The sequence below is a fragment of the Vicugna pacos genome, chromosome 11, assembly GCF_048564905.1.
Source record: "Vicugna pacos chromosome 11, VicPac4, whole genome shotgun sequence".
Taxonomy (NCBI): domain Eukaryota; kingdom Metazoa; phylum Chordata; class Mammalia; order Artiodactyla; family Camelidae; genus Vicugna; species Vicugna pacos.
The window spans coordinates 66,935,779-67,404,418 of NC_132997.1; the positions used below are offsets into that span (position 1 = coordinate 66,935,779).

General features: G+C 39.1%; 4 protein-coding genes, 7 long non-coding RNA genes and 3 pseudogenes across 17 annotated transcripts; 7 read left to right on the top strand and 7 right to left on the bottom strand.

Annotated features, from left to right (window-relative positions):
- Positions 1-1,189: 1,189 nt before the first annotated feature.
- PAPSS2 (3'-phosphoadenosine 5'-phosphosulfate synthase 2) lies at positions 1,190-75,922 on the top strand. Its single transcript, XM_072971547.1, has 12 exons — positions 1,190-1,340; positions 45,468-45,585; positions 48,621-48,856; positions 49,823-49,961; positions 50,523-50,641; positions 50,767-50,880; positions 52,489-52,600; positions 59,213-59,418; positions 70,709-70,844; positions 71,839-72,107; positions 73,165-73,394; positions 73,987-75,922. Exons 1-12 carry the CDS (start codon positions 1,314-1,316, stop codon positions 74,126-74,128), a joined length of 1,848 nt encoding a protein of 615 aa, XP_072827648.1. The 5' UTR covers positions 1,190-1,313; the 3' UTR covers positions 74,129-75,922.
- On the bottom strand, positions 39,418-40,095 carry LOC140699811 (uncharacterized). The gene is made up of 2 exons (XR_012078056.1): positions 39,985-40,095; positions 39,418-39,881 (listed from the first exon to the last, which is right to left on the bottom strand). It is a non-coding gene; the product is annotated as an uncharacterized lncRNA (long non-coding RNA).
- LOC116282464 (U6atac minor spliceosomal RNA) lies at positions 68,648-68,761 on the bottom strand (annotated as a pseudogene).
- A 7,149-nt stretch (positions 75,923-83,071) lies between the features above and the next one.
- Positions 83,072-141,155, bottom strand: ATAD1 (ATPase family AAA domain containing 1). Of its 6 annotated transcripts, none has more exons than XM_072971549.1 (11): positions 126,953-127,015; positions 123,845-123,925; positions 123,219-123,393; positions 111,519-111,617; positions 109,510-109,630; positions 108,010-108,210; positions 101,785-101,891; positions 96,857-96,946; positions 94,256-94,306; positions 86,681-86,814; positions 83,072-84,693 (listed from the first exon to the last, which is right to left on the bottom strand). In XM_072971549.1, the coding sequence occupies exons 3-11, from the start codon at positions 123,378-123,380 to the stop codon at positions 84,573-84,575; spliced, it is 1,086 nt and encodes a 361-aa protein (XP_072827650.1). In that variant the 5' UTR covers positions 123,381-123,393; positions 123,845-123,925; positions 126,953-127,015; the 3' UTR covers positions 83,072-84,572. The 6 variants fall into 6 exon arrangements, with proteins under 6 accessions (XP_072827650.1, XP_072827651.1, XP_072827652.1 ...); XM_072971550.1 differs by lacking the exon at positions 126,953-127,015 and adding an exon at positions 126,453-126,576; XM_072971551.1 differs by lacking the exons at positions 123,845-123,925; positions 126,953-127,015 and adding an exon at positions 141,021-141,155.
- On the top strand, positions 126,670-150,074 carry LOC140699353 (uncharacterized). The gene is made up of 8 exons (XR_012077476.1): positions 126,670-126,764; positions 126,875-127,201; positions 127,727-127,858; positions 131,997-132,102; positions 135,491-135,643; positions 135,745-135,887; positions 145,375-145,455; positions 148,742-150,074. It is a non-coding gene; the product is annotated as an uncharacterized lncRNA (long non-coding RNA).
- Positions 150,075-154,798: 4,724 nt separating this feature from the next.
- KLLN (killin, p53 regulated DNA replication inhibitor) lies at positions 154,799-155,556 on the bottom strand. Its single transcript, XM_072972401.1, has 2 exons — positions 155,545-155,556; positions 154,799-155,500 (listed from the first exon to the last, which is right to left on the bottom strand). Exons 1-2 carry the CDS (start codon positions 155,554-155,556, stop codon positions 154,799-154,801), a joined length of 714 nt encoding a protein of 237 aa, XP_072828502.1.
- A 959-nt stretch (positions 155,557-156,515) lies between these two features.
- PTEN (phosphatase and tensin homolog) lies at positions 156,516-245,168 on the top strand. The gene is made up of 9 exons (XM_031682458.2): positions 156,516-157,604; positions 181,355-181,439; positions 209,494-209,538; positions 215,486-215,529; positions 217,295-217,533; positions 231,023-231,164; positions 236,286-236,452; positions 238,924-239,148; positions 241,692-245,168. The coding sequence occupies exons 1-9, from the start codon at positions 157,526-157,528 to the stop codon at positions 241,875-241,877; spliced, it is 1,212 nt and encodes a 403-aa protein (XP_031538318.1). The 5' UTR covers positions 156,516-157,525; the 3' UTR covers positions 241,878-245,168.
- LOC140699354 (PTEN upstream open reading frame MP31-like) lies at positions 156,621-156,717 on the top strand (annotated as a pseudogene).
- A 9,223-nt stretch (positions 245,169-254,391) lies between the features above and the next one.
- Positions 254,392-254,488, top strand: LOC116282458 (U6 spliceosomal RNA; annotated as a pseudogene).
- Positions 254,489-275,824: 21,336 nt separating this feature from the next.
- On the top strand, positions 275,825-405,145 carry LOC116282422 (uncharacterized). The gene is made up of 5 exons (XR_012078057.1): positions 275,825-275,903; positions 290,321-290,411; positions 304,934-305,000; positions 399,804-399,924; positions 404,835-405,145. It is a non-coding gene; the product is annotated as an uncharacterized lncRNA (long non-coding RNA).
- Positions 405,146-409,118: 3,973 nt separating this feature from the next.
- LOC140699812 (uncharacterized) lies at positions 409,119-410,560 on the bottom strand. The gene is made up of 3 exons (XR_012078058.1): positions 410,428-410,560; positions 409,893-410,069; positions 409,119-409,586 (listed from the first exon to the last, which is right to left on the bottom strand). It is a non-coding gene; the product is annotated as an uncharacterized lncRNA (long non-coding RNA).
- Positions 410,561-450,436: 39,876 nt separating this feature from the next.
- LOC140699813 (uncharacterized) lies at positions 450,437-453,106 on the bottom strand. The gene is made up of 3 exons (XR_012078059.1): positions 452,867-453,106; positions 450,712-450,801; positions 450,437-450,625 (listed from the first exon to the last, which is right to left on the bottom strand). It is a non-coding gene; the product is annotated as an uncharacterized lncRNA (long non-coding RNA).
- A 723-nt stretch (positions 453,107-453,829) lies between these two features.
- LOC140699814 (uncharacterized) lies at positions 453,830-457,152 on the bottom strand. Its single transcript, XR_012078060.1, has 3 exons — positions 456,894-457,152; positions 454,399-456,151; positions 453,830-454,280 (listed from the first exon to the last, which is right to left on the bottom strand). It is a non-coding gene; the product is annotated as an uncharacterized lncRNA (long non-coding RNA).
- Positions 457,153-457,246: 94 nt separating this feature from the next.
- On the top strand, positions 457,247-458,284 carry LOC140699815 (uncharacterized). 2 transcript variants are annotated; one of them, XR_012078061.1, is made up of 3 exons: positions 457,247-457,324; positions 457,827-457,897; positions 458,090-458,284. It is a non-coding gene; the product is annotated as an uncharacterized lncRNA (long non-coding RNA). The 2 variants fall into 2 exon arrangements; XR_012078062.1 differs by having other exon boundaries at positions 457,252-457,318.
- The last annotated feature ends 10,356 nt before the right edge of the window (positions 458,285-468,640 follow it).

Here is a 468,640-nt window from a genome sequence, read left to right on the forward strand (position 1 = left end):
AGACCAAAGTTGGAATGAACAGTGTGGCCCTTGGGCGTCTTCATGGTTCTCTGGCCAGAACTGTCCTATTGATCTGTTTGTGACATTGTGCAAGGAGTTAAGGTACAAAGGGGTGTGAGGCCTTGTGACTGCCCTCAAGGTGCTTGTCCCTAACAGTAGCTTCTCTCCTTACTTTTGCTTGTCCCAGACACTGGGGCTTAGAGAGTTGCCCTCTGGAGCCGTAAAGTACAGGCCATAAGCCTTGTTACCTTGGGCCTCCTCTTACTTTTTCAACTCAGGGCCCATCCTAGTTGCTGAGCACCCAGAAGTACTATAGGAATGCTCGGGGATGGACTGAAACAAGTCTCTGGGCTATCATTGGCCATCTTCTGGGGCTGGCCTTGTTTACTTGACTTTGTGAGGAGGAGCAGTGCGTCAGTGGGTCCATCTGTAACACAGGAATATATCATGAGCTGCCAAGGGGGTGAATGCATGTTAACTCCTCAGTCCCAAGTCTGGCGCATAAAGTGCGGGCAAGTGATGAGCCTGGTGATTCCATAATCATCGTAGATGATGACGCTGGTGTAGGAAGTCTGGACTGTGGAGGGTGACAGCCTGGGTTTGAATTCCCTCACTCATAATATAACATTGAGAATGTCCGAAAGCCTCGACTGTTTCAAGAGAGAAAGCAGGACTCGATGCCTGAGCAGGGGGTGCACCAGGCTTAAGGCAGAGTGCAGAGTGAGGACCAAAGAAAGTTAACCTTCGCAGTTGTTACTGTAACTGAAGACGAGCTGGGTGTCTGCGGCCACTGGGGACCATGCTGGCACTCCAGACGGTTTCAAGGAGGTCCCAGAAGTAGGAAGCCTTCCTTGGAGAGGTGCAGGGGCCCGTGGGAGGTGGGGGACTCTCCCGCAGCCGCCGGGTGTGCGAAAGGGGAGGGTGAACTTGACCTCCGGCGACGCGCGGGGCGTGTCCGTCCACTCCTTGGGCTGCAAGGTCCTGCCTCCGACCCGGGCTGGCAGAGCCGCTCCCGCGAGTTGGGGGCCGGGCCGGGGACCCCGCCCAGGCGGCTGCCGGGTCCCCTGGGTTGGGCGCTGCTGGCGGAGCCGACGGGGCGGAGAGGAGGGCGGCGGGGGGAGGAGTAGGAGGAGGGGGCTGGTCAAGGGAAGTGCGACGTGTCTGTGGAGCCTTTTTATACCTCCTTTCCCGCAGTCCGGCAGCAGTCGCTGCCGTCGCTGCCGCCGCCACCGCCCTCGTGCGTCCTAGCGTCTCCGCTCGCAGGAGTCGGGCTCCGAGTTCCAGGGTGCCGAGCACCGTAGCAGCCCTCCAGCATGGCCGAAGTCAAGAAACAGAAGACGGTAGGCTTCGAGTCGCCTGCCTTCCTCCTCCTCCCCTCCATGCGCGCGGCGTCGACGCCCCTACCCCGGGACACTCGGATCCCATCCTCCTCGGGAGGAGGCGAGAAGCCCGGGCGCAGAGGCTCGGGCGCCGGGAGGAGAATGAGGAGGAGGAAGAAGAGTGGGAGGAGGAAGAGGAGGGCGTGGAGGAGGGAAAGCGGGAGGGCGAGGCACGGCTGGGATTCTCGGGGCAGTCCTTCTCCGCCCTGCGCTTCTGGGAACCTACACCCTTTGGGGGCGTCACGCCGGGACAGACCTCCTAGAGCAGGCAAAGTGAGCCCTAATTAAAAGAAAGGACCAGAGAGAGGAAATTTCCTTTCTTCCCCAAGAGCTTTTCCGGACCCTCGTTTCCTTCAGTATGATCTCCGCACAGGTCCAGCGGAGGGTGGGTTGAGCCGACTCCGGTCCTGCCAGGTCCGGTCGCTGCGCACATTTCAGCGACAGTCATTGAGATTTGCCCGTAGAACCTCCTTGGAGTGGACTTTAATGACAGACTTTCATAGAGGAAACTGCAACTATGTAGACGTACGGGAGGAAATTGTATTTCTACACTGGCAGGATTCTAGCTTGATTCAGTTCCTGTTGGCATCGGGTGGCACCTCAAGTTAAGTCATGGGGGGCTCCTCGGCTTGGTGGAGTGAGATGAAGGCGCTGTTTTGATAAGACTCAATTTTATCCAGAATTAATCCCAGCCATCCCCTGTATGGGAAATAGAAGGTTTCCTTTTCCGCTTAGCGACAGGGTCAGCTGTAAGTTTTACATCCTTAAAAATGACAGCAGTGATCATAGGCCCTTAGAGTTTCAAGGAGCCTTGCAGACAGCCTTTGGCCACACCAGGGGTGGTCTGCCAGCGTTGCTTAGATCCCAACTAGCAAGCAGTCTGACTGCTTAGCTCTCTTTACCACACTGCAAGCCTCCGATGATTATGGTGGTTACTGAATGGGTCGACCTCTCTCAGACTTGTGCTTGGCACATAGTAGGTGGTCAATAACTGTTTATTACTATTATTATATATTATTTATTACTGAAATATCTTTGAGATGTATTCGTGGAAGGCTGTGGAAAAGATGAAAAAGAAAAACACGAATTCGGGAAGGAGAGGGGAGGGGCCAACCAGGGGCTAGAAGTGGGGCCTTGAGCAGCAAGGGAAAGGGGATGGGGGCTTGTGGTTTCAAGGGGCCACACTGGACCTTCAGGAAGGTCCAGGAGGAAGGCAGCATCAGTTTGAGCAAGTGGTCCAGGTCCATTTGCTTTTTATGGGACTGATTGTAAAGTAGGGAGACTCTCAGTATTATACTTCAACACACTGTTAAATGAAATCACTTGTGTTTTACTCCTATTTAATTTGATTACTTTCTGTAAAATTCTAAATGATGTCTTTTAAATGGCAAGCTGCTGTGATACTTAATAGCTTTTTATGTCAGTGGGGTTTTCATTCTTACCTCCCTGCTCTCATCAAGAACTCCTTCCCAGTTCTGTCGGTGTTGCTTTGTCAGGCATTAGGAATGAAGGGGCAGGTGGTCCTTCCCCGTCATAACTCCATCAAACATGAGCCTGTGAAGTGAAGGGTCTGAGAACAGGGGCTTTACAAACTAATCGTGGCAACTGCACAGGGGGCTGGAGAAATCTGAGGGCCAGAGGTTTCGTTTTTGTGTTTACACATTTGGAACCTTTTATTTTTTTTTGGTTTGGGGTGTGTACATGCTCTGCATGGGGTTAAATTAACACCTGAACTGGCTATCAGGACTTGTGAAATTATTGTGGGTTTATTTAGCCAACACAATTATAATGCAGGGCACCAGCACAAGTTCCCCAAAGGGCCAGATAGATACAATTGGGTAAAGCAAGCCAGTTGTAAATGCGTATGAAGTCTCTTAAGCTTTAAATGTTAACTCAAAACGTGTTTTGAAACCTTGCAGGCCAAAACAAAATCTGTCCACATGTGTGACCTCTGAACTAATCAATTATTTGAGAAGTAAATCTGGCTGATGTAGGAAGCTGTCCTGGGAGGGAGGCTGGGCTGATCTTTTCAGGGACTTGAAGAAATCCTTACAATGTTCTCTGTTGTCGGTAGAGGATCATCAATTTATGCTGCAGTCTCCGCAGTAACTCCAAATATTTGTTGAGCCCCTACTGTGTGCCAGGTGGTATACTGGGGTAAATACATCTTTCTTAGGTTTTTTTTTTTTTTTTGCCACACTGACTGAATGAATATAGCCTTTCAGTTCAGACCACTCTAAGAAGAGTAAGTAGTTTGGGTTATATGTGAGAATGTAGGATGATTTTCTCACAAGTCTGGGGGAAAGAAAAAAAGAAAAGAAAAGTTCTTTTATAAGGGAAGATAGCACACTCCTCCTGTGTTAGGCATCCTTACCATGGAAACCAAAGACAGCTATGTGTCAGAGCCCCCCCCCCCGCCTTGATTTACCTCCAACCCTGGCCACCTCCCATCCCCTCTATTGACACACACATAGATCCCAGGAGAAGGAAGGAGGCTGGCTGCAGCCAGAGGACTGGAAAGAAAGGCAAAGGCCTGGTCTTTTCTTCTTGTGTCATTTCCTGGATTAGCATTTTTCAAGCCCACGGACAAATATGTCCTGGAGACAACCAATCTAAAAAAGTCAACTGAGATATTGAAGTATTTGCCAAAGGATCGAACAAGCCAATGGTTGGGAGGGAGTGAAGGCATGGGAAAGTTAAAGGTCTTCATCCATGTAAGAGATTACCTACCTTTTTATTATTTTAAAAATTGCATACAGTACTACATTATTTTCCTGAAAGTAGTTACTTTTAAACTATTTGAAGATGCTGCAAGACATGAGTTTCCAGATGAGTAACCGCTGGAAGGAAGGAGAAGCAGGCACTCCCCAGAGGCCAGGCCCTTAGCTAGGCTGCGTGTCATTTCATCTCCACAGCAGCCTCAACTCCAGAAAACTGAGCAGCATCTCTAGGGAGGAGAAACGCCACGAGCTGGCCAAGATTTGAACTCAGTTTTGTCCAACTTTGAAGCTCATGCTTTTGCTCCCTCTGTATCTCTGTTTCAGGATATAACCTCTCTGGCTCATACATTTCCTCATCTGTGAAATGGGGGTAATAATGACTTACTCCTTATAGTTGTTGTGAGGAGAAAATAACTCTTAAAAACCATCTTGCTGAGTTCTAAGCCCAGAGTAAGGACCCCATATGCAGTTGCTATTGCTAATAATTTTATTATACCATGCTGTTGTGGTTTGGTCAGCAAAGAGAAGAAAGCATGGTGCAGACCATTCCCAAGGCTCAGTAAATGACAACCACCAGAATATTTAATAAGAGCAAACAAATACAGAAGGTAGAGGTGACAATTTGAATCCTAATTGTGAAAAGCTGAAGAGAAGACAAAGGTCGATAATCAGTACAGACGTACCAGGATAACACAGATAGTCAGCAAGATTTTAACCAACCACCTTGGTCAAGAAAGGCAATCTATATATAAGTAAATATTGGACTACACTCCACCCTGCCTGTGCCTCCAACTGTTTCCAGATCTACCTTAAAATTAATGTTACCCGATTCATGCTATTATTCCGTGATCATCTCTTTGGACTTTTACCGTTAAAGATAAATGTAGTTAACTCTAAATTTCATATCTCTGAGATAGTTATCTTAGTCTTTCAGCACTTTTCTGTTAATGCACAGGACTCTGTGCTTTGCTTAGGGGATAAATAGACTTAACTCAAACATGGAACCTTTAGGGAATGAGTCTGGGAAAGGAATCAATGATGTCAGTCTCAGTCCTGGGAGATTACTGTTTACTTCCAAATCTATCACTAAATAGTAATGGGCACTCATGAGTCTTGGTGTTTGGAAGTCTTAGGAAAACACAGAAACTAAAAGTAAATAAGCAGAAATGTAATGGCATTTGAACGAACCTTTCATTCCCTGGGTGATTTGTTCACGTGACAGCTGAACCGGCCCAAATGTCCAACAACCTCGCATAGAGCCTGGCACAGAGTAGGTTCTCAATAAATATTCCTTGCATAAATGGCCACAGAATTCATTAAAGGATGAATTTGTTTTTAGGATCTCTATTTTTCTTAGATTTCCCCCACTCCGGTCTGTCTGTTCTTGTTGTATTCTTGCTTCTTTTTGCCTGGGTATTCATCATTCCCACTGAAAAATTACCTGCAGGTTTTCTTTGAGGCTTAGGATGAATGGCCTTTTTTGCCGAGGATTTGCTTTTGTTTCTGCCAGGTGCCTGGCGGCACTTCTAGTCTGGGACCACTTTAACCTAAATTTACCTCTGAAAGGTTTTTAGACCACCCAGGTGATGTGAATTTGAGTTGCAGTTTTGCACACAAGGACTGGCTTGTGAATACAAGTTCTCAGGGACCACCTCCCTCCCCGCCTAGTGTACATTTTCAGTGTCGAGGCAAGTGTCCTGGCAGACTCTCAGGATGGGAGGTGGATTAATTCTGGTTCACTCTTATTTCTGGGGGGACTTTCAGGTGACCTTAGCTGTGATGAAGGCCTTTTTATTTTCCCCACTTAGGTATGTTCTGGGCTTTGATTTCTGTTTCACCTCTCCCATGAGGCTGTCAAAATCAGTGCAGATCTGCCCATATCAGGAAAAAAAGTACCTCCCTGCTTGCTTACCTGTTTCGTTCCTACTTTCCCACAGATTGTGGCCTGGTAGTTCCGTAGGAACTTGTCAGCTATTTGATGTTTCTAATTAGATTATGTTACAACCTGCATTTTAAAATTTGTTTTTATGGAAGGATCGGACTGTATAATCTAGACCATTATTGCTACAAACAAAAAAATCTCTGCCTTTCCTTGACTCCTGTGTATCATTAATATTTCATATCATTCTTTTACCTTACTATACCTGTAACATTCTTAGAAAGGGAGTACTTTAAGAACAAGTAAACTTAAGTCAGATCGCTAGTCAGAAATATTTCATCTTTTTTTCCCTACAGAGTGCTAAGATCTGGGCTGGGGGTTGGGAGAGCAATGCTCACCTGGTGGCCTCTGCCTATATGGGCATCCTTAGAGATGTGCCCTGTCCTGTCTCATCCTTAGTGTTGGTCCAGTTCAAGTGTATTCCTGGCTGAAAGCCCCTTCAGTTTCAATACCTCTCCTTGCTTCTTCCGTGCTCTAGTGAGTACCCCAAGGTCACCATGCTGCTCCAGCACAGCTCTAGGGGAAACTCGGTAAGGCTGTCTAAGATCCTTGACACTTCCCCACTACTCCCAGGATGGTGGAAACAGGGCTTCTGCTCTGGGGTGACCATGCTGGGACTTTGTGGAGCTCTAGAGACTGCTGGGGTCTATTTGTGCCTCCTCCCCTGGGTTCTGTTGAGGATCAGAAACAAACACACCCAGTGCTCCCTGCTTTCAGAATCCTCAAAGGTATTTGGCTCTCTCACGCCAAGTCCAGCACCAGGCACAGAAAAACCACTCCCTTTCTCAGACTGCACACTGGCATCTAAGCTCCCTTTGCTTCTAATAAATATTAAATAAAGCTTTTCAGGAAAGTTAATTAACATTAACATTGGATTTGTTACAAATGTGGTCCTCTTGCCTACCTTTTTGATCACCAAATTTTTTTTCAATTTAGAATAAACTGGTAGACAAGATATATTTTTTTCCCTCTGAGAAAGAACCGCTGCATTAATACTTGAAATATAACTTGCCTCTGACAACACATGTTGTGTAAAGTGACTTTCATCAGTTAGCTGGTGTGACTTCCTTTAAAATCTTATCAGCAACTCTTTCTGCATTTCAAATTTACTCCTGAAGTTGATTTTATTGTAATACTGGTATTGTGAAAACATGAATGCGACACAAACATGACAAGCTCAATCTGTGTCACACCAAATATTAACTTTTGTGCAAAAAAAAGTGATCTGTTATAAAACTTTCCGAAAACAGTTACATGAATACATCAAACGCTACATCATTAAAGGTGATTGTTTCTATACTAGGTTGATATTTGCTTTAAATAGCTGGTTAACATCTTTATATGTTTTGTTATGAAAAATGTGGATTTTAATCCACCAAGCATCTCTGTTTGGTTTAACATTACAATTCCTTTTTTTTTCACTTTTTAATATGTGTTGGGTGTGGGCTTGAAAAATCATTTGCAGACTTCACCTGGAGACGTAAACCATCTATAGTAAAGTCTGAGAATGTATCCGCATTACCTCATTCATCTGTACCTTCCCCAGTCATTCTTTATTTTTGAATAATTCCCAATTTCTAGCAAAAGCTACAACTCAGGATGTTGGTGGTGATGATTTTTATTTTTACATGTTTCTTACTGTTAAAAAGCTGGACTACCTTTTTGGTCCTCTGCTGGTGACCCCATTATGTATGGTTTTGTTTTCCTTTAAGGGCTCTTAAAAGCTTTTCCTTTTTAGTTCCTGTCAAATCCTCACTTACATATTCATTCGCTTCGTTCAACAAATATTTATTGAATGACCCAACCAGGGCCTGTACTTGCCATAATTTACTGAAGCTACCAAAGCCTTATATTCTTTAATTATAGTTTTTCAGTCCATTCAAACACTGTCTTTAAGACTATTCTAAACATAGACATTTGCTTTTTCTAATTGCAGCACCCCACCCACAATCTTCGTATTCTTTCAACATTATGCCCAGTCAGTATTACAGTGGCCTTGGGCCAAAAGCAATAAAATTCCCAACTGATTTTTCGTACATCTTTAGATCCTTTTTTTCCCTCCTAAATGAACATTTTAAATTATTTACTTTTTACTCAGGGCATTACTACTTTTAAAATGTATTTTTAAAATAGCCCTAGCGTTTTACTTCTGGAAGGAAAATTAAGAGCTCATCTTCCAGCCGTTCAAGTTGATACACAGTGTTCAAGAGCTTTGCTAAGGTCCATGGTCGTCTTCCTGGCCAGCTAGTTGGTGATACCACTACTAAATTGAAACTCTGATCGTCTAACTACAGGTCTAGAACTTTTCTCTTTATTATGTCCCTTTGAAGTGGCCCAACCCATTTTCTATAGCTTTGTTTTCTTCCTTTTACTTGCTGGGAAATATTTTCCATAAATTAAAAAAATGTATACTCTCAAGTTGGTTATCAGTAAGTCACAGTTATACTTTGGTTTAGCTTTAGCATCTTGTTTGATATTCTGGAGATAGAAAATATGGACCAAAAAGCAGTGTTTGAAAAGGTAACTTCACCATGTTGAAATATTTTCTATGGGACAGACTGTTTCTCTTTAGAAAATTCAACCCCCTACCCTCCTCAACTTTACTTACTCTTCTTTAAGCCTTTTCAAACAGTTTAATCATTTAATCAAAAAAAGAAAGAAAAGATAACAATGATTGAATAGTGTGCAGTATAGATAAAACTATATTAAGCAGAAGTTGGGTTAGGTTTAGTTACACATAAAAGCGTCAATTCTTGTAGTTCTCAGAATTTTCAGTTTTACCTCGAAATCCATTCATTTCCATTGTTTCCTAAGCTCATGAAGGACCGTGAAATCGACTACAGTAATTGTGTGGTCCTGATAACTAAATCTGCCTAAATTGCTGAGTCCCAATAGAGAGTCTTTTCCTAAATTATGTGAGTAATTACAACTCTTGGGCCATTGGGTCACTAATATAACATTTTGAGTGGTTACTTGAAAATGAAAGAAAAACGTTTGCATTCGTCTATGTGTTTAAATTAGCCATAGGACTAAGAAGAACTCGAGTAAAACCTAGACATTAAAATTCCGACTGTAGGATTTGCATATTTATCAGGAGTTTCGATTTTTAGAGCATGTTTTGTTAGAAAATTCTTACTCTGTTGTGACTTGTTTCTCATCTGTGTGGAGCACATGATGTGGCAGGCACTGTTCCAGAGGTTGCCAGTGCATTAAGTCATTTAGTCCCTGTCATATCCTGAAGCAAGCTGGTGAACATATAGGAGGGAACTCATTTAACTGAAAAGTCCTTAGAGAGTTACCCACAGGAGAAGCTAAAATCTCATTAGTTCCTCTGTAGTTAGTAAGTTGTTCATTTCATAGGGGGAACGAGACAACGCCAAGTAGCAAACACAGCTGGATTAGTCAACTAGTAATATATTACTGCTTCATTTGTGAAATATTTTGGCAGCTACCAACTGCTAATATCTCAAGATAACAATAATGAATTCTATTTAGAGACATTCCCCAGCTTTTTTTTAAAAAGAGTAAATGGCCTATGGTAGCAAAGTCACGTTCCCCTGTCCATCACACACATTTCTTTCCTTATGATGACATAAAGTGAATAACTGGAAAATAAATTTTCTTTGCGCTCAGACTCAACAAGTAGGGGTAATAGTTTTGATTGCGGAGTTCTACCACTAGGTCAGTATTCAACAAATGTGAACAGAATGATTTGTTTCCATTCAAACTGCTAATACTTGAGCCAAGTTGGAACTGTGATTTGTCGATGATAAAAGGAAACCAGGCCACCCATGTGTTCTGCACAAAATAAAAATTTGATTTAACTGGAAGTCCCAGCTTAGGGATGCTGGCAACCAGATAGTGCTTCCACTTCACTGGGGACCAAGAAGGACCGCCTAGAAGTTAGGAGATCGTAAACGGCACTTTCCACGATGTTTGGAAGAAACATTTAAAAATTGTTTAGTAAATGTTTAATGTAAATGTTTAAAAGGAGAGTTGTCTCCTTCTGTCGTCCTAGGTCAGGAAAGTTTTCAGCAATTGTGGGCCATTGCCTCAGGGATGGCCGCTGGGAGGGCCTGGGTTCTGACTCGGAGGAGAGCACGTGTGAGAGACCAGCGCAGGGAGAGCCGCACTGGCTGCACGGGATTTAGGGGCTGAGTGAAGTCCTTTATTAAAGAGAGATTACATTATTTGAATGAAGAAAGTCATAATGACAGTATAGAAATTAAATCTCAGAATCCATGCTTTCACAGAATGTGACACCTTGGATACAAAATTCTGGCCAAAGTGTGTGTTGTTTCTGCTTAATTAGCCACTTCAGTGAGTGGAAAAATCTGGGTCATCATTAACACTGGGTTTCTTCCGTTATCTTCTCAGCGTTGAGGTTCTGGTTTAATATACCCTTTATCATTTTTTTAATTGAAGTATAGACAATTTACAATGTGTTAATTTCTGGTGTACAGCATAGTGATTCAGTTATACAAATATAATATATATATATTCCTTTTCATTATAAGCTATTACAAGATATTAAATATATTTCCCTGTGCTTAGGACCTTGTTGTTTATCTGTTTTATATATAGTAGTTAGTATCTGCAAATCCTAAACTCCCATTTTATCCCTCCCCACTCCCTTTCCTCCTGGTAACCATAAGTTTGTTTTCTATATCTGTGATAAGTCTTTGAAACATCACACTATGATATTTATCCGTGATTACATTTTAAGTCTCCCTTGAGATTGAGGAAGGTAACTTGCTGATTCAACCAGGTTCTCTAAATAGGGGAAGAGAACAAGCATTTATTCAGGGACTTTCCTTACAGTATCTCATCTCATCCTCACAATAACCGAGGAAGAAGTTGATGTTCTTATCCCCATTTTATAGCTGAGAACTGCCAGGTTCATTGAGGTTAAATAACTGGCCTTAGGATGTACAATCATAGGTGGCAGAACTGGAACTGACTGCCTTCTAAGTACAAATGCCACGTTTTCACTCATTCTTTTTTTCCTTCCATTAATGTAACAAATGTAATAGATACTACAGCTGTCAAAATGTAGATTCTTTTGATTATTTAAACCTACATTAAAATTTTGTCTTTGTGGATGCAGATGAATAGAGTGAATGAACTGAAAAGATGTGATCACTTTGCAAATGGTTTTCCTCAGGGTCTTTTTGCAATGTTGTGTATAATCTGTAGAAATGTGGATTTTAGCAAATGCCGTTAAAAGGCAATAAATGTTAGTTTGGATGAGGCTCTGTGACCAGTTTTAGGAACAGTAGTGTTTTGAATCCAACCCAACACTTCACCTTAATAATACAAAGTGGCAGTGTTCTAGCGGGTGAATGCATACACTCAAGAATAAGTGTCCTTAGAAATAATTGCAGCGACTTACATGTAACTCTAGACCTTGCCTTGTTCATTATGCGAGTGCTGCACAGTCGAGCATTCATGAGTTACAAGTTCCCAAAGCCCCACAAGCTGCAGGCCTGTTCTCTGGATGTACTAGAGGTTTCACGGGCATTTCCACAGCTCAGCACAGAATTTTAATCTTTCATGGTTCATGGAGCCTGTGTCATATACACAGCCTCATTACCAGAACCATGTGCAAAAGAATATGAAGAAAATGCACAGAGGTAACAACAAGCCTGTAGTGAGACACTTATAGGGCAGCTGAGACCTGTGCCGAACACTGTAATTCTGTGGTTCAGAACATCTTCTGAATGCAGTTACACATTTCTCAGAGACCCGATTTGATGTGTGTCGTGTTTCCATGGGGGTGATTGCCACCTCCCTGAATTACAGTGGGGTTCTTCTGGGTATGCATAATACCTTTCTTTCATCATGCTCATCAAGGCTTATTCATAAGTTCTTATAAATTATCCTAGCAGCTCTCCAGGATGAGTATAGCTATGAGTGTTACGAATCATAGATAAAGATACTAAAATAAAGAGATGGGGCAAATTCTCCAGGGCCTTCTACTGAGCCCATGTAATAATAGAGACAGCCCACGTTTGCCAAGTTCAGTGGCCTAGTGCTTCATTTTGTCTCCAAACAGACAGAAGCTCAGGGCTTCTGAATTGAGATTTGGAATAAAGGCTTTCTCTTTGGGATTGTACCAAGTTAATTGTGTGCTGCAAAACACAATATGGCCTCATTTTCACTGAGAGATGTAGTGCTGTAAACACTAGAATACATGAATTTAGTGATTCGGCTAATTACACATATTTTTGGTATGCTTCTAAAAAACTAACGCATGATCCTTGAAATAGAGAAGGTTGCACATTCAAATTTTTCTACTTTTTTTTTGGTGGTGTTTATGTATGTTTATGTTAATGAGGAGGCTGGAAGCTAAACCATTTCTTTGCTGCTAACTCATCTTAGATTACCTTCTTATTTCCATGGGACATAAAAATTCTGGAGCCATGACTGTCTGCATGATATCATCTTGGTTGGATCAGTGTATCGTTGCATACGAAGAGTTATTAGCTGAAAAAAAAAAGTGAAATAGACAGAGGCTTGAAGAAACAGAAGGATTCTAGAGTCCAGGAGGTATCTGGGGAAAACTTGATCCTGTAGGCCAGGAGTTAGGAGACTATGTTCTGTGGCTAAATCTAGCCCCACTCCTGTTTTGGTAGACCCTGTAAACTGAGAATGATTTTTAAATGGTTGGGGGGAAAAAAATCAAAGGAAGAATTCTGTTTTACAACATGTGACAAATATATCCAAAATCTGAAAATATTCATATTTCAGTGTCTGTAAATAAAGCTTATTGGAACCCAGTGAGTGATGCCTGCATATTTACACATTATGACTACCTTCAGTCTATTTACAGTAGAGTATGGCCTGTAAAGCTGAAAGTATTTATATTATCTGACCCTTTAAGAAGAGTGTGCTACATCCTGCTGTTGACAGTGGGGGGCCGGTGTTCAGTTCTGACTTATTGGGGTCAGGAGGCTGTCAGCACATCACTCACATCTGACTTCAGAGAGCCGAGGACCCAGCTTTACTACATGAGCCCCCATTGAATCGTGTTTGGTGTATTGCCCTTGTTTTGTTTTTTTAAAAAGCATTATTTTTTTAAAAAGTTCTGTAGAACTCATTGTTAGGTCTCCTTTAATGATATTGTTGAATATGTTGTTCATTAATGACAACAAATGCTATCCTCTTTATAAAGCTCCAGGGGAGAAACTTCTATTCAGTCTTAGTGCCAGAAAGGTTGTATTTTTTTTGAGAGTTGTTTTGTGTGTGTGTGTGTGTGTGTGTGTGTGTGTAATTCTGTGACTGCCCAGGTCTGCCCCTTCAAGATGCCCGACAGAAAGCTCAGAAGTGAATTTATGGCTCTTTCAGTTTTTACACCAGCTTCGTGTTTGGTATCATTCCACTGTATGCCCCTATGTTATTTTCTCCTTTCATTTTCTCGCCCACTCAGAAGTGAGCTTTTGCTATGCTTTAAGGATCTTGTAAGTCACTGTCCATTTTTTAGGAATAATGCAGAACATTAAAAGATAAATTAAAAATAAGATGCATTTGAATTTTAGCCCCAGAAACTCACAGACCTCTCCCTATGGTCCCACCTCAGAGAGCCCTTCACCGTTTCCCTCTTGTTTTGTGACTTCCCAGGGCTCTGTGCCTGCAGGGCCTTATGGAAACCAGCCTTTGAAAGGCTCATTGAGTGCTTTGTGGTCTAATGTTCTAGCCTTGCTGGAAGCTTATCAACAACCCCTCAAGATGGATAAAGACGTAGATCAGAGGTTCATCTAGAGTCCAGAGGACTTAGGAGGGTCGTGGACTTGGATGGGGACATATTTTTTTTTTATAACCTGTACTAGAGATTTATCGCTTCCTTCCAGGATGAACAGGACAACAAATCACAGCAGCAGTATTAGCCGACCTGTGATATCAGCAGTGGAAGTCACAGATATTTTCCTGTCACATTATGGTGTTGCTGATGCCACGAAAAATCTGTGTTCTTTATTGCTCCGAAATTAAGATAGTTGTTATAGCCATCTATCTAAACAACTAGATCTTGTTATGTAATATGCTGATAAACAAGCATATTTATTACTGTGCTGTAATTTTTAAAAACCATGTTGATAACTGTAATTCATTTCTTTTCTTCTCAGTCCTTTGAGTTTTATCTTACACATTTAAAAACATTTTTCTGAAGAGGGGTCCATAAGCTACCAAAGGAGTTCTTGACTCAGAAATGGATAAGAAAGCTCTGTGCATGGGTGCACCCACCCAGACCCCCCCACACACACAGTTCCAGAGGGTTCACAGATTCTCATACAGGGCCCATGTCTAATATGCAGTTCAAGGTCTCAGGCCCTGTTGGCTAAAAGCCAAGATAGAAGGTCACATGAGAGAGGGGTTTTATTTTGTTTTATTTTTTGAGGCCCCACTTAAATGAATCATGTCTAAGAATCGACTACATTGGTTAGTCATGCTCTTAGTCACAGTATTGGCTCTGGCTGTCATCAGTTACCATTATCTTTCTCGTCCATAGAGCAAGGAAGGTACACGCCCTCACAAAATTAATTCTCTTGGCTTTCGCCATCTCAACTCTTGATGTTTTTCAGTGAGAAATTAAAAGCCTACCGCTTCACACTCTGATTTTTAATGTTTTTGGGGGGGTGGTAATTAGGTTTATTTATGTATTTGTTTTTTAATGGAGGTACTGGGGATTGGACCAGGACCCCTTGCATGCTAAGCACGTGCTCTACCACCGAGCTCTACCTCCGCCCAGTCAAGCGTATTTTTTGTTCATGAAGCCAAGGTTCATTTGAGAATAGCATTCTCTGCTAATATTTCTGTGCTTTACATCCCTGGCTAGGATTTGATTTATGCCTGAATGGCTTTTATGCGTTCTCGTGTTCCATGATTATGCTGGTATTCTGAATTCTTTCCATAATTTATTGCTATCTGGGTGGGACCTTAGAGATGATCTAGTCTGGTGTTTCTCAATCCCGCTAAGCTTTACAAATTAAGCTTGATTTTTGGACACCACTCCCCGAGGATCTGATTGAATTGGGCTGTGTGGGGTTCTTTAAAAGCTGGGTAAGAGGTTCCTCGATTTGGCCTGGCTTGAGAACCACAGCCTAGGCTAATTCTTCCACAGTACAAATGTGGAGCATTGCAACATGCTTGAGGACCTCCAGCTAGCTAGGAACAGTTGGGTTTTCTCTACTTCAGAATGCTATTTGCTCTCTTCAGATTTTTTTTTTCCAAAAACATTAGGCCCTTTACCAGCTAATGCAGAATTCTGTTACTGTTGCAATCTTCATGGAATATTTGAAGTTAAATATTACAGCTGGAATGTTGAAAAGCTTGCCATCTTTGTCCAATTTTACATTACCTAATGAGCAGATAGCTTTCTGGAAAGACCAGGAGACCATTCTTTCTTGGTTGTTCTTGACTCGGGTGACAATTTACCCCTGGAAATTTGCCCCATTTCCAAGTCACAATTAAGAGAGTGGCCTGTTTTGTAAATAGCTTGTGATTCTTGATAATGTCAGTCTCTAGACCTTACTGTTGAACCTGGCATGTTCAAGTGGAGACAAATCTAAAAAGATTCCCTTGTCACCCTTGATGGATTTGAGTATTAAAGACTCAAACTGGGAGAATTCTGCAAAAATGAGCCTCCCTTTCCCTTGTGAGTTGTCAGTGTAACTGTGACGTTTCTGGGAAAAGATATATAAGTACCTCATGGGCAGAAATGCTGTCCATTTATGCACTTCATACCTATCATCTGAATTTACTTAGAATTAATCAAATCAATTTATAACCATTGTACCTTTTCCACCCAAGCTAATAAACATCTTGCCTTGTTTTATCTGAATATGGATTTTGATCAACTTTATTTATCTCATTGGGTTTAAAAATTAATATGTTATCTTACGTAGCACTTATCTTCTTAGAGATTATTCATTCTTCATGCAGTAAATGAAAGAAAAACAGATTTAATATATTTAAATTTAAAAAGATTAGATGACTCAAGCTAATGTCCTCTTAAATTAATGGCAGATTTTCTGAGTTACAGTTGGTTTCTTTAGGACAGCAGCTTTCTTTTGCTTTCCCCCCCTTTCTGTCTCATTTTGAAGTGCATTTAGTTACTATTTTGAGAACTATCTGTTTTGTTTTGTTTTTTTCATTTTCCTTTTCCTATAGTTCTCCTGTACAGCTATCAGAACAGAAAATAAATTTAACCTACAGCAGGTCAGGATACCTTGAAGTTGAAAATGACAACAGAACGAATGTCTTGGCATCTAGTAGCCAGGACAGAGAAGAAGAGGAAATTTGACACTAAGCCCTCTCGCTGGCCCTGTATGGAATCAGCCCGCAGAACTGTAGAGCAAATTGCCTCCCCAAGGAAGCTCTGTGTGTCTCTTCTAGATCATCTTCATTTTTTGTAGGCAATGTAATTTTGAAATTTTGTAGAGTAGAATCCCTTTATCAAGTTACTACTGGAGAGCTATCCACTATCTATAGGATAAAAACATAATCTATATAATACATAAGATTTCTATTATATGCATACACGTGCATTATACTTTGAACCACTTCATATCTAAGGCCAATTCTAGGTCTGTACCTGGCAAAGGATGGACATTAACAAAATGTGATCACAGAGTTGAGAAAACTCTCTCTTTTTTTTTTAGCTATGCTTAGCTGTATGAACAAAGATAAGCATTTTAATGTATATTTTAAGAATTAATTTGGAAAAGAAAAGATTTGATAGAGCAAAGATTTAAGCATAAAAAAACCCCCATAAAACTACAAGAAGAAAATATGGATCTTTTATGATCTTACAGTTGGGAAGACCTTTCTAAGTGTAACACATATTCAGATACCACACACACACAAATACAAGTGAATATGAAACATTTTTTTAAGTTACATGCCAAAATTTTTGAAAAATTAAAACCAAATCAAAAGACAAACAACAATTTGGGGGAGAATTTATAACTCGTAGAAAACTTAGGTCTACTTTCCGAAATATACAGCACTCCTACAAATCAATATTTTAAAAAATTTGCAATCTAATAGGAAAAAAAATGCAAAAAGAATATGAGGTTCACAGAAAAGAAACTACAAATAGCTCTTAAACATATGAAAGTATACTGACTTTCATTCATTATAAGAAATAGAAATTAAAAGTATGAGATTTGATTTTTCACCCATCATATTGGCACAGGTAAAAACTTAAGCTGACAAAGGTGTGAGGGAAGAAACATTGTCATACATTGCTAGTCGAGATATATATTGGTACAGTCTCCATAGAGATGTTTGGAAATATTTATAAAAATTAAAATTGAATGGGAGTTTGAGATTTACAGATACTAACTGCCAGATATAAAATAGATAAACAAGTTTATACTGTACAGCACAGGGAACTATATTCAATATCTTGTAGTAACCTATAATGAAAAGGAATATATGTATATATGTGAATGACTGAAACATTATGCTGTACACCAGAGATTGACACAACATTGTAAACTGACTATACATCAGCTTAGAAAAAGAGAGAGAGATGAATCAGACCCTCTGGGAACAACTTAAAAAAAATTGAGTATATTCTTTGAGCTAGCCATTCAAATTCTAGAACTTTTTTCTGTAGAGACCTTGCAAATGGGTAAGATGATGCATGTGCAAGGGTATTCTTGGCAGCCTTTGATGACAAAGGGTTGGAAATGCCCTAAGTATCAATCAATAGGAGGATTGTTTAAGTACATACTCTGTACTGTTTTGTTATCATAATATATCCATAGTATGGACTGAAAAAGAATGAGGTATCCCCTGAATATTCCAATATTGAAAGATCTCCAAACATTCTGTTAAGTGAAAAAGGCCCAGTACAAAACAATGTCTATAGGCTGGTGACATTTGGGAAGAAAAAGAAGAGATGCATATAGTTACAAAGGCATATTGTATGTCTCTGGAAGGATCCATAATAAACTAGTGGTATAATTGCCTTCAGCAAAGAGAACTGAGTGGCTGAGCAGACTTACGTTCTGAAAACAGAAAACTCTGTCTAGATAATATATATAGTCAGGAACTGTGCAGGGTCTGTGATTTTATCCTACTTGCAAATTTAATAAGTTAGCCTGCCGTAGTTTCATGGATGCTGGTAGAAAACAAAACTCCTGAATCAGAGGCAAAGGACTTTATTATTCATTGCCTAGCAAGCAGTATGAACATCAGCATGTGTATTGGTTTCTCTTGCCACCATCCCCTGTGAGGGTGACATGGGTGCATCGAGATGGGTATCCACACAAACAGTGAGTTGTATGATAGGAGAGGAACCGTGAGCATAGGCAACCTTAATCTTTTATGATGTGCAACAGGGAGGCTGGCCCTTTACTCTAGAGCAGACATTATCTCTCTTGTCCAGGGCTGTTCATTACACAAAACAAACATCCTTGAAAAGATAGTCTGAAATAAAAGGCAGTTAACACTCCCACTCAAAAGATGTGCAGAGACACAAGAGACCCATGGAGAATTGTCTGTCTCTTATTATTTATTTATTTGTAAATACATGCATTCATATACATACAGGAGGCTGGAAGGCTAATGGTAACTCCTGATCATTTGAGCCTTTTGGATAAATTGTGTGGAGTGTGAACTTGTTGGTCATTGGTCAGATTTTTAGGCCCGGGTCCGGTGTCACTCACTGCCTAGATCAGAGAATGCCATGGCCACAGACTCCACTCTTGCACCTGCTGCACTCTCTGGAACAGCATGTTTTGGGTCGGGGAGGCGGGGCCCAACTGAGAGCGAGAACATAAATGAATCAGCACATTTTTGCCTTCTGGGCCAAACAATGGGAGTTGCCACCTTGGGCATCTGTAGTACTCTCAGATTTGAGAACCTGTCTTGAATTTTCTTTAGCCCTGGGGTGAGTACTAAAGAAAGTGCTTCCTTTATTTGGCTTCATTTAGCTCAATTTCACACTGAAATTAGTTTTAGGCCTGTGCTTTGCAAGTATGAATTGAAAATGGGTGGTGGAGTGGGGAGGGACTTTCTGGGTTTTGGCACCTGGATAACAAAGTACCCCAGGAACAAGCTTTCATTCATCAATGAAACACACTGGATTTCTGTCTGAGAGTTCAGGGTGGGCCAGAAGGAGTCATGGTGGGTCTGCAGAGGGATGAATTAGCATCCTGTTAGAAAGGTACTGAGCCCTTCCTGAGTCACCTTGAATGCCCTCTTTTTGCAGCAGCAGCAGCAGCAGCAGCAGCAGCAGCAGCAGCAGCAGCAATGGCACATATTTTAAAACTTTTAATTTAAGTATAACATAATATACATACATGAAATACATAAATTGTAAGTGTGCAGCCGAATGAATTTTCACAAAGTGAACACACTTGTGTAACCAGTACCCAGATTAAGAAACAGGATACTCTCTGAATTCCAGAAGCACCTCCCAGTCACTCACTCTCCAAAGATAATCATCTGATGATTTTTGCTGCATCTGAAACTGTAGAGAACAAATGGGATTCTATATTATACACTGTGTGTATGGCTTCTTTTGCTCCCAGTTATATTTGGGAGTGTTGTCCATGTTGTCTGTGTTGTTTGTGCACGGTTGGAATTTGTTCATTGCTGCATTGTAGTAATTCTCAACCCAGGGTGATTTTGTTCCTCGGGGGACATTTGGCAATGTTTGGAGACATTTGCTGGTTGTCATAATTCAGGACTCGGGGGAAGTTGTTGCTAACCACCTGCAGTGAACAACATCCCTCTACAACAAAGACCCAAAATGTCAATAGTGCCGAGGTTGAGAAACCCTGCTGTACAATAATATTCCATCATGTGATATACCACAGCTTATTTACCCACATATTCCTTAGAGATGCAGCTTCAGCATTTGTAAGCTCAGGCCTGGCTTTGAAATTCTTGAAACCATGCTTGCCGCAGGCTCACGAAAATAAGGAAACTACCAGATAGGGCACGCTTTTTACATTTAGGATAAATGTTAGCATCAAAATGAATTATTAGGTATACTCTTGGTCATAGACAAAAATTGTGTATTTTGGAATCACTGTAAGAATTTGAAGAGATTCTGAATGAGAGAATGAAATGAGCTCAATCAAGCTTTTCATCAAAGAATAAAGACGTGAAGGACTGTCCTTAAAAAACAGCTTTATTGAAGTATAATTTACATATCATAAAATTCACCCAATTTAAGTGTACAATGCAAAGATTCCTAGTAGAGTTACAGAATTGTGCAGCCATCACTACAGTCTAATTTTAGAGCATTTTCGTCACACCAAAAAGATTCCTATGCACTTTGTTATCATTCCTATTCCTACACTGAGTCCCAAGAAACCAAAAGTTTACTTTCTGTCCCCCAGATTTACTTTTCTGGATGTTTCATACAAATAGAATCATAAAATGTGTGGTCTTTTGTGTCTGGCTTCCTTCATTTTGCATCATGTTTTCAAGGTTCATCCATGTGTTAGCAGGGTTCATTACTTCATTCTTTTTATGGCTGAATAGTATTCCATTGTATGGCTATATCACATTTTGTTTATCCATTCACAATGGATATTTGAGTTGTTTCCAATTGGGGCTATTATGAATAATGGACATGAAGGATTTTGAAGGATAGCTAGATAAATGGCAAACATAAATAGGCTTTTGAAGAAAGGGCATGATTCTGTGCTAGATAACCTTTATCATTTTCAAGGATAATTTGACCAATTAAAAAAAAAATAGGAAGAGGAAAAGACCGGAGAATGTCACATGGAGTATTAGACTTGCAGGAAAAAGAGACCTCTGACATTTATCCATATAAACCCTAGCACTTTTGAAAGCATTTTATAACCAAGTAGGCTAAACTACAGGGCAGCAAAACTCTGCCTTAAAGGAAAGGATAATAGATAATTGTTTGGTTCCACTAAGAGAAGTCATTAAACATGTCTCATTTAGTATCTTACGATAAAATAAATCATAACTCAAAAGGAGAGACCATTACCAGAATGGATACATATGGGACCAGCACATCCATTAATAGAAAATGATGTAAAGAAAGAGGTACTCAGGTGAAGTCAGGGCTTATACGTCAGAGGATTGTGAAGATCACAGATAAAAGCAGCACGAAAGTAGTCTTTAAATTATCAGGCATTCTCCACCGACATAAGGGCTAAGACCCCTGTCGGCAATTGGACGTTGAGAGCCAAAGGAGTTACCTAGAGGCAGAACTGCCTCCGCTGGAGGTGAATTGTGTCGAACACCAGTGAAATGTACTGAAACTCCTGACCCAAGCCCCTTCACCTTCACTGAGGGTGTTCAAACAGTGGGAACCAGTTTCTTAGCCACATGGGATCATGTGGCTTCAGGGCATGAAAGTTGTTCATTTTTATTAGGCTTGAATAATTATGCAGTAGGGTTGGGTGTGAGGGTTGGGGCGGAGAATTAAAAGGATCAGAACACTTGATACTAACAGGTACTTTCTCCTTTCCTCCCCTTCTCCTCACTCCCTCCTTCTGAGGGATAACTTGTTATATAAATAAACAAAATACTTAGCATGGTAACTAAATCTCTTTTTTGCAATAGAATAAACAAGATAAGGGACTTTTCACATTACACAAAGATACCCTGTGGATTTGTTTATACAGCATTACATACAAAGCGTTATATACTCAATAGGGCAAAAATGAAGCTAGACTGTTTAAAAAAATTAAGATAAGGTGGGCAGGGTATAGCTCAGTAGTAGAGCACATGCTTGGCATGCACGAAGTCCTGGGTTCAATCCTCAGTACACCACTAAAAAATAAATAAATAAAACCAATTACCTCCCCCCACCAAAAAAAATTAAGATAAAGCAAATCTCCTATTATAGTAAAACTTTCCCCTCATTTTACTGGAAAGGAAGCTAAACTATACCAGAAGTTCAAGCTCACATCGTTGGCAGCTCTATTAGTGTTTTCCAAACTTATTTGGCAAATACCCACTTTTTTGTTTTTGGGGTTTTTTTCCCACAGAAAAAACCATATTACCTCAAGGGACAATCTGAAGAAAATAGTTTGGGAAATGTTGATATAGCTGGATTTCATCATTTATAGTTAGCTCTTTATTTACATTATAGATTGAACTCTCAAATGAATCAAATTGGTTATTTTTGATGAGAAATTGAGTGGCATTTTCTTCCCATTCAACAAACTACCAGATTTTTCTAGTGCCTCTGATGAAGTGGGTTGTCTTTACTGACCATAAATAATATGACATCTGACACAGCTCATCAGCCAACCACATTGCTGCAGCCGAATGAATTGTCTGAAATGAAGTCTTTTCCTCAACATTCTAATTACCCAAACTAAATTGAATAAATATATGTTGTTTTTAGTGTGTGTATATTCAGACCAAATCTGGTACTTTGGCTGCTGGAAAACATGAAATCTATATAAATGAGAGAGACAACAAAATTAAAGTGTAATGTATATAAACGACATCATGCTTTTTATTTTTTTAACCAGTAAAATAGTTTTAATTTTAAAATAGTTATCAATGTGAAAATTTCCCAAAGCTGAGAGTAACAGTCTAAAGCCCATCCATGGTTTTTAAATCGTATTTTTATTACGTCAATTTGAAGAAATTCAAGCGGACTTTTCTATCCAGGTTCAACAAATAACCCTAGACAAGAAAGAAAGAGGAGAGAGTGAAGAAGGAAGGAAGGGCAGGCAGGCACAGGCAGAAGGAAGGGGAGTAGAGGGGGGAGGAGGGAAAGGAAACACAAACACTGTTAACTTTTGCTCACCTGATCCAGGTTTCCATTTTGATAGTTATGTCCATAAAAGATCTGTGCTTGCTTAAGGGTTGCTGAGTTGGTTTGTTGCTGTGGGTCTTAGAGCAGAGCAAAGCGTAGCAGCCAGCACCCCTCCCCCAGTCTCGCTGGCACAAATCAGCAAAGGGACAGCTTGTGAGGCAGGTACACAGAATCCAGTTGGCACAGCCTGGAGGCAGATTTTTCTGGCTGAACCAAGAAAACTCTTGTTTTTGAGGCAGATTTAATGACACTCAAACTAGGCATCTTCATAATGTACACTCTTGAGAGGATGTCCTAGGGCTGTAAAACCTGCCTTACGTCCATGGTAGTTTTTCTCCATTCTTGAGCTGGAGCTTTAAGAGTAAGTCCTCAAGACAGAACACGCATATATGATAATCACACAGAATATTTGTAATCGAGAAAAGTTAGGAAGCGCAGCATCTATATATACATTGGAAAAAGAAAGAAAATATTTACAAAAACAAGTATGACACGGTAAAGAAGAGACCCACCATCAGTGTCAACCCATTTGCATCAAATGAAGGTATGGCTGACAGTGTGGTATTAGAAGATACTCAGAGCACAGAGAGCGGGGGTGGCTGCAGTGCCCTTTCCAGCCCCTTCTAGCCCCCTCTGCATAGGTGAACGGAGGGGACTGAGTGAGACAGGAGGAGGAACGCAGAAGAAAACACGGTCAGATTGCGAGCTTGAGAAGTAAAACCAAGCCAGCTGACAGTTGCCCAGAGTGAAGGTGAAGCATTGGGAAGCCTGTCTGTTTCATCCAGGGAACAGGATGGAGGGCAAGGAAGATTTTCAGCCCTGAGATGCAGTTTGCACTTTCCCCATAGATTCTGAAGGCGGTGCCGATTATTCCAAATCGTGTAACTTCTCACATGCAAGCTAAGCCCAGAAACACAATAGTTCAACAGTGGGCCTTGTGTACGTCTGAGGGAACATGCCTCACATCCCCTGTTTCCAGCGCCTGACAAGAACCAAACAGAGCTCTACGTTGTAGATTTGCATCAGTGTGCAAAGTTGCTGCAAAACCAACCCTGCAAAATTGTGGTTGGAAATATTTTGTCTTCGTGTGGATTCATGAAGGTTTAAACACACCGTCAGGAACTCAGGCTCATTAATAGCTATTTTTAGCTTCTTCCACTTAAATTCAGATGAAATATCTCACTTATACTACTTAGTAACAAAAAAGTAAGACTTGATATGCAGCGTGCACAGCTGTTTTGAATCCATTTATAGTCACATTTGTATCAATACATGTCTACCAAATGCAGCAAAATAAAGAGTTGTGAGTGATCATAATGCATGATCAAGGAAGATTGAAGTCAGTCCATCAGGTGAAGATGTCTTTTTTGAAGAAATCCTAGTCTTTCTCCTCGGAACCTAGATTTTTGCCTCTACTAGCTGGATCATTCTTGCAGGAGTCTCCTTCCATCTGCCCTGTGTGGGAATAGACATGGAGTATGTGATTAAATGGAGACCCTATTGTCATCCAAGTTGTAGTTGCAAAGGTAAGCCATGTTTCTTGGGGTCTCCTTCATGCCTAACTAATGCTCTGTATGGGTCCTCAAAGAGCCGCACATGCATGCTCATGACAGCTCTAGTTCATAGTGTGACGTGTCAAAGGCACAATCAGCTATCTCCGGAGGTCCACCTTGTCTCTGAACACTATAGATTATTTGCTTTGCTTGTTACTGAGTTTGAGATAAATGGAAATAGACAGAATGTACTCCTTTCGTGTCTGGCTTTTTTCAGCATTGTGTTTGCAGAAACGATCCTTGTTGTGAGTCATTGTACTTTGTTCATTCTCATTGTTGTGTAGTTTCCATTGTGTGAAACACCATGATTTATTTACCAGACTATGGTTGAGTGGCAGTTAGACATCTTTCAGTATTTATAACGACCCTATAAGGTAGATACTGTTATTCTGTCCATTTTGCAGATGGGGAAACTAAGGCTCTGAACTGCTTTAGAATTAGTTCATTTACCTCAAGTCACACAGGCCACTGTTGATGCAGGAAAACAGATGTGGGGCATGAGGAGGGCCACGTCCCAGGCTTCGGTTGAGCCCCTGGGACGTGCTCTGCCAGGTGTGGGTCCTTGGCTTCACGCAGGAAAGAATTCAAGAGCGAGCTACAGTTGAGTAAAGGTAGATTTGTTCAGACAGATACATTAAAAGGCAAGAGAAAGGCCATAAGTTGTGGGGGTTGGGTGCTCAGATTAAAAGTAGGTACAAACTCCATAGACAGAGTGCGGGCCATCTCCGAACGGAGGGAGAGTGGGAGAGAGAGACAGACAGACAGACAGACAGACAGATAGATATGGCGGCCGTGAGGAACCGTGTTGCCAGTTTTTATGGGCTCAGTGGCTTCATGTGCTAATAAGTGGAAGGACCAGTCTAACTAGCCTGGGGAAGGGGCTGGGAATTCCCAGGAAGTTGGCCATTTCCCATTCTTTGACCTTTTGCGGCTAGCCCTGGGACTGCCATGGCACCTGTAGGCATGTTATTCACCACGCTAATATATTACAATGGGTGTATAATGAAGCTCAAGATCTGATAGAAGTCAAATCTCCCACCATCTTGATTCTCAAGGCCTACTAGAGGTTGAATCTTTCACCATTTTGATGTTAACTGCTGTAGCATTCCTTGAATGGCTGTGCACTGCCTCCTACCTGTCTCACTGTGGTGTAGCTGGGCCTTGCGCCCAGGTCACCTGACCTGAGGTCCCGTGATCTCCAGCCTCACTCTATTTTTTCAGTGAAGCAGTTCTTTGATCTGCTTTTGTCTTTCTTCTGTCCTCTTAAAGGATTCAACTGTGAGGCTGTGGGAGCTAGACCAGGAGACAAATCTCTGCCATCAGGCTATGCATGGATTCATCCCTCCACCGTGACTAGAGCTTTATTCCTCGGTCAGGTCTACCGTGCTTAGAGTAAGGGCTCTCCCAGGCAGTCCTCACACTTCCCCTGATGTGTCCGAATCCCTGGAAAATCCTGAATGTGGGCTCAAGCTGTCCCCCCGCCCCATTTCAAACGTATATTTAAAAGCTGCAAAGAGACTCTTGAGAGGAGAAGTTCAGTGTCAGTTATCTTTGGCTTTAACTGCTTTGGTTCCGTGGTAGGGGACTGTTTGGGATTTTTGGTTTGTTTGCTTTTTATATTGAGGAATTTTATCCCCCTGTATTGAGCCTTCTCTAGCCGTTGGCAGGAAAGGAATGTCAGTTCACACTTTGTTTTTTAAAACACTTTCATGAGTGCATTTTTCTTCCCATTGTTTCCTAAGAGACAGTCAAGTGGAGGCTACAGATTAACTTTAAAAAGAAAGATCAGTTTTCTGTCCTTGGGTCAGAAACCCAGTACCAGGAAGCTTATAGGCGGCCGGTTCATGGCTTCTCCATGGATGGAAATGGCAGGGCATAAATAGGGCCACCCACTCCCAAATTCTGTTGGCAGTGGGAAATGAGGTGTTCTGCTCCTGCATCTCTTCTTGACCATCTTAGAACAGTGCAGAAGGTTGCTGAATCTTTGGTGTGATGACAGGAGGGAGTACAGAGGAGGCCTGCACCTCCTTCTCTCAGAGGACAGACAGTCCCTCCCCGGGAAGGCAGCTCATCCACTTCGTTTCCTGCTCTGGAAAATAATAAGTAATTTTGACATCTTTTGAATTTAGATGAAAGATTTATTTTTTAAATGACAAAGTTGGTTGTGTCTATATGTGCGGATAGGTTTAAAAAAATTTTACGGCATTTAATACAAGTTAAATGTGCAGTCTGCCCTCTGTAGAGTTTCATCCGTTTCTTCCAGACACTCCTTTCCACTGTGGAATTTGTGAGCTGTGCTAGCCAAGAGAGTAGCAGTTTTCCAAAAAAAAGAGAGGTAATTTTACTCATTAGTGGACAGAGTGGGGAGGGTGCAGCTCTTTAGGAATGTCTGAATTCAGTCTTTCTCAATTTCTGAAATTGCCTTCTTTGCTCCCCAGTGTCTCCACATGGTCCTCCTCATGCCCCGCTACACACACCCTTGCCCCACCGGGGTTCTGTGTTCCATCACAGCCGCCCCCAGAGCCAATGAACCTGTTCCCCACTAATTTCAAGGTTGTGTGTGAAGCTTCATTTCTCAATACAGGGTGTTAGGTCTTGCTGGAAGAATTATCTAAACCTTGAACAATTATTATGTCTGACATTTCAGCACTGAATGTAAAACTCTAGTCTCTTGAGACAACACAAACTGTTCTCCTATAATGCAATTGTTTTTAGCAGCTAACAGTCTGGAACCAAGACTTTTACACCAATCTTTCCCTCTGATTGACACCAGAGAAGAAGGCCATTCCTTTGAAAAAAATTTCTAAAGAGAGAATTTTATAAATGGAGTATAAAAAAGAATGAGGCACAGAGATAAACATCTTCAGTGTTCAAATGCCTTATGTATGGGCTAAATGCAAGGCTAGGCCTTATTTTCTGAGAAGTAAACCACTAGTAGGGTGGCAGATAAAATACAAGATGTCCAGTTAAATCTGAATTTTAGATAAACACCCAGTAATTTTTTAGTATAAGTATGTCCCAAAATATAGCATGGGACATACTTTATTTTTATTTGGTAAATCTAGAGACTCTAACAAGGTTTTCAATATGGTTTCAGCACACTTTCAATCAATTAATGTTTTCTGAGCACTTTCAGCACAATGGCTAGGCTCAGACGTGGCCTTAGGAGCCTCAGAGAAGGCCTTCACCTTTGTATTACAGCTCCTATCACAGTCTTTGGTATAAAGTTAAATATTTTTTGAAAAATTAATCAAAAGAAGAAAAGAATTATAGAATATGATGAATTTATGATACTTGTCACCTACGTGGGAATACAGGCTCACACATACAACAAGATAATGTGACTAATACTATCTTATTTTGGATTTTAGCTAGTTAACTGACTTACTAGACTAGCTCATTTAGGTAAAGGATCCAGCTTTTAAATATGTAAAGTTTACTCCCACTTCAAAAAGAAGTAATAGCTGAGGAGGAAATTGAACAATAGTCTTTTCTGAATTTGCTGCAATCTTTGTAATTATCTGATTTAAAACTGCCCTGCTGGACATAATGTCACCTATCTCCTCTCATGTACACTTTTGTTGTAATGTTCTAATCAGATAAGTCGTGTGTCTTTAATACACCTGTTTCTGAAAGGGTTGAATTTGATCCAGGGGATGGTAGATGTGTACTACTAGTCAGGTATGACATTGAGTCTTACTGTAAAGTAAAAATTATCATAGGGGTGACCTATGGTTCTTCTAAGGAATTTATTGCTCACTGTAATACTTTCCTTGATAAAGGCACTAAATAAAAATGCTGATTAACATATAATATTTTTCCACTGTAAAAATTAAGCATATGGAACTTCTCGTTGTTCATTATTTATTTCACTATTTTTCAAAATACAATAATAAAACATTCAAGTAAATTTAATGTAATCAGAAATTCATAAAATCTCAGGATTATAAGGACCTTAAATATATTATTTATAATTAAGGATATACTCTCTCTCCTTCAGAAGAAAAACCTGAAGAACTATAGGAATTTCCAAGGAACAAAAACGCAACAACTTTTATTTATTCAGATTTCCTTGTAAGACTGACCAAAACAACCTTCTGTTTTTCTGACTTGCTTGAAATTGTACTCACCCATTCAGTCCTGCCAATTGTATCCAAGCTGTGGTAGAACTGGAAAAACTGGAGTTCTAATTGAAGGAAAAGATTGTTAAATTTAACTACATTAAAAAAAAAAAGTATGGCAAGCAACACCATAAACAAAGTTATAAATAACATCATTCACAAAGTCAAAGGACAAAGAATCAATGGAAAGATTATCTAATATATAAAGAACTCCTATAAATCAATGGGAAAAAGATCAACAATGCAATAGAAAAACTGGGAAAAGGTAGGAATGAGAATTCAAAAAATAAATGAGTAAAAGAAATACAAACAGTCCTAAACGTAATAAAAGGTGTACAACATCATTCATAATAACAGAAATTCAAATTAAAATCATATTGAAACACCATTTTTCATTTATCAAACCTGAAAAAAATTCAAGTTTTGATAATGCACCCTGTGGCAATGCTTTCGGGAACCTGAAACTCCCAGGTATTGCTGGTGAAAGCATAGATTGATGTAATCTTCTGTGGAGGGCAATTTGACTATATAGATCAATATCACAAATGCCCACACTGATTGATGATTGACCTAGTAATCTCACTTATAAGAATTAATCTCATAGACATCTATTCACATGTGAGAAATCAAGGAAATTCATTGTTGCACTGTTTGCAATAGTAAAAGATTGCAAGCCATTGAACTATCTATCAAAAGGGAACTAGTTAGATATATTATGGTATATCCATACAGTGGACCACTATGCAGGGGTAAAATGAATAAGAAAACTCTCTGTATTGATGTGGAAAGATTCACCAGGACAGATCTGAAAAAGCAAGATGTGTAATGGTGTGTGAAAAGCAGGGTTAAGTAAATAGTGTAAACATACTTTAAAATGTATTTCTATTTGCATAATGAAACTGACAGAATATACAAGAAACTAATAGAAGTGGTTACCTATTTTCAGAGACGAGGAGGGAGGAGATGGGACAGGTAGGGGATGGGGGTGAAAGCAAGACTCTTCTGTATACCTTTTTGTATAAATATATTTAAAGTTTGTGGGTCGTGTGGATAGGACTTATTCAACAACTAAATAATAAATAAGAGAATGGCATGTGCATAGGCCCAGAAGCAAAAAAACAGCTTAAACTCTGGGGGGAACTTCAGAGATTCAGACTGACAGGTGTTTAGAATATGAAAGTGGAGTGTGAGGGATGAGAGGAAAAGATGCAGGAGATGCCACGGAGGAGGGCTGATTACTGAGCGGTCAGAGCTGGCAGGTGAGGAAGGGTCACACCAGGTGAGCATAGGTGATTTCTAAGAAGTGTTAGAATCAGCAGACTGCCTGCAGAGGAGGGAGTCCAGGAATGAATCTGGGGAAAAGGCCAGGTGATTTCTAGGAGCCAGATTTTAAGTAGATAGGAGTGGAGGTCAGAGATCAATGTCATGAGATAAAAAAGACATACATTTTCTAGAGCCCAGACTATATCCTCTGCTGGGGAGGGGGTGAGGGGAAAGGGGATGGGGGCGGGAAATCTTCTTTTAGACAGCATTTATGCCTTCTCGTGGTTTATCAGCCAGCCCCAAACATATCTTTTCAAGAAAGCTGTAGTAACTTATTTGCCCTCTATGGTCTTATTTCTAAACCAAACTTTTAAGATCCCCAAAGATTGCTCAATTTGGAATAAGAAGACTTGTATTTGAGACCCTGAGTGAACAGCTCTATGACCTTGGGCAAAAACATTTAACATCTTTGAACCTCAATTTTGCCATCTGTGAAATGGACATAATGAAAGAAGCCATACTCTGCTGTGTTTTGTGAGGCTTGGATGTGGCTTTAGAAACTCTAAAGTTTCTGTGACAGGTAAGGGACGACCACTGGCACTAATTTTGTTTATGCTTTAGTCAGTAGACACCTAGGTGAGAGGGACCAGGCTCTGTGCTGAGTTAGAAATAGCAGGGCCTGCGGAGTTTTCATAGCTGGAAAATAAAGGAGAATGCCCTGGAGTTTTGAGAGAAAACAGATTTCTTTCCACACTTCCCTAAACATATTTAGGGAAGACCAAACAGAGGAAACACTAGGGCTGTCTTTATAATTTTAACTCTCATCATTCACTTAACTATTGTTAATAACAATTATTTTACTAGTATGTTAACTATTTTTTTCATTGTCATTAATAACAACTATTTATCTCATTTTAGCTAACATTTAGTTAGGGCTTAACTACCGGCCAGGCCTTATGCTGTTTTGTATACATTTTCTTATTTAATCCTCATACAAGGTCACTAAACTAGCCAACTGTTCTGAAAACCATTCAACAAAGGAATGGAGAAGTTAGTAATTGGCTAGAGGGTAGGGAGCTGGCAGCTGGAAGAACCAGGATGCACAACCAGTCACTCTGGTGCCTGTGCCCTTAGCCTTTATACCATTCTGCTTCTGCTTCTTTCTGGGGGGTGGGGGTTGATTAGGTTTGTTTACGTGTTCATTTTTAGTGGAGGGACTGGGGACTGAATCCAGGACCTTGAGTATGTTAAGCATATGCTCTACCACTGAGCTATACCCTCCCCCTTACCATTCTGCTTCTCTAAGGGACTATCCAGTTGAAGGAGGTGGGGTGGGGGCGAGAACATCTGGCTTTCTGCAGGATGAGTTTTAATTAATATTGTTGAATTCATCAGACAGTACTAGCAGGTTTGGCTGCATCCAAATCTGTAGCTCAGGCAAGATTTTGAAAAAAATGGTTGACATTCTTATCACCCAAACCTACCACCTGGGCAACCATGTTCTTTCAAGACTCTCAGCTCCTGGCCCTCTACCTTTGCTCATGATAGACATTAGAATAACTATTTAGATTTTATGACCTATCATGTGAATGAAAAATTCGTTTGAGTAAAAATACTTAACATTCATTCAATAAATTCTAAACTGCTATAATATTCCAAGCATGTGGATTCCAAGACAAACACGGGTAGAGCAAGCCACCGAACTCCTAGTCTGGTGAAGCAGACAGACATGTCAGCAAACACAGCCATCCCCCCTTTATCCACTGTTTCGCTTTCCGCTGTTTCAGCTAACCCACAGTCAACCATGCTGCAAAAATATGAAATGGAAATTCCAGGAGTAAACGAGTCATAAGTTTAAAGTGGACACCGTTCTGAGTAGCATGGTGAAATCTCACACCATCGAGCTCCGGCCCATCCACGATGTGAATCACCCTTTGTCCAGCATATCCACACTGAGTATGCTACCCGCCCGTTAATGTAGGAAAAAACATAGTGTATCTCAGGTTCAGTACTGTCTCCTGTTTCAGGCATCCACTGGGGGTCTTGCAATGTATTTCCTGTGGAGAAGGGGGCACCACAGTAACCAAAGTTAACGTAAGTTCTCTAATATCATTAGTGTTTCCTAGATTTGCCTTAGCATTAAAATCACCTGAGACACTTTAAAAACAAACCACAGGGGGAGGTATAGCTCAGTGGTAGAGTGTGTGCTCAGCATGCATGAGGTCCTGGGTTCAATCCCCAGTACCTCCATTAAAAAAAAAAAAAAAGAATAAATCTAATTACGTCCCCCCAAAACAACAAACAAACATTAAAAAAAAAAAGAACTACAATTTTTGGGCCCTACCCCAGATTAGCTGAATCAGAATCCCTTGCGGGAGAATCCTGGGAATCTGTATTTTTAACAAATACCTTATTAGAGTCTTACATCAGTCTTAAGTATGGCTGGGACATGAGCTGTCAGCAGAAACGGGATACTGTGGGGTCAGAGGAAGATGAGTCTGTCTGTGGGTGGCGAGATTAGCCAAAGCCTCACAGCAATATTTAAGCCACAGCTTCATGAGTGAAGAAGCAAACAGGCAGAGTAGGACACTCCAAGCAAGGAGAATGTGGGGGAAAGTGCAGAAGCGCGCACTCACACACACACACGTTTGTTCAAACTGGTGCTTGGGGTTTGTGCAACTGGTTCATGGAGTTCAAGGCCTGAAGGGAGGTAGGTGAAGCTGAAAAAGGAGGTCATGCCCCAAAGTGAGGTCTGTGGACTTCACTATAGAAGCCAAAGGATTTTAAGCAAGAGAATTTTTTTCTGGTGGCAAAGGGGAGAATAGCTTGATGGGGAGAGAGATGGGGAGTCCAGTCCAAAGGCTGTCAGGAGCAACTAGCTAACTAACAGCAGTGGGGAAATGTGAGAGGCATTTCTTACCTAAAATCGACAGGACTTGGTGTTAGATTGATTTTTTTGTGATGAGGGAGGAGGCGGTAGGATGTCTCCCAGCTTAAATCATGGAGAGGAGTGCAGGCCATTACAAGTGCCAAGGAACATAGGAAAAGGAGCGGGGTGGGGGGGGGGGTGACAAGAAAATGAATTCTGTGTCATCCTGAGTGTCAGCGGCTCTGGGGGACCACACCTACTAGGCATTAAATATCTGAAGAACAAGATTCGGCAGCCCAGAGCGTACTGATGGTAGACAAAGCCTTGGGAACAGGTGAGAGTCACTAAGGAGTGTCCAGGGCAGAAGGGTGCTGGAGCAGAACTACGAGAAGCCTGCCATCTAAAGGGAGTGGAGGAGGAGTGTGTGAAGGAGCCTATGGAGGTGGGGTGAGAAGTGGAAAAGCACTGGGAGAGAATGATATCTTGGAAGCTAAGGAAAGAGAAAGCTCCAGGACAGAGTGGTCAGTGGGATAAAATGGAAGGGAGACATCATTGTAGGGATTATTGGATACTCAGTTTCTGCTCCTAATGTCTTGACTTGCCAACTCTGGTACAGGTTCTTCATGAATCTCCAGTCTAAGGGTTGAGCATATAACTGACTCAGTGTCGGTTTTGTTCAGCTTAAATGCTTAAGAGAATCTGATCGACCCACCCTGTGCATTGGTTTCACTTGGGTCAATCCTGTGCAATCAGCGATGACCGGTGAGAGTAGTTGGGGAGGGGACGCCGGGTCTGCAGCGGTGGCAGGGCAGACTCACTAAGGAGAGTGTGCAGGGAAGAGAGATCAAATAAGAGAAACACTGAAGATCTTGTCAGTGATGATCATTATGGTGAATTTTGATTAGGCGGTTTTAAATACTTTACATGCAGTAATTTGTCTGAACCTACTGGTGGGCACAGAAGTCATCTTGCAATGGATTAGAGTCCTTTACTCCTAATAATGACAGTGAGTCTTGAGAAAGGCATTAACCTGTTTTTTCCACAAGTGCCCTTTGCTTGGCCCTTTCTTACAGAGGCAGAAACCTTCTCTGGGCTCACTCTCTCTTTTTTTTTTCCCTATTTCTTTTTTTTTAATTGAAGTATAGTTGATTTACAATGTTGCATTAATTTCTGGTGTACAGCATAGTGATTCAATTATACATATATGCATTCCTTTTCATATTCTTTTCCATTATAGGCCATTACAAGGTATTGAATGTAGTTCCCTGTGGTGTACAGTGGGACCTTGTTGTTTATTTTATTATAGTGGTTAGTGTCTGCAAATCTCTGCGTCCATTTTTGATGATCAAATGAGAGACTGCATTCTAATCTTGATTCCTTTCCCTGAGTTCTCTTAATTGATAAATCATCACAATATTACACACAAAAGGAAATCTTTGAACTGGGCAGGAGTAACCACACCAACGTCCTGATGAGCGTGACAAGTTTAGTGACCTTTCTTAGTCTTAGGAAACCGCCTCACTGTGAACCAAATATAGGCAGTGGAGCAGATGAATTTTTAATTTAATTTTTCTTAAGCAGAGAATAGACAACATTTGCATGTGACAGCTTTTTGATGTAAACTTTTCAGAATGAATTTCAGCCCATTTCAAGCTGATAGACTCTGAGTTCCTAATAATAAACATTTTAGTTGGTTGTCTTTGGATTGTTTATATTATATTCGTGAAGGAAGAACCAGCGGTAAAAATGAAGATGTGCTCAGAGAGTATGTGGCTTGTTTAACTTATTCAAATAATGCATTAAGTATCCAGTTCAATATGTTGCTGGATTTGGGTAATGATTTGGATTTCAGCACTGACTGAAATGTGTTGGGTCACATCAGCTTAACTGATTCTCAAAAAATATGGGAAATTCACCAGAACTATAATCACAAATTAGTATATGTGATTCCTTAATGCGTATTTCAGAGAATACTTAGCAAATGCATTTGTAAGTGGGAGTTCTATTTATTATGAGGTTTAGACTGTTTTGGCTGTCTTCCGTAGTGGGCACTGCTAGGTTTCATCAGTTTCCTCTCAAACCAAAATCTCACTCGCAGTATTTTAAAATGTTGCCATAACTGTGTGGATATGTTGCAACTTGCTATCAATGTACTTAAATCTTATCATTCTTTTATTTTTCTGTCCTTCCTCTACTTCATAGTGTGCTTAGAAAAGACTTCTCAAATAGCTCCAAGTAATTTTAATTCTTAAATTATAACTAAAATAGTGGAGTCAGTGATTTTAAGAAATATGATCAGGCTACTATATATAAAATAGCAAGTTTCTACTGTATATTGCACAGGGAACTATTCAATACCTTGTAGTAACCTGTAATGAAAAAGAATATGAAAAGGAATATATGTATGTATATGTATGACTAAAGCATTATGCTGTGCACCAGAAATTGACACAACATTGTAAATTGACCACTTCCATTAAAAAAAAAAAAAGAAATATGATCAGGAAGGATAAAAAAAATCCCCCAGTGCAGAAGCTAAAGTGATTATGCAATGCTTAGGTTTTCATGATTTTGTTTATTGCCATATCTTAGTAAAATGCACTGTTTAAGAAATAGACTTTGTTTTTTAGGACAGTTTTAGATTTACAGAAAAATTCATAAGCAGTACAGAATTTCCATAGACCCTGCATTTAAGTTATTCTATTATTAACTTTTACATTAGTGGGGTACCTTTGTTACTATTAATAAACTGAAGATACATTATTAACTGAAGTCCATACTTTTTCAGATTTCCTTACTTTTTACCAAATATCATTTTTTCTGTCCCAGAATCCCATCCTACATTACACTTAGTTGTTAAGTCTCCTTAAGCTCATCTTGACAGTGACAGCTTCTCAGATTGCCCTTGTTTTTGATGACTGTCGCACTTTTCAGGAGTACTGATAGGTCTTTGGCAGCATGTCCCTCTACTGGAGTTTGTGAATGGTGAATGGGAAGTGATGGAACGTGGCTGTTATGTCAGATATGAACGTCAGGCAGAGAATGGATCCTGCCCGGTCCACCCAGTGTGCTCCATTCTGGCGACTCCTAACAATTGTCCCTCCCACCCCGGGTGGCGCGGGCCTCCCTCGATCCCCGCAGCGTCGAAGGGGCCTGGGGGGCGAGGAGCGGGGAAGAGGGGGCGGGCGGCGCTGGCACCCAGACTCCTGGGTTCGCTCAGTCATGAGTCCCATCGCACTGGGCGCGCGGCCAGCCCCCAGGGCCGCCTCCTGGGCTCCCGACCCGGCCCCTCTCCCGCTCCGGGGGCGATGAAGTCCCAACCCAGCCGGACGCGGACCCCCGACCCGGAGGGCGCCGGGGAGCGGCGCGCGCCTGCCCTTGGCCAGCTTCTCCGGAGAGGCCGGGTCTGGGTGTGACGCGGCGGGTCGTGTGGAGACGCGAGCCAGAGGAAGAGCCTGGCGGTCCTGCAAGCGAGTTCACCGAGAAGCTGCAGTCAAAGGGAAATCGGCAGACTTCAAGGCTTATGAGCAGAAGCAAGACCGAAAGCCCAAAACCTATTATGCTCTTAACAGCCACTGATGTATTAGAAGAGAGGGAAAATTCTGTGAAAATGCAAAGAGAGGACGGTTCAAAGCATGCCATCAAAGTTCTCCAGTGTCATAAACCTGTGCCTGCAGAGTATCTGAAAAAGCCAAAGCTGAGCTGTTCCCCAACCACGGGAAGCTCCCTAGTTCCTTCCCTTCCCTTCCCTTCCCGATGACGATGACGCCACGTTTTAACTGCAGCAAAGACTCTGGGTTGCCATCTAGCTGTAAGATGCACGGAATCTAGAGGACCTCTAACGCCATGTACAGTCCCATGAGGAGAGGGGCTTCTCATTTTTCCTTGGCACACATACGAATGATGCTTGCAAACTGTCTAAATTTGCCATCCAGAGTTTTCCAACAATTTGCTTGTTTCTCAGATGCTCTGGGGGAAAAAAGCGTAGAATATTTTAATAAGCAAAGCCATGTGGAATTTTTTTTTAAAGATGCTTTTAAGATGCCCCAGTCCTTGACTTTTTGGTTGTCATTTTTTTCCCACAGCATTCAAATTCTTGTCCATTTGACATCAGTCTGTGGTTTATTTCATAAAGATGTCTTCTCAAAGTCAAATCAACTTAGTTATGGATACATTTTCCCCTTAAATTGTTTTCTAAATCACAGCATTCACTTATTCAATAAATCTTTCTGTAGTAGGAATTCGTGAAAAACGATCACTTTGGGTCTTAAAGAAATTTTATATAAATTCTAAAACTTCCTTCATGGGAATGACTCTTTTAATTTATAAATTCCAGATTTGGACCATTTCTATATTGTCCAATGACTGTTTTGACAAAGGATTTTACTTGCTTTTTTCAGGAATTTGTTGACTCATTTGTCTCCATTTTCACAACTGGTATTTTTGTCACTAGCTACCTGATACGGTTATTTACCTTATAACTCAAGAGTAGTTTAACATGAAGTATAACCCTATGAAGTTAGTGGTTTTTAGGAAGGTATTACTAGCATGATACAAAGTAGATACATCTTATCATGAAAACCGTAGTGGTAGAATTGGATTTAGCATGCTCAGATATTGAATCTAACCATCCATAAACCTCTCTTTACACAGTACACTTTAGAACCATATTTTCTTCAATGTAAACTCCTTTTAAAAACATATTATCAGTTTTGACTTCAGTGACACTTTTTCAGTTAAAACTTCCTTATCTACCAATAACCACAAGGTTGGAGTTGAACTTTAAATGTCCAGTGGGTAGTGATTGCATCAAAGTTGAGTAAGATGGCCTTCTTGCTGTTCAGCTGTTCACAGACTTTGTGCTAAGATTGTTAGGGCGCCTTTCTCTGGGAGGGTCCCATGAAGTGACTCCAGTTGACTCAGCCTCTGCCTTAGTAAACAGAATGTATGGAAGAGCAAACAGAGCTTCCCATTTGTGATATCAGCATCCAAGAGCTGCGATATCTTCTTTATGGGCATTTTTTTCTCTGCATGAAATAACGAAATGTGAAAAGTAACAACCACTGCTGATCAAGTGAAATGGACTGTAACCTTAAAGGTTATCTGTTGGAGTGTCCTGACCTCCATTATGTGTTTTGGAGAGACTCGTCTAAGAGATTCAGTTTATTCATCTGTTAGCTTTGTCCGGTTATTGTTGGTTGGTTTTAATGTACCTTGCTACTCACCTGTGTACACACATCTGTTACTCTTTGACCATCACACCATTTGGCTTCACCATTTTCTGGTTGAGAAATTCTTTGTATTTAAAAAATATATTTATTTCCAAATTTAATATAGAAAAAACAGAATGTAGAGACAAGAAGAAAAATAATTACTTAGAATTACCTGACCCTCATGATGATTCCTATTAGCATTTCCAGATGTTTTTTTCTTCGTAGCCCTACACATATAAATATATACATTTAAAAATGGGACTAACATTCCTTGCTCTGTGACTTGTTTTCTCATTTGGGCATATCTCATGATATAGTTTTAGGTCAGTAAATACAGAGGTGCCCATTCATTGTATGGATTTCCATAACCTATTTAATTGATAGAAATTTTGATTGTTTCTATTTTAAATAACCTGACTAGGAACATCTGTCAGTAAGGACTTATTTTTCTGTATTGTGATATTGAAGTTCTTTGAGAATTAGTGAGACTAACAGGGAAAATCATAGCGAGGCATTACATGTCCTCAACCAAACTAGAATAATTTTATTTCCATGGAAGAATGGATTTTAAAATAAAATATAATTGGAAAAATATTTTTAAAGAAAGAGCTTTTTATCTGCAGAATTTTCAAACATATTACAAAGCAACAACTATCAGTACCATAGGTGTCTACACTAACATGAAGGAATACAGAAATCATGTAAGAAATACGTAAGAGTACGTAAATTATACATACATAGGAATTACAAATATATAAGAATTCTAGAAATAGATTCAAACTATTAAAATATTTTCAAAGTAATAGGGAAACGAATTACAACATATTTTGAGATCACTAGATACAATGATGGGAAAGAAATAAAATGGATCCATGTAAGCACATTATTAAAATGTCAGATGTATCCAAAAAAATTAATGTAATTTAATCATATCAAAATAGAAGTCTGAAGAGCATATTTGGCTCAGCTGTAAGGAATGATCAAATGGAAGACATCAAAGACAACAGGAATATTTTAATATATTCTTAGAATACCTTTTAATATGATATAACATATTTTACATAAAATATATTTATGTGATATATAATAAAGTATATATCAAAAGGAAAGCAAGTGAACAAAAAATCTATATCATAACTAGTAAAATTTTTACTATTCAAAATACAGAAAAAAGAACCAAAATGTATTTTTTAAAAGTGGATGAAGTCATTGCCCAGATCATTAATATTGAAAGGGACAAACACACAAATATCATAAATAAATTGCAACATGAAAAAATTCATAGTCTTACTAGTAACTACATAAGTACAAAGTGATCTCGGGGGGAAAAAACAGTAAAATTGCAAACATAACAAATTAGTTGGACTATTCAGAAACAGGTGTATTGTGGTAGCCTAGAAACTTGGTTTTATCTTTCTGGGAAATGAACTGGCACTACTAATGAGATACGTGAAGTAGTTCACCTTGTAATACTCAAACCAGTTCACTTTGGGTTATATACCCCAAGGAAATACTCTGAAAGGAGAGAAGTATACATAAATATTTATAATTGTAAAACATTTGAAGCTACTCAGTTTAAGTAATGAAAATGAAGTAAGAATGATTTCTTTAATTGTTTACATTTTTATGTAGTATCAAAACCCTTAATATACATGATCTCATTTAGTCCTCGATAAGGAAGCCATGACCCAAAGGTCACACAGCTGGGACTGGAAACCAAGAATTCTGTCTGGGCAAGAGTAAGACCTGCACTTTGAGTCAGGAAGCCTGGCTCCATGTCTCGTATCCTCCAGGTGTGGGACGTCAGCCAGGAGTTCTAGGATCTGTAAATGGGTCACAACACACGGTCTCCGCAGCTCCCGGCTCCTGAAGCTGCTGCTTTCTGCAGACGAATCTTTAAGTGCATCTTCAAACTGCGCACCAAGGTCAGGGAGGTTTGGAACACTTTTAATCAACGAGAGAGCAATGGAACCATAGCCCAAGAGTGGGAAGGGCCAAGTTCAAAGGGGGAAAGTCGAGTTGTAATTGAAGAAGTAAAGTGGATTTCTTCGCTCTGTTTGGGAAGTAAGAGGGAATTCAAGTCCACTTACGTGTTCTTTAGTGAAGACATTACACACACGTCAAAAAAAACCTTTGAGCATTGAGAAACTCCTAACCTGGCCTGTGGTTTCCAACTTCCTCATTCCTCCAGCGTCCTCTTTCATAATTCTACTCATGGTGACACATGCTTGGATTTGGCTCTGGGGATGCCCCGCCTCGCCATAAAATCTGAAGTCCTTTCCCCATGTGGCTTCTTTTCTTCTAGTCACGCAAAACCAAGGCTGAGATGATCTGTCATGACCTAGCCTACCCCACCCCATGTTCTAGAATCTCCTTCATACTCCCCTTTCAGCATCACCAATGGGAGTGAGGGGTGGACCTGGCAGAGACACGCACTGCAACTCTAGGCTGTGTGATAAAATCCCGCCTCTAATAGCTCATGAGGCTGACCTGGGGCAAAGGCCATCCTTGTGCTGGTCACTAAGAGTGTGTGACTGAGACAGCCAGCAGTAGAGCAGTAGGTTTGGGGTGGAATGAGGCGGCTTCAAACTTGTCCAGCTCAGAATGGTGTATTACTGGCTGGGCTTTATAATTGGAAAAACAGCATCCTCTTGAATGTGTGTGTGTGAGACTCAGCCGCTACCAAATGCTGTCCTATTCATGGTCTGATTTGAACACGGGCCCCACCTCCCCAGATTCACCTTAGAGAACACTTCTAAATCTGGGTGACTCAGATCTCAAACTACTGTGATGTCTCTAGAGTAGACTGATGCCACCTGGACCACATCGGATCCAATATCTTACCATGTGTCCTGTATATTTTTTTTTACTTTATATATAAAATTATTTTACTTAATCCTTTCCACAACCCTATGAGGAAACTATTCTTAGTCCCATTTTACAGAGGAGGAAATGGAGGATCAATGATGTTAATCACCTGCCCAGGGTCACAGAGCAAGTAGGTTGTGAAGTGGGTTTCAAACCCAGGTCTGCATGACCCCAAAACCCGTACTCATGCTCCATCTGTGAGTGCTGGAGGGGGTCTTTCTGGGCCAGAGACCTGGAAGAAGATAGGGATTTTTGCCAATTTTTTTTTCTTGGGGACCCAGAATAGAAGTATGCCACCAACTTTGTGGTTTCTGGGCCACTTCCTGCTAAGTGACAGTGTTAGAGAGGTGTACTGTGTTTCTACAGACAGGGAGGCAAGCATTTTTCTTTAGCATGTGTTTTATTTTCCAAAGAATCCTTTTTCTGACAGTCACTTTCTTTCCAAAGCCTAGAACACCGTATGCACTACAGACGGGAGTAAAGTTTTCAGCAAGGAAAAGGAAAGCGTTCAGCTGCTCCACCCCTTTGCAGTTCAAATAGCCTTCAGAACATCTGCTTCTATTTTATTTGTTTGCCTTTTGGAGAAAAATCAAGGGTAAATTTGAGATAAATAGGAAGCAAAATATCTTCCTGAAACAAAAAAAAACTTCCCAGTACCTGGCCATCTGAAAAGATTTTGTTTGTTTGTTTAAAATGTTTCTGGAGTGATAGAAAATCTGAACACTCATGATTAAGATGCAGTTAATAAAAACCAAAAGTTCAGAGATTAACTATTATATACTGTTTTAGGGTAGTTCCTTCCGGTGGGTCCTGATGTTTTTGGAAACCAAGCACTTGTTGGGGAGGCAATTAACAAGATGATAAGAAAGTTTCTGCGGAAGACTAACAAAGCCTGGAGTTTATTCTGGATCTCAGCCTGTAGGGAGAAGAGCAGCCAGAAGAGAGGGGAAAAACCATCTCTGTGGACAAATTAAGTCCTGGTGGGCATTCATGTGCACGGGTGGGCAGCAGCCGCTGAAGTCAAATCTGCTGTGATGGGATCAGAGCCCTTTTCCACAAATGCAGCAGGGCTGAACAATTTCATTCCACCATCTGAATCTTATTAGGTAGTTTCTTGTTTGCCTACTTTTTAAAAAAAAATGGCTCTATTTTTGCATGGGTAAAGTTTACATATGATGAAATCCCCATCTTAAGTGTATATTCTATAAGTTCCAAATGCGAACACCTGTGTACTTCAAACCCTTACTAAGATGCATAGCATTGCCATCACCCGGAGGCAACTGCTGTTCTGACTTGGTAAATTAGTTTTCCCTGTTGGGGGACTTCATATGGAATCATATGTAGCTTTTCTGTGTACGACTTCTCTGACTCAGCAAAATGTTTGCATTTATTATCATCTGTGTTGCATATATCAGTTGTCCATTCCTTTTTATTACTGATTAATGTTCCATTACATAAGTATTCTACAATTTGGGGGGTTTGTTTTGTCTCTGTTGTTTTTATTGTCTACTTTCTTATTGATAGACCTTGGTTATTTCCAGTTTTTGCCCAAAAAAGTTGCTAATAATCTTGTACAAATCTTTTTGTGGATCTGAGTATTCATTTCTCCATGAATGCAATTGCTGAGTCATAAGAGAGGTAAATATTTAGTTTTGTAAGAAACTGCTAGGTTTTTTTTGTTTTCTGGGATGGTTGGATCACTTTACACCTCCACTGTCGACACATGAGAGCACATCCTTGCTGACGTTAGCTGTTATCAGTAGCATCTCGTTTTTTGGTTTTAAATTGCATTTCTCTCATGACTAATGACATTGAGCACTTCTTCATGTGCTTATGGGCCATTTGTGTGTCTTCCTTTGTGAAGCGACTGTTCAAATCTTCTGCCCCTTTAAAAAAAAATTGGGTTGTTTCTTTATTGTGGAATTGCAGCCGTTCTTTATGTATTTTCACATTGGAGGATGGAGGGAATGCAAAGTGCCCACTGAGCTGGGGTAGCATCTTGAGACTGAAAAGACCAGGCAGGTAGCTCCATATGACGATGGATCAGTATATGATAGGATAACTTACAGGGTGGGATCGGAATCGGGCCAACAACGATCCAGAAGCAAACGCAGCTGCACTCCATACCACTGAGGGACTCTTGGGACAATTTTACAGTTAGCCTAGTGTAAAGGAGTAGGTGCTTGGAAACAGGACATGCATTTCTAACTTGAAATTTATCGATGCGTAACTGGTTTCGTGGGCGTCAGGAGTATGTCAGCAAAGGTTTTCATCATTGTTTAAGGACTAACAGTGCATAGAGGTCACCTTGTCCTAATGATTATTAAACAACATCTATTAACTACAAAGCTCTTGATGACACAGAAGTGAGCCACTGCACAGTACAGTCCTGGGTAGGGTAGCGGAAGGACAGGAGAGGCTGTGAGGGTCCAAGATGCTGTCAGTTATGCTAACAGCCATGCACTTTGGTACTGAGCTATGTGTATGAGACCCACTCTCTCTTCTGGGAGTGGGGCCCAGTTACTTGACCTTTTTGTCTGTATATACCCCCAAAATGATGCCAGAGATTCTGCCTCGTTTAGTGCTATGTTCCCAGTGCCCAGGATGGCCCTTGGCACTTAGTACGAGCTCATTTACATGAAAATTTACTGAAAGAGTCGTGAATGAACAGATGAACTGACTTTTGGGCCTGCTATTCAGATACAGGGTTCTCAAATTTAATGGCTGCGATTAACAAGGAAATAGAGAGAAATGAAATTTTAATGTTATCCTTGAGCTATAAAGTATACTTAGCACAGAAGACTCCAGACACCTTCAGGGGATTTGTTCACCCAGGGAAATACTGCTAGACTAGCTCATGGACTAGCGTCATTTGTCCCCATGTATGGACCTTTTCGTGCAAGCTGCCGCTGGCTGTATAGTTTGCTGCATTCTGTGACTACGTCCTGACCCCCTTTCAAGTCTTGGGTTCCGACCAAGTTTACCTGATGGATAATCAGAGCCTCTAGCCTTGGAGAGTTTTATGTAACTTCACCCATCTGATCCCAGCTTTCAAAACCTTCCTCTTGGCTGCCTCTGACACTGATAATGCCGGTCCCTGCCAACTGGCTCCTTTGCTGGGCTCTGTGTCTTAGTCTCAGGCTCACCCCCAATGCCTTTCTGAACCCCCAAGGGCCAGCAGGGGGCTCCTTCCTCCTTGATCTGGAAGCCAGTTTCCTTGGTCCTAATCCAGCTGGCTCCCTCCTCTCCCACTGGAGCCACACACTGAATAATCGTCGTCAGCGTCCACATTCGTAGAGAACTCGGCCATCTACAGCGCCTGTTCACATCCATTATCTCATATGAGCCTGCAAACAGTCCTATTTATATTCCCCTTTCATTTTTCCCCCCAAAGGAAAGGCATCAAGAGGTGATTTAATTTGTTCCAGAATCTAAAAGTTGTCCTCCTGTGACCCAGAGTTTTCTAAGACTCTCTGGGTCTTGCTCAAAGCATATTAGTGCTTTCTCAGCTCTGGTGTGTGTATTTTTGTGATGTTTAAAAGACTTCATGACCTCCCCCCACCACAAAAAAAAGAGAATTTAAAAGACTTCGTAGATTTTCACAGCAACTTGGATTACATCTGTCATTAGAAATTTGATTACCAAGCCAAAGACATGGGTAGTTCCCAACCTTTTAATTTAACCAGCAGTATAGGTTTCCCCTGCCCCACGCCAACTTGGATCACATGTTACTTTAAAAAAATGTCCCCCACAAACTATTTATTGACTCATTTTACCTTTTTTATTCGTCAGATAATGTACCTTCCAATCAGAGTTTAGGCTCAGGATCAGATAATCCATGCCCTCACAGGGCTGATTTTATTACAGCCAAAATAAAGACATTCGAGATCTGAATCAGCTTCCAAGACTAAGTGGATGCATTTCCATTCCTGCAGGGCTTTCTGAAAGATTATAAAGTTCATACACTGACCCTAGGGAAAGCGGACACAGAGTTTAGTGCTTGTGAAAAGGGACTAAACTCTTAAGTCCCCGGGGTCTGATGTCTTGCGGGAGCAGGAGGGAAATGACCAACGTTCACCCTTCATTCTGGGATTTGAGCTTCTCCCGGGATCTTTAGAGAGTGGGGCCCAGCCAGCCTCACCGTAGTGATCCCTCAGTGGCGCAGGTTTTGGGGTTGTTTTCACTTCATGCCTGTAGGACTTGGGGAGGACATGCATTTATAGAAACAAAGACATTGCCTCATTGTGACCTAAAGGTGCACATTTAAAATGTCACCAAACCAGACCTTTTACATCATATCAGTAATTGTCTCATTCAAATGATACTTTCCAACCGGCACGATGGGTATTCTAAAGGCAGTGTGTAAGTTAGTGGAATTAATTAATGGTTAGTCTGTATGCCAATTATAAAAGAGGAGTTTCAATTAGGGAAGACTATTAATGTAATCTGTTCTTTTATTATATTTTTACATAGTAGATTTATTATTATTTTTGAGGATATTTATAATTTATTTTTTTCTAATATATTTTTATTGAAGTATAGTCAGTTTACAATGTTCTGTCAATTTCTGGTGTACAGCACAATGCTTCAGTCATATAGGAACATACATACATTCGTTTTCATATTTTTCACTGTGAGTTACAAGATACTAAATATAGTTCCCTGTGCTATACACTATGAACTTGCTGTTTATCTATTTTATATATAGTAGCTAGTATCTTCAGATTTATTATTTTATTGCTCACACATTGTGCTTGCTCTGGTTTTGTAGGGGAACCAGCAGAAATCCACCAATGTTGTCTATCAGGCCCACCACGTGAGCAGGAACAAGCGAGGGCAGGTGGTAGGAACCAGGGGCGGATTCCGAGGGTGCACCGTGTGGCTCACAGGTATGTTTTGTCGACATATTTTTTTTTAATTGAAAATTGATGGTGACACACAATTTTAAGGAGATTACTGTAACAGATGACACATACTGAGTGCTTAACATTAGCAGGGGAAGAGCTGTGGTAGAAAGCTTGGGTGTTTCCCAAGTCCTACCTCTACCCATCAGTGAGAGGTAGGACTTACATCAAGTCACAGAATGTCTCCAGTTCTCCGTTTTCACTTCTTTGGCAGGAAAGGTTGGGCCAAGTTGATTAGGACATTCCCTTCTGGCTCTAAGGGGCACCATCACTGTCAATTTCATGCCTAAACACACTCACTGGCAGGTATGAATGGGGCTCTCCGAATTTGACATCAAGCATTTGGCTGTCCGTGAGAGATATTCTTTATTGTTTTCTGAGATTTTAACACTCTAGGGGGGGCTATTTCACTTATTTATACAAAAATTAAAATCTATGCAAGACGAAAAAAACTAGTGATTTCTGTGTAGCTGAGGACTATCCCTTGTATAGAAAAATAACTCACTCCCACTGAGATGACCAAATGAATGTCCCTTTTTGTTGCGTTTTATAGCCCCAGAATGTCAAAGTTAAGGGTTAGTGACAGAACTGGAATTAGACATAACCTGGACTCAACAGGAAAAAAACAAGTTCATTTTGTAGACATAGTATTTCAAGTGGGGATGAGCCCAGATGCCAAGATATGTTTATCCAGGTTATGAAATCAACTTCTGTGTTCCTGTCTGCTCCCAAATGCTGATTTATTCTAACCTGGAGATAACTGTAAAGAGCACGACAAGCAGGGACCTGCTTGCATCTTTTCTTTCTGTTCTGGGCCTTTCCTGTTCCTGTCTGCAGGAGCCTCTTCTCATTCAAGCCATTTCCTAGTGCCTGTGGCACTTGCCTTTGTTCTCCTGATTTTATTCATCTCTGGAACAGCAACCCTTCCCAGCTTCCAGGGTGAGGCTGGACAGGGGGCAAGGAGCCTGCTGTATCCCAAAAGGCAGGATTCTTGGGTCACACTTCCTGAACCGTCTCCCCCAGCGCCCTCGGAGAGACACACTGTGCAGCAGTGAATAAAACAGCTGCGCTCCAGACGTCTCCCTCTTGCTATGTGTTTGCCTTCATGGGATGTTTTGCCTTCATGTGTTTGTCCAAATTTTGAATTGGGACATACAGAATCCCTTTTGCCAAATGTGAAACACCCCTGAAAAGAAGAAGAAGAAGAAAAAAAGAACTGGTAGAAGAGGAAAAAAAAGTCTCAAGGGTATACTTCCCCTGTCTTGCCCTCGAAAATCATCTTGTCCTACTTTATTTTTCATTCTCATATTAGAGAGGTTGGATATTGACCAGGGAGACTGGAAGAAACCGCACACTTCAAACCCGGAGACTTGAATTTGAGTCCCAGCTCCACCTGCATTAGCTGTGTGACTTTGGACAAGCCAAGCAACCTCTCTAAGTCTCAGTTTCCTTATCTGTAAAATGAGAATAAGGACAGTCCCTGCCTCATAGAGGTGTAGGTAGAACTAAATGAAATGAAGCACTTAGCACAGGGCCTGGCCCCTAGTAAAACTCTCAGTGGATGTAATTGGTGTTACCCCAATGTATTAAAATAAATATGTCAATGGCCTGGTTTAATATAGTTACTGTGATTTAGCGTTTAGTTTCATGAGAACTGAAGCAAAATAGAAGGAAGTTTCTATTATTTCTCTTGTTTTCTGACATAAGAGACCGTACCAGAGATTCAGGAGTTCCATTTCTCCTGCCTCACAGCTGGACGTACATTTTAAGAGGCATTTGTCACACTAGTCTTTATTCAAATGAAATTGAGTTACATAATAATGTAATAGACAGAGTCTTCAAGATTTACAAAGATTGCCAACACGGTCTTTGTGGAACCACTTTTTCTAATGATACTCTGCCAAAGCCAAGGGCATGACTTTAAAACACAACTGAAAATATGGAAATGACTTGTTTACCTATCAGAGATCACCTTTCTTTTCAAGTCTCGTCTCAGTCCTGCAGCCCTGCTTTCTCTTACTTCTTTTGTCTGTTTCCTCTTTACTCCTGCTGTTTTCTCTGTATTGACAACTTTCTGACTTCCTTTTCTGCCTGCTGCTCAATCCAACTTTTCCTCTTCCACCCTGGGTGCCGTCTGACTGTGGCTTGGCACCATGGAATATGCTTCAGGTTCAGAGATCTTTCGGACAACTGAATTTTAACGGTGCTGCTTTTCCAGGGCAGTTCAGGTTTTACTGTCTTAAGTAATTTTGGCATGTAGCATTTCTTTCCCTTCCTCCTTACGTTCTTCCTCATATAGAAATTATAAAGTGTGTTCCCAATCATTGTGCTTTGAAACTATGGTAAAAGGCATGTGGTAACTCTGCTCTCATATAAAGACTCCAAACATCTAAGAGCATATGGCAGCTCTAACTACGTCTGCAGCCCAGCTGAGGAGGGTCCCCTGTCTTCATGTTTTGAGAGTCATTTTGGAAAAACCTTGAAGGCAAAAGGACAGTATGTGGGCTTTGTTGCCAGATGGTTGTTTGGCAGCATCTGCAAGGAAGGTGGACTCCAAGGGCTGGCTGTCCCCTCCACTCTGGCTGATGGCTGTCACAAGGGGGTATGAGAACATTGTCACAGGTCTTCTGATTTTTTTCAAGAGAAGCCAAAATCTGGATTTGTTTGCACAACTTTCTAATCTTTAAAGCACTCTGCAGATAAAACTGGACACACCAAGGACCATGCGTATCCCTTCCAAGGTCTCTCTATTGGATGGACCCCTTTTGCTTTGAAAGTCTATAATCCTAATAAGGGACAAATAGTTTTTTCAAGGTTTGAAAGAAGTAGAAGTAATTGACTTGTAAGTAAACTATGCTTTTTCTAGATACAAATGATTTGGATTTGGAGTCAATCAAATGATTGTAATGACACTTGAATTAGGTAAAAATTAGGATCAGTTCACAATTAGGATCAGGGCACACTTTATCACCTTCAACAATCAGAGACAATGCCAGTCTTGTCTTGCCTGTTCTGAACAGGTCTCTCTGGTGCTGGAAAAACAACGATCAGTTTTGCTCTGGAAGAGTATCTCGTCTCCCACGCCATCCCTTGCTACTCCCTCGATGGGGACAACATCCGTCACGGCCTCAACAAAAACCTTGGATTCTCTCCCTGGGACAGAGAGGAAAACATCCGCCGGATTGCCGAGGTGGCCAAGCTGTTCGCCGACGCTGGTCTGGTCTGCATCACCAGCTTCATTTCTCCTTTCACAAAGGTGAAGTGATTTGGCAACACACAGCGCTGGGGCTCCCACTGCGGGATAAGGAGCCGGTGGGGGGTTTGCAGGGGAAGAAGGATGTCATACGTTCTGTTTGCACCACAGTCTCCCCAATTTCTCACTCTCTCATTCATTTCCTCTTTAATATTGAATTATATAAAGAGTGTCCCTTCATTTCCAGATGCCAGGGCACCTGACTTAAACCCTTCCACTCTCACAGTTGTAAGGTACACTTGGCCAGAGTTGAAAGGAAAGAAAAGTTAAACAGGGAAAACTCTAAAGCTCGGTTAATTTTATTTCTCCAAAAAGTCTGAGGGCTTTAGCTTGCGAAAGAAAACAGCAGTTCCCTGCCAGTGCACCAGGCAATGAGTGTTTAATATTGAAATCACCGAGGTGGCATGTCACTCTTGTTTTAAAACAGTAAAATTTTCTGAGCCACAAATAAGACACTGTGTGCTTTGAACATATCCTGAGGACGAAATGTTCTTGTTTCGTCAGCTGTCTGCCCTGACTTTCAGTTGAGATTCTTTTCCGTGGGTTTTGTTTGTTTGTTTGTTTAAAGACCCTGGGAGAGCTGTTTACTAGAGTGAAATTTCTGGACTTTCTCTAAAGGGCTAGTTTCCTGCCACCTCTGCAGAGCACAAAGCCCGTGTTATCTTAAGGCTGTGGAAGGCCAGCGCACACAATGATTTGTCTGCTTGTTTGTTTGTTTGTTTTATTTTTAAACTGAAGTATAATCAGTTACAATGTGTCAGTTTCTGGTGCACAGCATAATGTCCCTGTCATGCATATATATGTATATGCCTTTTCATATTCTTTTTCATTAAAGGTTATTGCAAGATATTGAATATAGTTCCCTGTGCTGTACAGAAGAATTTTTTTTTATCTATTTTTATATTTATTGTGATGAAGAATTTCATTATGGAGCCTCTTCTTACATGCTGAAACATCCTTTTTTTCCAGGACCGTGAGAATGCCCGCAAAATCCATGAATCGGCAGGACTGCCATTCTTTGAGATATTTGTAGATGCGCCTCTAAACATCTGTGAGAGCAGAGATGTAAAAGGCCTCTACAAACGGGCCCGAGCTGGGGAGATCAAAGGTGGGAGAGCGAGCTCAGTGGCACCTTTGCCAGTTACTTTTGCTACCAATTCGTGTTACTAGTCTGTCCCCAGAAATCTATCTGAAGTTTTGAAAGCAGTTTTCCAAAATTGCACATAACACAGATAACTTTTTATCAAACCATAATATCTTCCATATGTCCTTGGGCTTTTTAAAATGCAAGCTTATATTTTTTAAGTAATGATCACCCCAGCCACAAGCAGTCAAGTTCAGAGGACTACAATGGATAATATGTGAGCGTGTGCCTGGGAGGAACGTTTCAGGGTTTACCTCCTTCTTGTCTTCCTTTTCGATTCTGATCAGCTGCAGGGGGCTTGGACCCAGCTAGCCATATTTTGTTGATAATTTGGGGCTTTCTATATTGGAAACACAGCTGTATATTTTCTTACCTATGGCCTGAGGTCAAGGATGGCTGTTTGGCCTTTTCTGTTATAATCTGAATATAACGGTTTAAAACATTATCCCAACGTGTGTTACGTCTTGTTGATTAAAAAGATTGTGCTGTTGGTGCAGATGTGAACTTCACCCTTCTGCGTTGCAGGCTTTACGGGTATTGATTCTGATTATGAGAAACCTGAAACTCCCGAGCTTGTGCTTAAAACCAACTTGTCCTCAGTGAGCGACTGTGTGCAGCAGGTGGTGGAGCTTCTGCAAGAGCAGGTGGGTGGACTGAATGTCTTTTTTTTTTTTTAGTAATTTTTTAAAGTCATGAAAATTGTCTGTTAACAGAAGTGTTCTTTTTATAGTTTTCATTCCAAATTGTGACCAAGTCTGCTTCATTTCAGAACATTGTACCCCATACTATAATCAAAGGCATCCACGAACTCTTTGTGCCAGAAAACAAACTCGACCAAGTCCGAGCTGAGGCTGAAGCTCTTCCTTCACTATCGATTACCAAGGTAAGAGGGTGCGAACTGGCAAAGGAGAATTAGGCTTAGGATCAGCCATTATGATCCATTTACAGTTACTCTTAATAATAAGGTAGGTACACACAAGGAAAACACAACGTCCTAAAAGAAAAACACTTCATTTTGCCAATTTTTTTTTTTTTACCTCTTGTCTGAGACAGTCACCAGGAGTTGCCTCAAGGCAGCTGATCAATGCCATGCACAGGGGCAGACGGGGAAGGCAGCTTCTGTATCTGCATGGGACCGTTTTATATAGTTGTCATTATACCTTCAGTTATGCCAACATGCACGCACTGGGCGGTAACTGTTTGTTGGCCGTTGCTGAGAAAATAGTTTGTCCAGAATACAAGTGTTTCTTGGACCACTGAAAAGGAATTTGAAGAAAACAAGAAGCAACCCTGATCTAAAGTGATGTGAATGCCTTCATCTTTTTTCTGCTCCGCAAATCCCACTCTTCTCTCGTCAGGGAGAGTCCAGTCTGAGGAGACAGGGAGACAGCTTTGGTTGCACTGATTTTTCTACCTGGGAGATGTAAGATGTAGTTCCAGCCAACAGCCTTGCAGACGCCTTGGCCTTTCCGTGGGTCAGTGTTGGTTGATCTATACGAGGTGATTGAGTCTTCACTGGCAACTTTTTGGTATCTCTTAAAACCTTGGACATTTTTATAAGAGGCAGAGTAAATTGGGAACGTGCCTCAGCTCATGAAGATCCCAGACTTTCGTAAGTCACAACAAATTTATAAACAGAACTCCTAACTCTACACAATAAATTCTGAGCACTCCAATGCTCTAGGCAGATGAGAAGCACAGAATTATAACTACAGTGTGGAATAATAGTTCCAGTAACAAAATGGTCTTCAAGGTACAGAAGAACTTCAAAGAATCTAACGATTAATTCTTTCCATCCTAGAGGTGACAGGGAAGGTTTCGGAGCAGTGGCCCAGGAATCTAACGATTAATTCTTTCCATCCTAGAGGTGACAGGGAAGGTTTCGGAGCAGTGGCCCAGGAGCTGGGTTTTAAATGACAAATAGAATTTTCAGATAGAGGGGAGGATGGACTTGAAACCTCATGTGTGTTTAGACTACACGTTGTCCCATACTGTTGGTGACTAGGCCCCCAAATGGGGACTGGCTGGAGACAGACATCCCTATGTGAGCCCCTGGGGCCAGAGCTTGAAGGCCTTTCAGTATTGTGCTAAAAATTTTGTACGTTTTTCTTAGAGTCAATGATTTGCCCAATTCAGTCAAATAACTAGCACATTTGGTGAAAAAAAATATAGCCAAACCAGAATTTTTGTGGAAAAAGATGAACAGTGAATTTTCAACACAGTTGCCTATCATAAGGGTAAATACAGCCTAGGGTGTTTGGATAAATCATCCCAATTTGAAATCTTTTCACCACTCTCCCATAGGAAAGTTCTAGACTCAAACTGCTCCAGCCCCTAGATCATGGGTCAGTTTTATATATATTGGAACACTTAAAACCTGAAAAGTCTGCCCTCATTCTCTTGTCAACTGAATAAGAAAGGACGGTCCTGGGGCCGTATGGTTGGAAAACAGAGCTTATGGAAATGCTCATTTGCTTTTTGTGTTTTGCAGCTGGATCTTCAGTGGGTCCAAGTTTTGAGTGAAGGCTGGGCCACTCCCCTCAAAGGTTTTATGCGGGAGAAGGAGTACTTGCAGGTTATACACTTCGGCACCCTGCTAGACGGTATGAGTTTTTCTGTTTGTTTCTTATTCTTTATTATTAAAGAAAAAAATCCATCTTAAAAAATAATGATAATTTTAAATAAAAAAATAAAAAAATTCTCAGAAGTCTTCAAAAGTACAAGAAATGCTAAGCCTTCATTTGTAAAACTTGTTGTGACAATATTTAGATTATTTAAGGTGTGTTCAATTATATGCAAGCTTCCATTTTTAGGATTTTTTTGGATTAACCTCCAAGGATTAGTGATTATTTAAAGCTAAGGAACTAAAAATGAAGCTCGTACACAAAACCAACAGAAGGTTAAGTGTGTTTCACCTCCACCTGCCCTTTGCTGGCCCTGATGCTCAGAAGGCAGTGGACAGTCAGAAGCACCATCGCCAGCTGCTTGGACCATCTTGGATGAACTCAGCACTCATTGCTGGCTTGAAGGGGGCCGCCCATCCTCCAGGTTGCTCTATCAAGCATTAACTGAAGCAGCTGCTTTCTTCTGTGGATGATAAAGTGTCGATATTCATGCCCATACATGAAATGTATTAGGGTGGCTTCATCCACTAAATTCTAACAGGGGGTGTGGAGGCAGCTTTCTGGACACAAAGTGAATGGCTTTGAGAGAGCTGATCTTGTCAAGGTCGGAAGGCTGTGTCATTCAGAACACTTCCCCTCTATGATCATTTCCTTTCTCGAACTGCCCGACCTTATCAAATGGAATGTATGCATTTTAAGATCTTGGGGAATGGCTGCTAAGTGGAGAAGGGATGGTGATAGAGTCATACTGAATTTATCATACTGAGCAGAGTTCCAAACCTTTTAGGAAGAAAAGTCAAATCAGATGTTCTTTCTTGAGGAAGATGTTTATGTTTTAGACTTGTGCCTCTGCTTGGGGAATGGGGCATAAACAACCCCAGTTGTAATTAGAATTCAAAACTTCCCATGCCCCCAAGAAGCCTCCTTAATTCCTGTGTAAATCAATTAATAAAAAGGAATACCAGGAATATAATATGCTGCCCACCTCTACCTAAGTAGAGGCGGAATATAGTGGATAAGAGTGAGCTGTGGCATCGAACTTTCTGAGTTCATATGCCAGTGATTAGCTATGAACCTGGGGCTAATTATTTAAACTCTCTGTGCCTCAGTTTCCTCATCTGTAAAATAAGGATCTCAATAACAGTCCCTACCTCACTGAAAGTTTAAAAGAATACCTGGTCCAATAGTACATGTTCCATATATTAACATCCACCCCCTCCCATACTGAATACAGTTAAAAGGATTTGAAGTTTTGAAGAGACCAAGTGGCTTATCTATATAGCCACATCAGTGTGGAAGCAGCACAGATAAGATGTTCCTTAGCCAGCCGATATTGAATATTTATTGAATGTTACTGTATGCCGGGGTTTGTCCTAGCTGCTGGAAATAGATCATGAAGACAAATAGGAGCTTGCTGGGACAAGCAGTACACAGCTCCTCTGCTGAACCCCAGTCCAGAGGGGTTTTCCCACGACATCAGTGGTTGTCAAACTTTTTTTTTTCAAGCCAGATAACTATTTCAGTGAAATTTGAGGCAATATATATAACAGATGAAAATGAAACTCCGCCTGTAGAAGGGGTGGGCTCAGCCTTTCTCCCACCTGGACAGCAGCCCTGAAGGCATCTCGGAGAAGCTGGTTGAAACACTCTGCCCTCTGTCACACCATAACAGTTCATGGTAAAACCTGGTTTGATGGCTTCTGGACTGTAGACATAGTTAAATTCCAAAAGATGATACAACTATATATCAGAAGGTTAGGCAAGATATCATTCATATGGATAGCATTTAATTTTAACTAATTTATGGAAATTTGAGTCACCACCATTGAAAATGTGAGATAATTTCTGTAGCCACAGACATGAGGTCATTTTCAACTATCATTAAACAATTGCCCATTTCTTGACCACCTACAATGTTTAGGTAAAATTGTTTCTATTCTGACCCTGTCTCCCAAAAATATTTTGTTGGTTTTCATTTTCTCAAAGGTTCACAATTTCCCCCTACGTTTAAAAAAAAAATTAACGCAGTCTACTCAGTCCAAAAGCAAAACAAAATATCTTTTTTTTAGTGTTTTTGGTGACTATATAGTATGAGTTACTCTGTATATTACTCAAGAATCTATTGTCATGTCAATGTATTATATCACTTTATTTCTCACTGGATATGTAGTCTGGGGCTTGTCACAGATCCTCTAATCATACATGTCATATCTAAATTTAAAAATGGAACCTCAAACTTATGTTCTTGACTGATGGTATCCAAGTAGGGTTAAGACATGGCAGCTTGGTGAGACTTTATCATTAAGGGCAAGTCCTCCCCAGCTCTGACTTTCCAAGGCAGGGCTCGAGGCCTCTCATACATAACTGCCAGCATTTATTCAGCACATAATGTGTTTCGATCCTGGTGTTTTGACAGAGAGCATCACATTTAACCCCGGTAACATCACTGTGAAAGTATTTTCTTTATGCGAGGAAATAAGTTTTGGAAAGGTTAAATAACTCACTCGAAGCCTGGATTCAAATCCAGGTTATCCTGCTTCAAGTATTTGTACTTGTCCACACTAGGCATACTTTCATGTCCTCTAACATCTGGGATTCCTGGACGTCCGGGGCAGTTTGTCTCTATACCTTCCAAAGCCTCATTTGGAATCATCTGACAGTAGCTCTAACATTATATATTTGTAAGAGACAACTTCTTGCTGAAGTTAGAGGGGCTATTGGCATATGGTTTAATTATTGAAAAACAGGTAATAATTTAAATAAACCTTTTTGGATTGTACTAAACAGTATTCAATATCAATTCTGTTCTCACCAGTTTTTGCTGTCATATATTCTCTATTTTTAGAAATAGCATTAGCAAGGAGTTCAGTATATTTTATGTTGTATGTATGAAGTTTCATAATAGAAATTTGTTCCTTGACGTTGTTGCTTTACTATATATTATGTTGGTGGAGAGATGAAAACATGTTTCTTGTGTTTGTATTTCTCTAGGCATGTTCCTTCCTGGTATGTATTTCAACTTCGCAAATAGTTAAATTATTATAATTAGATATGTTATATCAATTAGAAATGGTAAGACCATAACTAAAAAAAATCTAAATGAACCAGTTGTAATTGCTAACAATTCATGATCCAACCAGTTATAATAAAATAAAGCTACATTCTTCTGTTGACAGGAGTGCAAGTAACAGGAAATTCTGGATCAGATGCAGCTGTTGTTAATAATTTTGTATTTGGCTGACAAAAGTAAACTTGTTTCTAAATTTTTGTTGCACATTTTGTTCCTGAGCTTTAAAAGATGTATGATCCTCTCTGCTCATTACTCCTGCTGAGTGTTGGTCCTCATTTAGTTTCATAAATCTGGAAACTTTTTCTGTTGCATTTATCAAAGCATTTTTAATTGACGAAGAATAGGTCAGTTCTACGTGCAATTTAAAGTGGATGCACCTGGTTGGATTGTGGATCGTTGTACTTCATTTGTTGGTGATGTGTGATTATGCATGAGTTTAATTTCAAGCTATGATGATTGATAATTATAAAACTGGGAATAAACACATGCTGGCTGCGACTGTAAACTTGTGCACTGTACCAGAACGAAAAGGTAAAATTCTGAAGTTGTCATTTATCTTTAGTATTATTTTCATCATTGTTGTTTTTCTTTGAAAAAGACTGCTGTGCAAAAAAAAAGCATTTTAGTTTTTGTCTAGAAACTGTCCCAAGTAAATGATAAGTGGATCTACAAGGTTAAAACAGCAGACTTGAAAATTATTTAAAGCAAAAACAAAATTATTTCACTAAACATGAAGTTAAGTGTTGGACTAACCGTGGCTAAAAAAACAAAACAAAACAAACCTATGATTCTCTTTTCCAAAGTGAGATACACTGCAGTAAAAGAATCCGGGTGGTTTCCACCAGAGCTGAAGAACATGATGGAAAAAGGCTGAAAGCCCGAGCCAATGTTTATAAAGCTTTGGAGGATATTTCATCCCAAGGTTAAACTGTAGGATAAGTTCATGTACTAGAAAGGTTGATTAAGATGGAAGGGAAACCGCGGCATATCTGCTTATACCTGAGTGGAGCTGGAGCTACAGGTGTGTGCGATCAGTTGCTGTTGTTACTCTGCAACACCCCCCAGATTAGCTGTCTTGACAGCCTTCAGGGAATGCTGTTTCTTTAGTTCAGATTTTTTACTCAAGGCCAAGGTGAAGGCAGGTCCCTGGGCTGGAACCTGGTGGACCAAGGAAGGTGCCGGCAACAGGGAGGTGGAGCAGTCTCTGGATTCCACCCCAGAATGACCTATGGACGGCAGCACTGCAGGCAGAGCTGGGCTCCCTCCAGCATCCCGCCCACCTTCTGCTTTGCATTTTGTTTTACTTTATTTCTGTCAAGGCACTCTTTATAAGCAGTGTGGTCAGTAGTCCACAATCCACAGAAAGCATGGTTTCTCATTAGATCATCAGCATCCTTGCAGGTGTTATTCTTTGTTAGCCTCCCTCCCTTTTTATCAACTAGACTATGCGGTGGGTTTAATCATCTTTCATTATAAACCTCTTTTGGTATAGTACTTTACAGTATGCCTCCTCCCAGCGCCCCAGGGATATACATATTATTTATGATCCCATTTTCCAAGTGGAGAAACTGAGCGCAGAGAAGGTGAGTGACACAGGAGATCGCTTGGCTTTGAGTTTAGTGCTCTCTGCACAGGGCTTACTTGGACCACTCTTACTGCCTATGAACTTTGAAACAAAGGAGTTATTTGAGTGACAAAATTCATTGCTCTCTGTGCATGGCATCTTCCTTGTGGTTTATAAGGCTCCCAGAGCAAGTGGCAGGATTTTCTGATATACAGGATTTCTTTGTTGTGGGAAGTTGCTGTCTATCCCTGTGACGTTCTTTACGTCCGGGTAACTGCTGGAGAGTATTTAAAATGTGCAAAGTGATGTACCTGTAGATTTTGCTTTCATAGCTATCAGGGGGAGTGTTGTGCCCCAAAGGAACAGAATTTGGATCTCAGATCTTTAACTCTATCCAGTGTTGGATTTTGAAAGTTTGGCTTAAAAGACTTCATTAATCTATGGTACATTTCCTCTAATCCATAAATAACAGCAGTTGTTTCCTGTTTTGAATTCCTGAGTTTGTAATAGGGAAGGACACATCTGACACCATATTGGATCTGTTTATTTTACTTTAACCTTTGTATTCTATGCTTTTGCTACAAGTTAACCACTAAAGGGATGTTGCCTATCAGCTTAAATAATACATAATGGCCCAGCTCTGGGAACCCTGCCTCCCATGTAAAGAGCTTAAGCTAAAATACCTTTGTTTAGCTCACAGGAAGCATCCGGACCAGGACAAGTTAATCACTAAAGGGTCATTGCCTGTAAACTTAAATTATACATAATGGCCCATCTCTGGGAACTGTGCCTCCCAGGTAATGGGCGTTAAGCTAAAATACCTTTGTTGAGCTCACAGGAAACATTCTGACCAGGCCCACCTGTGAGTGACTGCTGGACGAAAGAAATTAACACATCCCTTCCGGAGTCTGACCGGAACCAGGAAATGTTTGACATTACTCCCTCCCCTTTTAGTATAAAAGAAGCCTGAATTCTAACCCAGGGAAGATGGCTCTTAGGGATCCTAGTCCCCTATCTTCTCAGTCGGCTGGCTTTCTGAATAAAGTTGCTAAGCCTTGGTCCAACAACTCACCTCTCGATTTATTGGCCTGCCCTAGAGTGAGCAGTACCAGCGTAGACTTGGTAACAGGTTGAATGTTTCCTTTACTCACCTTCCTTTCATTTCTTTCTGAGTCTTGAACTTGGGAACTCCTCCCACATCTCCCTAGTATTTTTTAGTGTTATGTACTTAACTCTGTGCCCCCATATTCTCCCTGTAAGTACAACTGAAAGCCTGACATGTTGTTAGAATGTTAGGGCACTATTACAAAAGGGGGGAAACAGCTGTGCAATTTCTTTTACATTATCTGGCTTCACTAAGAAATCACGGTCATCCCTCCATATCTGCAGGGAGTGAGGGGGCGAGAGGGGAGGGGGCTGGTTCTGGACCCAGTGAAGATACCAAAATCTGTGGATGCTCCAGTCCCACCGTCGGCCCTCCGTATCCATGGGTTCTGCACCTGCAGGTTCAACCAAAGGTAGATCATATATTAAGTTTGTGATCCTTAGGGTGGTTGAATCTGTGGGTGCGGAACCACAGATACAGAGGGCTTTGCCAAACTTTATTTTGTCTAACTGGATTTTTAAAGACGAAGCTCCCTAGTGTGTTACAGTCAGAACCAAACTTTAAAAAGAGAACTCAGACTGGAGACGTCCCTTCGTGATCCTCCAAATCATTTCCTGAAGCCACCAACACAATTTGAAACTCAGCCTGCTTTTCACAGATGCTCCATCTCTGGCTTTGAGAAGCTTCTCAGGGACTTAGACTCCAGAGAAACTGGTGCAGCCAGCACAACCATGTTACAGTTAGGTCTTTTGCAAGGAGTGTTTGGAAGGGACACCGTGCACATTTGAGTCCTCCTTAAAGGGCAGCACAGCTTGTATGTTCTGTTCATGCATTACCTGGCTCTCTCCACAGACGGAGTGATCAACATGAGCATTCCCATTGTTCTGCCTGTCTCTGTGGACGACAAGACACGACTGGAAGGGTGCGGCGAGTTTGTCCTGACATATGAAGGACGGAGGGTGGCTATCTTACAAGACCCTGAATTCTACGAACATAGAAAAGAGGAGCGTTGTTCCTATGTGTGGGGCACAATGTGTGCAAAACACCCCTATATCAAAGTAAGTGGCAAAACCTTTGAAAGGGCTTTCTTTCAACTTGGGATAAAAACAATTCTTTCCAAGTCCTTTGTAAAGGAATTAAAAAAACGGGTTAGATGGAAGAATGCATTTCTAAGGGAGGTTTTGCAAGCTTTTCCTGGGAAGATCTTTTTAGATAAGGCAAAGAAATGACTTTCTGTTTGAGTGCTGGCCTGAATGGTTTCTTGAGTCCTCAGATCCTGTGATGGCTGGCTCCCTCAGCTAAATGGGGAAAAAACTAGACCAGGGAGGTATTATTTAGTCTAGCATCATGAGTAGAGGACCAGAATCATAGCTGTGCTATGCACAAAACCACAGCCAGGGCTTGCAGCCTAGTCCATCCTGAAATTCACAAGGGATGTCAGTTTCTTCATATGGAAAGGATCCAACTAACCCCTGGAAAGAGACTCAGAGTTCATGCTCTGTGGCCTTTGGAAGTGGGGGGTGGTGAGTCAGTGACATTCTTTCAGTAAACAAAAATCAGCACAGATAGTGGCAGTTTGCAGAGGGAAAATACCACATTTTCATCAGTGGATATTTTTAATATTGAAAAATGCATTCATCTAATTAAGGCAAAATAGAATAAAACTCAGATTCCTTCACAACTTCTAATTGTTGCTGGTGATGGGGTGGGACTGGAGGGAGGGGAATTGCTGCGTGTGGTTAATTTCCCATAAAGAAAAATACGTGTAATTAAATGCAAAAACCATCCCTCATCCAAGATAAGAGCATTAGGGTTCAAATAATAATAGTAATAATAAAAAAGACATTTACTAATGATTTGACTTGTCAAATTCCTCAGCTGGAGTAACTTTCAGAAAGTTCACAGGACTAGAGAGCAACCTGAGACCCAGGCAATTCTAAAAAGCCTTGTGATCAGACAAGGCACACCCTCTCTCTGGGCTTCAGTTTCTTCATTAATAAAAGGAGGGGGCCGGACTCAGTAACTCCGAGATCTCTTCTATCCCTGTGACCATACGAAATGGATGTTTGAATAAGTCTGTCCAAATCTGCCAGGCAAACTTAATTTTGTTTTTTTCTTTTTTTTTTATCCCAGTTGTGAAATGTTGCAAGGTAGGGAGGGCTTTTTCAAGACCCCTGGTGGAACATGAGAGGTCAGTGGGTGAGCCAAGCAGCTTTGCATTTATTGGACACAACTGTCCACCCTGTAGATAAGCTCAGAGCCATCTGAACATTTTCTCTCCAAGTGGTTGGCAGACAGTCCTTGAAATTGCTAGACAGTAGCTATTTGAGGAATTGTATTCTGGGCCTTAATTATGTCCTTGTTTCATTCCTTTTCTGATCATGACCCTATACATTTGGGATCTTAATCTGCACTCAGTGACTTAAAAAAGAGTGGCCCTTCATCATGCCAGCTCAGATATTTCCACTCTTTGGGACTAATGTCCACACACACGTGATTAGCACCAAAAGAAAAAAAAATCTAAGGAAGCTCTTAAGCAATTATTTCCTTTTTATCTTGTCTTGCGACATGTGTTGGCAGTTGGAGCTCAGAATTTCTTAGGTGGCAGGGAGAGTGGTAGTGTGACTTGTGGCCTTGACAGTATAGTCAGTGATTAGGTAATTAGGTCATTAGAGGGACTCTAAACATCGCCAGTGAGCTAAAGGTGAGAAATGGGCCATGCATTTCCAGAGACAGAACACCACTCACTCTGTACACACTACACTTGGGAGTGTTGACGCTGTGTTTATGGGAAAGGAACTCATGATACATTTTTATAAGCACCTGGAAATTCACAGTAATACTTAAACATGGTATTTTTTATTTGTTTGTTTGTTTTTAAGACCCCAAACCTTCCAACAGAATTCCTTCCAAAAGTAATCATGAGCCTTCTTGTATTTTCATGTGGCACTGGAAGTGATACTTGCGTGGAAAATGGTCAGAGCCACCCAGGGAACGGCCCCTCACTGCAGTTCCCCAGCCTTCCATTCAAATCCTCCCAACCCTCTCTGTCTTCTTTCTTCTCCCTGTCATCACTAGTACAGAACCACTGTGACTTGTCACAGATGAAACCATGAGAAGGAGCAGGTGAAACTTGTAAAAATCATACTTAAAGGAGCCCTGTTGCATTTCATCCATGGCTCCCAAAGCTTTTCCAAGCAGTAATTATTTCTCACAACACTCTTGTAAAGCACCTAAGAATCATTATTCCCATTTTACAAATGTAGAAATCAAGAGAACAGTATGACTTCCCAGTGAAGGCTAGGAGAGTTTTTATATCCTTTAGCTCTGCAAAGAAAATCGTCAGATCAACAGAGTCACCTGGGGAGCTGTAAAAAAAATTACCTATGACTGGACCCCTCCCTTACAGATTTTTATGTCATTGGCTTGGGCTCAGTCCTGGGTCTTGTGAGTTTTAAGGCTCTATGATTCTAATGTGCAGTGAAGGTTGAAAACCATGGCATTAGATCCTGATCTGGAGCTGCTGCTTCCGTGGCTCCGCCTGGATATATCCTGCAAGTACCCGGCACTCGGCATGTGCAACTTCACCCCACCCGCTCCCCGTCCTGTGTGCCCTAGCTCCATGAACAGCTAAGCTCCACCATCCAAATGGTGGCCCACGTCCAAAGTCAGACTGTCATTTTGGCTTCTTTCTTCTCCCTTGTTCATTCAATCGCCAGTTCCTAACAATTCCACCTCCTTGGTATTGCTTGAATTTGTTCACGTTTCTGTTTCAACTCAGGCCAGGACACTCAAATTTCTTCCCTGTATCTTTCTTTCCCTGCTTCCCTCAAATTCTTTCTCCATTTGTCGGCTAGGGCGAACTGTTCAAGCTTCATTTGGGAACTCGTATGTAAAGATATGACTTCATCTTACCACCTGTTACCACGGCCACCTATGATATTTTCTCCTCCATTCATTCTCAGCTGCTCATTCTATCATTCTCTCTCTTACTTTTTCACAGGCTAGTCCCTCCAACTAGTACACTGTTCCTTCTACTCCTGCCTCCTCACCTTATTTGTTACTCCTTTTCTCTGCAAGAAGTTGGCCCCACTTCCGTGACCCATAAGCCTGACTGGGTGCGTCTTTGTCCTCTCAGAGCACTTTGCTCTTGTCCTGTCCACACCTGTGCCACAATGTTACCCTTTTCCTCTTCTGTCGATCCACTCAGACTGCCAACCTGTGAGATCGAGGACCACATCTCCATCTGTCTTTTTCAGTCATATCCCCAGCAGCAAACCCAGGGCCATGCACACAAGTGCTGACTGGATGGAGGGTGAATGGACGATCCCCCTGAAGACAATGCTGAGCTGTCAGCGTGCAGGCCACTGACGAGAGGCAGTGGGTGCAGATGGGAAGGTGAGCCTGTTTGGAGGACTCCTGGATTTGGGTCCTGGCTTCGTTAAAGCAGCTATTTGCACTTGAGCCCTGCCACTTCCCCTCTGTGAAACTGTCTTCTTATCTGGAATTGAGGGCATTAAATGCATGTGATCTACAGACTCCATGACCATGCAGATACCACAGGCATGAGTACACATTCTCCAATCGTATCACATGCTGTTTTTTATTCTTGATTCTGTTCTCTGAACATTTTCATCATGACTTATTTTCCTGGACCCACCATTTCACAACGTCCTTCTGGTTTCTTTCCCTTCTCTCCTCTTCCCTTCGCATTCTGACCTTGGCACCTTCCCACCCTCAGCGGCGCCTCTCCTGATGTGCACACCCCGCTCCCTCTCCGGGCTGTTCCTGTTCACTCTTCCTCTCCATGCTCTCCTTCATCCTATCCACGCTCACATTCTTAGTGCTCATCCCCGTGTGTGAGCTCATCCTCTTCTCCTTTTTGCACTCCTGTTGCCTGTGATTCTGAGCCCAAGTCCTCTTTCACTATTTCACTAGACTCCCTTAAAGCCTGTCTCCCAGTCCTCTCTGTGTGTCCGGTTCTGCAGACTCTCTATCTGTGGTCCCACACCCGCCTTTGGCAGCAGGCTTGGAAGGCAGTGGAGACTTCAGGGCCACAAAGCCCTGGGAAATTAGGCAGAGCCACTGGACTTCCCTTCCTGATAGCTGAACCACTGTTCTGGGGACAGTTGGACCACCTTGGAGAGAGATGCCCTTTGTCCCTCCTGATCCCAGAAATTCCAAAAGCATAATTTCAGCATTGTTCTTCAGACACATTTATTTACTTACTATTGAAGTATAGTTGATTTGTAATGTTGTATTAGTTTCTGACATACAGTTTAGTGATTCAGTTGTACGTATATATATTTATACAAAGTGGAAAATTCATATTTTCCATTATATGTTTTTACAAGATATTGAATATAGTTCCCTCTGCTATACAGTAGGTTCTTGTTGTTTATCTGTTTTGTATATAGCAGTTTGCATCTGCTAGTCCAAAACTCCTAATTTATCCCTCCACCCCCTTTCCCATTTGGTAACCATAAGTTTGTTTCCTATGTATGAATCTATTTGTTCTGTAAATAAGTTCATTTGTATCATTTTTCAATTCCCCATATAAGTGATATTATATATTTTTCTCTGTCTGCCTTACTTCACTTATCATGATAATCTCTATATCCATATTGCTGCAAATGGCATTATTTCATTCTTTTTTATGGCTGAGTAGTATTCCATTGTATATATACATCTTCTTTATCCAGTCATCTGTTGATGGACATTTGGGTTGTTTCCATGTTTTAGCTATTATAAATAGTGCTGCTGTGAACATTGGGGTGCATGTGTCTTTTTGAATTATAGAGTTTTCTCCAGATATAATGCCCAGGAGTGGGATTGCTAGATCATATGATAACTCAAGTTTTAGCTTTTTAAGGAATCTCCATACTGTTCTCCATAGTGGCTGCACCAAATTACATTCCTACCAACAGTGTAGGAAGGCTCCCTTTTCTCTACACCCTCTCTAGCATTTTATTGTTTGTGGACTTTTTATTGATGGCCATTCTGACCCATGTGAGGTGATAACCTCATTTAGTTTTGATTTGCAATTCTCTGATAATTAGCAATACTGAGCATCTTTTCATGTGTCTGTTGGCCATCTGTATGTCTTCTTTGGAGAAATATCTATTTAGATCTTTTGCCCATTTTTTGATTGGGTTTTTTTTGTTGTTGTTGAGTTGTATGAGCTGTTGGTATATTCTGGAAATGAATCCCTTGTCAGTTGCAGTTGCAAATATTTTCTCTCAGTCCGTAGGTTGTCTTTTCATTTTATTGATGGTTTCCTTTGCTGTGCAAAAGCTTATGAGTTTGATTAGGTCTCATTTATTTATTTGTGCCTTTATTTCTGTTGCCTTGGGAGACTGACCTAGGATAACATTGCAGCAATTTATGTCAGAGAATATTTTGCCTATGTTCTCCTCTAGGAGATTTATGGTGTCCTGTCTTATGTTTAAATCTTCAAGCTATTTTGTTTATTTTTGTGTATGGTATGAGGGGGTGTCCTAACTTCACTGATTTACATACAGTTGTCCAGTTTTCCAACACGGCTTCCTGAAGAGACTGTCTTTTCTCCATGTTATATTCTCGCCTCCTTTGTCGAAGACTGACTGACTGTAGGTGTGTGGGTTTATTTCTGGGCTCTCTATTCTGTTCCATTGATCCTTATGTCTCTTTTTGTGCAATACCACACTATTTTCATTACTGTAGCTTTCATTACTATAGTCTGAAGTCTGGGAGGGTTATGCCAAGGAGGTTAAGTTTATTCCTAAGTATTTAATTTTTTTTGATATGACTTTAAAAGGGATGGTTTAAATAAAAATAAAAGGGTTTTTTTTTACTTTCTTTTTCTGATATTTTATTGTTAGTTTAAAGAAATGCAACTGACTTCTGTAAGTTAATCTTGTATCCTGCTACCTTGCTGAATTCATTTCAGTTCTAGTAGTTTTTGTGTATGCAGTCTTTAGGGTTTTCCATACATAACATTATGTCATCTGCATATAGTGACAGTTTTCCTTCTTCCCTTTCAATTTGGATCCCTTTTATTTCTTTTTCTTGACTGACTGCTGTGGCTAGGACTTCCAGGACTATGTTGAATAGAAGTGGTGAGAGGGAGCATTTTCGTCTTGTTCCAGATTTTAGTAGGAAGGCTTTCAGCTCCTCACCTTTGAGTATTATGTTGGCTGTGAGTTTGTCATAAGTAGCTTTTATTATGTTGAGATATGTTCCCTCTATACCTACTTTGGTAAGAGTTTTTATCATTTATGGATACTGAATTTTATCAAATGCTTCTTCTGCATCTATTGAGACGATCTTGTGGTTTGTTGATGTGGTGTATCACACTGATTGATTTGCATATGTTAAACCATCCTTGTGACATCTGGGATGAATCCAGCTTGATTAGCGTGTATGATCTTTTTTATGTATAGTTGAATTCGGTTTGCTAATATTTTGTTGAAAAAAATTTTTTTTCTGGCTACAGATTTCTTCAACACAAAACAATCTCTTCCAACTTTACTGAGAATTTTTGTATGTATATTCATCAAAGATTTGGCCTATAATTTTCTTTCTTGGTAGTATCTTAGACTGGTTTGGTATTAGGGTGATGGTGGCTTCATAGAATCAGTTTGGGAGTGTTGCCTCCTCTTCAGTCTTTGGGAAGAGTTTGAGAAGGATCAGCATAAGTTCTTTTTATGTTTGGTAGAATTCCCCAGTGAAGCCATCTGGCCCTTGACTTTTGTTTGTAGGGAGTTTTTAAATTAGACTCTATTTTGCTTCTGGTTATTGATCTGTTAAATTATCTATTTCTTCTTGATTCAGTTTTGGTGAACTGTATGTTTCTAAAAACTTGTCCATTTCTTCCAGGTTTTCCAGTTTGTTGGCATATAGTTGTTCATAGTATTCTCTTACTGTTTTTTGTTTATCTGTGGTGTCAGATGTTATTTCTCCTCTCTTATTTCTTATTTTATTTATGTCATTTCTCTTTTCTTAGCATGGCCAGAGATTTGTCTATTTTGTCTACCTTTTCAAAAAAACCAGCTCTTGGTTTTATTGATTTTTTTTCTAATTTTTTAATCTCTATTTTATTTCCTCACTGATCTTTGTTATTTCTTTCCTTCTGCTGACTTTAGGTTTGTTTGTTCTTCTTTTTCTTATTCTTTTAGGTGGTAGGATAGGTTGTTTGAGATTCTTCTTGTTTTTTGAGAAAGTCCTGTATTGCTATGAACTTCCTTCCCTCTTAGGAGTGCTTTTGCTTGCATCCCATAGATTTTGTGTGGTTGTGGTTTAATTGTCATTTGTCTCAAAGTATTTTTAAATTTCCTCTTTGATTTCATTGTTGACCCATTGAGTTTTTAGTAGCATGTTGTTTAGTCTCCATGCAATCTTTTTTTTTCTTTTTCTCATTTCTCTTTCTGTGGTTGATTTCTAGTTTCATGCCATTGTAGTCAGAAAGATGCTTGAAATAATTTCTACCCTCTTAAATTTGTTGAGGCTTGTTTTGCATCCTAGTATGTAGTTTGTCCTAGAGAATGTTCCATGTGCACTTGAAAAGGATGTATATTCCGGTTTTCTTTGGATGTAATATCCAAAAAATGTCAATTAAATTTGTTATATTGTGTCATTTAGGATCTTTGTTGCCTAATTGATTTTCTTTCTGGAAGATCTGTCCGTTGATGTTAGTGGCGTGTTAAAGTCTTCTACTATTATTGTATTCTCATCAGTTTTTCCCTTTATGTCTATTAATATTTGTTCTATGTATTTAGGTGCTCCTATATTGGGTGCATATATGTTAAAGAGAGTAATATCCTCTAATTGTATTGATCCTTTTATCATTATGTAATAATGATAATTCTTTATCTTTCTTTATGGCCTTTGTTTTAAAGTTTAGTTTGTCTGATATGGGTATTGCTACCCCTGCTTTCTTGTTGTTTCCATTTGCATGAATTATGTTTTTCCATCCTCTTGCTTTCAATCTATGTGTGTCTTTCACCCTAAAGTGGGTCTCTTACAGGCAGCATATTGTATACTCTTGTTTTATTATCCAGTCTGCCACCTGTCTTTTGTTTGGAGCTTATTGATACATATCTATTGCCATTTTAAACCTTGTTTTCCAGTTGATTTTGTATTTCTTCTTTGTTTTTCTTCTTGTGGTTTTATGATTTTCTTTTGTATTATGCTTGAGTTCTTTTTGTTTTTTGTGACTCTACAGTATATTTTAATCTGTGGTTAGACTGATAGTCATTCAGGCTCAAACATGTTCTTAAAAAAACCACATTTTCTTACCCCCCTCCCCCACATTTTATGATTTGATGTGCAGACACATTTTTAGGCTGGGTGATGAACAAAACAGATTCAAGTTTGCCTTCACCAGTAGAACAATATAGGGTGGACCCCTGGCGTCCAGAATGAGTTACTGCATGCCCAGGGATTTGGGGTCTTAATTCTTAAAAAATTTTATCTGTTGTCTAACTCTAAGCAATGAGGAGAAAGTTAATGTATAGGTATGAGTATTTGATCATATTTCTGGTTAAGTGACTTTCCTAAGCACCAGGTTTAGAAGGGGGGCCATGAAAACACAACCAAATCTCTTGCAAAGTACCCTTTTTCTACTGAGGGTTTCTCAACCACAGTGCTATTGAATTTGGGCTGCACAGTTACATGTTGTGGGGGCTATCCTGTGCAATATAGGGTATTTAGTAGGTCCCTGGCCTCTGTACACTAGTCCAATAGCATATCCTTTCCCACTCTAGTTGTGACAATGAAAATTGTCTTCAGATATTGTCAGATGTTACCAGGAGAGGCAAAGTCACCATCTATCGAGAACCATGGCTCTATCCCAATCCCCCATCTTCTGAAAACCTATGGAATGCAAGTCATTGTAAACCCCAACATGTGGCCACGACAGGGAATGTCAACCGGGGGTACACCATCACCACCATGGTATCTTCTGAGTGGGTGCTGGAAATCAGTCAGCTTTTTCTCCCCTTCTCTTGCCTCCCTCTTTTCTGCTAACGTTACAGATGGCCACATTGTACTGAGACAGTGTGAAAGGCAGGTGTAAAATTTGATCAGGGGAAGGGATGCACAACTATAAACTGAGGGATAAGACTTTCTGCAATGTTTGGCTTAGTGACTGAGGAAACACCTGCTCTCGGTTATAATTGATTGCACTGCAACGTCATATGGAACATACTTACGTTTATAGAAAAAACAAAGGTGGTCATGTGTTTCTTTTTTCAGGTTAATTGAGATATAATTAACATATAACAATGCGTAAGTTTAAGGTCTATGATGTAAAAACCATGGTTAGATGCTGCAAAGTCGGCGACTTAACCGTATGTGTGTTGCCAGGTCCAGGGCCTCTCCCCTCCTTGTCCAGGAAAGTGCTGGCCCTTTCTCATCAAACACTGTTGTGTTTTTAGTTTTCATTACTTTGACCATTCTTCACACGAGGTTCACACCAAATATTTGTGGGGGTCAGGATAAGAATACAAGCTGAAGCCCCCAGATAGCATATTTAAAAGTTACATATCTAACTAATACATTTAAATAAAATGTTATATCTTTCTACTTTGACGAACTATGTCTTGATCACAATCTGGAAGGCCAGGTTCAAATTTAGACTTCTTGGTTCTGCACCCCAGCTCAGGGCAGACTGGGCAGGGAATTCCAGAGTCCCAGGTACACAGATCATGGTCTGGAGAGTAAACACAGACTCCGGGTGGGCCTGCCCACCAAGGGTTTCTTTTACCTGACAGAAGGGGGCCAGAGTTGGGCCATCTAAAGTGTGGGACAACATACAGGTGGTTCTTTCTAAAAGTCTCCATGGTCTGTTCCTCACCTATCCTTTCCTGATGTCACTTTTTCATCTGAGACTAGGAATTGAAAAGTGAGAGTATTGTTCATAATTTCAGTGAAATCCTCAGTGACTGAAAGTGAGTCTTGTTAATCTATCCTCTGTTTACTTATTTAGGTAAAAAACATGTAACATAAAACTTGGCATCTTAACCATGTTTAAGTGTATTGCTCAGTAGTGTTAAGTATATTCACGTTGTGAAACAGATCTCCAGAGCTTTCTTATCTTGAAAATCCAAAACTCCATGCCTGTTAAACAACTTCTCCCTTACCCCTCCAGCCCCTGGTACCAACCATTCTATCTTCTATGAGTTTGACTACTGTAGATACTTCATGTAAGTGAAAAAATAACAGTATTTATTTATTTTTGGGTGACTTTTTCACTTAGCATAATGTCTTCAAGGTTCATCCATGATGTAGATTCTGACAGGATTTCTTTTGTTGTTAAAACTGAGTAGCATTCCGTTGTATGCATATATGACATTCACTGTTTATCTTTTAATCTGTTGATAGATATTTGAGTTGCTTCTACCTCTTAGCTACTGCGAATAGTGCTGCAGTGAATACGGGTGTGGAAATCTCTTTGAGACATTACTTTTAATTCTTTTGGATATATACCCAGAAGTGGGATTACTGGATCATATGGTAGTTCCATTTTTAGTTTTTTTGAAGAAACTCCATACTGTTGCACCATTTTACAATCCTACCAACAATACACAAGGATTCTAGTTTCTCTACATCCTTGCTGACACTTGTTTTTTTCTGTTTTTGATAGTAGCCATCGTAATGAGTGTGAGGTCACAATTCTCCAATGATTAGTGATGTTGAACATCTTTTCATATCCCTGTTGGCCATCTGTACATCATCTATGAAAAAATGTCTATTCAAGTCTTTCGCTGATTTTAAAAATTGGGTTATTTAATCTTTTGTATCAAAAAAGAATATCTGCAATGATAGAAAAAGGCTATTGAAATATTTCTTTTTTCCAACCACCTACCTGTAATTGGATTTTATATATTTCAGCCAAAACAATATATGGCCACAGAATAAATGCAGAAGTTGATATGAGAATCCAGCTGCCTTCTATTAAGTCAGACATTAAAGACCATGCAAACATGTAAAACAATGTCAATTTTCTCTTTTTTGGGGGGGAAATATTACTTATTTTTCACTTCCCATAAAAATAAAATGTTATTTATGTTAATATGTAATAGGTTTATTATTGCTGGTTTTAAATCAATTAATACATATTTTAAAGGTTCTGTTTTAATTTCTAATATGAAAGTAATTACAGATATAACCCATATAAATAAACAAAAGCTCTTTGCAGGCCTTTAAGAGTATAAAGAGGTTAAGAGACCAAAAAGTTAGATAAATTAACTGCTAGAAGTGCTGAGAACTGAAGGCAGTTCAAGTAACCCAAGACTGGTCCAGAAGGAGGAGAAAATGTTTTTTGATAAAATAAAAAACAGTATTAATCATTAACAATGGTCTTTCTAGATGGTGATGGAAAGTGGGGATTGGCTGGTTGGTGGTGACCTTCAGGTACTGGAGAGAATAAGGTGGAATGATGGGTTGGACCAATACCGCCTGACACCTTCGGAGCTCAAACAGAAATGTAAAGAAATGAATGCAGGTATGTAGCTTGGTCCTACTGCATTTTGTTAACACTCCTTACCAAGAATCAGCATGTTTATAGTTTTGAAAAGTTGGAAACATCCTCTGTCCATTGACATGGAAACAGTTTATAAAGTTGAAATACTCGAATTTTAGGCAGCAGTTAAAAATATGTGCTACACAGAAAGATACTCAAAGTATATTAAGTGAAAAGGAAAATCACAGACTATATGTAGCATAATTTTAGAAAACAAAACACAGTGTAATAAGTGTTTTTGAAACCTGAACCTGCTTATGCATGTAAAAGCAGAAGTCTCTGGCAGCATGAGCACCAAACTGCAGATGTCAGCGGCTACCTCTTAGGGATGGAGTTGGACTAAGGGGAAGGAGAGATCTTCACTTTACATGTTTTGAAAAAGAGAAAAAGTATTGATAGGATGATGATTTTTTTATCCTATTTTGGGCTTTTCTGTATTTCCTAAGTTTTCTGTAATGGATATGTATTTATTTAATAACCAGAAGGAAAAATTAGTGCTCCCAGGAGTCTATCACTAAGTGGAGTTGTTTTGAAGATCTCCTTAAAGTGAAGGTGAAATATTTTTTACAACTTTAAATTGTTAAAACTCTGCACAGTTCCCAGAAAATGTTCCTTGTCAATATTCACACCCTGGGGGAATTAAGGATAGAGCAGGGTGCAAGAGGACTGATTAATGCAGGCCTTGCCTGAGCTTTGGTTTGCAGGAAAGGTCGTGGCAACAAATGTTTTCATTTCTGAGTCAGACTCTCCCTTAGGGCCCTCTGCCTCTTCGTCCTGTCCCTGTCTAAGCAGTTTGGCACTGGTTGGTACCTTTGGAGTAACACCCCTAAAGATCCAGGTGGATTCTCCGGCCAGTTATTAAAAGCAAGTGGACATAACAGGTGCCCTGAACAATAAACATAGCCTCATCTTTTCCCTTTTGTTCTTGCAGACCTTTCATGTCTTTGACCTTGGCATTTCTGCTTTCCTTTCCCAGATGCAGTGTTCGCATTTCAGTTGCGCAATCCTGTCCACAATGGCCATGCTCTGTTGATGCAGGACACCCACCGCCGGCTCCTGGAGAGGGGCTACAAGCACCCAGTCCTCCTGCTCCACCCTCTGGGTGGCTGGACCAAGGATGACGATGTGCCCCTGGAGTGGCGGATGAAGCAGCATGCAGCAGTGCTTGAGGAAGGGGTTTTGGATCCCAAGTCAACCATTGTTGCCATCTTCCCATCTCCCATGTTATATGCTGGCCCCACAGAGGTGAGCAATTCCCTGAGCTGGGCTGTCGACTCAGAAGTGCAAAGTCAAACTTAACTTAGAAGAGCAAGTGAGTCTGTGAGATTCTTCCTGATGAGCAAATTCTGAAGTCTTCTGGTGTCTCTTACTTATCCAACTTAATTATGTTTCCATCTAGTATTTGTAAAAATGCTAGAAACACCAAATCAACTTGTGCACTGGCTTTGAGAATATGGAAGTTGGCATGTGAATGAGGTAGATAATACAGTCTAACTGGGTTACAGGGCAAGACCTAGCTAGCCTAATACTGTTTCAGAAGTTCCTGTTACTCTGAAGTGATTCACCATTCTCTGTGAGTTACATTACAAGGGAGAGGATGTCTTTCAAAGGTTAATGTCTCCCTTTCATCACAAGACACTGAGACTATCACACAGAGACTTTCTTTGTCCCACTGCACCAGTGTAGTGGATCTGAACAAGCTTGTGGTAAGTATGATGAATTGAAAGGGTCTCAACCCTTTGAAATGCCCCAAACTGAGTTTAATGAATGAATTCTCTTCAACCAGATCACAGTTCCAGGCTCTTAGCTTTCATCCCCATCCTCTAAATTTCTGTCTGAGCTTTAAAGAGGGTAAGTCATCTTGAAATCTGAATGCTGTGCTGAAAGGCCATCAGTGTCTGCAAAGGAAAGTTAATTAGCTCATTACAGGCAGTCTGATAAGAGATAGTGGAGTTTGTAATTACCCTTCAACTGTGATTTATTTTGAGTAGGGAGGAACTGGAAAGTAAAATTCACAGTTCTGTGGAACAGGAAGGTCTGAGTGTTCCTGGTTCCTTCGTCTGGAGAGATGAGGAATGTAACCTCAGGCTCTCGGAGGGGTGACTCTTCTCTCTCAAGCTCTTCCCCCACGCAGTGTGACCAAGCAGGTGAAGAAATAAGTCCTGGGCACCTTACTACTGACTTGCTTACAATGATTAGTTGACCTAATCACTTCTCAGCAGAATAAAGGGGTGTCTCCAAAAACAGGATCCCCAGGACTGGCCAGTGATGACCAGCATGTCCTTCATGTGATGTTTCCCAGGTTCAGTGGCACTGCAGGTCCCGGATGATTGCAGGGGCCAGTTTCTACATTGTGGGCCGGGACCCTGCAGGAATGCCCCACCCTGAGACCAAGAAAGACCTGTATGAACCCACTCACGGGGGCAAGGTTTTGACCATGGCCCCTGGTCTCACCTCTGTGGAAATCATCCCATTCCGAGTGGCTGCCTACAACAAAGCCAAAAAAGCCATGGACTTCTATGATCCAGAAAGGTAAGTTTTCAGAGGAAAATTCTTTAATCAACATCTGTAGAACGGGAATGATAATGCAAAATTTTGGAAACCTCTCCAGTGTATCTCCCCACACTCCTAACTGGAATAAGAGTCCCTTGAAACCCAAGACCTGGTCTTAACACATTTCTGTGTCCCCTAGAGTTACAGCACCGCCCCTTGTATATAGTAAATGGTCCGTAAATATTTTTTTTAACATACACCTTCCTTGAGCACGCCCTGGGCACCTGGCACATTACCTGAAAGGAAGTCAACACAGAAGATTTCAGTGAGTATCTAGAGAGCACTCACCTTGCTCAGAGCTCACAGAAGTGGGCAGAGCAACAGAAGACACTTCCCGTGAGCAGCGTAGGTACAGAGGGAGCACTGAATGGACAGCTGCCACTATCTCCCTTTGTTCTGTAAGTTCCTTTCCTGAACTGAAGATGTAGCAATTCGCTCATTTTAGAAGATGCAGCATTTTGCAGAAAGGAAAAATGTGGTCTAAGAACCTGTAAGTGCCTCCCAGAAACTGGACTCTTGGAGGTAGGTGTTACTTACCGATGTTAACTTCTTTGTTGCTTCCCTGTGACAGGCACAACGAGTTCGACTTCATCTCAGGAACTCGTATGAGGAAGCTGGCCCGGGAAGGAGAAAACCCCCCAGACGGCTTCATGGCCCCCAAAGCATGGAAGGTCCTGACAGACTATTACAGGTCCCTGGAGAAGAACGACTAAGTGGCCTTCAGCCCTAGAGCTGCTTTCCGAAGTGCTCTTTGATTTCCTTCTCTATTTTTGTGATTAGATGCTTTGTATCCAATTACTTCTCAATGACTGATTTTAAAGTTAGTGTTTTATAATGAGGTAGAAATGTCTATAATTTAAAGTCAACAATGTATATATACACACATATACACGTATGTATGTATGTGTGTGTGTGTATATATATATATAAAGTAAAACTGAAGACCAAACCTTAGCAGGTGGAAGCAATACTGTTAATATTTCAGAATGAAATTAGCTGTATTCTCTACTGCATCTGAGCAGTAGGTCCAAGGTTTCTTAAAGCTTTGACCATGTGTCCAGTTTAAGTGCCAAAAAGGCAAAGCGTATTTTCCAGCTTAAGTCTCGCCGGCCTGTGCTCTCCCAGTGTCATATACCAGTAGTAAAAGAAATCAGATGGGCATCCCTTTCTAGACAGCTGACAAAAAGTAGTAATAATATAATGATCTCATTGTAAATGAGGTGTGGCTCATGTCAAGATTCTTGCTAGTCTTTCGCCTCACGCCCATGTACAGCCTTACTGCCCGATCTCTTATGTGCTGAAGTATATAACCTGACTGGAGAAACCAAATATGTGGAAATGTACATTTAATCTCTGAGAGCTATGCAGCCGAGTTCTGCCACGAAAGTTGTACTGTCTGGTAAGAAGAGAAGTCTTAATGTTTTTCTGTGAATATTGTAACTCCAGTTAAATGGCAACTTTTAATTGGATAGCATAGAGAGCTCTGATGAAAAGATGTGCGCCCGGGGCTCAATCTGGCAATGTTGTGGAAAGGTAACTTTCTCTCCTCTTTGCTGTGGTCACTGTGTCCTGCAGAGAGGCTGTGCCTATTTACTGCAGCGGCAGCAGCTGTGACCATAAATGGTTCACACCATAAAACCAGCGAGCTGCTGGAACTGGACAAAAAGGCAGAAATTCCAACCCTTTCATCTTAGAGGTGACCAAACTAAGACGATGCACAAGCACAGGTTCAGGAGCTGCCGAGCACCGTAACAGAGCCGCCAGGTCGGCATCTTAGGGAGGACTGGTGGCACTGAACCAGCGCCCAGCCCACTTGACTCCCAGTCTGGTGCTCTGTCTACACTGTACAACACAGGAGCTGGAGCTGGTTCCCTCAACTGCTTAACAAAACTCTCTGAACAGAGGGCACTTACAAAGCAGCTTTCTTGGATGCTGGAAGTTCCAGAGTTTTTTAAACCCAGCTGATTTGACTGTAATTGGGAAAAACTTTTCCAAAGACTCTTGCTGTCCTGAGACATCCAACTTCTGATGGCTTCGCTTCCTGGGAGGCAATCTTTTGCACCTTATGCATAATTCCTTGTTACCGAGGAATATATGAAGAGACAGTACCTTTTGTACATAGGTCTCTCTGGAAGGGACTTCTTAGACTGGAAAGAGAAAACTGTGATTTTGTTTTTTTCATTTTCATTTAAAAAAAATGCTAACCCTAGCTAATGAAAGTTCTTTTGAGAATAAATTACTTACAGTGGCCACAGCAAAGTATAACTGTCTTTAATAGTGTAGTGCCTATATTCATTTAATCAGATGTCCTCACTACTGCCTTTTTTAAAAAGCAGCATATTTATTGAAAACAGGAGACAAGATGTAGTGCCTTAGCCATGTATTTTGTGATTTTTAAAAATATATTTAAAACTGCTCTTCTGCTCTAATACCACACTTAGTGCAAATGATTAATTCTATTATACAACTGATTCTTGTTCCTATTTTAATAAATTTCTCAAAATGAAGGCTGAATCTTTTCTAGCACAACGAATGTGGGTTGACCATATGACGGTTGAGGCCTTTGTGACTTTGTATAATTGGAGAGAAGCAGCGACTCTTTCAGACCGTAATTAAGAGGCTGACTGCCCTTGTTCATGTCTTTTTTTTTTTTTCTAAACTGAGCTCTAGATGGGAATGAGAGACACAAGCTCTCAGCCGAGCACGACAGTGATATTTTCAGAGGTGACTGTGAAATCAGAGGGACTTCAGATTGTCCTGCAGATTTTGGGTTTTTCCCCCTCCATGAGTCCCTGCCTCCCTTCTGACCTGAAGGCTTCATGCAAATTTCTGCTACTGGTCCTGACTCCAAATAAAACTGGTGTTAATAGCTGGCCCAAAGCTGCCTCTTGTCAACACTCCCTCTGTCTCCCCAGATCCTTACTTGCTGGCTCCTAGTGACAATCCATAGGACAAAGGAGAGCAGGGAATGTGTATGTACATGCAGACAGAGGTGGTGCTGTACATGCAGTATGCCAAACTTACTGAGAAAAAATCCTGGAAAGGCAACAGTAAATCATTCAGTCAGATAATGGTGGACTTATAAATCTATCAACTTTAATATCAGGACGTAAAATTCCTCTCCAACCCATCTCCCTGCAAGAGGAAACAAACCTTAGTGACTTGAGAACAGCAAGTTTGTTTCTTCCTCACCTTCCTCCCATTACCTTTTAGGTCTAGCATGAATCTTCAATATACTTTGCTGATAGGCAGGAAATCAGGAAATTCTGAGCACCAGATCAGTCAACTGTCCTTATGTCTAAAGGTTTGATGGAACCTAGTGCAGCTTTTGCCTTTGAGATTTTGAGTGCTATAGGTTCCTATTGTTTAAGCATATCCCTATGACCAATAATGTAAAAGAACTGATGATACGGACGTTGGAGTAGCCATTAGATTTTCTTCCCCCAGCATGCATTTAATTCTTTGGTCAGTATTAACTATTATTGGGCTACTCATTATATATATTCATCAAATGTTAAAAGTGATGTCTAAGCAAGTCACTAATACATACTCCAAAGGTGCCCCCCTCTTTTCTGCTTAAATTTTAATTTTGTTGAAATTATTACTAGAAATAGGTCACTGGCTAATTTGAACACTTTAGTTTGATATAGAAAAACCTAGACAAAATAAAAACAATACTTTAAAAGTTAAAAAATAATACTGTGGGGCTAGGAAAGAGTTGTGGTGATGCAAGGAACTGAGAAACAAGCCTTTCACAGTGAGCCTTGTAGTTTTTCAGTGGCTTATCTTTTGTAACCGAGGTATTCTCCCCCACCCCCAAGCCATCACCCTTTCCATAGACTTCCTCATTTGGATTCACTGCAGGGAAGACCAGTCTCAATTAGTAAGAAATCTAAATTATAGAATGTTTTAAAAAGTAGTACAATTTTATTACCTTCAAATACAAAAGTGACAAACTAATGGGCGTAGCTCCTTTAATGTCATAACACACATCTGTAATTGCTGGCATCAATAGCATACATTTTACTTGGGAAAGTTCTCAAATACAGTCAGTTTCTTTCAGAAACTCAAACATGCTCTGCACCTATTTTAGTCAAATAATGTCTGTGAAAGTTCTTACATATTATAATGTATTATACAAACATGGGTAGACAGAAATCTTGATTTATACTTACTACATAAGCCAGCTTTCCATAAATAGTTCAAAGGTACAGTTCAGCTGAGCACAGGCTGAAATAATAGCGGCCTACTTTCACGTAAACAACTCCCGTACTGACCTGGTCTTTAACATGCTGATCGCCATGTCCCTCAAATCTTGGTGACAGATGTGTTTCCTCAGAAGCACCCGATCCACAGTGGGCGATCAAGGTGTTAAACTAGTTAAAAGACCGGCCTCTATAAATGTATTTATGAAGAAGAACTTTCATTTATGGAAGACATTAATTCCCTCAACCCCTAAAGAGGTTGTATTCCCCCATCTTATCCTCAAATTATAAAAAGTTATGTAAAATATCAGATCTTTGGATATTCAAAGTAAACAACCAAGGAAAAAGCTTATAGCTTCACAAAAGCCAAAGAAATAAACACATTTAATAAACAGTAACACCAGGTACATGGAAGTGTCTATGACTTGTCTACCTAGGGCATGTTTCATAATTTATGCCTATCAAAAACAAGTTCATTTACCAAGGCTGACACCCATCGGTGGCTATGAAGGCCACCCAGTTTAGAAATCTTGATGAGCCGGTCAGTACTGCTAAGGCCCTGACATTATCAATATGGCCACAGCTGCATCAGCGTGCTGTTAGTGAAAACTGGGATGGGAACTTAAAGAACATCTATGTATGCATTTCCATTACTGTACAGATTAAGGAAATGGAGGCCCAGAATCGTGAGATGACTTCCCTAAGGACATGATAACCTACAGACATATTCAGTTCCTAGTTTCCAAAGTATTTTCATATTCTTAAAACAATCACAGAAGGTATACATTATGCTTTCTCTTACAGATAAGAGAACAGATGCCTACAGAAACAGATTTTGTCCAAGGCTACGTTAGGAAGTTCTCTTTCTCTCTCTGTATATAGAAAAGTTCCACAGCTGGGATTGAAACCTAAGATGCTGAAAACAAACTTTACATGACTTATAATGAATACCTGCACAATTTATTCTGCTAGAATGTAGAATGATGCAAAAGACTTTCACTCCCATAGTAACAAGAAAAATCCAGGCAAAATAAAGAGACTTTTTATGAGACTAGCAAAGAACAGTGGATGTAAGGAGTTCTTCATGGATGTCCAAGGGGAAATAAGCCCTTCAAAGGAGAGCAGAGAGCCTTGGTACTACTCTCAAGTCTGGATGTAGTGTGGGAAAGAGCAGGCCTGCCTTAAATGGAGAGACTTTGCAGGCATGAGAATTCAGCCAACACTCAGACAATAGTGACTGAAATCTGGAAACACATTTAGAAACAAACTGCCAGTCTAGACAATCCACCTTCCCTGGACTTTGAAGAGAAAATGGCAGAAGAGGGACTGAAAGTCTTATGCATTCTTAATGGTGACTGGGTGCCTGGGCCCTGACAGAACTGAATACAAAGCACCACAAACATCTTAACTTGCACCCAAACCCCTCCTAGCTCAAATACTGCCAAGATCAAACCAGAAGCACAGGAATTGGTCTAAGCTGGGTCAACACAATCTTATTAAAGCTACAGCCAAGACCTAGCCTGACTAGATTTTGGAGAAATGGGAAAGATCAGTCCTTCACCCTGACTGCCGATTATCGGAAGAAATGGCTTGCACTTCCTGGAAATAAAACAAAAACCAAGTGTTACACATGAGTCTCCACTGTCCTTTCTTATACCCACTATCTGAAACAAAATAAATTACATGTTAAAAAGTGATCACCTAGTTAAAGAGTTGGGCATGCCAAGAAGCACATCATCATCAGGTGGTAAAGCTTACGGGATCAGACCAACCAGTCCCTGAAGGCCATTACAAACTGTAATGTATGCTGTTCATACGTCCACCGTGCCCCCGGAGTCATAACACTGCCCCTCATTTAGCACACATGTATGGCCTCATTTGCCACTTTTTTATCCAGCTACGTACCTCACAATACTCAGTTTCCTTTGGATGAAATGCCACTATTCCGTTCCAGTTGACCAGTACATCCAGATACAGTTGGCCCCAGAACAACACAGGAAGCGGTTGGGGTGCCAACCCTCCTTACAGTTAAAAATCCCCGAATAACTTACAGTCAGCCCTCTGTATCCACAGTCCCTCTGCATCTTTGGTTCCACACCTACAGATTCACCAACTGCAGACCATGTAGTACTGCAGTGTTTACTACTGAAAACAGTCTCAGTGTAAGTGGGCCCGCACAGTTCAAGCCCATGTCATGGAAGAGTCAACTGTACTCACTTTCAAACCATTTAAGCCAAAGGAGTTCTTGGAGGGTCAGTCTCAAAGCTCCAAGGACTGCTAGGGGTGATTTCTGACCTGGCTTTGTACACTCCTAGGATTCTGAAACTTAAATGGGGCAATTTAAAGAAAAACATTTGGAGTTCATTTAATCCAGTGAAGGAATAGAAGCAAGATTCTTAAGCAATTCCTGCTAAAAAACCTTCTGGAGCTTTCAGTTTCTAACCTAAGTTCAGTTTTTTAGCTTCCCTTTGATCCTTCAAATAAATCAGTTATCACTTAGGTCAGCTAGAGTTGACTGCTTGCAATAGAACCCTAACTGGTCCTCTTTACAAGACTATGACTATGGCCTAGAAGACGAACCTCATCACCCTCAGATGTGTCTGCAAAGGGCTTTGTTTACTGAATAATGTATTACCACCCCGATTTGAGTATCTTGGTCATTCTTAGAATTTCTGGAAGCTGTGCATCTTCAGAACGGTGGGGCATACTCCACTGGGTTCTGTTCCAAATTTTCCATGTCAGTAGCTACTTCAACGTTTGGCTGTAGTTTTAAAACTGTCACAATTCACAAACCCATGTCCTTGATACATTCCATATCAGCACTAATCACTGTAACTGTATCAAAGCACACAAGCTTTTATCTAAAAGTGTTGTCAAGCAGATTTATAACTGTAAATATAAGACAATCACAAAAGTATACTCCCAGTTCAGTGTTTTAGTAGTGAGACCCTTAAGCAGTGTAACTATTAATAGTGTGAAGTTTAAACCGGTGTTACTAAGGATGTTTTGTTTTTACTCACATGCTAAATGGTTTCTTTTAGGTTTGATTTCATTGACATTTGGCATCTGTGCCAGGAAGGCACACACCTTGGAGATATTGTGGGTTTGGTTCCAGATCACTGCAATAAAGCAAATATCTCAATAAAGCAAGTCACACAAATGTTTTGGTTTCCCAATGCATATAAAAATTATGTTTACACTATATTGCAGTCTATTAAGTTTGTAATAGCATTATGTCTAAAAAACAATGTACATACCTTAAAAAATACTTTGTTGCTAAAAAATGCTAACCATCATCTGACAATGCAGGGTTGCTACAAACCTTCAATTTGTTAGAAAGAAAAAAAAGCACCATCTATGAAGCACAATAAAACAAGGGTATGTATGCCCTTACATCTTCTCAATACAATTTCATGAACATGATGACTTGGACAGAATTTTCACCTATACAAGGAAAGAGAGCTGTAACTTTTGACAACATGGATGGACCTAGAGATGATCATACTAAGTGAAGTAAGTCAGACAGAGAAAGAAAAATATCACATGGTATCACTTATATGTGGAATCTAAAAAAAGATGATACAAATGAATTTACAAAACAGAAACAGACTCACAGACATAGAAAACAAACTTACGATTACCAAAGAGGGAAGGGAAGGGATAAACTAGGAGTTTGAGATTAACATAAACATACTGCTAAATATAAAGTAGATAAACACCAAGGGCCTACGATATGTCACAGGGAACTATATTCAGTATCTTGTAATAACCTATAATGGGAAAGAATCTGAAAAAGATTTTTTCTGTATAAAGATAGATATAAAAATAACTGAGTAACTTTGCTTTACACCTGACTAACACAACATAGTAAATCAACTATACTTCAATTTAAAAAGAGCTGTTACTTTTGAGATGATTAGGGAGATCTATCTTTGATAACGAAATTTGGTAATGAAGGCTCTCTAAAAATTCTGTCAACTCTAAATGGAGTGATTCTATGGCTTTATTTGAGGCTTCCAGTTGGTGCTGGGGTTTCAGTCATGCAGGATATATGCTTAGCATATCCGAATCCTATTCAATATTCTGTTATTGACCTTAAAAGAAGCTAAAAAGAGAATTATAAAATATACATCATCCAACGTATTTCCTCTATCCAGAAGCTGTAACATTTGTGCACACACGCAAAAATCCCAGCTGAAAAAAAAAATTCCTACCGAAAAAGTCCCATTTTTACCCAGGCACAATCAAAGCTTGAGATATCTTCAACACCAAACAGTAAGTTATAGCTACTAAGTAATGTTAGATTATTGTAGTCATATAGAATATTGATAACATGGTGAGTTCTGGATCACCCTGCTGATGGGGGGTTGAATGAGAAAGAAAGGACATAAATTGGAAAGGAGATACTGAATTGATTCAAATATTGAGTTTCTAAACTCTATTTTAAAAAGTCCTGGGAATAGTCTGAGACACCAGACTTACCAGAAGTCTTCCAACAATGACACTTTTAGAGAAACATTATAGGTAATCATTTTATCTCAATCCCTAGAGTAGAGATCTAGGGATCATGGAAATGGTTTAGGAAAGAGAATGCTCTAAAATTGAGCCTGGTCAACAGATAAGTCAACAGATCAGTGTGTAAAAGTAATAAAATGCGACAGCTAATATTTGAACAGTAATACACCAGGCACTGTGCTGAGTGCCTTACATGCATCATCTCATCATACAACCTTATATGGTGGGTGCCACTGCCACTCTATTTTTGTAAACAAGGGACTGAGGCTCAAATAAATTAGGTAACTAGTTCAAGGACACACAGCTAACTAATGGGGAGTCTGGATTTAAAACTCAAGCAGTCTAACTCTAGACCCAGTACTCTTAACTGTTACTCAAAATGAAATACCTTAGAACCTAGAATCCAATCCTTGTCAAATGCTTATGTCAAATACATGTCTACAGCAGGACACATTATATAACATTAAACGTTCTTTAAAATTATATAATAAAGTTTCCTCAATTATTTTAAGGCATTAAGATGCCTAGATGAATCATGGTTGTTGGCTTTTGAGTATTTCTCTAACTTTATTTGATGATTAAAACCATAGCTTCAGTAACTACTACTGTTGGATATTCTGAATTTAAAAGATTAAAAGAAAAGGCATGGAGAGATGTATCACCCCTTATTTTTTTATCAATATGCCATCAGATTAAAATTAAACAACTACTGAAATTCATACTAAAACAAAATAATGGTTAGATATTAGAATGCATGCTATTAAAGAGTGAAAGCTACACAGCAAGATAAAAACAGTCCAAGAGCAAATTTTACAAACCAAAACCCCAGAAAATTTTACATAACTGAAAAACATGGAGTAACTAGAGAAAGCTTAATTAAGAGGGACCTCTTTATTACACATTTATAAAATAATAGTATAATATACTTACTAAAAATGGAGACAAAATTTTTTATTTTTGGTATCTTGTGTTTTGCATTCAATTTTCCAATCATCTTCACAATTTTTCAAAACTTGAACCTACCTCACCCACCATTCAAAGCACAATTGAAAAACAAACTAACCAATGGTTTCTAGTGAGAGACTTACTATCAAAGACATTAATTCAACAACTCATGAATAAAGATTGAGGTTTCAAAGAAATACAATAAAAACAAAAATATATGAAGCATAATTTAATCTTTCTGATGATTCAGAAGGCACCTTAAGATTGTATTGTGCCATTTTCCTCATGCTGTGTGTTTAAGTGCCTATAACAGAATTCTAGTTAGTGAAATTTTGGATAAAAAAAAGTGTCATTTTTTACGTTTGTAGCATCAAATAACTACAGATACAATATGGGGATTTTGATTATATATTTGTTCTAAGTAGGGCATAATTTACAATATGCTAAGAAAACAAAAAATTAAAATTACAGAGTGAGTATTTTCTAGCACATTTAGTAAGTTGTTTTAAACTATCACTTCATTTTTGATGACCAAATTATATTTGACCATAATTAAAAAACATGTAAGTTTAAAATAACATGAAAAAACCATGGTTACAACAGAACTGTTACATTAAACGAAGAAAGGAAAGTCACATACATGTATTGAACGGCACTGAGGTTTTTCAAACCCATTCTCTTGAAAGGCTTTCAATCCACCTCTATACGTATCAATTTAAAAATGTCTCTACTCAGTATGCTTGCAGAAAGAGGTGAAATCAGTGTTGATCACACAACCGCCTGCCAACCATTCAAAGCTGATCACCTATCAGTATTTTGATTTGATTATCCTGACAACCATAATTGAGCCACAACTAAGTATTCAGATGTGCCTGACTCCAACTATTCAACAGCAGAAAAGCAAAACAAAACAAAAAGGAAACAAGTGACAACTGGAAACAGCTGAATCATTGTACCTTTTAGACACAACCACTAATCTTAATTTTGCTATATGCTATTTGGTACTTTTTGATTCAGTAGTTGGGGTAAAAAAAAGTTTCTGTATTCAAATCTATCTATAGAATGTCAATACAAAATGTGTGAATATATACATTTAATACACACACACATACACACACGTACACCTACACACATATCTAGAAACCAGCACTTAACCACATCCCCAGTTTTCAATAATGACTCAGAGAATCATTTATTACTTTAAGACCAGCTTAGACGCTATAAGGCTGCAACATATGGCTAAAGAGGTCAAACACAAGCACCCACACTCAGGCTAATTAAATTGTTCCTTCTCATGATTTTTCACAAGTCGTAATACCATTTATATAACAACTATATCTCAATAACTTAGAATTCAGAGTATAAAACCAGTGTAATGAACATATAACTCCCTCACTGTTTAAAGAACACTCCTCCTTCCATTCTACTTCCACTAATCATAAGAGGGCACACCAAACTAGATCACGTTGAACTGTACAAACGATCTTTACTCTTAATCTAAACAAACATGTGTTAAAACATTCTGAAATGCCGCATCCTTTGATTTCTTCATCTTTTCAATTGCCCGATGGAGGTCCTGTTGTTGCACAGGTCGAATTTCATCTTCATCATGGCTAAAATGCAAAAAGAAATCCACCAAATATTCAAATAACTTTAGCATATACCTCCCTAAAATATTTTACCAAGAATAAAAAATGAAGTCTCTTTCCTATCCAAGATCCCAAAGACAACCACGACTAACAGCTTCATGTGAATTCTTCCAGGGAATTATCTATGCATATAAGTGTCTTCAGAGATTTATTTTTAAAAGCACTAACTGCTAAGAGAAGCTAAAATGGTAGGAAGCTAAAATGTTTGGGTATGAACATTATAGCTGTGGTAACTAAAATCAAATAGTTCACACTAAGAATACAAAGGTGTGTCAGTAGATATAAATGGGACTGTAATTCTAATAATTTTTATCTTGCTGTGTAATTCAAGGAATCAAGTTATTCCCATGAAAACTGAAACTAAAAAGTAGCAGCCTTAGGTATAGATTAATGTACATATTTAGCTTTTCTTGAAGTGTAGTTGGTTTTTTGGGGGGAGGGAGGTAATTAGGTTTATTTATTTATCTTTAATGGAGGAACTGGGGATTGAACACAGGACTTTGTGCATGCTAAGCATGCACTCTACCACTGAGCTATACCCTTCCCTTCATATTTAGCTTTTGATGAACCAAAAATGAAATTCTTTCCTATTAATAAAAACCAATTACTCGAAGTCCTCCCCACTTCAATAAGGAGGAAAATACAATCCAATACATATCTCCTTTGTAATTTACAAACACTTAGGAGAACATATGATAACCTAAGTTCACTACTCAGATTTTTCATATTGAAATAGAAAATTTTCAGGGCATTAAGGACAGCAGAAAAACAGAATTTTCATTAATGTAATTAATTTAAGCAAAATATATTCATGAGGTTTTTTTTTTTTTCCTCCTCCTAACTTGTATAGAAGAATAAAAACCTTTGGAAGGTAGGTTCTTGGCTACACAGAGGTCAAAGGTATTCCTAACTTCAGTGCCACGGCAGCTAGATTAATCTGGCAATAAATTAAATGGAGTTACTTCTTCACTACAGGGTCCAAGGGAACATGAAAGATAGGTCCAGAACTCGTGTATGCATAGCTACTGGTTAATAGGGTAGCTTTCTTACAAACCTTTTTATATCAAGAGAAAGCTTTTTGGCTAAGCTTGCTTTGGCAATGCAATGTAATAGAACACATGAGTAAGACAGGCAAATCCAGATCACTTGGAGTGAAAGTCTCAGGATGAAGAAGGGACACTGGGAAATAATGGGGCAAGAGGTAGAGAACTCATTCAGAGTATACTGGTTTTGCTAAGAGTCACAGAAATTCTTTGTTAGAAGGTTAGTATTTTGTACAAGGGTTTAGAAATACAGGGTCATATGGTTCAGGGCAAGTGGCCTTATGGGAAACAGGGGGCTTTGGCTCCTTAGGGCTGAGTTATTCCAGCTCAGTAATATGGCAGGTATAAAACCGGTTTCTCAAGCTCATAATACTTTGAAACTGGTTTCAAATAATTTGCTGCAGTAACAAATGATTTCTTTGTAAAATAAAAACACTGTTATCAACAAGTTGAAGTCTAGTTTGCAGCAACACCCCTGTGTCTCCATAAATATGAAATTTCTGGAAGACAAGGCACTCATTTCCATATGAAATGAAATTCAAAAATTTTAAAAAACAAAAGCAAGCTAGGGGTACCAGAGCAGCTGTTTTCCTGGCAGAGATGGGTAAGCCTAGGTTTCTGTCAGCTTTCTGTGAGTCCATGGATTTTCAGTAGAAATTCAGCTTTTACTTCTTTCTCTTCATTCCACACGCTCCCCACAACCACCCCCCCTGCAAGTTCATTTCCAGAATTTTCCTTCAGAAAAGGGGCAATACATAAAGTAAGGGTGATTTTAAATTCCAATTTACCTTTTACTCCACGAGCAGAGTTGGTATTGTAAAGTACTTCTTTTATTTTTAAAAGAAACTAATCTAAAAGCCCTAAAAGGGCTTGACAAATATTAACAGGCCAACTCTAAATACACATACCTTTCTTCTGAAGTAGAATTAACATATTCCCTGACACAGAGGAGGGCAGCGTCTCGACACATCTCTTTTAGGTCACTTCCTGAAAACCCATCAGTTTCCTGGGCAACTTCTAGCAGGTCCACATGTCTATCCACCTTAAACAAATATAAAATATGCTTAAAAACAAATATAAAATATACTGCAAAAGATATATCCACTTTTCTTAGAATTAAAGAAAGTTAAGCACACTGGAATAGCATAGGAGGAGAATCATTAGAAAGTTTCCAGAAGTTTTTCTAACCATAAAGCTTGAAATTCTGAAATCTAATTTTCAGTAAATGTCATTATGACCAAAACAGAAATAAATCTCACTAGACTTATCACAGAGTGATGGAGAGGAACAGACATTCAAACACTGCTTGCTGGCTTGACTTTAATAGTTTTTAGGAAATTCCATGTTGACAATATATTCCCCCTCCCCCTCCCTCTCCCTCTCCCTCTCTCTCTATATTTTCAACATACTTGGCAAATAGCCTTTATCGGTAAGTCCTAAGCCCACTACAAAAACCATATTCCAGTGAAATATTCTAACCTTCATTTGAACTGTAATGCTTGGTTTCTACTACCTCAACACTAATTCAGCACCTATGGTTTTGCTCCCCAACCGAAGCTTATATAGTTAAGCCAATTAAGTGATCTCCTGGAAACATAACAGACGTGGGAAACACAACCACATTAAACTTACATGTTTATATCTTTAGATTAAAAAGAGAAAATGAGGAAGAAAAAATTACTTATAGTAACTGTCATGTATTGTCATTCGCTGTACTAAGCACTTAACATGGATTATTCTCATTTAATCCTGTCAGGGAAGTATTCTCATTTTCATTTTCCGAAAATAGTAAAACCTGGAGAGGTTAAATAAATTGCCCAAGGTCACACCATTACCAGAGCCAAGATCTGAACACAATGTAGTAGAGCTCCAGCTATATTTTTTTCCCTATCTAGCTAACCATTTGTCTTAACATTTACTTCCCCCAAGTTGATTTGAAATGTCACCTTGTTACTAAATTCCCATTTGTCTTTGTGGAAGTCCCAATGCTAAGTAAGAACAGCAACTCTAAACGAGGACAAGAGACTAGGAGGTAAGACAACAAGGGGTCAACTCTGCAACTGTGACCTCACATGACAGTGTTCTTATTCCTAAATTGTGGAGATTAAATAAAGAGAAATCATATATTCTTTGATAAAAAGAAAACTGAACCCAGAAGGTAGATGCGGAGCAAGTAAGGAAAATGGTAAACTATATATACATATAGATATATACACACACATCTAAATAAGCTTTAATATATAAAGAGGAATAATAATCATTAAACTTGGGGTAGAGAAACCATGTAGAATTAAAATGGTAGACAATAAAAACTTGTAAGACAGGTAACATATATGTTAAGGTATTCTTAAGCCTTAAAATTATAGTATTGGAAAGAGAGCAGAAATATTATCTTAGACTTTATGTGTGCATGTCAAAAATTTTAAAGTAGCACTAAAAGAGAATGTGTAACTTCCAAATGAGCTGAGGAAAAGGGAAAAAGGAATAAAGAACACAAGAGCGTAACGAAGGACTGGGGTGGGAGGAGAACTAGAGGGAGAGAGAAGAAAGTGTGGGCAGGATGAAGGGGCAGTCCAGGGAGAAAACAAAGAAAAACATGATATACGAAAAGCACTAAAATAAGAAAGAATGAATCCAAATTTATCAGTAATCACAACAAACAAATCATTACATAATGATAAAAAATAATTTACCAGAAAAATACAACAAATGGACAAATACACAATAACATTTGGAGATTTGGAACTTACGTCTTCTATATTAACAAATCAGACAGTAAGTTCCTAGGGCTAGTTATAGTTACTATCTGTGATCTAATGTACAAACATAAAACTTGACAAACTGATTACAGGAATTCTATATAATTTGGATATTAGCTCTTTGTTGGTTACAGGGCTGCAAATGTTTTCCCAGTGGCCTGTTGTTTCACTTTGTTCATTTTATCTTGTCATACTTCTAGAAGCCATTAAGTCTGAGTACAGTCTGACTTTTCTATTCTCTTTGTAGTTTAAACTTTCTTTGTGCCTCAGGAACTCTTCTTACAGGTATACATAAGGAATCAGACATACATAAGGATCTAATTTCTCTACTCTTTGTAATAGTCAAAGAGTAAAAATAGCCTATACCTGTGCAAGTATTATGTATCTATCCACACATATTTATGGAACTGACACACACTGCCAACTTCAGGCAGGCCACCAATGGTGGTGTGTAAATGGGGTGTGGTGGGGGGGTGATATGAAACAAAATAGGTTAAGATTACCTTTCAAATCAGGGTGGTAGATTACAGCTACTGGTTTATATGTTTAAAATATTGTATAAATTAAAAAAATTAAAACTTAAACTCTGGGGGAGGGTATAGCTCAGTGGTAGAGTGGGTGCTTAGCATGCACAAAGTCCTGGGTTCAATACCCAGTACCTCCACTTAAAAAACAACAACAATAAAAAAAAATAAATAAACCTAATTACTGCCCCCCCAAAACAAACAAAAACTTAAAAAGACCTTCCAAATTTTTCTCCGAGACAGTAAAACTTAGCCCGCCTGCCTCAAACAATCAACACCTGTACCTCATCCTTTGCCTCACTCCTTTGTTGGGCCACACTGTGTTCTGACCACTCACAAATCTTGTGCATGACAGGGTGATAAAGTTCCAAAGATGAAAAAAACAAGTATAAGGAAAGAATAAAAAGAAGATTCTGATCATCAGAGGAGCAAGATCAGTAAACAGAGGCAGCATTCCGTAATAGTTAAGAGAAAGGCTCCATCACTACTTTGCTAAATAAACTTGGGCAACTAGCTTCTCTGGGCTTCAGTTTCCCCAAGTGTAAAACAGTACTAACAAATACTGCTTAGATGAATTGAGGATTAAATAAAACAATGTGTATCTCACCCCAATGCTTGGCACACAGCAAGCACTCTGAAAGTAGCCCTTTATATTTTAAGATAATGGCTATGGATAAATCATCAAGTAATGAGAGTTATTTTCATTAGGCAAGAATGGAGGCAATTCCCAAGTTAAACCAAGTTTGAGTACAGGGAGCAAAACTGGAATAAATTAACAAAGTTCTAAAATCGCTTGAAAGAATAACACTTATTTGTGTGCAGTTATTTACTGTACACCGCATGGTATTCAAAGTATTTTATATATATCATTTAAGTTCTTAAAATGATTCTATGAGATTATTCGCATTATCTCCAATTTCCAAGTGAGAAAATGAGGCAGAGAGATGCTAACAATATTTCCCAAGGTCACACAGCAGGAAACGGTCAAGCCAGAGTATGGGATCCTACGGTCTCTCTCCTAAAACCATGCTTGTTAACTATTCCTGCTGTTACAGAAAATATATAAATTCAGCTTAGTCTGTACAGGGGAAAAAACTAGCCTCACTACTAGTGTCAGACATGATACTTGTATTAGGTATAAATGTCATTAGTGCTAATCCTTTTCATACTTAAAACCTTAAGCCAGAACCAGTATACTATCTTTCTTAACTGAGTGAACTGTGCTAGGGATCTATCAATAAAGAATTGTTAAAGCCTAGAAAACAGTATCATCTCAAAAGCTTCATTCTTTTCTTCAGAGAAGAAAAAAACTCGAAATATAAAAGTTTAGTCATCTATTTGCATCAAAAACTAATTCTTCTCAGGAATGTATAACCATGATGGTGCTCATCTTATTAAATAAATGTGTGTGCTACTGACTTGAGGCATCTTTTAACAAAATTGCACTAATTTCGTTCAGATTCTACCGAAGTAACAAATGCCTCCAGCATATAAATACCAGCTAGTAGAAAATCAGACATTCCCAGGCCAGCAATTATCTAGAGCACTCGTATTTTGCATCATAAAACTAGAGACTAATCCTTCGTACTTCCATGAATAAGAAACAGAATGCTAAAAATTCCCTGTACCCGTGACAAATGTAATTCTAAAAGAATTTCCAGAGATACTGTTTAAAAAAAAAGCAGAATACTAAAATCAAAGTTTAAATTAGGCATAATGAGCAGTTTCTTAAGTTTAAACATTAACATTTAATAGCCTGTGTAAAGTAAATAACCAGGAAACTGTGCGTCAGGGAACAATAAGAGGTGCCTGGCTCTACCTGATATTAAAACTTAAAAACTTAGAAAGCCTATGTAAACTATGGCTATCTTATGAGACAAAGAGCTTATATCTCATCATTTACATTCTATATATATATATATATATATGTATGTATATATATATATATATATATATATACACACACCAATCATCAGCATCACCTATGTTTATACTGGACCACATACACAGGGTTCAAAACTGTTCATTTCCAGCCACACTTTATTAAAAATTTTTTTAATTGAATAATTACAATTGTTAACTTGAAGTCTGCAAAACTGTCCACAAAAAACTTCTAAAGCTTGTTAAATTTCTAGCCACATCACAGCCATTCTAATTCAAAAGAACTTGTGAAATCATTTGATCTTCTGTTTTCTTCTCTGTTCATCAATACCTATCCTTGTCAAAGGATGACCATGAAGCCTGTTTTATCTAAACAGTACTGGAACTATACAATGTCTTTTTGAAAGCAGTTATCAAACATTCAATTAAAAGACAAAACGTAATTTGTTGAGTTCTCACTCACCTAGGACAAAAGTTCCTTACCCAGAATGCATGAAAGATTTTAGGAAATTCCTTGAAATCATACAAAACATTTCATGTATATAAGTAGTTTTTAAAGGAAAGACTACATACATAGCTTTTATCTCTTTATTAAAGGGCTCTTTATGATCCTCCAAAAGGTTAGTAAGCAATGATCTAATCTCTGTAATTTGCTAGTCTTTAAACTTTAGCAAACAGCATATATGTTATTTTGATATATTTTAAAGAAATAAATGAACAGAATACCACTGAAAGACGTGAACAACCAGAAAGACATAAATGCTTCTGGGCAGAAAGATTCAATATAAAAAAGATCTTAGTTCTCTTAAATTATGATCCACTGAAAACACTGGCATTTGTTTTTTCTTGAATAAGACAAATTAATTCTAAAATTCATACAGATAAATGAGCAAAAATAACCAGGAAACTGTGGGTCAGGGGTCAACTTACAAAGCCTTAATGTAAAGGGTGGTGCCAGTGCATAAACGCAGAAAAGACCAATGAGCTGAATTCAAAGTCCAGAAACACAGCCAATACATATGAGAATTTAGCCTATGATAGAGATGGCATCACTAATGAGAAGAAGATGGACTATTTAAAAAATGGTGCTGGGATAACTGGGCATCTATCTGGAAAAACTAAAGCAAAGTTCAAAGCACATTAAATATTGGGATAAAAACCAAGCACAGCAAAGATTCAAACCTAAAACATAAAACCATAAAGGACACCCAGATATTATGCATCTCCTAAAGAAAGAATATAATTCTACCTAAGAAGCAGTCCTGTCTCCCCTCTCTGCCAACCTGAACCTGAATCTCATCCAGTCTCTTGATAACAACTACCAATTTGGAGGAATTACTGCTCCTTGTGTAATCAGCAAAATTCAGATTACGTAAAAATCTGGACAAAACCAACCTACTTTTTTCAACAAATTGAAAGGGGGAAGAGGGAAAGGAGGAAAGAGATAAAGGGAGAATCTATAATCTATAAATTAAAAGAGATTTAAAAACTATGGGATAATTGCAAATTATAAACTTTATATGTATCCTGAGTTAAACATATGGTTTAAAAAAAAGATGTTTAGAAAATTTGAACAAATATTCAACAACAGTAATGAACTGTTGTCATTTTTTGGCTAAGTATAATAATGGTAATGAAGTTATTAGATAAGAAAGGAATTCTTCCTTTTAGAGTTATAACTAAAATATCTGCAGATGAGATATGCTGGGAAAACATGAGAGGTGAGGAAGTAGACAGCGTATGAAAAGAGCAGAATTAGCCATGGGATGACGGTGATTCAAGGAGTGAGGAAAACCACTGAAATCTGAGTATCCCGCAGTATGGAAAGCTATTTGGTTTCTTAGTTTAGATAGCAAGTTCAAATAGTGAGTTAGGTATAAAGTTTACGATAGTGAGGAATATCACGTTATTAAAATGTACTTGGTTATAGACTTTTGGAAAAACAAGTAGCAAAAGCTGGAGAATAAGGAAAATTCCTTCACAAACATGCGAGTGAAAAAGATCAAAATCCAAAGGCCATAACGGGGGAAGGGACCCAGTAAAATCAAAAGACAAACTGGGAAAAAAGTATTCTCAAATCATATTAAAAAAGGGCAAATCTCTCTAATACATTGGAGTTCCTACAAATCTGTAAGAAAAAGAATATTGCAATAGAAAAATGGACAAAGATGATGAACAGCTATTTCATAGAAAAAATTCAAGAGTCTCTGAAACATGTAATGCTCATTTTACCCCTGAAGAATGTAAATTAAAACTACAATGAGACACCATCTTCTACCTTTCACATTGGCACAAAGTACCATAACTCTGCTGGCAAGGCTACAGGGAAAGAGAAACTCTACTATTGCTAATATAAGAGGAAACTGGCATGAACAATTTGGCAACTCCTACTAAAATTATAAATATCCTATCCTTTGATCTAGCATTTCCTCTTCCAGGGAATTCATCCTATTAATACTCCTGGCACACATGTGAAATGACATATGTACAAGTTTATTCAATGAAGCATTTTTATAAAAGTGAAAGACTGGAATCAACCCAAATGTCATTCAATGTGGCATTGATTAAATAAACTGTACTGTATCTGTACAATGGAATCCTGTGCAGTGAAAGAAAGAAAGAGAAAGAGAAAGAAAAAGAGAAAGAGAGAACAGAATAAGGAAACTGTATGCTAATACAGAATCTCAAAGATAAATGAAAAAAGCAATGCACAAAACACTGAATATGGTTTATTAATAAGGTTTATGTAGAAAAGGGGAGAGGAGTAACAGTTTATTCTAATTTGCTTGTACAGGCATAATGTCATCTGAAGGATAAAGAAGTATAGAGAAGAGTGAGACTTCTCCTTGTATAGCAAGAAAAATACATGTATATTTAATTTTTGAAACATTTGACTATATTACCTATTTTTAAAATCTTAAATATAAACTACTGAAGATTTTGATTGTCATACCTTCTTAGTTCCAACTTCAAAAAAATATTGCAATTAAATAAGAAACAAAAGCTCCCCATATTTCTCTGCAAAAACAAATGTATTTATATAACTAGAAACCAGTCTGAAAAATATCAATGAGGACTTAAATTTTAATCTGTAAATATGAAAACACGTGGCTTTTTAAAAACCAGATTACCTTTAGTTAGTTCTAATATACCATAGTAACTGAGGTACATGAGCAGTCAATAGTTTTACAGTAATCTGTAACAAGTGCAAAGCTACATTATTCCCAGGTTCCCTTTTCATTTCTGTCTAAAATGATTTTACAAACCTGTAATTTTTTAATATTTATAGGATGGAGAAAAACTGTAATTTTCTACTTACATTTTCATTTTTCAAGATGAGTTTCAGGATTGCCTCTCTTTGTTTTAGAGCCTAAAACCAGGAGAATTTCCAGTTAGCATTTTTGAAAAAACATGGATCAGTTAGTTTTCCCAATATTTTTCCCTTCCCTTGTAAATTACCCAGCAATACCTGTGTGAAATGACAGAAATTCTGACAGGTCATGGAAACTTCTGACTAAAACAAGGTTTAGATTCTAGACTCTATAGAGTGATCATCTGTAGATATCCCACTGAACTGTATCTTCTTATTCTGAATCCCCAGTGGCTAGCACAATATTTGGGAAATAACATCCCTTTATATATTTCTTGAGTGAGTAAATGAAAACCTATGATTACCAATGTCTTTCCTCTAAAGCTCTGCAAATCTCCTTTTCTTCATTTAGGAACCTTATGAAAACTCACTGCTGCCATAAAATTTTTACCATTAATTGGAAGAGAGAGCAACAATACCCGCTTGGTTCTTCCATTCAACATGTAACTTCCATGTTCACTAATTTACATTAGTGACTTTATTTAGTGTTGATAGTATATTTGTTTACATGCTTGTCTGCTTTTTTCCCCAGTGATGCTTCATATTATTATACTAGAGAATAGAAGCTTTTAGACAATACCTACATATATAGTAAATATGAATGCTTTCAAAAATTATTATGGCTGAACTCAGCCCTATTCCCACAACCACCGAAAAAAACCGAGCTTTTACAATGAGTATCAAATCAAATGACCCAAAAAACAAAACTAAAGTCTGCTGTTTCTATAATTCAAGTGTGTTAAGAATGAAGGTTAATTTGGTATATTTGATTACCAATAAGTATTTTTTATTAATAAACATTTAACTTGGAAAGGAGTTTTAAGATAATGTTAATAATATACTTTGATATCATAGTCATATAAGAAAAAAATTGCCCTATAAAGTATGTGTGTGTACATTCACTAAAAACAGAATGAAAAGAGGGTTACAAACTCCCAGTTTCCACATTAACAGGATACAAATTTGATGAATCTGTTACAGCCCATTCTGAACTCACATAATAAACACATTAAACTTAGAACTTCAGTAAAGGCTACTTCCATCTGCTGTACCCTATGTTCTACTCTACTGTACATCAAAACACTTTGCAGGCAGAGGTTCTATCAATGTAATCTTTACCTTCAGAACAACTGAGGCAACCTAATTTTCTCCAAAAATACTCTGAAGTTGTAGTAACAAAATAAACTACTACCCCCACAAGTCACCTTATTAAATGTGTGCTTCCACACCTCCTTGCCTTTGTTCATTTTGGTAGAAAAGCATTTCCTTGCTTCACTTGGCCACCAAATTCCTACCATGCTTCATCTTTCAAGGCCCAGCTGGATTCTGTAAGTTTCACTAACTCCTCAGACAGAATTATTAGTTTTCATCATCATCTCAGGTTCTCCCAATTCTTTAAACATAACTTTGTAAAGTACATTTTACATTATTTATGTGTCTGGCTCCCCTGAAACAGAGTTCTTTTAGGACAGGGGCCTTGTTCTATTCACCAGAGCCTAGAAAGAATCTGACACATATTAATGCTCAATAAATATTAGTCAGACTAAATAAATGTTATAACCTCCTATATCATGTTAAAAAAATCTCTTCATTGAATTACCAGGTAAATTTTTTAATGGACTGCTTAAATCTATGCATACCCTCAGAGGAACCAGAGTTTGTAGCTGTAGCAAACACTAGATCAGAGTAATTCTATAGAGGTCACAACCACCAGTTTTGGGAAATCATGTTTACTGCCACAAACTGTTAAATTGAAGAATATAAAATAGGACAAATATTTTAAAGTCAGAGATTTACTGTAAACTTTGAAAGGAATGACAGTGAAAGTTCCTCTGCACGTAACATGCTGATTGGATGGTGTATACATTCTATTACTACCACTGTTTGTTTTTTCTTCTCTAATCTAAAAGCAGACAAAATCCAAGATATGAGAATTGTGTGCAAAAATTAGAGTATCAATAAGTTGTAATCATTTACTTGAGGGTACATCTTCACCAACAAAAAGAATACTAGAAAAAAGATAGTTCAATCCTATCCTTATACTTGCATTCTTATGGTAAAGTACAGTATGTTAGCTACTAGTTAATCATTAATCCTGTCAGAGGAAAGCACCAATTACAACCGCCAATAATTGATCAAATAAATAACAGATGTTCTTCCTGTCAGGCCTTCTGAACAGAACAATTCTTAAACCTGAAACCCCCTAATTTCATCCTATGCTAAATCAAAACCACAATTTAGATTTTCTTATGTATCTTCTATAGATAACTTGCTACATTCTAAAGAAAACCCCTAAAGTGACTAGGCAAACTTGAGGGAGTTACATACTTTGAAAAGAAGCAAATAACATTAACCATAGGAAAGACAGAAAAAGCCAGGAAGGGAATGGAAAGGACAAAAGTAATTATGAAGATTCTTGCCCTATTCCTACCCTGTCTGTCATAAGTAAATCTTATTAAAAAAAAAAATCATTCCCTTCTTAAAATCATAGATAAATATCTGGAAAAAGTGAATAATTTAACCGCTCATAATACTAACAAATCCACCTACAGGCTGGTTGATATGAAACCTCGTAGGCATTCTTCTCATTATAGCAGAGTCAAGATCCTGAGGACGATTAGTAGCTCCCATCACTATGACCTAAATACATAAAGGAAAACAAAGGTATTAAATCTACCAATAATACTCCTTTTAGGTTGTTATCACTAGAGATTAGAAGATATAGGAAATAAAGTGGGGTTTAAACTAAATCTTCTATAAGAAATCTGACTGTAATCCAGTATTACTCAAATATTTATAGATACAAATCAAAGTTAATCCTAAATAGACCAAATGATAGCAAAGCTCAGAAGACTGATTCATTTCACCAGATTCTAGTAACTAAAATAATGCATTATTCAGTAACTGAAGAATTATAAAAATTGAGAAAAACTATTATATTTTGCAAAATTTGGTTACTCAATGGCTATACGTTGAATAACTGAAAGTTATTTATGTTACAGCTTGAGTATATATGAGGGGAATGTTTCAAGCCCTTTAATAATATTAAGGAGAGAATTTCCCCTACCAGAATCTGAGAATTCTGGTAATAGTAACAGGTACCATGTATTTTTTTCTCTAGATTTCACATTATCTTCTCATGGCACTGTCAGCACTGCAGGGGATGTCTTAGTGCTAATAAAACTTCAAGCAATCCAACTTTAAACAAGAACAACTGAATAAAAGCAAACATCAAAATGCTAGTTTGACTTAAAAAAAAAAAGAAAAGAAAAGAAAAAAAAATTACTGGTAGCCCTGCCAAACTCTGGTTCTAGAAGAGATGAAAAAAACCAACAAGAATAAAGACAAATATAAACAAAACAATTTAATTTCTGAAGGGCTTCAATACTACCACTATTGTTATTTCTGTATAACCCAGTAAGGATACATCTGTTATCCAAAAAGAAATTTACTGGTATTCTAATGAAAACTTTAAATTCAGCCTCGGAGGTCTCAGATTTCTGAAATAATCTGATATCCAACTTCAGAACATGTTGAAAAATCCACCAAATCATATATTCTATTTCTACTCTTCACATTTAATATTATTCAAAAGCCAAATTACTTTTAATTAACTGTGAGAGGTTGCCACCTAGAGGGAAAAAATATAAATGCAAATTTGAGAAAAGTTAGTTCCACAACATAATGCAACAATCGTGTTAATTTGGGTTAAGTGGTCCTAATGTCAAAATATTAATGCTCTTACCTGTTTTTCTTTACTGACTTTCTACAACTCTATAAAATTAATAAGAAAATTTCTACCAAATGTAAAACAAAAAAGTCTTTAAAAGTAATCAAATGAATTAATTGCATAAGATAAAGGATGAATATAAATGTACATTTTGAGATAGAGCATACACTAAATGTTAAAAGAGAGATTCAAAGTGATATGCAAGATTGTTGAAGACTGACCACATTAGGTTGTACAGAATCACAAAAAGCACCGTGGTTGAAGGTATACCTCAGAAAAACTGAAAAAATGGGCTGTATTTTGAGAAACATTCTAGGTAAGCAGCCAGCCTAAAGCAAAACAAAAAACCCAGTATGAAAGATGAAATGCTAAAGATTAGGATCAAGGAATCTAAATAAATCTAGCACAACATGGTCTAATGAATACATATGGGGTAATAACAGATATTCATGATGAAAAAAGCAAGACATTCTTGATGAAATTAAAGAAGCAAATTTTAAGGAGTGATTTTAAGGGGCAAAAAAGATAACCTTCACATATATATGTATTAACTCTAGTGCAAATAAGTGAAGATTAAAAATGGGAAGCAACAGTAAATTTTTAGTATTTATGCAGCAAAATTAATGCACCTTTTAGGCATTAAGACTTTTAAAAATCTTTAAAACAAAGTATTGAGATAAACTTTTTATCACTTAAAATAATGAGATCTAAATTTATGCCTCAAAAGTTTAACTATGTCAATGAATATCTCAAAAATAATGCTATCTTTTATATCTCATGTCTCTCAAAATGAAGAATTTATCAGTAACTAACGTGGATTTTCCAGTAGTGGTGACAGATCATTAGGCCATTCAACTAGATTTGTTTCCTTTGTGGCACAGAAATAAAGAAAGTTAGCTGGGGTACTGGGCTCCAACCATAGTCAAAGAATAGACAATTTTATAGAAAAGCTAACTGGTTCATATGAAAAAACATGTCTAAAACTATTACTCAAATTAACAATATCCATTTTAAACCCCTCAACACAAAACAGCTAAAAAAATTGTTACCCAAGTTTAATTAAAAAGCAGTATCTTTATTTGCTCCCTCGAAAATCTGTCATAGTAAAAACAGAAAATACTATTAGTATAATAAGGAATTATGTTCTGAAAATTCAGCTTTAATTTGTTCTATATCAGGACCATGCTGTGGGGCTCTGGATGAAGTTGCTCTGGAGTATATTTTATACAACTATCATTATTTCCATTGCTTTAAAACTATACTCTGATAGGATATAATATTAAACTATTTTCACTTACACAGGCTAACTATTCAGTTGTCTGCATGCTTTAAACACTGTTGCTTAGGAGGATAATTAGTTTTTGCAAATCTGTAAACTAATCCCTTTGAACAGATTTACCAGAACCAAATATTAATAAAAACTGCTTCTATTAATGTCACCTAAATTTATCTATGTTGTGCTCTCTTCACTAAACATTCCAAAAAAACACCAAAGGCAATTTTCCCTCATAATGAAATTATATTTTCATAAAGGTGATGTAAAAGAGAATATGGGGCTTAACTTTCTTCTTGAGAATTATGTCTCAGGACTTTGATTTACGGTAATGTGGTGGACACAGGAAATCCTTAATCCGTCTGGCTACAAAACATGTAAAAATAATAAAGTATTGAAAAAACTCAATCAACAAATCTGCAAAAAGGTAAAGGAATTAAGCTGAAGTCAACAATAAAGCCTATGCAGCAGGATGGTAAGCAAGGGTCAAAGTTGACCACATACCATATGGACATGTACATATCTGAGAGAGTGGGGTGTGCACTGGACACCTTACAGGCCAAATAGCCTGATGAGAGGCCACCCTACACAAAGCCAGGGCTTATGAAATACGACAGCCTGAGAAAAGTGGTGAAATACTAGAAAATCTATCCAGCAGAGTCAAGCCTGGATTCTTATTAAGACATATAAACACATAAACACATATACACACTAAATCTGTGAGATTTCATCGTTCATGGACAGCTAACATGGATCTTGGACCTGAATTTACCTACCTGTCTTTGGAAAAAAATCTGGCAGAGACAAATAGAAAATCCTCTTAGAGCAGCAAACCTTCAACATATGTTCCAAAAATTCACACAAAGTTCTATCAAATATGATTTCCCCCATGAAATCACAAAACATGCATGGAAATAACCACTCTAAATTCAAGTGACAGAACAAGATGTACAAAGATTTCTATGTTAAAATTACTGAATACAGACTATAAAATTAGTATTAACTTATTTAAAGGAATAAACAAAGACTCAAAAAAAATCACACAGCAAATACTTATGTAGTAAATATATACTATGTATTATTATCAGCACTTCACTCAGATTAAATCCTTAAAAACCTTCAACAGTTCTGAAGTGGAAAGTATTCTTCCCTTTTTAAAGATATTCAGATAACCTCCATGCAGAGTGATTACATAATTTGGTCAAGGTCACAAAGCTAACTGATTGCAGGACTCTGCTTTTCTAATCCAACTGGCAAGAGACCATCAAAACTAATCTGGCAGACCTGAAAAAAAAGATCTAAAAGAATTCTCAGAACTGAAAAACATCATAATTGAAATATTAAGAGCAATGAAAGCGTTACATAGCAGAATGGATCCAAATGAAGCTAGAATCATCACATTGGAAGAGGCAAAGGAATCACCCAGCATACAGAACAGAGAGAAAATTTTCAAAAGAAAAGTTAAAATACATGGAATATAAATAAAGTATGTCCAATTGGCATTCAATAATATCACAAGGAGAATGGAGAAGAAACAATATTTAAAGGATTAATGGTTACATTTTTAAGAAGTGATGAAAGATATGATTCTAGTTGTTTTTTAAAAAGGGCAAAAACAGATTACAAAATAAAAAATACCTATTAAAAAAGTTAAAACAACAAAGGAACATTATCAACTTTCTCAAAACTTTCCTATGAGAAAAGTTTTTATATATATATGAAATATAAAATAGGTGATTCATGGAAGGGGAAAACAAACAGAAAAATGGTTCTAGAACTTCCAACTCCAGCAATATGGGCAGAAAAACAAACATGCTGGATGAATTTTTTTCTTTAAATTTTCTTCTAAAATATATCATTGATCTGGCAAGGAAGTACAGAGGCAAAGAACTAAGTGAAAATAGGAGCTCAAAGAGATAAACTGAACAATATAGCTGGTTTTCTCTCTAAGGCATACCAAGGGACCTTAGTTTTGGTTTTCACAGCTTTATGGGTAAAGAGGCAAAGCCTAAGACAGAAGACTGTCAAGTATAAGCTAGGAAGGTACACGTGACAGAAGTGGGTAAGTATGTAAGTTTCAGCAACTAACTTAAAACAATAACATAAAAATAAGTGACATAAGAACTGAGAGTAAAGACTATAAGGATTTATGGTAAGAGTCGAAAGAAACGTACAGAATACCCATAGCCACTCGTCACTTCCTCTTCCTTGACATAAATGGTTCTAGTACCTCGGTTTTCTCTCTTCTGTTGTATTCGTTTGGGGCATTTAGGAAATCTTTAACACTTTGTTAATTATAGAGTCTTCAAAATGGATGAAAGCATATATAAACCATATTTTTTCAGATACCAATCATTTATTGATATGTGTAAGTTGTGAAAAAAATTTTATAAAATAGCCTAACAAGCAGACAATTTTTCTATTAACACCACCATCACCAATAACACAAGTTTAAGGCAGATTTCTTTCAAATACCTGGCAGCTATGATCAGTATCCAATCCATCCCAGAGACTCATAAACTGAGCTTTCATCATGGCTGTAGCTTCATGATCAGAACTGGAACGGTTTCGTAGAAAGGAGTCTAGAAGGAAAAAGTCCTTAACCTTAGAAGTTAATAATAAATTATTTATTCTTTATATAATTTCAAATCATTAATTAAAGCTGATATTTTATGAACGATTACAAAGGGTTCAACTAAGCCTTTTCACACATTATTCTAATATAACCATTTTGACAAATTATTGGACAAATTAAAACAATTCACAATCTTCATTTCTTTCCTAAAAATACATTCATATGAACAAATATAAAAGAAACAAATGATTTGGTACTGACAGGCTAAAAAAGGAACGAATAGTGTCTTGAAGAAAGTCCGTGTGCTTTGGCCCTAGCTTTCCAGGTTGTCTGCATCCTAGTGGTATTCTTAATTATGGGGTCACATCCTTTTTCCTCATACATTTTTACTGGTAATAAATAAAAATATTGGAAAATGTCAATACTATTAAGTGGGAAAATGAGAGAAAATGGTTTAAAACACACATGCTAGCACACATGTACATATATGTTACATGTGGTTAAAAAAAAAAGCCTTTAAGAAAATATACCAAAACACTAATCACTTTGGTTATCTCTCAGTGATACTTAAGGACAATTTAAATTTTCCCTTGAATTCTTTTTCTGTCTTCCACATTATCTACAATGAACACGAAATGCTTTTAAAATGGGGAAAACATTTTCCTTCTAGAACAAAAAGACTGAAAAGGTGGTACATACTAAGAATGAAAAAAGATTTTCTAGTACAACCCTATTTCAAATGTTTTTGTCTTACATCTCTTCAAATCACTAGTATTTCTGATTAACTTTCACATTTCCACATTAAAACTAAAATTTGAAGTCTGTGAATCATACACCCAAGCGACACAAAATGCTTTTTCATGTGCTAGGTCCAAGCTTTAAAAAAAACACTTAAAAAAAGTTATTACAGCAAAACCACATTATCATGATGTGGTAAGAGTCTTATGAAGACAAACATATATCTTGGATTTTCTTTTATGATTCTAATCTTGCTTAATAGGTCCCATTGTTGGACCATGTATAAAACTAAATTTATTCTGGATGTAGAAAATCTAGTCATTTAAAAATCGCTTATTTTTCAATGATAAATTGTGTAAGTTCAGCTGTCTACTTATTAACCACCATTATTCTCCTATTAATTATTCCTAAATTATCCTCATTGCTAAGAAGTGGTTCTGGTGATGGCTGCTTAAAACAAAATAAAAACTTAAAATGCTGGTTAAATATAAATAACCTAACTATATCAGTAATTAGACTCAATATAAATGATCTAAGGTCTCCAAGCATACGTTTTAATATATTAGACTAAATTTAAAAAAAAAAAGTGTGCTGCTAACCATAGACACGTCTTTAAATATAAGGAAGGGCCCAGGATACTGAAAAGAATGGAAAAAGACATGTATGTAAACACTAACAAAAAATTCGAGTAAAATATTTTTTTAAGTTAATGAATTATCTGACGAACAGTGCTGGAGCAATTAGACATTCATATGCAAAAAAAATGTATTTAGGCACAGACCTTATACCTTTTACAGAAATTAACTCAAAGTGGAACACAGATATAAATGTAAAACAAAAAACTATTAACACTTCTAGAAGGTAATAAAGGAGAAAATCTTTGGAACCCTGGTTTTGGAATGAGCATTTACATGCAACACCAAAAGCGCAATTCATCAAAGAAAAAAATGCATAAGCTGGACCTTATTAAAAATAAAATTCCTGCCCTGTGGAAGACACTGTTGAAAGAAAAAAGCCACAAACTGTAAAAAAAAAATATATAAAACACATAACTTATATAGGACTTGTACCAAAATATGCAAAGAACTCTCAAAATTCAACAATAAGAAAACAACTCAGTTAAAAAATGAGCAAAAGGTCTGAACACACTGTACCAAAGAAGATATACAGACGGTAAGCATAGGGGAAAAAAGCTCAACACATATGTCACTGGGGAAGTGTAAATTAAAATAATGACATAACACTACACACGTGTTAGAATAGCTAAAATCCAGAACACTGGTAATACCAAGTGCTGGAGAGGATGTAGAGCAAAAGACGTCTCATTTACTGCTGGGGGAACTGCAAAATGGTGGAACTGCTGCTGGAACTTTGAAGCGCAAATAGCCACTTTGGAATATAGTTTGGTCGCTTCTTAAAAGTTAAACACAGATTTATCATCTGATCCAGCAACTGTACTCTTAGGTATTTACCCAGTTGAGTTGAAAACTTAAGTCCACACAAAATCTTATATATCTGTTTTGTTAGCAGCTTTTTCATAATTGCACAAAACTGGAAGCAACCAAGATGTCCTTTATTAGATGAATGAATAAACAAACTGTGGTACAAACACACAATGGAATATTATTCAGCAATATAAAGAAATTAACTGCCAAGCCACAAAAAGATACAGAGGAACCTTAAATACATATTACTAAGTGAAAGAAGCCAGTCTGAAAAAGTTGTATGTTAAATGATTCCAACTATATGATATTCTGAATAAAGCAAAACTATAAGGACACTGTGGCCAGGAGTTTGGGAGGGAGGAGTTTGGGAGGAATGAATAGGTGGAGCATGGAGGACTTTCAGGGTGATGAAATTATTGTGATATTATAAGGGTAGACATATGATACTACACACTTGTCAAAGACCACAGAACTGTACAACACAAAGAATGAACCTTAATATAAACTCTGGACTTTAGTTAGTAACAACGTTATCAATACCGGTATATTAATCATTGTAAATGCATCACACTAATGCAAAGTACTGATAATAGGGGAAATCGTGTGTAGGGGGAGGGGGTATATGAGAATTCTCTATACTTTCTGCTCAGTTTTTCTATAAACTTAAAACCATTCTAAAAAATAAAGTCCAGTAATCTAAAAGAAGTTAATAAATATCTGAGATTGCAAGAAGGAAAGAAAAAGATCAGAAAAAAAGAGAACTGAAAACAAGAATGGTGAGAACTTGAGATGATTATGCCACTATTTGTGTGTGTGCTTGTGTACCCAACAGGTATGCATGGGTAGCAATAGAAGGTTCTGCCTTGGTGTTAACATCCATGTGGAAGCCAAGATACTCAAAACGATGTACACTCACAGAAAGTACAGACAAGAAAAAAATTTTGCTCATCACTACAGGGAGTTAAGGAAGCTTGTCTGTCTTGGCCTGGGCCCTGAGGGGAAATATATCCCCCCTGAAAAATTAAAAACCAGGACCACAGGGGCGCTCTCTCTCTCAGACTTGAAGTCTAAATTTGTACTGTCGTTCAGTCTAGGAACATCCAAACTGAGAAATTAGAGCCCAAAGGCTCTAAGTGGAAGACAGAAAAACTACTCTAGATTGTTTTAGGCAACACAGAATTCTCATATAAAAATAAGTCATAAGCAATCAAATGTTAGAAATGACACAAGGAAACAAGTTACTATGAAAGAGAGAGTTAATGATACAAAGGAGTAGAATTTCAGACAATAAAATGATCCAAAAAAACTAAATTAAAATAGTATGTTTTAAAATCTGAAGACAAAACGGGCTGGAATTCCAACAAAAAAACAAGCTACAATGATAATAGATAAATCTGAGAGAAACATAGAATTTCTGAAGTTTAAATATAATCAACAGACTACAAACCCAATGATTGTGAGATTAAACACAGCCAAGCAAAGAACTGCTTTTTATAACTCACTCAATGATTGATTTTTGACTTTCACAATTACTTTATGTATAAACAAAAAATTTTAAATGCTGCCAATTAAATTATAATACTAAAAGAAGAAAAAACTGCCAATTAAATTATAACATGCTACTCCAATTTCAGGGATGTTAAAATGCAAAAAAACCCCAAAACAAGACAGTATATTTTAGAACTGATGAAACAGAGAACCAGACACTAAAACTATGGAAATCACTCAAAATTAAGTAGAGTTGCATAAAAAATACATATATAGAAGCCTTGCAACATTCAATAGCAACTAGAGAAAAGATAGACTACTTACAAAGAAATATTAGGCTATGAGTAGAATTCTCAAAAGCAGCAAGAAAGATTAGAAGACAACGGACTTCAAGCTTCAAAATGTTGAAAGAATATTAATTCTGTACCACTTAAAAGTAGAGACAAAATTAACACATTTTCACACAAAAGACACACAAAATTCACTGAACTCACAATCTTTGCTGAAAGAAATTTAACAGATTTCAGTAAGAAGGAAATTAAATCCAGAAAAGGCAGGTGTAAGAAGCAATAGTAAGCCAAAAAACTGGCAGTGAATCTCTAAACAAGCACTGTCAGTATAAAAATAACTAATATGGAAAGTAAAAAATAAGATAAGCCATTAACAATATGTAAGAGATAAGAGGAATGATTAGTACTTAAAAGTTCTAAGGTCCCTGTATTATTTGGGAGGAGGGGAGAAACAATTAGCCTAGACTTTTAAGACAAGTAGCTATGCTAAATGTGTGCTAAAAGAGAATACAGCTGACCCTTCAACCAGGTGGGGGTGGGGCACTGATCCCTCCCACAATCCAAAGTCCACACACAATTTATAGCTGGCTCTCCACATGCATGGCTCCTCCATGTCTACAGTTTGTGCAGCACTATAGGATTCACTATCAGAAAAATCCACGTACAAATGGACCCATTCAGTTCAAACCTGTGTTGTTCAAGGGTCAATTATATATAACTTTTAAACCCGTAGCAGGGAAAAGGGAATAAAGAAAGCACCAAAGCCCACTAGACTGGTAAATAAAAAGCATACAATTGTCTATTAGAAATAAACCTAAATACATTAGCTATCAAAATGAAAGCAAACTGACTATACTTCCCAGTTAAAAAGTCTTAGATTAAAATTTTTAAAAATCCAGCTATATGCTCTTTTGTGCAAAATTCAAAGCAAAACCCCGAAATAACTGGAATAAACTGATGAGAAAGATACACAAGGCAAAATACTTTATATCTATAACTATCTTTCTCTATTATTATATAGCCTATCATATTACATATAATTAAAATAGTGTAATTCAAAACTATAGGTTTAATTACTATAGCTTTATTATAATATATAACATTATAACAAAAATATAGATAATTGATAAAATGTAGAAAAAGTCCACAAATATAAAGGTCATGACATTCAGGGAGAGAAGATCTGTTTTATAAGTTGGCTGTCCATATGGAAAAGTATGAAACTGGATTCCTACTTCATGTTATGTATTTTAAAAAAGAGAGTATGGAGGTAGTGAAGAGATTTGTAAACGAGACACAAGACTTGATAAATATAACTACATTTAAATTTAAATGTAAAAGAAACTATCATAAAGTGAAAAGACAAGCCAGTCTAAGAAATATTTGCAATCATAATAAAACATCAACAAAGAATTACTAAAAAAGATGCAAATAACCCCAAAGAAAAACTGGCAATTTACAAGCAGAGAAACCTAAATGGCCAATCAACATGTTAAAAGACACCCAAATTTACTAGTAAATAGGGAAACACAAAACAATAATAATTCTTGCTCTTTAAGTTGACAAAAATTAACAATAATGTCTGAAAAAATAAGTTCTGGGGCAGTACAAGCCAACCATACACAGGTCAGAGTGAAAATGGGTATGACCACTCTGACGATCTGGTCATCCCAGTGAGGCTGAAGGTAAACACATCACACAACCTTACGGTTCAACTTCATGTACCCTAGACAAACATATATGCATGAGGAAACATGTACATGAAAGTCCACTGCATACTGTTTATAAAAGAGAAAAGACCAAAAAAAGTATCAAGGGGGTGAAAAAACAGACTATGGTTTATTCTATAACACAGAAGTCAGACATTGCAAATTAGGATGTTGGTTATCTCTTTTATTAATTTGGCCTAAACAAATATTAAAAACTAAATCTGAGAGGGGAGTGTATAGCTCAAAGTGGTAGAATGCATGCTTAGTATGCACGAGACTCTGGGTTCAATCCCCAGTACCTCCTCTAAAAAAAAAAAACGTAAATAAGTAAATAAAACTAATTATTTCCCTCCCCCCACAAAAATAAATAAATAAAATTTAAAAAAAGAAACAAAACTAAATCTGGTCATCTAAACACCACCCTTTGAAATGCTTGCATAGAAAACAAAGCATACCTATTTCATCTATGAAGATGATGGAAGGCTGTAGCTTTATGGCAAGGGAGAAAACAGCAGCAGCCAGTTTCTGAGATTCTCCATACCACTTATCAGTCAGTGTTGAAGGCTGAAGGTTAATAAACCGACAACCTGCTTCTTTGGCTGTAGCCTTGGCAATCAATGTTTTACCACAGCCTGGAGGTCCATAGAGAAGAACACCTGGAAAGAGAACAAGGTATTTGCTTTAGTTTATGTGATAATCAACATGGTATTAATTCTGCCCACACTAAAATTTTTCCCAATATTCACTTTCATTTTATCTTTTCTTATAGTAGAAAGGAAGGTGCTATATTCTAAGTTCATGTCAGTGATGACAAGTATTAGGAATTTTAGCATCTCTGTGCTTCCTCCCTTCGTGAAAAGGTCTAGTTCAGGATATTAAAGACAATCATCTTAACATCCAAACTCACACCACTTGATCAATGGTTGACAAAATCATCTAATGCCCTCCCTCTTCACAAACTAAGACCACTATAGCACAAAAAATTAAATTATCTACTTCATAAAAATGTACACATATTGGCTTTAATTACCTTTGAAATACAAATTAATGCACTTTTTGATATAGCTGCAAAATTAGTAAGATTATAAACAACTTCAGCCTATACTATTTTGATATTTCTAAAGATCCCACTTTTTTGAGAAATGCATGTGTTTAATAATTTGATTTCAGTCTTGACTAGCAACCTGCCTAGTTCTGGCAATACAATGAAGAAAAATTTCTACTAGATGGGAAAAAATAAGCTACACAACAGCATTTGTATCTGAAAGCCATAGCAACACAACTCTAAAGATCTCACTATCAATCATCATGTACTCTCCATTTGAATTGCCTTTAATAAACCTAAAACATGATTAATACTTATATGAAGAAGAGCAAAAGTATTACCTTTAAGGACCTAGTTATAAATACTTTCGATTCTTGAGTTCCCAGGCTTTCAAAGTAATTACTAACTAGGAGTAAGAAAATGTTTCTCTTTTAAACATAAATAGTATTTAACTTCTAGTTCATCTGTAGTTCGCTATTTCCTATTCAAAAAAAAAATTGCAATCTAAAAATAAACAGAATTACCAAGAGGAAAAATAATCACTAGAATCATGAAATAACAAAAAGAAGTCTTACCTTGAAAACAAAAACCCATATTGTTACTTTGGATTTCTTTATCCTTGATTTCCCAAATTTTTGTTTTCTTGTAAATAATAAAAATGAATTTGAAATAAAGGATTATTTTGACATGTAACCACAGGGAAAATTTTATCTAAATTTGGAAAGCTAAGGAATGAACAATTATTTCTTTAAAAATTTTAAAACAATTATTTTATTATTCATAAAACAGTTCACTGTATCTTAGCATTCTCTTGAAAATCCAACTTCAAAAACACCAGTTCTATAATGGCAGAAAGTTCCAATGCTTCCCAGATTTTTAATGCTTTAGCAAAAATAAACTTTTACCATACCTTTTGGAGGCTGCAGAAGCCTGGAATTTTCAAACAAATGCTTCTTTTTGATAGGTAAGATGACTGTGTCTTTCAGATCTGTAATGACATCATCTAAACCTGCTATATCACTCCAAGTAACCTGGTAAAAGGTAAGGTCAACATAAATTTTTACAACTAATGTATTTTCACTGAAGTAGAAAAAACTCCTTCCAAAATGGCAAGCTTTATACATAAATAACAAAAGTTTAAAATGATATATTAACATACGCACTTTAAGGCAATACTCAAATTATTAAACTACTATGGACCGCAAAAAGGAGTAGTCAATTATCTACTATTAAAAAAAAAAAAAAGACTAGGTGCAGCACTCAAAACTCTGCAGGGACCTAAACAAGCTAAATTCACTCCACGTAAAAGGAAGAAATACTCTGCCAAGAAGGTTGAGAACCAGCTCAGACAGATAATTTGGCACTAACTGATGGGGGAGAGCTCATCAGAAGTGTGCCTAATTCATACAAGAAGCTGTCAAACATAATAGGAATGAATTTAGAAATAAGGCCTATACTCACCAAACTGGGCTTATGAATTTTATAAATCAAAAGTAAAACTGTGTCAAAACTTACGTCTTTTTAAATAGTAAACAGGGGATACATGCTTTCAAAATTCACACAGCTTATGTATTTTAAAAGCCTGCTGACTCAACCTAAAAAATCTAGGGGGAGGGGTACTGAAAAAGACCTAAAAAACAAAAACAACCCAGCTGTAATCTGGCAGAGTTAAAGGGGCTGGTCAGAAGCAGTATTTACAATAGATTTATTTATTTTTCACTTTAAGAAAAAAGTTAAAAAATTGCAACCAGATCTGAAAAAAAAATCACCTACTTACACTGTAGCTGTAACAAAAAATTGAGTTCATTAGTATAGTCTTACTCAGAAATCAATATAGGTAGGGCTTCAAGAAAGTGCCATTGTAAATTTATAAATCAAATTCAAATGGAGGATTAATTCTGGAAGGGCATGATGTATCTCTGTGCACGCAGATATTAATAGACATTGTAGATTTTTATTTTCTAGATTTGGGGCTAAGGATATATATTTCACTCTTTATTTATTTATATCTATTGTTATAAAATATTCATAGGATTTTAGAATACATAAATTACATTAATCTGATGTTCAAAATAATCCTTTAAAAGTAGGTAGAGCAGCTATTACAGTATCCATGGATTATTCACGAGGGAACTGAAACTCAAAGAGGAAACAATTTGCCAAGGACACAAATGGAAAAACTAGGATTCAGAATCTTGTGTTGTCTATCACACCTTAAATCTAGATAGAAATCTAGATTTAGACTCCAAATCAAATAACCACATGACTTAGAACAGTAATTTTATATACCACAAAAGTGAATATATAAAGGTACAGTTTTAACTAAACAGATGTGCACACAAAAAAAGTTAATATAGCAGGCCTAAGACTATTATCCTTAGAAAGGTCTGCTTAACAAGGCTGGCCCTTGGCTGGAATATGGGAACTTAGATTTCAGGAGAGTTCCCACCATTCCCTGATAAGAATAGCTAAACTGTGCAAACAATATGGTTCATGGTGGATACCTGTTTTCCTTATGGGAGTCCAGAATTTTGATACACATTAGAAGATGGAGTCTATGTGACCAGTTCCAATTAAAACCCTGGGCCCTAAGTCTCTAATGAGCTTCTTTGATGGGACAGCATTTGACACGTGTTCTTACAACCTACTGCTGGCAGAATTAAGTGCATCCCGTGTGACTTCACTGGGAGAAGACATGGAAGTTTGTGCCTGATTTCCACCAGACTTCTTTCCATGCCTCTCTTTCTTTGCTGATTTTGCCTTGTATCCTTTTGCCATAATAAATTATATCCATGACTATGACTACACTGAATCCTGTGATTCCTCTAGAGAATCATCAAACTTGGTTGTGGTCCTTGGGACCCTTGACACAAAATGCTAGACTAAAATAAATAAATAAATAAGATTAAAGATACATACATGCATGTTAAGAGGGTCTACTAGATGAGCAGCAATACTCATTTCATACTCTGAAAGCTTCACATTTTTCACACCAATTTGCTTCATTAATTTTTCTGCCTAGAAAGAAAAAACAAGCGACCTTTTTTAGTTTGGTATTTCGACACTGGCACTCCAAAACATGTATCTGTGAAGTCTAAAAGGCAAGGAACAGACATACAAGAATTTTCCAGGGATATTCTTATGCCCTTTGATTTCATCTTTCCCCAACATAAATCCTTAAGTAAAGAAAAGATTTGAAGGTCTACTCCACAGAAACCAGGGCAATTTAAACCAGCTCTTAGGAAATGAGGGAAAACAAAAAAATGGGGTGCATGATCAAAGAGATATATATAGGGTCTAGCATAGCTCCAATGAGACTCTAGGACCCATCTTGATTTCTCCTTCCTAGCAGGATTATCATGACAGGGCAGATGAAACGTCAAGATGAAAGATCAAGGAGTTAAGGATACCAAGAAATGGACAATTGGAGTTTCTCTTCTTAAATTAACAAGAGTATCTGAAAACAGGAGCCTAACTTTCTTCAAATTACCCATGTATCACATTTCTATATATAAAATAGATAAACAGCAAGGACCTACTATATAGCACAGGGAACTATATTCAATTTCTTATAAGCTATAATGGAAAAGAATCTGAAAATATATAGACATATGTATATGCATAACTGAATCGCTCTGTTGTATACCTGAAACTAACATTGTAAAGCAACTACACTTCAATAAAAAATAAAGTTAAAAAAATCACTCAAGTATCTACAATAGGTATTCATGCCTACCTAATTTCAAATTGTTCTGAGATTCTACCCTTTTTAGTTAAAGTCAATTCCTGGGGCTAGACAAACCAGAGATAACAAAAATAACTTTGAATCAGAAGTATACTTGCATATATTTCTAAAGCTGGGCAAAACTAGCCTTAAACCTATATGCTCTACCATGCAACAAGATTTTCAATTAAAATAAAAATAATGAGAGTAAACATTTACTGAGTGTGCCACATATTATGCCAAAACACTGCGGATGGATTAACTCACTGAATCCTCAGAGTGATCTTGGAGGTAGGGACAATTTTTCTCCAACACAGAAAAAGAAACTGAGCTCAGCTTGGACTAAGTAATTTGTCTTAGGTTAAAAGTTAGCAAACGGAAGAAGCAACATGTGAATCCAGGCAGTCCCAACTCTAGAGATAATACTCTAACCATCACACACATTATCTTGGTTTCCCCAAATACATGATAGGAATTAGTGACCACCAGAGACTCCCTAAAAATCTAGAGATAACATACTCAAATTTCAATTAAATGGGCATTTTCAGAAATGAAGGTTCTCTGATAAATCATACTTACCTAAATTTTTATTGCTATTATTTTATTTTATTTTATTCCTAGAATACTTCTGACTATATAAAATCTTGCTTTTTGTCAGGGGTACTGCTGCTCTTAAAAAAATTCACATCATACAGCATTACAGAGAGAGGATTAGGATATATATTGATCATATCCTAGTAATACAGCATTTTTTAAAAGTGCTATGAACCACATTTTTCCTATTTAGCCAGCCCTCTGTGAAATTATGGAATCAATGGATGAAGCATCCTTTTCCAGATTCTTTTATCTCTCTCTTACAAATAACTTCTCTTTCACTGAGTTTAAATCTTTTAAGTGTCAGCTACAAAAGACAACCTATTTTCCATACGTATAATAACATTAATTTACTCTTTTCATTGTGCTTCCATAAATGTGAAGTCATTCCACATGTATCCTTTTCAGGCCATGCTCTAAAACTGTGGTTCTTAACCAGGAGCAATTTGGCAATGTCTGGAAATATTTTTGGTTGTCACACTTGAGTAGAGGGGAGGACGCTACTGGCGAAGCAGAGCATCTAGACAGCAGAGACGCGAATGCTGCTGCACAATCAAGAAGGCACAGGATAGCTTACCCTCTGCCCGCATTACCTGGCTTGAAATGTCAATATTTCAGAAACTCTATTCTTTCCCCCCAATTAGCCACTTGCCCTTAAAATTTTACTCTAGGCCACAACTGCCTGTTGCTACCTTTATCTGTATCTGGGATTTCCCAAATAAAAATGATCAACTGTGTTATTTAGTTTACAGAGATGGAAAACGGTGATAGTCGAGTTTACCTAGAATCTTTTACCCACAACAGTAGTTCCTTTAACAATGTCTCCGGGTTGCATTAATAACACTGATAGAAAAGAGGAAAAAAAATTAACATTTATTGAGTCCCTACCACATGCCTAGCACTTTGCTGGGTACTTTAAAGGGAATCAACCCTTGAAAACATCCTGAGAAGTAGTTATTACTATTCTCATTATTCAGATGAAGAACTCAAGGGTCAGACAAATTGAAAGAACTGCCAAGATTACACAGCTCGGAATTAGCATTACCAGAGTTCAACTCATGATTTGTCTAATTTCAAAGCTCATTTTCTGTAGAAACACTAACATTCCTCATTTGGGAGAGCAGAACATGGTTAGTAAACAAATGAAAAGAAAGCACTCCAAAATATACCATATCAATACCAAACTGCTCCAGGAATAAGTTATCCAACTGTTTAGCTTTGACACTTCTAACTGAATCCCTATTTGTAAAATGTTCTACCAAGAAAAACAAAGTTAAGATTGGAGTACTTGAAAAATGGCTTATGCTCATGCATTCCTTTACAGCTAAATGACAATTATATTTTCTAGTCACCAATGTTTGCTTGGGTTTTAAAGGATGTTTCTCCCATTCTGTACATGTAGGGAAACTGGCAGCCTGCGGGTGAGAGGAGTCAGAGGTAGAAGGAAACTTACTTTTTACTGTATACCCATCTTTTTCATAGTATACTTTTTATCCCTTCAAGCTATTTCACTGTTTCTCCATGTGAAGTATTATTTTTAAAGTTAAGAAGTGGGGTAGGAAAGAGTGAACTAATATTTCTACTTAGAATAAGGAAGGAGGAAAAGGAGTAAAGGAGCAGCAGAAAACAAACACTCCGTCCATTCAGGTTCCAAAAGATTCATGAAATTGGCTCTTTAGGAAAAATAATTTTAGAAAGAGATGGCATACATAACAAGTTAAGAGCGAAAAAGCAAAGATGAACTAATTAAACTTATATCAGAAACCTTTTACTGAGGTCACAGCTGAAGTACTCCAATTTAACAATAACAGAAAATTAACAATACAAAGTTTTAAAAATACATTTAAATAGGAAATAGCAAAGAATTTGAATAATTATCTTTATATATTAAGTATAAACCTTTACCACAAACTTACATTAAACTTCTAACAAACATTCTTTTCCAGACACGTGGCTATAATTACCTTCTCTTTAAGAGTTAGTACACTTTACATCTTTCTTCTGACTTTACCGTGTATATCCCAAAACTTGCTGGATAAGATGGCTTTCTACTATGGCTCTTCTACTAGGCTTGTGTATAAAACACTACAATATACTGGGTTTTTTCTTAAGTTTCTCTCTTGTTGCTTTTCTTTCCTCATCACTTCGATCTATTTCCTTGGCCTCTGAGACAACACTAACTGCTTATTCCTCACTGATTTCCTATCTCAATTTCATTATTTACTTCAGCTTCTCAGTCTTCTAAGACTCAGCTCCAGCAACCATAGTTTTAGGGCCACAGGTCACAGTCTAGTGTCAACAAATATTAGCTCTTCCAAATGGTAATTGGCTTTCTGTGATGGCTGCTCTTAAAAATCCTTGGCAGTTAAGAGTTGCATGTTAAGATTTCCGTGTACCACCCCTTCACAAACTATTTAATTTACTATTTCCATCAAAATTACCGAAATAAAGTTTTGAAGCCTACAATATCAACGATAGGACTAAAAATAGGAAGACATTACGTTAAATGACGAAGGTCACAGTGTATGACCTTCATGTGCATGAATTCTAGGTTGTGAATCTTTCCAGGTCCTTGACAACTAAACTATAATCTCAGGAATATTAAATAGTATATAATTAATATGCTAAACAAAATACTGTATGTATAAATGCCCAGAAGAGGTCAATCAATAAGTTATTCATCCTGTCTTTGAAAGTTCCTTAATAGACAGTACACCCAGAGATTCCATTTTTCTACATCCCAATTTTCATCACAGACATAACTATCAAAACTCATCTGCTACATCCCAATATGATCCAACAGCAGCATATGCCCAGAATACTCCTGGTCCCTGTATAACCCTGTTGAAATTATCTCCTTATTATCAATTAAATATCCCACATTTCATAAGTCCTCAGGCTAGAAATTGTTTACAAATATCCTGTTTAATCCAAATGAAGACTACTTCTAGGTTACTGTTTCTGATTTGAACACATCTGTTATCCTTTACCTTTCATCTCAAAACTGCATGGCCTTTAAACTCAGATGAGGCCCACGGATTATCTGGTAATCTCAAAATGTTACCTAAATTTTTATATTCAGTGCTCTTCCTCTGTGACCACAGAAGTCATACCTTTCTCCCCTCCCACATTCACACCTCATCTTGGTCCTCAATGTGCACTCTAATTTCTTAATTCCTTTCTGTACTCCAACTAAATTATTCCTCATTTGGCAGTATTTGGTTTCCTAAATGGCCTGAACCACAGAATGTCTTCTGTAGAAACATAAAATTCCTTACATTTGTTACACCAGTTAGCCCTGTCTTCAAAGCAGGTTCAACACCACCATTCACTTTATCTGCTCCCAAGCTGCTGAGGAATCCTCAAGAAATTAATAAAAACAAAACAACTGAGTTCCCAATAACATGCTTTCTTCAATCATGCCGTAACATTTCATAATCTACCATGATTTATCTCGTTAAATACTGATCACATACTTAGCTCAGCAGGTCCCAAATCTCCTCCACTCCCACACACCTCTCCCCTTCATTGAGAATAAAATAATTAACTCTATTTAAAATATTCCCATAACTACTGATCCCAACCCCTCCCGGTTCTTCCAGAACCTACCTCCATCCTCTTTGTCAGCAACTCTCTACCTCCTCCACTAGTCCTTTTCCTTTCCTTCTTTACCTTTCACCCAGCAAACTCTGGAATGACTATGTGCTTTTACTTCAAATTATACTTGCTGTCCCCAATGAATGGAAACTGCTTTCTTCAAGTTTAATAATTTCAATAAATTTACTGATCACTTTCTTCGATCACATTCCTCATTACCTCCTTTTCTCCTAGATCATTTTATAACACATTTACAACCAACTACCTTTTGTAATTTTTTCCCCTTGGTTTTGGTGACTTTACACACACAAGTAATTTCACAGATAACAGGAGAGAATGTTAAGGGGCTTTTAAAAATCATATTTAACACCCCACCAATGTCCTCAAATTCTAATGTTTCACAACTGCCACAAAGGAACCACTATTACAGCCTGCAGTTTTTTGTATACTTCAAGGTATGCTGAGGTGGGAAAGACTGGTATGAATAACTTACATTATCCTGGCTTTATTCCTACTTCTCTGGTTATTTATTATATTTTTAAAGTGCTTTTATCAAAATTGGAGAGATAAAAAGGGTATCTTCAGAACACAGAGATGAGGTATAAAGAATCATGGAGTAGGTGCTCAATGAATATTTGTCTAATGAATAAATTTAAGTCTTTAATCCCTGGAAGTGATTACTATGTATGGAATCAAAGAGAAATAAAACTTTATTCCCTCTTATATGGATCTAACTGTCTAAATATCATTATTGAAAAATCCATCCTTTCTCCAATAGTATACAAAGTAAAGCCAGTTGTGTCACACATCGTTTCTATATTATGCATAGGACTGTTTCTGGACTCTCTTCTACTAAATTTGTCAATCCATCCCTGTGCCAATAGTACACTGTGTAAAGCTTTATCGTAAGTCTTACTATAAAACAAGGCAAATCCTTCCTCTCCCAATAAACACGTCTTGTTTTTCAGGGGTGTCTTGCCTATTCATAAACCTTTATTCCTCAATATAAATTTTACGGGAAAAAAATGCAACACACAAAAAAAGCCTCTTGGTATTTTTAAATTGACACTGAATTTAACTTAAGCCTTCAATAGTTTTACAATTTTCTCTATGTGTTGTACAATTTGTTTGACAATTATTGTATATTTTTTGATGCTATTGTAAATAGTTATCTTTTAAAAATTCCATTTCTCAACTGTGGAAGGTATCCAGAAATAGATGGCTTTTGAATATTGATTTAGTATCCAGCAGCTCTTAAACTCTTATTAATCCCGATAGTTTATCTATAGACTTTCTTTGGCTTTCTGTAGATGATATGACCTGTGAATAATGACTGTTTAGTTTCTTTTTTTCCAATACTTCTACCTTTTTTACCTTTTTTCTTGACTTATGCATTAGTTAGTAATGAGTAAAATGTTAAATGGAAGCAATGACAATAGGATTCTTTGACTTGCTCCTAATCATAAAGAAAATGTTTTCAATTTTTTACTGTGAAGTATGTTTCCTGTAGTAAATTCATTCTAGCATGCTAAAGGCATATCTTCTATTTCTATTTTATTAAGAGATTTTCTAAAAATCAAGAATGTTTAATTTTAACACAGGATTTTTTCTGCATTGATTGTTTGACTGACTGAGATGATCACAGTTTTGTCCTCTAATCTGTTAATACAGAGTATTATATATGTATTTTGTTTTCCTCAAATGAAGCCAGCCTTTAATTCCTGGGTTAAATCCAACTGGTCACAATTTATTATCTTTTTTACACACTGCTGAACTCAGCTTGCTAATATTCTGTTTAAGATTTTTACATTCATTCACAAATGAGATAAATTACAGCCCACTAGAAGTTTTGGAATTGTTGTTATGCTACCCTCATAAAAAGGTTTGGTGAGTGTCTTCTCTTTTTCTACACTCTGGAAGAGTTTCTATAAAATTGCTATTATTAATTTTTCTTTAAATATTGCTAGAATTTGCCAGCAGAATTCTATAAGCCTGGAGTCTTCTTTATGGATATATTTTTCCAATATTAATTTATTTCATAGTTATGGAACTAACAATTCATGTATTCTAATTCTTAAATCAGTTATGGTAATTCATGATTTTTTTAAACTTTTTTTTATTGATTTATAATCATTTTACAATGTTGTGTCAAATTCCAGCATAGAGCAAAATTTTTCAGTTATACATGAACATGTATATATTCGTTGTCACATTTTTTTCTCTGTGAGCTACCATAAGATCTTGTATATATTTCTCTGTGCTATACAGTATAATCTTGTTTATCTATTCTACAATTTTGAAATCCCAGTCTATCTCTTCCCACCCCTCGCCCCCTTGGCAACCACAAGTTTATATTCTATGTCTGTGAGTCTATTTCTGTTTTGTATTTATGTTATGTTTGTTTGTTTGTTTGTTTAGATTCCACATATGAGCGATCTCATATGGTATTTTTCTTTCTCTTTCTGGCTTACTTCACTTAGAATGATATTCTCCAGGAGCATCCATGTTGCTGCAATTCATGATTTTTGAAGTTTGTCCATATTATTTAAGTTTTCAAATTTGTTGGCATAGTTATTGTCCTTTTTAATGTCTGTAGCATCTGTAATTACATCCTTTATCATTTCTAGTAATACTTATTGGTGGCTTCATTTATTTCTTGGTTTTAAAGAAGTGTCAATTTTATCAGTCTTTTCAAATAAACAACTGTTTGCTTTTACTGACTTTCTCCATTATGTATTTATTTTCTACATTTCTATTCATTCTCTATTGTATATTCTATTTTCTATTAATTTATCTTATGTTTATTATTCCCATTCTTTCACTATGTTATTTATGGTTTCATTCTGTTAAAATATTTTCTCCAGCTTAAGTTGGATATTTACTTTATTTCCTACCTTCTTTCTAATATAAATACTTAAGACTATAAATTTCTCTCTAAATACTACTTAATATTTTAAGTTTAATTCAATTACAAATATTTTAAAATTTCTATTATGTTTTCTTTTACTTAGGAACTATTTAGAAATGTTTCCTACTTTCTAAACCTATTGGATATTTCTAATGATTTTACTGTACTGCACTGTAGCCAGGGAATGTAATAAATACGCTACTAGTACTATGAAACTTCAGATTTGCTTTATAATAGATTATATTTGGTTCAATTTCACAAATCTTACATGCATGCTTGAAATGTACTCTGCATTTGTTTTAAATGTAATGTACTATATGTGGACACTAGATAAAGCTTGTTATTTGTTTAAATCTTCTACACTCACTGATTTTCTCAAAATGTTTCATCAATTATTGAAAGAAATGTTTAAAATCTTCCACTATGATGATGGATATGTTATTTCTCCCTGTAGTTCTACTTGATGCATTTTGGTGCCACATTAATAGATGCACACACATACAGAAATGTTATTATTTCTTGGTGAACTGAATTTTTAGTTACATTTTTAGTTATATTTTTGCCTTAAAGTTTACTTTTGTTCAACCAGCCTTCTCTTTGTATTTGTGATCTGTGTTCATGTTCCAAATTCTTATTTTCAACCTTTCTGTATGTGCATTTTATGTGTCACCTCAACTAGTACATGGCTTAACTTTATCTTTCTAAACCATTTCTACATTTTCGTCTTTAATGAAATTAAAGGGTGCTGTCTTTTGGGATCAAAGATTTATGGGAATATCATCTCTGAGATGCTCCACACTTTAGATCAGTACTATGCTTTGTATCCTGAGTTCCTCTGGGTCATAAAAACAGAAACTCAATTTCAACAGGTTCAGCAAATTTCCCCAATGTGAAAGCTGGCCTCAAGCTCATCTTATCTTTCTGAATTTTTGCCTTAAATTTTTTATTTGAATATCTTACTTTCTTGTTAGTTCACAAATACCTTTAAGATTTAAAGTATCCTATCTGGATTGTCGTTTTCAGCAGGTACCTAGCTACCCATACTGACCTATTCATTCTCCACTGGCTTCACATCATCTTTCTCACTCCCTAAATGAAGTCCTGCTCTTCAGCCGACTGTTTCTATTTTATAACATCTCCTTTAAGACCTCACCACTCTCAGTACAGTTATGAGCATCTATCATAGTGACAACTACATAAGCACTCAACAAATATTTGAATGTATGTATCTTGATGGTGGCAGGAGGAAAGTGGAAGAGTAGTCTGGGGAAAAAACCCACAAATGATACGATACATATCTACCCAGGAATAGCCATAGGGCCTACTCCATCTCAGTGAGACTCACTGCTCTAATGAGTCTAACTACTATGAGCGCCTGAGAAGGAACCTCCAGAGACTGACGTTTTTCCTGAGATTTAGACCTACAATTTCACCTGTCAAATGAACATTTTCCCCTGGATCTGTAGCACCAACACATACTCAATATGCTCAAATCAAATGTCATCTTCCCATAAACTTGCCCTATCTAAAGATTCTAGAACTCTATAAAAGATCCTATGAGTCTTTGAGGACCCAGACAAATCTCGGATTCATCTGTAAGATGTCCTTATTCTTTTCCCTATCATCATAAAGTCCTTCCAGCATTCCATTCCTTCTGTTACCCGCTTATTCTAGGTCTTGACCAGGATTATTGCAGTCTATAACCAACAGAGACCTCACTTCTAGCCTCCCTGATTCCAATTCTTGTTACATGATACTGTAAGGTGAATTATCCTTAAAACACTGCTGTACGTTATCACCTACCTACTCAAAAATCTTTAATGGTTTACCACTGGTTATACAGGAGACTTCAACTGATCAAGAGCATATTTCAGTAAGTAGTTGGCCAGGGAGGTAAGGAAAGAAAAGAGAAAGGGTAACAGAGAAGCTGTAGCCCCAAGTCAAGCAAAAAGCATGCCTCCTAGTTAAATGATAATGGACTTCTCAAATTCTGTGGCATTTTTTATCAGCCTCTGTCCACCCATGAAAACATTAGGACTGAGTAAGGAAAAATCAGCACTCTGTTCCCTGAGTTTATACTTAAGGTCCTTTATCATTTAGCCCCTTACTTCTCCCTCTAAGTTCTACTAGTTAGTTGTGCAAACCCTCTACTCCAAACTGACTAGTCTATTTACTCTTCCTCTAACAGTACTTATTATCGTTAGCCCCATCACAACTCTGTTCGTGATTTTCTTTCTACTTAAAATTGTCTTTGCCTATTCTAAAGTCCAAGCCAACCTCTTTCATGAAGCCATCCTCAACTGTCCCAATCATTAGTGAATACTTTCTCTAAATGCTATAGCTTCTGTCTACTCATTAGGCAATTAGGATATGCTACTTACTGTCATAAGTTTATATTGTCATGGGCAAGTTTTTTCTCCTTACCCTGGGCACTAGAGAGCAGATGTAGTGTCTAACACTTCATATGCCTGACATTTAGAACAATACTATACACATACTTTTCAATGTGTATCATATTGAAACTGTCACAAAAAGATTAATGATAATAATCCATTTATGTATTGCTTAAGTATCTGTTAATATTTGGTTTTCTCCATGTCTTCTACATGTGTGTTCCAGGAGCTCTAAGAAGCCAAGAAAAATAAACAGCAAAATTCTGTTTGAAGTCACATCTCTGCTTTCAAAAACTGTGAAAATGATATGACTAATTAATATTTTGACCTCAGATTTAAGCTGTCTTTCATGAGTCAGATGGGGAGGGGGGACTGCACTTAGGTTGACACATGGATATACTCAAATTAAAAAAAAATTACACTGCTCAGACTTCCTAGAGAATTCTGGATTGACTGATATGATGATATAACCTAGACCTTAAGTCAACTATTTTATTAGCAAATTCAGGAGAAAAAACTGACAACTGTCCAAATTGTTTTTCAGATATATACAGTAAGCAGTACTTATGAAACCATGGTTTTCACTAATTTAAGAGCTATGCACAGCATTATACAGCAGTCAATTATTTACATCCCAGTTTCCCAAACTAGCCTTAAGCTTTTTGAAAGAATAAGATTTATTTATCTTTTATCCTTGGCATCAAGCATTTGCTAGCAGCTCAATGACTGTTCACCGAATGCATCAGAGTCAAAACTCACAAAAGAAAGCTAAAAATCCATGAATATGAACATTCTGCCCTCAAACAGCAAGAAAAATGTGAAAGATTCCTCTAAGGCTTTTATTTTTTGAGGAAGAATAGAAACCAAAAAAATTTATCATCCTAGTAAGAAAATAACCTTAAGAGGCAACAGCTGAAAAAAGAAATACTATAAACTTATATTAATAACAACATTTTTAGCAATCCCTTAATCAGAAATTCATATAGTTTGTAAGTCTGTAAGACTGACAGTTTGTCAGTATTACCCACATTTCAAATGTCACACAAAGTATAATATATACCATTACAGAAGATAAAATTTTTTGTTTAGTCTGTTGAAAAATTTTATCTAGATTCCTTCATTTACAAGCTGACAAAAATGATCTATTTAGGATATTAATAACAAAATTGTATAGTACTTTCATTCTTATTCATTTTTTCTTCTGATAAAATGCTTAAGTAGTCAAAAAGGATTTGAGAAGCAAACATATTTTTAGGGATGAAGTTAAATATTACATAAAAACACATTTTCTACATGGGTCATACATAATTTCTCATTAATTTATGATTCTACTATATCCTTAGTTTTATGGGAAAATATTTGCTAGCTCCAAGAAAAATGATTCTCAAATATTTTAATCATACCTGTTTCTGAGCTTCTACTTTTTGCTTTCTGGTTGGATCAATTGCATCTACCATCCATTTGATTGTAAAGTATGTTACTGCACCAAATATTGTCAAACGGAAAATTAAACCAACAACTTCATTCCGACTCAAGGGACGAGAAAAGGCTTCAGCATGTACCATCTTGATTGTTAACCTTAAAAAACAAACAGAATGTCACTAGGTAATAACTAGATTCATTAAAATTGGGAGACTGGTAGGTGGCATAAACTAGGCAAGAAAAACTAACTTCGAGTCAAATTTAACATTACATACCTTAAAAAGTGTTTTACTTAAAGATAAACGGATTTTTAAATGTGAAGAAAACAAACACATTTTAAGCTCCTCTTGGAAATTCAGGTTTATTTAATCAGAATTTTTAATAAACTTTTCTAAAAGCTCATATAATTTAAGTAGACAATAATTCTATTTGAAAAACACAGTAAACATTTTAAAGCATTTTCTCTTTTAAATAGCTTTTAAATAACTATTTCAGAGAATACAGAAAAATAATGACTATAACACTAATCCAACTGAAAAAAGCCAGCCCCAAAACGAAATACTTTACTAATGTGTTGGTAAGAATTTCTATGAAGTGTAATACATACCAGGTAATTTTTGAGTGAAATTCAAACTGTGAATGGACTCACTTTTCCATCATATTTTCTTTTAAAGGCTTCCAAGGTTCGCTGAAATTTATACGTCATTTTCTCAATTAATAAGTGACATTTAATTTTTTGAGCCATCTTATTATTTCCAACAATTTAGCTAAATATGAAGCAACAGAATCTTCAAAATGTTTGAGCCACAAGAATACAAGTTCTCACTCAAAATAAACAGAGAAAAAGAAGGCAACGTGCCTACTTTGACAGACATGCCTGAGCAGCTACACCAACTACAGCTTGGCTTACAGGAGGCATGCACACCTGTATCAACGACAATGCCCACCCTGTAGAAACAGCTTGTTAAGGATGATGCGACTGTCACATTATGGGAGATAGAATCTCAGCCTCAAATGATGTCATTATACTCTCATAGCACAGGACTATGCTGAATGCTATATGATATGGGGGTGGGGAAGAAGGAATGTATATTTTGCACTCATGAAAAGGAATAAATCAGAATTTACACAGATGGCTCAGAAACAGGTAAAAATCAGATGTTTCGCAGATTAACATCTATGGTCGTTCCAGCTCTAAAATTATTGTTTCTTTTCTCACTACTACTGTTCAGTTATTAAAGATTCTCTTCACTTTCCTGTCTCTGGAATAGCTCCAATAGTTTCTAATTCCTCTTAGATATCTCCTTCTCCCTAACAAAAAGATCCCAAAGCGTTCCCTTTATTTACAGGATTCCCAAGCATTCAAGACTATACCAATCTAGCCCCAAAGAGCAACTTTAAAGCCGCTTTTCAGTTCTCCACTACTTCTCAACAGCAACTCTCAATACTGGAGTCACTGGCATCTGAAAAGGTCACATGTATTTTCCTTCCAGCAAATCTGCACAGTACCCTGGATGGGTCATTTCTCTCCATCTAGAATTAGTCAAATTCTATCCAAACTTCAAAAATCAATTTCACATGCACTCTGAAGGCTTTCAGATCACATTAATCCTCTATAATATTCATTTGGTCCTCTTACTGAACTTATGTAATATTTATTATTCTCAACTAGAGTTTAAATCCTTATCAACAGAATTTATATCTTACCCGTTTTTATAACTGTCACATACAAAAGACTCTATTCAATAATCATCTGCTGAACAGTTAAACTGCAACAGCAGAAAAACCTCCCATTCAATCATTTTAACAAAATTGCTGCCAGACTTTTGAATGACTTCCAAAAGAAAAGACAAGGATTCCAAACTTCTGCATTACTAGGAGCCATTGACTTCACAGTAATACATTATTTAACTTAAACTTAACAACTAAATAACTGAAAGCCTTCATTTTGGATGAAGAAACTGGCCTAGGGATGTTAAATGATTCAATTCATACAATAAAGCACTTATTGAGCACGTATATATAATGCCTACTATATACTGGGTATACAATAATGGTTAAGATACAGTTATTTTACTCAAGAAATGCACAGTCCAGTTATTACTATATTTTTAAAAATAAAGCTAGAGAGAAGCCACCTAGTTAAAATTTCTCATGGAATAAATCAAAGTGTGCTTTCTTCCATCAGCATGGATTCCTCAAAATGTGTTAACAATACTTCTTACAGAAAGTGAAAATTTGTCTTCTCTAGCCTTTATTCCAACACAATAAATTTGAGAAAAAAAATCAGTTGGAATATGTGGTATCATGTGGGAGCATTATTCATAGATGAAAATAAACCAATAGGCAAAATAAAGGTTTACTAACTTAAACTAGTGATATTTGAATGAATAAAACGTTTTGATTTATTTAAAGTTTAAATTAGTAGTGATAAAACTGCCATCTACTGGATGTTCACTGAACTACATGAACAACTAGGGCTATCAGTACACATCCCGGTCATTAAGGTAACAATTTTTAAACCAATAGACGATATCAAGACAAAAAACCTCTGTTAAGCATATATTTTCCTATACTTAAATTATTAACTGCAATACAGTACTCTAGACCTATAGCCACTTCTACAATAGTCATCCCTCTTTTAAAATGACTTCAAAATCCTGAAATGAAACTGAAACTTCCACCTGCTTGTAGGTTGTAACTATATATACTTAATTACACACTCATCAATCATTCATATGACATTGATATGCCTGTAATGTAAGGCCATTACGGTGACTATATCAGTACAGCAGAATATATAACAAAAGCTGCATGTGCATACAACACTACGGACTGTATTTCAATTTTATATAAACATTAGGATCAACAAAATGAATACACAAAGATGCACATAAACATAGATGGTGCCATGCACAACTAAGAAATATGGCAAAACACTGTAATTCAGAGTTATCTGTTAGGCAAATATGACACGAGATAGTTTCATCTTAAAGAGTTCTCCATTTCAAGGTAGAAAACTTTATAAAGTCGTACCACCTGGCCAATGAGCAGTTTACTGACAGATTAAGGACAGAAAGTATAGTACTCATACCATATCATTTCTCCCCTAATTCATTGCAGTGTTTTACAAAGTTTTTCTCCACCCCAGAAGTCCTAGTTTTGCAGATATAATGCCCTATGAACATCGCCTATGACAAGGAAAGCCTGCCAACCTTCACATAAAGGACACATTGTTATTAACAGCACTATCCTCCGCGAAAGAGTGTCTAGGCCGGAAGAACCACCTTCACTTTTGCACTAGGTGGTAGCGGTGCCCGTGAGACAATCAGACTCGGCTCATTCCATTGGTCTTTGCCTAGGACCCCGATTCTGAGGTCGCCGGGACGACCCCATGCCCCCGCAGCGACCCAGCTGCCTACAGAGATGCCCTTGGAAACGGTCTAACTCTTGGGGTCAGTGCTAACGAAGAACTTAGGGCCCAGGCCGGGCCGGAAGCCAAGGCGAGGCCCGGGACGCCCTTGGAGGTTAATCCGCTGGATACCAAGGACTGGAGGAGGCTGGGGGAGGCTGGGGGGCGGCACTGAGGTGCGGCGTGGGAGGACAGCGAGGTGACCTTTCCTGCTCGGCTTCCCAGATCCTTCGCCGGTCCCTAAAGGAGGTCAGCGGGATCCTTCGCCGATCCCACGAAGCCCCGTGGGAACCTGCTACTCACCCCTAAGGCAGGAACAGCGGCCGCAGGAGCCCTCAGCCAGCCTCACACAGGAAGGAAACGCTGCCTGGGAAAGAACGCTTCCGGTGGGAGCAGCGACCCGCCCCCTCGCACTGAGCATGCGCGACCCGCGGCCGAAGGCCTGGAGCCGCCAGGTTTCCGGTTTTTGGAGGTGGTCGAGGGAGGGAGAGCGAGGTCGCGCACCGGACTCTTAACCTTCTCTCTGCCGGGCTCAGACTTTCTGCGAAGCGGGTGTGTCTACCTGCCACTTTCCCCAAGCCTCTGAGTTTAGCTACTGAGTCTTAGACATGGAAATGGGTCAGGCGCTTGTCACATGAAGTCCGCCCTGCTCGCGGGCTCCCGGTGCAATACTGAGAAAGCCGGGAACCTTGGGAGTGCAAAGAAATGCTCTCAGTTCCCTGCAAATTTCTTACCTGACTGCTGCTTGATCCTTAGTTCTGCCCCTCATCTTTTTCTTCGCCCCGCCTCATTGTGTAAACTCGCACGCTACTTGCTGTTCAGTCCTTTAGCCAAAGTACTGACGCGCATGGCCACCGCCTACCCCTCACCATCTGTCTTTCAGTTTTTAGGGTGGGCTCACCTTCCTCCCTCATATCTGCGCGGACAAACAGCTGGGGGTGGCGCCTACATATCTTTTTGCGAAACGGCTGTGCCGCCCACCCAGGTTGGCCTGATAGTCGGGACAAATAGGGCATCTGATAACAGGTTTTGCATTTCGGTGACTTCCCTTATTCTTTTACCCCTTCCCCTTTCCAGAATGAGAGACGTGGCACAAGAGGTCCCCAGAGAGAAAACCTGGAAGCCAGCGCCTCCTTAACACAGACTGCTAGGGGAAGAGACGACATTAGACGCTGTCCCCAGATAGAAGCATCACTTCCTATAGAGGCGGTGAGACTAAGAAGTAATGCGACAATTCCTCTTACTCCGCTCCTCGGGAAGGCAGTTTGTGCCTCTCTGCCTTAGGCATTATCCTTGATAGCTAAAATTCTGCAGCTTGATTGTTGACGTTAGCAAATGCTGCCCTTGTTTCAGGCTTGTGATTCTGTAGTGAAGATGATAGCTACAGTTTACTCAATGTCTACTAGGTGTCAGACAATATGTTTCTATGTGCTTCATATCCATAATCTAAATAAATCCCCCCAAACAATCCTCTAAAATAGCCATTATTTTCCTTTTATTTATCATTTATAGATGAGCAAATTTTAAAGCTTAGCAAGATAAACTTTTCTAAACTCATGCACCTAACAAGTGGCAAAATTTCATTGGAACCTAGATTTCATTCAAACCCTACACTTTACATTCTCTATTTGAAGTAGTAATTTAATACCAGTTTAAAATCTAGGTGAAAGAGGTACCTTTCATTTTGTCATGAAATAACAAAACTTAAGTCTTTAAGGGGTAAGGATGGGATGACAGGAAAGCATGAATGTTTAAAAACTATGGTTTCATTGACAAAAATCAGAGTGGAATTTAATACAGTAAATGGTTCATGTTTTACATCCATGCCTTTTCATCTATATGTGTGTGTCTACAATCATAAAATAAATTCTAAAAAAAATTGGCATGAAGCTAGGTTTGGGAGTGCTAGGCTGATTATTCAGAGATGAAGATAAACCTTGGAGAACAGAATGATTATGAGACCAGGACAATATTTACAAAAAAATCCCCACAAGCCATGTGTCAGCAGTCTTGGAAGTCTTGGAAGAGAATCTCCACAGGATCACTGGATCCCTGGGATTATCCTCTATCTAAGTCATTCTTGGGATGCTTATGGAAACATGCTTTGACGAAGCTAAAAGATAGAGGCTATTGAAGGAAAGAAATATTTTAGGTTTGTAGCCCACTAGGATAAACACATCCACTGGTAAGGAAAATAAGCTGAGAAATTCAACATGGTAATGTTGTTTTGGTGGGGTGGGAGGGTTGGGGGGTAATTAGGTTTCTTTATTTAAATAGAGGTGCTGGGGATTGAACCCAGGGGCTTGTACATGCTAGGCATACACTCTACCACTGAGCTATACACTCTACCATTGAGCTGTACCCTCCCCCTGTCAAGATGGTAATGGATTTCCATCATCCTCTGAGTGAAACTAGACCAGCTAAGAACTTCACTTGCCTTGATCTAAGGACCAGGGTAATCAGCCTACCCAGTTTGTCTGACATTAAGGAGGTTACTAGAACATAAGACTTTAAATGCTCAAACAGGGAAAGTCTCAGACAAGCCATGAAAATTTAGTCACTCTACCAGGGACAGCCTAAATGAATTCTAGAATCAGGTGGAGTTCTCAATATGGTTGCATCTAGTCTCAATTCAGCTGCTTAATACTTGGGATATGATTGTATAGGAAAAGTAATCGCTGGATAGAATAATCAAGACTGCCTGTAAAGTGTCTACATGACCCCAAATAAATGTTGCTACTCATTCCTTTTCCAGTGGTTTGGCTGTAAACCATATACCTACACCTATACTCTTTGGACCTAGTTTTCATTTAGCAAATCCTTCTATGTCTAGACCCTACAATATCAAATTAATTGCCTTCCCACATACCGTGTATATTCATTCCCAGCAATCACTGAATCAACTAGATTTTTCCAGAATAGAGCCGAGTGAACATATGCTTTTCATCCCAGGATAGCTTTATATAATCTCTGGCAGCACAAAACACCATATTTGGCCCACAGTAGGGGCTCAATAAATAATTCATTATGTGTAATATTAATCAGGAAATTACAGCAACAGACTTTTATAGACTTTCTGAACCTTCCCTCTGTGATTGTCAGAATGAAGATATTAAAAATAATTGTGATATTTGTTATAGAAAGGTTTTGTTTGTTTTTTAAAGACAGCTAGTGGCAGTTTCTCCCCATGGAACTGAATTTTCCTTTGTTTTTGTTAGTTAGATGGAGGTGTGGTTAATTTGCTCTGTAGCCAAGGTCAGTCAATGCTCTGGATCTTTGAAGGGGAAGGGATTCCATCGATTAGGGGTTCTAGAATTTCACTGAGTCTGTTCACTTGGACACCTAGGCAAAATTTAGATTCCTGGGTCCCAGGCTTAGAGATTCCGATTTATAGATTTTTGGCCCAGGTATTTGCATTTTTAAAACACATCTGAGGTACTTTGAATATAGGTAATTTCGGCCCACATTTTGACAAACTCTGCCCTCGTCAGTGATAATTTCAGAGGTATTTTTACAAAAATCTCTGCTGCCCCCGCCCCCAAAGCTTATCTGGTCAGCTGAACTATTAAGCCAGCTGGGATACATCAAGAAATCAAGGCAAAGAAGCCTCATGATGAGATTCAGAATAAAAGATCTTTGGAAGGAAAAACAAATCTGAACTCTTTGGACAAATAAACCCGGTAAAACCGACCCTAGTCGTTGCTCATTGGAGATAACTCACTTGATGGTGATTTAGAAAGAGCAGAACTTCAACAAATAGATGAATTTATATAGCGGCAATTACGCCAGTCACTTGGCAACGTTGGTTCTTTTAAAAATATTTCATTGGAAAAGAATAATCTTAATTATTATTTTGACAAGTTAAATTAAATAGAATGGGTGGACAAAGAAAAGTAAAGCAAGAATATGAAGCTGTAGCTGGAGCCATGAATGCACTGAGAAGGACTAAGATTGAGTGCTTGAAGCTCCAATAGAAAGAATAAGAATCAAGGCAAAAATAATTGAAAATTAAAATTTCAACAGATTGGAAGGAGTGAAAAGATGAATTGATAGCTTCATTTTATAAAAAGCACAAAGAGCTAAAAGATGGAACAGCAAAGTTCAGAGAACATATTGTAAATCTCCTTGTCATGCTTTTATGTTTTTAAACCTTACACATAATTTAAAATGAGTGTATATAGAAATGAGTATAGATGTAATTTTCTCATGTTATCAGGGTAGTGCTAATCCGCAGGCAATCTTCCATTGCTACATAATCCTTTTTCTCAAGCACTACTGCCAATTGTACATTTTTTTTCAGTTTGTGCTACCAAGAAACATTTTCTCAAACTTAGATATTTATTTTAAAATCTACATTTTTTGTTGTTTAGCTTTAATACAGTACTGAAAATACATTGTTCATGTGATACTCTCTGTGGAATGTGAGGACTGATCAAAACGGAATTGCTTGGGAACATGTTTAACCTTACTGTAGCCTCATTAGCAAGAGTTTTAAGGCATAAATGAAAGAGTAATCCCTCTAGGATTTATTTGGGACCTTCATAAATGCCTTTCCATATGATTTTTAAATGGGAGGGGAGATAGGAGGGATTGGATAAGGAGAACGCAGATATGAATTTACCAGGCAAAATAGAAGAAACAGTAGTTGAGACATTAATTCTCAGTTCCTGTAACAGCAGATTGATAGATGAAGCATAAAACAAGACCAGATGCTGCGGTTTCCAGGATGCACTTGGCTTCCCATCCTTTCTAACCTGGAGCATTTTTTTTTTTTTTTTTTTTTTTTTTTTGCTGTAAGTAGGTCACTTGCTTGCTCTCATTTACCTGATTCTAGGAAAATGCCCTTGAAAGTATTTAGAAAATAATACTTTTTGTTAAGCTAGTGCTTAACATTTTAAAAGTTAAGATTGCATAAAACCTCCCCCACCCCACTTCTCTATCAAAATAACTTGTAACCTTGAAGCATAAATAAAACTAAAATGGACAAGGAGAATTCAAAATCTTTTATTTTCTAAGCACAAGTACATTAAAATCTGTGTCCATAGCACTGGCATAGTGTTCAGCTCACAGAATTATAATTGGGGTTTAAGTTTCTGTATTCTCCTGTTAGCTGTGAACTTCTTGAGAAAAGAGAATACCTAGGACATAGGAGGGGCTTAACAAATGTTTTAATTAACTGTTTCCCCCCTTCTGACATATCTAAAGGGGCTTTTCAGGTACCATTCTAATAGATTTAAAGTGACAAGAGGGGGAAAAAGAGGAAGGAAAGTCTAATGGCCCAAAGACAGGGCATGTGCAATTAAACCATTCTACTGACCATAATTATATTATTGTTCTGTCATGACAGGTTGTTCCTGATGTGTCCACCAGAGGCCAGTCCCAGCAGGATGAGTCTTAGAATCCATAGGGTTTAAGAACATGAACATTGCAGCCCAACAGACTTGGTTTTGGATGTAAGATGTGTTATTTACTAGCTCTGTGACTTTGGGCAAGTTATTAAGCTCTCTAAGCCTCAAGTTCCTCATCTTTAATAGAAGGATAATAACAGTACATCCAACATGGAGTTGTGTTGAGAATTAAATGAGACAGTGCATGGAAAGTGCTGAGCTCTATGCCTGGCACTTAGCAAGTGCTCAAGAAACATATCATTGTAATACCACAGATGATATTTTCATTATATTGTTAAGTGATAGTCTCCCATTTCCAGAAACCTGTGAGGACAAAGATTCCTTCATATTGCCCTAGTGTTTGCATGAGGACTTAACCTCTCAAGTTTTCAACCATGGTGTCTTGTCTGGGAATGTTTATCTTCTCTGACTTGTGAGGAGTCCATGCCCCTGTCTCTTTGATCTCTTAGCTCTCTCCTGCTCAGCTTTTTCTTTCTTTCTTTCTTTCTTTCTTTCTTTCTTTCTTTCTTTCTTTCTTTCTTTCTTTCTTTCTTTCTTTTTTAACACTCTTTTTTTTTTTGGTGAGGAAGGAGATAATTAGGTTTGTTTGTTTGTTATTTGTTTGTTTAATGGAGCTACCAGGGATTGAATCCAAGACCTCATGCATGCTAAACATGTGCTGTACTACTGAGCTATACCCTCCCCTTTCTCCTGCTTAGTCTTAATACACCCCTCTGGCTGAGTCTTAACTGATTAGTATTCTATAAACCATTTGTGATAGTTTTATAAAACCTATCAGATTCCATCCTTAGGACCCCCAGATAATTAAGCTTCAAATATTGATCAATCCATGAAAATAACTATCTGGACATTTCTCAGTTCACTGAAGACCATCATTAATATTGGCTGTTGTTCCCATCTGTCTAAAACAGCCATTTATTGAGCTGACAGTTTTTGTTCTCATGGAGTTCTAAAGACTAAAACATTTTATGAAAATGCAAGTCCTCGTAGAATTACTGATTTTTTTTTTAGGCTAGAAGGTTATCCTTTATTTCATCCCCAGTCATTATTTGTTTAGGGAAAACTTCCTTACTTAGATTGCTGAGTGAGTTTTACACAAAAGAAAGAAATTAGTTCAATGGATGAAAATGAGATGCTGAACAGGGTTTGAGATTTTAGAGGTCAATACTTTGCATGTCTTATCATTTCTTTGCAAACTGCAACCTTTTATTACCCTTGAGGACTGTCATAACATCAGGGCTGCTATTCTTCACATAAAGTTTAATCCATTTGAGCATAACATGTTTTTTAAAAACTACTTACTCTCTGTAACTCATGGAAATACTCCTAAAATTGAGGAAGTTTTACTGAGCAAAAGAAATGATATATCCTGTTCAGAGACTGAGTGTATAGCTTCCAAAGGCAAAGGCAAAGGCAAGGACAAAACTTGATAATTTTAAAAATATTTAGGAATGAGTACCTACTTTACCTTCTTCTTTCATCTTTGAGAGGCCCAATAGTAGTGCACTAGCAAGCTAATGTTAAATTTGCTCTCCCCACCTGTTTATTGCCAGTGTTTCTGGAACCAGAAAAAAAAAGGGGGGTAAGAAAATAAAATAAAAAAGCAAAACCTGTAACTTAAGTTAGAGAAGTGCAGTAAATCAAATATACTAGGATGACCGTGCTCAAAGTCCCATTCAATTTCAAAATAGTATACCTGATAGAGTTTCACAAACCTTTCTCTTTTCTAGTCTGTCTGCTGCTTACTAGGTTTAAATACCAGAGTCATTCTGAGAGCTTTGAAGGTCCAAATAAGACCTAGAGTCAGAGGCATGCCCCACATTTATTTCTTTATGTCTTCTGAGTTCTCAGGTAAACGAGGGATCAGAAAAAAAAGGATAGTAAAGGAAAGGAGACAAAGAGTCGACTCCCCAACAGTGTTCTCTTCTCCTGTGGTATTTTGCAGAAAGCTGAAAAGATGCTAATGATTCTTAACCTGCTGAAAGCAGCATTGGAATTCTGTCTGGATGTTCTTGAACCTCTGACTAGACAGTGTCCCACCTTCCACACTCCAGTCCATCCATCATTCAACCCTACTTATGCTAGAGAAATCGGCTTTCCATAGTCTGTTATCATGTTTTCCTCTCAGACTAGTATTCAAGGAGCCTCCCCTGACCACTTCCTTGGGACCCTTGGAAGTAACCAGGAAAACAGTTTAAATGAATGGTGTCTAAAAAGCCATGAAATACAGTGGTTGTCTTGGGTTTTTTGGGGGGAGGTGAGCATAGAGGAGGGGAGAGTGAATAATATATCTTCAGTTGAGACAATCATAAGGATTTCTAGTCTATGAGCTCACATTCATAGGCCAAAACCAGAAGACAACTAAAAGTCTCTGCAGGGGGGACAATATTTTCTCTGCATTCCATGGGAAGGTGGGGTCTATGAAACTCCAATTTAAGGAACATCCCCAAATTCTGCTTCTGTGCCCAACACACAAAAGTGTTTCCAAGTACAGAGTTGTTAGGTAAGTGAAGAACAAACACAACCTCTCTTAAAATAGTTTAAAGCATGCAAGATGTAGATTATTGAGTATAGTATGTGAGAAATTCTGAATTATAACAGTACTAAATGACAGCTCTGTGATCTGTCCCATGTTAGGTAGCCTTTATGGGTGTTCTCCTCTGAAACTGAAATAGTTCTACCAACTTCATAATTCCGTGATTCTGTGATTCATTCGTTCTGACCTCAGTGGCGGAGAACTTTTAAATTTTCTCCTCCTTTGAGATCCAAAAAATGAATGCTAAATTTGAACTCTAGGTTTGGGAGTTTACTCTAAGCTATAAAGAAGTTGTGAAGATTCCTGAGAAGATTTGTGCAGTAATCCCTTGCCAACTGCTATTTTGCCAGTCATAGTTTTGTTACAATGTGGTTTTCTATTTGTTTGCCTATATTTTAAAATCTGTGATCTCCATGTATGTATATATGGTTAGGTTTAGTTCCTTGAAACCAAAAGAACTTAATTACAGTTATCCCTACCCTCATTTGCACTCCTACCTCAATCTTATGGTCAGATGGTGAAGAGAAAGGAGGTCTGCTATTCACCATCCTCTTCATAAATGATGAGTGGAACATGACAGTAGGAGGCCGGGCCTAGAAAAACCATGCCCTTCTTTTCTGGAAAGACCAGATGGCTACTAGGAATGTTGCCAAGGCTTGCAAAAGTGATACAAGTGAGAAAGCAAATACAAGAAAGCATTAAATATCAGTACAGTAAGGGCTGTGTCAAGAACTTTAAAAAAAGAAGTGTGGTTAATATAAACTCCATCTTGCACAGAAGATCATGGCTTTCAGAATATAAGCTTGTGAAGAACTAAGGGGAAAGATTCTTTTCTGCTTTATAACCAATTTTTTTTGTTTTATTCTCTTGTGAATTTCCTATCCTTGAACTTGCCAGTGAAGGTTTTATCTATCATGGCACTTTTCTGGAATGTAACCATCACCACCCCCCAGTTGTTGAGAGATTACTGTAACAAATACTGAAGACACTCACACAGATTCTCATGAATCATGATTAATTGAAAACTAGCCAAAGAGGAGGAGTAAGGAGGTGAGGACATAGATTCATTTCTACTTGTGTGTTGATATGTACCTTTATTACGAGAAAAAATATTTTACCTCTTTCTTTTTTTTTTAAATCTCATGATCTAGGAAGTACATTCAGGAGTAAGAAGCTCTGTGCCTTTTCTGCATAATCTATTTTACTGTTAATTTCATTGTCTGTTGACATACTGGTGGTATGTTAGCTTGGAGCACATCTCTCTCACAGAAGTAACAAACCAACATTAACACAGGTAAGACACATACATCTTTAACCTGCATAAAGACAGCTGCTCCAGTGTTATGGAAATAGTTCGGGAAGATCTAGGTGTATATCTAGAAAGATATAATTTCAAGGACTCACACTCTCTACACATCTCTACAATAGAATACTACTTAGCAATAAAAATTAATAAACTATTGGCATGTGCAACATCTCAGATGACTCTCAAAGGCATGCTGAGTAAAAAGAAGCCAGTCTCAAAAAGTTACATACTGTATGATTTAATTTATATGTGGCATTCTCATAAAGACAAAACTGTAGTGATGGAGATCAGATCCATGGTTGCCAGGGGTTGAGGCAGTAACTTCAAAGGGGTAACGCGAAGGAGTTTCTTAGGATGATGGAACTGTTCTATATTAGGACTGAAAAGATTATTAAAGCCATTGAATCTTTACCAAAGACAATGTGAAATTGTAGAAAGAATGTATGGTGTGGAATTAGAATGCCTGGATCAAATCACAGATTTGCCACTTAGTAGCTGTGTGTTTGGGGTAATTTATTTAACCTCTCTGAGCCTTAGTTTCCTCACATACAAAATGAGGATAGGGACTACATTATACAGTTGGTGAAAGGATTGAAGGTAATGTTTGTAAAGGACCTCGAACAGACATAAGAAGCATTTGGTAAGCGATTGTGGTTCTTGTGATCATAACTGTCCCAACTGGTCATAAAGCTTATTTGAACACTCTTGGTAACATGGAATTCACTGACTGTTTAGGTAGCCCGTCTCATGTTTGGAGTACTCTTCAGTGTTTGTTCTTCCTTTAACTGAGCCTAAATCTTTTCCCATAGAACTTCTCCTGCGGTTTTCATTTCTGCCAGTGTGGCTGCACAGATTAAGGGTATAAAATCAATTAAGCATGTAATCTAGAAAGGAATATATTCTTTAAGAGTGATATAACCAGTGTGGGTACTCTAGATTTATCAGCACAACTTTGGATCAAACTAGCTTCCTTTTCCTCGAACCCACTCTTTTGATACCTGTTGAATTTACCGTTAATTAAAGCCTGTTCATCTTCACTAGTGCTGTAGCCAGAGCTTGAGTTCTGCATGCCGTTCCTGTCACAGTTTTGAGGAAGAGACTCAAGTGCAGAACCTTACAACTAAATCTTTATCATATTAACTAATAAACTGGCAAAATTCCACTTGAGTCATACAATATAATTTGAGTATTTAATCAGATACAATGTGGCATACCTGTAAGGCCATGCAGCTGACAAATGGACAAGAACTTTGTGCCCTTTACTTAACAAATGCCGATATAGTATTTAGTATGTCCCAGGCACTGTTCTAAGTGCTTTACATATGTTAACTCATTGAATTCTCCCTCATAATAACCCTATGTGGCAAGTATTATTATTATCCTCAGATAAGGAAACTGAGGCACAGAAAGATTAAATAATTTGTCCAGGTCAAATAGCTAGTAAGTGGCAGAGCTAGAATTTGAACCAGGATGTCTAATTCCAGAGCCTGTGTGCATACTTATTATGCCCTGTTCCCAGATTTGTCAAAATTAAAAACAATTCTGTTACATAGATTATTAGGACTCATTAAAAGCAAGAAAACCATGGTAAATTAACACTGCTGGGTTTACAGTCTCTAAACTTCATGAAAGCTCTATTGGTACCTTTGGAGTGCTATGAGTTTGATTCATGAGAATACACAATGTTGACTGGAAGCAATAACTAGCTCCATTCTAAGTAGGAGTGGGTTTTAATGGTTCATTTTACATTTCAACTGTACAATTGAGAAAGAATGGATGAATGCCTCTGAATTTTGATCTCCTCATATGTATGTCTTCTGATAAAAATTAGTTTCAAATGTTGACCAACAATACATCATGTTATAGTTTTATTTTAAATCAACATACTGTAAAATTGTGTGTACGTATGTGCATGTGTGTACAGTTCTATGAACTTAATACAATAGATTTATATAACCACTGCTATAATCAAGATATATAACAGTTCCATCATCCTAAGAAACTCCTTCACGTTACCCCTTTGAAGTTACTGCCTCATCCCCTGGCAACCATGGATCTGATCTCCATCACTACAGTTTTGTCTTTATGAGAATGCCACATATAAATTAAATCATACAGTATGTAACTTTTTGAGACTGGCTTCTTTTACTCAGCATGCCTTTGAGAGTCATCTGAGATGTTGCACATGCCAATAGTTTATTAATTTTTATTGCTAAGTAGTATTCTATTGTAGAGATGTACCACAGTTTGTCCATTCATTTGTTAAAGGACATTTAAGTTATTTCCAGTTTTTGGTCATTATGAATAGAGCTACTATAAACATTTGTGTGTAAGGTTTTTGAATGAACAGAAGTTTTTATTTCCTTTGAGTAAATACTCAGGAGGAGAATTGCCAGATCATATGAGGAGTATTTTTTAACTTTCTGAGAAACTATCAGACTATTTTCCACAGTGACTGTACCATTTTGCGTTTCCATGAGAATGTATGAGCATTCCATTTGTTCTGCATCCTCACCAGACCTTGATATTATCAAGTTCTTTGCTAGCTAATTTCAGCATCTATGGCATCTCAGCATTGGCCTCTTAACTCTCTTATCCCATGTAAGTTTTGATTTCCCTAGTTATTTGTGCACTGAATAATTTTTAATTGTCTTCCAGACATTTAAAGTATAAGTCTCTGGGTTTTATTTAAATCCTATGGAGAATATTGATGATGGTGATGATGATTTTTAGCAAGCAATAGAGCTGGTTGTGTTCAGGTCACAAATTTCAACTAGCCCTCTGTAGATCGTGTTTTCAATGTCAATTTTGTTTTCAAAACATTTGCAGTACGATTTGGATCTATCTCTGTGGGCACCGCACTCAGTGATCAGTCTGGGACATGTGCAGTGGTATATCCTTCAGTCTCAAAGTCTTTGGTATGTTGTTTAGGGTCCGATGCCCCCTTGTGTAGCTTGAGGGTGAGGGTAGACGTTTATAATCAACATTGTTACTTTCCTGAGACCCTCTCTCTCCATGATCTCTGGTACCGTCTGGTTCCCTAGACTTCCTCTTTCAGTCCTACAGTCAGAATGCTAGTTCTTTAGTGATCCTGCTCTGTTGCATACTCTCTGGGACTATACCATGTCCAGGGTCAATTAGTATATGGACAGAGAAGAAAAAAAGCAACTGGCATTCTGCCCATTCTCCTGAGACCACAGCTTCTCCATAGAGAAAGTTTCCCCCCTCTCAGAGATTTTGGTGTCTGGGTCCCCACTGCCATTGCAGTTGCTGCTGGGCTGGTGGGATTGCCTGGGGCCTGGGGCACTAGAGAACAGAAAAAGAACAAGAAATGGCAGATTTCTCCTATATTTTCTGAGCATTAGGAAATGCTTTTGCTGTTCTTTGAGCTGGAACTGGGAGGCTTTCCCCAAAACTAGACTGGTAGCTTTACAGATCCAATTAATTTTTTATTGTTTATATAATAAAACACACCTCAAATATATATTGATAATTTTGACATGTTTATGCCTTGGATGAATACACTGCTTAATTGTTTGGTCCCTAGTCTCCTTGACTAAATTTTCTTAATGTTTTACTGTAAATAATCTCAAGGCTAAGTGACCTAGGTCCTATTTGGGCCAATTTTTATGTCTTTGAGACACTTACCTCAAGGACATATAGTTAGAAGCCCAAAGTCCATTTCTTTCACTTACAACACAGTCAAATATAAGAAAAGAGAGTAGTGCTGAGTAAATATATGTAATTGAGCAGTAGAAGATAAAGGAGTTTTCTTATTTTTTTCAGATGATAGTTTTAAATAAATTCATATAGAAAAATAAAGAAAACATTAATAATTCCTGACCATCAAATGTGAAGGACGAGCCCTCATAATTGGAGTGGAACTAGGCTAGAACCAGGCTATTGTCTCAAGTGGGCTGAAGACTCTAGAGCAGATCCGTGAGCTTTGGTACCTAAGGCAATTTCATGTTATGCTCTATTGCTCTCCAACAGATGGACTTCTTTCTTTTCTTTTTGTCCCCTACTAATCTTTTCTATCTCATCTGTCCCCTTTTCTTTTTCCCTTCTTCACAATTTTTTTTCATTTGTGATCTTGGTTAATCAGTGGAGCAGAATTTAAAGAGGCAGCTGATCCTTAAGGGGAGTGCCTTTTCTTTATCCATCTCCATTTCCCATCTTTTCCTGGTACTCTTGCTTTGTCCCCATTCCTATTCTGCCTTTCCATATTGTCCTTCTCCCCAGGGCCCTGCTTTAGCTCTGCCACTGTTGGCCAGAAGACAAGGCTTAACTCTGCTTGGTTCACTTGAAAATAAAAAGGTTATTACTTGTTCTGGAATAAGTATGTAGTATTCACTTCCCACACTCGAGTTTTGTTAAAGCATTACATTGTTCCATACTTAGTAAGAATGATTTGTGAAATCAAACCTTGGTTGTGATTTGGCCAATCCATCTGAGACATAATTAAAGAAGAAATATTAAAATGTAATAATTTCATAAGAACTTGTTTGAAAGAGAAAAGTTAGCCTCTTGAATAAAATTAGGAGCCTACATTCTGGGGAATTTTGGTTAGCTATGCTGCAACTGAGGGAAACGTGCATTACTGTTTTGCTTTATAATTAAAAAGGCCTCATAGACCTTTTATTCCACTCTTCAGGGCACAAAATACTAACTAAGCCTGACATTTGCTCTGTTGATGTTCCCTTTGGGAAAAAAGATAGAAATAGTGGTAAAGTCCTTTCCAGATTATATCTCACACCAAAGCATAGAAAGAAAGGTTTATATAACATGATATGTAATATATGGATATTATAATCTAAGGATTATGTTCTATCCAGTGATAAGTTATATTTGTATAATTAAGTATATACTTGAAACAGTGTGTATCCTTTTAGTCATTGAGTATATAAATACTTAACTGGGTGTCTATCTAATATGTAAAAAAAAAAAAACTGCTAGGCATTATAGGAAGTACAAAGGCTTGCACAAGATTTTTTTTTTAACCACCAAGAAACTTGGGAATTGGGATAGCCGCACTGAAGCAAAGAGTGAGATGTGCTTAGGAGTTGGCAGGGCTTAAACTAGAAAGTCAAGATGAGGGTTTGATTCTAAGTGGTACTGTACCTTGTGACAACTGTGAATGAGGCTGGTTCTTGGGAAGCTGGTGCTAGTTTGCTCTTTATATAGTTCAGCTGGAACTATCATCCTAGTTTGTAGGAGATATTGTCCAGGAAGCTATCAAGATGATGGAGGAAGTGACATCTGAACCTGGAGAGAATTTTGTATGGGTGGGAAAAGGAGATTGTGTGCATTCTTGCTCATGTCACAATGTTGCACATGTGACTTAAGAGAAGAATGTGGCAGGTCAATGTGATTGGACTGTTTCATTAACATACCTGACTCGTGGGTGACTCAAAGGCACATGCAGCTTACTTAAACTCTTAACTAAAACATTTATATGACATAAGATTATAACAATAAAAGACAAAAATTACTGTTTATTGGGGACATCCTGAAGGACCCGGGGAACCCTTATTTTCTTATCTCCCATCTTGCACTGTTGATAGCTATTCGTCATTCATTTGGCATTCACTGAAGGCTTACCATGTGTCAAATAATATGCAAGTTGTCAGACGTGGCAGCAAGGAGAATACAACTGAATTAGTATAGTATCAGCACTCAATAGTGGTACCAGCTAACAAGGAGCACTTATATGGTGTTTGATATGTGCCAGGCTTGTTCTAGGTGATGTATATATCCTCCCTCAATCCTCATAACAACCCTGTGAGGTAAGTACTATTATTATTCCCATTTTATAGACGAGGACACTGGGATACAAAGAGATTAAGTAACTTGCCAAAGATCTTACAACTGTTAAGTGGCAGAGCAATATCTGAAAGCAGACAGTCTGGCTCCAGAAATGGTGCTTTTAGCCTCCATACTAAATAGCCTTTCAAGGAATTTATGATCTCAGTGTACATAGTTACCTCCCCTCTCAGGGTACGGCAGTGGGGAATGGTGTATAGGGAAGCAGAAAGTGATTCAGATTGTTTCCTGTAAACTAACACCAAGGGTGTCTGACTCAAGAAATGCTTCAGTTTGTGCTCCAAAGAAAAGAACGGAGTAACAAGAAAGTTTTAAGTGTAGCAAAATGTTGAATGTATTTACCAATGGATAGCAATCCAGTTTAATTTTATATCCAGGGCTACAACCCTGCATCTTCCTTTCACATATACATTATGAGGATTAACAATTAAAATAAATCTGATAACATTTCTCTTCTCCTTTTCTTTCTCCTCTGGTGGAGTTACTTATATAAAGCCTTCTTGTCTACGGAGGTTTGGCATGTCTGGTGAACTGATGGGAGGGGTCTGCTGGGAGAGTGCTTACAGAATACTGGAAACCTTAGGGAGAAAGTTCCTGGGGGTGGAAAATTAGAGATGATAATAAAGCCTCAGCTATTTCAGAAGAGGGATGATTTCAGTACTTGTGATACAGAAGCAGTGTAGAGTCAAACTGTAAGAAAAACATCAGGTGTATTTCTGTTGATCATGTAGACCATTTTGTAGTAGTATGTAATCAATAAATATTCATTATTATTTATATCACAGTGCTCACCCCAGGCTGTCCTTGTAGAAACATATTTACAGAGACCTGGGAGAGAAAATGTAAACATGCCTTTTTTTTTTTTTTTTTTTGGCCAAGGGTCTTCTTAACACCTTACGTATGCCCTTTAATGACCCTATACATTTCTAAATATTATCAACAAACATTAGTAATAATAAAATATTGGTAGTTATTATCATTATTACTTTTATGTCCTCATTTTCTGTTACACTAATTTTATTTTGGGGTTAGTGAGAAAATAGGATTTAATTTTCAAAATATGCAAATATTCTGTAATGAAATAAAATATGAAAAATAATATGTATAACCAAATCACTATGCTGTACACCAGAAACTATTATAACATTCTTATAGTAGCCTATAATGAAAAAGAATATATATATGTATATATATGTATGACAAAATATTCGAACATTTTAGATTTCTCTAAACAGAAAGAGAGGGATGAAATTCATATATATAGACAAGGAATTTAATTGTCATTCCTGGGCTTTATGGATTTTGCTTTCCTCAGAAATGAATTGAACTATGATTTTATTATCACAGAATTAATTTCTTGCTCATTTGCTTATCTCACCTTTGGAGATTTATTTGCTCGGTCACTAATGTTTCCTCCATTCATCTTTCCTATATGAATAAATAAATACCTTACTTCCTCTTTCCAGGCAAATAGAAATTTCAAAAAGATGATGAAGAAATTATTTTCCTTCTGATTGGTTTTTTGGCTCTTTTAGTCTCCCCTCCACTCCCAGCAAGGGGTATTCATTAAAATGCCTGAGACAAGTGTGGAGCCTTCATGACCATAACTATGATACGATCATGTTACACACCCATTCAAAGTTCTCTGCTTCAAGGCCAAGGTTTGGGTGATGTCAAATAGCCTATGAACTTTCTGCCTCCTGGACGGTTTTCTTTGTCCGGAGGATAGGAAATGAGAGAAAGATTAGCCCACTGTAATTCTGAGGATCAGATTTAACTAGGGTCTGGTAAATCTTGAGATAATTCTGTGTTGATAAATTTATCTAATTTATTCCTTTTAACTTGGTGTATAATATTCTATCATCTGAAAATCTCACATTGTATTTATCCATATTAATGGATATTTAGGTTCTTCCTCATTTTTTGCTATTTCAAATAATATTGCCATGAAAATACCCATGTATGTTTTCTTAGGCACATGTATGAAAGTTTTTCTAGAGTAGGAGGTCTTTAAACTTTTTGTTTGCTTATTCCATGGACAATTTGGAAAAACTTTTCTTCCTTAAACATTTTAGAGCTGGAATTGAAATTTTCATCATGAGTGTAAGTAGTTGCAAATGGAGTCATTTCCTTGTAAGGTAAACTTTAACATTTAAAAGTAGAATTCTTAAATGTATCCAGTGGGATATACATTCCATAGTGATCTGACATATTCACCATTATCCACCAAAACATTAACAACATGAACAAGCTTTTCTCTTACAGTTGGAAATTTTATGTCACTTCCTTTTCTCTTTGCACTTGAATTTTCTTTCCACTCCTGCCCTAGATTTTTATCTGAATGTAATATATACTATGTGTGAATATCTTTAATGATCACTCTATCATATTTCTCTGTGACAAATTTTATACATAAATTTAAATTATATTATGTTAAATTCCATTGACTATAATACTCCTAAGTATTAAAAATTATTCTGAATTATCATTAATTATGTTTAGTTGATAATTGATCAATTAGATACTTTTAAATGTTATAATTACTAAATGTAAAAAAGAAATCAATGAGGCTTAAAAAATTAGTTTGCCTATCATAAATGAATTTTACTTATTTCCATCTCAGGTAGATCAGATTTAGGAGGGAGCATATGTAGGAGTTAAAGATCTGGAATTGATCCCCTTAAAAATATCTGAGCATCTCAGTTCTCTAGTTTAAAACCACTACTCTGAGGATTATACCTGGGAATAGAATTGCTATTGTTGGAGTCTCCTAAACTGTACGACTTTCACTGAACCCACATTGTCAAGAATGTTGCTTTGCCTCTCAGGGACTTGGGAGAAGTCGCTCCGAAGGCCCTACATGTGAGTCATAGCAGTTTTCTAATTTGGGGAAAATCCATGGTCACTTTATTTAAATAACTGGTGACCAATGAGTAGTAGCCCAGTAGGATTCTATGAGACACTTAATTTTTCTATAATTTGCTTTGTGACAACCTCCGAAAGAATTTTTATTCATGATTTTCTTTCTTTAAAGGGCATCCTTAGTCTACATTAACAAAGTGGGTACAAAGACAGCACTGTAGTTGGTTTGCATTCTGTGCCCTGAAGCAGAAATGCCTTTAAGGCTTCCTTTACCCTCTGTTAATTGCAAAATAAGCAGATGTCTAGCGGAGAAGGTTATTAGAAATATTTTGTGCAATTTGGGAGAATAAGAAGTTGGGATTGCTTGACCTAGCTTCTGATAGCAAACCCAGGTCAAGGAAACTACCAGCGTAAGTATACTACCAAGATAGGTTGGTCTTAGTCAACATTCTGGTTTGCAAATTTCTGGATATAGCTGAAAAGGATAGTACATTTCAAAAATAGAATAATGGCCATTCTCAGTCAGTGACCAGTTGAATTCTACTTTAAAGACTGAGAAAACTTAATGTGCCAAATTCAATTCATAAGGAAAAGTTGACCATTAATAGGACAAATGCCTCAATATTATAAAAAAAACAGAATATGAAATGTAGACAATCCTATTGTACAGTTACAGGTTATTTTGAAAATCATTTTAAAGACATAATATTTTACAGTTAGCAAGTCCACAATAGCACATTAACAATATGACACATCTTAACTAAGGATTCTTTTGTACTTGCTTCAACAGGTGATATAGGAGGAGAGTGGTCTCCTAAGCTCTGACAGCCAATGGCCTGAGGCTGTACTGTGGGAGGCAGCCAAGACAAAGGTATTATGTCCTGGGAAATTTTCAGATAAGATTTCTGGCTCAGAGCTAGTAAATGAGAGTTTTGATTTGTTTTTCTCAGAAAATAAACAGTTTCTATCTGTTAGCTTTCTCTCAGATCCTCAGTTTCATGAAATTTATGTTAAGAATTTGGAGTATTCCCAAATTAATGTTTAAGTACCATGAGCTTTGCTTATAGACCTCCCTTTCCTTTATATTTCCTGAAATATGAAACCTGTACATCTTTTAAGAAATGCAACACATTCAAGTACAATTAACTAGCAGAAATTCACAAAAGAGAACTGTTCATCTATTGTATTTAGAATAGATAAAATTTCCCTTCAAAGTTAGTCTGACATTAGATTTTTCTATGGTATTCTTTCCGAAGTTCCTAGGAGTTAGAAAAACCTAAATCATAATGAGAGTGCCTTTAGAACTCATTTTATTAATCCTAAGACATTGTAAATAAGAAACATATAACTGGGTAGGGTCTATAACTGCTTTATTTTATTATTCAGTGGGACCATGGGATTAAATAGTGGCCTATACCATTGGGCCACTAAGGTTCAGGTTTAAAAAAATTAAATATAACGAAAGATAATACATTCATGTGGTTGAAGAAATCAAAATGCATAAAACAACAGCATCACATGCAATGTGGATTGTGGTCCTTGGAGCTGTGTCACTTGGCAGTCCTGTAAATGTCACCTTCCCACCTGGTCTCTTAGCCATATCAGTTTCTTATACATTAATAAGGAGAATCTTGGCACACAGAGGTGAGGAGGAGGAAAATGGGATAGGAAGAAAGAGAATGGCGAGAAAGAGGGCAGGAGAAAGGAGATTGGAAGGGTGGGAGGAAGATGGCATCTTAGTCTGTTCAGGGTGCTCTGACAAAATACCACAAACTGGGTGGCTTATAAACACAGAAATTTATTTCTCAGTTTTCGAGGCTGAATGTCCAAGATCAGCACACCCACGTGATCAGGTTCTGTGTCTGGCAAGGGCCTCCTTCCCAATTCATAAACAGCTATCTTCTAGATGTAACCTCACCTGGCATGGCAGAGAGGGAAGGGAGCTCTGTGGGGGCCTCTTCGGTAAGGGCAATAAATCCCATTTGCGAGGGCTCTGCCCGTAGGACCTAATCACCTCTCAAAGTCCCCTCCTGATACCCTCACCTTGGAGTTAGGTTTCAGTGTAAAAATTTGGGGTGGGACACATTCAGACCTTAGCAGAGGGGAAATACTGAGGCTTTATACAAAGGATCAGCAACTTTCTCTCAGCTCTCTCTTGCAATTGTCCTTTGTGTGTGTATATTTGTATATGAATAGACAAGGAAGAAATGGGAAGAGTAAAAAGGAGGGGGAAAAAAGACATTCTGGGGAAGGGTAGTGGTGAGCCAATGGAAATTTTTCACCCGGTGCATGTGTTGCACGAATAGGATTCTTTGTATTGCTTTTTCCTTTCATATCACTTTCATCACGTGTCAACCAAGTATATTTTATTATTCTGAGATTTAGGTTTCAGGAAAAAATTCAGAGCTAATAGGCGTAAGTATTCATGGAAGAAAGGGAAGCAGGGATGTAGGCCTCTACCATCCTCACACTAGAGACAAACTGACTTTTCTCCACTGCACACTGGCCTGATGAAATACAGGATTAAACTTGCTGTCTGCACTGACCTGCTCAGACAGCAAATAGATTTGTTAACTGATTTTTGAGCCCTGAAGATGTTACCTCTACCCATGCCTGGCAGCATTTTCATTGACTCCAACTCTTCAGCAGGTGGCAGTGTTCCCCTCTATTCCCAGAAGCTTTTGGCGTTTCCTTCCTTTCAAAAGAGCACGGTCCCTTTTCTTTTTTCAATCCAGGTATAATAGTTGCCTCCTTTCCATCCTTTCTCGTTAGATAGTCTCCCAATGATCTTAGGAACTGAAGAGGAGAAGCAAATTTGTAACATGCATCAACTCATATTTTCATGTTTGATCTTTAAGGCCCTAGTCCTCATGGTCTGATTTCAGGACTGTTATGGTGAGCATCAGTAATACTGTTTACTCACCGTCTTTCCCTATTCCAAACCCTATTTACTATCTCTTCTTAGGTAGTCTTCCTGTTGCCTTCATTCTCCTTTGTCCAGGGCTTGAAAATACCAGCAAAAGCCTTCTCCAGTGAAATTTCTCTCTGAGTAACTCATTTAGGTCTCTGTAAAAGCGAGGTTTTCTTCCCATCTTTATTCACTGAAGGATATCAGGGAATTTTCCAAACCCCAGTCCAGGATTCTCAATGAGTAGCTACATAATCTGGGCATATAAACACCTTAGACTGCAGTTTCTTCACTTGTAAAGTGGGATTGGTGAACTAAGGGATCTTTGAGATTTCTTGGATCATAAGGTAGTCTGCTACTGCTCTGAATGGTGGTGTGATTATTTCTGGAGCATATTTTCTTTAAGCAGCAAAAGTCATTCAATAGTACAAAGAGTGAAGAGTATCTAGTAGAGATAGTTGATCTAGGAGAGAGGATGCTCAGGGTAAGATACAACCTGTCTACTACACAGCACCTCTGCTAGACAGCACTTGTGGCAGATATTCTCATGTATTTCTCTTGTGCCGCAGACACCAAACAGACCTTTAGGCTTAAATGCTGGAAATTCCTTATTGATCTCATTACTTTAAAAATGAAATTAGAGTTGAGCTCTCTCCCTGGTTTATTTGATACTTCAATAATAGGTATTTGTTTATTTTTAGTCTTAATTCTCTTCGATTTAAATAACTTTTTTGCTTTATGAAAATGATAAATGATCATTGTAAATAATCTTCAAACCACATAGAAAGCAATAAATGGAAGAAGTTCTCCGTCTGAGGCCCTCCCTCCCCATCCTAACCTCAGAGATAACCAGTGTTGTCTTCTCTCTGGTTTATTCTTCCAGATATTTTCCACGTATTTATGCAAACACACACATATATATATGTGTATTATCACTCTTATTTTATTTCACTGAATTTTAATGAACCATTTTGTGAAATATATTAATCCTAGAGTAGAATGATGCATATAAAATAGATAAGTGAGCAAATGAAAAGATTATAGGATTAAGGAACAAAATGGATAATCAACTGAAAACATTCAGTTGCTAATCAAATTGTCAGCTGATAGTGGTGCTTCTTAAGTGATAGAGTCTAGGCAGAACTGATCATGGAAAACTGGCTCTTTTGAAGAGTCATTTATAAGGAAGACAGCTAGAGTCCTTGTGGTTGATGACCACTAACAGTTCTTCCATCTCTCTACAAACTAGCTGCTGCCAAGAGGTGGAGTCTTTTCCCCCTCTTTTGAATCTTGGTGGGTCTGTTACTTGCTTTGGCCAATGGAATGAGGTGAGAATGATGCTACTCCAGTTCTGGGCCTGGATCCTGACAACTTCAGTTTTTGCTTTCTTGGAAAATAATCACCATGTGAAGAAGTCTGACTACTTTGCTGAAGAGAAAGGCCTCATAGAGTCAGTGTGCCTCTCCTTCAGAAGATAAAAGAGTAAGGAGGCAAATAGGTACAGCCAGCCCCTAGCGATTCCAGCCCCTCCAGCTAAGGCATTAGACATGTGACTGAAGCCATCTTGGATCCTCCAGCCCAAGTCAAGCTACCTCAACCAACATTACATGAAGGAGGGACAAGCTGTCACCACCATCCTGTCCACATTGCAGAATGGTGAGCAAGAAAATGGTTGTTGTTGTTTGAGCTGCTACATTTATTTTAAAATACTCGTTTATTTAGAAATGAAATTCGAGATAGTGTGTTATATACAATAGATAATAGAAGTTGATGTATGAAAGCTGAGTGCTGGCATAACAAAAATCTAAAATGTGTGGCATTGACTTTGGGACCTGGCATTGGGTGGAGTTTGGAAAGGTAATGAGATAACTCTAACTCTTAAAAATTTTTTTAGTTTAGTGTTTAAAAAAATATTTTAAAACAATTTAAGCTTACAGAAAAGTTGCAATATGGTACAGAGTTCATGTATATTCTTCACCCAGTTCCCCTAGTATAAACAAAAATAAATTACATAGCCATAGAATAATTATCAAAACCAAGATATTAACATAAGGTACAGATCTTATATGAACTTTACCACTTTTTCCAGTGATGTTCTTTTTCTGTTCCAGAATCCCACATTTACATTTAATTGATATGACTCTATAGTCTGGGCAGGGATTCTTTTTTTTTTTTTAATTGAGATGTAATCAACATATAACATTATATTAGTTTCAGATATACAACATAATGATTCAATATTTGTATGCACTGCAAAATGATAAGTACAATAAATCTAGTTAACATCTGTCACCGCAAATAGTTACAAATTTTTCTTTCTTTTTTTTTGTGATGAAGACTTTTAAGATCTACTGTCTTAGCAACTTTCAGATATACCATCCAGTATTATTAACGAGAGTCACCATGCTGTACATTACATGCCCAGATTTATTTACCTGAAATTTGTACTTTTTACTCCTTTCCCCCATTCACCACCCCACAACCACCAATCTGTTCTCTGTATCTATGAGATTGTTTGTTTCTTAAAAATTATGTTTGTTTTGTTTTTTTGAATTTCACATATAAAGTGAGATCATACAGTATTTGTATTTCTCTGTCTGACTTATTTCACTTAGCATAATGCCCTCAAAGTCCATTCCTGTTGCTGCAATAGCAAAATTTCATTCTTTTTTTTTAATGGCTGAGTTTTCCATTATGTGTGTGTGTGTGTGTGTGTGTGTGTGTGTATGTATACATATATGTATATTGCATCTTCTTTATCCATTCATCCATCTATGAACATTTAGGTTGTTTCCACATCTTGGTTTTGAAAAAGAACTACTCAGTGTTTAAACAGAATGTAGAAGAAATATACAGGATCTAGGGTCTTTATAGTCAGCAAAGGGGTCTGAAATTAAGAAACGGCCTCAAGGTCTTCCTGTAGAATGTGGCCTCAAGGAAACGATTTAATCAAAACTCTGCTAAGACCTCTGAAAAATTTAAGACATTGCTTCACAGACCCTCTCGTCTAGACAAAAAGTACTTCTAAGAATCTTGAGGGTGGTCCAACAGCAGCCACCTTGACAAGGCCCAAAGTAGATAGAGGTTTGTTTTGAAAGAATTATAGATGTTGCTTTGTGGTCAAGGAGTGAACTTCAATCGGAATCATAGAAAACCCACACAACTTTAAAGATAATTTTATTGATAAAAGCACCATGAGCTTGGACTAAGGAAGGACAGTTCAAAATGAAAAAAAGCCTCTGGGCCCCCAACTTTCTGTGGGCAGGAAGAAGCTGAGAGAACTATTCAACTATACAGGGCAAGCAGTTTCTGATGGCAAAGAAAGACTGGACCAGAGAGGTCAACTGGACCCCAGAGCAGGGAGCCAGAAACAATGGTCTAGGAAACTACTCCCAGGGAGAAGAACCAGACCCTAGCCGAGAACTGGATCACCAGAGTCAGGATGACACTGCTTGGCTGGTTTTCAGAATTGCTACAGACCAATGACTGTGTGCCTTCCATTTGCTCTCTTTTTGAGCAGAAGTATCTATCGCAGTTACCCTACCTCTGCTTCAGCATTATGTGTTCTGTGTGTTATTTGTCTCTCAAGTCCACAAACCTCCAGGTGAAGAGGAGCAGCATCTGAAATGCCCCATCCATATCTGGGCCTAGTATATATTACTAGATATTGGACCTTAGAGCCAATGCTGTACAGAATGATAATTTGAGGGGAGGAAGTGAGCATATTTTGCATGTCTGTGTGTGAGGGTGTACGTGTGAACTGTTGTGGCCAGAGGGTGGATTATGATAGAATGTTTCTAAATATGACTGTCAATAATTCCTCCCATGCCAGTCACCCCTTCCAGTAAGAAATAGAGGCTCTTTCCTCTTCCCTTGGGTCTGGCTGGCCTTGTGACTTGCTTTGGCCAAGAGAATACAATTAAAATGATATTCTAGGACTTCTGAACCTTGGCTTTAAGAGGCCTTGAAGCTTCTGTTTTCTTCTTCTTGGGATCCAGTCACCGTGCAGAGATGTCTGGGCCGGACCGCTGAATGATGAGCGATCACAAGAAGGAGGGAGGCCCCCAGACATTTCAGGTACTCTATCTAAGGTGCCAGACATGTGGGAAATGTCATCTTGGACATTCCAGTCCTATCTGAACTCATAGCTGAACGCAACCACATGTCTGACCCAGCTGACATCTTGGGGGAGCTGAAGAACTCTCCAGCTGTGACCTTCCCAAATCGCAGAATTGTAAGAAAAGAAATGGTGGTTGTTCTTTTAAGCCACAATGTTTATGGTGGTTTGTTATGCAGCGATAAATAATTGAAACAGTTATCAACTGCTAGGATATTTTCTACAACTTTAGCTTAACTCAGTGGGCCATGAAGAGGTTGCAACAGTGTCAGACAAAGAAGCCAAGTTTTCAAGGAGATTAAATTCCATAAAGGCTGGACCCTATATGCCATAGTCATTGCTCTGTCCACAGGGCTTAGCACTGTACTGGCATGTAATACACTCCCAAATATTTGTTGATTGAATCATTAAGTGACTATACCATCAACATAGACAAAAAAGATACCGTAAACAGTTTTTATCATGCATTTTATCTTTCCGAAAGGTTTTTTGTTGCTTTTTGTTGACAGAAAACGTGATACCTCAGAAAGCAGAAGGATGTTCTGAAGGGAAAGATTTGTAGGAGTGTGGCAATGGTTAACCTTGACTCCTTCTCAATGTCCCTCCTATATCTAGACAAATGAGGTCTACACTGTGAAGCACCTGGTAAATGCCCCATATCTGCTGGTAACATAAAAATTATTAGTTGTTTCTGTTATTGAAGAGCTAAAGGGCAAAAAAAAAATGTGTTCCATAGGGCTGGAGTTAATATTAAGGGGACCAATATTCAATAGCCAGTGTTAGATTGGAGACTAAGATAGTAAAGCTGTCTTCTCCTGTTAGGTCTTTTCCTTTCTAGCAGTCTCTAGTCCAAGTCACAATTCCTGAATGCCACTTGGGCATAGTGAGTGCCTGGCCTACTCTGTGGTTCTCCTGGAAGTACCGAGCCCAACCTTTATTTCTCTGAGAGTAGTAATTCCATATGGCACACCTCTCTACTGAGATGTGAAAGGAGACACTAGTGCCATCTGAAAGAGCTCCAGGAGAGATGTGGTGTATGAAGAGCTTAGAGACAATAATGGAAAATTCTCTTTTAGGATACGGTTGCTTGTGTGATGATAGTGGTGCCTTATAGAGAAATGAAAGAAAGAAAAGAAATTTTGTAAGCAAAATATCTTTATTTAAACAGCAATATTTGCAATTAGGGTAAATGCAATAAGGGAAAAGCATTCAGACCACTGGAAGAATAGGATGGTTTAAATTAAAACCTATAATTATTAGATATTTTTTATCCTGTATTATTTAGGAAACAGTGGTTAAAGAGATAAAAAGAGAGAAGATTGCTTAAAAATTAAAGCCATTGATTTAGACCTCTATTTGAAAGGTCAGTGTGTGGGAGATGAGAAAGGCATGATAGCAATCAGTGTTCAACAAAAGACATTTTAGCAGCAGGACCTACAAAGAGCGCATCAACTATTTATATCACCCACATCAAGTTGCTGATCAGTTCACTTATCAACGAAAATAAGAAAGGAATTTTCTTTGGATATTCTTTGGGTGCAGTAACAATACAGTTTTGGAATCAGCTGTTAGAAACTATAATTAAAGCCGGTTTATCATGTTCACTAATTATTCTATATGGTTAGTCTCCCTGAAGCTTTATATAATTCTCCCTTTGTTAGAAGCTTCTGTTTCTCCCCAGGGCATTCTGAATCCAGACAGGTAAAGAACTGCAGTGTTTAGAAACCAGTGTATTGTAATATCTGTACAGCCACGCAGATATGTGCAATTGAACTTGAAAAAAAAATCTTTTAACTTTCTGTACATTAGATAGGGTCAGTTATTTAGAGGTTTCAGCTCTACTACCTGGGTAAGGAGATCTCTTGGGTAAAAGTGAAGAAAAACAAAAATTGAAAAAGGTTACTAAAAGGTGTTTGTGGGCCAGTCTCATACTCTAGCAGTTTAGTGCTGGTGATGCACACCTTCTCTGCTCCAGAATTACTTTGTGCAACAGAAATTGAAAAGAATCCTCTCTCCTCATGCCTAACACCAATAGGACAGGAATGAATCCATTTTTTCCCCCAGGAAGTGGATTTCAGAACTTTTTAAATGCTGTGAGATTAATCTTCAGATAGGGTAGGCTCCAGGGGAGGGCTGAGTAGGGCAATGCTAATAACAGGACCTCTAGGGACAAGACCAGCAACCCGAGAAACAAACGTGGGACATTTTACCGCTCCCCAATCACTTGCCTTCATTTAACTTTATCTTCATTTTCCCTTTCCTCACCAAGCAGCTTTTGATACTCAAGGAGCATAGCTTTCAGGTTCTTGCCACGCAATCTAGGGGAACACTTAGAACAGGGACCTCTTATCCTTGGTTAATTGTAAAATAAAGAAATCTGTAGCTTACACTAAGCTGTGTGGACAGGATTTTCATCTTTGGAAACCAAATGGAGACCGTTCTCCTACTCTTTCTAGGTTGCTCTCCATTTCTTTTTCCACTAGTGGCCTCTCCTTCCTCCAGGCTGACCAGGACCATGCACAAAACCAGTCTCCAATAAATACTAACGCTGAAGATTCAGCAAGTGGCTAACTCCTGCAGAGTTATCTTAAAAGGATATTGTATATAAATTTGAAGGTTTATGGAGCCAGAGATCTCTAAGAACAGTGTAAATATTCCTGGTTGAATTAGAAGTCCTGGAGTTAGTAATGGTCTGCGGCTTCTCAGCTAGCTCTCTTGGGGTTTCTAGTCTTCAGGGGCTGCCTGCAACTATGATGTGGTCATATACCATCTACTTTCTCATCACTGAATAAATCCCCTATAGACCTTTGGAGGCATCTACTCACAGTTACTGCAGTACACATGCAAAGAGATCCCATTCTTTCTTCCAAAAAACCACCCAGTGCCTCAGCCTAGATCTCAACTTAAATAGTTCTGGACTAAAATTCTCCTTGAGTTCTACTTCCCAAGGGAAATAAGGAAGGAATTCCTAAGCTGATGTTGATGCCCACTCTCTCCAAACAGATGGTGGACAGCTAACTTTGCAGCTGATCCGCGTCGCGGTAAATATGCTCTAGTTCTCAGCATTTCTGAATCAGCTCTCTCACGGGATAAGTCAACCAATCCGAACGGTAAGCAGACTTGACAGGTTTGTTCTGGGCTGAAGGCCATTGACTAGGTTCTCTGACCAGATAAGTCACTTGGCTGAGTCTACAGTAGGTGGGGCGCGCTCACCAGCTCGGAGGTAGTGACTGAGTTTGTTGCAACATCGTTGCATTCAAGCAGCGGGCTGCTGCAGGAGATACCCTTTTGCCCCGCGAGTACAGCCCCAGAAGGATTCGCCCTAAGGGGAAGGGCACTAGCGGGGAAGATGCGCCAGAGCCCCAGGGCCCAGTCCCTTCTCCCACGGTTGGGAAGGCGCAGTGCTAGCCGATCCAGAGCTCGGATTTTCAGGTCTCGGCCCTTTAGCTTGCTCTGTGGGTAGCAGGCGAAGGGTGCGACCAGCTTGGGAACTCTCGCTCTGAGATCTGCAAGAATCAGCGGCGGCGGTAGCCAAGGTGAGGGGAGGAGGGGGCATGTGCCTGGATGTGAGTGCTTGTGTAACCAGCTCCTTAGAAGCCAGCCCCGACAGCGCTCCGGCCGGAGGCTCGTCTGAGCCTGTTTTTCTGCCGAGACCCGCGAGGCTCTGGGGTCTCGCTGTCCGTACAAGGCAGGAGCACCCCAGGCAAAGGAAGCGAAGCACTTGCCTCTTAAGCTCTCAAATGGGAGTGGGAATTTGGAAAGTTCCCCAACTAGGAACACACGTGACCTCCTCCTGAAAGTAGTTCCGACTGTGGCCCGCGTATCCCTCCACCTCTTTTTGAACCCTCCTAGGGCTGCTCGGCTCCGCCCACTCGCAGGGGCTGCAGCTTCCTACGGTCCCGTACCTCTCACACTCCGCGCCGGCAACCCCGGACTCTAGCGTGCATCGCCTGGATGGGGGAGCGCGGATTCTGGCCCCAGGGCGATCCACCCAGCCAGGTTTTCACAGCGATCCGAAAGGGGCGGGGCGAGGAGCTTCTAAGGATCGAGCTTGAGTTCGACGCGGTGAACCCAACTGGAACCCTAAGTGGAGAGATGCTCGACTCTCCAAGGAGCAATGCAGGGGCTTCAGGGTGCATCCCATTCTCAGGAGTCCGCTTTCAGTCCACCTAGACAGTTGTCGTTTGGGAGCTAGAAATCCAGGGGCGATGTGCTCACACTCACCGCGCTCTAAGCTTTCATTTTTAGGGCCAATGAACCGAGTTGCCGGGGAAGCGGGAGGTGGGGCGGTGAAAGGGAGCCGGATGAGGTGATACGCACTGGAGACACAATAGGGGGTAGTTCTTTGTACTGAGACTGACACCTTGAGGACACGGGTTAGAGGAGGGATTTCTCAGCAAAGGCTGCTGCAGTCAAATCCCTGCGAACGACTGTGATCAAACAGCGGTGCAAAAGGAGATGGAGGCTGCAGGCCGTGCCGGAGAAATCTGGGGGCGGAGGCAGGGGGAGGGGTGTCCTCGCTGCAGGTACCGTCCCTGCGTTTCCCTGTACACTGACCAGCGCAATCACCTGGTCTTTTCCACCTCTGCACAGGTAATCTCAGACTCAGTGTCCGTGACACTGTTTAATGAACCCGCCTCAGCCTTCACCTTCACTCCCCCTGCCCAGCTCGCAGCAGCCTACCCAGCTTCTGGGTGGGAATCTGGGCACAGGCCGTGGCTCAGCTTGTCCCCCTCATCATCCGTTGCTGCAGAAGCAGCCGCGGAAAGTGCAGCTACAGGCGGGCGCCTCGAAACAAGCCCGAGCGAGCCCTGGGCAGTCACACTGGGCATGCTCAGTGGCGCCTGCAGGTTGGGTCTCGGCTCTCGCACCCGGAGCCACCGCTTCTGCCCCCTCCCTGCCCTGCCCTCCCCCGGCGCGGTCCCATCCGCCTCCCGCCTCCCCTCGGGCTCCCCGGGCGCCCGGGCTCCCGGCGCGGCGGCGGAGGGGGCGGGCAGGCCGGCGGGCGGTGATGTGGCGGGACTCTTTGTGCACTGCGGCAGGATACGCGTTCGGACGCCGGGACGCGGCTGCGCTCAGTTCTCTCCTCTCGGAAGCTGCAGCCATGATGGAAGTTTGAGAGTTGAGCCGCTGTGAGGCGAGGCCGGGCTCAGGCGAGGGAGATGAGAGACGGCGGCGGCCGCGGCCCAGAGCCCCTCTCAGCGCCTGTGAGCAGCCGCGGGGGCAGTGCCCTCGGGGAGCCGGCCGGCCGGCGGCGGCGGCAGCGGCGGCGTTTCTCGCCTCCTCTTCGTCTTCTTTTCTAACCGTGCAGCCTCTTCCTCGGCTTCTCCTGAAAGGGAAGGTGGAAGCCGTGGGCTCGGGCGGGAGCCGGCTGAGGCGCGGCGGCGGCACCTCCCGCTCCTGGAGCGGGGGGGAGAAGCGGCGGCGGCGGCCGCGGCGGCTGCAGCTCCGGGGAGGGGGTCGGAGCCGCCTGTCACCATTTCCAGGGCTGGGAACGCCGGAGAGTTGGTCTCTCCCCTTCTACTGCCTCCAACACGGCGGCGGCGGCGGCGGCACATCCAGGGACCCGGGCCGGTTTTAAACCTCCCCTCCGCCGCCGCCGCACCCTCCCTGGCCCGGGCTCCGGAGGCCGCCGGAGGAGGCAGCCGTTCCGAGGATTATTCGTCTTCTCCCCATTCCGCTGCCGCCGCTGCCAGACCTCTGGCTGCTGAGGAGAAGCAGGCCCAGTCGCTGCAACCATCCAGCAGCCGCCGCAGCAGCCATTACCCGGCTGCGGTCCAGAGCCAAGCGGCAACAGAGCGAGGGGCATCAGCTACCGCCAAGTCCAGAGCCATTTCCATCCTGCAGAAGAAGCCCCGCCACCAGCAGCTTCTGCCATCTCTCTCCTCCTTTTTCTTCAGCCACAGGCTCCCAGACATGACAGCCATCATCAAAGAGATCGTTAGCAGAAACAAAAGGAGATATCAAGAGGATGGATTCGACTTAGACTTGACCTGTATCCATTTCTGTGGCTGCTGCTCCTCTTTGCCTTTCTGACACTCTCTTCTAACGTGGGAGTAGACGGTGGCGAAAAATTTCCATAGTTTGGGTGACTAAATGTTAATTTAATCCTGGTCGAATTTCTAGATCATGCATATTTGGTGCCTCTTTTGGGTGCATTGAACCTAGGGTGTGTTCGGCTAGACGAAACTCGTGCCTGATTCCAAGTGTCAAGGCGCCGATGGGTTTGGTTTCTTAGTCTATGGGGTCTCTTCCTAAGGGCTATTGTCCGTTAATGCAGAATACAGTACACTGTCAGTGGATTAGTGAGCTCGGTAATCCGGTCTACTAAATGAACAGAAAAGTAGATGCTTTGAGGTTGAGCATATTTCGATTAAATCTTGGCTTTAGGCCTTAGATCAAGGGTATAGATCAGATTAAAATGAAAATTAGTGTTGCACGTACGCATATTGCATCAGAATCTTGCAGTGATTGTTTTTAGTTTCCTGGGTTGCATTGATGGATTTTTTAAAAATGTGAGTTGCGAACTGATTTGCATAACTTTAGAGGCAGAATCATTTCAGCATATATGGTGCTCATTTGAAGGCAAAAGTAGGTTTATGTGTTTAAACTAAGTTAATTACAACTTTGAACTGCATTAAGAAGTTTTGTAGTTTGAAATCAGTAGTGCCATGATATAGCTTATAAAGTGCTCTTATTAGATCTTTGTTAAATTTGCCTTTTTTCTCGCTCGTGTTGAGGTGATGTGGGATAGGGCATGAAATTTACAGCTTAGTAGCGTTTTATATTCAGTGCTCTTGTCACACGTAACAGAATGGAGTTTGAGTAGGTTTTGATCCCAGATAATGTTTTGTAGGTTCAAGGGTATTGTGTGTAGCCAATGGTGATCTCAGAGATTAAACTTCAGTTTCACTTGAAATTTAAGTAGTATTATACTAGAATTGCTACTCACCTTATTTAGGTTTCAGGTCTTCTGGCACCTTTGGGTATCCGTTAATTTTACCCTGACTTATTTAAAATGCCAAGGATAATTTACCAGTTAATAACCAGAAATGCTGGCGAGAATGGATTACTCCAGCTTCAGATTGTAGGTGTATTTGCTTTTTTCATATGGTGTGTTAAATTTACTGAGTCAGCTTGTTGAATAAGACAGAAACCCAAGAATTTCAGCATTGTATAGTTTTGGTTGTATAAAAGTTAGGCCTTTGTACTTCAAAAGATAGTGGTTATCGAAAGGCATTAATCTTTGCAGTTTCAGATGTAATAAACTGGTTTTGATCAAGGATGGGAATAGAGCCCTCCTTGTTTTGCAGAATGGAAAGTATAGGAATTGAGCATTACTGGTAGGCCAGTGTATAAGGCATGAAAAGCAGGATTAAGTTACTGGTCTGAGGTGACTGAAGCATTTTATTGAGGCTTTTATTAAGACCAAAAATTCGATGATGTGAATTGTAGGGGTAGCCAATACTTAATTAAAACTATGTAATTGTATGAATACTAATAGAGTATTCTTAATAAAAATGGTTTCTTAGCAAGTGTCATTGAATATTTTGCCTAAAGATAGAGTGACACTAAAGTGTCTATATGTCCAGGTAAAAATTGTGGGAAAGATTTTTTTTTGAAGAAAATGTTTTATATCTTAAGAAGTTTTATTCCTTTGGATTATGTGGCTGCACATAAGTGCACAGCTAATTTTGCCCAAGTTTTTGTTTTGAAATGAAGATAAAAATTACTGATGAAGTAGCTTTACAACACACAAAGCATAACAGTTTTCTATTAAGTTAAAAAATAATATTTTAAAAGACTATTTGGAAATTTTGGAGTCTGCATTAATTGTAAAATCGTATTGAGGCTGAACTTGACTCGCTTGCCCAGAAGATAATTAATTACGGAAAAACTTCTGATTTGTAACTTATTTCAAAAGTAGTTTACTATTGGTGTGAATTGACTGTCATCTAGATATATAGGAACAAATTAATTAACTGTTTGTTTAACTTTTTAAAATAAGCCCCCATTCAAAAAAAATCTCTAGAATGCAGTTTGGTAGACATACTGCTTTTAATATTCAAAGTATGTTTATCCTATTTTTGCTTTACCCATTTGATTTAAAAATTTCAGAGTTGTAAGATTAACATTCTGTCAGATTCTTATATGTGAGCCATGAGCTGATTGGCCATTTCTCCTTTGATTTCAGAATATGTGTACCTCTGTGTATGAAATTTATGAGACTTAAAACTTTCTGTACAATTGTACTTTTAGCTATGGTATGCATAGAAAGCAGTATCTCATATTGCATCAAATGACTAATAACACTTAATTTCTAGAGTTGTGGTTTTATTGAGCCAAATGTTGATATGAAAAAAATCACTAAGGAAAGTCAGTAAAGAGCTTGTTTTTTTGATAGTTGCACTTCCAATAATTTTGATATACCAAAACACTTTGGTTTGCTTGGTTTCACTTTAGTGTTTTGTTTTTATTATGGGGGGAAAATTAAAATGGCTATTGAAGGATTTGTCTTCAGCAGGTTGCAATATCTGTTTCAGCAGCTAGCTTTTTTGAAGTTAAATTCCTTTATGAAAGTAGTGATTGGGAGTGTTTTTATCTGATAAAGATTAATAATGAAGTGATTTCTCAGAGGAAGATTGAGGACCATATTCAGCTTATTTTTTTGTAAAACTGAATTATTCCAACAAAAATTTGTTGGTTGGGTTTTATCCTTAATGTTAGTCTGAAAAGTAATGGTGAACATGGGACTAAAAAAATTCATTGTCTTTAGAATTCATGGAAACTTTAAGCTTCTGTTGTATTTTTCTTGTTTGATAAGTTTGCATCTTTTCAAATATTAACCTTCATAGGGAATGTTTTTAATTTGTAGAGAGTACAGTGACTTGTAGTTTGGTTGTATTTTTAAAGATTAGTGATTACTGAAATGACCATATTGTGAGTTTTTTTTAAATCAAAGATTCTAGTCACAATTTTTATTTTACACTGTATTATATCTGCTAAGTTGTATTTCTTTACTGAACGCTTCTGAGCCACCTAATTGCTATATGATAATTTACAAACTTCATTTTCATAAAGCTTATTCAAGAATAAAGTGCATCTGAGGGGAATTTACAGTTTATATGACGCTTAATATAAGGAAAAGGAAACTTTATTGCTGTTCATTATAAGTTTACACATTAGTACAGTTATCAATGTAGATTTACATTGTTTATAATATAATAAAGACTAGATGAATAAACAGTGAAATATGGGGAGATATAAACACCTTAAATTTAGTTTTAGAAAGAATGATAGTAGAGAAAGATGCATTTATGTATATTACCTTTTAGAATTTTATTTTAACAAGATGAGAAAGGTAGCTGGTGATATTTTAATTTTTGTGTGGAACAGTATAGTATCTGCTTTTCCTTATTAACCACAAAAAATACGCAAACCTCTTAATGTTAAAAAATTCCTTACATTTTGGAAGTCTTCAGTACTGATTTTCAAATGTTCTCATTTGAGATTTGGTCCATTTGCTGTTTGTTCGTTTGGCAATAGCTTAATACTTTTTAACAACTTTTAAGCCACTTAAGAAGTAATCACTTCAGTGACTTTTAATGTAAGAGTATTTATTATGGGAAAATCAGTTCACAAAGTTTTATCATTAATTCACCCTTAGTAAACATTCTATTTTAAAATTTTTACTTCAGTATTATTAGTGAGACAGCAGTATAGGAAATGTTTGTATATTAATATTGTATGTGAAATTGGAGTTTGTAAAGAGAAATTTAGAAGTTTGCATGCATATGACAGTTTTTCACTTACTTGAGTGAGATTAGAACTTGCCTGTACTCTAAGGATTTAGCTTCCAGAAAATATGTTATTAATGATAGCATAAGAAATTTCTTTGGTGTATTTTTCTTCTGTAGAGGCCATTAGTTCTTAAATTTTATTTCTATTTCATAAAACCCTCACTCTTACTATGCTCCTCTCTCTTTTTCTAGTAGATAAACTTGATTTTAAGTCAAGCCAGTATTGGAGAATTCTTTTGTGGCCCGATTTCATTAAGAAAAGGCGTTAGGATTTGTTCTAAGGATAATGACTTCAGGCATTTGTATCACCTTGTGAGATTGGGGTCAGAACTGATTTCAGTTAAATACTCAGTTTTACAATATTAAATATTCTGTTTTACAATTGCTTTCTATCTAGTTTTAAAATTAACACAGTTGCTATCAGAAATACCAGTAATGTTAGACTGAACAACTCTTAGTTGGTAAGGATTTGCTGAGCAAACTGATGTCCTTAATTGTTTTAAGTAGGCCATATTACTGCCACATGTGGTCTTTGCCAGGTGTTGGTCTGTGATTCTCTTTCTAAATACCAAATATGTATATGCACTTACTAATGTAAAATACTTTCGTTTGTCAGGAAAGGGAAATTAGTATATTGGATTTGACTTTTCACCTATCCTCTAATATTCTGAATTTTTTTTTACTGGTTATGGAAAAGGTATTAGCAACTTGGTTCTTTTAAAATAATTTGCACTGGAATGAAAAAAGGTTGTTAGAAAAATATTAATGTAAGAATAGACATAATTTAGGGGTGAGTTAATTTTGGATGGGAATTTTTAATTTAGTTCAGTATAGCTTAAGGGGGATTCTCTTTTTTTTGCAATAGTTTGTACTAAGAAATAGGGAGACATCTTCAGAGTATTAGATACACACTTACTGGTAGTGTTGAGAATATTGACAGATTTGAATACTGTGGCTACACCTTCCAACAAAAGAATATTCTTAACCTGTACATATTGTAGAGAAGAAGACTGGTTATGTATTATATTTTAAATGGTTATACATTCAATTATCAATAGTCATCACTTCGAGTATGGACAGTGACTAACTTATAAGTGTTTGAATACTCTATGGATATGTAAGTAAATAAATACAAAATTAGCAAACTATTGTAATAGTTCTAAAAAATGAACTTCCTGTTTTCTTTGAAGAAGAGATCACTTTGTGGCTGTCGTTTTATAATTTTCAAATACAGCTTAATCTGTTTAAATTACACTAAAATATTGGGTATTAGTTTTATCCACACATTGTGTGTACATTGTTTCATTTTAGATTTTAGGGTGGCAGTGTAGGCTCTGGAACCAGCTTCCCTGTGTTGGTATCCTGGCTCTGTCAGATAGTAGCTGGATGACTTTGAGTGGGTACTTAACTTTTCTCAGTCTATTTTATCAGTGAAATGAGGATAATGATACCCATCCACACATAAAGTTTATTTTGAAGAATAAATGAAATAATATAAATAATTCACTTAGTATAGCACCTGCCACATTGTAAATACTTAAATTGTAACTGCTGCTCTTAAAAATTATAATTTCAGATTACCCATGTATGAGAAATTATGTTTTCATTTGTGGGAGGAGCAGTTATTACACCTGAATTTCCTCAGTTTTGGATATGTTCGTTAGTTTAATTAATTCAAGCTATGAGTATTTTTTAAGATAGGGGTATTCCTTTAGGAGCCCTGAGTTTAACATGTCTGTGATTTTGCCGTTTCATCGCAAATAATTTAAAACTCTGCCCGCTCATACTATTGACCAAAGAAAAGTTAATCATGCTAATATTTGCTTTGTAATACTAAGGAAGGATGAAAGCTTTCTCTGTTCATGCATAATGAAGTAGAAGTTTTAAAATAAAAATTTATTGTAATATTAAATTTTCTTCAGTGTTAAATATATGTCAACTAAAACATTGTTTTTATTCACAAAGAGTAATTTCTATCTCAAATGAAAGAATGCTTGATATATGATACAACAGTTATTTAAACCATCTATCAATAAAAGTATCTTTGCATTTCCTTTTAAGGTCAGATTCTTGGAAGAGTCATACAATTTTGAATGCCAGATTACATTTATTACAATATAATTTACACTTAACATAATCTGGCTACAAATTAATACAGGAATTTCGATTTAGGTTAAACCTTTGTATTATTGTGTCCCATTTTCACATTTGATGAAGATTCTCAATATAATTTTAGGCCCTAGTAATGGGAAGAAAGAGCCAGAGGATTGCTTTCTTCATTTATTTCTTACCAACTATGGAGAAGGATGGAATAAGCTTGACACCTGCCTTGTAAAGGCCATTGCTTGTGCATAGGGATCAATCTTTTTTTTCTTGCCTATGCTGGTCTCCCAGCTGTGTCATAGTACACTCATTTGTGAAGCACTTGATCTCTAGTGAGTTTTTTTTGCTTATTTGTTTTACACTGCAGAATGAATCGTGCTGTAATTATATATGTGACTCTCTGATGATTTATTTTTATGTATTTTTATATGTTTTGTAGAAGCTAGCTGTGTTTTTGGTCCAAGTCTAAGTTGTAGAATTGAACTGTGCATTTTGATATCTTCTAGGAAAATTGAGTTGTCTGAAATTCTGTTACTTTCTCTTGCTCTTTCTCTCTAATGCTACATACACCTTTATTTTGCTTTATATCACTACCCAAAGCTTAGAGTTGATTTAGTGTTATTAAAGCAGTTCAGAATAATTTTCAGTTTTATTTCCCTTGATTTTTGTAGATTTTCAGGCTAAAATAAAATTAGATTCTCTCTTCTTTGGTAGTAATTGCAGGCATGCATTCTGCTAATTTTATCTGTTTAATATTTTTGATCTTTGAAAGAGGATATAATTATTTAAGGTATTATGAAATGTGTTGTAATTTGAATCAGGTATTCTTTAAGTCAGATGTATTCTTAAAGTGATTTATAAATATAGCATACATGTTCAGAGTTGCAAACAACTTCTTGCTTTAAAATGTATGCAATTTTTTTTCCATTTAAAATTCTTTTGCTCTCATGGATTTAGTGAGACTCTTCTTTTTGAGTGTTATAATTAGTCTAAACTTACTGGAGATTAATAGAATTGAAATCTTTTTTATACGTTTAAAATGAAGTTTGTGGAATGTTCCTAAGCTTAATTTTTAGGTTTTATTTTTTAAGTGTGTCTTTATGAATTACTTTACTCAGAGTCTGTTAGAGTTAGAATGGAATGCCTGGGCTCTTTTTTCTTTCGTAATGTGAAAACTACTTTGCCAGGCATAACTTAGCCATGTTGTAAAATTTATTTAACATTTTTACTTATTCATTTATGAAATAAAAAATATGAAAAAATGAGGACTGAAGTCAGGTTTTTTATTGTAATAGAATTAGCTGGTGTAGACCCTAACAGTGTTGAATATTTGTTTAGTATATATTTATACATTTTTTTAATATATATATATATGTTAACAAAGCCTTTTCTTAATCATTAGCTCATTATATTTTGCTGAGAAAACTAGAAGCAACCTGAGAGATGGATCGAGTGTTACTTTCCTCATTTTTTTGTAGTATAGGAATCGTAGCTCCAATAGAAGTAGTAACTTGTTAAAAGCTACCAGAAGATTGAGTCCAAAGAAAGATGCAGGGTTTTTAGGCACCTCTTGCAGTATTTTTCCCATTATGTTCTATCAGTGGCTCTCAAACTTTAGATGACATCCAAATAACCTGCAGGGCTTCTTAAATCAGATTACTGACCTCACCCCCCCCAGTTTCTGATTCATTAGATCTGGATTGGGGCCTGAGAATGTGTATTTCTAACAAGTTCCCAGGTGGTGCTGAGAATGGTAGTCTGGGGATCACACTTTGTAAACCACTGTTATCTCCTTTAATAGAATTTACACATGCATTATGTCATTTGACCTGTAAACCTTGAATAGCTCAGCATGGCAAATGTTACCCTGTTTTTCTGTGAACAAGGCGATGAGTTTAGAAAGGCAGCAGAGTGGAGGAGAAGGAGCATAGATTTGGGAGTCAGCTAGATTTAAAGTCTAGTTTAAATCCTTGCTCAGCTACTTACCAGTTATGTAATAAAAGATAAACTACTTAACCTTAGTGAACCCTAGTTTCCACATCTCTAACGCAGTGGTAAAAACCCTTGTAGGGTGATTTTTTAGGTTTGTTAGAAGTATGAGTTAGATATTTTCAGAATATTGGTTACCAACTAGGGGTGATCCCCTTCTGCCTTGTCTGGGTATTTGGCATTGTCTGGAGACATTTTTGGTGGTCAATCCTAGGGGGTCAAAAGGGGAAGGGTGCTGTGGACATGCAGTGGATAGAGGCCAGGGATGCTGCTAAACATCCTACAGTGCACAGGACAGCCTCACCCACCAAAATAATTGGCCTAAATTGCTGATACTACTGAGGTTGAGAAACTCTGGTTTAGAGGTATAAAGTGTCTGGGTACATAATAGGTATAATGTTTGATAAAAGTCAGTACTTGTACTCTTAGATTGTGGTATTTAAGAAGTAAAATTGCTAATAAATGATAGAGTTAGGCTATGAATATCTATGTTTTTTGACTACTGTTAGGCCAGTACTTTTCATAATAAGAACTTTGTCCACAAAAGATATCCCTAGTAACAAAAAAAGGTTTATTTGAAGAAGGCTCACGTGTTACTTGGCTGCTTGTGAATGTGTTGCTTTGAGCATCTGTCAGAAAAGGCTGATGATGTTTTCAAAAAACATGTGTAAGTGTAGTGCACTGTATGAGGCATTCAGAAGGGTGTTACATAGAACTTCTTTAACAGGATGGATGTGCTATATTAAAAGAAACTTGTTTTTTCATTTTTATATTGCCAGTAGTTTTTAAAGTAACCTTCAGCTTGCTGCCTTTAATTATGTAGTTAGCAGATACTTTGCTCACAAAGTATTTGTGCTGTTTAATGCGTTCTGTAATCTTCCTTTTTTATTCTAAAGGTGTTTTTGTTATAATCAGATGTGGTGAAGTTAAATCTGCTGATATAAAAGGGCAAATTTCTGACAAGTTATTATAAACTTCTCATATCTTTCCAGATGAAGAAAACACGGCCTATTCTAAGGTTGATGCATTCTTTTCTAGACCCTAAATTTGCTGTGTCAACCTGTTGAATTACAGTGCTTTATTTATCTACATTAAAACTTGCATTAATGTATGAAGCTTTTAGAACAACTTGGGATGGAGCTTTAGATTGGTCCAAAGATGAGAAGATGCCAGTGGAGTAGCTTAGTGAATTCTGAAATTTGTTTTGTTTTGGAGACAAACATAATTACGAAAGTGTTCTAGGAATAGATTGTTTTCTATTATTTTTTTCTGTTGGCTTGATTTTACAATTTGCCTCTCACTTTGCCCAGGCAGAATAAAATGTCAAGGCCTATTTTAAAAATTCTTATGAAATTTAAGTTTTGACTGTTAATGTTTCTTCGTGGAATTACAGGAGATAGTCAGAAATGTTGATAAATACTTTAAAACCAGGATTGCTAATCATATGGTAGCATCACATTAAGAAAAAGAAACAGCATTTATTGCTGTAATTTAACTGAATAAACAATGTTTATTTCAGGATATGAATAGAAACTCCATTTGCTTTACTGTACTTAAACAATTTCTTTTATAAAAACATGAGTAATTAAAGAAATTTTAAAAAGTTACTCATTGTCTTCTCTGAAATTTCACATTTCCATATTAGCTTCTAGTTTTTTGTTTCTATGCATCTATTTTAAAATATAATTCATCCTAGTGGGTTTGAAGGTGTGTTTTAACAGTTTCCAAAGCACCTCATAATTGCCTTAATTATTTTAAATGGTGAAGTCGTCAGAAATATTTAATTATTTCTCTGTAGTTATACATTAAACATGTTTCCAATATTTGGCTAATATTTTTTCCGCTATTTTCTGATTTTTTTTTTTTTTTAGAGTGGGTTTAAGATAATCTGAATATTAGGAAAGGTTTTGAAGGGAGGGTATAGCCCAAGTGGTAGAGCACTTTAGCATGCCTAGGATCCTGGGTTCAATCCCCAGTACTGCCTCTAAAAAAGTAAATATATAAATAAACCTCATTACCTCCCTTCCCCCCCAAAATAACCTACAAAAAAATAATAAATATTAGGAAAGGTTTTCATGATCTTGATTCCCAAAGTTATAATCTGTTACATTGAAGAATAGCTGAAGTATTAGAGTCTTAAAGCTTTTCCCCCTCCCTTATTTACTTACTGAACAGCTGTTGCATATTTAAAATTTTAAGCATATTTTAATTATTTAAAAGTAAGGCAAAATAAAATTCATCTAAACACATTCGATCTGTCAAAATTCCTTTTTCTGTTGTAGGAATATTAATTGTATTGTGTTGAAATTAAAGTAGATATAGAAATAATTTGGATAAACTCTCACATTTTATTCTGAGGTTGTTATAACCTTGTTGCTTTCCTGTCTTTAATCAGAAGGGATATGACTTGTCATGATGTTACTGTTCCCTGGAGCATATTTTGAATGATACAGCTTATATTTGCATAGTTGCCTTGGTGATAGTAATTGGTGATAGTAATGGATGAAAGTTTGCTCTGCATTTGCATTTATAATCAATATTAATTTTTGTGGTAAAAAATTGCATTTCTTGATGTCAGATTTTATTTTTAAGTATCAGTTACTCAAACATGGAAACAATTTTAACCTTATTAGCTAAATGATAATTCTCAATGAATTTATTAATTCATGTAGCTAGAACAGAAATATTGAGGAAGAAACAGACTCTCTTTTAAACAAAATTATTTGTTACAGTAACATTTTCCCAAATGAGATAAAATTGTTTAAATTCTTAAACACGGAAATTTTGATCTAGGTGTGGTATATACCTTCTTGGATGTCAATGAAAACATAGTGAAGGCCAAAATGTTTTGTTTGTAAGTGTGTGTATTTTTTTTAAACTCAAGAGGCAATCTAGTATCAATAGTTTTCATAGACTAGTTGTAGGAAGACTATATAAAATAAATAAACTTAGTACACTGGAAGTAAACAACTTTACATATCTAGGTTCTGTCCAGTGTGATCAAGGTTATATGTAATAGTGTAAAATATGCTAAGGTGCTGGTTATTAAGGCTGTTTAGATTATTTTTAATACTGAAAAGGTCACACAGATTGTAATTATTGTGTAGTGTCCAAGAAGTAAGGCTTGCCATCTGTTACACAAATATAGGAAAAAGTTAAGATGATCTGATGATATAAGTGGTTTTGACACTTCTGTTTTTGGAGTCATCTATTAATTGTAAGTTTTAAAGGCTAATATCAAATTTTAAGCTTTTGCAAGAATAAAATTTAATGATAATACCAGTGTTACTTTTCTGCTAAAATACTAAGATACTGGTTGAGAACTAAAGATTATGTAATGAAAGTCTGGCTTTTAGTCATTTACTTTTACAAGATTGTTTGGATATTTAAGTTGAAACATCATGTTTTAACTTGACATTTTAAGTTATACAAGATTTTGGTATTTTTAAACTGTAATTTTCCTAACAGTTGATATATAGGAATTCATTATTACAGAACTTAATCAGGGATCTGATTTAATAAATATTCCTTAAATATTTGCTTTAAATATTGTTCAAGTTCTCCATTTTCTCCTCCTATAACTCAATTCTTATCTGTATACTAGTAAATGAGTTTCCCTTAAAATTTTGCTGTTGTATTTTAAATCACCACAGAAGTTGTTTCTATAACTTAATTTCTCTTCACCCCCAAGAACTTGGTCTTGCCAAGTTCCATGGAAGTCTTAAAACTGCATATTGGACTTAATAGGATCTGATTAATTTTAATCTTTGTTTTATTTATTACACTGACCTTGTTTTTTATTGAGAAGTTTGTTACCATGCTAAGTGATTAATATGATCAGACATAATATATCAGTTTAGATGTGATTTTGCATTTATGTTCTCAAATGCAACTTTGTGTCTGGGGTTTCTATTTTTTATGTAAGAAACATCTTGCCAATTTCAAATTAATGTCTGATGAAAGTAGATTGTTTTACTAGCATCAGTTTATAGAATTTGTTCAGGCCTAAGTTGTAGGCCATGAAAAGAATCATGCCTTTTGGGACCTTTTTGGATAGACACACAGTGAAATGCGTATGTAGGTGAGATTTTTATCTAAGTACTAAAACTCTTTACCTGTTTCGTTTACTTAAGTATTTAAAGGGTGTGAGGTGTTAAGAGCTTCTTTCTCTTCTTTTCATTTCTGTCCTTCCCATCCAACTATTGGTATTTTTGTCTTTCTGTATGTTAAACTTTATGTTTTAAAAAGTTTATTTTCTGGTTGAAAAAGTTGACCTCTAAATTAGTTTTTTCATTCACATTTCAGTTTATTTTCCAAGATTTTTGGTATGTTCTTCTTTGAACATGATCAGTAATTGTGCTTTTTAACTCCCGGTTGCAGTAATTGGATTCATTCTAAGATGGTATCCCTTCAAGAACATGCTGTCAAAAATGAACAGTATTATCTGTTCAAACCAGGCAATGTAGACTTACTTTCATATCTTTTAGTATATTTTAAAGTTGCATATCATTAAATCTTAAGAATTTTGACTAGTATTTTAGTATATATAATTTCAGATCTTTTGGATACTACACTTATTCAACAATTATAAATTGATATAATTAAAATACCATCAATGGGAATATGAATCATACTTTACAATATTAGAACAAAGTAGTTGACATAAAATTAGTAATATGGTTTTTACCAATAGAGTAATGAATGCCAATATGTGTGCCTTCATATTTAAAATTACATGTATTTCTAGTTCATATTGGGTTTGTTTTTCCATGACAGAGACTAGTTCATTTTGTTCTAATCCAGATTAAAATACTGCACTTAGGCAAGATTATTTTTTGCCAATTGGAAAAAAAAGTAAGTAATTTACAAATAATTTTTTGGCTAAGATATGGGATAAAGAGACTTGATTTTATAATATTAAAGCCAAATATAAAATGAAGCAGTTAGCACACACTTGTTCTCACTTAAAATGGTTCAAATTGACAGGACTTTCTTTGAAAGGTGAATTTGATTGTTAGAAGTAAATTTAAAATTTTTTGCTATTTTGCTTGAATTAACAGGAAAAAAAAATCCTTCCTGGAGACCTATTTGTATTAGAAATTTGTTTCCTTAGTACCTTGTGTGTGTGGTAGTTTTTGAATGTTAGGAAATTTGTTCATGATTGCATCAAAAGGATCAATACAGTTAGAAATCTTGGAATCTTTTTTTCCCCCAGAATGCAGTTTGTTGATACTGAGTGAATTGCCACTAAATATTACTAGGCCTTTGTTGTCAAAATACTGACAAATCCCTTGGCATTTTCTGTACCTAACTCTTTGAATGTCTTCTTTCTGTAAATGTTAATAGTTTTATCTTTTTGCATAAATGTAGAGTCTCTGAAACTAGTGTTTTGGGTAGTCACTTCTAGTAAAATAAATGAAAAAAGCATGGCTTTTATAATAGAATGATATTACAGAAATAATTTACAGATCTAACATTGAATATAATGATTAGAACATAAAAGACATTCCCTTATGTGCTTTTTTTTTTTCTCCTACATACTTTAGAGTAATGATGGATCAATATAATTGTAACTTTTTTAATCCTTCATATGCTTTATTAAGATTTTGTGAGTAGAAAATTAAAGTTAGCATTTAACTTAGTTCAAGAATATAATGTTGACAAGTATGTCCAATGTATGTTGTTGAACTGATAATTTTTTTGAAAGTTGTTATGTAAGTTACAGCCATATTTTGTTTCATTTGTCATTGGGAGTCAGTTTTAACTGGGAGCCAAACTGTAGAGAGGGATGTGTTTGTGTATATATTTTAACAGCAGCAGAGTTCTGAAACAGGAAATCAGTCTTATCGTATTCATCCAGAGTCCTAGGAAGAAGGTAATTGTTTGGTATACTCGTTAAAACCAGTTAGTTGGGCAACTTAAATTTTTAGAGGTTCACAGATGTAGGCTTGAACTGTTGTGGATATATTATTTCATAATTTACAACTATTCTGGAGAAAAATTGATTTAGTTGGGGGTGCTAATCCTCAGCTAATACACTAAAAATTGTGCTTTGGATTTTAGAGTATTGCTAACATCCTCAGTGACTTGATAAGGTGTTTTCCTGTGATTCTCATTTGCTTAAATTTAAATATATAAAGCTCAGAGTGCCTTGATGATTATTTTAAAATTATTTTTTAACTGAATTTAATCTCAGTAGATCCGCCTTGAAATATTTTCAGGATGATTCTTAAATTTAAACAATTCAGTAGAAAAAAGTTACTTCTATTTCAAATATTTGTCACTGGAAATTATCTTTCCCTGTTTGTTAATGTACATATATATGCACATAATTAGATACTTGTAATCAGTGTTTTCATACTATTCTCAAATTGATTTTTATCTGTCAATAGTTACTCATTTAAAAAGCTTTGTAGGTAATATTTCATCATGGTTTGCTAAACAGTACTGTTGTAAATATCTTTGTGTAGTTTACTTCTTTCTGAGTTTTTTTTCCCCCCAGTGGCTTGTTATAGTATATTGTTAGAGTGGTATTGCTGGAATAAAAGCTACAACAGTTTCATAGCTCTGTATTACAGATTGCAGATTTCTTGCCAGATGAACCAATTTATAGTATTGCTTCTAAATAGAATTACTAGCAATTCTTGACATCACCTTTGAAGAATGTGATGTTTTCATTTAGAAAGTGAGATCTAAATTTGTATTTCAAAGTAAAAATATGTGTAAGCTTTTTAGTCAATTCAAGTTGGAATAATTTAAAACATAAAGTTGTGAGGTTCAGATTGGAGAAGTAGAGAACTTCAGTAGCGTTCTTAAGTTATTTTGCAGTAGTTTTCCTTTCAGGTTTGGTACTGCTAGCAGATAATCAAAAATTGTTAAAAAGGAATGTAAAATTTATGCTGAATTGATTTTAAGTTAATATATTAGAATTTTTTCTTTTATAATTTGTTTATGAAAACACTATTGAGTTGCCTTGTAATGACATTTAAACTGAAAGTAAGTAACAGGACATTTCTAATTCATGTTACAGATCCCTTTGCAGTTTTATAGATTTAAAGATATTTCCAGATACCCCATTTGATCTTTGAAACAACCAGTGAAGAAGTTACAGCAGGTGTTATCATTATTTTACAGAAAAACGGAACAAAAATATTTGAGACCCAGAGATTGAGTAACTTAACCTGAAGTCATAGGCTTTTAAGTTGCAAAGCTGAGAATGAAATTCTGGTCTTCTATCTTAAAAGACAGTAATACATTAAGTGCTTAGTGCAGGGTCTGGTACCTAGCGAACATTTAAATGTTCCAGTGTCCTGTGTTGTTCCTGGACGTTTCTTCTTTATTCTTAAAACTCTCATCTTTTTGAGGATTCTTCCTCTGAATATTTCTGTAGTTCATGCTTTTGTACCTGTGCACTCTTCACTTCAGGAAATAAAATTTTAAGCTACATTAACTTGATCTGTCCAGGGATGATTATATGACATATATTAGGGCAAATGTTCTTAAGTAATGAACAATTATCAATTGGAAAATTCAAGGAATTTGAATCTTACTCCCAATATGAATCTTCAGTTTAGAAATGAGATTCAAACATTTAACGCACTTAATAGAGAAAAATAAAATCTAGTAAGAAATAGGAAATCTTTATTAAATGGGAAAGTCAAAGAAGTCTGTTAGCATGGCTGGTATAAAGTATAATTTGATTAGAAAAGTTGATAATACGGATATAACTGTGACAAACTTGGAAAGTATTTGTTAAATCTAACCTTAAAATTCATTGAAAGGAATGTAGAGCTGTTGTAGCTTATAAATCGATGACTGAATTTCTTTTCTTACCTGAGCCTTAAGTGTCTGTTGGTTGAAAGCACTGACACAAAGCAGGGGAAAAGCTCCAGAAATTCCTGGAAAATAAAATTAAATGGTGAAGTCCTGCTTTTGCTAACCTGCTTTTGATTCTTGTCGTCTTCCTCTTGTTAGTCTGACTTTATTCCTTTACTCCTGCTGCTGGTTTAGCTAGGTGTTCCTCTTGTGAGTCAGGCAACTTCAGATTTGCTTTTGATACTTTTTGAGCACTACCTTTCTTAATTTGTGTTGCTTTTTATTTGACCTGTCATGTTCCATATGTTGTAGCTTCATATTGTTACCACAGCTTTCAGTTAAGTAGAATTCTAAAAATAGCTTATATGTGATCTGTGGAAATAATTTTCTTTAAAATAATTATAGCAGGAAAAGAAGTGGTTGTTGGTTTGTATACTAGCACTGTACTTTGTAAGTTGTTAAGGGATAAGCATATCTATATACTATACTAGGTACTACAAAGGAACTTTTCAGAACTTCTTTACTTTTAGTAATCATACTTGAAATAAGATTTGGTCTACATGTCAGGAACACATTGTTAAGAATAGGGCTTAGGGAGCAATTTTTGGTTATTACTGTCTATTTGAATATTCTAGGTAAATTTATGGTGCAAACCCCATTAATTTAGGCTCAGATAAAATTCTGAGATAAAACAGACTCATGAGATCTCAACTCAAAATGTGTTTTCTAAAAGATGTTTTGTTAATTAGAGGTAACGTGGAACATTTTTAGTGTTTTAAGTTATGATTGGGTTCTTAGAACAGCCAATAGAAATGTATTTAGCTCATATAGTAGCCATATTATTTTATAGTAGGTCAGTTATATTATGGATTGAATCAACTTCTATGGACAGACTTCTTTTTTTAAATTAAAAAATTTTAAATTGAAGTACAGTCACAATGTGTCCATTTCTGGTGTACAGCATAATGTCCTGGTCATGCATATATATATATATATATATATATATACACATATATTCATTTTCGTATTCTTTTTCATTAAAGGTTATTACGAGATACTGAATGTGGTTCCCTGTGCTATACTGAAGAAATTTGTTTTTTATCTGTTTTTATATATAGTGATTAACATTTGCAAATCTCGAACTTGCAGATTTGTCTCTTCCCACCCTCTTTCCCCCAGTAACCATAAGATTGTTTACTATGTCTGAGTCTGTTTCTGTTTTGTAGAGGAGGTCATTAGCATACTCTTTTTCTTTATTTCTTTTTTTTTTTAGGATTCCACATATGAGTGATAATCATATGATATTTTTCTTTTTCTGGCTTACTTGACTTAGAATGGTGATCTCCAGGCCCATCCATGTTGCTGCAGATGGCATTATTTTGTTCTTTTTAATGGCTGAGTAGTATTCCATTGTATAAATGTATCACGGCTTATTTATCCAGTCATCTGTTGATGGACATTTAGGCTGCTTCCATGTCTTGCTATTGTATATAGTGTTGCTGTGGACATTGGGGTGCTTGTATCTTTTTGAATTAGAGTTCCCTCTGGATATATGCCCAGGAGTGGGATTGCTGGATCATATGGTAAGTCTATTTTTAGTTTTTTGAGGAATGTCCATACTGTTTCCCATAATGTGTGCACCAAACTACATTCCTACCAATAGTGTAGGAGGGTTCCCTTTTCCTACACTCTCTCCAGCATTATCGTTTGTGGACTTTTGAATGATGGCCATTCTGACTGGAGTGAGATGATACCTCATTGTAGTTTTGAATTGCATTTCTCTGATAACTAGTGATATGGAACATTTTTTCATGTGCCTGTTAGCTGTTCATATGTCTTCATTGGAGAATTGGTTGTTTAGGTCTTCTGCCCATTTTTGGGTTGGGTTGTTTGTTTTTTTCGTTATTAAGTTGTATGAGCTATTTATATATTTTGTGTGGACAGACTTAGAACTTAATTATCATTTGTTAATTTTTTAACTTTGGGACAGTATCCTGTGGTGTGAGGAGGGATTGTTATAGCACTTCAATCAAAACTGTTCAGATGGGATATGCTGTATGTAATTATTAAAACTCATAAACCAGTGACTTAAGATTTATGTATTTAATTGTGTGTAGATTATACTTCAGTTAAAACAAAACAAATTGAGCATGTTTGCCTAAAGATCGGGGAATGAAGGAAAGCTGTCCAGTATATCTCAGCTCTTCTGTAACTATGGTAGCCATCCAACCTAGGCAAGATAGAAAGTACTATATATGCATTTCTTACCTCTCTTTTATTCATGTGCAGTAGCAACTGATACTGGGGAGAGAAGGCTTTATTTTTCCTTTTGGAGTTATATTTTACGTATGTTCTTAAGGTAAATCTGTAAAGGGCAAATTGATACAGTAAAGATTTTAAAGAGTTAAAATTTCTTTTGGGCTTTGGTGTTCTTTAGAAGGGTCAGGTTATTCAATAAGTCATTGTCATTGAAAAAGAACCAGATAGTTATGGTGGGCTCTTAGAATCTAGGGCTGTACTATTTGTTCAGTTGATAGACAAGCATCATTATATTGTAGGTGGTGTTCGTATATTAAATCATTTAATCCTTAAAACAACCCAGTATGATAGGTACTTTAATTAGGCCACTCTACTTCTTACTCAAAAGTAATATCCAGTAAGTGCAGGTTAAGTCTGTTTTCCCTCATTTATTCCTGTTTGGTTTAAATTGTCTAAAAAAAGTATGTCATAAACTTTTTAACATATTGGGAAGCAATAAAGTCATATATTAGAAAGATTTTGTTTATTGACATAATTCTTAACAAGGAAATATTTGCCTCAAAATTGAGCACTCATTAGTTGCTAACATCAGTTTTGGAAATGCCAGTAGATTTTGTATCGTCTTTTAGAAGTTTTTGGTTTTAACATTTGGTTAGTAAATTACTTTCATTTGAATCTGCTTCCTTTGAAAATTTTGTATTTTTATTGTTAATTTGTAAATACAGAAAATCTTAATCTCTTGTGAAGCAGAAAGGTATATAAAGCTTGGGTGTTGGAGTTATGTATATAGTAGGTTTGAATCATAACTAACTACTTATTGGCATTAGGGACCTTGGGCAAATTACCAAATATTTTTGACCGTCAGTCTTGTCATCTATGTAGTGGTAATATTACTTTGTAGAATTGTTAGGATTAAATGAGAAGAATCTATTTGGTATACTGTCTTGCACATGTTCTCTATTTTTCTGTCTTATGATGGATGCCAGTGTCTTGGGTAAAATCCCAAACTGTGTGAATAAGGAAGATGAGAGTCCGAGGAAAATGAAACCTTAAGAAGGCTGAATTCCTAAATTCTACTTAAAGGAAGAATTGGATTGTTGCTCTGTAAAAGATTGCAGGGCCATGGATTGTGCTGCAAGAAACTCCCATGTTGTTCCTGGCCTTTGACTCCTTATCTGTCTGATTGAGTTGAACTCCCTTGCCACAGCATCCTTAAAACTAGTCTTAAACTGTCAGTCCCGCCGCCTTCTCCATAAAGTTGTGTGTGCGACCTGTCCTGGACTGCTCACTTTTTCGAATATTTTGTGTTTTTCCATGTCTCTGCTCTACTTTCTGTTTGAAATGTGTATTTTGCTCTTGTTTCTTCTTCCATCTACTGATGTCTTACTGACTTCTTAAGAATTATCTAACATATTACCTACTTTGTGAAGCTGTATCTCTGCCCCTACAGAATTAATCCCTCTTTCTCTAGCTCTTAAACTATCTTGATTTTATGTATAATGGGGCCTTTGGCACAATGTAGGTCTTTTGTCTATCTTCCCTGATAAATGGGAACTCCTAGAGTGTGGTAGTCTTTGCTTACTTAGCCTTATATTCTCAAAGCCCCTTGCACAATGTTCAGTATGTGTTTGAATGTTCAATATGTGTTTGGATAATTAAGTGAATAAAGAAGGGGTTCCTCTGAGTTTACTTTAATGAGTATATAAGCTTCTCATTTATGTAGTTATTGACAAGTAATTTTCTTAAGTAAGTTAGCCAAGTCCTTTGCAATCTTTATTAGTTAGCATTCATGGTGCAAGGGTAAATTTGAGTTTAGTCCTTGTTAAAATGATTGCATTTCAAGGGGCTTTATACTTCTTTTCTGTAAGGCTAGAATCTTACTAGCATTCTCATTGGAATTAATGGTTAGGTTAGGTAAGTTTGTTAGTAATAATAAATATTTTTTACTAAAAATATTTCTCTGTTGCATTGCTTAGAAAAATTTGGCATTATTTCATTTTATATTTTTGACTAATGTGTATTCATAGTTTTTTAGGTAGGAATTCTGGATTGGTGGTAGCTTCTACTGCTTTGGGTTCCTTACTGCTGCCTCATTTTTTTCCTGACGGTTATTTCCCATTTTCTAATGTTTGTACTCCACAAGACAGAGTTAAAAAGTAAAGATTGTTCACTTTCAGGAACTATACTACTATAGGCTTGATTTGAGCGTCCATTCGCTTCTGCTTTTTTTTTTTTTTAATGAATGGATACAATACCCTAAAATATTTTGATGACTGAGTAAGAGCTATGGTTTTAGGTGGGGCTCCTTTCTTGTATGAGAATAATAGATAACAGCTAATATTTGTGATATTAAATCCTAATGGTTTTCTTTTGGAGTCTTTATAGTAGAAAGTTATATAGTAGAAGTAGAAAATTCACCTTTGAGGTTGAGGGTGAACGTATATTCTTAAAGTGACAAAAATTGTTCCTGGCTCCTAGTAAATGCTATTTAAGTCTTTGGTATTTTTATTATTATATTTTTTGGGGAGGGTAGAAATCCGGCATTTAAAAAAACTACATACAGAGCTGATTGTAAGTTATATAGAGCAAGACTATTTTCTCAAGACAGTAAATAGACTTGGAGATAATTATAAAAAAAAACATAATTTTTAAAGCCTGTTATAGAAACAGTACCAGGTGCATTGTACCAGAAAAAGAAACCACAAAACAAGCAAAAATGAGAAATATATATGTATATTTCTATCAACTAGATATTTTAGTACTTTAGTTTGTAGCCTTTTTGTCTACATATTTTGATTTACTTAAGTATAGAGATATACTGTGTGTATTTTCTTTTACCAAAATGGTATCACACTGTACCTTCTCTTTTGAAGCCTTTTTTAAAGTCAATAATGCCTACTTTTTCAGTAAATTTTCATTTCATACAATCTTCAGATCATACTAAGATTTCTCTAGTTGGCTCAGAAATGTCCTATATGGGTAGTTTGTCTGAAACAGTATCCAGAGCAGGAGTGTATCTATGAACTTGGCTGTTAGAACCCTTAATTCTTTTAAATCAAAGATAGCTACCCATCCCTCCCCCTCCTCACCTTTTAAAATGATATTTGACTTTTTAAAAAGATAATTTGAAAGAGACTGGATCATATCCTATAGACCTTTTGAATTTTTCCAGTTTATGCTCATAATGTCATTTAGCTTGTTCTATCATATAGTGTCTGTAAATTAAAATTTATAAATAAATACTTGGTGGATTCTCAGATTGTAGATAATTTGACTATCATAGATGATGCTGTGTCCTTTGTGTTGCATCATATCGAAAGTTATATGATCTCTTAATTTTCTTGATGATACTAAGATTGACCCCTGAAATTGGGTGATGGCAGTCTTTTCTGCCCATTATTCAATTATATTTGTCTCCTTACATTAGAAACTATATTGTGTGGTATTACTTTGGCTCTGTAAAAAAGTTCAGTTAGTTCCTTATTATCCACTCATCTATTAGTTTAGCACCATTTGTTGATCTTTGCCTGAATCAATGATTTTATTAGGGCTTGCAAAGTTTGTTTTTTTTCTAATGCTATCTCTTTATGTTTATTAACTGATGCTTTCTGTTGAGTTTACCATATAAAATTAGGCTATTTGGTTGCCCTGAAATACAGTTCCTGCAAGAAAAGTGGGATACTTAATCTCCCTCTTTACCAATCTTCAAAGTAAGGAACTATTCTAACAGCCACTTTTATTAAAGGTGATAAATGAGAAGGATTTTTTGTTTTCTTCTAACTTGTTTTTGTTCTCTTCTGAATATCTTTATAGACTTAGGGACTTTATAAACTTCATTTTATTATGGCTGCTTTAATTTACTACCATTTACATTTTTTTTCTTTGATGCTCAAGATAGTCACAACTTGTCATTGGGATGTCCTTCATACTAGCTCCTATGCCTTTTTGATATAGACCGCTAATCTCTGTATTCCTTCCTTATTCTCTGGCACAGAAGGATATCCCAGGCTTACTTTGTACCATCCCTACTGCAGACCTGACATCAACTGTTTTTCCAAAAAGTTGATACATTTTAGTGCATTATGATATTAGAGATGAAGTCAGGGTTCTTGGAGTGTTTACTACTGCTAAAGTGACCTGCTTTTAGGCCATTTCTTTGAAAAGACTTAGAAAATAGATACTTTTACAAACATGAGTTCATATTAATATTTTTAGTTATTACATGATTTCTTGATTTTATAATGCTGTGTCTTTTCTCTTACACTAATAATCATGAATCTTCAAATCATTAACATAACTTCATTGCTTTTTCCTGTAATGTAAAGAAAAAAAGTTAAACGATATCAATACTGGTATTACTAAAAACAATCAGAAGTTCAAAATTCTTCGAATACTCTCTGCCAAGGAATATAGTAAAATTACATTGTCCAAATAACTCTTGAAATAAATCCTTTCTTTGGTTACCAATTTGATATTTAATCAGGTTTATTTGTATCTCAGTTTTCAATGTATGCATCTCCCTTTCTCTTCCCCTTCTCTAGCAATGATTTTTATTTCTCAGTTGTCAGTTGTATATGTGTATGTGTGTTGGAGGGTTCAAATTCAAGCAAATATATGTGTAAATATTATTTCTTTTATAAAATACTATTTCTTTTATACAAAATGTAGTATACTGCAGTACATAGTGTTCTTAAAGATAGAAATATAGTACACATACAATATTTTCTTAAATTATGATATCAAAATGAAAGCTTTCAGTAATGTAATAATTATTTTTGAATTGAAAGTAATACTGAAATCAATTCAGTAATGTAAATGCAGCAGAAATAAAGAAAAAGATCTATAAAAGGGCACTGGATTTGGTGAATTTTGAATTGTATTTGGAAGATGAATGGGTCCAGAAGTAGGTGGGTAGGGAACATTAGAGATGGTCTTGAAGAGTGGCTTAAGGCAGATTAACTTGGCTGGTTTGAAAGGTCCATGTCAGAAAATCGTGAGATTAGAGAGGATTGATGGAGTTCAAGAAATAAGAGCTGGTATGATGGACAGAATGCATAGAAATGTAGATTATTGGTGCTTTTTAATAGTTTGATTCTTCTTGAGTGTAGAAGTTTGTTTTTATGCAGCTGTAGTGAATAAGTGAATAGAGTGGGCATGCTAAATATTGATAACCTTGTTTGGAAATGAGAATAAGTTTCTATATTACTTCAGTAGTATCAAATCAAAAATGCCAAGGGCAAGTGGTTTTCTCAATGTAACCATCATGAAGAATAGAAAATTGAAGTCCAAAAAGGTTAACTTGTCCAATTTATACAACTGGTTAGAGGCGTGGCCAGTTCCTAAATCTGATTTCCTAACTTTTAATTGTATCTACTTTTCTTTATACCATGGTACCTTTTACAGCCATGAAAAATGAGAAGTTGTGTAGCATGTTGTTTTGATTTTAATTTTTAGTTTTTGTCCTGATACTTTAGTATTGTAAATATGGAAGTTATCTTTTACCTTAGGTGCATTTTAAATGTACTGAGTGAAAGGATTTGAAAATTATTTTGTCATATAATTGTTTTGAGGATTTTTTTGGGGTTCATATATTTACTTGTATTTCTTAGTTAACACATGATGGTTTATAAATAAGTATATTTGACAATCTTTTGTTAGCATAGCTATAGTGGAGAAGGCTTTCTTTTTATAATCAGCTAATGTTTAAAATGTTTTAAAATGTGTGCATGTAATTGGCATTGTTGCACATTTCAGATATTTCCTTGACTAAAGTGCTCAGATATTTATCCAAATATTATTGCTATGGGGTTTCCTGCAGAAAGACTTGAAGGCGTATACAGGAACAATATTGATGATGTAGTAAGGTAAGAACTCTTGATTTTCTGTTTCAAATATTGATGTACTATATTCATGTTGTATTTTCATTTAGAAAAGATTTCTAAACTACAGAAAAAGATGTACTTTGTGATGTAAACTTTATTTTTATTATGTTAGTGATCCACAAAATTGCCTTTTTTTGCTTCATGTACCTACTGTACCTCAGTGGGATACAACTCATGTGATAAGAACTGACCTTTTATATGATCAGGTATATGTGATATGATTTCATGGACTCCATAAAATGCCCCTCACCAGGTTAATGTCTGAATTCCTTTACACTATAATTTTTGTCTTTTGTTTCACAATTGGGTATTGACCTTAAAATCCTTGAGTGAATTTATTCACTTAATGTATCCTAAAGTCTAGACAACTGATACCATGTAATTTTACATAGAGCAGTTTATAGTGGGGCATCATAAGTGTACCAAGTGCCTGAAGAAGTATTTGGTACAAGGGATCTAGAAAGGCATTGCTGGGCATACCAAAGCCTAACTGTCTGCTTTATAATTCTGCATGATTTTCTAAATGTAATTATCATTCAGTTCAGAGCACTAGCTCTCAAGGCCCATTTAAATACTTTTAAATACATTTATGACATGAGTATATGATATATTTTATGAGAGAAGGAGTTTGTGTCTGCTATGTAAATAGTCTTAGTATCTTTTCTGATTTCAAAGCAAACAATATATACATATAAATAAATGAACTGTAAAATACCGGTAGGAACTTTAACTTTTTGTTTGTTTTAGCTTTCATTTTTTTTTTTATTTTATTGAAGTGTAGTCAATATATAATGTGTCAATTTCTGGTGTACAGCACAGTATTTCATAATTGGCTTTTAAAAGTTAAAATTTTTGGTTATTCCCTGTACTCTGTTTTAGAAATACCTTTCTTGGAGACTTTCAACTTAAATATTTGGTGGCTATGAGAATTAAATATTATTATGGGCAGGAAAGCACTTTGTAAAATATTATGTAGATGTAGAATCCTTTTTAAATAATTGTCTAAGTATATGAGCATATCTGTACTGTTATATAAGCTAGTCATAGTTGTTTTTCTAAGTGGTTAATTTTTAGCAATTTGCTTTGAACCAAAGTATATTTACATTTTTAGAGTATTGAGTTGTGTCCAGTAGATTTTTAGAGTGTTTATACTGTGTTCAGAATTAAATTTCAGTATCTTCAAGAAAACCCAAAACTACTTTGTAGTTTCTATTATGATTATAGATGGTACATGAGGCTGTCAGAGGTACGATTTAAGAACTTGAAAATAGGAAATGAATTTGCTTTCTCATAGTTAGGCAGGACACAGTGGAAAGATGCTTAATATCACAGATTTGTGGGATCGACAGCTTAATATGGCTTAGTCAGTGATAATACACATCTATAGAAGATGCAATGGGTGATAGAAAAAAGAATGAGAGAAGTAAATTTTGAATCAGAAGAGATGGAGAATCTGGAAAATGAGCAGTGTAGTCATCAGATATGTTTTCTCTGTTACTGTGCAGGAGTGTTTATGAGGCCTCTTTATGGCCTAGATGAAACATCTCAGAAGTTGATATACTTCATATTATTGTAATTCTGTATTTAGTCAAGTCAGATTAATGCTCATACTGAAAAAAAGTGTGAGTACTCTGAGTAGAGGGGAAGTTTTCTGATCACTTTAAGGATATCCTTGTGGTAGATTAATCTGGCGTGCTAATTTTTACATTGTTCTCTTGTGAAGGTGAATTCATCTCTTCTGACTGAATTAGTCACTAAGGGTGATTGATCAACTTTTAGGTTACTGATAAAGTCCAGTTTCTAGATCTATACATATGATTATCAGATGTTAAATTATAATAACTTCACCAAGAAAAATTACTATGCTGGGAAATATATTGGTCTGTCATCTTCTGACTTCATAATCCCTCCCTTTATGCCTCTGAATTAAGATTCACACATGTAGTTTATAATCAGTAATAAAAGTTGATGTTTTTTTCTATTTCCTTTAATGTATCTAGTTTATTTTATCTAGCCTTTGACTTTTTCAAATCTGTTACTGTTGAAAAAAGGTTTATGTGAATGGATTGTTACTTAGCCAGTGGTTGCTTTAGCCAACTGATCTTGTCACCCCAGTGGTAATGGTAATAGCATATAAAAGTGAAGAATTATTAACTGAATGTAATAGCAATACTGTGCTTGTTTTGTCTTGTTTTTTGTTTCTTTGTTTTTTCCTTTTTTTAGATTGGAGGATGAATGGCCAGTAAGGCTTTGTTGGCTTGGGTTAGTCACCCAACCCCTCTTCTTTTATGAGAAAGGATGAACAGTGACCAGGGAGGAAGATGTAGTTTTTCCTATGAACAAAAATGAAAACAAGTAATTCCTAAGTAGTTTGCCTGTTAGGATTAACCTCTCCGTGGAAATGACTGTCTCCAGTACCTAAATAATTAATTTCCTTGAATGGCTTATGCTATATTGGAGACACTAGGAATAATCAGTAGTGACTCCTTTTTGGTACAAAAATGTTAACATTTTGGTGGAAAATGTATTCATTTTCTTACATCCTTTCTACTAACAAAAACTATTTTCGATTGGATTTTCCTTGACCTTCTGTATTGGGATGTCTGAAGAATATTTAAAATTACCTTGTATTTTCGAATTCTGTATTTTTCCTATGATTTTTACCCTGAAGCAGGAAATACTGTGCAGAGTTAAGTCTTTTGTTATACATCATTGCTTTGAGTAAAATAAACTAAAATTGCAAATACCTTCATGCTTAAATTGTCCAGTATTATTTAACTGTTTTGAGATATGGTTTGTTATAGCATTGTGAAATTTTACACTTGAGGTAATCAAAGTATTTCTGTGACATATTTCATTTCTCCTTTCGAGGTTACCTCCTGGAATCAAGAATTAATTGAAAAATAAAAACGGAGAGGAAGAAAAGTGAACCAAGTTAAAATTTTTTACTATCTTAACTGCCAGTGTTTTGTTTAATAAGCAATCAGAATTGACAAAGTAGGACAGGGTCATGTCATAGAAGGGAAGTTGAAGAGCCAGCTCTTGCCAGATTGTTTTTTCTTCTTTCCTGTTATTTCTACCTCCTCTCCCCCTTCTTTCTTGCCACTAAACTCTAGCTCTAACCAGTTGGTAATATGAAAGTGTTTTATTTAGATAATTGACTATTCTTTGATAGGTATGTTAATCTTATCCTTCAGGGAAATATTGAATTTATCTAATTTATATGTCACATGGTATAAATCTAAGCAGTCTTTAACAAATTGATGCTTCGTATGTTTAACAGACAGCTTGAGAACTGTTCTGTACCTAATAAATCAGTAAAGTATAGGTTTAATAGAGATGAGCGAACTTCCTTCTTGCAGAATCTTTAATGTGCTGTTATATATTATAAATCTCTCAAGAATGAAATTCTATGTTGCTTTCCTTTTCCCTTTTTTCTTTTCTTTCCCTTTCTCTTACTATCTCTCCCTTCTCTCTTTTCTTCTGTAGTTTATTAAGTAACATCTCTCTAAACAGTGTTCCTTAGAGCACAATTTGAAAATGGAAAAATATGCATATAACAATATTTTCCTCTAGTCTGTCAGTAGGAATTAATTTACTTCTTCCTCTTTTATTGGAAAGATTTTAGAGGTGGGAAGATTTCCATAATTATTATAAGGAAATGCTTAGTGCTCAGTCTTCTGATGTATAGTGATTTTTGAAAAAAGACTTTATTCATTGTCTTGTGTACTATCAGCTTTTTTACTCATATATAAGCAGCTTTATTACAGATTCGAGAGTCTGTCTTCTCCTTTCTTGTTTTATACATTTTCTTCTTGAAGAAACCTTTCAGATATTCTTCTCTTAATTATATGTTGATCTCTCAGTCAGCCTTAATCGTATGTTGATTGTTTTAAAAAATTTAATTGAAGTGCTGTTGATTTACAATGTTGTGTTAGTTTCTGGTGTACAGCATAGTGATTCAGTGAGATATATATATATATATATATATATATATATATATTCCTTTTTGTATTCTTTGTCATATAGGTTATTACAAGATATTGAATATAGTTCCCTGTGCTACTTGTTTATCTATTTTACATAGAGTAGTTAGTATCTGTAAATTCTGAACACCCAATTTATTCCTCCCTATCCCTTTTCCCCCCTGGTAATTATAAGTTTGTTTTCTATGTCTATGAGTCTGTTTCTGTTTTGTAAATAAGTTCATTTGTGTCTTTTTTTAGATTCCACGTGTAAGTGATATACCGTATTTGTCTTTCTCTTCCTGGCTTATTTCATTTAGTATGATAATATCTAGGTCCATCCATGTTGCTACAAATGGCATTATTTTATTATTTTTAAGATTGAGTAGTATTGTATAGATATCACATCATCTTTCTCCATGTCATCTTTCAATGGACATTTAGATTGCTTCCATGTCTTGGCTATTGTAAATAATACTGCTGTGAACATTGGGCTGCATGTATCTTTTCAAATTGGTTTTCTCCAGATACTAGTCCAGGAGTGAGATTTTTGGATCATATGGTAAGTCTATTTTTAGTTTTTTAAGGAATTTCCAAACTGTTTTCCATAGTGGCTGCACCAAACTACATTCCCACCAACAGTGTAGGAGGGTTCCCTTTTCACCACACCCTCTCCAGCATTTATCATTTTTTGGAATTTTTAGTAATGGCCATTCTGACTGGTGTGAGGTGGTACTTCATTGTAGTTTTGATTTGAATTTCTTTGATAATGAGCGATATTGAGCATTTTTTATGTGCCTATTGGCCATCTGTATGTCTTTGGAGAAATGTTTGTTTAGATCTTCTGCCCTTTATTTGATTGGGTTATTTGGTGTTTTGGTTGGTTTTGTTTTTTTTGGTTATTGAATTATATGAGCTGCCAATCAACCTTAATTGTATGCTGATTTTCAGTGAAAAAGGAAGTGTTTGTCATCTCAATATTACCATTATTGGTTATTCAGTTAAAAAGAGTTGAAAACAGATTATTTAGAAGAAAGCTTCAAAATAACTTAGAGGAAAGGATATCAATTCCCTTTTTTCCAGCAGCTTTTGACTTCTTCCCTCATATTGCCTCTCTGTTTCCTGCTTCCTTTTTTTCTTTATTGAGAAGTAAATCACATAAGATAAAATTAGCTACTTTAAAGTGTACAATTCAGTGATATTTAAGACCTTCACAGTGTTTTACAGCCGCAGCCTCTATCAAATTCCAAAACATTTTTATCACCCCAAAAGAAAACCCTGTCCCAGCTGGCTCCCACCCTCTTATTTTGTTAGTCTTGTTCTGTAGCAGAGCCCTGGATGGATTGGACAATGTTTATATTACCTGCACCAATCTAATTTTTGATATTTTAGTAATAGGTAACACTACTGTGCATTTATTTCTATACATGTGTTACTGCTGTATAAGCAGTTTACATGTGTCATTAAATCGCTATAGTAAACTTTATCCCCATTTCATAGATGGTTTAAAAGGAGCTAACTTCTCTAGTGCTACAGCTGGTAAGTACTGAAGCTGAGGATTGAGCCCAGGTCTGTTAGATACCAAAGCTGATTTCCTTAATAACCATAAAATCCTGTGTATCAGAGGACAAAAACTGGAAACTCTTGGGCTTATCTAGCCCATTGATGTCCTTTGTTTGGCCTCACAGTGTTGGTCCACATGTTGTGGGAAATCATCACGGAAGGTCTTTTCTGGTATTATTACTATACCAGAACATTTCTTTAGGATTTGAGTGTCCAGATTGAAAAGCTCTATATGGTACCAAGCACAATAAATGAAAACAGGCCAATACCGGGAAATTATGAAATTTCTTTAAGAATACCAGGAATAATGAGAACTTCTCAAAATTTTTAAGGATCATTTAGAAAAGATTAGGGATATCAATGGCATCTAAGTTCTTAGCAGTAGGATTAAAGATAGATGAGGAAGGAACAGCCTTTCAAAAGTTCTGTAGTCAGCCTAGAATTCTGTATCCAGCCAAACCACCTATCAAAAAGTAGAAAAAGACACTCAAGGCCTGAAAAAAAAGTGTCCATATAATATTTCTTAGGCGATTACTAGAAGATGTGCCCCAGCAAAACAAGAGAATAGATCATGAAAGAAAAGGGCTTCAATAAACAGAGGATTCAATTCAGAAGCAACAAAGGAAAGTCCCACGGTGACAGGCTGGCAGCAGTGCCACAAAGCTGAAGAGCAGCCAGTTCTGATTAGAGCAGTAGGACAAAGGGCTTCATGAGGGAAAAAAAATTGAACTGATAGGTGGATGTTGAATATTTGGGGAAAAATGTAGTAGATTCTTAGAAAATTTGGTGACTTAGAAACAGGAAGCAGTTTTAACAAGGGTTGATTGATTTAACCCAAAATCATTTTACTGCCATTTGAAAGGGACTAAGAGAAGTGAAATATATGTGTAGGGGCACTACTGGTTTTGTAAACCTCTACCATGGCAGAAAATATGGAGGTGATTGATAGATCTATAAGAAGTATTACGTACATTATATAGAACACTGAATTAAATACCAGGAAACAGAATCAGTACTTGAGGGTAGTTGCTTCTGAGGAAAAGGTGAAAGTTTGAGGATAAAGAGAAGATGGAGATGAGTAATTTCTTTTATTGTGGTAAAATATATAGAAGGTAAAATGTACCTTTTTGATAATTTTTAAGTGTACAGTTTAGTAGCATTAAGCATATTCACATTGTTGTACAACTGTCACCACTATCCATCTCTAAAATTTTATCATTCCATACTGAAATACTGTACCCATTAAACAGTAATTCCCCATTCCCTCTACTTCCAGCACTTGGAAACCACTGTTCTATTTTCTTTCTGTATGTATTTGACCATTCTAGGTACCTTATGTAAGTGGAATCATATAATATTTGTTTTTTTGTGACTGACTGATTTCATTTAGCATAATGTCTTCAGAGTTCACCCCTGTTGTGGCATGTGTCAGATTTTCTTTCCATTGTTTGTATATACCACATTTTCTTTATCGGTTCATCTGTTGATGGACACTTGGGTTGCTTCCACCTTTTGACTATTGTAAAAAATGCTGGTATGAACATTGGTGTATCAGTATCTGTTCAGGCTCCTGCTTTCAGTTCTTTTAGGTATACTTCTGGAAGCAGAATTGGTGGATCAGATGGTCATTCTATGCTTAATGTTTTGAAGAATTACCATGAAGAATTACCACGTTTTCTGTAGTGGCTGTATCATTTTACTTTCCCACCAGCAATGTGTAAGTGTTCAGATTTCTCCACATTTTCACCAACACTTGATTTTTCTTTTTTTTTTTTTGGGCTAAGAGCCATTCTAATGGGTGTGAAATGGTATCTTGTGATTTTGATTTGCATTTTGCTAATGGTAAGTGATGTTGAGCTCTTTTCATATGCTTATTGACCATCTGTATATCTTCTTTGGAGATATGTCTGTTCAAGTCCTGTGCCTGTTATGAATTGGGTGCTTTGTTTTTTGTTGTTGTTGAGTTCTAGGTGTTCTTTCTATATGCTGGATATTAATCCTTTATTAGATATGTGATTTGCAAATATTTTCTTCCATCCTATGGGTACCTTTTTACTGTGTTGATAGTGTCTTTTGATGCATAAAAGTTTTAAATTTTGATTCAATTTAATGTATCTGTTTTTTGTTGCCTGTGCCTTTGGTGTCATATCCAAGAAGTCATTGCTGAATCCAATGTCATGAGCTTTTCCCCTCTCATCCCTTTTAAGAGTTTTATAGTTTTAGGTCTTTGGTTTAGGTCTTTGATCCATTTTGAGTTAATTTTTGTATATAATGTAAAGTAAGAGTCCAACTTAATGATTTTGTGTGTGGATATCCACTTTTCCTAGCACCATCTGTTAAAAAGACTGTCCTTTCCCTATTGAATGGTCTTGGCACACTAATCAAAAATCATTTGACCATATATACAAGGGTTTATTTCTGGGTTATCTATTCTCTTCTATTGGTATATGTCTCTCTATGCCAGTACCACACATTGTAGCTTTGTACAGAGTACATTGGAAATCAGAATTTGTGAGTCCTACAACATGGTACTTCTGTTTCAAGGTTGTTTTTGACTGCTCAGGATCCTGTGAGAGTTCATATGAATTTTAGAGTGCAAAAAATTTTCTGCAAAAAAAAAGTTTTTGGGATTTTGATAGGGATTACATTAATTTGTAGATTGCATTCAATGATATTGAAATCTTAACAGTATCAAGTCTTCCAGTCCATGAACGTGGGATGTCTATTTATTTATGTCTTCTTTAATTTCTTTCAGCAGTGTTTTGTAGTTTTCTGTGTACAAATATTTCATCTCCTTGGTTGAATTAATACCAAAGTGTTTTATTCTTTTTGATGCTATTGTAAATTTCTTAATTTTTCTTTTTGGATTGGTCATTGTTAGTGTATAGAAGTGCAACTGATTTTTTGCATGTTAATTTTGTATGTTGTTACTTTGCTGAATTTGTTTATTCTAACAATTTTTTTTGGCTTTTCTTCAAAGTTTTTATATGTATATGATCATGTCATCTGTAAACAGATAATTTTACTTCTTTTTTTCCAATTTGGCTGCCTTTTATCCTTCTTACCTAATTACTCTGGCTTGAACATTCAACACTGTGTTTGAATAGAAGTGGTGAAAGCAGGCCTCCTGTCTTGTTATTTACCTTAGAGGAAAACCTTTGTCTTTTACCACTGCATATCATAGTAGCTACAGAGTGTTTTATTATTTTTTAGGGCCATATTACATCACAGCAATATTGAGCAGAAAGTACAGAGATTTCCCATATATCTTCTGCTCCCTTACATGCCTAGCTTCCTTATTATCAGTGTCCCCCACCTGAGTGGTATGTTTGCTAAAATTGATGAACCTATATTGACATATCCTTATCATGCAAATTCCATACATTTACATTAGGACTCACTCTTGGTGGTGTACATTATGTGGGTTTGGACACATTTATAATAACATATCTCCATCATTATGGTATCATACAGAGTAGTTTCACTACCCTACAACTGTTCCGTGTTCTACCTATTCATCCCTCTCTCTCCCCAGTCAACCACTGATGTTTTTACAGTCTTCATAGTTCTGACTTTTCCAGAATGTTGTATAGGTAGAATTATTCAGTATGTAGCATACAAAAACCCTGCTCCTGTACAACATGGCAGTATATGAAAAATCCACAACATTCAGTATGGTACAGCCACTTTGGGAAGACAGTTGGTGGTTTCTTACAAAACTGAACATACTCCATACAGTCAAGCAATGCACCCCTTTGGATATTTATCCAGAGAAGTTGAAGACTTAGCTTTACACAAACACCTGTACATGGATGTCATACTTCTTAAATGTCTGGCTCCCAAAAAGGAAAAGGGGGAAAAAATGAAGTGGGGGTGGGAAAGACTGGATCTTTAAATCCTCTGGAAGCCATTTCAGTTGGTGGGGATTGCAAGAATGGCAGCCTGCTTCTGTGTCTGCACATCTGTAATCAGAAGCAGCAGTCAAGGATCAGAACACAGATCTCTGACATTTGGTGGACAAAGTCCCACAAGCTGGATCAGGCTGCTCTAGAAATACATGCATGGCTGCCTGCTGAGAGGGGAAAAGGGGTGGACAGCTACACCACACTAAGAGTTGAAATTGAAATTAATTGTGATTTACTGTCCAGGCCTTCCCCTGGAAGCTGCAAGCTTTTGACTAGACTCCAGAGTTCCAAAATAGTTACATCAGAAAGATTATGCAAGTACAGTTTTTGTCTAGATAGGGAGATGGGTTCCCAGTGCTTCCTACTCTGCTGTCTTCCCTGAAGTAATTTTTTATTACAAACTTTTTGTATCTTTTGAAATACATATGTTTATATGCTATTTTGACAAAAATGCACTTTGGAAGCTTATTTGGAACTATTTCATAGGAATTCTTTGAGGAAAGTAGAGGCTTAAATGCAGTGTTATTCTTACAGCTGTCTTTAATGAATTCTGATTTTTATATATTGATATTTGAAGTAAGGTATAAAAATTAGATTTGTATTTTAGATTTTTTAAGTTTTGAGGATACTACCTCTCTGCTCTTGTCTATCTAAGTTTTTAGTCTCACCTTTCCAAGTATCCACAGTTAAATTTTCCCATTTCCCTTTGGAAAGTGCTGTTTTCTTGCTGTTTTCCGCTTTTCCATTGTATCAAACTACAAGGCAATGAGCCAATTGTAGGCATGAAATCCTTGGGAGGAGAGAGGAGGATGTGGGAGGGGCTGCCATGGTGAATATTTCCCTAAGTAATATTCAAGTTCTTTGAGAGAACTTACCCTCCCTCCTTTAAAAAAATGCTGTGATATTTTCTTTTAAATGGATTGTTTATTCTTCAGCCAGTTTTACTGTTGCCAGAGTGCTAGATAAGAAATTACAATAAAGTTCAAATATTAAAAAGCACACAAAAAAGGATAATTTTACCAACTCTCACTCAAAAAAAAATTTATAGGAAAATACTCTAAAAGAAGGAATTCAGGGTTCTTGGTTGCCCATGACAAAAAGTAACTCAACTTAATTAGAAGAGAATTTTTTGAAAGATATTTGATAGCTCATAGCTAGAGAACCTGGCTTGGAAGATTTGCAGAAGCTAAGAGAAGTAAAGAATGGTCAAGAAGTAATAGTAAGAGCATTCTCTGCTGAGGACATTGCTGCTTGGACATTGCTGTCCCGGGTGCTTCCATGACTGAGTTGGTCACTGCATTCATAAACTTTCAGTTCCTCTGGAGATTTCTCTGAATAATCTCTGACTCCTCTGTACCTTAACTTTCACCATCTAGGATTCAGTGTCCAGAGCACAAGGACCTAATTGGTCTTAGGCCTTGCACATGTGATTGAGAAAAAGATGGGGAAGGGAATATTTGCTTCTAATCTTTTGAAATTCTCTCCAAATTAGAATGTTTTTGGATGCTAAGCAGCTTAGAGATGGCAAATATCCCTTACAAATTCCTCTTATTTTATACCTCTTATCCTCAGACCCTCTTCTCACAGTTGTCTACAATTAAAAGTTTCATCTATTTAAAAAATTGTTTTCATCTGTTACATACTTTTTAAAAAATAAAATGGAAACATAGTGCATACTCTTGTATATCATGCTTTTTTTTCATTTAACATACTTAGGAATTTTCCATATTGGCGTGGAGATATAATTGATTCTTTTATTGGCTGTCTTTCATTCCATTTTATGATCATACCACAATAAACAGTGTTCTCTGAAACACATTTAGGATATTTCAAGTTATTGCTATTGTAAACAGTGCTGTAATAAAAATTTTTACACATTCACTTTAGTGTCCTTTTGAAAGTATGTATGTCCTTAGGATAAACTCTTAGCAGTGGAATGGCTGGGATCAGTAGGTCCATGATTTAAACTTTTACCCTCAAAAATGGTATCATTTTATATTCTCACCCCTCTCACTGTCTTGGCAAACTGAGTATTATCAAAGTTAAACTAGTTACAGTTTGTTATAATGTGATTTTTGATTGCTTTTCTTCAATTGCAAGGTGAAGCAACTTTGTGATCTTTATTGGTCTTACATATTTTTCCTTGGTTTGTGTATGTGTACTGACATTATTATTATTATTATTATTATTATTATTATTATTATTATTATTAGTGGTGGTGGTGGTGGTAGTAGTAGTAGTAGTAGTTTTTTTCTTAATGTTTTTTACGAACTCTGAAAAGTAAGAATGTTAGTGGTAGTCTTCAGACAATTTTTATTTTTTTATTTTTATTTTATTATTGAAGTGTAGTTGATATACAATGTTGTATTAGTTTCTGGTCAGACAGCTTTTATAATGCTGGGTTCCTCTTGTTTGAGTTATATAACTACAGGATTCAGATGAAGCAATGATAAAGAGCCTGGTGGATTATCTCAATTAGAATTATGATTGTTGACTGTCGGCTTTACTGCTATGTATAATGATGGAATATCAAAGATTTTTGTTGGTAGTTTGATAAGAAATAGTCTTTAAGAAATAACCTTGCTTAAAATGTCCAGAGAAGTGTGATGTGCCCACCACTCTTGAGTTATTGAATCAGCAATAGTGTCTTGGAGAGAGAAGACAAACGTGAAAAGGGAATTTAGGAATTCTTGCTTTTCTTCTGTCTCTAGTATTATACTACTGTCTAACTTGTGGAAATCTACCTTATTTATTGTTATTTTTGGTCTAAATATTTTCCCCCACTCCAAGCCTTTTCTTTTGTCTTTACCATTTTTGTGTTCCTTTATATATGCTACTATTTTGTATTTATCTTTGATTATTTCCCTTTTTTTCTGGATACACACACATACATTTTAAATCTGAACTTTGTGGGTAAATTCTTTGCAGCTATACTAAGTGGCCTTCTTAGATAATTTCTGTTTTTCCTTCTTTGTCTTTTTTTTTTTTTAACAAACTAGAGTAATTTGTGATTGTTTATACAGAACTTTAGTTTTTAAAGCCTCTCTATGGTCTTTTCTTTTAGATTTTGAGTTACGAATTCATAGCCTGTTATTTAAATGAAGCTTTTGAAATCCGTTTTACTGATCTCTATCATATCTAACTATGCCAGTATTTCCTTCCTTGTCTGACGTGAACTCTAAAATTATATGAACACTTTCTCCCTGTTTCCTGGCATTTCCACTCGGACTCGTTCCTCATTCTTGGTTAGAAATAGTCCAAAGTTGTAGTTCCCTTCTGTATTTTATTAGTATACTCATAAAAGAAAAATATCAAGAATTTGTTAGAAACTTGAACATACTTTTCAGTAGATACTTTGATAATTATAAAGTCCCCAGTTATTGCTGTATCTTTCCTGTTTTAATTTTATGCTCTATTCCAAGAATATACCCACTTGTATTGTGTGCCAGTGGATTTTTTCATAGGTACATATCTTTTAGACTTGTGGTATCCAATATGTTAGCCACTAGCCACATGTAGCTATTTATGTTTAAATTTACATTAATTAAAATAAATTTACTCATTGATTTTCATTTGCACTAGTCATATTTCAAGGGCTCAGTAGCTACATGTGGCTAATGACTACTGTGTTGGACAGTACGGATATAGAACATTTTTATCTTTGTGGAAAGTTCTGTTAAACAGTGCTACTCTAGACAGGGCTGTTTTATTTTTCATTCTTAAAGTTCTAATTCCTAAAGATGATGTATTCATTCTGATTGCTATCTCTGATATCAATCAAAATAAATTTGAGATTTTTTGAGGTGGCTTGCAAATTGGCTATCAATTTTACAGATTGATAGTTATATTACTCTTAAAAAATCAACTTTAAGGTATAAATTATATGCAACAACATGTACCTATTTTAAATGTATAGTTGAGTTTTGACATATATACCTTTGTGTAAACATGACCACAGTCAAGATTTAGAACATTTCTGTTACCATAAAAAGTTACCTAATCCCCTTTTGCAGTCCAGACAATCTCTAAATTTGCTTTCTCTCACTATAGATGTTTTCCCTGTAATAGAATTGTATATAAATGCAATCATATAGTATGTACTGTTTTCTATCTTACTTCCTTCTTTTAGCATATTTCTGAAATTCATCTCCTGTTATTGCTTATATCAGTAATTTGCATCTTTTTATTGCTGAGTAGCTTTCCACTTTATGGATATAATTTATTTATCCATTCACCTGTGTTGAGTTTTTGAGTTGTTTTCAGTTTGGGTCTGCTCTGAACAAAGCTGCTCTAAGCATTTGTGGACAAAATTATTTTGGACACATATTTTCATTTCTGTTGATTGAATACCTATGAGTAGACTTGCTAGGTCATATAATATATAAATCAATGAAACAGAGTGGAGACTCCAGAAAAACTCACAAACATTTTTTGACAAAGATACCAAGATAATTCACTGGAAAAAGGATACTCTTGTTAACAAATGATGATGGAACAACTGGATGTAAGTATGAAAAATAAAATGAACCTTGACTTATACTTCTCATAATACAGGCATACCTCATTTTATTGTGTTTCACTTTATTGCTCTTCACATATACTTTGTTTTTTTTATTGTTGTTGTTGTTGTTGTTTTACAAATTGAAGGTTTATAGCAACCCTGTGTGTCAGGTGATGTTTAGCATTTTTTAGTGATAAGGTATTTTTAAAATAAGTTATGTATATTGGTTTTTTAGACATAATGCTACTGCACACTTAATAGACTATGATATAGTGTACAACTTTTATATGCACTGGGAAACCAAAAATTTCATGTGACTTGCTTAGTTCTATAGTCGCTTTATTGCAGTGGTCTGGAACCAAACCCACAATATCTCTGAGGTATGCCTATACACAAAAATTAACTTAAAATGGATTAAAGATGGAAACATAAAAGTGAAATATAAAACTATAAAACTTATAAATCACTGAAGAAAATCTTTGTGACCTTTAGTTTAGCCAAAGAGTTCTTAGAGAGTTCATATGAAATTGACCATATAGGAAAAAACTGACAAAATGGACTTCATCAACATTAAAAACTTCTGTTCTTTGAAAGACACCATTAATAAAATAAGAAGGCAAACACAGTCTGGGAGAAATATTTGGAATGCATATATCTGACAATGGATGTGAATTCAACACCTTATAATGTTGCTGTTACAAATTCGTAAGAGGACAGCCCTACTAAGGACAAAAGATGTGAACAGAAACTTTACAAAACAAGACATAAATCATCAAAAAGCATACAGAAAGAAATTCAAAATCAATCATCAGGAAAATGAAAATTAAAACACAGTGAGATGCTGTTTCATATTTACTGGGATAGCTAAAACTTTAAGAGCTAATGGGTTGTCAAGGATGTAGATCAACTGGAATTCTCATCTATGTTGGTGAAAATGCAAAACGATGTAACTTCTTTGGAGCAATGTTTGGCAATTTCTTATTATTTTTAATAGCCTTTTGAATTTTTTTCAGCAAGTTATATAGGTCACTTCCTACACTGCTTACTTCTTTTTCCTCTAGTTAAATACCTCTTTAGACAGGATAGATTTTCTTTAGTTCTGGGGATTACTGTCTTTGAGTGAATTTAATATAAAGCTCTTAATTTTGCTTTTGTATTTAACTTGAAATATGTAGGAGAAAGCAGTACTATGCAGTTTCAACAAGGTACTTTTTTTTTCTTTAAAACATTTTTTTATTGAGTTATAGTCATTTTACAATGTTATGTCAAATTCCACTGTAGAGCACAATTTTTCAGTTATACATGAACATACATTTTTTTTTCTCTGTGAGCCACCACAATATCCTGTATATATTTCCCTGTGCTACACGGTACAATCTTGTTTATTTGTTCTACATTTTGAAATCCCAGTCTGTCCCTTCCCACCCTGTTTTCCTCCTGGCAACCACAAGTTTGTATTCTGTCTATGAGTGTTTTTCTGTTTTGCATTTATGTTTTTTTTATTCCACATATGAGCGATATCATATGATATTTTTCCTTCTCTTTCTGCCTTACTTCACTTAGAATGACATTCTCCAGGAACATCCATGTTGCTGCAAATGGTGTTATATTGTCGGTTTTTATGGCTGAATAGTATTCCATTGTATAAATATACCACACCTTCTTTATCCAGTCATCTGTTGATGGACATTTAGGCAGTTTCCATGTCTTGGCTATTGTAAATAGTGCTGCTATGAACATTGGGGTGCAGGTGTCATTTTGAAGTAGGGTTCTTTCTGAATATATGTCCAGGAGCGGGATTCCTGGGTCATATGGTAAGTCTATTCTTAGTCTTTTGAGGAATCTCTATACTGTTTTCCACAGTGGCTGCACCAAACTGCATTCCTATCAGCAGTGTAGGAGGGTTCCCTTTTCTCCACAGCCTCCCCAGCATTTGTCATTTGTGGCCTTTTGAATGATGGCCATTCTGACTGGTATGAGGTGATACTTCCTTGTAGTTTTGATTTGCATTTCTCTGATAATTAGTGACATTGAGCATTTTTTCATGTGCCTATTTATCATTTGTATTTCTTCTTGGAGAATTGCTTGTTTAAGTCTTCTGCCCATTTATAGATTGGGTTGTTTGTTTTTTTCTTATTAAGTCTTATGAGCTGCTTATATATTCTGGAGATCAAACCTTTGTCGGTTTCATTTGCAAACATTTTCTCTCATTCTGTAGGTTGTCTTTTTGTTTTACTTATGGTTTCCTTTGCTGGGCAGAAGCTTGTAAGTTTCATTAGGTCCCATTTATTTATTCTTGCTTTTATTTCTATTTCTTGGGTAGACTGCCCTAGGAGAGCATTTTTGAGATGTATGTCAGATAATGTTTTGCCTATATTTTCATCTAGGAGGTTTATTGTATCTTGTCTTATGTTTAAGTCTTTGATCCATTTTGAGTTTATTTTTGTGTATGGTGTAAGGGAGTGTTCTAGCTTCATTGATTTACATGCTGCTGTCCAGTTTTCCCAACACCATTTGCTGAAGAGACTGTCTTTGTTCCATTGTATATTCTTGCCTCCTTTGTTGAAGATTAGTTGACCAGAAGTTTGTGGGTTCATTTCTGGGCTCTCTATTCTGTTCCATTGGTCAATATGTCTGTTTTTGTACCAATACCATGCTGTTTTGATTACTGTAGCTCTGTAGTATTGTCTGAAGTCTGGGAGAGTTATTCCTCCAGCCCCTTTGTTTTTCTTCAGTAATGCTTTGGTAATTCTAGGTCTTTTGTGGTTCCATATAAATTTTATTATGATTTGTTCTAGTTCTGTGAAATATGTCCTGGGTAATTGGATAGGGATTGCATTATATCCGTAGATTGCCTTGGGCAGTATGGCCATTTTAACAATATTGATTCTTCCAATCCAGGAGCATGGGATATCTTTCCATTTTTTTAAGTGTTCTTTAATTTCCTTCATCAGTGTTTTATAGTTTTCAGTGTATAATCAGTGTATAATTCTTTCACCTCCTTGGTTAGATTTACTCCTAGGTATTTTATTACCTTTGGTGCTATTTTAAAGGGTTTTGTTTCTTTACTTTCTTTTTCTGTTGTTTCATCATTAGTGTAAAGAAATACAACTGATTTTTGAATGTTAATCTTGTAACCTGCTACCTTGCTGAATTCTTCGATTATTTCTAGTAGTTTTTGTGTGACCTTTTAGGGTTTTCTATATATAGTATCATGCCATCTGCATATAGTGACACTTTTGCCTCTTGTTTTCTAATTTGGATCCCTTTTATTTCTCTGTCTTGCCTGATTGCTGTGGCTAGGACTTCCAAGCCTATGTTGAGTAGGAGTGGTGATAGTGGGCAGCCTTGTCTTGTCCCAGATTTTAGTGGGAAGCTTTTGAGTTTTTCACTGTTGAGTACTATGCTGGCTGTAGGTTTGTCATATATAGCTTTTATGATGTTGAGATATGTTCCCTTTATACCCACTTTGGTGAGAGTTTTTATCATAAATGGGTGTTGAATTTTATCAAAAGTTTTCTGCATCTATTGAGATGATCATGTGGTTTTTGTCCTTTCTCTTGTTGATGTGATGTATTACATTGATTGATTTGCATATGTTGAACCATCCTTGTGTCCCTGGGATGAACCCCACTTGATCATGATGTATAATCTTTTTTATGTGCTGTTGGATTCTATTTGCTAGTATTTTGGTAAGGATTTTTGCATCTATGTTCATCAGTGATATTGATCTGTAATTCTCTTTTTTGGTGGTGTCTTTGCCTGGTTTTGATATCAGGGTGATGGTGGCTTCATAAAATGAGTTTGGGAGTATTCCCTCTTTTTCAGTCTTCTGGAAGAGTTTGAGAACGACTGGTATGAGTTCTTTGTATGTTTGGTAGAATTCCCCAGTGAAGCCGTCTGGTTCTGGACTTTTATTTGTAGGGAGGTTTTTTATTGCTAATTTGATTTCGTTTCTAGTGATTGGTTTGTTCAAGTGGTCAGTTTCTTCTTGATTCAGTCTTGGTGGACTATATGTTTCCAGAAACTTGTCCATCTCCTCTAGGTTATCCATTTTGGTTCCATATAGTTTTTCATAATATTCTCGTATGATATTTTGTATTTCTGTTTTATTTGTTGTAATTTCTCCATTTTCCTTTCTTATTTTGCATATTTGTGCTCTTTTTTCTTTATAAGTTTGGCCATAGGTTTGTTGATTTTACTTACTCTTTCAAAAAACCAGCTTTTTTGGTTTGATGGATTTTTTCTACTTTTTTTAATCTCTATTTTATTTATTTCCTCTCTGATCTTTATTATTTCCTTCCTTCTGCTGACTTTGGGTGTTTTTGCTCTTCTTTTTTCTAATTCTTTTAGCTGTTGGGTTAGATTGTTTATTTGAGATTGTTCTTTTTTGAGGAAGGCCTGTATTGCTATAAACTTCCCTTTTAGCATTGCCTTTACTGTGTCTCATGAATATTGTGTGGTTGTGTTTTCATTTTCATTTGTCTCAAGGTATTTTTTAATTTCAACTTTGATTTCATCATTGACCCATTGGTTTTTTTTTTTTAATAGCATGTTGTTTAATCTCCATGCTTTTCTTTTTTTCTCCTTTGTTTCTCTGAAGTTGATTTCTAGTCCCATGCATTGTGGTCAGTAAAGATGCTTGAGATAATTTATGTCTTCTTAAAATTGTTGAGGTTTCTTTTGTGCCCAAGTACATGATCAATCCTAGAAAATGTTTCGTGTGCACTTGAAAAGAATGTATATCCTGTTTTTGGGGGGTGTAATGCTCTGAAAATATTCACCAACTCTAATTTTTCTGTTGTATCATTTAATTTCTCTGTTCCTTATTTATTTTCTGTCTGGAAGATAAGATACTTTTCTTGTATTGGATAAATAACTGATTTTAATTCTGACAACCTGGAGATGACTAGAAGAAAATAGTTAAGGACTGGAATGTTTGGAGCTTACCTGTTTTAAGAGGATTAAGGTAGAGATGATTTATGTCTTAAAAAAAAAAAACCCAAACAACCCAGTTTCATGTTTTAGCAGTAAGTAGCAGTAACAACTGTAGATAGATATTAGAGTTTTAAGAGCAAATGTTGATTCAATGGAAATACAGCAGAGGAAATAAATAGTTACCAAATAGTGGCTTACCTACAGAAAAATGTAGCAAATAAGTAATTTTTTCTTTTCAGATGTTAATTCTTTTTCTTTTCTTTCTAATTTTTTAAACCTATTTTTGGATTAGTAGGAACTGTCCAGTGTTCTTAGGCTGTTTTCTGAATGGTATACCTTGAAAGGGTGTTTGCTACTGGATTTCTTTCAAGCCACTAGGAGCAATTGTTATTATGACTGTGGTTGTTAGTCCATAGAGTTTTTTTTTTAAACCATTGTATCAACGGTAGTGCTTGTCACATTGCAAGAGTTCAGTAAATATTTGTTAGATGAATTTTTATTAGTTTTCAAAGCATTTGAAACTGATTAAAATGCTCTAATAATATAGACTTAAGTATTGGCGCCAGGCAGAGATATATCAGTTCACTTTTAAGAAGCAGAATTACTCTTGGGCCTTGATTTAATTCAGTAGAATATATTTAGTTGGTTTATATAAAGCCTTTCAGTGAAAAGGATTGGTTAGCTATTGAAACATGAAGAAAACACTGCCAAGGGAAAGGAATCCTTAGCTGACGAACTTAAGATATTTTTGGCAAGACTGTTCCTTTTGTGGAGATAGAAACATTAGAATATCTTAGTCTATTAAAAATTGCTTCGTTTTACTAGCTCCTCTTGTTTGATTCCACCTTTACTGATTCTGATTTCACTTTTTAGGTCTGCTTATGATGAGATATGGTCATAAATAAATGAATTATTTAGTTCTTATGGCAGTTGGATTTTTCCAAGTAAATTAGTATATTGCCATTATTGTCATTATGTTACTTGTATATCAGTCATATGATACGGATTTGGATTTGTCCCTGAAAAAAAAAATCACCACTCAGTGTACTGACAGTATCAAGTCCAACCCTTACAGGCGGAAGGACCACCAGTAACTTCACCAAAGCAATAACTGAATTTATGATGCCTTCTGAGAGTCAATATAAAGCTTATCTTGCAACCTAGATTCTTTCTCCTCTGTTGGAAAGAGTTCAGTAGCATGATGTTAATGTATAAAGCATCTAGATTGAGTTTTGCATTTGATTTATGTAGTCTTGTCTTGCTTCTTTCAAGTTGGACATTGCATAGTATATTAATTTGCTGGTAGAGTGTGCCAGCCTGTATAGCAAATATAGGTAAAAATTTATTTATATGTACTATATTTCATAAAAAAATATTATGACGGTCAATTTTGAACTTGCTTTATAGTCACTGACTTATTGGGAGTGTTTAGTCTGTATTTAATATAATGATTAATATGTTTTATTTAAGTTCACCATTTAAGTCTACCATGTTTAGTTGTCTCATACTCATTCACTCCTATTTAAATTTCATTCTCTCTCATTCCTCTTTTCCTGTCCCTTTGGGGGTTAAAAGAATATTTGTAGGTGTACAGTTTTAATTCTTCTACTGACTTTTTAGCTGTATCTCTTCATATATATATGTGAATGTGTGTGTATATATATATGTGATTTTATACATACATGTATACCTGTATAAAGTTTGCTCTAGGGATTATAGAATGCATTCTTAGCTTACTTTATAATTCTCTTAAAGTTAATATTAACTTAAGCGTTAATATGTAAGAACCCTACAGCACTAAAATTCTATTTTCCTCTGTTTCTTTTGTATGATTTTTGTCATATATTTGATATCTATATATGTATAAACCCCAGAATATTTTTTATTTGCCTTAAACAGTCACTTGTCTTTCAGGGAAATCAAGAGAAGAAAAAGATGTCCTTTTTTATTTACTCCTATATTTACTATTTCTGATGCTTTTTGTTTCTTTCTGTATACTCAAAAGTTTTCATCTGGAGTGAGTTCTCTTCAGCCTGAGGGCAAGTCTGTTAGTGACAAATTCTCTCAGCTTTTGTTAATTGTTTTTGAAGGGCATTTTTGGTGGATATAGACTTGTGGGATGGCTTTTTTTTTTTTTTCCCTTTTCAGCTCTTTGAAGATGTCATTTCATTAGATCTGAGGTTAAGTCAGCCATTACGCCTGCTGGTATTCTCCTATTTTTAATGTCCTGTTTTCTTTGACTCCTTTTGTTTTTTCCCACTTTATTTTTGGTTTTTAGTGGTTTTGATTATGATATACAGATTGTGTTTCTTTTTGTATTTGTCTTCCTTCAAATTTATTGTGCTTCTAGTATCTCTAAATTGATATTTACACCATGGGTGGGACAATTGAAAGGGTTTTTTCAATTTCTTTCTTCTGTTTGTCAGGTTAGATAATTACTACTAATCTGTTGTCAAGTTCATTATCTTTATGTTTCAGTTAATGCTGAACAGTTATGCATAACAAACCACTCCTCAACATAAATAATGTGGAATATACATTCTACTTAATGTTGAGGCAGTCACAAAGATACGGCCAGGTTCAAGAGGGAGGGACCATACATAGACTCCACCACTTGCTGGGAGAAGTGTTAAGGTTATGTTGTATAAAGAACACGTGGGATGGGAGATGCAGTCATTCTTGGAAAATACAATCTGTCACATCTTTCTTTTGCAGTCTCCAGTCTTATGTTAAGATCATGCAAGTAGATTTTTACTTTCAGACATTGTACTTTTGAGACCTAGGATTTCTGTCTTTTATAGTTTCTATGTCTTTGCCCAGATTTTTTATCTTTTCACTTATTGTAATCATTTTGCTATACATTCTTGAATGTATTTATAATAGCTGCTTTAAAGTTGGTATCTGCTAATTCCAACATCTGATTTGTCTTATAGCTGGTTTCTATTGACTGCTTTTCTTTTCTTGGTCATAGGTCATGTTTTCCTGCTTTGCATGCTTAGTAAGTTTTAATTGAATGATGAATGTTGCAGGTGATATGTTGTAGGGTGTCTGGATTGTTACTTTCTGTAAATGTGCCTAGTTTCATTTTGGCAGGCATTTAAATTGATGGTTACTCTTCTGGTATTGTCAGGCGTGGTTTTCTTTATTAAGGCAAGCCTATTTCAGTTTTGTCTTTTGTCTCAGGACATGGTCCTTACTCCTAAAGCATGGCCTTTCTGAGTTCTCAGCTGAATAGTACCTGGGGTCCTCAATGAGGTTTCAACACTCTGGAACTTCTCCCAGTGCTATTGTCTCTCTGATGTCATCTCCATTGTGTTTTCAGATTCTGCACATGTGCCGCCCAACCCTTGGCCAATGACTTGAAGTGAATTTCCATAAAGACTTTGAAGTACCTCCTTCTGTTCATACCTTCCTTCTCTGCTACCCTATTCCACAAACTGTAGCTGCCTTACCACCCAGAACCAATCTCTGCGTGTTTGCTTCACTGAAACCTTTGTTCCATTTGCTCCATTTCCTTCTGCTGTGTCAGAAAAAAGCCTCCCAGCTGAAAGCAAGGCAACCATGGGGGATACCTCATGTTTCTTTTTCCTTAAGGATCTCCTGTACTGCCTTTTGTTCAATACCTACAAATGGTTGCCTCATACATTTTGCCCAGTTTTACAGTTGTTTACAAGAGGAAAACTCCAGTACCAGATACTTTATAATGGTCAAAAATACATAAATGTTACTGTCAGAAAACTTTTAAGAGATGACCCCTTTATATCAAATACCAATATAAAGAAAGATTTTTAGGACAAAGTTATTTAAGGCCTATTCATAGTAGAACTTTAATCTACTGGTTGCAATAACTTTGCTATTACATAATCATTTGTAATGTTCAAATTTTACTTATAATTGAATTTTACCCATAATGTACATTGATGTTCTCTAGAAATGGCAAATAGAATGAAGATTTTTATATTGATCTCTCCCTCACTAATGGCAGACATTGGTAATCAATTAAGATATTCTTTCCCCATCTCCAACCTGGACATTATTTTAATAGCCTTAATATTGCATCTCAACAAACCACCATCTATTTGACGTCTATCCCTAATGTATTTTCATTTTACTAGCTCAGTCAATATTATTTTGTGGGATAGTTACTTTAATGAAAGTTTACCCTAACAGATAATTTTCTTTTCTATAACTGAAGTCATTTTATTTTTTAATGTATATTATGAGGAGTCAATGAGACTGTTTATTTAACAAGTCTTTAGTACTACCTGAATGGAACATAGAAAGTGAAAGATTTGAAAGCAGAAATTCTTAGCAGTTGTGCCCTTTATAAATAATACTTGAAATTTAAAGAGAATAAAAATCAGCTTTGAACATATGTTACAGACACCTAGCTAAAGTTACGTAAGAGATGTCTTGATGGAATTAAAGCATGGGCTTTCCCTCACTAGAGTCTAGGAAGAATTTAAAGACATAACATGTTACTAACATTTTAATTAATTGTTTGTGTTTTGTTGGTCAGTTATCGTTTCTCACTGATGTCAGATTTTGGCACACAGTGTGTGTCATTAATTTTTTTTTTATATCCTCAACAGGCTCATTATGAATGAAGATATAATTAAAAACTTCAGGAGTTTTTATGAACAGAAATTGTGTGAATCTCATTAAAACTTAATTATTTCTCAAGGAGGATTATTGTCACATAAAAAATTTGATTTTTTTTTCTACTTCAAAAAGTACATGAAAATATTAATTTCATGTAAACTCTAAAGCATATTGTTCAAAAAAACATGGATTTTCATTAAGCCCACTTTTTGGAAATGAAGAATAATGTGATATAACTTCATCAACTGTTACTTTTTTGGGAAGATAGACTAGGACAGAACTTTTTTTTAAGTAGGATATGCTTATGTTTTAACAACAAAATTGTAGAAATGTTTAAAATAAATTATGAAAACCTCGATCTCTCCCTGAAAACCTAGGATAACCACTGTGACCATTTTGCTATGTATTCTATCACTCCTTTGGACTCCAGTTTAAGTGTATTCAGGGCTGCCACATGTGTAGAGTGTTCATTCATTGGAGATGGGCAGTGAGATGTGTATATTCCTATTAATTTAGTATTGGTTTATATATTTAGATTCAAAACAGAAAATTACTAGACTCAAAATAAACTAAAAATGCACTATTGATCCTTCAAAACACTTTTTTTTTTCCCCTGCTCACATTTATATTGCAGGCTTTCTGTGAGAAATTGTATTTTGCAGATTATTTTTTGCTTATTTATTTTCCCTCAAAAGAAAAAAAAACTATGGTAAAAGATATGGCAGGTAGCAACGAATTGTTTTCTAAATTTTATAATCACTGTCCTTCAAATCATTGGTCCATGTTTCAGTTATTCTTATTACCCTAAGCAGTTCTAAATTTCCAGCCAAATTAAAATAGAAATTGAGAAAAGTAGAAAAGTCTAAAAGTATGTATAAAGCTTCTAGAAGAAAGCATAGAGAATATCTTTATGAACTCCAAGGATAGGGAAAGATTTCTCAGAGGGTACAAAGTTCTAAAAAACAAAAAATTTTGATATATTGGATTTTATCAAAAATTGAAGTTGTTGATTATCTATCAAAGCACATTATTAAGGAAATGAAAAGGCAGGTCATACACAAGGAGCAAATATCTGACAAAGGACTTGTGCCCAGAATACCCAGAAAGATTCCTATAAATCAGTAAGAAAAAAGACAAGTAATCCAATTGGGGGTGGGGAATGAGTCAGTGACTTGAACAGAAGAAAGTATAAAAATGCCTAATAAACAAGTGAAAATATGCTGAACATCATTAGTCATCAAAGAAAAGAAAAAAACACAAGATATTTCACACCCATTAGAAGGACTAGAATTTTAAAAAACTGACAATACCAAATGTTGATGAGACTATGGAGCAACTGGAACTCTTTTAAAATGTTGATAAGACTATAAAATGGTACAATTGCTTTGGAAAGCTGTTCAGTAGTTTCTTATAAAGCTTAATATACACCCACCTATCTACTTATGACTGAGCACTTCTACTCCTATTATCTACTCAAGGAAATGAGGCATATGTCCCCAAAAAGACTTGCACAAGATGTTTATACACTTCATTCAAAATAACCCCAAACTATAAACATCCCAAATGCCCATCAAAGGAGAACGGATAAACAAATGGTATTATGGAAATATAATGGAATAATACTCAGAATAAAAAGAATGAACTATTGATATACGTTAACGGTGGATAAATCTGGAAACATGGATAAGTCTGGAAAACATTATATTAAGGGAAAGAAGCCAGTTAAAAAAGACTGTATATTATATTATTGCATTTATAGGAAATTAAAGAACAAGGCCAAACTAATATTATGGTAATCATAGTAGCTACCTGAGAGCTTGGTGGGGCTTGACTGCAAATGGGCATGAGGGAATTTTCTGAGGCGGTGGAAGTATTCTATATCTTGATTGAGGTGGTTGTTACAAAACTCAGAATTGTACCCCCAAATTCTGTGTATTTTACTTTATGTAAATTTTACCTCAATTTAAAGAAAAATCCAAAAGTACAAATTGAGAAAGATAAAGGAATGTAGAAGATAGAGGGCAAAATAGACTGGAGTGAAAGGGTGTGTAACATACCATGTTTTCCTATAGTATATTTATAGTTCAGTAGTTTTCTAAGCAGAATCAGTGCTTCCTGGGTTGGTTGAAGTAGTGGGTTAAAACAAGGAATCATAGAAAGAATCATACCTTAAATATTTACTTTAAGAACGTTGTAGACATAAAATATTAGAATCAAATAGTTCCATAGGGTTTATTAACAACATCTACCACAATAGCAATAAAATAGTTATTTTCCTTTATATCCCTTTGCCCTGTGGCAAGAATTCTTAATCTTATGCCTTGTACCTTTTTAACAGTCTAGTGAAGCTTATGAACCCTGTCTTAGAATGATTTTAAACCCACAAGATAGAATTCATAGGATTATAATATGCCTATTAGTTTTGGTTATAATTGTTATAAAATATTTTAAAATATCTATATAATAATAGTTATTAACACATTAAATCTATTGGCAGGTATAATGACTATGTTAATTTTGAAGTGTTGGGATTGTAAGTAGTACTTTGATATCTTCAACAACTGTAGTGTGACATTTCAGTTAGTGACAAAGTTACAAGTACTGCTTGTATCACTATGTCACATAATTTTTCACATTCAAGCTTATGGACTGTCCTTCTCCCCACCCCCTCAGCCACACACATATTTTCATTCTTCCCTTCTTCCAATAGTTAAATTATAGTTTTGATTATATCAATATTGGACTTTTGTGTCATGACTAGATAAATGCCATTCAGAGTTAAGTGATGTAGTGTATTATAACTGGTTTTTCCTGCACAATTTGTTTTCCGTGGACTTACAATTCTCCCTCCTTCCCGCCTCCCTTTCTCTCTCTCTCTCTCTCTCTCTCTCTCTCTCTCTAACTTGTTTAGTTTGTACATTCTTAATTAAGTCATCTCTAAACTTACCCCTAGTTGTATAAACCTCTGGGCACGTTTGAACACATTCAGTATTATATCAATTTCATCTTCCTCAGGAACCTTCTCCATCTGCCCTAATCTGGATTAGTTGTTCTCTAGGATTGCTGAGTGGCTGTCTACTTGAGATGTACCTTCACCATTCATTACAGGGATTCTCTTTTTCCTTCTTATGAGTTGGATTCATCAGTTTCTGGAACTTGTCATTGTCTTTCATGGTTTCCCACCCTTGTTTTGGTGGAACACATCTTCTAGTAACCTCCTGAGAGAGAGAATGTATGGAAAGCAAAATTATTTGAGACTTTCCTAATACTTAATAAGGCTTTTGTTACGTATTCACACTTGGTTTATAGTCTCTCTTGATATGGAATTCTAGGCTGGGAGTAATTTTTCTTCTAAGCCAGAAGGTTTTACCCAGTTGTTTTCTTACTCCTAGTGTTGCCATTGAAAAGGTTGATGTCATTCTGTTTCTAGATTCCTTTTTTGAAACCTGTTTTCTCTCAGGTAGCTTCTAGGGTCTTATGTTTATCTCTTTAACATTAAGAAATTTCACTAAGATATATATGCCTTTATTGAGGCCTATGTTAATAATTTTTGCAGAATACTCATTGTGTCCTTTCAGTTTAGAAATTCATAGCCTTCAATTTTGAGTATTTTTCTTGAATTATATCGTGAATTTCCTCTCCTGTTTTTCTGTTCTTTTCTGTGGAATGCCTATTGATATGTTAAATCTCCTGGACTTCAAATCTTTTAAAATCTTCTCTTCTGTTTTCTATTTATTCTTCTATTTCCTCAGCCTTATATTTTTCTAACCTCTCGGTTACCTACCTCACAGGATTAAACAAATTTATATGCATAGAGTATAAAATACTTTTAAAAAATGCCTGGCATATAGTAAGTGTTTGTGTTGGCTGTAATGTTGTGGTTGTTTAGTTTCTTAATTAATTGTTGAGGGAGAGGTCTTTGGCCTTGATTCTTTAACTTAGCTGTATGACCTTGGGCAAGTCCTGTAATTTCTTTGACACCTGCTTCCCTCATCTGTAAAATGTGAATAAGCTCTAACTACCAGATGTTTGTGAGGGTCAAATGGGAATATATATGTGAAAATTCTTAATAACCATTGTATACAGCTAATAGTTATTACTTGGCATCTTTCTAGTATCAAATTTTTAGTTTGAAAGAAAATGATGGCTGAATTTTCAAGATTATTTTTAAGACTTGCATGTGACTGTTTCTCACAAAACTGTATAAGCTAGGTGAACTTGAGCTAAATACTAATGCTGCTTTTTAAAGAAGTTATTAATATTCAAGCTCATTATGTTAGGCTGAAGAGAGATTATGAAAATATTCATTCTGTGAAAAACTATGGCTTTACTTCAGATTATATAAATCTATGTAATGTAATAATTGTTTGAGAAAGACATGATTACTAGTTCAAATCCATGGAGGGGATATTTAATAGAATTTAATTATTTTTCTTACATGGTGTTTGATATTAGGAAAAAGAGAATCTGTCTTTTGGTTTTCCTCAATGGTATTAATGTAATTTCAAATGTTAGCTCATTTTTGTTAATGGTGGCTTTTTGTTTGTTTGTTTTGTTTTAAGGTTTTTGGATTCAAAGCATAAAAACCATTACAAGATATACAATCTGTAAGTATGTTTTCTTGTTTGTTGCTTGCAAATATCTTATAACTATTAAGTGAAATTTATTTCCTTGTTAGAATGAGGTAAAAATATATTTTAACAGAACTGTATTCCTGAAACAATTAGTTCAAGAAGTTTGATTGAGAGCATTGTTAGGTCATTTAGAAAGTGTAGTGATGAGGTAAGACAGTGTTGGCACAGATTCATGTTACTTGATCTGCCTTAAATGACTTGGCATCTAGCCCATCTTTGAGCCCATATCCATGTGATAACTTGAAGTGTAATTTACAGCAGAGCTTCTGTTAATGCATTAATACCGTCTTCTGTGAAGGGATGCTTCCAGAATGGATATAACTTTGTTTATTCCATGTCTTTAGGTCAATTGATTGAAACATCTATTAGGGTATTCTCTAACTGTATATAACATAAATAAGTAAGTTACCTAAAGTTGTTGAATGGGGTGGTTTCTCTTGTCTGATGTAAAGATTGCCACTTGGTATAGGTAGCTGACCTTATCTTTAACCTTTCCTTTTTTCTTTTGACTTTGTGAGTAGAGATGTGAAAAAGAACAAAGAAGGAAAGAAAAATGTGAAGAAAATACTTTACCATATTTTGCTCTTGACTATTTTCCCTTCCCAAAGTACTGACTGTTTTCTAATTTTAAAAAATGGTATATAAAATGTGTTATATTTCTACCTGACTTTTATTTTTCTGATGTGATATGTATGAATTATGCAAGGGGAGATTTTTTAATCTGAAGTTATGTATACTAATTTACTGTTATAATTTCTGTAGAGTTTATTTATCAAATGTAAGAACAAGATTCTTTTCTGCCCTCAGTGGGCTTTCAAATCTTCACCAAAAAGGATGAAATAATATCTCTGCCTTATTGGCTTGTGGGCTGTTGCTTTTTTATCTTTAATGTAGTGGTCTTTCTGCTCTGATAAGACTTCAGAAGACATGAGAGTGAAGTAGACACTAATACTGTTTTTCCTAGTGAGTTTTCACTGATTGCCTAAGATTCACAAGAAAGCAAACATTTTGAGTGCTTGCTATATGTTAGACATTTTAAAACATTTTGTTAGTACGAACATGAATAAGATGTAGTTCCAGCCTTCAGGTAATTATCATCTAATGTGAAAGGTAGCGAAAGTATTATAGAAGAGGTAACTCTTTTATAGAAGAGGGCTATATGGAGAACAGTGGAAATAGTAATTGTACCTCACAGGGAAGATTACATAAAGAAAGGCACGTTTGAGTTGCGGTAAAAAGAATATAGAGGTTGATGTGCAGGCTTAGGGGGAGGGGAAATGGCATTGCAAGCAGAGAGAATGGCATGTAAGAAGATTGTTGGCATATTAGTGTTTAGAATATGGCAGATAATCCATCATAGTCAGATTATGGAGTGTGTGTATGTGGAGAGTGTAATGCTAATAATGTAACAAGATGAAAGAAGGTAAAAGGTGCTGATGCTGTAGAAACTTAAATTTAGGTGGGCCTCAGTTTACACATGATCTGTAGATGTATCTTCCTCTTTTCTGGATTAACATTTTCTACAACATTGCAGGTGCCAGACCGTTTCTGTGGAGGAAAATAAAATCCCCAAAGCTTTGTAGTTTTTGAACAGCTGGATTCAGAAGTTAAGTTAAAAAACAAAACAAAACAGGACTTGAACTATCAACAACTAGAGTCCATTAAATGAGTCACTTCAGGCTTAGACTCTCATGATTGGGCATTTAGAGGGTCCCAGAAGGAAGGTAGAAAGATGCTAAAGACAGATTCTGCCTTTTTCAAAACTTTATTCAGGTTTAACATTATAAGCAAAGAAAGGAAAGGAAATTCTTTTCATTCCTGTTTGCAGTGGCTTCCTGCTTCTAGAATTTAGGACTTAGGTTTATACTGTCAGTATTGTGGGTCACTTGTGTTATTATGGTTAAAGTTGGCATTGGGATCTAGCCTGGAAACTTGACTGCCTGTTTGTTTTTATATATCCAGACATTGGACTCCCAAGTTAATGAACAGTCTCATTATTAGTTGAGAGTAGCTTTTGGTACATATATTTTAACTCCCTTATTCTACCCCCACCCCATCAATTTAATGGAATCATAGACTTTCAGAACTGGAAAGTACCTGAAAGAGATCATTTAGTCCAACCTTCTCATTTTACAGATGGGGAGTCTGAGGCCTAGAGGAGTTAAGTGAGTTGAACAAGGTCACACAGGTACATACAGTAGCAGACCATCCACTGTTGATGTCAGTATTCCCTTCCTAGTTTTTGTTTATTTGTTTCTTTGTTTTAACCCCCCCAAATTTTACTTGCTTCAGGAATTTTTACAACTACCAAGTTGTAGCATGTTTTGTTCTGATGTCACTTTTCAGTTTTTTTTTTTTTTTCCCTTTCTACCCCTGTTTATATTTCTGGCTCTGGGTAAGTGAGTCTGACAAGTAAAAGATTTTTGTATTTTATTTCTTTTATTTTTAGAATATTAATTACATGTGTGTATGTCTTTAAAAACATGTAAATTGAAGGAAAGATCTTAAAATATTTGCACTAGACATACCTGTAATTAATAGGTTATTAAACTGTTTATGGCAATTATGACATGTGGATGAAGAAGAGTTCTTAATGTGGGCTTTCTAATAACTGGCTGTATCCGTTTTTACCTCTGTGTTATCAGGCATCCAGTAAGTTATTTTAAGAAAGGACAAAATTAGCCTCATATTATTAATCAAATTCGAGAATACTTGGTAAACTGCTTAGTACATAAATCTGTTTTGTGCAGATGTGTATATTTCATTTTTGTATGTTCCTCTGTATAATCTGTATACTGGTGGAGGTAAGGGGAGGAGGGGAAAATTAGGGGATAAAGACACATTATATAGTTCTTGCCTTTGAGAAATTTAAATGTTCAGTGGATACTGATTTAAAAGGTTTACCAAATTTCATTGTATATTCTGTTTGACATACAATTCTCTATCATTTTGTGATAAACCTTTAGCTGTTGTTAATTTTTATCTATTAAAGTTTCTCTTGTAAGATAGGGGTAGCTCCATTGAAGAGGAAAGAAGAGACGTACACACTTAGCTGATTCTATGGCAAGTCTTACTTTTCTGGAAGCTTTTCCTATTAATCTTATCCCTTTCTTCACCTTCTATCTACTGCTTCATTAAAAACTCTCAGTGCATCTTCACTTCTCTTGTCTCATATAAGCCAATATGAGGTGATGATAAAAAAAAGGTATCTTTGAGTTTTAGTTATAATGAAGTATAAATGGCTAGATCTCCCAAACACTTGCCTTAGTCTAATCCCATTTGTCATTCATGTATCTTTAGTTTCAATTTGTTGAGAGACTTGTGTTATCACTAACATACCACAAAAAAATTTGTAAGAAACTGTGTGTGTGTGCACATGGTTATCAGAGAGGGTTTTAATGAATAGAGTCTTCATTCTTACCCAAACAACCCCTCCCCAGATCACTTTCATCACTACTAGGCCCAGTGTATATTCTCACATACTCCCTATTCATACCTGGAGAGATTTTCACAACTTTTTCATGTTGTTATTATCAACATGTTGGTTCTGTCTTTTATGCCAAATGGTGCTCTTGTAGGAAGGCTGACTTTGCCTATAACTTGTTATCGTTTTGTTGGTTTTTTTTTTTAATTTATTTTATTCTCTTTCCCCTTAACAGAGGCATTGGGGATTGAACCCAGGACCTCATGCGTGCCAAGCACATGCTTTATCACTGAGCTATACCCTCCACCCTATTGTTTTGTTTTTAAAACCATTTTCTCTTTTTTATTACATGTGTATGTATGGAATAATAGTGGAAAAAGTTTGACTTTTGTGATCAGAGGTGTGGGGCTTGAGTCCTGGCTCTTCCTTTTATATATTGTGGTTAGGGGTGAGTTTTGTAATGCCTTTCTAAATCTTAAGTCTTCTTCTATATCTTTCTCATAGATGAAACAGAGATAATATTAACTATTATATGATTGTGAGGATGAATTTAAAAACATGGAAACTCCTTTGTGAGGTGTGTGCACATCTGGTAGACATTAAGGAGCTCATTATTTTCACTTTTCCCCCTAACAATAATATTTGAGAATCAGTGTATGAAGGTAGTTCTTAAGCAGTGTTTGTCAAGCCAAACCTTTTGAGCTGCTAAAAAAGTATGGGAATTTTAGAGAACTACAGCTGCATGAAACTCAAAATGTTTATTTTTTGTTGTACTGTCATGAGACCAGTTTCTTAGAATTGTTTCCTGTTCTACACTTCCCCCCTCACCTCCTAAGCCCCATCTTTACGTGATTCCTTATAAAATATTCTATTATGGATTCTTCACTGTTTACCAGGTCTGCTCTTTAATCTGTACCAAAGAAAGTATAAAATGTCACTATTTTCTTGATCAATCCTCTTTTTCCTACCTTTCATTTTTTTTCCAATATGAGTGAGTGTAAAATTATTTATCAAGGGTGCACATATGTCCATATGTCATTATTAAATAAATTTTCTTTCTAGCAAAACTCAGTATGCTAAGTTATAGTATACTAAAACAGAAAAGATTTGTTTTTAGTAATATGAAAGTTGATTTGTTTCAGATCTGACTAGTTAGAAATCAGTAGATTGCAATTTGTTTATAATTAGTTCAACCTTCATATGGGTTTGAGTTTAAAAACTATTTAAAATAGAGGAACTTTACAGGTGTTTTCAGGATTTCTGAATGTAAAATACAGGTCCACAATGGCTTATCTGAAACTCTTCGGACTAGTTGTGTTTCAATATTCAGAATTTTTCAGTTTTCAGAAAGGTAACATGAAAGCATGTATTTTGTTTTACATAACATCCCAGTGGGGTTTGGAACAATACCTAGAATAAAATATCTGACTCTTCACTCTTAAGTGTATTCCTGTTAATTAAGGATTACATTTGTGTTTATGAGAAAATATGCCACAATTGAGTTTGCCATAAATGTAAGAGAAAATTTTAGATGTTTCATGATTTGGGAATTTTGAAATTGTGGATTAAGAGGCTATGAACCTTTATTTGTTTTAATATGCTAAGTTTTTATTTTAAATACTTTAAAAAATTATCTGGTTTGAATAGTAGCTGGAGTTTCCAGGATGATGCTGACCAGAAACTAATGTATGGACTCCCTTTCTGAGCCTGTTAATGTTTATAAACATGGCCTATTAATCATGAGTCAACCAATGCATGATAACAAATGTGTCACTACTATTACAGAGATAAATTTTAGCATGCTATAAATAATGCTAAGTCATCATTTTACTATTCTGTATTGATTTTACTTATTACTTTTTCATTACTCTCAGACTTTAATTAAAACTTAAAACCTGAGGGAGTATTGAAAAAAGATGACCTATGGTTTATCTAAGGAGAGAAAGGTCTGGTTTAAAAAAATTTTGTAAGTGTTGTGTCTGAGTAGATAAGCATCAGTTTCTTTAGTCCTTATAATTTTACTATTTTTAATATATATCTTTAAAAAATAATAGTTTGAGAAAGCTATGGATGCTGACTTCTGAGGCAAAGATAAAATTGAAACTAGCTTACATATACTTGTGAAATCAAAAATAAATCCATTAACAGACACAATTTTCATAAAGGAAATTTGAAGGTATAGATGCAGCTGAATTTGCAATGTTGTATATTTGTGGTATCACAAGTTTTGTAAGCAAATGTATCAGCTCTAATTGTATACATTTAACATTTTAAGCTTCGATTTCCTTAACTGTGAAGTATGGATATACACTTTACAATTAAAGTACAATAACAGTACCTATTTCATAGGACTCTTAGTATTAAAAGAAATAGTTAATATAAAACATTCAACACTACGCCTGGTACATTATAAAGTTCAGGAAATGTTACTATTATACTTTTTTCTCAAGTGCAAAAGATAACTTTATATATATAACATTTAAACTTTTCTTTTAGATGTGCTGAAAGACATTATGATACCGCCAAATTTAACTGCAGAGGTAGGTATAAAAACACTGAATTATGTTAGATAACTTGAAACCAAAAGACTAAATTTTACTGTCATGACAATAATGGGTAATCTCAATTATCAAGTGAGATATTATCTTAAAGATGGTCTTAGAACATTTGAAAAATAAATTTAATTTTGCTGTTGTGCTTTTGGAAGCAAGTATCAAATAAACCTGTCAGTAGAACTAGGAAGACTAAATTGTAGAATAGACTAAGAATTAGGGGAAATTCCTAGACTAACAGTAGAATAAAGAGAGGGTTATATCTACTGTTAAGGTATTTAGTGTAACAATAAGAAATTAAGGGAGAAAGCAGTGCAACTTAACTCTGTTGAAATGAGTCCTCTCCAGGTGTAGTAAATTCTGTCTTGGAGCACACAAAAACTTTCACTTGTTTTTGTGGATCCCTTTGAACCATGAAAGACCTGGAGGGTTGAGAAGCTTGGCAAGATGCTGCCATGAAAGTCAAAAGGAGATGCTGCCATCCACTACAGATCGATATATTTTCCATTGCTCTCTCCTGAAAAATCTAGAATGGACTTTTCACACAGTTGGTTTGAGAATTCAGAAGTGCTAATGGCTGACAGCCAGAATAGGTTCACTAGGAATGTTTCATTTTTAGTGAATTTAGGCCACTGTTGACTAGGCAAAGAGAATTTTAATCAAGGTTTATCTGACTTTAAGTAGACGTTTCACAGGTTTCCTGGGTGTTTTGTATGCCCTTGGGGCAATGAAGATGGAATGATGGTACAGCTAGACAGCTGGCTAAGTGAAAGCTGTCCTGACGACTCCCTGTAATGGTAGTCATTGTCTGTTTGAAGAGCTGTCCTGTCACCCCAAGGGCTTAATTGATTGTATCTTGTACCACATTATGAAGTTGAAAATGTGCAAGACTTTTCACATATTTAGATGACACAGAAGATAATTAAGTACATTGAATGTCAGTCAGGAATTTTAAGGATCTTAGTAGAGTGAAACTGAGGCAGAGACCAGTAAGATAAAATTTAATAGTGATATATTTAAAGTCTTATTTCTAGAAAATTTTAAAAAACTGAACTCTTAACTGTAGGGAACCGAGAAGTTTTGGGTTCTTGTAATTCATATGAAAAGACCTTAAACTTCATTTGATAAACTTTACTATAACTGTGTATATTTTATAAGTAGTTGGTTTTTTTCAGTTTCTTTTGTAAATGACTTTGAAGTGTGTCTACAACATTAACATTTGCAAGACCATCTTTAAAATAACATGCTTGGCATTTTTATTATATGAAATGTAAAATGCAGTCTTTTCCACTTAATTTATTAGTAATCCGTAATTTCTTTGGAATATACGTTTTGTGGTACTGCAATATTTAAGTATTACACCCCCTTGTGTTAGAAAATGCATTGAGAGTCCTGACAAGAGGCTCATGTGACATTTCGTTTTGGATTTACCTCTACCTCTAATGTGTTATCACCTAGGATATGTTGTTGCTACTCCATTACAAAGTTTCCTCCTTCATAAAGTGGGGAAAATAATACTTGGTATCCCTGTCTAATGGATAAGTTCGACTTAATGAGACTGTTTTCTATTCAAAAATTAGAAAATTATCAGATAATAAATTATTTTTCTCTGGAGTTCAGATTTTCTTTTAAAACGTCTGTTAAGGTTATATGCAACATTTCCAAAGTTAACTTGCATTTAATAAGCAGTTCAGGGGAGATTTTTTTTCTTATTCTGAGGTTCTTTTTTTCTTTTCTTTTTTTTTAACCACAGTTGCACAGTATCCTTTTGAAGACCATAATCCACCACAGCTAGAACTTATCAAACCCTTTTGTGAAGATCTTGACCAATGGCTAAGTGAAGATGACAATCATGTTGCAGCAATTCACTGTAAAGCTGGAAAGGGACGAACTGGTGTAATGATTTGTGCATATTTGTTACATCGGGGCAAATTTTTAAAGGCACAAGAGGCCCTAGATTTCTATGGAGAAGTAAGGACCAGGGACAAAAAGGTAAGTTATATTTGATATTTTTTTCTTTCTTCTTCCTAAATCTGAGAACTTACTGGAAAACAGATTTTTAAAAAGATAGTTGGTAACCCTTCTTTCTTTCTTCTGAACATTTAAATCAGTGTACTACCTTAAGTTTCATATGAGCAAATGACTAATTCATTCAGTTTTTCTGTTCATGTAGCATTTTCATTTCATGCTAGCAAATCTTACCCAATATCTGTGTTGCATATTTGGTCTCATGAACTCTTTACAAAGCATTTAAAAAAGCAGCACATTAATCAACAGTAAGCTTGATATTCATGAAGCTTGCTTGAGAATAAAATGTCTTTGGATACTATCTTGGATGTCATTACCTAGTAAAGTGTGATCTTTACTTTTATAATACTTAAAGATTGTTCTTTGATATGAATATTCATAAACATAGTTATAACTAAGATTAGTTAATGATTTTTCTCTTATTTGGAAGACTAAAATAAAGACTGTTGAAAATCAATGACAAATTTAATTTGTGTAACACGTTTGAAAGCAAAAAGTGAACTCTTGGAGAATTGTTACAGTGATTTTCAAGAGATTTATTTCTTTGGATGGTAAGTATGGCAAAACATGTTTACATTTCTTACAAAGAGAATTTGTATATTTCTCTGTCTCTAAGAAGAAAAAATCCAAACTACTCCAGACAGATAGAAGAACTCAGCGAGCTCTATTGAGGGAGACATCATAACTTTTGTGAAAAATTTATCCTATTTTTAATAATTTTTACAATCAGGAAGGCTCTCTTCCAGTTTAGACTAATTTCATTTTAATTCAGTTTCAGAACAAATATAAGTGATCATAATCCATCACTTTGAGCAGGATAGTTGCATTGATTCCTGGTTTCTTTACTTCTCCCTCATTTCTTGTTTTATTTGTCTTTGTGACTTTTTTGAATTATATTCAAGGATGCCAAAGTACTATTTTTATTTGTGATAGTTTACAAAATTGAACCTTAATACTAATGCATGATTTTATTGAATGTTGATTATGATAGCTTGGTGTCACATTTCTGTATTCTGTGTGCACGCTAGGGTGGTAGCACTAGAATGAATTCCAGAGCAGAGAACCTGAGATGTTTACTTCGGTTCATCCTTTCTTTACTTAGAAACAATTGCTTTTACCTATTAAAAATATAGAAGGCAAATTTTTCTACACTTAAGTGAATAAATACAGGGCAGCACAGGGGTAAGAGGCTGAATGGGAAGAAAACCATAGAGAAATGGATCAAATTAGAATACCGTCGCAGAAGCAGTGGTAGAAATTTAAAACAGGGTAGATGAGTGGCAGACATTTCAATAGTGGGAAAGAAAACAGGTAAAAAGAGTTTAAAATTAAAATAGAAAAGTTGTGTAGCATGAAGCCAGAACTAGGTTTAAGTTAGGGGCTCTTAAACTGTTTATGTTATATACTTTAAAAGTATGCTGAAAGCTATAAATATCCTCCCACAGAAAAATGTGCATGTTGTACATGAATATAAAATTTTGCTTATAGTTTTTAATTGCACTGAAAATTATTTTTTAAACAAAGAATACAAGAGAAACCTTCATAAGAATTATGTTTCATTTTCTTTTTTATGCTGAAATCAGGGGCCACTACTTGAGATTGATGAATAAAAGTGGTACAAATTAACCAAAATTAAGCTTTAGTTCTGCTCAATAATAAATTTTAATGAAAGGGCTACTGTTATTTAGCTTTTAAATAACATGTTGAAAATATACCATTGTCTTTGACTTGGCAACTTTTATGTCATTTTTGATAACCAATCCATTTTAACTTTGTTTTTGATGAAAACAAGTGCTCAAAACCCTGTCTCGTGAACGAATGAAAGAGCAAATGGAACCGAGATTCTTTTATGAGATGAAAGTAGGCTTGTGTCAAGAAATAATTCTCTAAGGCTCTTCAGATAAATTCACGTTGCATCATTTTCTTTGCCTTCTAGTTGTTGAGATCATTTTTGGCAAGATTCTGGCATGATGCTGTGTTAGGAAGGAAAGGATTATGACTCCACATTTTAGTTTTAATGTTGATGGGTTAAACTGTTAACGAGTTTGTATTTTATGCAGTTAAAATTCTAGCTATAGAATTTGTCTTCTGCAAGCCAATGAACTTATGTGTAGCAGAGAATTTCATAGTTGCTCCCACTTCTTGACAAAACCTCTTGAGAAGTCCTTGATTGAAAGTCTTGGCTTTCATGAATTTGGCAACTTGCACAATAGCAGATTTTTCATGACAAATCCTCTTGCACAGTCTATGATTCAAGACTTGGCATTTGTGAAGCAGTAGAATACTTTTACAAGAGATAAGATTTCTCTCAGAATTGATGGTAGAATCTTAGACACCAGTGCATACTAATGAACAAAGTTGGAGTAACAGTGACAGGTAGAGCTTCTGTCTTCACCGAAACAGCAAAACCAGGTGTTTTGCTAGGCATTAAGGTATACTATCTTGTCTACAGAATACTGAGATTTCTTCAGGAGAAGTTTTTTTTTTGGGGCAAAGAAATATAACCATTTTGAAAGTGTTAATATCCCCCGAAGTGTCCAAAAAGGATGCCAAAATAGGAATTATTCTTTGTGCCACCATGCGTGTATTTGATGAAAACTAGTAGCTAGCCAAACTGAGAAGTCATTTGCTGAAGAGATGTGGTCTCTCCAAGTCATTCATGACCTGCTGCAAAGTTTTAGAAAAAAAGTGTTTTTTTGGAATGGATAAAATTGTTAGATAGAGGTACTACAACAGTCTTATATTTGTAGTTTGCAACAGAAAGGTGACCATTTATTTTCAAGGCATTTGCCCTCACTTTGTTCCCTGTGTGATTTCTTTGGCATTATAGCCAAAAGCCTTGTAGGGTACTTTAATCAAGGATTTTGAGTCAGGGGGCAAGTAAGATTTTTGTAATGATCTCGTCTTTCTGGAAACTACTGTGTCACAAGTTTTTATTATACTCCCTCCTTCCCTACCTCTTACCCTCTTATGCACATCCACCCTTACACATAAGAATACATACCCTGATGTAGGTGCTTCTTCAGGGTAGTTGGCTGAATGCTTCTGATAGTGAGAACTAGTCATATAAAAAGCACTTGGGATGTTTCATCCCGTCATATTCAGGGATTAAAGGAAAACCCAAGGTTACTTAAACTTTATTATATGTATTTTTTTCCTCTGCTTCCAGTTTAAGTTAGATCTAAGAGAAGTCTCCATAATCAAAAAGTGAGGACATATTTTAGTTTGTCAGTGGAAAGATATTCTAGTTATTGTAATCTGGTAATAGTGTCAGTTCTGTTTCTCTATAGAGGTAAGGAGAGGAGATTTGATGAAATGACAAGCCCAATGGGATATTGTTGTGATACAGGGGCCAGAGTGAAAAGATAGCATGAGAAGTATTTATGAAAATAAGATGTAAAGCCTTCAGTGTCATGTGGTAGAATATAATGGTAGCTACATCATCAGCAGAACTGCTCCAGGCACAGCATATTCTTCATCCTCTTATATGTTGGAATTCCACCCAAGTGAAAGGTGATGGGCTAGTAGAAAATGAGGTTCTGTACATGCTATTAAGGATGTACTCAGTAAAATTATGTTTAGTTGTTACATGATATCAAGGCTTGAAGTTAAGTAATTTGGCCAAAATTGATCACTTTAGCATCTTGAAGTCAAATCATTGAGATCTGCTAGGCTTATTTTATTAGCTCATGATTAATTAATATACGTAGACCACTATTTGTATGAATTATTCACAGGCTCTAAAGGAGTATGCTAAAGTGTTCCTACCTTTATCTCTGCATATTTTAAAAGGCAAAAAGACATTTATGAGCAGATGCTATTGACAAAGCTGTATTTTCAAAATGGTATCGTTTGCATTTTAGGTTGAAACAGCATTAGAAAGCTGGACATGGTACATTCAAGTCATAAGATTATGAGCTTTTTTTTTTTACAGGAATATTTCTTATTTTACACTGCTTTGAACAAGATTATTCAAACAATTAATGACAGCATTTAGAGTAAAATTTGAATTCTCTGACATACTGGTGAACTTCTTTCTATATTAGCAAGTCCATAAATCCTGGAATTGTAAAAGAAGTTTGAAAATGTTCAGTATTAATCTCTGTGCAGCGTCAGGCTCTCCTTAAAAGCCACAAAATTATGAAGTTGGCTTATTTTGACAAGGCTCCTTGGTTTATACCTTTTTTTTTTTTTTTAATAGATGCTGGAGCATTAAAGACCCCTGATTTAAGTAGAATAAGAACTGCCTGAAGTTGTTGTTCTTATAAATATAATACTGCAGGCTCCCTTTAAATCTTTTGAATTTGTCTTAAAACTTTCAAACATATCAGATGTTTACTGAACAGAATGCTAGTGAAATAATGTATTTTTAACCTTTAAAGGGTATAACTAATTTCATCATAAGAAAACTTAGCTGACCATGGTAAAGCTGCTGTTACCCAACTGTGGAATTCTTCCAGAGAAATAAGTATCTAATAATAAATGTAATTGATTATCCAAAGTAATTTTATTCTTGAAACCTCTGCTAAGAGATTTATCCTCTGGTCAGTTTTTTTTTTTTTTTTTTAGGTTGCATCTGTAGATTTGCATTTTTGTAACCACTATTTCAGGAGATACATATATTTTATCAGTTTTTCAATTTGTGTAGGATTAATTTTATTAAAATTGTCTTTAATGTTGTTTTGCTTGTATCCTTGTTTTTAATTATAGAGAAAAATTAAGAAGCTGAAGAAAATTGTGTTCTGATGACATTTATATAGGAGCAGAATGTTTCTTCTTTTTCTCCTCCTGCCTCTTCCCCTCCCCCTCCCTCCATTTCTTTCTCCCTCTCCCTCTGCGTCTCTTCCCCCTTTTCCCCCTTGGTTTGGAGAAAGAGGAGCCAGTTGTCATGTTTTTGGTGAAGAATTTATAGACTTTGCAGAGACTCTCTTCAAATTAATCTGGTGCAGCATCTTGACATTTTTCTCAGCAGACGTGGTGCAAATTAGATGGCAGAGTGGTGGTTGCCAGCTGACCATAAAATGTGCAGTTGTGTTAGTGATACCCAAATAGTACTTCAGGGTTTGAATGTTGCAGTGAACTCAGTACAACTGATACCTCCTATAAAGAGTTAGTTCTGAGAGTGGGATAACTGCTTGAGGGCAGGAAGACTCCTCTATCTTTTATTCAGTAATTTACAAGAAGGCAATTATGCTACACTTCCCTAGGGATCATTGCTTTGCATAGTTGATCCTTTTGCTTTATAAGCATGTGGCAAATTCTAAAGCAAGCTGTCGTGGTTCCCTCCCCTTACACCCCCAAAGGAAGCTCCTAGGGTTACTTCCATCTAGTCCTATGCCTCACACTATCTACATTTGTGCTTATATTTCAGAAGTATAATAGATAGTTCACAATATTTACTATAAACCATGAATAAAGAATTAAAACATCCTACCAATGCTGGTAAGTATATATTTCGGAAAGATTTACAAAATTTCTGAACTTAAAGAGACAAACTTCTATTATATGACAGGCTTACCTGGAATCTCTGCTCCTCCTCTCTCTTTCCCTTCCCTTCCCCCTTCTAGAATGGTGGCAAGTAAAGTAAGCATTAATAGTTACTTTGTTTGATTAAACTTCTAAGAAAAAACATTTGAGGTTTTGATTTTTTTTGTTTGATTTCGAAGTCGTTATTAAAGTTCCTGTATGTTATGATCTCTGTATATGAGTTCATTAGCTTATCTTTAATGAAGACTTAAATCTTCTAGAAATAATATTTTCACTCTAAGTGATCCAAAGAAGAGGAAATTTTCCAGTTTCTCTGAGGAGTGAATTTATGTCCCAATACAATCAGGTTGTTTTTTTCTAGTCTATTAACTGAATTTCCCCATGTAGTAATCTAATGAAATTTTCTCATTTTTCTCTTCATTTAAAACAAAATAAGCTGTAATTATCCTCTTTTGGCTTAAAAAAAAAACCTCCTAATATAACATTTAAATTTTTTTCTAACACATTAATTATCTTGGGCTAAACTGTGTTCTTCTAATACATGGCATTTAAGCCTATTATCCATTCTCTGTATATTCATAAAATTGTAAGATTTTTATACCTTGAAGGACCTTAGCAATTACTTAACTCAGACTCATTTTAATATAAATGATAAAACAGATCAGCAAAGATCAGTCTATCCTAGGTCATTTAATCTCTGTGTTATAACTCAAAACTGTCTCTCTTAACCTAAAATCCAGTATTCTTTTTACTGTACTGTGTTCTCTTGTCCAAATTAGTTTTCTTTATTATTTTGATCCTCGGAGTAGAAATAGAAACTTAAAAAAGAAGCGGCTGTATTATAATGGATTAGAACTCTTTCAGTTTTGAGTCACAGAAACCCAATTCAAAATAGCTTAAACATAAGGAGACGTTTATTGGCTTATATAACCCTAAAAGCTCTGGCCTGGATCTAGATGCTTAACAGATGTCAGAAATCCCTCTCTCTCAGTTCTCTTCTTTCGTCTGTATGTACTTTATTTTTAGGCAGACTTTTTGCAAGTAATGGCAAAATAGTAGCCCCAGGTTTACACACTGTCTACTTCAGCAGCTGCAATGGGAAGAGACCTACAATTTGAGCAAAAATTCCTAGATTAGGTTCTGACTTACCTGGATTAGGGCATGTACCCATCCCTGAACCAAACCTTCTGGCCAGAGACTTGGGTCATATATCTGAAGTTGAAGAATAGGGCCCAACCCCCCCTTTCCAACCCTCCCCCTGCCCCGCCCCAAACCGCAGGGGGAGAGATAGGCCCCCAAAGGGGAAAGGATACTGCACAGAGAGAAAAATATCAATTTTTGCTTCATATTACTCTCAAGGATTCTGTGGTTCATGTACCACTATTTAATATTTAGAATTAGTTTCATAGAACTGTAGCACTCTAAACTTTGGAGATTCTTCGTAGATGGGAAAAATAAGAGCTCAAAGAGATTGTGACTTCTTTGTTTTCAAAGAAGTTGTGACTTCTGTGTTTTCGTAACATAGTATGTGTGCTATTAGTAAAATCCAGGACACAGGAGTAAAACAAATTTTAAATCAGACTCATAGTTTTTAGGTTCAGATCTTGGTTTTGAACAAGATGATTAAGTGTGCTGGAACAGTTTTCTTACCCTTAAAATAGAGGAAATAGTATCTGTCTTATAAAGTGGTGTAGTGTTAGTGATATATGTAAAACAAATGGCATGTTGCTTAATATACAATAACTACTGTTATATGTTGTCATTGTAGTACTTACTCACCATTTCTAAGAGCCTTATTTTTTCGTCAAATTTACTTTCCTGTAATGATCTTATTGTGATCATTCTGAAACATAGATTTCCAAGCTTCAAGCAAACACTATGTTAAAATAAATAAATGATTTCTGAGTTTAGAAGTGCTAATGAAAAGTTTACTGAGGTAGAAAATTACTCTCTTAACTAAGATTGTGGTTCCGTCTTAAAGAAGATGATTTGAGAGTATTAATGCACAGAATATAAACAGAATACTACATATTTTGTGTTATGATATCCAGGTGGTATTCTGGTCTGGTAGTATTATGGCAGTATTCTAGATTTGAGAGATGTGTGTAGCTTATACTTTTAAATCTCTGTTTTTTAAGAGGTTAATTATACAGGAGATTTACATAAAACAACTCAGGTTAAAAAATGAATGATTTATTAAGATATACCAGAGAAATGTAAATTTCAGAAGCAGGTGACAGGATATCCGTATCAGAGTACATCTGCAACAAAATATGTAAAAGTGGATCAAGAATGTCATATTAACACAGGGTACACTCCATAATGGAGATTTAGCAACTACAGACTCTTAAGTGCTAAACATAACATCACAATACATTAAGTGAAAACTGCAGGAACTGAAGAAAAATTGATAGAAGGCAATGATAGTAAGATTCTTCTTTAAATATACTTTAAGATCAAGAAGGTATAAAATAAGAAGATACATCAATGGCTTGATTAATATAATAACAATAGCCCATAAAACATATTTTTGGTCACCCACAAAACACTTACCAGTATTAATAACTTATTATACCAACCATAAAAATCTCATCTCCATGTAGAAATATATAAACCTCACTCCTTGGTTACAGTTCAATAGAATTAGAGATTTCTTTTTTTTAAGAAAAAGTTTAATCAGGCCAATTCAGCCATTTGGAAATTTAAAACCACTTAAATAATTTTGGGTCATTTAGGAAATACAAATCCATGTGAGGTATTAAGATAATAACAAATAGATGAATAAGAAAATATAAGTTTATGAATTAGCAAACAATAAGATATTTGAACTACTAAATCCAAACACTGATTGTATGAAAATAACAATAAAACCAATACATCTCTTTTAAAGCCAATCAAAGGAAAAAGGAAAGAAAGGAAAACAAAATTCAGATGTGAAGTTTGCGGAAGGAAATAAAACTACATTATGGAAGTGATAATAAAAATTATATTCTGGTCTATGCTAATGAATTAGAAAATTTCATTGGGAAATGGGCAATTTTCAGTGAACAGGTTATCATAAATGCTTCCAGACGAAATACAAAGTCTGAATAGACCAGAATGAAATGTGTAGGAGCCCTGAAGTATCTGATCTGAATTACATTTTGGGTGGCTGCTGTCAAACCTTGAAGCATCAAATAATTATGTTTTCTAAATTGGACCAGATGTTAGAAAATATGTAAAACTTCCCAGATGACTGCTTGCATACCCCTTCTACTTCAATCTAATAAAGATATTTAAAAACCAAAAAGTATAATATGGGAGAAATTAAATAGTTTGGCCAAAGTAAGAGTACATAGAAGGGAGTTGTGAAAGATAAGAGTGGAAAAAGAGGTTGGACTGTATGTTGTTAAGGAATTATATATAGTGCATGACAAATTTGTTCTTATTTGGGTAGACACTGGGAAACCATTTAACAATTTGAATTAATCAGTAATGGGATTAATCTTATATTTTTATAAAATTAATTCAAAAATGGCATAAAAAACAGATTGGAAACTAGATAAAGGCTGATAATCAGTTGGCTATTTCAAAAATTGCAGGAGGTGACTGAACTAGAATGGCCACAGAAAACCAGGACTGATGTTTTGAGAGGCATTTTAAAGTCAAAATCTGGATTTTGTGTAGGAGTCAAATATTAGTATTCTAAATGAGCTTATTAACCTCTGGTTTGCTTTCCATTTTGTGGGTTTTGTGTTTGTGTGTGTGTGTGTGTGCGCACACACGCACAGGCATATGTGTTTATATCTGTGTATATATGCCAGGGAGTTGATATGCTGACTGATTAAGCATTCTCTGCCTGGACCTTCAGCATAGTGCTGGGATTCCTCACTTCTCTTTACTAAAATAACCCTGTGTACATTAGTGCTGTCCCTCAGTTTATTTCCTTCATGTACAGTGGGGATGGTATTAGAAGAGGTTTTGGGCTCAGGTGCTGGAGAAAATAGTGAGTTGAGTATAATGACAGAAATATCAGAGGCTGGTCTACGCAAGAATATGAAAGCTTCAGTTTTGGGATATGTTGTGTTCTAAGTGCATCTGAGATTTCAAGCTAGAAATTTCCAGCTAAGTGTAAGAAGTTAAGGACTGGGAGTTGGGAATAAAATCATATTGAGAGACACAGGTTTTAGAGTTAGTGTATAAGAGTGATAATTAAACTACTGGAGTAGATAGAATTGACATTGTAGAGGAAAGAGCTGAGATCAAATTTTTGAGATATGCCTACATTTAGGGACAAGTAGGCAAGAGACAGTCAGTAAAGATAGGAGAAAACCTTTGAGAGTGTATCCTATGACAAGAAGTAGGGAATTTTCAAAATGGTGGGGAAAATCACATAAAATGGAAATAAATGTAAAATAATTCAAGATATACAAATATAAATATTTAACCTAATCTTCAGTTTTACATGTGTTAATGTAAGGTATATAAAATGGCAGCCCAAAACTGAGCCATGGCTAATGACCTTTAAGAAATCAGCCTCAAAATAAAGATTTCCAAGATTTAAGGAGTAGAGACTTTTCCTTAAGAGTTTATATAGGAAGGGAAGATGAAAGTTTGAGAGAGATACATACAGAATCTTGAGAGAGTATGGGTGTTTTTTGTCTTTGAATTGTATGGTTGTTTTGGGTAACGGATAAGTGTTACCCGAACTTTTTAAGGAGACAAGTAGAGAGAGTAAAGGCAAATATCATAGAGGAGGTAATTAATAGAACATTTGCAAAAATAGAACTGAGGTGAACATGAAGACACTTTTATAAGATATTGGGAGTAAAAAGGTTTTAAGATGGGAGAAAGGAATTTTGGGGGTGCTCACATTGGGTCACCTCACGGCTCCCAGTAAAATGGAAGCTTAGTTCACTGAGGATGATGATTGGGGCAGGATAGAAAGAGAAGTGGGATGAACAAATGCTGAAATCATTGTAGTCCAGAGGTAGTAGTGTGTACCAGAAGAAAGAGTTATTGAATAATAGAGATTTAGAATAGGTGAGACTGAGTAAAGGCTGTGGAAAAGAAAAGTGGGCTGGAAGGAATAGTGAGAGGAACTCCAACTGTCCTCCTGGTCTGTGAACATAAGGGAATTGAAGAAACAGTGGATGCCTTTTGAGATGATGACCAGGAATGATGCTAAGTCAACCTGAAGAATGCTAAGTTTAAAATTGGAATGTTTTGAAAGTTTTACTGGAAGAAAAAAGGTTAAGAATGTAAGTAATTTTCTTCACAGAGTGGGAAAGGAGAGAAATTAGTGGTAGAGAATAGCACTATACTTTTTGAATATAGTTATAGACCAATTTAGCTTAAAAATTCTTGATTCAGGAACAAACTGATTTTTATTAGTCTTAATTTAAACGGAAAATTTTAAAACATACTTCTTAATCTTCAAGAGTTTATAAAGGTCAGTGCTCTTCATATGTGTAAAATTTTTGAAGATCAGTAAAAAGTACACTTCTTAGGTTTCTAAAAAGATAAATACATATTTAAATTTAATCTTAGTATTCAAGATACTATAGGTAAAACATGCACGTGAATCATTGTTTTCATTCATTCAGAAAACAGGATATTTGAAGTGTCATAAATTGCACTGTCAATTTAATGCAGAAATTTTACTCATTTTGTTTCAAATTCTAAATTACAGTATGATTCATTGCATTGTTAATTAAATTTTAGAAAGTGTGCATTATGACCATAAGAGAAAGAATAGTGCAGCGGACACATTAATGCCTGTGGTCCATACACATCTGGGTCTTCCAGCTTTTTAATGTTTGTAATTTGGACACAGAATTTGAGGTGCTGGTAATCTAACAGATAGGTAAGAATCGCAAAGTTATGATACAGAAGACTAATTATACATAATTTGATAGTAAAATAATAAGTTTACAATTGTTTTTCAGCTTTTTTCTTTGAACTATATTAATAATTTTGGTTCATCTTACTTGTATTTACACATTAATTATTAATCCACTGGTGACAACTAGTAGATTCCTAACATTCTTTCTCTACACAGTTGCCTTTGTGATAAGAATTTAACTGGGTATATAAACATCTGCATTACAGATACATTCCCAATCACTTGATACTTGAGAAAAAATAAACTTTGAAAGCTTTTTAATTATTGCATGCAAACTTATACCAGAATGGAGATAAAGAAAAAATATATCATCTATCATTCCACTAAACCTCAGAAAAATAACTTGACAACTTACAAACTTCCATTGATTTAATTTTTAAAAAACCTTATTTAATTTTATTTAATTTTTAGAGTAGATAATAAATTTACATGGTTCAAAAAATTTTCCCTTCATCCCATCGTCTATCTGCTATTTCCCTCAACCTGCTTTGTGGTTCTGTATTTTATCTTGGTAAATATGAAAAGTTTTTTTTTTTCTCTCTCTCAAATGACATTACATAATGTGGTAGAGAAATAATTTTAAGTTTAAACACTTAAAAAATTTTAATGACAGCTTTTAACATTAATTTCTGTAGCAGCTTTTCAAAGTACTACTACTTTAGTACTATTTCTTTAAGAAAATATATAGAACTAAAACTCCAGCACTTTCAAAATTATACCTTAAATATAGGTAGAATTTCTAAAACTGCTAATTAGGATTTCTGTAACATTTGTAGTTTTATCATGCTTTTGTGTAACTGCCTTTAGTATTTAATCTTCATGAGAATCCTGTGAAGATGTTACTGTCTTCATTTTCTTGAAGAAACAAACCAGTTTGTATTTTGACTGTCAGCATTCAAATCTAAGTCTCGATTGTATGATTTTTGCACTGTAGCCAAAATCTTAAATCATTTGTCCTGATTTAAAATGGCTTTAATCCATTATTTGACACTTCGTGTATTTTTTAAAATTGTGATACAATCACACTACCCTTTAAAAAAAAATACCGAGAATACTACAGTTAATATCTACATTCAATGTGCCTGTCTTTAAACTCACATAAATATACTTTCTACTTTTCATTAGAGGGAAGAAAAATTTTTATGTCCAAAGTTTTTAACACCTTGGGAGATTTAGATGCCAATAATAACTTAGAAATACTGTAAATTCTAAGTTAAATGCTTGAATTTTGTTTGAAGTCATATCATGCAATAGGAAAAGAATCCTTAGAAAAGTGCCATAATACTTCATTTATTCAGCATCATTAGAGAATGCATTGCTGCATACATGAGATTTTTTTTCTTGAGGTGAGTCAGGGTCCCCTTTTAAATACCACATGAACCATATATGTGTGTGTGTGTGTATATATATATATTTGTGGCATTTGTAATACATAACTTTTCTAAAACATTATGTATTTCCCTGGTTTCTTCAACAAAGAGATATATGTAGCTTAGGAACATTTCTAAACACCTTTGTTAATCAGACTATTGCATACATTTACGTCAGCTACATACTCATGTTTTTGTGGATTCTAAGGCCAGCATCACTTTTTGCTGCTACTATTCCTGCCTCCTAAAGGCAGTATGCTTTTATCTAGTTTGCTGATTCTGATATGCTTTTGTCAGGAAAATAGGTATCCAGGTTTGTGAGGCATGGTACGTTTAATAAGAATCCGTAAATCCTGTGTGGAGCCCTACGTGTAAAGAGCACAGCTGTAGGGCAGAGGCCTTCGACAGTTACTTCCAGTGGCCTTTGCTTATTGGGTATGGGTTAGAGATTGTTGTGACCATTGAATAAGTCGGGGTGTTATGATTGTATTTTAAGGGAGAAAAATTATTCTGATATTTTCCTTTGTATTGATGTTTGATTCATTCTATTATTAAACTGAATTTAAATACTAATCATTTAAGGTCAAAATTCTAATGTATATATGTTTTCAATGGGTACAACCCAGTTACCATAACCATTTAGTGTATAACTGTAATGGAACTTTTCTTTTGAATTTGGCTTTTCTTTTTTTTTTTTTTTTCTGTCCACCAGGGAGTAACTATTCCCAGTCAGAGGCGCTATGTGTATTATTATAGCTACCTGTTAAAGAATCATCTGGATTATAGACCAGTGGCACTGTTGTTTCACAAGATGATGTTTGAAACTATTCCAATGTTCAGTGGCGGAACTTGCAGTAAGTGCTCTAAATCCTCATCCTTCCATGTACTAGAACATTTTTCTTAACATACCTAGAAGTTTATATAAAAACCTAGAAAGAAATTTACCATACTTAAAATTTATGCAGGAGTGTATATTTTCTGAAGTATCCAAACTAATTAATTAGCTCAGTTGTTTAGCACATGGGGCCAAGGAAGCCAAGACCAGTGGGTTTAATGTCTTTGAAGCCAAATTATATTTATGAGAGGAATATTCTGTGCTGCAGCTACCAAATGCAGCTTATATTCTGACTAGATGACTAAAAAAACCTGACCCATCAGAGATTCAGCATGAGAGCAGCAATGAGACTCATCACATTACTGGTGTTGGGGCAGGGACTAGTTCCTCATATCTTGGGAAGACATGCTGATAGGGATAATGGTGATAGGGACAATAAAAAGAAGAGGAAAAAATGGTGAGACATGGCAACAACCTGAACTATACTGTATGAGTAGGGTTGATTCAGGGGGTGTGGAGTATTAGAGAAAACCTGGATTTAGGTGAGTTCCAGTGCTCGATTTGCTATTAGTGTGCACATTATCTACCTCTCCTTGTCTATGTTCATCAGTAAAATGAAGATATTTTAAAATCTGAAACTTCCTGGGGAAGTACTAAAGATCATGTAACTGATGTCTGCCTCTATTTCTCTCTTACCCTAATCTCTGTAAGCCTACCTCAGTCATCCTGGTCCTGCTCTGCTTCTCTGCCATTCTTGGCCAGAGTTCTTAGCTAGACTGATAGGAACCTTAATACCTTGACCCAAACCAAGTAGTCAAGGGAGAGCTCTTGGAAGGAAGAATTATCCAGCCCTGTAAAAGACCAGACTGTTGCTGCTTTTTTCTGTAACAGAGTTGTTTTTATTAGTTTCTGCCTTGGAAGTGATCAGCTATGTTTTCATGTTTGAGAAACTTGTTTTATTTATTTAGAGTGCAATTTTATGGTTTCTAAGTAAAATACCACTATATATATTTTTTAATACTTCTAATAATATTTCAGTGATATTTTGCAATTTGTTGTAGTTTTAGCTCTCAGCTTTAAGTTTGCTTCTTGAAAATATTTAAGTAATTAAAAATTTCTCTATCTCTAAATTAATTTATACCTAGGAAATTAATTTATTGATATTGTTTATCTTTGTCACATGGGTGTAATCACTTTCATTAGATTTTTTCCTGTGTTCTGAGAGCAAGCTTGTTTATTAAAGACCACAGATCTAGTAATATGGCATGTTAAAGGCTTCTAAAAGGCCTCATTGATGCTTTTGTCATCTGAGTACAGTGTAAAAAAACTGCTGAGTGCAAGGCACAAGGATATCAGAGGTGATTGACACAGGAACTTAGATTTATAGGGGAGAAGGAAAAAAGAAGGAAAAAGCTCATGTTCTTCCTATAGTGTAGATATCAGTGTAAAAGCCAAATGAAAGGTATAAAATATTAGAGAAATAATAAGGGAGAGAGAACATTCAGTTCAGTCACCTTACCTACTGTTTTTTCATGTGGTCTCTCTAGCAAACATCTGTCAATTCAGCTCTGCCTGCTTACATTTAAATGTGTGTGTGTTTATGTGGTTTTTTTTTTTGACCTCAGTATTACATTTAAACTTCTAAATTTACTGACTACTGAAATCTTTCTAATCTTCACTAATTTTCTAGTTCTCTGTTATGCACTGTGATTTAATACTATGTAGTAAAGCTGTGTTATAAGTAATTAATACTAAATGAGAGGTTGTATAAATTATAAATGGTATATTCAGAAATAGAAAGTTTGAAGGGTGGGAGTTGTCAAATAGTTTCATGAAGGAAGTCCAGCTGTTTATTGAACGTTGAAGAAAGATACAGTTTAGGTTGGCCTTAAAACCAAAGAAACTATTACCAGCACTAGGAAGTAGGTTGAATTGAAGCACAGCAGAAGGAAATGAGCTGGACAAGAAATGTAGAGATGTAGAACAGAATAGGAATGGAACATGTGGCTGACTGTTAGAGGACTCTGAATGGGCATATCAGACTTGATTTGATAAATACCATGGTGTCAATGATAATACTAGAGGCTTAAGCTGTATTTTAGGTTCAGTTGTATAGAAAGTGGTTATTGTAAGAGGAAAAAAGTAGGGGAAAGGAAAGCAGTTAAACATGACTTGCTTTTTAAGCCAGATGTGCTTTGCTAGGTAATCAAATGGGATGTGATTAGTTTTCTTTTGCCATTTATATCTAAAGATTTTGTCAGAATTTTCACCCTGGTCAAGTGAATAATTCACAGTACAGGGAAGAAATAAAAGTGAATCTGAGACTTGGAGACATCAATGTTGATATTTTGGTTTTAAACATGTTTTAAATCAGGTAAAGGTGAGCTGTTACATGAAGATATTTAGTGAGTACTTGAAAATATGAATGCTCAGAAGGAAACAGAGTGAGGACTGAGACAAACAGAAATTGCAACAATTTGGGTTCAGGAGGAGGAAGAGGAATCAGTGAAGGAAACAACATGTGAAAATAAAGTATCTTCTGCAAAGTTGTCAGGGGCTAACAGCCTTTTTCTTATTTGATTATTGTCTTAATATTTCTAAATAATGGAAGTTATTATATTCTATATATCTAAAAGGATTTTAAAAAGTTAATAAAAGATGGTCAGTGTGATTTTTCTCTCATATTATATATATTAATATGCATATATCCAAGAAAGTTCAATTCTTTTAGTTCTGATATTTGTTTACTCTCAGTATCAGTCTTTTTTTTTAAGAACACAGTCGATCATATCCAAAGATATATATTAGAATTGTGTCTTAGAAGTTAACAGAACCATACTAATGTTGGAATTTTGTTAAGTTTGGTCTTATCTACCTAAAATATAAAATTCATATTGTAAAGAAAATTTTTTCTTAGTGATTTGAAGAAATCTTTTTCTCTTATTTTTATTAAAACTTTTAGCTTAGTTTTTTGAGGAAATCTGGTTTCTAATTAGATTATCAATTGTTTATATAATTCGAAAATTCTTGAAGGTACACATTTTAGATGTAGTTTAATGAAATCTGGCTTACACAGTTAATTTGCTTTTTAAAGTCCTAAGATCAGGATTATCAGATTCTGAAATAGTGGAGTTTGAATTAATAAGATTACAAGGCATTTTCTTCCTGGTTGATTTTTATCACGGCTTTGAAATTATACCTTGTTTGCTTCTTCAAGCTAGACTTCCCAGGAAAAATTTTAGTATCACATAAAGTCTTGTAACATGGCTCATTGTACTTTTAATCTTTAGTCAAGGAAGTGAAAATTATTGACAGATTGTTAGTGTAATGTTTTCCTTATTTAGAGTTCCTTTTTCTCATGATAAATGTCTCACAAACCCATATAGGAATAATCCCACATGACTTTTATCAAACCTACTCTTTATTACATGATTGATGATACTTCTTTAGATATTGTATAGATGAGCCAGTAGGTATTTATTACACTGAAAAATGTATTTAGCTTACATAAATTTTCTGCCTTGTTCTCAGTTGTTGGTCACATTGATAAAGAATGTGATTTTTTTTTTCATTTTTAAAGATGATTATCTTTTGGTACTGAGAACTTTATGCCTCCCCACCCATATATATGTATGTATGTGTGTGTGTGTATATATACATATATTTTTTTTTAGTTTATTTCTCATGCACTTTGTGCAGGCTTATGTTTATATTTCTTGATTGTCTTGGCATGTTTCAAAACTTCAAGACCCACTTCTTACTTCCTCAGGTTAATTACTTTCTTTCTAATGAACTCTTATTTTTGAACTTAGTATACTATAAATGAATTACACATTGTCAGATTGTTTAGATAACCAAGTTTTTAAAGTTCTAGGATCTTAACATTCATGATTTTAAATTCTATCATTAATGTCACTAGGTATAGATACATTTATGAACAGATTTAAAAAATAAAACCCATAATCCTTCTCTTTCAACACTTAATGACCTATTAGTTGAATTGCTGATACAAGCAATGATACATTTTGAGAGGTCATATTTTACCAGTTATTTTATAATAGGCATGTGCCAAAGCCAAAATGCTTAGTAATGAAAGTGGAGTGTGTTTTGGAGGGAGAGGATTGTGCTGTAATTTATACTTGATGTCTGTTGCATTTCTTTGCAGACATTTCAGATCTCTTTCCTCCTGTTTCTCATGGTGGTAGCTTTACATAGCTTTAAAAATAAAATATGAGCTAGGTAAAATTAATTATTGTTCATATTTTTTATAAACACTGAGACTTGTGTTTATGGAATGTATTATTAACTTTGTTATAGATTATATTCTCTTTCTTCTTATGAAGGTGTAATGATTGGTATTTTGTGGTTTTTATTCCATGATAGAGACTTTAAAATACTGCAGCAAATATCTGTTTTAAAAATTACCTTTTATACAATTCATTTTAGTTCTTAAAATAATTTATATTAGATTTTTAACATCATTTTAATGTTGAAGTTTTTTTTAAACATTTTTTATTGATTTATAATCATTTTACAATGTGTCAAATTGTAGTGTTCAGCACAATTTTTCAGTCATACATGGACATATACACACTCATTATCACATTTTTTCCTCTGTGATTCCCTGTGCTATACAGTATAATCTTGTTTATCTATTCTAAAGTTTTGAAATCCCAGTCTATCCCTTCCCACCCTCCACCTGCCTGGCAACCACAAGTCTGTATTCTACATCTATGAGTCTATTTCTGTCCTGTATTTACGCTTTGTTTTTTTGTTTGTTTGTTAATGTTGAAGTTTTGATGTTTCTGTATAGTACTAGAAATCCAATCTTGGGACTTAACTATTTATGAAATAGAATTGACTTATACAAGTAATAGAACCTTATGTTGAAGGTTCAAATTAAGAAAAATCTTATATTGATTATATTTGTGACCTAATTTATTTTCTTTGTTTCATTTATTTACTTACTTATTTAATTTACTAATTATTTTTATCCATTGCTTTGTTTTAAGGGGTTACAGATGCAGAATTACTATTTTATGTATATTGCTAATATTAATCATCAAAATAGCTTTTGACAGTTTGACAGTTAAACTGTCATTTGCTGTGAAATGATACTAGTATGTATTTGACCACACAGATCCTCAGTTTGTAGTCTGCCAGCTAAAGGTGAAGATATATTCCTCCAATTCAGGACCCACACGACGGGAAGACAAGTTCATGTACTTTGAGTTCCCTCAGCCGTTGCCTGTGTGTGGTGACATCAAAGTTGAATTCTTCCACAAACAGAACAAGATGCTGAAAAAGGTTTGCACTTTACTTTTATTGGGAAAAGTATCCGAAATAGCCATACCTTGAATAGTAACCTCAGATCTTTTGCTTAAACCATTTGGTTAGGCAGAAATCATTCTGTAAGGAGAGATTAAAAGATATATTTTATTTTATGACTGACATCTAATAAATCATAAATGACCTATCAGATCTGCACATGCTTTGCTTTCAATGGCACTGGTGAGCCATAGGAAAAGGCCATGTGGCATTGTCATTTGAGGTGAATTTTCCTTAACTTGGACTATGCAAAGAAATTTTGTAAAAATATTAAAGATCACATACATACCCCATTCAGTCAGTTATAATCCTCTTAGGAAGGGTGATAAATTAACTGATAAGAAGTTAGAATGGGACCATGAATTTGAAAAAAAAAACCACTGATCTTTATGTATAAATAAAACCTGTTTTGTAGTCTTCTGTAATGACACAAACCACCTTTCCCTCATTTTGGTTTATGTTTCTTGAGACTGGGTCATTTTATATTTAGCTTCCTCAAAGTTACTGAGTATTTTGATTTTTAGCTAGGAGAGAAATTAAGTATGAAAAGGAAGTAAAGAAGAATGAAAAAAATGTATTTAAATATGCAAGTTTAGAAAGTTAGTGAGATTTGCATCTTACTATTGTTTAGGGAATGCAAAAGCACATTTTAAAACGAACTAACTTGTTTTAAAATATTAAGTATGAATATTTAAGGTCAGCTAAAGGTGCAAAATTTTTAGGTAGTAATGAGCAAAAATATTAGCTTTGTATATTGTTACTGCCTTATTAAATGTATCAGATAGCACATTGCTAATCTGTAGACAGTCTCTGTGACAGGATTGATTTTTGTTTTCCTGAGTTTTAGCTTTTTCTTGTTTGAGAGAAAATAGAAGAAAGCTTCTTCATTTACTTCATTCACAAAAAATTTAATTTATCAGAATTTATCTATTTTGATTTATCAAAAAGAAATATAATTTACTTTATCCAGAATCCAAGTAGCTGGAAAATCACAAAATGTAAAACTGATTTTCTTTCACCAGAAACCTTTTACTATGTGTTCTGTATAAATAAAAGTTAATTATGTCTCAGTAACTTTGAAAGTTTATTTTTCAATAATCCAAGAAGTGTTAACAAATTTTTAAAATAAAGGTAAGTAGTTTTTTTCTTTATTCACTGTAAGACTTTTGCATGTAAGATTTTATATTTTGCTTTAAAATATAGGCACCTGTATCACACTTTTTTCCCCCATACTTTTAGGAGTTATACTAATTCTTCTTCCAGTTTTTGTCACTTATACACCTTACATTAACACATGTAAAATTGAAGATTAGGTTAAATATTTATATTTGCATATCTTGAATTACTTTACGTTTCTTTCCATTTTATGTGATTTTCCCTGCCTGTTATAAATGTTTGTTTTGCTCTGATTTAAACAAAAATAGTTTTACTATAAATAGTACATTAACAGAATCCACATTTTTGAAAATTTAAATTTTACTAGCTAATTTTCTTCTGACTCTAAAATGTGCATATAGTTACTAACTTACTGACTTTGTGAAAATAATCGAAATTAATAAAATATTTTTAAAAGACTTATACCATATATCAAATTAGGTACTGTTAAAAGATACAAAGACATTTAAGATGTAAGATACTTAAGGATCTTACCATCTTCCTGGGAAAATGAACTTGAAGATAAATTAGAATAAAAGTTTTAAATGGCAGTTTAAGGCACCAGAATAAGATGTCACAGAGTTGTGCATTGTTAATTGTCAAATGAGTATACAGGCCAAATTCTGCTAAGTAAGAGAAGAGAGAGCATTTTCTGTGTTGATCAATAAAGGTTTGAAGTGATAAACTTCTGGTGTGGTGTAAGAAGTAATTTTTTAAAAATAGACATTTTATAAGAACTAAAAAATTGAACTACTTACTCCCTACCCCCATATTTTATTATTGAAACTTCTCAAACATACATTGCCATGCAAGAAACTGGAGCCAATTAATGTTTGTTTTGCTGGAGATGTAAAAATGTGTCCGCCTTGCTTCATTGGGAAGTTGTACTGACATTTCAAGAGCTTTTTTGTTAAAGTAAATTTTGTAATAGCTTGTTGCAAGATGGAGAAAATTAAATCCATTTCTGAGTTTTTAAAATATATACATATAAACTCAACTTTTAAAAAGCTAGTATTAGACTACAAAAGGAGATATTTTACTTAAGCTATTAAAGAAAGTTATTTTAGAATTTGTAGAATTATATTTTTTGGTCTAGAATTTGAATGAAAGAAAAATCATGTGAATTAGATGTAACATAACCCACAGATTGCCAAGCATTAGTCTTTGTGTTTACCTTTATTCAAAATATCAAATCACATATGGCATATTTTATTAACTTTTTAGGGCAAATGATGGATGTAGGTAAACATCTTAAAAATTTTTTTTTTTAATATGTCTTTTTTTTTTTTTTTAAGGACAAAATGTTTCACTTTTGGGTAAATACATTCTTCATACCAGGACCAGAGGAAACCTCAGAAAAAGTAGAAAATGGAAGTCTATGTGATCAAGAAATCGATAGTATTTGCAGTATAGAGCGTGCAGATAATGACAAGGAATATCTAGTACTCACTTTAACAAAAAATGATCTTGACAAAGCAAATAAAGACAAGGCCAACCGATACTTTTCTCCAAATTTTAAGGTCAGTTAAAAACATTTTGAGGAGTTGGTGAGTGTCTGTGTGTTTGTTCTATTCTAGATGTTTTGCTGATGAAAGACTTGCTTGACTAATTTTTAAATTAAGTATATTCAGAAGCAATTTTTATCTAGCAGTAACCTGAAAGTTTCTAGTGAAATCCAGGATGCACAGAGAGTCAAAAGGCTGCATTTTCCTTACCCGGTTCTTTGTTACTTGGTGAAATCTGGGGCAGGGATTGGGGAGAGGAGTAAGTGGAATATGAAGTACGAATAGGGCAAGAAAGAAGTGGAAAGGCACTCAGCCCCTTGGGAATGATTTGTATAGAATGTTCTCACTGCTTCTACTTTTGTCCCCCTCCAGTTTATTCTCAGCTCTTCAGAGTGATCTTAAAAATGACTTTTATTGTGTCACTCCTGCTTAGACTTTTTAAAAAATCTTGTGGTTTTTTGATATGACCTGCAGGAGCCTGCATAATTTAGCACAAGACTGACTACCTTCTACCTGCATCAACTCTAGCCACGTTCTCTCCCTGCAGTTCATCCAGACTGGTCTCTCTTCCGTTTTTCAAAATGCTGAGCTTCTCTGCCTCAGGTCTTTCTGTTTTTTTTCCTTCTCCCTGTGCCCCTGCACCCTCAGCCTTGCCCTGCCTTTCACCGGCCATCCTCCTCACACTCTAACCTTTGCTTCAGGCTCATGAGCTCCGAAAGGCCTTCTCTAATCACCCTCCCTCCTTCTTCGCTTTTAAAAACTCCGTCTACTTCCTCTTATTACAGAATTATTTGGCTCATTTTACTTGTACTTAGATGTGATATATGTAAGTGTATATTTATAGTTACAGATAAGAATTTTCCAGGTGAAAATCTGACTTGTAAAACTTTCCCAAATGGTGGTTTGCCGTTTTTTTCCCCTTTTCTATTTCTTATTCTACTTGATTGTCCCCTCTTCCTTTCACCATACCCTCCTCCTTTCTCTCTTTTAAAATTCTTTCTTCATTCCATTTTTATAACATATAACAATCATAGCTTATAAGTATAAGAATCTTGCTAGTATTAGGAAAAGTAAAGGAGAGGCTTCCTGTTTTAAGTGAAAATAGATCCAGAATTAAGTGCCTTTAGAACTCACGTTTAAATTGCTTTTATTTCTCTAAAAAGAAAATAAGAAGCAACTTTGAATATTAGGAGACATAAATTTGGAAAAATAACTTGAATAAAGACTATAATTCTGTTAAAATAAAGTTTCCTCAATCGTTAGCTTTTAAAATGTGACTTCCTCTAATTTTGTTTTCTATTTTAGTATTACAAGAAGTTTTACATTTGTGATTATAAATAAAAATATTTCATTTATTAGTAAGCAAATACAATACCATATAATGTTAAGTGCTATGAAAAAATAAAGCAGAGATAAAATAGAGAATGCCTTGGTGTGTTTTTCAGCTGAATGGTTAGAAGAGGCCTCTCTAAGCAGGTGACATTATTAATTAGAGGCCTAAATGAAATGAGTGAGCTATACAGATATCTGGGAAAAGAGCAAAGAGAAGGTGCAGAAGTCCTGAAACAGGCGTGAGCTTGGTGTATTTGAGGAGCAGTAGACAAGAAGTCATTTTGACTAAAGCACATCAGTCCAAGTGTGAGGACATTAGAGTGTTTTCCACATAAGAAAGATGTAATCTGAATTTTGTCTTTAAAAGTCTAGACTGGAGAGGTAAGTAGGGAGAGGTAGCAGGGGTGGAAGCTAGGAGATTAGCTGAAGGTACAACTAGAAGAATTCACTGAAGGAGTGGAATGTTGGATGTAAAAGAAAGAGAAGGATCATGGGGGAGGGACTGTAGATATCATAGAATTAGGAAGGATTTGAGTCAGATCTAATTTAAATCCCACATCCACTACCCACTAGATAATGTGGCCTTTATTAAGTTTTCAAACCTTTCTGAGCTTTAGCTTTCTCTCCTTTAAAATGGATATACCTGCCTTGTAGAGATGTTTGGACAATTATTTCAGTTCTGCCTGTAAAGGCCCTTGTTTCACTATTTAGACCACTGTATGATGTCAGCTTTCATCTTCCTCCCTTTCAGTGAAGTTCTTAGGCGAAATGGGATCCTAAACATCACTGTTGATCAGTATTTTATATAGTATTTGTATTTGTTTAGTATTGTTTGTATCAGAAAATACATTGAGTTTCAGACAGGTACTAAGTAAACATTCTTTTGGAATGCAACCTTTTGTGAACTGAATTTTGTGATTGGAACTATTTGGACTGTGGATGAACTTAAAGAACTCAGTACATTTCTTTTGTAGAATTATTCAGTTAATGCTTGTAGCTTATGCTTATTAAAAAATACAGTATATTAACATTCCAGTTTCTCTTCAATATATAACAAGAAAGAAAATGTAGGAAATCTTAAGAGGGTCATTAAAAAGCAGCTGCCTTTTAAAGATCGTATGTGTCGTAGTACTTAAAAATGAATCTGCAAAAATATATATCTTTAAGTAATTTAAGATTAGTCAGATTTGTGGATCTTCCATTTAAACTTTCTCTTCTTTCTCTAGGTGAAGCTGTACTTCACAAAAACAGTAGAGGAGCCATCAAATCCTGAGGCTAGCAGTTCAACTTCTGTAACACCAGATGTTAGTGACAATGAACCTGATCATTATAGATATTCTGACACCACTGACTCTGATCCAGAGAATGAACCTTTTGATGAAGATCAGCATACACAAATTACAAAAGTCTGATTTTTTTTTTATCAAGAGGGATAAAACACCATGAAAACAAACTTGAATAAACTGAAAATGGACCTTTTTTTTTTTTTTAATGGCAATAGAACATTGTGTCAGATTACCAGTTATAGGAACAATTCTCTTTTCCTGACCAATCTTGTTTTACCCTATACATCCACAGGGTTTTGACACTTGTTGTCCAGTTGAAAAAAGGTCTTGTAGCTGTGTTATGTATATACCTTTTTGTGTCAAAAGGACATTTAAAATTCAATTAGGATAAATAAAGATGGCACTTTCCCATTTTATTCCAGTTTTATAAAAAGTGGAGACAGACTGATGTGTATACGTAGGAATTTCTCATTTTGTGTTCTGTCACCAACTGAAGTGGCTAAAGAGCTTTGTGGTACACAGGTTCACATCCTGCCCCTTTGCACTTGTGGCAACAGATAAGTTTGCAGTTGGCTAAGAGGAGTTTCAAAAGGGTTTTGCTACATTCTAATGCATGTATTCGGGTTAGGGGAATAGAGGGAATGCTCAGAAAGGAATATGTTTTATGCTGGACTCTGGACCATATACCATCTCCAGCTATTTACAAGCACCTTTCTTTAGCATGCTACAGTTATTAATCTGGACATTTGAGGAATTGGCCGCTGTCACTGCTTGTTATTTGTGCATTTTATTATTTTTTTAAAGCATATTGGTGCTAGAAAAGGCAGCTAGAGGGAGTGAATCTGTATTGGGGTACAGGAACGAACCTTCCACAACATCTTAAGAATCCACAAATGAAGGGGTATAAAAATAACGTGGTCATAGATAAGAAACACAGCAACAATGACTTAACCATATAAATGTGGAGGCTATCAACAAAGAATGGGCTTGAAACGTTATCAAAATTGACAATGATTTATTAAATATGTTTTCTCAATTGTAATGACTGCTCCATCTCCTGTGTAATCAAGGCCAGTGCTAAAAGTCAGATGCTATTAGTACCTACATCAGTCAACAACTTACACTTATTTTATTAGTTTTCAATCATATACCTGCTGTGGATGCTTCATGTGCTGCCTGCAAGCTTCTTTTTTCTCATTAAATATAAAATATTTTGTAATGCTGCACAGGAAATTTCAATTTGAGATTCTACAGTAAGCGGTTTTTTTTTTCTTTAGAGATTTATGATGCACTTATTCAGTCCAATAGATGTCAGCTGTTCCACCCTTTTGACCTTACACATTCTATTACAATGAGTTTTGCAGTTTTGCACATTTTTTAAATGTCATTAACTGTTAGGGAATTTTACTTGAATACTGAGTACATATAATGTTTATATTTAAAAGGACGTTATTTGTGTTAAAAAGGAAATTAGAGCTGCAGTAAATTTTCAACACTGCACACATAATAAGGCATTTACTTTTCTCAGTAGAAATTGTCCCACATAATGCTTTTATCAATTTGCTATTGAAAGAATGGATTTTTTTTTTTAATGTGCAGTGTTGAGTCATTTCTTCATAGTGGTAGTTAGGACTAGGGCTTCAGTTTCACTTCTTAAATATCATATATTTGATATGCCCAGACTGCATATGATTTTAAGCAGAGTACAACTACTATTGTAAGCTAATGTGAAGATATTATTAAAAAGAATTTTTTTTCCCCAGGAATTTGGTATCTTTCAAATTATACCTTGATCTTGAAACATTTGAATATCCAGCCAATTTATTTCTTAATGGTATAAAAATCTCATTTTCAATAACTTATTGGTGCTGAAATTGTTCACTCGCTGTGGTCTGACCTAGTTAATTTACAAATACAGATTGCATAGGACCTACTAGAGCAGCATTTATAGAGTTTGATGGTAAATAGATTAGGCAGAACTTCATCTAAAATATTCTTAGTAAATAATGTTGACATGTTTTCCATACCTCATCAGTTTCATTCAACAAATAAAATTTTAAAATTTTTAACAAAGCTGTTAGGATTTACACATTTATATTTAAACATTGATATATAGAGGATTGACTGCTCATAAGTTAAATTGGTAAAGTTAGAGACACCTATTCTTAAGATCTCATCATTGAAATTTATATGCCACCTTGTCTTTCATAAAAGCTGAAAACTGTTGACTAAGATGAAAATCAACTATTCATGTTTAATACTGTTATTTGTTACAGTTTTGGGCACAGTATATTAAAACATAACTTGTATTGTTCCAATATGTAACATGGAGGGCCAGGTCATAAGTAATGACATTATAATGGGCTTTTGCACTGTTATTATTTTTCCTTTGGAATGTGAAGGTCTGAATGAGGGTTTTGATTTTGAATGTTTCAATGTTTTTGAGAAGCCTTGCTTACATTTTATGGTGTAGTCATTGGAAATGGAAAAATGGCATTATATATATTATATATATATAAATATATATTATACATACTACTCTTCTTTATTTCAGTTACCATCCCCATAGAATTTGACAAGAATTGCTATGACTGAAAGGTTTTCAAGTCCTAATTAAACCTTTATTTATGACAGTATTCATAATTAGCCTGAAATGCATTCTGTAGGTAATCTCTTTGAGTTTCTGGAATGTTTTCTTAGACTTTTTGGATGTGCAGCCGCTTACATGTCTGAAGTTACTTGAAGGCATCACTTTTAAGAAAGCTTACAATTGGGCCCTGTACCATCCCAAGTCCTCTGTAGCTCCTCTTGAACATTTTTTGCCATAATTATAAAAGGGTAGTTGAATAAATAGCATCACCATTCTTTGCTGTGGCACAGGTTATAAACTTAAGTGGAGTTTACCGGCAGCATCAAATGTTTCAGCTTTAAAAAATAAAAGTAGGGTACAAGTTACTGTTTAGTTCTAGAAAATTTGTGCAATATGTTCATAACGATGGCTGTGGTTGCCACAAAGTGCCTCGTTTACCTTTAAATACTGTTAATGTGTCATGCATGCAGATGGAAGGGGTGGAACTGTGCACTAAAGTGGGGCTTTAACTGCAGTGTTTGGCAGAGTTGCCTTCTACCCTGCCAGTTCAAAAGTTCAACCTGTTTTCATATAGAATATATATACTAAAAAAATTCAGTCTGTTAAACAGCCTTACTCTGATTCAGCCTCTTCAGATACTCTTGTGCTGTGCAGCAGTGGCTCTGTGTGTAAATGCTATGCACTGAGGATACACAAAAAAATACGATGTGTACAGGATAATGCCTCATACCAATCAGATGTCCATTTGTTATTGTGTTTGTTAACAACCCTTTATCTCTTAGTGTTATAAACTCCACTTAAAACTGATTAAAGTCTCATTCTTGTCATTGTGTGGGCGTTTTATTAAATGAGAGTATTTATAATTTACATTGCATAAATTCATTGACATTTTAAATAATGGGCAGCCAAGTGTGATAAGTTTTCTGTAAGTTTTTTTTTTTTTTCCTGCTGTCCTTCAGAGCCTACAATTATAAAAATATGGGCCCTTGTCAGTTTGGGAGTAGAATATCAGTCTACTCGTGTCTGAGAGAGGCACTTAACTTTTTAAGGGCCTTAGTTAACATCTAAATTGTTTCAAGCACATTAAATAATCCTTTAAAAGTTCACAATTCTTGAAAAATTGTGCATATATATTTTTTACTAAGATATCTGAAGATAATTCCCCAGGATGGATTTGATATCTCAGACACCAATTATGTGGCTTTCCCATCTTTTATGATTCTGTAGATCAGTGTATGGGAAGTTTCATCTGCTCATTGTGACTTGTGCCATTAAAAATTGATACTCCAGAATAGTCTAAAGGATTTTGTGTACTTGAACTTAATCTTGTTATACCTAATATTAAAAGCTTAAAGACTAAGTGAGGCATATCCTTTCAACAAAGCATAGTAAGGAAATAAGTGAAAGTGTAGCTTGCACAAATGTTTTGAAAATAAAACAGACCATTTATGTAACAGAATTTAATGTTATTTCAAGTTTAATGTTATTTCAATTTTCTCTGTGACTTTTGAATAGTAAATGTGAATATAATGTAAAGAAGTATGAAAAGTGTGTGTACACACATTTTATTTTTTCTTCTTAGGTATCTTAATTATGGTTGAAAACTATACTGGAGTCTAAAATTATTCTGATTCATAAGATGATCTTGGTGATGTCTGAAAAATAGGAATTTACTGGCAATTTTGTTTTTATTGCATGTTCTCATACCTTGTAATTTGAGCTGACTTGGTTAAATGAATGCCATCACCATTTCCATTGAGAATTTAAAAATCACCAGTGTTTAACATGCAGGCTTCCAAAGGCTTCCAAAAAATCAAGACCCTTAAATCTAGTTAATTTGCTGCTAATTTGAAACTCTTCTTGTTCCCTTCTTCTTGCCAGATAATTAGCCACACATATAAAACTAAGTATTAAATGGCTTGAGTATAAGTTTTGATTAGCAGTACTGTTGCTAGTGCAGAGAGAAATGTTTGTGAATGGAAACAATAATACTCAGTCCAGACTGGTATAAGGACAGTACCTAAAAAGCTAGCAAAAAAGATAATAGAGAAAAATATTTTAAAACTTTGAAAGATGAGGTGTTGGAGACTGATTTTCCTGTAGAATTACGTATCTATAGGAAGCCTAAAGATTAGGCTGCTTATCAGTTTTTAATTTTAGAGCAAATCTATTATTTTATGACTATGATCTTTCTATTTTTTCATATTATAAGAGATCTTCCTTCTTACAAGTATATCAGAATATATGTAGTCACTCTGACAAATTCATATTTGTTGGTAGCTTTAAAAGTTTATAATGTGAAGTCAGAAAGGACAAAATTTCATTGGTGGTAATGCCCTTTGGTTAAGTTAGCTATTTTGAGAATACTTTCCCATAACAGCAACAAAATGATCACGTATAATCCCACCGCCTGGAAACATAGCCATTGTTAATACTTTAGTGATTATACAATCGTTTTTTCTGTATATTCATGTATATATTTTCTTTGAAAAATGAAATTTGTACTGTTTATACTCTCAAAGTCTTTAAGCTTAGTATTTCTATCATGGACTTGTAGAATATTGAATTACTTCAGAAAATGGACAGTGATTGGGTTATTTCTAATGCTGCAGATGCAGATCATGTGCAGTTATTGGGAGCCCTTTCCAATTCAGTGGGTCAATCATGGATGTTTAAATATTACTGGCATCAGAATAATACGTGTGTAAGTAAATAAAACAGTTAACATTTATTTAGTATAGCCAAGCTTAACATTGTAGATATTTCTCTTCAAAAACCATTTCAAACATTTGCATCTTGGAATTGTGTTAAATAGTTAAACAGTGTGTGAAACACTATGTTAGTAGTTACGGTCATCACCTTTCTATTTCCCTTATAGGTTGGAAAAGAAGAATGAGCTTTTCACTTTTTACAGTTCCCAAACAGTCGCTCAATTTAGAGTGAATTAGTTTAACACCTGCAAAAAGAAAAAAAAGTTCCTGCTGGTTTATCATTTAGTTGTCTCTAAATCTGTGTGCCCGTGAGACTTTTATCACATCAAAAACGGTGTTTCATGAGTGGTTCACCTTCAGCTCTGGAACTTAACCTTGTTTATAAGCGATGGGCTTAGAATATGCAACTCTTTTTGACAGTTGTTTGAGAATTTTGATGGAAAAAAAATTTAGTTGGAGGGCAGTGCATAACAAACTGATATATTGATATTTTAAGAACACTTTTGCGTATATAAGTGAAGTCAACTGCCATCTTTGAGCATTACCACATTTTAAAATAAAGCTGCATATTTTTAAATGAAATGTTTAACAAGGATTTATATTTTTCATTTTTAAATTAAAAGTAATTTATATCTCATTTGTTGCATGTGGATTGTCATCTGTCCTTAAAATGGTTAGAGATTTTGTTTGTCTTGGAGCAAGGCTTGTAGTCGTGGCTCTAGTGTTTCAGTGAGTCCAATCTGTTTACTGTAGTGAAATTCTTAAAATGTTTAGATGTGGCTTTTTGCAGGTTATCATTTACTGACTTTTATTTATGTATACATTTAGGATTTTCTGCCTACTCTATACAGTGGTCTAAATGATATCTCACGTTTACAAATGCTTTTTCAATTTCTATTTTGTTTTTCCATTAAATTGCTCAAATGCCCTCATGGGCAATTTATATGTGTGTGTGTGTGCATGTGTGTGTGTGTGTAGTGGGGTGTGGGTAGGTGGGTGGGTAAATTAGGTGTCTTGAGTGTGCCAAACTCCAATTTTAGAGATTAAATAGTTTGATTCAGGCAAACAGTGCTCACTGGAATTTTACAGTTCACTGTAATGAAAATAAGGTTAACCCTGGATGACTTTTGACATATAGTAATGAATCTTGGTTATTAATGAATTTATTGGTAGCATCTTGATGTGTGCATTAATGAGTTATTTTCTAAGTTGTGCATTTAACCAAAGTTGGTATATTTGAAATGTTTATATCAAATTCCATTTGGCTACTGATGGACGTAAAAAAGAAATGCTTTCCTATGGAGAGTATTTTTTCTTTAAAAAATTAAAAAGATTAATTATTTTCAACATTTGGTTTTAAACTTTTTATTCAATGAATGTTTATCAAGCCCCTGCTATGTATAACAGATGTTTGGAATACATTAGAGATCAAAACAGACACCCTTTCTTGCCTTTGAGGTGTTTCAATTCTAGAGGAAATAGACTTTATTAAAATAATTATAATATGTGATACTGTAATGATTACCAAACATTCCATATGCTCCTCTAAATTTCCACCCCCTTAAGGTTAGATGGGACCATTGTAACTAGTTTATTCCAACAAAATAGCAGTGAAAGTTATGTGACACTTCAGAGGAAAGGCACTGAAAATAAAATCCCTTGTACAATCTTTTAGTTTCTCTTTGCTACAGTGACCAAGAACATGACATGTTCTAGATGGCGCAGCTCTGTCCACCCAGGGGCTTGAGTGACCATATGGAGCAGAACTTCCTCATATTCTTCCTTCTCCCACATTGAGTGTATTAGAAATTAGCATGAGCAAGAAACATTCATTTACACTGAGATTTGGGGGCAATTTGTTACCATAGCATAATTATCTGACTAATGCTTTGGAAGGATCAGGGAAAGCTTTCTTGAGCAAGGAAGAGGGAGTTAAGAATGAAGCAAAATGAAAAGTGGCATCTCTAAACAACATGGTGCAGTAAAGAAACTAAATTGCAGATCACTCAGTAGTTACTGAGCCCCTGATTTATGTCAGGCACTGTTCTAGATGCTTGGGATACAAATGGATGAACAGCACATTCCTGTCTTCATGGATCTTACATTTTAGCAAGGGGTAATAGATGATGAACAATAAACACACCACAGATAAGGTCATAAGTGCTATGGGGGGAAAATGGAACATGGTAAGGAAGACCAGGTATGCAGAGTAAAGAGACTGCAGTGTCAAATAAGTTAAGTCTAGAATAGGCCTCACTGGGAATGTAAGAATTGATGCACGGACCCTTGAAACAGTAGTTAGAATTTTTTCATCCTTTCAATTAGCAAGATGAAATCCTCCATAAAGGATGACTATCCTCTATAAAGTTTCATTCTCACCTTTTACAACTCTATTAATTCCTGAGTTTTTAAGATGATTATTGGTGTATCTATGGAGAATATTTAAGAATACCATCCCAAATAGTCATAACGCTCCAAGTTACATTGTTTTCTAAATTGGTTTGGCAAAATCTGTGTAAACAATCTGTTTCTCTTTATTCTCAGAGTTGAGCTCATTTTAAAATTTTTCTTTAACTCTTAATATGTGTGTTTTGGAAATACTTGATATCACTTTTCAGTAGAAGTTAAAGTTCTGTTATGGCTTTAAACATCTCTGGAAAGCTGAAAGGAAATGTCACTTATGATTTATTGATGGGAAACAAGTTGTAAATTTTGAGTTACTTGAGAAACAAAAGGTGAAATTTATGGCCTAGTGCTGTATATTAAGTTATAAGCAAAAACCTCTGGAAACATATAAATACCTAAATAGTGGAAGAAATATTTTTTCACAAAAAGGGAACCCCCACCTCTCCTCCTACCCCATTTCAAGATCCAAGTAGTTTAACTTTGTGATCGAGGGAAAAATTTGATACAGTAGAAATTTGCAACTATTTATCAGGACATTTTTAACTGGTATTTGCTAGTTACCAGCTTCTTCCTCCCATCAGGGCAGGTATGTGTAATTGCACATGAAATTTTGAAAGAAAACATTAACTATTAGCCTTTTTTCTTTTAATGCTTCATTTTAAAATAGGATTTTAAGTGTTTTTAAAGACACTTCCTTGGCAATTTTGCATTTTGTTTTTATTCTACATCTAAGGCTTTTTGGTGGCGGAGGCATTTTTACTTTGCTTGAGAAAGAATTTAAAGTAGCTGAATGGGTTTCTCCAAAGTGAGATTAACTGTCATGTAAATTAAAAAATATATTGCATATATCCTTTGGTCTTGGCCTAAGGGTTAAACTTCACTTAGTTGAACATCTCCTGAGCCTACTTCATTGGAATGTGGAAGTCCATGTATTCCAATAGTGTTGTGAATTGCTCCTTCAAACATTGATAAATAAGCCTCCTAAATTTTCAAGGAAAGAAGCCATGTTTTTACTATAGTATTTACTCTTCTTGGAATACCTGAGACCTGGGGTAAATGTAATTGTATTTTTCTATTTAACATATTCACAGGTAAATGTGACCTTTAGATGTTGTGAAACTCACCAAAAACATAATCTGTAAAAATATTCTCTAAGCATCTATGTTTATGCTTGCCTTTTCCGTTATAACCATGTTTTTGAAATTAGAGATTTCCTAGTTTTCTAATCCTTATTATCTATAAGGAAGAGAAATGTATTTAAATTTCACAAGTGGATGTGAAAATCAGCAACTTCTTAGTTTTATTTGATACTTCCATGAAGATATCTTTGGCAGGAAAGCCCCGCACTTTACATGGTTATCCTCAACAAGGGAACTATACGTGTTCTTTAAGTAACTGATTAGCTAATACTGCGCTTACTGTATACAGCCATTACAATTCACATGCGTAACGCATGGGCTTGTTATGATTATTGGTACTGTATATTAAATGAATGTTCAAAAGGGAAAATAAGTTTTAGTCTTTGGTAAAAGTACGTATAAGGTAAAATTTCCCTTTGCCGGACTCAGCAGACATCATTTAATGTAGTTAGCTGTTCTTGGAGAAGACCAAAGCCATTGTTTCTATAAAAGATCCAATGGTGTTAAAACAAAAATATCACTATGAACATGATTTACTGGAGTAAATTCTTGGCGAGGAGGTACTTGAAAGCCTGAAGCTACTTGAGTATTTCTCAAGGAAGTTAAACACAGTTCTACCTCAGAAAACCTGAACACATATATTTAAAATTAATGGAAATTCTGTGATAAGTCAGCTACCTAGAGACCAAAATAAAAGAGCACAGAGAGAGAGAGGAAGCTGAAGAAAGAGAAGAAGGGAAGCAGGAAGAAAAGAAGCAAGGGGGAGCGCAAACTAATTCTTAGTACTGGAGGGTTGGTAGAGGGACAGGAAAATAAGAAGCACCATTCTCTTGAGCCTGAAGTATGTGCCAGACGCTGTGGGAGGTGTTTCACATGCTTTCCCCACCCTTCAAGGTAGGTAATCTTATCTCATTCTATGCACAAAAACTGAAGGTCAGAGTATTTAAATTTCCTAAGTCTGACAACTGTTAAGTGGAACTGGGTTTGAACACGGCAGTCTGCTACCTGTTAAACAGTCAAATTTACAAAGCGAACGAAATCCAAAAGCCTAAACAACCAGTGGGTAATGGAGTCAAGCGGATACTCTTTATTACTGACGGAAGAAAAGCAGGCTTCAGTACAAGCTCTAAGTCCTGCAGGATGAATAGCTAAGAGAAGTCTTTCACAATTGTTTGAGCCATAGAAGAGAAAACAACTCTCTTGCAAAGTTCTTTACAGGTAAGATGGTAAGATGTTGGCATGCATTTTTTTTAAATCAAGACTCAGAATGAGAGCCCTTGTATTTACTAGTTTAGTATTAAATCGACTGAATAAACTCGCACCTTATTTTTGCTTGGACTGGAATACCCAGACAGTTCAAAGTTAATGGTTGTCAGTTAAGCAGGCCAACCGGCCATTCAGCAAATATGTGTTGCAGGCCTTCTGTGTCCATTTGGAATTACAGTAGTGTAGACGTCAGAACGGGCCGTTTTAGAGTGAGGAAACAGACTTCACATAGAGGGAAGAGCAAGTGCAATGGCTTGTAGAAACGAACTTGGCCATTTAGGAAACTGTAAGAAGGACGGCGGATTGGACTAAGTGACAGGGGAGAGTGGTGGAAGGTGACATTTGGAGAAGTAGTCAGGGGAACGTCTGGCTCCAACCAAGGTGGACTCAACCCACTCAAGTCCATCTTTCCTACTAATGACGTCAAACTAAAAACCTCTGGAGCAAATGTGAAAAACACATACCTAAGAATTCTGAAAAGTAAACAGAGGCAGGCAGATTGTAAAGGAGAGTCGATGCTTGGAAAAGCAACGTATATGAGGATGTTTCCCACTTTTTCCTCTTTTCTCTTATAGCTTTGCCTTAAGGGTGGGCCCCTCTTGCAGAGCTGCATAGCGTTGGAGGTATGAGTAGCTAAAACTCAGACAAGTCTAGCTTTCTGGCAAGAAGAAACAGAAAAAAGAGTCTCATTTGGGCCAGAGAGCATGGGGTTGGGGAGAGTGGGAAAATCTTGAAGAGATGCTGACGAAAATCCTGAAAGCTGGAAACCGGGATCCTCTAATTCTATGTATAAACTTCCACATGTCCTGGGCTCAGTCTTGAGCTGGCATGCATGGGATGGACCCAAGGCACCATAGCAAGGTCTTTGAAAATGAAACTCAGGTCGGAACCGCCACTCGCAGAAGGTGAGACAGAATTTACAGTGTGAGCTTAACTGGGTTGATTGCTTAACAAACAAAATATTTTCTAGAAAAGTCCAACAAGACTCAGAGTTAATATGACTCAGTCTCTAAAATTACTTAGCTAGGAAGAACCAGGAAAATGTGACCAATTACTATGGAAAAAAAAATCAAGGCTCCAACCTCGAGATAACCCAGATGTTGGAATTGTCAAATGCAAAAGCCACTATTATAATTATGCTCCATTAGATAAACATAAACACCCTTGAATTGAATGGAAAGATATAAGTTCTCAGCAGAGAAACAGAAATTATAAAAAGAACCACATGGAAATGTTATAGCAAAAAGTACACTGATATTAAAAATAAAAACCACTAAATGGGCAACAGAAAAAATGGAAATGATAGGAGTCAGCAAACTTAAAGTTAAATTAATAAATGTCCAGTTTTAATGACGACTTCAAAGTCTTAAAGGTGAATGAGTGTTTGAAAAACAAAATGTATTTGATTATAATTAGCTATAGGTTCCTTAGTAAGATATTCATGCAAATACATTCATCTGGCTCCCTCAGATATATATGAAGATGTTCCTGCTGTTTATCAATTATATTGAATAAAGAATTAGCATTATCATAGGTCCAACCATGATGATTATGTGAATTTTCTACCACAGTGTTTTATACAGGGTTAATACATAAAAAAACATGTTTCAAATGCTCTGTGACTTACGATGTCCAAAGTGGTATTGACAGAGAAAAGTTCTCTGAGTGGGTCTAGTAAGTTGTGTACCTGCAGTAGAAGCAGTCTAGTGATGGGAGAGCTAAGCTCATCCTCAGAGTCAGTGCTTGGTAATCACTTTGCTCACCTGCTCATGTTAACTCTTTGAGTCCGCCTTTGCAATTGGGCCTTTTCCCAAATATGGATGTTATTACAGAGATGTAAGAAAATTGACCCATCGTGTAGGCACAATACATGCTTTTCAGCTTTACAACAGAAAAATATTCGATGATTGAGGTTTATAGTACCCAGAAATCGTAATGGATTTCTAGGTTGGCTTGGAGAGGAACTGAACTAGCGTTGCAGTTCATTTGGAAAAACGACTTCCTGATGAAGGAAGAGAATTTCAAGGCTTTACAATACCTCCCGTTGCTATATTAGCACCATATTACTCTCAAAAGGTAGTACTAATTTTTGTAATGGTGATGGTTATTCTGGATTTAAGAGTGCAACAAGCTTTGCTATTTAATTCTCATAAGGTAGGAAGTACGATTACATCCATCTGATAGATGAGGAATTGAGGTACAGAAAGATTCAATAACTTGAACATAGCAAAACTAGTAAGTGGTAGGGCTAGGACTTAAATCCAGGTCAATCTGATTGCCAAGCCTGGGCCATTAACAACCGTGCTGTGTATGTTACTTTCCATAAAAACTTAATGAAACCTTTAATTTTCTTTAAGAGAGCATAGTCTTCAAACTGGAATGGGTCTGACAGTGGTAAGAGGAGCACTATTCAAGTTTTTTGGTCTCAGGATTCCTTTACACTCTTAAGATTTATTGAGGACCTCAAAATGCTTTTGTTTGTGTGATTAAACCTATTGATATTTACCACATTAAAAACTAAAACTGAGTACTAGCTTCGGCAGCACAATATTAAAATTGAAATGGCACAGAGCATGGCCCCTGCACAAGGATGACATGCAAATTCATGACGTGTTCCAGCACCTGAAACTAACATAGTGTTGTAGGTTAATTATACGTCAATACAAAAAAAAAAAAAGAAAGAAATTTTATAGTTAGAAAAAAGAAATTAAAACTGACACATTATTATCTGACATATATTTATTAATTAAAAAAATGATAAACTCTTTACATGTTAACATAGATAACATTTTTAATGAAGATGGCTATGCATTCCAAAACAAAAGTTTAGTGATAAAGGTGGCTTTTTTTGAAAAATGTTTTTTTCAAATCTCTTTATTACTTGTCTTACTAGAAAACAGTTGGATTTTCATACATACTTCTACACTGAATCCATTGTTATATGTTGTTTTGGTTGTAATATATGAAGAAAATATGGCCTCACATAGATATGTAGTTAGAAAAGGGAGAAGTATGTTAATAGCCTTTTCAGATGATTGTAGATATTTTTATTTGATACTACCAAACCCATCAAGTTGCAATGTGGAATTGGAAATCTTCAGTGAACTTTTTGTACTCTGTTTAATGCAAACACATTGGTTTATCTTGTTCTTTGAATGGATCTTTTACCCATGTACGATTCTGTAACATCGTTCATGGGTTATTGGGAAAATATTGGTTCACTGAGTTGTGTTAGGTCTTCCAAATGTTGACACATATCCTTACACAATGTAAGAAAAAAAATCACATTTGTTATATCACTCTGGGCTTATCAAAAAAGTCTTTAAATATTGGGAAACTGTCAAGTTCCTGGGGGCAGATATAGATTTTTCAAAATATTATTTTTTTACCCCAAAGCTTGAATTTTATTACCGACAACAAATGCCGTTAGTTGTTTTCTCAAAGGGTCTCAATATTCTGCAGGGGCTGCAGGCCACACTTTGAGGATCACTGATGTAAGAGCTTTGAATGAGAAGAGGCAAGGAAGAGAATATTTACCTGAAAGATCCAAACAAATTAATTTTCAGAGTACTGAAGGAACTTGAAAATGAGGTTTCAGAATCACTAGCAGTAATCTATGATAAATTAGGGAAAATGGGAGAGAGTTCAGATACACAGAAAAGAGAAAAGATTGCCTTAACTTTCCAGAGGGATGTGTTCAGAGTAATGAAGGTCAGTATGTTTAATATTGATTCCCAGAAAAAGATTATACTATATTCTGTAGCAGGTAACTTAAGAACATTAAAAAATAATACAGTGATAACCACATGTCATGAGGGTTAGGTAGTTCATCTCAAATTTCATTTTTCCTTTATGATCTCTGACACAATGCTTTATGTGGTAAACGTGAAAATGTTTGAATAACAACATAAAGGCAGTTGAATAATAATTTGTATAGGTGCTGCTTGTACAATGTACAAATCTCATTTGATTAAAAACAATTTATAGAGCACCTGCCACATGCAAAATATCATGTTAGGCAAAAGGCAGGTCTGAGAAGCACATATGAAGGACAACTAAAAGAATTTTCCTTGAGAACAGAAGCCCAAGAGTATTTTCAAATGTTGTAAAATATTTGAAGTCTGCCCTGTGAGAGAAAGTAGCATGGTGTTTTGGGAAGAGCATAGCCCCAGGAGTTAGAACGTCTTAGTGCTCATCCTGGCTTTACCACCAACTCAGTGGAAGACCTTGGGCAAGTTACTTCAATTCTAGACCAATATTCTTTCTCTATCTGTAATACGGAAAAGGCTAAGATCCCTGAAAAGGCTAAGAGCCCTGAAAAGGGTGAGTTGTATTCTCTCACTCCATGGCACGCAATCAGAATTTATGTATGGAATATTCGAGAGGCCAGGTTTGCCTCACCATAAGTAACTTTCAGCTCTGTGCTGTTCAAATCCTGTAGCTACTCACCACATGTGGCTACTGAGCACTTGGAATGTGACTAGTCCAAATTGAGATTTGCTGTAAGTATAAATCACACACCAGATTTTGAAGACTTAGTGTGAAATATAGAATGTAAAATATCTCATCAATCATTTTGATATTGATTACATGTTGAAATGATAATTTTGGATATTATTTATTATATATAAATACATAATATTTGGATATTAATTTATACTATATTATAACATTATATACTATGTATAAATATAGTATATAACATTATATTATTAATAATATACTGTTATTGTATAATATATAAAATATAATACTTGGATAGTAATCTATTACTAAATTAATTTTACTATTTATTTATATTGTTTAAAATACATGGCTACTGGAGAACTTAAAATTACATATATGTCTTGTATTATATTTCTATCAGATGGTGCCATTCTTGCTAACAGTTTCCAGCAAAAGAATAATAACTTGAAGAAGAACTTAATTTTTTTCTTTTCTTTTCTTTTCTTTTCTTTTATTGAAGTACAGTCAGTTACAATGTGTCAATTTCTGGTGTACAGCACAATTTACCAGTCATGCCTATACATATATATATTCATTTTCATATTATTTTTCATTAAAGATTATTATGAGATATTGAATATAGTTCCCTGTGCTGTACAGAAGAAAAAATTTTAAATCTATTTTTATATATAGTGGCTAACATTTGCAAATCTCAAACTCCCAAATTTATCCCTTCCCACCCCCTTTCCCCGGTAACCATGATTGTTTACTATGCCTATGAGTCTGTTTCTGTTTTGTAGATGAGTTCTTGTGTCCTCTTTTTTTCTCTTTTTAGATTCCACATATGAGCAATCTCATATGGTATTTTTCTTTCTCTTTCTGGCTTACTTCACTTAGAATGACAATCTCTAGGTCCATCCATGTTACAGACCAGTCACTAGAAATGAAATAGAATCAGCAATAAAGAACCTCCCTACCAGCGAAAGTCCAGGACCAGATGGCTTCACTGGGGACTTCTACCAAACATACAAAGAAAAACTCATACCCTTCCTTTTCCGGCTCCTCCAAAAGACTGAAGGGGAGGGAGTGCTCCCACACTCATTCTTCACTTTACTTTTGACTTTACCTTTTGAGGTACACAAGCAGAGACTGGGTCACAGTTTTGACAAGAGAGCCTCAAAGAAGACTCCATTTACTGTGCATTTGGTCTATACTGTGTTCACAGTCTGTTCTCAGATGGATGCTGGGGCTCTACCAGCCCTGCTCCCAGGGTTTGTCAGTGGTGAGCACAGGAGACTTTCCCCCTTTCTTCTATCCAAGAAGAGAACTGTTCAATATGTATGAAGTGAGTAAATGAATGAGTATACACATTTATGTGCATATTTCAGTTAAGTGGTGATGGTTTAAGTTCAGGCTCTGGGCCAGGTCAAGTCACCAAGTTTGATTCTCAATGCCACTGCTTACTAGCTCTCTGACCTTGCTCACCCACTCTGTGCCTCAGTTTCTTCAGTATAAAATGCAGGGTTTGCTTGTACAATTTTGAACAGAGTGCAGTAGGTCTCCCTGGAAACAGGGCGTGCTACTAAACATATTTGGCAATGTTATTGCATAAATCACGTCTTGCAAGAGAAAACGACACATAACAACAAAAAAGCCAGTAAACAAGTTATGAAGCATGTTCTCACTTCCTTGCCTCGGTCACCACCTGTGCAGCATGCTTTTGAAGCAATTCCACAGTGCTTCTGATTAAAGCAGATTTGTGCACTGCCTGGACACCCTTAGCAACTTGGTCTTATGGTGGGAGAGCCATTTGTGAGGAAGTGAGAACTTCCTGTTCAGTAAAGACCAGTTAGGTGCAAAGAGATCCAAGGTCTTCTCTCTCTCGTTCTGCCTTTCCCATCCAAAGCTGACCCTCAATGTCCTGGCAACATGGAAAGAGAACATTAAGTGCTTATCTCATACACCTTCTATCTGACTCTTAGGATTCTAAAGTTTAGGGCAGGATGGTGAGTAACAATTAGTTTTGTAACCCAGGACTACTTGGCAATCCTATTATGCTCTGCTCTCCAGCTTAGTCCCATCCCCAGAACTCTGCAACCCTGCTCAGTCTATTCCTCCCATCTCCTCTCCTCTCTCTCTCTTAGAACCTGTGCTTGCCTTGTACTGAGCAGAGTAAATTAAGGCTATCGTACTGCATGGACTGCCTCATATTCCTGTTCTTACTCCATCATCAACCAACCTATGACCTCCCTCAATCTGTCTTCCTCTAATTTTAGAGGAAAAAATATTTTCATTCTTGTTAAGGCTAACTTTTCTACTGTGCTTTTATTCTTCTCCTTCCCGGGAGAAAGATCATGTTTTATTGGATTACCTCTTTTTCTTTCTATTTTCAACATTCTAGTCTCTTTTGGAGTCTACAAATATTCTTAAATTCCTCTTTAAGTGAAGGGAAGGGGGAAAAAAGGCTTTCTCTCTCTTGTATCTTGCTTTCTATTTAGTTATCACTCTCCTCTCTCTTTTTAAAAGCAAGCTCAACAAGAACATCTGCCCTTGTCTTTACTTCCTCACGTCTCGTTCACTCATTTTTCTATTTGTAATATTTAATATATTAGTTTAGTTACAAATGCACATTTCAAAAGTCATATATGTAAAATAATATAGGAATTTAGAAATACTCTAGACCTCATCAGATTATTAATCAAGTATAAAAGTAGAATATACAAATTTTCAGGTATTTAGGGATTCAAAAACTTCATCTCCCATGCAACTTTTCTTAGGAACATATGGGGGAATATGTTCCAACAAAATGCAGAAGTAAACCAAGAAAGAGGAAGACATGGGATCTGGAAAAGGGGAGGGAGAGCAGCAAAGAGAAGTCCTAAAAATAAAAGCTGTGTAGCAGGACTAGAGAAAAACAGTTCGGTCTGAAGCAGAAACATGGAGTCTTCAGGGAAAAAGATCTCCAGGGGGAAAAAGTGGAAAATGGTACAGCCACTCTGGAAGACATTTTGGCAGTTTCTTAAAAACTAAGTATATGAAAATATAATAATTAATAACCAAACAATATTATCCAACAATTGTGTTCCTTGGTATTTACCCAAAGGTGTTGAAAACTTACATTCATACAAAAACCTGCATACAGATGCTTATAGCAGCTTTATTCAGAATTGCCAAAATTTGAAACCAAGATGTCTTCAGTAGGTGAATAGATAAACTGTGGTATATCCAGACAATAGAGTATTATTCAGCACTAGGAAGAAATGAGCTATCAAGTCTTGAAAAGACATGAGAGAACCTTAAATGCGTATTACTAAGTGAAAGAATCCAATCTGAAAAGGCTATATATTGTGCGATTCCAATTATATGACAATCTGGAAAAGGCAAAATGATGGAAGCAGTTAAAATATCAGTGGTTGCCAGGGGCTGAGGGGAGGGAGGAATGAACAGGTGCAACAAAGAATTTTAGGGCAGTGAAACTACTTTGTATGAACTATAACGGCAGACACGTGATTATATAGTTGTCAAAATCCATACACTGTACAACATAAAGACTGAACCCTGATGTAAACTATGGACTTTGGGTGATAATGATGTGTCAATGTTCACTGAATGTAACAAATTTTCCACGCTGGTATGGAATGTTGACAGTGGGAAGACTGTGCATTTATTGGGGGGGGGCCGGTATATGAGAACTTTCCACTCAGTTTTGCTGTGAACCTAAAACTGCTTTTTTAAAAAGTCTGTTATCCAAAAAACTTGACCAATAAAAAAGACCCAGAAATAATAGAGATGAAATTAGTAGAAAATAATCTTAAAATAGTTATTATAAATGTTACAATATGTTAAAAGATGTTAAAGAAATCATGTTAAAGAAAACATGATTGTCAAATTGGATAACTCATTTTTCATATAAAGACATAGGTTAAAAGTGAAAGAATAGGGAAATAAATATATGCAAATACTAATAAAAGAAACTACAGTGGCTGTGTTAATATCAGACAATATAAATTTAAGAACAAGGAATATGACAAAGGTTAGAGAGGGACATTCCTTAATGTAAAAGGGGTCAAGTCATTACGAAGCCATAACCGCTTTTAAATGTGTGCATCTAATAACAGAGCTTCAAATATATGAAAGAAAAGCTAATACAACTGAAAGGAGAAATAGAAAGGTCCACAGCTATAGTTGAAGATGGCATTTGTACACATGAAGTAAAGCATAATTAGGCTAAATAATTTAATTTTAATTTATTTTGAATGGTTACTCCACTCACATGATTTAAAAAGTATATGGAATAAATAGCATAAAGAATATAGTGAAAAGTCTCACCACCTTGTTATATACATTCCTTAGCCGGTTCTTTTTGGAGGCAATCACTGTAACCAGTTTTTATGTATTGCCTAAAGATATTTTATGAATATATAAAACATTTATATATCCTCTATTTTTTATACAAATGGTAGCACACTGTACACACTTCAGAACTCCATTTTGTTTTAACACTTAATAATATTTCTGATTCCATTATTGGTACATTAAACTCTATACGAGGTGAGCTTTAGGGCTTGGCACTTTCTCAATAGTTCTGTGGATTATTTTTTATTCAATTGTGCATGCCATGGCTTGAAATTTTTCAGCAGTTCTCAAGCCCTCAGGGAGATTGCAAGAGAATTTTTTTTAATTGAGGTGTAATTCACATACCATAAAATTTGCACTTTTAAAGCATACACTTCAGTAGTTTTAGTATATTCAAAAAGTTGTGCAAACATCACCACTTTTTAATTCCAAAACATTTTCATCACTGGTATCCATGAGCAGTCACTCCTTGTTTACCTTCCCCATATCTCCTGGCAACCACGAATCTACTTTATGTCTCTCTAGATTTGTCTAGTTTGGATATTTCATATAAATGAAATCACACAATACATGGCCTCTTGTATCTGAGTTTTTCCATTTTAGTATATGTGCCGCTGAAGCGAGCACTATCTGACTTTTTCAAGTTTCATCCATGTTGAACATAATTCCTTTTGTGGTTGAATAATACTCCATTGTGTGGATATACCACCTTTTGTCTGCATTAGAATTTTAAACATCCTTGTTAACAACATATAATTGAATCAGTGAAGGACCAAGTGGTGTGATGTACGTTGAACCATAAGTCCTTTTTAGGTTGTGAATTTGAAAAGGTCTATTTTTAATACATTTTACAAGAATACTTAGATAAGAGTTAAACACGTTTAGGAGAATCAAGAAGTTTTGCCAATTGCCACAGACTTCTGGAAAGGATGGTAGCTTATGTATGAAATTCTGAAGATTTTCTCAGAATTAGAAATGGCTAAGAGACATTAAAGAAACAAAACCAAAATACTCTCAACTAATCTGTTTTGAAACCAGGGAATGGTGCCAACCACATTCCACAAAATTCAAAGAATTTGTATTAGGTATGGTGCAATGAGACCAGACTGAAGTGAGGGAGAAGAAAGTAAATCCTGGAAACCCTATTGGCACTCCTTAATTTGAAATGATCAAAGTTAAGAGAGAGAGTGGGAGACGCGGCTATAATAATATGATACACAGCTTACAGCAACAGAGAGCAAGTTGGGAATTTTCTTTGATTCATCTTCTCAGTAACTTTGAGCTTCACATCAAGGCAGTGGAGGTGCTCAGGAGCAGCGAGGAGACTCAGGGAGAATCCATGCACACTATTTGGGGCAAATATCCTGCCTGGTATTTACCTCTATGTTTCTTAGTAATAAGCCAGTCCTCAGTCTCTTTGCTTTTTGGACATTATGCTGACTTCCTATTTGGTAGATGCCATTTAGCACTCATGTTCCCCAACCCCCAACTCTTATCCCTGTTCAATTCTTCTGGTATAGTCATATCACAATTTTTAGTTAAATCACTATTACATGTTTGCATTGCTGGACTAAATAAATATTGCTCTCTTTGCCAAGCACTGTCTTGATCATTTCTTATACAACTTTTGGTTTTCCTGTAGTTAGTAATTGCCTGATTTGTTTTCACGTATGAATTTCCTTGTGCCTTGTGTCCTTTGCTAATTTTTTCCCCTTTCATTTAATGTAATGTTCCACAAGGGCAAATCTGGCTGTAACTTATCTATTCCATTTATGTTCCTGGAAATTTCTATTCCATTTTTAAAAAAAACGTATTGAGTTATAGTCAGTTTACAATGTTGTGTCAATTTCTGGTGTACAGCACAATTTTTCAGTCATGCATGAACATACATGTATTCATTTTCATATTCTTTTTCACCATGAGCTACCACAAGATCTTGTATATAGTCCCCTGTGCTATACAGTATAAACTTGTTTATCTATTCTATATATACCTACCAGTATCTATAAATCTCGAACTCCCAGTCTGTCCCTTCCCAGTCATTTCTATTTCATTTATTTTCTAATTAATTAATTCAGAGTTTTACTGGTTGCCCTCTTCGCCTGCTATGCTGATGTGATCCTGGGACTTTCCTTTTCTCTTGTGTTATATTCCCTGTTTCCCTTTATCTTCCAACCATTTACAGAATACTGTATCTTCCTCTTTCTTGGTTTAATTCCTGTTTAAGTGATGCTTATAATTCTTGAACTTCCCATGAAAAAGGTTCAGAGAAAATAAATTTTTTTTTGAGATTTTGCATGTCTGAAAAGATGTGTTTTCTATTTTCATACTTGTTTAGGAGTTTTAGTTGGATATTGACTTCTAGGTAGCAACTCATTACCCTTAGAAGTTTGAAGTCCTGTTCAATTCATTGTCTTTAAATTCAATTAGAAAATACTTAAACTGCAAATATTAAGTGCCAGACACTATTCTGAGCACTTTACAAATGTTAACTCATCTAATTCTCATAACAATGCTGTGAGGTATATACTATTATTAATGCCATTTCTCAGATGAGGAGACTGAGGCATAGAAATATTAATTAACTGTGCAAAGTTACGTTGCTAGTAGAAAGCAGAATCAGGATTCAAACCCAGGCAGCCACATTCCCAACTTTTGCTCTATGTTGCCACCTCTAATGTAAAATCTAATCACATTTGGATTTCTGTTTCTTTTATGGGACCCAGTTTTTCCCTCTGGAAACTTTTACAATCTTTTTATTTTTGGTATTCTAAAGTTTCATAATCATGTGCCCAAGGGATTTAAAAAAATTCATCTTGTGTAATAGTAGACTCTTTTAATTTACAATTTCATTTCCTTTAATGCTGTAAAGTGTGTGTGTGTGTGTGTTTGATAATTTCCCTCCCACGGTTTTCTCTTTTCTTCCTTTTTGGAACTCCTCTTTGCTATATGTGAACTTCTGGATTGATATTTTAATTTTTAGACGTCTTTTCTCTCCTTGTTCTACTTTCTAGGGAATTTTCTTGACTTTATCTTCCAGTCCTTCTCTAGATTTTTTAAAAAGAATTTAAGTTTTATTCTCATTTCTGAGATCTCTTTCCTGTTCTCTGAATTTTTCTTCTGTGTAGTTTCCTGTTGTTGATTTATAGACATAAACATGTTCTCATCATTCCAAGGGGAGTAATTAGTTTTTGAAATTTTAAGTTTTAACCTCTCTTTGCATTTTTTTTCTTGTTCAAATTCCTTTTTACAGTTTGTTCATTTGGAAATCTTTGTTCCTATTAATGAAATATCTTTTCAGATACTGCTTGGTTGTCCATTTGTATTTAGGAGCAAGCGATCCAAAATCCCAAAGCTCTGTTTTCATTATTACCCCTCTTTCTACTACACTGGACAAGTCTGCTTCCTGCATCTTTCGGCAGGTTGGCAGAATAAATTGACTTTCTTCTTGTCCGTATTTCTCATTGCAAGCATGCAAGTTTCACTTTCTAGTGGTCTGATAGGTGGTTACCATTCCTCCCTATCTTTTCCATTCTTCATATTTTTATGGTTTGCAGATGTCTCTGGGATTCATTAAAATTGAACTTGTGTCTCCATTCTCATTCTCCTTGTTTGGAGGGAAGTTCTGGGAAGAAAGGGTGTAGAAGTATTTCTACTGTGCAATTTTAAATAGAAGCCAACCAGTCTCTTTCCTTTCTTGGCTACTGTGACTCTACAGTCCTCAGGTTCTGCTCTCACCTCTTTCTTCTCTGTAAATCTTGGAGTCCCTCAGGCTCTGGTGCATAACCGCCTGCTCATCTCTACACTTTACCCAGGGTGCTCTAATCCATTCATGGGATACTAAATACCTCTGTGTCCTAACTCCCACACTTAAATTTCTATCCCAAATTCTCTCCCTAAGAGTCTCAATCTTGTCTGTTTTTCAAACGCATCACAAACTTAACATGTCCCAAACTCTCAATAGTCAGCCCTCAGCTTTAAACCTGTTCTTCCACTGGTCTTTCACATCTTGGTATACAGCAGCACTGTCCACCCAGTTGTTCAAGCCTAAAGCCTTATAATTTCTTCCTCTTGTTTTACAGCCCCTTCCTCACCACATTTAATTCAGTCCATGTAGTCCAAGATTCTAATTCTGAAATAGAATTTGAATCCTTCTGCTGTGATCCCAACCACTACCATTTCTCATTTGGATTACTGACCTAGCCTCCTAACTGGTCTCCAGCTCCTACTCTAGTCTTCCCACCCCACGCCTCAGACAGCAGCCTCAGTGAATTCAAAATATCAATCAGATCATGCAGTCCTTTTCCTTAAAGATCCTAGTAACTTCTCATGGCATTTCCAAGAACATCCAAGCTTGTAGAAGACTGGGAATGACATGGTTTTCGCCGACCTCCTTAACTTTATCTCCTACAGAGTGATTACGGTAGAGAGGAGCAACAGTGTCTCTGGCCTCAAGGCCTTTGCACGTGCTTTTTTTTTTTTTTTTTTTTTTTTTAACCTTGTTCACTCTTACCTATTTTCTTCATGTGGATTGCTCATTTTTATCCACCAAATCTCACCTTAAATGTCACTTCTCAAGAGGTCTGTTGAATCACCCAGTCTAAGGTAGGTTCCCCCAGGTTTTCTCTCATAGGAATCCCTTCTTTTTCTTTGATAACTTGCCCCCATTCATATTGGATATTGATTTTCTAATTTGTTTAAAGTCATCTTTCACACTAGAGAATGAAACTGTAAGCTAGTGCTAGGATTTTTTTTTTTCTCTTTTCACCTTTATCCTTCCAGTGCCAGCCCTGTGGAGATCTTCAATTAACACATTTTTTAAATGAAATGAATGGTTTCAAAAAGAATTAAACAGCACTGAAACAAAAAAGGGAGATATATGAAAAAATTCTGCCACTAAACTAGAGGATTACTATAGCATTTCAAAACTGAAGGATGAGCATACTTTAGGAAGGACAGTTAAATTTTAGGGAATATTTGCCTAGCATTTTCAGAGTACTTAAAGAAACTGTGAATTATTTGAATTAGAGGTAAAAGATATTATGATGAGACAACAAAATGAGAATAAAAGGGAAATGTGAGACTCAAATGGGAGGGAACAAGTAAGAGCATAACAGAAACTATGATGGCATTAAAAGTAATAAAGAGCAGGATCAACACTGCAGAGAGTCAAGTCAATTAAATGAAGGGAGAGTGTAAGAAACTCTCTAAGAACACAGAGGAAAAGGACAAAGAGCTTAGAGAATTAGAAGGAATCGACATGGGAGACAAATAATACAGCTGTAACATGTGGATAATTGGGGATCCTCAATAAATACTTACTTGTAGTAAAATTACGTGCACTAAACAACATAATGACAAAATATGTAATGCTAAATCTATTTGTAAGGTGTGAAAAAAAGGATTAGAACAATAACAGAGGGAAACATTAGCATATTCCTTTGAGCCTTTACCTAAGCAAAGAAACTAAAGTAGATATGATTATAAAAAATTAAATAATATAAATTAGTAATATTATTTAAATACATAACGAATTTCTTTACAAAAAAAACTCTTATTTTTAATGTCCATGGAACACTAAATGACAATTTTTTAATTAAAAATGACATGTATAATATAATTTATTAAAAAAATCTGTATACAGATTTATACAAATACATTTATAGAGATAAAAATAAAGCAAGATGAAGACTGCAACGGTAATAGTGTTCTTCTCTGGGTGATGAGATGTCTAGTTGTCAATATTTTCCTTTCATTTATATGCACTTTCCAGCTTCTCTACAATGAATATGTATTGCTTGATTAATCAGAAAAGGGAAGGGGAGAGCTAGCCCAATTTTTGCTAAATGAAATATGTACTGTTAGAAAAGAGGTGGGCCATAATAGGGAAGAAGTGATCAGTAGGAAGGAGGAAGTATGCCCAGAGTGGGGAAGGGTGGGGGACTTGAGTGTTTTGGGAAGTTTTATTAAACTATAAGAATTGAGGGAAATCCAAGAAAGAGACATATTTGGTTCACATATGGAAAAGAAAGCCAAGGCAGTACAAAACTAGAATGAGAGCTCTGATCACAGCGGAACGCTTTCCCAAGCAGAGTATACCACAAAATAGAGAACAGAGAGAGAAACAGATCTCATAGGAACGTAGATATTAAAATTAATGCTACCCCTGGAAAGATTATGTTACTATACTGTTGATTTTGGAATGTGAAGAAAATTTCAAGCCTCATAAAATGACAAGAGACACTGTGGTGTCATAAAAAGAGCCATGTGGAATTAGGCATACTTGGATTGGAATTCAAGGTGTGCCCCTCAACCACTTTGTAACCTGATTATTTAAAGGTCTCTGACTTTGAGTTTTCTCATCTAAACAAAGGGGATAACAATGCTTTCGTTGGGTGATTGTTATATTGAATTATCCAAAGAAGGCATGTATACATGTCTGTATACATAAATACAAATGTGTGTATGTGGGTATGTATGAATATATGTATGTGTAGCATCAGACGTTAATGAATCCAGAGTTGGTTAGAAAAGGTTTTGAAAGAAATTGAGCTGAATCTTGAAGGGTTAATTTGGTATACATGTATTGAGTATTTACTACATACTAGGCACAGGGACACAGGGAAACATTAGAGATCCCCATCTCTGTCCTCAAGAACCTTAAAGAGTTTTCTAAGCAAACAGGTGAATCTCTGAGCTAAAGAAGAGTAGGATCTGGATTACATTATATACGTCAAATACTTTACAAATAATTACAAAAACCTTGTTCCAAATCCATCTTAATTATTCATAAAAACTTTTAAGCAACAATTTACTTAGGATAGCAATTTATATCCAGGAAAAATATATTTGTTCAAAAAATGCTTAATGAAAACCTTCTAAAACCCAATAATCTGATAGGTCCTGTAAAGGTAAAATAGTCAGAAAATGTGTCTTTTATTCTTAAGGACCTTGTAATGCAGTAGGGGAGTTAAGGCATATATAGTAATATCTACAAATGCAATATCAGATGTTAGAGAAGGGACTGCATTGAGGACAGAAAGATTATGTTGGGCAGGATAAACTCATGGAAACTTCATAGAGAAGATACTGGCACTTGGAAATGTTACAGGAAAGCTAGAAAGAATCTGGACACGCTAATCCATGGACAGGAGAAATCATGATAAAGCACACTCCTAGGATACAAAAAAAGGATGAAAAAAGGCCAGAGAAGGACAAGTCAATGGTGAGTAATTTGATTTGACTGGATCAACAGTAATCACAGCATCTTTTTTTTTTTTCCTACATAGCTTTAAAGATTATTTGTTGGGATGACAATGCAGGCATATAGAATTGAGTAGGTAATTATAGGACGTTAGTAAAAATCAAATTCTCAAGTATTTATTTCTGCCTGTCTGCCTGCCTGTGACCAGAGTTTCTCAAAATGAGTGAGAAATTAGTACCCACATGCTGAGTAAGATGTTCACGAGAATGTCAGGGAGCTTGTTTGTCAACCTTAATTGACAACTGATGTTTAAAAGACAATAACGTAATTCTCATGATTTAATGGGAACACACTGCTATTTAATGCCCGAGGAAGAAGGACTAATATATGCAAAAGCCTGTAGAAATGAGAAATAGGGACAAAATAATCCCCTTTTTGTTTCAGGAAAATGTAAAGTAGTGCCCCAGGGATTGTTGGCAAATATTATCATCTTTGAAAGCTACTACTTAACACTAATTCCAGGAAAACAGAGGCTTCTGGGTAATGTGAATCACAAGGAAAGAATGCCTCATTTTGTGGCTGAAACTTTTTAATGGAATACTAGTTGATCATAGAGAAGAAGGCCAGGGGTCAGGGTCTGTTTGGAAGAATTTTCTGCCTGATCCTGTAGGGGTCCCTACATAGGGCCTTTCTTTCTTGGCCTGTCTGATTAGAATGTCTAGGGACATGGTGCCTTCTTTTCCTCTAATATATAGATTTATAGGTGTATGACTGTTGCTTAAGACATAGCTTACTTAATAGGGCTATTCATTCTTTAAATGAACAGTTATTATTACAGTGATTGCATACATGGTTCCTACTTGAAGGATCTTGATTAGAAGGGGGTATATATATGAGTCAGATCTGCTCTGTAAAACTGAATCACTCTATAGTTTAGAGGGAATTTAATACAGGGGTATGGTTACACAATCAGGGAAAAACTGAGATGGCAAAGGCGATGGTGACGGAATAGTAAGAGCAGAAAACTGCTACTGCCTCAGGGCAGAAGCATGGGGGTGGGGTGCGCGGTGAGGCGTGTTTGAGGGAGGCAGTGTTGCCAGAGCCCAGGAGGGCAGTGTGGAGGGGTCTGCAACCATGGCTAGAACCATGGCGGGGCCTGACTGTGGGAATGGGTTTAGAGGGTAGCATCGAGGGACATTTTTAGGAACATCAGAGAAACTGGAGGAGGAGGAGGGAAAAATATCCCAACTCCCCCAGCTTCCAACTTTCTAATCTTTCACCAGTGTCTTCCAATGGTGAAATGGAATTCCATTCTAGTCCTATCCAGAACTAGAGGGAAAGGAGCCTGGAGAAATAGTTCTCTGCAGCACAGAGTAGAGCAGGGGGCTAGTGAGGTCACTGATGGCCGCTGGGAGAGAGATGCGTAAACAGTGATTATGGTATCAGTGCTGGCTCTCTACAGCAAACCCTGTGGAACAGGTGGTACGAACATCTGTGTGGGGGGGACGGCTTCAGAAAAAGACATTGTCTGAGCTCAATTTTATATAAGGGACTTGAGCATCCATGGAGTTTGGTATCCGCAGGCGGTCTTGGAACCGATCCTCCACAAACACCGAGCAATGACTGTAATGAACTCCTTGTGCACCCAACACCACACTTCAATAATTTCACTTCTACTAGTCGTCTCTTCTATATAACAAATTACCCCCGAATTTAGCAACTTTAAGACAATAAATATTTTTATTATTGTACATTGTTTCAGTGGGTCATAAGTCCAGGTTATGTAGGGAAGGAAAGTTCCCTGAACATGCCAAAGCTGAGGGGAAGGGAACTCCTTTGACTTGGCAGTCTGCCCCACTTCTCACCGATGGAAACGGTGCCACACGCAGCACTTGGAAGATCTGCGGCAGGAGGTGCCCTCCAGCTCCTGGGTCCTTACTAATGTGCCCTGTCTGCTTAAGCCAGAGCTTCCTTCTAAACCACAGAAAAGACAAGTAGAAGTGGTGGAGCCACTTCTCAAGCCTGAAGTCACCAAGAAGAAGCTTAGGCCATAGAAATGAGGAAATGGCAGGTTCCCTCCTGCCTCGCTCTGGTTTTCAGAAACTCTGGGGTTTCACATAGGAACTTGAAATGACAGGCTCAGGAGCGGTAGGATAAGGTCAAGCAGATTGTTCACTGCTCAAGGGTGCCCGCGTCAGAGAGTGAATGAGGACTGAAACCCTCTGTTCACCACGTCTCATGCCCAGGGACAGGGAATTGGACTGCAACCCCAAGAAAAGACATCTTTTTTTTTTTCTAGTTACACAGACTCCATATGGGAAACAGCAGCCCTGAAAAAAATTCAAAAAGATGCTTTTATAGAAGCTCTACCGATGGCTCAGATGAGGGATTCCTTACTTTTAGATGCTTAATTCCACATGCTTACACACTTGGAACATACCTGGAATGCGATTCTGTCTCCTGGGTCCAGTAGGAACTTCTTAAGTGAATATTTTTTAAAGCAGCATCTCTGATAACCAAGAAATCATCCACAGATGAGTCACACAAGAGGCAATGTGAATATTAAAGAAACACATGGGAAAAATCTACGACCTCATTAGAAAACAAAGAAAGTAGAATAGAGCAGCCTTGAGGCAACATTTCAAACACATGAAAATGGAATGATTATGCCCTGTGTGGGGAAGTTGGCGATGAAACTTACATTCACAGGACAGCTGGCATCATTTGAGGACAAACCCATTTGGAAGGCAGCATGGCAACAGGCATTAAGAACTATAAAGATGTTCCTGTTCTCCCCCCCCAATATAATTATCCTATGCCTGGAAATTTATCCCATGGAATTAATCAGGAAAAAGAAAGCTGTATGTATAATGCTGCTCAATGTGACATTATCTGGTAGTGTCAGAAAAATAATAGGAGCTCAAGAAATAATCATGCATTGATCTAGCAGTGAATGAATACATGTTTCTGCCAGAGGAACATTCCATACAGGATAGGTCTATGACAATGGGATATTTCCAGAAGTCATATGTGCAAAATGTGTCCCACCATTTTATAATTAAATAGCCTGTACAAATTATACAGTGGTTGCTTCTGTATTCACTAGGATCTTAAGCAAAATTTTTATAAAGAAAACTACCTAGGCATTGTTTGGTGTTTAATATAGGGTAATGGTTCTCAAACTTCAGTGTACATCAGGCTCGCTGGCTGGACCCCACTCCCAGAGATTTTGATTCAGTAGGTGTGGAGTGGGGCCTGAGAACCTGCATTTCTAACAAGTTTCTTAGGAGATGATGATGCTGCTGTTCCCAGGACCTCACTGTGAGGATCACTGGTTTAGAGTAATTAGCTTTTGCCCAGGGAATCATAATTATCACTAAGAATCTGGAGTAGAAAACAAAAACAAAGATGTCAATTCCTAGAGGTCACACATTGCCTCTGACTCATCCCTGTGTCCCCAGTGCCTAACCCCCTGCAGTGTCTATGTAAATGCTTGTTAAATTGAGTTGTACCCATAGCCAGGAGTTTCATTAAATTGTACAATTTCTTTCCATCCACTGGAAGCAGGATTGTTAGAGTAGTGTTTATGCTGAGGCCATCTGGTTGGCACTGGCTCTCCGATCTGACCTTGGAATATCTAAGCCGCTACTGAGTCTGGGCAATGGGGCAATGAGTTCTGCTCTTACTGTTTTCTCTACCTCTTAGATCCTGGACTCTTAGCAACAAAAGCTGAAAAATCACCCCCCTACCCCCCAGTTCTGGGATGAACTCTAGCCATTTTCAGCAGTGAGGAATGGAAAGAGCAGTGCCTTTGAAGTCAGTGTGCTTGAGTCTATCGAACTGATGTGCTAAAATTAAAAAAATTACTTCAATTCATATTTTTATTCAAGCTTCTTTGTGTTTTCACCAGTTGTGGAAATGCTAGTCATACGTTTCCAACTTGTTCCACAAAAGGGTTTTGTCATGGTTTTTAAATTTTACTTCCAATAGTAAGGTTTTTAAAAAAAATGGCTTTGCTGATATTGGATGTTATTAATCTTTTAAATTCTTTCTATCTGAGAGAAAATAAATACCTTTTTGCTGTTTTAAGTTCATTGTCATGATGCCTAGCGTGTTTGAGCAAATCTCACGTTGGTCGTCCGTTTTATTTCTTACGTGACTGCGTGTTTTAATCTTTTGCTTACTTTCAAGTGAGTGGTCTGGCTTTCCCCTACTTATTTGTAATTGCTTCTTTTGAATTGTAAGTAGTAATTCATTGTTGGTTGTATGGTCCCTCAGTCTTCTGAATGTCTTTTAACATTTTTATGCTATTATTATACACATGTTTAACCTTTTTATATAATCAAATGCCATTATTTTTGGCTTCTGAGTTTTCTGTCATAATATTAGAAAAAGATACTTTCTGTTTTTTAAACTTGAATTTTATTTTTAAGTATTTCATTTTTTATAATCTATCTGGAATTTATTTTTAGCATGGCATGGGGTAGTGACCTAGTGAATATCCATTTGTCACAATGCCATGACTATCTTTTCCCTACTGATCTGAAATGTCACCTTTATAACATTTTAAATTCCCACATATACAGTGTTTTTGAATATTTTGCTTCAGTAAGCCATGTCTCTATTCATTAGCTAATGCTAACATCTTACCTTAGCTTTTTAGGATTTGTCAAGTTACTCGAGGCTGTTATTTTTAAAAGGTCTTGGCTTCTCGCATTCATTTTCCTTCATACAAAATCTGGAATCAGTTTTTCAAGTTCCAGAAAAGTTTTTGTTGGCATTTTAAGTAACTTTAAAAAATTGTATATTTGCACTTAAAACAATGGCATAGCTCCATTTATTTAGGTTTCCTTTTATCTTATTCATATAGTTCTTGAATGTTTCCTACTGGGTTTTTCAGTGGCTATTATGAATAGTGTCTTTCTTCTTTGAACTTTCTAACTGATTACTACAGATGATTAGAGATTCTGTTAAATCGTGTGTGTTGATCTTGTACTAGTCATATCTCCTCTCATATGTGTTCTGGAAATTCCTTGGTTTATTTGCTTGGGTTTTATGTAGACAATCATATTAGCTGTAAATAATGATTATTTAGCTCTTCCTTTCCCATATGTATATTTCTTTAACACCATCCTATCACATAAACACTAGCAGGCTGGGAGGGACCTGACTTAGGCTAGCCAGTGACCTTGCTCAAAGTGTTTTTGGATGGGTCACATTGCCCTCTCAGTCAGGTGGGATTGGGGAACTAAGAGACTGAGCTGGTTAGGGAACAAACATGGAGATCGTAGGTCAAGTTGGACAAGAGAAGTCTTAAGGAGCCACATAAAATGTGAAATTATAAGAGAAGAAAGACTCGGAAGAAACAGAGGACAACAGATCATAAAGAGAACAGATATCCTGAGAAAAGCAGGAAAGTCCTAAGAAACAAACTGACCTTGGTTCCTGGTGGTTCCCAGCAGTGCTTCTCACGAGGCACCAGGATGTGTTATATAGTTTCCTGTTCTTGGGCTTCAGCGAGATCCTTATGTAGTCTCATAATGCCCACCCTTTATATGCATTAGTTGGAGAATTCTTGCAATCCAAAGACCTGGCCCCAAACACTGACAATATGGGACGTCTACCTTTGGGAGGCATTCGAAAATTTAAAACACTATCTTTATCCTTGAACAGTTGCTCCTCATCTGCCCACCTTCCAGGAAACCTGTAGGATGGGAGAATGAATTTCTTGGTGCAGGCTATGAATGCCCAGAACTTGAGGATTTACAGTTTAATACCCAGGTTGAGATCTCTCCACACTCCTACCCATGAGGCCTGGCCATCTTCTGTCCTCTCAAGGAGGTTTCATCTAATGCTTCCATGTCACGAGGAATTGTTTACAAATGATGCTGGGTGGACTGTTTACCCACCTCCACCACTTACACCTCCAGAACTGCTCATGGTGACAATGCCACTCAGTTCTTTGGTAAACAGAACAAAAGAACAAAAGGTGAGAATGAGTTGTATGGAGTGGGCGTATTAGGCAGCTATTTCTAATTTCAGCTTAGTGGAGGAGGAGATGGCTTGAACGTGGTAGAAGTCAGAGCCAGGAATTTTCTGGACATTCTAGGATTCCTACGGAGCCTATCTTTCAAGGCCCAATTCATGGAGCAGTTTTTCTCAAATTGGGACTGGAAGGGTGGATAGGATTTGGACATGCGGACACAAGAGGAATGCCCTTCTGTGGAGAAAACAGCATGACTGAAGATGTGGAGAGGGTCAAGTATGCTGTGTTTACAGAAAACTAAGAACAATTCCATTCGCCTGGGGCGCTAAGAGGACGCGACAGGGGACAATGCACGTTGCACCAGAAAGGTAACTGGACATGAAATCCTGTGCTGCATCCAAGGCAGGCAAAGTGAGCAGCAGAGCTTCATTAACAGGGGAGTCATTCCGTCAGCTGCCCTTAGGAATATTAACTTGGAAGCAATGTGTTGTGAGGATTGGTGTGAGAAGGAAGTGGAAGTCCAGAGACCTGGTGAAAGAGAATAAGAGAATAATGTAGTTTTAATAAAAAGAGAACAAGAAGGGAGCCAATGAGGGGGAAAAGAAAAAAAGACAAATAAATGGCTCAAATGGGCCATGAAAAGAATCAGTCTGAGTTGCTCTTGGAAGTTGCTTGTGTGTGTTGCTGGAAGGATGATGGTGCCTTTCAGGAAAGTGGGGAGGTGGAAGGAGGAGGAGGAAGAAGTGATGGGGAGGGAAGGCCATTCTTGAATCACTGTAAGAAGCTTCAGAGATTCAATTGATGAGTTCACATCAGATTTAAACACAGCCTGTCTCAGGGGAAGACTGAGAAGGATCACTTATGTCATGGCTAAATTAGGCTGAATGTTTCATGTCTGCACTGGGGGAAGTGTATTGGTCTATGGCAGTAATATATATGTCACTAAATTCTTCAGTGTACTTGTTATATGTATAAACATGTCAAAAAAACAAAAACAAAAACAAAAACCAAACAAACCAAAAAACCAAACAACACCCCAGTCTTTTTTTTCCCCAGAGAGAATTAAGTTATCCTATGGTCTATAGCCTTAGATTTTAATTCCATTGTGAAAATTGTTGAATCACTTAAAAGTTTCCTGTATATTATCAATTTATGACTCTCAGATAGAAAAATCTAAGGCCTTCTGCACATCACATTGCATTTCTGCTAAGACATTTCTTTCCACAATGACATTTGGAGGATCTCTGAAGGTGATCGATGGGACAGTAATTCTGAGTGAATTTAGAGTTTTAATTGCTGTTTCATTTACTTGCAAGCGGGTACTGTGGAAAAAAGAAGGGCATCGACAAAGGAAATAATTGTTCCAAAGAATTACATCTGCACCGCATTCTCTGTCAAAAATTTCTCATTAAAAATGTGTTTCTTTAAAAGTAACTCAAAGCAGCTGATGAAATACAAGAGCATGGAAAGTTTCAAATCCCAGTGCGAATTTGGATTCATCAAGGATCTTTTGCCAGAGACTTGATTCAATGGCAAAAGAGCTTCTTACCATTTCTCACATCCCTTAACTGGGTTTCATACTTGAGTTCAGATGCCTGTAGTTTTAGTTCCAAAGCTGAGTATTTTCCACTTAAACACTTCCTTTTCGTAATACTCTTGGTGTCTCCGGAGCATTATTACTGTTTGATTTTTCCCTTTAATCATGACTGACTGTTGGGTTTCTGTATTTTAAGACAGTGGGTTAAGAGAGACTGGGCCATAGACAGTCCTCCTAAAGATGCGATGGTTCTGTAAACCACCCTGGCGTCCCTGCGCCTGCGTCTAAGGCCGATGTCCGAGGGATGGCACCTGTCAGGCCTGGTCCCGAGTGCGTGGGCGCCGGCGTGCGCGTGCGCGTGCGCGTGTCCGCAGCGCGCGCGCGCCCGGGGCGGGTGGCCGCGGCTGTTCCTCCGCGGCGTGAGTGGCGGTGGCGGGGCCGGGCTGCTTCAGACCTGCTCCGCCCGGTCGGTGCCCCGTGACCCGGGGTTCGGGTGGGCAGCAGCGTACCGGTAAGACTCAAATGCCCCCAAATGATGTATTGAAATTAGTATTTTCCTATGGTAAAGTATCTGTGGTATAGAAGTTCCCATTTGAGCCATATAGCGCAGTGGCATTCAGTGTGTTCACGTCGTTGTGCAGCCGTCCACACTCCAGATGCTTCTTTTGTGGGAAGTATCTGCTGTCTGACGTTGGACAGCAGGGGTTTGACGTGTGCAGCCACTTACACACGTACCACGTGACCTGCAGGTGGTAGACTCTGCAGATGGGAACCGGGTTTGAAGGGCAGACTGTAAAATTATGCGTGAATTTTTGAATGCTTGGAGGGTCATTGCTCAAGGGTCAGCTATACTTAGTTCTTTTTTATTGCTGACTAATATTCTATTATTTGGATATACTACATTTTATCTGTCCATCAGTTGATGGACATTAGGGTTGTTTCCACCTTTTGGCTATTAGAAATAATGCTGCTGTGAACATTTATGTACAAGTTTTTGTATGGATTTAAGTTTTTATTTCTCTTGGGTACATGCAGGTGGAATGGCTGAAATATATGGTAACTACTATGCTTAACATTTTGAGAATTGCCAAGCTTTCAGAAGTGGTACATTTCCAACGGCAATGTGATGGGGTTGGATTTCTCCACATCTTTGCTTACACTTGTTATTTGTGCATTTTTAAAATGATATCCTGGTAGGTGTGAAGTGATGTCTTACGGTTTTGACTTGCATTTCCCTGATGGTTAGTGATATATAGCTTTTAATGTACTTATCGGCCATTTGGAAAATGTCTGTTCATTTCCTTTGGTCAATTAAAAATGAATTAGCTATCTTTTTATTTTTGAGTTGTAAGAGTTCTTTTTTTTCTGGATAGAAATCCATCATTAAATACATGATATAAAATATTTCCTCCCCCCCCTCCCCCCCAAAAGACTATTCTCAACATCCTCAAGCTTTATGGGTACCACAAAGACTAGGCTTGCCTGAGAGGCCAGGGGGGCACATCTAACAAAAGAATAAGGCTGTAGAAAAATGTGGGCATCTCCTTGAAGCTTGCTCTGCTGATGAATGGAGAGCAACAGATGGACGGAGGAGAGGAGTAAAGGCAAGGTCAAAACTCAGAATCGGGCTGCTGCTGTCTAGGAGAGGAGAAGGCTCATTTATAAATTTAATGAGCCTCTATTACGTGTGGGGACATGGCCAAGGGCTGTGGGAATCCCTGTCTCAAGGGCGTTGACAGTCTATTGAAGAAACAAGGCATATGTACGAAATGATTTAATTATCCTGTCCTCAGGTAGGTTTTCCTGGAGGATCTCTCTAAATGGAGTCCTTTTTGTTCCTCCCCATCAGAACATCGTAATTTCCTTTTTTTTTCACATTCAGAGCACTTTTTCCACATACACAATTAGACATTTATTTGTTTTGCTATTGCTGTGTATCTAATAGCTGACGTAGTACCTGCCACGTGGTAGGTGCTCAGTCAATGTTTCTTGAATGAATGAGTGAATGAACAAATGACAAGACTGGGGAAAGTCTCAAATGCTAGCAGAATGCATGGCATACACAGCTAGAAATATAGCTCGTTAAAGCTGAGTTTGAATCGGAGGAGCCACTTACTTACCAGAATTGACTCCAAACTGCAGTGGAGGTGTGTCCTGGTCGCAGTGCCCGGAGGGGTCTGCTGACTGAGGAAGTGTGGAAACATAAAGGAGCCAGATGAGGATGATGAAATCATGTGATTAAGAAAAAACTACTCAATAGTCTATAGTAACTGAACTATTATGTATTCAGGGAGTAGAATTTTGGTGACAATGGCCACTTCCTCCTTCCTGAGGAACTGCTGAGAACCATTGCCCAGGGTGGCGCAGGGAGCAGTTTCTGTTCTGGCTTGATCCAGATTCCTCTTCTCCCAGCTCCTGCTGACCTCCTTCTGAGTCTGACACTGGTCCCTGACCTGCTCCCCCTGCTCGGAATCCGTCACTTCCTTGTTTCAGGGTCTTTATTACTCTTTGCAGATTCTTCTCAGTCTCTGAAAAGGTGATTGTTCAAATTTCACTTTAAATACAGCCTGCATCAGTTGATATTTATAGAAGTTTTACTTCCCTCTACTATATGCTGCAAAAAGCCTCCTGCCTGTTAGAATCCTCTAGCTGCATTCCTGGCCCCAGCAATAGCAGTGACAAAATCAATAGTAATGATAACATAGTCACCACTTAGTACTTGCTGTGTGCTGGGCATTGCGCTGAGTCCCTTAAGTAACCAATTTAATCTTTGCCGTAGAGGAGGACCCTGAAGAAATACAGCATGTATTAAACAGAGTGGGATAACTATTGTAACAGGCAAAGCCTGGTTTTTTGCTCACATTACTGTCCATGGAGTTTGGTGGCCAAGGGTGTCTTGTCCACACAGTTATTCAGGGATTCAGGCTCCTTCCATATGAAGGTGCCACCATCCTTTAGTGTGTCAGAATCCTCTCTTAGGTCCCCGAGTCTGGTGGCATTGATAAGAGAAAGGAGAGAGGGTGTAAAGGATCAAACAGAAGGACTTTGACTGCAGGCCTAGAAGGGGTGTAGTCCTTTTGCTCAAATTCCATTGGCCAGAAATCAATTACATGGCTCCAATTAAGTGCAAGGGGGCTGGGCTGCATGGTCTTGTTATCTGCTGGGGAAGAAGAAATGGCTTTAGTGAATTATCCAGATAATCCCTGCCACGCAGAGGTTAAGTGACTTACAGTACAGAAATAGGAGCAGCTCTGGGACTCAAACCCATGTCGTTTGAACTCCAAGGCCAAGCTGTCAACCACATGCCCATGCTCTCTGTTAGTCCCTTTTGCTCATCAGTTTGTTTTGTTTCATTTGTGTACTGCGCTACAGCCATACCATAAAGGGAAGGTTATAATCTGCTTTTGTCAGCAAGACTCACTGCCTGGTTAAGGGCCGGGCTGAAAAATGAATTATTTGAAGGTACTGAAAAATGGTTGCTGTGACACTTCCTCTGGGAAACTATAAAACCTCCCTGTTCATGTCAGCAGTTCAGGGGTGCTATTTCTGCTTAACCAATTCCTGCCAGATGTCACGAGGCCACACTGGTTTAAGGACTTTGGACCTTATCCTATGGCCAGCCTGCTTGTGTGCTCTGAGCTGGACACCTTTAACCTGCGGCCGTGGTTTCCCACTGCTGTGACGGGAGACCCTTGCACCTGGGTAATAGGCAGACCTTGGTTTTACAAGCTCAGGTGTGCACGATATGTACTTTAAACTGTTTCTTTAATTCAAATTACCGTACTTTATTAATCCTAATATACGCCTTTTCATACACTGACATCTCTGAAATCAGGATTTGATAATTGATGGCATCTTTGAATCTCTAGTGACAGTGCTGATGTGATTGCTGTTGCCTGTGCATGTCTGAACGTGGTCATAGGGGTTTATATTACTGTCCCTTCTGTTGAATTATATGCATCGTTAGTATTACCCAAGTGGAGTTTAGCTGCTCTTTGAAATGTTTTCAAAAAGATCACCCTAAGTTTCTGTATTGAAATGAAAAGTGGTAGTTAACAGAAAGGTTTGGAAGCAGAGCGGGGGAGTAAATATGATATCAGTAAAGCAAATATATATTTTTGAGGAATCACTGTAAAGCAGACAGCCTCTTACAGGGTAATAGAGGCAGATTACTGCAAGTTTTTGAAACTCTGAGATATTTTGTTACTGAGTTATATAAAAAGGCATTGCCTGTTAGTACACGCCAAGCAAGAATGTACCTACATTAAACATTTCAGAATGGGTGGCAATATCATGAGAGAAAACCTGGAGCCAGTAGTGGGGGCTATTGTAAGAAATGTTTCATCATCAACACAGAAGACAGTATTGTGCAGAAAAATACGAACATTGATTCAGAAGAGTTAGACTCTGAATGTGAAGCTAATTTCAAGAATTTCTTGACCAATTTTCTTTTTTGTATATACATAAGAGTGACACATAGTAAAAAATCTATGTCCCAACAAATCTAGAAGAGCTTTTTCAGCAAGTTATAAAACAAAGAGTCTAAGTGATAAAAAAGCATTCTTTCAGAGATTAATTGGCATCTTTCTTAGTGGTACAGAAATTAATGATGCATTTTACAATCGATGGCTTCTTGGTATCAATGAAATAATAGCTACTATCTCATTCGAGCTCTCACTCCTTTGGATATTAGAAGTTAAATTTCATTCAGTCCAGCACCACCTACCCCATGATTACGTTGCATTTTCTGGGGGCTTATGTATGGCCACCATCTTGACTGGGGGCAGGGCATTTGTTGAGCATGCTTTTCTATCTGTGCCTGCAGCCATTCTGTCTCATCCTGGTCATCAGGCCACGCAGATCATTTCTGATCCTTTTCATTCTCGTCTCAGTGCCCTTTAAGATCTAGATGGCTCTTTCTGCTGGATCAAGAAGGCTTCAGTTACACCTTGCTGGACACAGAAACTCTTTGAGGCTGGTAAGGTCCTGGGCTACTCATTGGGCTTCCTGGAGCATGAAGGGTACTCTGCCTCTACATGTCCTGCCGAGTGGCTGGGCACTGGATCAACTTTACTTCTCCGGAGCTGCTCTTGGACATGCAGGAATCCAGCTTCTCCTCTGCATCACTTTGGAATGGGGGTATCCCGCAGCTACTTTGGGTGGCTCATCTCTGCCATGTCACCTTTTCTGTTCTGGCATCTTGCAGCTTTCCTGGCTCTACCTGGGAAAAGGGCATTAAACACCCCCCAGGCTGTGTAGGGTTTGTGGTCTCTCCCTACCCATTCCTGCACAACTGGGTTCTGGGACCCACTGCTGGGGACCCACCAGCGTTGCAACTCCCTTGGCTTCTGCTCCAGCTCTCCCTTTTGTCCTAGTCTGGGCAGTGCTTTCTGGTCTTGACGATCAGCAAACCTCTCTTACTCCGTGCCCCGAATTCTTCCAGCTTCTCAGGGGCTTGGGACTCTAAGACCCAAGCCAAGGACAGATGTGTGGTTTTCCCTCCTTTCTGAACAGGTGTCTCAGAACGCACAGCTGACTGAATGAAAGGTCTGGTGAAAAAACAAATTAAAAAAAAAGTGGGAGGTGGGGGTGTTAAAAAAAAAAAGGTCTAGTGAAAAGCAATGCAAGAAAAATCATACCGGCTAACATTTTAAAATGCTATCCTAATGCAAATTCTCACTGTAGTTACCCTTTCACCTTTATTTTAATGTATTCTGTTAGGTTTATTCCATTGCTGATTTTTCTGCCTTCTATCCTCCTAGCCTGGTGCCCGATTTCAGTGATGCCTCAGATTTTGTTTCCCTAATCACCTCAGAAACCAGAATGAAGGGGTAACTGCTCTCTCCTCTCCTTCCTCCCCTTCTTCTTTCTGTTGTTATAAAGTTTATAATTTGCGTCCCATTAAAGAGAGTCTGTAACATGCAGATAAGTGAGAGGAAGGAAGAAAATCAAGTGTAACCTCACTATTCTAAGACATCCACTCATGGATGGCATTTTGTTGTTTCTCCTTCAAGTCGATTTTTCCCTCTTACTTATCTTGTATATAGTTTTCATATAGCTTACATTTTATACTCTGCTTCGTTCATTGAACACTATGACTGATTTTTATATTTTTTCCTTATTTTTATAAAGTCTTCAGAAACATTAAATATAGCAATTGACTCAACCATTTCCCTAGTATTAAGTATTTAGCTTACTTCCAGTGTTATTATAAAGAAATAATAGCACTGTGATAACATCTTCGTGTTTGAAGATTTTCCTACATTTCTGATTGCATTCTTGAGATAGACTCCCAGACTTGGGCCCACTAAGAAGACTGCCATTTTAAAAACAAGCGGTTTTCCTAGACTCCACATAGGGTGTCCTCTCTAAATATGGAGTCTTTTGCCTAGAGAACCTACATCAGGCTGAATTTGACGTTTCTGGTGGGAAAAACAAATGTCTGATTGCTACTGATGAAGAACATTGCATATTTTCATGATAGTAAAACTGATGATACAAAAAATGTAAAGCTAAAAGCTTTTTTTCCCCCAGTTATTAGCTGTTACATTAACGCTTATCTGAGGATAATTTATACTGCTTGACTGGAAGTTTTCGACAAGCTGCTTTCCTTCACCTCCAGCTTCTGTGGATCTTGAGGGCCTTTTGTGGCCTCATTTGGCATTTATCCATAGGTGGAGATGTACTGTACCTACAAGTACAAAGTCTGACTCAAACAGTTACTTCTAAAATTTTATTATTACTTGTTAACCCAAGCTGTTGATAGACAATTTGCGATATTAGAAATAGACGATTACGTTGACCATAAAAGTGACTCTAAAAGTTACATAGTGGATTTTGTTTTAAACAGACACCCAAAGCCGATACAGGCAAGCTCCTTGTCCTCTCCAAGGAGCTACTCTGTTCGGCTGAGCCCTTATTCCAAGGATGTATCATTACTCAAGATCTTTTAAGGCCTCCTCTTTTGAAGCTGCCTTCATAGTCTCTGGCACATGTTTTTGAATATCTCCAATGAAGAGAGAAACTTAATCCTTTGAGGAAGAATTGTGTCTTTTTGGCCTTTCAGTGGTGTTCAGAAGCAAACCTGAGTGGACAGTGGTGTGAGTGGACAGATGGATGAGATTAATAAAAATAAAACACTGATGTACTGTTACACGGCAAGGAGGCTGGTTTTCCCACGTGGCTAGTAATTAGCACCATGTATGAAGATGGTTCTCCAAGGCAAAGGAGTTACATTTTAAGCCATGGAAGCATTGTTGGGATGTACGGATCAACCACGTTGTTGGCCAGGTTGAGGCACTGTATACTCCGAAGTGTGTGCCTGTGTGTCTAACCTAGACTCATCACTTACTAGTGCTGTTACTTAAGTTAAAATATTTACCTGTCTGTAAAGATGAGCCTAGTCTGAGATGAAGAAGAAAAAAGAAAATCTATGCATTGAAATTCATGGGCTTAATTAATTTCAACACTGCAGGGAGGAGCCTGCCTCTTTTAAAACAATGTCATTTTAGTCATTTATATTGACTAATATAGACTCATTGTAGAGAATTTGGAAGATCCAGGAATGTCATCAGAGAGGTATTCCCTCATGATATTTTGATGTAAAATATCTTCGATTGGGTTCCCTGGAAACAGAGGAAAAAATTGCATAAATGTTTATTGAGTGGGTGGTCTCAGGAGACGCCCCTGTAAGAAAGTGAGGGAGGACCCTGCAGAGGGAGACTTCGACTCCAAATGCGATTGCCACTGAGACTCCGCTGATTGCATGGGGGAGCCAGAGCTGGGATGGCCTTTCAGAGCGGTTCCAAATTGAGGTAAGTGGGTGGACCTTTTGTCTCCCTGCATCAGCAAGTCATTGGCCCCCTGAAGGGGGCTAATTTTGGATAAGTCTATTTCCTAGGGCCAAGAACAATGCCCAGGGAGGGATGCAGCTGTGAGCTATCAACAGTGATATCTGCAGCAGCTGGGGAGGGCTACGTGCTCCAACGAAAGGATTTGGGTGAAGACGGCCTTATTCACTACAATGTCATGTCGAAATTGGGATCATATGGTACATACAATGTCATAGCCTCCTTTTCCACCTAACATTATTTGCCGAAATTTTTTCCATTTCAATTACTTCTTTGGAAAGCATTTTTTTTAATTTTCATTTTTTTATTGAGGTATAGTTAATTTACAATGTTTCAGGTGTACAGTAAAGTGATTCAGTTATCTATCTCTCTCTCTATATATAATGTATTCCATTATAAATTATTACAAGATACTGAAAATCCCTGTGCTATACAGTAGGTCTTTGTTGTTTATCTGTTTTATATATAGTAGTGTTTATCTGTTAATCCCAAATCCCAAATTTATCCCCCTATCCCATCCCTTTCCCCTTAGGTAACCATAGGTTTGTTTCCTATGTCTGTGAGTCTCTTTATGTTTTGTAGATAAGCTCATTTGTGTCATTTTTTTAAGATACCACATATAAGTGACATCATATGATATTTGTCTTTGTCTGACTTACTTCATTTAGTATGATAATCTCTAGGTCCATCCATGTTGCTGCAGATGGCTTTATTTCATTCTTTTTTATGGCTGAGTAGTATTCCCTTGTATATATATACCACATTTTCTTTATCCAGTCATCTGTTAATGGACACTTAGGTTGCTTCTATGTCTTGGCTGTTATAAATAGTGCTGCTGTGAACATTGGGATGCATGTATCTTTTCAACTTAGCATTTTCTCCAGGTAAATGCCCAGGAGCAGGATTGCTGGATCATATGGTAAATCTATTTTTAGTTTTTAAAGGAATCGCCATACTGTCTTTCATGGTAATTTACCAATTACATTCCCACCAACAGTGTAGGAGGGCTCCCTTTTCACCACACCCTCTCCAGTGTTTACTTTTTGTAGACTTTTTGATGACAGCCGTTCTGACTGGTGTGAAGTGATACCTCATTGTGATTTTGAGTTGTATTTCTTTAATAATAAGTGATGTAGAGCATTTTTTTATGGACCTGTTGGCCATCTGTGTGTCCTCTTTGGAGAAGTGTCTATTTAGGTCTTCTGCCCATTTTTTCATTGTTTGTTTTTTTGATATTGAGCTGTATGAGCTGTTTGTATATTTTGGAAATTAATCCCTTTTTGGTTGCGTGGTTTGCAAATGTTTTCTCTCATTCTGTATGTTGTCTTTTTGTTCTGTTTATGGTTTCCTTTGCTGTGCAAAAGCTTTTAAGTCTAATTAGGTCCCATTGTTTATTTTTGCTTTTGTTTCCATCGCTATAAGAGATGGATCCAAAAAATATTGCTGCGATTTATGTCAGAGTGTCCTGCCTATGTTTTCCCCTAGGAGTTTTATAGTATCCTTTCTTACATTTAGGTCTTTAATCCATTTTGAGTTTATTTTTATATATGGTGTTGAAGAATGTTCTAATTTTTTTTAACATTTTTTATTGATTTATAATCATTTTACAATGTTGTGTCAAATTCCAGTGTTCAGCACAATTTTTCAGTCATTCATGGACATACACACACTCATTGTCACATTTTTTTCTCTGTGATTTATCATAACATTTTGTGTATATTTCCCTGTGCTAGAATGTTCTAATTTTATTCTTTTACATGTAACTGTCCAGTTTTCCCAGCACCACTTATTGAAGAGACTGTCTTTTCTCCATTGTATATTCTTGCCTTCTTTGTTGTAGATTAATTGACCGTAAATGTGTGGGTTTATTTCTGGATTCTATCCTGTTCCATTGATCTGTGTGTCCATTTATGTGCCAATACCATGCTGTTTTGGAAAACATTTAAAATAGCTGCATATTTTATCACATGGAAATATTTATTTAACCATTCTCTTATTATTGAACATTTAATTTTTGACAAATTTTCACTAGAGTGAATAATATTACGATGAACATCTTTGTGCCTTTGTAATGTCCGTGGTAATAAAAAAAAAAGACTACATTTAGTTGAATGCTTATTACTAACCAGGTTAGGCCAACATTTTTCTTGCCTTCCTTGTGGAGTTTGATGAGGAATAAATGAGAAAATGTACGTAAAAAGTGTTACGTTTAATAACTCACTTAATCCCTTTAACAACTCCATGATACAGAGACCATTATCATCTCCATTTCTGAGAAACCCAGGGCACAGACAGGCTAAGTAGCTCGTCCAAAGCTCCATGACTAGTGAGCATTAGAATACATACGCTATACATCCGGAGATTAGGCAATACACTGTACTGCTCTCAGTCTGCTTTTCTGGTGATTTTCCTAAATTTATATCCTTAGAAGGATAATCCTGAGTTAAAGGGCTTGACTTATTTTAAATCTCATGATAAGAATTGCCAGATTGCTTTCCAGAAGCAGTGAGCCCTTCCATCAGCAGGGTATGAGGGCTTTATTTTATTTTACCACTGTCAACAATGAAGAATCCAAATCCTTAATCAGACCCATGGTAAAGAACAAGTAATCTATTTCCTCGTCTTCCGTGAGGCATTAAGAACATCAGTTGTTCTTAAGCAGAAGGCTTTCCTTTCCTTTTTTTTTTTTTATCATGCTCAATTATTTCCAGATCATCTTCTACATCCACCTATATTTCAGAGAAGGATTTTTTGTTGGTGAAATGAACGCATCCACGAGGGTAGAGTGAGGGCATGGACCAGGAACCTTATACTGCATCGGGAGCCGTATAAAGCAGTGAGTGAAAACCTAGCAGAATGAAAGTCCTCCAAAATTAGGAAAGGGACAATTTGGACAATCGGGAGCTTTTCCAAAAATCTTTACTGTAGGGTCTTCCTTAGTAACAGTTGAATTGCTTGTTTAATAAACATTGACTGAATACTCCTACCTGTTGGTTGCTATCATATGCTGGGAAACACTGACTTTTAATATTGGAAGAAACTTTAGGATTGTCTGACTCCACCTCTTATTTCAAGGAGGAGGAGCTTAAAGCCACTGCAGCCCATTCAAGACATGTCCCTCTTCTGGGCGTGTGGCTGCAGAAGCTGGGGGTCCTGTTATCCTTTGTGGTCGGAGGAGCCCTTCAGAACTGTCTTAAAAGGCACCTGGGGTTACTTTGCATTATTCTAGCATTGACTTGGACTTGCTCTCACCTTCAAATAACTCAGTATGTCATTCATTTCTGAACTCTGAAGGATTTCTTTGTAAAACCAAGAAGCCTTTCACTCAGTTTTGACCTTTGGCACAGCATTGAACCTCTCCAAGTTCATTTCCTTATCATCCGCTCTTCCACATAGGTTATTGTGAGGCTTACATGAACCAAAATATGTAAAATTCTTACTGAAATACTTCCACAGAATAAGCACTCAGTAAATACTGGCTCCGGTCTCCTTCCCTCTCCTGTGCCCTCTGTTCTTGTTTCTTCCCAGGAAGGTGTGCAGTTGTGGGACCTTTCTGAGCCTCCATATCCTCACCTGGAAAAAAAAAAAACAGATTCTACTTTACTATAATTCCCTCCATAGGGTTTTAGTGGGGATCAAATGAGGTGATCTGTGCAAAGTAGCCAGCACAGTACCTGGTCAATAATTTGTATCTGTGATTACCTCATACCTGTTAATGTGCTTCAAGTCAGTTGTTTAATTGGCTGGGTTCTTTCAAGGAATAGCTTCTATGCACTTGACTTTCAGTCCTGTTGAATTTAGATAAGGATAAAATCTATACACAGAGAGTATAACACTTACATTTTATGAGGTATTAATTTCAAACCAGTTATCTTCAATTTCTGTGGTTTTTCTTTCATCTTTAATTCTTCTTTCCTTTTCTCACACTCTTCATTTTTTTTTTCTCTTGACAATGACTGGTGTGCTCTTCTTTATGATGTAGTGTGAGGGATAATTTGTGACAGTGACGAGCAATTGAAATCACTGTCACCAGGCCTTGTGTCTTCTTGGTTGTTACATCTGATGGATTGGTCCTCCTGGCCTTTGGCAGCATTTAACTGCTGAATCCTCCCCTCCCTGGGCCTCAGGGACATAACTCCGTTTTTGCTTCCTTTTTGGCTTCTCCTCAAATCCTTCAGGGTCTTTTTCTCTTCTTTGGCCTGCCTCTTCAGTTCTGAAGTTCCCTTGAACTTCATGTGCAGCCATCTTTCCCCCCTCACTTCCCACTCTTTTTCTGAGCAATCTTCTCTCCTCCAGTGATAATTTCATCTTTATTGTACTGAGTCTGACCGAAATCTGTGTCTCCGACCTAGACCGTTTGGCAGCATCCCATGGTTGGGCACCTTCTCTTGGCAAGTCCAGCTCTAAGTGTAGAGAACAGAACCCACCATCATTTTCCCCCCAGCCAGCTCCAGTTCCAACCCTTAACTATTGTGCAACTACCAGTGTGAAAATGATCAGTCCACACAGCACAGTAGAGTGAATAAATTAGGTATTTTGCCATTTCTGAGTAAAATCTCTCTTAGTTTTCAGATGTCACCTTCTTTATGAAGACTTTCATTCAGCCCACCATTCCCTTTTCTGTACTGTCTGTGCATTGTTGTAGCATCTATTTCATCCCATTGCTGTGCTTCATTCACGTTTCTTTTCTTCTAGACTAGGGGTCAATAAACTTTTTGGGGAAAGAGCCAGAGAGTAAATATTTTAGGCTTTGTGGGCCATATGGCCTCTGTTACAGCTACTCAGCTTTGCGGTTTTAGTGTGAAATCAGCCATAGACAAAACAGCAACGACGAGTGTGGCTGTGTTCCAATAAAACTTTATTTACCAAAACAGGCAGTAGGCTGGATTTGACCCATGAGCCGTGGTTTGCTGCCCACAGTCCTAGGCTGTAGATTCTTAAAGAGTTACTTTGACTTGCCGGAAGCTGTTAGAGGCCTGAGTATCCAAAGTCAAATAAGACTCAGGCCCCGGCCTCACGGAGACTGCCTGGAAACCTAGCACAGCTGCCGTGATGGAGGTGTGGACTAGTCTCCTGGGGCCACCATAATACAGTACCTTAAGCTGAGTGGCATATTGTCCCACAGTTTTGGAGGCTAGAAGTCCAGAATTGAGGTGTTGGCAGGGGTTGGTTCCTTTTGAGAGCTGTAAGGGAGAATTTGTTCCATGCCTCTCTCCTGGCTTCTGGTGGTTTACCCGCAATCTTTGGCATCTTTGTTGGCTTGTACGTGCATCAATTCAGTCATCCACCTTCAAGGGGATATCCCTCCATATCTCTTAGCATTATCTTCCTTCTGTGCAACTCTGTCTCTATGTTTAAAAGTCCCCTTTTTATAAGGACACCAGTCATATTGGATTAGGGCCCATCCTCATGATCTCATTTTAACTTGATTACCTCTATGAAGACCCTATTTCCAAACAAGGTCAGATATGCTGAAGCACTGGAAATTAAAACTTCCACATATTAACTTTGGGGGACAAGGCATATGTGTTTACGGTGTGTGCCTTAGGTGAGGAAGAGTCATCCCTTGGGGTGGTGGGAGAGAAGGAAAAAGAAGCCACACAAAAACCCTACAACATTTGGCCTGGAAGGATGACTGGTATCTTGCTAGACTGAAGAAAAGGGAAAGAGAAATCCAGGCTAAGCAAATGCACAGGGGAAGGATCATAAAGACTGTATATTGACTAATAATTATCCTGGTGCAGCCACAGAGTGGTGAGATTGGTGGAAGGGGCTCACGACAATGCTGGAAAGATAAGCTACGGCCAAACTCCGTGTGTGCAGGCTGAAAGAGTTGCTTGCGCAATGTTTGTTGAGTGAATGAACTAATGAAGTTAAAAGAGAATGGTGATGACTAATTGGCAGCCATGAACTCTGTCTCTTTCAACGTCAGGCGCTCACTCATAGTCGCAAATACTTGTTAGCGTCTGGGCTGTTACCTTACAGCTCCTTCTTTCACCAACACTTGCTTGGGCTCACAGCTCCCTTGTAATTTTCGTGCTTCTGTGTCTACTAGAAGAATTCAAGGACAGTATAGCTGGAGGTCTAATTCATAAGCAGATGTTCTTTGATGTACATGTGCCACATGTTTATTTTTCACTAGTAAAAACATTTGTTGAATGTTTACTTGGCGCCAAACACTTTTCTAAGCATGTTATATATTAACTCATTTAATTTGCACATGCCTCCACAAAAGGCTCTTATTTCCGTTTAATACATGAGGGAATTGAGGCTCCGAGGGATGAACTGGCCCAATGTAATCCAGCTGGTAAATAACTGACTTTTAACCGGTAGGCAATACCCCCTACCCCGCTGCCTGCCTCTTTCTTTGTGGCCCATCTTGGACCAATCAACCTGCTTCTGTTTGCCTCCACACCAATTAATGTCTGACATTCTGATTCTTTTTTTTTTTTTTGGTCAGGGGGAGGTTTAATTTTCTTTTTTAACAGATGTACTGGGGATTGAACCCAGGACCACGTGTACGCTAAGCATGTGCTCTGCCACTGAGCTATACCCTTCCTGTCTGACATTCTGATTCTTGTCCATCTCTCACTTCCTCTTCTCCTCCTGTCTTATACTTTTCCTCACACCTTGGCCTCTCTTTCACTCTTTCTACATTGGCTCATTGGCTTCCCTACTTTTGGTGTCAGCAATAGATCATTAATTTAAAGTACTCTTTATTTTTCTCAATGGTAACCAAATTCCAGCTGCACATAAAAACGTAGCCCCTGCAGATCTTACTGCTAATCCATTCCCTGTTGAGGAGGAGCCGGGGGGTGTAAAACGGGTTGCATGTTCAAATATAAAAATATGAAATGTTTTAGCCATGTAAGTTCCATTAATGAGGATTATCACAGTGCTGAGAATAACAAACTTTGAGAACAGTGTACAAAATGCTCCCGTATCTTGTGCTGGTGGCATAATTTTCTGGATTACTGCTATTCTGACATCACCCGTGCCTGACTTCGCCAGTACATACTGTTCGGTATTGAAGCTTGAGAATATTTTCCTAAATTTGCCATTTCTGATTTTATCGCAGGAATAACTTTAGAGAGAGCTCGCGGCTGATCATCTCGCTGGAATAAAGGCCATGAACTCTGTTCTGAGGCAAGCTTTGGAATCTTAGAGGAGTAAGTCTTGGGAGGAATTCTGGGATGGTGGTGGGCGGGAGGAGGGGTGGACAATGGGGCCATTTTCAAAAGCATCACCCTTGATGAAGTTAGATTTTTTTTCTTTCCCTATAGAGCGTCCTTGAGATGCCCTCACACTCTTTTCTGGTAACTTTCTTGGATAGAAAATAAACAGAGGACTTTTGGCTCCTGACCCCACTGTACCTACAGAAAGCAGCTTTTTAGGACTTGCAAGCGGCTTGTGTGTGTATGAGTGTGCGTGTTTGGCAGGAATTTTCTGGAGAGGCATGAAGCACTACTTGAATTCCCATGGATGCTGCTTGTTCCTCAGAATGGAAAATGTTCTATTTTTGGCCACAAGAATATTTCCGAGGGGAAAAAAAAATTAAACAAAGCATGGTAACAAGTTCATGTGTGTCATTTTCCGAGTTTGAAGTCGTTTTAAGAGTTGAATGCGTTTTGAGGGGAGAAGAGCAGCTCCCTGGCTTTCTGGGTCTCAGAGGGATAAGAGGAACTATTCAGTTTGGATTCCTGGGTTCGGACATGAGGACTCTGGGCGGCAGAGAGGCTATATGGGTAGGCGGGTCCCCGCAGAGGCTGTGAAGCCTGCAGCTCGGCCTTTGATGGCAGGCAGATGGACTGGTATAGAGAAAACTGCCTCTTGCATCTGAAAAAGGAAAACGCTGAAAAAGATGGGTGTTCTCCACCCACCATAAACCTATCTTGGATTGTAAGGTAATACTCATCTCAAAGCAAGGCAGCCCCCATGGCACCCCTGCCTTAGGGTTACAGTTGGCCACAAGCCTTTCAGGGGAAGGACTTCCAGAGGCAGGTTTCCAGCAGAATCTGATCTCAAGGCACATCATGGTGAACGAAATCTGTTTGGGCCCTTCCCCCACCAGATCCCTTTCCAGGAAACAGCATTTCTTTTCTTTTCTTTTCTTTTTTTTTTTTTTGCTGCTGTGTAATATGCTTGATATGAAAATTGAGAAAGCAGACGAGCACCCGTCAACCAGCACTTCCTAAGGAGCACTGCCTACTGGAGGCTGTCTTCACAGGAGCCCAACCAGCCCGGCCCAGGGGCCAACGGGAGGGTCTTGAAGGAGAAGGGGCCATTTAGCAGAAGTGGCTGGCGTGCCTGGGAAGAGTGAGCACAGAACCTGTAAGACCCTGAGTTACCCTGGCAATGGAGCTGGGCCCTTTGGCTCTGATTAAGAAACCCAGGCCCGTTTAGAGGGAGCCATGTCATCAGATGCCCTGAAGCAAACTGGGGTGGAGTCCTGGGAGGCAGCCCGGGGTTTTCTCTCCCCGTCGCGCTGTTGAAATCTTGAATTCCAGTTGGTGGTTTCTTTCATCCACTTGAAGCCTAGCCCTCGGGTACAGACGCAGCCGTGCTTCTGGGTAACGTTTAATTCTTGGTAGGAAGGACTCTTCTCATAAAAAGGTTTGACATCTTTGGAGTTATGAAAGGAAGGGCTGATGAGGAGACCTGTTATGACTCGGTCCCTATTCTTGAAAACAGCTCTGCGTCGATGTGTTATGAGTTTGGGAATTTTTCTTCTTGGGCTCCAGTCTTTTGAAACACGTGCTCAAGATTGAGGAACTTGCATTGTACTGGTTTAGAAATGTATACAGACGGGGCCGAGCAGGCATCTTTTCTTGGAGCCAGCTGGATTTCTCGTGTCTTTATGCTTGTTTATTCAACATATAGGCACCATGCATCTAGTCTGTGCCAGGCACAAGGACAAACACAAGAGACACAGCGTCTGCCAGTGTAAGGTGTATGGTCTGGTGCAGGCGGCAGACAGTACATAAATACAGTCACATCCTGGGACGTGCTATGAAAAAAAAGAACAGGGTGCTGAGAGAGAGAATAATGATAGATATACTTTAGAAAGAAAGAGTGGGCAGGGATGACTTTTCTGGGAGGGTGAAATTAAAGTTAAGATTGAAAGAAGCCAGTAATGTGAAGAAAGGAGGGTGGGCATGAGATGTCCAGGCAGAAGAAATAGCAAGTGCAAAGGCCCTGGGGTGAGATAGCTGAGCATGTTTGAGGAGGTTAATTACGCCTGGGAAGAAGAGGAGCAAAGTGTGTGAGGATAAGGCTGAGATGAGCTTGGAGGGTGAGCCAGTGGGCTGGATCACATAGCACCTTTTGGCCAATAAAAGGAGCATAAAATTTATCCGGAGTATCGGAAAGGCACTCAGGAGCTTGAAGCAGGGGTGTGACATGATCTCTTTCAGTTTTGAAAGAACACCAGCTGCTGTGTGGGGAATGGATGAGGATGGAGGCAACAGTGGAGAAAGGGAGGTTCCAGAGGCTTTAGGAAGCTCCTAGCAGAGCGAGGTTCTTCCACTCCCAGCCCCAGACTCTCGACTGCTCTCAGCAGATAGTCCTGTTGACCTTTTGGCTTTACCCTGTCACTCTGGTTTACACCCTGTGCTAAAAAATGATTTTGAAAAAGATGAAATTTTGACTCTTAGGAAGCATAAAAGGGACATAAGTCAACGATTTTATTTAACTCATTAATTAGTGAGGGGGTCAGTAAGATGTTGTGGCTTGCTTAAAAATGAGCTAAGAAGCAAGGCTGTTTACAAGGCAGTTTAATAAAGCAATGTTAGGATAAGATGACTGGGTTAGATATAAACTGGTTAATGCTCAACCAGCCATAAATCTTAGAGGTTATCTGTTCCACGGGACAGAAATTATTTGCATCTCTACCAGACAAAAATCTATAAGATAACGGGTAACTTCACGAAGTCAGGGACCTTTAGTCAATAGCAAATAATGAGATGAACCAAGTACATTCTCCTAGAAAAGAGGCCTTGAGTGGCTGTGGGAAGACGTGCCTTTTTTCTTTTTTGCCATATTTCTAAGTTTTGTTTATTTTTATGACAGTTTCTTAGAGCAGCACCACTAGGTACAATGCCCTTTGTTAAGATGTTTATAGACAGCCTAGGGAGAGAGAGGAAAATGAGTAAGGAGTGGATCAATTATAATGCAACTCCACCTCTCCCAGAATGAGCTGGAATTCAGTCATTTATCAGACGTATGTGGAGCCTGACCACAGATACGCAAGACCTTGTGGGAAGCTGTGGGAACACAGAGCTTCATACAAAACAGTTCCTGCCCTGTGAACCTCACAGTCTAGACAGGGCAACAGACACTTTAACCGGTACATTCCAGTCCATCGCAGTTAGGACCAAGTAGCGATGCGGAGTTTGTGTAGGCGCCAGAAGGGAGTGGTACCCTCACTCTGGGAGCATCAAGGGCCCTTCCCAGAGAAGGTGCATTTCAGCTGAGTCCTGAAGGATTGGAAAGGGTTGCCAGGTTGAGAAGGGCTGGGGCAGGGAGAGCCATTCAGGCAGGATGTCAACTACCCACTTGAGAAGTAGCGTGGATGCCCATAAAGAGATTGGCCTTTTGGGTTACGGCGGATTTAAAATTTTCTCCTCAATTCTCACTGCTAGTCACAAAATTCTAAGATTCTGTGGGGCTGGGAGGGAAGCGGGGTGGAAGAGGGAAGGAGAAGTGGAGTCTCTTGGGCAAGCTTGCATAATTTTCTTTAAATATTAGGTCAAATTCTCTATAAAAACCCTATTTAAAACTTTTAAAAAGACTTTGAAGTCCCAGAGAAGCAGGAAGTTAATTAGAGTGGCTTTGATATCTTTGGGTATGTTTTAACAGCTGCTTAAGACAGTTTAAACAATAAGAACTTATGTGGTTTGGGATGCGTCTCTGATAGCTCTGGCCAGAGTGAAATATCACTGCATCTGAGAGTAACAGCAGTTGGCTTTAATTTTAGAAAGAGTTCAGGCCAAAAAGTTCTCTAAAACCCAAGAGAGGAACTTCTAAAGAGGAAGATTGCTCCTAGAGAATGTGTTTGGTGGGTGAAAGATGAATTGAGTAGGGAACAAGTGATCTTAACTGGGTTCTGGGAGGAGCACAGGGCTTGCCCATTTCTGAATAATTCTCTTAAGGTGGATTTAACCAAGGGTATTTGTTGGCACCTGCCATTTGTAAAGGGGTCTCAGTGGGGTGGATTAGCATCTCTAAGGACCACTTGAACAACACAAAGGGAGTCCAACCAATTTAAATTTTCTGGGGATTGTCATTGTGCTTCAGTTAACACTTAATTTGTTTCCCTGGTCAACACCTTCAGCCTTCTTAATTATTTCCTCAGACCCTGCCCCTGACTGGCTCTCCTCCAAGCTGAGGAAGAGCACGCTGAGGAATCTTATGATAATAAGGAGCTGCCTGTGGGTCAGATTTCAAGAGATGCTGGGGAGGGCCTCCTCTGGAGGCCCCATGTGGGCAGCCTGCAAGGCTTCTGCTGCTGCTGCTGCTGCTGCTGCTGGTGATGATGACAGTGGTGCTGGTGGGAGTGGTGGTGATGATGACGGTGATGTTAGCTAACGCTGGGAGAGTACCAGTTATATGATAAGCACCCTGCTGGGCATTTTACACCCATTCAGTAGGTATTTTACTCCCATTTTACAGATGAGGAAACTGAGTCTCAGAGACTGCAGTGACTTGCCCATTCTTCCATCTACCCATCAAGTAAGTCTTTGGCTTCTATAAAGCCCGCTACATCCTAGCAATTTGTACCATAGTGTGTTGCCGCCTCTTTCCCCATATGCAAAAATGGACTAGAAGCCTAGAAGTGGGTTGTAGACAACTACTTTTGGTGATGGGCCAGCAGCTGGTTGACAGATGACCTTATCAGCCCAGTCAAGAGACAGATTTATCTTCCAACAATATTACCTTGGGCAGGTTGCACCAGTCTTCCAAGGACTTTCCATTTTCCACAGAATAAATATCAAAGTTTTCTGCCTGGGCGATACAGGCCAGGCCACTCTGCAGGTCGCTCTTGGTGGCGAAGGGCTTGAGTCCTCGCTTGCTAGTGCAGTTGGGGACTGTTTGTGAAGGATGTTGTTTGTTTCTTTAAAAAAGTGCCACCACTACGTCTTTTCTAAAGAAATGCTTGGATTCATTAATAAAATAAAGTGAAGTGAAAAGAAAACCGCATGAGACCACACTTGGCCAGCATGTATACGCAGGCTGCAGGGACCGGGAAGAGATGGCGGGCAAGAGTCCCTGCGTATAGAGATAATCTGACGAGTTTGAAAATGTTCATTTTTGGTGTAATATCTGCATGAAGTACTTCAAAACAGTTAGCTCTGTGAGTGGGCTGCGTTTGTAAGTGGGGGAATGTGATAAAATGTTCATGCACAGACAGTGGTGAACCTTTCTTGATAAATTGTTGTCCTCAAACTAGTAAAATTTTTTTTTTACAATATGTACATATCTTTACATATATATGTGTGTGCGTGCATGCGTGCGTGTGTGTGTGTGTATAATTTTTTAACCTCTGTATACAAATATACAAGTGAGTGAATGGTCTGCCCAAACCCACTGGGGGAAAAGGTACAAAAGGTGCATAAGGAAAGTTCTGACAGAAAACACGAAGGGAGCGATCTCCTCTCTTAAACAACAGCTACTGTCTGTGCAGGGGAGAGGGCTCTGACCCAGTGTTCTCGGCCCCTGTGTCTGCACGGATGGACGGACAGGCGGGAGGTGCAAAAGGCAAGGAGAAGAGGGGGCGAGGCAGCTTCTCTCCTGTCCTGCACTCACGGGCGTCTTGCCTCGTTCTCGGGGAGCCCCTTGTGCTCACTGCCTGTGAGGTGTTCTTTGGGGTCACAGTCTACTTTGATTTTACAGTTTGTGGTAGGTTCTGACTTCTTTGTCTGATCTATTGGGATAGGTTTTTTCCCCCACATCTTGACTGCATGGATTTGGGAGGAGAATTTTGTCTAAGGTCCACATATTGTCTCTGAAAAACAGAAATTGTTCTGCTCTTCTTTGGATTTAGGTTTGGCTGTATCTGTTTTTTTCAGTTGGTCCTTGAAGTGCCACCAATAGTCTATGGATGGGTGATACCGACCCATAGACTCGCTCCATCAAAAGCAGACTGAAGTCTGTGCACTGCAGTGAGCACTGTGACGTTCACAGCTGATCCCAGATCTGTCACCTGAGAGCTCACGCCAGCAGTGACATGTTAGCAGTCAGCTGCTAGGATGACGTGGGTCGGGGGCTGGCTCTGCTGCTTCCAGAAGCTAAAAAGAACAGGCTCTTGAGCATGAAAAACGACACTCCACCTTTCCCACTTCAACCACCTCGTTTCAGAATTCTAGTGCTTCAAATTTCCAACACATACTAACCTTCAGTTTTAGGGATGAGAAATTAGAACTCCCCAAATCCTAAGTAATTCTTAAACTACGTAAGCATTCTTCATATTATCATGAATATCTAAGAAAATGTATTTAGTAAATAAATAAATGTATTTAATAAATGTATTAAATAAGAAACATCATGTTTAGTAGTATTTGCAAGGAACTACAGCCTGCAGCAAATATTCAAATGCTTGAAAAGTGCTGGCAAAAATTATTGTGTAGTATTTGGATAATGTAACATTAGATCTGCCAACAAGTTTAACAGCACAACAGAATATCATGTTGAAACTGCCCATTAAAGTACTTGTTTTACTTCCAAAACTTTATTTTTTGGTATACTCATTTTTAATAAAGTATATATGCATATAGATTCATTAATATTACTTTTCCCCCTCAAAACAACTCACTGTTGACAGCAAATAGGACACTTATAACATGGCAACGGCTACAAAGAAAGATTGACTGATTGGACTGGGGCAGCTTCCCTCCAGCGTGAAACTGGCCCAGTTCCCTGAAACGTTGGTCTTAACCCTTGGCTACACGCGTCAGCCGTCCTGACCTTGCTTTCTGCTTGATGTCTGTGGATCCCTTTAAACCAGTAATGTTACTTAGTCGATTGCCAGGCTTTAGTTTTCTTGGCGTAATTATAATATTTTTCCAATTTTCTCAATTTCTTGACCAACTTTTGTTGGGGTTTTGGATTCAGAAAAAACCATAGTAATTTCTAGAGATATACTGGGAAGGAATTCCCTCGTGGACACAGTGAAGTATTTGAATGTTAATTTCTCTGTTCTACCCACTTTCTTATTATATGTCTAGTCTTGGAAAGGATCAGTCTTTCTGGGAGTAATCCAGGACACCACCACTCTTCAGAGGGGGACTGAGGCTACAAATAACAAATATTGGTGAGGAAGTGGAGAAAAGGGAACCCTTGAACACTATTGGTGGGAATGTAAATTGGTACAGCCGCTGTGGAAAACAGTGTGGAGGTTTCTCCAAAAACTAAAAATAGAACTACCATATGACCCAGCAAGTCTACTCCTGGGTATATATCTGAAAAAACCAAAACCACTAATTTGAAAAGATACATGCACCCCAATGTTCATCACAGCATTATTTACAATTGCCATGAATAGATGAATGGAAAAGAAGACATGGTATATGTATACAATGGAATACTACTCAGGCATGAAAAGGAATGAAATTTTGCCATTTACAGCAACATGGATGAACTTAGAGGGCATTATGCTAAGTGAAATAAGTCAGACAGAGAAAAGCAAATACTGTATAACAGCACTTACATGTGGAATCTAAAAATTACAACAAACTAGTGAATATAACATAAAAGAAGCAGACTCACAGATAAAGAGAACAAACAAGTGGTTACTAGTGGTGGGGGTGCATGGGGTGGGGAAGTGGGAGGTACAAACTATTGGGTATAAGATAGGTTTAAGAGTGTGTTGTACAATACGGGGAATATAGCCAATACTTTGTAATAACTGTAAATGGAAATAACCTTTAAAACTTGTGAAAAAATAAGAAAAATTTTTAATTAAAAAAAACTTAAAAAATTGGGACTGAAGAACTGTCAACTCGAAAAGTCTCCAGTAGCCGATCTTGGATATCCACCCTACCTAATGTTATTCAGTGGTGTGTGTGGGGGGTCTTCCTCCAGCAAAAGGCTACTTTAAAAATGTGAAAGTTGAACCACAGCAAGCAGGGGAACTTCATAACTGGAATGGGTTAGTGTATAGCACCCATCTGGGAGCCCTGTGGGTCTTTGGTGAAAATGGCTGTGTTCAGGCCACGTTGAAGACCTTGATGTTGGTGACCTCATTTTCTCATGGAGCATAGACTAAATGTGTAGTAAAGAATAAGCACGTCAGACCACCTGAGATGAAGTCCTGGCCCTAACAAGTTGTGAGCCATGGAGCAGGTTGCTTAACTTCTCTAGACCTCAAGTTTTCTTGTCTGTGTTGACCTCACAGATCATGACATGTATAAAGATTTAATGAGATAATACTTACGTGGGCGTGAAGATTAAATGAGATAATGCCTGTCACAGTGCCCTGGCACAGGCTAACTATGAACTAAGAGGAAACTGCTGTTGTATTCTTCCCTCTAGAAAAGATCACGTGGGATCACTGAGAGTACATCTTACCAGCATTTCCATTCATCATTGACAGGTCTAGGTGCCCACAGCTAGGTGACAGGCAGGCTGGATATGGTTCAGAGTCCTGCCACCTCCCTTGGCACTGCAAATTTCTAAAATGGTTTTGCTGTGCTCAAACTGAGTCCAAAAAATGGTGCCAGGAAATGACCTTATGTCTGGTAACTCTTCATCTTGATGCGTGATAACACTTCAGGGGCAGCGTTGGACGTAAGCCTCATTGCGAAAGCAACTGCAGGGGACGGGCTGAAGACATGGGAGTCTGGGCAGCCTTGAGGCCAACTGCAGAGCAGGGCAGACCCCCATACCCAGGACAGGCTACCTGGGTGTTCTGCCCACACTCTTCTTGGACATTTTAAGCAGTGGGTACAGGTTTTGTAAGATAAAGGGCCACCTGGGAAGAGTTTGTCTTTCTGAATTTATCTTAAAAAGATACAGGACTCTCAGATATGGTCACAGAATCTGCGTCAGAGCTCCCTGAGTAGCTTTGTTATGGAGCAGTCAGGAAACAGTTTGCGTCAGGGTATGGTGGAAGGTTCTAGGTTAAGAGTACTACTGTAGGCTTAAAGAACCACCTTCTTCTTTTACCAGCTCTGTGGTGTTGAATGAGTTACTTGTTATCTCTCATGTTCTGTTTCCTTGGTTATGAAATGGGAATAATAATTGTACCTATCTCATAAGGCTGTCTTGAGGATTATACAAATAGGTGAAAAAGCTCTCAACACAGATTCTGGAACACGGTAGACACTCAAGAAATATAAGCTTTTTTTATTATTACAGTTGAGTCAAGGAGGTGGACGAATACGCCTTGACATACTTAAATGTTGCATGACTTGAATTCAAAAGTAATTTTTTCATTAAAAGTATCGTAAAGAAGGGAGTGAGATCAGTTTGGTCAACCTTGGGGATGTAGTTTTTCTATTCTGCTGGGCTGTATTCACTCACGTGGCGTGGTGTTCCCGGGCGTGGACAGCAGGAGAGGTGGGGTGGGTTGATGAGAAGTAGGGAGGAGCACAAGGACCCACCGTGGGAGATGCGGGCGGGGCTGTAGTGGTGGGGACTCCCCAGCATCACCAGAGGTTAACAGCGGGGCGAGCTCCTTCAGTTGTGTCCTGTCCTTTGTTTAACTTTTTCTAATCCTGGTCTAGATAAGATTTTTAAAAGAGACTCTTGAGTTGTCGCTCACTCATAAGGTTTTTAGGCAGCACCCCAGCCCATCATGTGCAATGCCGTGCTGGCAGGAAAAGTCTTTGCCAAGACCCAGTCTATCAGCAGTTGATCAAATAAAATACCAGTGATGAGACTTCGGGGGATGCACACATCACATCTGCTGAGGGCTAGATGAAAAATTATTCTTCAAGGATGTTCTGCCTAGATTCTGCCAGAGATGGAGACTCCTAGAAGACCTCATTTTCTATCTATCCTTGCATTTCTAATATATTAGTTTTTCAAATGAAATCAAAAGGAATGTGACACTGGAAGCTTCCAGAGCCTTCTTTTCAGGCTACGTCATGAATACTGCTGAGCTCATGAGCGGTTCCCACTGCTCACGAAGAATGTGCAATCAGCAGTGTCTGGCTGTAGACAGCTCTTAGGATGTCTTCCCAGATAACGATGGACCCCCACTGCCAGAGGGAGAGATGGATTCCCAGCACCCATATAATGGAAATTGTGTGATCCCCGCCCCTTCCTGGAATGATTTCTGGTTTGGTGCTTGAATGATAATAGTAACATCCCAATAATAACCATAACTATTTTGAGGGTCTTCTATGCGTCGGCTCTATCACTAGATACTTAACTTATTTCCTTTCATCCTCAAAACTAGTTAAGTATCAGTATCTCTAGGTCACAGATGAGGATAGCAGCTTGGAGAGGTTCATTCATTTGCTAATAAAATAATTGGAATTGAGATTTAAACCTAGGGCTGTTTGCTTTTAACTGCTAAACAGTGGCTTAAGTGGACGTGACCATAGCATCAGCTCGTTTTCAAGGACTGGAGTTACATGGTTCATGTTAACTGCTTAATAGAATTATTCAAACTTGGGAGAGGTCACTGAATGTTAATTCTAATTAACAACATGCTACAAATTTACACAGTGCCCATTACAGTCGCTAATTCCCTGACTTCAGTTTGATTTGTAAACAAGTATTTATCGAGTGCTTACTATATGCGCACACTATACTGGGGGTCATGGATACTGAGAATAAAATCACTGTTGCTGCTCTCGGGAAAAGTATGGTGTGGTAGGGTAGACAAATATGTAAACAGGTACCTTCAACTTCATGTGCTGAGAATGCAGAGCTCATTAGGAGCCTGGCAACGGGGAGGATGGATGAACCTGACTGTGCAAGGAAGGAAGAGCAAGAGTTAGTTACATGCAGAGAGATGGGAAAGGATGGCTATGCAGAGAGAACATGTAAAAAGACACAAAGGTGGGAAATGACAATGTGAGTGGTTCTGGGATCCTAGCATATATATTTTAAGCTAGGAAATGGGGCTGGAGACAAATATGAAGGTATAGACTTTATTCTGTAGGCCATGGGGGAGCCACTTAATGGGGAAATCGCAGGGTGGAGGGTGGGTTTAAGAGAAGCAGAGAGTCGTCAGGATTAGAGCAGGGAGATTAGGTGGGAGGCTATTAAGAGGCCCAGACTTAAACAGTCATGGTGGGATGGAAAGAAGGGAGGAATTAGAGGAACATCCAGGACGTCAGACTGCAGGATCTGTAACTGAAAGGTGATGAGGAGTGGGAGGGAAGGAGTCTTGGAGATTACCCTTTGCTGCGGTAAATCCTGAGTAAACACGCTTCTTCCCCTGGGAGTTCTTGTTCTAGAAGGTAATTCTTTCAGAAGGATTAATTAGACAACTGTATCGGCTTCTAGTGCCCAGCAGAGAAACTAAGTAGTCAACCTAAAAAAGTCAGCAGAGATATTGTAGCGCTTAGCACCGCTGCGTCTCAGGTTTCCCAGGCCGTATAAGCAGTGCTTGCTCCATTGGCTTGACCTAAGGATTAAATGAGCCGAAGCTTTAATAACCAACCGCATCTGCCATCAGGCGAGCACTCGGAACATGGGAGCTGCAGTTACTGTGGTTGTTGTGAGTGCTGTTCATGTTAGAGCACAGCCTCATCAGCCTCACTGCCTGGTTCAAATCTAAGCTCTGTGTGAAATGGACAAACAGTTGCTTAACCCCATTAAGTCTCAGCTTCTATTATGGGGACAATAATAGACAATAATAAAAATATGCCTATCGCATAGGCTTGTGTGCAGATTGAATAATGGACTATATACTAGATACATAGCATAGATGCTGGCATCTAGAGAGAAGTCAGGAAATGCGAGCTACTGCTGTATTTCTTGGTGTGTGCTAGGCCTTTTTGTGCATGTGATATAATTTCATTTCCCTGCATCCAGTACAATAGGTAGGTGATATTAACCCCATCTTATAGATGAGGAGATTGATGCATGGGGCTGTTAAATATTTTATCCAAGTTCAGATTGTAGCTGAACTGGTAGACGCTATTCCATTAGGACACCTTGATACTTTTAGAATCTTTAGCATGTTCCTTTAGGCCCATCGGAAAAGGAGTTTTCAGTTGCACCCAGTTCACATCTATGTTGATTTCTACCAGAAGGGAACTAGAATCATCATCAAAAGTTAGAGCTGGAAGTAACTTTATTGAGTATCTGGAAAAGTCAGTTGCAATCTTGTGTTAGTCCCCTTGTCTGCTGTTAAAAACAAAACAACAATAACAAAAAATCCAATATACAAAACCTATGCCAAAATCCAATGTGACAAATGGGTAATTGTGGCTCTCTGCTTGCCTGGAGGAGAGTCGGGGGCGGCTCAAGCCTGTACCCCCACCTTTTCTAAAGGGCTTCACGAAGTTCCAAGGAACACACTTTGAAAACCACTGATCAGAAAACTCCTTTGACTGATGAGGAAACCAAGGGTAAAGGGATAAAGTGACTTTCCAGTGTCACACACCAAGAACTCACTGAATCCAGAGTTCGCAGTTCCTCCTGTGGCTGTCCTGGCTGCTAGTCACTGTTGTTGCCGCCGTCTTTTCCACAGCTACTGGCCCCCACCCCAGGATGGTCTGCAGAGACATGATGCTTTCGCCACAACGTCTTGGTTGGTGAAAGCCTGTATTAATGTTCAGAGTACTGATAGCTAATTGCTCTTTCTATAATTTTCTGTGCTTTCCAAATTTTCCATAATAAATATGGAGTACCTTGATAATCAGCAAGAGATCATTTCAAAATGTTAAGTTGGTTGAAGGGGAAAAGGCAATTTGTATGCCAGCCATGGAATGATCCCAAGTGGATGGACTTCTCTTGTCTTTTGATTTCTCTGGGTCACTTGTTGCCATAACTTTGGACTGGGTCTGGGGGTTGTTGCAAAGAGGTTGGTGCTAGTCTGCGAAGGTGAGCTTGCTTTTTATATGTTTATTTTTAATGCTGCCCCAAATAGGGCCAAGTATTGGAGACCTTCCTTCATCTGTCTCCAATCTATCGCTCTAATATTACCTCCCATAATTCTAGCCCCAAATGGCTAGTTGCCCAGTAACCAGACCAAGCCAACTGCTGCCTCTCTGTTTTTGTCCACATAGTTCCCTCTGTCTATGAAAGCTTTTTCCTTTCTCTCTACTTATCAAAGTACTGATATTGCAGAGAGGGTATAGCTCAAGTGGTAGAGCACATGCTTAGCATGCGTAAGGTTCTCGGTTCAATCCTTAGTACCTCCTCTAAAAATAAATAAATGAATAAGCCTAGTTACCTCTCCTCTCAAAAAAAAAAAAGAAAGAAAAAAGAAAAGAGACAAAGTAATGATATTGCCTTTCAAAAGCCTAGAAATCACATCGACTTCACTCTTTCACTGATTCACTCATCCAACAACAAATATTTATTAAATACCTCGATATGCCAGGAACTGACTCTTCTAGGCCCCGGAGCTAGAATGGTGAACAAACTAGACATGACCTCTGCAACTATAGAAGTAAATCGTCAGTGACAGAGACATACTGAACAACTCAGCCTATGACTTAGCACATCCATCCATCCATCCATCTGATTTCAAAAGGTGGGAAGTGCTATGAAAGAGAATACCAAGTTGGTCCTATTTTAGAATGAGTGGTCAGAAGGCCTCCTTGGAGAGCTACCTTTAAGCTGATACTGTGGAAGGTTTGGGACTGGTGAGGGAAGAACATTTTAGACAGAAGAGACCCTCAGTTAGAAGAGCTAGAGTAACTTAAGGAAGCTTAGTGAGGCTGGAGCAGAGCGAGTGACTCAGCACCATCCAACACACTATCTTACATATTTTATTTATTATCTGTTTCCCTCCGCTAGAGCATAGACTTCATGAAAGAAGGTGTTTTTGTCTGATTTATTTACTTTATCCCTTGTGCCTTAAACAGTGCTTTAAATGTCATAGGCACTCAATAAATATGTTTGAATGAATCTAGTGCGATGTAAGGAAATGAGAGAGGCAGGTAAGGGTGAAGTCATTTGGGGCCAGTGAGGTATGATGGGTCCTTGGACTGTAGTCTACTTGCAGTAGTGAGTACCAGGTACTGTAACACAAGAATTACATGATCTGATAGATACTTTTTAAGGCTTACTCTGACTTTTGCATGGGAAAAGAAGTAGAGATCAGCAGCTGGAGAGTCAAGGTAACTTGAAAGGGTATTATAATAATTTGGTAGGAGGGATCGTGGTGCTGGCACAGTGTAGACAGAGAGAAAGGGGTGAATTTATGATATATTTTGGAGGCTGAAATAATAACTTGCTGATGGATGTTGTGGCAGACACTTCAGATTGATTTCCCAGTCCATTCTCCCCTTCTTCCTTACCAATATAATGTCATATATTGTAAATTATATAACATTTATAATGTAAATGTTGTTTGGGGTGACAACATGCCTAACAAATAAAATGCATCTATAGCTCCCGGCTTCTCTTGCAACTAAGGGTGGCCATAAGACATAGTTCTAGCCAACAAGATGTCAGAAGAAATCTCTGGGCAGGGAGTCTGGGAAAGCTCTTTAAAAGGAAATGAATTCAACTGCTAAATGACTTTTCCCCTTTGCTCTCCCTTGTCTTCCTTCCTGGACGGCAGAGTCTGGTGTGGAACAGCCATCTTGGAGGACAAGGGGCAGCGAGATGAGGACTGGGGAAACAGAAAGGTAGGAGCCCGCTTGCTGATGACATTCAGAGCTGCCATCCCACCCGGACTGCCTATAGTCGCACTTCTTTCATGAAAAATATAGTCAAACTCTTACTTGGTTCAATCACTTCAAGTTAAATTTTATTTATGTATTACTAAATTTTTATAAATTACTGAATTTCTCATTGATTCAGATTGGATGTAGGGGAAGCAAGAAAGAAGAATCAAAGATGATTTTAATTTTTTTTTTGTTTCCCTGAACAACTATTTAAAGGGAAAACTGGGTGAAGAATAGAATTTAAGTGGTGGTGGTGTATACTGGAATGTGTATGTGTTTGTGTATGTGTGTGTGTGAGAGAGAGAGAGAGACAGAGAGAGATGGAATCTAAGACTTCAGGTTTGGATATGTTAAGCTGAAGATACCTGTAAAACATCGATGTGGTGATATTAACCAAAGAGTTGATTATTCAACCCAGTTGTTCAAAGAAGAGTCTGGGATAGAGATAGCAATCTGGCAGTTGTCAGCACAGAGATAGTAGTTAAAGTCATGTAAGTGGCTGAGATTTCCCAGAGCGGGAACGTATAAAGATGGAAGAGAAAAGGGCCCATGGCTCAACGCAGAGCCCATCGACATTTAGAAAACAGGAAAGAGAAGACTTGCTGTAAGAGAGACTAAGTAGGAATAGCCAGTGGGAGGAATCAGGAGGGCAAAGCAGTGCCAACAAAGCGTGCTTCCTGGGCCACCCTCATTTCTGCCTGGCACTTTGGTGTCATGTGCCACCCATTTGGCACTTTATATATCTTCTGTTGGGATGTGGTTTCTCTGTGTGTGTGTCAGCTGCATTCCCTCTGTGATGCGTGAGGCTTGTGGTCCAGGGACTGGAGTCATGCCTGACTCTGGAATTCCCTATACCAGTCCTGGCACTTGACCTTGAGGAGATGCTCCAAAATGCCTGGCAGTGATGACCTGTGCCCACTGGGGTCACAGAGAGAAAAAGAGGGTGTTTAGAAAAAGAATTTCGTTTGGAAAAATTGGAAAGTTTGCTCAATCTCACGCTGAAAGGCTCATTGAGCAGTAGAATGAGATTCATTATCTGAACAGGGGGGAGCTTTTTAAAGAATAATTTCAAAGCACAGGTTGTTTGCAGGTCAAAGATCTTGGAAAAGCCAGACAGATTGAAGCAAAGATGGTGCTGAGTCCAAGAATTTCACTGAGGCAGGGTTCAGATGGAGAGGATAGCTTTGCCTGGAAACACTAAAGGCTTATATCAGAAGCTGAGCAGAAAGGACAGAGTGTTTCCAGAGCTGGATGAGCTCATGGTGGCTGCTGAGGTGAAATAAAGAGGAAGGAACTATGAAATTGTGGGTACGTGCTGACCCACAGCCATGGCATTGGTTTATTCTTGGGATTTCCTGCAGTGGTCTTTGGCATGAAGTGTTGATGTCTTGCTATAGAGGCCTAGGGTGTGGGCTAGAAGGCCAAACTCCTGGTCATCCATCCATTCATCCATCCATTCATTCATTCATATTTGCTATGCAATCACTATATGCCAAGTCCTTGGGACAGTGGTACAAAAAACAAAAATGTACCTAATTTCATGAAACTCATATTCTAGTGGGGGTGGTTTGTGTGTCTGTGAGAACACTAACTAGAAAAAATCAACAAGATAATTTTCATCTAGTGATAAGAGCTATGAAGAAAATCAGACACATTGATACCTGGAACTAGAGCTGCCCTTGGACGGGCAGTGTGTCACCAGTGAGCTTGTTGACATGCAGAATCTCAGGAGGCACTCCAGACCTACTGAATTAGAATCTGCATTTCAACCAGACCCCTCCACCCCCTGCTCCTTCCGGTATTTCTATACATGTTAATGTTTGAGAGGCACTGTGCTAGAGAATGTTTGGAACGGAAGATCCTTGAGGTTGGTGGGTTTTGGAAGGCTTCTCTGTGGAGGTGACATCTGAGCTGAGACCTAGGTGAAGAGAAGACATCCATGTCAAGACCTGGGGGCAGAGCATTCCAGGCAGTGGGAATGAAAATTTCAAGGAGCTGGATGGTAATCAGCTTCTTATGGTCAAACCCCCCAAAATCTGTTTCATAATCAGGGACTCTTGTCTCCTCCCCTCACCTGGCTGATCCTTATCCAGCTGTCAGACCTCAGTCTAAACCTTAGTTCCTCTTGGAGGTGACCCTGACCTCCAAACACCCTCTCCATCCCCACCCCATCCTAATCCTGCATGAGAGTGGTCTGGTTATTTATTTCCCCAACATGTCTGCCGTTTTGGTACCAAATAGGTACTGTATGATTTTGTTTAACAATGATTTGAATAAAAGTGAGAAACCCAGGATGATGGAAGAAGCAGGCTTTAAAAGCAGTCAGATCACTGTTTTGTTGAGGGGCAAGGTCAGTAACTCTTGAAATCTCCTGGCCTTTGCTTGGAGAGCTGCACCCTAACCGACTCTGCATGCCACCAGTCCTCATTCATTTCCTTCCTCTTGACTCTCATCACTCTGTGATCTGTGCTCAGATCCTCCCTAAATATTCCCTTTTGGTCAGGGATTGTGGTTCCAGCGGAGGACACCAGCTATCAGAAAGGACATGCAATTAAATAAACTACAGGGCAACATACTTGATGTCAGTTACACAGCTGAGAACAAGCGACTGGCTGGACCTCAGAAAGGGGCTTGGCACTAAATTCAGGAGGGATTTAGGAAGTTCCATTTGAGCTGGCTCTTAAGAGAGGAGGAAGACTTTTTTTTTTCAGGTTTAAAGGGGTTGTGGTGAGGTAGTGGTCACTGGATGGTGGCGGTGGTGGAGGGTAGTGGTGGTGGTGGTGGTGAAAATGGCAGTGGTCATGGTAATCATAGTGGCAGTGAAGTATATTCTAGACAGAGGCCACTGTGTGGCTGTTGAGTATGAAGTCATGGAAGACCTCACTAAGTCCCCAAACCTGGAGAAGTTCACTCAGTAGGGACACTGCAGATAAGATAGATAGGCAGATGGGAGCCAGAGATAAGGGGCTTATGGGCCAGGATGGACCTATTTTCATTAAACGTTTAAGTAGATGGTGGATTTGGTTAGCTTTGGTTTGTGGGAAAAGAACTGGCAGCACTGGAGAGGGGTGAGATCACCTATCATAACTGCCTCTCATTTTTACAACTGTCTAAACCAAAAGGAAAGGGTCACAGGAGTGTCTGGAAATCCACGTGCACAAATCCACTTCTCCGATGTGGTATATTTATACAATGGAATACTACTCAGCCATAAAAACTGACAACATAACACCATTTGCAGCAATGTGGATGCTCCTGGAGAATGTCATTCTAAGTGAAGTAAGCCAGAAGGAGAAAAAAAAATACCATATGAGATCGCTCATATGTGGAATCTAAAAAACAAAAACAAAAACAAACAAACAAAAAAAGCATAAATACAAAACAGAAATAGACTCATAGATATAGAATACAAACTTGTGGTTGCCAAGGGGGCGGAGGGTAGGAAGGGATAGACGGGATTTCAAAATTGTAGAATAGATAAACAAGACTATACTGTATAGCACAGGAAAATACACACAAGATCTTATGGGAGCTCACAGAGAAAAAAATGTGACAATGAATATATATATGTTCATGTATAACTGAAAAATTGTGCTCTACACTGGAATTTCACGCAACATTGTAAAATGATTATAAGTCAATAAAAAATGTTTAAAAAAAAAACCCCAAAAAGCCCCCAAATCCACTTCTCCTTCAATCCAGCATCCTAGAGAAGGAAAGAATGTCCCCTTTCATGGAGGATATTGAAATCACTCAAGAAAGATGCTCTGTTATCTCAATCATGGAATTGTCTTCATCTACTCACTCACTCATTCATTCATTACTCATTCAAAATATTTTTATTGGACGCTTGCAAAGTTCAATACCTAGGATATAGGATGGCCCAAAGAACGATAAGCTACCTCCTCAGCCCTCAAGGAGCTTACAATTTAGCTGATACACAAGAGGCAGGAACACACAGAAGTGAGAGTCAGGGGTCCTGGGTGCTGTCCTTGGCTTTGCAGGAGAAGACTTGTTCATTCAACACTTTCTTCCTGTTCTTACTGTGATCCTAGCGCTCTGCTGGAGAACACAAGGCTGAAGAAAACAGTTCTGGTTCTAAGGAGCAAGAACTTTGCAATCCAGGGAGGAAACTTCTCCAGACCTCTTCCCTCTTCATCTAAATTATTTATGTGTCTGTCTGTGTATGGGTCGGTGTGGAAGCGTTGATCCGATGATTTTTAAGGTCCTTTACAAATTTAATATTTTATGACAAATAGATCCAAGATTTATAGAGAGAGCCTGGATTATAAATAAAGCCAAAGTTTATGCTAGCTTTGCTGGATGCTCTAAAAATTAATTACAGATACTCCCTGCTCCCCTCTTGCATACACAGAGTGAATAATCTAGGATCCTTGTAAAAGGCTTATGGGGGATTTGTGAGGGGATGTCAGTCAGTGATCAAACGTGAGTGCAGGGCATGGGACCATCCAGGGGATTTCAGGACCCCGAGGGGGTGTGGCTAGGGACATTGTCATATAACGAAAGACCCACTTGTTCTCTGTTCACGCTGGGGAATGTGGTTTGAGTGGCTGTGGGAACTTAAACTTTCCGCCTTTCTGTTAACTGAAATCTCAGCCCCCAAGTGTGTCACAGTGACTTCTCTGACACAGCACATGGAGCTTGGCTCTCTCCTGATGTCTGTTTTTCTTGCTCAGAGAAGAAGAAATGGCCTAAACAATCCTCATGGGCCAAGAGTTGAAAAAAAATATTTGTTTTGGTTTTGCTGAGCACTTTCCCTATTAAAACATGAACATTTGAGGGAAAGGGAGATCCCCATTGTGTACATTTGATACATTTATGCTCAACAAATCAATTGTTTTTAAGGAGCGACTTTATGTCCAAGAAGGCTATAGAAAGCTTTACTGCGCCTTTCCTTTCAAACAGGAAGTCACATTTTGCCAAAAGTAAACAAATGTGAACCCGGGAAGGTTTGTTTAGTTTCTGACGCTGACTTCAGGACCTGAGAATGGAGACTGTGCTTGGCAAAAATGCCTTCTCCAGAATCTATCTGGGCCAAAATGTTCTCTGCTCAGGACCTGGCCTACGTGCTGTGGTAAACATCCTCCTCCCACCAGCCCCCAGAAATTCACTGCCAAAGTCCCTCGGCAGCTTTGCTTACTTATCAGGAACAGTCTAATGCTGATGGCAACTTGGAAACATATTTTCAGTGGGACATGGCTTTCTGAAGAGGGGCCACTTGGTGGAAGTGGCCTGAGGTTTGGAAATCTCAGCAGTATGAATGCACTTAACATTCTTGATGTTTAGAAGTAGACTAGCCCCTCTGGGTGAAGAAGGTTCTAGGAAAGGACCACTGCCACTCCGCTGCCATGGGGGCCACTGAGCACTTGGTGGGACTGAGCCCATGTCATCCTCACACAGGCCCTAGGGGAAAGGCACTGTTGTTATCCGCAAGTCACGGATGAGGGAAGTAAGGCTTTGAAAAGGTAAAGAAAAAGACAACCAGTCAAGTAAGGGAACCCTCTGGTCTCTCTGTCTTCTGGGTTGGAGATTTTAAATGGTTTATGATCAATACCTGAACTCTAGGAAGTTACAAAATATTTAGGATGGATCAACATGATTCAGGTAAAGAGTAATATAAGACAGTTTACCATGACAGGCCAAATAACTGAGCAAGCAGCATTCCAAGTTTTTTAATGAATAAGTTTAGCACTGAACCTATCTTGTTCCAGGGGGGATTTAAGGCAGCTGATAAAAACCCAGGCAATGTCTGAATAGGTAGAGACGGTGAGGTCTAAAGGAGTCCGTGCTGATTCTCAGAGGTGGGTTCACCCCGGAAGAATGAGTAGGAGTTAGATAAGTAAGGAACGTTTCGAATTTGGGGAAATCGGAGTTGACTCTTTCTTTAGGGGGCTTGAATTAGGAGCTACTTTATGAAAACATTCTTAGTGTATACCTGGTGACTGTCCTGGGACCTTGATATTGTGCTCTCTGAACTCTTATATGCTTGAGAGATATTTTATCCACTGAAACATACAAAAAACATTTGGCCTGTGAAGTAATCCATCACTGAGAGGCAGTGGAAAGCTAGGAGATACTGGACCAGAAATTCACCCTCCCCCCACCTCCCCATTCCATAACGAACCAGTTCTCCCACACAATCTTGGTGCAGCTCTGAAAACATTGCTGAAGTGCATTTCTCTACTGTACTGTATAGACATGATCATTAATCCTCACAACTGATCTCCTACAGGTCTTTGCCCAAGGTCATACGACTTCCTGATGGTGGAGTCAACTAACTGATGGAAGAAGCAGGTCTGATGCTAAAGCCTACATTCCTTCCACAATACCACGTAGTCTCCTTAGAACAGAATGAAGTCTCCCCAGACCGTTTTTAGCTAGTATACTGGATTTGCTTAAAACCTTTAAGAGATGTTAACAGCTCTAAGTCCTGTGGTTGTGCGGGACACCCGAGCACCTCTGCTTTTTCTTTCATTCAGTCTAACAGGGACACAGACCTCTGGCTTTCCTCGTAGAACCTTCCTTTTGAAGTATCTCTGCTTTCTTCATTCAGAAGGACAGATCAGCATCTCTCCTGCAAGACCTGGCTCCGTGCCCATCTCACTTTTGCAATGAGTTTAGCAACATCTGCTTTGCCCATTAAAGTGATTTTTCTCTTCCTGGCCCTGAGCCTGTGTGCTTGCTGCAATTGATTACCAGCAATTTCCTTCCCAAACCAGAGGGTTCAGTGAACTTGAAATTGAATTGTTGCTCACTGGTCTCCTTTGGACCGATGCACACGGCTTACGTGCAAAATGATCAAGCCACTTAGTTCCCGAATCTATAGACTGATGATTCTGGTTAAACACAGGGGAGGACTTGAGGAGTGAATTTCTCATTTTCACATGCAGTGGCCTAGGGCTGTGGTCATCTCTGGGTTTCTCAATTTCAGACCTAAGGGGGAGGGGGTGAAGTCACCTTGCTTACAGCAAGGCTGTCGCAGTGTTCACACCCTTCTTTCTTTTAGTCCAGCTTTGGCCCCGATGACCTCGGATGTAGCTGCCTGAAAGGCTCACCTAACAGAGCTGAGACAGATGATCTCTAGCTCTAGACGCAGAAGTGAAGACCTCAGGACAAGGTGCATCACTGTACCTGAAGGCAACTGTGGCTTCATCTCCATGGTTCAGGTGGCTTTTTTTTAGTAAAGCAAAGCCCCCGAAAGTAGAGCCTGTGTGTCTGGCCTACTGTTCCATCACTGCTCAGATTGGTAGATTGCTGGTCACCCTTTAAGAGGCTGTCTGCTCTCCTGGCCTCACCACTTGCCATATGCTTTGGTTACCCGACATCATGTTTTATTGCATTTATTTGCTTACATAGAGGCCTCTGACAGGGCTGGGGCCCCACTCCTCACTCGCCCCTGTATTCCCAATACCTAGAACAGGCAGTAACACATAGTAGGCCCTCAGTCAAAGGATGAAAGATTGAAGGATGCTGCTGGGCTGGTGAGAAGATTTTAAATTGGTACTTGGCTTGGAGCTGTTCCTGAAATGTCTCTCCTCCCCCACAGCTGTGGCAGCTTTACAGAAGGACAGTGAGGACTGGTTGGTTATTTAGTGAAGTGGAACTCAGGAGTCTTCTCCACCTCACAGTCCTTAAAAAAACATCAGAAGAACTCTTTACCCATTACTGACCGAACTGCTACTGTTAATTAGAGTGGTTAGTTTAAAGCTAGGTGTCTAAAATAAGGAAAAGTTAACATAAATGTCTAAATCCAGTAATAATGACAGTTGCTTGAAATCATTTGAGTCATTGCAATGTCTGTTTCTTTGAGAAGACTTTCCCCATTTCCACCATGGTTGCTGACAGAAGGCCCACCTGTATCAATCAGCAAGCACTTCTCAAATGATTATTGTGAACAAGGCTGCTCATATCCTGTTCTGGTGAATCCCTTTCACAAACGTCTTTGGCACCAAGCTCGAGGCTCTTTGCTTTGATTTCTAAAAGAGATCTTTTTTGCATTAGTGCTATAATGAAAAGTATTAGAAAGAGCAGAGTTTTCCAAAAAGTATGGCTTGACTTGAAACTGTGAGACCCATTCCTTGTCACCAAGGAGATTCTCAGCTGAACCTCCAAAGCTTTGAGAGAATCCTAGGGTTCTCAGCTTCTAGAAAGGCCTTCGGTCTTAATTTAACCCCTGCACGTTGGCAGATGGCACTGTAGCCCTCCTGAGGATATGGGCTAGTGAACTTCAAGGGAAACTTAGCTGATGTGCACATGAAGATAGGTAGTTAGGGAAAGGACTTTCAGCATTTTTGTATTTTTTTTTAATTTTAATTTTTTATGTTTTAAGCTTTGAGAATCTAACAGAGGAATGGCTGGGAAAATGTCCCTTGCTCTTTGCAATCCTTTTATCAGGTGCAATGAAACCTGGTACCCCTCCCCCCTCCAGTCCCGCAGCAGAGAGGGAGGGACCTCAGCCCCCCATGTGGGCTATGCTTAGTCATGCTGTTTCAGTTCTGCTGCCAGTCACCCTTGTAGCTGGGATGTAAAACACATCCTTCCCCTTTCCAGAGTTTCTGGCCCAATTTGAACAGGACTTTTCTAACAGAAATGGATCACCCAACTTATCAAGCCCAGGCTTAGTCCAAAGTTGCAGACTGAACAAGGACAGGGATGTGCTACAGTCTATCCAGAGCTAACTGAACCTCTTCTACCCTCGAGTCCCCGCATTGCCACCCACATGGCAGTTCACTGCAGTGAATGCTTATCGTGTTCCAGGCGCCACGTCAGCACTTCGCATAACTCGATTTCATGTTATCCTCACACAGCTTCACAAAGTGGGGTTTATAATCCCACTTTCCAAACGAGGAAATGGAGGCTCTGAGAGTTTAATTTTTTCAGGTAACAAGTTTTTGTTAAGAGTATTAGGCACTGTGCTAAGTACTGGGGAGATAGCAAATGAAATAAAAAGTCTTTCCTTTAGGAAGTTTACGTTTAGCTAATAAATGCAACGTAGTCAAGATTAGAGCCTTCATAGGCTTGATTTTAAAGCTTGCCTTAAACCCTGCAGACCGTTCCTCGTAGTCTAAGGCACCCTTTGGGGACTGTTTTGGAAACAGCCTAGTCAGCATGGCTGTTGGGAAGGTAGGTCGTGAACTGAGTTTATCCTTCTAACGTTACACCACCGTGAAGTGTAAGCTTACTTGGACAAGGACCACATCTGTCTTCCTCTGGGTACACAGTTATCCTGGAGTAAATCTGTGTTGGATGCATGAGTACATTCTGGCTTTTAGTCTTCTAGAGCCCGAGAAGCTCTCCTCTAGGCTCACGGCGAAGGCGCATTCAAAGCCGTGTGCTGTGACAGGCTGCAGAGGAAGTCTTTGAGCCCTTTACGTTTAGTGGGTTTGATTCTTCTTCTCTCAGTTTTCACACGCCCCCGCACTTCCTGCTTTTTCCTGGGCCTGGAAGCGGAAGTCCTGAAACACTGAGACAAACTGTTCTTACGGTTTTGAGAGACTGGTCGAAACCAGGAAGGATGGGAAATCAGAAGGCAGGCTTGTTCTGGGTTCTCTCTGTCTGGGAGACAAGTGCTGGGGGTTGGGACCCTCGACCCTGGTTCCACCCCTCCTAGTTGTCCTCAGCGAGTTCAGTCAAGGACTTGTCTTAGCTGCAGCTTCACTGTTCAGTGATAGGTCGATTACCATTGTTGTGACTTCATTTTTTGTCTGTAATGAAAGGTATGTCATGCATGGAGACAATGCTGATGTTTATTTCCTGCTTGTAGATTTGTGTATGCACTGATTTATTTATTCAACAAATATTTTTGACGTACCTATTCTATGTCTTCCGTGAAGAGCCCTCCTAGAGCTTGCATTCCAATAGAGAAAACAAAGTAAACAAAATAAATGAAATATGTATGATGGTAGAAGATGAAATTGCTGTGGAGGAAAGTAAAGTAGAGGATGGGGTGAGGAGTGTTTGGTTGGCGGTCCTGCAATGTTCAGTTGGATTATTAGGGGAGGTCTCAGAAAGAAGGTAACATTTGAATGAAGATCTGAAGGAGCTGAGGGAGAAAGCCATCTGGATATGGGAGAAGAGGATTCTAGGCAGAGAAAACAGCAGGTGCAAATGTCCTGAGGCTGGAAGCAGTCTGGGGTGCACGCCAGAGAGCAAGGTGGCCAGCATGGCTGAAGCAAAGTCAGCAAGGGGAAGAGTAGAAAGAGAGACAGTCAGAGAGGAAATGGGGTCAGATTGTGTCATGAAGGCCTGGAGAATAGAGGAAGTCTTTAGGTTGTTGTATGATTAAAAAGAGGAGCCTCTGGAAGGGACATAGTCTGATAAAGTAGTGTTGAATTAGCTGTTTTTTTGTAGAAGCCCTGGCACTTCCTACTGACTGGCCTGTGCATGAGAAGCAAGGGGCAATGAATGTGAGATTTGACTGAGCCTCTGACCCTCCATGACAAGGTGTCAGCCCCAGTTTAGTTGCGGCCAAGGAGACTCAGAGAGTTGGAGCGACTTCCTCCAGCCAGCAGCCATCCTCTTAGTGAAGGAGGCGGGCCAGGCGGACAACATCATTTTTGAGTGCCTTCTGGCTGTGTCCTTCTGGAGGCTCTGGGGGAAACTTGTTTCCTTGCCTTTCCCAGTATTGAGAGGCTACCAGCCTTCCTCCATCTCCAAAGCCGGCAAAATCCCGTCTCCACACCCCTTCCTCTGTCGTCAGCCTCTCTCTCTGACCCCAGCTGGGGAACGGAGGCGGTTCTCTACTTTTAAGGATTTATGTGATTAGGTTGGGCCCACCTGGCTGATCCAGGATACTCTTTGCTTCTCAGTGTGTGTAGCTTTAATCACATCCCAAAGTTTGTTTAATTTATAAATGCTACGTATTTCTGTATATGAAAGTTGTAGGCCAAAGCAAGCACTTGTTAAGTGATGTAATACAAATAGAAATGCCTTTGGGGACCACATTAGCCTCAAGAGAGGGAGGTGTTCAGGAGAAAAGACCAGGGCAAGTGAAAAGAACAGAAAAACAAGAAGATGATCCTTATTTTGGAAGAGAAAATAGGCGGCTTGCTATCTGCATATTCACACATGCAAATCTAAGCACAGCAAAAATTCAAGATGAAATATACCAAATGGCAGTGGTTCATTATGCATGGTATATAATAGATGCATTATACTATATAACAGATTTTATACATTATATGCACATATATGCCCATGTACACATATATGATATGTAAGGTAGTATGATATCATATTAATATACTAATATAATTAGTATATTAAAATGAATGTATTGTTAATATTTATCAGAGGAGTAGGAAGGGTCCAGTTATCTCGTTTTCCTTAGATCTTCCCTAGCTGGGTCCCCACCCTTAATCAATTCTCAGGTCTTAAGACAGTCTCTGAAAAATCATCACTGTGGTCCTACGGACTCACATGCTTATTATGCTTCTCCGAGTCAGTCACAGTAATCAGGGTGGGGTGACAGTAACCTCTACTTCCAGCCCATTTTCAGGCCTAGTTTTCTGCAGTGCAGGTCCAATCATGTTTTAAACCCTCCATTAACCTTGACCCTATTACCACTGCGTGAAGTACAACCTCCTTAGTCTGTTCTTCAAGGCTTGTGATACGATAATCCCGCCTCATGGTCTCTCTGTCTTGTGTTCTGCATTGCAGCTAAATGGAAGGGCTTCCTATCCTGATACCACTTTCCAGTCTTTGTACTGTTGTTCAAGTGTTTCTCCTTCTCTGGAATGTCTCTCCTGCCCCCCACCCTGGTCTTTTTTGGGTCATTGAAATTCTACCCATCTTTCCAGGCTTATCTCAAATCTCCATGAAGTCTTTCTTGACCTCGCCCAGCAGGCGTGACTTATCCATCCTTTGAGCACCTCCTACGGGGACTTTGTACCTCCTCTTTGGGGCTTATCCCATTTTACAGTTATTTGTGTGCTCGTCTTTTCTTTCCTACTAAATTATACTATTTTTAGACCAGGTCTCTTTGTTAAGTTCCCCATGGCATCAGCACACCCTTAGTGCCTTCTGCATGATGGACGAGCTGTCTACCAGGGCATGTGCAGCCAGAGCAGTGCTATTTACAAGGCAGTTGCTTCATTCATCGCGGTTTGGGTGCAGGGGGAAGCACATGCCCATGGAGGGGTCATTACAGCCTTCTCTATTTCTGTGGGCCACATGCATTTTTGTCATTTTATTTTATTGGACTATAATTGATTTACAGTGTTGTGTTAGTTTCGGGTGTACAGCAAAGTGATTCAGTTACGTATACATGTATGTATATGTATATATATAAATGTATGTATAAATACATGCATTTTAGATTCTTTTCCATTATAGGTTATTGCAAGAAATTGAATATAGTTTCCTGTGCTATACAATAAGCCTTTGTTGTTTATTTTATATATAGCAGTGTGTATCTGTTAATCCCAAACTCCTAATTTATCCCTCCCCCAACCCTTTCCCCTTTGATAACCATAGTTTGTTTTCTATACATGCTTTTTTATTTTCACACACATTATCTCAGTGATATGAAAATGTTGGCTCTTTGAGTCATCTTTTCACAATCTTTTCTGTTCCTTTGTACCACCTCCACTCTGATTTGCTTAATTTTTAAAAAAAAAATTGATTCACTTTTTTTGCCTAGCCTTGTCTCAAGCCATAAAGTCCATGCAAAAACTGGGGCTAATGTGATACTCACATGTTAAATAATGACAAAACAATTAAAGCCACACTTCTTCACTACATAATATTACAGGAACTGCATTTTGGAAACTCCTACCTGAGATCCTAGTAGGTGTGAAAGGACTTGAACATGGTCACCGGGCTGTTCTGTCTCTTTCCACTAGGCCACTGTGCCTCGAAGCCCGGGACCTAGGAACAGAGCTCACAGAGTCCCTGAGCCTCTCCGTCGGGACAGGGGCCGAGCCACCACTGACTGGCGGGTGGCCTACAATTTTTTGTAGAATTAATATAACAGGAACGGTGAGCACGTGCACACACATGGACTTGTGCCCCCAGAGCTGAATGTAAAGTTAGTGGCTGGCAGTTTTCCGGTTCACTCTTGCTCTCCTCCTCACGGTTCCTTCTTTATTCAATGGGCTGGTGTTCATTTTCCATCACCCGCACCTTTGGCTTCCCCCGCGAACCTGTGCAGGCTGCCGCTGCAGCTCACCTGCTGGGGCCGGCCAGCCCCGGGCCGTTGCTCCCTCTGCCACCCGCTTTGGGGCAGCTGCCCGGCTGCTCTGCCCACTCATATCTGCCACGCGTCTGGGACACACATCCCAATACACAGGGCACAAGAAACGCTTCGTAATTCTCCCCAGGCCTTGGCCACTTGCTCCGGCCAGTCACAAGAGCATCTGTCTCTGAGAAATCTTTGAAGTGTCTTCACAGAAGAAAACAATTGCTCTGAAATGATAGCCCAGGCAAGAAGTGGGGCCGTGGCAGTGGCCCTCCAGGGTGACAGCAGCTCCAAGTTCCTCTTCTCCTTCTTTCTCTCAGCCCCTGCCTCTCCCTCGGGGAAAGAGAACACTGAAATTCTTTAATAACTTTTCAGCGTCACTTCACATTAGATCTGGACTGCGCCGAAAGCAGGTACTTGTGAACTGGGGGTAGATTATAACAGAAAATCTTCTGTGGAGAGCTCTGTCTCTGCCCTTCCTTGAAGAGGTGTTTTCTTCAGGAACTGACAGATTGTGGGCGAGGTTGCCTGGCCTGGGAGGTGACAGCGATGTATGACACTGTTTGCTTTCCCACCTCAAACGCCAGTGGAGACAGGAAATGGGGAGGGGGGTCCCAGGGGGAGGCCTGGGCTCTAGAGGAGCAGCAGCTCTGGCTTTCGAGGTCAGAAAGAGTAGAGTTCAAATCCCAGTCCTGCTGATGGATGTTAGCTTGTAGAATCTTAAGCGATATAGTTAACTTTTCTGTGCTTCCATGTTCTCACTCGTAAGAAGGGGAGCTAATCCCTCTTTCTCAACATTGCTGCCGACACGGATCTGCTGGAGGACAAAAGGTCTTACCGCAGTGTAGGGCACCCAGTGAATTTGAGTTCCCTTCTCCTTTCTGCTAAGTATCTCTGCATCACCTGCAACCAAGTTATTCTGGTATCACCCTCTCCTCCGTTCATGTTTATGATGGCTTCTAACGCTACAAACTAGAGACAAAACAGGCATATATGAAGTGACCTAAAAATCTTTATAAAGATGTAATTCCAAGTGCGCCGCTTATTAGAGCTTCAAGTCTGTTGTGTTGCTGAGAAGGAAATTCCAAGCACTGGCAGGGATGCTGAACTTCAAGGTCGTTGACACGCCTTTTCGTTTAGAGATCCTGTAGTTTGTAGGCTTTGATCTCACATCGTAGACAGTGTATTCATGTAATTTATTGTCCAAACTTGGAGACTTTAGAGACTGAAGAGGCTGCTATTAAAAATTACAGTTGGACAGCAGGTGTAAATTAGAACTGTTGCAGGCAAGTGGGGTGTATTTTTACTCTAATTAGGTTGTACACTTTTGGCCCCAAGCTCTGCGTGGGAAAAGCCTTCATACTTCCCTGGCTGCTATGCATTTTGAATCACATCAGTTCTTTCCCTCTTCAGCCAGCGGGTCCTGCTATGTAGGTAAGGACCTTCTGGGAGGTTAAGGATGCCTGACACGGTGCCCAGGTATATAGCATGTCAGATACACCTAAGGGAACAAATGAAAGTCAGATGGGGAGCCAGTCCAGGATCCAGATAATCCTTCCGCTCCCTTACCACCCGCCCGCACACACCCACCCTGGCAGGCAGGCCTGCAGTCTCCAGAACGACCAGCTGTGGAGGGAAGTAACAGGCTGGGGGAAGGCCAACCAGATGTGACTCCCAGAAAGCCCAGGCCAAATCTGACATCTGTTCGTGGTCTCAGTGGCTGGCTCTGATGGTCCAGACTCCTGACAATGAAAATTAAAGGCAGGACTTTCATCACCGCAGTCCTCAGGTACCAAGTGAGCTTCTAAATGTCTCTGGGAGCCAGGATGCTGCAGCCGCTAGCTTCAGCTTACAAAGAGCGCTGCCCTAGTGAGGGACAGGGGCCGAGGAGGCAGGCACAGAAGCAAGGACCGAGAGCTTGGAAGGGCCCTGAGAGGCTGGGAGGCGAAGAGGAAGGAGATCTAGGCTTCTAGTGAGTCGATCTGGGTTTTCCTCTCTGCTACAGCGGAACCTCAGTGTCCCCACCTGGAAGTTGAGGACAACCTACCTATTGTGTCTACTGTCTAGGGTCACTGGGAGATGAAGTGAGATAATGGACATGGAAATAGCTCAGAAAGTGCAAATCCCTATACCAATGCCAAGTGGCATCCTGATCAGAGAGCCTCAGCTCAGACCCCTGAATTTACAGATGAAAATCTGGAGTCTAGAGGGTCACCTGTCTGGCTCAGTGTGGATGAGTCCCTTTACAGAGAGGGATGTCAGTGGCATGTGTGTGATGCGGGTGGGTAACATTCAAGAAAAATAGAAAACCAGGGCCAAATCAAGGAGGCAAAAACATTCCCAAGCAATTTAATTTATATTTGTGGTAAATGAGATGAGAAAAGTGATTTCGTGTTGAGTTTTTTCAGGCAGCAGGATCCTTCATATCTTTTTTCCTTGTCATCACGGACCCTGACTGGAGCTGATTTCATCTGAAGCTTTTCATCCTGAGGCTTTGAGGCTAGAGCTGATTATGCTAGTAATACGGCTCTGCCATTCTCTGAACAATGCTCTGCTGTCCTGACCGCCTTGCTCTGACACTATCGTAGGTGATGGAGGCCTGGCCAGGTGGGAAAAGAATAGCAGGGCCAGAGAGGATCTGTCTTAAGTAGGAGAAGGTTGAGGCAGCTTAGCAGAGCGATTAAGACCATAAACTCTGGAGCCAGACCAGCAGGGGAAGAATCCCAGTTTTGTGGCTCACAAGCTGTGCCGTCTTGGGCAAGTTACCTAACCTTTCTGTGCTTCAGTTTTCTCATCTGTAGATTGAGATTATGAACAGCATCCACATCACAGGGCTGATGTGAGGCTTAAGCAAGTTAATACATTTAAAATGCTTAGAAAGATATCTGGTGCACATTCTTGCTTATTAGATAAAAATAAAATAAATAAGAATGTAAAAGAAGGACCTGAGTGAGAGGCCATGAGGAGCCATAGGAAGGGAGTGGCCTTGGTCGTCATCAGACAGGCTTGCATTTGAGTCCTAATTCCACAACCTTTTTTCTATCAACATTTATGGTTTTCTAATAATAAGGGGCATATGTGTTTATATTAGAAAATTTAGAAAATACAGAAAGTCAGCAGGAAATAAGTAAAAAAACCAACCCTAATTTTACCACATGGAGATGGTCACCCTGTAAGTATTCTTGGCAGTGATACTGGCATTGGAGTTTGCTTCTGATGCTGGTGACTTGTTGGCTTTTATTCTTCCTCCTCAGTTTGCATACCCTTCAGGGAGTGGCCCAGGAACCACATAAGGGCAAGGAACTATAAATGCATAGTAATACATTTTTTCTAAAGAAAATTAATTTTTACAAACCCTTGTGTCAAGGGCTGACTTTCAATGGATTGCAGGGAGGGAGCGGCTCTGCTATGTACGAAACCCTGACATAAAATATTTTTTGATGATGACGAGACCCTTGATATGCAGCGCAGAGCTCTTCATCCATGTGTGTTTGCAGTTCTCTGTTCCTGACTTTTAGGGGCCCAGTTTTCTAGTGATACAGCATGCCAAGCATTTAGATTGAATCTCATAAATTTCTTCTTCCAACTTCCCTGCTGTAATTGGCCGCCCACATTGTTGTTGCCAATTGCCAAGCGTGGCCGTGAGTGACAGGTAGATTATTTGTGCCTGATGTGGGTCAGTCACACTTTTGCTTGGTCTAAGCTGTTTTGTCCAGTGCTCCACGGGAAGGCCGTAGGTGGGCCGCGGGGTGGAAGTAATAGGAGAAGTCTACCGGGTGATGACTTGGCAGCTCAAAGAAAGTTGTAAATTAGGCTGTCAGAAGGGAACTTTCTGGCAAACTCAGTGAACAAACATAAGGTGTGAGGTGGCCAGAACTTGTAATAAGCTAACTTTCTCTCTCACTGGTGGTTTCCTCTTGTTGGTCTTTCGGTGAAGTGGTTAGACGTGTTAACTAGCACCCAAACAGAATCTGAACTGCTTTGGGGTTGGGGATATGGTGGTGGCCAATGGTGGCAAAGAGGAGGCGTACAGATGTGCAGATCCACAGTCAGAGAGCATTCCGTGGCCTTTGGAGATTGGTTAACGGCGTGAGCAAATCTAGTCCTGGGCGCTATCTATGAGCAATGGGACCCAAACTAAGTTTCCTTGTCATTTTAATGATTTCAGTTGGACAGTCCCCAATACTCTACTCTCTCTGCTCTCAAAGTCATGGGAGGAGAGGACCTATAATGTAAAATTATGACATTAATATTATAGAAACTTTAAGGAGATTTTCTCTCTCCTCTCCAATGTAGTGGTTCAAAAAAGCCTTGGTAGGTGTGCTCAATCCATTTGTATAAATGAGCTTCTTCACTGGCACACCATCTTCTTTAGTTAATGTGACAGCAGTGCACACTGATGACAGACTTAGAAATGGGTCTATCTTTCCCACCAAGACCTGTGTTCACATGGCCAGTACCTACTTTAATTAGGGGGACCAAACGTTCTGGTTTGCCCAGGGCAGTCTTGGTTTATGACACCTCTTGTCTTGATCAGTAAATTTTCATAGAACCTACTTCATTCTCAAAAATGTCCCAGTTAGGACACTAAATTATATGGGGCCCCCCAACATGAATGAAATTGGGGAGGAGCCTTCTAACAGACAGGCCTGCTTCCCTTTTTATACTGTTGCTTCGTTCAGAAAAATTTCCAATGCCTCTGTCTAAAAGACTCTTATCCCTGGGGGTCCCTTTGACTCTTTTCATTCTCCATTAATATTCCTTCCCAAACTTCTTTAAGGCAGCAGAATCTACTTTTTCAGATGCAAAGTTAGACAGAGGCTCCAATGTTTCAAACAGTTAGCTTTAGAGTGGAGCTTTTCCTGGTTGAAGTAAGGGTAGCTGGCCCAGATGCCCACACATTTGACCTCTCTCTTTCCATCTGGTGTGGGCCTCTGTTGAATCTCAGGGCTTTGTGGAGCACAGATTAAGATTCACCACCAGAACATATGCTACCATCAATTTAAAGTATTGTCTTTATCCAGTCATCTGTTGATGGACATTTGGGCTGTTTCCATGTCTTGGCTATTGTAAACAGTGCTGCTGTGAACATTGGGGTGCAGGTGTCTTTTTGAAGTAGGGTTCCTTCTGGATATATGCCCAGGAGCAGGATTCCTGGGTCATATGGTAAGTCTATTCCTAGTCTTTTGAGGAATCTCCATACTGTTTTCCACAGTGGCTGCACCAAACTGCATTCCCACCAGCAGTGTAGGAGGGTTCCCTTTTCTCCACAGCCTCTCCAGCATTTGTCATTTGTGGCCTTTTGAATGATGGCCATTCTGGCTGGTGTGAGGTGATACCTCATTGTAGTTTTGATTTGAAGATGTGGTGTATTTATACAATGGAATACTAGTCAGCCATAAAAACCAACAACATAACGCCATTTGAAGCAACATGGATGTCCCTGTAGAATGTCATTCTAAGTGAAGTAAGCCAGAAAGAGAAAGAAAAATACCATATGAGATGGCTCATATGTGGAATCTAAAAAAAAAAAAGAACATAAATATAAAACAGAAACAGACAACAGACTCATAGACATAGAATACAAACTTGTGGTTGCCAAGGGGGAGAAGGGTGAGAAGGGACAGACTGGGAGTTCGAAATTTGTAGATACTGACAGGCATATGTAGAATAGATAAACAAGATTATACTTTATAGCACAGGGAAATATATACAAGATCTTGTGGTAACTCACAGCAAAAAAGAATGTGACAATGAATGTATGTATGTTCATGTATAACTGAAAAATTGTGCTCTACTCTGGAAGTTGACACAACATTGTAAACTGACTATAACTCATTTAAAAAAAAGTTAAAAAAATAAAGTGTTGTCACTTTATAGGATGAATACTCTTGTTCCTAGTAAAGTTAGGTTAGCAACACAGTATTTATTTAAGCTTGGCACAAGTTAGTAATAATCAAGCTCTTGAATATATTATCCCAGGGTTCAGCCTGCATTCTAAGCTAGGCTACTTCCATGGCCTTTATTCCTCAAACCAATCAAATCTTGAGTGTTTGGTGTTGTCCTCCCACGGAACATGGCTGAGAAACGACCATACCGACCATAGGTCGGGTAATTCCCTGATCTCACCTGTCCCCTTTTGGGGCCTTTCAGCTTAATTCTGGCTTTCTGGCTCTTCCCTCACCTTTGTTTGTAACCTTATGCTTTGTTGGTGATTTGAAATGCTATTCCAGTAGACTTATTTTCTCTTCATCCTTTCAGATCTTGAGCCGACCATCCTGGGTTTGTCCTTTCTTTTGTTGAACTCCCAGTCTAATTTATCTGTCTGTCTGTCTGTCTGTCTATCTATCTATCTATCTATCTATCTATCTATCTATCTATCTATTTATACAATTTCTTTGAAGGGGAGGTAATTAAGTTGATTTATTTTTAATGGAGGGACTAGGGATTGAGCCCAGGACTTCGTGCATGCTAATAAGCATGCACTCTTACCACTGAGCTATACCCTTCCCACCTCCCAGTCTATTTGAAAGATCTTTGTATCTTTAAAAATGCACAAAACCTACCAAACACATCAATGCATTAAAAACCTTCATTTACTAATCTCATGAGTCTCTCTCAGCTTTACCAGCCTCATTATTGTAGACATCCCAGCCAAATACAGATTTGCATCAGAAAGAGCCACACATGTACTAGTCCACACCTATATTTCAACCACAGTTGACTCAGTGCCCTGACGACCCCCGTCAATTCTCAGTGATTCTGGGGAGCGGGTTAGTTTTCTTTGCACAAACTCAAACGTTGAGGCTAGAATTCAGTATTAAGCTGATCTCCTGAGGATGTCATTAAGAGGGTTTAGTTGCTGAAGCACTAAAGAATATTGTCATAATATGGCAGTTTCACCCCAAACAGCCTCATGCCCCCGACTGTTGTGACTGCCACATTTTAAAACTGTAGTGCCCTTGGGCAGGTTAGGGTGAGGGGTCCAATCAGGAATGGATGCCTTTGCTTTTCTGTTTATTTGTCTATTCAAAAACATTTGGAATGAAGTAGGATTTTTCTTGATAGCTAAATTGAGATACTGGTCTTTTTTTTTTTTTAAAGATGTTAAGAAATATTCAAAGGAAAGCTTTTTTCCAATGATTGTCAGTTGCTTAGGACATTTTTAGAAAAAGGGTCATTTATACTTTGAAGAAAGGATGTGTTTGCGTATGTTGTACATTGTATACAGAAGGTTGGCTTGAATTTTTAAAAAGGCTCATTTTTATATATTGAATACATTTTTACCATACGATTCCTCAGACTCAAACTTACACACTCTTTATAAGAAAAAGTCAAATAATTTCCATTTAAATTAGAGAACAACTTTCTCAATCTTGGCATCATTTGGGCCAGACTTCTTTGATGTTGGGTTTGACCTGTGTGTTGTGGGGTTAACAGCAGCCCTGTCTGCTACCCTTTAGATGCCAGTAACCCCTTCTCTCCAATCCAGCTGTGAAAACCAAAGTGTTGTCAGATATTGTCAAATGTCCCTGGTAGAGCACAATCATCTGTGGTGAAAACCACTGCCATTGAGAGATGAGAAAAGTAAGAGGAAGAGTCGGAGATGGAATGGTCCACAGCACTACAGTGACTTCAGTCCTGTCCCGTCCATCAGCTGTGGTGACGGTGAAGTGTTGGCTGGCTTCCTGGATAGGACCACATGGAGCTACGACCTCTGTCAAGTTTTTCCTTGTGCGCATTAACCCCTTCCAGAAAGCAGGCAGAGGTAAAAATACCAAGTAGCTGGTATTATTTTTCTTTTAACAATTCAAAAATATATCAGTTGACTTTTGCTATTTAACAAACCAGTCTAGAGCTCAGTGGCTGAAAAAGACATTTATTATGACTCAAGCACCAGCTTGACTGGGGTTCAGCTGATCTCGACTGGACTTGACAGGGTAGTTCTGTTTCTCTGTGTGGAGGGCCGGGGATCCCCTGGGGTGGCAGCAGCTGGGTGAGCTCTACTCCAGATCTCTCTTATCGTCTTCCTCGGGCCAGCAGGCTACTTGGGACATGCCCATCTCACGGTGATGGCAGAGGAACATAGAGGATGAGCTGAAACACATGAGGCCTCTGAAGGTCTCATCACACCATCACTTCTGATTCACTCTGTAGGCCAAGGAAAATCACACGGCTGAACCCAAAGTCAATGTGAGGGAAGATGTGCTTTGCCCCTTTGTGGGAAGAATGTGACAAAAGGCATATGCATACAAGGAAGGGTGAAGAATTGGAGTTAATGACATAATATATCGAATGCTTATTTTTAGAATAATAATTTTGCTTGTACATAATTCTGAATGGAGCCCCTTTATTTTGCTGGATGCCCTGTAATGAGACAATCGAATCATAGGACCATTTCAAGAGTGGAATCATCTGGAAGGGAAGAGTGGGCCAAAAAAACTATCTGAAAATGTATTTTCACTCCCGTTAACTCAGTCTTGCATGAATTAAGCAGCGTTATGTTTCTGTGGTTTTAGAAAATGGAAAAAGCTGGGTTTGTCTGACACGGAGGCAGAGAGGAAAGGTATTTTCAAAGATGTTTGTGAGATTAAGATGCAAAAACACCGATTTTTAAGGATTGGCAGACTGCAGATGTGTTGGCCAGAGGAATGTGGAGTGAAAATCTCTGGAATGTTTTAGCAACCTTTTAAATTTATTGCCAGGAAATGTGTGCTGCTTTTCTCCCCTGCATCTTTTCAAAAGCTCTCTTGTAAATCCAGTCAAGTCTTGTCCAGGTAGGGAGGTTTGGAAACAGTGATAAGTGAAAGGTGTTTTCTGCAGCTGTGCCTCAGGTCGGGCCTGACCAAACACCGTTAATATGTAACCTGAATCTGACCACTTCTTTTATGTTTACATTTGGTTTCAGTATTATTTTTAACTGGTGAAAGAGCAGTTCAAAGCCATCTTTTTTTTTTTTTTTCTTGGCACTTACCCATAATCTCTCAAGGCTCAGTAGCAGAATGGCTGTAAGTCACGTCAAGGGGATTTGAGTCTGGTGGAATTAAAAATCACTTACCTTATTACACATGTGAATGTACTAAAGATGGATGGGTCAGTTTGTGCAAGCATGAGGCAGTATTTCAGAAATAATATTTAATGGCTTACGCTGAGACCATAGATTTAGAGGACGATCTTCTACGTGCTTGTCACTATCCGTCAAAAATGAGTGTGTACCACACACCTATTACAAGGGCTGAAACAAAACAAAATAAAATGAAAACAAAATGCTGACGATGAAAGTGCTGGAGAGCATACAAAGCAAGGAGAACTCTCAGATGTTGCCACTGGGGATACCAAATGGTTCAGCCACTTTGAAAAACAGTTTTGCAACTTCTTATTTAGTTAAATATATTGTTTACCATAAGACCCAGAAATCTCCCTTGTAGGTACTTAACCTAGAGAAGTTCTGAAACCTCTATGTGAGTGTCCATAGTGGTTTTATTCTCAGTCATCCAGTATATTTTAATCGGTGAATGAACAAACATCCATACAATGGAGAGTTACTCGGCAATAAAAAGAAATGTGTTGCTGCTATCTGTAATAACACAGTTAAATTTCAAATGCATTATATTGAGTGAAAGAAGCTGGACTCAAAAGGCTATCCACTGTATGATTCCATTTAAATGACATTCTGAAAAAAGGCACACCTATAGGGACAGAGAACAGATTAGTGGTTGCCAGGGCCTCAGGCTAGGGACTATCTACAAAGGGGCATATGGGGAAATTAAGCGGTGATGGAATCGTTCCATATCTTGCTTGTGGTAGTGATTACAAGACTGGATACATCTGTCAAAACTCATGGAATCAGGCACTAAAAAAGGTGAATTTATAGCCCAATAAGCCTGACTTTTAATAAAGTATATGGTTGATTGTCCCCTGGAATGTCCCATTGATATATTTGTCAATGTAACGTACATTTTGGGGTAACCACCCAACTCACATCTGCTTCTTTGGAAACGGTCTCCTGCTGAAGGGTGGGCTCAGCCTTTGCTTCTTCCGGTTGATTCCACACTCTGACCCCACTTGACAGGACCATGGGTGGACATGTACCCCAAACTAAAACAGTAACAGGCTCTCTTTTGAGACTTTGCTCTGGGAGACATGGAAACCATGGTCCACAGGGTGTAGATTTTGGCTTGCAGATATGTTTTGTTTGGCCTGCACAATGTTTAAAGAAATTGAATTAATTGCCAACATTAAAAAATGGGAGATTTCACATAAAAATCCAGATTTCCGGCTTCTCTTTAATAAATGGGAGGATCCAGTAAAATGGACCCAAATTCCCGCCTGGGAACAATGGCTGGAGCAGAGATGGCCCACCCCCTTCACACTCGCCCGCCCGCCCCTCCATCCACGCGGTGCTTCCACTCCTGGGGGTGGGTGTGGGGGTGGGGCAGCGGAAGTTGTCCTTGTCTTGTTAGTTTGCTTGAATAGTAGTGTTCTGGGAAATAGGAACTATTTCTTGTACCTTCTTTTTCTATTGAAAAGTGAAAAGCAAAAGGTAAGACCATGCTTTGTGAGAAACGATGAGTGCATTACTTTGTGACAGTAATGATGACTGTGAGTGATTTATAATAAGCAAGCCAAATGTGTCTGAGCTGAAAGAAGGCAAATGAAGATTCCTGTCTGAAACAAACATGGCTTTTGACGCTCATCCATGTTACCTGCTTGGCCCCTGGAGGCATCTGAGTTTGCCCAACCCTCCCAGTCAAGTGGTAGAGGAGTGGAGTACTAAGGTTGCTTGAAGTTGGAGATAAATTGATACCTTGAGATGTATAGTGATGTGCAAACCAGTGTCTCTGGAGAGGAGAGACTGAGAGCCTTACAAAGAATCAAGTCTGTAGAAATGTGTGTTTGTGAGAGACAAGAGAGAGATCAAGGGGCAGATGTTTAGAGGAGAGTACAAGTGAATTTCCTTCGATTGCTTGTAGTAAAGAGGTTGGGATTATAACCCAAGTGCCCCAGTCAGTGCTTCGCCAACTTTAACATGCACACGAATCTTGGGGGAGCTTGTGCCAATGCCCAGTCCTGCTCAGAAGGTCTGGAGTGAGATCTGACGTTCTGCGTTTCTAATAAGACGCCAGTTGATGGCAAAGCTGCTGATGCGTGGACCACGTTTTCAGCAGCAAGGCTCCAGACCACACCGTTAACAAACATTAAAAACTCACCAGCTTGAACTTTATTTTTCCACCATCTGCAAATCAGTTTTTTGGTCACTTTACCAAAGACTATTGCTCCTCTTGAGTGAGGAAGGGGCTATGTTTTTATTTACTTATTCATTTTTCTTTCTTTAAACACCTTTATTGTGATATGATTCCTACACATATACACATATTTCAGATGTACAATTTGATGGATTTTGATAGATGTACACACCCATGAAACCACTACCACAATCAAGATAACTAGCATTTCCATCACTCCCTGAGAGGTGCACTTTGTGAATTCCCAGTTTGTCCCTTCCCACCTCCTTTACCCCCGGATAACCATAAGTTAACCATAATATTCATTTTTCTTGTTGTTCATGTTGATTTTTTAAAAAAACTTTCTCTTTCTTGTTCATTGGTTTTCTTTTGTTTTGTTTTGGTTTTTTTGATCTGTAAGGGAGGGAGAAGGTAATTAGGTTTATTTATTTAATTTATAAATATTTTTAATGGAGGCCCTGGGGATTGAACCCAGGACCTGGTGCATGCTAAGCACACACTCTACTACTGAGCTCTACCCTTCCCCACCAGAAGGGGCTATTTAAAAGGTAGTGAAAGCTGGCACTCTGGGAAGCAAGAATAATTTTTGTGATTAGCTGGCGGGCATCTTCAGAGAAGCGAGCTGGGTGAGCAGCCCAGTGAAGTGACTGTGCGTCTGGCCTTCTCAGTGCTGACTCCTTGGTTCTGTGGCCTCAGGCAAATCACCACAGTCTGCTTTCTCACCCGTCAAAAAATGAGGTGAGATTTTGACCTTGTAGACTATTGCGGAAGATTTAATTAGCATTTGTGAAAGCTTGCAAGATCTATGGAGAAGTACTTCAGCCGAACAAAGTAATTTATAGTCACTAACAACCTTTCATTACCGGTTTAGCTGATATGCCAGGCAACTCCATCTAAAAGAAGCCATGTCCACAATCTACAGCTCCCTCATGGTCGAAAATACTGCAGCGAGGAACATTATAGTATCTGCGGAAGAAGATAAATCCTGCTGCTTTTTCACCACGCTTGATGTTACATGGGTGTCTACCATTCCGAGTTCTAATATGGTAACTGTTTTCATGTAAAGAAGGAAGATCCTCCTTTTAATTGTCTCCTCCTTCCAAATATGGGCCATGGTGATATCAGTTTAAAACTTATGGGCTCTGGAAAGAAAGGAATATGTTCTTTCATTTTTCTGTCTCTAAATCAGTGATCTAGAGAAACAGTGTCCAAAAGAAATAGAATGTAGGCCCTGTGTACAGTTTAAACATTTCAAGCAGCCACACTGAAAAGAGAAAAATAATCAGATAAAATTAATTTTAATAATGCATTTTTTAATCGACTCTTTCTAAAATATTTTTCAATATGGAATTACTATAAAAATTATTAATGAGAAATATCGCCTTTTGGGGGTACTGTCTTTGAAATTTGGCATATGTTACACTTCAAATAGGATGTTAAATTTTCATTAAGGCCTACTTAATCTGTGTTTAGACCTCCTAAAATCTGCAGTTAAAAAAAAGTTGTTTTACCTACCAAAATTGTTTCAAACATTTTTTTTTCTAGTAACTGAATTGAGCATCAGTTTTTAAATTTTAATGTCATTTAGAGAATAAAATAACACTTAAAAATCCATTCCTTGGTCACACAGGTCACATTTCAAGGGCTCACTAGCCACATGTGGCCAGTGGCTAGGCTGTATTGGCCAGGGCAGGGCTAGACTCTCTGGTGAGGGCAGCCGTTGTCCTGGGACTGCAGAAGTCCTATTCCCACGGCCCCGACCGGAAGTACATCTGTGTCCTTTGTTGATGGAGTTGCCTCATAACTGACAAGCCCTGTGAATGTGGTGAGAAGGCCTTCCCTCCATCAGTACACATTATCTGCCCTCTCCTTTCTAGAGGATTGCTGTTTAGGGCCCATCTGTCTCTTGGAATGACCCACATTCCCCAGAGGGACCTTACAGGGATCCACACAGGGCGCCACTAGACTAAAACAGTGTCTGTCCACCCATGCATGACTTCCCTTATCCATTCAACAAATATTTATCAAGCCCGTTTCTAGGACCAGCCCTGCTAAGCTCTGGGGACTGCTTCAGCCATGAGAAAGGACAGCAGGGTCACTGCCCTCAAGAAACTTCATGTCTAGGAGTGGCTGACATTCCATGGAATCACACAAATAATGACTAATGACAGCATGACATCCCTGAAGGAAAGCAGGGATCTCGATGAGCCCCTTAGGGAAGCCACCCTAGTCTGGAGTTTTAGGAAATCTTCCTTAAGAAAATGACATTTCTGTTGGGACCTGAAGGGGTCAGGCGGTGAAGAGCTGCGAGCAGGGCCTTTTCTTGGCAGAGGAGACAGTGTGTTCAAGTGAGTGGCAGAAGGTCAGGATGGTTGGAAAGAGGTGAGCTAGGAAGGACGGAGAGGTGGCTACGGGCCTGATCGGAAGGGCCTAGAAGTCCTGGAGAAGGGACTTAGTCTTCGTCCTAAGAACAACTGGAAGGTCACCAAAGGGTTTTGAAAAGAATGACTTGATCAGATGCAGGTCCCCCTTTGGGGTTTTATTTGCTTCATCTTTTTTTCTTCCCCCAGGGGGAGCTAATTAGGTTTTATTTATTTATTTTTTAGTTTTTATTTTTTAACACCTTTATTGTGGTATGGTTCCTGTACAGTAAACTACACATATTTTGGATGTACAATTTGATGAAAATCTTTTTGATAGATGTGTACACCCATGAAACCACCACCACAATCAAGATAGCTAACATTTCCATCACTCCCCAAGAAGTGCAGTTTTTGAATTCCCAATTTATCCCTTCCTACCCCTGCTACCCCCGGTAACCATAAATTTGTTCTCTGTGTCTGTGAGTCTGTTTCTGTTTTGTAGATAAGTTCATTTGTGTCATTTTTTTTTTAGATTCTACATATAAGCAATATCATATGGCATTGTTTTTTCTCTTTCTGGCTTACTTCACTTAGAATGACAATCTTGAGGTCCATCAATATTGCTGCAAATGGCATTATTTATTCTTTTTTAATGGCTGAGTAGTATTCAGTTGTATAAATATACCACATCTTTTTTATCTAGTCATCTGTCATTGGACATTGTTTTTTTTAATGGAGGTACTGAGGATTGAACCCAGGACCTTGTGCATGCTAAGCATGTGCTATACCACTGAGCTATACCCTTCCTCACCCTACTTTGGAATTTTTGCCCCCTTTGGGACATGTGGCTGCAGATCTTCCTTAGGATGGTCACCTTAAATTCAGCCTCAGTTGAAAATAACTATGGAAGCAAAATACCCCGTCATTGTCCTGATCAATGGCAGTGGACCCCCAAGCTACCTGAGGAAGAGCTAGACCTTAAATGCAGACAGGGCAAAGGCAGTCTGAGAGCTCCAAAGGAATGGAGTCATGGGTTTTGTTCGTTTCGTGATTCCATTCCTTTGGAGCTCTCACTGGGTGTCCCAGGTCAAACTTAGGTGGGATCTGCAGGGGCTCAGACTCATTATTGGTATATTGTCATTAGTGGTACTGTGACTACTTATGATGACCACTGATCTCATTTACTGAGGGCTCTTTGTTTGCCAGTTGTATATAAATAAGTGAATACATATGTAGATAAGTGTATATATGAATATTATAAGTGTATATGTATACAAATATGTACATACATAAGTAAATATGTTATACATACATATGTAACTCTCTCTCTGTTAGTTCTAATCCACAAAAAAAGCTTGCCTGCAAGATAGGTACTATTCTTCCCATTTCATTTGATATACAAGGAAAGGGAGTTTCATGAAGTTTTAGTGACTTGTCCAGAGTGAAGTTGCTAGAAAGAGCAGAGGCAGGATCGGCACACGTGTGTCTGAACTCAAGGCTCCGATGTGTCCACGTCATCACGCTGCCTCTGGGACGCGGATGCCCAGTGAGTCCTGACTGGAGCATCTGAGAGACCGTATGCCTGGGCTTAGATGGAAACAACACTGCTCACTTCTGTGACAAGCCAAAGATTCGCAGTCATTTTTGGATAGTTGCTGCTTTCTCAGAGTTTGGATAGACTGACCCTCAAAAGTGTTCCTTACAACATGTGTCTTTTCCCATTGTCGTGTGTACAATTCCTTTTATTCTCCTCTCCTCCTTCTAATTTTTAACTGTTTCTTTCCCCCTCTTGCTGCTCCATGGGTCAGTCTGGTGTTGTTAACTTGAGCTGGGCTTCCTTCATGTCGTTTGTGTGGCAGCTCGGCCGTCTCTGTACCGGGCATGACCTCCTCCCTCGGCCAGGATGGTCCGTGTGGGCAGCATCTCCTGACACAGGGTAGACACCTGTTCCAGGCTCTGCAGCACAACAGGCAGAGCTGACAGAGGGCACGAAGGAATGGCTACCAGCACAGGGAGCTGCTGTGTGCATTTGTGCAGCACCTCCCTGCCATGCAGGCAGAAAGCTTGGGCTTTTCAAGCCGTTATTCTTTTAACATTGTTCTCAGAGGGAGGGAAATGTCCACCATATCCATACAAAAAGAAACTGGCTCAAACCCACAGTTAAGGATGTAAATCAAGAGACTCGCTCAAGGATGTAAATGCCCAAACTTCATTCATTCCACAGAACATCATGGAGCACCTAATATGGGCCAGGAGTGGATCTAGGTGCTGAGAGACATCAGTAAACTAAACTGATTAAAAACAAGCAAGCAAATAAAAGAGTAGGTCTTAAAGGTTCTCACCACAAAGAAGAAACGGTAATTATGTGATGGAATGGAAGTGTCAACTAATGCGATGGTGGTAATCATTTTGCAATATACAAGTGTATTAAATCAATATGTTTTACACCTTAAAAGTACACAGTAATATGCCAATTATATCTCAGTAATGCTGAAAAAACCCCCAAGCAATCAAGCAAATAAGCCACCACCAACAAAAAACTCCGTCTAAAAGGAGCTCCTATTCTAGTAAGGGGAGACAGACAAACAAAATAAGATGGAAAGTACATAGTATGTTTGATGATAGCAAAACATAAAACAGGAAAATGAGATGAGAGTGTTTAGGGCAGTCAGGGAGGGCCTTGAGGATGGCATTTAAGCAGAGACCTAAAGGAAGTGAAGGGACAAGTGAGGGGGAAATCTAAGGAGAGAGAACTTCAGGCAGAGGAAATAGTAGGTGTAAAGGCCCTGAGGCAGGAGTGCCTAGAGTATTCAAGGAAATGTGAAGAGGTCAGTGTGGCTGGAGCTAAGTGTGGTGGGACATGGGGTTGGAGAAACAGCTGAAGGGCTCCTAGGGCTTTGCACTCACTGTAAGACCTTTGGCTTTTCCCTGAATCACATGAAAAGCCATTGGAAGTTTCTTAGCAGAGGAAGAACATTTTTTAGGACCAAGAGTGTGGAAAACAGACTGTGCAAACACAAGGGTGGAAGCAGGAAGGACAGTCAGGAGGCCATTGCGATCATGCATTTGAGTGATGGTGGAGTTTAGACCAGGCGAGCAGGGGAGATGGCAAAAAGCAGCTGAATTCTACATATGTTTTGTGGAAGAGTTCAATGGATTGGCTGATAGATTGGATAAAGTGAATTATTTGAAGTCATTTTTTCTCTTTACCTAAGTTATTTTAGTCATTTTTATGCCTAGATAGGTAGTGTCCTAGGTCATTTATTACCCTTGATTAGACATTTCTTATATTCTTTTAAATAATATTAAAAATTTCAAATTATCCAAGTAAACCATTATTCTATCCTTCTTATAAAAAGTCACGTGGTGCAAAATGAACACTCCCATTTACCAAGCCACAGTTGTCCTTTTCCAAGAAAAAGAGAATCTCTATTATGTTTGACTTTTTAAAGCATTTACATATATAAAAATTTATGGTTTTATTCTTTTAAGAAAATGGGGTCATACTGTTCACATTGATTTCTGCTTAATATTCCTTGAAGGTCTTTCCATATTAGTAACCTCGACGTCCACTTCATTCTTTTAAATAGCTCAGGGAGTCTTCTAGAAATTTATCTGACTCATTTCTCTCCTCTCCCCTAATCACTGTCTAAATTAGGGGATCAAAACAGGCAGACATCCATGCACTTGCCCCAGGCAGAGTCTCTACCTCCACAAAACATCCACAAGATGACATTTTAAGGTTGAGAGAATGAGCCCCGCATGCAGAGCCAATCTGTTTGAAATGTCTTGGAGGGGAACACGGTTGCCTTGAGTCATTTTAGTTTAAAAGTACTTTTGCTGGGGAAGATGCTTGGGGCATTTTGTTCCTCTGGTTTCCCAACACCTCACTCCCTAGTGTGCATGGCTAGAGAAAGTTCAAGAGCTCAGGGCAGTGGATTGGCCTGGCCTTATATGGCACACACACTTCCCAAACCAAAATGGAAGTGTCTTGACTCCACAAGAATAAACGATGTTAATAACTGAAAAGATATCTCTACATATGTGTGCTTTCCCTCCAATTATTACAATGTTGCATTTTATTATTTATTGTAATTACATAGGTAATGCATGAACATTGTAGGAAAATTAGAAAAAAGACAGAAAAAGACTAAATAATAATGACCAGAAAGTTTCTACCTAAAGGCACTATTTTGCTATTTATGAGGATTGGAAATTGGGTTGTCTGTGACATACCAGGTTTACACAGTTGCCATAGTACAGACCACTAACTTTGCTTGGTTCTTCTGTCTGTGTGCAGGGATATGTCATGAGGTGGGAGGGAGCACAAACACATCCTATAGGAAATCAACTCCAGGCTCTGCTTTCCAGTGCTGGGGCTTCTTCATGTAGGAAACAATAGTATAAAACTGGAGGTCATCCAACCAGCTGATCATGGTTTCCAGCGGTTGGGATAATGCTTAAAATCCAGCAGCTGCCCTTCTCTCTGTTCTCCTGACCCTCCTTAGAGGCACCTGGAACACAGTCATGGCTTCCTCTGGAATTTGTTCACCTGTTTGAAATTAATGATAGGGACCTTGTCCTTCAGCTCTCAGTGGCCTGCATCAATGGAAAGTGGCAGAGAATGGAACTGGGGAGAAGGATCTGCCCATCTGGGTGGGTCCTTCCAGAACAGGAGACAGCCAGTGAGTTGGAGGAGCTGGGCAGTAAGACATGCTGGGACTTAGTTCCTCCCAGTACAGCTGGTGTGGGTGTTTGCCTTGATACCAGGTGCCACTCTACTGAGCTCAGACACTGGCCTGGAATTCAGGGGGAAGCATGCACACGAGTAGTGCCAGCAGGGCGATGGATGCATGAGCTATTCTAGCTGCTGAGTGGAATTCAGTCCCTTAACCTTTTCCCTTCAGTGCAAATAACTAGATTTCTTACTGCTTTTGAGGTGATAAGAAGCCCTTTGTTTCTATTATGTTCAATAGTATTTATTCAACATAGGGATAGTATCACAAGATAGGGTTTAAAGAGATATTAGACAGAGTCCTTGCCCTCAAAAAACCCTCATAATCCAGGGGCAGGGACACAGTGTGAGGGAGAAATAGTATTATCAGGGAGCCAGTGATGAGGGCTATCTGAATAGGATGGAAGATACATGTTATTGGTGGTCAGGGGAGGACGCATCGCCATGTGCCAAAGTGGCCATGGGATAAAATCATCATGAAAGAGGTAGCATTTGGTTTGGCATCTTTAGGAATTCTAGGGGATAAAGAAATGGAGATGAGAGTTGGGAGGGAAGGCCAGGCAGAGGAGGTGATTCAGGTAAAGGCTCTGGGGATGGAGGGGAGATGTGCGAGAAATAATGCTTGCAAATATTGCAGCGGAAGAATCAAAAAGCAGAAACGCAGGGGGAAAGGCGCAGAGGTAAGAGACATTGCAAGGCTTTGAGGAGAGACTATTGGAGGAATGATGCCATTGACTGAAGGGGGGATTTCTAGAAGGGTGATTAGTTTGGGGGGAAATGATAATTTTGAGATGTGCTCAATTGAAGAATGAGAATATGAATGAAGGTGACTGGTTCAAAAGTGGCAGTCAGAGCTGGAGAAATGTATTTGGAAGTCACTTTTCAAGGCTTAGTAAAGCAATAGGACCAGGACAGGAGAAGTAGCATGGGTATAGCTCAGTGGTAGAGCCTGGGTTCAAGTCCCAATACCTCCATTAAAAAAAAAAAAAAAGCAACGGGACTGAATGAGATCTCCAAAGATGGGGCAGCAGAAAACCATCATCTCAGATTTGCTTATTCTGGAGTACTAGGCGAAGGAGGAAGTGGACGTAGCGAAGGCCAAGGGAGGCTGGCCCCAGTGCTGAGGACCACTAGAAGGATCACAACAGAAAAGGGAGAAGAGAATGTCAGGAAAGTGGAGCCCTGTTCCCGCCTTGACTGCCACAGAGAAGCCAAGAATGAGCCCTGAGAATAACCCACTGCACATGGCAGGGAGAAGTCCTGGCGACTCTTGAGAAAGCAATCGTGATCAAGTCAGCTTGGCAGGTGTTTGGAGTGGGTGGTGATGAAATAAATACAGGGTGGATGAACCAGTGGTTTTTAAACTTGGCTGAACATCCTTGTCACTTGGAGGGAACCTGAAAAATACAAATTCCTAGGCCCCATCTCAGACCTTCTGAGTCAAATCTTCAGTGGTTGGACGAGGAAACTGAGCTCCCCAAGGCAGCTCAGACGGAGCCAGTCCGCAGAGCAGCATTCAGGAACCACTGGTAGGTGATAAAAGCTGAGAAACAGGATGCACTTGAGGGGAGAGTAGGGCTGAGGAAGTTTTCTTGGTAGGTTTTTTTTTCTTTAATTTTATTTTTAAAATAGAGGAGACCTGAGTTCTTTTTCCAGGCCATGGGGGAAATAATCTGACTGAAGATACAAGGGAGATGGGGGATAGAAGACAGTCAGGTGTCCCCATGGAGAAATGAGCTGTAGAAAAGAGGACAGGGCCCTGGAAGGCTGTTAGGTGAAGGGCAGCCTGTGAGGGGATGGCGAGTGGAGAGTCACGTGAAAATTGGAGGAAGTGAGAGGCAACCCCTGCATTCTTAAACTGATTCTAAATCAAGCTTTGTGCAGTCTTCAAAGACTGAGTCACTTCACTGAAGAACCTTGTGGAGTCCTTCCTAGTACCGTGTTGAGCAAATTACGTGGCCCTTTTGTTATGCCAGCTACGCCCGGAAAATGCAGGTTACGAAAGTTTAGAATTAGGAAATGACACAAGTTGTGCAGTTAAAACACGAGCTTATCTTTTGAAAGCTTTTATTTCACCGCTTCCGAGGGGATGCACTCTACAAGACCTGTAATACCGAGTTTTCAGGAGATGGGCACCAAGAGGAGAAATTCACCCAGTACCTGTGATGCTCCCTGCTCCAGGAGTCCAATTTGAGGGTTAAAAGGGAACACCTTGGATGCTATGCCCAAAGAGCATTTGAAAATGTCTCTAAGTATTGTGGCAGGAAGTATCGGGTCACGAATCACATCTTACACCTTTCTCTCGCTGGCTGGCCAGGCCCTGTGTGAAATCTGGGTCTGTAATCTCCTCCTTCTGTCTCTTTCTCCCCTCTACCCAGCGTCAGCACAGTCCAACTGTCGTTTGCGGATTATCTTTGCATCCTGTGAAGCACATATCTAGTGTTCCTATAATAGCAATGAACTTAGTGGTCCAGGTAGTGAAAAACAATCATGACATCCTTTTGAACTCATTATATCCATTTTATCTAGCATCTTCTTTTGAAATGTGCCTTGGCCAAATTTCTGTTTTAACAATTAAAGCAATTATTTATTATCCTAAAAGACAATATAAATATTATTGCCAATAATCAGGCCCACTGTATATCAGACATGGTCTTAAGTATTTTAGAATTCTTGATGCATTTAAACCTCACAACAGCACTATAATGTGATTTTTTGGATCCCCATTTTACAGAGGAGGGAGCTGAGGCTCAGAAGGGTAAGACATGTTGCTCCAAAATCACATGGCTAATGAGTGGTGGGGCAGGGATTCCAACCCACATCTTCTGATACCAAAGCCAGAGCTCTTAAATTGTAAATGATGAAATACATTGAAATGTAGTTAACTGGAAGGGAAAAGCATCTTTGAGAGTTAAAACTACTTGTTCTGGTTGCTCCCTGATTTTTTCAGCACAGTCTTGGCCACGCAGTCTTCAAATAATCTCAGCCAAAATGCCTGCATAAAGGACTGAGGCATATTCTCCCCATCTTCTCTGTGCTGCTCAGGTTTAGCAAAGCCAGTTGGATCTACCCCTGGAGGCCTGTAGTACCTTCCACGAGCTCATAGAACATGAGGGTGAGGCAGGGGCTGACCTGGTTGTATCTCAGAGTCGACGGACAGGGAGGCTGTTCATTCAATCAAGAAACTGTCCACAGAAAAGGGAACCCTCCTACACTGTTGGTGGGAATGTAAATTGGTACACCCACTATGGAGAACGGTATGGAGATTCCTTAAAAAAGTAAAAATACAGTTACCATATGTTCCAGTAATCCCACTCCTGGGCATATATCCAGAGAAAACTCTAATTTGAAAAGTCACATGCACCCCAATGTTCATAGCAGCACTGTTTACAATGCAAGACATGGAAACAACCTAAATGTCCACTGACAGATGACTGGAGAAAGAAGATGTGGTGTATATATATATTCCATATATTTCACACACACACACACACACACACACACACACACACACACACACAGGAATACTACTCAGCCATACAAAAGAATGGAATACCCATTTTCAGCAACATGGATGGACCTAAATATTACCATACTAAGTGAAGTAAGTGAGGGAAAGACAAATATCATAGGATATCACTCATATGTGGAATCTAAAAAAATGACACAAATGAACTTATTTACAGAACAGAGACAGACTCACAGATGTAGAAAAAAAAACTTACAGTTACCAAAAAGTAAAGGCAGAGAGAGGGATAAATTAGGAGTTTGGAATTAGCAGATATACAAACTACCATATCCAAAATAGATGAAACAACAAGGACCTACTGTACAGCACAGGGAATTAAACTCAGTATCTTGTAATAACTTATAATTGAAAAGAATTTAAAAAAGAATATAGGTATATATAACTGTTTGCCATACACCTGAAACTAACACAACATGCAAATTAGCTAAACTTCAATAGAAAAATTTTTAAAAAAAGGCCACATACAGCCCACCTCTGCCATGCCCTGTATTTATGTAATGGAGACAGATGTGGAAGCAAACAGTCCCAGGAAGGGACACTCACAAGGAGACAAAAAGTAATCGCCTGTGACAGATGGGGCCCTAACCCAGATAGTGAGGCGAGTGGGAAGTGTTAGTTCCTGTGAACTGAAGTTTACCCCTTGATTGATGTAGGAAGAAACCCACGGACGGCAGACTTTCAGGATTCGGGCTAGGAGGGAGGTGCATTTCCACGATGCTGGGGCACAGGGTGCCAGCGACTGCGATTTCTCTCTGGCATTAGAGAAAAGCGTGAAGGGGCAGTTCCCCCATCAGCTGTCTTGTGAAGAAAGATCTGGGAACTGAAAGCCAGGCTGACCTTGGTTGGAGCTCCTCCCCACAGTGTGCTGGCTGAGCGCCTTTAGGCAAGGTATTTACCCCTCTGGACTTGTATAAGGCTGGAGATAATAGCTACCTCACTGAGTTCTTGGGAGAATTAAGGAGCCAATGGATGTTCCATCAAATGTTCCAGCGTTAATTTCTTCTAGCAAGTGCTCAGGAGGCAGTGCTGTTGGTGGTTCTCAATCCAGTTTGTTGGTGGTTCTCAATCCAGGGTATGTTAACGCCCATAATCCTCATAGAAACCCCCTGAGGCGGTACGGTTATTTAGATCAGGGAATATTGGAGAGATGAAAAGACTTGGAAATGAAATGACCTACTCAAGGACAGGCAGCTGGGACTTGAACCATGCCAGTCTGGCTCTAGAGACCTCACGCTTAACCGCTCACCCAAGGTTGCCTTCTGCTGGAGTGGGTCAAAAACAGTGAAAGAAGGATTATCTGGAGGCTTCCTTTTCCCCTGGACTAGTGATTCTTAAACTTCAGCAAGTATCAGAATGACTTGATGGGCAAATCAGACTACAGATCCTGGGACCCCACGCCACTCCCAAGCTCTCCTGATGCAGTTGCTTTTGAGACACAAGGCTCTAAACCAGCCCTCATGAATGCTTTAACATTGAGTAGCAGCATGGTACCAGCCATGAAGTCTTGTTTTCTGAATCTCAGTTTTTCAGAAAATACTGTGTGAAGAGCTTGGCATAATTTTAGGAGGTTGTCCAAGGGAAAAAAAAAATTCAATGCAAAAGCTTTTGAACCTGGAGATGACAATGTCTCCTTAAGGAGGACCTCGATTCTGTTAACTCGTTCCTAGACTATTATCTCCAAGTGAGAATGGGGCAGTGGCACTTGGCTGTCCTCCCATCACCTTAAATGCTCAAAACTGGACTTGTTGTCCTCTCCCCTCCCCTCTTCCACCCTTACTTCTTGTGATGTTGTCCATATTGCCATTTCAGCCAATTACTCAGGTCCCAAACCTCAGGCACTTTGGAATTAATTTTCCTTCCACATTGCTGCCAGTCTCCAAGTCCTGAAAATACTTCTTTCATCACATTTCTCCTGTTGAGCTCCAGTTCATGTCCACTATGGCTCATTAGTTCAGTTCTCTATCACCTCAGGTTCAGATCTGCAGTAACTTCCTACCAGATCTGCCAGCCTCAACTTTTTCCTCCGATGTCTCCAGCCGGAGAAATCTGAAAATGCCATTTTATTTCCTTTATGAATCTGCTGATTCTCTCACAGGTATTTACTGAGCACTGCTTAAGGCATCCTCTCTCTCTAATCCACATATCTAACTTCTTTTTCTTAAAATTAAATTAAATTAAATTATTTAATTTAAGTATAGTCAGTTACAATGTGTCAATTTCTGGTGTACAGCATAATGTTTCAATCATATATATTCATACACATATTTGTTTTCATATTCTTTTTCATTATAAATTACTGTGAGATATTGAATATAATTCCCCGTGCTATACAGAAGAAACTTGTTTATCTATCACATATCTAACTTCTATTCATCCTTCAAAACCCAGCTCAAATCTCATTTCCTTGTTGAATGCTTCCCTAACCATCCTACTTCGGAACCATTTCTTCTCTCCTACAATCTTATGGGATCTAAATTCACCATTATTTTTGGAACTGCTGCTTCACATACACATATGGATTCATTTTTATGCATGTCTGGTAGGGGAAAAAAGGTTGCAATCTGGAACAGTTTATTGTAAAGGATTTAGTCACTCTGGGCGGCATGGTAGATGTAGACGCAAAATAGGCATCAGTTTGCCAAATGGAGTTTAAAATTCCTGTGGGTGGATCTTAGAGCCCAGATCTGCAGGCTGTGTGCCTGGCTTACCCACTTGGACCAAGTGCTGCTGCTCAGAATGGCCCAAACCCACAGAGGCCCCGGTTAGTATCTGTGTCTGGCAATAATTCCAAGAATTTCTGGATTTGTCCCTCAGTGATTCTTCCCAGAGTTCTGTCAGCTCAAGAGAAAGAGGAATTCTTTAGCAACAGCTAATGTTTATTGAGTGCTTACTATGTGTTGGGCATTGTGCTGGGTGCTTTAATGCATTGTCTTGTTCGACCCTCACAGTAACCACGTGAAGTAGGGACCATCATCTCCATTTTATATGCAAAGAAATGGGAGCTAAGAGAGATGCAGTAACTTGCCCGAGTGCGCACAGCTGGTAGCAGCTGCAGTCAGGGGAATCCAGGCCTTTCTATTTTTAGTCTTAACTTTTAACTCTTCTATGCAATCCAGGATTGGGTGTAAAAAACATTAAGGACACCCAAGGCTTTCTAACTTTTAAATGAATGCTGGAACTTATAACCTTTGTCATGTAAAAGCTTTGTATTGAAATGGGGATTATTTTAGAAACAGTGTGGTTCCAGCTGAAAAGATGGTTGTCATTTCAGTAAAAGAATATGTAAAATAACTGCTGTTCAGTCATACCCAGTTCTATCCTGAAAGCCCAGCTCTGGGCGTCAGGGAAGGTAGCCTGCGAAAGGGCACAGGCATTACAGCGTTTTCCAGGAAAGCTGGTGAGTGAAAGTCTTCCTGAGAAATTCACCTGGGAAGGGCTACTCCAGTCGGCTGTATTTCAAGGCAGATAATGAAATCTTTTCTTATGGGGACGTGCTCCTTGCCCTGTGTTTATAGTTGTCACTAGTTCAGGTGGCCTGAAGTGACCGATGTTAGAAATACTTGCCGTGTTTTCAGATTCCCCCGTGGTCATGAGGGATGAGGAAGATCTTCTAGCCTTATAAAGAACAGAGGCACGTAACTTCAAAAGGTGGAGTTTGTACCCATTCCCAGAGGTACAGATTTTCCTGGTTTTCTTGTGTCTAGCTGAAGAGGCACATTTGATGGGGAGAGTGGTTGCATAATTTAAAAAATTTGTTTTTGTTTTGTTTTATGAAAATCCAGATTTTGAGAGGCATGTATGGCTGAGATGAAATGAGCTAACATTTTGGTCCAGAAAGAACTGCGGAAAAGAAAGACGCTCTTGGTGATTTTGAATATGAAGTCTTTTCCTTGGAGTCAATTGTAATTTTTATGTCAGTCCTTATTAAAGTAATAGCAGACACCTACATAATGAAACTTATTAAAGGTGGACTGAGAGAATCTCTAGCAGTAAGAAGAATAATTAAAAATATGCTTCACTGAACTTGCTTTTAAAATCTCCAATGTCTCAATTCTCCTCATCTCTCAAAATTCACCTTTCCCCAGAAAAATGCCTCACATTTAAAATTGTTCTTAGTGATATGAAATATCAAGTCACTTTAAATTTTTTTTAATTTAAAAAGTTGACTAAACCATTCACATGTTTTCAGTTAAGATACTTACGATTATGTTGGAAAAATAATTTCGGTTGTGCTTCCTTCAGAATTTGCTAATGAGGAAAAAGCATCTTGTAAAAAGATGTGGTCTAATGAGGGTTTTTTTTTTTCCTTCAGTTCCTCAGCAAATCAAAGCAAAATGGAATACCATTCTTCCCCAACTTGGGTTAGGTGTTAAATATTGCTCCTTTGCTTCCTTCCTGTTTGCTGTTCAGTACAAGGATACTGTTTTGGAACATGTGACATAAGGTCTGTACCAGTTAAGAATTACATTTGTTTGCTACTGACAGATCTACCTATAGGGCTTAAAACACATAAGGGTTTGATTCTCTTAAATAAAAGCGTGGAGGTAGGGCAGTCTTTGCTTAGTATAGCAACTCCACAGTGTCATCAGGAAATCAGGCTCATTTTGTCTTTCTGACCCCTTTCCCCCTTAGTTTATGACTTCTACTGTCAAGGACTCCTCATGGTTTAAGAAGGCTGCTGAGGCTCCAGTCATTACATCTGACTTCTTATCAGGAAGTAAGAGGGAGTACTTGTTGAAAAGCTTATTAATAACTTTCACTTATATCCTATTGGCCACTCCTAGCTGATTGTAATGTAATGTAATTTTTCAGTTTAGGCATATTACCTAGGATTCTGTTTGTAAGGAATAAAGAAATAATGACTTACCACTGCAGTCCCTGTCCTGAGATCGGTGTTTTAGTCTGGCTATTATCTAGTTAGGCTAGACTATGCTGCAACGACAAACTAACCCCCGAGTCTTGGTGACTTGTAACAGAGACGTCTTTCTCACTCCTGCAAAGCCTGATGTCAGTCTCGTGGCTGTGAAGTGTAGCTCTCCTCCATGTGATGGCTGCTTCCTTTCATTGCCCCTTCTCAGCATGTGGCTTCTGGGATGCTGAGCTAAGGGGACATATAACTGAAGGATCTCACAAGGGCTGTTCACTGTATCAGCATGGGAGTGACACCCATCACTTCTGTGTACTGTCTTACAGCTAAAACTAGTCACATAGTCCCTTCCAACTGCCATGGGGGTTAGGAATTACCATCTTTATAACACACAGGAAGGATCCTATGGTGATGACTTTCTGTGCAGTTCAGCACTTTTCCCAAACTAAGCCAGTTGGATGCAACAGAGCCTAAAGCAATGCAATAGCCTGTTTTTCAGGAATGATTTATTAAGTGGTTACTATGTACTAAAGCATGGTGTCACAGGCTCAAGGTGCAGATATGAAAAAGACACAAATCCTCTTTTCAAGGACTTTATTGACTAATAATGAAGGCATAAAAACACACCTGTAGAACAATAAAGACAATAATAAAAGTAAAAGTCAGATACTCTGGGAATTGAAAGTTGGAAGGATTTCTTCTAGTTGATGCCCAGGGGAAGGTTTTTTGGAGGAAGAGATATTTAAATGGGCCCTTGAAAGTTTAGTAGAATTAACGAAGGTGATGTGGTCCAATCACTAGTGTTTCCCTCAAGGAGTTTCCTGAATTAGTAGGAATGTTAGGCTGTAATTTCAATGTTGTCAGTGTCTAGCTATTCGATCTTGGACCAGTTTTTCCCTTCTGTAAGACGAGAGAGTTGGATAAAATGGTCTCTGTTGTTTCTTTTACCTCTAATACTCTGTGATTCTCCAATTCTTAAATCAACATTCTAAAAGCCTAATGATGTGGTTGTGGAACCCGCAGACAGTAAAGCCTTCAAAACAGAAGTACAGTCAACGTTCACTGACATACACTTGGAAAGTAGAGAAAAATAGAAGAAAAATCTAAATATTCAATCTCTCTCTCAGACAATATTCAATCTCATTCTCTCATTTTTTTATTTTTACTTTTTTTATTGAAGTATAGTCAGTTTACAATGTTGTGTCAATTTCTGGTGTACAGCACAATGCTTCAGTCATACATGAATATACATATATTTTTTTCATATTCTTTTTCACCATAAGCTACTACAAGATATCTCTTATTTTTATTGCAGTTTCTTCCAGGATTTTTGATGCATGGGTTTAAGGATTTTGTTTTTCTTTTTTCTTTTAAACATAGTTGCCAAATTGAGCATAGGCTATATTATAGCAGTCTTTATTCTCTTAGTATACTACCACAAGTAGATTTTTCCATGTTATTTCAAACTCTTCAGAATCATGAGAAAATATGATAAATATGATATTTAGGTCCATTTCTATGCCTCCTTCTGATAAGCTATTTAAAAGCCAAATTTCCCTTGTGTATTAGTGAAGCTTAGTAAAAATGAAATAATATTATAGTAACTTTAATCTTGTGATAGTAGGCATTGGGTTGCTTTTATTGTAGTTTGTTGATTAAAAATTATAGCTCACACTTTTTGCAATAACCAAGACATGGAAGCAACCTAAATGTCCATCAACAGATGACTGGATAAAGAAAATGTGATATACACACACACATATACATATACACACACACACACACACACATACACAGTGGAATACTACTCAGCCATAAAAATAGGAGTGAAATAGTGTCATGTGCAGCAACATGGATGATAGACCTAGAGACTGTCATACTAAATGAAGTAAGTCAGTCAGAGAAAGTCAAATATCATATGATATCACTTATATGTGAAATTCAGAAAAATGACACAAATAAACTATTATAAAACAGAAAGAGACTCACAGACATAGAAAACAAACTAATGGCTACTTGGTGGGAAAGGGGGGAGGGAGGGATAATTTGGGAGTTTGAGATTAGCAGATACAAACTACCATATCCAAAATAGATAAGATGAGATCTTACTGTAAGCACAGGGAACTATATTCAAAAACTTGTAGTAACCTGTAGTGAAAAAGAAGATACATATATATATAACTGAATCACTATGCTGTGAAACTAATACAACATTGTAAATCAGCTATACTTTGATAAAAAAATTATAGCTCAGCTTTGTTGGACACAAACTATACCACAGTAACCCAGACAAGTGCTTTGGGTAGACTACCGACTCATGGCTCCCAGCAGCAGATGTTATTGCCCCCATTTTGTAGATGAGAAAACTGCAGCTTGGAGAGATTATGTAATTTGCTTAAGGTCACATAACTAGAAAGTGGCTGAACCCGGATCCACACTTCATTTCATCGCTTCGAGAATCTGCATCACTACTGCATGATTTTTTCTGTCTTCATTGCAAATGGCAGAAACTGAACTGAAGTTGGTGTCAGCAAAAAGGTGGTGTAACTAAAGCCCAGAGGTGGCTCTTGCTTCAGGTAGATGGGATACAAGTTTGCACTGGGTCTCCCTCTTACCCATCATGCTTTTGCTCACCATCTCTGTCTCTGGGTGCGCTCTGCTCTGTGTTGCTTTTGCTTACTGTTAGGCTCTCCATGTTGTCACCTTTGTTGGCTTCTCACAGCTGGTGACTTAAGTGGCAAGAGAGCTTTCTTTCCTGTTGTTGAAGTCCAGCAGTAGAGTCTCATCGGCTTGGCTTTTTCACGTGGCCATCCTTCACGCAATCACAGTTTTGGGGGCTAGAATATTTTGACTGCTCAAGTCTCAGCGACATGACCACCCTTTGAGTTGGTTGGGGGGAGGTCGGCAACTTTTAGTTTTGTCCAAATTTTATGGACTGAAAAGGGTGGGTATTCTTCAAAGGGAAATGAGGGCACTTTTATGAAAAGAAGGCAAAATGGGTGCTGGGCAGGCAAAACCAACCATCGCCCTCCATGTTGGCTCCAGCAGTTTCTCCTCATGAACTTGTTTTTATCCCCTGCCTCCAAAAGGGCTTACACTTTGCCATGTGGTGTTACCTCCCAAGAACACTTCACTTATGTCTTAGAAAAATAAATACACAGCCAATTTGCAGATTATACCTTCTTTAGTTCTACTATAAATTATATGACTTGTTCTTGGCAAAGCCTAAAGTCAGAGCTGGCTTGTTCCCACCCCCTCACCAGCTCAAAGAATAAGTGGCATTCACTGAAGCTGTGTGTTCAAGGATGGCTTTGCCCACCTGAAGGGGATAGCTAAATTTATGGGTAGATTGGCAACTTTTCAAAGAGTTCTAAGCATCCATGCCAGGGTGAGGAGCCTATGGGCAAGTAGGAAATGGTTTTTTCTTTTGAACTTGGGCCAAACCTTCACTTATGGTATTTATAAAATGTGTGAATCTGGAGGAAACCCCTTATGGCTACCTTTGCCGCATTAAAATTCCAGCATTTTCTCAGCATGTCCCATGTGGTTTGAGAACCACACAATGTAGAAAATTCCAGCAGTGGGAAAACACAAAGCCAGAAATCAAGAAGTCTGGGTTCTAGGCTCCCCTTGGACTCTAAGCAGCATGGTGATCTCAGACTGGTCCCTTTGTGTCCTTGATTCTTGGTTTCCTCTTTGGTAAATGAAGGGTTCAGTTAATTGACCTTACAGAGTCCTGGGAGCCTGAGCAGCTCAGGTATCCATTAGAAGTGTAATTCACTGGGCCCCGGGAATGCTTCACAAGGGTTGAACAAGTCTCAGTTGCGTGAGACTTTTCAATATTGTTATGCCATATCTTTTTGGAGTTTCTACCCGTGGCTTTAATTAGTCGGCTCCGTAGTGTTCTGTTCTCTACCTAAATGTGCTATAGCGAGTAGATCGACTTTAACCATGGAAGAAAGTCCTGTTAATTTTATTTTGAGAACTTTTAGATTTAAAGATTTTACTTGGTATAACCGAAGGCATCTCGAAGTTTGGGAATTTCTGATTCAGATCATTTGTTGAGTAACACTCTCTTGGTATGCTTCAGACTCCAGAACCCTCTTGTCAAGGATGCTGAAGGTTATTCAGATTTTAGCTGGGCCACTGTATGGATCCTTTCTGATTTGGGGAGCAAAGTCTTCTGGGCTCTTCTGCTGTGTCCTACAGTTAAAGTATTTTTTAAAAAATCTTGTCTATTAGGAAATTCAATTCGGGGTTCTCATATTTCATTCATCCACTATTTGTTGAGTGCGTATTATCTACCAAGTACTGTGAAAGTAATAAATTTAGTGACACACATTTAAATAAATAGCTCTAGCCAATGAAGGCTCTTTTCAAAGCTGAGGAAGAATAATTGGGAACTAATTTCTATAAGGCTGATTCAATAAAATAGAATTCTACTCATCACTCCTAACTTTCCTGTTTGTTACAGCCTTTGATGTGTAAATATTTTTCACATTGAGGTATAATTCTCATAACATAAAAGTCACTACTATTTTATAGTGTGCACTTCAGTGGGGTTTGTTTTTTTGGTATATTCATTATGTTGTATAATTATCACCATGATCTAATTCCAGAGCGTTTCCACTACCCTGACAAGAAACCCCATACCCACTAGCAGTTTTGACCCCCACCACCTCACCCCCTGTCAGTCACTAATCGATTTTTTTCGTCTCTCTGGGTTTACCTATTCTGGACATTTCATATAATGAAATCATACAATATGTGGTCTGTTGCATCTGGCTCCTTTCACTTAGCATAATGTGTTCAAGGTTCATCCGTCTTGTAGCATGTAACAGTACTTCATTCCTTTTCATTGCCAAATGATACTCTATTATGTGGATATACCACACTTGGTTTATCCACTCACCACCATCTGATGGACATTTGGGACATTTACACTTTTTGGTTATTATGAATAATGCTCATATGAATATTTGTTTACAACTCATGTGACTGTATGTTTTCAGTTCTCTTGAGTCTATATCTCAGAGTGGAACTACTGGGTTATATAGTAATTCTACTGTTTAACTTTTTAAGGAACTGCCAAACTGTTTCTCCAAAGTGGTTGTACCATTTTACATTTTCAGCGGCAATATAATTTTTTTTTAGTGGTTTTTAACAGAAAATATTTGAACCCACCCCAGGAGTTAGGTTAGTAGTTTTCTTCCCAGTTTATTGGTGAGGACACTGGGGCAATAAACTGAAAAATACCTTCCCAGGGCCCAGATCCTGGGTTTACTCATTTATTCAGCATTCACTGAGCCCCCATTCTGTTCCGGCATTGTTCCCAGTTCTGTGGATACAGAGATGAATAAAATATGTTGTCTGCAAAGTGTTGACTCTTGAGTCCGTGAAACTTCTGTTGAAATCTTTAAAAATGGTAAAGATTCCCATCCTTGTAACTGACTTTGGATGGAATCTACCCAGAGTCAAAGGATGGACCAGAGCAAACAACCCTTACTACTGGATGGTTTTTGGATGGTGTTCCTTAATTGTGGATTCAGCTTCCTAGTATCTGTGGTAAACTCTCAATTCATGTTTTATTTTCTTAATGGAGAAAATGTGTTAGTATCTGGCATTTGCTCTGTCTCTTAAATGAACAATCTTATGGTGAAATCATCTAATCCCAGGAGTTTGGGAATAAATGTATACCTTAAGTTGAGAAAGAGTAACAGTCAGTCCCGAACATTTGTCTAATTCTTCGCCTCTTCCAGGGCCATTTTGTGTCTGTTACTGCGTCTTCTCTGATCATAGTCCTGCGAGGTAGGCAGGGCAAGCATGAGTTATTTCCATTTCATGGATGATCGCTGACCCTCAGGGGAGCAGAGTGGTTTGCCCCAGGTCACACGAATGAGCCAGAGGAAGACTTCTCCTCACCAAAGCAGTCATTCCCAAATACTATCCCTTGGCCTGGTTCCAGCATGGGATGGAGTTCACTGATGCACGAGGACGTGGGAGAAGGTAGTGAGGGTATCATATCACTAACTTTATTCAACTTTAAGAACTGTCTTTTATTCTAAAATTAAGTACATCTTATTTTTATGTTAGTAAAATGTCTCTGCTTTATTGAAATGTGGTGGTGGTAGATAGTAACATTTCTTTATTTTGATTATTTTTTAAATTAAAGTATAGTCAGCTTACAACATTGTGTCAGTTTCTGAAATACAGAAACTGTATTTGTATAATGTCTGTCATATATATACGTACATATATTCCTTTTCATATTCTTTTCCATTATAGGTTAATATAAGATATTGAATATAGTTCCATGTGCCATACAGTATAAACTTGTTTATTTTATATGTAGCAGTCAGTATCTGGCAAATCTCGAACTCCTAATTTATCCCTCCCCTGCCCATTTCCCTCCTGATAACCATAAGTTTGTTTTCTGTCTGTGAGTCTGTTTCTGTTTTGTAAATTAGTTCATTTGTGTCCTTTATTTTAATTTTTATTTGGCAAAACCAAATGTTGGCAACCTTAAGTCAAAAAAATGGATTTTTTTCCTAACTGTTTCATGAAGTCTGCCCCAGCATCATCCAGCCTGGTCCAACCTTTCCTAATGACTCACTTTGTTATTTTCTCCTGAGCATCTAGCTAAAGTAGAAAGTACATCCTTTTACAGACGTGGCCAGTTTTCCTGTGTGCCTAGGTCACGTGCAGCTTGAGTATCCCAGCCTCTCGGTTTTCAGCTAAACCCTCGTTGGCTGCTGTATACCACAGATTCACAGACGGGTGGGATACCCACCAGGCAGAAAGACTTACTCAGTCTTCTGTTTTCTAATTGTGAGTAAATACGTTTTATTGTTCAGTTTGTTAATTGTTCTTGTGATTTTTTTTTTGTGGCGGAGGGAGAGGAGGTTGGACAAGACATGTCTGGCGAAAAATGATTGGCTGTATTTGAAAAGATGTAGCAATTATTCATTGGATGCATGAGTCTCCACCTGGTAGAAAGCAAGACTCAACCCAGACAGGTTAGTTAACTTGCCCGTATCACACACCAATGAAAGGAACTTAGAAGTGAAAAGCCTTTACTTCCAAATATTACTCATCAAATTCAAAATATAATCGTGGGAACGAGTTGAAAATTACCAATGGAAAAATCCACTCTACTTTCTCAAACATCGAGCAAAAAGGTGTAGCAGGATCCGAGTATTCTCAAGTCCCCTTGATTGTTCTACTGGCTTTGTGGAAGGGGAGGGGTGGCTGAGTGCCAGAAATCAGCTCTCCCAAAGCAGCCTTCCCCAAAATGTGAAGACTTGCTCCAGGGTCAGGTGGGATGGGGCGCTGCACTCAGACAGACTTGGAGAAAGAGTAGACTTCACCAAGGAGATCCTAGTTTTGTAATGTAACGCTTTGGATTGAATTTATTACCTAGCATTGTAAATATCCAACAGTGGCAGAGCTGCAACACTCAGACTTCTTGACTTGAACCTGCCTCTTTCCTCTTGTTGTTCCTGCCTGCCTCCACCCCCACCCCCGTATCTCTCAGAGCTAGTTTTCTGCAGAAGGTAGTGTTTTACGTGTGTTCTAACTACATTCTCATAACAGCTTTATAGGTAGTGATATTCTTATTCTCATTTTACAAACAAAGAGCCCAAGGCACAGAGAGGTTAAGAAATTTGCCTAAGGTCACACAGTGGCAGGATCTGTATTCAAACCTGATAACTAGGCATAAGAGGTAATCTGTGAATTCCTGTCTTGTGCTGCCTCCTACGGCTAAGCGGCTTTCTTCCTTTTACCTAAATACAGTGTGTTTTCTTACGTAAATGAAGTCAGTAATCTAAACCAGAAGACAGACTGAAAGTTTCCCACGCACTTGGCTGGCTGAGGAGTCCATTGCAAGCATGACTGAAAGACCACTGACTTTGGGGTGAAATAGCTGAACTTATGTGTTTTTGCAGCCATTTCCTAACCGTGTGACGTTGACTAGTTGGTTAACTTAAAAGCCTTAACTTTCTCATTTATACATTAGAGTTAATAATTCCATGATGTGTCCTGCGAAGGAGTCAACCTGAGAATGTCAGTAAAGGCTCAGGGCAAGGCTGGTGTGTAGCACACTCGCTATGGTCAACAAAGTGCGTGCCTCTTTCCTCCTCTCCCCTTCCCACCTCTCCCTTCCTCCTACTCAAGTGCTCCTGTATGCTTGGTGTCCTCCAGTGAAATGGATTTGCCCTACTCCACCTGCAGCTTCAAATGGAACAGGGCAAGGGTAAATCCATGAGAAGCTACATGGCATCGAACAGTTCAGAATGGATGGAGTGGGGAAGGTATAGCTCAGGTAGAGTGTGTGCTTAGCATGCATGAGGTCCTGGGTTCAATCCCCAGTACCTCCATTAAAAATAAATAAAGTAATTACCCCGCCCCCCAAAAGAAATCTAAAAATAATATAAATTAATTTAAAAAACTCTTTGACTAAAAAAAAATTCAGAAAGGAAGCAAGTGTTAAGTGTAATGTTTTCTTAGAAAACCAGAAATACCGGAAGTACCACCCAACCAAGAGAGCAGGTTTATAGAACCCTGAATGGTCCCCAGGGAGTGTTTATACTAAAGGAAAAGGAAAAGCTGAGATTCAAGGATGAACATTAAAAACTTAAATTTTTGCTCATCACTTGGGCTTATAATGGTCTTCATTAGCATTTCTCTGATCACTATGAAGGTTAAATATTTATTTGTATATTTATTACCATATGTATTCCTTCTTTTGAAAAATGCCTGTTCATGTCTTTTGCCTAGTTTTAAAAATTGGATTGGTTGAGCTTTTATTATTATAGGAATTTTTAATATATTCTTGATATATTTTATAGGTGGGAGAGATCCTTTCCTAGTTTGTAACTTGTTTTTTCACTTTCTCTAGGATGACTTTAAGTGATGAGATATGCTTGCTTTTAACAGTCAAATTTATTAATATTTTATAATAAATAACTTTTGGGCCTTTTAAAGAAAACCTTTCCTATCAAGATCAGAAAGAATTGAAAATATTTTCCACTAAAATTAAAAAAAAACACAAAAACTAGTCCCATTTCCCACGTGCTATTGATTGAAGAAACAGGAGACCTGTGGTTGGCGAGGCCATTCCTGTGGTGTGATCCCACCACAGGCTCAAAGAATCTGCCCACTCACCCCAGGACCCTCTTCAGATAATCTTAGGAATTTACCAAATTCAAGGAGATGCCCTTGCTTCTCTAGTTTTATTTTAAGAATGTGACTATGGATTACAATTCTTCCTGTTACTAAAATATGTAGCATCGTAGGGTGAGAAGGCCTCATATACTTAATACCTTTATTTTCTTATGTCTTCTGGTCAAAAATGAATACAGTTAGTAGTTACTAAATAGCAAAGGTGATGATTTGGAGAAAAACCTTTAAAAATTCTTTAATGCTGTAATTCAAAGGCTGAGGCAACAATATTAAAGACAATTTTGAAAACGGGAATGAAAAATCAACCCTGATTCTGCCAACTTAAATTTCTGTTTTTATCTTTGTATATTAGATTTTTTAGTCTTTTCCAGATATTGCTGGATTTCAGTCATAGGGCATATGCCATTAGATACATCATGGGCTTAGGAATTTGCATCTATGTTCTTTATGATTGTCATTTTAATGGCTTATGTGGGAAAGGTGCCTCTTAGGAATGAAGAGACAGTGGCTCCCAGGCACAGTTATAGTGATGTGACATCATTTGCTAAACCATGTCCCTGCTGGTGGTTGTTACTAGTTTTGTGCAATTATAGATAATTCTGTATAGCACCTAAGGGTTCTTACAGCTGTTAGATACAGAGATCCACCTATGGTATCTTAAACACATTAAATGGAAAAAAAAGTCAATGTTTGGGGCTGGTCTGGTATTACAAGGAGACATCAGTGGCCAAGGCTGCTTCTGTTTTCCTGCTCTGACATTCTTTCTGCATGGCTTCCAAGTTCAAAGTTACAATATGGTTGCTTGAATTATAGCTGTAACGTCTGAAATCTAGGCAAAGAGTAGGAAGAACAGAGAAAGGCAAAATGTATACCTTTCCCACCTCCACGGTCTATTAAATGAGACAATGCATACACTGTGCCTGGCACACAGTAAATGTCCAGTATATCTAAGCATCGTTATTACTACTAGTTTTGTTAATTTGATGAGCAGTTCTTAATTTGTGATGTACATCAGAATCACCAGTGGATGATTCTTTTTCGAAACATAGAAGTTTGGGTTCCAAGTGGTGCATTTTGAAGAAGCTTCCCAAGTGTTTCTGATTCATATCCTCTTATGAGAATCACTGCTGAATGTGACCAATATCCATCAAGGAAGTCTTTTGGTCAAGGTGCTGTGTTACATGCTAAGAGGGATGGAAGATGCATAATAATAGCGAGTGTCATGTAAAAATAAGCACATTACTATAGGAGGCAAGAGATCGGGGTGGTTCCTCCTTCGGCACAAGCAATCAGGAGGGCCTTTTGGAGGTGGTCACAAACTGAGCTGGTTTTGAAGGCTCAACAGGATTAGTTTGCTGAGGATGGTTGGCAAGGCAGTGAGTGAAGGCAAGGCAAGAGATGTCAGTAGTGACAGTTTTGGCTGGAACGTAGCATCTGCTTTGGGAGATGAAACCAGACAGTTGGTTGGAGTCAGAAAAGCGAGGATCTTGAATTCCTGACCAATTAATTGGGTTTGTCCTAAATTTGGAGGGTCATGACAAGCCACTGAGTTTTTTCAAGCCAGAGAGTGAAATGCTCAGAAATGTTCTCTCAGCAGATGAATCTAGTGCCTTCAATATTTTAGAAAGTGAGGAACCTGAAGGCAGGAAATGAGAAAATCATGAGTATGGAATGTACAGTGTGGGGAATACAGTCAATGAAGTGTGTCTTTATATGGTGATGAAGTACCTAGACTTATCGTGGTGATCATATTGAAATATATAGAAATACCAAATCACTATGTTGTGTAACAGAAACTAACAGATTGCTGTAGATCAATTATACTTCAAAACCAAACAAACTCATAGAGAAAGAGATCGGGTTTGTGGTTATCAGAGGTGGGGAGGATGGGGAGGGGGAACTGAATGAAGGTGGTCCAAAGGTACAAACTTCCATTTATAAGATAAATAAGCACTAGGGATATGACGTACAGCATGATGAATATCATTAACACGGCTGTATGTTACATATGAAAATTGTTAAGAGAGTAAATTTAAAGAGTTCTCATCACATGAAAAAAATTTTTATTTCTATAGTTTTCTATCTATGTGAGATGATGGATGTTCACTTTACTCTGATAATCATTTCATGATGTATGTAAGTCAAATCATTATGCTGTATACCTTGAACTTAGCACAGTGCTGTATGTCAATTATATCTCAATCAAACGGGAAGGGGAAAAGAAAAGAAAGAAACAAGCAAGGTCAGAGACATCTATTGCATCAGCTGGGTCTCAGAATAAGAGGTATTGTCTTGGCAAGAAGAAACATTTTTAAGATAGTCCTCATCTAAGAGTCTGCCATGGTAAAGACAGCTACCACCACAGTCTGAGGTATGGTGCTCAGGAATGCAGAGATTGCCTGGGCTATTTTATGCAGTAAATACTCTGTAAAAGTTCCATAAGCGCCATTGGACAGGACGGGGTACTGATAAGTGGTCAGGGTGAAGGAACAATCATACAAACCTGGAAACTGGATGGTGGAGGGAGAGGTGGTGAGAGGAAGAAAAAGTGAAGATGACTTTGAGATTTGAGCCTGGGTGATGGGAAGAATGGTACCATGACCAGAAAAGGGGAAGCTGGGGTATGAGCTGGTCTGGGGGAGGGAAGATGACGGATTAATGAATTTGAGATGGCCAGGGATGTGGTGCACACAGCTAGGTGGAAATGTGTAGTCGGCAGGAGAGGGTAGGGATACACACAGACAAATGAACAAAACATAGTGAGTCAGCTGCACTGCGGGGTGTTGGCTGGAGCCTCAGCGGTAGACAGATTTTGTGGGAAGCAGAGAAGGGCAGGGATTCTTTGCTTAGGGCCTGTGGTTGGGCTTTGTGGGCTGTGAACTCCTTAACATTTTAAGCAGAATAGTATGTGAATAAAACAGGCCACAGTTTCTTTGGATTATTTACCCTAAACAAGGTCAAGAAGCATTGGAATCTATAGAAAGAGGTGGACTGAGATGATGCTTATGGGATTTTTGCATAACTTTTACTGCATAAATAACCCAGGCAACCTCTGCGTTCCTGACCACCATAGCCCAGACTGCGGTGGTAGTTGTCTTTACCGCAGCAGACTTTTAGATCAGGACTATCTTAAAAATGTTTCTTCTTGCCAAGACATTTCAGTGGGGAGAGAGTGATCTTTTAAAAGGATGGTCCTGAGATAACTGGATATCTGCATGTAAAAGAATAATGTAGACCTTCTACCTCACACCATATACAAAAGTTAACTCAAAATCGACCAAAGACCTAAATGCAAGAGCTAAAAGCATAAAACTCTTAAAAGAAAACAATTTCCAAGATGTAAATCTTTGTGACCGTGGATCAGGCAATGATAACTTAGACAGGACTCTTAAAGCACAAGACACCAAAGAATAAATTGGACCTTGTTAAACTTCAACTTTTGGGCTGCAAGGACACTGCCAAAAAAGTGAAAAGACAACTCGTAGAATGGTAGAAAATATTTGCAAATTGTGTTCCAAAGGTCTGATAAGGATCTTGTATTCGGAACATATAAAGAACTCTTTCAGCTCAACAATAAAAAGACAAATAACCCAATTAGAAATGGCAAAGGACTTGAGTAAACATTTCTCCAAATAAAAGAAACAAATAGCCAATAAGCACATAAAAAAATGCTCAACAGCATTAGTCATCTGGGAAATGCAAATCAAAAGCAGGGAGATACTACTTCATATGCCCTGGTTTGAGCAATAATAATAATAATAAAGAATAATAATAATAGTCAACAACAACAGATAACAATGTGTTGGCAAGGATTAAAGAAATTGGAATCTTCATACGTTGCAGGTGGGTATATGAAATGGTACAGCCACTTAGGTAAAACAGTTTGGCAGTTCCTTACAAAGTTAAACATCGAGTTACCATGTGACTCAACAATTCCACTCCTAGGTATAAACTCAAGAAAATTGAAAACATATGTTCACAAGTGTGTACACAAATATTCCTAGCAGCATTATTCATAGTAGCCAAAAAGTGTAAACAACCCAAATGTTCATCAACTGATGAATGAATAAATAAAATGTGGTACAGTTGTACAATGGAATGTGTACTGTTCAGCCATTAAGAGTGATGAAGTACTGAAACATTCCTACAATATGCATAAACCTGGAATATATGCTAAGTGAAAGACACCAGGCACAAAACATGATTTCACTTAAATGAAATCTCTAGGATATTACCTATTACATGATTTCACTTAAATGAAATCTCTAGGATAGGCAAATCCACTGAGACAAAAAAAATGGATTAGTGATTGACAGGAGCTGGGGGAGGAGGGGAATGGGGAGTGATGACTAAGGGGTACGAGGTTTCTTTCTGGGGTGATGGCAGTGTCCTGGAGTTAGAGGTGATAGTTGCACACCTTATGAATATACTCAAAATCACTGGTGAACATTATGGTATGTGAAATTGTATCTTGGTGAAAAAATATCCTTCTGTCTTCTCTGATTCTGACTGTTTTTAAATGGGATAGAAAATATATCCATTAGCCAAGAAGAAGGAATTGCATGAATAAAGTCACAGAGTCAAGAGAGTAAAGACAGATGTCAGGGAATAGTGGATTGAGAAGGACAAAGGTGTGGGGATAGAGGCATAAAGAGATGAAGCCGAATAGGTCGAAGTTGGAACCAGACTATCAAGTCGGTTTGTTGTTTAATGGGTTGTAAATATTTAGGAGGACTTCCTCAGTGCCAGCCCCTACTTTGAGTGCTTGAATGAAGAGACCTGATCCCTATACACACGGGTCTCAGCAGTCTTGCTCTAGTGACGTTAAACAAATATTTAATTCAAATTCAATGAAGTGATTATCAGGGCGTGAAGGGCTGGAAGTTCAGAGTGCTGTGGGAACGTGATGGTGGATGCTGTTGGGTGTGAAGGAATCCAGGAAAGTTTTCCCTGAGGAAGAGGACATTTAAGTTGGGAAGGGTCTGACTTCCAAGTCAGTGAATTTTGACTGAACGCGTAGGCAGCTGGGAGCCACTGTCAGTGGCTGTGTCTCCCACTTAGAGGAGACATGTGATTGGAGCAACGTCTCAGGAGGATGTAGCCAGTGATGGTTCCTAAACCCAGCATGCAAAGCTCTTTGGGGTGCCGGTCTTCCCCAAACACCCTGTACTGCCAGCAGAGCAAGGGCGGGAAGAACATTTCCACAGTGACAGTCTGTGAGCTGTACCGAGAGGAGCAATCTTCCAGATGCTGCTGAAGAAGAGGCATTCGTGACCGTTCGTGAAAACATGATGACCAGGCACAGCAGGCCGCTCTTCTCTCCCATGGCTGAAAGCAATGAATCAAGGGCCCTCCTGGCTGCTGCTGCTGCTGCTGCTTCCTCTTCCTCTTCCTCCTCTTCTTCCTCCTCCTTCTCCTCCTTTTTTTTTTTTTTATCAAACAGATAGAAAATTCATCACACAGCTTCAGCTTCATGTTCCAGGGCCACTTCTTTACCTTGAATTTGCCCCAGTGGGAGTGGTGCAGATGAGCTGCTAGGTCACGAGACAGCCTCTCAGTGTGTGTGTGTGTGTGTGTCCCCGTGGGTCAGGGAGAGGTGGAGAGCAGAGCTGAGAACAATATTGTTAAACGAACTTTCTCTCCCTCTTTCTATCTGTATCAGTATCAGTATCTGTATTTATATCTATGTATCTCCCAGTCTCTGTGGGAGGTGTTGGGGGACACACATGTGGATGACACATGGGCCTGGACTCGGGGAGCTCCCCATCCAGTGAGGGACACAGGCCAAACAAAACTGTAATAGCTACTGAGGACTCCGGGAGCTTGAGGGACAAAGCGGCTAGTACCAACAGATGGGGAAAAAAAAGAAACGAATTCCATTGGGCCAGACTTCCCATGCCCAGCTTAGATGGCACGCCCCTTAGAGCCAGGGGCCGACTGTTTTTCCCTTGAAAAGTCCTCAGAGCTCCTGAGAGTCCTCGGGGCCCTGTGGCTCCTTGTTGGATGCAGCTGACTTACTAAGTCCTGCAGACCTTTGCTTTCCGGTGCCACCTACATGCTGGCCACTGAAACCCCTTCATTTACACCAAGCAACTCTGTTTCTAGGGCCGGGGCTTGTTAGGAGGTCTGGAGCAATTCTTGCCTTTATTTTAAAAAACATTCTGTTGCAAGAAAATCTTGGTGAAAGCAGCAAACATCCAAAGGGTCTACTTCCATGGCTAGTACCCCTGGCTCCTCCAGCCCCGTGCTCACATACACACCATCACCCGAGGTTCCTAAATCCTAGAAGCATTACTTCCTGGGCAGGCCTGCTCTTTGGAGAGCTGGAGTTTGGCCAGTGGCCTGGGCTGCTGGCATTCCTTTTCTTCTAGGATTGTCTATCAGGAAAGGAGGGCGATTGGGGTGAGCACAGGGCTTTGAAAAAGTGGGAGCTTGGGAATGGAGCATGGAGGAGCCCCCAGGCCAGTAAGAGTAGCCTCTTTCAGCCATTAGGACGCAAAGATGCGAAGTCACCTGAGCCACCCTATTGTACTGGTTGCTATTGGTTCCTTTTGCTAAAAAGAGAGGAAAAAAAAAAAGTAAAGTGGCTGTTTGCTAAAGAAGCTTTTGTTCGGTGGGAAAAAAGTGCTTCTACCTTAGACAGGAAAGGCGGCAGCAATGGCAGGAGGGGTGCTGGGCAGTCTTCTCACGGAGCCATCTGGTGGCTCTTCGCTGTAAGCACCGCTCCCGAAACTGCTCCCTGTGGGCTGATCTCACTCACTCCACGTTTCCCTCCTTGGAGAAATGGACTCCCCTCTCTCCACGGCAGCGGACCAGATGGCTGAACATTGTGATTTTCCTCACTGTGGCTTTCCAGGGTCTGCACGACCTGGTCCTGGGCTTCCTGTCCGCCCCTCGGCCCCCATCTCCAGCTCCAGTCCCACCGGCCCTGCTGCTCTCCCCAGGCCCTTTGCATGTCCGTCCCTCTTCTCAGGATGCCTTTCTCCAGCATCTTCTCGGGGCCGGCTCCTTCTCATTGCCCACGTTTGAGCTTAAATGAGCCTTCCTCAGAAAGGCCTAGCTTGAGTGCTCTCTCTAAAGCAGCCCCTACACCAGGTCATTCTCCATCATGGTTCTTTGTTTCATTTTACTCATAGGCTGTTTAACAGTATCTAAATGAGCTCACTTATTCATGTACTTTCCCCTTGTTTTTTGTCAGAGTTAAGTCTATACCAACAGGGCCTTGTCTGCTGGTTTCATTTCTGTATCCCTAGAGTCGAGTAACGGGTCTAACTTATATTTGGTGTACAGTAAATATATGTGGGAAAATGAAGGAAACTGAAGTCAAGTCACGAAACTTGGGTGGAAAGGCAGAAGGTAGAAACCCCAGAGGGGTCTGTCTGAGGTTATGTTGGACTCTTCTCATTCTCTGTTTCTTTCCAGATAACCATCTATTGAAGGGTCTATTTCCATTTTTCTATGAGATATATTTTGGGTGCCAGGAATCTGGTTCTTTCTCATCATCCAACCTTGCTCTTTCCCTCTCTTGGTTCAGTTTTTCCTAACGTATTCACATACTCTTTAATAGCTTTAACAGGGGCAGTATTTATAAGGGAAAGCTGTCTTCCATCTTGAGGTGCCATGGTTTTTAGACATTTCCAAATATTCAATGTAAAAGCATCGAACCATCAAGAGAAATTCATACCTCATCTGATCAAACTCTCCTGGTCAGTTTCCCTCACCGTAGACAGCACTTGGCCAGCACATCCACACCGCCTCCAGCCAGCAGCTGCCTCCTCTCCCGAGAATGACTTTTCATCTCCCGGCCAGCCGCCAAGACTCTACCTGCTCCGCTTCTGCAGGGAAGAGCCCTCAGATTCCAGGGGCACCAGGTCATCGTTAGCCGGGCTTCCCGTGTGTCTGAGCCTAGACTTGGTCCGATGTTCCCTCTCAGTCTTTTCCTCATTTGTTTCCAGTCTTGGGCACTCGTGCATATGTACCCCACCCCCCACACATGTGCATGGATTCTTCCTTATCAGTACCTAGAAAAGAGGAGCTTGAATTGTCAATCCAATGCACCGTCTGATAATGTCTCCGAGTTCTTTGGTGGTTATTTTCTTATGCTCACCCCTGGCTTCTAACTCCTGCTGCTTTTTTGTTGGCTCTGCTCTTTCTGTTATTCTGTTCCACGTTTGACTCATACGTGAAACTGAGCCTCATCCCTGAGTTCTACCAGCACAAACAAACAGATATATAAAAAAAATCCCACTCACACGTGGAATTTTGTAGAGAATTTACAGCAGATTTGAGAGGAAGATGGAGGGGCTTTTATTGCAACAGGACACAACTACATATTGGAAATAGACATCCAAGTTTTGGACACCTTGAGATTTTTTACTGGCCACTCTGCCCACAGAGGGACCCAGGCTTACCTATTCTGCTGACCCTTCTCTTTTTCTCATCCCCTCCTTTCTGGGTTGGCCTCACAAATTCCAATTCTTTTTTCATTTTATTAGTTTTTTCTTTCTTCTAGTTTTATTGAGATATAATTGAAGTGCAGCACTGTGCAAGTGTAAGGTGTACAACATAGTGATTTGACTTCCATCATGAAATGATTGTCACAAGTTTAGGGAACCTCTGTTGTCTCATATAGATACGAAATTTAAGAAACAGAAAAAAATAATTTTTTCCTTGTGATGAGAATTCTTAGGACTTATTTTCTTAACAACTTTCATGTATACCAAACAGCAGTGTTAATTATATTTATCATGTTGTACATTACATCCCTAGTACTTATTTATCTTACAACTGGAAGTCATAAGAGACTTTTTTTTTTGAAACCAGATCCTCTGATGATCAGCTTGGGAAGCTGAGATAATGAGGAGTCTCCTCTGGTATTAAATGCAGCTCTTTCACTACAGAAACTAGCAAATACCCTTCAAGATAATATGCCCCCAGTTCTTCCTATTTGTTATGCAGAGCAATTCAACTCTGCCCTATCCCCTCTTTCCACACTGTTCTCTGTGCCCAATTTGCCTATCAAGGTACTCCTTGGATACAAAAGGTTTCCTGTTTATTAAGAGCCACGCTCCTTAGAAGGCAGTGTTTAAACAGCATTTTCTTCTTCTTTGCAAGTGACTTCTCCAAAGAAAAGCTGATGGGATCTGTGTGGCATCCCAGTGTGTCATCTAAAGGAGAAATCCACAGAATACCAAAGCTGGCGTTGCCTTTGCAGAGGCCCCTCATCATCTCCTTACTGCCCTACTCTGAGACGGTCAGAGGCTGGAGGGTCTGTCCGAGCTGCTGAAATCAAACTGCCAAAGACTTTGGAGCAGTTTTATCTCCAAAGGGCAGCAGAGAGCCCTGAGACTTGTGTGCCCTTCTACGGGGAAGCTGTCTTTCCATCTTGGGTGAACCAGCAGTTTTCATGAGGTTTCCTCAGCCTGAAACGTAATCAGAAGAAGGCATCTTTCCACCTCTTACGCTGGCAATGGAAAAGCTGAGTCGGGGGCAGAGGATTTCTGGGAGCTGGAGTTATCTTCTGAGTAGGTCATGCTGGGGAGCGAGCCCCGGGGGAGAAGGAAATCAGACAGAGATCGTTCAGGCTCGGGGTCCTTGGGGAACCTGTCGGGAATTTTGTTTTGTTTTGTGAAGCATACGACTTCTTTTTTTTTAATACAATTTGTAAAGGTTACACTCCATTTAAAGTTATTACAAAATACTGTCCCCGTGTGTACAGTACATCCTTGTAGCCTGTCTTACACCCAGTAGTTTGAACCTCCCACTCCCCCATCCCTATATTGCCTCCCCCACCACTGGTAACCACAAGAAGCAGCCTCTTATTTTGCAGCTGCAGGACTCGGAACCCAGAGCAGTGAAGGGACTTACTTGCTCAGGGTCACACATCAATTTCGCGTAATTGATGGCTCTCTGTTCAGTTTGGTTAGGGAAGTAGGAATCCCCTTGGACTGCCCTGGTTGGGAACCTGCCCACGCGAGGGGTGTCAGGGCTGCTCTAGAGAACCCACGGCTCTTTGAATCAAGGAGAAATGAGTCAAGTGCTAGTTCGTCTGAGCTCTTGAACTTGAAAAGTCTAAGTTGTGGTGCAGCATTTGAGGTGGTATGTGCATTTGCTGAGGGGGTGGAAGGTGACAGGGAGGATTCAGAAGTTGGTGACTAGGTTCTTTGAGACGTCTAGGGGAGGAGGAAGAGCGTGAAAGGGAGGTAGGTTTCTCCCCAGTGGTAAATAAAGAAATGTTAGTGGGTCAGTTGGATGTCAGCTCTTTTCCTCCTGGACCGCAGTGCAGAGGATCCAGTCGAGGTCTTCTTTGACAGAATGATGGCTGTGTAAACTGGAATCAGAGAAAAAATAAACTGCTGCATAGGATTGTCTGTGGCAGAGAATCTCTTGTGAGCAACTGAATTCAACTCAACAAGTCATTCTCAGGTATATGCCCAGCACAGAGCCAGATGTGTCGTGGGGAACAGGAAGAAAGGTTTTTCAATACTCCTACACCCAAGACCAGACAAGAAATCAAGAGCCAGCTATGTGGAGCAGACAGAAAATGAAATTGAAAGGCTTGAATGCCAAAAGTCATGGTACAGACAATATATGTTCTGGAAAATGATGAGGAAAAAGGGGTCAGAAGGAGGGATCGTGAGGAGCTGGAACTTGAGTGAGAGGGAAAGCAACCTGTTTTGGGGTTGTGTCTTCTCCTGGGTGTGTTCCCTGGTGTGAGGCTTTGCCCACGGCAGGAGCTCAGCTAAGATCTTCCCAGTGATGGAGTGAGGGCAGGGCGGACAGGAGCAGGGGAATGGATATGGAAGTGATGGATCTAGAAGGGACTGGAGGTCTGCAAGGACCACAGCAACCTAGCCGAGCAGAGAGGGTACGGACACACTTGCAGGGAGGATGAGAGGGCTGGAATGTCTCCAGATGAGGAGTTTGGACTTGCCCTAAGGCCCAGGGGAACCACACAAAAGGCAAGGCTTGGTGCTTTGGAAAGCATGCTGGCCTCAGGTTAGGAAGATGTGGTGCCCAGCTGGGCTCTGCCTTAGCTTTTTAACACTCCAAATGCAAGGTTGTACCATCAATTCTCTTTCAGGTCTGCATTCTAGTGAATGCATCTCAGGGTGGTGTGCAAGGTGGACACTTGGAGACAGAGAAACCTTTTGGTTCCAGGAATTCAGGGGCTGAAGACTTGACCCAGATGGTAAAGGAAGCAGCAAGGGAGGGAAGGATTTGGGAGATTTGGTATCCTGTGAGAATTGCTCCACATGTAGATACACTTTTGATGTATCTGTGGGAGAAGGTGAGCTCCACATCCTTCTACTCTGCCATCGTGAAGCCCTGCTCCCCAGGATTTGGGAGTGACTCTTAAGATGCTTTTAGGTAAATTCAGTGGAGTTGGAGTCAGCACAGCTGGTTTTAGGGGAAGAGAGGTTTTTGGGGGGTGATATTTGGGGCGTGAGGTGGCTATGAGATGTCTTAGGAGCAACCAGAAATGTACGATTAGAGGTTGGCTGGGCGAAGCAGCCTAGGTAAAAGTGGACCTTTAGTGTCCTTAAAGGCAAGGGGTGGCTTTGAGTCCCACTCCAGTGTTTACCAGCTGTGTAACCTTGAGACCACGCCTAGGGTCGGGACTTGCCCATTTTAGCACTGACAGTCCCATGTCCTGGGAAACTCCCTACTCTCAAGCAAGCTGGGACAGCTTGCCAGGCCCCCTCCTGGTGGGAAACCTGCAGGTCTCTTGTCCTGGCAACCCCCTTAGGGGTGGGAACCCACTTGAGCAACATTAGCCTCAGTTTCCTCATCTGAAAAGTGGAGACATAGCAGTACCTTCTTCAGAGCATGGTATGGATTCACCGAGATGGTACGGGTAAAGCACGCAGCATGAAGATTAGAACAAAAAAGGTATGAAACAAAATATTTGTTGAGAGGATGAGTTAGGTGGGTGCAGAGGGGATGGGAAAGTAATCGGATGTCACCATGGGACAGGACAGGTGCAGAGGCAGCGGCTTTGGGTATGGAACTTGTGGATTGGGATTCTATCTGTATTTATAGAAGAGGGTTTACCAAGAAAATTAGTAATGTAAACAAGGGAAATGTTAGCCCATGGAAGAGGGCAAAGCTTAGCAGCATCATTTACATATTACTAACGCTTATGCTAATTATTACTGAACGTGTATGTTCACTAGAGGGTTTCCAAGATTCTCTAAAGATGGGAATGTCTGTTCAGTTTACACTGTGGCCGTGTGTGCTCAAAGAAAATAAAACCACAGTTTTGTTTTAGTATTCATTCATTCAGTTCTTTCCCTGACTTCAACAAATACTTACTTAGTATTTTTTGTGTGTTAGGCACAATGCTAGGCTCTCTGGAGGCTACGAAGAAATCTGAGACATAATCTTTATTCTTAGAAAATGTACAATAAAATTGTTTTTATCATGACCCTTTTTTTCCTTACTTAGCCTTGAACCACCATGTCCCCTCTCTTATTCTTTTCCCACCAGTATCAAGCCCTTTTGATAGCTACAAATAAGATTATACGTGATATTTAAAGTCCTAGGAATCCAGTGACAGAGAAGTCAGAGAGTCCTCATCAGGGTGTTTTGAAGAGACAGGCTGGGGACAGGAAAGAGAGACTGGGAGGGAGGGTATAGCTCAGTGGTAGAGTACATGCTTAGCATACATGAGGTCCTGGTTCAATCCCCAGCATCTCCATTAAAAAAATAAAGAAATAAATGAACCTAACCATGTCCCCAACCCCTCCCCAAAAAAGAGAGAATAGGAGAGAGGATGCAGGGAACTGAGTCAGGAAGGGGAGCAGAGGGAGGAGGGTACGGAGGGGAGCAGAGAGGAGAGATTTCCAGGGAAGTGGTTTGAAATAGGACAGCAGAGAGAGCAGCAAGAGGACAGAGGGCAGAAAAGAGAGAGGAAGGAACCAGCTGGCAGGTGGACAGGACTGAAGCCCTGGGGAGACAGCAGTGCAGGCAGAAGGAGGGATGTGCTTGCTAAGCTATATAGCACCCCCCACCCTCCCTCCCCACACTGAATACAAATGTGAAATTACACATGTGAGGGCTTTTTTGTTTTAATCGTGGTTTTGTTGCTTTAGCCACAGCTAAGAGGAAACCGAGGTAGAGACCAGAGCGAGCTGACGAGGCTGGGGCTCCCAGCCCCACCCAGGCTGTGCCTTGTCTCCATCTCCGGGTGTCACTGCCTACAGCCCCTTCATGCCACCAAAGGAGCAGGACCCTGCTGTCCCCGTGGCCAGCTGGCACTGAGTCTCCCACGGCAGACGGAGGCCACCTCCTCCAGGAGCTCCAGGCAGCTCCCCTGAGCTTTGCAAGCGGTCGCTTCCCCAAACTGCTTCCTCCTCAGAGCCGCTCTGGTGCAACCTCGACGCCACCCTTCCTCTTCCCTCACCTGAAGAAGCACCGCAGGGTCAGGCGACAATGTCTGCTTCCTCCTCCTTCCTTTCAGTTTCTTCAAAACTCCTTCCCCCTTTCCACTTCCCTGTGTTGTACATCCCCCAGGCTTTCATCAAGGGCGAGATTCAGGAGAAAAGTGCATAACACAGCCCAGGCCTCAGAGTCTGAGAACGAGGAGTTGTGTGTGAATAATCAGTTCGCTCTGCCTTGGAGGATGACCAGGCTGGAAGGGCCTGCGGAGAGCATCTGTCTTAGCCAAGAGCTGTGGACCAGAAGGTGGAAAAATTCCACGATCTGAGCCAAGTGGACAGATCACTGGCTCAATCAGCAGAACTCCGAGGTGAGGTCGGGCCAGCCCAAGGACGGCTGCCCCTGTGGTGCGTCTCAGCAGCCCCACACTGGTTTATCTCTTGGGTTATGGTTTCAAGGGACAAAACTATCATTAGACTTTAGGTCTGAAAGGAAGCCATATTATTGCATATCAGTTTGGGGGCTTTAAAAAAATACCTAACCTATTGGAAAGATGCTAAGCTATGAAGTACAACAAGTCAGGCAATGACTGTGAATCTGACTCTGCTGTATATCTCGGGCCCTTTTGGGTTCTGCCTTCTGCATCTCTGCCCCTCATGTTTGCTTTGCATCGTTAGACTCTTAGGTTGCTCTTAGGTATCACTCAACTGCCCGGACAGACCACATTCTGAACAAACTCATGTCAGTATCCTCTGCCCAGCGTTTCCAGGGGCTCGGGGCTAGCTTGGAGATGATTACATTAATTACACTTGCATATCATGGAAGAGCTCACAAGCGCTTTCCCTACGCGGTGTGTCACTGAAGCCTGAATCAACTCTGCCACATGGGTACAGTTACTGCCAATTTGTTGATGAGGAAATGGAGGTCCAGACAGGTGAACCGACTAACCCGAAGTCTTAGAGCTCACGGCAGGTCCAGATTTCCTGACTTAGACGGTAAACTCTGCCATCACACCTGTTGCCTGTCAATGACAGAGAAGATAAAGATAATCACTGATACGGACTGAGCTTACGTTGTTCGCCAGGCACCATGCTAAGCACTTTGACGTGCGTTATCTCACTGAGTTTGCGCGACAGATCCAGGAGGGAGCTGGTGTCATTGTCCCCATTTTTAGATAAGAGGACTGAGGCTTAGAGGGATTAAGTTGATTCCCCAGTGTCACAAGAAGGGTGAGTAGTAGAGGAGAGACCTAAATCCAGCTCATTTGATCCCAGAGCTGGTGTTCCAACCCCTGACCCCTCAGACAGGCCAGAGGCAGGGTATCCAGTTAAACTTGGGCCCATGGATTTCATGGTCTAAACATTTCTTTGTCTTCTGTTTAAGTATGTCAGCGCTCTGGGCTGCTCAAAGCCCTGTTCACCAAGTCCTCTGCAGACAAACACAATTAAATTGGCTGCCAGGTCCCCTGGGTTGGGGTGAGGGAGGAGAGCGAGAGGTTTTGAGGGACAGAGAGGAGCTGGAGGCTGGAATGGAGGAGGGGGGAGACCCATGCCAATATGGCCACAGTGACAAGGACTGAAGGGCAGGGTGGTGTCGGTGCCGTCATTTCTTTCCAGCCATATGTGCCTCGCCGTCTTTTTTCTAGCACCGCATATGGCACTTTCTTAATTGAATTTTTCATAATAATTGATCTGACCTGTACCGTTCCGTTAGCTTTCGCAAAACAAATTCTGACAGGTTTTAATATTAGAACTAAAAATATGTTTCCAACCAGCTGAGGAGCCATAAAGCAGGCCGAAATCATGCTGATGATAATGTACAATCTGCTTGCTACCATAAAGTTCTTATTATTTACGTGGAGCAAACCATCCAGAGATAATGTGAGCCTTGAGTCCCCTTCCAGTTTTTACTCATCATCTTCGATTTACCAAATGCGTGGCGGGGAGGCTGACAAAAGCGCCCCAGGTCACCTTGCCGGACCCTTCCTGATGCCTCAGTGAGCCATGTGGAATCTTCCAGGTGGTAGCAGTGCTCTGGGATAGCCGTCCCTGGTGGGGCTGGAGGTCTGTTGTAGTTAAAAAGCCCGAGGTTCAGGGAGGGGAGATGCATGCTTCTGTTCTCAGGGGTTGCTTTTCAGGCACCTTATGTGAAACAGTCCTGGTGACATTCAGAGGGACAGAGTGAGCAGGCTCGGCTCCACCTTTTGAGGTAGGGACCTCCTCCCTCTGCATGTGTCCATCCAGGCAAGGGTTCTGCAGGGCTGAGGACCTATGTCCACTCTGAGCCCATGTTCCTCCATACTTCAAGCACCAGAACCCCACTTTCCTGCCCAAACAGTCCTGAACCCACTTCCACACCCAGGCTTCTTCTCTGGATCCAGCTTCCTGATAGCCCGCCATGCTGTTGGCACACACCCCAAGTTCTGAGGGGCATCAGGAGGCAGCTGTGGACAGGGGGCTGTGGGTGCAGCTTGGACATATGATTAGAGGGGTCTGTGTATGTGTGAACAAGGCTCCCCCAGTGTGGGACAGAGCCAAGGGTTGAAAGAGTTGGGGTATGGTCTTGGGCTAGGGCTCCCTTCTCCTCATGTGTGTGTTCACTGAAGCACTCTAGGGGTTTGAAATTTGAACTTGGCCCTCCAGGTCATTATGAATGTCTGTTTGCCAAGGCAGGAGGATAGAACGTAGTTTCTTCTGCAGTCTGTTAGCTTGACTCACGCCTGTTACGTACTTAGACATGTGATACGTGCATCTCCGTTGTACTCTTGCTCCAGCCTGTGTAACGACGGGCCTGAGCTTGATGGGCTAAGTGGGCAGAGTGTGGGGTGGGCAGACGTAGGACTTCTCCTTCCTTCCTCACTCTCAAGGTGATGGGTTTATGGAAAGGGTCTCACTAAAGAATGGGGGTGTGGGGGACTTGGCATCCCCATTTGGATTTGTGATTGAGTAACCAAATGTCCTGGGCCACTTCCTTCGAGGGCCTCAGGTTCCCGGTGTGTAAAAGTGAGAGAAGGTGGGTTAGCATTTCCCAAGTGAGTTCCTGGACCACTTGCCCTGCCACATGATCTATGAAAAAAAAAAAGGGTTCCACGGCTGACTACATTTGGGAAACAAAATTCTTTCTTCTCGAAGAGTCTTAATGCATATTTGCATAATAAAGACTTTTAGAAATCTTAAGAGTTAAAAAAAAGTTCAATTGACCTCATTTCCTACACCAAGGATTTACTGAGTGCTTTCTGTATGCTAGGGTCTATGCACATTTTATTATTATACCAACTCTATATATTACTAATATTCTATTTTATAGATGTGGAAACCAGGGCTCAGGAAGGCTGAGTAACTTGCCCAGATTCAGGATTGCAGCCTTGCTGTCAGACTCTGGCACTGAAGTCCTCACTTACTCCCCCAAGGCAGTCTTGTGATCTCTTTTTCTCTTGTGAGTCATTAAGGAATCTTTTTCCTGCTTTTCTCTTTCAGTGGTTATTACCACAGGTTTAGGGAAATCTCCTGTGTACTCCATCTTTATTAGAATGAAACTTTTTCTTTCTCATTCTAAACATTTTTCCTAAATTGAAAAAAGTATTTTGTAACAGTATGAAATGGCCAATAAACACTAAAAAGATGCTCAACGTCATTAATTATCCAAGAAACACAAATCAAAACTACAATGCCATTTCATACCCACTAGGATGGCTATAATCAAAAAGCCCAGAAAATAATAAGGGTGGGCAGGGATATGGAGAAATCAGAACTTTAATACACTGCTGGTGGGAATGTAAAATGGCACAGCCAATAAGGAAAACACTCTTGGAATTAGTTAAACATAGTTAAAAAAAGTTAAACATAGAGTTACCATAGGACCCAGTGATTTTACTCCAAGGTATATGTTCAAGGGAAATAAAAATATTATGTCTACTTAAATACTTGTATACAAATGTCATAGAGCATTATTCAAAATAGCCAAAAGATGGAAACAACCCAGATGTCTATCAACTGATGAATGATGAACAAATTATGGTATATCCATACAATGAAACATTATTTAGTGGTAAAAAAGAATGAGGTACTAATTCATGCTACAATATGGATGAACCTTGAAAACATTATACGAAGTGAAAGAAGACAGACACAAAAGTCGCATGTTATATAATTTCATTTATGTCAAAGGTTCAGAATAGGCAGATCTATAGAAATAGAAAGTAGATTAGCAGTTGCCTAGGGCTGGGGAGCGTGGGGAGATAGATGAGGGAAGTGACAGTTAAAATATTTTTTGCCTCTTTCTGTGGTAAGGAAAATGTTCTAAAATTGATTATGGTGATGCTTTCATAACTCTGTGAATATACTAAAAACTATTGTTTTTTACACTTTAGTAAGTTGTATGATATGTGAATTATATCTCAATAAAACTGTTACCTCCCCAAACCTCCTACAGTGTTAATGATAATCTTGAAAAAGAGAGGCTCAATTACCCCAATGTCTTAGTCTGTCTTCTTCTTTTCTTCTTTTTTTTTTTTAAATTGAAGTATAGTCAGTTACAATGTGTCCATTTCTGGTGTACATCATAATGTCCCAGTCATGCATATATATACATATATTTGTTTTCATATTCTTTTTCATTAAAGGTTATTACAAGATATTGAATGTAGTTCTCTGTGCTATAAAGAAGAAATTTGTTTTGTATCTATTTTTTTATATAGTGGTTATCATTTGCAAATCTCAAACTCCCAAATTTATCCCTTCCTACCTCCTTTCCCCCGGTAACCACAAGATTGTTTATTATATCTGTAAGTCTATTTTTGTTTTGTGGATGAGTTCATTAGTGTCTTCTTTTAAATTTATTTTTTAAGATTCCACATATGAGTGATATCATATGGTATTTTTCTTTCTCTATCTGGCTTACTTGACTTAGAATGACGATCTCCAGGTCCATCCATATCACTGCAAATGGCATTATTTTATTCTTTTTTATGGCTGAGTGGTATTCCATTGTATAAATATACCTCAGCTTCTTTATCCAGTCATCTGTTGATGGACATTTGGGTTGCTTCCATGTCTTGGCTATTGTATATAGTGCTGCTATGTACATTGGGGTGCGTGTATCTTTTTGAATTAGAGTTCCCTCCAGATATATGCCCAGGAGTGGGATTGCTGGATCATATAGTGAGTCTATTTTTGGTTTTGTAAGGAATCTCCATACTGATTTCCATAATGGCTGCACCTCCTCTTTTCTTCTTATCTCTGTTCACTGCATTACATACAAATGGTCATGTATTCTGTTATTCACTCAAATAAGAGATCAGGGAAGCCAGTAGCAATGCTATAGATTGATTGATGTTTTCAGTGACTCACTCATTGATTATTCTTTTATTTGTCCATTCATCCAGTGCACATATGCTGAACCCCTCCATATGCTAGGCACTATGTGAGGACACAGCCGTAAGTAAAGTGGATGAGATCTCAGTTCAGAAGTCAGTCTTCTTGGGGCAACTGACAAGTACACAGGCAATTTCAGTGCAGTGTGAAAATGCTGAGAAAGGGAGTCTTATAAGGAAGGCTGTGGATGACCTCTTGAAGAAGTGATGCCTCAGCTGATTGCTGAAGGATGACATGTTTGGGCAATTTCTAAGGTCTCTAAATAGTCAGAGCCAGGGGACAGTTAGGGAGTGAGGTGAGTTAAAGTTGGTAGTGCAGGTAGAGACTGGACAAAGTAGCACCTAATGGCCATTTTAAGGACACTGTGCTAAAACTTGATGTCAGTAGGGAGCCAGTGAAGGCTTTTAAGCAGGGCACTGGCATCTTTTCAAATTACTGTACTTGAAATATCCATACTTGCAGTGGTCTGAATGTCTGTGTCCTCACCAAATTCATATGTTGAAATCCTAATGCCTGATGTGAGCACATTAGGAGGTGGGATTTTAAGAGGTGCTTAAGCCATCAGGGTGGAACCCTCATGAATGACCTGATAAAAGAGGCTCCAGAGAGGTCCCTAAGCCCTTCCACCATGTGGGGATACAGTGAGAAGGTGGCACCTATGAATGAAAAAGAGGGCCCTCACCAGAACACAGCCATGCTGGTGCCTGGATCTTGGGCTTTCCAGACTTCAGAACTGTGAGAAATAAATTTCTGTTGATAAAACTACCCACTCTGAGGCATATTGTTTTAGCTTCAGCCGCATGGACAAGACAATACTGTTTTGTATTCTGCAATAATTCCTTCAAAGTATTTTTCTAGGTTTTCACACAGATTTCATAATCATTGTTTATAATGGCTGTATTTTTAATCACATGGACATTATGGGTTTTTAAAAAAGTTATTTTAACTTTTAAAAAATTTTTAACTTTTTTGGGGCAAATAATTAGGTTGTTTATTTACTTTATAGATGTACTGGGGATTGAACCCAGGACCTTGTGCGTGCTAAGCATGCACTCTACCGCTGAGCTATACCCTCCTCCCTCACAGACCCTATGTTTTACTACATTATATCTCCAGTGTTGGACATGGAGGGTTTTTCCCCCCAGGTTTTGTCTCGCAAACCTTCTCCTGTTTTAGTCAACACGGCAACGGACAATGGCAATAACATCTTCATTTTCTCACACGTGTAACCCCCACCCCCACCCCATTCCCCATTCTGGCTAACATCACAATGGGCATTCTACTCACATTATTTTTCTAGGAATTATTTCCAGTGAAAATCTTCCAGCTCTGACTGGGTTTCACCATTGTGCTTTCTAAACGGCTGTGCTAATTGACGCTCTCTTTACTGGCACAAGATAAGCAGGGGCATTGCTTCATTTTCTCTTTTCTTCTTTTTGGTAAAGGCACTGTCTCTCTGCGCATAGCATTTGTCTAAATTCATCTACTGAACTGTGTAAACGCTGGACTATTCATCACATCTTAGGTCAGATCTGACATTTCAAAAAGTAAGAAAACCACATAGATTTTGAGATTATGAGTCAAGGATGGAGTTGTTTTTTTTGAGAAGGAAAGTGTCAGAATCATGAGTTAAATAAAGTAAAATCAAGCTTAAATCACTAGTGTCATTGATGCAGTTTTGTCAAGTTCCCTATCCTGTAGTTTTCTGTCAGAACTTGATTTTTTTCCGTGAGGTTCGTGGTTGCACTAATTTTTTTTCTTTTTTTTTCCTTTTTACCATTTTGGAGCCTTTTGTCCATCGAGAAAAGTGAACAGGGTATTGGTATTATAAAAACCTATTTAGATCGAATGTGGCATTAATGCCCTCCTCTGAAATACTGTCAAAATAAAGATGACATTTAAACATCCTTGTTACTACAGCACATAAAAAAAGAATTACCTCTTATTCTGTGGAGCCTACAAGTAATAATATATTTTTATAACAGCAGTAGCAGTTACTTTAGCTAGATTCATGTTTGCCTTTAGCAGGAAAAGTTGGTTCCAGCTGAAGGAGATTGTCTTGGCTAATGTTAGACATGTAGGATGTGATATTATATAGCATGTTGGCTTCAAAATAATTGGTTTGAATCTTGAATGTTGAAAGGCATCATGTCCTCTTTGAGATCTCTCCGCAGGAACATTGGGGTATGGGAGATGTTAAAGGAATAGAAACTATGCTGTGCGGAGAGTCAGGAGAAGTGGAATCTACTCTCTACTCTGTCCCTAATCTCTTTACTCGTTATCTGTAAGGTCCTGGGTAAAACACTTTTTGAGTACCCTGGTAAAGACCACATGAATTTACCGGTAGGAAAGTAAAAAGGGATGGTTTAGTACTTGCAAGGAGAAGGACATCAAACTCTTCCCTGAGTTCATCTCAGCTGTTGGCTAAAACATATTGGCAATGCCTGGGGCCACAGATGCCAGGCCAGCTTGTTTGCACACCTGAGGGATTCAGTGATGGGAAAACTTGATTACAGGTAGTATGGGACACAGGTGAGTGTCAGGAAACTTGGGTGTGGCTTATCTTCCTTGTTATTGGGACTTGAGCATCTCAAGTATCTTCCCTGCCTCTTCGGGAAGTATCTTCACCCATCAAGTGAGTTAGCTGGTTTTATGGTATCTGGGAATTCCTTCCAGCTTGGGCATTTGGTGGTTCTGTGATTTCTTTCTAAGGAAGTTCCAGTCACTGCATCTATTTCCACATGGAACTTTCATGATCTCTAATGGACTAGCTCCTGGAGTCTTAAACAGCTTCTGTCGAGTTAAGGGGACTCCTCTGTGCTATTTAGATCACACTCCTGAAGTGTAGCTGTTGACGGCATGTATTACCATGTATTGTCATGTGAAAACAGCAAGAAAGACAACATTCATATTTCATTCCGGTTTCCTTAAGGAGATACAGATGGTCCACGACTGAAGGGCTTGGAGACCTGGGGGAATTAAGTAGTGGTAGAATGCCTGTTTTTGTGAAATAAACAGGATGTCAGTAGGATATTGACGATTAGGAAGTTGGAACTGAAGAAAATTTGCAAGTGGTCCGGGTAGAAGACCTGTGTCCTCTGTTGAAAATAAATTTTGGTTGATTCTTAGCTCATCAAGAGAGACTTCAATTATCCTACTGGCAGGATCAGGAGATTCAGTCTATTACTTCTCAGAGATCATGTTCAGTATTTGACTCCTGCACTTTATCTTGGTGGGCATGTACATCTTATAAATATTATCGTTTTGGGGGGCAAACACGCTGTCCTCATGCATGAGATGGTTATATTAGTAGATACTCTGTGCTGGCTGGTTGCATAATTGAATAAATATAATGAAAATTCTCCTTTCATTATATTCTTCACTGCCATTATGATTTCTATTTTCATATGATTAGATTTTATTCAGGTCTCAGGATTGTTCTGGAAAAGAACAGCTTTCTTTTGGGAAGGTGAGGGCAGAAGAGGGGCAGGGAAGTGAGGAGGGATCACTTTGTCCCAGTTAGATCCTTCTCTCTGAGGAGGATTTGGATGGAGAATTAATTAGGCCTTCAGAGCAGAACCAGTGCATTTTCTTCTTCCATTGTTTTCTACCTCTGCTTCCGGGAAGCCAGCTCGCTAGTAGTAACCAGAAGCTCTAAGATTTAAGAGCTGGTGTTGAATTTGTAAACATTCCATCTTGACGATGTTCTTCTAGCTTGCAAGAGCTTAGTTCGGTGAAGAGCACAACTTCCAAACAGCTTTTCGAGGTTCTTAGGACAGCCGCAAACCTGGCTGCACAGTGTGGGAGGAGTTCATGTTCATACACGGAGACTTCTCTACAGACTCGGGTCACATTATTCTTTGGCCATCATTAGTACAGCAAAGCCATAACAGTAAGAGGCTGAGATAATTGTGGTTCATGCACCCGTGGTTTGTCTTTCTGAAGGCAGTTAGCAGTCAGGGAATCCCTGGGATTTACCAAATATATTCTCTGCATGCAGAAATTGCTTGCTGATTTAGGGGAACGAAGATTACACACTGTGATGGTTAATTTTACGTGTTAATGGGACTGGGCTAAGGGGTGCTTAGATGGCTGGTAAAACATCATTTCTGAGTGTGTCTGTGAGGATGTTGGGAAAGAGGTTCACATTTGCCTCGGGAGACTGAGTAAGGAAGATCTCTCATACAGTGTGAGTGGGCATCGTCCTATCTTTTGAAGGCCTTAACAGGACAAAAAGGTGGAGGAAGGAAGAATTTGCTCTTGGTTTGAACTAGGACATCCATCTCCTGCCCTTGGACACCTGTACCCCTGGTTCTCAAGCCTTCGGATCAGACTGGGATTTACACTATTGGTTCCTCTAGTTCTCAGGCCTTCAGGTTTGGACTGGAACGAGGCCCCCAGCTTTCCTGGGCCTCCAGCTTGCAGACAGCAGATGGTGGGACTTCTCAGCCTCTTCTCATGGGAGGCAGCCCCCCATAATAAATCCCTTTCTATGTATCTGTATGTGTCTTATTGATTCTGTCTCTCTGGAGAATCCTGATTAGTTCACATACTAAATTCTCTTCCAATGATTACTACAGAGAACAATCAAGGCCTTTGATTAAGGCACAAGCATTTATTTTCTCAACACTTAAAGTGTATCAGACACCGGGGACACTTCCAGATCAAAGATAAGGCCCCTTACGTCAAAATACTCTTTCTGGCAGGTCAGGTAACTAAGCAAATCCCAAAGTGCAACAGTGTAATGGGCACAGAGAAGAGCTGCCTTTACTCAAAAAGATCAGGGCAGAACCCTCCTCCCCTTGAGGAACCTGGAGGTGTCAATAGGGAATAGACCCCCAAAAGACATCTCAGATTAAGGGCAACATGTGCAAAAGCACAGCCGGAAAACGAACATCACTTTCTAGAAACTACCATCAGTAAGAAGTGGCTAATGTACAGTTCATGTAAGTATTTGGGGGACGATGGAATGGGTGAGTAGAGAAGGATGAGGAAAGCAGGGACCAAGTCAGGAAGGCTCTGCCTTGTGTACCATTTGAAGGAGTCTGATCTTTATCCTTTACTGAGAACGTGGGGAAGCGTACAAAGACTTTCTAGGCATGAGAATGACACACACTCAGTAATTCAGCAGATACTTACCGGGTACCAACCATGTGCCGGTGTGGTTTTAGGTTCTGAGGTTACAGCAGTAGAGACTGCTGGGCTCATGGCAGATGTGATATGATGTGGATTTTAGAAGGAGCTGTGTGGCAGCAGTGTGGTGGGTAGGCCAAGTGAGCAGTGAGACTCCTAGACTCATTGTTTTACCTGTATCGAGGCTGTCTGAGAAGTGTTGATCATTATTTTCAGCACCCCCAGAGCAAGTCAGTAGCTTATTTGCAGTGCTTAAAATTTTTTTGAAACACTGTGACTTGGGTAAATCCTCTTGAGAAGCCTGATGAATCAGCAAGTTAGGACCGTTAGTGACTGTAGGCGACACCGTTGGGGAGCAGGAAAGTGAAGGCTGGGAGGAGGTGTGCTCCATAGCCAGCTGCCGCTGCGGGCCGGGAGTCTGAGCCCACTGGGAGAGCACAGCTATCTCAACTAAAAGGCTGGGAAGCGGGGGTGTTTACTTCACCAGCTCCCTGTCTATCAGTGATTAAAGGCTGCTTCCAACGGCATCGACTTCCGGTTTGCCCTGTTCACGTGCTAGCCACGCTCCGAAGACCAGAAGGTCCAGGTGTTCGTGAGAAGCAGCCATCAGTGTGTTGAGAGGGGTGCTGAGGAGGTGCAGGGAGGACGGTGATGGAATCTGTGGTGGGAACTAGTAGTGCGGACGTGCTTTTCGTTTGTTCACTCACGGGTGACACACTCTGTGTTTGCAATAATATGTATAAAACAACAGTCCTAAGGATTAGATTAGGTTAGTGGTTCTCAACTGGGCAGTTTAGCCCTCCAGGGGACATGAGCCAAAGCCGGGATCCACTTTTGCTTGTCACAGCTGGGAGGGGGAGGGTGGTGCTAGTAGGTCAGGGACGCTGTTAAAACATCCTGGAATGCACAGGACAGACCCCACACCCAGTTCCAACAGAAAGTGACCAGTCCAAAATGTCAGGAGTGCTGAGGCTGAGGAACTCTGGGTTAGAGGAATGCTGTTTCCAGAAGTAAGAGCTCTAAGGCTGAGAGACGTTGAATAACTTTTTTGGGTTTATAAACCCAGTGCGTGGCCCAGACAGGATTTGAGTCAAGGTTTATCTGCTTCCAGATCCTGTGCTTTTTGATTTACATTGGTCTGCCTTCCAGAGACAGAGAGAAAGAACTCGAATCCCAGAGACTCACTGAAAAAAGCCTCAGCATCAGTGCTGGCCAGGCCTTCGGGCTCGGGACTTCAAAGGAGCCTGGAGCTGGCTGGGACTGGAAGGAGGTGGGGAGTGAACACCTTTCTCATCTTCCCTTGGCCCCTCTCTCTCCTGGGCAAGTTGGGGCAGGCTCGGTGGGCACAGATCCCAGAACTGCATACCAGGGCTGGCGAGGTGCCCTTAGCTGGAAGCCCTGACTCCTTCCCAACGCACAAGGACGCCCTTCTCTGCCAAAGCTGGCTGGTGGTTCTTTCTGGAATGGCAACTCTTCCCATCCCCCCAGGCTTGGGACGATCTTCTGGCAAGCATATGCATTGAAGAGTTACAGGTGGTGCAGACACGGTTTGGAAGAAATCCCAGCTGGGCCTCCTCCCAGGAGCCTTCTGATCACTCACCAGATAACTCGAGCTGCTTGCAGAATCCCAGGAATCTTCGCCGCTCCAGGAAACCAGCTTCAAGGGCAACAAGAGCTTCTGAGAAGCTAGAATAATCCTGGAAGCTGAAACTGCTTTGTCCTTTTGCCTCCTTGGGTTAGAAAGATTTTTGCAATCCCACTGAATTCTCCATTTTTTTTTTCTTATGGTGGGCGTGAATACAAAAAATTAAGAGTCAGAAATATGAGGGAAAGAAGGAAGGCTCCAAATCTGGTGGCTTGATCCAGACACCTCCGAGTCTCTGAACTTGACTTGTTTCTGTTTTAGAGGTGAAACATCCGTTGTTTCCCTTTAGTCATTGGACAGAGGCTCTTTTGGAGGACTTTCAGCTCTGTAGTGTCAAGTCTTCCGGTTTCCAGATCTACATCCCGCCCTGAGGGGGAATTTCACTTCTAGCACACATGCTGTTCCCGGTCTGTTTAATCAAACTTCCATTTGATGTTGGTTGGAATTGCACATGTGGACCAAGTATAGAAAAATTAAATGATTCCAGCAGCTTAAGTCTAAAGGGAATCATTAACCTTTGGGATCAAATAAAAATGTAAAACGTAGTACATCTCAGTGATATGTTTTTGGAGGCATTGAGTAGTGGTGAGTCTACTTGCTTATCCATTACTTAATTTTTTTCACTCATTCAGCTTGTCGTCATTGAGTACTTAGCATGTTGAAGGCTTTTACTAGGTGCTGCAGAGATATTAAGGTACATGTGATCAAGTTCTTTGATCTTTGTCCTTGAGAGCTTAAATCTAATGGGAAAGGAGAGATAAATCGCTATCTCACATTGCAGGACATAAATATTATAAGAGAAGTATGAAAAAATTCAGTGATTTTTTTTTTCTGTTCTAGGCTATGAAATAGCTCTGGCATGGTGATAAGGCAGCAAATGGAGGCTTTAATTTTAAGAAAATGGGTCCTGGAGAGGAAAAGAATCTTTTAGTCTGAGGGGTTGATAAAGTTTGGAGAAAATATATCAAGCAGGCTTGGTTCCTAAATAATTGCCTTAAAAACTTCTCATTTAGTCTCCCAGTGTTGTCTCCGTCAAAGTCACTAACTTTACTGTATAATGTGTCAACACCACTCCAGATGTGGCCTGTGGACCACTGCTGGTGTGTGCACCATTACTACTGTGTGATGAGCTAAGTACAGAGATTGATGGTATTTCAAATAGTTACAGCAATCGGACAGCAATTGATCCCAGAACTGCAGGTGTGTTCTCTTTGTCTTATACAGATTTCATATAAAATTTCCAATTCTCTTTGTCTTATACAGATTTCATATAAAATTTCCAATTCCCAGTTCTTGAAAATTGGTACATCTGAAAATTGGTAACTCTGGCAATGCTGGGTTTGAAGTGCCTCATGACATTGGTTGGCTAGACCTGGGCAGGAGCTTCTCTCTTTGGAAGAGAAGGAGTTTGCCCTCTCCAGTTTGCCCCTGTCCCCAGCATGCCCTGTTGTGTCACCCTGTCCACTTCACTCACTTACATTTCCCACCTGGCCCCTGGAGGCATTGAAACTGGCAATCCTCAGAGACAGGAGGCACACATTATCTAGAGGAAAATGATGCCTTCTGGGCTGTATCTGGTCCTGAAAGGCAGTCTTTTGTGTCCAACTGTTTTTTTCCCGCTTATCCTAAGACCAGTATTCTTTTATGAGTCAGAATGAATAGTTGAGACCAGACCCTATTACTCTATGACTGGAGCTTGCATGTCTCTACCTATATTTTAACTTAATTAATTAATTAATTACAATGATGTACAGTCAGTTACAATGTGTCAATTTCTGGTGTACAGCACAATGTCCCAGTCATGCATATACATACATATATTCATTTTCATATTCTACCTATAGTTTATGTCTTAACATGATGAAGCCCATCTAGATATTGTTCTTCTACCACCATCATCACTACCAACGTCATCATTATAACTGCCCCATTGCAACCATCACTAACCCCATTATTAAAACCACCACTATCACCACCTTCGCCATCATCACTATGCCCATGTCACCAGCACCATCACCAGTGCCATCCTTTGTTAACCTTTATTGGTCACTTTATTTCAAAACCTTACACTCTTCAGTTCCTTGATGCTAAGTCACCCACAGTGACCACTGGTATGGAATTTTATCAAGGATTTTCAAAAGTCTCAAAACATTGTGTAGTACCAGTTATGTCTTATTCACAGACTTATAGCAAATATTAAAGTTAATCAGTGATAGAAATGAGGATTATGCCCTTCAGTGCTTAAAAACTGGAGAATTATGTTAGCCACTTACTATGCATTATCCTATTTAATTTTCTCGAGCAATATCCCCATTTTTCAGATGAAAATATTGAGGTTCAGATTAGTGAAATAACTTGCTACAGGTCCTACTCCTAGTAAGTAGTGGAGCAGGGGCTTAGTCAGTCTTCTGGGTGCTGGCAGAGCCTGTGTTTATAAGCCATTACTTAGAAATTGGAGTAAAAAGAAGCAGAGGGGGAATTTAGGGAAAATGTCAACTTCCCAAATGGCTCTATCTTCCTGAATTGCTTATGATATTTGGGCCTAGCTTTCAAAAGACTGTAGTAACAAGGCAGAGAAAACACCCCAAAACATTCCCTGCAGCCCAGAGTCTCTGAGCTACTTGGGGTGGTGCTGGCCAGCGTGCCTTTGCTTTTGTAATGCGTTTTCCTCCCCAGCCCACATTTAGACGCTCCTCCAAACACGAGGCTTGTCTGTTATCCTTCCACTAATGGGTGAAGTTGTCAACCTGCTCTATCTTGACAATGATTGTTTTGAAAGAAACTTCTAAAATTTAATCATTGGGAATGCTTAGTCACTGAATATAATTTTAAAGGGACTTTAAAAGCAAACGAACAAAAAATCCTGCCCTATTTACCTGAAAAGGTGCAGCGGGAGCCAAATGAGAGGATAGGTTAATTTTTGAAAATTATATGCCTTTATTCAAATAAATATAGGCTATGTTATTAGTTCTTGACTCCTGTCAAGATACCTTGGTGCAGTTGTTCTGAAAAAGGTGAAGAAAGAAAGTCTGGGCAGAGATGCTGCAGAGAAGGGATGTATAGTGGCCGTATTGTTAATGACGGCAGGTTTCTAGTTCTGTGACCCTGGGCTAATTTTCTAATGCCTCTAAGTCTCAGTTTCTTTTATTGGAAAGAGAGGGATACTAATAGGAGCTCTTTCTAGGGTTACCGAGACTAGTAAACGAGCTAATACGGCTTTAGCACAGGAGCTGCCACAGGGTCACAGCAGCAGAAATAATAGCTATTCTGTCATTTTCCTTCACCACTGTCTTGATCCACCAAACAATCTCACCTACCCATCTGAGAGAGCTCCAAGGTGTCGACTGCTTTTTGGCACAACTGTTCTGATGGAAGGCTAGAAGGCCGCCTGCTTGCTGACCAGGGGTTTTCTTTTGCCCATTAAAATGCTATCATTTTCGTTATGCAAACCATAAACACAGTGGCAGAAAGGAGGGCCTCCCCATGGGGTTGCCATGAGTCTGGTTTCCCACAGCGGTGGCTCAGGAGGGAAAGGAGTGGTTTCACTTTACTTGGGGAGAAAAGATTCTACTGATTTTGGAAGCTGGGAATCACCCAGATTGGCCAAAGAGTGCTGTCCTTTTCATCACTCATGTTCTCAGGTTCTAATGAGAAAAAAAAAAAAAAAAAAAAAAAAGGAAGGAAGCAAGGAAGAAAGAAAAACTGGAAAGGAAAAAGAAAAAGCTCAGTTTCTCTCTTTTCCCAGATGGCATCTTTAATTGGTTAGTGTGAACGTGGCCCCGCATACCGAGTGGCTGGGTTAGGGTTTAATGACTTGGTCAGTTGTTTGCACTAGCACTTGTTCTAGTTACCCGATACTTTTTGCTGTAGGTCAGAGTGACTAGACATTCTGGTTTTGCAGGGACTGTCCCCAGTGACATGGCTCAAAGTGTTCTTTTTTTAGCCCCTGTATGATGTAATGTGGCCCCTTGATATCCCCCTAGCCCCACACAGACTGGAGACATGAAATGATTGCTCTTGCAAAATGTTAATTGGAAGGATTAAATATCATCCTTTTTTTTTTTTCTTCTTCTTTCTTTAAACGGAGGCTGGAATTAAAATGGAGAAGGTCCAGGGTAGCTGGTAATTGCATTCTGAAAAAGCTGGGGATTCTGAAACACCAAACTACAAAGTAATTTCTGTAGAAGGAAGAGGCACCAATTTGGTTCAACTAGTTTGGAGAGGCAGGAGAGTGGCTTATTAGAGCAAATAGAAAATTAAGAATCAAACCACTTCAGGAAGGGGGATCCAAGCCATTCTTTTTTCCCCCTTCTTCTTTCTTAAGAAGAAAATGAATCTGAGGAAAGTACTCAAATCGAGGCAAAGAAAGTGGCTCATGAAATAGAGAATTCCAGCCTTGTGAGTTGTGAGTAAACTGCCAAACTGGATCTTTGCTGATTACTTTCAGTTTGACTTCCTACATTTAAAACATATTATTGGCCAATGGAATTCGAACATTCTGGAGTTAGAAGGGATGTTGGTGGTCATCCAGTCTGACTCCCCAGTGAGGATATTTTAAAAGCGTGAGTGTAGATCAGGCTGTAACTGTGTAACCTAACCATCCATGTTCATTATAATGAAATCTAAAGGATGATGCTGGAAACCCTTCGTCCACTTGCAAAATTTAAATTGTTCTTGATTAGGTTGCTTCCCAGAGCATTTTTATATCATTAGAATAAGATAAACTGTGGTAGGAAAAGGTGCTTGAATGTAATCACTGGCTTGCCTGTCTGCCTTTCGTGAGCAAAGTGAGTACCTGCCATTTTAGAAAGTGATGTGTTACAGTGTGTGTCAGCGGGTATCTGGTTTAGCCTAGATATATATACATGGTCATCCGAAGCTCACAAAATGTTGAATTAAGTGGTGACCACTGTGTAATTTCCAATACACTTTCTTGGGCTGAACCTTTTGGATTTGATATCATAGGAGGAAAGAATCTCAGCCTAATTATAACAATAATGAAAATTATTATTATGAAAATTATTAATATTAACAATAATGAAAATTATAATTATTATTATTTTACTGAGTGCTTACCAAGTGCCAGACACTGTTCTAAGTGTGTGTGTGTGTGTGTGTGTGTGTACACTTTGTATATATGTATGTAATTGCTTGTTTAATCTTTGACAACATTTAATCTTTGCAGCATCCTTTGAGGTAGAAACTATTGTTATTCTCAATTTGTAAATAAGGAAACTGAGGCACAGAAAAATTGAGTGACTTGGCCAAGGATATTCAAGCCCAAGTTAGATGGGGCAGTATTAAAGGAATGCAGTTTAAGCCTCCTCTTACAAGTAGGAGAATTTGGACCACAAGCAGGTAGAGTGGTTTCCTTAATAGTAGAGCTAAGACCAGATCACAAGTCTACTTGTCAGTTTCTCCTTCCCTTTGTCACACCCTTGACCCCCTGTCGGCTGAGGGTTAAACTAGGTGATTTCTGAACTCCTCGGTCCTTAAAAGTTGATATAATAATTTTGTGGGTCAAGAAAACATGAAATTTAGATGTTGCCTTGAAAAGTCCCCTTCTAATTAAAGATTTTTCTTTCAGGGTATAGGAATGTCTTTGCAGAAATGGACTTTAACAGCACCAAGTTAATCATCATTCACTGGAAGCGATATGAAATAAATGACTGAGATGACCCTTTTCTCTCAGTCACCATGTACTCCTAAAGAAAGTACTTAACATGGATATATACAAGTCACTATGTGCCAGCTTTGGTGTCCTACCCCCTCATAAGATTAGTTTGCAATAACAAGTAATTAAGATCAGAAATGGGAAGGGTAAAGAAGATTAGAGAAGGTGAGGTTAAAAAAGAATGGAATAAACCATGCAGACAAACACTGAAATACTATTGAATGCTCTATCTACATTCATTGCTAGGAGTTTGATAATTATATTAAAGCCAGAATTATTTGAGTGCCCAGACATCTCCATTGAAACTTTCCTTCTTATTAGCTCAATGGTCCTTATACTTTAATATGGCTAAGAATTGTTGTATGTGTACAACATAATGTATGCTGTAATATATGAATGAAATAGGGTCTTTTGGAGGATAGTTTTGACTGTGTGAACATGTCCCTTCTAAGTGCAGACTTTAAAATGTAACAGTTAGGAAAAGCTGTACCTCTACTAATATGTCAAATTCTTTGTAAATTCTGTAAAACAACAACAGGAACAGCAATCATTACTACTGAGAATTGTTCGAAGAATTATTTTTGGTATTGCATAGACAGTCATTAGAGAGAAGTCTGCCCGTAGGAATTTTGATAGCATTTGACAGAAAATTCAAAGGTGTTAGGGTTAGGGTTTTAAAAGCTGATGATTATATACGTGCAATAGAATTTTAGTCAGTCATAAAAAGGGAGATTCTGCTATGTGCAACAACATGAATGGACCTTGAAGGCATTGTACTAAGTGGTGTAAGTCAGACAGAGAAAGACAGTATATATGATCTCCCTTACATGTAAAATCTAAAAACAAACTCATAGACACAGAGAGCATATTGATGGTTACCAGAGGTGGGGGATGGCTGAAATGGCTGAAGATGGTCAAAAGTTAAAAACTTTCAGTTATAAAATAAATAAGTCCTGGGGATGTGATACACAGCATAGTGACTACAGTTAACAAGACTGTATCACGTAATTGAAAGTTGCTAAGAGAGCAGGTCTTGAAAGTTCTCATCATAAGAAAAAGAATTTGGCAAACTACTACCCTTAATTTCATGTAATCATCTCCTGAAGTTCTGTATAATTTGCCTATCAAGTGGGCATCTCTGGCATTTTCTTTATATAATGGGATCATGTTACATACATTATTTTGTGTCAGGATATTTGTAAGATTCATTCATGTTACTGTGTGTAGCTGTCATTTGCTCATTTTCATCTCTCTTTGATTTTCCATGGTGGTAATATGTCATAATTTATGTATGCATTATATTGCCAAGGCATGCTTGGGTTGGCCCTTTTTGGTTATTACCGCTATGCTGTATAAACATTCTTTACGACCATCCCGAAGTACACATGCAAGTTTCTCTAGTCTAGGACATATACGCAGCAGTGGGATTGCTGGGCCATGATGATGTGTATATAATGGCAAGCTACTTTCCAAAGTGAGTGTATCACTTTTCACTCCCGTCACATTCTGGCCAACATTTGGTTTTGGCAGACCTTTTAATCTTTTGCCAACCTGATGTACGTGGATGGTAGTGGTGGTCTCCTCTGGTTTTGATGTTCATTTCTCTGATTAGTAATGGCATTGAACACTTTTCCACATGTTTATTGGCCATTTGGATTCACTCTTTGTGAAGTGTCTGTTTATGAGTGAATTTAGCCCATTTTGTATTTTGGTTTTCCGTCTTTTTGCACTTGATTTATAGATATTCCTTACTTATTTGGGAGTTATATGTTTTTCTAATAATTTCTATCATTCTGTAGCATGGTCTTTTTCCTTGCAATAAGATGTCTTACAATAGACTGAAACTCTTGATTTTAATGCAGTTAACTGTATCAGTCATTTCCAAAATGGGTATTGCTTTTCACATCTTGATCAAGAAATCATTCTCAACCTCAAGGTCTTGAAGATCTGTTTCATTTTCTTCTAAAAGCTCTATAGTTTTGTCTTTCCCATTTAGCTCTAAAATCCTCCTGGAGTTGATTTTTACATGAGGAGTGAGTTGGGATCCATTGGCACAAAAACCCAGTTGTCTTATTACAGTTTATTTAAAGACCGTCCTTTCCCCACTAGTCTGCAGTGCCACCTTCATCCATCAGATCCATATATGCATGTGTCTGAGTTCTCCTGTTTTATTTATCTATCCTTGGGCCAATATTGCACTGTCTGAGTTACTTTACCACACTGTCTACTTACTTATCTTTTATGGAGATACTAGGGATTGAACCCAGGACCTCATGTATGCTAAGCATGAATTCTACCACTGAGCTATACCCACCCCCATACTGTTTTTAAAATAAGAGTTGTTACCTGGTAGAGCTAATTCTCTCACCTTGTTTTTCTTCCTCAGGAGTGTCTTTGCTCTTCTTTCTTCTTTACATTTCTGTGTACGTTTTAGAATCAGCTAGTCAAAGCCACAAAAATAGCTTACTGAGATTTTGATTGGAATAACAATGGCTTTTAATATAATGTGGAAACTGACATTTGTGCATTAAATTTTCCCATTCATGAATGTAAAATCTCTCTTTTCTTTAATGACTCTCAGTAAAGATTTCTAGTTTGCCCATAATAGTCTCATGTATCTTCTGCTAGATTTATTATTAGGTGATTGATGTTTTTGATGCTGTCATAAAATGCTCTCTTAAAAAATTTTTTTCTTTAAAAATTTTTAAAAATTATTATTATTATTTTTTGGGGGGGTAAGTAATTAGGTTAATTTACTTATTTATTTTTAGAGGAAATACTGGGGATGGAACCCCAGACCTTGTGCATGCTAGGCCTGCATTCTACCACGTGAGCTATATCCCCTCCCCCCTTAAACATTTCTATTTTCTAGTTTTTTATTGGTGGACTAAAATAATAAAATTGGTTTTTGTCTGTTAATTTTGTATCCTGTTATTAACGCTTATGACTTTAATATAGTTTCTTTTAGGTTTTATATGTTCAAAATGATATAAGTTATTTTCATATCATGGCTACTGTAAATAATGCTGCAATGAACATTGGTGTGCAGGTGTCTCTTGAGACAGTGGTTTCATTTACTTTGGGTGTGTATCCCGTAGAGGAGTCGTTGGATCATACGGTGGTTCATTTTTAATATTCTGAGGAACTCCCATCCTGTTTTCCGTAGTGGCTGCATGAATGTACATTCCCGCTGACAGTGCACAAGGGAGGCTCTGCACTTCGGCTTTGACTGTGTCCCCCACAGAGCCACCACACTGCTGTGTGGGTTTACAGCTTTTGCTTTATATTGGCAAGTGCCCTTCAGATGAAGCAACTCTGAACATTGGGCTTATCTCTCTGGGTTTTGCCTTTTTCTAGATGTTGTCCCATGAATTCCTTACTGTTTTGTTTGTTCTTTCATACTTTCACTAGAATGCTTTGTTTTAATGTTCTGTTCAGTTTAAAAAATTGTTCTCAAGAAGAAAGTTGTTCCATTGTAATGGTATTCATCTGGTATTTTTAAACTTGATTTCTTTTCAGCTGTGAAAATATTTTTTCAAAGAAAATCTTAGGTGGATTGATACTATATAAAATGCGTTTTTAAAAAAGATCCATGTTTAAAATTATGCAAGTATCAGTGAGCCATCCATCTCTCTCCAGGAGCCGTTTCCCTTCTGGGCTCAGGAATTGCTTCCTGCTTCCTATTTGGCTCCTGAGTGGTCTAGACCTGTTTGGTACCATTAACTGCCCTGCTACCTTCTACCTTAATGGCCCTAACTGGTGCCCCTCGGAGGTCTTACTATATTAAAATATTAACAAGACACTGTCAAAAGGAATCATTAAAATTACGATTTATTGAAATTGCTCATCTAGCAAATTAATACTAGTGAAAATGTCAAATGACATTCTCCTCCTAAACACAAGGCCTGGGTCTAATGCTGTCCAGCTACCTTGATAAGCCCTGTCTTAACTTTTGATCACTCACATATCCTTGTGCTGCTATGAATCCTCTTCATTGCCCTTTGATATCAGAAAGGTGGATTTACACATCTTGCCAGCCATTTGGTTCTTGCAGTCCTCCTTCTCTCCCTCCCACCCTTCCTTCCTCCCTCCCTCCCTCCCTCCCTCCCTTCCTCCTTCCTTCTTTCCTTCCTTCTTCCCTCCCTCCCTCCCTTCCTTCCTTTTAGTACATTATTGGTTTTTGCCAGCAATCTAACAAACTAGTCGTAAACTGCTAAAGTATCCTAATTCCCCCACGCTCTCCTCTAACAGAGCTGGTAAGAATTTTCAGAAGATGCTGAGCTGGCCAGTGGAAACTCTTCCTCAGTGACAGAGGTGGAGAGTGGCAGGGGGGAAAGCACATGCATCCGGACCTGGTGCAGGTGGTGGCCAGGACCTATTTTCAATTACATGAAATCAGAGGTAGATTTACCAGACATTCTTGCTAGGCCCTGTGCTTTTTGCTTCCCAAGTTGGGTGGAATCCAAGTGGATGTGTAGGAATCTTTAATCACCCATTAGAATGTAATTTTTTCATATTTTTTTTCCCTCTAAGGCCAATTAGGGAGAGGAAAGCTTTGGTTTATTTCTCCTTTAAGTGAGGAAGATAAAGATGAAACACAAAACCAAACAAGCATCTGAAATCTAGTCACTAAAATGAAAACTTAGAGTTTTGCAAATGGAACAAGTCTTTACATGGATTTGAGAACTTGGCTATGGAATTTTGGCTGAGGGGTAAGCCGATGTGTCTCCAATCAACTCATATAAACGTGGAGTGGCTTTTCTCAGGCCAACTTTTTTATGCTCGTGCCCCGCTAGCAGAGAGGTCATTGTCAGGCATTATTTTCGAAGTTTGTATTATGAAAACAATGCGTTTCATTTTCTAAACAGAACATTATATTATAATATTGAACATGCTGTTTCAAAATACTGTTCCTTGTCCCCACTCCCGTATTGTTCCCCTCTACCCCTCACCCTCTGCTTGAGGGTCACCGAACAACACAGTTCAACTGCCCTGCTCACGATACTACAAATCTACAGCCAACTCTGGCAGAAGGTCTCAGGCTATTCTGCACAGGAAGTCTGATAGCAAATTTTGCAGTGTTAAGCAAAGTAGGGGAAGGTTTGGTATTTCTTTAAAAATATAATATAAATGCAATGGCTCGAGTTTCCCGATGAGACACATTTTAAAATTGTGACTCTGACACGAATGGTGTTGTTTGGGATCCCTGAGGTTCGAATGGGCTTTTGATATCGTTGCGATTTTTGACTGAACAAGGTCTTTCATTGGGAGAGAAGCGTCTAATTGTATGCATTATGTCTAGTGGCCAGAAAAATAGCTCATAGGAAAATGAGGGAACTGAATACAAAGAGGCAAATTTTTCCCAAGTCAAGAAATAAGCCAAAACCAAGAATTCTTCACAATTCCTCAGTGCCTAATATAGAGCTGGGTGTGGAGGTGATAATTAGTAAATATGTTTAGACTAGCAATTGAAATTTCCTGTATAAGCGTACATACTTGAGGGCTAGTCTTGCTGCTTTGTGGGGAAGATGTCGATTGAGGTAACAGGGACATAGAGAAAGGAGAGATAAGACAGATCCTGGCTTTAAATGTCATCTTCTGCCTCTTGTTATGTGAGCTTGGGAAAATTACTTAACCTTTTGAGCCCCAGTTTTGTCTTCTGTAAAACAGAAATTGTAACGCCTCGCAGCATTATTCGTCATAAGGATTAGAAATAGTGGCTGTAAAAAGCTCAGCACAGGCTTGTCTCTTGTTAAGTGGTGGCCACTATTATTATTGGTGAAAAAAAAGGACAACAATGTTAACTTCAAGATTCTTGGAAAAAAGCTTCCCTGAGCTAACTCCCTCCTAAATCCCTGGAGCAGAATTTGGCTTCACCCCGAGTTTCAGAAACATGTATCCTTGGCGTGAACTCTGCACCCAGTCCCTTTGCTGTAATCCCCATGGACCCCAAGTTCAGCTGACCCCAAAGTGCCTTAGTCAAAGGGGAATTAATGAGACATTTGGCCAAAAACTCTGAATGGAGATCTTCCAAGGACAGAACATTCTGGAACCCACAGTGTTTTATATCCTCTTCTCACAGTGGCTGGGGTCAAAGCAAAGCTGGAGGCAAAGTTGTCTAAGGAGACCCAGACCCAAAAAAGGCTAAGAGCCTTTGTTTTTTTGAATCTCTCGGTTGTAAACAATATGGATTGATATCATATTTTGATTCCTTTTGATACATCGGCTGGTCTTATAAGCAATAAAGTTAATTTTAAAAATGAAACAACTTTTTAGCAGCTGAAAAGTAAATTTTTAAAGAAGCTCACTTTAATGATTTTAATATTACTTTTTAATGTTGTTATATTAATTTTATGTGCCGTGGCTCAAGTGAGAGTGGTTGTCCCATTTTTAATTTGATCATCTTATTTGCAAATATAATTTTAGAAAACATTTAGAGTCATATAATTGGTAAAAGTATTTTCTGTTAAATTCCCTGGGTTGTGTGTGTGTGTGTGTGTGTGTGTTGGGGTGGGAGTGGGATGTTTTCTTAAATTGTCTTAGTTAGAGGGCAGGTACTTTCTTTTATTCATCTTTGGATCAGCAGAACCTATTTAGCATAGTTAATGATGTACAAAAGGTAATAAATAAAAATTTATTGAACAAATGGAAGAACAAACTAGTGAAGATACAGCATGAGGTGGTGGAAAGAACACTCTACAGAAATTCAGGAATTCATTTTGGCCGTGGCTTACTAGTTTGCTGTGTGATTTAGACAAGTGACTTAACCTCTCTGAGGCAGACTTTTCCAACCGTGAGGCAAAGCACCGTAGTAATACTTATAGAATTGTTTCACCTTGCCTCGCAAGACTGGCATGGGTTGCAGATTGAATAATGAAGGTGCTTTATAAGCCAAAATGCATGATACTAACTATGATAAAAAAATATAAACTCTTTGCCATTTCATGAGTTCTTAATGAAAATGTCTACTAGTTTCTGAGAGGTCTAGCAAGTTGGGAATAGCTGATGTTCTCACTTAAGCTGTGCCATATAACAACATAAATAATAGTAATAATATTGATAATGACTATCATTAATTGAGCAGTTATTATAAGCTAGATCTTGTGCTGAACATGGTACATTATTTTTGATCTTCACAACAGCACTGTTAAGATAGGAATTATTATTATCTTTTTTTTTTTTTACAGACAAGAAAATCAGGTCTCAAGTCAGGTCTATCACTTGGTCTGTCATCACTTGGGTCTGACACCAGAATTCATACCCTTTCTACTATGCCAAAATGCCCTTTACAAAAAATTTTAATTGGTTTTAAACTCTACTCTGATACAGGTTCCTTTACATAGCAGATGTCATTCAATCCTCACCACAACCAAAGGAGTAGGATATTATTATTATCATGCCCATTCTGCAGATAACAAAACTGAGGAATAGAGAGACTAAGTAACCAGGTCTGTCTAACTCCAAAGCGTGGCTATATTTGCTACACAGTGCTAGAATTTGTGATACGTTTTTTGTCTGTGATTCTGAGCAAATAGTGGGATATACTTAACTCTTTTGTCAGCAAAGAAAAGAACATAGTCAATGATGTGTAAAATTTCTCCCTTAGCAGGTGACCTTTTTATTTGTGGAAAAAAGTTATGGATAACGTGGGTTCTAGGGGAAACCTTTCTGTACAAGGCAGGAAAAGTCCTGAAAGTTACCTCAGTGGGATTCGTAGAAGCCCTGAGCCCTCCAAATTTTGTCCTGTCTTTCTGATTCGGGGAAATGCTTGTGTTATGAATCATATTACCCCAGTAGCTGCAGAGTTCACACCCAGACTCCAGTGCAGCCAGGAGGCAGGATGGGACCTACGTCCTGCCAATCAATCGCAGCTCCCAGGAGAGCCATCCTTTTGGAAGGAAGGCATTCTGTGGGAGCAGCAGCGCAAGCGGCAGCTTCCCAAGGGCCTTCACATGCAGTTCCCGATGCAGAATGGCTTTGATGCTGGGGGAAGTAGCACTGACGGGCCCCACGACAGGGAGTTAGTGGCATTCCTGCCTTTCAGTGCTCAGCTCTTCTCACCCTGGTCTTGAGCATTGCTATTAGAAGCTGAAACTTGATCTTTTTTTCTAACACCCCAGATCTTTTGTGAACTTTTAATAAAATAGAATTCAAAATCTCCTTCTGATTAAACTAGCCAAGGTGGATTCCATTTCTGCGAATCAGAACTGTGCCCAGATTTAGTAGTTACGAAGTTCAGTGAGTAGCAAAACTTGGCCACCTTAAGGGACTTTTGCCCCAGCCATGCTCTGAGCAGGGCTTCAGATCTGCCCTCTCCACTGTTCTGTGGCACCGAGTGAGGGGGACACAGGCCCTGTAATTCGCAGACTGCTTCTGACGCTGTGGTGGGCTGGAGCCTGTTTGTACTGGCTTCAGAAAGCTGAGTGTTAAATTTTCAGGAATTTTATGAGTCTGTTGACAACACTGATAGCTTGAAATCAACTATTGTGGGAGTATTTATATTACAGAAATGAGCAAATGCTACACATCAGGCCTCCCTCTCTCACTTCCCAGCGGGTTAAACGTTTACCAGACCATTTCTGTCCTGATATCTCATCATTTTGTCCTTTTTGCTGCAAGATAGTTTGTGAAATGTTCTGCTAAGCCTCATTCAATGTTGACAGCTTTCTAAGAATTTTACTGTGAACCAGTCTCAGATCAGAAAACATGCTTTGTAAGAACGTTGCCAGCGTTGTTTGCTAAACCTAGAGAACCCTTCTATTGCTCTTCTGCAGGACAAACTTCAAGATCCAGAATGAATATCACCTTCTTTGGGCCTTAACTGACTGCCTGGACAGAATCAATGATTCCATCTTCTGAGCCTCATCCCCTCTGCTCCCCAACCTCCAGCACTTGGCACAGAAACGCACCCATCTCATTACTGTTCTTTTAAAAACATATGCACAGAGCCTGCACATGTCAGGCTCTTATCTAAGGCATTCTAGTGCCTTAGGCATATTAACTCACTAACTCCATGGAACCAGGGAAGTGCAACTACTGTGCCTATTTTACAGGTGAGGGAACAGCGGCTCAGAGAGTTAGGTAACTTGTCCACGGTCACACGTCCTAGAATTGATATAGTCTGGCTTAGAGCCTGAGCTCTAAACTCTCTCTGTCTTCCCTGGAGATTGTGGAAGTTCACTGTTTGTCTTTTTGTTTTTGTGTTTTTCGAGGGCAAGGTCTGGGTCTTGTCCAAGTTTGGATCTATAGTTCCAAGCCCGGCGTGGGCTACCACCAGGCACTGTGCACTAAACCCATATGCGTTAGAGAAGGGGCTGCATCAGTAGGTTCTCAGCCCCTCCCTCCTTTTGAAGACCTTTACGTGGAAAGCATAGTTCAAAAGAGAGATAGAAATGGAGCTGCTCTGGAAGAAAGACGGCCCCGGTGACTTTACCAGGCTTCTGGAGGCAGCCTCTCTGACATTGCTGTAGACCGTCAGACTCTGATGCCATTTTGCGTACCGCTGAGTTGGACTGTAGATCCCAAGTTTCCATCTGGAAAATGAAATCTCAGTTTCAGTTGATGTTAGTGCTGAAGTTTTAGTGCTCTTCGTGCTGGTGTTAGGGCTGTGGTTTAGGAAGGCACGGGACCAACAAAGAACAGAGAGGAGAATCCATTTAATAACAAAGAGCTCCTCACTTCAAGAATAACCGGTTACTCTCTACTGTGGGCGATAGCTTCAGGAAGGTTAGGGTGGGAGCAGGGGCGGCTGAGGTAGGATTTAGAAGGATGGGGAGCTCCAGTCACTAGGAATACCTCCACCTGGACTGACTGCCCTTTGGGCTGGAAGACCCTGCTCATCATTCATGATCCCACTCAAATGTCATTGTCTTGGGGAAGTCTTCTCTTTCCCTGTGTCACACCTACTGAGTAGGTTATCAAGGACTTCGTGGAATCCATCAAAGCATCATGATTGGTACAGCCAGCACTCAGTAACTATTTGCTGAATACACGAGTTAAAGCCAAGAAAGAGAGGGACTGAAAAGACTCTTCCTGTCATGGCCTCAAAGAAACCTCACAAATAGGAGCAAATGCCCAAGGGAGAATCCTGGTTCTGAAGACTGGTGTTGACACTGGAGTGACAGCAGAGGAAAGTCTCTGACTCCCAATGCCTTCTGGAGTAAGGAATTCCCCTCTTTAATACTATGGCCTTCTTTGTTGTTGACCTTTGCTAGACTGTGACTATTCATGCATATGCTCTCTACTTGCATAATTGCCTCAATTCTCCACCTGGTTGTGGCCATGGGGACACGGCCACCTGTGCTGCTTTGAAAGCTTGCTTCCATCTTCCCTCATATCTTTGGTTTCTGGCAGATTACTGGGCTTGTGGAAGTTAAAGTCAAGTGTGATCCAGCGGTGGGCGTATGAGTGTGTACATGTGTTGTGGGGAGTGTTGAACTCTTCCGCCTCCCCAGACATATTTCTGCATATCTAGTGTCAGTTTCTTGGTCTCTAGTACATGGCCAGGGCAATGTTTGCCATCCAGGAAGCTGTGGGGAGGAGCCTATACCCCAGAATGCACCGAGCCCAAGAAAAGCATGCCAGGGGACAACCGTGACAGCCCCGGAAGCAAAGTTCTGGTCAATTTGGTCAAGTTATTTATAACTAGGTCAAGTTATTTCCTAGCTCCACCTCTGGAGTGTCCCTTGGGAACAGAAGTTGCCTCCCTTGGCTATGCTGGGCAGGCTGTTCTTCCTGGGCAGTCCTGGGCATGGAGCACGAAGGGGATGAGGAGGGACAGCCTATACAAGCGCTAGGCTCATTGTTTAGACTCAGTAATAGCAACCACATGGCACTTCGGAGGCCCTGCCATGCCTGGAGGGCTTGGGTCCCATTCTTATCCAGCGCGATCTCTGACTACAGCCAGGCTGAAAGTGACATGGCCTGCTTAGTAACCCTCAACATCCTCTTACGGGATTCTCTGACTCAGAGCTCACAGACAGGATGTGATCTCAGCTTCTTGCATCTCTTCATACACATGGGCATGGTCAAGTGTTTCCTCCAGTCTTAATTGGGGAGGGAAGAAACACTAAACACGTGTGTGCAGGAGACCAATATCTTGGGGAGGACCTTGAAGAGATCCTTGGGGAGCTCTGGAGGATTGCTTTTCCTTCCTGACTTTCTGCCCCATTGTCCAGCTCTCAGTATTTTACCCAGGAGCGTGACTCCCCAGTAGACACCTGACTAGTCTTCCTTCCTTCAGTTTCTCAACTCCTCATCCACACAGAGATGCCTGAGCCACTCAAGCACTGCTTCATCATGTCCTGTCAAACCAAGTCTTCCCTTCCCCACCCCTTCTGGCTAATAAATTTGTCCATCAACTTACCTACATTCCCATCTTCTCTACCTCTTATCATCCCTTCCTTTAGCTTCTCTGCTGCCAACTGGTCAGTTTCCCTGTAGTTTATACCACATCCTGTCACTTCCTCCAACTGATTGTTGAAGTTCATCCTTATTAGAAAGGCTGTGTGCTTCCAAAGATGCTGAAAATACCACCATCATCACCATCAACACTGTCATCATCATCTATTAGCACAACCTTTGCATCAGGCACTGTGCTAAGGGCTTTACATAAATTAATCCATTTAATCCTCATGCTAATCCTATGTGGTAGGTACTATTATTATTTCCACTTTACAAATGGGAAAACTGCGAGTCAAAGAGAAAGAGTGACTTGTCAAAGATCTCAAGGATATTAAGCATATACCACATCAAGGATTTGAACCTAGATTTGTCTGGTATCAAAGCCAGAGCTCTTAATCATGATAATGTACATCTCCCTAGCTGACCCCATGCTTTCTTACCTTGAATTCAATCAGAGTTTATGTATGTAGTTTAGAATCCATCCTTGGGCATTTGGGTATTGGAGACAAGAAGGAATTTTTTTTGAGATTAGATGGTCCAACATCTTTTTTTTCAGTGGTTGAGAAAATTGAAGATTAGGGAGGCAAAAAAGCTTGTCTAAGAGTCTGAAGTAGGTTAGTGGAAGAACCAGAACCTCATCCCAGGTCTCCTGACTGAGGATGTGCTCTAGTACAACACATATCATCCTTTTGTGTTCTTGAAAATTTGTTCTCCATGAACTTCAAAATTATGACTCTTGCCTTCTCAATTATAGTATTAGTTCATTAAGGATAGAAGTCATATTTCATGCTTGAAAAGTATATTTCCAGTCTTACATAAGATGTGGAAATGAAGTGGTTTCTATGGTAGTCACTGAATGGAAAATGTAGAAGATGCTGTCAGTGCCTGGCACACAATCAGCGCTCAGCACACACTTTTCAAGTGAATGAGTGGATGAATGAAATGGTGTCAGGAAGACTAGAGTTGAATTTGAGCTGGGGGGTGTTTCCAGGAATATGGACGGAGTTTTGCAACAAAGGAAAAACACTCAGCTTTGAATGCTGCTGACAAGCTGGTCTTTAAAGAAAATTACAACACATGTGTATGAAGAGATGAGTCACTGGAGAAGAGTTATTGAAGCTGACAGGCATGGTGACGAGAATAGCAGTGGTCTCCGACTGCTCAACAAATATGCTGAACATCTGCACAGCATCATCAGGACCATCTCTGCCTGCTGGCTAGTGGGATGTGCCTCTGTGTCAAGCAGTGGCGTCTCATGTTTGGCATTGTTCATCCAGGGCTCTGAAAGATGTGGTTACTACCGTGGGTAAAGTGCCAGGTGTTTCATGCATGCTAGTGTCCAATATTTCCTAGCTCAGTGCTCTTCAAACTTTAATGAGCATATGAATCACTTGAGCATCTTTTTTAAGAGGCTGATTCTCATTTAATAGGTCTTGGGTGGAGCCTAAGGTCCTGTGTTTCTTAAAGCTACCAGGTGATGCTGATGCTGTTGGTCTGAGCAATCACACTTTGAGTAACATGGTTCTCGGTGCTCCATGGAAAAGTACTAGAGAATGCAACAGTTGAAAGTAGCTCTCATTCACTTCTCAACATCTCCTCTGATCAAAGGTCCCACTCCATGGATCAGCTTTCCAACAGAGGGCTGGCCTCACATTTGACTGGTTATGATGCTTCCCTTGGGACAGATTGGGTTTTGGGGGTCATGGAAATTCTGGGAGCACACTTCAAAGAAGCATCAAAACTCATGCTTGCTAGAAATTGACACCCAAGATCCACACAAGGAAGATCTGAGTCACTTAGAGATTCATGTTTATTTGTAGGGTCTAGCACATAGTAGGCCATCCTACTGAAAGTGCCAAATGAATAAACAAAGGATAAGGGCTTTAATTTAAAAAAAAATCTAGAGTCATACTACATCTCACTAAGATTAACTTTGAGGATTAAGGACTAAGCTGAAAGGTCATGTCAACAAAAATCAATGTTTTAAGGACCACACCTTAACTCTCAGGCTTATTACTTGTGGAAAACTCTGAGTCCTCACTCAGAGCCTATTTGTACTTTTTAATTATTAAATGAGAGAGTGAAACAGTTTATTATCAGTATAAACCGAGTGATGTGACATCTCACCTTTTGTAAGATTTTATACTCCGCAATTCACTTTAAAAATAGCTTTGTTGAGATATAATTCGCGTATCATAAAACGTACCCTTTAAAAGTGTTATTTATCCTTACTTTACAACCTATTTTACAGAGCCTGGCTGTCTGTAGTAGATGAGAAAATGCAAGTTTAAAGGGTTTGGAGAGAACAAGAGTCAGATAAAAGCAGGCAAGGAAAAAGATAGTGCTCATGGAAAGAGACGATGCAAAAATAATATTAAAAGAAACGCAAAGAAGTACTAAGGAAGTCCAGTAATCTGAAACTGTTTAGTTTAGCGGAAACCTCTTTCTACCATGCTTCGAAATATCCTAAGAGGTTGGTTGTATACAGCCTGGGATAATGATGGATGTTCATGGTGATGTCCTTGACTTGTCAAGGAGAGGCTGAGTTATACTCAATGCACGCTGCTTAGAAAGCCAAGGTACCTGGGATCCATGAACACGTTTTCATTATAATGGTAATAGAAATATTTCTTTAAAGTTTGGGGTGCTTTAAGGAGTCAGCCCTCAGCTCTCTCCACAATGAGTCAGTCCACGGGGATTCCGGAAAGTCCATGTTTTACGGTATGAGCTGAGAGATGTGACCAAAGATCAGCCGCATGCACATGGCCCTGCTGGCTCGTGGGTGGAAGTCTGCACCAGCACCGTGTGCGTGGGGCTCCCGTGGCGTGTCTTCCTCCCATGGGCAATGCCCTTCCCTTCCCTTTTTGAACCTGGCTGTCTCCCGAGAGCCTCCTGACCCTAAAATTTAAACCCTTCTGAATGCAAGTCAGAATGGTCCTGAGTCTGGGATGCAAAGAAAATGCTGGAAGGTTTTCTGTCAAATTTCCCTTTGATTAAAAAATCTGAAACTCATTTGCTCCTCTGATTGTTCCCCAGCTGCGACGGGACACAAACAGTGGATACACAAAGCCAAGTTGCTACAGTCCGAGTGCTCTTGTGTTTGTGCAACACCCTTTCCAGTCTCTTCCTCTGAGGGCCTACAGCATTGCAGCATTAGGTGAGTCATTTTCTGAGCCCTGGTTTCCTCACCTGTAACATGGGGATAGTAAAACCTGCCCTGGGCACCTCACAGGGTTAGCATGAGGTTTATTAATAATTTTTAAAAGTAGATCAAACGTATTGAGTGTTTACTATTTTTTTCCAGGCATCATGTGAAAGGCTTTGCATATATTATCTCATGTAATCCTTACATTGACTCTTGGCAGTCTATGGTTTTATTAGCCCCATTTCACAGAGAAGGACACTTTAGCTCATAAAGGTGACTGGCTCAAGATCACTGTGGCTGAGAGTTGGTGGAGCCTGAATTTGAAGACAGGCCCTCAGGTTCCAGGAATTAAATGGGATAATGTCTAACAAAGTGTGTTGGAAGCTGCAGAGGTCTCAGAAATGTTTGCGGCTAATACTCTGTCTAGAATTATTTCACAGGATCACATTAGGGTCCACCTTCCATCTTCATCATCCTAACTTTGACTTCCTGGCTGGCCACCATTCCAGGCCACATGGGCTTGAGGACCTTCACAGCTCCTTTTGCTGCTTTTCCTGATGGTTCTGCACCACAGGCATCTTTGGCTCTAGGATCTTGGAGATCATCACTGGGATTTGAGTCCTTGACATTGTTGATGTTTGACATATCACTGGTGTTGGCCGGACTCCGTGCTGAGGAGAAATGCTTGCCCCAGTCTTTGGTAAGGAAGCATCCTAGCTGTTTTCTCCTTTTATTTCATATCACTGGGAAATGCTGCCGCCTTGCTTCTGGGATCAAAATGACTTGGACGACACCGCACACAGATCCCCAGTGGCTGCTGTTTTTCTCTTCCCTTTCCTGTGCCCCATCTTGGATGGAAAACTGCTGCCTGGCACCCTGAACCATGGTGATGGGGGCTTCTCAGGGTTATTTCAGTAGTTTCAGGATTTGTGAATATTTTATTTCACCTCTGGACTGCCCCTTTATTGCCAAATGTCTGTTTCCTTGGGTGTCTTTGCTCTACAAAAGGGGGAAAAAACCTCCGCCTCAGATTTCTTCCTGGCTACTTTCTGTTTCTTCCTGATGGTCAGTTCTAGTCATCTTTGCCCTGGTGTGTGACTCAGTCTAAGAGTATCTCAGGTTTATCCAAGTTTATCCAGCTTGTAAACACATGTTACTTTTTCCTCCTGTATCTCATAAAGATTATCCTGAACTCTTAGCCTGATCTTCTATTTGGGCTCAAAGCCACAGTCAAGTTTAGTCAAGGTTGTGCTTTTAATTTCTCTTCTGGCCCTCTCTGACTTCCTCCAGTTAAAACTTCTGATGCTATCCATCCTTCACCAGCCACTTTTCATGGCAGCCTCTGACACGAGAGGATCCTTCTGACTGCCATGGCCAGTTCTTCTTGCAACTCCATCTTGATAGGATGCTGTCAGCTCTATACCTTCACCGTTTCCCTTCCAAGCCCATCACTCCACGATCTGTCCCCTCCTTCCTTTGACCTGGGGCGTTTGCTTTTCCGACAAAGGTTAGGAAGAGCTGGCGATGAGCTGGAACCAAGAAAGACAACAAGGCATTCAGATGATAACATTACTTTTTCTCTAATCAATAATTCATTTTGAAACAGAATGTTTGAGGAAATTGAGACTCAGCCTGACACAGCTCTTTACAAACAAAAGAAAATGAGTAGAAGTCTAAAACAAAGTACAGTTTGGGACATGGACTAAACCAAATGAAAACATCTTGCAGAATGATAAAGACTGTGTAAACGTCTTCATGCTTCAGTGGGAATGGTTTTGCAAAATGCAAAGGCATGGCTTACCTTTTCTTTTGAAATGTATCTGTGTTATGTAAATATGGTAACTGAGCCCTTTGACTAGTCCTTGTATGAACGGAAGTACCTTAAAATCTTACGTAATTCTAATGCTGCAGTTTAATGGAGGGCAAAGGTTTAGGACACTGTATCACAGCAAATAAAATGCCAGTAGAGGAGATTATTACCCTTACAGATGAGGACAGGTCCTATCTTAGATCCTCTGGAGAAGGCCGCCAGGATCAGGAATTTCAGGAATGATTAACTGGCTTCAAATGTCCAGGGTGCCCATAAATGAGAACACTTGGGCCCCTTCTCCCTAAATACACTGTTTGTTCCTCACCAGGTTTTTTTTCTGCTCTCTCTCCCATTCCCTCATTTTAGTCTGTTCATGCCCATGGGGCTCACGTTTGCTTGCTAAACCTTGGCCCTTTCCATGTTCCTCCCATGACAGGCAAGCATCTATCTCAGCCATCCCCACGAGTTACTCCCAGACGAGTCCATGGACGTCTGAGGGACTTGCATGAATTCCCCCCTGCTCAACCCATTTCAGCTGGGTCCCCACCCCACTTGCCCATCTTCTCTGGGGGCAGTTTATTCCCTTCACTTACCTTGGATTTTTTTTTCTTTTTATTTAGAAGGCTTTGCCAGAGCTATAGGCAGATTTCCTCTCTCTGCTTCTTCTCTTTGTCCTTTTGGTTTTTTTGTGTGTGTGTGTCTGACTCTCAAAGTCCTACCTGGGCACCTTATATGAAATGTCTGCTATGAAGTAGTATCATCACTTTATAGTAAATTAAAATTTTTTCCCTGGTGAATATGAAAAGGGACCAAAGCTTGACATTTAGGAAACATCTAGAACCTGAGAATGTAGCCTGGATGGGGAAGGGGGTGTAGAAGAACTGAGGAACGTAGTTTAGACTCACCCTCCCCTTCCTCCCTGCATCTGCACCTGCTTCGTCCCTCCTCCCTGCTCTCTCTGTTGCAGCTCCTATCCCAACCTAGACTTTCTAAAGAGCCACCACCTCCACCCGTCTGTGTAGTGCAGACGCTGCCGCAGCCCCAGGCGATAATCAAAACCCTTTCTGAAAAGTAAATGCAGATGAATTTTCACAGCCAGGAAGGGAAATTTAAGAAATCAATTAATTATGTCTCTATTGACATCTCTACTTTGAAAGATTCGTATTCCTTTGATTATGCCTTCTTGAGAAAATATTTAAGACTGGCTCCCGTTTATGAAATAGGAGGTTTGTGGACCCTGAAGACCAATATTCTCTTACTGATGACCGTGAGGCTGGCAGGATGTGTTATTTAAGGAAGGCAACACACACACACACACACACACACACACACACACACACACACCAAAAAACTGCATTTGGATATAGAGACATATTAGAGTAGTTTGTTACTTGTTCTCCTGACTTCAGATGTGCCGGAGTTTAAAGTGTGTTTTCCACACATGCCTGCACACAGACGATCAGCCATCACTCCCCTGTGTGGTTGTTGAGTTCACTGGCCTTGGGTTCTCCCTGTAGGACCACTAGCTGGCCATTTAGTTTGGGGGTGGAGATCATGGTATCTTGTTTCAGGAAAAAAAAGACCTCATATCCACTGTGGTATATTCTAAGTTTTAAATTGCCGTCACTAGAAGTGACAGGCTTCTGACAGTTTGGATGACTTAAGAAATGCCTTGCAGGGCTGCTGTGCCTGTATTTTTAGTCACATTCGTCGTGGATATTCCCATACCCAGACACAGGTCTGAAACAAAGAAAAAGCGTTCTGTCATTAAGTGGCTTCAGTGACCCTCACTCTTCATTCTTTTGACCAATTGTCTGCCTTGTGCATATGTATTATTTCTTTGGCCTTGACTTTCATTTATTTATTTTTTGCATCTGGATTTAGCTATTGGCTCTGTAGATCCTAATAATAATTTAGATCAAATTTTAGTCTATTTCTTTATTGTATATTTAGGAACTGCTAAGGAAGTAGCCCTTTCTTGGCATGGTCCCCACACAAAATTGTGTATCTGTAGAACGTTTAATTTTTCACCTATTTCTCTTCAAACAAAGTGATAGCTAAGGCCATCATGGTTCTTCCCAGGGACAGATGCCTTTTCAAACTTCAATTTGACAAAGGAATCTTTTTTTTCTTTTAAATATAAAAGCAACTAAAAACATAAAATCAATAGCTCATATGCTTTTGCAGTGCTGTCATTTAGAAGTGATTGAACAGATATTGTTCAAATGGAGGTTGTTTGATTGGTTTCCTGCCCAGGACCCTCTGTCAGGCATTGCTGGTTTTCTTTTTGGCTTTATTTTGGCTTAGTGCCATAGTCCATCAAACGAGAAGCTTGTGATCAAAATAATGCTGGAGCTTAAGGAAGATATTTCATTATATCTCTTACAGTGCAAAAAAAAAGATTTTTAAATTACATATGATGGAGCAAAAAAATTAGCAAAATGAAAATAAACAGACATGTGGTTCTCAAATAGCAGATTACTGTCTGGGAACATTCCTGAGTAGAGTTTCTAATTATCTCAGGAAGGACTTGGGGTACGGTACTGAAGGCCACAGCATGGACAACCCAGCCATGGATGCTCTGAATAAATTATGGATTTTGCCTACGGCTGTGACCCTCTATCCTGGTGTTACCCAAATTATGCCAGCACAATGTCAGTCCTACAAAATGGGTGAAGTCTCTATGGTCGAAGGTGTTTGAGATACAAATTCACAAACCCGTTAGCAATCAGGAATCACTTAAAAAAACGTCAGTATTTTTTAAGTGATTTCTCAAAGCCATTCCCCACCTCTCTTTTCCTATATCATGCTTGTTACTGTCCCAGGAGGTAAAGCCCCACTGATCACACTTTGGGAAAAGACTGTAAGTTTTTACATGTTGACTCTGTTTTTGTGGGTCCTGCAAACCACATCAGCCACCTGTTGTTTTTATGAAGAGGGATGTTCTTAAGGCCAACTTTCTTCCAATTTGATTCTTCTACTCTTGGTCACATGGTATATATCATTTCTCACTGAAAAACAAGGAGAAGAGAGGTAGAAGATGCCCTGATGCGACTAAAGAATTGTGGAATCCTCATCAAATCACTGAGCATTCCCTTCTCTCTTTCTTCAGCAGTGAATTCAGGCAGCTGGCCACCAGATTCTCTCCCTTCCCCAAGGATTCTCCCAGCTCTGAGCTTCTGGAATTCTGAGATACTGCTTCCGGTTCCTCCCGCCCCTCACCAGCAACACCCGCACATTCTTGTATCCAAGAGTCATCTCTCTAAGGATTTACAGTCTGGCAGCCTTTTCTTTTTGAAATCTTCAATAACTGGTTAGAGGAGGTCAGTGGGCCCTCATCATGTCTTTGGAGAGCTTGAGAGAAAATAATCTTGCTGGATTTCTACTCGTTAGCCTGCAATTTTCTGAGCAAGTTCACGTCCGTAAAGTAAGTGGGCCACCAACACAGGTGCAGTGCCACCAGATGTCAAGGTACGTGTTTCTTCCAGGCAGGAGCTGAGATGGCCATGAGCTTCTCTTTCTTTTTCTTTCCTTTGTTTTATTTGAGATATAATCTTGAATAATTACTTTTCTTTTCCAGTTTGATTTCAAATAAATTACATCCTTATAGAGAATGTGAAAAATCACATACACACACATGAATGCATTCATGGAAGAAACTAAAAACTACCCAGAATGTCATGACCTGAAAATAATAACTGTTGACCTAGGGTCTTTACCCTGCACATATAGCTGTGTATTTCTATTGTCAGGGGGAGGTTTATTTCCTATTACTGACATTTCTTTGCGTGTTGAGGAACACCCTCTGGCCACAACACTTCTGGACTCTTATCCTATCCCTGGCTTGCCTCCTGGGGAGCTGGAATGTTTTTGGACTGGTGAGTTTAGGACAGGAACGAGTTACCAAGAGCCTAGCTCCTCCTTCTCTTTGCTAGTGGAGTGTGCCCCTGCCAGGGACACTTGGCCCCACTTGCTCTAATGCAGCAAGCTCAGGGGTAGGTCTGTGGGAGTCCATAAGGAGGCCAGGTGGTTAAATCTGCCTGCTTAGGAGTTCAGGATTAGGAAATTTGTTTCCCACTAGATGTAAGCCACAATATATGAGGATGCGTTTTTGCTCAGCCTTGCAGCAAGAAAGGTGATAGTTGAGTCTTCCTCTTCTAGGTAGTCTCTGAGCTGGTTCAGAACCCAGCAGGAAAGAGAATTGTTGTTTAGGGTCCCCCTGGAACTCTGATGTCTCTAAGTCTCCATCTCATCTTGAGGCTTGTTGGACTGGCTGAGCTGAGGACCAGATGCAATTAGTGCTAAAAATGTGCCCCCACCTCTCCCTTCCTGTGGAGTCTATTTGCACATTATAATGCAAGGGGAATTGTGTCTTATTATGGTGGAGGAGGGGAGAGTTTAGATTGATGGGGTATGAATAGTATAGTGTCTTATCCCTGCCCAGGGCTTTTCTTGGATTTGAAGTTTTACGGAAAGAGGGATGAGGGCTCCAAATCACAGGACTGTTTAAGAGAGACTGCCAGTCTCTGGGCCGAACAGAGCTACTTTGGACCCTAGCGACAAAGTGTGGTCCAGAATTGGAAAGGAGGACATTTTTCCAACCTCTGACTCAAACCCAGCAGTAGTTTGGCACTCTAAGGATTGGAAGTGAATCCTAGGCACAGATGACAGGGTTTTGGCTGTAAGCAGTGGCGACAGTGATGTTTCATGGTCAGAGGATGTGGACAAGTGGACTCATGTGCTGAATGCCGGAAGGATGCTGATGGTAGAAGTGTGTGAGACACTCCCTTGGAAACTTCTTACAATTACAGGGGAATAGTCTGAGAGGGAATTATCCTGGTAAGAATTTGGGTTGTGACAGCCGTCCATTTATCTGATAAATATTGATCAAGTGCGTACTCGAAGCCAGATATTCTTCTGGGTTCTAAGGTATGAAGGTAAGGAAGACAGACAAAGTGCCTTTTCCCAAGGAAATTAGACTCTAATAGGGGAGATAGGAAGATAAATTCGATGATGATAACTTTCATTTGTCTGGTGAGGTCAGAGACATCTGTATGTGTGTCTGTGTGTATTTATATATGTCTATATGCACACAGTATATACACATCTGTGCATTATAAACATTTTTTATAAACTTAGTATATCATAAGAATTTTTTTATAATCAAATACTGTACTTGAGTACCACTTTTAGTGCCCATATAATATTTCCTCAGATAGCCATATTTTCCTTCATCTTTTCGTATGTTGTATTGTAAATGGTGACATTTAATCCCAATGGCCTGATTCCAGCCACACCACTTTTAAGATCTGCAAGATAGTCTCTGCATCCCTGGAAGGTGACTTGCCTGTGTTCAGGAACAGACCCCTCCCTCAGTCTCTTCTGATGCCCAGTTGCCTTGGCCATTAGGATGGCCCCTCTCATGGCTTGAGCGGAACTGCAGCCTCTCCTGCTGGTCCAGCACAGTGTTTCTTGGCCAGTGGCTGTCAGGTCACTCACTCCTGGTGGCAAAGCTGTGCCAGGTCTTGCGGTCAAATAGGAAGAACAGCTGGCTTATTCACATGATTTGCCTTCTCCCCAGCAGTGTTCCTTGGGCCCTAGAGTGTTGCAGAGTTTAGTGAAGTTACTCTCTCAGCTTTCCCTTCTAGCCCGCCCTCTTCCTGGCCTCAGACATGCCTCTAGGACACATGTGGGGGGATGGATGCTTGATAGTAACTTTTGATTCTTCCTCAGCATCTCTGCACCCCTCAAAGGTGCAGCCAACCCTTATTCCTAGGCTAAGCTTGCCCTGCCTGGTTTCTTCCCTCTGGCTGAGCTGCCTCCCAACAGCTCACTTACCTCACTCACCACCCGCAACCTGGACTTCTCTGCCACTCAACCAGTGCCCCCCAGCCTTCTTTCTTTCTTTCCTTTCTTTCCTTTCTTTCCTTTCTTTCTTCCTCCCTTTCTCCCTTTCTCCCTTTCCTTCTTTCCTAATGGAGGTGCTAGGGATTAAACCCAGGACCTCACTCATGCTAAGCACATGCTCCACCACTGAGCTCTACCTGCCTCCCACCCAAGCTCTGCTCTTTCTGAACCCCCCTCTCCGGCCGCTGAGGAACACAGCTCAGGTTCTCTCGCAGTTCTCTACCAGCGCTCTAAACATGCTCAGACCTTCTGGGACCCCCAGCAGTAAGTGTAGCAAGATGATCTCCCTGCTCTGATGATCTTACTAGTATTCACATTCATTTCTGTGTCCCCGATTGCTTTCTTAAGCTGAAAGTCCCCGAAGTAAAATCTCTGGTCCAAGGCTACAAACATTTTTCAGGATTTTGATACATAGTCCCACATTTGGCCTGACATCAGGCTGGCTTTAGCATCAAAAGCATAGAGAATAGAGACCCTGTTTTGTTTCAAGCAGAAGGGCAGCTTGTGCACAGAAGTTATATAAAAACGTTGGCATCAGTCCTCTCTTTGGTGGAGTAACTCAATCACCAGAATGAACAATCCCCCAGAAGCCCAAGGTCATTGGGGGAAAAAGTCACAAACAAATCCCTTATTTTTCTCCTTCCTACTCAACCCGCCACCCTCCCACTGGTCCCTGGTGTCACGGGCTTCAGTCCAGCCAGGTGGGAGGGCTGTTCTCTGACAGCCTGGGAAAGATGGGTTCAGAGTTACCTGTGCCAGACGCACTCTGAGGAGCGGAGTCACTGCTCCTTGAATCAGTCTGGCACTGGCACTGCACGCGACAGAGTTGCTGAAGGCGTCCTTCGTGTCTCGTTAATCGACTGGGCCTTTGGAGTCCTTCATCTTTCTGAAAGCATTTGCTAGAGGAGTCCTCTGGAAATAGCACACAGGGCCTGAGAATGGTGTCTGCTGATTGGAGGGGAGCCTGGCTATCCTCGGCCCTACTTGTGCTGGGAGTCCCGCCTGCTGTAGTGACCAGCTGTCCTGCTTTCCTCAGGACGGTCCTGGTTTGAGCGCTGAGAGTGCAGGCAAACTGGGGCAGCTGGTCACCCTGCTCCCAGGTGAGTCCAAAGCCTAAAATTTCTACTGTGTGGAGACCAACCAGTCAGACAGCTGGAAGGTACAGATGATGCCTTTGGGATTCTGGTTAAAATGTGGTGGAAATAACTTGGAGCTGGAAACCAGAAGCCTTGGGCTGAGTTCCCCTCTTCCTCTTGTGAGTCCTGGGGTCTTGGGGAGTTAACACTCTTCCCTGTGTGTCATTTTTCTTATCTGGAAAACCTGAGTAGTAAGCTTGACCTCCCCCTACCTCCCAGAATGCCTCCGAGGATCAAACATGACGTTGCCTCAGAAAGCACTTTGTAAACTGTCAGAGCTTGGTCAGCCTGACATGGCTGTATTGTTCTAAGAGATTTATGGTTAATGACACGTGAGTCTCAGTGGTGATTTATTCTATTTATTCTGAATTTCATTTCTCAGCTTCACATTTAGTTCAGGGTAAATGAACACACATGTCAGATGTCATAGACTATGCCTGGGGCAGGATCTGAGAGGGTGCGAGGAGGTGGGTTTCTAGAAGAGCTGGAGTGAGCCTTGGGGAGCTGCTCTGAGGCCATCCTGTGAAAAGGCAGCGTCATTACTTTCGGTGCCTGCAGGCGCCTCCACCATCTGTGGTCCTCTCCCCTCCTGCTCTCTCAAAGGAGGAGGGATGAGTTTGGGGTGAAGGTGGACTGAAGATGAATTCAATTCTGTCAGTCACGGAGCACGTTTTTCCAAAGAGCCATCAGTAAACAACTCCAGAATGGCCCAAAGGAGACAGGCTGCCTTTTCCCCTTCTCTTTTCTTATTTTTTTTCCATTCTGCCAGAGCCCAGTTCCGTGAAATGGCCTTTCGTGGGTTGTGTCTTAAATGAGACACTCTGTGGAAGACAAAAAACATGATGGGCAGTGTGAATTGCTTTTTGTGTTCCGAGTTCGGGGTGCCCCCATTTGCCTGACTGCAGTCCCCTGCTCGAGAGAGAGGAAAAGAATGGAAAATGCTGTAGGCACTACAGAGGGCCCATTATCTCAAATAATTCTTCCCTTTTAGAAAGTCACCACAGCAAGGCTGGGGGCAGAGAACAGATGTGGCTTCCAGTCAAGGATACTTAGAACCCAAATCAGAACGCCAGCAGCAGGAAGAGCTGACACCCGGGATGGAAGGCCATCGTTGGCCTGGTTCTTACCGCGCCAGAGTGTCTAGCCCCTCGAAATGCAAATGCCGTTGTCTGCAGCACAAAAGCGCTGATTTTCCCTTCAACAGAGCTGGGACTATTAAAATAGCATGTCTTGTGTGTAGTTGCCACACATTCTTTCCATTTTTTTTTTTCCTGGGTGACTCAGAATGCAGATTCTCGACCAGGCTGAAAAGAAGGCAAGCCATCTAATTTACATGGGCACGGAGTCTCCACATCTGGATGGAGTTAGGGGGAGCAGAAACTACTTGCAGCATTTAAATAGAGGCCTGGAGAGCTGCTTTCCCTTGACCGTATGAGACCCGTTCCCATATAATTCCAGGTAAGCCCAACGTAAAAAGTCTACTTCTTATTAATAAGGGACTGGTACCAGCGTGATTCAGCCATTACAGGAACTGACCCAAACTTACAGGAACTGACCCAAACCCGGAGGCTGACAATGAGTGGCAGGAGGCCATCAGACTCTCACCCCCCACCTTGGATGCCCAGAGTTATACATCACTGTTGGAGGCCGCCTAGAACCCACCATGTCTGTGCCAGGAAGCTGGCAGGATCTGAGTTCTGTCCCACGTGGAATTCCCAAGCCTGGTAGTGAGCTGCCGATGCTGGGAAAGCCGGATGGGAATTCTCGATTGTATCAGGCCCCACGCTGGATGAGTCTTGCGCATATTAATGCCAGCATGGCAGACGTGTTCTCAGTTCCAATAAAATGTGGGAAAAGAGGATATGAATAGCAGGGCCCCAGGCCCCAGGAAGGAGGCTATATATAGCTGGTACAGGCACTAGAAAGACAAGGGGGAAGATGAATGGCTACCCTCTGAGCTGGAACTCATGAATCCCTAATTACTGGCATCCAAGGAAGAACTATATGGAGGTTACAGCTGAGCACATACCTGCATTACTGGGCGGATGGTGGTAGCGTTGTTCAAGACCTTCGTAAGGAAACTGGTAAGCAAATATAGAAGACTGTATTGTTAGAGGGTTAACAACGCTGAAAATAAATACCGTTTTATGGACCTGTACTCAAAACGACTGAGTGTTAAGACGATGCTCAGCTCTAAGGATTTGCTGAATCCCACTTCTCCACGTTTGGTGTTTGTCAGGTGACATCTGGTAGAATTGTAGGCATCTGGCCTTGACTTTTATATCTTACCCTGAGTCCCCAGACAGTCTTCTGAAGCAGCATGCTAATGTTACTGTCTTGATAGGTGACTCCAGCAGATTTCCTTTTAGAGAAGGTATCTATCTTCATTCGGGAAAAATCCTTGATAAGCTGTTAATCCTAAGTGTGAGACTCCAAAGGAAGAGGTTCAAAGGGCTGAAGGAGAGGGAAGAGAGAGCAGATCTGCCTCCCATTGGATATGGGCTAAAAAATGAGAGAGCAGTGGTGGAGGAGATTGCAGACGGGGTGAGGAGTGAGAGGATGATGCGATTGGAAAAAGTTGATGTGCTGCAGTTGTTGGGTGCCGGGGAGAAAGGAACAGAGATGTTCACTACCCATTTTGAAGTCACTTTCGTCGTGATGGAAATCTTGCCTCCCCATATCCATGGCTTCATAAAGTCAACCTCTCAAAGGCAAATTGCCCAAGGGAGTGAATTCTGGGGCTCAGGGAACTGACTGGTTTGATAAAATAACATATTGGAAGATCATGCATTAGCTGAAGGCAGAGGTATGGTGAAGGCTGTCTGTTAATTCCTAATAGCCATTCTTTCTCTTTCCTATCAATAAAAAAAAAAATTCCCTGCTGAATTTTAGCTGAAAACGCTGTTGTCCAGGTGGAGACTACATTTCTAAGCTTTTTCTGAAGTTATGTACGAACACGTGATTAAGGGATCGGCTAATGGATGGGGTAGAAATCATATATATTACTTCCAGGTTGGACTGAACGTACACTCTCCTGACTCTTTCCCCGTTTTTGTTGGCTGGTAAGTGATGGAAGAGTTGGAGCAGCCACCTTGGATCCAAATATGGGAGTCCCGTGTTAAGGGTCACAGAGTTGTTCTCCCCATCCTGGACTGTCAATGTCTGGGCTGTTCTATGAGAGGAAAATCTAGTCTGAGTTGTCACCAATTGCAAAAGCCCTATTTCTTCATAGACCCTCACGATGAAAAGCACACAGAGGCAGTTAAGCTATGACATGATGCTTTGATTGTATTGATGCTATTGACTGCAAGACACTTTCCCATTTCAGAATGGTTTAAAAGTGAAAAGAAATTATTGTAACATCCTGGAAATATGATCCATCTGTCTTATTTAAGTCACTGCGCTTTGGGTTTTGTTGTGACAGCCGCTTATGCTGTATCCTGCCTGCCTTGGAATTTACACTCAGAAGTGGGGTGTTGCCGTAACAAAACTGAAAAGAAGCAGCTCAGTGCTCAGGTAGCAGGAGGCAAAGGGAAACACGGCAAACTGGAAGTCGGGGAGTTCTTGCTATGCCATGGCCAAACATTTGGGAAAACTGTCTGCAGTGAAAGCTTCGAAGACAGATTGTGTGGCTCTAGATCCAGAAACTTCAGTGAAGCTGGTTTGGAAAGCTCAGAATGTTGGTGTGTTCTAGAAACCTCTTGCTGCTTTTAGATTGCCAACCTCAGGCTAGTTACGAAAGGTGACTCACATTCTAAAGGGGCGGCTTTGGCAGGTGATAATACGGTAGTCCCCAAGCCTCCGGATCACTTCCCAGTGGGACTTCCGGTCCAGATAGCGGGAGTCAGTTCTGATGCCGGTATTCAATGAAGGGTTGTCATCCCACTCAAACGTACTATTTCAGATGATTTCAAAGGAACTATAAAGAGAGACAGACAGACAGATGAATGGAGCATAAAGATGAGTAAATATAAGAGCAGTTAAAAAAACACAGCTCTGTTTGGATGAGCTCTTTGGCTGTAGTTACATATACATGGAATCAACTGGAACCAAATAGCCAGAAGCCTATAATTCTTCCAACCCTAAAACAACCCTAATCCCCCAAAGATGTCCCAGGCAGAAAGTGAGTTACAAAAGCTGCACAGCTCCCGAGGGAAGTCTGCTCGTCAGCACTCACTTCAGATGTGACAAGTGAGAATGACAGGAAAGAGCGGTCTTCCCAGTGGGCAGAAGCAGGATCAAATCAAGGACGTCTATTCCGTCAGGGGAGGGCACCTCGGTAATTGCTGTGGACAAGTGCTGCTGTGTTTTTCCGTCTTCCCTTTTACTAATGGGAGGTTTAAGTTGCAGCGTGTCTGTTTCTACCCCACCATGTGTGTACAGGGCGTGTGTATATATGTGAGAGAAACAGGCAGAGCTCTAGCAGGCCAGGAGGGGCTGCATCTCGGTTGTGGGAAAGATTGCTCCTCACTGGATGAAGCCCAGACTTGGAGCTAGAAACGGTAACCAGGTGGGACACTGGCTTGCCTCCCTGGGCTGGGGCACGTTAAGCTCCATGCTGTCTGCAGGAGGAAGGGTGTGAATGGATACTGGAGTGGTTGGAGAGGGCAACTGTAGCAACTGCTGGTTGTCCTCCGTCATCCATTCTCTCCTCCCTTGACTCATTGCGTATCCTTTTTGCAATTAGACTTAGAGGACAGCCTAGGTAACAAATGCAGTTCGAAACCTCTTTTGCAGCTAGTTGTGCAATGCAACAAGTTCTAGGTAATGAGATGTGAGCAGACACGGTATATACCCCTTCTGCATCCAGCCTCTATAAGGCATGAGCATGAACTCTGCATGTCACTTTCCTCTTCCTGCTGCCTGGGATGCAGCTGCAGTGGTGGGAGCTGGACCAGTCACCGTGAACTCAAGCATGTGCACTGAAGATGGCAGAGTGGTTTATCTTCCTTATTCTGGCAACCCCTGGACCATTACTTGAGGGAGAATAAACTTGTATCTCGTTTAAGGCACTGCTGTTTTGAGTCTTTTTATTATAGCAGCTTAGACTGGTTACAAGCTGTAACCAAAAGCATGCCCAACCCATGAATTCACAGAAATCTTGTGAAACACTTCTGCATTAGAGATTCAAACCGAATCTTGTCTGTATCTCAAGGGGCAGATGAGGAGAGAAGATAAGATCTACATCTTCCATTTCGCAGAGCAGACCAGAAAACCTAGACAGGAAGTGGAAACGCTAATATCATATTCTTTCTTTCTCTCTCCCTCCCTCCCTCCCTCCTTCCCTCCCTTCTTTCCTTTTTCTTTTTTTCTTTGACTGATAACCTCCCAAATAGTACTGCTGTCTCCTTTACATGGTTCTCTTACAAGTGCTATTATGAGCACATGCCAGACAGTGTTCCAAATGCTTTATATATTTAATTCACTTAAACTCCACAATAGTCCTAAGATGTACGTAATATTATTATATTCGTTTTTATTTATTGGGGCACACAAGGTTAAATAGCTGGCCCGTGGTAAGGCAGGCAGTAAAGAGGAGACAAGATTTGGACCCAAGGATTTTGGTACCCTAAGATTTTGGTAAGAGAGCACATACTTTTTCACCATAATGTATGAAGCCCCACCTGTCGGCTCTTGATAGGATATAGTCTGAGGTCGAGACTGGGATAGGGGTCAAAGTCTTTGCTAGGTCTTCTAAGAAGTAAGCCCACATTTGGTGACTGATTCTAAGTTTGATCCCTAGGGTGGAAGTGAATCTTCCCTAAACAGGGATGGCTGCCGAAGAGGGAAAAGCCCTCGGTTTTCTTTAGAACAAAACATCCGAGTTACATGGGATGCACCACATGATTTTTGCGAATTGAAGTCAATTTGGCACCAACAGAAATAACCTTAGGAACAGAGTTTGTATACAGTGTGTTCTTACGGAAACCACAGTTAGAACGCAGAGTAAACTGTTAAAGATAGACCCTTCTTTCTGGAGTTGCATTAGCTGTCTTTGGGTGGGGACAGCAAATTGTTTCGTTTATAAGCTTTGAACATCAAAAGCTAGATCTGCTTACACTTTAAAACCAAAAGGAGGAGAAAGACTTATTTTTAGCTATCTGGAATTTAAACCAAAGCCAACATCCACATATGAGTGTCTCAGGCTGTACCATGTCAGAAAATTTCTCAGAGATGACATTAAACAACAATATATTATGGTAGCTGTGGAAAGTCAGTGAGGTTCTCTTCTTATAACTTGGTTTAATAGCTCCTGGGCCACTGGGCTAAAGATACTGGGTTTCTCAGAATGTGGGCGGGCTGCCTGGGACTGGTGGTGTCATGCGGGAACTGAGTTCAGTTCCGTGAGAATAGGAATGGTCACTGTGTCTAGGAGAAGCAGCTTCTGGTGTTTTGGGTGAGTCAGTCAGCTGGCCAAAGGAGTGTCTACTGCGTTCAGTTCATAAGAGAAAGGCTTAATTTTTAAGTTTCATATCTTTGTGTGTGTGTGTGTAGAGGATATACTTAATCATTTTATGAAAGTAAAAAAATATACATTAATCTAAGAAAACTTACCAGTAATCTCCAACCTCAAATCGCAACTTGACATTTTTGAGTAGACCTTTCCACCTAGGTAGATACATAAATATTGAATAGATGTAGATATAGATAGATGCACAGACATATCAAACTATAGATTACTTTTACTGTATAGCAATTATAAAATGATCCCTACTATTGGGTAGCCTGTTTCTTGTTTGTTTCTTAATATTTCACTTAGCATTTTCCCATGCCATTAGGTATTTTTCAACACCATTACTTTTATTTATATTCCATTTAAATCTATGCATGTTCCATGTTTTATTCAACTGATACTTATTTTGGTAGGCCCCCAAAGATCAACATGCCCTAATCCCTGGAATCTGTGACTATGTTAAGTCACAGAACAAAAGGAATTTTACAGACAGAATTAAGGTTACCAACTTTCAGATAGGGAGATGATCTTGGATTATTGGCTAAGCCCAATGTAATCACAGGGGCCTTTCCCAGTGCGAGGGGCAGAAGCACAGGCCATAGAGATGAGACACGAGGAGGACTGGTCCCACTGCTGCTGCCTTTGGAGGTGGATGATGGGGGCCATGAACCAAGAACTGAGGGTGATCTCCACAAGTTGGGAATGGCTCTCAGCTGAGAGCCACCAAGAAAAGGGGGACTTTGGTCCTACTACTGCACGAAAACAGGGGCCTATTCTCCTTTACAACCTCCATGAGGGAATGCAGCCCTACTGACATCTCGATTTTAGCTCAGTGAAACTCAAAGCAGAGAACCAAGCAAGCCCACTGTACCCACAGAATTGTGAGATAATAAATTTGTGTTGTTTTCATCCACAAAGTCTGTTGTAATGTATTGTAACAGCAAAACCAATACACCCATTGTTCTATTTCTAGCTCATTTTCAATTTTTCACTAATGAAATAATGCTGAAATAATCTGATTCTTTCTTTAGGATACATTCATTTAAGGGGAACTACTGGATGAGTGGTATATAAAAATTTCATGCTTTCGATGTGCAGTTAAGTACCTTGTCAAATTTAAAGAGCATGACTTTTCTGATTGGGAGTGGGGCCAAGGGCTAAAGGAAGCCACCATTCCTTTCTTTCGTCTGTTGGTTCCAGCTATTGGTTTCCAGCATATGCAGTGTAACTCCTCTTCCTAGAGGGCCACAGCGGCCTTTGTGTTTTCTGCACAGGTTGAAATAGCTGCTGCATTTGTGGAATAATGGCCGACTCAAGAGCTGTTTGAGCAGGGGGCAGAGTACAGCTCAGTGGTAGAGTGTGTGCTTAGTGTGCACAGGGTCCTGGGTTCAATCCCCAGTACTCCATCAAAAAATAAATAGAAGGAATATATGTATGTGTATGTATGACTGAAACATTATGCTGTACACCAGAAATTGATGCACTGTAAGCTCTCTATACTCCAATAAAAAGGCAAATAAATAAATAAACCTAATTACCTCCCTTGCCAAAAAACAAAACAAAACAAAACAAGAACTGTTTGAGAAGCTCTCTGTGGTGAAGCTACTTCCTAAAATTTGAAACTTGAGTCAAAGTGCATCAGACCAAGCTTTGGAATCAAAATGGAATTTGCTTTGCTCTTCAAATACCACTTATGCTGGCATTAGGGAAGAGGTGGGGGTAGGTCGAATATCCATTAGTGGGCAAACAACTTGAAGTATGTTTATTTTCTGGGGCTCTCTCCATATGTATTAGTCAGAATTGGTCAGAGGCTCACTGCCTCTTTTATGAGCCTCAAGGGTGGCTGCCCTCAAATACACGCAACCACATCAGAACTCAAAATTGTCATTTGGGAGGTTACTCATGTGGATGAAGAACTTAGGGGGAGGAACCCCCCCAGGTGTTTGCGTGTACCTTAGGCGTGGTCCCAGGTCTAAGCCAGCACTCGTCTTTCATGTTTGGGTTGGCTCAAAGTTTAAAACATTAGGTTTCAGGTAACATATTTAACATTTTGGCAATTTGTTTTTTTCTGCAGCCACACAGTAATCACTTTTTTGGGGGATACAAAATGCATGGGGATCAAGCTTTAGGACTACTCAGCTGTATTCATATCTGAAGTAATGAACAAGAAATAATAAAGTAACCAATTAAAAATTGTCACTTTACAAAAGGACCCATTTTAGCATTCTTTTAATTAATTAGTTAATTTTTAAATTGAAGTATCGTCAGTTTACACTGTTGTATCAATTTCTGGTGTACAGCAGACTTTTTCAGTCATACATACACATACATATATTGGTTTTCATATTCTTTTTAATTATAGGTTACTACAAAATACTGAATATAGTTCAGTAGAAACTTGCTGTCTATCTATTTTATATATAGTAATTAGTATCTGCAAATCTCAAACTCCCAATTTATCCTTTCCCAGCCTATTTCCTCCCTGGTAACCATAAGTTTGTTTTCTATGCCTGTGGGTCTGTTTCTGTTTTGTACATAAGTTCATTTGTGTCTTTTTTTTTAGTTTTTTTTCCAATATTCTTTTAAATAGTACTGAAAGTCTCTGGGGAAATCTAGCATCACACTTAATTTACAAAATCAGAACTATACATGAGTAGTGTATAGTGGGGGTATAGCTCTCTGTTTTTCTTCTGCTCTTTGTCTCTCTCTGTCCCTGAGTATGTGTGGTGTGTGTGTATGTGCGTGTATGTGTGTTTGTGTGATTTTAAGTTCCCATGATGTAGAACAATTATTGCTTTTGGCAAACCAGAAACTCATTTCTGACAAGTAACTTTATCAACAGTGAACTTTTTTTTTTTTTCCTTTTTCATCGGGACTCTAGTCAGCGCCCTTGGAAATAATACCATTAGCAAGTTCAGTTGCGGAAAGGCAGGACAGTAGAGTGGAAAGAACTTGGATTTGGACAGAGAGCTTTGAATCATACGTCCCCAAAGGTTGCTCAGACACTGCATGTAGTCGAGGGTAAACAGTGATGTTCTTATTATTTATGAATGTCATGCCAAGCTACTCTAGTGATATATGGATTCAAATCACAATTAATAACATATCTAAGTTTATCTGTAAAGCTCAGCACTCTGGAATGTTCTGGTACAACCATTTATCTGCCCCGAGAAGTCTCCGTCTGTGGTCCCGAGGCCTCCAGGTCAGAGAGTCTTGAATAACTCCATGTTCTTTGCACACTGGTGCCCCGTCCTTGTTCAGTCTTGAGGCTGTTGAGATAAGGGAAGAATTAGGTTTTGAAAATCTGTTGCTCGGCCTCTCCTTCAGCACCAGCTGACCAGCAATATAGTCACTGAGGCCAAGGTTATATAATAAATCATAAAAGACAGAGACTGCCAGAGTCCCCATCAATTCAGACCAGATGCACCATCAGAAAAGTCCTGGAGAGGGAAGGGGTCTACAAGCACTGGTTTTGCCATTAATAACAACATTTCTTAGTTAATCATTTGTCTCTGTCCTTTTCACTATTTCGTCCCGATCATCTCCGCTCCACTGACTAAGATCTGATCATTTTACCTTTGAAATATTTCTCAGTCTATCCCTTTTCATTCTCACTGTCACTGGACTAGCTTTGGTCTCATTTAAAATATTGCTCCCTTAACTGATCTTCCTTCCCTCTTTGTAACATTTTTTTAATCCCTTCTCAATACTGGCAAACTTATTTTGTTAAAACACAGTTGAGACAATATACTGTCTCTCCCTCAAAGCTTCTAATGGAGCTCTGTCTTCTAAGGAACACACTCCAAACTCCTCACTCTGGTGCTCAGTATCTCCCATGATGTGCTTCCAACTTACTCTTCACATCTCATTTGGACCAATTATTTTTGGTCAGTAAAGACACAGTATAAATTGAGTATTGTTTCCTTTACTCATTGGACACATTCTTTGACTGAGCCCTATGACAATCAAATATTTTGATGTCAGTTTGGTCCTAGCTATTTTGAGACCTGTTTTGTTATAAGTTAGAGAAAAAGAAAGTCAGGCTTACGCTAACAAAGAGAGGTCACTTTAAAAAATACAGTATTAAGTCTGCATCACTGGGCTACGAAAATCGATAAAAATGTAATCAATATTCTTGGAAATAAAATTGTTACTAAGCACGTTGAAAAACATAGCCAAAACATCTCCTAGTCTCGATTTTACTAATCAGTTTTAGTGGAAAAGTCTTTTCCCACCAAGGGTCTGTTAATATTTCCAAGAAACAAGCCCCCAGACTCATCTTTCCTGGTAAATATTGCTCAACTGTGACTTTCTAATGTAATGAGCCCAGAGATTATAACTGAAGACCAGAGGAGATAAGGAAAGTCACAGTTTGAGGAATCCCAAAGTAAATAAATAAAATTAAGTCAGCTGTTAAAATAAATAAGAACATTCTCCAGCTTGGTTGGCAAACACAAAGGCAGAGGGTTTAAGCAGACTTGAAAAAAAACAACAACATTGCTTTTTAATAAATGAGCAGATACTAGGAAGTTAAATAAGGGATCCTGGGGGCTGCAAGTGATGGAAGAAATTTTGTTAGGAGACCGCTCTTGTTTCCTGTATTTTAGCAGATGAGTCAGTGTCAAATCTGCTAATCTCATTTTTTTAAACCGTCAGGATGGCATTACATCTCTCATAAATGTTATATTGCATATAAAAGCATAGCCAAGTACTCACGCCTCACTACTAAATTCACATAACACCCTCTCCTCCCTCAAAGAACGTGCATTTCACACGTCGTCCCTGTTCATCTCTCACCTCACTGTGAAAACCCAGAGGAGAAATGATGCGTGACTCGGTCAAGGTCACAGCGTGATGAAAGTGCTTGGGAGCTGGAAAGGAACCCAAGACACCCCATCCGGCGCCACACGCGTGAGTTCACACTGCTGCGCAGACCGCATGGCAATCGCTTGCCTGTTTAAGTGATATCAGTGCTAAATGGTAACAAACGGAACGCTTCCCACTTAGGATATGTTCTTGGCTAACTCTGTCAGAAAATATTATATGGAGATTTCTCCATGGTAAAGAAAAAAAATTTTTTTGAGCTGTTTAAATAAAAATGAATGAGATCTGAAGCCCAGAACATTCCCACCCCCTTTCTTCTGAGGGTGGCAGTGGCTCCAGCAGCCTCGCTGCACTGAGGCTGTTCAGGGTGAAGGCAGACTCGCACAGTGCAGGTATTCTTTCTAGAGAGAATCGTCAAATTCACCTAAGCAAAACCACATCCTGCAACAGAAGGTAACGCTGCCGCGCAAACTGCCTGGAAGAGAACAAAGCACTCTGTACAACGTTGTGTGCTCAAGTCTCATAACTGCCTGACCAGGGTGTCCCCAGGGCTGGGAGACGAGGAGGCCCTGCAGGAGCTGACAGCCAGCCAGCCAGCCTGCTGGGGCCTGATCCTTTCCCAGGATGGAGAACACGGAGGTGGGCTGGGAAGGGTCTTCAAAAAGACACAGGACTTGAGCATCCCGTGAGGGTAAAGACACTCTGTGTAGATATGAACTAATCAGTGCTTAGCATTCATGTAGGGGCTGATCAGTCTAAAAGGGGGCTGGAGAAATCCTCCTGAGGAAACAGCTGTGGCCAGCCCTCCCTCAGCACACACCTGATGGGGGCAGGGCAGGGTCGCAGTGGGAAACAGACACTTACTCCTCGCTGCAGCTACACACGCTCCCGACATCTCAGCTCCCACGCAGGTAGGTGGCCAACTGGCTGAAACATTTAAAAGTTGGAATGCTTATTTATTTATTTGCTTTTTTTTTTTGTTTTAAAAAATGTGGGTACTGGGGATTGAACCCAGGGCCTCATATATGTATGACTGAAACATTATGTTGTACACCAAAAGTTGACACTACATTGTGAACTGACTGTACTTCAATAAAACAAACAAAAAGTTGATATGCTACCTTGAGCTTCTTCCTCTGCTATGATGAACTTGAAACTATGTGTTCCAGGCTTCCTCGCTACAAGATTCTGGCAGACTGCGTCTTGAGCCGCCCTGGTGGAGCCCTGGACAGGCAGAGGTCTTGTGGGATTCAGAAACCCCTGGGATTTAGGGAAGTGTTTGTTATCACAGTGCACACAACCTAGCTTATTCAGACTAATACACACAGGGCTGAGATAACTTTCTTGTCATATGGGAACTTGATTAATTATGACTAATATCTCTTTTTTTTTTTTTGATTTACTTGTTTCTTACCTTCTCCCTCTTAGGACACAGGGTTAAGATTATAAAATCTTAGTTAATCCTTTCATATGGACAATAGGACCATATGTTTGGTATTACATTTGCATTCAAAAAACAGGCATGCTGGCAGGCAATACTGGCCCTGAAATATTGGTGTGCTTCTGCTGGACACGTGTCTTGTTCTTGAAAATAAATCTTTGGCTGTTTCTCTACCTTAAAGTCTTTTTAAAATGAGCTTTCATTTACTCAGCATTCCGTGAATTTCACTCTTTCTTTTTTGTCATCCATGGCATTTTTGAAAACATTCCTTCTCACCATGAGAGCATTAGGGGTTTTTTTTGTTAATATGACATTTATGGTGTCCAGTGTATTCTATTACAGTATCTATTTTTTAAAATCAGGCTTTACAAGCAGAGCAATATACCATAGGTGGCTGTCAAGCAGAGGTTCCGGTCACGTGGCTTTTCCCTTTGGACCAAACCCAGAGCTACAAGGGTGCTCTGTGTGAAAGGTCCAGACAATGCAAGCAGTGGCTGAAGTTTCACATGATTAAAGTCCAAACACTAATCTGGGGGTCTGTTTAAAAATGAATTTGTTAGCGTTTTTAAAAAGCCAGCTCCAATTTCTAGGAAATGCCCAGAAGAGACAGTTATTACTACAGTCACCAGCTGAACAATGTAAGTAGATTCATTTAGAATTCATTATTCATTTGACCTTCATTTTACTAGTTAAAATGATCACACTTTTGGATTCTATTTTTAATTGCTCTCTGAAAGCACTGTACCTTTTTCTAGGTGCCAGAGTCTTACTTTTAGATTTGAGTAAACCCCGAAAACGATGTGGATAGAAGCATTCCTTTGTTGGGAGTCAACAGATAGGAATTCTAGTTCTTAAACTGAGTGTTTGATTGTGACTAAGTGATTATCTGAAATTCAGTTTCATCATCTCAGAAATTCTCTTAGTTCTAATATTCTCAGCTTTCACAGGAGTGATGTACATTTCAGGGACACGAAGAGAACCACCCGTACGTGTGTACCTATCTCTCTACCTACATGAATCCGTGTGTGTCTAGGTAAGTAGGTAGATCAATAGGTAGATAGAAAAATATACATTTTCTTAACATTTCAGATATGACTTTCAAAACTCTTAAGGAAGGTTAACATTTGAATACCATTTTCTTAGGTCCTTCATTTCAGAATTACTTACATTTTTTCCACTTGTGATGTTGAAGTGTTGGTAACTTATCCCTTCACTCTATGTATTTCAGGTTGAGCAACAAAGAAAAGTAACGATTTGGATCTGCAAGGGGATGTAGTAATAATTTTGCTATATAGAAAACTTGCGATGAGACTTCACCTGGAACTATGAATATTACTCTTCCAAGACAATAAAAATATACAGAAGGAAAGAAGGAGGGAGGGAGGCTCCATTAGGTTGGCTGGGAAGCTTCCTGATGCCAGGGACTGATCCTTGGTTTTATCCCCCTACATTTAAGAGCCTTACACTGTGCCTGGTTAATAGCAGGCCATCATTAAATATCTGTTGACTGAATGACAGTTTCACAGTGACTGACTGGAACAAAAGTTTTGACATGGAGACAATGAATGACTGATTTATAATTACTCTTCTCTTAACAAGCCTTTGACCAGGGCTGCAATGCAACAAAGCAACAGGGGATAGACATTTATGACATCTATGTTGTTCTTAAGGTGTAAGAAATGTTTTTCTGTCCCTTCTTTGCACTTTGATAAGTGTCCCATTGAAGCATGGTGGGCATATTTAAAACACGATCCACCTGCCCCTTTAATACTGCCCTCATCCCCCACTTTCAAAATAGCATGACCACCCCCATGTCTGTCTCCTTCTGTGGGCCAGGGATGGCCAGATGACAGCAGGAAGTGTGATTGCCAACAAGGGCAGTGGGATTAGGACCTCTGCCCTGAGACCAACCCTAAGTTTGGGGCTCCCACTCTTTGCTGAGCCCTGGGCCTTTCCTGCCTCCCTCTTAGACATCTGCCTAACTCCTCAGGATGTACTTGTCCCCCTAGGTTTTCAACATTCCCTGCTCTGACATAGAGGATGTGCCTTCTTCTTTCTATCTCAGGTCTGGACTTCTCACTCACCCTCTGTTCTGATCTTGGCGACCTGACTGAGACTCGGGCCACGTCTGAATGCTTGGCCAGGCTCTCCTGCTGCCTATGCCCTGGCTGACCCAAGGAGATGAGTCAAACCTCGGTGAGGCCGTTAGAGGCCAGGTGCAGAAAGGGGAGGTCTGTGCGGATTACAGAGATCAGGGAGGGTTTTTTAGGGGATGTGGGATTTCGAGGGTGGATGAACTTGGTTTTCCCTCGTGCTGTTGGTGCAAATGTTGCACGAGCCCGCGTGTAGTAAAATGGAGCCTCTTCAGTTTGCTGTACTATGGAGGCTCCTCATTCCTTCATTCACACCAGCCTTTCCAGCAGCCATAGCTTATAAGATTTTTCTGTTTCCCTCGTATGCTATAAACATTTTGTGATTTGAGGTGGTTGGGTACAGGACTCTCTGTGTTCTCCCCTCCCTCTTCGCTTCCTTGCCACATCGCTACTTGCTTATTTTCCAGCTTCTTGGATCCTAGTTCACGGTCTGGAAAGCTCACCTCCGAGATGGGTTTCCTCCTGGGAGAGCAGCGGAGTGGGCCATGTCTGCTATGTTGAGGTCGTCCCGGCAACCAACTGGACAGGCCTCTCTTACCCGTGAGGTCAGGGAGGGCCTGGTCCGGGGTGGAGGAAGGCCCCCGGGGCCGAGTGGCGCACCTGCCCTGGCTCTGCCTGGCCTGATTCATAACTTGGAAGGGGAGGCACAGAACTGTGCCGGGAGCTTTCTCTACGGGCTCCTGCTCTGAGGTCTGGTAGGCACGGCTCAGTGACAGTGATGTGTGCGTGGGCAGGACGTGTGCTCCCTAACCAGGGACTTCGGCAGCTCCTGAAGTTATGGGGGTGGCTCCCGAGTCTTCCCACCTCACCGTCCTTCAAGGGGGGCTCATCTCTGACCTCCCATGGGCTCAGGCGTTCCCTTCCCAGTGATTGCCCATGGCAAGCAGCAACATTCTGAAGTTACAGAATTGCAGCCTATATTGTGCTCTGGGGTCTTAGTCCTAGGGAGTTTTATAGGGAGAACTGTAATTTGATTTTAAGAAAACTATGCTGGATCTTTTGAGTTTTTTTTTTTTTTCTCATTTGGAAACCAAATGCAGAGGTTGGAGGGCAAGAAGGTGAGTTAGCTGGGCAGAGGCATCCCTTGCTAACTCCATGGTAACTGACTTTTTGGTTGCTTCTGCCATCAGAACAAGTGGCTGGGTCTAAGCTACTCTCAATCTTTAAAATTAACAGCAATGTGTAGGAAGAAGTTCTAGAGCAGGAAGCAGGCCCCTGGCTGTAACTGGGGGCCCTCTGTCAAGGTCCACTTTTACCCCTGGAGGGGAAGGAGAGAGGCATGGATGAGGCTTCTGAAAGTCCCCTCCATGGGACCAGTCTTGGATTTGTAATCTTGACTTGGACTTCAACATACCTCTGAGTCCATGCTGTCCCGCTTGATTTGTACAGGCTGTTGGCAGCGTCCGCTGTGGCACTTTCAGCCTGGCTTAGCTAACGTGTCTTCTTTCCTGCTTTTGCCTGTGGCCATGATGATAGAGAAGGTTTGTTAAACCAAAGCATAGGTAACAGTGGGGTCCCTAGAAGGAGCACGAACAGATAAGGGAGCTTCTCAACACAAAAGCCACTTTCCCTCCATGTTCTATCCCAGGACAGCCCTTCTGGTACATTGTATTTTCCCCATCATGTTCCAGGTATTGGTTAAAAAACTTAGGCTGTGGAGCCTTGTTGCCTGGATGACACAGGCAAATTGCCCTCCCTGCCCACCCTGGTCTCCACTGTGTATCTCACCTGCAGAATAAACCAGTTCTGCCTGCCTCTTTGGTCTGTTTCAAGAGTTGCATGAATTAATCTTTGTAAAGTGTTTGGAGCAGAACCCACTACATGGTAAGTACTTGTTATATGCCTAAGTACCCATGAAATGTTGGTAGGTTTGTTTTTACAAAATAAATGAAAAGATCCCCTGAGTAAAATAAATTCATTTGGAAGATCTGAGTTGATCAAAGGAAAACACATTTCCCCCCTCAGTTTCCCCTAGATGTCTCCCCTGGAGCATTTAGGGTGCTGCTCTGCAGGGGTACTTGGAAACTTCCTGGGAGGCTATGGAAGGCATGAGGTATTACTTGGAATTTCCCAAGCTTACTTGATTATGGCTTTATTTTTACTTTTTATTATTTTGATTGATTTTTTTATTGCTGTATAGTCCATTTACAATGTGGTATAGTTTCTGGTGTATAGCATAGTGTGATACAGTTATACATGTGTATGTATATTATACGTTATTACAAGTTTTTTGTGGTCATTTTTTAAAAATTGTAGTATAGACAGTTTACAATGTTGTGTCAATTTCTGGTGTACAGCATAATGTTTCAGTCATTCACATATATACATATATTTATTTTCATATTCTTTTTCATCATAGGTTACTACAGGATATTGCATTTATTCCCTGTGCTACACAGAAGAAACTTGTTGCTTATCTATTTTATATATAGTAGTTAATATTTGCAAACCTCAAACTCCCAATTTATCCTTTCCTGCCTCCTTTCCCCCAGGTAACCATAAGTTTGTTTACTATGTCTGTTACTCTATTTCTGTTTTGTTGATAAATTCATTAGTGTCTTTTTTTCTTTTTTTAGATTCCACATATGAGTGATATCATATGATATTTTTCTTTCTATTTCTGGCTTACTTCTCTTAGAATGGTAATCTCCAGTTCTAACCATGTTGCTACAAATGGCTGAGTTTTTTATGCTGCAAATTTTATTCTTTTTTATGGCCGAGTAGTATTCCATCATATAAATATACCACAAGTTATTTATCCAGTCATCTGTCAATGGACATTAAGGTTGTTTCCATGTCTTAGCTATTGTATATAGTGTTGCTATGAACACTGGGGTGCATGTATCTTTTCAAATTAGAGTTCCCTCCAGGTATATGCCCGGGAGTGGGATTGGTGGATCATATGGTAAATCTATTTTTAATTTTTGAGGAATCAATACTGTTTTCCATAAAGGCTGCACCAAACTACATTCCCACCAACAGTGTAGGAGGGTTCACCTTCTCTAGCATTTATCATTTGTGGACTTTTGAGTGATGGCCATTCTGACTGGTTTGAGGTGATACCTCATTGTAGTTTTGATTTGCAAATTAGCTCTGATAATTAGCAATATTGAGCATTTTTTCATGTACCTATTGGCCATTTGTATGTCTTCACTGAGAATTGCTTATTTAGGTCTTCTGCCTATTTTGGGGTTGGGTTGTTTGGGTTTTTTTGTTATTAAGGTGTATGAACTGTTTATATATTCTGGAAATTAAGCCCTTGTCAGTCACATCATTTGCAGATATTTTCTCCCATTCTGAGGTTGTCTTTTTGTTTTGCTTATGATTACAAGTTATTGAATATAGTTTCCTGTGCTGAACAGTAGGACTTTGTTGTTTATCTAATTTGTATATAGTAGTTTCTATCTGCTAATCTCAAATTCCTAATTTATCCCTCTGTGATCCTCTTTCCTCTTGTGTGACCATGCTGTTTTCTATGTCTGTGAGTCTGTTTCTGTTTTGTAAGTTCATTTGTGTCATTTTCTTAGATCCCACATGTAAGTGATATCATATGATATTTGTCTTTCTCTGTCTGACTTCACTTAGTATGATCATCTCTAGGTCCATCCATGTTGCTGCAAATGGCATTATTTCATTCTTCTTAATGGCTGAGTAATATTCCATTATATGTATGTACCACATCTTCTTTATCCAGTCATCTGTCGATGGACATTAAGGTTGCTTCCATGTCTTGGCTATTGTAAAAAAAAGTGCTGCTGTGAACACTGGAATGCATATATCTTTCTGAATTAGAGTTTCTTCGGATACATGCCCAGGAGTGGGATTCCTGGATCATATGGTAATTCTATTTTAAAGATTTTTAAAACTAACTTTCTCCACACTGTTTTCCTGGAGTTGTTTTTACAAAACATCTAATTCAGGCTCAGGGAACTCCACTGAATCTGGTGGAACACAATTTGAAACATGGCTTCAGGTACATGGAAGCTGCTCCCCAGCCGTTCATCCTTCATCACAGATCTCCTCTGTTGGTTTGGTTCTCAGACTCTCCTTATCCAGGGAGCTATCTCTCACTTGTTGTGCTATCTTCTATTCATTCTTCTCATAATTGTATAATGCCTTTCACATTTACACTTTTTCTTCAGCAATTACTTGCTAATTTTAAAGATTGAGGATGGCTTAGATGAAGCCACCTAGCCAAAAATCAGCCTCCACTGCCTAGAGTTAGTGCAGACTGCCCCAGCCCAATGGCACAGGCAGTGAACTTATCTCTAACTATCTCCACCCTGACGGCAGAGGGCTGGCTATGTGAAGAAGGAGATGTGGTCTGTGAGGTCCTGGGATTAATGAGAGCCAGAAGGGCTGCTCAGGATGGTGATGTTTTTGTGTAAGCTAGAAATTCTTCTCCCTCATACTCCTGCTATGACCTGCAAACAGCCTAAGGCTCCCACCTGTCATCCAGTTCAGTGTCCAGCAGGCCTCCCAGAAAGCTTAGTCTGCAGCTGGAAAATGGACCCTGAGCAGGAGGCGAAGGCATGGGGCTAGACCCCCAGGGCAAGGATATGTCCGTATACCTACTGATTCTGCCCAAGAACTGTTTAGAGCCACAGAGTTTGGAGTAGAGGCTAGAGCCTCTGGGACCTATGACCTGAGTGGTCCTTTATTACTCACAGAATAAAGCCTTGTGCATTAGCCAAGCAGTCAGCTTCCAAACTGGGCCAACCTCAGTTCTCTCCCTCACATCTCAGTGAAACCTTTGTATTCACCCTTCTGGAACCACCGCCCTCCCCTAACACCAATGTCACCCTCCACTTATTTGCCCCTGAATCATTACTTGAATAGCCTTGTGTCCATGGCTTCCATCAAACTCATCCTTATTTTGAAGACTAAGCTAAAAACTATCACAAAGCTTTGCCAGTTCTTCCTGTGCCCACCTACCCCCTGTCCGTCAGGAGATTCAGGATTCCCTCTTCCATTGACTCTGGTTTCAAAGGCTCCATTTTGAGTCCACTTCTCTCTGTTCTACCTCATGGCTCTTGGTGGAGACATGAGCTCCATTCATAAGGGCAGGGACTGTGCTATTTTGCCCATGTCTCTGACCACATCTTAATGAATTTGTGCTAAAAAATAAATTTCTAAAATCAATCAGAGTCACTGATCCACTATGATGTGGTTTCCTTTGTGTCAAAATTCAACATCCGCCTGTCTATGGAGCACTGTTTATTTTGCATTGACTTATCATGACTTAGTCTCCTCTGGGCTAATTGTTTTGTAGGAACAGGTGATTTTCTTTACTCTTCAAAGCTCACTAAATATGGAACAGTGCCCATATGTCTAAGACTGGCATTCAAGACCCTCCCCCATCTGGGCTCAATGTGCCTTTTGAGCACATGGAGAAGGGGTGTAAACTCTCTGAGTTCCCTGTGAAGAACAGCTGGGTCTAAACAGAGTCTCTCAGTCTCGGCATGGTTAGCATTTTGCGTGGGATCACTTTGCTATCAGTGGCTATCCCATGCACTGTAGGCTGTTCAGCAGCATCTCTGTCTCTACTCACCAATTGCAGCAGCATCCTTCCTCACTGCCCCCCAGGCCTGAGACTGTGATAACCACACATGTCTCTGGATGTTGCCACTCTGGTTGAGAACCACTGGTCTAGATGTCTCCATGCTGTGCTCTGGATCTTGGGATAAAGTGGTTCGTGCCTGCCTCTCTTACAACCCAGGTGATGTCTTGCTCATCTGGAACCAACAAAGAATGCAGGTAGCCAGGGTGAGGGAAATGCTTTCTGAAAAGCTGGAAGAGGCAATGCCCTGTCATTCACGAGTACAGTCAGAAATAGGCCATGCCCCCAAGTGACATCAGAGTAAACCAAAGTAAACCAGACAGGTGGGTAGGTCAGTGCTTTTCAGAGTCCTGTTTACCACGAACCGCATCTTTTGGAGAGAGGACTAAACATGGAGCTTCCTGGGCTATTCTCTGGGCCTCTTGTATTAAAATTTGCATTTTTAACAAATCCCAAGGGGGATGCTTATGCATCTAAGAGTTTGAGAACCATTGTGTTAGATAACAGTGCTTATTTATCCTGAAAAATGATGTATTTTTAAACCAGGGACTATGTATTAATTGCACACACAGAAAATGGAACTTGGCCTCAATATAATAAAACATACTTTGAGATGTACAAATACTAAGTACTATATATAAAATAAATAAAAAACTAATTTCTTCTGTATAGCACAGGGAACTATATTCAATATCTTGTAGTAACCTATAATGAAAAAGAATATGAAGACAAATATGTGTATGTGTATGCATGACTGAAACATTATGCTGTACACCAGAAATTGACACATTATAATTGACTATACTTCAATACAAAAAAGTACTGTACTTTAACTTTGTTTTCTATTTTGTTGTTGTTGTTTTCTCTCTTTCTTTTTTTTTACTTGGCTGCCTGCTAAACACTAATACAATCCATATGTTCGTGGAGAAAAAAACTCCCCACCAGAACGTGAGGTTGGTCGGGCACACTTGAGTGAGTCTGTCCAACCCTGAGACCTGGTGAGTGTTGGATCCAAAAGTTCTCTCTTCAGCACAATGTGGGCACCTGGGGCGCTCATCACTCCCTTTTCCAATCTGCTTGGTCTGTGTCTCTTCTTTTTTTGAGACTTTAAAGGAAAAGTAAAGAGAAAAGGAAACTCCAAGAAGGTGCTCTTTGGCAAAAGAATAGGATAAAATGCATTATAATTGCTTTTAAATTAGTTATTTTATCTGATTTGGGGCTGTGTTTTTATAAGCAAAGCCCCAAACTCTTAACCCTCTGCTCCCCAGCTGTAGTGCAACTGAAGTCACAGCAGCTCAGAACCCAATACGTGGATAGATACTTTCTGTTCAGAGACTATGCATTTTTTCCTTCCTTTGCTACCTTCCCTGGCCTTGCATCAGTGCCAGGCACACTGCAAGAGATCTGTAACTCCTTGATGATTGAATTCAGGGCTGCATAACCCTGTAGGCCTTCTAGTTTGAGGCAAAAAGTCATCTTGGATGTTGACCTGTGCACTAAACTCTGTGAAGGATTTTCCTATAGTCCGTAAGAGATCAGGAGCAGGAGGGTACCCAGGTGCTGCAAGGACCCCAAGAAAGAGCTCCCCTAGTGTCCCTGCTTCCTGAGAACCAAACATTGGCGTTGTGGAGCTGGTCTGAATACAACAGAGGGCAGAAGATGATGCCGAGGAAGAGGGGTAGATCTCTATTGAAAAGACAGAGCAATCCAGCTTTCTATTGGAAGGAACTGTGTCTCCCCAGTTCAAATACAACCCCGTCATTAGAACTGCTGAGCTAACACAGGGAAATGTAAATACAGCTTTATACAGTAATGTGATACGGCTGGAGGCCTCCCCTGACTTCGGCAATAAAATCTGGCCCCAGTCCTTTCAGATTTACATTTCTCAGGTCTTTCCTTTTTTTTTTTTTCTGTTTTATTAGCATACTTGTTCTTATTTGTCAAGCAGTTAGGCTGGTGTCTGTGTGCTTGTAGATTAAACGGGTCTACACCTTAGATAAAACACCAAATGGGGCTCCTGAGCCCCTGATGCAGAAAGACACATTTTTTTTCACAGTTGTTTGCCAAACACTACTTTTCTAGATGGTTGAAACTTAAGACTGGAGGGATCTCTCTTTTTAGCCAGGCTTGCCTAATATTCTGGCATCCTATAATTTTGTATACTTTTTAAGGAAAAGGAAAAGGAAAGTGGGAGGGTGGGAGGATCTGGCTTTCATGATCTCAGTTGGAGAAATGAGGAAACGTGCGGTTTTGTTCAGAGGCAGATTTTTTTTCTGGCAAATCTTTTGAAAGTTAGTGGGATTTTATAGACCTTCTCTGCCCACTCCACCCCCTCAATGTTAGCCACTCCCTATCCAAGTCAGAAAATGTCTTTGGTAGACGGAATTATTTGGCCTCAATTCTTGGTCCGCACCCTTGACCATGTGGCCCTCCTCCCCCCGCCCCTCAAAGGCAGAGTCAACTTTTCCACTGCTGGAAACTTGCTTTGGCCAAGGGCGTGTGGGGTGGCAGGGACCATGTGCCAGTTCTGCACTTGGGCCTTAAGAGGCATCACTGCTCCCATCTCTGAGAAGAGCCTTCCCCAGGTAGCCGCTACCTCTCTACCTGAGGCCTGGATGAATACCTAGGGAACCTGCAGCTGGGAGCCAAGTGCAGCTGGATCTAGAGTTCAAGGCAGAGCCACTCAGCTGAGCCCAGCCCAGATGAGCCAATACCCAGCTGACCTGCAGACCTATGAGCAAGAATAAATGATTATTGCTTCGATCCACTGAATTTTGGAGTGAATTACTGGTTAGGCAATCCCCTTAATCCCTTTATCTCCCTAGCTCATATATTAATTCTCAGCTCCATAGGTTTAAGGGTGGATGGAGAATTTTTTCTGGCCCTTTCAAAATGCTGCATGAGGTGAGTCTCTACATTGGCTTCAGTGACAACATGTTGCTAGCGACCAACTCCTCCTTTAATGACAAACAACTCAAAGGAAAAGACTAGAGCTTCTGATCTTGATGCCCACAGCTTTGAGCTTGTGCACAAGACGGCCCAGGCTTGGGATTGCGTCAAGCTGCCAGTTAATCACTGTATGACTTTGGTGAGCCCATTCACCTCTCTAAATCCTAATCTCCCCATCTGCTGGGGTTGTTGGGAGAGAGTAGAGATAATGTACATAAAATGCTCTGCACATAGTGTTAAATAAATGGCAGCTCTTATGTTTGTGGAACAAATCAACAAATACTGTTTTTCGTCAATGTCGGTGACCTGGTACCGTTTGTATGGTATCTACTGCTTCTTTCCTGCGAAATTCAGCACCTTCCCTGAGCTCTTTCTCGTGCCTGTCTGTCTGGGTCTGATATTGCATGTCAGCCCCATGTCTTCCTTCCCTGGCCCCTACTCAGTAAACTCTTTTGCTAATGGGTGTCAAGCAGTGGAGCCGGCTGTCCGGCTCGGTGGTGCTCTGTACTCCTCACAGCAGCAGCAACAGTGATGATAGACATCGAGTGCTTACTAGGTTCAAATGCTTTGCATGGATGATCTCGTTCAATCTTTAAAGAAATCCAGTTAAGTGGACTGAGTTGTGTCCCTCTCTCCCGTAAACTCCTATGCAGAAGCCTTAACCTCTAACGTAATGGTGTTTGGAGATAGGGAGGTAATTAACGTTAAATGAGGTCTTAAGGGTGAGGCTGCAATACGATGGGGTTAGTGTCCTTACAAAAGGATGGGGAGACACCAGAGAGCTCTCTTTCTCTGCATGTGCCTGGAGGAAAGGCCATGTGAGGACACAGCTTGTCTGTCTGTCAGCCAAGGAGAGAGGTATCCTCAGAAGCCAGCCACGCTGGCACCCTGCGCTCAGGCTTCCAGCCTCCAGAACTGTGAGAAAATGAGTTTCTGTTGTTTAAGCCCACTCAGCCTGAGGTGAACTGTGACGGGGGCCTGAGCCGACTGCAACTGCCTGTGTGGTGACATTATCATCTCCATTTTACAGTTAAGGAAACTGAGGTTCAGAGAGAGGAAGTCAGTTGCCCCTGGTTCCACCTCCAGCAAATGTTAAGACCCGCATTCCCACCTCCACGGCCCACCACAGAGCTTATGTGTGTCATCGGTCTGCTGTCCAGGTCACCACGGGCCCGGGACCGCCCTAGTCAAGGAAGGCAGCTCTCAGGCCCGAGGCAAAGGAGGACCTGCAGCCACTGGCGCGCGGAAGGCCTGGTGCTGAAAGAGCACAGCGTGGGCCCTCAGCTCAGCTGGCAGGAGTGGAGAGAGGCAAGAATGGACCTACAAAAGGGGCTCCTTTCGGTCCGAGTAGAACTTCAGAGAACAGCCCAACAATATTAGAAGGTAGGCTGCCTAGGAAAAATGATGTCCCTGCCCCTAGTTTGTTTTGTTTTTGAGGGTAGGAATAAATTCTGTAGAGTACAACTCAGTTCAGTGCAGACTTTATCAAGTCGTTGCCTGACAGGAGAAAAGCGGCTGGTTATATCGTATTTATAAACGTAAATAAAAGTACAATAGAGTCCTCTCCAAATGCCTCTCCTTTTGTCTTCCCTCAGTGATGAGTCAGCTTCTCTCCCTGCACTCACTCCACTGTTTGGCCCCAGAAAAGGCCCCAGGGAAGATGCCGTCTTGGAAAGGAGAAGGCGCCAGTGCTGTTGGGGCGGGGGTGGGGGGAGCGGGCGGGGATCTCTGTCACCCAGGAAGGGCTGGGTGAGATGCCGTTTCTGTCCGCAGGGAGGTGGGAGGAGAGGAGAGCCAGGCAGAGCAAGGTGCTGGGGTCCCTTCCTCCCCGCCTACTCCAGTATCAGAGTAACAGCCCTGCTGGTGGGAAGGGGAGGCTGCGCTGTGTGGTAGAAACATCTAGGTAGGTTTCAGGAGAACTGGGCACCTTGACTCTAGTGGCCGCTTTCCTCAGAGTGGCCTGGGGGTGCTGGGAACTTCTAGGACAGATTTTCTCAACCTGCGCACGATTGCCATTTCGGTCAGGTGACTCTTTACTGGTGAGGCTGTCCTGTGCCCTGTAGGATGTCTAGTGGCACCTCTGGCCTTTACCTACTGGGTACTAGTAGCACCTCCCCAGCTGCGATAACCAAAGACATCTTTAGATATCTCGAATGTCTCCTGGAGGCAAAATTGTGCCCCCTTCCCCATAGGAGCCACCGTCCTGGGAGATGCCCAATGTTTGGCCCCGTGCTAGAGTGGCAGTGAAAGAGTGGCTGAGGTGAGGGGGGTCATAGGTCAGTGAGCCTGGGGCAGGGCATCCCAGCACATGGTTAGCAGGAATCCAAAAGTTCCTGTTTGCCCTGGAGACGGGACTCAGAGGTGCTGGGAAGGTCAGTGGCGCTGTGGAGATCCGGAAGCAGATGGCTGGACTACTGTCAGCATAGCCAACACAAGGGCAAGACAAGGCACGCCCCACGGCAGAGATAAGTGAGAACCAAGGCAGGGTGCTGGATCCCAGGCCCTGGCCTTCCATTTACATAGACTCTAGTTTTGGTGAGAAGCATTGGGAAGGGAAGATGTCCTAGATGACCTGATCAAGATGGAGTCACCCCAAAAGAATTCACACCAGAAGAGACTGAGATGCTCCTAATTGACATATTTAACAACTTCCCTTCCCAACTACCCAGCGCAGAGGGGGGCCTGCTAAGGAATATTATAGCAGTCCTGGAAAAGCTAAGAAACTCTGTTTCCTTTGCACACCTGAACAGCAATGTGAGTATGTGTAAGTCTGACAGTAACAGTAACAGCATAAACACACATCAAGGGCTTACTGTGTGCTGAGCACTCTGCAGAGACATCACACTGAACCCTCAGCAAGGTGCTCTATGAGGCAGATCTTCCTACTGTGGTCTTTTCCTCCCTCCTGAGGCCAGAGAAGTACAGGTGAGCTCAGTTATTGGTCCCAGGTGTTGTGGCTGGGAAGTGATGAGGTTCAGGCATGAATCCAGACTAGGTGACTGCAGGGCCCAGGCACCTCCTGACTCCACCACGCTGCCTCCTTACTGCTGTCGCACTTTGTGTCTCTGTCCCAAATTCATTCACATTTATAGGGCATAGGGTCCGTTCCATTTCTTTACTGGAGCAATGCTCGGAGCGAGCATTTCTAGCATTTAATTCCTACTGAGCCCTGATTTCTTTTCCCTGGGGAGCTCAAATACTCTTGAGACTGAGAAGGAACTAAAGGGAGCGTTTGTTGTGGTAGATTATTCATGGTAAGGAATTTGCAGCACCCAGAGCAACAAAGATCTGTTTGTATGCAGTCTGCAAGGGTGGCATCTGTGTCACACTGAAGACCGTAAGCAGAACACTGAGAAATGAGCTTCTCCCCTGGCCCCATGGGGTGGCCCTTGGTAACAATGCTTTGTAGACGGAGTTCTGGATACTTCTGGGCTCTTCCCTTGCTGTTCTTTCTGAAATAGCTAAGGACTCAGCGCTATCAAAGATCAATATCAATTACACTAAAATTAGTCTATTTTTCACTTTTTTTAACTTAATTTTTTTTTTAAGCAGCTATCAGTTTCTATTTAAAAACAGCTTTTTGGTCTTTAAATAGTGTCTTCATGAACCTGACCTTCCTCAGCAGTCAGCTTCTCGTCTGGGTATAAAGAGGCCATAGAATGATCGTTGGATATCCCAGACAGCCCTCTTGTTTTTTTAAAAAAAAAGCTGAATCTTTGCAGTTTTGTGAAAGAACAGACTATTTTTTTTTGGAGTCGCTGCCACTGGGTAGATTTAATCACGTTGGACATGGATTTCTATTTAAATGCTGACTGTGGCAGATTGAGGATCGCTTAAAATGTTCTGATTCTCCTCCCACTGAGCAGTAGGTTCTAGTTCACCACTTGAATCTGCGTTGGCTTGCGATGTCTGGACCAGTAGATACGTGGAAGTGATGTTGTGCCAGCCCTGGACCTTGCGTTTAAGAGGGCCAGCAGCTCCTGGCTTGATTATTGGAACACCAAGGCCCCACGTGGGAAGTCTGACTGCCCCGAGGCTGCTGTGCTGTGAGAAGCATGCTCAGAGTGAGTTGCCAAGTACGGAGTGAGAGAGAGACAGACAGAGAAAGAGAGAGTGAGCTGTGGCATCTATTAGGTGAATGAGAAGCCATCCCAGAATCGCAGAAATGGATCCTCCAGCTCCAGCTGGAATCAGAGATAAATCGCCCAGCTGAACTCTTTCTCAGTTCTTCACCCACGAAACTGTGAGCAAAATAAAATTGTTGATTGAAGCCATGATATTCTGGAATCATTTGTTGTGCGGGAATAGATAACTAGCTTCTTAACTACTAAAGATCATTGTAGCTAATCCTGAGAAAGTTCTCAGGTATCACTCAGATGAAACAGTCACTCTTTGGATGTTAGAGCTGGAAGGAGTCAAAAACATTATCAGCTCCAATACCTTCATTTCACAGAAGCTGAAATCCAGAGATGTTACAACAGCAGGGCTGATAGTCACTGTTGTAGATTGAGGAGGTTAACTGTTGTTCTAACAGTCTGGGGACAACTTTCCCAGATAAAAACATTTCTTGATCTTCAAATTTCTTATGAGGATACTTACTGCTGCCACTTAAATTCAGAATCTCCCCTCCTCGCTTTCCCCTCACCCAGTGCCTGTGCTCCAGGGCAGGGCTCCCTCCAGGGTCATGGCCTAGTCCTGGTACCCAGAAGCCTTCCTTCATCCTCCTCCCAGCTCATCCAGGAGCAGAGCTTATTCAGCCTCAAATATAGAGAGGACACAAAGGACATTGTGATTCATGTTATCAAGTTCTCTTTCTTCAGAGCAGGTATCTGGGCTATTCCACTAGAAGCCAGAAAAGGGCAGACCCCAGGACAGCAGGATGAGGGGAGCCCCCTGTGTTATCTGCCGCTTGACTGGGTGCCTGGGTCCCTCTGGTTCCTCCCTCACTTGCACACAGCTGCTCACACGTGGCAAATCAAAGCCCTGGATCCGTCCGCCCTGAGCACACATGGCAGTGTTTGTGGCCATGTGCTCTGTGCAGAAGTTAACCACATCGCTTTTAAGGTCACAGGGAAGGGGCAACTCACAGGAGACCCAGTGCAGCTGACTTCCCTCAGTTTAAACTGCTCTTGATGGAGAAACCCCTGAAGGAAAAAACCTTTCTAGTACTCCCTGTCATTGTCTAGCTGAGGTCCAGAATACAGTCCTTTTCACTGCATTTGCCCCGGCCCTACTCCATCAAAAGGGATGTAGCTTTCAGAGACTAAATAGTTTCCAAAAATGGAGAGAAAAAAAAAAAAAGAAAACCCAAAACCCAGCCATGCAAATGATAAGACTCATACACTTAGTGAGGAAATTGAGGAAAATAGTCAAAAGTTATCCCCAAATGAATAGAAGGACAGAAAAAAATATAAAGAGAGAAAAACATAAACCTTAGACTAGTATTTTTCTAAGTGATTCAAGGACCATTTGCGCTGGAATGACATGATGCTTGTTAAAAATAAAGATTCCAGAGCTCCATTCTGAACCAACTGAATCAGGCTCTCTGGGGGTGGAAATATAAATTTTCACTGGCTCTCCAGGTGGTTCTTGTGCTCATTGAAGTTTGAGAATCGCTGCCTTAGATTTATTTTACAAACAAATTTCATGAAACATTTTCTGGGAAGTCAATGCAAATTCAGCTCTGATTTATTGCTCCCTTTCTAATGCTTGCATGTGCACGTGCATTGGTACACACACACACACACACACACACACAGTTTTATAAACTTCTAATGGGAATGGGGGAAGGGGGTGGAGGCCGGCTCATTTAAATCTTTATGTGTGGTTTTTAGACCTCAAAACCCACCCCTCCACTTCACCTTATCTTATCCCTTTAACATTTCTTTTATGCATGAAACATTCCCCCCTTTGGGTTTTCTGGCCACAAGGGAAATTCCCAGGTGCAAGAACTTTCAGTCCTCAGCCTCAGGAAAGACTCTGATGTCGATCTTTGAAGATGGAGGAACTTAGATATTAAAGGATCCACCAGGTGCCAATAGAGTTGTGCGGGAATCCCAAAGGGGAATTTGTTTTCAACATAAATACTAATAATATAGTAATTGTGAGGTGAATATTTATAGTGTGTGGAGTGCTCTGATCACCACTGCCCTGGCTGTCTTGTGGGATGTCAGGGTGGGTAAAGCAAAATATGGGAAAGCAGTGACCTGGGGAATTTGTGCCCAACATTCATTCCTTTCTCTCCTTCACGTAGGAGAATAGAAAACTTAGAACTGATTAGAGACTTGGAAAGGCATCAGGTAAAAAACACCTTTTATTCCTTAGACACTGAAGAGCCAAATATTGCTTAAATGTACCAATTTTTCAAGAGGTCAAATGCCAAATTCTCCATGAAGTACTTATGATGTTACAAATAGTATTGTTATACTATTAGTTTTTACAGTTTATATGATTAAACTATTACATATCTGTTCTATGGTTTGTAGTAATACTGTTATTATACTGATTAATGTTATAATAATATTAACTATAGGAATATAAAGATTTTTATCATATACTAGTTTTAACACCCTAGTTGTGTTATTAGGCTGTGTGTTAATACCTATAATAATGTTACTATTATCCAATTAAAATAATACTAGCTGGGAAATGAAGACAGCCACAAAAACGGCTAACATTTATTGACCGTTTAGCAGACATCATGTCCAGCCACAAGTCTTATCTAATGCTCACCACCATCCCATAAAGTGGACACTCCCGGGGCTCTGACTTGGCATATGAGGAAATGAAGTTTCTCCCAGTCAGAAAATAGCAAGACAGCGATTTGAACCCAGAGCCCATTTTCCCAATTAGCAGGTCACCCCTCCCCATCTGCTGGGTCCAGACCATGGTCTGCACTTTGCCTGGAGCATTTGATCACCCTCTGCCTTTTCTTACAGTGATTTATGAGTTACCAGCTCCTGGAGGGCCGAATGCAATTTATCTCTGAAAGCTTCAGAACCCTTAGCCCTGTGCCCTGAACGTACAGATAAGTGCTGTTCAAATGCTTGTCTGAATCGGCTGAAATTCCACCCTCCCGGCAGTGTCAGGCTTGCTGATGACAGCGCCAACCGGACCCGTCCTCTCCTGCGTGCAGTCCCAGATAGCGCTGATTATTTACAGCTTATGCCTAGTGACAGCAGAAGGTCATTCCTGCATGATTGCAACACCCATTTCATTCAAGATCAAGGCAGTTGCTACCCAGTCATTTGCAAAGCGTCAATCAGATTTAAGATGAGTTCCGAACTATGTTATAATAATGAGAATAATGGCCACTGAGCACTTACCACAGGCTGAGAACGATGCAAAACCCTCTGCAAAATTAATCTCATAACCCTATCACGACTCTTTGAGGTAAACATTATCTTTTTCTATAGGTGAGAGTTCAATAACTTGCCCAAAGTCAGCCAGATAGTAAGTCACGGTGTTTGGATTTGAAATCCAGTTTGACTCCAAAGTCGATGCTTTTAGTCGTTTAATCACTATTCTAATCAACCTATTCTTCCCTTCCTTTTTTTCTTTCCTTCCAAAAACATTTAGTGAACACTTCCTCTGCTCTGGGCCTGTGTCAGGTGAATAATGCAAACATGAAACAACAAGCCTTGGTCCTTTCCCTAACAGGGTGCTGGAGGAAAGCAGATGAAATGAGCAGTTACGAAATAAGATGCTGTGGTGACTACTCCAGTCGCATCCTACAGCGCTCTGAGAACAGATGCATAACAGCCACGCCTGGGTACCCACAGGGCCCTTAAAATGCATTGAATCCTCACAGCAACCCTCGGGGCTGCAGGGCTGCGGGTCAGTAGCCCCCTTTGTATGTGATGATGCTGAGTTTCAGAGAGGTCAGAATAATTGCTCAAGGCCACACAGACAGCAAGTGGCAAACTCACTATAAATCCCAAAGCTTGTGCTTTCCTTACCAGACCAAGTCACCCGGGACTAATACAAAGTAAACCAACATGGAACAGCTGCCTTTCTCCATGGTGGGTGATGTGTTTTCTGCTAAATAAAATAAAGTTAAATTTTTTACTAGCCAAACAGAGTCAGGGGAGGACATGGGGAGGTTATAGAGTGCATGCTTATCGTGAGTGAGGTCCTGGGTTCAAACCCAGTGCCTCCATTAAAATAAATAAACAAATAACAAAAAACCCAATTACCCCTCCCCCCAGTTTTTTTCCTAGCCAAACAATCATCCCTCTACATACTTCAGGAAAAACAATGTCCAAATTCCTGCTTTTTGATGATCCTTTCTGTGAGGTTATGGAGGAAACCCTTCCAATAACAGATCCATATAGTTACTACAAGTTCTGCTGTAAGAGAGTTTGCTAGGAAACTTATTCCTCAGTTCTTATTTATTTAGATTTCAAACCTTCCCTATCTTGGATTAGAAGCAAGAATCAGTAGCTTCATTTCAGGCTGTGATGAGCTGATCAAGGACCAGAACTAAGTGCTGAAAAAAATACAAAGAAATACAGACGTACTTGAAATACAAGGTATTGGCTTGCTGGTGCAAAATCAAGGATGAAGACACACTGGAAGTTTCAGGGCATTTAACCCCTCGCTGGTCCTCTGAGTTGTTATTATTATTATTATTATTATTATTATTATTATTATTATTATTATTTTATTGTAAAATAAGCACAGGAGCATGAAATGGCTTCAGAGGAAGGATATACTGCCCTGCCGCTTTGAGAGGACCACGTGTGCCCTGGAATTGGAGATGAGGAAGTTTCAGAAGCAATATTTTCCTGTAAGGGCAATGGAAAACTTTCACTTCTCTGAAAATGCTTTTTGCAGGAGTTGAGGACTGTTTCTGAACCATTGTTGAAACAATTGACAGAATATCAGCATCACCAGCGTAAGTTTTACAGTTGTCGATCTAAACCAGCTTCTCATCTGTAATAGAAGAGAAATACTATGCATTTACAGAGCACTGGGGCTCAATAGTTGTCTTTGCTCCTTTTGAGTTCCCAGAGTTAAATGCAGTAGTGGTTTCAGAGGGCCCGGCAAAGCTTTTTCCCAATAAAAATCCCCGCTAACCTTCCGCTCTCCCTCGCCTGTGGCCCGCCCATCCACGTGGTGACATTCTTAAGCCCCAGCACTGCCAGGACACATCATACATTCTGAACTGCACCCTGCATTTTCGTGGTGTCTGATTACATTTTTAAAAAGTGTTCTCATCGACAGTGTTTGGACATGAGACAGCTAATTTCCTGCATCATGTGTGGATTTCCAGAACAATGCCAGAGGGGCTGAGAACACTCTTTCTCTGTTGACCATACAAAAATGTTTTTAGTGTCTGCCCAGGGCCAGAATTTTATCTCCTCCAGTATATTAAAAACACTATGCTGGAGAGTCCATGTTAAAGAAAGAGCATTTAATTAGTCAGGTGGTTTTGAAATCATCTTTTTGAGTTCTGAGATAGCATCGAAGAATAAAGGGCCCCAACTGGCACTGACCCTGATTACCTGAAAGCAAAATTTCAACAGAAAAGTCTGTTTTCACTCTGCCCCTTCCCTTTTAACCCCCTTCTCTCCATGATTTTCTCATTAGTTAAAGTTCAACAATAGTTGGCTGATATGGTAGATTGCTAATACATTATGCTAGTGAAGGTCCTTTTCATCTGACCAGAAGTCCAAGCAAGTTCAAATTCAAGAGAACTAAGCCAGCATTTACTCCTTTTCTCAATACTCATTAAAAATATTCAGACATTCCAATACATTTTTTTAAATAGTAAAAAAATTTTATTGAAGTATAGTTGATTTACAGTATTGTGTTAGTTTCTGGTGTACAGCATAGTGATTCAGTTATACTTACATATTCTTTTTTTCATATTCTTTTTCATTATAGGTTGTTACAGGATACCCTGTGCTGTACAGTAGGACCTTGCTGTTTATTTTATATATAGTAATGTGTATCTGTTAATCCCAAACTCCAGATTTCTCTCTCCCCAACCCTTTTCTTCTTTGGTAACCATAAGTTTGTTTTCTGTGTCCCTGAGTCTCTTTCTGTTTGGTAAACAAGTTCATTTGTGTCTTTTTTTCTAATTCCACATGTAAGTGATATTGTATGATAAATATATGTTTCTCTGTCTGGCTTACTTCACTTAGTATGATAATCTCTAGGCCCATCCATGTTAGTGCAAATGGCATCAGTACTTTTTAAAAGAAAACATTGATCTTCTGGAAAAGGTGACCCTGAGCAAGACTTACCACAGTTTCTTCTGAGAGATAAGGTGTTGTGAAAGCGTTAAGCAAGGGACTCATTAACTTCACATGATACAAAATTCGGAATCTGAGAGATCATGCTGTAAGTAAAAGGTTACGAACAGGTGACCCACAGGCTAGGGGTTTTTGTTTGGCCTACAGAGAACTTTCATAGAATTAAAAATTATTCTCAGCCTTTTAAAATGAGGAGAAAAGAAAATATAGCAGAACATCTTTATGACCTTGGATTACACAAAAATTTCTTAGATAGAACACCAAAATTATAATCCATGAAAAAAAAAGTTGGACTTTGGCAAAATTAAAACGTTCTGGAAAGACATTGTTAGGAAAATGAAAGGTGAGTAATGGATTGGGAGAAAATATTTGAAAGTCACATATCTGATGAAAAACATGTATGGAGGTTATACAAAGAACTCTCAAAACTCAATAATAATAAATAACCCAATAAAAATGGTCCCAAGATTTAAATAGACACTTCACCAAAGAAGACACATGGACAGCAAATAAATGCATAAAAAGATACTTAACTGACCTGGTCATTAGGGGAATGCAAATTAAAACCACAATGAGCTATTAAAATGGCTAAACTTGAAAAGATGAACCATACCACATGTCAGCAAGCAGGCAGCGCAATGGAACTCTCATACCCTGCTGGTGGGAGTGTAGAGTGGTATGGCCATTCTGGAAACAGTTTGGAAATACTAAATATTTACAAACATATATAATCTGTAAATATTCATAAGCATATATATGAAGTGGTGCATTTAATTTTTATTGTATTTATTATGTTTATTGAAATATAGTTGATTTATATAACATTATGTCACTTTCAGGTATATAACATAGAGATTCAGTATTTTTACAGATTATATTATTTTTAACGTTATTACCAAATAATGGCTATTCTTTCTTGTGCTGTACGATATATCTTTGTTGCTTATCTATTTTATACATAGTGGTTTACATGCCTTAATCCCCTACCCGCATTTTGTCCCTCCCCCTTCCCTCTCCCCACTAGCACATTAGTTTTTTCTCTATATCTGTGAGCCTGTTTCTGTTTTGTTATATGCCTTCATTTGTTTTATTTTTTAGATTCCACATATAAGTGATAATATGGAGATATGGAGTATATGTCTTTATATGTCTGACTTATTTCTCTTAGCATAATACTCTCTAGGTCCATTCACACTATTGCAAATGGCAGACTTCCATTATTTATGGCTCAGTAATATTCCATTGTCTATCTATATCACATTTTCTTTATCATTTCATCTGACATGCATATCAAATTGTACATTTTAAATATGTGCAGTTTATTATATGTCATTTATATTGCAGTATAGCTGTGAACGATGGGCAGATTACATCTCAAATTTTTGGATCTTGGGTTTCTCTTACAAACTAAGCAACTGTGGGCCTGTGCTCCTGCACGACACCAACAGGTTGGAGCTGGGAAGCCGCTGCTTTCATCCGACCAGCTGTCTCTCTTGTGTTCACTGTTAACAAAGCTAGTTCTGCCTCACTCATTGAAGTCACCTGCTTGGTCTTTGCAGGCTGTTGACTTTAGATCCCTAGGCTGCCATGCCTCTTGCAGGCATCTGGACTTTTAAATGCTCTCATTGCTTCCCAGATTAAGTTCCCTTTAGATAAGTTGTTCAAGTGTAAGCCTGGTGTCAAACATCTCTATGACAGATGGAAATTGGGGAACTTTATGAGACTGAAACACTTCTCTTGGCTCCCATCTGCAACCTGAGACAATTGTTCCCTTGCTTGCTCAGGTGGCTGTTTCGACTCTTCAACTGGTAAATAACACTGGTCAGTATGAATCCCAGCGATGATTTATTAAAAGAAATGAAGAGTTGATGAGACTTTTATCATCTTCCATAGCTAAAATCCCAGCACTTAAAAGCTGAGCAGAGCGTTACCCCACCTGACACTCCATCAGTCCTTGGGTGAAGAGTCTCTTCGTGCTGGGACTCAGTTGACCTGACCATACCCCCTGCTGCTGCTTCTAGACCACCTGTTTGCTTCACTAGGGTCTCTGACAAATTGCCCTGCGCCCCCTTGATGTTGGCACAGGGAGCTCAGGAATTCCTGTGCTGATCTGAGTGATAATTATAACCCTTCCAGCCTCTTGGAGCCAAATTAATTCTTCACCCCCCCCCTTGTTTTTGCACTCTATGACTTCTGGTTTTGGCTCAGCTATCTCATCAGACTTGGAGACCCTAGAATGGGGATATCGTGTCTGCTCAGCCAGGTAGAGCTCAGTCCTTTGAGGTCAGAGCTTGGTCTAGACCACAGGCGGACAGCACACTAAGTGACTGAAACTCCCTCCAACCCTGGTGTGCTCTCCATCTCTCTGCAGGGGAATGCCTTAACACTTCCTCAAGGGACCGCTCCCTATTTCCCCGCGTGCTGATTTCCTCCTGGGTTCCTCTTTCAGAAGCGTCTTAGGCTTCTGCCATCTTCAGGTATTCATACCTCACGGAGCCTACCTTTAAGTTCCTAGGTCGTTATTTTTGTTTTTTAACAGCTGATATTGCCATGTTGGCTACAAGGAAGTTTTGCATCATTTTGAAAATCAAAGCCCTGCAGTAATCTCTGTCTTCTTTAGGCGTCTGTCTCCATCTGAGATCTGCCTTCTTTAATGGAGGGGTTTCACCTGAGACTGGAGAGTGTCCTTGACTTTCTCTTTGTACCAGAAGATGTACAAATGCTGCCTATCTATAGACGTTTATGATGCTTCTACAAATGCAAACTGTGTAACACAAAGCTTGGAGACTGAAAGTGAAAAAGAGGTAACTCAGCTCGAATCTGTCTCTGACCAGATCAAATTTAGAAGAAGACACCCCTTTAATTATTATTATCATTATTTGTGAGCTCTAGTCCCTTTGAAATGAGTGTCAGTTGGTAAGCGTAGGCATGCAAGGGGACACTTCTCATTCCACGTTTGTGGAGGGACACAATGGTGGTCTCACTAAAGTTTAAATCATGAGAATGTACACACAGAGGCAGATAGGATGGCTTCAAATTCATCACAACGGTGGCCAAGCCATATTTTCCAATAAAGCTGCCAGCTTTCACTGTCTGAAACATCTCTGAAACTCTTCTTTCGTGCTAACTTTTGTAAAACCTGCACTGGATTATTTTGAAGGTCTTCAAGAATGTAAAACCCTTGGGTTTATTTATTTTTCTTTTTTCAGAGTTTAATTTTGGGGATGATTCTGGGTTGAATAGTAAACCCCCCAAATTCACATCTTCCTGGAACCTCAGAATGTGATCATATGTGGAAATAGGGGATTTGCAGTTATAGTTAAATTAAGATGCGGTCATAGTGGACTAGGGTGGGCCCTAAATCCTGTCTAACTGGTTTCCTTCTAAGGAGAGAAGACGAGACACAGACAGAGAGGATGCCATGGAATGATGAAGGCAGAGGTTGGAGAGCTGCGTCTGCAAGCTAAAGCGCAGCAAGGATTGTTAGGGAGCACCAGGCCGGGGAAGGGGCAAGGAGGGCGCCTCCCCTGGAGCATCTAGAGGGAGGGCATGGCCCTGCGGATATCTTGATTTTGGACTTGAAGCCTCCAGAACTGTGAGAGAATACATCTCTGCTGTTTCGGCCTTCCCGTGCGCAGTACTTGGTAACAGCAGCCCCAGGAAACTAATCTGGGGACTAGGTTCGGTGTGGGAAGGAGTAATCAAGCTGAGTAATTCTCCTGCTGGTCAAAAGAAGTCTAGGGTTACCTAATAAGTCTGGTTGTGTCCTACAGCTCTAAAGCCGAACTGAAGTGCCACAAGCAGTGGCTGCCTTGGTGGCCAGCCCTCTAAGACTGGCCCTTCTTAGCATTATTTCTTGATCCACATAAAACTGTAGTGTGGTATCCTATGTCCATTTTACAAGAGAAAGAATCTAAGGAGTTGATAGGTTAGGAAACTTGACTGTGGTCGTGCAGCTGGTAGTGGTCAGAATTCAAAGTGTATCCTTCTTTCACTGCATCGCACTGCTTCGCAGCGTCTGAAGATGCCTTCCAAAAATGTCTGAGCAATAGACACAGCTCCAAACTAATGGTACATGCCCGAGGGGGATGGATTTGCAGAGCAGCTCCCTTGAACAGTAAGTTCTGGTATTTTCGTTTAAAAGATCCCTGTCATTACTGTACAGCCGCACCTTGTCTACATTATGCTGGAGTCTTTGCCTGCCTAACATATATTCTCTCTCCCCCAGGAGGGACAGGGACTTCTCCATCTCGTACAGGACTGAAGAATCTGCCGACGCTTGGTAAATGATCAGAATCCAAGCCAGCACAGCGACCCTACAAATTATGACCTTTAGGCTAGACAACTAAGAAAGATGTCCAGTTGTGCAATTTTCCACTCATTTACTAACCTTAACAGTGTGGGTCACGTTAGTCCTAGTTTAATATTATAATCCAAATGTTTGACTCTGAACGCAGAGCGAGGCTCAGGAGTCACCCGGGCCGTGCGTCCTAAGACAGCTTATGGTAGCCGGTCGGGCTGTTTTGACCTTTCCAGTATTTGCAGACTGGCTGGTCTCTTTGTCCCCCTCTGCCTACGTGGCTCTTACCACCTACATAACAATAGAACAATGGTAACATTTTAATTTTTTTCTTTTTTCTTCTCTTTTTAAATCTTGTTCAGAAGGACCCGTGTCCTCTCCTCAACTGGGAATCTCGATCGTTCTCTGTCTGCAATCCAAGCAGTTAGCTCACCCCGTGTGAAAGGGTTATTTACAAACGGTCCCCAGGACTTTGCATTTCCCTTTTCCTATGCGTGAGTGCGTCTGGGTGTGGGGGGAAGGCCTAGGTTTGGTTCTGAGGACCAACTTTGGGTTGAACCCAACCTTAAAAGTCCCCCAACATAGGAATTCCTCTAAGAAGCACTTCTAGACCACACACTTGATTTCGCGCCTCCTTTTAAACCCTTTCTTTTTTGTGAAGTGAAATCTTTGACTTTTCCTTCATTCTCTAACCTTCCCTTCCTATAGCATCAGGTGTATCTATTTTTATTTCTCATGAGTATCAATTTCATCGTCTCTTGTTTTTGTCACACTTTGTACTCAAAACTGCCTAATAATTCAAGGTAAAATTCAGAAGCCTTGGCTTATCATTCAAGGCCCATCACAGTCTTCAATCCCCTCCCAACTTGTTTGTATAAAATTCACCCTCCCTCCATCCATCTATCCATCCATTCATTCAGCGACTTTATTGAATACCTAACAAGTGTCAAACACTGTATTGTGTGTTACTAACAGAGTGACAACACAGGCAGGCCTGGTCCCTCTTCTCATGGACCTTACAGTCTGGTGGCAAAATGGGACAATAAACATGATCTTGCAGAGTGACAAGGTCTACGAGCAGAAAGCACAGGCTGCTATGAGAGAACAGAGGAGGGACATGGAACCCAGACCCGGAGGCCACGGGGCTCTGCGAGGAAGCGATATCTAGGCTGCAGTCTGACCTGTGAATAGCAGCCAGCCAGGTGAACGACAGGGGAGAAGTTCTCTTGGGGAATGAAACACCGCGGCTGAAGCCCAGAGGTAGCATGCCATAGCACACCTGGGGGCGGAAGGAGGTTCCACGTAACTGGAGGGCAGAGTGGGGGAGGGCTGGGCAAGTGGGGCTTGGGGACAGAAAAACGCCTAGTGAGTTAGGACTTTGTTCTAAGATCAGTGAGGAACCACTGTGGGGTTTTAGTAGATAAGAAAACTGATAAGACTTATCTTTTTAAAAGATTATTCTTATCGACTATACTTCAATTAAAAAAAAGAAAACCGATAAGCTAAGTTATATTTATATCAAATTTTTTTCTTACTATTACTAAAACAAACTCTGTCAATATCACTTAAAAATTTTTTTTAAAAATTACCAGAAGAAAAGATTATTCTTGTTCCCTTGAGGACAGTGGATTAGAAGTGGGCAAGATAAAGAGACTAGAAGCCCAGTTGGAGGCTGCCATCCAGACAAGAGGTGACTGTAGGAACCAGGACCCTGGAAGAGAGAACAAGAGTTACAGACGGAGGTAGTTGTCAGGCTGGGTCTGAATGTCACGTGATGGCATTCACGCAATACGTTCTTTCCCAGGTAAGCCTTTCCCCTTGCTCCTTCTGTCCACAGATTCAAGTTCTACCCACAGCGATACTATCTCTATGTGAAGCCTTCTCTGACTTTCCAGCCCCAGTACCTGTATGAATGCTTGTAAGGTTTTTTTCTGTGTGCTTTTAATTTCAGAAAGAGAAATAATTTACAATGCTGGTTCTTGTTTCCTTAGTGTATTTGTTTTCTCAAGTTGATGGCAAGCAATATGAGCAGAAACCATGGTGATACATCTTTTTACCTCCCTCCCCCTCAGCATTTCCCACTTCATCTTGTGCAAGGTGGGGTGAACCATAAATATTTGTCCTGTGGACCAACTGTGATGCTGCTCCGCCTCTTGAAACTCTCCAGGTGGTTCTCTTTCGGGTCTCATTTTAAATGGCACAACCAACCGATCAGTCTTGCAAATCATTCATTCATTTATTCATTTGCTTCTGCTTTTATTCATTCACTCTGCATAAGTGCCTGCTGTATCCTAGGCACTATTCTCGAGCTGATTCTGTTTTCAAACTAAACTATCCATTTTATTTTGGATACTGTGCTTTTTTTTCTTTATCACAGAGCCAGACCCCTTCTCCTGTTTGCCATATAAAATGAGGATTGAATGTACTGGAAACTAAGCACAGCTTAGCACATGGTACCCAGATGACCCATCTAATGGCATGGATGGGACTAAGGTGTGGAACGATTCCTTTGGCTTCCTAAGCAGAAGGAAGTTAGCCATATGTAGTTGGCAAGTGCCTTGCCCAAGAAATTTAAATTTGGTATTTGCATGTTTCTGGGCTGAGTTAACCCTGTCTTGTTTTTTAAACAGTTTCTGATGTTTACCCAGTAGAAGGAGAATTAAATGGCACCGGATACACCAAAATGCATGAATGAGAAGAATGAAGAATGAGTCCTAATGCAAAGTTCTTAATGTAAAGGAAAAGTGTGGCTTTTGCCCCTGCTGCCTGCTCAGAGCTCAGTCTGCCACCACCTTGCACTCCACCCTGCCAGGAATGGGCACTGGGCTAACTGTGGTTTGGGAGGGAAGCTTCTCAGTTCCAAGATTCTTCTGAACTGTGTTTGCTGTGATTTTTATGCTATGCTAGCATTGCATCCAAGCTCTTTTTTTTGGCAAAGAAGTTGCCATATATGATTAAAAATAATTTCGGTGGTAGGGGGGTGGGCAGGAGTTCTACCAGGAATTGAACAAACAATGTACTGTCTTAAGCTGGTTCCAAATTCCTAATGCATCTGCTTTGTACAGTCCCCATTTCATAAAACTACAATTCCTCATTTGTCTGAGTTCTTTCTGCTTGTGTGCTAGCAGAGTCACACCCCTTTATTTCTAGCCCTAAAGGCACCTTCCCAAGTTTGGGAAAGCCTCTTATTTTGCAGTCGTAGAAAGCCTAAACAATGCAGTTGTTGCAAGCATCCTTGTTCAATGTTTAGCAAGCTGTCCCGTTGCTTTCCCTGATCAGGGTAGATGTTGTCCAACTGCTGCCTCCTCAGCTAACTTCCCGAAGACACCACTCAACCCCTGATCCACTGTCCTGCCACAGCCACATTTTGGATTCTGATACCTTTCCGAGTTTCTCTCTCAAAACTCCCCAGTTGGATAGCTAAGGCCACACAGCGTAAGTCAGATATTTTATTTGTTTGTTTAATTATTTTTATCTGAAGATCCATCGAGTCTGCAGATCAGCTTGTAGAAATTTCTAGGTTCAACAGGCTGTGGTGCCTCGCCTTAATCCCTCAGCTGAGATCCTGGAACTTTTTCTGATTTGCTTATGCCTCATTTAAACTTCGGTATTTCTTGATCTTGTTTGTTTGTTTTTGATACCAGATCTCTAGATCATTGGGTTACTTTAGTGTGCACGTAGCAAAATCCTAGCCTAAACTGGCTTAAACAAAAAGGCAACTCGTTGGCTTACGTAAACTGGGAAGTTCAGGGGGCGAGGGTGGGCACCACTGGATTCAAGGCTCACAGGGGATTTGCGGGACTCAGTTTCCCTCCATGTCTTGGCTCTGCCTTCTGCTCTTGTTGGCTTTCGTCTCACATGTCATGCGCAGTAGTCGTAGCAGTTAGCAGTGGTATAGTACGTCTTCTGATTTTCCGGTCCTGGGGAAAAAAGTGAATTTACCTCCCCAAGATGTTCACTAGAACTATGAACCTATCCTTAACCAAAATTTTTTTCACATACCCACCTCTGAACCAATCACTCTGGCTAGGCTTGTGCTGATAAGTGTGGAACATCCCCGATGAGGGCACATTGGACAGGGAGCCATGAAAAGAGCCTTAAATACAACAAAACAGAAGAGTTACCCACCTCAGCTCCTAAGCTGGGTGGGGAACCCCCTTTTCTCTTTCCCGGCAAACGATCCACTTTGGATTTAAAGGCAATCTGACTCTGTAAAACCATTTTAAAACCCAGTTATCAGGATCCGAATGAACCATAATCATAAACATGTGTATGTTATTCTTGCATTCATTGGCATTATTTTATTTTTCTGCTCAGTTATTGTGGCAGTATTTTTTTCCCCCAGTTTTTATTTTCAGTTTTATCTTTCTTTTTCTTTCCATTTTATGCCACATTAGTAAATGGGGTATTCTGAACCACATTTTCAAAATTCTTCTTTTAAAAAGTTCCCAGGTCATTTGAGATGCCATTTGTAGAGACTGAACAAATGAATGGAATGTATTAGCCTTTATCTTTTAATAAAGCGTGTGCAATGCAACTGTTAAAGAGATCTGCTAACATTATTTTAAATGTGACATTTTCTCTGAATTAAGAGCAAGCAGAGATTAGTGTACAAAATCCTCTAAGAGTGTTTGAGAAATTTGGCTTCGTCAGGGTATTTTGTATCAGCCTCAACAAAACTGAAATAGCATCCTTCTTCCGCCTCTTTGTTCTCATCCTTACATGTTGAGTTAAGAGGACCCCAAAGCCTATTTATGGTAATTATTTTTAATGCTGTTTCATAGGCCCACAATTCCAGTTATATACGTGAAATTTAAATAGGAGTGAGCAAACTTCTACTGCTGTTAATATTATTATTCCAATTACTAATAATTATGCTAAGATGGCTACCAATTATTGGTTGCTGACTACATGCTGGTGTCTAGAGAAGGTACTTAGATTTATAATTTAGTTGACTATCCTCAGCAACCTAGGAGACAGGTCGTATTGTTCCCATTTCTGGGTGAGGAAACCGAGGCTAAGAAGACTCCTCTGAGGTTTCACACAACCAGCAAGTTACAAACTTTGAGAGTTAAATACAAGTCTGCCCAGTCTCAAAGCTCATGATGTTTGTTTGGGTCCTGTTAACTGATGGACTTAGCCCTTAGGTCTGTGCAACAGAAATAAGGCTGCCTCAGGAAGTCCTTTTCCCCGGCCATGAGTGGCCCATTGTGGGGAGGGGCTTCACTTGGATTGCAGGTAATGTGTCCGTGTTCACCCTCCTGGTGACTGGGTACCAGATCTGTGTATCAGACGGTTCCCATGTGGCTGCTCCTCACATTTAGACCTTTCATTATTAGTCAGTCCTTACGCAGGTAAGCCATCTGTGAATTCTGCTACTTAATCATGACTTTGTCATGTTTGGGAAAGAAGATATTAAGATGAGTTGGAAATGACTGCAGTGTTCATGAAAGTTACATATATCTATCTTGTGTCTCAATCAGAGGCTAAACAGGGGTGAATCCCTCCATCCCTGGACTTCAGCACACCGTTGCAACCAGGAAGCCTTCCACTAACAGTCTGCTCGAAATCCCAAGGCTTCGGGCAGGGAAGGCTCCCCAAGGAGAGTAGCTTTGCTGGAACTGCCGTAAGCGAGGAGGGCCGTTCTTGCAGCTTACGAGGCTGAAAAGTTCCGGCACAGTTAGCTTCGGGCACAGCTAGGTCTGGGGGCTCAAATCCGCCATCAGACACCTGTGTCCCTCTGCCTGTCATTTCCACTTTGCCTCTTGGCTCAGTACTCCAGCTGACAAGATGTCTCTGAGAAGCCTCACACTTACAATCTGTCAGCTTTCAAACCCAGCACAAAGACAGCAGCTCTTTCCTAAGAGTTCTAGCCAAAACGCTGAGAATAACCCTTTGGCTTGGCTTGGGTCCTCTACCCACCTCCTAAATCAGTTGCTGAAACCAAGAAAGAGAAGTGGCCAGGCCTGGGCTGTGTGCTGTCCTCTAGAGCATAAGGAATAAGGACGAATCCCTCCAGCACCATAAATTCTAGAAATGTGTAGAAAGATGGTTTTCCAAAAGGAAGTCAGGAAGAAGGGAAATCAAAGGAAGGAACCAACCAAGCAGACCACTACAACAATAAAAACACAACCATCCACCATGCTTTCTCTAGAACTTACTTCCTAGATCTGGAAATAAATCCAAGTCCAGAAGACGGTGCTCCTGGGTACCTGCGGGTGCGGTGAAGCAGGCAGAGAGGGATGCGGTGTGTGGGCTGCTGCCTGGGTGTGCATCAGGGGGACGGAGGCCGGCTCTGGGCGCCCTAGTGATCCAGTCGGCCTGGAGGCTCCAGCAGCTAAGACAAGCGTGTGTCCCAAATGAGTGTTTCTCAGTTGAGGGGAGGGGTGAGAGAGAGCAAGATTGGCCTTGAGGAAAAACAGATTTATTTTCAAACATCCATTAGGGATGATTATTAAACAAGCCTTTTAGAACACTTCTAAGCCCCCGCTGGGCTGTACTCTTAAGATGTGTCATTTGGGAGATGACACCCACTGTTGCTAGTGACTAGAAAATAAGGATGAAGTGGCAAACTGTGTCAAACAATACGGGACAGTCAGGAACAGGAGTGATGTGGGTGGCACTGAGTGAATTAGAGGTCTTTTGGAAGGGCATGGATTCATATATTTTGTGGAAAGCACATTTTCCTCAGCTGGGTACAAATATGAAAAATCTGGGTTTATGTTTCAACATTTTCAATAAAAAAGACATGACAAAACCAAAAAAAAAAAAATCTTGTCTTTCCAATGGTAGAAAGGGATCCTCACTCTCTGAGTGTTATTTGATATAAAGACCAAGCAACCTTGGGTTCAGAGCAGGGGATCCTGGGAACACGATGTTGGCTAATAGAGTCCATCGTAGGCCATCCAGGAAAATAAAATAGAGGGCCTCAGCTGTGAAGGGGAGTTGAGATGCTCTGGGAGTAGAGCACTTCTAGATCAAATAAAAATTTGCGTAATTTTTTTGTAAACTCAGAAATTTAATGCAGTTTGATATGAGAGAAAAATTCTTGTTGCTTTCAAATTTTAAAAACAGGGAGAAAATTTTAAAAAGATACGCTATTTTCTGGTTTTCTGCACTGTGATTAGTGCCAGAGAGCTGGGCTCCGGGGCTAACGGATGCCACCTGGAATGGGGGCCCAGGCCACTGGTGACCGGCCCTCGGCGGGGACTAAAGGCAGCCCCTCCTCCATCTTCAAGTGGACGTTGGCCAAAGCGGCCAGCCCTATGCCTGTCAAAATACAAGCTAAGCCTGGCATGTGGGAGTAGACAGGGAGCACAGGCCCTCAGACGTTCCCAAGAAAAATGAATCATGTACATCCTGGCCTCAGACAATCTGCCGCTCGCGAACCTCCCCCTCCTTCCTCGACTGGTGTGCGGGCTGCCGGCGACGTGGGCTGCACATGGGAAGCACTCTTTCCTGGGGTTTTGTTCTCTTCTCCAGGCTCCTCTCAGGCATCGCAAGTATTCATTTCCTGGCATGGGCAGAATCCAGAGCACGGGTGTCCAATTCGCTCTTTGGACAGCCGACCGGGCCCTGGAATATTTGAAAGGGCCCATGGGGACCCACTGTTATGATGGGACCCAGCCTCCCAGTCCCATCTTCCCGCCTCTGCAACACCAGCATGACCCCCAGCCGACCCCTCCCTCCTCACCTCTCCTGCTTCCGGCCCTTCCAAACGTTGTGTCACATGTGTCTTCTTAAATCACCATGTGAGATATGGAGCCCTTGTCTCGAAGGTCGACAAGGACCCATCTTTGTTTCCAGGAGAGTTCTGAATAGCTCCAGCTCAGACAGGCCAGTGTCCCACCCCACAGCGTCCTCCAAACACTCTGCTCATGCCTCCCTCCGAGTCTTGGCCAGCTCTTCCCCTGGACTGGAATGTTCCTTTTGCACCCCCACGCCCATCCACTGGCCCCATCCGGACCACTCCAGCTCTAGGGTCTATTTCAACAGATTGCTTCCACACACAGTATCTTCACTGCTCCTTGCACAATTAATTGTGCCCTTTTTCTCTTTTTGTTGTTAGCATATTTTTATATACTTAACATGGGTGAGACCATCGATTTCTTCCTCTGTTGCATCTCCCAGAGGGATGATCACATAATAGATATTTAATAATTATTTATTGAGTAAATGAATACATAACTAAGTGGTATTGACAGTACTAAAAACATTCTTGTTATTTGACTAAAGCATGGGTTAGAAAAATTACACCCTACCCGCATCCGCTATTTCTAAATTTGAATTTGATCTGGTCGTAGTAGGTCAGTGTGCCCTTCCTACCACTTGCTTTAATCTGCAGCATGAAAAGGTACTAGAAACATCTCTCATCAGCAGAATATTTCTACTGCCTATCCTCTGCCTAGACACCTATGTGATTTCCCATCGGTACCACTTTCATAACAAGCCAGCCCCTCAAGTTCTCTGGTCTCCTGACTCCTTGCTTTTATCAGCTCCAAGAACTCATCCTCCTGGTTTCTACTTCATTCCACTTCCTGGTCCTGACCTCTTTATCAGGGAAGCCTGATCAAGCAGCCTTTGCCCTTCCCTCTCCCAGTCAGATGGCTGCTTTCCCGCCGCCCAGGCAAAGAACTCGGGCCTTCTGAAGTTTTATCTTTAAAGCTGTGTAAAAGCTTCTCTAAATCTGGAGTACCAAAGAGGGGGGAGCTGCAGAAATCTGATTTACCATTCAGTGTCTGTGACTTGTTGAGATTAAAAAAAATAAACAAAAGCAGGCATATTTGAAACATTAAAGACACATCAATTACTTCCAGCTTGTGCTCTTTCCTTTTGAACTCTCATCTTGTGAACGTTATTGTCTCCCTGTTCCTGAGAGCCTTTGTCCCTTTCTGGGGTCTGAGCCCACCCTTCAAGGGAATCTTCACCAGGGAACAGGAAGCCAGGGAAAGGATGGTAGTCCCTGAGCCGAGCTGGTGCCCCGATGTCTTAGAAACCTCTCCAGCACTCGCTTCCACCTGAATGCGCTGGCACTCCACCTAAACCTTGGAGGTCAGGGCCCAGGGTGGATGGAGCATCCTGACCTTCATGGCGGCCAAGCAGTGCAAGCCCTCCACCTGATGGTCCCTGACTCACAGGTGAGGGGGCTGAACGCCCAGAAAGAGAACAGTGCTGGTGACAGCAATTTACATAAATGAGCAGAGGCTGGAATGCATCCCCAGGTCTCATTTTCATCCTCAGTTGTCTCTTGTTTTAAGATCTGTTTTCATTTGCTTGGAGTCTACTCTGAGAAAAAGTGGGGCATTACAGGATCTCTGGTGGTCAAGGTCAAATCTTCAGGGGTGACAGCCCAGGGACTGCTGAGGTCACGCACTGTATTCTGTGATCCTCCTGGGATTTCAGTCTCATGGCCAGGACAGTGCCCAGCTCATAGTGGAGATGAAGATCTGTGAGAAATGCAGGGGTGCAAAGAACACTATTGTTAAAAAGGATCTGAGAAATCCGTCTTTCTTACATAGATGAGAAAACTGGGACCCAACAAGTATGTAAAATCCTTCTTGGATGTTCTTATTTATTCTTTCATTCATTTACTCATTTATTCCGCAAATACTTATTTAGTGCTTGCTATGGTGCAAGGCAGTGGGTCCAAGGTCCCAGTGCTGGTTTGTAGCAGATCTGGGACCAGAATTCAGAACTTACCTTTCCTTGCCCAGTATTATTTTCCTGACAAAATGTAATAAGCCAGCATGTTAATTAGTTACTTGACTTGACCATTCATTGAGCACCTACTAAATTCCAGGCACAGGAGTTTGACATAATTCTTTTTTTTAAATTTTTTTTTTGAAGTGTAGTTGATTTACAATGTTAGTTTCAGGTGTACAGCAAAGTGATTCAGTTACATATATATTCAGATTCTTATCTGTTATAGCTTATTACAAGAAATTGAATATAGTTCCATGTGCTATACAGTAGGTCCTTGTTGTTTATCTATTTTATATATAGTAATGTATATCTGTTAATTGCAAACTCCTAATTTATTCCCTCCCTCCCCTTCCCTTTTGTTAACCATAGTTTGTTTTCTATGTCTGTGAGTCTATTTCTGTTTTGTAAATTAGATTTATATACATTTTTTTAGATTTCACATGTAAGTGATATCATATGATATTTGTCTTTCTCTGCCTGACTTACTTTACTTAATATAATAATCTCTAGGTCCATCCATGTTGCTGAAAATGGCATTATTTCATTCTTTTTTATGGCTGAGTAGTGTTCCATTGTATATGTATACCACATCTTCTTCATTCACTCATCTGTTGATGGACATTTAGGTTGTTTCCATGACATAATTCTTTCAGTCAATTTTGATACTATCCTGAAAGATACATGATGAGGAAACTGAGACTCCAAGAGGTTGTTACACCATGTTGGTGTGCTAGTAAGTGGCAGAGTCAGGGTTGAGTGGGTGGTCCATTTGACTGCAAAGTCCAGGTTCCATTGTCACCATGGTACATTAGCTCCTCAATTGCTCCCAAGACTCCATGCTCTAACAGGGCTGACCTCCTTCCCTACCAAGGGACTCCACTCCTTTTTACCCCCAAACTTTTGGAGATAAAGTACAGGTCCCCTGCCTGCTTGGTGCACCTTCCTCTCTCCTTCGCTACCTGGGCATTCTCATGGTCCCTCAGGGCACATACCTTGATTAGCTCATCCTTCACGAATGTTTAAAAATAATGAAATCTGGCCACCAAGTTTTAACTTAACTGAACTTACCGTTTAGAGAGCCATCATTCCCTCCAATGTGTTTTATTTTGTCAGGTTTTACTGACAAGCCCAGGCCAGACTGTCAAACATTTTCACTGCATAACATTTGCCACTGGCCCGCTAGAAAAAGTAGGAAGACCTTGACCTGTCTTCTTTTCTCTTGACTGGAACAAATTGCTACTTGCCTGGGGGAGGGTTATTTGCTATCATTTAACCGAGTCAGGGAATGCTCTGAATAATCAGATATTTTGATGAATATAGTTATATCACATGGATCACCAGCTTTCAAGAAATTAGAATGAAATACACTTAACACAAATACTGTACTAAGCATAATGTAATTTGCTTGCTGGTTTTCAGTGCTGATCCCGTGAGCACCAATTATCACTTGACAGGAGTTGAGGTGTTGTGAAAAGAGCATCAGAAGCCAGGTAACTAACCTGCTAAGTGATTCCGAGGCATTCAACATTTCATCTCTGAGATCTATTTCCTCTGTAAAACAGACATGTTGGATTAGATTCTGTTCGGTATTCACGTTGCGTGCACACCATCATTCTCTACTCCTGGGTCTGTGTCAGACATCACTAATCAATTAAGGCACTTTCTGCTTTCATCTCTGACAGCCTCAGGATTCCTCTAAACCCAGTGTTCCAGCAGCAGCCCTCAACAGATTGGAGTTGGCACATGAAATGAAGTCTATTTGCTATCATTGAACTAGATGATCTCCAGGGTCTCAGCTTTTGTGAGTCGCCCGAAGCGAGTCCATGCTGGGTGGAAAGTTCATGGTTTTATCAAGCATTAAATGTTCAACCACTAAACTGAGCCTTTTTTTTTTTTTTAAACTTCAGTCTACTGACACCTAAGCTAATATGGCTACTGAAGACTATGGCAGGAATTATACATGAAATCCTGGTTGGATAGGTCCAAGTGAATGGTGACAAGAGAGGGCTGGTCAGTTTGGCTCGATACCTAAGGCTCAAGTCAGATGTTAACTTCTCTTAAGGCCCTCCTAATAGAAACAGGCAGAAGTCATTAAGCCCACATCTGAGTTCTTTCTGCCCACAGCACTAGACGGGAATGTGTCATTCTGTGTTATGGTTAGTGGATGTGAAATACAAATCTCCTAGTGCATTATAAGCCCTTTGGAGTCCAGTAGGAAGTTCCAGTTATCTTTTGGATTCACAGCCTGACCCTGTAACTAATAGACTGTTTAACCTCTGACAAGTTACTTAACCTCTCTCTGCCTCAGTTCTTAATTTATTAAACAGGGAAATAATAACAGTATTTACTTCTGCAGTTCGTGCTTAAAGGACCACCTGGTATCGTCTTGTTATTGTTTTTATTATTATTGTAATAAAGTCACAGCCTAGAACAATGCCTGATGAACACAGGTGCTAATGGAAGTTGACCAATTTAGTTATTAAATGACCATCAGAGGTGAACACGCACCTTTGGAAAGACTCCTCCAAGACCCACCAGGGAGATGAACATGACAGGATCTGTCTACAAGACTCCAGGGAACTGAACAGGGCAGAGTTAATACAAAAGGTCTGTATCCATCTGCCTCTAAAGCCGGTAGAAGCTGCTGAAGGGAGTCACGTGGCAAAGGAGGAAGCTCTACTCAGTTTTCTAGGCTCAGGAAAGTTTGATTCTTTTAACTAGAGTCTTCTGTTTTTTGAAACATATTCACAAATCATGAAAGTACTTCTGTGGGACACACTCATCATTTTTATCTCATTGTGTCCTCAAACAAACTTGTGAACTCAAGCTCCAGGCAGTATCATCCCTATATAACTAAATGAGGGGAGGCGGAGGCCCAGAAAGGTTATCTGATTTGCCTAACGACACACAGCTTGTGAGGGGCAGAGCCTCGGCTCAGACTCCCATCCCCACAATGTCCTCTACTCTCTCTCCTTCCTGTTCCCTCCAGAAACATATTTCAGTTTTAGGTTTCCCAGCAGTTCTTTTCTAAATAGCATCAAGAAAAAGCAATTGTATTAACTCATTAACATAAACAATGAGTTGGTAAGTGATTTTAATCTTCCTCAAATCCTCCAACCAAAATATCCCCACAAAAAGAGTCTGCAAATCATGCCTGGGCATGACTGTGGAAAAAGAAGACGGGATCAGCATATGCTGCTTAATGAAACGTATGAGGGACAGGGCTGGGCTTTTATTTGAAACACAATCTTCATTTTGCTGCCAAACAAAATCAAACAAGTATGAAACAGGCACAAACCACTATTGGACGTGTTTCCCTAAAGACTAGGACATAATGTGAAACCAGGAGTTCATATGTTGCCCTTTTTTTAGAAAAATAAAGGAACATGTACCTTTTGATTAGATATGACTTTTAGTTTTTTCTCCGTGATGGGGATAAATTTGCAAGAGACCAAAATCAGTTCATCCCTCATTCCTCCTGGCGACCAGGACTTACAATAAATCCATTTTCCAAAATGGCACCCCACCATGACCCAAAATGAGTGGGCCCCCATTCTCACCACCCTTGTGCTTCAGCTGGTTAAGAAGATCTGACCCACCGGGAGCCATAGGCTGGCTAAGCCAACCAGGTCCCGTTCTTTAGATGTTTTCAGTCACAGAGAAGAGGATTCCAGTTGGTGTAAATACTTGAGACAGAGCAACGTGGAGACTGGGGATAAGATAGCTTCATTGGGCCATGTCCAAAATGAGCACACAAAGAAAAAAGGAGAGGAGAGAAAGAGGAGAATGGAGTGGGTACAGAAAGGGTAGTGAACGCATGGGAAAATATAAGAAAGACTGTAGACCTTAAAAACAGAGCGGCTGTTTTTCAAACTCCAGATTCTAGCTGTAGTTCAGGAGGTCTGGCTGGACTTCTTGCCCTAAGATGCTATAAGATGCTTTCATGCCTTGGCAGAGTATGACACTCTATTTGTTGGGTAAATTGTCAACTGGGTAACCCTCCTTCTTCCTTGGGCCACTTTGAGTGGATCTGTTCCTTATATCTAAAGAGGCTTTGATTGGTATCCTACAGCTTTCTCTAGGTTGGTGGGGCTCATTCCAATGATCAGGTGAGGGTTTTTTCTTTTTTTTCTTTCTTTTTTTAATGTGATGACTTTACTACTATGTAGTGGAAAGTTTCCAACCATTTGACTGGCTTTAGTTGATAAAGTTCTAGATAATTTTATATTCTGCTTCAGCTTCAAAATTTGGGAAAGTAATTCCATGAATAAAATCAGGCATTTTTGGTCTCTTTTTAAAATATCATCCAAATAATAGCACAAAACATTTATTGAGCACTTATTCTATGCCTATAACTAAACTAGCATGTTACATGCATTCTCTAATTCCCAGCCACTCCATGTGACTGGATATATTATTATCCCCATTGATAGATCAGGGAGCCAAGCTTTGGAGAGGATAAAGAACACATCCAAAGTCACCTGGTGGATATCTGACTGGAAAATTCAGTTACTAAATTGTCCTTCGTTTGCTTCATACTACAGTAGTGTATGAATGGAATGCCACCTGTGAGGACATTTGGGTTTAATTTTCATCTCTATCGCAGGTGGCAAAATCAGTTCTCAGTTTCTCCACTCAACAAGTCGGGTATCCTGACACCTGCCTCCCACCACATCAAGGATGAGACCTCTTTCTGAGTGTGCACCCATACTGCCCAAAGACCAGAAGTTCTTCACCTTAGTTGTTATCCTCCAGATTCTTAGAGGTCTGCTGGCAATGACATACCCTCTGAACTTTGTGGGGAGAAAAATCCAAATTTGCTCCTCTCTGTGGAGACAGCAAGCATTGGGAATTACCCTTTTACTAGCACCCTTCCAATGCTCAGCTCTCTTCTCAGTCAATTGCAGGATTTTTGTATTTGTTGGCTGAAGGTGTCATAACAAAATATGATAGGCTGGATGGCTTAGACAATAGATATTTATTTCTCACAATTCTGGAGGCTGGGAAGTTTAGGATCAAGGTACCAGCCAGTTAGGTTCCTGGGGACGGCCTTCTTCCTAGCTTGCGGAGAGCCACCTTTTGCTATGTCTTCATACGGCAGAGAGAGAGATCTTTCCCTCTCTTCTTCTTTTTCTGAAGCTGCTGATCTCATCGTGAGTGCCCTACCCTCATGACCTCATGTAACTATAGTTATCTCCTAAAGATCTCCCAGATAATGCCTCTGAATTGGGGGTTAGGGCTTCTGCATTTTGGAGGGCTACAACTCAGAACATAGCAATTGTCATTTAAAACAACTGGGGTCCAATATAGGGTTGCTCACATTTGACTAAGTAATTATTAATCAGAATTAATTAAATTTGATGATTTAACACAAAAATCAACTAAAGGAAGCTCCTTTAAATGCACTTAGCTATGTAAAATATGAACTGATGAAACTTTGTTATAAAGCAAATTTTGTAAACCATTGTTGTTGAAAGGTTTTGTATAAATTGATGGTTAAAGAGACAGATAATATGCTTTTTTAAAAAATTATTTTTGAGTTCAGCTGATTTGTGTAGAAACTTTTCCTAATTTTTGAACTGTTGGGATTCTGCTCCGAGGCACCGCTTAGAGGGTTGGGAGTAGAGAGTTGGGAACACTCAGTCATTGATGGCCATTATAATTTATAAATACATGTTTATCCAGCCCAATGTCCCTTGACATCGAAGTGGACAATTTTAGCTCTTTATCTATGCACACAGTTCATACAACCCTTGGCTATCAAGTGTAAAATGTTAATTTCAATCTTCAACAAATAAAACTAGATAAGTAGAATACCAATCTTTGATAGACTCAGAGGTATTAACCCTTGCAATTAACGTCTATCCCAACAAACCATATGTCTCTGGGTATAGTTGGAGACAAATTTCAGCTATCTCAGACCCGTAAGATCCCAGCTCCAGCTGGGACTTCAAATTATGTTTCCACAGCACAAAGAACATTTGATAAAGTTGGAGAGAAATATTTTTCAAAAATATGTCACTAGGCAGCTTGGGAGTGATTTAACAGAACCATCCTACAGGGTATGAATTTAACCTTTGATCTCTGAAATTAAGGTCAGCAAATTTGTTTTTGCTCTACATCTCTTATAATCAACTCTATGTCTGGGTAAATCAGTTTCTAGAGAAGAGGCTGTATTTGCAGATAAGGGATACTTTCACCCTCCAAATTTTAGCCACTTAACCCTCTTTTCCCTGAATTAAATTCTACTGCTGTTCTCGACTTTTTGTGGGAGAGGAATCTAAAAACTTAAGATGCAATATATTAGAAAGGAGGAAATGTCATACTGTTGCTGGCAAAATAAATAAAATGTCCAATAAAATGTTGCAGTGATTTTTCTTTCCATCTAGGAGATGAACACATGAAAAGGTACTGGTTTCCATCTGTCAGTTCACCTTAAGTCTTCCTGCTGATCAATATAGTCCTTGGGCTAAATCCAACACACTGCCTGTTTTTGTAAATAAAGTTTTATTGGAACACAACCATATTCATTTAGGTATCATCTCTGACTGTTTTTGTGTTACAGTGACAGAATTGAGTAGATGCAACAGAGATCGTATGTCTCACGAAACCTAAAATATTTACTCTCTGGGCCTTTACACAAAATGTTTTCCAACCACTGCTTTAAACCAGAGGCAGAAGCTTGGATTGGTGACATCATGAACATACATCCTTAGCCCAGATACGGCAATGACCTGGGGGTAAATGAGAAGGGACATTGGTTTTAATCCAAATATTCACTTTGCAGAAACAGAGTCTGAGAATGATGAAAAGGACAATAGTTGGGGACGCATGGTAATGAGGTATAGACATAGTAATCAGATTTATTCCTCTGATTCTCCAGTGCTCTACCTAATAAAAATACACTATGGTAGAGATGAACCTGGAATCTTTCGCTAATGTCAGCCATTTGGGAATAAGAGTTCCTTCTCTGCAGCAGATGTGTGGCTCAAAGTTCATCACGAGTGCACTCACAGAGAGAGCACAGCATGTGTTGTTCTGTGAGGGACCAGTGCTGGCCTGTCAATGGAATAACTAATTTCGTTAGAGGACTTGGGGAAATGGTGGGGGTTGGGGGCTAGGCTAGAACTCCAACAAAACAATCTTAACCCTTTCTGGGCACAACTTGATTTATTTTTTAAATAATGATGATTCTGTTTAAGAAATGCCTACAGAATTTAAACCAAAAGAATGAAATGTGGTCTGCCCTATGTGGACAGCTGCCAGGAGGGTGATACACAAAGGTGAATGTTGCAGGCACGGTTATTTCAGTTGTAGACCCGAGTCATCCTTTGAAATCGCTCCACTCCAAGGATTCCAAATTCCAGGCTCCGCTTGCTTGTCTCAGAAGTCAAGTGCTGATGGGCTGCCTCAATTTTCTTCTCCAACCCAAACTGCCAGGTATGCACCCTAGGTCTGGATTTTCACTTCTCTCTAGGAAGAGGAAGGGCAGGGACCCACTTCTGGGCTTGAACGTTGCCCTGTTTCCTGCTCTCTTTAGGACACGGATTTGTCATCTGCAGCTTCTTCCTTTCTACTGACTCTGTTTTCCTAACCAATATGCTTGGGTCTCCCTTGCCCTAAAAATATGGAAAATCCAAAAACAAAAGTAAAAACATCCTTTCTTTGACTTAGTTGTTCTCTTTTGCCATTTTCCTGGCTTTCTTCGCTTTTCACAATCTGTGGCAAGGACAGGGCTAGGTTATGCCGGGGTAACACACAGCGCCTACATCTCGGTGGCTTTCCACAATGACCCAGCTTCTGGAAGGATGTGCCTACACTGTTGCCACCTACTTCCTCGGTGTCCCCTCACTGTCCCCCTAACCCACATCTTCTAAAACCTGGTTTTTGTCACCATCACTCCACTAAAACTACATTTTGTTGTTGTTTTGAAATGTTTTTCTTAAAATGACCTCTTTGTTATCCATCTAACCATATTTTCTCTGCTATTTCCTCCTTGGTTTCTTTGCAGAATGATGCAAACTTTAATCCCCTTCTTGGTTGCATGACAGCATTTGCAGGCTTGTCCAGCTTTCCCATGTCCCATCTATACACTTTTTCTCAGTCTCCTTCACTAATTTCTCTTGCCCCTCATCCTGCACAGTGGAGGGAGTCCAGGCAGCTCAGACTCTCCTCTGATCTCTCTCTGTGCTCTCTCTGGGGCTTCAGCCTTCAGCTCTGAGCATGTAATGCCCAATCAATCAATTGTTGCATCCATTCCTTTCTCTAGATCTTGTACAACAAACTCAAACTTTCACTTGGATTACACTTTTAAATTAATGTAAATTCCTAGCCTCTCCATAAAACCAACTCTTCTCCTTCCTGTTCATAGAACTGTGTCACTTAGAACACTGTGGCTACAAGTGACAGAACACCCCAACTCAGCTGCCCTAAAAAATGAGGAAATTTATTCTCTTAATTAATGAGAAGTCTAGGTGCTTCGCTTGGCTCTGGCCTGCTCTGTGGGTCACTTCTGGCTTCTGCTGGTTCCTGTCATGGTAGGCAGGTGATTATAACATCCCCAACAATCATATGCAGGTACATCCGCCTCCAGAAAGAAGAGCCAACTCTTCTTTTTGTGTGTGTGTTCTTTTCCTAAGAGTGATGAAATCCATTCCAAAAGTCCCCTGAGTAATCTTCCTTTTGGTTCTTAAAAATATTAATAATAGCTTTATTGGGATATAATTTGCATACCATAGAGTTTATCTATTCAAAATGTACAGTTAAGTGTTTTTTTAGAACATCCACAGAACTGTGAAGTCATCACCACAGTCAATTTTAGAACATTTTCATTGCCCCTAAAGAAAGCCTGCATCCATTAACAATCACTTTCCATTCCCCTCACTCCCAAGCCCCTGACAAGCACAAACTTACTTTCTACCTTTATGGATCTGCTGATTCTAAACATTTTGTTCCAATGGGATCATATAATACGTGGTCTTTTGTGTCTGGCTCCCTTCACTTAGCATGTTTTGAGGCCCAACCACATTGTGCCACAAATCAGTAGCTCATTCTTTTTTATTGCCACATAGCATTCCACTGTATGGGCATACAACAATTTGTTTAACCATTCCTTGATTGATGAATATTTAGGCTGTTTCCGTCCTTTGCCTCTTTCTGTCAAGAATCTCACCATATGCTCATGCTAACCCAATCACTGGGAAGAAAATGGAGCCATCCAGATGTCTTGGAAAAATCAATTTATACCCTCTGGGGCTGAGGATAAGTGCATCTTCTCTTAAGCAGTGGCCACTTAGAGGAAGGTGAATATTTGAACAAAATTGGAGGAGGGGAGGAGAGATAGGGACTGTGGGATAGACATAAAACAGGATCTGCTAAAGGCAACAACCAATATTTTTTCAGTCCTAAAATTTTGGCTCATTCTTCTTCCTAACCAGTGATCCAGTGATATCCAATTGGCAGCCAAGCTTGTATATTCAATCTGGTTCTTTCTCTTTCTTCTCTCTCCTATCCCTGCCCACCTCTCCCCTCCCCCTCACCTCTCTGGGTACCCTCTCCCTTCCCCATTCATGCTCATATTACTTCTCATCTGTTTTTTCTAACAGCCCCCTTCTTACACCAGTCTTCCTGCTGTGGCCTTTTTTTCCTCCAGTCCGTCTTACACATCTTCATGTCAGCGGTCTTTGCACAGCATATGTCTACGAGTAATAATGCCTCAACTTCAGCTCCATTGCGTGTAAAACCAAGTCCAAATTCATCACTCACACGTTTAAAGTCTGCCTCATAATAACAGTAATTATCTATTTGTCTCAGTTACAGATTCCTTTTCCTATTTAGGAAAATTCTAGCCATCTTTAAGACATCTCAACTAATAATAGCTAACATTTGTTAAGCTGTTGTTCCGTGTCAGCGCTAGTCTAATACTTACTGAGATTATTCCATTGAGTTCTCGTAAGAAGATCCCTCTCTCCCTGCCTCTCCTTTTCAGTCTTTCACATTCTCTTTCTCTCCCTCCCTCTTCTCCTTCCTCATCTCTCTCTCTTACTTCCAGTTCTTCAAGTTGACTTCTGACTCCCAACACGTTTTTCTGGTGATCTGATCATTGACTTCAGAGGTGTTCAGCTGGCCAGCCTCCTGCCAGACTGAAGTGGGCAGAGCTCTAGGGGAGAGCAATGAAGCCATCTTTCAATTGAGTTACCCTTTCCTGGTGTGCAAGGTTTAACAGCCTTCTAGAATCTGTGTTGTGGCATTTCCAACTCCCAGGCTTGGGTAGACTCCATGCCAGGTGTCACTCGTCATGTGTGACATACCAAAGAGATACAGTAATAATAACAGTCACTATGAAAGGAGGACCTATGATGTGTCAGGCACTGTGACACGTACCGAGTGCAGTACCTGCTCCAACCTCATGTCACCCTCACCTCAACCCTGTGAGTTCCCTCGTTTTACTGATGTGGAAATTGGGGCCCAGAGAGGTTAAGCAACTTGCCCGATGTGTCACAGGCAGGAAGTGGCAGAGCCAGAATTCCAAACCAAGTCTGCCAGACTCCAGCCTCCATCCTCTGTTTCTCTCAGCCCCTCCATATTGCCTCCACAGTTGGCAGGCCTGGTTGGATTGCAGTCTGCAAGCAATTAGCCAAAGCAGCTCTCCAGCAAACCCAAGAAACAATCCAATCTGTAAAAGGGGAGGGGAAAGCCATCTTAAAAGAGAGAGCTTTCTTCCTCCCCAGCTGGTTGAGGGGGAGCAGTTTGCCACAGGCTGCTGAGGGCAAGGAAGGGGCGGAATGTTCACTGAATGTTCATTCTCCCAGTTGTTTGTCTATGACATTGAGCTCACACTCCAGGGAAAACGCAAGTCCTGAATTGAAATGTCGTCCAAAGCCATTCAGCCAGCGCTTTAAAAGAAGCTTTTGTTGATAAAAATCTCTTTACTGTCCTGACTCCCTGGGCTTAGGGGTGTCCGATAAAATACAGGATAATCAGTTCAATTTGAATTTCAGAGAAACAATAAATGTTGTTTTAGTGTAAGTATGTCCCATGCAGTATTTGGGACATACTTATACTAAAACATTGTTCACTGTTTCTCTGAAATTCAAACTGAACTGGGTGTCCTGTTTTTATATTTGCTAAATCTGGCAGCCCTGCTTGAGCTTCCAGGAGAAGCCTGTTCCCTCCTGCCTTGATGCCTGACCAGAATCTGACAGATCACCTCACTCTTGTGAAGGAAGCGGGGTCTGAGGAAGCGTTCTCCAAGCTGCATGCTCGTGCTTACCTCTATGTTGTTCCTTTAAGAAAACGTTTAAAAAATGATGTAGGCTTTGTAGATAATAATGAAGATAATAATAATAACCATCCTTTCAGGATCTGGGAAATGCCTTGAGGGTTTGGGAGAATCAACTTTCCACTCCAGTTCCTGGAAACTGCTCAGTGCAATTTGTGTTTAATAAAGAGCAGCAGCATCTTGGGAGAGCAGCCCGCAGAGGAAGTGGGAGGGCCCCGACCTTGCTGGACGGGAGGCCTCTTCCGCGGGATTAGGGTTGAACTCCAAGCTCCACGAGACCACGTGACAATGCAGGATCGAGCACGGGAGAGGAAAATGGGCAGACAGAGAGGGAAAGAGGGTAGGAGAGGCAAGAGGCTTCGGGGAGAACTCAACCTCATTTTCTCCATTGCGGGGTTCCCAGCTGCCCTCTTAGTTATAAATCTGAGAGCACAGTCTTGGCATCGGGACTCTCCTACTTGGACTCTTCTCTTTCCTTGGCTCCTGGCACAGGGAACTTGGCCCTGTGCTGCCGTGATGGGCCAGTCCAGGGAGCGCCCATCTCACCAGCAGCAGGCCAGCTGTCAGAGCCGCCTCTTCTAAAGGGAAGTCACCCTGGGAAGGAGAAGATTTGCCAAGCAACTAAGTGGCCCCATGTTACCAGGTGTTTAGTGTATGTTTGTGGGCGTACACAGCGGCGAATACAAGAAGCCATTGTGTTCTGCGCTCGGAAGCTGGCGGAGGGCCTGGGAGACAGGGTGGGTCATGATGCACTGCAATTCAACACATTTTTATTAAGCTTCTAAGTCCAATGCCCTGTGCTCCACCCATAGGCAATGTAAAGATAAGACTGATCCCTGCTTTCAAGGGACTTAAAATCTAATTGCGGATAAGGCAAAGAAACAGCAACATGACATACAGATTTGGGGAGGTATCCTCCGAGGGGTAAAAGTCAAACTGTTCAAAACGTTCA

Excerpts from the sequence above, each read along its gene's own strand:
- PTEN (XM_031682458.2), top strand. The coding sequence starts at position 157,526 with ATGACAGCCATCATCAAAGAGATCGTTAGCAGAAACAAAAGGAGATAT. Across the intron at positions 217,534-231,022 it reads TAAGGACCAGGGACAAAAAG|GGAGTAACTATTCCCAGTCA; the intron begins GTAAGTTATATT and ends TCTGTCCACCAG. Across the intron at positions 239,149-241,691 it reads ACTTTTCTCCAAATTTTAAG|GTGAAGCTGTACTTCACAAA; the intron begins GTCAGTTAAAAA and ends TTCTTTCTCTAG.
- ATAD1 (XM_072971551.1), bottom strand. The coding sequence starts at position 123,380 with ATGGTACATGCTGAAGCCTTTTCTCGTCCCTTGAGTCGGAATGAAGTT. Across the intron at positions 94,307-96,856 it reads GGTTTCATATCAACCAGCCT|GCTCTAAAACAAAGAGAGGC; the intron begins GTAGGTGGATTT and ends TCCTGGTTTTAG. Across the intron at positions 84,694-86,680 it reads AATTCTACTTCAGAAGAAAG|CCATGATGAAGATGAAATTC; the intron begins GTATGTGTATTT and ends TTTGCATTTTAG.
- PAPSS2 (XM_072971547.1), top strand. The coding sequence starts at position 1,314 with ATGGCCGAAGTCAAGAAACAGAAGACG. Across the intron at positions 52,601-59,212 it reads CTTCGGCACCCTGCTAGACG|ACGGAGTGATCAACATGAGC; the intron begins GTATGAGTTTTT and ends CTCTCTCCACAG. Across the intron at positions 73,395-73,986 it reads GACTTCTATGATCCAGAAAG|GCACAACGAGTTCGACTTCA; the intron begins GTAAGTTTTCAG and ends TCCCTGTGACAG.